This window comes from Lutra lutra, chromosome 10 (assembly GCF_902655055.1).
Source record: "Lutra lutra chromosome 10, mLutLut1.2, whole genome shotgun sequence".
NCBI lineage: Eukaryota > Metazoa > Chordata > Mammalia > Carnivora > Mustelidae > Lutra > Lutra lutra.
In genome coordinates, this window is record NC_062287.1 from 55,925,883 (window position 1) to 56,470,076 (window position 544,194).

Genomic DNA, 544,194 nt, shown 5'->3' on the forward strand with positions numbered 1-544,194 from the left:
CATTCTTTTTTTTTTTTTTTTTTAAGATTTTATTTGAGAGAGAGAGAGAGAGAGCGAGCGCATACATACACGTATGCACACACATGAGCAGGGGGGAGGGACAGAGGGAGAAGCAGACATCCCACTGAGCAGGGAGTCTACCAGATACCCCACTGAGCAGGAAGCCTCAGGCTGGGCTCCATCCCAGGTACCTGGGATCATGACCTGAGCCAAATGCAGATGCTTAACCTACTGAGGAACCCAGGTGCCCTGATAACTCCCCATTCTTGCCACTCAAGGCCTTCATGTCCTGCCTCCTGCGGACTCTCCTGTCAGCCTCTACTCCAGCCATACTCATCACACTAATCTACCAGTTCTCAGACTGACTTTCGAGTATGCTGAACTTATGTATGCTGTCTCCTCTACCTGCAATGTATTTTCTTTCTCTTCCTTCTATACCTCCAGCTTATGATGATGCTTCAAAGCTCATTTCAAATGATAACTCTTTAATGCAGCCTTCCCCAACTTGTTTTCAAAGAGGTTTAGTTGTCCCCTTCCTCTTAACACAAAGTGGTCACTGTTTCTATAACAGTCTGTCTAGACTACGAGCCCATTTGAAGGGCCTCATTATTTATCTCTGTCTCCAAAATCCAGACTAGTACAGAATAGATGCTCAGGTTTGCTTAACCAGCAAATAAATGCTCTAAAAGCAGATTTAGAAGAAGGTAAGACCAAGAAGTCATTCATACACAGCTCCTTTCATGCCTTTGAGTACTCTCAATCTTGAGATTCTCCCCCACCAACAGATCTATGGCTATCCCCAAATTAGCCCACTTTCTTTTTTCAGGACCTTCTCCTTGGACATTCTTTAGTGCTCGTGTGTGACAGAATGGCCTTTGGTTTAACCCAAACATACTCCTTCTGGCTCTATAGCGAATCCCTCATTCAAAGGGTCTGGGATCTCCTCTATTCCCTTGCTGAGTTTACAGTGCTGATCTGTAGGCTTCGCAAGGATGTGATGGACGGCACACGGTAGGTGCTCACTGAAGATATGCTCTTTGAAAAGGGGCAGGCAGGGCTAGGTAGAAACAGGTAGGGGCTGTGGGATCATGCTTACAAAAATAACAAAAATACCTAAGTGTAGGGAAACTAGAGATAAGGGAACAACAAGACCACCCTGCCCTAGGTGTCAGAGGTGGGGGTTTTGTTATAACAGCTACTTATGACCAACGATGAAATATTGCACACTGAAAAAGAAAGAAAGCCATTAAAGTGTTATCACTAGTCCTTACTCAATGGTGCTATCAATAGAAATGTTAAAAGGATTTAAGTTCCAGCGTTAGCCTTCAATAAAAGACCCAACTCTAAAAGCCCTCAGTAGCAATCCTGTTAGAAGCTCTCTCACTCTGGAGAGCTTCTTTCCTTTACCCTTGCTTAATAAAAGCTCTATTGCATTACTCATTCTTCTTTGTCTGCAGATTCATTCTGCGACCCGCTGAGACAAGAACCTAGCTCTCCTGCTTCACCTGCTGGGGTACAGTGGAACACTCAGTAGACAAAGGTGCTGCCACTTCCTCTCCATGGCTGTGGACTTTTCATTTCACATCTCTGAGCTTCAGTTTCCTTACCTTTAAAGTTGGGATAATAATGCCTATTCTTTGCAAAGATACAAAGATAAAGGAGGTAAATGACAGCACAGAACCTAACCCCAAACTCAACATACTCATTCTTAGTCTGCATCCATCAAGTCTGAAGAAGCCTCAAGTCCCTGGTCATCTTGCTATTTTAAGAACAGTATCTAGACCAAAATGACCTCTGCTCAGGGTCCCCTCTATTGTCCAGGAGGCAGTGTGGAGAGGAAACACCTAGTTTTTAATTCTGACACCACCACTTCTGGGCTGTATGAATTTGGACCTGCCTGCCTACTTGTAGAAGGAACATAACATCACTTACCTCACAGAGATGCTGTGAGGATTAAATGAGATGAGTATAAAGTAAATTAGATGGCACTCAAAATTTGATAACTACTATGACTGGCATGGTGAAAAGAAGTGCTGAGGAGTTTCTGAAAACCATGCGTGTGATTATGCTGCCCCCCTGTGGACAGAGAGCACACAGCCCAGTAAAGGGACCACCGTCCCTCCGCCCCCCACCGCCCCCACCCCAAGAGCTTGGTGGGAGAAATCACATCATACAAGAGGCACTTCTCTTCTCTGCTAGGGAGCTCACGCTTTACCCTGAAATACTTAGGGAACATCTAAACCAGAACTCAGAATTTATGTGCTTGTCAGAATGCAGACCAGTTCTGACTCAGTAGGTCTGGGGTGGAGACAAAATCTTCAACAAGCTTCCAGATGATACTGATGCTATTGGTCTGCAGACCACTCTGAGTAAAGGTCTTAAGTACAATACAGCAGTGACATGACATGAACTATTTATTAAGTGCTTTGTCCTATGCTGGTTATTGAGAAAGCCAGTTAACCTCTATTAACTTACATAGTCCTCAAGAGGGGGGTGAGGGAGGAACTTTTGATCATTTTTCAGAGGAAACTGCAGCACAAAGAGAAAGTACACAGCTATCTCATACAGCCTGTAAGGGTGAGCCTTGGGTTCCATTTAGGCAGCCTGTCTTCACAGCCTAAAAGGAAGACTTCAACAATGTGTAGAGCATGACTGAGGGAGGGGCTAGGGCAGGAAACCAGCAGGGGTACTGAGTGATCTAGCTGACAGATGAGGCCTAAGCTTCCTAAGCTATGGCAGGGGCTGTGGGATGAGAAATGGGACATAAAAAAGAGCATGGTAGGGGTTTGGTGGTAAGCTGGATACAGGTGTGAGAGGGGGTGCCATCTAGAGAGCTCAGCCTGTCTGGTTTGGACAATAGAGAGATGGTACCTAACCACCTGCTGAGCAAGGAAACACGGGAGGAAAAACGAGTTTTAAGGAGAAGGTGAGTTTAGTTTTGGGAATGGTCGATATGAGTGGCTTTTGGTCATCCGGGAGAGATAGGAGGCAGATGGACTTAAGCATCTAAAGCTCAGGAGATGACCTGGATTGTGGGCAAAGTTGGGGTGTTGGCAGATGTGAAGCTGTGAGTGTCGGACCTCACATAAACAGTGCATAGACTGTCCTGTTCTGGGCCAAAGTCGACAGAGCACATCACTGGAAGAACGGGATGGGAATCCAGGTCTCCCTGGCTGCAGCGGAGGCTGGCTCTGCCCATTCCGCTGACCATTCTGGATGTGAGGAGCAGGCAGAGCCCAAGATGCTGATGGGTTTGGGAAAGGGGTTTCTGGAGACCTATGGTGACTAAATCTAAGAAACTGTCCCCTGTTCCCAGATCAGCAAAAATAAGGACAACTCCATGGAGAAAGACAAGATCAATAAAGGTTGGGAGATATTTATTCTCTTTAAACAAGGTCATAAATAACAAAGAAACAAAGTAGGTCCCAGACTCTGGACCGTGCAGCAGGACAGGGATAGGAAGTTGTTGGGTGGAAAGGTGGAGGGGCTACGCATCACCTAAGACAGTCACAGAAAAGATGGGCTGCAGGAGACTGCCCCTTCCTGCCCTTGGAAATGGCGTGCCTGGGCAGCAGGGGGAGGCCGCATGGCTGTGATGAGGCAGCTGGAAGAGGGCATAGGTTGAGGATGCTGGGCTGTACTGTTTCTCTGAAGAATGACATGGAAACCACAAATGGTGAAGATAAGCTGTGGGTCTAGAAGAGGCAAGTGGGCACTCTGCACACCTCCAGGGACCAATTATGAAAATGGTTAAATTTGATTCTTAAAAACAACTCCACAGGCTTTAGCCTATGGCTTTGTGCAAGGGCTGTATTAAACCTGGGTTGCTCTGTGGCAGGTGAGGGCACAAGAGGCCCCTGGAGCAGCCTGGCCTCAGCCCAGGGCAGGTGCCCAAACATGTGGGAGAGGGACAGTGGGCTCTCCCCAGATGGGAGGCCATGTGCTTGGACTGACTGGACCTGATTTTCAGGCTGGTTTCTTGTGATGCTATCCACCACCCCTCCCTATTTCTAAGGATGGCATCCTGGCCTCTCTGGGTCTTCCAAGCCTGGAAGAGTAAGACTGGGTAAAAAGGTACCTGACTGGCATTTTATTTGAAAGGGGGAAAATAAGGACCACCCTGTGCATGGTCCATCCCATGAGGTAGGGCAGGACCACGCCAAGAACAATCTCAAGGAATGGAGGTCCCTGAGCCTGGAGAGACATTTGGACCCAGGTGCACTGCCTAATACCAGGAATAAAGGCCCAGGGTGACAGTTCTGATGGAGGCTTCACCCTAGGCAAGGCAGGGAGAATAGGTAGGGGCTACCCCTGAACAGGGAAGGGGTGGGAGTTGGGGAGCCTTGGACTAAGGAGGTCGAGGTTGGTCAAAGGCCCTGGATAACAATGCTTTCGGCAGGAATACACAAAAGGACTTGTACATCTGGGGAAGCCCGTCGATAGGGAGCCGGTGTCACATGGTCGGGCAGGATGGTGAGGAGGAGACAGCGGCATCACAGTGGCCTCTGGTGCGATGTATTTACAACAGAGCTCAATGTTGGGGAGGGACGGACAGCAGGTTACTAACAGCCAGGAAACACACTGTGAAGAGTGGGAAGAGAGAGGAAAACAAATGTGACCATTACTAGCTTTCCCCTCCTCGCCCCTTCTCCTCCAGGAAGCTCAGGACCCTCATGACCACCAAGGCCCTTGCAGATCTGTCCAACCTCCCCACAGCCCTATCCAGGTCTAGACACGGGCTCTGCTCTCTGTGAACTGGTGATGTGACCAAATGGTCCAGGGGCTTCAAACACTACTAACAAGAAAAACTTCAGTCTTTCTTTTTGATTTCTGGGGTCCATCAACGATTAGTTGCTTGCAGGGTGGTTTGGCATGAGGGAATCACTTGTGTGGCTCACTGTACCAGGCTTCTGTCATCATTGCCAATGCCTATTCTGCCCTGTGACCCTCACCTCCCAGGTCCTGGCATTCAGAGTCCTCTAACGCAGGAGGAATTTCTTTTCTCCAACATTTCTTCTTTGAATTCCTGAGGTAGGGAACCAGTTCCCCTGGACTCTCACCAAAATCAGACAGGAGACTTTCCACCTAGCAGGTTTATAACTCAGTAGGCTCGTGGGCTCTCTGGGGGTCAGGCATACTGTGGCACAGACCAGAAGCTCCCTAAGATGGGGCCAGGACGGTGTGGTTTGGGATAATCTTGTCTCTCTTCCTCCTCCTCAACAAAGAATCTAATTAACTGTGTCTCCCTACCCAGAAGAGCTTCCTAGGATGAGAGGTATTTTTCCTTCACACTAGTGTTTCTCAACTGTGAGTGATTTTGTCTCCCTTGAAGCATTTGGTAACATCTAAAGATATTCTTGTCACAACTTGTGTGTGTGTATATGGGAGTGCTACCGGTTTCTAGTGCATAGAGGCTAGGGACGCTGTCAAACATCCTACAATACACAGGACAGGTCCCCAAATGTCAACAGTGCTGAGGATGAAAACCCTGCTCTGGATCTCTACACAGTCTCCATGGCCTGCCCAGCCTTCCTCAGCAGCAGAGGAGGAGAAGGCAAACAGAACCCTAAGAGTCTGGAAAAAGACTGAGTCCCATCCTAGCCTCTTCAGAGAAGGAGGCACCTCAAGAAGTGGGAGGACTTCTTTAAGAAGTGGGGTGGAGTAGGGACCAGGCACAATTTAATCTCAGCTCAGCAACAACCCACTGGACCAAAGTACACAGAAACAACCAACCATGGGTTTATAGAAACACATGTGCTGGGCTCTGTGTTGAGGAGGAAGAAGAAAGGCATGGTGACCCAAACCAGGCAGGGGTAAGGGAGAGATATTTACAATGCTGCAAGTATCTTTTTGTTGGAGTTGGTCAGCACTGCTGGGCTCCTTAAACCTCTGTTACTTCCTTACCATTGGAATCCACCGATGGGCTCTGCAAACCTGTGCCGGATCAGGAAAGTGGCAACAGCTTCGGCTACCTGGAAAAAGGAGAGAGACTCCAGGCTATATGATGTTAGCAATGGGGATCAGCTTTGGAGGTCCTGTGGGCTTCTACTGGAAGGTTATGCTCTATAGTGGACTCATGGATCTTATAAGTCCGAGAAGCTTGAAACCTAAAGGACCTGAGTCCTGGCAGGGCTAGAAGACTCTGCCCCACCATCCTTGCCAAATACAGCTCCAGAGAAGTCAAGAGGAATGCTGTGAAGGCTTATTTATCCCCTGACACTTACAAAGCATCTTATTCTATAGGAGCGCATATTAACTTCCAATTGTGACTGTAGTTCCAGGAGCAGTTTCTATCCCAATTTTTCCTTCTTTCACATGGCTTTTGGGCTAAGGAGAGAGGTAGAGCTTAAGATCTTAACCAGAGCACCCTGGGGTGAAACTACGGGATGCCAGTGGTTCCTCAGTCCATACACAGAAACCCAAGACCCTAGCAGCTGCCAGGAAGAGGTCTGGGGAGATAGTGGAGTTATAGCTGAATAGGCGCCACAGTAGCTGCTGCAGGCAACTCAGCCTGACTCAGAGGCTTGTACTATTTTCTGTGAGACAAAAGGTGACTCCCACAGCTGTCCCTTTATAGTCACAGAGCACCAGACTCACCTTGTCTGGGGCATCCTCATGGACAGCGTGGCCACACTGGGGTAGGACCTGCATCTGGAACTTTCCTGGAAAGGAAACAAATCTAGGTGACCTCAGGGACTAAAACGGCCCTCTCCTTACCACCTCTGTGGTCTCACAGGCCACTTCAGGAGTCCAGTACCTTCCTATCTACTCCCCTCCTTAATAGTCTGGACCCTGTTACCAAGGTTTGAGGTGGATGGTAATATTTGCAGTTACAACCTTGTGCAAATGATTTTCCCTTCATTTTTAACTTTGGCAACTATTTAGCATGCATTTACTTTGGGCCAGACACAGGAAGCTTCCCGTTTTCAGGGGATTTATAGTCTAGTAGGGGAACACAAAAGACAACATTTTATTTATTATTTTTATTATTTTTTTTATTTTTTAAAAGATTTTTTATTATTCTTATTTTTCATTATTTATTTTTTATTTTATTATTTATTTTTAAAAAGATTTTATTTATTTATTTATTTGACAGAGAGACATAGCAAGCGAGGGAACACAAGCGGGGGAGTGGGAGAGAGAGAAGCAGCCTTCCCACCAAGCAGGGAGCCTGATGCAGGGCTCGATCCCAGGACCCTGGGATCTTGACCTGAACTGAAGGCAGACACTTAAAAACCAAGCCATCCAGGGATGCCTGGGTGGCTCAGTTGGTTAAGCAGCTGCCTTCAGCTCAGGTCATGATCCCAGCGTCCTGGGATCGAGTCCCACATCGGGCTCCTTGCTCGTCAAGCCTGCTTCTCCCTCTGCCTCTGCCTGCCATTCTGTCTGCTTGTGCTTGCTCTCTCTCCCTCTCTCTCTCTGACAAATAGATAAATAAAATCTTAAAAAAAAAAAAAAACACCAAGCCATCCAGACAACCCAAAAGACAACATTTTAATGTAGCATGTAGTTCTTATGATAAAACTGAGCACATGGAACTGGAATAACATAGGAAAGAAGGCTTCGCAATCAAATAAAGATATAGGAAAGCTTCCCACACAGAAAAAAAAAAAAGTCTATACAAAGGAAAGGAGGATGAAATGGTTTTTGTTCCTGGAAATAAAAAGTCTGGCACAGAACTCTTGAGAGTTAACAATGAGGCTGGAGAGGAAAGCAGGGACCATCAAGGGTTTTGTAAGCTATGTTAAGGATTTTGAAATTTATTATTACAATAATAAGTTACCATTTAAACGCTCAACCAAATGCCAGACAGTACTAACCACTTTCTCCCACTGCCTTGTAGAACACTGTAGGCTCACCATTAATGTGATAGCTATTGAGAGTAAACAGAGATGACAGATAAAGCAAGATCTCTAAGCAGCAGACTAAAGGAAATGGGACCCACAGCTTCCCCTAAGTAGAGAGCAGACTCTCAGAACCCAAGAGGCTCCATTTACAAAACAAGGCAGAATGCTCTGGAAGTCCTTTGGGTCATCACATTCCAGGATTCCTAATCCAGTTACACAGTGCTTTAAAATTTTCTCAAAATATTCTTCTATCCATTTTTTAAGTTGATTCTCAAATCTACCCCATAAAATTGAACAGGATAAATACTGAATTTCTTTTCTGAGATGATGAAATTAATATCATGGTTAGTGAAGTAATTTGCCCAAGGCTGCTTATTTATTTATTTATTTATTTTTTTAAAGATTTTATTTATTTGATCCCAGGGTCCTGGGATCGAGCCCCACATCAGGCTCTTTGCTCAGCAGGGAGCTTGCTCTCCCCTCTCTCTCTGCCTGCCTCTCTGCCTACTTGTGATCTCTGTCTGTCAAATAAATAAATAAAATCTTAAAAAAAAAGATTTTATTTATTTCTCTCAGAGAGAGAGAGAGAGAGAGAGTGAGCTAGCACACAAGGAGGCAGAGTAGCAGGTAGAGGCAGAGAGAGGAGGCTCCCTGCCAAGCAAGGAGCCCATTGTGGGACTCGATCCCAGGACCCTGGGATCATGACCTGAGCTGAAAGCAGCGGCTTCAACCACTGAGTCACCCAGGCGTCCCCCTGCTTATTTAATTAGTAGAGGAACTACGACTATTCTATTCAGTGAGGCCCAGCTCATGCCCTTCCTCTTGCAGTAGTGTGCCCCGGGGACTCCAGCCTATTCCATCCTAGTCCCCGCTCTGCTCCCTCTCTCTCTTTTTAAAAAGATTTTATTTATTTATTTGAGCGAGAGAGTGAGAGAGAGCATGAGAGGGGAGGTCAGAGGGAGAAGCAGACTCTCTGCAGAGTTGGGAACCCGATGTGGGACTTAATCCCGGGACTCCAGGATTATGACCTGAGCCAAAGGCAGTGGCTTAACCAACTGAACCACATAGGTGCCCTCTCTTTTATCTCTTAATGTACTACAGCTAACATGTTTGGATTGAAACACAGAGCAGCTTGTGCCCTGCTTGTTTTGTAAGCTTGTATTTTATGCCACTGGTGCTTGCCTCCCCAGAAACGTGACACTTCTGTAAGAACAGAGCCTAATATCAACAGGGCCCAGCACAGGACTAGACACTGACTAAGTGTTAGTAAGTCTTAAATGGATAATTGAATGAATGACCTGATAACACAATTCCAACCACCCTGGGCTTGATGTCTAGGGATGAATTTTTTGTTTCTCTTTGGAAGACTGGGTATAAAGAATCAGAGATATGCACACACACTAACACTAATAACGTGCCTTGTATACATAAAATAACGATTATGGGTAATCCTCACAATTATTCTAGGAAGTGGGCTTATTTCCAAACCCTTCCCTCTCATCTTACAGAACATTAGGTTCAAACAGCCTACATTATTTACCCAGGTTGCATCATGAATGAGTGCTAGGTTTCTAGGAATCAATTAACTAATTCAGCAGGTTTAAACAGTGCTGGAAAGACTGTGGTTTGGAATCTATGCCAATTTGGCCATTTCCCTTTGTCTTATGGGATGTCCCTCACTCCAGCCATTTACTTTCTATATTCATGGGATGCTCTGGAAGAAAAGGTAGTCTTGGCATAATCCTTACTGGGGAAATGGCAGGGCATCTAATGAGGAATCATGAGTACTTCCTGGATATAATGAAGCCATCATTTGTCAGACTCTTTTTTTTTTTTTTAACTTTTTTTTTTTTAAAGATTTTATTTATTTGATAGACAGAGGTTGCAAGTAGGCAGAGAGGCAGGCAGAGAGAGAGAGGAAACTAAGCAGGCTCCCTGCCGAGCAGAGAGCCCAATGCGGGGCTTGATCCCAGGACCCTGGGATCATGACCTGAGCCGAAGGCAGAGGCTTTAACCCACTAAGCCACCCAGGCGCCCCCATTTGTCAAGACTCTTACTTCACATGTATTTTCGCATTTAAACACCATACAAATGTATTCAGATATAGCATTATTTCTATTTTACAGATGAAGAAACTCAGGATTAAAGAAGTTCACTCAGGCCACAATTCTAGTAACAGTGACTCAAAGCCAGGACTGTTTGATTCCAAGGCTGGTGACCAACAATGGTTTCAAATGCTATTCCAGTCCAGCTCAACTGCTTTCAGGTAGTCTCAGGGGCCATATCTATTCTGCCTGTCTAGCATCAAGCATAGGTCTTATATAGAAAAACTGCTTAGGAAAGGTTTGCTTGAATTGAATGTAAGGAAAGATGATGTCTAAACTTAGAATTACCAACATAAGTGCCATAAAACTCACACTGCCCCAGTTCATAATCTTCCTCCAGGCTTCAGATACTATGTAGTTGGAGGAATAGGGTAGGAGTGCCTGGGTCCAGAATGTAATAAGTCATTCAGGAGCCTTTAAACAACTGTTGTTTAGAAGTATAGCCCCCCTGCCCTTTTCTGTGGAGAGCCTGAGGACAGCTCAAAGAACAGTTTGAGACCATAAACATCCAAGTAGAGATATCCAGTAGGTTTTACATATGGGCCAGGTCTGGAGCTCAGGAGAGACATATGAGTTGGACATTTAGCTTTGGGAATTATAAGGGTATAAATAAAAGCCATGAGATTGCCCAGAGAGAGTAAGCAGGGGAAAAAAAGGGAGGTCAAGAACAGAATCTGCTTAAGCCTGAAACCTTGACTTGGAGTTAGCACTTCTTCTTCCCATGACCTAAAAGATACCAATGCCTATTGATTTCACCTTTACCACACCTTTCATCCATACTAAAGCAAGAGCCTCCACAAAATTGGTCCCACAGCCTCCACTTCCATCCGGACAACACACCTGGGTCTGTGCACAATATGTTACTTTTCTACTCATTATAATTCACGATCCCTGTGAAGTTGCCATCAACTTTCTCATTTTATAGACTGAGAAAACTAAAGCTAAGGCAGGTCAAATAACTTGCCTGGGGTCATAAAATAAGTAGGAAAGAAGTACTACTCCCAACCCCAGAGTCTTTGCTTTTGCCACCTCACCATGCTGTCTTCTAAACATAGTTTACATCTTTTTGCATCCCAATCATCCTGGACATTTCCCTTTCCTAAGAATTCCAACAATGATAAAAATACTGATCAGTATTCAGAATATCTCCTTCACAATATTATATATTTATAGGGTACTCTATGGTTTATAATGAACTCTGCTAAGACATTGCCTCATTTTAGTCCTTACAACCCTGAGATGTAGATGGGAGTTAAATCCCATTTTTAGATGGAGGAAAAAAACTGAAGCTCAGGAAATGGAAATATTTGGGTCAGGACTGGATATTGATTCCATCAAGTATGGGGTTAACTCTAAAGCTCATGCTCCTTCCACTACACTTCACCATCTCAGAACATTAATTTCCACATGACTCTGTCCTCAGAGAAGGACCTAGGAACGTAATTTCTTTTCTTTCTTTCTTTCTTTTTTTTTTTTTTTTAAGATTTATTTACTTACTTGAGAGACAGAGAGAGTACGCATGTGCACACATAAGCGTGAGTAGGAGGAAGAGCAGAGAGACAGAGAAGCCCAAGCTGATTCCCCACTAAGCATGGAGCCCAACACAGAGCTCAACCTCACGACCCTGAGATCACGAACTGAACCGAAATCACAAGTGGGACGCTTAATTGACTGAGCCACCCAGGCATCCCTGGACATAATTTTTTTTTTTAAGATTTTATTTATTTATTAGACAGACAGAGATCACAAGTAGGCAGAGAGGCAGGCAGAGAAAGAGAGGAGGAAGCAGGCTCCCTGCCGAGCAGAGAGCCCGATGCGGGGCTCGATCCCAGGACCCTGGGATCATGACCTGAGCCGAAGGCAGAGGCCCTAACCCACTGAGCCACCCAGGTGTCCCAGGACATAATTTCTTGATTACTTACCTTGCATTTGGCCAATAGTCAGATCCTTATCCAATCTATCAACACCTAGAATAAAACAGGAGAATCCAGAAGTAGTTTACTAGAAAAGGTTGTATGAAACAGGTTTTGCTGTTCAAGTATGAAGTAAAAATTGTTACAAAGTTGTAAACATGATGACATTCTCAATTCACATTAATCCCAATCCTAACTCCTTGAGGGTATATACTCACCACATGAAACTTTCCAGAATGAGAGTCCCCTGCAATCTTTTTGATCATTTAAACTGATTTCTGAAAATAGGGTTTTACTTTTTAAAATTTCCATTATACTCAGAATATCTTTATGCCACTCTGGAGAACTTACACTTAACCAGGGATTAATGGCAGGCCAGAATTAAGTTACTCCAGATGGATGCTTGTGCTTAGTTAGGTTTAGGGATTTGGTGTGGAGAGGAGAGGAATACAAATGAGTGAGCATGGTACTTGATTTTGGAAGTTACTACCCATGTATGACTAGTTTGGTTTTTCGTTTCTCGTCTTTTTTTTTTGTTTTTTTGTGTTTTTTTTTTTCAGATTTTATTTATTTATTTGAGAGAGAGTGAGCAAGTGACCATAGGGGAGGGGGACGGGCAGAGGCAGAGGAAGAAGCAGACTCCCTATGGTGTTTAATCCCAGGACTCCCCAATATCATGATTGGAGCTGAAGGCAGATGCTTAACTGACTGAGGCACCCAGGCGCCCCATGTGGTGAGTAGTTTTAACAAGGACCTACTCAGAAGATGATATACCTACACTGCTATGGACTGAATTGTATCCTCCCCGTCATTCATATGTTGAAGGCCTATTCCACAGTGTGACCACATTTGCAGATATGGAAATAATTAAGATTAAATGGTATCATATGTGTAGGGTCTTCATATGACAGGATTAGTGTCCTTTTAAGAATAAACACCAGAGAGTTTGCTTTCACTCTCTCTTCTGCCATGTAAGGACACAGTGAGAGGGCAGTTGTCTGCAAGCCAGTAAGAAAGCTCCCACCAGAACTTGACTGTGCCGATACCCTGCTCTCAGACTTCCAGCCTCCAGAACTGGGAGAAAATGAATTTGTTGTTTAAGCACCCAATTTATAATATTTTGTTATGGCAGCCTGAGCTAATACACACACGTGCACACTTACCAGCCAAGAGCAGCAATTTAGGAATAGGACAACTAAGGAAGAGATTGGATAAGCCTCGGAACCAGCCATCCCAGTATTTTTCTGTTTTTGCCAGTTCAATTCTCCAAGTATATGGATGGTCTTTCTTGGTCTGGAGGAAAAGAGCAAGTTCTGAGTCTCTGAGGGCAACCCTTGGAGGAACAGGACAAAAACTAGGTCCCTAGGAAAAGGAAAGGGAAGGAAACTAGCACTTACTAAGGTGCTACTAGGTCCCAGACATTTTCATATTCACTTAATCATTAAAACAGCTTTGTGATATAGGTTATTGTTGTAATTTCCATGTTTAGATAACTAGAAGTTTACTTTTTACTTCTATTAATTTCAGTGAACTTTGAAAACTTTCTTAAGATCACAAAGCTAGTAAACCATAGAGTCAGTCAAGACTTAGTTTCTCTTACATCCATTTGACAAAAAGAATATATCAAAAGGATAATTACAAAAAGCACAGTACAGTATGAAAAAAATACTTATAATATTAAAAGAAAGAAGAAGAGTATAACATGCCATCCAAGTGAGGATTACTACTGGAAAAATGTGGTACACATAGGGAAAGAACTGGAAGGGAAAACTGAAAATATGTTGATTTGTTAGCAGAGCATTTTTTTCTTATGTTTTGATAATGGTATGTTCCTGCAACAGTAATCTGAAAAAGGAAATCTGGCACAAATATTATAAAATGTATCTGTTAAATCCCAATATATACTAGACAGGCACAGAGTATGTACTCATCAAATACAAGAAGAACAAACAAATGATTCCCTATAGTTTTCTGCATCACTGAAAATTTTAAATATTATAACTGAAATAAATAATTGGGATCCTGCAGTAGCCACAATATGAAAATCTGAAAGTGAACATGAGATAGCAACATATTGTGTTAGAGATCACTGGATGGATGTCCATACTAGCCCAAGTGATCTATAGATCCTTATCATAACAATCCTTATCAAAATCCAAATGACATTCTTGCAAAATAGGAAAATTCAACAAAAATTCATATAGAATCTCAAGGGACACCAAATAGCAAAAACAATTTTTTAAAAGAATAAAATTGGAAGACACATGCTCTCTAATTTCAATACATATTACAAAGCTACAGTAATCAAAACAGTATGGTACTGGTATAAAGACCCACAGAGACCAATGGAATACACGAGAGAACCCAGAAATAAACAACAAGGGCCCAAGATGACTCAACGGAGAAAGAACAGTCTTTTCAGCAAATGGTGTTGGAAAAACTGGATATCCACATGCAAAGAATGAAGCTGGACAATACACAAGTTTAACTCAAATAGGTTAAAGATCTAATTAGATTAAGACCCAAAACTGTAAAACTTCTAGAAGAAAACAGAGAAAAGCATCATATAGCTTTTCCTGACATTGAATTTGACAATGATTTTTTGGCTATGACACCAAAAGCAAAGGCAACAAAAGCAAAAATAGATAAATGGACTACATCAAACATAAAAACTTCTGTGCATCAAAGAACACAATCAACAGAGTGACAAGACATTGTACAGAATGGGAGAAAATATCTGCAAATCATATCTATGATAAGGGGTTAATATTCAGAATATATAAAGAATTCCTACTATTCAGTAACAAAAAAATCAAACAACCTGATTAAAAAATGGGCAATGGACATGAGGAGACATTTCTCCAAAGAGGATATTCAAATGGCCAATAAGTACATGAAAAGATACTCAACAACACTAACCATTAGGGAAATGCAAATCAAAACCACAATGAGATATCACTTTATACCCATTAGGATGGCTATTTTCAAAAAAGACAAAATAACAAGCACTGGCAAAGATGTGGAGAAATTGGAACACTTGGGGCGCTGTTGGTGGGATTACACAATGGTACAATCACTATGAAGACAGCATGGCAGTTACTCAAAAATTAAAAGTAAAACTATCATATGATCCAGCAATCTTACTTCTGGGTATACAGCCAGAAGTGAAAGTAGGGTCTTGAGGAGATATTTGCAGACCCATGTTCATGAGCAGCATTATTCACAACAGTCAAGAGAAGTAAGCAGTATCTATTGATGGATGAATGGATAAACAAAATGTGCTATCTACATATTATTTAGCCTTAAAGAAGGAAATCCTGTCACATGCTACAACAGAGAGGAAACTTGAGACCTTGTGTTAACTAAAATAAACCAGTAACAAAAAGACAAACACTGATTCTACTTCTATGAGGTATCTAATGTAGTGGGATTCATAGAAAGTAAAATGGTAGGAATGGGAGGAAAGGGAAATTGTTTAATGAGTACAGAGTTTTAGATTGAAATGAAAAAGCTCTGGAGATGTTTTACCACAATACAAACGCTACTTAACTGTACACTTAAAAATGAGTAAGGTGGTAAATTTTGTTGTGTGTTTTTTACCAAAATTAAAAAAAGAAAGAAAGAAAAAGATCACTGGATGGATATTCAGGAAACTTGGGTCTTCCCAGTCTCACTAAACAATGCATGTGCAACACCATTAATAAGCCACTTCTAGTAGATTCCACTGTCAGAGACAGCAAGACCCTCCTAAATGTACACTGTACTTCATAAGCAAATGACTAATTTAAGGTAAGGGAACTTCCAAGAATAATAATATTACAAAAAGAAATTTTAAAAGAGGAGTTCAAGTCTTAAAAATGTAAAAAGAAAAAAAAAAAGCCTGGATAGAATTAGAGTTGCTCCTGTATTTAGGGTGATAATACTATATCCTTTCTCTGGAGAGCTGGATCATAAAGTTAATTTAGTTTAGATCCCTTCCTCTGACAAATGGTAATAAAACAGAACAATGTAAGAAACAAAACAGATGAATATGGGGGGAAAAAAGAGAGACAAACCAGAAAACACTCTTAACTATAGAGAACAAACAGGGTTGCTGGAGGGATGGGTCAAATGGATGAAAGATATTAAGGAGGACACCTGTGATGAGCATGGGGTATTGTATATAAGTGACAAGTCACTAAATTCTACCCCTGGAACTAATATTACACTGTATGTTAACTGAAATTTAGATAAAAACTTGAAAAAAGAAAACTAAACAACAACAACAACAACAACAGATCATTGTAATGAGATCTAACTGTTGGATAGGAGAAGCAGAAAGCTAGCTACCAATCATCCTGAGATGTTCATGTGGGTAGGATATGGTTCTCCACACAAGGGCATCAACCACAGGCTTTGCACTATTTCCCAACACCTCACTTGAAAAGCATTTAAAAAGATAGGTTTCATCCAGAGAGGGAGACAAACCTTAAGAAACTCTCAGTCTCAGGAAACAAACTGAGGGTTGCTGGAGTGGAGGAGGTGGGAGGGATGGGGTGGCTGGGTGATGGACACTGGGGAGGGTCTGTGCTATGGTGAGTGCTGTGAATTGTGTAAGACTGATGATTCACAGACCTGTACCCCTGAAACAAATCATACATTTTATGTTAATAAGAAAATGAAATAAGATAAAAAATAAAAAGACAGGTTTTTGTGTTAGTCAGACTAGATTTAATGCAAATCCCAGCTCCATCGTCAGCTAATAAACTGTGGGTCCCTTGGGAAAGTTACCTAACTTCTTCAAGCCTGTTTTCTTAGCTATAAGGAGTACAACATAAAATCTCAGAGGATTATTGTAAGGATGAACTAAAGATATTCACATATGTAAAACAATAGGCACATGGTCTGGCACATAAAAGTAAAAACCAAAATAAAAAAAATTTTTTTAAAGATTTTATTTTTTTGACAGAGAGAGAGAGATTGAGAGAGGAATACAAGTGGAGGAGTAGGAGAGGGAGAAGCAGGCTTCCAGCTGAGCAGGGAGCCCGATGTGGGGCCCAATCCCAGGACCTTGGTATCATGACCTGAGCCGAAGGCATATGTTTAACGACTGAGCCACCCAGCTGCCTGCCAAAATCAAAATCTTAAGAATATAGGATTTCTATAATCTTGAAAAAGAAGAGCAAAGCTGGAGGACTTACACTTCCTGATTTCAAAACTTGCTATGAAGCTACAATAATGTAGACAGTGGCACTTGCATAACAATAGACATATTTTGGCACAACAGAATTGAAAGTCCAGAGATAAACTCTGGCATTTATGGTCATTTAATTTCCAAAAAGGAATACAAGATAATTAAATGGGAAAGTGGGGTCTTAGCAACAAATGGTCTTGGGACAGCTGGACATCCACACGCAAAAGAATGAAGTTACATCTCCTACCCTTGTACTATACACAAAAATTAACTCAAAATGGATCATAGACCTAAATATAAGAGCTAAAACTAGAAACTAAAACTAGAAACCTAAAGAGTTAAAACTAGAAAATATTTGCAATGAGGGACTTGTTATCTAGAATATACAAGAATTCTTATAATTCAGAAATAAAAAAACAAAACACCCTCTTGAAAAAAGGGCAAAGGATCTGAATATATATTTCTCCAGAGAAGAAATGGGCAAGAAGCCCATGAAAAGATGTTCAACATTAACAGTCATCAGGAAAATGTAAATCAAAACCACAATGAGACACCACTTCATAACCATTAGGATGGCTATAATCAAAAAGAGAGACAATATTACAAATGCTTACAAAGTTGTAGAAAAATGGAACACTCAAGACACTGGTAGTGGGAATATAAAATGTTACAGGCACTTTGGAAAATAGTCTGGCTATTTCTTAAATGATTAAACACAGAAATAGCATCCAGCAATCCACTGGTAGGTGCATACCCAAGAAAAATAAAAACCTATGCCCACACAGAAACTTGTACACAAATATTTGGACAAGCAATACTCATAACAGACAAAAAGTGAAAACAATCCAAATGTCCAATGACTGATGAATGGATAAAAAAATGTGGTCTATCCATACAAAGGAATTTTATTCAGCCACAAATAGGAATAAAGCACTGATACATGGTATAATAAGGGTGAACCTTGAAAACATTATGCTAAGGTAAAAGAAACCAGCCACAGGACTGTATATTCATTTATATTAAATGTCCAGATTAGGCAATTCCAGAGATGGAAAGATTAGTGGATGCCTAGGGCTGAAGTTGGGGAGAAATGGGAAGTGACTGCAAACAGGTATGGCATATTTTTAAAAAGTAATGTAAATGTCCTTTTTTTTTTTTTTTAAGATTTATTTATTTGACAGAGAGAGAGCGAGCACAAGTAGGCAGAGCAGCAGGCAGAGCGAGAGGGAGAAGCAGGCTCTCCACCAAGAAGGGAGCTCGATGCAGGGCTCAGTCCCAGGACCCTGGGATGATGACCTGAGCTGAAAGCAGCCACTTAACTGACTGAGCTACCCAGGAGCCCCTGATGTATATGTTCTAAAATAAGATTGTTGTGATGGTTACACAAGTCTATGAATCTACTAACAACCAGTGAATTGTATACTTTGGATGAGTTACCTTCCAATAAAGCAGTTTTTAAAAAGGATATTTATGCATAAAGGAATACCTCCTGGACAACTGAAGTTTATTCCCTCAAGGATCAAAGGTTAAAGTTTCCCTCTTCTTTTCAAAAGTATTTTAATCATATTGTATTAGACATCACCCCTCACTGCCAATGTGTATCTTGTCTTTTTTTACACAGCAAAATGGATGCAACAGAACTCCTGTGTATGTCTCAGGATCATTTCAAACACCACTTTTCATATTAGTTAAAACGCAGAAATCCCCTAAGGACTAATGGGCTCTACGTGGCCCCTGGCTACCATGCTTTAGAAGCTGTGACTGTTCTTGTTGTTGTAGTTGTTAAGTTTAATTTACATTATTAATATTTTCTCCATCATTTTAGTTATTTTTTTTTTTACTGAGATATAATCACCATATAACATTGTGTTGGCTTAAGGTGTACATTGTGTTGACTTGACACATTTATATACTGCGATATGCAACACCATAGTGATCGCTAACACCTCTATCATACCACAGAATTATAGTTTCTTTTGTACTAGAATAATTAAGACCTAGTCTCTTAGCAACTTTGAAGTTTACAATATGGTATTGTTGCCTATAATTATTATGCTGTGCATTAGATCTCCAGGATCTGTTTATCTACTAGTTACAAGAAGTAGTTTGTGTTGTTTGGGGTTTATGTCCTTCCTCAAGGGTAGACTGTTTTAGCTGTACGCCATATTGCCTCATGTGTTTCAGTCTGCCTTCCTAACAAAACTGCTGGAGTTTACTAAACTCCATATAACTGGGCTTATAAAATAATTACAAAGGAAAAATGAGCTGGAATTAAAAACCAGAGGATCTGGATGTGTTTTAGCACCAACATTTATAAGGTGTCCATAGGCAAGAATCTGTACCTCAGTTGTAAAACAGTGATAATATCTACAATGCAGAGTTAAAATGAGAACTAGGGATGATAAATGTGATGTACCTAGTATAGCTCCCAGCACATAAAAGGCAAAAAGTAATTAGCAGTTTGTATCAGAGTCTCAGATCTACTAAATATTAATTACTTGATTACTTTGGAAATGCCTCTTCTTCTCTGTATCTCTGTGTCTCAGTTTCTACACTGTTATCATGGAAGAGATCTCACCTCACAGAGTGTAGGAAGGGCAAATTAATCATGCACTGTTTATATTTTTGTAAATTCCAAAGAGGTACAAACATTTATTGATCTTAAGATGACAAAAGATCATCATTAAATGAAAAAATCTGTTTTTAAAAAATGTACAGTAGATGCTTAAACAATATAGGTTTGGACTGTGTAGGTCCACTTATATGTGGATTTGGAAACAGTACAGTACTATAAATTTATTTTCTCCTCTTCATGATTTTCTCAAGAACATTTCTTTTTATCTAGCTACTTTATTATAAGAGTACAGTATTTATAAATATAAATAAACAAATTATATATTAATCACTATTTATATTATTGGCAAGGCTTCTGGTCAACAGTAGGCTATTAGTGATTATGTTTTTAGGGAGCCAAAAGTTATAGTTGTTTGGTTTTTTTCCTTGACAGAGAGAAAGCACATGTGTGGGGTGGGGGTGTGCACAGAGGGGCAGAAGGAGAAGGACAGAAACCATTTTAGGCAGACTCATGACCAGTGTGGGGCCTCACCAGTGGCTCAATTTCATGACCCTAAGATTGTGACCTGAGGTGAAATCAAGAGTCAGATGTTTACCTAACTGAGCCACCCAGGCACCCCCAAAGTTATAGTTGGATTTTTGACAGTGTTGGGGATCAGTGACCCTACCCCCCATATTGTTCAGGACTCAATTGTCCTCTCCTCCTTGCTAATAGTAGCATCTCCAAACATAAGGGACTCCGGGGTGTACACTGAGTCCATTATTTGCCATTAGTAAGGTGTTTATAATCCAACCCCAAAAGTCTGCTCCTCAGGCTCACTAACCATTTCAAGAAAAAAAATCCTTTCCCACTACTATCCTCAAATCAAGTGTTCAACAAGTAGTCACACAACACTTGCTACACACACACACCCAAGCTAAATGCTGAGGGGAATTCATATAGAACATTAGTTCCTGTGCTCAAAATACAGAGGTTATTTTGTTGGGAGACAATACTTGCACAATTAGAGGACACTGAATCTGCATCCTAGGGATGACTACAGGAGACCATAGTATCTCTGAATGGGGTTTATGAAAAACAATTCTATGACTTAGCCACAACTTTATTTTTTTAAAAAAGATTAAATTTTTTATTTGACAGGCAGAGATCACAAGTAGGCAGAGAGGCAAGCAGAGAGAGAGAGAGGGAAGCAGGCTCCCCGCTGATCAGAGAACCCGATGCGGAGCTTGATCCCAGGACCCCGAGTCATGACCTGAGCTGAAGGCAGCGGCTTAACCCACTGAGCCACCCAGGCACCCTTAGCCACAACTTTAAAACAGAAAGTGCTAAGTTATGTCAGGGCCCCTGGCTGGCTCAGTTGGTAGAGCACCCAACTCCTGATCCCAGGGTCATGAGTTCGAGCCCCACATCAGGTATACAGATTACTTAAACTTATTTAAACAAATAACCCAGAAAGTGCTAAGTTATGTCATACAGATACTCAGTGCTATACTGGAGAAGGACTGATAGAAAATGAGGTCAGAAAACTTCCCCAAAGAAATACACTTTGAAAGATGAGTAAGATCTGATGGACTTAGCATGGACTAGTGGGAAATCAGATTTTCTCATGAGATAAACCATAGGAACAGAAGTATTAAGGTGAGAAAGAATCTGATGAGAGAGCAGTTTTTTTGAGTGTAGGGTATATACTCTAAGTTTTATGTTCCAATTTGTCAAAGTTATCTACAAGTGCCTTATATCTTATTGTTAACCCAAATAGCTATTACAATAACTTCTTCACCATCTAAAATATCTAGGGGTGAACAAAAAGAACATGTCACCCCCCCTTTCCCACCCCCACACGCTCTAAACCTTCAATGCCCCAACCTTCCAAGAATGCCAGCTTTTACTCACCTCCATGTCATCTTCCTTTTTCCTCTTGTTTACAGACTCACTTCCTTCTTCGTCTTCTTCCTCTTCCTCTATGATTCCTTCCACTATAGATTTTGAGCCTTCTGGACTTGTAATTCCTTCACACCTAGGTGGTTTGTTTGTTTTTAAGTGCTATCATACATCTTTCTTAACCCACTGAGCCACCCAGGCGCCCCATGCATCTTTCTTTTATACACAAATTATCTCAGAGATACAGGTTCTTATAGGCTTTTACAATCAAATGTCAGTTAAAACTTAATGCTTCTGGGAGAAGGAGGATGTGAACAATGTGCATTTTAAAATGTGTGGAAATAGACCAGGGCTGTGGAAAGTCATGGCCATGGAAGGTATGACTATATTCCAAGGGCTGGTTTTCCATTCTTGCACCAATACTAACCCATAGAAGGGAGTAATCATTTCCTGTGGCATGGTGACCAGAGTTTTATTGACATTATCTTGTATAATTTCTTAACAATTCTACAAAGTAGCCCTGAAAAATAAAAAAAAATTGTCCAAGATCCCCTGGCTCATTAGTAGATGAGGCTGAAAGGCAAATCCAAGCTGAACTAACTTGAAAGCATGGTACTTTTCTACTGTATCCTGTTTACAGTAGAGCAAGGCTATGCTATTTAAGCATAGTAAAAGGCCCCAACTTTTTTTTTTTTTTAAGATTTTTATTTATTTATTCGACAGAGAGAGATCACAAGTAGACGGAGGGGAAGGCAGAGAGAGAGAGAGAGAGGGAAGCAGGCTTCTTGCTGAGCAGAGAGCCCGATGTGGGACTCGATCCCAGGACCCTGAGATCATGACCTGAGCCGAAGGCAGCGGCTTAACCCACTGAGCCACCCAGGCGTCCCAAGGCCCCAACTTTTAATTAGCTGATAGGAACTGACAATTAAATAACCATCGCCAGCTGAACCTTGGGGCTTAGAACATCTGATCCAACCAATTGCTATTATTGTTTCTCCTCTAAAAAACAATCTTTCTTTATTATATAATTAGGTAGAAAAATCAGTATTACATGAACAGCTGATATCATAATTCCTTTTAGAAAGAACTTGTTGGAAAAAATACACTGACAATATTAAAGACAAAAATCCCAAGCGCCTAGGTAGCAGCCTGTACTAAGGTCTGTTCTCCATGATAAAGAAGAATTTGTTATTTTGCCCTTGAAAGGGAGAGAGAAGGGAGGAGAGGAGAGAGAACAAGCAGGATAAAAAGGGACTGGGATAAATTGAAGGGTCACTGAAACTTCAGTGGTGGATTTTTAACAGTGGTAACTTCTTCCTTGTCTCCTCTATCGATCTCAGGAAAGTGCATGTTCACAAAATGTTTTGTCAAATGGGGGTGTTCTATGGGACTTGAGATGTCAACTTTCACAACTAGGGTTAAGGTAATATAACAAAGAAACGTGCTTTGGATTTCCACAGCTATGGATTAGGAGGTTCAAGAGATTTCGAGATCTCTTGATCTTCATGAGATCAAGAAGGGCAGGAAGGTTCTATCTGGTATCTATATGACAACTAAAATACACACTATATACACAAGTTTACATATTAAGAGAAGACACCACTTAAATTTACATATTAGGTAAAATTTAAAAATCGCTGAACTACCTGAATATAAGTCATATAACTTCCTCACAAAAATGCTTTACCACTGCTTAAACAATCTAATTTCAAAATATTTAGGCATTAAAAAGTGGGCAATTCCACAGCTTATTTAAAGATTGCATTGTGTCTACTAGGTATTGCTACTCGAATTGTACTTTCAGGCCTAAAATCCATGACACAGGCCTTGAAGTCAAATACACAGGAGAGAGAATCTGAGCTCTGTGACTCACTAGCTGTGTGATCCTGGGAAAGCCACTTTACCTTTCTGAACTTCCATTTTCTCACCTACAAAGTAATATTTGTCTTAAAGAGGTATTATAAAGATTAAATGAGGTGGTGCAAATGAATCAATGAATCTATGTAATGATCATTAACAGCTACCAATGCTGCAGAAAAGAGACAACCATAAATTACATGCTTCCTAATGGCAGTACCTATTCTTACAAACAAATAAAAAGCCAAAATAACAAACAAATCTGAACTTGATCAAATTTCTGAATCTAACTAATCATTTATAGACAATACAGTGAAGAGAGGAACACATTAAATTACACCTTCAGGAATCAATCAGAAAATCCAGAATGTGGGAAATTCTACGGGGCAAAGAACCAGGGCTCTTCAACAATAAATTGCAAGGGAAAAAAAATTGAGACAAAAGTAGAAACTATAAAAGATACTTAAGAGATATATTCTCCCTCCAATTAGTATATATCTACCTTATTGTAATTCTGATTTGACCTACAAAAAAATGATCAGCGAGACAATTAGAAATGTGAATACTGAATGGACACTTGATGATATTAAGGAACTATTAAATTTTTTACGTGTAATAATGGTATTGTGATTGGGTTTAAAGTGTCCTTACCATTTAGGGTATACTCAAATCTTAGAATTTATTTCAAAATATTTTGTAACTAGGGGATAATAAAAGGGCACAGATGAAACAAGACTGGCCATGAGTCAGTAACTGTTGAAAACAGGCAATGTGTATATTGGGGTTCATTGTATTATTCTACTTTTACATGTTTAAAAATTTCCATAATATAAGATTTTTAAAATGAGAGCATGTATATAAAATACCTGATACAGTATAAAATATATATACAGCATAAAATACCTGGTATAGTGCCATGCCTGGCAAATAGCAGGCATTCAGTAATGCCATTATCATTTTCATCAACTCTCATGCTCTTGTTCTGCTGGGCAACATTTTCTCAATTCATCTAAAGTTTATTTTGTAACCACAGAGCAATACGCAAGACTCATGTAACCCTATCCAAGAAGATGAGCTGGGCTAAAGTAATCTTTTTTTTTTTTTTTTTTTTAAGATTTTGTTTATTTGACAGACAGAGATCACAAGTAGGCAGAGAGGCAGGCGGGGGTGGGGGGTGAGGGGGAAGGGAAGCAGGCTCCCTGCTGAGCAGAGAGCCCTATGCGGGGCTCGATCCCAGGACCCTAGGATCATGACCTGAGCTGAAGGCAGAGGCTTTTAACCCACTGAGCCACCCAGGTGCCCCAAGGGCTAAAGTAATCTTAGCTTAGCCTTACAATCTGGCTTTCACTCAGGCTACACTAAAGCTTTTATAGTGTGATTTCCTCACAATCAGGTTTGGCTAAGAAGGAGACTGTTACCAGAATAAAGCCATAGCTTCCAACACTATAGAGGACACTTAATTTTTAATGTCCATTCTCTGGGATTCTTCATCTTTTAAGACCCAGAGTTGCATTAAAGAGGTAATCCTGTATCATATAGGCTTTGGGATTTCTTAAAAAAAAAAAAAAAGAAAGAAAGAAATAGAAAAGAAAAGCTATGAGGCTAGCTCAATTGAGCTCATTTGTAAAAATTATCTAGAATTGGGGGTATAGCTCAAGGGTAGAGCATTTGACTGCAAAGGCATTCAGGATGGTAGGACAGGTATATAACAAAAAGCAATCTGTAATTCCCTCACCATGTTTCAGTCTCTAACCAGCCCAACAGGGAAAAATAAGACCTACTGTTTGACTTGGCCAACCATTGAGACACGGGCTGACTCCAAATTTCGAATCTGACCACTCTTCACACTAGAAAAGTGAGAAGGGAGAAAGAAGGTTATCAGTATCCATCTTATCATGTTATAGGGTCAAATGAATAATTTTGCAGATTCTGTGGAACCTCTATAAAGTTGTGTTTACCAATACAGCTTATATGAGATTACCACTACTTCTTACCTGGTTATTATGGCTATAAGCCAACCAGTAAAAAATTAAGTAAAGACATTCAAGCCATTTCCGTTCTGCAAACATTTACCAGGAGGGTACTATGTGTCAGGCCTGTGCTTAAGAAACACCCAATTCAAGCTGGGAGAAAGAAATACAGAGAGTTTTAATATAATAAAGGCAAGGTTCAAAGGAATCACTTTATTCTGAATGAAGAGGTTAAAGAAAGTTCCCCAAATGTCCTGCCTAAACCAAGGAGAAAAGAAATTAGGCCGAAGATAAAAGAAGGCGGTCAGGGCAATATAGGCAGAGGGCACATTGCGAACAAAGGCACTGTGATGTGGACAAGTAAGCATGATGAGGATTTTAGAGGACAGAGAGCAAGGAGAAGCAGGGGAGAGCAAAATGGGAGTGTGAGTGGGAGAAAGGGATAGGTGGGTAGGGACAAGCTCCTAGAGGACCTTGCATGTCATGATACAGAGTTTAGGAGCTAAGATGCTATTTTAATAAATTAGTTCTCTCAGAGTTACCTACCTATGTATGCCTAAGGGCCAAGCAAAATAGCTGCTTGTCCCAGGGGGAATTGGAAACAATATGTGAAATAAGCCACCAGAACACTTTTCTTTTCTTCTCTCTCTCTCTTTCTCTTTTTAAAGATTTAATCCATTTATTTGAGAGAGAGAGTGACAGAGTATGAGAGTGGGGAAGGTGGGAGGGAGAAGCAGACTCCCCGCTGAGTAGGGAGACTGATGTGGGGCTTGATCCTGAGTTAAAGGCAGATGCTTAACTGACTGAGCTACCTAAGTGCCCCGAGAACCCATTTCTTGAAATGTAACTTTTTTAGTTTAAAAAATCATGCAAAATTTTAAAGGGCAACCCCCTTAGATAATGACCTTGTTTCTTATTTTAATGATAAACAGAGGCAATCAGAATGATTATTTCATTTTTCTACTATCAACTGAATCTACAGATCTACAAATATACCAGTATTTATAATCATATACCCTGCCTTGATGAGTTTTGAATATATGAAACACCTTTGTTCTTATTCAAGGCCAACCTTGGGCACAGTTCCCACCTCCTCTTGCCTGTGAGGACTTTGCTACCTATAGTTACCCTGTGGGTTATTTTTTTTTCTCTAGTGAATATTATAAAATAGCTTTTGAAAACATTCTCAACTTCACATTCACTACTAGATACTAACCCACTTCTCTGCTCCCCTATAAAACAAAACTTCTCAAAAAAGTTGTCATAAAAAAAAGTTACCTTAAAGGAATCATTTTTCTTAAATAATGGTCCTCCAAAAAAAAAAATAATGGTCCTCCAATTATCTCTAGCTCAACCTCTATTAATCAGTACATATAAGTATTTACTTAACATTTCCACTTACATGTATAATAAGCATTTCAGCTTATCCATATAAAAATCCTGATTCCCTGACCTTTTACCTGCTCCCAAATCTACTTCTCCTTGTTTCTATCATTCATCCAATTGCTTTGGCTAAAAACCTAGAACTCATCCTTGGATGCTGTGCCTCCTCCTGCCTCCAACTCCCATTTCTCTGCTGATATCCAACCCACAAGGCAGTCCTGTCAGTTCTACCTTCAAAATACATTCCAAATATGACATACTACTTCCTCTGTTGCCATCCTGGTCTATGCTTACCATCATTATTCCCCTATACTACTACAATTGTCTCTTAACCAATTTCCCACTTCCATTAACATACCACTCCCTACTCTTTCCCCCAGTGTTTTCCTCAGAGCAGCCAGAGTGGGGAAACCAAAATGTCCAACTTCAAAGCCTAGGCTTCTAATGACAATTAACCTACTGCTTATTAGGATGACCGGAGAAAGCAGAAGTGGGAATTCACTTTGCTTTAAATCCTTACTGAATTAAATAGGTTGGCCTTGTATTTCAACATCTTTTTTCCGCCCCCATATGAATAGCCACAATATCCACGGGTCATGAACTTGATTCAGATATCCAGCAGAGTACAAAACAAAGTTATGAAATACTTCATTGTATTCTTTCTGATTCTCAGGCTCAGGAAGTGGGTTCTAAAAATCAGAGAACCCCAAACATTTAAACATACAACAGAGAGAACCTTCATCCTATCCCACATCTGCCACTAGAATCAAGACTCTGTCTCTTTTAGGAGCAGGTCCACCATGACTGCCATGCTGGATTAAGTTCCTATCTTCTGTAACTTCTGTGCTTCAATCATTGTGTTTTCACATTTACTTGTTTGTATTCCCAGTTTTTTTGATGACAAGTACTAAGCCTGATTCATCACCAGTTCTTAAATCAGGTACGACACATCTTAGGTACTTAAAAAAAAAAAAAAAAAAAAAAAGGAAAAAGTTTACTGAAAAGTTATTTGGAATCATCTTCTCACTGGTTGTTACTGGGGAAGAAGGCAGGGTGCCTGAGGTACATGCTGAACTGGCAACGGCTACACATAAACACTGTGGCTGCTGAAGAGGGAGAGATCTTTGGTGTCTCTAAGAGAAAAGGAATCCTACATCTCAGTAGTGTGAACAAGGGGAGACAGAAGCAACTTACCAAACACAAACTTCATTCTGGCAAGCCATATTTGGCATGAGATCCTCTGTCTTAGAAAAACTACCTAGGCTTTATTTACCAAGTCCTTCATTTCCACTTGATTCAAAGAACAGATACGTTCTGCCTGCTAAGGCAGTCAGCAGTATGCTGTATGCAATATGAAAATACAAAAGAAATAGAGGATAGCTTCTGCCCTTATGATGTAGGAAAAGTATTAAGAGAAACATGAAAATTGGCAATAAAAGCATATCTTTTAGGGGAGTACTAGAAGACTAAAGAGGTAAACAGTACAATATAATACAGACAGAGGCCTCTACTTATTTATTTATTTATTATTATTATTTTTTTTAAAGATTTTATTTATTTATTTGACAGAGATCACAAGCAGGCAGAGAGGCAGGCAGAGAGAGAGGAGGAAGCAGGCTCCCTGCTGAGCAGAGAGCCCGATTCGGGGCTCGATTCCAGGACTCTGAGATCATGACCTGAGCCGAAGGCAGCGGCTTAACCCACTGAGCCACCCAGGCGCCCCGAGGCCTCTACTTATTTAATCACATGAGTGGAGGAGTTAGAAAAAGGGTCTAAAAAAGGAACTAGACGTGATTTTAAAGAATACTCAGGAAGACAGGATACTAAAGATATTTTATCCTAAGACTGATTTCCTTGTGGGGGAGAAAGTATATTACTCATTTCTGAAATTTTACCGTTTAGCACAAAGTGTTTAATAAATATTTAATCAAATAATTGATTGAATTAACGAAAAAATTAACAACAGAACAGCCTTAAGTGGAAGTCATAGCTAATTCTGTCCATAATTTTTATGAAAACTATTTAACCCAAACCCAAATAAAAACTAAGAAAGGAATCTATGTCCATCCTTTCTGTTTCTCCACTGTTTTCTCTGGAACACAGAAAGTGAATCTAGTACCATGAAGCATCAGAAGTGGAAAAGGCCTTAGAGCCTCATTTAGTCCAGACTCTTACCTCAGAGATGGAAATAGCTAGACAGCAGATGATCCATAATTATTAAAATTCTAGGAGGCACTATAGTGTATTAGAAAAAGGATGGATTTTAGATAACTGGGCCAAGTATGAAACATTTAAATATTTTTTAAAAAATTCTGCTCTTTATGTAACTGTTTCTGCACATAATAAAGCTAAGGCTTGGAAACCGAACTATTCCTTTGGACTTGGTGCCTGAATTGATGAAAAAGAGCAGCTACAATCTAACATTTAGAATAGAGACAATATAGATTTGTTGGTTACCTCCATTCAATGGCATTCTCTAGAGACTTGAAGGTTTTAGGTCGACCACGTAAGAAATTCTGCATGCTATTAAGTGCATCCATGGCTGTACCTAGATGTTAAACAAATATTTTAACTATAGCACTTAACATATTCTAAGCATTTACACTTGCTGGGATAACAGTGTACATTTGCCCTTAATGATAGCAGAATTCAGTGATGTTTTGGGGAAAAAAGATATAGCTTAAGAAAATTCAGAAGAGTGATGTGAAAGCCAGCTTCCAAGATGGCCTCCAGTGATTTTTGCCTCTTGGTATTCACTCCCTTGTGTAGTCTTCCCACACTGAATAGAGGCTGACTTATATAAACAATAGTGTGACTTCTGAGGATGGGTCATAAAAGACATGGCAGCTTCTTTTTAAATGTTAAATAAAATAATGGGACACACATACAATTAAAAAATTATGCAGCCACAAAAGATATTTACAAAGAGTTTTTGATGACATGGAAAATGATTATATAATGTGGGGTGTGGGTGAAATGGGGGAAAGTGTCAAAAGGTACAAATTTCCAGTTATAAAATAAATAAGTCTTGAGGATGTAATGTACAGCATGGTGACCATAGTTTAAAATACTGTATTGTATACCTGTTGTGTTTTTTAAAGATTTTATTTATTTATTTATTTATTTATTTGAGAGACAGACAGCATGCATGAATGCGAGCAGTGGGAGGGGCAGAGCGAGAGGCAGAGAATCTTGAGCAGACTCTGCACCGAGTATGGAGCCCTACATGGAACTCGATCTCATGACCCTGAGATCATGACCTGAGCCAAAACCATGAGTCAGCTGTTTACCGACTGAGCCATCCAGGTACCCCCCCGTATTGTATACTTGAAGGCTGTTAAGAGAGTTGATCTTAAAAATGCTCATCACAAGAAAAAAATTTGTATGTTATCTTCACATACTGTGGTTATCGTTTCATAATATATACAGACATTGAATCATTATGTTATATACCTAAAACCAATAAAAGGTTATATGCCAATTAAAAAATATATCTGAGAGTGCCTCTGCTATAAAATAACATAAAAAAAGATATAAAGACACAGGGACACAGTTCAAGATGAGTAGAAATCAACAATAAATTAAAATAATAATAATAATCTATCATGGATGTCTCTTGTAAATCAAAGATTCTGATTTAGTCAGTACTAAGAAAACTTACCTTCCACAACATCAATCATACAGAGACCCAAGAGGCTTGGCACCAGGTTCGATGATGTTGTGTGGACTGCAATAGCACCACCCATACTATGTCCAATCAGCATAATTGGAGGAGGGAGGTCCCCATACATGGCTTCAACCACGTTGCCAACATCCCTGCAAAGAGACGATTGTAAAAATCATTTTCTTTTTTAACTTCTTCCTTTAGTCTGTAACTACAGGTTAGTAAGTAACTATGGGTCCTAAGACTGTAAAGGTCTACTGGACCATCTTGCAAATATACCTATGTAAATCTCTTATTATGCCCCCCAATATCTATACATGTAGCCTCACATCTAGCTCTTTCTGATAAATGGGACTAAGAACCCAAATTTTCTTTTTTTCTTTTTTTAAATTTTATTTTTTATAAACATATATTTTTATCCCCAGGGGTACAGGTCTGCGAATCGCTAGGTTTACACACTTCACAGCACTCACCATAGCACATACCCTCCCCAATATCCATAACCCCACCCCCCCTCTCCCAACCCCCCTCCCCCCATCAACCCTCAGTTTGTTTTGTGAGATTAAGAGTCACTTATGGTTTGTCTCCCTCCCAATCCCATCTTGTTTCATTTACTCTTCTCCTACCCCCTTAACCCCCCATGTTCCATCTCCTCTCCCTCATATCAGGGAGATCATATGATAGTTGTCTTTCTCCAATTGACTTATTTCGCTAAGCATGATACCCTCTAGTTCCATCCACGTCGTCGCAAATGGCAAGATTTCATTTCTTTTGATGGCTGCATAGTATTCCATTGTGTATATATACCACATCTTCTTTATCCATTCGTCTGTTGATGGACATCTAGGTTCTTTCCATAGTTTGGCTATTGTAGACATTGCTGTTATAAACATTCGGGTGCACGTGCCCCTTCGGATCACTACGTTTGTATCTTTAGGGTAAATACCCAGCAGTGCAATTGCTGGGTCATAGGGTAGTTCTATTTTCAACATTTTGAGGAACCTCCATGCTGTTTTCCAGAGTGGTTGCACCAGCTTGCATTCCCACCAACAGTATAGGAGGGTTCCCCTTTCTCCACATCCTCGCCAGCATCTGTCATTTCCTGACTTGTTCATTTTAGCCATTCTGATTGGTGTGAGGTGATATCTCATTGTGGTTTTGATTTGTATTTCCCTGATGCCGAGTGATATGGAGCACTTTTTCATGTGTCTGTAGGCCATCTGGATGTCTTCTTTGCAGAAATGTCTGTTCATGTCCTCTGCCCATTTCTTGATTGGATTCTTTGTTCTTTGGGTGTTGAGTTTGCTAAGTTCTTTATAGATTTTGGACACTAGCCCTTTATCTGATATGTCATTTGCAAATATCTTCTCCCATCCTGTCAGTTGTCTTTTGGTTTTGTTCACTGTTTCCTTTGCTGTGCAAAAGCTTTTGATCTTGATAAAATCCCAATAGTTCATTTTTGCCCTTGCTTCCCTTGCCTTTGGCGATGTTCCTAGGAAGATGTTGCTGCGGCTGAGGTCGAAGAGGTTGCTGCTTGTGTTCTCCTCAAGGATTTTGATGGATTCCTTTCTCACATTGAGATCCTTCATCCATTTTGAGTCTATTTTTGTGTGTGGTGTAAGGAAATGATCCAATTTCATTTTTCTGCATGTGGCTGTCCAATTTTCCCAACACCATTTTTTTTTAAATGTCTGATCTTATTTATTTGTCACTTAGAAAATCTCATTTTTGACTGGACTCAGACTTAGAGGTAGAAGCTCTCAGAGAGGACAGCCTCCGTCTCTTGGCAATCTGTTCCTGACGTTTTTCTTTGGCCTCCTTCATTCTCCTGGCCAAAAGTTTAGCATATTCTGCAGCCTCTTCCTTGTTTTCTTAGTGCGCTGTTTCTTCAAAGCAATACGCCGACGTTTGTGTTGGAGGACTCGTGGAGTAACAAGACGCTGTATCTTGGGCGCTTTGGTTCTAGGTTTCTTACCTTTCTTTACAATGACCAAGTTGAGAACACGGAGATTGGCATCCACGATGCAACCCCGAACAGATTTGCGCTTTCTCTCTCCTGGCCTCCTTGGTCTGTAGCAGGAATGCCCCTTACTCAGCAGCAGGCGGACACGGCCATGGGTCAAGACACCCTGCTTCATGGGGAAGCCTTGTTTGTCATTGCCACCACTGATTCGGACCACATAACCCTTCCATTCTTCACCGAGGGCGTCAGCAGCAACTTCTGTGGCCATACGCTTCTCATAAAAGGTACGAAGTTTGCGTTCATCGTCCACTTCAATGAGTTTCTGGCAGCCAGTAGCTGGGAAAGAGATGTTCAGCTTCATCCTGAAGCAGCCTACCGCCTCCAAGGCGCCACGAAAAAGAGGCCAACACCATTTATTGAAGAGGCTGTCTTTTTTCCATTGGACATTCTTTCCTGCTTTGTCGAAGATGAGTAGACCATAGAGTTGAGGGTCCATTTCTGGGCTCTCTATTCTGTTCCATTGATCTATGTGTCTGTTTTTGTGCCAGTACCATGCTGTCTTGATGATGACAGCTTTGTAATAGAGTTTGAAGTCCGGAATTGTGATGCCACCAACTTTGGCTTTCTTTTTCAATATTCCTTTGGCTATTCGAGGTCTTTCTGGTTCCATATAAATTTTAGGATTATTTGTTCCATTTCTTTGAAAAAAATGGATGGTACTTTGATAGGAATTGCATTAAATGTGTAGATTGCTTTAGGTAGCATAGACATTTTCACAATATTTATTCTTCCAATCCAGGAGCATGGAACATTTTCCCATTTCTTTGTGTCTTCCTCAATTTCTTTCATGAGTACTTTATAGTTTTCTGTGTATAGATTCTTAGTCTCTTTGGTTAGGTTTATTCCTAGGTATCTTATAGTTTGGGGTGCAATTATAAATGGGATGGACTCCTTAATTTCTCTTTCTTCTGTCTTGTTGGTGTAGAGAAATGCAACTGATTTCTGTGCATTGATTTTATATCCTGACACTTGACTGAATTCCTGTACAAGTTCTAGCAGTTTTGGAGTGGAGTCTTTTGGGTTTTCCACATATAGTATCATATCATCTGCAAAGAGTGATCGTTTGACTTCTTCTTTGCAGATTTGGATGCCTTTAATTTCCTTTTGTTGTCTGATTGCTGAGGCTAGGACTTCTAGTACTATGTTGGATAGCAATGGTGATAACAGACATCCCTGCCGTGTTCCTGACCTTAGCGGAAAAGCTTTCAGTTTTTCTCCATTGAGAATGATATTTGCGGTGGGTCTTTCATAGATGGCTTTGATAATATTGAGGTATGTGCCGTCTATCCCTATACTTGGAAGAGTTTTGATCAGGAAGGGATGCTGTACTTTGTCAAATGCTTTTTCAGCATCTATGGAGAGTATCATATGGTTCTTGTTCTTTCTTTTATTAATGTGTTGTATCACATTGATTGATTTGCGGATGTTGAACCAACCTTGCAGCCCTGGAATAAATCCCACTTGGTCGTGGTGAATAATCCTTTTAATGTACTGTTGAATCCTATTGGCTAGTATTTTGGCGAGAATTTTTGCATCTGTGTTCATCGAGGATATTGGTCTGTAGTTCTCTTTTTTGATGGGATCCTTGTCTGGTTTTGGGATCAAGGTGATGCTGGCCTCATAAAATGAGTTTGGAAGTTTTCCTTCTATTTCTATTTTTTGGAACAGTTTCAGGAGAATAGGAATTAGTTCTTCTTTAAATGTTTGGTAGAATTCCCCCAGGAAGCCATCTGGCCCTGGGCTTTTGTTTGTTTGGAGATTTTTGATGACTGTTTCAATCTCCTTACTGGTTATGGGTCTGTTCAGGCTTTCCATTTCTTCCTGGTTCAGTTGTGGTAGTTTATATGTCTCTAGGAATGCATCCATTTCTTCCAGATTGTCAAATTTGTTGGCGTAGAGTTGCTCATAGTATGTTCTTATAATTGTCTATATTTCTTTGGTGTTTGTTGTGATCTCTCCTCTTTCATTCATGATTTTATTTATTTGGGTCCTTTCTCTTTTCTTTTTGATAAGTCTGGCCAGGGGTTTATCAATCTTATTAATTCTTTCAAAGAACCAGCTCCTAGTTTCGTTGATTTGTTCTATTGTTTTTTTGGTTTCTATTTCATTGATTTCTGCTCTGATCTTTATGATTTCTCTTCTCCTGTTGGGTTTAGGGTTTCTTTCTTGTTCTTTCTCCAGCTCCTTTAGGTGTAGGGTTAGGTTGTGTACCTGAGACCTTTCTTGTTTCTTGAGAAAGGCTTGTACCGCTATCTATTTTCCTCTCAGGACTGCCTTTGTTGTGTCCCACAGATTCTGAACCGTTGTGTTTTCATTATCATTTGTTTCCATAAATTTTTTCAATTCTTCTTTAATTTCCTGGTTGACCCATTCATTCTTTAGAAGGATGCTGTTTAGTCTCCATGTATTTGGGTTCTTTCCAAATTTCCTCTTGTTATTGAGTTCTAGCTTTAGAGCATTGTGGCCTGAAAATATGCAGGGAATGATCCCAATCTTTTGATACCAGTTGAGACTTGATTTAGGACCAAGAATGTGATCTATTCTGGAGAATGTTCCATGTGCACTAGAGAAGAATGTGTATTCTGTTGCTTTGGGATGAAATGTTCTGAATATATCTGTGATGTCCATCTGGTCCAGTGTGTCATTTAAGGCCTTGATTTCCTTGTTGATCTTTTGCTTGGATGATCTGTCCATTTCAGTGAGGGGAGTGTTAAAATCCCCTACTATTATTGTACTATTGTCCATGTGTTTCTTTGTTATTAATTGGTTTATATAGTTGGCTGCTCCCACGTTAGGGGCATAGATATTTAAAATTGTTAGATCTTCTTGTTGGATAGTTCCTTTGAGTATGATATAGTGTCCTTCCTCATCTCTTATTATAGTCTTTGGCTTAAAATCTAATTGATCTGATATAAGGATTGCCACTCCTGCTTTCTTCTGATGTCCATTAGCATGGTAAATTCTTTTCCACCCCCTCACTTTAAACCTGGAGGTGTCTTCGGGCTTAAGATGAGTTTCTTGTAGGCAACATATAGATGGGTTTTGTTTTTTTATCCATTCTGATACCCTGTGTCTTTTGATTGGGGCATTTAGCCCATTCACATTCAGGGTAAGTATTGAGAGATATGAATTTAGTGCCATTGTATTGCCTGTAAGGTGACTGTTATTGTATATTGTCTCTGTTTCTTTCTGATCTACTACTTTTAGGGTCTCTCTTTGCTTAGAGGACCCCTTTCAATATTTCCTGTAGAGCTGGTTTGGTATTTGCAAATTCTTTCAGTTTTTGTTTGTCCTGGAAGCTTTTAATCTCTCCTTCTATTTTCAATGATAGCCTAGCTGGATATAGATAGTATTCTTGGCTGCATGTTTTTCTCATTTAGTACTCTGAATACATCATGCCAGCTCTTTCTGGCCTGCCAGGTCTCTGTGGATAAGTCTGCTGCCAATCTAATATTTTTACCATTGTACGTTACAGTCTTCTTTTCCCTGGCTGCTTTCAGGATCTTCTCTTTGTCACTAAGACTTGTCAATTTTACTATTAGGTGATGGGGTGTGGACCTATTCTTATTGATTTTGAAGGGGGTTCTCTGAACCTCCTGGATTTTGATGCTTGTTCCCTTTGCCATATTGGGGAAATTCTCTCCAATAATTCTCTCCAACATACCTTCTGCTCCCCTCTCTGTTTCCTCTTCTTCTGGAATCCCAATTATTCTAATGTTGTTTCGTCTTATGGTGTCACTTATCTCTTGAATTCTCCCCTCGTGGTCCAGTAGCTGTTTGTCCCTCTTTTGCTCAGCTTCTTTATTCTCTGTCATTTGGTCTTCTATATCGCTAATTCTTTCTTCTGCCTCATTTATCCTAGCAGTGAGAGCCTCCATTTTTTATTGCACCTCATTAATAGCTTTTTTTATTTCAACTTGGTTAGATTTTAGTTCTTTTATTTCTCCAGAAAGGGCTTTTATATCTCCCGAGAGGGTTGCTTTAATATCTTCCATGCCTTTTTCAAGCACGGCTAGACCCTTGAGAATCGTCATTCTGAACTCTATCTGACATATTACCAATGTCTGTATTGATTAGGTCCCTAGCCTTTGGTACTGCTTCTTGTTCTTTTTTTTGTTGTGAATTTTTCCGCCTTGTCATTTTGTCCAGATAAGAGTATATGAAGGAGCAAGTAAAATACTAAAAGGGTGGCAACAACCCCAGGAAAATATGCTTTAGCCAAATCAGAAGAGATCCCAAATCGTGAGGGGGGAGAAAGGGGATAAAAAGGGGTTCAGAAAGGAAAAAAAAAAAAAAAAAAAGAAACTATTAAAAAAAGAAAGCCGATAAAAAATTTAAAAAGGAAAAAAAAATATATATATATATATTAGAGAAACTATTTAAAAAACGTTAAAAAAAGAAAACGGTAAAAGTTAAAAAAATTTAGCAGAAGAAGAGAAAAAAAAAATTGAAAAAGAAAAAAAAAATTAAATTAACTGCAAGGCTAAAGAATCATGGGGAGAAAGCCATGAGTTCCATGCTTTGCTTTCTTCTCCTCTGGAATTCTGCCGCTCTCCTTGGTATAGAAACTGCACTCCTTGGTAGGTGAACTTGGTCCTGGCTGGGTTTCTCGTTGATCTTCTGGGGGGAGGGGCCTGTTGTAGTGATTCTCAAGCATCTTTGCCCCAGGCGGAGTTGCACCGCCCTTAGCCTGGGCCGGGCTGAGTAATCTGCTCGGGTTTGCTGGGTTTGCTTTCGGGAGCTTTTGTTCCCTGAGCGCTTTCCGTAGAGTTCTTTCAGATAGTGGTTGATTTTCTGTTTCTAGAATTGCTGTTCTTCTTCTCTTCAATCTCTCGTTGGATTTGTAGGTGTTTGCAATCTTTAGATAAGCTATTTAGCTGATCTCCCGCTACCTGAAGTAGTCTCAGCCTGCTACTTCTCCGCCATCTTGACTCCTCCCCCCCTTTTTTTTTTTTTAAATTTATTTAAAGAGAACATGAGCGGGGGTGGGGGAGGGGGGCAGAGGGAGAGGCAGAGAACCTCAAGCAGACTCCATGATGTGTGCAGAGCCTGACAGGGAGCTCAGTCCCATGACCCTGAGATCATGACCTGAGCCAAAATCAAGAGTTGGATGCTTAACCAACTGAGCCTCGCAGGTGCCCAAGAACCCCAATTTTTAAATTTTCTTTTACATCACACTTTATTCCACACATTTAGTACGATTACATATTCTCTATTTTTTTAAAAGATTTTGTTTATTTATTTGACAGACAGAGATCACAAGTAGCCAGAGAGGCAGGCAGAGAGAGAGAGTAGGGAAGCAGGCTCCCTGCTGAGCAGAGAGCCTGATGTGGGGCTCGATCCTAGGACCCTGACATCATGACCTGAGCCGAAGGCAAAGGCTTAACCCACTGAACCACCGCCCCATATATTATCTTTATTTTATTTTATTTTATTTTTTTTTTAAAGATTTTATTTACTTATTTGACAGAGAGAAATCACAAGTAGGCAGAGAGGCAGGCAGAGAGAGAGAGGAGGAAGCAGGCTTCCCGCTGAGCAGAAAGCCCGATGTGGGGCTCGAACCCAGGACCTGGGATCATGACCTGAGCCGAAGGCAGCGGCTTAACCCACTGAGCCACCCAGGCGCCCCTATTATCTTTATTTTAAACCTAAGCTTGAAACCGGACAAATAATGTAAGCTCTCTATGCCTCAGTTTCCCTAACTATAAAACAGGAAAACAATTTTATTAAGCATTATAATGTAGTAAAATTTAGAGTCACAAGATAAATTGCAGCCCCAGTTTAATTTTTATTATGTGGAATTGAATTATTCTCTCAGTTTCAATATCTATAAAATGAAGATAAGAATGTGATCTATTAGAAAAAAAGAAAATGACCTATATTTCAGATTGCCTTGAAGATTAAAACAGTGAATGAGGGATGCCTGGGTGGCTCAGTCGGTTAAGTCACTGCCTTTGGCTCGGGTCGTGATCCCAGGGTCCTGGGATCAATTCCCACATTGGGCTCCTTGCTCAGCGGGGAGCCTGCTTCTCTCTCTGCCTCTGCCTGCCACTGCCTGCTTGTGCTCTCCTTCTCTCTGACAAATAAATAAATAAAATCTTTAAAAAAAAACAGTGAATGAAAACTACTTTGAAAAGTGTAAATGCTATACAAATGTTACTTACTCCTTAAAATTTGTCATATAAAGTTATTTGAAGTAGGAACATAAATATAAGTACAATGTTCTGAGAAACAACATGTTCAGAGCTAATTTTTATTGGATTCTGTCCTAGTCTTTAATTCTGAGTGGATCTATTTAACAAAGTCAAACCTTAAAGTTCTGAAAATGAGAAGTGAAGTAGGAACTTGGGTTTGATTTGTCTAGAGGCCCTCTTCACTACAGCAATAGGTAGATGTGGTGTGTTTTTAGAGACTACTGGCTCTACTGTCTTCTTTTGGGAGTGGCTGAGTCAGTTAACTTCAAAAAAAACAGTTTTGTCTTGCTGTATGTTATTATATACCTCAAGCATCCACACGGTGTTATCCAAATATAGCAGTTGTGGATGTAGGAACACAGCCTTTTGAATTTGATCTCCAGAGCATTCAGAGTGGCAAAGACAAATGTTTTCAGAAGGAATTAATCTTAAAATTATTATTTATTTCAGAAGGAATTAATCTTAAAAATCTCATAAAACAAATACAGATATGAATGGGGTAGCTGTAGCATCTGTAGACACTCTGAATGGGAGATAAGGAGGCCCACCTAATTTTTTAAGTGAAAAAAGTAACAATTTAATATTCCTTTGGAGTTAAACTTAAAGCTAAGAGTTTTGGTTACTAACAGTATAATAAAGTAAAAAGTTGCTACAGAAGGTTATCTAAATACAGGTCTCCATAAAACACTAAGTAACTAAGTTGGACTGGTTCTGTGATATCTGCTTCATGTGTGCCTGAAGGTGGAGAGGGTCTGAAACAAACGAACTCCAAAATGTATCTAAGCTTAGGAAAGGTATATTCCATACGGGTAAAAAGTGGTTATGATCAATCACTTGATCATTTACCACCAGGAGAAATATGTTCTTATTAAGATTAGCCAAACTACCAAGATTAGTGCCTTGAGACATGTTCTGAAGTTACAGAAAAATAAAATAAAGATGAAGTAGCAGGTGTTATCTAGAAAACTAGCCTGTAACTGGATACATCACAGTTTGGGTGGAGGCTTTGTAAGGAGATTCTATCATGCTTATTAATACTGGGTTCATTTCCTGAGAAGCAATATAGCATATCACAGACATAACAGAAAAAGAGTATCAGAGCAATCTGAGCTCAAATCTTGTTTCTTCTACTTTCAGTGGAATTGCATTTTATGTAGGGTTGAGGTTCTGAAGTTGATACACAAGGCAAAAATTGTGCTGTCAGTACTACTTGAAAATCCCATTAATCGTCCATTAAATATGCTATTTTGAGATTTTTGCTTCAGAGTGACTGAACTTGAAATCATATAAATGTTTTATTGCTTTGACTATTTCACAAGAATCCAAATTATTGGCTCTTCTGATTCTTGGTAATCATCTTCATCATTCTAGATAGTCTTAATTATCTATTTTCTTTTTAACTTTTGTTAGAAGTTTTCAACTTATTGTCTCTCAGCTCTAATTCTCAAATCCTTCATTGTATGTTCTCCAAAACTGGGTCTGAGGCCTTTAAATATTTCCTCCTTTCCAGTGGGCATGATGCTAAGCTTTATCAGTAGAGGGCACAAGAGAGACATTAGAGAAAGAGAAGGTTTTGCAGCTGGTTCAAGTGCATTACTCCACAAGCTCCTGAAGCTTGTGTGCCTCTAGCACCCAGGACCTGCAACATGGGAAGCCCTCTAGCACACAGCTTCCCTAGTGCCCAAATACTGCAGCACAGGTGGCTTCTCCAGCATATCATCTCCCCCATACCCAATTTTTTCCCTAGCCTTATTGAGGTAAAATTTGTATACAAAAAATAGTAAATAATTAATGTATACGCTTGTCTTACCATCACTTCCAAAAGTTTCTTTTTGTGTGAGTGTGGGTGTAACATGAGATCTACCCTCCTAACAAACTTTTAACTCATTGTTAAGTACAGGCACTATGTTGTATAGCAGCAGATCTCTGGAACCACCCTCAATATTTTTGTAGCAGAGTGCCTCTAGTGAGACACCTCTCTGTGAACAGTTTTCCCTGTACCCTAGAGGGCAGGTATCTGGCGAAGGTCTGCCAACGTGGCATCCAAATGACTTCTCTGCCTTCAGTAAACCACAGTCATGCCCTCTACAGCAAGGTCTAAATCTCAACCTCTTCCATTGGTGTTCCACCTCTGCCCAAGGGGATTGTGGCAGCTACTTACACCTGCTATTCCTATATTCTTTCTTTCTTTTTTGAAAAATTTTCTAGCTTTATTGAGGCATAACTGATAAATAAAATTATAATATATTTAAAGTGTATAATATGATGATTGGGTATATGGATACGTGAAATGACCTCCACAATCAAGTTAATTAAATATATATTCTTTAATGTTCTACTTCTCACTAGCAATTCATTACTCCAATGCCTTACTATATTTAATTAATCTTTATATTAAACTTGCCCTGTTCAAATTTCTATGTGGTTTTTTTTTCCCTGCTTGTCCCAGACTGATACACTATTAGGCAATGTATACTTAAGATCCTCAATTAATTCTTCGAATTCCTGGACAATGTCATTCAAGCTGTCATAACTCTTTGGCAGCCTGGCCCTTAGATGATGTATTTCACTTTTTGTCAACAGTCAGGAAACCCTTTAAATCCTTAAAAATTATTCACAAATCTTTCTATAGGTATCACCAAACACCTGATCATTTTGGGCTTTACTGTTCTCACATTACAAAGGATAGTATGAATAACTCAGTGAACAGATTCTTAGCTCCCTTTTCATGGTTTCTCAGAAATATGTTCACCGAATGGAATGGTGTCATACAGTGTTATTTCTCTCTCTCTCTCTCTGCTAAGGACTGTAGTTGAATAATCACAATTCTGCTCTCTTAACTGTGTGACCTCATACAGTCAGTCAATCTATCTAAGTGTCCTCATTGGTTTAAAAAAAAAAAGATAACATCTGCACTACAGAATAACATGGATAATTAAAATAAGCACTTTAAATAAATTATTTATTCTTTTTTAAAAAAAGATTTATTTATTTTAGACAGAGAGTACAGCAGGGAGAAAGAGAATCTCAAGTAGACTCCCTACTAAGTGTGGAACCTGACATAGTATTCAATCTCATGACTCTTCAGATCACAACCTGAGCCAAAACCAAGAGTCGGATGCTTCAACAAATGTGACACCCAGGTGTCCCAATAAATATTTTTCTTAATAAATGCATAATTTACACTTAATAAAGTCTGGCAGGCAGAAAGCACACAAAGAGCACGAACTATAACAATAAACCTATGGCCACATAAGTTTGAGTTCTGAAGGAAACATGGTTTACTCTTGGATTAAAGCTGCTGAAGTAAGAAGAGACAAGATATTTTTGGCCAAAGTTGGTGAAATACTTCAAAGACCATGTATTATAGCAGGGTGGTTAGAAAAATCCTGTTTAAAATATAGGTTAGTTGTTCCCAAACACCAGTCACAGGACTGGCTGCTTAAGATTTCTTTATATAGCTTTATCAAAAATATAAATAAATGTTCAGATCCCCCTGGTAGAAGCACTAATTCAGCAGGTCTGGGATAAGGCCAACCATCTGTATTTTAATCACTTCTTCAGTGATTCTAATGAGTGACCAGGTGTGAGGCCATTGTATATACTACCACCATCTTGTACTTTGAGGCCCAGGTAATTATTTATTCTTCAATACCTTGTTCTTGTCTTACTAGGAAGTTGGACAAAGAAGGTGGGCAGGTTACCTTAAGAACATCTTACAGGGTAGGGCCTTTTATATATAACCACTTTTCAAGCACAAGTTCCCAATAGATATCCAGATTCTATTCAACTATGTTAATAGAAGAAAACTTTGTAAAAGGCAACACAAACTCAAAGAATTTTCAAGTGCTTTATTTGATGACTAGAACACTGAATGTATAAAGAAAGATAGATGTTTCTTTCAAGATTAAATACTAAGGAGACATTAAATACAGAGGAAAGACAACAGAAGTAAAATTTTCTCTATGCTAATTATTGTCCAACAATCTCACCAGGAGAGTAATAGTTATACACTATTTATAATAGTAATGGAAGCCAGGTGATGTATAAACAATATTACATTACTTACTTTGCCATTGTTTCTGCAGACAGGTCTTCAGAATTCTTGACTTTTGTTTCACCTAAAAAGAAAATATTTAAAAAATAAAATTCCCAATGATAGGAATTATAAAAGCAAAAGTATTCGCTTTCAAAAACCTCACTTTGGGGAATGAAATGCAGATTTTATTATTGTGTATGATGGGCTTAGCAAGGGTTTTCTGTTACAGATGTATCTCTATAGTTGGCCATCCTAAGGAAGATATAATTCAGGCGGCCTAGCAAAGATTTATCCACATTCCTTATACATCACCAGCATCAGAATTTGGTTACATTAAAGGACATTTTTTTTTTTTTAGCTAAACAACAACATATATATGTGTATTTATAAAATATCTTTTAAACTAAGACTTTGCTCAAAGAGCCCAAATGGAACAGGCCAGGTTATTTTGTGGTCACACTGAAATTTGTAATACTTAACACTATTCAAAGGAATTGGCAAATATATCATTGAGTCAGTGACTAATTAAGAACATCACTCACCATGACCTCGCAGATCTAAAGCCACAATCCTACACTGAACTCTACTAATGATCGCCGCCTAGGAAGATAAGGAAAATCTGAGTTAGCAAATCTTTCCCCATCACTAATGATAACTTTGTTGAATGAACTGCCATCAGAATTCAAGAATCTCAGAATAATCAAAGAAAGACATTTCACTTTTTTTTTCTTATTTGGGTACAGCTGACATACACTGTTACATTAGTTTCATGTGTATAACACAGTGATTTGACAAGCTTATACATTATTTTATGCTCACCACATAATACTATTACATTATCACCAAATATATGCTGAGCCTTTTATTCCTGTGACTTATTCATTCCATAACTGGAAGCCTGTATCTCCCGCTCCCCTTCACCCATTTTGTCCATTTCTCCATTCCCAACCCTCTAGCAACCATCAGTTTGTTCTCCATATTTATAGCTCTGATTCTATTTCTTGTTTTTTTAGATTCCACATATGAATGGAATCATTTGGTATTTGTTTTTCTCAGTCTTTTATTTCCCTTAGCATAAAATCCTCTAGGTCTAACCATGTTGTCATAAATGGCATGATCTTATTCTTTTTTAAGGTAGTGTAATATTCCATTACGTGTACATATCACATCTTCCTTATTCATTTGTCTAGTGATAGACACTTAGGTTGCTTCTATATATTGGCTATTGTAAATAATGCTACAATAAACATAAAGGTGCACATATCTTTTCAAATTAGTGTTTTCATTTTCTTTGGGTAAATACCCAGTAGAGATATTATTGGATATATGATATTTCTACTCTTAATTTTTTGAGGAACCTCCATACTGTTTTCCATGGCAGATATACGAATTTACATTCCCATCAAGAGTGTATAATAGAAGAAGAAAAAGCACTTGACAAAATTCAACATCCATTCATGACAAAAACTCTCAGGAGAGTAGGCTTAGAAGGAACATACCTCAATATAATAATAAAACCCAAATACAAAAACCTACAGCTAACATCACACTCAATGGTAAAAAAACTGAGAGCTTTTCCTCTAAGACCAGGAACAAGACAAAGATGCTCACTCTTGTCACTTTTGTTCAATAGAGTACTGGAAATACTTGCCACAGCAATCAATTTATATTCCCACCAACAGTGCACAAGGGTTACCTTTTGTCTACAGCCTTACCAATGCTTGTCTCCTGTCTTTTTGATAACAGCCATTCCAATAGTTGAGAGGTGATAACTCAGTGTGGTTTTGATTTGCGTTTTCCTGATTAGTGATGCTGAATATCTTTTCATATACCTGTTGGCCATTTATGTCTTCTTTGGAAAAATGCCTACTCAAGTCTATTGTCCATTTTTACTTATTTTTTTAAAGATTTTATTTATTTGACACAGAGAGAGAGTGAGAGACAGAGCACAAGCAGGGGAAGTGGCAGGCAGGCAGAGGGAGGGGGAGCCACAGGCTCCCTGCTGAGCAAGGAGACCAATGTGGGGCTCGATCCCAGGACTCTGGGATCATGACCTGAGCTGAAGGCAGACACTTAATTGACTGAGCCACCAGGGGCCTCTATTGTCCATTTTTAATTGGATTTTTTTGTTCTTATTGAGTTGTATGAATTCCTTACATATTTTGGATATTAACCACTTATCAGATAGATGGTTTGCAAATATTTTCTCGCATTCTATAGGTTGCCTTTTCATTTTGGTGATAGGTTTGGGTTGTTTTTTTTTCCTTTTGGCTATGTGGAAGCTTTGTGTTTGATGTACTCCCACTTGTTCCTTTTTGCCTTTGTTGCTTGTGCTTTTGGTGTCATACCCAAAAAAATCATTGCCAAGACCAACGTCAAAGGGCTGTCTCCCCATGTTTTCTTCTAGTAGTTTTACAGGTTCAGGTCTTATATTTAAATCTTTAATCCATTTCAAGTTAAATTTTTGTGAATGATGTAAGATAGGAGTCCAATTTTATTCTGCATGTGGTTATCCAGCTTTCCCAATACCACTTATTGAAGAGACTATCCTTCCTCCATTGAGTCTTCTTGGCTACCCTGTCAAATACTAGTTAATCATGTATGCATGGCTTTATTCCTGAGGTCTTGGTTCTGTCCCATTGGCCTATGTGTCTATTTTTAAGCTAGTACCATACTGTTTTGACTACTATAGCTTTGGATGCAAATATGACATCAGGAAATTGTGATGCCTGGCCTCTTTCTTCTAAGGATTGTTTTGGCTATTCAGTATTTTTTCCACACAACTTTTAGGAATTTTTCTTCTATTTCTGTGGAAAATGTCTTTGGGATTTTGACAGGTAATGCATTGAATCTGCAGATGGCTTTGGGTAGTATGAACATTTTAATAATATTAATTCTTCTGATCCATGAACATGGGGTACCTTTCCATTTGTGTCTTCAATTTCTTTCATCGTCTTATAATTTTCACTGTACAGATCTTTCACCTCTTTGCTTAAATTTATTCCTAAGTGTTTTATTTATTTGCTATTGTAGATGGGATTGTTTTATTCATTTTTCCAATAGTTCAGTGTCAGTGTATTAAATCACATTTTAAAAATCAGCTAGAGGTGCACCTGGTTGGCTCAGTTGGAGGAACATGCAACTCTTGATCTTGGGATTGTGAGTTCAAACCCCACAGTGGGCAGAAATTACTTAAAATAAGTAAATAAAAATTTTAGGAATCACCTAGAAAAGCAAGTCTTTTCTATTTCTATTACTCCACTGAATACCTTTAAAGAGAATAGCAGACTGAAATTCTACTACACTTTGCTATTTGTTCCTGAAAGCTAATTTACAAGGGTTATTTAACACATTACGATGGTGGTAGAGCCTTCAATGCCAAAAACAAATCTATACTCTGGAAATACAATTAAGTGCACCTGTGTGGTTCAGTCTGTAAAGAGTCTGCCTTCGGCTTAGGTCATGATCTCAGGGTCCTGGGATCGAGCCCCACACTGGGCTACCTGCTCAGTGGGAAGTCTGCTTGTCCCTCTGCCTCTGCCCATCCCCCTGCTCACACTCTAATAAATAAAATAAAAAATCTTTTAAAAAATTAAGAGGCAAAGATATTGTCAAATTTGCTTTATTATTCTACATTTTAAAAAACTGAGTTTTTTGAAAGGAGTAATTGTCAATCCCAACTTTATCTTTAAAGCAGTAATTTATGATCTGCCTGTCATTAAACAAGACAATAATGCTAAAAACAGATTTTCCATCCACTTATTTAATAAATCTTTCTATACTACATCTTTTAAAAATCTGGCACCTATTAATCATGTGGTTACGGTATGAAAAGGATGGGCAATGTCCCTGCTCTCATAATGTTTATATCCTAGTGTGGCAAACAAAGATTAGAAAACAATGAAAGAACAAAGTAAATTCAGAGCGTAACATGTTCTATAAATAATGAAAAAGTGTTAGAGCATGTCCATAATAATTATTCTCTTTAAATGTATTCATTAGAGTAATAGAAGTAGAAACAGACTTACAAACCAAGATTTCATTCTTTTTGCTGGCTGAGTAATATTCCTGTGTGTGTGTGTGTGTGTGTGTGTGTGTGTGCGCGCGCACGCGCGCGTGTGTGTACGCACACATGCATCTTTTTTTTTTTTTAAAGATTTTATTTATTTGAGAGAGATCACAAGTAGATGGAGAGGCAGGCAGAGAGAGAGAGAGAGGGAAGCAGGCTCCCTGCTGAGCAGAGAGCCCGATCCAGGCCTCGATCCCAGGACCCTGAGATCATGACCTGAGCCGAAGGCAGCGGCTTAACCCACTGAGCCACCCAGGCGCCCACACATGCATCTTCTTTATCAATTCATCTGGGTTCTTTCTTTATCAATACATCTGGGTTCTTTCAATAGTTTGGCTATTGTGTACACTGCTGCTATTAAAATTGGGGTGCATGTGCCCCTTTGAATCACTGTTTGTATCCTTTGGATTAAGACCTAGTAGTGCAATTGCTATGGTGTAGCTCTATTTTTTAATGTCTTGAGAAACCTCCATCCTGTTTTCCAGAGTGGCTACACCAGTCACTCGGGAGAGGGTTCCCCTTTCTCTGCATCCTCCACATCTGTTGTTTCCTGAGTTGTTAATCTTAGTGACTCTCATTGTAGTTCTGATTTGTATTTCCCAGATGCTGAATGATGCTGAGCACTTTTTCATGTGTCTGTTAGTCATTTGTATGTCTTCTTTGGAGAAGTTCCTGTCTTCTGTTCATTTCTTGACTAGATTTTTTGTTTTTGGGGTGTTCATTTTGATGAGTTCTTTAAAGATTTTGGATACCAGCCCCTAATCTGATACATCATTTGCAAGTATCTTTTCCCATTCTGTAGGCTTTTTAGTTGTGTTGACTGTTTCCTTTGCTGTACAAAAGCTTTTTACCTTGATGAAGTCCCAATAGTTCATTTTTGCTTTTGTTTCCCTCGCCAAACTTATTTATTTTAATGAGAGAAAGGGAGAGAGCGAGTGTGTGCACAGGGAGGGGAAGAGGGAGAGAATCTTCAAGCAGTTCCCCACTGAGAGTGAAGCCCATTGTGGGGCTTGATCTCATGATCCATGAGATCATGACCTGAACGGAAACCAAGAGTCAGATGCTCAAGTGACTGAACCATCCAGTCACCCTGTTGTTTTTTTTTAAGATTTTATTTATTTATTTGACAGAGAGAGACACAGCGAGAGAGGGAACACAAGCAGGGGGAGTGGGAGAGGGAGAAGCAGGCTTCCCACTGAGCAGGGAGCCCGATGCAGGGCTCCATCCCAGGACCCTGGGATCTTGACCTGAGCTGAAGGCAGACGCTTAATGACTGAGCCACCCAGGCGTATCCCCCAGCCGCCCCATTTTTTTTTTTTTTTGGTAGTTTTTTGATTACTGATTCAAATTTGTTTCTTGTGATTAGTTTATTCGGATTTTCTATTTCCCCCTGTTTCAGTTTTGGAAGATTGTATGTTTCTAGGAATTTAACCACTTCTTCTAGGTTGTCCAGTTGGACATTGGGATTGCTAATTTTAGACAAATAGCTTTTCGCATATTTGGTATTATTTCCTTAGAACAGATTCCTAGAAGTACAACAACTATATCAAATGGTATAAATATTGATAATTCAAAGCTAAATTACTTCCCAAGAGAGCTCTGACACTAAAGAAAAGAACAGTGAAGTAGGAGTTGGAAGATGTGATTTCTAGTCCCAATGTTTGAAAATATTTGTTTTCTAATGCCTTTGCCAACACTAAGAATAATTTTTGGAAAATATTAATTTGATATCTAAAAAAATGATACCTCCTATGTGAATCATATCTGATTACTAGTGAGGATGAACTTTCTCATGTCTATATGTTCTCCATGAACTGTGTCTTCATGTCCTTTGGTCTTGCATATCCTGTGTCTGGGATTTTTCTAACCATGTTCTATCTTTTGTTATCAGCCATATGTAAATGACTTACTGACATTTGATCAAGACTTTAGAATGATTTACTTTCTCAAATAGGATACAATGGATAAAATTTACCCTTTTCTTAATTGTTCAAGGTCAGTTTTAACTTTTTCAAGGAATAACTATTGAGCACGAACTCCAGGACAGGCCAGGTGTGGTGTCATATTAAGAGTGAAGAAGCACAGTTTCTGCTGTCAGGGATCTCATGATGTAGCAACATAAGTATCAACCACAGTTGTTCATCTCTTCCTTTCGCTGTCAGGATACTTGTCCTCCTGCTACGCTAGTACCTTTTTGTTTCTATTTTACTATAGTATTTTACCAGTTAACATGTGGGTGGATGTCTGAGAGTAATTCTGCCTCTCAGGATCATAAGGTGCTTGGGCTTATTCCTGCTGTTTGCCATGGCTGCCTTCTCAATCATGTTCTAGTGTTTACAAAAATACGAGCTCTGGAGTCAAGTCAGTTGCCAGAGCACTCATTCTTACATAGCCATTTTTATTTCCAAAGCACTGTCACATATAAACTCATTTAGTGGGCTGGTATACTGTCAGGAATAACAACAACAAAAAAGGGCAGGTAAATTTAACCAGCAAAAGTCCAAGCTATTGGGCTCCTTGCTTGGCAGGGAGCCTGCTTCTCCCTCTGCCTCTGCCTGCCACTCTGTCTGCCTGTGCTTGCTCTCACTTCTCTCTCTATGACAAATAAACAAATAAAATCTTAAAAAAAAAAAAAAAAGTCCAAGCTATTAAGCTCAGCGGTAAGGAATTTCCTTGATTATACAAGTAAACCAGGTAACAACTGAGACATAATGACCTATCTATAAAAGACTTTCACAAAGAATGGGATGCTAATAGATGTTTTAGAAAAAAAGGAATTAGGTAGTCAGGTACATTTGGAAGACTCAGGTGAAATGAAATAGATTTATTTAGAAGAACATCCTAAAGACCTTAATAACATACTGATATATAGTGAAATTCTGACAGAAATCAGAGAAAGATATTATATGTTATATTTCTTAAACTCATTTAGTCATAAAAACCTTATTTCATTAATATCTCATGGAACTTGTAATTTGTAGACTATACTTTGGTAAAAAAAAAAAGAACTAGAGAGTTCCTCTGCACTAACACATATAATGTCAGCAGCTATTTATCAATCACTTCCTCTATGCCAGTCACTTTCCATGTTATTTCATCTTTCTATGAAAAAAATATATTTAATATCAATATATGTTAAATCACTTATTATAATATTTGTACATGACTTTAAAATTTAGTTTTCATATTCCACTATTTTACACAATTTTCAAAGAAATCTTGAAGTATAAGAAGAGAGTAAGGGCTTACATGTCTTGTTCTATTGGTTCAGGGGAACTGGAATACAGTTACTACTCTAGCTCCTACATTAGGAACAGGCATGTGATGCTATTACTCATTCATTCAAGAAACATTCCTTGAGCATACAATTAAGTGCCAAGTATAACTGAGCCATGGTCTTCACCTCACAATCTAGTTACCTAGTTGAGGAATGTAAATTACCAAAGCAATGCTTCTAAAATGTGAAATGTGGCTAGTCCAAAATGAGACATGTGCCTTACTGCCTTACTGAATTTCAAAGACAGTATAAAAAATAAGGTAAAATATCTCAGTAGTAATTTTTATACTGATTACTTATTAAAATGATAATACCACAGGTACAATAGGTTAAATAAGATGTATACTATTAAAAACAATTTCACCTTTTAAACCTATTTTATGTCTCTACTAAATTTAAAAATCACATATGCGGCAAAAATTTACATATATGGTTTGCGTTATATTTCTGTTAGATGACACTGGTGTAGGGAGATTAAAGAGCCTGGCACTTAGAGCCAAATCAAACAGCTATGTCCTAAAATAAGAGAAAGGAAGTAGCAAACAAGATAGGAATCAAATCATTTAATAATTTAATAACAGATGATTAAGTGCTTATGTGTCGAGAACTATTCCCAATAATCCTGCTGCCAGGAACATAATGGTATATTCAGGGCCCTCCTCAATTCCATAGCCATCTAGCTCTAGTTATCCAGTACTGCATTCCCACTTGCTCCCATTTTTCTGTCCCTTAGACTCCCTACTGGTAAATAGAGGAAGTATGTACATCTCCCTGATAGAAACCAGAAAAAAAATAGGAATAATGCTACTATGTTCCTTACAGCACCTCTCCTTGTACAGAGTCAAGAAAATCAGGAAGATCTAGAACTGGTAGCATTCACAGAGACATACATCCTCTATTCTAGACAAGGGTATCATCAACCAAATATTGTTTACTTCCCAGTAGCTTTAATGATCTATTTTAATATCATTAAAATATAAAGCATTATTGGGGCACTTGGCTGGCTCAGTCATTAAGTGTCTCTCTTCACCTCAGCTCATGATCCCAGGACCCTGGGATCAAGCCCTGCATTGGGCCCCCTGCTTGGCAGGAAGCCTGCTTCTTCCTCTCTCACTCCTTCTGCTTGTGTTACCTCTCTTGCTGTGTCTCTCTCTGTCAAATAAATAAATAAAATCTTTAAAAAATAGATATACATAAAGCATTATTTTTAAAAAGAAAAAAAAATTCCAAATATTTATGGAGCATCTCCATGTATAAAGTACTATGCTAGGGTCTATGAGGGAAATAAAGGATAGATATTATCTCTACCTAAAGCACCTGAACAGAATATTTCTGCTTACCTATTACTTAGATTACTTAGATACAGACCCCCACATTTGATCAGGAGCAAATCCCATCTCCCTCATCCCAATGCAATATATATAGAACATTTTATAAAATGTTTGAAGAATTCATGGATTAAAGCTTACCTTAGTAAAGAACAGGTGATCTTGGGCCTACCATGAAAAATATTAACAATCAACTCACACCCCTAACTTTCTTATATCAAGCTATACAAGTGAACACAGAAGGGAGAGTTAGGTTAGTCAAATTCAGCCAGAAGTAAACAATGATTGTGCTAACATCAACTTCTTTTATCAGCTACTTACTTACCGTGAACACAGCCCAGGATAGGGCAGAATGGCCTCCTCCATGCAGAAGGAGTAGGACAGGACCCTCTGAGCCACTCTTATAAACTCGGAAAGTGTATGAATAGTTAAAGATAACATATCTAAGCTTTTGCTCACTGAAGTTTTTGATTGATTATTTAATCGTAATAATACTGATTAGAAAACTCAGGCAGTACCAGACTCTATATAAAACTGCAGACTTCCAAACTTAAGAGATACTTAAATAGAAGTTTCTGAAACACCAAACCTGTTTCGAAGACCTACAGTCCCTGGTTTCTAGATGCTAAACTGATTCAACTCATCTGATTCATGAAACCTTCCCCGGGCCCTAAGATATATATCAGGAACTTAATTCTTAATCCTTTCCCCATGCATTAGACACTTATGTCTAAGTATGATACTGGCATAGACTTACAGGTTAAATTCCATGCTGTACAATTACGGTGGGGAATAAAAATGAAATAAACAGCAGGACTAAAGAACACTTTAGAAACTAAATGTGTCTTCTTAGACAGCATTATAAGCTTGCTAAAGAATAAGCCATTTTGCAAAGGATATATCCTTGCCAGTTTCATTCTCTACTTCTACATCTTCCATGGACTCAAAGTACTGACTCCAAGAAACGGGGGAGAAGTCTCGCTTTCTTCCAGGGCTAAGGAAAAAAAAAAAAGAGAAAGAGAGTTCAAGTAAAAAATAGTTACGCATGAAAAGATAAAATCTTGATCAACAAATGCTAAATGTAAATATGAAATAAAAATTGCAAGGGTATTTTCTCTTTAAGAGTGAGGAGTTTTCATACAGAAACCATCACGTAAAGATGTGTTTTTAAAAGTTCAAGATGTAAGAGTAAAAATGTCAGGATTTTAGAAAATTCATTAGTCTATTTTAATCACAAATATATCCCATGTATATACACCACAGAACCTGCCAGTTCTCTCTTCTTATTCTTGGCTATTGGCTCATTCCTATCCTCTCAAGCCATTTTAATATCATTCCTGATATAATCATTTTTGTTCACTATTCCTTCTTTATACTTTTAATCTCCCACATTATTTCATGCTTTTTCATTATTTCCAACCCATCAATATACAAGCTTCATAAAAGGCAAACTGGCAATGCCTTGACCTTCTAGGAATTTATCCAAAGATATGCTCATGCAGAAAGGAAATGACTTATCTATTTAATGTAGCATTGTTTGTAATAGAGAAAGATTAGAAACAACTTAAATATCCAGCAACAGGTAATAGATGAAAATAAGTTGTGGTACACAGAGAAATAATATTTAGTTACAAAATGGTGGAAGAAATTATATGCTGATAATATTCTTTGTATATGGATAAGACACACCGTTAAGTAAATAAACAAACAATGCACCATACTACTATTTGGGTAAAAATGGGAAGTATGTGTAAATATAATTGTTTATATATGGTTAGAATATCTCTGGAAGAATAATAATATAACATTTGATATATCCTGAAAGGGGAACTATGATTGGGAGATGGGAGGGACAATTTCCAATGTACATCCCTTTCTATCTTTTGATGGAACCATGAATTATTTTTTAAAAATTACTCTAAAACAAAAATAACCAGTATATGTCTGTTTATAACCTCTGTCTTCAACCTTGGATGCAATACAAGAAAGGAACCCTGACACTTACCTTATTTTCATATCTATTCTCCTCAGTAATGGAGAGAATTCAGAATTCTGTCAGCAACAAAACGTTACCTCCTGCCAGATATCTTCCTATATATGCCGTGGGGGCAAATGGAGAATATACACGAAGTATAATACAGAACCCTTTTAAAGACCTAAGTTAATACAAAAGCACTCTAGGTTGACTATAATATGGGAATTACAATGAAGCAACTGCACCATTAGGTATTCTTTCAACAGCCAAATATTTATTGAACAGTAATCTATTCTCCTCTGGCATTGAACAGATCAATAGTTCTCAATCCATGTAACAATAATCACCTAAGGAGCTTTTAAAAATACTGATGCTTAGGTTTCACTTCTAGAAATTGCTTTAAATGGCTTGAAGTGTGGCATAGGCACCGATAATTTTTAAAGTTCCCCAAGTTGAAAGAGAGGTGCTAGGAATACAAAGGTAAATGATTTGGAATGAGAGAGGAGTTCAAATTCCTCACAGTTCCTACCATTTCCCTATAATTCCCTATAAATCCCTAACAGTTACAGTATGGATTTGGGCAAATTCAAATTATTTAAATTCTTTCTGTCTTGGATTATAGCAAGTGAATAAAATATGTTTTTTTTCCTTTTTTTTTCTTTTCTTTTTTTTGAGAGAGAGAGAGCACATGTATGTAGGAAGAGGGTAGATGGGAGAGGGACAGGGAGAGAATCTTAAGCAGGCTCCACTCTGGGGGGGGCTTGACAGTGGGGCTGATCTCATGACCTGAGCTGAAACCAAGAGTCGTAGCCTTAACCAACTGAGCTACCCAGGTGCCCCAAATAATTAAAGGATTCTAATACATCTGGCATTTCACAATCTGGTTTCTCTTCATATTGTATAAATCTTTCGCCTTTTACTAATACATCTGGCATTTAGCAGTTGCTCAGTAAATGGGTAAAATCCTATCTTCTGATAGAAAAAGTGCCTATACAGAAGTAAACAATTTCAACCTAGACAAATTTTTTCTGGTTTGCTGGTTGCACTTGAGTTTCTACTGGAAAGCTAAAAGTAGAATTCTTAATTCTACGGATTCATCAGTCACTCACAAATCCACCTATGCATATACTAATTTGAGTATAACAACCACACATAACATGTCAAACACATCATAATGGATTCTAAGGATCTATGGATGAATTTTTGATGTCTGGACCTAAGACATCATCACAGTAATAGTACCTTAACATTTACTGTGCCACAACAGTGAATCATTCTGCCAAGTAATTTATAGGCATGATTCCAAGGGTGGAAATCATTTGCAAATCATAGATCTGATAAGGAGCTTGTATCTAGAGTATATAAAGAACTCACAACTCAGTATAAAGACAAATGACCTATTTTTTTTAAATGAGCAAACAATTAGAATACACATTTCTCCAGAGAACAGCTACAAATGGCCAACAAGCACATAAAAAAATACTCAGCATCATTAGTTACTAGAGAAATGCAAATCAAAACCACAATGAAGAACTACTTTACACAACCAGGATGGCTATAAACAAAAAGATCAATAAAGACAAGTGTTGCTGAGGATATGGAAAATTAGAATCCACATATATTGCTGATGAGAATATAAAATGGAGCAGCTGCTTTGGAAACTAGTTTGTCAGTTCCTCAAAAGATTAAACACTGAGAAATACCATGTGATTCAGAAATTTCACTCTTAGGTACACCCAAGGGAAATGAAAACAAATGTCCACCTTAAAATATGTATAGGAGGGGCGCCTGGGTGACTCAGTGGGTTAAGCCTCTGCCTTCGGCTCAGGTCATGATCTCAGGGTCCTGGGATTGAGCCCCACATGGGGCTCTCTGCTCAGCAGGGAGCCTGCTTCCCCCCTCTCTCTCTGCCTGCCTCTCTGCCTACTTGTGATCTCTCTCTCTGTCAAATAAATAAATAAAATATTTAAAAAAAATATGTATAGGAATGTTCACAGCAGCATTGTTTGTAATAACTAAAATGGAGAAAAATCTCAAATGTCCATCAACCACTGAATGGACAAATTAACTCTGGTATCCAAACAATGGAATATCATTTGTCAATAAAAGGAATGAAGTTTTACAACCTGCTATAACATGTCCAAACCTTGAAAATACTATGTCGAGTGAAAGGGGCCAATCACAAAAGATCACATACACTATATAATTGCATTACTGTAAATGTCAAGATTAGGTAAATCTATAGATAGAAAACAGATTAGTGGATGCCTAGGGCTGGGAGGTTTGAGGGAACATGAGGGCTGACTGCTAATGGGCATGAGGATCTCTTTCCTAGGGTACTGAACGTGTTGTAAAATTCATTGGGGAACTATGTTACTAGGCTAAAAAAAAAAGTGTATACTCCAAATGGGTCAGTTGTATGGCACGTGAACTTGATACTCAATAGATTATAACACTAGTTCACGAACTTAAAAAAAAAATAGAATGAGAAGAAGCCAGGTCAGATGGAACAAAATACAAAATAAGATCATAGAAATAAATCCAAATATATCAAGGATAGATTAAACTCACTAGAACATTCTCCAGGATAATCCATGCAAAAAAAATGAAGCTGATCTGAAACAAATATCCTCAGAGGAGTTTTTTTTATTCCAGCTGTATACTATTCTATTTTATTTTTTTTTTAAAGATTTTATTTATTTACCTGGCAGAGAAAGAGAGACAGTGAGAGCAGGAACACAAGCAGGGGGAGTGGGAGAGGGAGAAGCAGGCTTTCTGCCGAGCAGGGAGCCCGACATGAGGCTCAACTCCAGAATCCTGGGATCATGACCTGAGCCGAAGGCAGACACTGAACTACTGAGCCACCTAGGTGCCCCTCTATATACAATGTTAAAAGAGACAAATGTTCCAAAGTAAGAGAGACAAAGATATTGTAGCCAGATACTAGCCACAATAATTTAAGGCTAAATATTCTTTCTCAAAATTCAAGGGATTTTTCTATGATCATCTAAGAAAGGTACTATTGTTGAGATTTTTTTTTAAAAGATTTTATTTATTTATTTGACAGACAGAGATCATAAGTAGGCAGAGAGGCAGGCAGAGAGAGAGGGAGGAAGCAGGCTCCTTGCTGAGCAGAAAGCCCGATGTGGGGCTCGATCCCAGGACCCAGAGATCATGACCTGAACCAAAGGCAGAGGTTTTTACCCACTGAGCCACCCAGGTGCCCCAAGATTTTTTTTTACTAAGAATCTTTTTATCTCCCATATTTCTAAATTTTGATGTTAAACTAGAACATGCGACTGTCTAGAAGATTCCTTAAATTTTCTCTTCTATTGAATTTATATTTTCTATACATATTTTCATTCCCAACAGCTATTTCTTGTTCTCTGAAAAGAGGTCCCCTCCCCTTTTTTAAAGAGCACTCTATTCTTGTTTCATAGATGTCATATTGTCTCTTGTCTCTCTGACAAGAGATACTAGATTTTTTTAGGATTTTATTTTGTTCTATGCATTATTATTTCTTTTTCTCATTTTGTCTTTGTACCTGTCTTTTGTGTTAGAGGTTTTTCCTGGATATCTGGTGATTCTATGAGAGAATAGACCTTGCTGACTACTAAATATGACATAGAGTTAATAAATAGAGATCTAACCTTTTAAATGGGGAACTCTTCCCCAAACATCAGAATCTGCATGTCTTTTCTCAGGCCAGTCATTTGTCCGGAGAGAAATCCTCCAATCTCCTGCCTGGGGACATAAGACTAACTGTTAGCCTTCTGGGAAAAGATCTGAATAGTCTCATTTGTTTACTCATTCAACCAACATTCACTGAGCACGTATAAGATACTATTTTAGGGACTAGGGATACCTTTTGTCTGAACAAAACAGACAAAACCTCCTATTATTCTGGTGTTTGCACTCCAACAGAAGGAGACTTAAGTAAAAATTTGTCAGGTAGTGGTGTCAGGGATAAAAAAATAAAGGTGGGGCGGGGGACAATGAATGCCGGGTTAGGAAGGGCTATAGTTTTAAATCACGGGGTTAGGAAAGGCACCTTTAAGCAAAGACCTGAAGGTAAAGGAGCAAGCCTGAGCGTGTCTAGAAGACAGAAGGTATAATACCTTTACTTAATCCCTGCTTTCATCCTATTGCTTTACCTTTGTTGCCATATTGTCTCTGAGTCCAGAGACACTCTGGTCCAGTTTCTCTAGAAGTTAACCGTCACACTGAGGGAAAGGAGATCTGGGACTTTAAAGGTGCTTTATACAGATTTTCAATCAATCTTCCTGTTTTAGCCCCTTTCAAAGGTACTTAGCTCCTACAGTTCCTGAGCCTGTATGGGGTTATGATATGGATTAGCCTGTACTTTCATTCTCCTTCTGTGGGTAGTTTTCAGTTTGCTCTTCTCTGCTAACAGTCAACTTGCTATCTTCCTAAATCTTGGTAGCCTATCTATCTTCTCTCCTCTATTTGTCCTGTGGTATTATTCCTTTTTCCAAATCACTCTACCATAAATTAATAGGGTTTGATAAGAGAATGAATGAACTAATTTCTACAACAGCTCTCTGGGGTAGCTATTCCTATTTTGCAAATGAGAAAACTAAAGCCAAGGGAGGTTAAATAATTCATCCAAGACACAGAAAGCAGCTGAGCAAAATCTTATTCTCAGGGTTACTTCTATATCAGTTTTCAATACTACCTTCAAAATAATACTAGGTTCTCTATTCTTGAAATCACCCAACCTAGCAATGAGCATGCACAAATCCATCCCTAGGAAGAGGTGAAAGAGGATTAGTTCTTGCTGTAGGGGTAGTGACTGGCAGAGGACCTTCATAGCAAGCCTGAGTACCAGGGAGACTAAAGAAAAAGTCAAGGTTATAAATGTAGATGGCTATGGGACAGAGGAGGAAGGTGGAGCGAGAAGGAAGAATCAAAAACAACTCTCAAGTTTCTGTGATGCCATTCACAAAGAGAGAACATAAGAGGCCATTTTAAAGAACTCTAGGTTAACAAATACTGATTTACCATGGGATTGAAATCCTAGATTCTATTCCTATTAGTTTTCTTTATTAGCCATTGGTAAATGTTGTTAATTGGGCATCATGGAATCCCAAAATGAAAATAGTAGCATTTACCACAACAGCCTGCATTAGACAGGACAGGATACTTATGGCTCCATATATGATGTGGTTTCAAGCAAATGAATGAAAGCTTATCTCACTTAAGACCACTTTCAAATAGGGTACTTAATCTCATGGGAACTTCCAACCTGCTGAGTCAGATCATGCAAAAATATACATTTTAAATGGATGGATGAAGAGACTGCTGTAGCACTGGAAGAACTACTGTAATCTTATACCTCCGATAATAAAAGAATTCTGCTTTATTTAGGTTTAGAAAAATTTCTCAATTTTATTTCTGCCACTTACCTAACCTAATTAATAACTTATTTTTCCAAAACCCTAAAAGTAAAGAGAAAAAAGATATGAAAATTTTAGTACAGTGATCTGGCCTCAAATAAAACAAAATTACTGAGATATCAGTAATGAAAGCAAGAAAGAGTACAAGGCTTTTTTTGATGCTTTACAAGGGCTAATTGTAGCTGCTTACTCTTATAATCAATGTTTGTAGCTGTACTCAGGGATCAGAATTATGTAAGCTACTACTCTGTGGACAGTACCACAACAGGAAGAAAGCAAGCAGGTCTGGAGTCAGAGTTTCCAAGCCAATAAAGTCCATATAGAAGCCTCTAATAAGTATATAGTTCAGAACCAACCACCATATAATTCCCTTCTCAGATTCACCTGAAATGTCATAATAATGTAGAATATAAGACATATTTCATAATATATCTCATTTCAAATATGTTTAGGACAATTATTCTAGAGCCTCTTTCCAGTCATGATTTGCTTATATAATCAACAAAGTTAATTCCAACTCAATTTTTGAATATGCCCTTTATGACGGGCCCTGATACACTTCCTGGGCATTTGGGAAATCAGCAGGCCAAAAGTTCCCACTGATGAACAAAACTTGGTTCTTGCCCTCAAAATGCTCATGCCTGGGAGAAAATAGGTAAGTAAACAGTCACTGTATACTAAAGCTAGGGCAGAAATACGCCTAGCGTGCCACAAAAACTCATAGATGGCACATACAATCTTGTTTGGAACACTGATGGGAACGGAATCAGGTCAGGGAAGGATTCACAATGATGTTGTCCAGTGTGAAGATTTTCTTAAATGTTATACAAATCTGAAGTACTATCCTTATTAAATATCGACCTAGATTGGGAAAGTAATTTCTCTAATTACCAAATAAAACTTCCCGAAACTGTGAGAAAAATGTTAGTATAAAGATTCTACAACTTAAAAATGGGTTTCTATTCCAAAGGTCTGTAAAGTAGTGGTTGGGAAAAATGAAGCACATTTTCCCTGAAATACTAGCAAATTCTGAGATATTAGTAAATATTATGAGATATTAGTAATTCTGAAACATTAGTAAATTCTCTGGGTAGTTCTACCCCCAAGACTACTTAGCCATACAACATGATAAAATGCTATTTGTGATGAAATTCAGCTAATAACAATGTAGTTCAAATGATTAACACAGAAAAGTGAATTTGAAGTGATTTTACTGTAACTTGAACCATGGTTCTTATGCTTAAGGAAAAGCTGATTTAATTAAAAAGGGGGGGGAAGGATTAAACGAAACAAACCATTCATGTATTTGTGCTAGGCACTTTACAAGCATTACCTAAATTTAATCCTCTTAATAATCTGAGCTGTATTTTCTTAATAGAATAAAGATAGAAAGATATAAATGTGAAACCACAGAAGAATATAAAGAGGCCACAAGTTTATTTTTGTGCATTGTGAATATTGTGAATAATTACAGTTTTAAAAATCTCATTTCTATATTACACAAATCTATGATTTTTCCTTCCCTACTCAATTCAGGGTGGACAATTTTAAACTACTGGAAATAACACCATCTGTCCACTGTATTAGAGCATCATTCATTCATTCATCAAATGTCTACTGAGCTCCTATGTGCTACCCACTTTGGGGCAAGTAAATAAAACACAGGAGTTTACAATTAAATTAGGGAAGACTAAACAAGTAGATTACAATGGAGTTGTTAGAAGAACAGATAAAATACTGTACATATACAGCAATGTCAAAAATAAGATGAAAAAAAATAAGATGAACTATATTTTTATGTACCACTAAGAAAAAAGCTACCAGTTAAAGTAAGACACACTTCACCACTTAGAATTCATTTTAAATTTCTTAAAAAGCTCTTTTATACTTATATTGATTCAACATATATCACTTATGGCTATAAATAAAGGAAAATAAGAGCAAAATACTTAAAGTATTTTTAATCAATTTCTTCATACCGAGAGTTCTATTCTCTTTTGAATAACTTTGACTAATATAGTCCTCTGTGCCTCACAAGAACATTGGTGATGGAATGTTTCTTAAAACTAAACACCAGCTCATATACTGACTTTACTATTATATCGAGAGCTATATTATTTTTTTACTCTAACTTTAGGAATAATGCTTAATTCATCTGATCGAATAGCCACTACTTCTCACAACCATTCAGTTTTCAGTGGTTAAGAAGGTGCTCCACTTTTGTCTCTAGGAATTTCTTCCAAGCTACGAACACCTTCTTTGCAAGATTTGATGCTGGTTTTGGTGTTTGCTCAAACAAGCGGGGAGAACCAAGACAGGGCTGTTACTTGACCAACAGCAATTGTTAAGACACTATCATTTTAAATACAAAAAGAAATGTATCTTAGAATCCATGAATTATAGTAAATAGGTTTCCTTTACCCAGTTTTATAACTTAAATAATGATTCTACATATACAGTACCTCTTCTCAAAAACAAATGAGGTTAGTAGCACCCATATTAAAATCTTAAAAAAGCTTTTATTGAAGTATAATTAACACACAATGTTATATTTAGTATTACTCACATTTTTTTTAAGATTTTATTTATTTATTTGACAGAAAGAGATCACAGGTAGGCAGAGCAGCAGACAGAGAGAGAGGAGGAAGCAGGCTCTCCACTGAGCAGAGAGCCTGATGCGGGGTTCGATCCCAGGACTCTGGGATCATGACCTGAGCCTAAGGCAGAGGCTTTAAACCCCCTGAGCCACCCAGGTGCCCCAGTATTACTCACATTTTAAGAAAATAAAAGTCAAGCTTATACTACTTAAGTAGTATGCAGTATGCCAGACAGGGAATCCTAGTTTGTTGATTTAAAACCTATATTCTTTCTCCTACAGAAGAAGTACAAAATAAATAGTATTGATACAGGATTGGCAAACTATAGCCTATAGGCAAATCCAGCCATTGCCTGTTTTTGTAAGGCTCATGAGCGGAGAATGGTCTTTAAGTTTTTAAAAGCCAAGAGTAAAGGAAAAAGAATAATATATAATAACATGAGAAAATTACATGAAATTCAAATTTCAGTGTCCACAGAAAAAATATTGTTAGAACACAATCACATTCAATTACATATTGTCCATGGCTGCTTTCACCATACTCAGCAGAGTTGAGGAGCTGTTATAGAAACTATACTGCAAACCATAAAATGGTTACTATCTGGCCCTTTACAGAAAAGTTTGCCAAACTCTGGTATAAATGATAGGTCTTATAAAAGGACAGAAAATGGAAAGATCTACTTCAGGCTGAATGGTCAGGAAAAGATTTAGGATCTCATTTTAAATGAATGTTGTGTGCCACATGTCCATTAAGTGAAAACTGACAAAAACATTAACTATGCTACTATAGAAGATGCAAAAAAATGAAAACAGAGGCTCCTGCACTCCAGACCTTCCATTTTAGGGGTGACTTTAAAAAATTACCATAAAATATAAATTAGTATAATTATGATAATTGCCAAAGTACCATAAAAATTGATAGATTTATTTTATGTAACATTTTTAAAAATGCGATACCAAGTAGTAATGCACAATAATTGATAAGTGAGTGGAAATGACAAAAAGTGTAATAGAGCTCAGAGGCGGGATAGAACAAGTGAATGAGCTAGAATAGTCTGAAAGAGCTTCATGGGTTTTGTAGGAAAGTGAAATGGGAGGCATTGCAAGTACAATAAACTTGGCAGTTAGCAAGTTAGTTAATAAGTTAGTAAGTGCAAGAAACATTTAAGGAACTGCCATTGCCTGGAACATGAATGTTGAGCTTTCATGAAGAGCTTTTAACGGTAGACTGCTTGCTCTGACCCCTACACTTGTTAGAGTCACCAATGTACAGGTATCATCTCCTTGGAAAATAGTCTTCACCCTTAGAGAACAAGAGATAAACCAAGCAAGGGCAGAAAAACCCAATCCTATAAAATGCAGGTCCTTCCAAAAATAATTGCTAATTGACATTTGTCTTCTTATAGTAATGGAATTGCTTTCAGGTTTGGGGAATCACAAAAGAAGAGATACACTGCTATAAAGTAAAATCAAAACCAGGCATAAACCTTTACATATAACAGACTAATTGGGGATGCCTGGCTGGCTCAGTCAGTTAAATGTCTGCCTTCAGTTCTGATCAGGCTCCCAGAGGCCTGGGATCCAGTCTCACATTGGGCTTCTTACTCAGCAGGAGCCTGTTTCTCCCTCTGCCTGCTGCTTCCCTTGCTTGTGCTCTCTCTCTGACAAATAAATGCATAAAATCTTAAAAAAAGAGAGAGAGAAAGAGACTAATTGTAGACATGAGCTACAACCATATGAGTATGTTAAATTCAAATTAAGACAAGGTATTTGGAAGCACTCACAACACACTTTGCCTAAGTGCTGGTGTTGAAATAAAGTATAGATTCCATTATTTCATGAAGTGAAACAGCTTTCAGAAGAAAGGGAATACAAGTTTAGTTATGCCATCTTCATGGAACTGGTGAAGAAAAAAGACTGTTCTTGCAAAATGAGGCCAAATATGTCTAGGATAGGTCAGCACTTAGTAGCCAGCATGCTTGAAGCCAGGGAAATTAAGATAGAACTTTTACCCTTAAGAAGTTCATCATCTTGAAGAGCAGACAGTCAACCAAAAATTACAAGTCAGAAAGGGAAGGGTTAAACTATAGAAGGCTATGGGGATAGCTGTGCTGCTTGCCTACTATGTGATGATGCCTACCAGGATTATTATATCATTAACTGTTCAGGAAAGAAGGAAGGGTAGGGCAGAATAGGAGGAAGGGAGGAAAATTTCTCCCTGCGTATTTAGAGAAAAAGGAATAAGAAAAGTTGTATGTTTTGAAGTGAATGTCTCAAATCTAAATAGGCATAATAACCTCAACGTCTACTAGGCTGCTTAAATCTGTTAAGAGAGTTATGAATGAGTCATGAGCTGCACAGTAGCAGTCCTAGTCACTGTTGCCACAAATTCTCTAGTCTAGGAGTCTTGCAGTGGAGGCAAAATACTGAAGTTTAATTGCAGCGAGCTATTTAAATCAAGGAATCAGCACTAAAAAAAAAAAAAAAAAGTCCTCATTAGGAACACTTTGAGGGGAATGGAAAGAAGGCAACCAGATGGCTGTCTGGGTTGTGGTAGTTTAGAGTGTTTATTACTAGTGATAAGGGCATGTTATTAAAGCAGCAGAATGAAGATTCTAAAAACCACATACTGGATCAGATTATTAGAGATCATCTAACCTAAATCTTGTGTTATGGAAGGGGACAATTAATTAGCTGCCTATTATGTGTCAAACAGAATTTTCAGTTCTGCAAGAAAAGTTTCCCCATTTTAAAGACAAGGAAATATAGACTCAAATGTAAAATGATTTGCCCAGAGGCACTTTTGGTACCACTGGAGCTTGGATTTAAACTCAAGTATATGTCTGGTTCCAAAGTGCTCTTTCTACTACATTATCATAGTGAATCCCTGAGAGAAGAAAAGATAAATTGACCAGAGCTACATGGCTTATTAGCAACAAAGACAGGATTTCCACTTATACCCAGAAAAAGTCCAAAGCAAAGAACACACATAGATGCATGGTGGAAAAGGAGTGACAGTAAACAACTTCAGCCCTCTCCTATGATTTGGATGACTGGATTTTTCAACACAACTTCCTTCTTTTCTTTTTTTTTTTTTTGGCATATGTGTGTGCAAGCGTGGAGTGGTGGGGCAGAGGGAGAGCGGGAGAGAGTGTTTAAGCAGACTCTGTATTGAGCTTGGAGCCCAACGTAGGGCTTGATCCCACGATCCTGAGATCAGGACCTGAGCCAAAACCAAGAGTCAGACACTTAATCAACTGTGCCATCCAGGCAACCCCTCAGCATAACCTCTCATTCAATTATCAAAATTTATTGGTAGTGTGTGCTTGGGACGGATTGGCAAAACTATATTTTGAAGAACAGCTAAGTGTGGCATATAGTTGGACCACTCTTTAAATAGCACTACTAATTAACTTTCTTCTTTAAAAGAAAAAAAAAAACTAATTTATGACATAAAGGAATAAATTTTTCCTAGCCAACCAGAAGTGTTTTCTCAAATCTGACATCAAGCAACATATCAAGGAGGGCTCATTACATTTAAAAACAATCCAATTATCCAATTTTGCAGACACTAAGAAGAAACAAATTTGCTAGTAATAAGTCTAGCAACCATGGAAAAAGGGATATTTACTCAGAAGTGCTCAGGTCAAGGGGCTCAACCCTGGCACAAGGTAGAAAGGGAGAAAAGAGGGAGAGAAAGAGATATTACTTCCAATACCTGTGCTGCAGTGAAAACAGTGGAGAATGTGCAGTCAAAAGATCAGTCTCCCCCCATTTGCTAACATCAGGGCTTGGATTACATGTCCTTTACTGTCTACTCTAGACCTTCCTTCACTTCTCATCACTCTCTATTTGCTAGCAGAATTCCAGATTGTTTTAGTAGCTAGTAGAGATATTTGGTTATCTTTCCTCCACCCCAAGGGAATTAATGAGAATTGGTCTAAACCAGTCATAGTAATTTCATTCCCTACTGCCAGTGACTGGTCTTAGGATGCACATGTAAACCAGTTCTGGACAATGAAACTTAAGGGACAAACTGGCTGGGGAATTTCCCTTTCCAGAAAACAAAGAAAAAAAAAAAAAGACAAGCTTAGCTAGCAAAAGGCCTTTTCTTCTGTTCCTTCCTTTTTATTTGGAAAGATGGAATAAAGGTAAGATGAAAGTTGAGTTGCAGCAGCCATCTCACAACCAAAAGAGGACAAGCAAGAAAAGGAAAATCCAGCATTCCTAAAGATGGCAAAATTAAGGATGCACTGGGTCCTTAATGATATAGTTGAATGACTAAATCAACTCTGGAATTTCCTATTAATAAATATCCTTTTGGTTTAAAGCACAGTAAATTGTTAACAGCAAATACAATTATTTCACATTAATGTAATACTGCTAATTTGAATTTGGAGAGTTTTGTAGGTCTAACTGTACTTAAATAGTATATCTATTGAGTTTTTTAATTATATAAGAATAATATGTTTACTTATACATAAAGAATTTATCCCTTAGTTTTATAGTGTACATAATTAAGCGATACTACATTAGACATAACTTAGGCCAATACTAGGCATCTGAAATATTTTTCCTTCATAAAGTATTCATATACATCCTCAAAAGACTCAACATCATAAAAATGTTTATTCTAAGTTAACTTACATATTTAATGTAATCCCAATAAAAATACTGTTAGGACTTTTTTTCTGGTACTAGTTTGATTATAAAGTTTATTTGTGTATTTTCAGCCATAAAAAGAATGTGATCTTGCCATTTGCTAAAAACATGGTTGGATCTAGAGAGTATTATGCTAAGTGAAATAAATGAAGACAGAGAGACAAATACCACACGATTTCACTTATAGGTGGAAACTAAAAAATAAAACAAATGAATAAACAAACAAGAAGCAGAAAAAGACCCATAAATACAGAGAACAAACTGATGGTTACTGGAAAGGAGGGAAATGGGGGCTTGGGCAAAAACGGGTGTGGGGAATGGGAGATACAGGCTTCCAGTTAACAGAATGGGTATGTCACAGGGAGTAAGAGGTATAGCATAGGGAATATAGGCAATGGTATTACAATAGCATTGGATGGTGATAGTAGCTGCACTTGTGGTTAGCACAGGATAAAGTATAGACTTGTGGAATCACTATGTTTTACACCTGAAACAAACATAACATTGTATGTCAACCATATTTTTAAAAAAAGTTTATTTGTAAGAATAAACAAGTAACCAGGAAAATCTTAAAAAAGACTCTACCACCTACTAAAACATTTAAAATGCCTCTGTAGGGGCGCCTAGGTGGATCAATCGGTAAAGCGTCTGCCTTCGGCTCAGGTCATGATCCCAGGATCCAGGGATCTAGCCCCGTAACAGGTTCCCTGCTCAGTGGAGAGCCTGTTTCTCCCACTCCCCCTGCTTGTGTTCCCTCTCTTGCCATCTCTCTCTGTCAAATAAATAAATAAAATCTTAAAAAATAAAATAAAATGCCTCTGTAATTAAAGTGTAGTAGTGGCACATCAATAAATAGGCAAGCCAATGGGAAAAGAAACTTAACAGATCCAAATCTATGTGAAAATTTGGTACATGATAAAGGCATCATTTAAAAAAAAAAGATTTTACTTATTTATTTGAGAGAGAGAGTGCGCACAAGCGTGGGGAGAGGGGCAGAGAGGGAGAAGAAGACTCCCCACTGTGCAAGGAGCCCAATGCAGGGCTTGATCCCAGGACCTTGGGATCATGACCTAAGCTGAAGGTAGATGCTTAACTGACTGAGGTGTCCCAAGGCATCATTTTTTAAAAACAATTTTATTTATTTGAGAGAGAGAGATTGAGTGCAGGAGCAGGGGGGAGAGGTGGAGGGAGAGGAAGAAGCAGACTCTCCGCTGAGCAGAGAGCCCGACTTGGGGCTTGATCCCAGGACCCTGAGATCATTTTAATCCAGGGGAAAAGACTAATTTTTATTAAGGTAAAACTCATATAATGGGAAAAAGACTTTTTAATAAATGGTGTTACAACAATTGGATAATCTGTGGGCAAAGATAAAACTGAATTTGTTCCTCACTTTGCACATCAAGATAAACTTAAAACAGGTGTTAAAAAAAGGAACCATAGGGGTGCCTGGGTGGCTCAGTGGGTTAAGGCCTCTGCCTTTGGCTCAGGTCATGATCCCAGGGTCCTGGGATCGAGCACTGCATCAGGCTCTCTATTCATCGGAGAGCCTGCTTCTTCCTTCCTTCTCCCTCTGCCTGCCTCTCTGCCTACTTGTGATCTCTGTCTGTCAAATAAATAAATAAAATCTTAAAAAAAAAAAAAAGGAACCATACAGTTCCTGGGGGGTGGGAAATACATGAATTCCTTTATAACCTGGGAGAAGTAAATGTCTTTCTGCAATTCAAAATCCAGAAGCAACATACGCTAGACAGATTTGAGTATGTTAAGATCTAAAACCAAAGCTTTTGGTATGCCTGGGTAGTTCAGTCAGTTAAGCATCTGACTCTTGATTTCAGCTCAGATCATAATCTCAGGGTCGTTAAGATCAAGCCCCTTGTTGGGCCCTGCACTGGGCACAGAACCTGCTTAGGATTCTCTCTCCCTCTCCCTCTGCCCCACCCCAAAACCCTCTCTTAAAAAATAAATAAATAAATAAATAAATAAATAAAAACAAAACTTTTTACATAGCAAAATATATTGTAAGCAAAGTAGAAAAACAAGTTGGAAAAATATTTTTAAGATTTATAAAGAAGAAATATCCTGAATACACAGAGCTTCAAAGAGCAACTTTGGAAAACAGTTTGGCAAATTTCTTAAAAAACTATATATAATTTACCATATGACCCAGCAATTCCATTCTTAGGTATTTACCCAAGGGAAATCCAAATATATTTCCACAGAAAGATTTGTATGTGAATGTTCATAGCAGCATTATTTATAAAAGCAAAAAAATGGAAACAACCCAAGTGTTCAGCAACTGATAAACAAGTTAATTAAAATGTGGTATATCTACACAATGGAATGTCATTCAGTAATAAAAAGGTATGATGTACTGATAACATGCTACAACATGGATGAATCTTGAAAACATTGTATTAAATGAAAGAAGCCAATCACAAAAGGCCACCTACTGCATGATTTCATTTACATGAAGTCTCCAGAACAGGCAAATCTTTGAAGTCAGAAAATAGATTAGTGGTTCCCAGGGGACGGGGGAGGGAGAAATAACTGCTAGCAGGTAAGTAGTTTCTTTATGAGATAATGAGAATATCCTAAAATTAGTGACAATGACTGTACAACCATAAATATACTAAAAACCACTGACCCATATACTCTGAAAGGGTGAATTCTATGGTATGTGAAATTTAATTTTTAAAAACCTAATAAGTTTACCAATAAACTTACTGATTTTAATAACAACTTTAATATTTAAAAACCTAATAAGCAACAAAAACAGAGATGCTAGGATTTGTAACTCAATATATGAGCTTGAGCAAGTCACTTCACTTTGTCCTTTATTTCTCCATTTGTTGAATAGCTCCTTAAAGGCTTCCTAAGAGGCCTGATATCCATTATAAGTTTAAGACGTTGAATGAAGGACTATCTAATCAGATACGAGTAATATACAGCTTACAGGGAAAAAGCTGACATTACAAGAAATTGAAAGGAGAGCTTCTACTTTATAAAGAATAAGCCTTTCTCACCATTCTCAATATAAAATAATTCACCAGTTGTCATTCCTTAAGAGCTTGTGTGTCAGGAAGCATAAGTGCTTTGCATGTATTATTTCATTCTCACAGAACTCTAAAGAAAGCAGAAATTAAAAGAAAACAAAGACTATGTGAGGTTAAATGACTTTACCAAAGTAAATACACAAGCTGGACTTCAAACTCAGATCTTTATCACCTTTTTTTTTAAAGATCTATATCACTTTAAACAACAATTTCTATACCAAGGTATTACAAGAGCAACCATGGACTAAAAATCTGAAGTCTGGGTTTGAATCCTGTTTCTGCCATTTGATGATTCTGTGTTTTTAGGCAAGTCAAAAAACATTTTCATTTTCTCATTAAGAGAAAATATTAATCCCTGCCTTAATATATCTCATAAAATAATACAGAAAGGCACTAATATATCTTCCAGTTAAAGTACTATAGAAATGTTAAGAGATTACAGCAATGTAGTACTATTGATAAACCAAAAACATGTTGAAAATGAATGGTTTTAAAAATCTGTATAGTCTCTCTAATGGTTCATGTACTAAAGCAGTGATTTTCAAAACATACTCCTCTCAAGCACACTCAGGTACTGTAGACTAAATGGTTGTGATCCTCCATCCCACCCCCCCAACCCCAAATTCTTGTTAAATTCTAACATTTAATGTGATGGTATTTGGAAGTGGGGCCTTGGGAGGTGATGAGATCATGAGAGTATAGCCTTCAAGAATGGAATTAGTGAGTGCCCTTAGAAAACAGATGCCACAGAGCTTCCTTCCTCCTTCTGCCATGTGAGGACAGATCAAGAAGACTGCCATCTATGAACCAGCATGCGGTCCCCACTGGACACGGAATCTTTCAGCAGCTTGATCTTGGATTTCCCAGCCTCCAGAAATGTGAGAAATAACATTTCTGTTGTTTACAAGCCACCCAATCTATGGTATTTTTGTTACTGCAACGCTAACAGACTAAGATACCACTTACAAGTAGGAATCACAAACCAAAGCAGCTCCAAAATCTTTAATAAAAAAAGGTCAAAACCACTGTTTTTGGCATCATCTACTGGATTCTATCAAGGAATAGTGAAACCAGGACTTCAGGCCTTACCCAAAAAACAAGTGTGGTGTTTTGAGACTAAACGTAAATTTAATCCTGGTTCTGCCACATACTAGTTGGGTGACCTTTAATCTCAAGTCTGAATTTCCTTACTAATAAACGCAGAGAAATATCTACCTTCCAAGGCTGTCAGCAGATTAAATTAAGTAACATAAATAAAGCTATTACCACAATGACTGACACAAAGTACCTACCTGGAAAAAGAAAGTAATTGTTATTACTATATTATCTAGAAATATTCTGGAATTACTTAAGTCTAATTTGAAAAACTAAATTATGAAACTCAAGAAAAATCATAAACTCAAACCACCCTGAATATGCAAAACACATTTAAATAAGGCTTAGTGAAATTAAAGGCCAGAGATTATGAATTGAAAGAGTTGAAAGAGTAAGTCATGTAAGAGACATTCTCCTCTCTAGTCTTATTCCAAGGAACAGGTCCAACTTGAAGTAAGAGACAGATGGGAGAATGGAAAAAGATGGGTAGATAAGAAAAATGAATGAACAGAAGAAGAAATAAAGAAGGATGCTTTAAAATTGGTTAAAGTGAGACTTCATAAATCAAGACTGAGCAAAAGGCTGAATGTTAGTGTATTTGGAAAGAAATAAGATGCATGACTCAAAATTAAGTATGGCCAGGATAACAACTATGAATCCAAAAAACATAAGGGGTCTCAGAGATTCAAGTCTTAGTTGTTAGTGGCCCTACCATTAAGCTTCTACTGCCTTAGTATGAAGACTTTATTTTTCTTTTTTTTTTTTCCTTAAAGACTTAGTTATTTATTTTAGAGAGAGAGCGCAAACAAGCAAGAGGGGTAGAGGGAAAGAGAATTTCAAGTAGACTCCACACTGAGCGTGGAGCCCAACTTGGGGCTCCCTCTCAGGACCCTGAAATCACAACCTGAGCTGAAACCAAGAGTTGGACACTTAACCAACTGCACCACCCAGGCACCCTGAGTTTGTTTTCCTTATTATTAACAAAAAATATTGTCCCTGCCTCTCAGTTTTACCTTAGAGAATATAGAATTCTCTGAATGGTTTTCTTACCATAGTGCCATGAGATCATTTCAAACTGAAAGCTCTCTTTCCAGGGCAGGGAGAGAGTCTGTATTACCACTAACTTAGATTCAGCTGAGGCCTGCCATGTTCCAATAAGGAAACAGAAAAGAAAAATATATGAAAACAAGCCACTTAAATAAAATTCACCAACATAGCTCTTCTCTTCACAATATTATAAAGAAGGATTTCCCTGAGGAACTTTATTTTCTAGGATAAGCAGTTAACAAAGAAGACCGAAGCATCTATTTAAAGAGGGTAAGTTACCAACAGTTATACAATCTTCTAATAAGCAGATTTTTTATTCATTTTCTCTTAGTATTTTTCTTTTCAGTTCTTATCGTCAGAGAACTTGTTTCAACAAAGCGAGAAGCTGAGCTCTAAACTAAGCTGTAGCATATATAGTTATTAAAAAGTTAATATTTTTATATATTTTTACAGACGAGTGCTGGTATACTAAAGGACCGAATTTTAGTTTAAGAAAGGCAGCAATTAAGAAACATACCAATAATAGATGGTACATTTATTTTTATACTCCAGGTTAATTTTCCCAAATAATCTATCATGGATCAGTTTCCAGATCCTCCTTATTCCTGTTACAGTCTTACCTTTCTGTCATCTAAAGCCAAAACAATCTCCGTTTTACACCTTGTATGAGGCCTTCTACTATTTCTTTCCGTTGTGCATCCAGCACCTATCTTCTGCTAAGATTTTCTCACCTTTCTACTGTGTATCATAGTCAGGTCTCCAATCCTTAATTTCCTCCCCTGGTTTTTTCAAATCCAGCCCCCTCAATTCTCACCACCTTTCTACCCTACTGTTTTAATTTATGGGAATCTTCTTTCTCTTTATTCCAAGGACCTTCTTTCACAGTACTGCATCTCTTGTCCTCATCTCCTTTTTGATCAGTTTTTGTACATAGTACTTCTTTAAAAACTAAGATTTCTCCTCTCTAGTCTTTATCCCAAGTATATCAACCCATCTCCAAAATTCCAAACACACCCTCTTAACTACCTCATACATATTCTTCCTATCCCTTTTCTCTTTAGTTACTAGTCTTCAGAATATCACTTGATACCGCAAATACCCCTCAAAAAAACCTGCCTATTCAATTCCCTCTGCTTCCTAGTAATTACCTCTCCCATGATCAACTCATACCCTTCTCTCCTATACCTGAGTACCCCCTAATCTGGCACAAGCCATTCAACAACCTAAAATTCCCCAAACCTATCTCTTCAACACAATTCCTCCTTTCCTAGTAAATGGTTTTCCCTAAAACATTTTAACTGGCTACTCTGAATACTTCATTAATTCTGAGTCTTCTTAAACCAGTATATACCTTCCATCAGACTTTGCCTGGCAAAATCAACTACCCAAATATCCTCTTTAAGCTACCCTACCTTACCTCTGCAGCACTTTCATTCACTAAACCCTGTTCTCAGTCTTTTTTCCACCTCTAGAGCCCATGGTCACTCTCTAAGCACCTCATCACTCCTCCCCTTACTCCCGACCCTCACTTCTTAGCACGATCCTATTACCCTTAACAGTCTACTTAGCTATATTCTCCATCTTCCTCAGCCCTGTTTTCAAACTTTCTCAGGTCTCCCCTAAGAGACCTAATCTAATCATCCCCTCACTCCCTGAATCTGCCTCTTAACACCCCTAGGAACTCTCTCTAGAACCTTCTGCTCCCTAGTTTTCTTTCCTTCAACCCTGCCTCAGATGTTCTCAATTCCCTCAGCCTTTCTTTTCTTTTTTTTAGGAGGTTTTTTTTTGTTTTTGTTTTGTTTTTTAATCTTATTTATTTGACAGAGAGTACAAGCAGGGGGAGCAGCAGGGAGAGGGAGAAGCAGGCTCCGGCTGAGCAGAAAGCCCCAAGTGACGCTCCATCCCAGGATCCTGGGATCATGACCTGAGCCGAAGGAAGACCCTTAACCAACTGAGCCACCCAGGCAGGCATCCCTCCCTCTGCTTTTCTAATATCTAGTTCTTTTAGTCCTTTTACTACTCCCAAATCTTTCCCTAGTTGTTCCCCTAATTCCCCTCAACTTTTCTCAGTCATTCCCCATGTCCCTCAATCCTCCCCGACAGATATTCCCGATTTTTGTCACCTCTACTACCTTTCCTCAAACCTTCACCATCACTTATTCTGAAGGTGCCTCCTACTTCTCTTAAATAATCCTCTCAGCTTTCTCAATCTTTACCTCATTCCCTCCTTCCTTCAATACTATTTGTCCTCCAATTTCCATTGACTTGGCGCCTCCCCTAATTCCCAAATCCGCCTTCAACACCATCTAAACGTCTCCAGGCCGCCGCCAATATTCTCTCCCATCCTTAGCTTCCCTTGACGTGCCGCGCTAAACGCCCAGAGACACCATTCTCCAATGGCCGGGGCCTGGCCTCTAGGGGAAGGGGTATGGGTCACGTACCCCATTCGCATCTTGGCTCCGCTCTGACTGCCCCCGCTGCCGGGGAGAGGTGGGCGAGAGGGCAGACGGCCGAGGTGCATGCTCTTCTCGAGGGCCGACATGAGGGAAGGCCTCAGGTAATCAAACAGTAGCCTAAGCTTCGTCCCACGCTAAGTGCGGCCCAGCCGGTCACAGCTCGCTCCCCTAGCGACGCCCAGAGCCTTTGGACAGCACCCAGCTACCGGCAGCACCGCCCACCGGCTCCGTAAACTCCACCCCCTCTCCTCAGCGCTTCCACCGGAAGTGCGCAACAGCCCTCCATAAAGGAAGCTGGGTAACGGAGTTTACGGATCTCTCGGGCCCCAAGCGGAGACCTCATCGACCCTCGCCGGAAAGACAAGAGCTCCTAAAGGCAATGCACCCTGGGCAATGAAGTCCTCAAAGGGCGTATCCATTTGCGCTTGCGCAGCTGGAGGCGATAGCGTCAAATCTCGCAGAGGTAGTTTGGCAGAGCATGCTGGGTGTTGTAGTCTATTTGCGGGAAGAGGTCTTGGCGCTTTTCCTTCTCACAGTTTCTCGCAGACTGTTACCGGAAGAGCCCCTTCTTCCTGCTTCCCAGGCTGCCCGGCGGCTCCGGTTGCCGGGGAACGCAGGCGCCTTGGGAAGGGATGGCGGGAGGCTACCCCTTAGGTGCTGGAGCGGGAACTCAATTGGTGAAGAAAAGCTCTGGCTCGTCATGAAACAACGAAAAGGCCAGGGGCCTGTGGGCGTCCGAGGCCGCAAGAAAAGAGGTAAACTGAGCGACCAAAGGTCGAGGAAAGAGTAAGGAGCACAGTTAAGGGAGCAAAGTGCAAAGAATTCTAGAAGAGTCCCACACGCGCCTGTAAAAAAAAGCCGGGAGAAGGGAAGAAGTGGGAAACAACCAAGGAATCAAAGGGTTGGAAGAGAAGGCAATTGGCTCTCCAACGGATGGAAAGGAAATAGGGGCTGAAGTGGGGGGACAAAACGGACAAGTAAATGGGGCGAGGTAAGGGCTAAAAGGGTGCAGACAGAACGTTTGTAAAGAAAGGGAATTTAAAAAAAAAAATACCAGGAATTTTTTTAACTTTTTGAAGTGAGATATACTCGACATATAACATTGTCTTAGCTTTAGGTTGTACAACATCATTGAATATTCCTATATATTGCGAAATGAGCACCACAGTAAGTCTAGTTAGCATCCATCACCAATCACTAAAATTTTTTTTCTTATCATGAAAATCTTTTTAAAAGGTTTTATTTATTTATTCACCAGAGACAGCGAGAGAGAGGCAGAGGGAGAAGCAGGCTCTCCGCTGAGGAGGGAGCCCATTGTGGGACTCAATCCCAGTACTGTCAAGATCATGACCTGAGCCCAAGGCAGATGCTTAACTGAGCCACCCAGGTGCCCCTCATGAAAATTTTTAAGACTCTTCTAGCAATTTTTGTTTAAGATTTTATTTATTTATGAGACAGAGAGACCAGGAGAGGAGGAGGGTGAGAGGGAGAAGCAGACTCCCTGCTGAGCAGGGAGCCTGGTGTGGGACTCAATCTTGAGACCCCAGGATCATAACCTGAGCTGAAGGCAGTTGCTTAACCAACTGAGGCACCCAGGTGCTCTCTTTTAGCAACTTTCAAATATACAGTACATCAGTAACTATAGTCACTCTGCGGTACATTACATCTCTATGACTTAGGACTGTTTGTTTGCTTTAAAGATTATTTATTTACCAGAGAGAGGAAAAAGGAGAGTCTGAGAGTACCAGGGGCTGGGGTGGACAGGTAGAGGAAGAAGCAGGCTCCTGGCTGAGCAAGAAGACTGATGCGGCGTTCATCCCAAGACCCTGGGATCATGACCCCAGCTGAAGGCATGCTTAACACACTGAGCCACCCAAGCGTCCCTGAGGTGTTTTTGGTAACAAATGTGTGTTTGTGTGTGGGAAGGTATACCTTTGTGGAGTTCCACATGGACTGGAAGACACATAAGTTGGAAAGGTGGTATGTCAATAATTATAATAGTCAAGGATCTTATTTTATACATTACTGAAACCCCAAGAACTAGCATAAAGCAGGAGTCGGTAAGTGGCTGAATGAGTCAAACATAAGACAATCATGAAGAATGAAGGGCTACAGGCAGGAGTTGGGAAAGATATTTGTGGAGGAGAGAGGAAGAAAGAGTGGGGAGTGACAGGGTGTGGTAGTGTTGGAGCGGGGGTGAAGGCATGAGGATCTCTGAAGGATTTGAGAGGATAAAAGAGTGTGTAGCAAGAGGACCTTATCAGAATAGTAGGCTTAAAGAGAAACATGCTCTCCAGAAGAGCAGGGAAATGTTAGCTGCAGAGAGAACAGTCGCCCTGGTAACCCAGGACAGATCAGGAAACTGGAAATTAAATCTTTATAGGGCTGCCTCCAAACTACAAACAAACAAACTTTGTGTGACTTTGCCTTTTTACATTACAGGTAAATTGGTATTAAGAATAGTGATAGTACATTAGGTCATTGGATTGAGACAGAATCTACAGTCTGGAAGTGAATCTTATCCAAGCCATTTAAAGATAATTAAGGCAGTTTTGAGGCAGTACCTTTCCGGCCAGGAATGATGGGAGGATATGAAATGGAAGCATGGGTATGTTCAATGCTGGTGCTCCCTATGCCAAACCAGTCAAGCATATTTGGTTTATAGGAGGAAAATAAAGATAGAAATAACGTAAGAATTTCCTTCTTGCTGTACCATGTGTGTATATATCTGTGTGTGTGATACATATATATGTGTGTGTGTATATATATATATATATATATATGTTTGCTGTAATGCTCATATACACACCTCTGTATTATTTTCACATCAAAACTAGCTATCCATAAAGATTAGGGTGGGTCATCTTGAACTATAGAGAGCAGAGAAGGTGTTTGCTTTACAAATCTAAAGACTGACATATATAGATGTCCTGATCTGATGTACTCCAATGTATTTTCTTCCTGTTGAGCATGACCACTCTCCAAGGGAAAAGTAAGAGTAATAGATGTGTGTAATATAGGAATGGTTTCCTGTTTCCTTATTTTTTTTTAATTCCAGTATAGCTAACATATAGTGTTATGTTAATTTTAGGTGTACAGTATGGTGATTCAACAATTCTATGCATTACTCAGTGCTCATCATAAGTGTGCACTTTAATCCCCATCACCTAATTTCACCCAACCCAACCCCCAACCTCTCTCCTGGTAACCATCAGCTTGTTCTCTATAATTAAGAGTCTATTTCTTGGTTTGTCTCTTTTTTTTCCTTTGTTCATTTGTTTTGTTTCTTAAATTCCACATGAGTGAAATCATATGGTATTTGTCGTCCTCTGATTTATTTCACTTAGCATTATATGCTCTAGCTCCAGCCATGTTGTTGCAAAGGGCAAGATTTCATTCTTTTATATGAGTGAATAATATTCATATTCATATATATAGTTTCTTAAATCTCCTCTAAGTCATGGTTAGGAGATAACTATAAGTGGAAGATAGTTTGGGTCATTAAAGGAAAGTTTTATAGAAAGTCATGATTAGGGGCACCTGGGTGGCTCAGTGGGTTGGGCCTCTGCCCTCGGCTTGGATCATGATCCTAGGGTCGTGGGATCAAGCACCACGTCGGGCTCTCTGCTAGGCGGGGAGCCTGCTTCCCCCTCCCCCTCTGCCTGCCTCTCTGCCTCCTTGTGATCTCTCTCTCTCTCTCTGTCAAATAAATAAATAAAATCTTTTTTAAAAAGTGGGGGGGGCGCCTGGGTGGCTCAGTGGGTTAAGCCGCTGCCTTCAGCTCAGGTCATGATTTCAGGGTCCTGGGATCAAGCCCCGCATTGGGCTCTCTGCTCAGCAAGGAGCCTGCTTCCTCCTCTCTCTCTGCCTGCCTCTCTGCCTGCTTGTGATCTCTGTCTGTCAAACAAATAAATCTTTAAAAAAAAAAAAAAGGAAGAAAGTCATGATTAAATGCCTTGTTTACATTTATTATCTGTCTGAAATCCAATAAATATTACAAAAGCCAATAAATATTTTGAGCCCAGTACTGTACTAAAAAATGGTGGCAGAATTGGAAGATGATGGTGTCTGTTTTCATTGACTGAATGATGTTGGCAGGAAAGAAAATACACAATTTAAGGTGGTCTTTATTGGAATGCTGAGTCATATGCTATAGACTTAATCATTTGAGCATTGAGTGAAGGGAGTCATTGCTGTTTCATGTTTGGTGATGGTTTTAAAGTAGGAGGTAAAGATAACGTATCTTAGAACCTGGACATTGCAATAATAAAAAACAACACTACTTGGAAGAAAAATTTAAACTACTTCTGAGATTTTTAAAAACCTATGTACTCTATTGTTATGCTTATATTTTTGAAATGGTATCTTTTTAAATTGAAGTATAATTGACATGCAATGTTATGTTAGTTCCAGGTGTACATCGTGATTCCAGAAATCTATATGTTATACTACGCTCACCACAAGTGTAACTACTGTCTGTCCCCGTACAACACTATTACAATACCATTGACTATATTCCTTATGTTGTACATTTTATTCCCATGACTTATTCATTCCATAACTGGAAGCCTGTATCTCCCACTCCCCTTCATCTATTTTGCCCGTCCTCCTGCTCCTCTCCCCTCTGGCAACCATCAGTTTTTCCTTATATTTTTGGGTCTGTTTCTACTTTTTGTTTGTTTGTTTAGGTTCCACATGTAAGTGAACTCATATAATATTTGTCTTTCTCAGTCTGACTTACTTCACTTAGCATAATACCCTCTACATCCATCCATGTTGTTTGAAAGGCAAGATCTTGTTCTTTTTTTATGGCTGAGTAATATCCCATTTTGTACATACACCATATCTCTTTTATCCATTTATCTATCAGTGGGTTACTTCCACATCATGGCTACTGTAAATACTGCTGCAATAAACATAGGAGTGCATATATCTCTTCTAATTAGTGTTTTTTGTTCTTTGGGTAAGTACCTAGTAGTGGAGATTATTGGATCATGGGGTGATTCTTAATTTTTCATCAATGGGGTGATTTTTAATTTTTTTAATTTTTAAATTAGTATATAATGTATTATTAGCCCCAGGGGTACAGGTCTGTGAATCGCCAAGTTTACACGCTTCACAGCACTCACCATAGCACATACCCTCCCCAATGTCCATAACCTTACCACCCTCTCCCTACCCACCTCCCCCCCGGCAACCCTCAGTTTGTTTTGTGAGATTAAGGGTCTCTTATGGTTTGTCCCTCTCCCGGTCCCATCTTGTTTCATTTATTCTTTTCCTAGCCCCCAAACCTCCCACGTTGCATCTCCATATTTTTAATTTTTTAAGGAACATTCTTACTGTTTTCCACAGTAGCTGCACCAGTTTACACTCCCACCAGTGGTGCCTGAGGGTTCTTTTTTCTCCACATCCTTGCCAACACTTGTTATTTCTTGTCTTTTTAATTCTAACCATTCCAACAGTATAAGGTTTTATCGTTTTAATGTGCATGAAATGATATCTTTCAGTTAAAGAGGAGTTTGTCTTAGCATGTCTTAAGTTGGTATTATGTTGTTAGAATAACCTGAATCAGACCCTGAATACTAATTAGTTATCAAGGTCACTTAAGTGACCAGGTAGGTTATTATATGGTCCGCTTTGCTATTTGCTTCTCATGTATTAGAATACATAAGATAAAACATCTCTCTGTAGAGACGAAAATGCGTTCTCATTCAAAAAGCAGATTATTTTTCTGTATTTAGTTTAAAGTTTGACTTAGTGTTTTTGGATTTCTCCACAGGTTTGAGTGACATTTCTCCATCTACAAGCCTACCACCTCTTGTTGAAGGCCAGCTACGCTGCTTTCTGAAACTTACTGTCAATAGAGTCATATGGAAGATTGCAAAGCCTCCCACTTGTGTACTTGTCCGAGTGAGATGGTGGGGAGAAACATCAGATGGAACCTTATTTTGTCCTAGGGACGCATTGCAGACTGAACCTAAAGCTGTGAGAACAACTACCCGTTATGCTGTTCGCTGTGGTCCAAAGCAGTTTACCTCTTATCTAACTGGTACGTTTCTGTCTTATCATTTTACCTCCAGGCTTAATAAACATGTATTATGTTGTTAGCAGTGGGTGTTATTGTGTACATAGTATCTATTGAGTGAAAGAAGTTTTATAATAGCCCTTTTATTGAGAGTATACTCTCTACCAGCAGTTGATGCATATTATTTCTAATAATAACCCTGCAAGAAAGACGTTTTCTGTTTTATAGGCAATGAAACAGGTTCAGAAATGAAATGAATACTCTTTAAAGTTATATAGTTGAGAAATGGCAAAAGTTGGATTTGAACCAATTTCTGTCAGACACCAAAACTCACACACTTTGACCACACCATGCTGCTTTAAGAAATAACTGTAGTCTCTGCTCTGGGACTTATATTATGCTCAAGGAAAGAATATGTTATATAATATAGATCTATGTAAATATGTATATTTATATATATAAAAATAAAAGTATATGTAAAAGTATATATGTGCTAGAATTCACACATAATATATACTGTATGATATATAATTTTTGTATAATGTGTATATGTATATATACACATTACATATAGTACGTATGTATATAAACTTTACTAATAGTGCAAGATAACACATGCTAAATGAATGGGTTAGTGGATTAGTAATATTGGTTTTCAGAGCAGGGAAGGATCCATTTACAGGATAACCAGGAGTCAAGATTTCTTCATTTCTGTTCAAGGAAAGCATTCTAAATGTACTGTATTTCTCTGTTTGGGTCAGGTTTTTGCATAAACACATTTTGGATGATAGGGTTATTTATCAAATCAATCCAGTTCAAGTCAGTAAAAATTAAGTAGCATGTAAACATTGTTGGTCTAAAACTATTAGAGAATCAGAGTTGAAATAAAAGTTAAACTGTCCTTAAGAAGGTTATATTCTATCAAAAAATTTTTGAAAACCTCAAAAAGAACAAAAAATTCAGTCTCTCAAAAGATACATACTGAGCACTTAGCATTTCATAGTCATTGTGCTGTAGGCACTGTGGGGAATTAGAAAAATGAACCAATTTAATCAGAATGGTATCTAATTCTAACTAAATTCACAGAGAAGTTTAGTTAAAATACTAAGTAGGAAGTGATAATTACAATTATAGGATACCCATAGATACTCTGGATACTATAAACCTAATTTAACAAATGAAGAGTAAATAAAAATTCTTCAGTAAGACAGAAGATATTTATTAATATGATCAACAAATCAGACATTTATTTGAGCATCTTGTGGTATAAAAAAGAATGTATTTGAACTTGAGATTGATGTTATCGGCTGCAGGATTTGGGGAAAGTCCCTCCCCATTTCTGACTCCCCTTTTTTCTCATCTGTAAAATGGCATTAGATTGCTGCCCTTTCACCTTGCTTTTTCATGAAGAAGCAGCTTGGTTGAATGAGAAGAACATGGGCTTTGAAGTCAGTCTTGAATTGGAACTCTGGCTTCAGAACTGGGTGGCTGTGTGCTGCTGAGATGTTCCTTAAGATCTTGGAACCTCGGTTTCCTGTTAGTTAAATGGGGGATAATAACACTAGCGGTAGGAATTGTTGAGAAGATTCAATGAAAAAAGTTGTGTGAAGTGATTGGTCCACTACCTGGCACACCGTAGGTGTGAATCTTGTAAAAATATAAAGTCTTGGGCAGTGTGGGGAATAAAGAAACTGTAGATGCAGTATCTGATCAAAAGGAACTTACAGATTAGTTGAAAAAAACAAAACTTATATGTATGAAATAGTAGTAAGTGGTGCCAGACAGTAAGTAATTAAATGTCTGATTACTTGGCACATATAGTAAATATCATATGAATATTCCAGGAAGTTATTAAGAGCCAAGTTTATCATAGGTTCTTAGGAAACTAGACTCCTACTTCCTTTTTTTTTTTTTTTTGATGTTTCATCTTTGTTTGTTTGTTTTTTTTAAGATTTTATTTATTTATTTGAGACAGAGGTACAGAGAGAGAGCATGAGCAGGGGGATAGGGGCAGAGGGAGAAAGAGAACCAGAACCACTGAGCAGAGATCCCGCTGCAGGGCTTGATCCGAGAACACCAGGATCATGACCAGAGCCAAAGGCAGATAGATGTTTAACCATTTGAGCCAGGTGCCCCAGAGAATCCTCCTTGTGTTGTGCACTAACTGGCTGCTTGAATTTGAGTAAGCCATTTCATCTTCCTGGGTCTTTATTTTCCCGTTATTAAAATGAAGGGGTTAACCACCAAATGGGTCAGTATTCACATTTTATAAATCTATTTAGGAAAGAAGCTTTGTAGAAGGTAGGATTTGAATAGGAGATGGATGAGATGAACCTTGTAAGTGAGGCCCAGCTGTGGACATGAATATGATGTGTTTATTAGAAAATGAAGGCACAAGAGATCAAACATTATTTCACAAGATGTATGCTCTAACTGTAAAGTTGGGGAAAATATAACTATTTCTTAAGCTATGTGGTAGGTATTTGGTTTATTATTCTTTTATGTACTCTTTTGTATGCATGTTTCATTTGAAAGAAAAGAAGTGCATCGTTCTGGAAGCCATGGTGGCCAGCCTGGCAAAGCCAACATTGGGCCCCAATCCCAAGTAAGCCATCACCAGGCTTCAGGTGATGAGCCCCTCCCATCCCTGTAGACCAGGCAGGCTGCAGCAAGTAGAAACAGTTGGGTTCTTTTATAGCAAAACAGCAAAACACTGAAAAGGAAGTTGAGAGAACCTCACTCTTTAATAGCCAAGCCACACACAAGCCTTCCTCACACCCTGTAATCATTGCTAATTACATCAATGTAATTTTTTTTTCTCTGTGTGAGGTATTTTTCATTCTTCCCTAAAACTTTATTGTTCTTTTGATAATGGGTTCACTGTTGCCCAGCCCCAGACGATGTGGTAGGTAGTGTTTTATTTGAAAATAAAATATATTTTTTTTAAGTAAACAGGTTTCCTGATGTAAGCCCCTCTGCCCATTTAAAAAAAAAAAAGGAAAAAATAAATGAAAAATATCTGTGTATGTTTTAATTGTTTCTGATTAGATATGGCTGTGCTGGTGCTGGAAATAATCACCAAAATTGACCATCTTCCAATTGGTAGAGTTCAGATCAGTGGACTAGCCCAGCTTTCTCCAACCCATCACATCAGTGGATTTTTTACCATTGTTTCACCAACATCCAAGAAACTTGGAGAACTCCAGGTAAAAATATTTTAATTATTTTCTGCGTAGACTAAAACTTTTACAGCACCAGTAGTTGAGTCTGTTTGTAGAATAGATAGGTACATGACTCCCATATATCATGCTAATTCCCACTTCATACCTTTGTTCATGTTTTTACCCAAAGACTATAATGTATCTTACTTATCCAAATCCTCTTAGTGCTTTACTGCCCATCTCAAGGGCCAAGTCTTTCACAGCTCCTACTGCATTCATCTTCTCTGTACTCTATTAAATTTATAACATTGGTTATATAATTATCGTTCAGTTATAATCCTACACAATCTCTACAATTATGTTTTAGTAGTCTCCCTTTAACTTCCCTTCTTTCTAGTATCTAGATTCCCTGGGAGGCAGGACAGTGTTTTCTACTTTCTGTGTTTTTCCTACAGTTCCTAACATAGTGTCAAGCATTAATTGCTTGTTTGACTCATGTAAGTGGTATCTTTGGTGTTTTCATTCATTGATTCAGCCTTCCTTTTTTTTATACATTATTATGTGCCACTAAGGATAAAGAGATAAGAAATGATTTTTTCATGTAGTTTTCCAAAGTCACGTAGGAGGAAATAAAAGAATAACAGGTAGAATGCAGACTGATAGGTGTATACTAGGTGCATACTGCAACGTGTATGTACGGGATGGTGGGGAAGAACATAGAAGGATCCTTTTTGAGGGACACTCTTTGAGAGTGCTTCTTAGAAAGCTCTGAGTATTCAAATTGCTTAGAAATTTCATGAGTTTTATGCTTTGTCAGATGTATTCTAAAATACAGAAATTTAGACAGGTATATAAGAAAATAGTTTAAAAAATATGAGAAAACATATACAGCATTACCAGATAAAAGAACCTCTTATAAAACGACAAGCACAGGAATGGCTGGCTCAGTCAGAAGAGCATGTGACTCTTGACCTTAGGTTCCTAAGTTGGAGCCCCACCATTGGGTGCAGAGATTATTTAAAAAGAAGAAAAAACTACAAACACATAATCACATTGGCGGAACAGAATAGAGTCCAGAAATAATTCCATCTGAATGAAAGACTGCAACATTTTTTTTTTGTATTTATCATATTTTTATATATATTAAATTTAAAAGGTGACTCCTTATGTTCGTAACTTCATGATGGAGTCTGGTTTACTCCTACTTTTCTGACAATGATAAAAATTCCCATGCGATCTACAAAACAGTTTGGCATTCTGTTTCAAGAGCTGGTAATTCTACTCTTAGGAACTTATCTTAAGGAAATACTGTAAAAATAGGGAAACTGTCTGCCTAGATCTAGTTACAGAAATACACTTTTAATATTAAAAAAATGAAAATAAATTATTTACTAATATTAAAATTATAGTCTATTAGTGGAGTGTTTTGTTTCCATAAAAACAAAATTACCTAGTTATGATTATGTAGCTGCATGGATAAAATGGATTTTGGATTGATGACTAAAGAGAATTAAAATTAACTACATAATCAATGATTGGGAAAAAATAAAGAAAGTTGAAAACAGTTGGGAGTATAGGCTTCTAGGTAGTTTTTTTCCTATTTTTAAAATTGAGACACAGTTTATATGTCATAAAACTCACCCTTTAAAGTATACAATTTACTGGTTTTTAATACATTCACAGGATTTTATAACCATCACTACTATTTAATTCCAGAACTTTTTATCACCCCAAAAAGGAGTACTGTGACTATTAGCAGTCATTCCCCGTTTCACCCTTCCCTAGTCCCTGGCAACCGCTAATTTAACTTCAGTCTCTATTTGCATATTCTGGACAGTTCATATAAGTGAAATAACATATTATGTAGCCTTTTGTAGCTGGCTTCTTTGACACAGCATAATGTTTTCAAGGTTCATCTTCATTGTGGCATGTCTCAGTACTTCATTCTTCTTATGGCTGGATAATATTCCCTTATATGGATAGACCACATATTGATCCATTCTTCAGTTGATAGACATTTGGATTTTTTCCACTTGACTGCTATGAATAATGGTAGTTCTGTGAACATTCATATACAAGTTTTTTTGTGAACACATTTTCATTTCTCTTCATATATACCTAGGAATAGAATTGCAGTCATAGGGTAAGTATGTTACCAGAGAAACCAGAACAGAAATGGTTACAAAAGTTCTGATATTTACTTGTCCACTCTGAGCTTCCATATTTTATTTTGTCAAAAAAAAAGTACTAAAACTTTTACCTCACAGTGTTGTTGCAAGGATTAAATGAGATGAAAAAAATATGGAAACACTTAACATAGTGTTTAGGCATGTGATGGCAACATGCCAAATTTACTTGAATTTGAGAGGACACACTGATAGTGAGTAGTAGAATTCAGAAGTTTTTTGGTACTATTTTAGAACAGGGGTTGACACACTTTGCCTGGTGCTCCATTTGTGGCCTTCTAACTAAGCATGGTTTTTACATTTTGAAAAGGTCATTAAATTTTTTTTTAAGATTTTATTTATTTGAGAGAGAGAGAGACAGGGAGCGTGTGGTGCATCGGGGGGGTGGGGGTGGCAAAAGGAAGAGAAAAAGCTACACTACCCGCTGAGCAGGGAGCCCTACTCAGGGCTCAATCCCAGGACCCTAAGATCATGACCTGAGCCAAAGGCAGAGACTTAACAGACTGATCCCTTAGGTGCCCCTTAAGAGATCATTTAAAGAAGAAAAATATGCCATAAATAAAGCCTAAAATATTTATTCTCTGCCCCTTGACAGAATAAGTTTGCTGACTCCTTTTTAGAAAATAAGAGACCTGATTTGTTTGTAGACCCAAGAGAAGCAAGTGAAGAAATTGAAAATAAGAGGATAATTGAGCCAATAAGATCATGAAGAGAACTAAATAAGAATGAGTTTCTACCATAAACACAGTTACTAGGGTTACATATGTTGGAATGGAGGGAGGCAAAGAGGAGGAACATTTTGAGATAAAATTGAAAGCTTTTCATTCTGATCATTTTTTTAAAAAATTTTTAAAGATTTTATTTATTTGACAGAGAGAGACATAGTGAGAGAGAGAACACGAGCAGGGGGAGTGGGAGAGAGAGAAGTAGCTTCCTGCTGAGCAGGAAGCCCTATGCAAGGCTCAATCCCAGGAGCCTGGTATCATGACCTGAGCTGAAGGCAGACACTTAATGACTGAGCCACCCAGGCGACGCTCTGATCATTTTCTTACCAACATTTATTGTATGTCTATCTACCATATGTTAGACACTATACATTTTATTTCACTTAACTTTTTAAAATTTTTCAGAGATATGCAAAAGAGTATCTTCTATATATAAGATATATAAATAACCATATAGTAAACACAAATTGTCCCCTCATCCAGGTTAAGAGTTATTAAAAGAATAAGTGAACAAAACCAATTTTAGAGATTCATCCATACTATTTTGTGTATCAGTAGTTCCTTTTTGCAGAGGTGTGTTCCACTGTATGGATATTCCATGATTTTTTATCTATATGCCACTTAGTGGACATTTGGTTGTTTGGGGCTTTTTTTTGTTTTTTGTTTTGTTTTGTTTTTTACCATTTTTTTTGCTTCTTATGAGTAAAGCAACTCTATGTAGATGTGTTCTTCTTTTCTTGGGAAAATACCCAAGAATGGGATTGGTGAGTCATGTTTAACTTTTTTTTTTTTTTTTTAAAGATTTTATCTATTTACTTGACAGAGAGATCACAAGCAGGCAGAGAGGCAGGCAGAGAGAGAGGAGGAAGCAGGCTCCCCACTGAGCAGAGAGCCCGATGCGGGGCTCGATCCCAGGACTCCGAGATCATGACCCGAGCTGAAGGCAGCGGCTTAACCCACTGAGCCACCCAGGCGCCCCCATGTTTAACTTTTTAAGAAACAACCAAACCACTTTCATAATGATTGTATAACTTTACATTCCCATCAGTGGTATATAAACATTCTCCACATATCTGCCAGCAGTTGGTTTGGGTAGTCTTTTCAGTTTTTGTTATTCTAGGGAGTATGTCCTGATATCTCACTGAGGTTTTAGTTATCATATCCTGATGATCAGTATGTTGAGTATTTGTTCATATGCTTTTGCGCCATTCTTTTATTTGCTTCAGGGATTCATAGGCTATAACCCCCAAGGCAAATCTGACCTGCTCACCACCTGTATTTGTAGATCTATGGCAGCTTTCATGCTACAAGAGCAAAGTGAAGTACAGTAGTCCCCCCTTGTCCTCGGTTTCTCTTTTGGTGGTTTCAGTGCAGTCAGGAAGCAGCTGATGCTCCTTCTAACTTTTCCTCATAAGATCCATACTAGCCTGTGGCTCTGTCATGATGCCTACTTCATTCACAGCTCTTAATCTCATCACATAGACCTTTTGTTATCTTATCACTAGAAGGGTGAATATAGTATTTTTTGAGAAAGCACATTCACATAGCTTATTTTATTATTGTCGTTGTTAATCTCTTACTGTGCCTAATTTATAAATTAATCTTTGTCATAGTTATGTACGTAAAGGGAAAAACATAGTGTATATATAGGATTTAGTACTATCTACAGTTTCATGCATCCACAGGGGGTCTTGGAACATAACCCTGTGGATAAGCAGGGGGACTACTATAATTATGACAGAGACTATATGGCATGCAAAGCCTAAAATATTATTTCTGTGGCTCTTTCATTGGAAAGGAAAAGTAATCAGTGCATCTAATGGTTCAGCTTTAAATAGAACACGTGCTCATATAATAATTTTAGTTCGATCCATAATCTGTGTTTATAATAAAACTAGAAGGGCAGGTTGGGAGATAAGGAGGTAGAAGGATGTAGGATTGAGCTAAATTTTTATCTTCCATATTAGAAAGTCAAAAGATAATGCCTGAAAACTGAGGAGGGGGTCAAGATGTGATAGAAATATAAGCACATTATTTGGAATTCTAGAGGTAAATACTGCAAGAATCAAGGGCAGGAGTTGAAAGTAGTTGCCTCTAGGAAAAGAAAAATATGGGGGTCTATGTGAGGGACTCATTTTTGTAATAGAACTCTCTGACTCTTTAAATTATATGAATGTAAACTGTTAATTTAAAAATCACTTTTGGGGAGGCTGGGTAGCTACCAGGTAGGTTAAGCATCAAACTCTTGATTTCGGCTTAGGTCATGATCTCAGGGTTGTGGGACTGAGCCCTGCATTAGGCTCTACACTCTCTACACTCAATGGAAAGTTTGCTTCTTCCTCTCCCTCTGCCCTTCCCTGAGCTTGCTTTTTCTCTCTCTCTCTCTAAAATACATCTTCTTTTAAAAATAAAAATAACTTTTAAAAAAAGAGCATGTTGTGAGTGATGCGAGTTATCATACCATTGCTTTGCTGTCCCCCAAAGCAGTCATGAATTGACTAAAGGTGGAATCCTTCTTGTCAAGTGGTAAGGGAAGCCAATGGGCAGCTGATAGATTGGAAGATGAATAGAGGTGGTTTTAGATTGTTGCTCTGAAGATCAGGTTTAGTCAGACCTCAAGAAGACAGATGCATAGTTACTAAAGGGAAACTGAGATTATGGAGTTAGAACAGTTTAAAATAATAAGAAGGCCAAAACTGGCTAGAGGGTGCTCAGAGTAGTTTGACAATAAAGATCATTAGAACCAAGCTGTTGGAGAGAGGAAGCTTTTTATGTATTCCATTATTGGTGTAGGTCAAATGTTGAAAATAACAAATGAGTCAAACAGGCTGACTATAAGAATAATCAACAGCCAAAAATATAATAAACTTTAAAAAAATACCAAACTTGGGATGCCTGGCTGGCTCATTTGGAAGAACATGCAATGCTTGATCTCGGGGTCATGAGTTTGAGCCCCATGATAGGTGTAGAGATTACTAAAAAAAAATAAAAACCAAACTTTATTATGTGAGCATGTAACATAATTATATTCATATATATGATTATTTTACATTGAAATTGGAAAAAAAACTTAATTATAAATTCTTTGCTTTTGAAATCAATTCCTTTGATTTAGCTAAAAACTTGATACTTTTACTTCTCTACCAAGTTATCAGTACCAGATGATTTATATTTGATGGGCATTACAGCATTCATTTCTTTAAACCATTTGAGAATAAAATTTAGTTTTTATTCGGTTTCAGAACAAAATAACTGTTCACAAACATGGCTGCCTTTATTTCCAAACAAAGACAGAATCTTGGCACAGTAGTTTTTGAAGTTGGATTTTATTTCTAAGATATTCTTAAAATTAAGATATTCAAGTGTATTTAAGCTTAAATATTGTACAACACTGCATTAACTTCCATGTTATACTTTCAGTATAAACTGAGTAAAGCAAATTGAACAGTGTTGGTTTTCATAACATTTGAAATCAAAAGTCTTTTTGCGATGTTGGTCTTTAGCTCTACAGTTTTAGAAATATATTTCATGCCATCACTTTGATGTCTGGAAATCCTATTTCAGCATAAAAAATATAGAAAAGTCGATAGATGGTTCTTTGCCAAATAAATTTTCCAAAGATATAATCAAAAGAATGAATAAATTGAATCTCATATTGTATGATTTCTTGTGAATGCACTTGCAGATAAGTAATTGAATGCTTTATGTAGTCTATAATGTCAACTAAAATAGTCCTGTATTTTGTCAGCACTTGCTGGTGATCTGAGGCTGGGATTTCTCCTTCAAAAACATAAACCAGGTGACTTCTTTTAATTCAAGCAAAAACATTTAACACCACACACCGTTTCATACCCCCTAGTATTCATGTAGCAATAACAGGTTGCAATACTGCTTATCCATTATCAAGCAAAACATTGACCACAGGAGTTTAATTAACTTATATGTTAATTATATATATGTGATATTTGATTTTTAGCCTTTTAGATGAAATAACCAAGACAGTATGTTTATGGTTCTTTGTCTTGGCAAAATGTTGCCACTTTGAATTTAAATTTTGAAACAGGTCTATTGTCAACAAAAAAACATCATCCATTGTTATCAGTCTTTTTTTTTTAAGGATTTTATTTATTTATTTGAGAGTGAGAACACAGGAGCAGGGGCAGAAGGAGAGGGAGAAGCAGACTCTCCTGCTGAGCAGGAAGCCCGAAGTGGCGCTTGATCCTAGTACCGTGGGATCATGAACCAAACTGAAGACAGACGCTTAACTAACTGAGCCACACGGGCACCCCTGTTATCAGTCTTTAATAAACTTTTTTTTTTTTTTAAAGATTTTATTTATTTGTCAGAGAGAGAGGAGAGCGACCGAGCACAGGCAGACAGAATAGCAGGCAGAGGCAGAGGGAGAAGCAGGCTCCCCGCCAAGCAAGGAGCCCGATGTGGGACTCGATCCCAGGACGCTGGGATCACGACCTGAGCCGAAGGCAGCTGCTTAACCAACTGAGCCACCCAGGCGTCCCTTTAATAAACTTTTTAAAACATTTCTCAGTTTGGAGAAATACCATTTCCCGGATGCCTGAGTGGCTCAGTCACTTAGACATCTGCCTTCAGCTCAGGTCATGAACCCAGGGTCCTGGGACAGAGCCCTGTATCGGTTTCTTGCTCAGCAGAGAGCCTGCTTCTCCCTCTGCCTGCTTTTCCCTCTGTCTGCTATTCCCCTGCTTGCGCTCACTCTCTCTCTCTGTCTGACAAATATATAAATAAAATATTTAAAAAAGAAAAGAAATGCCATTTCCTTGATTTGTTTGCCATGAGCATCTCCTCCAAAAGTTTTTCACTCACATAAAAATTTTCACTGATGCTCTAAATAAACACGGCTGTCAGAGAGTTGTTTTTATTTGTGTTCTTCTCAGCTACAGAGAAAAATACCACAAATTGTTTAACATTTTTATTCAGCTCACCTTGTAAGTTTGTAGCCATACCACTAACATTAGGAACAACTATAATTTTAATTAGACCCACTTATGCAAATGTTTATGATTCACAAATTCTGTTGCATTCTTTAATAAATGTTGCCATTTATAAGAGACTTCGATACTTTATAAAGTTTTTTATTTTAAATATTTGATTTTATGTCACAAGAGTACCACTTATTTTATTGGCATTTAAAAAACAAACCCTATTTAAAATCAGTACCTTTCTGTTTATTCCATTTTTATCATGCATCTTTTCTACTAAGTAATTATAATCCTATTGTACTTTGTTTCATAATGCTGTTTTTGACAGTCACATTTTCTTTGCTTTATTTCACCATTAGGGATATTCTCTTCCACAAAGAAATATGCGTTCTGACATTTCTTTTGAAAATCATGGGGCTCTAGTTCTTTCTTGGATGCAAGAAATATTTTACTTTCCTCTTGATTCTAATGTGAGAGAGACCATAGCCCACAGAATCCCAAAGACAGGGAATAGTATAAACTCTATACACAAAAATTTGATGATTTAGATGAAATCGATCGATTCTTTGAAAACCACAAACTACCAAAAATCACTCAAGATAAAATATATAACCTGACTAGACTTGTAACTATTAAAGAATTGCTTTTGCAGTTTAAATCCTTCCAAAAAAGAAATCTCTAAGCCAAGATAATTTCACTAGTGAATTCTTGCAGACATTTTAAAAAAAGAGATAGCACTGATTTTCACAAGCTTTTCCAGAAAATAGAACAGGAGAAAATACTTTTTGACTTATTTTATGAGGCTTATACCACTTTGATAGCAAAATAGAGGACAGTTTAAGATCTAGACCTAAAAATAAACCTAAAAATTCTCAAAAAAATATTAGCAAGTTGAGTCCAGTAGTATATAAAAAGCGTAATGAGACCATATCCACGTGGGGTCTGTACCAGCAATGCAAGGCTATCTCGGTCTTTGAAAGTCAACCAATGTGATAAGCCATGTTAACAATAGAATACTACCAAGTCAGTAAAAAGGCATGAACTGCTGATACACACACCATGTTGATGAATCTGAGAGGCCTTATTCTTTTTTTTTTTTTAATTTAATTTAATTTCTTTTCAGTGTAACAGAATTCATTGTTTATGCACCATACCCAGTGCTCCATGCAATACGTGCCCTCCATAATACCCACCACCAGGCTCCCCCAACCTCCCGCCCCCCACCCCTTCAAAACTCTCAGATTGTTTTTCAGAGTCCATAGTCTCTCATGGTTCACCTCCCCTTCCAATTTCCCTCAACTCCCTTCTCCTCTCCATCTCCCCATGTCCTCCGTGTTATTTCTTATGCTCCACAAATAAGTGAAACCCTATGATACTTGACTCTATCTGCTTGACTTACTTCACTCAGCATAATCTCTTCCAGTCCTGTCTATGTTGATAACAAAAGTTGGGTATTCATCCTTTCTGATGGAGGCATAATACTCCATAGTGTGTATGGACCACATCTTCCTTATCCATTCATCCGTTGAAGGGCATCTTGGTTCTTTCCACAGTTTGGCAACCGTGGCCATTGCTGCTATGAACATTGGGGTACAGATGGCCCTTCTTTTTACTACATCTGTATCTTTGGGGTAAATACCCGGTAGTGTCATTGCAGGGTCATAGGGAAGCTCTATTTTTAATTTCTTTTTTTTTTTTTTTTTAAAGATTTTATTTATTTATTTGACAGACAGAGATCACAAGTAGGCAGAGAGGCAGGCAGAGAGAGAGAGAGACGAAGGGAAGCAGGCTCCCCGCGGAGCAGAGAGCCCGATGCGGGGCTCGATCCCAGGACCCCAGGATCATGACCTGAACCGAAGGCAGAGGCTTAACCCACTGAGCCACCCAGGCGCCCCTCTATTTTTAATTTCTTAAGGAATCTCCATACTGTTCTCCAAATTGGCTGCACCAACTTGCATTCCCACCAACAGTGTAAGAGGGTTCCCCTTTCTCCAAATTGAGAGGCCTTATTCTGAGTGAAAGAAGCCCATCTCAAAAGGTTACATACTTTATAGTTCCATTTGTATGACATTTTCAAAAAGCTAGAACTATAATGGTTGAGAATAGATCAGCTGTTCCTAGGGATTAAAGGTGAGGAGAGAGTGTGGCTACAGAGGGATAGTCCCAGGGAGTTTTTTGGGTTAATGGAATTATTCTCCATCTTGATTATGGTGGTGGTTACATGCATCTGTCGATAGGTTAAAATTTATAAAAATGTATAAACACAAAAATATCCGTTTTATTGTAAGATAGTAAAATTTTTAAAAGCCCGGCAGACCAAGTGGGATGATAAACAATAGTTATCACTCTGCCTCATTGGGACATGGCTGGGGACTTTTCAGATTGGAACATGTGCCCGGACTAAAGTCACTAGTCTGCTTCAGCTAATTTTTAACACATTGAAATGGAGATCTAGCACCATTGGGGTTTCTGAATTTTTAAGAGAACCAGAATTCCAAAATTTTACGTAAACTCTGGTATTTTAAATAATACCATTTAAATAATTAAATAATTTTTATATTTTTTTAAATGCCATGTTGGCCAGCATAAGTCTGAAAAATAGGCATACTAATGTGTTATCATTGATACTGATAGATGTTGTAGTCAGTGATTGTAGGCAGCTTAGTGCTAAAGAGAGCCTTGAGTCATTGAGAAGAATGGTAAATGTCCCTAGGGTTGTTCTATTATGGATGTGAGAATCTTATGGTAAATTTGTGGTATTTGTGGATAGCATGGGCTTCTGAAAAGATGCGAAATCTTTAGGTGACAGAATGATGGTCTGGGAAAGCAGCAGAAAAGCACTTCCTTTATCCTGGTTAGTAAAAGAAATCGTTTCCATTACAGAAGACTTTGGAAAAATTGGGACATTTTAAGAAAGAGATGTTCAGTTGAAGTGGTAAAGTAGTTTGTATAAATAGAAATCCTACAGGGCTCCATGAAGAGGTTGGCAGAGGAGTGAGCACAAGAGTGAACATGATTTGGGGAGGGGAGCATGACTGAGGTGGACAAGAATGATGATCTGGAAGATGAATATAGGAGTATTTTCGGTGAAAGCAGGGGGTTAGGAGTGGCAATCCCTTGGAATTGTAGGAATTGCTGGAACAATATTTTATACCTTTAAAGTTTGACTCATGCTCTTCCCTCTGCCTGGTATGTTTTACCTCAATCTCCCTCAGCCTTACCTGTACTATTCATATTTAAGATTCTAAATCCAGATGTTTATGTTTCACTTCTGGAAACCATGGCACTCCTTCCTCACCTCTTCCCCAATTTCAGACCTCTTTTTCTCTTACCGCCTGATACACACCCCTATCTCAGAGTAAACCATTTTAAATTAAAATTAGTCTCTTTAAGTTCCTCTACAAGATACCGCCATCCTCTGGGTCAGGCTCCATGTTTTATTCATCTCTTCGCCTCAGGCAGGTAGCACAGAGCCTGGCACTAAGCTAGTATCAACAGATATTTGTTAATTGAGTAGAGAAGTTAGGCTGGCACATGTTTTGATTGTAAGATTGGTCTGGCAGGTACCTGGACTTACTTATCTCTTTAAGGGTCACTGGTAGTATAGGCCTATGATCTGTTTTGTGATTGGTTTGGATCTGCTTAGAGAAAAAGCAAAACTCATTAGCCAGACAGCAGGTTATTGTTAAGGCCAGGGACATATGCCTTTATTCTCAGTGTCTTCTTTGTTTATAAAATATAGAGGCAGTTTTTTGGGAAATGATGAATGGTAAGGGAATACTCTCTGACATTTACATTAGGCAGCCAGGACTTTATGTGATGCTATTATAATGATCACTACACAGAATATTTATCCTACTGCATTCCTGTCATTTGTCTTTGTAAAAAAATCTTGGTGGTGAATAGATTTAAAGGACTTTATGTTAACTGTTCAAGAACAAAATTCTCATCAAGACCCAAGTGTTATTTTATTGAGTCTGGACCTTGGCAGTTTCTCTGCACAAATTATCCCATTGACCTTTCGAGAGACATCTTGAAATATCTAACTTCAACCTTTCCTCTTTATGTTAGGCCCTTCATCATTATTTGACTTGGGCTGCTGGAACAGTGCCTTCTGCTTTCTCCGTCATTGTAATAGAACTTTCAACACCATTACTCTTTTCTTTTGCAGTATATTCTTTAACTTCTTTCCTAAAGTTTTGCTTTAGACTCTATTTTTTTAGGCTTTCTTCTTCCATTAGGCTTTTCAGAGGACTGGAGAGCCATTTAATAGAGAACCGGATCTCACAGGAATGAGATGATAAAAGAAACTTCAAGTTATTTCTTTTCATATTATGTTCCCTCTTTGCCCGGCCTATATCCAGCATAGAACTAGGGTCTTATTTTCTTAAATAACCAACAGTAAGGATGTAGAAGGTGTTGCTATTCTCTTATTCATCAGACATAATAATTAGACATTATTAAGCATAATAGACTTGTATGCCAAGTGTTTATTGTGCATACAAAAATGAAAAAGACAAGTGCATGCCTTCAATGAATTAACCTAATCAGGGTAGTGAATAAACTAAAGTTACAAATACCTCCTATAAGCTTTTTTTTTTAATCTTCAAATAGAATAATATACTTTCCTGATGGAGTTATATCATCGCATGAGCTTCTCCGTGTGAGGAACTTAGCATACCTTATGGCCTGTAGTAAAGAGTTCAATAAATGGGGGTTATATTGTTGGGTAGACACAGAAGAAGTGGAAACGTAAAGAAGGGAGCGGCCATGACGTCTCTACCTGGGCACAGAGAAGTTTTCGCAGGGACGCCTGGTAACTTACTCGATTAAGCATCTGCCATCAGCTTGGGTCATGATCCCAGGGTCCAGGGATCAAGCCCTAAGTCTGGCTCTCTGCTCAATGGGGAGTCTGCTTCTCCCTCTGTCCACCCACCCCTACCCCCCGCTTGTGTTCTCTTTCTCAAATAAATAAAAATCTTTAAAGAATTAAAAACAAATCTTTGCAAAGAAGTAATACTGGAGGAAATTGCATATACAAGGCCTAAGGGAATGAACATAAGGTACATTGAGAGAACCTTAAATGATTGGTATATCTGGAGAGAGGAATGGAGGAGGAGAGCAAAGCAGGAGATGAGGCTTCTGCAGGAATTTGAAACTTGATCCGACAAGGAATAGGGACTATTCATTTATATTAAGCAGGGAGTCTTAAAATTAGTCAGTGCAAAGAAAATTTCTGGTATATTACATGTTTGTCTCTTCAGGTCTCTCTTGCCTGGAGCCCTGTCAGAAACTTATGACAGCTATAGCCCTCTTCCAGCCACGTTGAAAGAAAATGTGCTTTTAATCTGAGCAGGAATTCAGAGAATATACCGAACCCAGCAGTAGCCAGTTCTGGTTCCATCAAGGGCCCCATAGGAATGCCTACCACCAAAATTGATGGAAAAGAGTTAGCAGCTAACAGTAGTAAGATCAACCACTCCGAGGTAACTTACCAGTCTTTCAGCTAACTCCCACTTCATAATTTCTGTTTTTTATTTGTGTTTGGATGAAAGACTGAAAGTAGTCATTCATTTAGCAAACAAATATTAAATACCCACTGTGTGCCTGGTCTAGTACCAGTACTAGGCATAGAAATTAATAAGACACAATTCTTGGCTTTAGGACTGCTCACAATCTGGTGGGGAGGCCATTGTAACAGATAAATAAGTATAACTAAGTCATAAACAGATGCCATGATAGATGCCCATGAGGGAAAAGAGGGAAAGGGCAGTAGTTCTGAAACAGGATCGAGTAAGAGAAATAGGTTTTGTTTGTTTGTTTGTTTTAAGATTTTATTTATTTATTTGACAGAGAGCACAGGCAGGCAGAGCGGCAAAGGGAGGGAGAAGCAGGCTCCTGCGGAGCCTGAATGCGGGGCTAGATTCCCAGGACTCTGAAATCACAACCTGAGCCAAAGGCAGATGCTTAACTGACTGAGCCCCCAGGCACCCCTAGATTTTTATTTTACAATAATTACAAAGCATTTGCTTTGTGTTGGGCCTCTGCACTAAGTTCTTTCTCTTTTTCAAGATTATTTATTTGAGAGAGAGAGGACACACACTTGCATGGCACAAGTGAGGGGAGGGGCAGAGGGAGAGAATCTTCAAGCAGACCTCCCTGCTGAGCGCAGAGCCCAACTGGGTTTCGATCTCATGACTTGAGATCATGACCTGGGGGCCGAAACCAAGAGTCAGACACTTAACTGACTGAGCCACACAGGTGCCCCAACTGAGCTCTCTATTTCATTGTCTCACTTCAGCCACAACCATACAACTGTAGATAAAACACCTATTATTTATTTCATTTGGGAGATGAAAAACAGATTTACAAAGTCGAAGCAGTCTACACTGCTATAAACTACTGATACACTTTCTGTTTCTGACAAAGTGAAATGTTACCACAATGGGTAATATATTGCTAAAGTTCTCCTTTATTTTATAACAGGGGAAAGGACCACTTGTACTTTGCAGAGAACTCTGATACAATAAAGGACTCTTTCTTCGGACTACAACACCATCTTAATTCAGGACGGAGTTTAGAGTCTATGACTCTGAAAGGCAAGGCCCCAAGGAAGCAGATGTCCCTTCTTAACAGTTCTGAATTCCAGCCTCAAATTAGGACAGTGGCCAAGAGTCGCAGTGACTCATGCATTCTTTCTTCAAACAACCCCCCTACCAAGGACCTTCTTTCAGGTATGTATGTATTTGTGAACCAAGACTAAGCTATATTTATTGGGACTACTCTGCTTGTCAGCCAGTCTTCAAAGAGAACCAAGACTTCTGTTTGAAATAAATAACCAAATAAAAGTGAGTGATCTCACTAAAGTTCTGAATTGCTCACAACTTAAAGGCAGCTCTTTTAAACCAATAAGTTACTGCTAAATAAATACTAGGTACTTAAAATTGTAGGTTTAGGGAAGGAGCCATTTAAAATGAACCTGGATACAGGGGGAAAGTTTATCATAGAGAAATATTATTCTTTATTTTTTTCCCAAATAATTCAAGGCAAATACAGTTTTTACCTCATCAGGAGATTTACTTACACTCCTGTGTAGAGGCAGGTACCAAATCTGCTTCATGTCCTGAAAATTTTTGGTCTCAGTGGGAACCTTCATTGCACAGCAACTACTGATCTTAAGTCTGGGAATTAAATAGGACTTACAGCCAAGCAGAAGTAGAAAGGTGTCAGTTTACTTGTATAAGGGCTTAAACTGAAATAAATCCAAATAGGATTATTTAGAGGTGATACTATAAAAGCAATTGAGATGCCTTATGTTATGTGATGCTCAACCATTTATCTGTGTGACATCAGGAGCATGATGGGGATTTGTCTCCATCCTTACTAGTAAATTTCCGAAGTAGAGTATCTGCAGCGTTAGTAGAAAAATCTCTAAAATAACTATTTGGGTACAAAATTTACATTAGTAAGGATATTTTTTTCATGAAGAAAGACATTCTGTTCCTTTTTTTTTTTTCAACTGAAATGTCTGCGATCCCCTGTTTTTGAAAATATACTGTGATTATAATCTTTTTTATTTTTTAAATTTTATTTAAATTCAATTATTTAACATATAGTGTATTATTAGTTTCATAGATATAATTCAGTGATTTATCAATTGCATATAGCATCCAGTGCTCATTACATCAAGTGCCCTCCTTAATGCCCATCACCCAGGTTACCCCATCCCCCCACCCACCTCCTCTCCAGCAACCTTTAATTTGTTTCCTATAGTTAAGAGTCTCTTAGATAGTGTATTAATTTTAACCTTCAGTACAATCCTAGGCTACATTAACAAGAACAAATTGTTCCATTTTACTATACTGTTTGTACTTGTCAGCTCACACCTGCAATATTTTGCTTAGGCACCAGACTTTGAGAAAGATTATTTGTTCACTCATTAAGCAGTTACTTATTTAGTACCTATCAAATGTCTGGCATTCTTCTAGGCGTCAGGAATACAGTAATTTAAATGAAAACAAAAATTTCTGCCCTATGGATCTTATATCCTAGATGGGAAGACCAATGATAAACTGGATAAATAAGTAAGTATGTAGTGTTAGATGGTGATAATGGCAGTGGGAAAAAAAACGAAGCAGGGCACATAAGAGGAGGGGATGTTAGTTTTACATAGGTTGGCAAAGGAAAAGCTCATTAAGAAGGTAATATGAGAGTAAAGATCTAAAGAAAATGAGTTCCTTTTAAGGAAAATAACTACGTTTATGAAAGGACTACCAAGAGATATTTATCTTTACAAGAGGCTACCATTTAGTGAGCATTCATTGTATGCTAATTACTATGCCAAGTGCCTTATACACATAATCTTACAAAAACCAAGTGAGATAGGGATTGTTATAACCATTCTAAAATGAAAACACAGGCTCAGAATTAGGAAGCTCCTGTCCTATCAAAGGGGAAGCTGCTCTTCAGCTCTAGTTAGACTCTAAGGTAAGGTCCTCTACTTTATCCTACTGTAAGTTCATTGTTTACCTAAGCCAGCCTTTTTTTTTTTTTCTTTTTTCCTTAAATCAAGACTTTGCTGGCCAACTGTTGAGGCCAAACAAAATATGACAAGTACAGTCCACGGGCTGCCAGTGTGCAGCCTCTTCCCTGAGAGTTATGAGGATCAGTTGGCTTACAGATGTAACAAGACAGATTATGACTCAGTCTGAGTTAATAATAACACCTGTGCAGAATGGGAAAGGACAGCTTCAAGAGGTAGTGGATTCTCTATCCCCGGAAAAGAGGAGCTAGCTAACCATCCTGTCAGGACTTTTACAGATTGTATTGAATCATCAAATGGACAGATAGGATCTTTTAAGATCCAGCCACAAGATTCTGGAAGACTAAGACTAAGTCGCTCATACTAGTAAGTAGGTCTAGAGCTGAGATTGTGAGAGGGATCTAACAAATACTTAAATATAAATATCTTCCTGGTCTTTATTGGACTGACATGACGCCAGAAAAGGGGTACAGGGCTGAATTAGTGAACCAGCTAGTATTTATTAAACAAACTACACATCCTGCTTTTGAGAATTGGGTTTGGAATAGATAGCAAGGAGTTGGACCAAAAACCAGAAGCTGTTCATCTCCTTGTGTTTAACAAGAGCTGTGCCTGAGCCATGTGGGTAATAAACAAGGGAAACATTTGTCCTGGACTCACCTGGGTGCCTTCTTTTGTGTTCAGGGAGTGATTATTGAGTTGAAGTACAGGCTGGTTGCCATGAGAGCTCTTAGAGTGTAGGTACCAGCTTCCCTTGAGAAGGGGAGGTCAGATGTTTTTTTGTTACCATGCCTCAAACTTTAGAAAAGCGTTTCCAAGAATGGCTGTTTCAACTGCCAAACCACTTGGAGGCTAGTGAATGGACCACCTGTGCTCAGATTTGTCCTACTTGTTTTCCTCAATGTTTATTTCCTTTTTAAAACCTGCTTATGGAAAGTATCTTTAAGTACTTTTTACCATTTAGATGTAAATGACTGTTTAAGTCCCTTTTGAAATATTACCATTCCCAGAGGAATTTTTTAATGGGATAAAAACTTCAAGCCCAGTTTAATTTAAGAAGTAACTTTTGAGTGAGTCAAAACAGAACACTGACCAGTCTTTTAGATCAGTCATTGTTTTGAGTATTGGGGTTGCAGTGATAAATAAAATACAGTCTTTGACCTTAAGGAATTCAGTCTAGTAAAGGAAACTGACTCTAAAGCAGATACAGTACAATTAGGTCTGATATAAGCAACAGTGGAAGAACATTTTATTTAATGGCTGATATATACTAGGCACTGTATGAGACACTGATGATACAAAACTCAACAAGAACCAATCCCTTGTCTCAAAGTTCATTGGATGAGATAGATAATTATAATACCGAGTGAGAAATTATTTGATGGAGTTAAATACCCAGAGCTTTGAGAATACGAAGGAAGTATTGTGTTTAAGGAGTTGAAGATAGTTGGGTATGGTTAAGGTACCAAGGATATTATCTCTCCAAAAACATTTTGAGTATTGATAGAAAAACTGGTTTTCCTCATGGTCCTGAAGTCAGGTGAGGTTTATTATCAACACAGCTTGTTATTATCCACTTTATTCATAAAACATTTGAATGTGCCCACCTCGTTTGAAGAACTTTATATTGAGTAAAGCCAAGGGCCAACTAGAAACTAAAAGAAAGTTTCTGGTCACATAGCAATCTTCAGCCAAATTTCCAATGCTAGCAAGACCATGTTTTCCTTACGCTTTCTCATTGAGTAAACAAGATAGCCATTTTTTGCTGAATCTCAGAGATTAAAAAGAAAAAAAAACAGGCGCCTGGGTGACTCAGTTGGTTAAGCATCTGCCTTCGGCTTGGGTTGTGTGATCCCCAGACCCTGGCTTCCTGCTCATCGGGGAGTCTGCTTCTCCCTCTCCCTCTGCTGCTTCACCTGCTTGTGCTCTCTCTCTCTCTCTGTCAAATAAGTAAATAAAATCTTAAATAAAAAATACAATGAATTCTGAATGAATTTGTGCAGCCATTATTTACATAGAAAAAAGTTAATGTATATTAAGTGAAAAACAATTTTAAAACAGTATACATGTTTTTGCAAAAGAGGAAATATATATATATATAAATACATGTGTATTTATGCATAGATTTTAAAAACTATAACAATATTCCGGGGTAGTGGCATTAATGGACATATTAGTTTTCTGTTGCTGCATGACAAATTACCACAAATTTAATGGGTTAAAACAACATCCACTTATTAGCTCACAGTTCTGTGGCTCAGAAGTCCAACAAGGTATGGTTAGGTTTTCTGCTTAAGGTATCGGATATCGACCAAGCTAAATTCTCATCTGTAAGTGCTGGGGGAAAATGCAGTCCCAATTTCATTCTTGTTGACTGAATTCAGTTCTTTGCAGTCATAGGACTGAGGTCCCATTTCCTTGCTATAAGCTGCAAGGCACTGTTAACTTTCTAGAGGCCACCTGCATCTCTTCCCACGTGGTCCCTTCCATCTTCAAGACAGTGATGATACATTAAATCTTTCTCGTGCTTCAAATCTCTGTTGACATAACCTGCAAATGGCCAGAGAAAACTCTGCTTTTAAAAGGTTTGGACTATCAAAATGATCTCCCTATCTTAAGATTGACTAATTTGGAACTGATTTTACATCTGTAAAATCCCTTTAAAGCAGTACCTGTAGATGAGTGTTTTAATCAGAGAGGAGATATATGTACACTAGAGTCGGGAATCTTGGGGAGAATTATCTTAGAATTCTAAATGGTTGATCTTTATTTTCTTTTAATTTAGTTGTATTGTCACTGAATATGTGATATTTCAGATTTTTTTTTTTTTTACTTTGTAAGATAGATTTTGAATTCTTTGTACTAACAAATGTTAGATGTTTATGGATCTTCTTGGCTTCTTTTTTTTTTTCTTGGCCTGACCACCGTATCATCATCATCATCATCGCCTCCTCCTCCTCCTTTCTTGAGAGGAAGTGCATGTATGCATATGTGTGTAGGACAGGGTGCTGAGGGGTGGGGGAACAGAGAGAGAATCCAAAGCAGTCTCTATGCCCAACACAGGCCCTAGGTGGGGCTCCATCCCACAACCCTGAGATCATGATCTGAGCAGAAACCAAGAGTTAGATATCCACCCAACCAACTGAGCCACCCAGGTGCCCCTATATCTTTCGTTTTAGAAGCTATAAAACTAGACTAAGAGAATGGACAATTGGTGTCTAGTCTCAGTTACCTCCAAAGCAACTGTGGAACCTCAAGAAAAAAATATTTCCCACTGTTCCTTGGAATAATGCCACTGGCCCTAAGCTTTTTAAAAGATGTCTAAGAACTAAAGTGGGGTTATATGTAGTATAGTGATTAAAATCATAGGATGTGGGGCACCGAGCTGGGACAGTTTGGTGGAGCATGAAACTCTTGATTTCAGGGTTGTGAGTTTGAGCCCTGCACTGGGTGTGGAGATTACTGAAAAAGCTAAAGTCTTAAAAAATAATAACAATAAATAAAATTATAGGCTGTGATCATTCTGGTTATACGGTGTGTATAACTTGAGCAAGTTATATATCCTCTCTGTCTCAATTTTCTTAATCTAGAAGATGAAATAGTAGTATCCATCTCAGAGAATTGTTAGGAGGAATAAATGAGTGAATATATTTAATATAATATACACAGAGTAGTGCCCAGCATGTGTTTGAGAGTTCAGTAAATTATTATTGCTGTTGTTATTGTTATTTTTACTCAGGGATGGGGTAGATTTTATCAGAAAGTCTGAAGACTTCATCCTAACTTTTCTATTAACTGCTGTATCATCTTAGACAAGTCATGGAAATTTTTTGGCATTCTTCATAAAAGTATGAATTTGGAATAGGTAAACACTGTAGCTTCTAAAAGTTATAACTGGTATAGATGTTAGTGTTTTTTGGATAATAGTGACATTAACTATTGCAAATAATAGAATTCAGTATGGTCTCTGGATATAAAAATAAATTATGTAGACATTATTGATGTTAATATGTATAAAAACCAATTGGAAAAGTCAGTGCATTCATGTAATGATTCCCATTGTATAACAACTCTGGAGACTGACCTCCCTCCAGAACAAATTCCATTCACTGCTGTAATGCCAGCATTTAAAACAGTCCTCTCATAGAAGCTCTGTAAACTGTCTCTTGTAAAGTGAGTGTCCTTAAGAAATTCTCAAACTAGTAGGAAAAGCAAGATACAGATGTAGTGAGAAGAAGGGCCATCTGTACCCCAATGTTCATAGCAGCAATGGCCACGGTCGCCAAACTGTGGAAAGAACCAAGATGCCCTTCAACGGACGAATGGATAAGGAAGATGTGGTCCATATACACTATGGAGTATTATGCTTCCATCAGAAAGGATGAATACCCAACTTTTGTAGCAACATGGATGGGACTGGAAGAGATTATGCTGAGTGAAATAAGTCAAGCAGAGAGTCAGTTATCACATGGTTTCACTTATTTGTGGAGCATAACAAATAGCATGGAGGACAAGGGGAGATGGAGAGGAGAAGGGAGTTGACGGAAATTGGAAGGGGAGATGAACCATGAGAGACTATGGACTCTGAAAAACAATCTGAGGGTTTTGAAGGGGCGGAGGGTGGGGGGTTGGGGGAACCAGGTGGTGGGTATTAGGGCAAGGATTGCATGGATCACTGGGTGTGGTGCAAAAAAAAATGAATACTGTTACACTGAAAAGAAATTAAAAATTTAAAAAAAAACAGGTAAGTCATTACAATATGCTAAGTCTTACAATATGTTAAGTCTTGTCATAGATGGAAAGGTGCTGAATATTGAAGGTATTGCTGTTGGATTTTAGATTTTCCATGTTCTGCTTTTGCCTTCTTCAGCACTGTTAGAACAAGGTGATAAACTGCGTAATGCCATGGTGATCTCTACAATGAAATCAAGCCCAGATACTAGCATGTTGTTGGATGAAGTTCATCCTCCTATGAAGGAAGATTTTCTTAATGCCTCAACACAGTAAGTTACAGAATAAAGATGATTCCCAACAGTTCATTTCTTAATTGTTGCTGATGTATATTTTTTGTTAAGTTATAGACTTAGCAAATAATTCTTAATGTGGTGAAAAGGAAGCCTAAACTAGGAGTTTATATACTCACAATCTAGACATAGTACTGGTACTTGCTAAATGTGTAAATGGTTAAATTCTTTGCTCCCTGTGAACTGGCATGCTTATATGTATAATGGAGATATTCTTTCCTTCCTCTCTTACAGAGATGAAATTAGAGTCTAAGGTAGAAAAGGGCTTTGTAAATTGTGAACTTTTGTATATATTTAAGGTTGTTATGTCTGAAGGATGTTAAGTGTTCCATGTTGAATCATCTCCATGTACTATCTCTTAGCTCAGTTAATGCCGATTTAGATTTTTCCTGTATATTAGCCACTCAGAAAAGTACTTTTCCACACCACAGAATCAAAGCCTTGTCTAGGGACCAGTTTAAAGACCACATAGCAGATCACCTCCTTCCTCCAACTGAGAATACATTTTGGAAACATGACACAAAAGATGATACCAGAGCTATACAGCTGCTATTGGGCAGGTAAGGACTTTTAACTATCTTTCTTCTTTTTAAATTCTTCCATCAATTCATTGTGTATATTGTTAACAGATTTATCTTCTGAAAGCAATACTTCCATGGAGTAGCCAAGTCATTCCCTTGGTTACTCATTGCATACTAAATAAAAATCACTATTTATTACCTACTAAGTAAAAATCTAGTCTTTAGCCTTTTATTCTTAGCTTCATTTACAGAATGGTCTCCAGCCCACCTTTCCATTCTTATCTCCCAACTTTATCTTCAACACCATTATTAGGGTATAATTTTAAAAACTCAGACTTTAGGGGCTTCTGGGTGGCTTAATCGATTAAGTGCCCAACTCTTGGTTTCAGCTCAAGTAACCATCTCAGGATTTTGAGATTGAGCCCCGTGTTGGGCTCCACCACAGCAGGGAGTCTGCTTGAGATTCTTTATCTCTCTCTCCCTCTGCTCCCCCTCCAACTCTCTCTCTTTCAAATAAATAAATTTTTTAAAAACCTCAGATTTTAAGCAAACACAAGTTAATTCGGGGTCTTAGTATGTCTCTTATATAGCCTATGTTGCCTATGTAATTAGGCAGGAAAAAAAAAGAGGCATCCAAATTGGAAAGGAAGAAGTACAACTATATTCACAGATGACATGAACTGGTATGTAGAAAATCTTAAAGAATCCACTAAAAAAATATTAGAACTAATAAATTCTGGAAGATTGCAGGATATGAGATCAATACACAAAAATCAATTGTATTTCTATATACTTGCAATGAGCAATCCAAAAATGAAATTAAGAAAAAATTCCATTTATAATAGCAATAATAACACTTAGGAAAAATTTAACAAAAGAAGTGTAAAACCTAAACTCTGCAACTACAAGACATTATTATTAAAAGAAATTTTAAAAGATCTAAATAAGTACAAAAATCCCAAGTTCATGATTCAGTGCAATCCCTATCAGTATTGTAACTGACTTCTTTGTAGAAATTAATAAACTGATTCTAAAATTCCTGTGAAATTGCAAGGGACCCAGAATAGCCCAGTCTTTAAAAAGAGAAAATTAGGGGGGCGCCTGGGTGGCTCAGTGGGTTAAGCCACGGCCTTCGGCTCAGGTCATGATCTCAGGTCCTGGGATCGAGTCCCGCATCGGGCTCTCTGCTCAGCAAGAGGCCTGCTTCCCTCTCTCTCTCTGCCTGCCTCTCTGTATACTTGTGATCTCTCTCTGTCAAATAAATAAATAAAATCTTAAAAAAAAAAAAAGAAAATTAGGGGGATTCACACATCCTTATTTTATTTTTAAAGATTTTTTTTATTTATGAGGGGAGGGGCAGAAGGTAAGATGGTCTTAAGCAGACTCCACACTAAGTAAGGAGCCAGACGCATGGCTTAATCTCACTACCCTGAGATCCCAAACTGAGCCAAAACCAAGAGTTGAATGCTTAACTGACTGTACCACCCAGGTGCCATTCACACTTCCTTATTTTAAAACTTAGTACAAAGAAATAACAGGTCCATTTGGTACTGACATAAGGACAAGACATATAAATCAATGGAATAGAAATGAGCTTATAAATAAACCTATGTCAGACAAACCACTAGAGACTCTGGACTCTGGGAAACAAGCTGAGGGTTACAGAATGGAGGGGAGTGGAGGGTAGGTGTGGCCGGGTGATGGGTATTAAGTGGGCACATGTAGTGAAGAGTAATAGGTGTTATATACAACTAATGAATCATTGAACACTACATCAAAAACTAATGATGTATACTGTATGTTGGCTAACTGAACATAATGGAAGGAAGGAAGGAAGAGGAATGGAGGGAGTAAGGAAGGAAGGAACCTATGTCTGTGGTTGACTAATATAAGGATATCAAGACCAATTTGTGAAGAATAGTCATTTCAACAAATACTGTTGGGACAACTGGCCAGCTACATGCCAAAAAAATGAAGTTGGATCATTATCTCAAGCCATATATAAAAAAGAATTCAAAATGGATAAAATGGCTAAATGGAAGAACTAAAATTGTACAGCTCTTAGCAGAAATACAGAGGTAAATTTTTATGACCTTGGATTCAGAAAAAGATTCTTTAATATGACACCAAAAGGAGAAGCAACAAAAAACCCAGATAAATTAGAGTTAATTAAAATAAAAAATGTTTGTGCTTCAAAGGACATTGTTAAGAAAGTAAAAGGGTCATAGAATGGCAGAAAATATTTGCAAATCTGATAAAGGATTTATATCTAGAGTATATAAAGAATTCATACAACTTAATAATTAAAGAACCAGTCAATTAAAAATATGAGCAAAGGATCTAAATAGAGATTTTTCCCAAGAAGATAGTGAAATGGCTAATATATGCATGAAAAGATGTCAGCACCATTAGTTCTCAGGGAAACGCATATCACCACAATGAGATACCACTTCATAAGCACCAGGATGGCTTGAATTAAAAAATCAGGTAGTTAAAAAAAAAAATCAGGTAGTAAAATTGGTGAGGATGTGGAGAATTTGGAACCTTCATACAGTGCTTACAGCAGTGTAAAATGGTGTACTACTTTGGAAAATAGTTCACCACTTTCTCAAACTATTATATGTAGAGTTAACATATGACCTAGCAGTTCAGCTCCTAGATATACACCAAAGGGAAATGAAAGCTACATCCATGCAAAAACATGTACATGAATTTCCATAGCAGCATTATTCATTATAGTTAAAATGTTCATGAGATGAATGAATGTAAAAAAGTAATATATTCATAAAATGTAATATTATTTGGCCAGAAAATGTAATAAATTACTGATAACATGCTCTAGCATGGATGAACATTGAATGAAACACTGAATGAAAGAAGCTAGTCACAAAAGAGAACATATTTTGTGAGTCCATTTATATGAAACATACAAAATAGACAAATCTAGAGAAAAGAAAGTAGATTAGTGGGTTCTTTATCCCTGGGTATGATGGGAGGATAAGTGATAATAGCTAGTGGGTAGTTTCTTTTTAAGGTTTTAAAGTGACTCTGGTGATGGTTGTTCATATCTGTAAATATACAAAAAAACTGAATTACTCACTTTGAGTGAATTGTATCTTACGTAAATTGTGTCTAAATGAAACTTTTTTAAAACCCCCAGTGTAGTACTATATAGTCAAGAGGGAATCTCTACATCCTGACTTTACTTAAAGAGTGAAGGATTTGGACCCCACATTTAGTGCCTCAACTTTTAAGCCTCCCACTAGAGGTATGGGCTCTGAAAACACTTAATTCGAAAGCCAGTGGGGCTTGCATTCATGTGACTCATAATAATACACACTTTCCCAGCTGCTATTTGGGGTTCAGCTTTCAATCAGAGTGCATCTAGGCACTGACTTTGATCCTCCTGTTTGGGACAATAGTAGGTCTTTGCATGCCCTCAACTACTGGGATCTACTAAGAACAATGGAGGAGGCTTGGACAATCAGAAAAATTTATGAGGCAGGTAGGGGCTTGGGAGCCAAACTAATTGATGAGGTTTATCTCCTACTGTCAAGAATAGAAACAGGTCAGAACTGTCTGTCAGGTCATTACAACAGGACTGAGACAGGTGACTGTTTTGTCTAATATGCAGAATTCAACAGAGAAAGTCAAAGAAAATGAAGAAACAAAAGAATATGTTCCAAACAAAAGGACAGAATAAATATCCAGAAATAGATCTTAGGGAAGCAGAGATAAGTGAGTTACCTGACAGAGAATTAAAAATAACAGTCATAAAGAGTACCAAACTGGGGTGCCTGGGTGGCTCAGTGGGTTAAAACCTATGCCTTTGGCTCGGGTCATGATCTCAGGGTCCTGAGATTGAGCCCCGCATCAGGCTCTCTGCTCAGACTGTTTCTCCCCCCACCACCCCCTGCCTGCCTCTCTGCCTACTTGTGATCTCTGTCTGTCAAATAAATAAAATCTTTAAAAAAAAAAAAAGTACCAAACTAATCATAGAGCTAAAGAACACAATAACTCACTGAAAAATTTGAGAGGGGTTCAGCAGCAAACTAGATCAAAGGAAAGAAAGAATCAGCAAACTCAAAAACAAAGCAGTGGAATTCAGTTAGAGATACAAAAAGAAAAAAGAATGAAGGGAGTTTAGATAGCATAAGGGACTTATGAGAAACCAGGAGACCAGCATACACATTATAGGAGTCCCAGAAGAAGGTGAGAGAGAGAGAAAGGAGCAAAAATAGTCAAAGAAATAATGGCTGAAAATTTCCCTAACCTGAGGAAAGAAACAGACATCCAGAATCAGGAATCCCAGAGAGTTTTAAGTTAGATGAATCAAAAGAGACCCATACTGTAACACAAGATAATTAAATTGTCAAAGTTTAAAAGGAGAGAATCTTAAAAGTAGAGAGCAAAAAGCAACTTGTTATTGACAGGGGATACCCCATAAGACTTTTAGCAGATTTTTCAGCAAAACCTGTAAACTAGAGGTGCCTGGGTGGCTCAGTCAGTTAAACGTCCGTCTCATGATTTCAACTCAGGTCATGATCTCAGGGTCATGAGATCAAGCCCAGTGTCAGGCTCCACACACAGTGGGGAGTCTGCTTGAGATTCTCTCTCTCTCCCTCTGCCCCTCCCCTGCCTCTCTCAAATAAATAGATAAGTCTTTAGAAAGAACAACAGAAAAAAACCCTGCAGACCAGAAGGCAGTGGGATTATATATTTGAAAGTGCTGAAAGAAAAAAAACTGCCAGCCAAGAATACTGTACCTGGCAAAGCTGTCCTTCAGAATGGAAGGGAAGATAAAGAATTTTCCAGATAAACACAAGCTGAAGGACTTAATGACCATTAGACTAACCTTACAAAAAACATTAAAGGAAATTCTTCAAGCTGAAATAATAAGATGCTAAGCAGTAACAAGAAAACATACAAAATTCTAAAACTTATGGCTAAAGGTAAATAAATAGTTAAACTGAGAATACTGTAATACTACAATGGTGGTGGGTAATTCACTTATAAATCTAATATGAAGGCTAAAAGACAAAGTATTAAAAATAAATTTAACTATAATAATTGGTTAATGGATACATGATATAAAGCTACAAAGTGTGACATCAAAAATTGAGAATGAGGTAGGGGAACTTTTGTATGTGTGTTGGTTTATCACCCTAAAATAGGCTATTATAAATATGTAAGCCTCATGGTAACCACAGAGCAAAAGTGTATAGTAAAATATGTAAAATATAAAGGAATTAAAACATGCCACTCCAGTGAATCATCAAATCACAAAGGAAGAGAACAAGAAAGGAACTACAAATCAACCAGGAAGCAGTTAACAAAATGATAGTAGTAAGTTCATACCTATCAATAATTGTTTTAAATGTAGGTAGACTAAAGTATCCAACCAGAATAGAGAGAGTACTGAATGGGTAAAAAAATAAGACCCAACTATATGCAGCCTGCAGGAGACTTTAAGGATTTATAAGCTCAAAATGAAGGGATTTCATGCAAGTGGAAACCAAAGGAGAGTTTGGGGTAGCTATTCTTAGGTCAGACAAATAGACTTTAAGCCAAAAACTATAACAAGAGGTAAAGAAAGTCATGATAGAGTGATAGTTGGTCAATTCCTCAAGAGGATATAAATGTAAATATTGATGCAGCCAAATACATAAAGCAAATGTTAGTAAATCCAAATGGAGAGACAACAACACAATAATAGCAAGGAACTTTAAATCCCACATCCCACAATGGATAGATCATCCAGACAGAATATCAATAAGGAAATCCTGGACTTAAATGACACAAACAGATGGACCTGATATACATATATAGAACTTTCCACCTAATAGGAGCAAAATACATATTTTTCTCACACACACATGGAACATTCTCTGTGATCATCTACTGGGCCATAAAACAGTTATTAATACATTTAAGGAGATTAAAATAGTGGGCATTTTTTTCTGACCACAGTAGTATGAAATTAAAAATCAATTACAAAAAGAAAACTAGAAAATTTACAAGTGTGTGGAAATTAAACAACATGTTCCTGAACAACCAGTGGGTCAAAGAAGAAATCAACAGGGAAATCAAAGTAACTTGAGACAGAGGAAACTGGAAACACAATGTACCAAAAGTTACGGGACGCAGCAAAAGCAGACCTATGAAGAAAATCAATAGCATACGTGTGTATATTAAAAAATAAGAAAGATCTCAAGTAAAATAACTAAATTTATACCTCAGGGAACTTAGAGAAAGAACAGACGAAGCCCAAAGTTGGTGGAAGGAAAGAACAAAAATCAGAGTGGAAACAAATGAAATAGACTACAAAGATAATATAAAAGATCAATGAAACTAAGAGCTGGGGTTTTTTTTTTTTTTTGAATAGATAAACTATTAGACTTGTGAAAACAAAAAGAGAGGACTTAAAATTATAAATGAAATCGGAGACATTATAACTGATACCAGAGAAGTACAATCATAAGAAACTACCATGAAAAATTACATGCCTTAACAAATTGGAAAACCTAAAAGAAATTGGTAAATTCCTGGAAATATACAGCTGTCAAAACTGCATCATGCAGAAATAGACACCTGAGCAGACTGATTACTAGTAAGGAGATTAAATGAGTAATCAAAAATCTCCTAGCAAATTGAAGTCTGAGACTAGATGGCGCCACTAGTGAGTTTTACCGAACATGTAAAGAACTAGTACCACTCCTCAAACTCTTCCAAAACACAGAAGAGGAGGGAACACATCCAAACTCATTTCACAAGGCCAGCATTACCTTGCTGCTAAAGCCAGACAAAGACGCTGCAAGAAAAGAAAATTATGGGCTAGTATCCCTGATGAACATAGATGCAAAAGTCTTCACCAAAGTAGCAAATAAGCTCAACAGTACATTAAAATGATCATATACCATGATCAAGTAGAATTTGTTCCAGGGGTGCAGAAACAGTTCAACAGCCACAAATCAGTAAGTGTGATACACTGTATTAACAAAAAGAAGCATAAATGTCATATGATCCTCTCAATAAATACAGAAAAAGCATTTGATAGAATTCAACACCCATTCATGATAAAACCTCCCAACAAACTGGGTATAGAACCAGTGTACCATGGGTGCCTGGGTGGCTCAGTCAGTTAAGCATCTGACTCTTGGTTTGGGCTCAGGTCATGCCTCAGGGTCCTGAGATCAAGCTCTGGATCAGGCTCCATGATCTCTCATTCTCTCTTTCCAGAATAAATAAAATCTTAAAGGGGGCGGGGGGAGCAGTGTACCTCAAATAATAACAAAGGCCATAAATGACTAGCCCACACAAACATCATAGTTAATGATGAAACACTGAAAGCTTTTCCTGTAAGATTAGAAACAAAAGATGCTTGCTCTCACCATTTTAATTCAGCATGGCCTTTTAATGTGTTGTAGACAGTAGAGTAAGTTCAAAGAAGTGTTAACTGAAAAAAAAAATTAAATGGGGAAGACTGAATACTGAACAGTGGTGATCTTGATAATTTCAAAGGTGTGCAGTGGAGGGAAAAAAGGAGTAACCAAGTGAGGGGGAACTATAAATAGCAAGTGATCGTTATGTAAAATGCCAAGAAGTAGAGCTTCAAAAAGGAACAGTGCTCTGGAGCTAGAGAAGCCCTGTGTTTGCGAAGTTGTTAGTTGGGTTGTAGTAGTTAGAGAGCTATTCTTACCTTTGAGAGAGAGATTTCTATACATCAGTAGTTCTCAACTGAGGGGCAATTCTCTCCTACTCCCAGCCCCATGGCACATTTCGTAATGTTTAGAGGGTTACAAAATGTACAGGATAGCTCCCAATGACCAAGAATTATTTGAACGACGGTTGAAGTAGTGCTAAATTTGAGAAACCCTGCTTTAGATTTAAAAAAGTGAGAAAAGGAACATTTATTGAGTATCTGTTTTTTCCAAAAAATGTAGGAACATGATCTAATTTGAAGGTAGTAATTATATGCTATTCTCTTGAGAAATTAAAGACAGAAATGGGGCACCTGACTGGCTCAGTTAAAAGAGCATGTGACTCTTGATCTCAGGGTCTTGAGTTTGAGCCCCACGTTGGGTATAGAGACTGCTTAAATAAATTTAAAAAAAAGAAGGGGAGAAAGTATAGCAACTAGCATGAAAGGGAAGCAAAGTTGAATTAATAACAAATACTTAGCACAGCGCCTGGTACATTTAATAAATTTTGCTTTTATTTTTAATAACATGTTCATTAAGAATTCAGTAAGTCCTTTACAGGTATCTATTCAGTACCAGTTATTTTAGGAGAAACAAAAATGAAGTATACATGTACTTGTATGCTTATATTCCTTATCGATTTACAAACTTTTGGGGATGCTTAATCTCAGAAAACAAACAGGGTTGCTGGGGGTTGGGGGAATAGGGATGGAGTGGCTGGGTGATGGACATTGGGGAGGGGATGTGCTATGGTGAGGACTGTGAAATGTGTAAGCCGATGATTCATAGACTTGTACCTCTGGGGCAAATAGTCCATTATATGTTAATAAAAATAATTTTTAAAAAAATCTACAAACTTTTGTACGTTAGGGTACTGTTTTACTTATTTCTATATCACACATGGAATTAATCTTGCCATAATTAACCCTAAATATACATATTTTTGCTTAATGGAAGAAGGCATATTTATGAATTCTTCACAAAACAGCATGAGCTTTAACTCATTGAATTATAGATACATTCTTTACCTTCTTTTCCTCCCTGCTAGACCTAAAGCAGTGTAGAGTAGAGCAAGTTAATTAACCATCTCCTGTATCACTCAAGACCTAACACCATGCCTGGCACATAATAGCTGCCCAGAAAAGAAAAATGTTTGTTAAATAAATGAATGAGATCATAATCAGGGTCAGTAGTTTATTTTTGAATACTAGCTGTTGGCATCCCAGAGGAAGAATATAATATGAAAATATTTATCAGAGAGTCTTCTCCCTAATGTGAGTCTTTTGCTTAACATATCTTCTTTAATGTTTAGAACTTTAGAAGGTTTTCAATTAGAAAACTATAGCTCAACCTGAAACTTCTTTTAATGTCCTTTTGCTTGTTTTTCTTACCTCTACAGTGCTGAATTATCCCAGGGTCAGTACTGGAATGGGCTTGGCTCTCCTCCAGATTCCCCATCTCCTGGGAGTGATGTGTATTGTAGCAGTGAGCTGAATGATCCTCAGTATGACCAGAGTCTCCTGGAGAGCTTATTTTACACGGCACCTGTAAGTTCATTGAATCTACAGCTTTGGAAATTAGAGAACAAGACTATTAATAAGATTATTAAGTGTAGGCATATTACACTTGCCAGACATTTTATATATGTCATTTTTTCTTTTCCTTTTAAAATTTTTTTAAAATTAATATGTAATATATTATTGTTTCAGGGGTACAGGTCTGTGAATCATCAGTCTTACACAATTCACAGCACTCACTATAGCATATGCCCTCCACAGTAACCCAGCCACCCTATCCCTCTCCCCAACCTCTAGCAACCCTCAGTTTGTTTCCTGAAATTAAGAGTACATGTCATTTTATAGATGAGAGACAGGCCTAGTAAGGTTAAGAATTTTAGAGGTGGCTGGCTGGCTCAGTTGGTACAATGGGACTCTTGATCTCAAGGTTATGAGTTCTAGCCTCACATTAAGTATATATAGAGTTTACTTTAAAAAAAAAAAAAAGCATTTAGAGAGATAGAGGATATGAAATGGTAAAAGAAAGAATGACCCATCCAGAGAAGCAATTTGTGCACTCCAAGGGATCTAATTTGAACTGACGAGAAGATATGTGGGAAAGTCATCATCAGTAAGGCAGCCTAGCATATTGCAGAAAGCCTTTGAATATCAGGTGAGGAGAAATGACATCAAAATGGTGGTTAAGGAACGTTAATCTAGCAATGATTTAGGGAGCTAACTTAGAGGAGAATACCTGGAAGGAGATAGGAAGCCACTGGGTTATTGGAGGTATGTATGAGAGTGACAGCAATGCGGTTGGAAATGAAGAGATAAATTTAAAAGATATTATGAATTATTAGCATTTCATGACTTTCTGTTTTAAAAGTCGTCACTGATACTCTGTTACTTGTGGGATAAAGAGAGAATTTAAATTTATTACCCATTCTTGGTATGACAGGGAATTTACATGTTATCTGTTATTTTTATTTCTATTTTTTTGTTTTTATTAACATATAATGTATTATTTGCCCCAGGGGTACAGGTCTGTGGATCATCAGGCTTACACATTTCACAACACTCACCATACCTTCCCCCAATGTCTATAACCCAGCCACCCTTTCCCTACCCCCCACCAGCCCCAGCAACCTCAGTTTGTTTTGTGACATTAAGAGTCTCTTATGGCTTGTCTCCCTCCTGATCCCATCTTGTTTCATCTTCCCTACTCCCAACAACTCCCCACCCTCCCTCAAATTCTTCATATCAGAGAGATCATATGATAACTGTCTTTCTCTGATAGACTTATTTCACTTAGTGTAACACCCTCTAGTTCCATCCACATCATTGCAAATGGCAAGATTTCATTTCTTTTGATGGCTGCATAGTATTCCATTGTACATATATACCACATCTTCTTTATCCTTTCATCTCTTGATCGACATCTAGGTTCTTTCCTTAGTTTGGCTCTTGTGCACCTTGCTGCTATAAACATTTAGGTGCACGTGCCCTTCAGATCACTACATTTGTATCTTTAGGGTAGATAGCCAGTTGTGTGATTGCTGGGTCGTAGGGTAGCTCTATTTTCAACTTTTTGAGGAACCTCCATGTTGTTTTCCAGAGTGGCTGCACCAGTTTGCATTCCCACCAACAGTGTAGGAGGGCTTCCCTTTCTCAGCATCCTCTCCAACACCTGTTGTTTCCTGACTTGTTAATTTTACCATTCTGACTGGTGTGAGGTGGTATCTCATTGTGGTTTTGACTTGTATTTACCTGATGCTGAGTGATGTGGACAGTTTTTCATGTGTCTGTTAGCCATCTTGATGTCTTCTTTGCAGAAATGTCTGTTCATGTCTTTTGCCCATTTCATGGTGGGATTATTTGTTCTTTGGGTGTTGCGTTTGATAAATTTTTTATAGATTTTGGATACTAGCCCTTTATCAATATGTCACTTGCAAATATCTTCTCCCATTCTGTCAGTTGTCTTTTGGTTTTGTTGACTGTTTCCTTTGTTGTGCAAAAGCTTTTGATCTTGATGAAGTCCCAGTAGTTCATTTTTGCCCTTGCTTCCCTTGCCTTTGGTGATTTTTCTAGGAAGAAGTTGCTGCAGCTGAGATCAAAGAGGTTACTGCCTGTATTCTCCTTAAGGATTTTGATGGATTCCTGTCTCACATGGAGGTCTTTCATCCATTTTGAGTCTATTTTTGTGTGTGGTATAAGGAAATGGTCCAGTTTCATTCTTCTGCATGTGGCTATCCAATTTTCCCAACACCATTTGTTGAAGAGACTGCTTTTTTTTTTTCCATTGGACATTCTTTCCTGCTTTGTTGAAGATTAGTTTACCATAGAGTTGAGGGTCTATTTCTAAGCCCTCTATTCTGTTCCATTGATCTGTGTCTTTTTTTTTCTGTCAGTACCATACTGTCTTGATTACAGCTTTGTAATAGAGCTTGAAGTCTGGAATTGTGATGCCACCAACTTTGGCTTTCTTTTTCAACATTCCTCTGGCTATTTGGGGTCTTTTCTGGTTCCCTATGAATTTTAGGATATAAAAATATAAAATATAATAATATAATATAATATAAAAATGTATTTTAAGATATATTTGTTCCATTTCTTTGGAAAAAATTGATAGTATTTTGATAGGGATTGCATTAAATGTGTAGATTGCTTTAGGTAGCATAGACATTTTCACAATATTTGTTCTTCCAATCCATGAGCCTAGAACGTTTTTCCATTTCTTCATGTCTTCCTCAATTTCGTTCATGAGTACTTTATAGTTTCTGAGTACAGATTGTTTGCCTCTTTGGTTAGGTTTATTCCTAGGTACCTTATGGTTTTGGGTGCAGTTGTAAATGGGATCAACTCCTTAATTTCTCTTTCTTCTGTCTTGCTGTTGGTGTGTAGAAATGCAACTGATTTCTGTGCATTGATTTTATATCCTGACACTTCACTGAATTCCTGTATGATTTCTCACAGTTTTGGAGTGGAGTCTTGTGGGTTTTCCACATAAAGTATCATATCATCTGCAAAACTGAGAGACGACTTCTTTGCCAATTTGGATGACTTTTATTTCTTTGTCTGATTGCTGAGGCGAGGACTTTTAGTACTATGTTGAATAGCAGTGGTGATAATGTACATCCCTGCCATGTTCCTGACCTTAGGGGAAAAGTTCTCAGTTTTTCCCCATTGAGAATGATATTCACTGTGAATTTTTCATAGATGGCTTTGATGATACTGAGGTATGTACCCTCTATCCCTACACTGTGAAGAGTTTTGATCAAGAATGAATGCTGTTGGGCTCTCTGCTCAGCAGGGAGCCTGCTTCCCTCTCTCTCTCTCTCTGCCTGCCTCTCCGTCTACTTGTGATCTCTCTCTGTCAAATAAATAAATAAAATCTTTAAAAAAAAAAAAAAAGAATGAATGCTGTACTTTGTCAAATACTTTTTCAGCATCTATTGAGAGTATCATATAGTTCTTGTTCTTTCTTTTTATTAATGTATTGTATCACATTGATTTGTGGATGTTGAACCAACCTTGCAAGCCCAGGAATAATCCCACGTGGTCGTGGTGAATCATCCTTTTAATGTACTGTTGGATCCTATTGGCTAGTTTTTTGGTGAGAATTTTGCATCCGTGTTAATCAAGGATAGTGGTAAGTCACCTTTTTATGGGGTCTTTGTCTGGTTTTGGGATCAAGGTAATGCTGCCTCATAAAATGAGTTTGGAAGTTTCTATCCATTTCTATTTTTTGGAACAGTTTCAGGAGAATAGGTATAATTCTTCTTTAAATGTTTGGTAGAATTCCCCTGGGAAGCCATCTGGCCTTGGGCTCGTTTGTTGGGAGATTTTTGATGACTCCTTTAATTTCTTACTGGTTATGGGTCTGGTCAGGTTTTCTATTTCTTCCTGGTTCAGTTTTGGTAGTTTATATGTCTCTAGGAATGCATCCATTTCTTCCAGATTGTCCTATTTGCTGGCATATAGTTGCTTATAATATGTTCTTATAATTGTTTGTATTTCTTTGGTGTTGGTTGTGATCTCTCCTCTTTCATTCATGATTTTATAATTTGGGTCCTTTCTCTTTTCTTTTTGATAAGTCTGGCCAGGGGTTTATGAATCTTATTAATTCTTTCAAAGAACCAGCTCCCAGTTTCATTGATTTGTTCTACTGTTCTTTTGGTTTCTATTTCATTGATGTCTGCTCTAATCTTTATTATTTCTCTTCTCCTGCTGGGTTTAGGCTTTCTTTGCTGTTCTTTCTCCACCTCGTTTAGGTGTAGGTTTAGGTTGTATACTTGAGACATTGTTTCTTGACAAAGGTTTGTATCACTATACTTTACTCTCAGGGACCGCCTTTTGCTGTGTCCCAAAGATTTTGAACAGTTGTGTTTTCATTTTCATTTGTTCCCATGAATTTCTTAAAATTTTCCTTAATTTCCTGGTTGACCCATTCATTCTTTAGTAGGATGCTCTTTAGCCTCCATATATTTGAGTTCTTTCCAACTTTCCTCTTGTGATTGAATTCTAGTTTCAGAGTATTGTGGTCTGAAAATATGCAGGGAATGATTCCCAATCTTTTGGTTACCGGTTGAGACCTGATTTGTGACCCAGGATGTGATCTGTTTTAGAGAATGTTCCATGTGCACTAGAGAAGAATGTGTATTCTGTTGCTTTGGGATGGAATGCTCTGAATATATCTGTGATGTCCATTTGGTGGTCCAGTGTGTCATTTAAAGCCTTTATTTCCTTGTTGATATTTTCTTAGATGATCTGTCCATTTCAGTGAGGGGGCTGTTATTATTGTTATTATTGTATTATTGTTGATGTATTTCTTTGCTTTTGTTACTAATTGTCTTATATAATTGGCTGCTCCCATGTTAGGGGCATAGATATTTAAAATTGTTAGAACTTCTTATTGGAAAGACTGTTTAAGTATGATATAATGTCCTTCCTCATCTCTTATTATAGTCTTTGGCTTAAAATCTAATTTATCTGATATAAGGATTGCCATCCCAACCTTCTTTTGATGTCCATTAGCATGGTAAATTGTTTTCCACCCCCTCACTTTAATCTGGAGGTGTCTTTGGGTCTAAAATGAGTTTCTTTTAGACAGCATATCAATGGGTCTTGTTTTTTTATCCATTCTGATACCCTGTGACTTTGATTAGGGCATTTAGCCTCTACATTCAGGATAGCTATTGAAAGATATGAATTTAGTGCCATTGTATTGCCTGTAAGGTGACTGTTACTGTATATTGTCTCTGTTCCTTTCTGGTCTATTACTTTTAGGATCTCTCTTTGCTTAGAGAACCCCTTTCAATATTTCCTGTAGGGCTGGTCTGGTGTTTGCAATTTTTGTTTTTTTAAGATTTTATTTATTTATTTGACAGATAGAGATTACAAGTAGGCAGAGAGGCCGGGCGAGAGAGAGAGGAGGAAGCAGGCTCCCTGCTAAGCAGAGAGCCTGATGCGGGGCTCGATCCCAGGACCCTGGGATCATGACCTGAACCAAAGGCAGAGGCTTTAGCCTGCTAAGCCACCCAGGTGCCCCTGATGTTTGCAAATTCTTTTAATTTTTGTTTGTCCTGAAAGCTTTTTATCTCTCCTTCTAATTTTCTTTCTTTCTTTTTTTTTTTTTTTTTAAGATTTTTTCCATTTATTTGACAGACAGAGATCACAAGTAGGCAGAGAGGCAGGCAGAGAGAGGGGTGGAAGCAGGCTCCCTGGTAAGCAGAGAGCCCAATGTGGGGCTCGATCCCAGGACCCTGGGATCATGACCTGAGCCGAAGGCAGAGGCTTTAACCCGCTGAGCCACCCAGGCGCCCCTCTCCTTCTATTTTCAATGACAGCCTAGCTGGATATAGTATTCTGGGCTGCATATTTTTCTCGTTCAGTGCTCTGAATATATCATACCACTCCTTTCTGGCCTGCCGGGTCTCTGTGGATAAGTCTGATGCCAATCTAATATTTCTACCATTGTATGTTACAGACCTCTTGTCCCAAGCTGCTTTCAGGATTTTCTTTGTCACTAAGACTTGTCAGTTTTATGACTAGATGAGGGGGTATGTACCTATTTTTGTTGATTTTGACGGGGCTTTCTTTGCCTCCTGGATTTTGAAGCTTGTTCCCTTTGCCATATTAGGGAAATTCTCTCATTTGCTCCAATATACCTTCTGCCCCTCTCTGTCTTTCTTCATCTTCTGAGATCCCAATTATTCCAATATTGTTTCATCTTAGGGGTCACTCGTCTCTCGAATTCTCCCCTCGTGGTCCAGTAGTTGTTTGTCTCTCTTTTGTTCAGCTTCTTTATTCTCCATCATTTGGTCTTCTATATCACTAATTCTCTCTTCTGCCTCATTTATCCTAGCAATAACAGCCTCCATTTTTTATTGCACCTTATTAATAGCTTTTTTTATTTCAACTTGGTTGGACTTTAGTTCTTTTATTTCTCAAGAAAGGGATTCTCTAATATCTTCCATGCTTTTTTCGAGCCCAGCTAGCACCTTGATAGTTGTCATTCTGAACTCTAGTTCTAATGTATTATTATGTCCGTATTGATTAGGTACCTAGCCGTCAGTACTGCCTCTTGTTATTTTTTTTGTGGTGAGTTTTTCTGCTTGTCATTTTATCCAGATAATAGATGAATGTGGAAACAAAATACTGAAAGGGTCTCAAAGACTCCAGAAAAATATACCCTATCACATCAGAAGAGACCTGAAATGGGGGGGGAGAGGAAAAGGAGGGGAAAAAAAAAAAGAAAAAAAAATATATATATATTAGACTGGTGAATAGAACAGAGCCATCCACTTGATTTTGGGTGTATTCCGATCTCTTAGAAGAAACTACCTCTGAAAGTTCAAGGAAAGAAAAATATATATATATACAAAATAAATAAGGGTAAATATGGTGAAGAGATGGTTGACTCTAAAGATGAAAATTTAAAAAGATTCTAAAAAGGAATTGATAAGATAAGTTGGTTGGAAAAAGAAAAAAAAAGAGAATATGATCAGGCTGGAGTCTGAAACAAAGCCATGTGCTAGATTTAGGGTATATTTTGATCTATTAGAAGAAATTGTATCCCAAAATTTTAACGAAAAAAAGTATGTATACAAAAAAATAAGGGTAAACACAATGAAGGGATAAAATATGACTATAACAATGAAAATTTTAAAAGATTTTTTTAAAGGTATTGATAAAATAGTTTAAAAATGTTTAAAAGAGGAAAAGTTAAAAATAGAGTAAGAAAAAAATAAAATTAAAAAAAATTTAACTTCACAAGACTAAAGAATCATAGGAAAAAGGCCATGAATTCTAATGTGTTGCTTTCCCCTAGCTCTGGAGTTCCACAGTTCTCATTGATCAGTTAACTTGGTCTTGGCTGCATGTTCTTGCTGATCTTCTGAGGGAAGGGCCTGTTACAGTGATTCTCAAATGTCTTTGCCTGAGGTGGAATTGCACCACCCTTGCCAGGGGCCAGGCTAAGTAATCTGCTCATGTTCGCTCTTAGTAGCTTTTGTTCCCTGAACGCTTTCTGTAGAGCTTTGGAGAACGGGAATAAAGATGGCAGCCACCCAGTCTCCGGCCGTCCAAGTCAAGAGCGGGGGGCCCCACTCCTCAGTGTACCCTCAGAGAAAAGCAGTGAATCCCTCCTGTCTCCCTGGTGTCCGGCCATACTCCGTGCTCACCTGGCTTGTGACCGAGCATTTCTGTCTCTGGCACACAGCCCTGTTTGGAGTTTCCAAACCCAGCAGACTCCTGCTGTGTGCTCCTGTGCTGCTCCTCCCTGAGGAGGAAGGAGGGCGTCTCTCTGGGTCTGCCACTTGTGGGTCCCTGCTCAAAGAGCAGTGGCCCAGCTGTGCCTTAGATCACGGTTTAAGGTAACCGTGAGCTGAGAACATACTCTTCAGCTCCGTCTCTGTAGCCGGCTTCCCCACTCCAATACCTGGGAGCTCTGCCACACTCAGACACCCTGGTCTTTCTGTGACCCTGCGGGACCTGAGACCACATGGTCTCAGCAAGGATTCCACCCCACGCGTAGCCACTGGTGCAACGTCCCTCAGCAGAGCAGACTTCTAGAATCTCTTCATTTTGTGTTCAGCTGCTCTACCGCTTGTGGGGAGCCAGCCCCTCCCCCATGGTTTCGGATTCACTTCTCCACATGTCCTACCTTCCAGAAAGTAGTTTGTTTTCTGTTCCTAGAATTGCTGCTCTTCTTCTCTATCTCCTGTTGAGTTTGTAGGTGTTCAGAATGATTTGATAACTATCTAGCTTAACTCCTGGGACCTAATGATATTTCAGTCTCATACTCCTCCACTGTCTTGCTTCTTATCTATTATTTTTGAGTACTGTGCCAAATGTTTTAAATTCATTATTTCATTTAATTCTTTATCTAGCCCAATATGATAATGTTTTCTTTTATACATCATGATATAAATGCTTAGGAGTGTTAATTACTTGTAAATAATGACATCATCTCATAAGCCTTATGTATGCATTAGAATCTGATCTTGACTTACCTCCCTAACCTTATCTCCCACATTTGCCCTTTACCCTCCAGTCATACTGATTGTCATCACTCCACAAACATTGTAGTTCTTTTTTTATCTCTGTATTTTTTGCTTAGACTGATTGTTCTACTTCGAATGTTGAAATGCTTTTATACATCTGATAAACTCTTTATTCTTCAAAAATCAGCTGATTACCTCTCTGAAGAAGCCATTGTACACTTCTCCAAGCAGAATTTATTGCCCAGATTTCCACAGGATCCTGGGACATTCAGACAATATTTTATGATACACTTTCTCAAGAACAAGACCATGTCTGCATTATCTTTGTATTACCAGTACAACAAAGCCTGATGAATACTGAGTGTACTCAGTGAGTACTTAGTGAATAAAGGAATGAGTTTACGAATGGCACTGTGTAATCCCCCATGCCATTTGACCAGAATAATCTTAGAAAAGATTGGCTGATGAGGAGTGAACCAATAGACCATGATGCAATGAAAGATCAGGGAGTTAAAATGTACATGTACTTTCCCAGGGCTTGATGTTCTTAATATTGAATAACATCCAGAGCTTAGAAATTTAGCATTATGAGCCTGTGTTTTTGGTTCCTAAAATTCTTAATTAGGTGACATTGTTCCATTTTGCCTCAAACTGTGATAGAAATACAGGCTTTGGTATCTGGCTTTGGTACTAGATACATAATAGATAGTAAATAAGTAATGATTGTTATTATTGTTGAAAATTTGAAAGAAGGGTCTATTTTCATTTATTTTCTTTGAACTGAATTTGTAGGTTATTTTTATATACCAGGAGAAATGTGGGATTATCTCCCTGGCATCAGTAATCTCTTTAAAAGAATGATATATGTGCAGAGAAGAATTTGATTACCTTTAGAGAAATGTTTTCTTTACCACTCTCCCTAAAACAATTTTTTTTTAGTGCCTCTCTTTTTGTTTCTTCCCCCTGTAGAAATCCGATACCAGCATCAGTGATTTCTTCAGTGAAGATGATATTGTCCCTTCTAAAAAAATGAACCAGTCAAAACCTCTTGCCAAATCTCCTAAGCTTGTGGAGTCAAGTGATCCTAAGTTGAAGAAAAGGGCAGCAGGCAAGAAAAATAGGTGAGGCTATGATTGAGGCAAAAGCAAAGGAAGACTCCTAAAGTAAATGATTTGTATTTGCCCAGCACTATCATCCTAGTTAAGTGAGTTCACTAAGTAGTTCACTAAGTATTGAATCCTTAAAAGTGTAATAATATGAAAAGAGGGATACAATAAAATGGTTGAGAAAGCAGAATTCTAGGTTGAATGTGTGCTATACTAGACTGTAGAAAATATGAATAATGAAAACGAATACACAGAAGTGATGATAGTAGTTATATTGAAGTAGTAGGTTAACTGAGGTGTAATGCCTGTAGCCCTTATAAGAAAACCTAATTCTGGGGGCTCCTGGGTGGCTGTCTTTAAGTGTCTGCCTTTGGCTCATCTCATGATCCCAGGGTCCTGGTATCGAGCCCCGCATTAGGCTCCCAGGGAGCCTGCTTCTCCCTCTACCTGCTGCACCCCCTGCTTGTGTTTCCTCTCTGGCTTTCTCTCTGTCAAATAAATAAATAAAATCTTGGAAAAAGAAAAAAGAAAACCTAATTCTGTAACATCCGTTTCTATACTTGTGTGGAGATAAGCCTTTATGTTAGAAGAATGGTTTTACGTTTTTTGAAATTTCTTTCACTCTCGGTTAGGACCAGAATTCTATTGATTAAAGTCATCTCTCAGTCCTTGATAACTTGTGAATTAGATACTTGGCTGCCCTTCCTCTTTACTCTTTTTGCCTGTACAAACTAGATCCTTTCATGTTGGGCTTTGGACTGTTTCACTATCTATATGAACTCCTTTCAGAAATTTGGTTGAACAACAGATGATATCAGAAACTCCAGAAGATGCCGAAGTGATGACACTAAGTGTGGATAGATTGGCCCTTTTGGGTAGAACACATTCAGTCAGAATCATCATCGAAACAATGATAGTTCCTCCAGATAGTCCCCAGATGACCTCTGGCAAGAAAAGCTTTTCTGGCAGACCACTTAAGCTGACAGCAACAAAAAGCGGTACGTCTCTAACATGGAAAAGCTAAATTTGATATTTCTGGAATGTGTGTGATGGTAATAGTAATTAATAAATAATATATATAATATATAAAAATATATAACATATGATAAAAAATAAAATTATAAAATATATAATTGTATAACATTTTATGATTTATAAAGTACTTTAATATGAATCCATCAACAAAAATGTTTTCAAAAATGAATTCCTCACTAGGTGTCAAGGCCAATACTAGGTAAGTGTGAGAAAAAAGGAAATTGAGACCTTGAGTCTGTTATATACTTTACAGTCAGCACAATACAGACATATTTAAGAGGCTGTAGGATGCAAAATGGGTGTTTTATATTAAAAAATACTTTGGAAGATTTGTAGACATTCTGTGATAATTTTCCAGCTTCTACAAATATCAAATCATTGTTTATATGCCTGAAACTAATATGTTATATGTCAGTTATGTCTCAATAATAGATAGGTAAAAGACAGAGTAAGTAAACTATGCGAGCACAAGGTAGAACTTGCCTGATAGGATTGGTGAAGGCTTTCAAGAGACCAGATAGGTCCTCTGAGGATCTGAGATGCTGAAAATAGGACCTTGAAAGATATGTAGGATTGATCAAATAATAAATATGTTCATTTGTTATTTGGTTTATGTTTAAATCACTTTTTTTGGTTTTGATTTTTAGCACTTTCTTTGTGGAATATCACTTTCCTGTGGGCTTTTCTAAAAATGGATTGGGAAAGACAGCTTTGATCACCGAGGTCGTTCGACTTGCCTCCAGTAAAATTACAGATGGAAGTAAGAGAAAGACTAGTTTTCTCTTCCTTAGACATTTTTACTGTGGAAGAATTTTTTAATCCCTAAATATTCATCTGACTTTTATAGTACCATAAAATCAAGAGTTAGAAAGAATTGTGAAGTGAATCTACCGTCATTCTTTTGTTTTATAAGTGAGGACACTGCCCCAGAGGCACTATGACTATCCTATTGCAAGGCAGCAAGTCAGTAACATACCTGAGACTAGAATGCAGAGCTCCTGATGCTTAGAGCACATTCGCTGGACTCTTGCCATTTTTCTTTTATTCCCTTTTTAAAACAACTTTATCAAGATATAATTCACATATTATACAGTTTAACCATTTAGGGTATTCGTTGAACCCATTGAAGAGTTCAGTGATTTTTGTATATACAAAGAGTTGTACAACCATCGTGATCTAATTTTAGAACATTTTCATCCCCACAAAAGAAATCTCTTACTCATTAGCATTCACTCTTCATTTTCCTATCTCCACCCCCACCCACACTAAACAACCCCTAATCCATTTTCTGTCTATCATTTTACTCATTCTGGACATTTCATGTAAATGGAATCATACAGTATGTGATTTTTGTAACTGGCTTCTTTGACTTACCATAATATTTTCAAATTTGATCTATGTTATGATATGTCAGTACCTTTTTCTTTATTGTGGCTGTACAGTATTTCATCATATGACTATATCACATTTGGTTATCCATTCCTCAGCTGATGGGCATTTGGGTTGTAAAAGTAAAAGGGTAATATAATAAACATTTATGTTCCTGTCATCCAAAGTTATATAACTTTCTAACAGATTTTGTGAGTTTCTTTGCATTGGTTGTCCAGTTTGATCCATGAACAGTTCATCAGTATTGAATTCCTTCTCTGGGAGGTAGTTTATTTATTTATTTATTTTTCTCTGTGAGGTAGTTTAAAGAGTAAAAGATATGGTCCTAATTCTCTTACACATTCAAGTAACATTCCAGTACAGCCTGGTAATGATGGATTTTTAAATTTTTATTTTGCTTTGTTTTATTTGTTTTTTAACTAGATATAATCCATTCACTTGGTTCAAAATCTTTGTAGGCAATGTTGTAAATTTTCTATTATTCCTAAGGTATTTCATGCATATATAAGCAAATATGTTTATCCTTTTTTGCCCTCCCATTTTAATCCAAGTATTAGTGTACCTTATGCCCTGTTCTGTACCTTGTCTTTAACAGTGTATCTTAGTAATTTTTTCATACCAGGACATAAAGAACTCAGTCTTCCCAGTCCTTTATGGCCACATAATATTCCCTTGTATGACTATGCCATAACTTAAACACCTCTTATTAATATATTACTGTTTAGGTTGTTTTCAGTCTTACTGTTAAAAACGGTGGTTCAGGGGCACCTGGGTGGCGCAGTGGGTTAAAGCCTCTGCCTTCAGCTCAGGTCATGATCTCAGGGTCCTGGGATCGAGCCCCGCATCGGGCTCTCTGCTCAGCGGGGAGCCTGCTTCCTCCTCTTTCTCTCTGCCTGCCTCCTCTTTCTCTCTGCCTACTTGTGATCTCTCTCTCTGTCAAATAAATAAATAAAATCTTTAAAAAAAAAACGGTGGTTCAATAGAAAAATTTTGAACATGCATTTCTCATTTGATATGAGTATATCCAGTACAAACATTAAAAATACTTATTTACTCTTTTTTTACATTTTTAAAAAATTTAAATTCAGTTTAATTAACATATACTGTATTATTAGTTTCAGAGATAGAGTTTAGTGATTCATCAGTTGCATATAACACCCAGTGCTCATTCCATCACGTGCCCTCCTTAATGCCCATCACCCTGTTACCCCACCTCCCCACCTCCCTCCCCTCCAGCAACCCTCTGTTTCCTAGAGTTAAGTCTCTCACAGTTTGTATCCTTCCATGTTTTTAGTTTTTTTTTAATTTTTCCTTTCCTTCCCATGTGTTTATCTGTTTTGTTTCTTAAATTCCACATATGAGTGAAATCATGTGATATTTGTCTTTCTCTGACTGACGTTTGTCATTTAGCATAATACCCTCTAGTTCTATCCAAGTCATTGCAAACGGCAAGATTTCATTCTTTTTAATGGCTGAATAATATCCCAGCAGGTATGTGTGTGTGTACACACATACTACATCTTCTGTTTTATCCATTCATCTATCGATGGACATCTGGGCTCTTTCCATAGTTTGGCTATTGTGGACATAGCTGCTATAAACATTGGGGTGCATGTGACCCTTTGAATCACCATATTTGTATCCATTAGATAAATACCTTGTAGCGCAATTGCTGGGTCTTAGGGTAGCTCTATTTTTAACTTTTTGAGGAACCTCTTTTCTGTCTTCAAGAGTGGTTGGGCCCCTGGCTGGCTCAGTGGGTTAAAGCCTCTGCCTTCAGCTTGGGTCATGATCTCAGGGTCTTGGGATCGAGTCCCATATCGGGCTCTCTGCTCAGCAGGTAGCCTGCTTCCTCCTCTCTCTACCTGCCTCTCTGCCTACTTGTAAAATAAATAAAATATTAAAAAACAACAACAACCATTTAAAAAAAAAAAATGTTTGCACCAATTTGCATTCCCACAGTGTAAGAGGGTTCCCCTTTCTCCGTATCCTTGCCAACATCTTTTTTTTCCTGTGTTGTTAATTTCAGCCATTCTGACCGTTGTTCCATTCTGTAGATATAGAAAAATTTGTTTATCCATTCATCTGTTGATGAGCACTTGGGTTGTTTATAATTCTTAACTATTACCAATAAATCTGTTATAAACATTCTTGTACAAGTGTTTGTATGGACATATATTTCCTTTTCTCTCTCTCTCTTTTTTTATAAAGAGTTTATTTATTTATTTGACAGAGATCACAAGTAGGCAGAGAGGCCACAGAAAGAGGAGGAAGCAGGCTCCCTGCTGAGCAGAGAACCTGATCCGGGGCTGGATCCCAGGACCCTGAGATCATGATCTGAGCCGAAGGCAGAGGCTTTAACCCACTGAGCCACCCAGGTGCCCCCATGAGCGCATATGTTTGACATTCATTTCTCATAGCAAAACTAGAGCAACAGAGCACTGCTTATCTTCTCTGTACTATATGCAGGGTTTTCTCTTCGTCTCTGCTCCTTCAATCCCTACAACCCTAACACTTTTGTGAAATTATGCTGACTAGATTTCTTTTTTTAATTTTTAAGATTTTATTTATTTATGTGAGAGAGAGAATGTACAAGCAGGGGGAAGAGCAGAGGGAGAGGGACAAGCAGACTCCCTGATGAGCACGAAGCCCGACTGACTGCAGGGCTCAAAACCAGGACCCCTGAGATCATGACCTGAGTAGAAGTCAGACCCTTAACTGACTAACCCACCCAGGTGCCTGACTAGACTTCTGAAAGAGATTTTAGTTAGATCAAAAGGGAAGCAGGTTGTGTCAAAGCATGGATTGATGATGGCTGTAGTTGGGTGGACTGACATGTGCTTATGTGTTTGGTTCTCCTTACAGTGGTGAATTTCCAGCAGCGATTTGTGTTTCCAGTACATTTTGGTGGCCCAATGATAGAACACTGGTGGAATTCCAACCTCACTTTCCAAATTTACACAAAGAAAACCCCACAGAAAAAGGTACTTAAGTGATTTTGACTTTCGCCTTATCACTACACTAGGGAATTAGAATATACTTAAAATTATATTCCTACCTAAACTAGGAATTTCTCCAGGCTCAACCACTGCTTATTATTGTTTCTAATCTCTGTTTGCTATTTGTTATAAGTGAGATATGCTAAAGGCACTACACAAACACACTAGCAAATTTAATCATTACAGCTCTGTGAATTAGGTACATTATTATCTTTATTTTATAGACAAAGAAACTGAGATTTCGTGAAGTTCAGTAACTTGTCTAAGATCACTCAAGCTAATAAAAGATAAAGCCAGGCAGGACTCTACCTCGTGTTCTGACTTTAGACCCTAAGTTCTTAACCTCTTCACTGTATTCCCTGCAACAGAGAGGGGACTATTTGAACTGATACAGGTTATAAGTCTTAATTTGAGACCCTGTTTCTTATTTTCAGGTAGAATATATAGAGGTCCAAGATAATACAAGGTGGATAGCAGTTTTGATCATCTTATAAACTTATCCCAAGTTTATAAAATTCACTTGCAATTGGTACAGCATAAATCGATAAACTATTCCTGAGCAGTTTTTAACTTATTTCAGTAAAACTACTGAAATCTTTCTAATCTTTGATCTCCTCTTGGTATGGATAGCATGAGGAATGTATCTTGAGGGTTTTTTTTTTGTCTTTTCAGAGGATATAATTAATACAAGTTCTTTTTGAAGAATATACTAAAATAAGAAGAGGTGGAAAAACACATAATTCTACAACCTCAAGACTGCCTCTGCAAACATTTCAGTATATTAACATTGAATCACCTAGCTAATGGCTTCTTTCTAATAAAAGAGTTGTATGTGTTTTTGGCAGAGAACTTGAGAAAATATTTCTGAAAAGCAAAAACTGTCTATAATCCCATTACCAAGAAATAACTGTTAATATTTATGTTTCACTTTTGTTTTTTTTCAAATGGTTACAATACATTGGCAAATCTTTGGCAGTATTAGGATAATTTTATTTACAGTTTTTTTATCCTGCTTTTTAAAAAATTTAACATTATCTTTATAAATATTTGAAGATTTGCTATATATTACTTAACACCCTCTTTTTACCAAACATGGTAAATACTGTTCATACTGTTCATATTATTTCAGACTTTTTGTAAACGCTATTGACTATATATTATTGCATTATAACAATGTGCTGTAATTAACTTAATTCCTGATTATTGGACCTCTTGTTATTTCTGATTGTTAATTTTTGAAGTATACATATTTGTCTATAAGCTTTTTATGTATTTGTTACTTCGGTAGTATAAATTCCCAGAAGTGGAACTACTGGGCTTGAGTGAATATTTAAAGCTTCTAATATTTACTGCCAAATTTGCTGTCCAGAAGTATGTTGCCAGTTTACATTCCCAATTTCACACGTTTATGATAGCCTCTGTTTGCATCAGGTATATTTTGTAATTTTTCTAGCTTAATGTCAAGAATTTGTATCATCTAAATGTTATTTTTCATTTTTAATAGTGAAGTTGAACCCTTTTTGTAAAGAACTAACTCTTAAAATAGAAAAGATTTTCTTCCAACCTCTTGGTGACTCATGAAACCCTCTATAATCTTCTAGAGAGAAGTAGTAACACCCAGAATGGGGTCCAAAGTATGGCAGAATGTAGGTTGCCACTTAAAGTTGCCTCAGTCAAATAGTTAAGCTATTTACTTCATAAAGCGTGGGCTCCTTTCTAAGTTGTACTGTGTTATCACTTCAGTTAAAATCCCCTGTGGCTTGTCTTTAATTTAACCTAAAGTTTTTCTTTCCTTCTTCTCTCAGCCAGAAGTCATTGGATCTGCATCACTGCCTTTACGAACTGTCATTCAGTCTGAGTTGCTTTCTTTCAGTAACCAGCTTCCAGTGCAACAAGAGAATGGTCAGACTCCACTGGGCCCCCTTAAGGTACATAGATACACATTCAGGTAGTCAAGTATTATGGAATATGTATTACTGGCTGGCACTGAATGAGAAAAATCAGGGTCTCTCCTCTTGCAACTTCTGTTAAAATAGGGCAGCAGAGTTGCTGTGAAGGAAATAAATAGTAAAATGTGAAAGTGAATACCTGGGAGAAAGTAGGGGGCTTTTGGTCAGAGAAGATCTAAAGAAGTGATATTTTAGGTAAGATTTGAAGGAGAGAAAGAGGCCACCAAGTAAAAAGTAGAGGGAAGATCATTCCAGAGAAGGGGAATAACACATGCAAAGGCCCTAAAGCAGTATCGTTGCCATAGGATAGGGAGCCAGGAGGGAGAATGGTAGAAAATAAGATTGGACTGGCATGTGGAAGCCATATCATTCAGAGCTTTGTAGATCTATGTAAATGGTTTAGATTTTATCATAAGAGCCAAGAAAGGACATTGAAGTGGGACAGTGACATTTGAATTACTTTTTTTTTTTTTTGAGAGAGAGAGAGCACAAGCAGGAGGGGCAGAGGGAGAGGGAATCTGAAGCAGACTTCACGCTGAGCATGGAGCTCAATGTGGGGCTCAGTCCCACAACCCTGAGATCACGATGTAAACCAAAACCAGAGTCAGATGTTTAACCAACTGCACCACCTAGGCACCCCTGATTACATTTTTAAAGGTAACAGTGGAAATACATTGTAGGGGACAAGAAGAAAAATAGAAACTTACATTAGTCCAGAAAAGAGATAACTGATGGCTTGGAGTAGAGTAATTGGATATAAACAAGGAAAGAAGTGCCTGAGTTTATGGTCTGGTGGAATGAATTCTGATGTATAATTCATTGGAGAGAGGGTTCTTTCCTTGTATTCAGAAGCTACGGGATTTCTTAGATGGCAGAATTTGAATGTGTGGCTTCAGTATAGCTTTGTCTTATTGTTCTGGTGAGCTTTTAAAATAATCACAGCCATACCTATGACATTTCCATGGCTCTTCATTATCCAAAAGATAAAAATACAGGGCTCCCCATAAAGTCCTAGCCTATCACTTACAGCTTCCCTACCAATAGCCATGTCAAACTATGTAAAGAATCAATAAGGTATCATGCTGGTTTATACCTCTGTGGTTTTGATCTTGATTTTCATGCTACTGCCTCCTCTTGGAAGCCCTCTCTGCCTACTTTTTGGTCTTCTCAGTAATAAATAACATTTAGTTTTAAAGACTGGTGTGATTGTCATTATGAAAAATTAACACTACATTTCTCTTCCACAATCAAAAGTTTTATATTTTGTTTGCCTAGTTCAATTCTGGACTGCAAGTTTAAAAATCAGAAAAGAAGAATTAATGGAACTGATGGACTAGAAATTGTTTCTGTCCTGGCTGTATTGCGGGAAGTACTATTCTAGATAGATTGCTGTCCATAATTAATAGCGAGAAAGAAGTTTGCTGTGGGTTTTAAATAAAGGGAACAGCAAGTCCCCTTTTATCCCTAATGACTTTAAACTTAGAGAAAAATTGCAAAAATAGTACAAAGAACTCACATACCCTTTACGGAGACTCACCAATTACTAACATTTGTCACATTTGCTTTATAATCATCTACCTCCTATCTCTCCCTTTCTCACTTGTCTTTTTTTCTTTGTCTCTCTCTGCATCCCCTCCCCACACACACCCACACACAATTTTGTTCTGAACTATTTGAGAATATGTTATAGACATCTTGCATCTTTTCCCCCAAATTCTTGTATTTCCTAAGAACAAGGACATGATCATACACAACACTGTACAGTTATAAAAATCAACTTAACCTTGATAATGTCCACAGTCCATATGCAGATTTCACCAGCTGTGCCAATACATCCATTTATAGAATTTTTTTTTCCAGTCCAGGATTATCTATCACATTTGTCATCTCTCTCTAATCTCCTTTTTTTTTTTTAAGATTTTATTTATTTATTTGACACACAGAGAGAGATCACAAGCAGGCAGAGGAGGGGGGAAGCAGGCTCCCTGCTGAGCAGAGAGCCCAATGCAGGACTCTATCCCAGAACCCTGAGATCATGACCTGAGCCAAGCTGAAGGGCAGAGGCTTAACCCACTGAGCCACCCAGGCACCCTCTAATCTCCTTTAGTCTATAACAGTTTTGCAACCGTTCTTTGTCTTTGAGTACTTTGATATTTTTTAAAAATAAAGCCTGTTATTTTGTAGACTGTTCTCCATTGAGGTTTATCTGAATCACTTACCACTATAATGATTGTAAGGTGATGATTTTCTAACTCCTCCCTTCCTTATGTTTTTACTAGTTGCATTCTACTATACAGAATAGTTGTCCTTTTTCCCATATTTATTTTTGTTGGGATAGACTCATGGACTTTTACATTATTCAATAGGTTCTAATCCATTACTATTATTATTCATTTTGATGCTCAGTTTGTCCCAGATTTGGCCAATGTGAGCTCCTTTGATTGAATTCTGTATCCTTTCTCCTTTCAATATGCCTGCATCCTTTTCTGAGCACTTCCTTATTTTCCAGCACAAGATGATGTTCCATGTTCATCTTGTATTATTGATAAATCATCTGTCTAGCTTCTCTTAATCCTAATAAGGTAATGTATATACAGTCTATTAGTGTTCTTACCAATATGGTATTTGAGAATGAGTTAATTATTTTCTAACAATCCAATTTGCCTCTGGCTCCAAAATTCTGAATTCTGATTTCAGAAGACATACTTACTAACTCTCTTCCTTTTGTGTTTTATAGGTAACTGTAGAGCTTGTTATAGATGACAAGGATTTCACCGGTGTGAATACTAAATTAAGTAGCAGCACCCAGCATAGCCCACCTTGTGCTCTTACAAGTCCAGATAAGACACTGTCTGAACCTGGTCAATATGTTACCTGTACCAAAAATCCAGAGAACCTCAATCAAATTCACAAAGAAGCTTCAAAGAAAGTGCAAAATTTGGTGCTCCCCAACTCAAAGTCACCAAGCCCTGTCACATCAAATCCTTCAACCTTCATGGCTGTGCCAGCCTGTCACAATTTAGCAAATCAGACAAATGGGTCAACAAAAGAGACTGCTTTGCTATTGCATGTGCTGTTGATGGTTCCAGATGGGAAAGATTTCATTACTGGAGAATCTGATAAACAACCACTGTGCAATGTTTATTTAAATTGCAAACTTTTCAGCACAGAGGAAGTTACCAGATCTGTCATCGCATGGGGCACAACACAACCAGTCTTTAACTTTTTACAGGTAACTTTGTACATATCTTAACCTTCCATATCCATTAGGGATGTATGGGGGCAGAGACGTGTGTGTTTCCCAAATCATAATTCCATTATGAAAGAAACCTAGAATGTTCAGACTGAGAGAGACCTTTGTAATTGTCTGTCATATGGACCCATTCCACTGTGGGACTGGAAAAGGAAAGGACATTGTCAGCATTTTATTTTTTTTTTATTTTTTTTTTTTAAAGATTTTATTTATTTATTTGACAGACAGAGATCACAAGTAGGCAGAGAGGCAGGCAGAGAGAGAGAGAGGAGGAAGCAGGCTCCCTGCAGAGCAGAGAGCCCAATGTGGGGCTCGATCCCAGGACCCCGGGATCATGACCTGAGCCGAAGGCAGAGGCTTTAACCCACTGAGCCACCCAGGCGCCCCCATTGTCAGCATTTTAAAACTTGTGTCTTCATTTCCTTTTATTCTGTCTCAGCTGATATGGTTTCCCACTGTTTCTTTGCCTGAGTTCTGAATTGTATTCCTTTCAGCTTCCTCTAGAATTAAACTTTCCCCATTCTTTTCTGTATCTCCAAACTCTTCACTCAGTCAACTTTTTAATATATTTTTTCTCTCCTTTATTCCTCCTCTTATTTCAGTACTTATCTTGCTTGATTTCTCTGTAGGATTTGATACTTTTGCTTAAATTGTTTCCTTTCTTGATTTTTGTAACTCTATTCTCTTACTTTCTTCCTGAATCAACAACTATTCTTTTTCGGTCTATGGGCCAGTAGGAAAAGAGTGGTGACCCCAACACTTCTTTCTCTCTTTCTCTTACCTTTAATTACTGTTGCTCCTGTTCATTGTACCTTGGTACTCTTTCAAACCAGTCCTCTTTTCCCACAGCCACTACTTCTATTCCCATAGCTTCAGCTATTATTTTTATGAGAATAACTTCCAAATCCATATTTCCATGTAGGCCAGCTTTTCTGATCAGGTTTCTGATCTCTCTAACTGCTGGTCATCATCCCCAGATGTGTCAAAAGCACTGTACACTTGGCTTAGACCTAATGTGCTGCCTGCCATATCAGTGGTATTCAATAAAGGTTTTAATTTTAATTTCTAAATAAAAAAGGAATTCAGATATGTCAAAATCTGATTTTATTATTTCTTCCAGATCTGTTCCACCTCCTCCTATCTGCCCTAATTCATATTGTAATGTACTCAGAAACCCAAGCAGAACCTGAGAGGTATCCTCAACTCTTTATTACATAATTATTCACCAAATCCAATAGATGCTGCAAACTTAATTATCTCCAGAATAAATCTTCTTACCTAAACTCAATTGCCAGTGCTTTCATTCAGGCCCCCTTTCTTTTTTTTTTTTTTTTTAAGGTTTTATTTATTTGACAGACAGAGATCACAAGTAGGCAGAGAGGCAGGCAGAGAGAGGGGAGGAAGCGGGCTCACTGCTGAGCAGAGTGCCTGATGTGGGGCTCAATCCCAGAACCCTGGGTTCACGACCTGAGCCGAAGGCAGAGGCTTTAACCCACTGAACCACCCAGGTGCCCCCAGGCCCCCTTTCTTATTACAGATGGCCTTCAGTCTAGTCTATTTCTGGTCTTTCCCTATCCATTCCTTTTTGTATCAGTAGGGATGATCTTTCTAAAACATTAACCTGAATATTTTCCTCCCCTGCTTTAAACTTTTCAGTGATTTCCCCATAGCCTTTAGAATAGAATCCAGATGTCTACTGTGGACTGCAAAACCCTTTTAAGAACTGTCTTCCCTTCAGAACTCTTCCCTTCACACTAGTGGCAGTTATGTTCAGCTACTTGATGTTTCATAAACGTTCTCTTTTCCTACTGCCGTGTCTTTATTTTTTTTTTTTTAAGATTTTATTTATTTATTTGACAGACAGAGATCTCAAGTAGGCAGAGAGAGAGCAGGAAGCAGGCTCCCCGCCAAGCAGAGAGCCCAATGTGGGGCTCGATCCCAGGACCCCGGGACCATGACCCAAGCTGAAGGCAGAGGCTTTAACCCACTGAGCCACCCAGACGCCCTACCGTCATGTCTTTACATGTACTTTTCCTTCTGCCTTGCATTTCCTACTCTACCTTCATGACTCCTATTAGAGGTTTTTGTACTAGTTAACTGCTTTTTTTTCCCAAAAATTTTATTTATTTGACAGAGATCACAAGTAGGCAGAGAGTCAGAGAGAGGGGGCGTAGCAGGCTCCCAGCTGAGCAGATCGATGCAGGTTTCAATCCCAGAACCCTGGGATCATGACCTGAACCGGAGGCAGAGGCTTAATCCACTGAGCCACCCAGGCACCCCTGTACTAGTTAACTTCTGTTTGTCCTTCAGATTTTAAGGTTACTTTCTGCCAGCAGCTTTCTCTGGAATCTCCCTAATTGTAGGTTAGGTCGCTATGTTTCACTCTTTTTATTTCACAGAACAGAAATGTACTTAGGGTACCTTATGTAATTGGAGTTTCTTATATGGATACAAAAGTAGGTCTGCTCAGGTTCTCTGCTCTTGTCTTTCTCTCATCTTGCCATACGTCATTTCTGGTTTCACCCTTTTGCCTTTCATATTTCCTATTGGTTTTATCCTGGGGCTTATCTCTCCTCTGCTGATTCAGTTATACTACAGTGTGGGTCCCTTCAAATTGGTGGACCTCTGATTCTACCATTAATTTAACTGACTCGCTCTTAGCTGCAGATCTCTGCTTCTCTTTGTGACTTTTCCTTTCTCTTTCAGCTACCAGCTGACAGGCCAGTTCTCGAGTAATTTTACACTGATCAACAGTTAGCTTGTTATTTACCATGACCTTGTTGGGCAGAGCTTTTTGCACTACGCCATACCACCTAACCCATGGATTGGCTGCCCTTTGATTAGGTGCTCAACCCTTGTCTAATCAGTAGCCAGCTTTCTTTCAAAAACATGGGGCAGGGGGCAGTAAAAGAAAAAAAAAAAAAGTATCTCTCAGCTGGGGTTTACAAATGGGTTATTTGGCCTTAGAACTAGCCTTGGCTGAGGTGGGCAGGCAGTGATTGACATGTCTCACAACCTTCTCTGTGTCCTCAGAGCCCCATCTATATAAGCTTTGTTATCAGAGAACTCATACCATTTTGTATTTGGTCTTTATATGTTGGTCACTTACACCAAACTGACTTCTCTTGAGGATACAGAGCAGGTTTTATTTTAATGTCTTCAGCTCCTAGCACTGTACATGGCTTTCGATTCAAATTGGGCTTTCAGTTAGTACTTGTTGAATAAAAGCATAGATTAATCCTTTGTCTCAGGTGTGGGTTTTTGTTTTTTTGATTGTCCTCTCCCCAGGTGATTCCTGTCTCTCTGTCTTCCAAATACCTGGAAAGGCTGAAGAACAACGTGATGGTAATTGAAGCGTGGAACAAATTGCGGAGCCCTGGACAGGACAAGTTGCTCGGGCTGGTGAAACTCCCCCTCCATCAGTTTTACATGTCATTCAAGTAAATAGGATCTTTTGGAGTGTTCTTTACTTTTCATCTTTAGCTTTGTATGGACTGAAGAGGAATTCTTTTGGTTTGCAAAAATAACTAGCATGATAAAACCTTGGAGGACTTTTCTCAATTTTACCACAATTGCTGCACTTTCTCCTGTGTTAAAACAGTTTTACAGATACTGCTTACCATGTTTCAGGTGTGCTAAGAACCTTACATATATCAAGTCCTTTAATCCTCATGAGAGTTTTCTAAGGCAGGTAATTTTTATTTCCCCTGTTTTACAGATAAGTTAACAAAGGCGCAGAGGATTTAAATAACTTGTTATATATATTGTAAGTAGTAGAGCCAGGGTTAGAACCCAGCAAGTTCTACTGCTTCACCAAGAAGCTCTACTGCCAACCCTAACCCTAACCTCACAAAACTAATGGTTTAGTTCTCTCTCACAAAACCTTTAGTACTATTTACTTCACCTATTTGCAAGATTTCTATACTGAGTGTTGTCTTTTGGACCTTCACATTTGATCACTGTACCTCACTTTTCACTGTGCAACACCCCAGTGGGGTATTGATTTATCTAAAGGTTATTTCTGTCCTCACTATAGACTGTTCATTTTTTCTTTTGGTTCAAGGTACTGATTTTTAGTTATCTTAGTGCTGACTTCTTTTGTAACAGCCTTCTTATGGTTCTGTGTTTAAATGCTGTTTTACATTTTACGGAGAGTCCTTTTGTGGGCGCAGTTTGATGAGAGCCTTTCTGTAACCCCGGGAACTATTGTCATTATCCCCTTTTTACAAATTAGGAAACTTATCCTTTGACTTGCAGAAGTCAGCCTCTTTGGCTTCTTTTCATCATCTATAAAATGAGGGTAATGATAGACACCCCTGTCTTCCTTATGGCACAATTGTGACAGTCCAGTAATAAGTGGGTAAGCCTTCTGTGAACCGTGAAATACTTAAAATAGTAACAGTGGAAAGCATGGTCAGGCTAAGGAGTGCTGCTGGAATCATGCTGTCTGTCAACTAGGCTTTTTCCACTTTTTTAGTTATGATTAATGTGGTCTCTTACTTCCCTTCCCTTCTCACTTCATTAGACCCCATTCTTTGCTAAAAGAGCGTAAAACATTAGCTACCAGTTACTGAGTACTTTTATCTACTAAGTATTATAGTTGACATTTTAGGTTTGTTATCTCATCTAATCCTAATAACTGCCCCTTGATGGAAGTTTTATTACCTACATTTTACAGAAGAGGAAACAGACTTAGAAAGATTAAATTGATTACTGAGAGTCATTCAGCAAGTAAGTAACAGAGCTAAGACTTAGCATGGTATAATGAAGAGTATTTGGACTTTTTCTCATCTATTAATGGTGGATAATATCAACTTTTGCAGCGTTAGGATTATAGATGGCAAATATTAATGATAATATTATCCACATCGTATCTTCCAGACTCCAAAGTCCATTTCAAGTTGACCACACTTCCTCCCTGTAAAGTAATGCAATTCAGCAAGCCTGTACTGAGGTAGCGCTCAATCCCAGATTCTGGGATTGGGGTCATGATGATAACAGACATAAATCAGACATTCTCTGCTTTCAAATTGCTACATTTGGAACTTAACTGCCTGATAATTTTTATTTGATGAGCTATGATAAAATCATGTTTTTTCAAACCAGTATTTTCTAGTTTGTAGACCCATTTTTAACAAACTGAGAAAATAAGCCAAGTAGGAAATGCAGTAGCAGCTCTGTGACATAATTGATGATTGTTATTTGCTCATTTGCAATATTCTCTCCCTCTAGAGATCCCCAAATTTCTCGCCTGCTGCTTGATGCTCAGTACCCAGTTGTTGCTGTTGACAGCTACATGCCTGTGATTGATGTGTTCTCAGGCCACCAAAACGGGAGTCTTCGTGTCTTTTTAGCCATGGGTTCTTCAGATCAGATAATGGCACTGCAGAGATTAAAGAATGAAGAAGGAACACTTCCTCCCTTCAGTCCTAGGCCAGCCCATTTTCTGGACCAGCCATCTACAGCATCTGTTAATGTGGTAGTGACTAAACACTTGATTGTTTACAAAAACCATAATCTCATTTTAAGTGTACAACATGATGCTTCAATATAGGTAACATTGTGAAAGGATTACTAACCACAATGAAGCCATTTAACATTATCAGTCACTTCACCTATTTACCTTTTTATGTGTGTAGTTGAGAGCACTTAAGATCTATTTGCAAATTTTAAATTTCATAATCTCATTTTACCTTGTGTGTTTTAATGAAACCATTGCTCCAGATCCTTATTTCAGTAGAGAAAAGGAACATAATTGCACTCCAATGCATGCTGTAGATCCAAGCAATTATTTTTGTGTTTTAAATATATATCTGTCCTTCTGAGCTTTTTGAATTTATAAAAAGAACTCTTATTGTCAACCACATCCTAATCCTCTAATTTATTAAATTAATTAATTATCTTTTAGAAAGTTGGGGTGAACCTAAGACTGCATTTTAAAAGGTCTTAATTAAAAAGAAGATAATCCGGGGTGGGGAATATGGGTGGGAGGTTGACAATGATCCCAAAGTAGGCCCACAAAATCTTATTCTGTTTCTTAACCAAATCCACGCTGGAAAGTTATAGTGAAGTTCCTTGTTTTTCTACCAGTAAATTTTTAAAAGTAATTTGTACAGTGCTGTACAATTGAGAAAGCACATTGATATACTTTTGCATGTTTATTTCCCTAATACTACATGAGGGGAATCATTGTCATTCACTTTTTAGGTGATGAAACAAGAGTCAAAAGAAGTTATTTGTCCAGGGTCTCATGGCTAAGAATGGAAGAAAGGCAGACACAGGCTTTTTTTTTTTCCTTTCTTTCTTTTTAATTATTATTAAGAGAGAGATTGAGCATATATGTGATGTGGGGGAAGGGCAGCAAAGGAGGGGGAGAATCTTAAGCAGACTTCCCGCTGTGGAGCCCTATGTGGGGCTTGATCTTACAACCCTGAGATCATGACCTGAGCTTAACCTGAGACACTTAACCTGCTGAGCCCCCAGGAGCCCCCAGAAACCAGCCTTCTGACTTAAAAGTCCATCTTCATTCTGTTGTAACATGTCCTAATATATCTTACATTGGTGTCTTTACCAGTATAGCCAAATCTGTCTCCATATGATTTAAGTACGTTATGTTTTTAAATTTGAATGTGAATGACAAATGTGATGTGTCTAACAAAGATAGATTAGGGAAGTGTCTGTGAGTAGATTATTGTTTATTTGTATGTTATGAACTCCAAACTTTACCCTTTCTATTAGATTCTAGCGTCTATTAATAGATAATAGTTTCTTCAATTTAAGAATGACAGAAAAGCACAAAGAAAACTTATCTATAATATTCCCAAGTCTGTTTAGTGTTATATGGCCCTCATATTGCAGTGTAGACTCAATTTTTATTTTTATTATTTTATTTTTTTATTTTTAAATATTTTATTTATTTATTTGACAGAGATCACAAGTAGGAAGAGAGGCAGGCAGAGAGAGAGGAGGAAGCAGGAGAGCCCGCTGAGCAGAGAGCCCGATGTGGGGCTTGATCCCAGGACCCTGAGATCATGACCTGAGTGGAAGGCAGAGGCTTAACCCGCTGAGTCACCCAGGCGATCCTAGACTCAAATTTTATTAAATTCCATACCAAAAGTTAGAGAATGTTACTATGAGCATAAAAGAACTATTTTAAAGATTAGATATCTATAAATACAGTTGTTTTTCTTCCTACATTCATGTCCCTCATCCATTTTAGCATCTGCAGAACTGAATTATTAAATTACTCTAATACTGTATGGCCAAATTAAGCAGCTGCTGAGATTATGAGAGGTTTTTTTAACCCATATTTTTCTTCTCTGGGGAATCAAATTGAAAGTTCTCTGTTTCCCTAAGTAAGATTTTGGAGCAGATATTGCTGATATGTTTTTAGAATACAAAGCAAAGACCTTATGCAATTTCTATTCCATATTCATGGGATTATTAGTTAGAATATTAAGTACCTACAGATCATACAGTTTGACCCCTATCTGAATCCTGAAGTCCCTCTTTATAAATATTCCCAATTACCAGTTGTGTCTGTTGAAGCCATAGTCAGACTTCCTGAATTCAAACCCTGGTTCTGCTGTTGTTAGCTCTGCTTGTTAAATTAGCTACTATAGGTGAAGGGCTTAGTATAGTGCCTGGCTACAGTAAATAATAAAAACCTTAAATTATTACCAGTACTTCACTAATGATATGTTCACAACCTCCCTAACAGACTTTACCATTAATGAAAGTCTCAGTGTTATTCCCAACTTCATTAAAAATAGTAAGTAAATTGGGGGTTCTGGCTAGCTCAGTCAGTAGAGTGTGCAACTTTTGATCTCAGGGTTGTGAGTTTGAGCCCTACATTGGGTGTAGAGCCTACTTAAAGAAAATTAGTGTGTTAATACCTATTTGCTTCATGTATATATTTTTTATCCTATTAGGATATTCTCTTTTTTTTTAAGATTTTATTTATTTATTTGACAGACGGAGATCACAAGTAGGCAGAGAGGCAGGCAGGGGGTGAGGGAGAAGCAGGCTCCCTGCCGAGCAGAGAGCCCAAAGTGGGTCCTGATTCCAGGACCCTGAGATCATGACCTGAGCCGAAGGCAGAGGCTTTCACCCACTGAGCCACCCAGGTACCCAGGATATTCTTAATGTATTCTGTTCTTAGTGTACTAAGAATCAGGAGCCAATGTTGAATTTTATTAAATACCTTTTTAGCATTTATTGAGACATTCATGTTTTTTCCTTTGTTCCATTAATGCAGTGAACTACATTTTTGAATTTTTTTAATATTGACCTGGTCTCGTAGTCTAGAGTAAATCTTCCTTGATCTGATTACAGTGAGCAGTTGTGAGATTTATACACAATGAAAATTAAGTATCTGTTTTAGTATCAGCTAATTACACCTCTTAATCTAGACTCAGATTTCATAGAGAAACAGGAATATTCTAAGAAAGTTTTTCTTTTAAAGTTCACCAGTATCTCTGTTTCATTTAATAGATGGAGGACCAAAGAAGTGGATTGATGGAGCATCACTTTGAGCTCCATGTAGAGAAAGTTAAAGGGCTAGCCCCTCTTCAGGCAACAGTCTGGGGAGAAGCAGATTGTTATGTCCAATACTACTTTCCAGTTCAAGACTCCCAATCCAGTGTGCTAAAAGGAGCTGAGTTCCCTGAAAACGGTAGGTTTGGGAGGTTAGAGTTTCTCGTTCTTGTATGGTTCTTTCCTTGGCTATACTTAGAATTTTGTTTTTTCCTGAGTGAATTTTGTGTTCCTAAATGTTTCTAGTCTTAACCTGGGTAGTACAGGAGATGGGCTAAGTTTTTTTTTTCTTATGTTATTTATTGTAACTTTTTATTTTGATATGATTTCAAATTTACAGAAAATTGAACAAAAATGGTACAAAGAACTTCTATATACCCTTCTCCTAGATCCACAAATTACTTATATTTTGCCCCATCTTATTTCATTTACATGCCTACTCACTCTTAACCTGTACACATACAGTTGATTCTCATTACTCACAATAGTTAATTCTACATAACATAGCAATATCAGGGATACTGAATTAGAGAATACCGAACCACTGCTCTTAGAGGAAATATGTACATATATATCTCACATAGATCATAATTATAAATCCTAAAATAACTTATTCTAGTAGATTTTACTTTATTTTTTGAAAGCAAGAACAAGGTTCAGAAATGTTAAGTGACTGAAGCTGCCCCAGTGATAATAACAAGGTTCACATTCAGACCCCATTCAGCTGGCCCCAGAGCCAGATATTCTCTCACTACACCACACTAGCCTCTGCCGTCTCCGTCATCTGATCATCCCTGAGAGCTGAAACAAGAAATCGGAGTGTCACTTTGTTCAAGCTCAGCTGGGAATGATCAAGTCAGGTGACTCAGATGTTTTGCCATTCCCAGCACGTCCACAAATAACTGCAAAAGCGCTGCCAGTATTGATTTAGGGGTTCAAATAAGGGACTTGGATCCAGAATATATTTTTTTAAAAACCTTACAAATAATAATAAAAAACAATCTGATTTAAAAATATTCAGAAGATCTGAATAGACATTTCTCCTAAGATGTACAGGGGCCAATAAGCACATGAAAAGATACTCAGCATCATTAGCCATTTGGCAATGAAAACCAAAAGCACCACAAGATACCACTTCTTTTCACCAAGATGGCAATAATTTAAAAACCAAAAAACTAAAACAAAGAATAGGGCTAACAGGTATTGACAAGAATGTGTAGGAATTGCAGCCCTTAGATATTGTCCAGCAACAAAAGGATCTCTTTCTTCTGTATTATCATGGAACCTTTGGGGACCATAGCTACTAGGGAAATGGACGTTGATAGAAGTAACATAGAAGATAACGGTTTTGGTTCCAGGTCCATGACCTACTACCTCTAAGGCCTTTGGATTCACTATGGAACTTCAGTATGTCCATATTCTGTCTGTTAAGTAGAAGTAATAATAGTTGCTTTGTTTTCCTCACAGGAGTATAGTGAGGATAAAATGGAATAATACTGGATATTAACATATTGTCTTACAGAATGTAAAACACTAAATGTTATGTTGGATTATTCTGAGTTGCTTTTCTTTTCCAAAGGAATCTCTTTGAAGCCTTTCAGATCTGCAACCACACTCTGTGTCCCAGATCCCATCTTTAATAGTGAACACCATCACTCTCTGCTGTTGCCAAGTGACGTTCCAGTGCAAAGGCTTCTACTGAGTGCCTTCTCTGCACAGGGGCTTGTTCCTGGTGGTGGAGTCCAGTTTGAAATCTGGTGCAGGTATAATGTGAAACCAGTTTTGTACCTAGAAAGGAAGTACGCAATCATAGATCATGCTTCCCTTGACAGCTTAGGTTGAAATGTAAGGAAGCTAAGCAATCCCTTCTACCCTACTTTATATCATCTGACTTGTTAGTGAGTGACTCTTCTCCAGATTTTACTGAAATCTGAATTATTAGGCTCTTGGGAGCAGTTATATCTCATGCTTTTAACCACGTGTAACATTTGGAAGTGAAGTTCTATCAGTTTTACCTCCTATTGCTCTTAAGTATTCATTCGGTCACCTGTTTTCTGTTTACTGCCTTTTTTGGTTCAGTCCCTCATCATATCACGCCTAAATTGCTGATGGCCTCCTGACTGGTCTCCCCACTTCTAAACTTATTCTTATAATCCTTTCTTCCCACCACCCAAAGAGTAGCCTTCGTAAAATATAAATCCACTCGTGTCACAGACTTGACTGGAATGTAGATGCTCACCCTCCTTTGCATCCCTACTCCCAAGAAACCAACAAAAATGACAAAGAAGACAGAGCATCCAGGGCAGAAGTAGGGAAGAGTACGATTCATTTGCCAGAAACTTTTCCTAAAAAGTCAGGTGAATTTAGGTTTGATTTAAAACTGATATAAGGATGAAATATTTTGACAAGAGAAGGAAATAGAGTAGGTACTAAGAGATCCTTTAAATTTGAGGGACTTAGGCCTCAAGCCACAGAAGAAAATTGGGACTGCTCCACTTAGAACCACTTTTGCTGCTATAGGATGAATGCTCTCAAAGTGACTACTCCCAGAAGTCCAAGTCAGATGCAGATAACCAAACAGATAACAGTTTTGTAGGAAGCTGGGGTTTGTTCTGAACACAGCGTATAATTATGGAGTTCCTTCTCCACATGACAGGCAATAAATCCAGCCAGACATGACTATAACTGTCTACTACCAATACAGAACAGCCAGGCTCCAAAGATAACTTGATACCAAAAACTGATCCCTTGAGCAAATTGAATCATTTATCCATGTGATTCTTCCTACTGACAGCTTATGCTTTTGTGGCTTACAGATACTATTATCCTAACGTGAGAGAACAGGTGGTTGCCAAAGGAACCTTGCCATTATCAAGGATCTGTGCCATGATAACCATGCAGCACCGTGAGGATGTGGGAATACAGACCTTTAATCTCCCTTTAACCCCCAGGCTTGAGAACTGGAAAGAATTGAGGAACCAGTCATCAGGTAATTGAAGACTGCTTTGTCTCTCCCTTTCGAATCAGTATACATAAATATCCCTTTTCTCTGTAAACAGTGACTCTTCAATTTTGAGAGACTTACCCTTTTAAGAATCTGTTGAAAACTATGATCTACCTTCTCTTAGAAAAATGAACATATGAATTTATTGCATGTAAATTTTGTCTAATTTTATAAAATTCATATTTCCATGGACTGTCTGCATAAATGTTGCTTGTCTCATTTCACCTTTAACTTCAGCAGCATTTAAGAAGCCTCACAGCATAAATCCTACATGTTATGTAGGTTGTACTCAGAGAATTATTCTCCAGGGTAACATGAGCAGATATGGGATTGGTGGGATACAGTTAGCATGACCAGGGAGTTCACTGTAAGGGAGGAAGAGGTTAGGATTTAAAGTTGGAAGGGATTCATTAGAATTTGGAGTTTTGAATTACATCCTAATTGTTTCAGTAAGCTGACCTACCCTCCAGGTATGTCATCAGATAACTAGAACTGGCCTCCTAAATCAAGTTAATGTACTTACTTGCTGGAGACTATCTGCCAAAGCAAAAGGGGTTTTTTGCCACGACAAAGATTGAGTTGTTCCTCCTAACTGTCACTGATCAGCTTGTTCTGTTGTTTCTTAACGCTTTCTCTGAAATATGATAATAGGAAGGTAGAATTTTTATAAAAGGATGGCATATAAAGGGTGTTTCAGGTGGTAGTGGTAGAAGGGTGATAGAAGTATAAGTGTGAAAACCTTTTAGAAAAGTTTATAAAAGGGGGCACCTGGGTGGCTCAGTGGGTTAAAAGCCTCTGCCTTTGGCTCAGGTCATAGTCCCAGGGTAGTGGGATCGAGCCCTGCATCGGGCTCTCTGCTCAGCAGGGAACCTGCTTTCCCCCTCTATCTCTCTGCCTGCCTCTCTGCCTACTTGTGAGCTCTGTCAAATAAATAAATAAAATCTTTAAAAAAAAATAAAAGTTTAAAAAAGAAGGGCGCCTGGGTGGCTTAGGCATTAAGCATCTGCCTTCGGCTCAGGTCATGATCCCGGGGTCCTGGGATAGAGCCCCGCATCAGCTCCCTGCTCAGTGGGGAGTTTGTTTTTCCCTCTTCCTCACCATTCCCCCCACCCTGCTCATTCTCTCTCTCTCTCAAATGAATAAATTTTAAAATCTTTAAAAAAAATAATTGGAAGTTTTTAAAATCTGAAATTAAGTTCTGCCTCTGACATAGTTTCTTGGATGCAGAGTAAAAATAGTAACTTTTGTTCTGCTTTTATTAGTCCTGGCATACAATTGTTGGGTCCCCAGTGTTGGGTCCCCCAATAATGGGTCCGTGATTAAAGGAGCGATACTGATACAAAGCGAAGGTCAAGCAAAGCTTTATTTCGCGCCAAGTATCAAGAATCAAACCGACGGTCAAACAGACCGGTCAGGGCCACCCCTTACAGAGAGGGCAACCCCTCTCTGTTTCACAGACTAGCTTTTATAGAGCAAAGGCCATGTGGTTGGGCCTGGCCACGCACAGGTGGCCAATGAAATTGTAACACACAGAGAAAGCTGCACAGTCATGCTAGGTGATCAATTGAATTACAATTTACCCTAGTAGACATTTGAACCAGCCTATCACCTTGGTCAGAATTGGCGCCCAAAAAGGTGCCCAAAGAGCAGGGCCCATACTCCTTGGTAACTAGGGAGACAGTATGTGTCCCCCCACTGATTGGATGTCGCTACCTGGCCTGACCCACCGTTGTATTTGGGCTTTGTTACCTGGGACTGGTTTCCCAGACTTGTTTTTAAGTAAGTTCCCCTGGGGGGCGTGGGGGGTAGGCAGAGTCAATTTAAGTTTTACAACAAAATGGCAGTTCAACGGGTGTGGGGCCACTCTGGCTGAATAGGCCTTTACACAATAATATAAAGTAATTCTGGCCAGGGACATTTTGTCTCACTGCTAATGCTCCTTATTGTTCATTAGGGTGTTTATCCTCTTCTTTCTAACCAGGACTTGGGGTTTGGTAGAACAGATACTCTCCAACTAACCTTTTTATCTTTTTTCCTTTTGTCCTCATTAGGTTTACTGGATGTGGGACTAAGGTACAGGCGTACTCCCAGGACAGCAGAGGGAGTTCTTGCTGCCCGAGCTGTCTCTATCTCAGTCCAGGTTATCAGAGCCTGTGGCCTGCAAGCAGCAGCCAAGTAAGTCCACCTTGGAAGAGCAGTCCTCATCTTTTTCCACTGCAGTCCACACAGCATATGAGACTCAGATATGCAAATCTTCCTTGTATACAACTTCCAGTTTATTTTTTTATTTTTTTTTTTTTAAGATTTTTATTTATTTATTTGACAGAGAGATCACAAGTAGGCAGAGAGGCAGGCAGAGAGAGAGGAGGAAGCAGGCTCCCTGCCGAGCAGAGAGCCCGATGCGGGGCTCGATCCCAGGACTCTGAGATCATGACCTGAGCCGAAGGCAGTGGCTTAACCCACTGAGCCACCCAGGCGCCCCCAACTTCCAGTTATTAAGCACAGCTTTATTTTTCTTTTTCTCTTAAGAAAGCGTGTAAGAGGGGCGCCTGGGTGGCTCAGTGGGTTGAGCCGCTGCCTTCGGCTCAGGTCATGATCTCAGAGTCCTGGGATCGAGCCCCGCATCGGGCTCTCTACTCGGCAGGGAGCCTGCTTCCTCCTCTCTCTCTGCCTGCTTGTGATCTCTCTGTCAAATAAATAAATAAATCTTAAAAAAAAAAAAAAAAAAAGAAAGCGTGTAAGAGTATACATGAGTAAACCACTTATAAACTTTATTACTTCAACTGTTATTAGCAACTTTGTACCTTAATCTTATCCTCTATTCTACTTAACCACTCGTTTACACAGGCATACCCTATACCCTCAAACCAAGCCAGGACCAATCATCGCAACTCTTCTGTAATCCCGTATTCAGTCTGTGATTACCACCTCCCATTTTTCTAGCTTGTTCCCCTTCAGTCTATTCTCAACACAGAAACCAGTGACCCTATGAAAATTTAAGTCAGACCTTGACACACCTCTGCTTAAAACCCATCAGTGACTTTTTCATCTCATTCAAAGTAAAAGACGACTAAAAATGGCTATGAGACCCCACATGACCTGGCTCCTTATTATCTTTATGACTTTATCTTCTGCTCATCTCCACTCTGCTTACTGTGCTCCGGCCCCTGGCCTTATTGCTTTTGAACACGCCAAGCTCATTTTCCGCTCAGGGAATCTGTCTTGCTGGTTTTTTTCTGCCTAGGGCACTGTTGCTATATATGAAGAGAATGGCCCTCTCTCTCTCTTTTTTTTTTTTAGGATTTTTACTTAAATTTATTTGTCAAAGATTGAGAGAGAGAGAGCACAAGCAGGGGGAGCTGCAGGCAGGGGCAAAGGGAGAATCTGGGTCCCCACTGAGCAAGGAGCCCAGTGCAGGACTTGATCCCAGGACCCCGGGATCATGACCTGAGCTGAAGGCAGATGCTTAACCGAGTGAGCCACCCAGGCATCGCAGCATGGCCTTCTCTTATCTCCTTTAGGCCTTTGTTCATACTTCTTTCTACCTTGAATGTTCTTCTTTTGTCCACTAAACAAACTCCTGTTTTCTTTTGACTTGTAGCTTTTTTGCAGCCTTCCCTTATTTCTTCCTACATGTAGACAGAAGTGGCACTTTGTCCTTTGTCTTTTGTTTCTTTTGAAGGATTTTATTTATGTATTTATTTATGTATTATTTATTTGAGAGAGAGCACAAGTAGGGGGAGTAGCAGAGGGAGAGAGAGAAGCAGGCTCCTTGCTGAGCAGGGAGTCCAGTATGGGGCTCAATCCCAGGACCCTGGAATCATGACCTGGGCCAAAGGCAGACAACCGACCAACTGAGCCACTCTGGTGCCCCTGTCCTGTCTTTTAGCACCTTGGTTATAAGTCCGTATTACTCAGTTTCAGGGATTTGCATACATGAGTTCCCCCACTAGGCTGTAAGTTCCTCTAGTCACTGTCTGAACTCCTCTCTGCCCCCTGCCACCACATAACATAATTCTAGCACATAACAAGTGCTAGTAAGAAAGAGAACTAAGTCAAGCTTCTACCATAGACTAGTTCACTTTGGACACAAGTTCAAGAAAAAAGTAGGTAAGTGTTCCATAATTTTTTCCCTTGTTATAACTTTAGAGTCAGATCACAGATCACTTTAACTTTAGTCTGTAAAAAACAAATTGAATTACTGCCATGTGAGATCTGACACTGAAGCAGCTGGTAAAATGTTCAGCCTGGTTAATACTTTTCATCACCAAATCTCCAAATGGACTTCCGGTGATTGCTGGAATGACTGTTAAGCAATCACTGCAGTGATTGCTGGAATGTTCATTTTGGTGTACGTGATACCAGGGCAGTTTTTAAATCATGTCATTTCCTCACATTAAAACTTTTGATGGTTTTCCCATTGTCAGTAGCAGTGGTCTAATTTTAACTGTCCATTCCTATTAATAAAAAGTTTAGCATACACTCTAAATAACTCTATACTTTTTGTGTATAAATCATCTTCATATACTTATATATTTCATATATAAATATGTTATAAAATATTTTTATATAAAAATTATATACTTATATACTTCATGTATAAATACATTGTAAAATATATAATAACATACACAAAACAAAATAACATACACAAACATATACAAAACTTAAACATGTGAGATAACAAATATAGACCTTTTAATGTTTTTTTCCTATGCCCACGTAGTTTATCTTATATATAAACCCCCTAGGTTATACACACTCTAGGGACTACTGGTTCAGGAGAAGCTCTAACCTGCTCAACTTGGCATTCAGAGCCTTCTTAATCTCAGTCTTGAAAGAAGAGTGGGAGTTACCAAATGCCCAAGAGAAAACTCTTCTGTTCACAGGGAAGAACATGTGCAATGCATGGAGGCATGAAACTTGTGTCCAGGGAGTACCTGTTCTGTGTAAGACCCAGCCGGGGTCAGAATTTGCAAATTAACCACAATTTAATTGGCTGAGAAGGACTTGGAGCTTAGATACTCAGTAGCTCTCTCCTAGATAAGCTCAGTAGTCCCTCTCTCGGGATCATAAAAAAAGTCAGATCGGGTGGCAGGCAGTTTGTTGTAAGCCCTTTTGGTCTGTGTTACTGTTTCAAGAAGGAAGGGTAAGAAGCCAGGGCAGTTCTAACACTATATTCTTTTTATAGTTTGGGGCAGTCTTACAGACTATGTATAAACATATACAGACAGGGTATAATGGAAACAGAATTGCACTAGAAATTGGACTCCTTGCCTTCTAGTCCCATTTTCCACTAGCTGTATGTGATCTCGGGCTAGTTTCTTTACTTCTCTGTGTCTAAGTTTTTTCATCCAAAAAATGAAAATTATGAACACCTCTCCTGATTTTATAAGGATCAGTATAAGAATTATAATGTATATATATATAACATATATACATATTTATATTATATAATATAAATATAATTATATAATTATAATTATATAAATATATATTGTATATAAATATAAATATAATTATATTATATAATTATAAATACATAATATAATATATAAATATACATATTTATATAATATAATATAAATATGAAGTCATTTTATAAATTATTACTATACAAGTGATTAGTTCCATTTGTATAGATAATTAACATTACCCTTCTTAGCCAGCAAAATATAGTAAAATCAGAAATAAGTTTTACTTTGCATCTTATTGAAGATAGGAATTCTTGGTATCCAGATAGCAGATCCTCTGAAGTCAGCCTTCTCTTACCAAGAGACACCAGCCCTCAAGGCGCCTGGATGGCTCAGTCAGTTAAGCATCTGACTCTTGATTTCAGCTCAGGTCATGATCTAAGTAAGGGTCTTGAGATCAAGCTCTGCATCTGGCTCCTTCCTCAGCGTGAGTTTGCTTGAGATTCTTTCCCCCTCCCCCATCCCCTGCCTGAACACACTCTCCATCTCTCTCAAATAAATAAATAAATATTTTAAAAAGAGAGAAACACCAACCCTCATCTTAAGTGCCAGTGGTCTTCCTGAAAATACATTTTCAATGTCTGTGTAAACAGATCCCTTCTTTCTTATTCATGAGAGTCTTTTAACTAACCTCAGCTTTACCTGAGAATGAGTAGAAAATTCGTGAACATACATGGGTTCACTGATTTGCTGGTGAAGTACTAGCAAAAAGATAATTGGATCAAGGAAGAGAAATCATAGTCTAGATATAGACAGTCATTTATTTGACAGCAGAGGCCCTGCAATACTTACTAATTCCACAAGAGTAAGAAATTATAGTTATTTCACTACTATATGTATCTAGCTCTGAGCCCAGTGCATGACACACAGAGCTGATGCTTGGGAAATAATTACCAAATGAATAAATTCAGACCGGCTTTGGGCCCAAACTTTCTTTGCTATTACTGCCATCTCTGAGAGTTTCCTATATTAAGAGTCCTTTCATGACCCATAGGCAGGTACTCTGCTTTGTATATATTATATAATTTTTATGACACTACTTGAACATTTTATCCTTGTTTTTTTAGCCACTACTAGCATTTGATTTATTTCCCTCATTTTTCCTATGCACAATATACATTTCTGAGTATGCTGTTATATAGACATATACCAGTCTACTTTAATGATCATTTTAGGTTAATTTCATTAGAAATGAAAATGCAGTACACATATAACTATTCATAAACCTTTAGTATTTGTTGTATCCTTATGCTATCCTCATTTTAGTAAAGAAGACAATGAAACTTGGAAGAGTTTGAATAACTTGTCCAAGATCACACATTTAATTAAATGATAGAGCCAAGATTAAAACCCAGATCTATGTAACTCCAGATTACTATCCTCTAAAAATGTATATCAAGAACAATAAAGAAGGAACCCCTCTGAATGCTTTGTGGCTATCAGGAAATGCTTCAAAAAAAGGTGACCTCTTTGGGATGCCTGGTTGGCCCAGTTGGTAGAACATGAGACTCTTGATCACAGGGTCATGAGTTCAAGCTCCACATTGGACGTGGAGCTTACTTTAAAAAAAAAAAAAAAAAAAAAAAAGTGTATAAAAAGAGGTGACCTTTGCCTCAATGTCAGTTTTATAACCTTGGGGAAGTTGGGATGAGGGAGTTTGTCTCATACTATACCCACACATGAAAGACTTGACGACTTTTTACATGTATCAGTTAAAGGTGGATAGGTTCTGTCTGTGTGTTGTGGTACATCTCTACTGAGAAAAACAGCCCCAGAGACATCTGGAAACTGATCTGACACTTGTAGCTGGGCTTGGCGTTTTCATGCTGAGCATAAACAATCTCACAGAACAGCAACATCAGATAAGGCTGCTTTGCAATCACATTGAAGACAGAAAAAAATAAAGTTACTCTGTAATCTTGTCTAGATACAAACCAAAACAAGGTCATTATGAATCACAAAATACCTAACATCCCCCCATCTTGGCCAAAATGAGTTACTGCTGCTGCTTTACCAATTATAGCCTTAGCCTTATTCTAGTCTTCCTTCCTTCCTAGGTAAGATTCATTAGAACAGGGGCGCCTGGGTGGCTCAGTCGGTTAAGCCTCTGCCTTCAGCTCAGGTCATGATCTCAGGGTCCTGGGATCGAGCCCCACATCGGGCTCTCTGCTCAGTAGGGAGCCTGCTTCCCCCTCTCTGCCTCTCTGCCTACTTGTGATCTCTCTCTCTCTGTCAAATAAATAAATAAAATCTTTAAAAAAAAAAAAAGATTCATTAGAACAGCAATACAGAGAGCAAAGCCCCACTTCCTTGAACAACCTCCAAATCCACAAATGAGTTGAGTGCTATATAAGTCCTTTCTGATAGCTTTTTACTAAAATTCCCCATAATTTCCCTTGGTATATATTCTTTCTCATCATAATGAACAATAAAACCAACTTGTTCAACTACCATTGCTCCCTGGTAGTCTTTGGCTGAAGGTCATTGACAGTACAAAGGAGTGTTCTTGGAGTGTCACTCTGGTAAACATGTGAATGTTGTCTTCCCCCATCCCATACACATACACTATGATCTAAATGATTACTAAGAAAGCACATTATGGCTCTGCCCAAAGCCTAGATAGGAAATACAGGGCCAGTTAGTGTTCCTGGTAGCCTCATGAAAATAGTGCAGATGTTTTCTAGGCAATCCAGTTGACTTTTGATACTACCATCTCATTCCCATCCTTCTTCCTTTACAGGGCTCTGGCCGAGCAGGAACCCGCTCTACAGTTCAGTGCCACAGTCGGGGTCAATGCCTTTGTCACCACTCATCTCTCCTTCCTGCCCAAGGGAGAACAGCGCCGAACCCGCCCCATAGCCTGTTCCTTCTGCCCTGAGTTCTCCCATCACATTGAGTTTCCATGCAACTTGGTGACTCAGCACTGCAGTGGAGAGACCTGTTTCCTGGCAGAACTGTTGGAATTTGCAGAGGTCACTTTTGCTGTTTATCATGAAGATACCAAGTCAGGTCAGCACCAAATGACTAACCACAATCAGAATTAAAAGGGGCTCTGTTTTGAATATTATAGCTCTTCCTAGAAAATACATGCTGAAATATTTAGCCTTTGGTCAGTAAAGCACTAAATAATTTCTCTTTTTTGTTTGATTTGATAGCCAGTGATATAACCAGTATTCAGTCATTCAGAGATTATCTGCTTGGAGTAGTAAAGATTCCAACAAAAGAGCTGCTGGTCAAGAGATCTGGTAAGGGTGCTGGATAATCACTTTCTAATTCTACCCCTTCTCATTTCCTTCCTACAAGAGATCATCTTGCATGGCTCCCTGTAAGATATGCAGATGAGGGACGCCTGGGTGGCTCAGTTGGTTAAGCAGCTGCCTTCGGCTCAGGTCATGATCCCAGCGTCCTGGGATTGAGTCCCACATCGGGCTCCTTGCTCATCAGGGAGCCTGCTTCTCCCTCTGCCTCTGCCTGCCATTCTGTCTGCCTGTGCTTGCTCTCTCTCCCTCTCTCTCTCTGACAAATAAATAAATAAAATCTTTAAAAAAAAAAAAAAAAAAAAGATATGCAGATGAAAACATGACCCCTAACAAATGCTTTGAATTCTTGCAGGTACCTTAGAAGTTTACTGAAAAGTATTTTAAGTCCTCTCCTAATCATTTCGAAAGTTTTGTAACAAAGTAAAGTAACTCAAAGGTTTGTTTGTATTGTCATCTTACTCCAGGAAAGATGATGGTGATGGTGATATTACAAATAGTAAATATGGTGATACATGTTACATAACATTCTGTGAACTATTTCCTCAGATACTGTGTGAGCCTCATTATAACCCCTGCTTGGTGGGATACAGGGTCTTACTATTTTATTTTACAGATGAGGAAACTTAGGCTCACAGAATTTTAAGTGATTTGCCAAAACCACACAACTAGTGAGTGGTGGTACAGGAAATCAAGTCCAGGTTCACCTATTCTTTTTCACTGTACCTTCTTCTCTCACTGTAGAAGGAATAAAGAATGAGGTAACAACCTAAAAGGGGACAGCCACCAAGGCAGTCTGGAAATAATGGACCTGTCCTACTTAACTGCTAGCTCAGTGACCTTGACCCTTCTGAGCCTCAGTTTTCTTATGAATGGAGACAGTTAATCCTGACAGGTCTGATGGAGCTGATGAAATCAGATATTTAAAGTACCCAACACATTGCAGGGACTCCATATATGTCAGCTTTCCTTTTCTTGCCCATCATCCTCCCTAGAATTGTGTATTCTAATATCCAGAATCCTATCACACATCTCCTGAATTTAATTGTGAATTAAAATTTGAGCAGTATTGTCTAACAGGTACTCTGTGTGCCTGCCAGAGAAAAGTCTGTACAACTTTGGTATAGAGGGTTTCTCACTTATGTCACTTATTTGTTCAAGATGGTAGCTATAATAATCCAGACAGGTCTCTGAGATTCCATTTTCTCATCTGTAAAATAGGGATTATTATCCCAGTTATCAGGAGAAGTAATATATATGTGAATTATTATATATGAAGCCCTAAGAGTATGTCTGACACACAGTGGATACTCAGTGAAGAGTAGCTTTTATTATTTTGAAATCTAGTGCCTGGTCCTAAGTGGTAGTTCCTTCAGTGGGAGACTTAGGACTAGACCCTAGATCTCCTGACCCATGCCTTTTCCTCAGTATTTATAGCACTTTTATAACATTTCACTTTTTTTTCCCTAAGTGATATGTATGTGTTTTAATGGGTTCAAGTGGAATGATTTAGGATGTAGGCAAGTTTTGTTTTAGTTCCTCTCAGTGTATTTCTCCTCTTCTCCATCCCTCATGTAGACACAGTACTGAATTATACATTCTTAAATTCAGGAAGGCCTGTAGAAGCCTAATTTCCTCATTTTGCTGATGAAAAAAACTGAGGGTTGGAGAAATGAATCGGTACATGGGATCATATGAGGCAAGTTGGTGTTTTTTTATTTTTTTTAACGTACAGTGTATATTAGTTTCAGGTGTACAGTGTAGTGATTCAGCCACTTAGTACATCACCCCGTGCTCATCACAAAGGCACTCCTTAGTCACCATCACCTAATTCACCCATCTCTCCACTGGCCTCCCCTCTGGTAACCATCCGTTATGTTCTCTCTAATTAAAAATCTGTTTCTTTATTTGTCTTCTCTCATCTTATTTCCCCTTTACTCATTTAGTTTTTTTAAATTCACATATGAGTGGTGTCATATGTATTTGTTCTGTTCTCTGTCTTTGTTTAGCAGTATACTTTCTAGCTCCATCCCCTGTCACTGCAAATGGGAAGATTTTATTTTTTATGGCTGAATAATATTCCATTGGGTATATATACCACATTTTTTTAAGTTTTTTACTTTAGTTATAGTTAACATACAGTATTATATTAGTTTCTGGTGTACTATGTAGTAATTGTAGTAATTCAGCAATTCCATACATTATCCTCTGTTCATCATGACAAGTACACTCCTTAATCCCCACCACCTATTTAACCCATCCGCCAACACCCCTTCCCCTCTGGTAACCATCTCTTTGTTCTGTGTAGTTAAGAGTCTGTTTCTTAGTTTGTCTCTCTTGCTCACTCTCTTTTTCCCCTTTGCTCATTTATTTTGTTTCTTAAATTCCACACAGGAGTGAAATCCTTGGTATTGCCTTTCTCTGAGTTATTTCACTTAGCCTTATACTTTCTAGCTCTATCCATGTCATTGCAAATGGCAAGATTTCATTATTTTTTGTAGTTGAATAATATTCCTCTGTGTGTGTGTGTGTGTGTGTGTGTGTGTGTCACATCTTTATCCATTCGTTGATAATGTACACAGTGTGGGCTGCTTCCGTATCTTGTCTATTGTAAATAGTGCTACTGTAAACAGGTGTGGGTATCCCTTTGAACTAGTGATTTTGTATTCTTTGGGTAAATAGCCAGTAATGCGATTCCTCAATCATAGGGTAGTTCTATTTTAAACTTTTGAGGAACCTCCATATTATTTTCCACAGTGGCTGCACCAGTTTTTATTCCCACCAACAGTGTAAGAGGGTTCCCCTTTCTCCACATCCTCACCAATACCTGTTGTTACATGTTGTTGACTTTAGCCATTCTGACAGGTGTGAGGTGATACTTCATTGTAGTTTTGATTTGTATTTCCCTGATGATAAGTGATGATGAGCATCTTTTCATGTCTGTGTTGGCCATCTGCATGTCTTCTTTGGAGAAATGTGTGTTCATGTCTTCTGTCAATTTTTTAATTGGAGTATTTGGTTTTTGGGTATTGTGTTGTATAAGTTCTGTATATGTTTTGAATACTGACCCCCCCTTTTTTTTTTAAAGATTTTATTTATTTATTTGACAGACAGAGATCACAAGTAGGCAGAGAGGCAGACAGAGAGAGAGGAGGAAGCAGGCTCCCTGCCGAGCAGAGAGCCCGATGTGGGGCTCGATCCCAGGACTCTGAGATCATGACCTGAGCCGAAGGCAGAGGTCTTAACCCACTGAGCCACCCAGGTGCCCTGACCCTTTTTTTTTTTTTTAAGATTCTATTTAGTTATTTGACAGAGATCACAAGTAGGCAGAAAGGCAGGCAGAGAGAGAGGAAGAGAATCAGGCTCCCCGCTGAGCAGAGAGCCTGATGCAGGGCTCGATCCCAGGACCCCAGGATCATGACCTGAGCCAAAGGCAGAAGCTTTAACTCACTGAGCCACCCAGGCGCCCCTTGAATACTAACCCTTTATCAGATATGTCATTTTGCAAATGTCTTCTTCCATTTAGTAGGTTACCTTTTAGTTTTGTTGATTGTTTCTTTCACTGTTCTGAAGCTTTTTATTTTTATATAGTTCCAGTAGTTTATTTTTGCTTTTATTTCCCTTGCTTCAGTGGATATACCTAGAAAAAAGTTGCTATAACTGATGTGAAAGAAGTTACTGCCTGTGTTCTCTTCTAGGATTTTTATGGTTTCAGGTCTCATACTTAGGTCTTTAGTCCATTTTGAATTTATTGTTGTGTATGGTTTAAGAAAGTGTGATCCAGTTTCATTCTTTTGCATATTACTGTCCAGTTTTTCCAACACCATTTGCTGAGTGGTGTCTTTTTCCCATTGGATATTGTTTCCTGCTTTTTCAAAGATTAATTGATGTTATAATTGTGAGTTTATATCTGGGTTTTCTATTTTGTTCTATTGACCTATGTGACTGTTTTTGTGCCAGTATCATACTGTTTTGATTACTACAGCTTCGTAGTATAACTTGAGGTCCAGAATTATGCCTCCAACTTTGCCTTTCTTTTTCAAGATTTCTTTGGCTATTTGGGGTCTTTTTTGGTTCCATACAAATTTTAGGATTGTTTATTCAAGTTCTGTAAAAAAGGCTATTGGTATTTTGATAGGGATTGCTTTAAATGTTTAGATCTTTGAGTAGTATAGACATTTTAACATTATTTTTTCAGTCCATGAGCATGGAATGTCTTTCCATATCTTTGTGTTGTCTTCAATTTCTTTCATCAATATTTTATAGTTTTCAGAGTATAAGTCTTTTAACTCCTTAGTTCGGTTTATTCCTAGGTATCTTGTTATTTTGGTGCAGTTACAAATAGGATTATTTCCTTAATTTCACTTTTTGCTGCTTCATTATTGGTGTATTTATTCAACAGGGGCGAATGGATGGTTCAGTTGGTTAAGCATCCAGTCTTGATCTCAGCCCAGGTCTTGATCCTAGGTTCGTGAGTTCAAGCCCTGCATTGGGCTACTGAAAGGAAGAAAAGGGAAGGAAGGAAAGAAGGGAGGGAGGAAAAGAAAGCAAGCAAGCAGGGAGGGAGGGAGGGAGGAGAAAGATGTATCAGATTTCTGTATCTTGATTTTGTATCCTGCAACTTTACTGAATTTGTTTATCAGTTCTATAAGATTTTTGATGGAATCTTTAGGGTTTTCTATATACAGTATCATATCATCTGCAAATAGTGAAAATTTCACTTCTTCCATACCAATTTGGATGCCTTTTCTTTTGTTGTATGCTTGCCGATTTTATTTATTTTTTTTCCAAGAAACCAGCTCCTGGTTTCGTTGGTCTGTTCTATTACATTTTTAGTTTCTTTATCATTTATTTCTGCTCTACTCTTTATTATTTCCTTCCTTCTACTAGTTTTAGGTTTTGTTGTTCTTTTTCTAGGTTAGGTATAAGGTTAAGTTGTTTATTTGAGATTTTTCTTGCTTCTTGAGGTGGACCTCTGTTGCTATAAACTTCCCTCTTAGAACTTCTTTTGCTGCATCCCAAAGATTTTGGACCATTGTGTTTTCATTTTCATTTGTTTCCATCTACTTTTGTTTCTTCTTTTATTTCCTAGTTGACCCAGTCATTGTTTAGTAGCATATTATTTAACCTCCGTGTATTTGTGTTCTTCCCAGATTTTTTCTTGTGGTTGACTTCCCAGTTTCATAGCATTGTGGTCAGAAAAGATGCATGGTATGACTTTGATCTTCCTGAATTTGTTGAGGCTTGTTTTCTGGCCTACTATATAATCTGTTCTGAAGAATGTTCTATGTGTACTTGAAAAGAATGTGTATTCAGATGTTTTAGGATGGAATGTTCTGAATATATCTGTTAAATCCATCTGTTCCAGTGGGTCATTCAAAGCCATTGTTTCCTTATTGATTTTCTGTTTAGATGATCTACCTCTTGATGTAAGTAGGATGTTAAAGTCTGCTAATGTTATTGTATTGTTATTGATTAGTTCCTTTATGTTTGTTTTTAACTGTTTCATGTATTTGGGTGTTCCTATGTTGGGTACATAAATATTTATAATTGTTATATCTTCTTGTTGGATTGTCCCCTTTATTAATATACACTGTCCTTCTTTGTCTCTTTTTACAGTTTGTTTTAAAGTCTGTTTTGTCCAATATCAGTATTGCTACTCTGGCTTCCTTTTGGCATCCATTTGCATGATAGATTTTTCTCCATCCCCTCATTTTCAATCTGCAGGTGTCTTTAAGTTTAAAATGAGTCTCTTGTAAGCAGCATGTAAATGAGTCTTGTTTTTTACCCATTCTCTTACTCAATGTCTTTTGATTGGAGCATTTAGTCAATTTATGATAGATAATATTTATTGTCATTTTATTACTTGTTTTTGGTTGTTTCTGAAAATTTTCTCTGATCCTTTCATGGCCCGCTGATATATTTGGATTTCTTTCTCTTTATACCTTACATATTTATTAGTGGTTTTGATATATGGTTACCATTAGGTTAGCATATAATCTCCCCATTATGTGTTCCAGGTGCTCTTCAGATTGCTCTTCCTAGACTGTATGTTCTCAGGCTGTTTGCCTCAGGCTGCTCCTCTCCAAGAGCAGCCCTAATGCCCTCCAGGCTCTATCAGAGCCAAGCATGCTAATTTAAAACTCCAGGCTTTAAGTCCCACTTGTTGCAGAAACTCATGAAATTCAGTCCCTCTCACTTTCCAAGCCATTTGCTATGGGAATTTGTTTTCCCGTGAGCTCCTCTGTGTGCTAGTGTGTCTCTTGCCCTTCTCTGTGGCCATGACTCCCTCCCCACTGCAATAGCCACAATCTATTTCTCTCTTTGATGAGTCCTCATCTCAACCTTTAGTTGTAGGGTTTGTTCTGCCAGTTTTCAGGTCAATTGCTGGGGTTCTTGGAATGATTTGATAGTTATCTAGTTAATATTTGTGGGACAAGGTAGAGCCTAGGGTCCTCCTACTCAGCCTCCATCTTTCAACCCCTCCATTTCACATTTTTTTATAGCACTTCTCTTTTCAAACTCTTCCAAAACCATTACCTCATTTGATGATTATAACAATTTTGTCTGGTGGGCAAGATTAGCACCAGTTTTCCTATTTGTTAGGTAAGGAAACCAAGGTTGAATGAAATTAATGACTTACCTAGACTGAACTGCTGGTTTGGGCTTGAGCCTAGGAGAGAATTCAGGTCTTCCAATTCCTAGGCTTTTCTCTTCCACCTGATCTCATAGTCTTTCAGTAGTCAGGGAAAACAAACTCCCATGTTCTGTGGGTATATATATATATATATATATATATATATATATATTTTTTTTTTAAGACTTTATTTATTTGACAGAGAGAGACCACAAGCAGGCAAAGGCAGGCAGAGAGAGAGAGGGGAAGCACGCTCCCTGCCAAGCAGAGAGCCCAATGCAGGACTCGATCCCAGGACCCTGAGATCGTGACCTGAGCTGAAGGCAGAGGTTTAACCCACTGAGCCACACAGGCACCCCGGGCATATGTTTTCTGTTCTGTCTTTGGCCAGAGTGATGGTGGATCTGGAGTAGGAAGTGGGTAAATCATTTTATTCTTAAAACACTAATTGAAAGTCTTACTTGTTTTCCATAAGGGATCACAGGATGGTATCCTATCATTTTGCCAGAGGATGGGGCCCTGCCTCATGGTTTGGAGCTCATGCAGAAGATTGTGGGTGGCCTGGAGCTTTCAGTTTCCTTCACGCATCCTGGTGATAGAGAGCGGGTATTGGAAGCTGCTGAGCTATTGGGCTGGAACTTTGAGAATAATCTGAAGAATCTTGTCAAGATGAATGAAGAGGAGCCAGCCACTGTCACTATATCCACCCCAAGGCTCTGGCTGCCCATCCATTGTGTGCTTCTTGCTGGCCAGAACCACATTCATAAGAACACATACTGCTACCTCCGCTATAAGCTGTATGATCATGAGGCCTTCTGGACCCCTCTCAAGAAGCCTAAGGAATCTACAAACAAAAAACAGGTCATGGTTACTTTCAAGGCATCCAGAAGAGCCGAAGTCACTAGGGGCCCATCACTCCTTTGGTATTTCAGGGAAGAGAGGTTAGAGATCCAAGTGTGGCGGGCTTATGGCAATGACAGTGTGGAGAGGCCCCACCAGACGGACAGCTGGATTGGCTCAGCCTATGTGGACCTGGCCAGACTTGGAGAGAGGTCAGCAAGAACATTAACAGTCAGTGGTAAGTGAGGAACCGGCCTCAGCTCTTGTGGTTTCAGCACCTGCTTTGTGACAAGCGCTATGTGATAAGCTCCCTCAGATATTATTTTATTTGATCCTCCTAGCAGTGCTGGGAGATAGATATCAGACCTATCTTATAGTCATGTAAATGGAGTCTCAAAGAGGTTAGATTACTACCCAGGCTCACAGCTAGCAAGTGTTTTCTTCTAGTATTGTATGCTGAAAGATTAGTAATAATTTAGTAATGCTTCCTATAACTAAAGAATTTTCAAAAGGAAAGAGCAGAACTGGCTGCTTAAAAGAGGGCATTGCCTCATGACAGTATATCTCGGTAGGGTCACCACAGATCTGAGAAGTGGCTCTGAACTTTGTAGCTGTAGAATGCAGTCAAATTTAGCAGATTTTTGCACCTAACGTAGTGCCTAGAATATTGTACTCAATTTGTGTAAAATAAAAATGGGTGAATTGGGGGGGGGCACTATCTTTAAACTCATGTATAAGAGCCTCTATGATAATCTAGAATGCTAGTTTTTAAAATACACTGAAAAACATAGCTGCTGGTGAGACTAGGATATCCTCTCTCTCTGGTCAGCACATCTTGAAATCATAAAATGTACAAAGTAATAAATTGGTTCACAAGGCAGAAAGGAAAAAGGTAACATTTTGCAAGCGGCATTATGTGCTAGATGCTTTCTTTTAAACTTTTGTTCAGTACTTGATTCATATACTTGGCTCTGGGAATTCAGAGATGAGTAAGAGATAGTCAGTGGGAGAATAGAGTAGTAAATAAACAATTACAGTGAAACATAAGAACTATGAAAAGGTATCCTCAGTGGTATTGTGGAGCACAGGGATACAACATCTCTTTGGTTCAAGGATGACATCTCAGTGGAAATGATCCTTGACCTGAGTTTCAGAGGATTTAGGAATAAGCCATGAAAAAGCAAAGAATGATATTCTAAACAGGAGAACAGCCTGTGAAGGTACAGAGGCATGAGACAGGTTCATACCTTTTAGGCACTATAATTAATTTGGTACTGCTGGATCATAAGATATATAGGATGGAAGATGATAAGGAGATGAAGTTAGAAAGGCAGACAAGAGTACTGGACTTCTATCTGAGAGCTATGGAAAGCTATTCTAATGGGGTCTGAATAGAAGAGTGATAGTTTTGCATTTTAGAAGACTCCATCTAGTAACTATAATGCAGAATGAATTGAAGATAACCAGACTAGATTCTTTATAAACATGATATTTATTCATTAGGATATTCCTTGTAAGATTGGTTGTTATTTCCTCCACTATACAACTAAAGAAACTGAGTCACAACCCTGTGTAGCTCTGTTAGCCTTGTGCTCTGACCTTGTTGCACAGATGGCCCAAGCTAAGTAAGAACTACGTATTTGGGTGATCCTCCCAGATTCTCTGGTTCTCTCTGGACCCAGCAGGTGTAATTCTGTCTCCGTTGAACACCTCATTAGATTCCATGTGCCCTATTTTGTCTGGCGAGCCTAGAGTCACTTCAGAGAGCCTGCAGAAAACATCTTTGAAGTAAGCACAGCTCACTTGAACTAAAGTTCATAAAAAGACGGACTTTTAACTTCATTCTGCTGAAGAAAGTAGGTTTGGAACACTAAATAAAGATTTAAAGATCAGAACTCAAGCAGAAATACTTCTTTTTATTGACTGATACAAAGGAAATATTTAAGTTTTACGATTATGCATTTCTCCTACTTCTCCACCTCCCATCACTCTAAGCTCTTTATCTTCTTGTAAATGGGTTTTGTACAAGGTGTGGTATTGGATGTACTGATTGAATGACCCAAGCATCCATTCAGTCATCCACCCAACCATCCTTCCAAGTAGCTGTTGAGTTTCTTGAGGATAAGGCTTTAGCTGTGTTGCTTTTGGATGTCTTGCCTCCTATTGGCCTTACTTTCTGCTTGTAATAATGATGATAATTCACACATTGCATCACAAGAAAAGAGGTTACCTAAAAAACTGACAAAGACAGGGAAAGTTGCATGTTACTGCTTCCTGTGAATCAGTTAACTCCATTTTCCTGAATTGAAATGAGCCTAATGAACCAAACTTTGAGATCCTGAAAGAATTCTCAGTGCCGTCTGCTATATAATGAAATCTCATTTTAATATCCAGGAAGCTTATAAGTTCATATCCCTGAGATTAAATCTGCCACTTTGGAGAAATCACCTTGTTTGGTTACCTAACTCCTCAGATCCTGGCACATGAGAAACAGTCAACAAACAGGAATTCTTCCCCTATTTTTCCTTCTTGCCTCCTTTGCTGAAGCCCCCTACTTCATTTCCAGATGATCTTCAGGGCTACTGCCAGACATATTTAGTTGCTGAAACAGGCTAAGTTGAGCACCAGGACAGCTTCCTAAGAAGAAGACCTTAGGAGAAAGCCTATAGACAAGAGCCAGAGGGACATGTGACAGAGAGGACAGGCCACTCCTGCTTTAATAATAATCTTATTTTCAGAAGATATGAGAAGTCATCTAAGTCATCTCACCCCAGCTCGTGAATCTCTTCCAAAGCAACTCTGCCTGTTAGTCATTTGGCTTTGGCTTCAAATCTGAACTTGCACTACTTTCCATTAATGGAGATAATGTGCATACTGGGGAGAAGGGAGTAAACATTTTCACACCGTATACTGACTTAACAGTTTCTTTTACAAATTGGTATATTGGGGCCTATAGGCCTGTTGAAGGAGAGAGGACCACAAGCACTCTCAGTGAATCATTTCCAAGGTTAGAGAGTGTTGTTGGTTCCTGCTTGCTTGGGCTTATCCTCCTTCATCCTCTTGCAGGTGTGTATCCTCTGTTTGGACGAAATGCTTCCAACCTCTCAGGAGCTGCCTTACGAGTTCATGTGGTTCTTTCCTCTCCTTCTCCACACCCCGGGCCTGCTCCTGAGCTGGATTCTGTGGACTGCAGCAGCCACAGTGAGTCCGAGCAGTTCCCCAGAAGGAATGAGATTCAGCTCTCTCCATCACCTGCCCGCCAGAAGTCTCCTGCCTCCACCCAGGTCCCTTGCAACACCACAGAGGAAGTCTGCCCAGCCCAGGAGAGCCCTGCCACATTGGATGGAACTTTTGCAGTCAGTATCCTGGTAGAAAGAGCGATGCATTTGAGCTTAAAAGGTACGTGTGAGCTTAAAAGGATCATGTATCTGACTCCTTAGATTATGGTCCTGCCTTCATAAATCTTGGAAATCATGACAGAATCTGCAACAACATCTTAATTGATAATTATATTTCTCAAGCCTAAAAGTTTAAGCAATATGAAAGCCTTTCTTTTTTTTCTTTTTTCTTTTTTTTTAATATTTTATTTATTTGTCAGAGAGAGAGAGTACACACAAGCAGGCAGAGAGAGAGGAGGAAGCAGGCTCCCCGCCGAGCAAGGAGCCCTATGCGGAACTCGATCCCAGGACCCCAGGATCATGACCTGAGCCGAAGGCAGTGGCTTAACCCACTGAGCCACCCAGGCGTCCCTATGAAAGCCTTTCTGAACTTAAGTGGACATTGCCAGTTATATATTAACTTCGCATATCATAAGTTCCCCAGTCCAGAAACCTGAGTATCAACTTAAGTACTTCTCTTTTCCTTTATCCACCATCATATCAAGCTTAGGTACTTCTCTTTTCCTTATCCACCATCATATCAAGCTTAGGTACTTCTCTTTTCCTTATCCACCTTATCCACCTTATCATCAATTTCATTAAATTGTTGTATCTCTTAAATTTCTCTCAGGACTCTTTTTCTCCTTTCCATTGCTACCAACTTGGACCATCTTCATTATGTACCTGGGACCAAGAGTTCTTAACATTGCATCCCTAAACCCCAAAGGACCTAAGAATAAAAAGCCAAGATGGTGAACTTGGATAGGAAAATAATCACATCTGGATTTTATTAACCTCTAACTAAAATTAAACATTTCCTACAGTTGTGATCATAAACACTAGACCCTAGTAATATTAACAGTACCTGTCTGTGATGTTGTCAGCAATAGAAATCACAGGTGTTTTCCTGTCACATTGTAGTTCTTGCAGATATCTTTTTATACCTATCATTACTTCAAAATTATAGTAGTTGTAAAACCTACAGTTAGATCTTGTTACATATTAATAAAGCATATATACTAGTAGGTCACTGCTTTTTTAGCATTTTGATAATAATGCTAATATAATTTGATTTTTACGTAATCCTGTGTATCTTACATTATGCATTTTAAAAAACACACAGAGCGGCACCTGGACGGTTCAGTCAAATATCTGCCTTTGGCTCAGGTCATGATCCTGGGGTCCTTGAATCCAGGCCCACATCGGGCTTTCTTCTGCTCATTGGGGAGCCTGCTTCTCCCTCTCCATCTGCCTCTCCCCACCCCCAAAATAAATAAATAAAATCTTTAAAACACACAGACGTTGGGGTGCCTGGGTGGCTCAGTCTGTTAAGCATCCAGCTCTTGATTTCAGCTCAGTTCATGATCGCAGGGTCATGAGATTGAAACCCACATCAAGCTCCGCACAGTATGGAGCCTGCTGAAGATTCCTCTACCTCTGCCCCTCTCCCTCCTTCTCTCCCTCTCTAAAAAAAAAAAAGAAAAGGGAAAAAACTCACACATACTGATCATACACACACTGTTAAGAAGAAGAGGCCCAGCGACCTCACCAGACAGCCATGTATCCATGTGTCCATGGCACAAGGAACCCTTACCTTAGTCTTTATTCAGCCTTGTAATTGCTCCTAAAACTTTCTCTTTGCCATCACCCTTCTCTTTTCCCTGGCTAATTCCAACTCCTCTATTAAGACTCGATGTTTATCAGTTTCCCTAACATAAAGGCCCCTCTCCTGTTTGCTCTCCCAGCACTTTTTGCCCTCTTTACCATAGTGTATAGTGCTGGACATAAAGTAGTGAACAAAATAGCTAAAAATCGTACCCATGTGGAGCTTACATTCCAGTAGAAATAACCTCAAATATGTATTCCCAGCCAGTAAGTTGTATGTGTGTGACTTTGGCAAGTTATTATCTCCCTCTGTCTTGAATTTCTCATCTATAAATGGTTGGAATTAACAATTCTGAGATGTGTGATGGCTGTGTGAGCCAGATAACCAAAGCCCTGTGAGCTCAGGTTTCAATATACATCTTTTCGTTTGGCCTCCATACTTAGCTCCTAGCATCTCTGTGTTGGCCTCTCTCAATCTGTGCTATGTTGGAACAGAAACAAAATTCACTCCATGGTAACTGTTGCTTACCTTTCATTTCATTTCTCTCTGTACACACCACCAACAGGCATTATTCCCATGAGTATAAGCTGCTATAATGACCCCTGAGGTTCTCTTATCCTTCTCATTATCTTTGAAACCTTGAAATGTTTTATCTCAGGACAAAGTCTTCCCCAAGTACAGCCCTTGCTGTACTTTATTACAGATAATGAGATCCCATATGAGTCACAAAACTGGGAAATAATTTTTTTTTATTGACCCACCAAAGCAGGCTATTTTTGACAACTATAATGTATAAAAACTGAATTTTTTTTAAAGATTTTATTTATTTATTTGACAGAGATCACAAGTAGGTAGAGAGGAAGGGAATCAGGCTCCCTGCTGAGCAGAGAGCCTGATGCGGGGCTCGATCCCAGGACCCTGGGATCATGACCTGAGCCGAAGTCAGAGGCTTTAATCCACTGAGCCACCCAGGTTCCCAAAACTGAATTTTTTAAAAGAGAAAAATCAATAGATGAATGAATTTAAGGAAAGCACGAAAAAGTTTTATTTTTTGCAAGGATTGTTCTGTTTCATTGTTATTGCATAAAATAGAATTTAAAATAGCAAAGATAGGGTTTACATTCCATTTTAGGGGGAATCCCCGTATTGCAAAAGTACAAATACAAAGCAATGCAAATATACTTGTAACCTTTCCATTAGACAGCAAGTTACTTTTTTTTTTTCTGTTTTTACTTTTATTTGCATTTACTTTATGCAGAATTTACTCCCAGGCCATAAGTTTTTCTTCAGTTTCTTTTGGATATTGTTTTTTTCTGTGCAACTTCCTCTTCTAGTTTAGAATCAATCTGCTCTTTTCAGTAAAGATCTTCTCCGTGTGGCAGGGAGAGTCATGTGTGGGTTCATCCAACCACGAGCCCTGTCAGTTCTCTGCTGCATCTTGGGGCCTTTGTTCACTGGATGTGCTCCATTACCAGAGAGTCTACATCTAAACTCTTTTCTTTCTTTTCTTTTTTTTTTTGGTCAGATTTTATTATTTATTTGAGGCAGAGAGGGAGAGAGCACAAGTGGGGGTAGAGGGAAGGGCAGAGGGAGAAGGAGAAGCAGACTCTCTGCTGGCAGTGGGGGACTGATGGGGGACTCGATCCCGGACCCAGGGATTATGATCTGAGCTGAAGGCAGCCACGTAATCAACTGAGCCACCAAGGTGCCCTACATCTAAATCCTTAAGTTCAGCAATACTCTGCATTTTGAAGCCTATGCAGTAGAACTTCAGCACTCTTCTTGGGCCACTGACCTTGTATCCAACCCCACTGTTTGGCCTGGGCACACCTACCAACTCCACCATTGGAGTGAAGGATGGCACGTGTTGCTTCTGCACAGTGACATCCTTCACATACTTGGTAACTTTTCTGATATGCATACCCTTGATGGCGTGGGCAGTTTCACCTGTGTTTTTAAAGTCAGCACGAAGATTTGAACCTCCCGGTTCATGTGATTTTGTAGGCTTTTCTGGGCCAAGTATATAGCAAACCATTTTCAGAGCTCCCTTCAGGCTTCTTACGGGAAGAACATTAAGTACATTTTTAAAATATGACTTGGCAAAGTAATTTGACAATAATTTATTGAGCATCTCCTTGTACCAAGTTTTATTCTCATTTTTGTGCATTAAATGTCATTTCATCCTTACCACAAGTGCAATGATGGTATGACTAGATTATAGTACCTGCCCATTTTATAAAGCTCAAAAAGGTAAAGTGACATGAGTTACACAGTTAATAAGCTCTGGAAAGCCAGGATTTGATTCCAGCTATGTCTGGATCTGAAGCCAGTGCTCTTTTCCTGTATACCATTCTGCCTTTCAGGTATGAAATATGGCTGTGTTTGCCAGTTAATCCTGTCTACACTGTGTTTACCAGTCACTCTAGTCCAGGGTGGGTATATATTGCACACCTAGCCCTGGGCTTGCAGGGCCCCTGCAGGGCCGATGCCAAATACAGAGAGGATGGAGCGAATGACACATGGCTTCTGTCCTCCAAGAGCTGATTACCCCATTGAGAAGGTTAGCAGCCACATGGTTAAGGATATATAAAGCAAAGTGTTCTGAAGGCCCAAAGGGCACTACAATATGTAGTGTTTAGAGAGTTTAGAACAGAGAGATGAGAGATGTCTTAGAAATCAGGAGAAGCTTTTAGAACGAATAGGATTTCAGGAAGGTGGGGATGAAACTCCAGGTGGATATTTCAACTTAAACAAAGGTATTAAAGTGGGAAAGTGTATGTTCTGGGCTTGCTCAGGGAGGGCATCAGGGATCACAATAGCAATTGATCCTCTTTGGCTGGTCATTGCAAGGGAGCTGTGAGAATCATGGTAAGAAGATTGCTGAGCTCAACCAAGGGCTCAACTGAGACTAACTGACATGATCTTAGAGTGGCTAAGAATGGCAAAATGGTGATTTCCTCCAGTAGTGCGTGGCTTCCTTTGCTTTCCTACCACCACAAACGACAAGCCATTCCCTGGGCCTTTGCTCACACACCTTTCTTAGCCTGGATTCCTTTCTCCGCCTGGATTCCTTTCTCCTTTTCCCCCAGCTACCAAGCTCCAGCTGGCATCCTGCCCTTCCCCCAATTTACCCTGTACCAAACATGCTGGCTCCTCTTTGCGTTTTCTGAAATACAAACAGACTCCTGTCTTGGGACCTTTGGATCTGATATTCCTCTGCTTGGAATATTCCTAACATCTTGCATGTCTTCAGTGAAATGATTTTGTCTCACAAGGCCTTCCCTGACTACCCATCTAAAATTTCTAGCTCCTCCCCAACATTTTCTATCCCTCTTCCTGCTTTCTTTTTGTCTGTAGCCTTTAACAATGTGTTTTGTTTATTTTCTGTCCTTCCTAGAAGAATATGAGTCCTACAGAAACAGGGATTATTGTTTTGTTCATTAACACTAAATTCTTAACACCTAGAACTGTATCTGACACATAATAAGCCGGAAATATTTGTTAAATGAGGAAGTGGATGACCCTGAGGCCTCAGTCCAATGCTGCCTTCTCCTTAATACCTCCTCTCGTTTCCTACTTTGTCTCTCCTATAGGAGAGTTGCTTATGGAGAACTTAACAGGGGATAAGTCACAGGGATTAATAGATTATTCAACAAATACTTACCAAGTTCCACTGTGTCCAGATATATGGTATAGGACCACGGCCTCTTGCACAAAATTTCTGTCACCTTTTCTCCATTCTTAGTGCTACCTTGCCTGCTCAAGCCTCAGAAACTTGCACAAATGGGATAGCCCTCTCAATGGTTGCTGCTTCCAGTATTCTCTTCCAATATCTTTTTCATTCTGCTCCTGAGGTTATATTCTGGTCCACAAATACGATCTCTCTCAACTGAAAATACTTTACTGTTATTGGCTTTGTTTCCCCCACACTCTCAGTGACACCACACAGAGTTCCTCCCATGTGACCTCATCAGTCTTTTCAGCCTCATCTTTCACCATATCTTAATTCCACAATTTGCGTTTTGCCAAAGCCCTTTTCTCTCTCTTACTACCAAGCCTTTGATCTGCTCCTTTCTCTTCCTAGAATGCTTTTTTCTCTTCTTTTCAACAAACTTATTCATCTTTTGAGAGTGGACTAAGGTGACACCATCACTTTGAAGCCTACTGACTACCTCTCTTAGCACAAAACCTCACTCTAGGTTCCCCAGTCTCCCCCATACCACCACCCCTACTCCCACACAGTTTTCCTCCTTCATATCATATATCAGTCTGCACCGAAAATGGCTAGAAATGTGTCTCTCCACTAGCTGTGTATTCTTGGAACTGTGTTGTTTATTTCTCTGCCACAGCACCCTCATCTTCCTGATGCAGGAAATAATGTCCTGCTTAATGATACTTAATACCTCTAAAATTTCTAATATGAATTATAAATCACAAATCTATAAATCACTTGTTCTTTGGCCTCTTTCTGTTATCCAGGGCTGAACACTCATCAGGGTGGATATCTGATTTCAGAGGTCTCTGTTGTCTCCCTGATTCCCACCCTCAGTGATAGATACATATAGTCTTTCCTCCCACGAAGTTTATATGTCTTTCAGGCCCTGTGTTTGGTCCTGAGAATACAGACCTGCACATCATCTCTCTGAAATGTGCCTTCCAAATGATGATATGATAGAGGTAGTTCTGGAATGGGAGTCAGTGGACTGGGTTCTGACCTTAGCTAAGCCATGAACTTGCTTTGTGACTGAGCAAACCCATTTCCCTTCTCCGCAGCTATAAAAGTGATGCTCATACAGTTCATCTCTCAGATTCTCTTCAACTCTTATCATCTGAGAACATGTAGCTGAGGGCAACTCATGCCACACTCTCTGAGTCAGCCATAATTTGCCAAGCTCTTGTGAAAATCATTTTGCATACAAGGTTGCATGCAGAAGATCTCCAAACAGTCCTGAATTATGAGTTTTGCCCTCAGCAGAGCTTAAATCTGAAGGAGTTTTGAACTTTCTGTGATCCCCATTGTGGTCCTGGTTCTGAAAATAAGAGCTTCTTGAATATTTTTGTTAGAGAAACCTCTGAAGACCCTTTCTTTATGAGTCACCTTGAGTACTTGTTTGAGTTGTATTCTTACACTAGACATGACAAGTGTCTCCAGCCCTGTCTTACGAATAAGGCACTGAGGAACAAAGAGGTAAAATTATTTAGGTTAATCTAAGTTATACTTAGTAAAAACCAAAATTATCTACGGTATCATCAGTCTTTAGAGGTTCTCTTTTACCTACTCAGGCACGGTTTGGGTTCCCAAAGCTCCCTGTGCTTTCTCTTATTTTAATTGTGGTGTCTGTCTCCAATCAGGAATCAAACCTGACTCTCTGGGCATGTGTGTGTGACACAGAGAAAAGTGTCAGTTTATGTTCCTTTAATGGAACTGACTGTTTTGTCAATTTGCAACATTTGGGCATCACTTGAGGGAAAAGTTACCATGGATTCATTCCAGGCCAGAGGGGGAGCTCTTAACCCAATAGTTAATTAGACCTATTGCAATGGAAAAACCCTGGAAACTCAGGAAACCTGGCTGGGTCTTACAGATGCTAGTTAGCCAGATGTGCAGTGAGCAAGCCACTTTACCTCTCTATTGCCTGGTTGCCTTACTGTGGCCTAGAGCGGCCTTGCTTGAAGTCCCACAAAACATGTACCGCAGAGCTGATCATTGATTGTGTGACTCCTGAGTCTAGGGCGTTTTGCAGTTCTACTTTTGCTTCTCAATTCAGTATTTTCCATCATCCCGCAAGGTATACAAAGATGAGAGGAATGATCCCTCACTGGGGAATATTTATGAACTGAGCCTTGAAAGGACAGTTTTAGTAGCAGAAAGGACACTAGAAACACTTCAGATACAGAGAATAATAGCTCAAGCAAAGACCTAAAGGTAGGAGAAGGCTAGAAATGGTCCTGCTTATACCTGTATAATGGGAGGCTTCTAGCACGTTCTTTCTGACACCCTAAAGTCAGTCATTCCACTGTGTTCTATTTCAGGGAGTCCCTTGACAGAACGGAAAGTATTGATACCCAGTTGTTGTGTATCCTTTGCAACGGCTGATGATCCATCTCCTATCTACACCCACGTGGTTGAAAACACAGATTCCCCCATCTGGAATTTTCAACAGCAGTCAAGGTTTGATTTTATGATATCCCATCAGCTTTCCAGAATCTCCTTTTTGTTCCAGGAGACAAACTCAGATCAAAGGATATAACGAGGGAACAATATTTAAGCAGACCTGGAAAATGCTTTTCTTATCAAGCAGTTATTTAATCCTGGTGCTTATGAATTCACAGTTAGTAGTGATTTAAAGATCTTACTGCGGTATTTTTTTTTTTAACTCTTTTTGAGCTCAGTACAACTCAAAAATTATTCAGTGAAAACCTCTTAGATGCCCCACTCTGTTCTAGAGACTGGGAATTAAAGATGATTAAGACAGTCCCTGCAATTGCACTACTCATGGTCTACCTGGGAAAATATACATTAGAATGTGACAAGTGCTGTAAAAGTAGCAAAAAATGATTCTAGTGCCTCAGAAAGATAATTTAGATAACCTAGAAGATCAGGGAAAGCTTTTTATTTTAAATAAGATAATTCAGCTGAGTACTGAAGAAAGTACACAATTTATTTGGGGGAAGAAGATATAGCAAACTAATTTCAGGAAAGGCTGTGGATTGTACATCCTTGAAAAAGATTTCTGCTGCATTGGAAAGAGCCTGGGCTTTGCACTTAGAGAGACCTGGCTTCCAGCCCTATCTCATTTACTAGCTGTGTGAACAAATTAAGTTGTATCTCTGAGCCTCAGATTCCTCATCTGCAAAGTGTGGGGTTAATTTTTACAGGGTTATTGTGAGGTCCAAATTAGGTGACATTTAGAAAAATGACCTCATGGTACAGAGCAGGTGCTCCACAAATGTTAGATCTCCTTTGGAAGACTCAAAGAATTGGAGGTGGAGCCCTGTCGGTCATGCTGCAGTGCAGTTCAGAGGTCAGGGACCGACATTCAGGCCCAGTGCTTGTCCTCCCTTTTTTTCATTACATCTGTTTCATCGTCATTGAAAGTGTGAGTTCTAGTATAACAACTTACCATTATCTTTATCCTGCATCACCTTTTTTTTTTTTTAAAGATTTTATTTATTTATTTGACAGAGAGAGATCACAAGTAGGCAGAGAGGCAGGCAGAGAGAGAGAAAGGGAAGCAGGCTCCCCGCTGAGCAGAGAGACCGATGTGGGACTCGATCCCAGGACCCTGAGATCATGACTCGAGCCGAAGGCAGCGGCTTAACCCACTGAGCCACCCAGGCGCCCCCCTGCATCACCTTTTATAAGGTTTCTCACTTGTCCACCAACACTAGCCATACCACATGGTGTCTGATCTGCTGCTTTCTCACAGTGTTTCCATACCTAATTGAGCCCAGCAGTTGTTCACACGTCCAGTGTTTTGAAATTTGAGAGGCCAACCCGAGTCAGGAGCTAGAACTACAGTGGCAACTCAGTACTATCTATGGTGAACTACTGGAAATCATAGAAATTCTCGCCATTATGGCTGGGTACTTGATCTAAAATATCAAATCTGCCTTAAAAGGGAGGAGGCTAGAGGGCTAAGCTTCTAATTGAAGGTGATTTATTCATTCAGAGCGTAACATTTTGAACTTGACAAAGGGACATTGACGGTCTCCTAATTTTATCCCCTCACTTCAAATTTAAGACTGTAGACCAGGGAGGTTACATAGTCTGTTGGTAGCAGAGGAAAGAAGAGAAGAAAAATGAGTAAAGGTTCTGTTCACAATTGCTTTATCACAAAATTATTTCATTTAATGCTCCTAGCAACCTTATAGGTAGAAAATAACCCGTTTAACAGGTAAGAAAGCCAGGGCTCAAAATGTTTGTGTCTCCAGGGTCACTCATGTAACCATAACAGAGCTGGAATGCAGAGGTGGTTATTCTGAACACCAAGTAGAATTCAGATTTTTTTTTTTTTTAAGATTTTTTTATTTATTTGTCAGAGAGGGAGAGAGAGCAAGCACAGGCAGACAGAAAGGCAGGCAGAGACAGAGGGAGAAGCAGGCTCCCCGCCAAGCAAGGAGCCGATGTGGGACTCGATCCCAGGACGCTGGGATCATGACCTGAGCCGAAGGCAGCTGCTTAACCAACTGAGCCACCCAGGCGTCCCTAGAATTCAGATTTTTGACACAGTACTTATTTCATTTTATCACAGTGCCTCCTGTTGTCTTGAATTGGGTTCTCTTCAGTTCCCCAGGGGTATCTAGGGAAGGAAATTAAATATCTTAGTTTTCCCTGGATTTCCTCCTAAAGCAATGGCACCTGGTGTGGAACTTTCCAAATCTTTGTAATTTAAAATGGTATAAGTCATTTCTTAAATAAAATGTGTTAGAGGTGTTTATTGAACTCCATATCAACTTCTTTTCTGATATGAAAATGGATACTTTCTTATTTTGGTGCCTTACCTCTGTAGAATGTGGCTTTTAGAATTAAGCAAACTAAGCTTTAAGTCCACACCTGCCACTTACTGATTCTCATGTGACCTTGAGCAAGTCACTTCACCTCTCTGAGCCCACTTCTATCATCTGTAAAGCAGGGATAATAATGCCAATGTCTAGGCTTCTGTGCAGATTACATATATATGAGATACTAGGCACTGTGCCTGGCCCATAGTAGGCACTCGGTGGATGTTGTTTTTTCCCCTCTTCACCCTTCTTACCATTCTGTTTTCCACATTAAATAAAAAGAATCCCTGCTCTGCTCCAGTAAAACTGTTCCTTACATCTTGAGGAGCTCACTCTCCACACTCCCTCTCATCCTGAGAAAGAGAGTTTGAATGTGGCAGATACCATCAGGTGGGAAAGTACTGCATCAGGGGAGCCTGATTTCAAGTCTTGGCAAGTTACTCTCTCTGAGCTTCCATCCTTCATTTTACCTGTGAAAGTAAAACTATATCCTCGGAGATGACCATGAAGTTGGAATGAAAATGTTAGGAAAGTGCTTTGCAAAACTACAAGATGCTCTTCAAATCTAAGTTCATATGGCAGATGCTTCCTACACCATTAATTTTTGGTGGATGTTTTTCTTAATAGGCTATCAAAAGAGCTTCTTTTGGACCCTCAACAAACTCTGGTCTTCAAAATTTGGCAATAAAGGAGGTATGAACTCTATTCTGTGAATATCTGTCTGAAAATAAGCTCACATCCTGTTGACAGTTTCCAATCCTTTCCTTTTTTAACCAGTGAAACCATAACCATGGCACTTGTGATGCAGGGACACATATGTGTGTTAGAGGGAATCTCACAGAAGGCCACATTAGTCTCCCAGGAAATTTAAATCCTTAGAAGTCATGTCATTTTGTTTGACTTCCAGCTTAGCGCAGAAGTCCAAGTACATTTCACCTTTCCAATTATATCTCATCAGTCACAGCGTACAGCCTGCCATACACAAGGGATTTCAACCCCCTGTATGATATTGTACCTTCTGTTGGCTTATTAACTAAGACCCCAGCATTTTTAAGCTATACACAAAACTAGAGTCTTGTTTCAAGAGCCTCTAAGAGGTGTTGACATCATGATCCCTTGAAACCTAGTTTTATTCAGCTACCATTATTAACAGGCGTAATCCAGCAACATCAAGAGCACAGACTCTAAAGCTACACTTTGGGATTCAGATACCAATTCTTACCCCTTACAAGGTAGTATGACCTTGGGTGAATGACTTAATTTCTCTTTGCTTCAGTTTCTTTATTTATAAAATAGGAATAATAGTACCTACGTCAGTGGGAGAATTAAATGAGTGTCTGATACTTGATAAAACCATCTGTTTTTATTGTTATTAGTGAATGACAGTGTGCTGAGAGCTTTACAAACATTTCTAATCCTACAGTGTAAAAACATAATTCATTCATTTTTTTAATTCTTTTTTTTAAGATTTTATTTATTTATTTGACAGAGAGAGAGAGAGAGAGAGCACAAGTAGGCGGAGTGGGGGGGGGCAGGCTCCCTGCTGTGCAGAGAGCCCGATATGGGGCTCGATCCCAGGACCCTGAGATCATGACCTGAGCCGAAGGCAGAGGCTTTAACCCACTGAGCCACCCAGGTGCCCCTAATTCATTCATTGTTACAAACGTAACAGCTCAGGCCCAAAGAAATTAGAAGGTCATATCCTTATTAATCAGTGGAGTCCGGATTTGAACACAGTTCTGACTGGCTATATAGCCTTCACCATTTGTACTTTACCATGCTAGTAACATCGGATGGGGAAAGTGAGTGAATGAGGACATCCAGCTATCTCACAGCTTCTATAATTAGAAAATTTTGTCTTAAATAAATCCCTCCTATAAACCTAGCTTCTTTAACATTCTTGCTAGGGCCTAGTTTCTAAACCCTCAGTTGTTTTGAGTCTACAGACTTACAGTTTTTATTTGCCAGTGATAAGTTTCACAGCTAACCCCAGAACCTAATAAAGACCAGAGAGTAGTCAGTGTGTAAAGGAAATAGACTTACCTGTCTCTCCTCTAGTGCTTCTGTTTGGAAATCATGCTGTGAATCCAATTTCAATGATTTGTCCCATGCTCCTGCCTTGGATTCACTTATCATGTCCCCCATCCCCACCTAATGTCGTAAATGTGGCAGAACTGATCATAAATCCATTTTCTCTGAATCAACATAAGGAATTCCTGCTGTATTTAACTAGGCTTCACCCTCCTGCCTGGCATTCTATTCTTCTCTTTTCTCTAAAGTACTCCCCACAGATTGTCAGGCAGACTAGGGTTTGCCTCAGTTCAGCTCTTACTATAACAAGGCAAAAAAAAAAAGAATAATTTCGGTCTTAATACAGACCTGGATTCAAATTTTGGTTTTGCCATTCACAATTTATATGATCTAAGCCAAAACACTTTACCTCTTTGAGCCATTGTTTTCTTAATAATGAAATTAGGACAATAGTACCTGTCCTACAGGATTTTTATAAAGATTAGAGGTTATGTTTGGCACATAATTGGTGCTTAATAAATGGAGCTATTTTTATTATGCCTACTATGTGTCAGGTACTGTGTTAGGGCTATTTGGTACAGAGAGGAACAAAATTCCCTATCTTCCAAGACCACTAGAGAATCCTGTAAAACCCTGTTGTAAATGGAGATGGGGAAAATGCCTAGACCCAACTGACCATACTTACCTAACTCTGTCTCTTAGTGGAGATAAATGCCTCTCTTCCCTTAACTCCAGCCTTCCACACAGCATTAGCTATGTAAACAATAAATATATTCAATAAATATTTGAGTTCCTACTCTGTGATAGGCACTATGCTTAAGTGCTAGGGATTCAAAGGTAAAATAAGGCATACATGGTCTTTACCCTCATGGAGCTTGTGTCCCCCAGTGGCAGGTGGGGTTGGGGGGGGGTGGAGATATAAACAATTAGAAGATAGTATGATTAGGCAAATACAGGCAGAGAATATCTAACTCAGATTGACGATGTCAGAGAAGGCTTCCTGGAGCATACTTCAGCTGAGAAATGAAGGGGCATGACAGAGTATAGTCAGAGGCAACAGCAAATACAAGAGTCTGGAGTAAAGAAAGTATGAAGTAAGTTTGAGATCATGAGAACATAGAACTGCAAAGAAAGAATGATAGGTTGTCCCACTAAATATGATATTAAACTGAGCTCTTCAAAGCTATTGTTTTTCTCAGTGATCAACTTAGCCTGATTTCTCCTCAGGTATGTTTAAGATGTAGTGTTAGGAAAAACCCTCAACCTGTTACCTAAAGTTATAATCTACCAAGAATAGGTTATGCATGGGTAACCAAATAAAACAAGATTATTTTTCTTTGCAAAGCTATAAAAAAAAATTCTTTGGAGTGCAAATTAATGGTTCTAGCCATCATTCTTCACTCCCATTGGGTAAGAATTACTTGACTCTACTCTGAGGAACACAATGTCAAACGTTCATAGACTCTTAAAGACTGTCCAAGTTGAAGAGGATCTTAAATGTGGTTCAGTCCTTCTCATTGTGTATATGAGACTTGAGGTTTGGGGTGTTAAAGTAATGTGTTTTCAAATCAAAGCCACACTCAGATTAGCTGTTGTGCACTACTTCCTTGTCCCACTCTACATTGGCAGTTCATTTGTGTTCTCAGTGGTTATCAACTTCCTCGTGATGGGGGAAGATTTATGCCAGAATGAAGAGTGTAGGAAACATAAAGCGAATGATATTTGGTCTTAGCTTTTAGGTAGGTCCAAGGCTAAAGAAGAGAAAACAGTCCAAACAAATGTTAGTGTGTAATGAGTTCAGTGTCACCAGCGGAATGTACAAGAAACTGGGAAAACCAATGACCACTCCTCTTAGAAATTTGCATTCCTTGACTTATTTAGCAAATTGAAAACTGAGAATGGTGCATTTGGTAGTCAGCCTTTGATATTCATTATAGGGAATATAGCCCATATAAAAAAGAACTTGTGGAAGGAGAGGAACCTGTTCTCCAGCTACTTCCATGTCAGAAGTGAGGAACAAGAAGCAATGAGTCTGAGAACAAAGGCCATTGCATGGTTGCTTATCCAATCAACAAGGGGTCTTCTTACTCACTAAGGGCAGCCCTGTTACAAACCTGATTCCAAGCTCTTATTTTGCACCATGTACTGGTTTTCCAGGGGGTTCTTTGTCTTTCTTTTGTGATTTGTATCACTTTTGTTCTTAATTAAATATAATACATATGTACATTACAGAAAATTGAAAAATACAGACAAATGTGAATGGGAAAATGCAAATCCCTCATAATTCCAAGGGTGATGGTCTTTCAAATGATTTCTTTTAAGACCCACTGCCCTGAGGAAAATCACTGAGACATGATAATGTAGGGAAAAGAAATATCCACTGTTTAAGGTTGTTTTCCAATTGCCTATATCAAGAGAATAAAACTCAACTCTGCTAGCTTTTCCCTGCCATACAAAAAGGGAAATCCTGGTAGTGAAAGCAGGCTCTCTCTCTCATTCTCATTATCTGTCTTCAGTGTTGATTTTGGAATCACTTGAGCCCACACACACACCCCACAGTCCCCTGATTCAGCTTCTCTGTGTATAGCCTCTAATGTCAGTGCCAAGACCTGCCCAGCCACACTACCCAGTTCTTCTCTTTCCCCCACAGATGAGGAGAGGTGATTGGCTTTGCCTCAGTGGACCTCTCCCCACTTCTTTCTGGCTTCCAGTTTGTCTGTGGCTGGTACAACATCACAGACTTCAGTGGAGAGTGTCAGGGGCAGATAAAAGTTGCTATCTCCCCTCTGGAGAGTTTGATGCACTTGAAAGAAGAAAGACAATCAAGACGTGGGGTACAGACCCCAGGATTGCTGGTACGTATGCTGATTCACGGTGTTAACCAGTAAGCGTTCTGCTGAGCCAAATCTGTAAGAAGATCCTTTACATGTGTTTGGTGCTTTCCAGCTTACAAAACACATTATGTATTTGTGTCTCATAATGACCTCATGACCTGTTTAGGGTGATAAAAATTACACAATGGTGACAAAGTAGAATTACACAATGGTGACGGACATACAATTCTGAATATATTAAAAACCACTGAATTGAACAATTTCAAAGGATGAACTTTATAACACTGACTGTATCTCAATTGAAAAAAATGTTTCTACTTGAGTGTAGTTGACACACCGGGTTACATTGGTATCAGGTGTACAACACAGTGATTGGACAAGTTTATATGTCATGCTATGCTCACAAGTGCAGCCATTATCTGTCATCATACAGTGCTATTACAATACCATTGCCTGCATTCTCTGTGATGTGCCTTTTATTCCCATGACTTATTTATTCCATAACTAGAAGCCTGTATCTCCTACCTACTTCACTGATTTTGCCCATCCCCCCACCTCTAGCAACCATCAGTCTGTTCTCTGTATTTATGGGTCTGTTTCTGCTTTTTTCTTTATTTGTTTTGTTTTTTAGACTCCACAAACAAGTGAAATCATAGGGTATTTGTCTTTTTCTCTTACTTCACGTAGCATCATACCCTCTGGGTCCATCCGTGTTGTCACAAATGGCTGTATCTTAATTTTTAAATAAAATAAGATTAATTGCAGCATGGAGTTTGAAACCACTTTGGTTAAACTTTTTAAAAACTCTATTACATTAAAATCCTTGTTCTTTCTTTCTTTTAAGGTTTTATTTATTTTTCCGAGAGAGAGAGAGAAAGCACACAAGCAGGGGGAGCAGCAGAGGTAGAGAGAGAAGGAGGCTCCCTGCTGAGCAAGGAGCCTGATGCTGGACTCAATCCCAGGACCCTGGGATCATGATCTGAGCCAAAGGCAGATGCTTAACTGACTGAGCCACCTAGGCGTCCCTAAAATCATTGTTCTAACAACAGAGGATCATAGGGGAAGAGAGGAAAAAAAGATAAGATGAAACCAGAGAGGGAGACAAACTATAAGAGACTCTTAATTATAGGAAACAAATTGAGGGTTGCTGGAGGGGAAGGGAGAGGGGAGATGGGATAAATGGGTAATGGACATTAAGGAGGGCACATGATATAATGAGCACTGGGTATTATATAAACTGATGAATCACTGACTTCTACTTCTGAAATCAGTAATACATTATACGTTAAATTAATTGAATTTAGGGGCGCCTGGGTGGCTCAGTGGGTTAAGCCGCTGCCTTCGGCTCAGGTCATGATCTCAGGGTCCTGGGATGGAGTCCCGCATTGGGCTCTCTGCTCAGCAGGGAGCCTGCTTCCCTCCCTCTCTCTCTCTGCCTGCCTCTCTGTCTACTTGTGATCTCTCTCTGTCAAATAAATAAAATCTTTTAAAAAAAAATTAATTGAATTTAAATAAAACGTTTTGGGATGCCTGGGTGGCTCAGTCAGTTAAGCATCTGCCTTCAGCTCAGGTCATGATCCTGGGGTCCTAGGATCGAATTCCGCATCAAGCTTCTTGCTCAGTGGAAAGCCTCCTTCTCCTTCTACCTGTTGCTCTCCCTGCTTCTGCTCGCTCTCTCTCTCTCTCTGACAAATAAATAAAATCTTTTAAAAATAAATATTTTTTCTGGGACGCCTGGGTGGCTCAGTTGGTTGGACGACTGCCTTCGGCTCAGGTCATGATCCCGGAATCCCGGGATCTAGTCCCACATCAGGCTCCCAGCTCCATGGGGAGTCTGCTTCTCCCTCTGACCTTCTCCTAGCTCATGCTCTCTCTCACTGTCTCTCTCTCAAAAAAATAAATAAAATCTTTAAAAAAAAATAAAAAATTAAAAATTAAAAAAATTAAAAAATAAAAATAAATATTTTTTCAACTGTCAAATAAAATCATTGTTCTGTCTTATAGAAAAAATAAAAAGAGAAGGAATGGAAAGAGGGGAATCAGTGATAGTAAGAACAGATACTCTTTCAGGGAGTTTAACTATAAAAGAAAGAATTTTCCAGACTGTCCCAGATGAGGGAGCTCTATCAAGACAAAGATTCTAGGGTTGTTTTTTGTTTTTGTTTTTGTTTTCATTTCTGTTATCATGCATGCCTGGCCCAGGTTCTGGCAGGGTGGGCATCTCTCTCATGCATGACTGCGTGAGAAAGTGACAAAGAGTTAAACAGTCACTGTGTAAGAAGGTCTTTTCTTCACGTTAGCCCTGTAGTCATGAGGTAAGAAATACCACTTCACATGTAAGGTAAAATGATATCCAGTCAGGAGTTCACAAACTAGCTGGAAGAGCCAAGCATAAATACAAATAAAGCAACTAAAAAGTAATCTAATAGCATTTTATAGGTATATAAAATGGGAATAATAATAGTACCTATCTTGTAAGATTATTGTGAAGTTCAAATAAGAAAATGCATGTAAATTGCTTAGTACAGCATTCAACACAGAAAATACTCAGCAAATTATATTTATCTACATACAATAAATTTTTTAAACACAAATTTACAGACTTATTTGTACTTCTTTGTTCCAAAAGGATTTGTGGTGACAGGCATACCATTTTTCTCATTGTTTCTACAGAACCCAATATATCACCCCTTTTCCTTCCCTGCCTCTGCGTTCCCCAGCAGCATTGCAAGATGGACCCCAGAACAACTTGGTCACACCTCATCAAAGGAACTTGATTTCTCCTCTTCTGAGAGGTGAGTGAATTTTGATGGGAAGAAATAGAGTTGAAAGTCTGCTAACTGGTTTGTCATCTCTCTTTACTTTATTGGAGGAAGAAACTAGAGACAGGGAAATAGCTTTGTTCTGTCACAACCACTGGGAACTCCAGGATCCTATGAAAGCAAATTTTTTTTTATAAGATGGAAACTAGAACTTTTACTGCTATCAGAAGGGTAGCTTCAGTGGAAAGGATGCTGTTCTCTTTTCCTTAGAGGCCTTTAACGTTTAACGTTTATCCCTGAAATCAGTCATCAGCTGTCTGAGATCTTTCCCTTTCCAAATGTAGGAACCGGGATATTTTATAAAGAGCAACTAGCCCATCCAGATGCTTCACCACGTCAACCATAGACATGCATATGGATAACGGGGCTAGAGCATATTCCATTCTCTCAAAGGAAGAAAACAGGAGTAAATCTTCATGACCTTAGATTATGCAAATGATTCCTTATATAAGAGACAAAAAGCAGAAGCAACAAAAGAAAAAGTAAATTGGGGCGCCTGGGTGGCTCAGTGGGTTAAAGCCTCTGCCTTCGGCTCAGATCATGATCTCGGAGTCCTGGGATCAAGCCCCGCATCGGGCTCTCTGCTCGGCTCCTCTCTCTCTCTGCCTGCCTCTCTGCCTACTTGTGATTTCTGTCTGTCAAATAAATAAATAAAATATTAAAAAAAAAAAAAAAGAAAAAGTAAATTGAATTTATAAAATTAAAAACTTTCATGCCATAATTAAGAAAATAAAAAGGCAACCTATAGATATGATGAGACTTATATCCAGAATATATAAAGAATTCATATATATATATATACACATATACATATGTGTATATATATATATATATATATAAAGAATTCCTATAATTCAGTAATAAAAAGCAAATAACCCAATTAAGCATGGACCAAAAGGGGTGCCTGGGTGGCTCAGTGGGTTAAGCCTCTGCCTCCAGCTTGGGTCATGATCCCAGGGTCCTGGGATCAAGCTCCAGTTGGGCTCCCTGCTCAGTAGGGAGCCTGCTTCTCCCCTTCCTCCCCACCGCCCTGTGCTCATGCTCGCTTACTCTCGCTCTGTCTCCCTTAAATAAATAAAATCTTAAAAAAAAAAAAAAAGACAAATGATCTGAATAGACATCCAAAGAAGATCTGAAAACATCCAAAGAAGATATACAAATTATCAGTAAGCACATGAAAAGATACTTAACATCATTAACCATCAGGAGAATGTAAATGAAATCCATAATGAGATACCACTTCACACCCACTACAATAACTAATCAAAAAGACAAATATCACAAGTGTTGGGAGAATGTGGAGAAACCAGAACCCTCATACATGGTTGGTGGGATTTTTTAAATGTATTTATCTATTTATGTATTTATTTATTTTTAAAGATTTTATTTCTTTTTTTGACAGAGAGACAGTGAGAGAGGGAACACAAGCAGAGGGAGTGGGAGAGGGAGAAACGGGCTTCCCGCTGAGTAGGGAGCCCGATGTGGGGCTCAATCCCAGGACCCTGGGATCATGACCTGAGCCAAGGGCAGACACCCAATGACTGAACCACCCAGGGATGGGATTTTAAAATGGTGCAGCTGCTTTGTAAAACAGTGTGGCACTTCCTTTTAAAAGGTTAAACATAGAGAAATCATATGATCCAATAATTCCGCTTCTAGGTATATACCCAAGAACAGTAAAATCATATGTCTACACAAAACCTGTACATGAGTGTTTGTTAGTAGCATTGTTCCTTATGACTTAAAAATGGAAACAACCAAAATGTACATCATCTGATGTATAGAAAAACAACATGTGTTATCTCTACATAATGGAGAATTATTCAACCATGAGAAGGAATGAATTACTGATATATACTATAGCACGGGTGAAGTTTAAAAACATGCTAAATGGAAGAAGCCAGTCACAAAAGACTCTATATGGTTATTATTCCATTTATATGAATTATTCAGATTAGGCAAATCTACAGAATCAGAAAGTAGATTAGCAGTAGCCTAGAGCTAGGAGGTTTGGGTTGAGGGTTTGGGGGAGTGGAGGAAATGTGGAGTGATTGCTGATAGGTATAGGGTTTCTTTTTTGGGTGATGAAAATACGTGGTGATGGTTACGCAACCCTGAATATACTAAAAACCATTGAGTTGCACACTTTCACTGGGTGAATTGTATGTGAATTCTATCTCAATGAAGCTAATATTTAAAGAGAAGACAATTATTGCTGGAGTCAAGTTCATGAATACCTTGCTAAGAAATTCGAAAATTTTTTTATAGATTTAACAAAACAAAACACCGCAGCTATGTCAAATTCAGTGCCCGCCCATCCCATGGCTGGCACTGGCCCAAAAGGCTGCCACAGAAACACTGTGATCCATGGGCCTTGATCCCGACTGTGCTGGGCCTCAGGGATAAATTTGGTCACAGACACCTCGTGCCACCCCCCCCCAAAAAAAGAGCGACCAAAGCTAGAAAGGAACAATAGGTGATTAAACAGGGAATAGATTAGTACACAAATGCTTAGAACAGTGCTTGGCTCATTAATAAGGACTCCATAAATAGTGTTGTTCTTATTGTTATTTCAGACCTATGTTTTTAAAAAAAATCACTCAGGCTATAATGTGGAGAATTTATAAAGAGAATAGGTAACACTTAAATCAATGGAAACAAACAGAAAATCAACAAGAAAACAGTGGCTTTGAATGACATATTGGACCAGATGGATTTAACAGATAGATTAAGGACATTCCATCCTAAAACAGTGGAAAGAATACACATTCATTTCAAGTGCACATGGAACATTCTCTAGAATAGATCACATATCAAGCCACAAAACAAGTGTCAACAAATTTAAAAAGATTGAAGTCATATACATCTTTTCTGACCACAACACTATGAAACTAGAAATCAACCATATGAAAAAAAACTATAAACATCACAAATACATGGAGGTTAAATAACATGCTACTAAACAATGAGTGGATCAGCCAAGAAATCAAAACGTATATGGAGAGAAATGAAAATGAAAACACAACAGTCCAAAATCTTTGGGATGCAGCAAAAGCTGTTCCAGGAGGCAAGTTTAGAGCAATACAGACCTACCACAAAAAGCAAGAGAAATCTCAAATAAACAATCTAACCTTACACCTTTGGAGCTCAAAAAAGAACAAACAAAACGCAAAACCAGCAAAAGGAAATATTAAAGATTAGAGCAGAAGCAAATGAAAGAGAAACTAAAAAAAAGAATAGAACAGATTAATGAAACCAGGAACTGTTTCTTCAAAAAAAATCAACAAAATTGATAAACCTCTAGCCACATTCATCCAGAAAAAAAGAGAGAGAAAGGACTCAAACAATATCACAAAAGAAAGAGGAGAAATAATAACCAATACCACAGAAATACAAATAACTGTGGGAAAATACTAAGAAAAATTATATGCCAACACATTGGACAACCTCAAAGAAATGGATGAATTCCTAGAAACATATAACCTACCAAACTGACACAGAAAGAAATAGAAAATTTGAACAGACTGCTTTTGAAATTGAATCTGATCAAAAAACTCCCAACAAACAAAAGCCAAGGACCAGACAGCTTTCAGGTGAATTCTACTAAACATTTAAAGGAGTAAGGGGCAACCGAGTGTCTCAGTCTGTTATGCATCTGATTCTTGATTTTGGCTCAATCATGTTCTCACATTTGTGGGATAAAGTCCTATGTTGGGTGCTGCACTCAGCTTATAGTCTGCTTAGGACTTTCTCTCTCCCTCTCCATTTGCCCTTCTCCTTGCTCATGTTCTCCCCCTAAAGTAGCAGAAAGAAATTAAGAAAAACAAAAAGACAATCCCATTTACAATTGTACCAAAAATAGTAAAGTAGTTAGGAATAAATCTAACCAAAGAGTTCAAAGGACCTATACTCTGAAAACTATAAAATACTGATGGAAGAAATAGAAGATGACACAAAGAAATGGAAAGACAAGGTCTCCTGGTTGGCTCAGTTGGTTAAGTGTCCAAAACTCAATCTCAGCTCAGGTCTTGATCTCAGGGTTGTGAGTTCAAGCCTCACATTGGGCTCCACGCTGGGTGTGGAGCCTACTTTAAAAAGTGAAAAGAAAAATGGAAAGACAATGCATGCTCATAGATTGGAAAAACAAATACTGTTAAAATGTTTATACTACCCATGGCAATCTACACATTTAAAGCAATCCCTATCAAAACACCAATAGCATTTTTCACAGAACTAGAACAATTCTAAAATTTGTTTGGAACCAGAAGAGAACCAAATAGCCAAAGCAGATTGAAAAAGAAAAGCAAAGCCAGAGGCATCACAAATCTGGACTCTCAGTTTGTATTACAAAGCTCTAGTGGTCAATACAGTGTGGACTGGCACAAAAATAGACACATAGGTCAGTGGAATAGAATAGAAAACGCAGACATAAACTCACATTTATATGGTCAATTTTCAATAAAGGAGGCAAGAATATGCAATGGGAAAAAAGTCTTTTCAATAAATGATGTTGGGAAAACTGGACCGTAACATGCAAAAGAGTGAAACTGGACCACTTTCTAACACCGTACACAAAAATAAGCTTAAAATGGATTAAGGACCTAATTATGAGACCTGAAACCATAAAAATCCTTGAAGAGAACATAAGCAGTAATTTCTCTGACATTAGCTATAGCAACATCTTCATGTAAGTGTCCACCTAAGCAACGGAAACAAAAGCAAAAATTGTTGGGACCACATCAAAATAAAAAATTTCTGTGCAGCAAAGGAAACAACCAACAAAACTAAAAGCCTACTAAATGGGAGAAGACATTTGCAAATGATGTATCCAATAAGGGGTTACTATCTAGAATACATAAAGAACTTATACAACTCAACACCCAAAAAACAAATACTCTGATTAAAAAATAGGCAGAAGACAGGAACAGACATTTCTCCACAGAAGACCTACACATGGCCAACAGTGACATGAAAAGATGCTTAGCATCACTCAACATCAGGGAAATGCAAGTCAAAACCATAATGAGGTATTACCTCACACCTTCAGAATGGCTAAATCAACAGCACAAGAAACATTGGCAAGGTTGTAGAAAAAAAGAACACTTGTGCACTCTTGGTGGGAATGCAAACTGGTGCAGCCACTGTTGAAGACAGTATGGAGTTTCCTCAAAAGTTAAAAATAAAGGGGGACGCCTGGGTGGCTCAGTCAGTTAAGCGGCTGCCTTCGGCTCAGGTCATGATCCCAGAGTCCTGGGATCAAGTCCCACATCAGACTCCTCGCTCAATGGGGAGCCTGCTTCTCTCTCTGCCTCTGCCTGCCACTCAGCCTGCTTGTGCTCTCTCTCTCTCTCTCTCTGACAAATAAATAAAATCTTTAAAAAAAAAAAAAATAGGGGCACCTGGGTGGCTCGGTTCATTGAGTCTGCCTTTGGCTCAGGTCATGGTCTCAGGGTCCTGGAATCGAGCCCCATATCAGGCTCAGCTTCTTCGTCTCCCTCTGCCTACTGCTCCCCTACTTGTTTGTCCTCTCTCTCTCTCTCTGTCAAGTAAATAGATAAAATCTTTTTTTTTTTTTTTTAAGTTAAAAATAGAACTGCCCTATGATTGAGGAATCACACTACTGGGTATTTACCCAAAGAATACAAAAAACATGAATTCAAAGGGCAAAAGCCTCGTGTTTATTTTTTATAATTGCAGCATTATTTACAATAGACAGACTATGGAAGCAACCCAAGTGTCCATTCACAGATGAATGGATAAAGATGGGGGGGTGTGCACGCATGCACACACATACACAATGGAATATTATTCAAACATTAAAAAGAATGAAATCTTGCCAGTTGGAACAACATGGATGGATCCAGAGTATATAATGCTGAGCAAAATAAGTTAGAGATAGGGTGCATGAGTGGCTCAGTGGATTAAGCCTGTGCCTTCAGCTCAGGTCATGATCTCAGGGTCCTGGGATCGAGCCCCACATCATGCTCTCTGCTCAGCAAGGAGCCTGCTTCCTCCTCTCTCTCTGCCTGCCTCTCTGCCTCCTTGTGATCTCTCTCTCTCTCAAATAAATAAAATCTTTAAAAAAAAAATAAGTCAGAGATGAATAGCATATTTCACTCCTGTGTGGACTGTAAGAAACAAAGCAAACGAAAGGGGAAAAGAGACAAACCAAGAGGCCGACTCTTAATTATAGAGAACGGATTGTTGTTACTAGAGGGGAGATGGGTAGAGGGATGGGTGAAACCCTGAAGGGGACTAAGAATACACTTATCTTGATGAGCACTGAGTAATGTACGGAATTGTTAAATCACTCTATTATACACCTGAAACTAATACAACACTGTATGTTAACTACACTGGAATTAAAGAAGAGAGAGAAAAATAAAGGGGTAAGACTGAAAGCAAGATTATTTGGAAGATAGTTGTGATCCAAGCCAGAATCATGGTAATAGGAATGGATTTGCAATGCCATTTTATTTGTTACTTGTTGATTATCACATTAGGAGTTTTCTTATTTCTTACTCTGGCCCCATTTATTCCTGACAGAAGTGGTACCACAAGAAGTCAGGCATCACGCCATGAAGAGCATGTGCAGAATATCCGCCGGTTTCATGAATCCTTGCAGCAGGGAGAGGCGGTTTTGCCACGTGATGACAAACTGACCACATTGCCTTTGTCCTCCCGTACTTCCATTCTGACTTCTCTCAGGTAAGGCCCTGTGCTGAGAAAAGACACAGGAAACCATAGTGAAGCACAAGGTAACTGGCAGCGGCAGCTGGCAGGACTGCTTTTCTGTCCGCTGCCGCGGCCCTGAGAGGCTTAGGAGGGACTTTTGTCTAGGTTATTGCTGAATTGGACCCTGGAACCTCTCGGGATTCCTCATAGATCAACCTTTCTCAAGCATGGGGCCTTCCGTTCCTTCACGGGTTCTATTACTGGTCCACCTAGTAACACAGGAACTTGAGGTTATTCACTAAACGTAGTAACTACCTCACATCTATATAGTTTCCTATCTACTTTAAAGTTATTACAGAGCCTCATTCTGCCCACTGTCTGTCTTCTCACAACCACTGAATTCTTCCAGACCAGCATCTGTCCTGTTAATGTTTCCCTATCTCTTTCTTAATTTAGTCAGCATCTGAGCCAGAGAAGAAGGGGCCATTATAGATCATCTGAGTCAGCCCCTGGGTTATGTAGTAAGAAGTGTGGTGCTTTGAGGTCTTGGCTTCAGAGTCCAGTAGCCTTGGCTTCCAATCCTGGCTCTGCCGTTCCCAGAGGGGGAGATAGCCTGTTACCAGATAATTATAATGATGTGTGGTAAGAGCTGCAGGTTTTCTGGCCAAGGGTAGATGGAGGAATAAGTAACATTCTAAGTTGGTCATGGGAAGATTTAAAGAAGTCACACTTGAACTGGTCTTTGAAGGAGCAGGTCAATGAATTTGAAAGACATTCTATGCAGAAAACATACTAAGACCCAGAGGGATGAAACAGCAAGTCAAGTTTGAGGAATACCAGCAGTACAGTTAGGATACAGCTGAGCATAAGATGTAAAAAGCAACGGGCCTAGTCAGTTGAGCGTCCGACTCTTGGTTTCAGCTCAGGTCATGACTTCTTGGGTTGTGGGATCAAGCCCCACTTCAGGCTCCGTGCATTGTTGGGAGACTGCTAGAGATTCTTTCCCACTGCCCCTCACCCCACTCCCATGCGCTCTCTCTCTCTCTCTCTCAAATCAATCAGTCTTTTAAAAAAAAAAAAAAAAAAAAAAGTAAAAAGCAGGACAAGTTCTGTGGGGCCATCTTGAAGTGCCTTAAATGTTAGCTAGGAGTTTGGACTTTAAGAATGAATGATTCTCAAGTGGAAAGTGATGGGGAGGGGAGGAAGAGAATGTGTAAAGTTGAGGGGAAAATATTTGACATTTTGTATTTGGAAAAACTAACCTATTATTTGGTTTCCTAAAGCAAACTCAGAAAAGAAGTGGCAAAATGTTTTTGATTGGTGGAACATGGGTTAAAAGAATTGAACAGTCACACTATAGACTATGGGAAACTGTTTAGATTTTTATATCACAAGAAAGTGGTATGTTCAGATTCTCCTTTTAGATTCTCAGCCAGAGACTGTAGGCTATTTAAGTAAAACCATTAACAGTGTGGCTGCATTTTATTGGGTCATTCACTGAGAAAAGAGAGAATGAAGTTCTCCTGCATCCTAGAGCAGTTTCTCTCCGTGTCGGCACCGCTGACATTTGGGCCAGATGCTTTGCTGTAAGGGCCTGTCTTGTGCGTTGTAGGATATTTAGCAGCAGCCTAGGCCTCTCTCCACAAGATACCAGTAGCACCCCTCCCCTGACTGCAACAACCAAAAATGTCTCCGCACGTTGCCAAAAGACTTCTTGGGGCCAAATTGCCAGGCTATAAAACCATTGCCCTAGAGCAGTGGTTCTCAAAATTGAGTGCTTTTCAGAATCACACTAAGAGCTTGTTAAAACAGCGATTGCTGGACCCACCTATGCAGTTCCTGATTCAGTAGGTCCAGGCTAGTGCCTGAGAATTAGCATTTCTAATAAGCTCTCAGACGATGCTGATGCTGCTAGACCTAGAACCACATTTTGGAAACTGCTAGTAGATGAATTCCCTACCCAGTGGAGATGAAACAAGATACCAATTTCACGTGACTTCCTTGGGTTCACAGAGCCCTAAAACTGCTTCATTTGAGTCGCAGCAATACTATGAGGCCTGCAGAGCAAATATTAATAAACCTTTTTACAGATGAGAAAATTGCAGCTTAGTGTTAATAGGTTCTATACCCAGAATCTCTGACAAGGCCAGCTGGGTTTGCACATTTTCTCAAGTCCCACCAGGTTCAGTTGTTTGCATGTTCCTGCTACAGGTAGCATATGATGTACACCCAGATGTAGACACCTAAGTAAATCCACCATATTTGGAGAGTTGTGGTCTCTAGTGACAGATTAAGGATCAGCATTGTGCTCCCTCATTTAATTTGAATTTGACTCTAGGACATGCAAACTGTAGTTCCTAACAAAGGATAGAGAGACCTTCAGTTTACCTCACAGGTACTTAGCTTCTGTGTTTTGCCACTGCACCAGGCACAGTGAGTGAACCAGAGAAAGAGAAAAGTTTGAAATACTGTCTTCTATGACCAAGTGCTCACGGCCTAGTTTGGGAAACTGAAACGTAATGAGAAAACTAAGGGGAAATCTAAGACAAAAGGTTGATGGAGATGCCAAGAGTGAAGGAGTTCAAAGGAGAGGTGGCCCAAGGATTTGGGTTGATGGACTTTTGGAAAGGAGAAATATAAGCACTTTAAAAGTTAAATAGCATAGGGACACAGCAAGGGGAATAGATTGAACTCAGGTTCCAGGATTCAGAGGTGTGAGGCCGAAATGAACCCAGCTGGGACAGAACCCATCTATCATCATGGAGAAAGCCTTACACTGAGTACAGCAGATGTAAAGGGAGCAGCACACAGCTCATAGTACCTCAGGGGAAATGGATATGATTGGAGAGTACAGAACTGTGGAGCACAAAAGGGGACCTCTTAACCCAGTTTAGAGGTTCAGGGAAGACTTGCTAGGAGAGGTCACTTACTTGAAGGATTGGGTATGGTTGTTGAGTAGCAAAGGCCAGTGTTAGTCCAGAGTAAGGCCTTCCTCTGTCAGAGTAAGAGGATGTGAAGACTAGGCATGAATGGTAGTCAAGAATGGTTCCTTCCCTACAGGAGGTGGGGGTTTTACTGGACATCAGAAGAGGAATCTCATTAGCCAGACAGAAGGAAGGAAAGTTATCTTGAGCAGCAGGATCATAGTCTGGTAAAGGATGAATTGATGGATTGGAGAGGGAGGGCAGGGTCAGTCCTAGTGTTAATAGACCAAGTGAAGTACTGGAAGTACTAAAGTCCTGGGAAGCAGTGGACTGTCAGGGAAATGCAAAGATGTTTGTAATCCCAGTGAATGACCCTTTGGTCTTCTCCCTTTTTTTACAGGAGGAATCTGAATGAGCTAGATCAGATCCAGCAGTACTTCAGTCAGAAGCTCTCCAAGCCTTTACTGCCCCTCAGTCCTCAGACTCATAACATCTTGCAATGTCAGGAGAGCCACAGGGATCATTGTGGACCTGGAGACAGCAGCCTAGACCCAGAGAGCCAGTGCATCCTGGAGAAATCCAATAACCTGGTGTTGCAAGTCAGCTCCTTAATCACGGGTATGGCTCAGGGCCCTTCTTGTTGAGCAGTTATGCTCCCTGGGTGCCTAGTCAAAAAGCATTTGAACATCTGCCCTCAGATAAGCCCCCATGACAAATAGAGACCAACAGCTTTCCCTATCTGATTTACTTACTGTCTTCCTTCTGGAAGGAGAGATGTAGAAGCATGGCACAGAAACATGTGAAGTGGAAATAGCATCAGACTGAGAGGCAGGAGACCCAAGTCAGGTCTTTGGTGGCTTGCTGGCACAGGCTTGCTATTTGACACTGTTTACCCTGACCCCTTTCCCTTCTTGAGGTTTCCCCAGCCAAAAAAAAAAAGACAAGAGTGGATTAGGTGAGTTCTTCAGTAGCAGTTCTTAAGCTTGTGCAACCCTGTTTTCAGGGAAAAACCAACTATAGATTTATTTAAAATTGTAATTCTCAGAAGGCAGAAGTCTGCATATTTAGCAGGTACCTCGTATGACTCTAGATGTTAGTGGTCCGTAGTCGACCCATCAAAAAACCCCGTAAAGCGGTGCTCCTCACCTTGGCTGCATATTGGGGTTCTTGAGGAAACTTTTCAAATTCAGATGCCCAGGCTGCACCATAGGTTAGTTGCAACAGATCTCTGAAGGTGGGACCCAGGCATCAGTGTTCATAACTCCCACATAATTCCACTGTACAGCCCAGATCCTGTTGCAGAACAAGTATTTCTCAAACTTGCCTGAACATATAAAAAATCACCTGGGTCTTACTCCTTTCTCTTGAGTCAGAATGCAGGGTTAAGACCTGGGAGCTCAAATATCAGTTTGGGGAGTTGTGAGAAAACAATTAGATCAGTATCTTTAGCCATCACTTGGGTGTCATTTTTGTTCAAGGAAGAGATGCATATTGTACACAGGGATTAGTAAGTTCAGTTTTCTTTGTTTAAAGGGGAGAGCAGCCACCATGGTTGATATTAGGTACAAACCTCTTTCCTGTCCTCTTGCTCAGAGAGCTGACCTGTTGGTAGCCAGGGCTCCAGAGGTACATGCTATATTTGGCTTCTACTTGCTTGGAAATATTCAGTCATCTATTTACTGAGCAGCAACTATGCCAGGCACTGTGTGTTACAAGTTCTAGGAGGATAAAGTGGTGGACAAGACAGGAATTGTCTTTGCTTTCATCAGGCATACATTCTATAGTCAACTGAAGAAACTGCCTCCTAGAAAGAAAGCATAAAAGCAAAACAGAGGGAGGCTTGTTTGGAGTAAAGGTGAAAGCAGATTGGCAACCCCTTAAATGGGTATATTAAAAGAGGAGAGTGAATGAGAGAGATGATTAGATCGAAGAAAACAGTTTAAATGAATAAACTCCTCCAGCCTCCATCACGTCTCAGTACACTTTTGAAGAAGTCACTAAACAAGTAGATACAAGTGAAGCTTGAGAGTGAGTTAACTGAGTAGAGATCGCATTTATGCCACATCTATGTGCCAGGTCCTTTGCTGGACTCTAAAAATGCAACATGAATCAGACACATGGTCTCTGCCTTTGAGAAGCTCACAATCTGATGGGGGAAATATACACAATCGCGTCTTAAGTGCTTCTTTATAGAACAACACTGTTTAGCCATCCCATAGATGATACACCTGGGAAGGCTTCCTGGAGGAGGTGCAATAGAGCAGGGCCTTGAAGGATGGGCTGGTTTATAAAAAGCAGAAAAACTGCTCCAAGACAGAAAGGATAGTTTAGGCAAGGGTATCAGGATTAACTATCCTGCTTCCTGGTTCCTCTTCCTGTTTGCAGTTAGGGATGTTCCGTTTTCATACATCTACTCCCCTTTGAGACATGACAATTGTTAATGTATTAAATTCAGCCAACACCTCAGGTAGGCTGAAGATTCCCATTAGGTGCTGTGAGGGAGCTATCACCCCATACTCCAGGAGTCACATTTCCCTTTTCTTCTTTTTTTTTTTTTTTTTTTTTTTTTTTTTTTTTTTTTTTTTTCTTCAAAGATTTTATTTATTTATTTGACAGAGAGAGATCACAAGTAGAAGGAGAGGAAGGCAGAGAGAGAGAGAGAGGGAAGCAGGCTTCTTGCTGAGCAGAGAGCCCGATGCGGGACTCGATCCCAGGACCCTGAGATCATGACCTGAGCCGAAGGCAGCGGCCTAACCCACTGAGCCACCCAGGCGCCCCTCCCTTTTCTTCTTAAATAACCATGCAAACAAACCATTTACTAAGCCTATTGATTTATTCCCTCCCATTTAATTGCAAAACCATTTGAAATGACTGGTAACTTCTATTTATTGTTTATACATGTCCCATACCACTTATGCCCATTTATCGCATGTATTCTTTACCATAACCCTGTGCAAAGGGTGATGTTAATCACATTTTTTTTAATTTTTATTTATTTTTATTCAGTTAGCCAGCATAGATAGTATATCATTAGTTTTTGGTGTAATGTTCAACAATTCATTAGTTGCGTGTAACACCCAGTACTCATCACCACACATGCCCTCCTTAATACCCAACACCTGACTACCCCATCCCCCACGCCCCTGTTAATCACATTTTAAAGATAAACAGGTTCAGAGAGGATAGTTTGCTCATGACCAAAAAGTTGCCAAGTGACAGTAGAGATTTGAACCCAAGACTGACCGGCCCCCAAAGTCTCTGCTCTTTCCACACACCATGCTGCCTCTGTTTTCTCTGTAAACCTCCCCTGCCTTACCATTTGGGTAACAGATGACTTGGTTTTATTTTCCAAGTAAAATATATAGTTCTGATAACTGTCATCAAATCTCATTTTGATTTTTAATATAGGTAATTACTGAAGTAAATGGAAGCATGAACATGCCCGCCAGGACTCCTAGCTCCCAAGAATTCCTGAGCATGAGCATAGTCGCTGAAAGCCTTTCCACAGATGTAACCACAACTATAAACAGATTAGATTTTGGTCCTCTGATGTTAGAATAAAGTGCTAGAAATTGTATACTGCCTTGAATATAGTTTCACTGACTCGGGTGGATTAATGTAAGATTTGTTCAAAGTCTGATTGCAAGAATACATCTGAAACTAGAGCCTAGCATGGGAAAATTGAGTGGTCTGTGGCCCTACCTTGTAGTAAGATATCTGTTGCTGTTCAGATCTGCAGACTATCACCAAGAATACTCAAGCATCTTTGAATTCTCACCGAGCCAAGAGTAGAAGTGGAGAGGTTCCCACCCTACCAGATGCTCAGGACACAATGGTCATGGAGGAGCGAAGCACAACTCCAGAACTGCCATTGGCAAGAGCTCTGGATGAGGGCAGAAGCCCCTTAACTCGCCCTACTCTTGAAGAGACTTCAAGTGGAAGAGGAATTCTCCATGAGTCCCTGGTGCACACAGTACCTATTACAAGGATGCAAAGCAGTGAAGAAACTGAGGCAGGCCCAGCCTACAGTGATGAGGAATATGAAGAAGACATCATTGAGCCCAGGACCCTCAATGATATCACCACCGTGACAGACAAAACTAGCCCTTGGTCCAGTTTCATGTCAGACACAAGTGAGGTCATCAGCCTTCACCCTAATGAGGTGCATAGGGAAGGCCCTTCTTGTTCTTCTTCAAAGCATTTCCCCACAGACGAGCTCAAGGGCAAAAGTAGCCCTCTGTCCAGTCCAGGAAGGGCAGTCCAGCCCCACCTGCTTGGGCAGGGTTCTTCTAGCCAAAGTCTTATTGCTTGTGAGGGTGAGGCTTCTCACTCTAGGGATGGAGAGCCTGCTTCAGCAGACCCTCATCTCGTCTCACAAGTGACTGTCTCAGGAGCCCAGCAGAGCAACACCTCTGTTGGACTGAGCTCGCCAAGAGCAAATCAGGGCCAGGAGCCCAGACTAGAGGCCCAGACTGAGAATGAAGCTGCCTCCAGTGAACTAAGTGACTCCGCTGATAGCTTCGAGAAATTCCCTCTCCACCTAGCCTCCCGGAGCAGGAAGGAAAGCCATCGGGAACTACCTATCAACTGCTCTGACATCAGGCAGAACCAGGCAACGTCTGGAACAGAGGTGTCCACGAGGCAGAGCCTCCTGTATCCTTTGGTATTTCCCAGAAGTAGCCCCTTAAGTCATTTGTAGGCATTTTGGATACTGGCACTTGGCTAGCCTAGCGTGTGTGTGAGTGGGGGCAGTGGCCTTCCTCATGTAATGCACTGGGAGGTACAGGAAGCCTCTTCCTTCAGAATACTCACCAAGGCTTTAAGGTGCTACTATTAATATCCGCCCTTGAAGCATGATGCTTTGAGTTGGGTGTAAGTATTGGTAGCACATTCATTAACCTAGCCCAGCCTGATTCACTGGATCAGTCTATTGGGTATTTTACATTTGAAGGTAGGATTCTGGATGTAAGGAATGAGACCATTAATCTCAGGTGAAATCAAAGTGGAGGGTGCAGAGAGAGGTGAAAGGAGAGTACCAGCACTGATTAAGCATTTACTATGGGCCAGGCACTTTACATAATTTTTTCATTCACTCTTCATAAGTCTAGAAGGTCAGTATTATCATTTCTATTTTGCATGTAGGGAAGCTGAGGCTCAAATTTATAGTAACTTGCCTAATTATTTTTTTTTATAAGAAATGCAAGTGATAGGGAAAAGGAGAGAGGAAGAGGGCACAGTTGAAATGTACTTGCCCAACCCTCCCTCCCCCTCCAGAATGGCAGTGTTGAGGGGGGAAGGGATACCTAACATTCCCCCTGTTCCTGCTTTGAAACACATATGAGCATGTTATGGGAAAAAGAAATCACTTAGGACCATTGACAGCCCTCAGGTTTGTTGCCTAACCCGCCAATCAGATCAGCGCCGCCAGCATCCCCACAGTAAGCAGGGGTTACTGCGCAGGTGCTGGTGAAGGAGGCTGTTTTACGAAGAGATCTTTCTCTCCCAGAAGCCAGGGGGCCTGTTTTTTACCCTTCTAGACCCTGTGAAGTCAGACCTATAATTTAACCTTTCTGAGCCTCAGTTTCTTTCCCTACACGATGGAGACATCAGACTGTACACTGCCCAGGTAGGTCAGGGACCTTGTCTTTTCCTGTATCCCCTGCACCAAACATAGCACAGAGGAGGGATCAGTAAATATAGACTGAATTGAACTATCGTAATTTCACAGGATTCTTGAGAAAATCAAGTCAGACTGATTCTTGAGGAAATTAAATGAGTACCCACTACATAAATGTGATTTGTGTTGCAGAGCAGAGAGAAACTAAAGGGTAGGCAGGCGATGGGGACTCAGAAAAGACTGAAACCGTGAAATGGCTGGAGTCTGACACTGAAACCAGACCACCTCCAATGGAGTTCCTTCCTGGCTTCTGACACTGCTGCCTTTACAGCCAGTTAACTTGTGCTCAGAACGCATATGGTCTGTGCTGGAGCAGTCACTTGTGCCCAGATACTAAGGATACTGCTCTAATTTGGACCTTCCCAAGTAGTAATTCATCAAAAATGGGTGTTGCCAGGCTGTGTGCTGCTACTGAAAAAACAGATTTGAAATAGACCTTACTCCAGAAGTTCCCCTTATGAGGCAGGGACAGGCAGTGATACAGTTTCTCATTCTAAGTGCTGTGATGAAACATGGACAGAATGCTAGGGAACAAGAGGAAGAAGCTCTTGTAATACTGTTTGGAGGCATCCCAGTGAGACAGTAGAGCTGGACCTCAAAGATGAATAGGCATTCTGTAGGCAGAGGGGAGAGAAGATCTAGTCACAGTGAACTGCGTGTCCAGAGGCATAGCCAGGTGAAAGAGCCTGGCCTGTGGGCAGTGGTTCACTCTGGGTAGAGCCCAGAGGTATGTGGAATGGTGAGAGGTGAGGCAGGGCTACCTCTGAGAGCCCTTTATGCCCGGCTAAGGTGGTTGGACTCTATCCTGTAACCAAGTTAAACTTCAGTGTCCTTATCTTTAAAACAGAGCTACTAATAGTACTTCTCTTGTGGGATTATTGTGAAAAGTCAATTAACAGTGTAAACTACCTAGCAAAGTGCCTGGTACATAGTGTTCAGTAAATATTAACTGGTAAGCAAGCAGGAATGTGATTGGTCAGGTTTACGTATTAGCAAAGTAGAGGGTGGATGATGGGTTAGATGAAGGGAAGGCCAGAAACAAGGAGACAAGGTGGGAAACTTGCAATAGTAATAAAAGATTAAGTGTGACCTAAAGCATAGTCTGCTTTATGGTGAAGAGGAGAGGCATAGATTGGAGAATTAGATAGGGGCAGGGAAGAGGAAGAAGGAAATAGGATGGCTTCGAGAGTTCTGTCACAAGTTGCTAGGTAAGCGAGGTGATTGACTGGATAGGGAATAGCACAAAAAGACAGTTTGTGGGGGAGGGGCACATTTCCACTTGGGACATGTGTGCCTGTAAGACATCCTGGAGGACACCAGCTATAAAGGTAAGTGCCTCTGAAAACAGATGAGGGCAGCAGGGAGAGCGTGGAAACGGAGAAGCACACACACAAGATGGAGCCCCAAGGAGCCCCCAGCTGTAAGCGCCGAATAAGACATGCCACAGAGGAGGCAGAGAAGAGCTGGTTGGAGATGGAAAAGCAGGACAGAGGCCGTGCGGGAGCAGAGTTTCGGGGAGAAGTAGTGGTCAGTGCTCTGACACTTTAGACAGGTCCTGTAGAATGTGGACTGATGGTGGCATTAGCGTTGAGGAGGACGGTGCAGAGGTGGGAACAGAAGGCAGACTTCAGTGGCAGGGAACCTGAGGGGTAAGGACAGTGAGAATAGGCACCTTTTCCCCATGAACCAGGAAAATAAGAATAGCTGATGTTGAGTGAACACTTGATATGTCAGGCACTGCTCTAAGCACTTGCATCTATAAAGTCATGTAATCCTCAAAAGAGACCATTGCTATAACCAGGTGAAAAAATAGGTGCAAAAAAATGAATTTTCCCGAAGTCACTGTCTAAAAAGTGGCTGAGATGGGGAGCTTTGGAGCTTCAGACACATCCGTGACCCCTCATAGCAAAGCTTTTCCTTCCCCACAGCATCAGCTAACTGGCAGAGTCCCCAGTAGTCAGAGCAGCCAGATCCTGCTTCTCTTGGGCCTCTAAAAAAGGCTTGGGTAAAAAGGTTCCTCTCCTTCAGGGTCTCCACCTCCACCTCCACCTCTCTATAGAAAAGTCAGGGATTTGAGCCAAAGCAGGAAAGGATGCATTTCATTCATTCATTAGACACTTACTGAGCGCTTACTATATCCCAGGTACTATGCTAGGTGATAGGAATATGACTGAAAAAGAGATCAATCATCTCTACCCTCTTGGAGTTCAAAGTCTAGCCTGGAAGAACCATGATAAACCCAATTCGAACCAGAACCATATTTGGCTTATTGGACAGAAACAAAAAAATTAGAACACCAAAATAGTCCCCTCCCAAATGGAATCATTGCTTTGAGTGAACAGATGTTTTTGGAACACGGTGTTCTTGCACAGTACTGGATTAAGTCAGAGGATACAGAGAAGTACAAGATGTGGTACTTGCTTCTAGGGTTCAGATGCAGACCGGGTAGACAAGTTGTACCACAGACAGCCCCTTGTGTAGAGTCCTCATTCCTGGGTGTTGCAACTGGCAGGACACTGCCCTTGAAGCCGCCTTTCCACCCTGACCCTGTTGGACTTCTAACAGGTCAGTTTTGGGTCAGCAGGTCCTCAGCAAGTTGAATGAAAATGAAAAAGCAAATTGAAATGTTGCTGCCTATCAGCCTCAAACAGGGCTCTAGGGAAGTAGTGAGGTAACTGATGGAAACTGCCCTTGCCTTTGAGAAGTTTCTGGAAGGAATACTGAAACAAATCAAGACTAATAGCAGAGTAAAAACAAGCAGTATCTTGTGTTGCAGACTGCAGGAATCACAATGACTTTAGGAGAGGCTGACTTTAGGAGAGGCTTCCAAGAGGAGGAATTATTTTAACTAACACTTGCAGAAAGTATAGACTGATTTGTTAGGGGTGGGCAGGGTCTTCCAGGCAGAAGGCACCACTGGAGCAGAGGTTTCATGGCCAAGAATAAGTTGGAGGAACTGAGTGGGGGTGACTAAGCCCAGGGGAGATGCCAGTCTGGCAAGGGGGGAGATTTCTAGGTAATTGTGTCCCTTAACTACCATCTAGGCCACTACCACAGCCCATTGTGGTACCCAACTTCTTTTTGCCTCCCCAGCAGTTGGAGGCCTCCCTGCGGATGCTCTCACTCTCTGCAGCTGTGCCACCACCAGCCGCAACAGATCAGGTAAGAACAGCCAGCTGACCTCCCTCCCCTAGAGTCCTCAGCTCTTCCATGAAAGCATGTGCAGAATGCAGAGCTGCCCTGGGCCAGCTTCCTGAAAAGGCAGCAGCAATCGTCAGTCTCCAGGCTTGTGCTGAGCATATTCTGAAGGCCCAGTGGTACACAAGGAGCTCATCTGGGGTGAACTAGGCACAAAATGAGGAAGAGTAAACGTGTAAAGAGGAGGCGGTGTTTAAGCTGAAAGATGGCGGTCATGGTGGTGCTTGCTGGGCACTGTTCAAAGCACCTTGTATTAAGGTGCTATTCAGCAACCTAATGAGGTACATGTTTTATCCAGTGTAGGAGGGTTCCCGTTTCTCTGCATCCTGGCCAACACCTGTCGTTTCCTGACTTATCAATTTTAGCCATTCTGACTGGTGTGAGGTGGTATCTCACTGTGGTTTTGATTTATATTTCTCTAACGCCGAGTGATGTTGAGCACTTTTTCATGTGTTTGTTGGCCATCTGGATGTCTTCTGTGGCAAAATATCTGTTCAGATCCTCTGCCTATTTCTTGATTGGATTATTTATTCTTTGGGTGTTGAGTTTGATAAATTTTTTATAGATTTTGGATACTAGCCCTTTATCTGCTACATCATTTGCAAATATCTTCTCCCATTCTATTGGTTGTCTTTTAGTTTGTTGACTGTTTCCTTTGCTGTGCAAAAAAAGCTTTTGATCTTGATTAAATCCCAGTAGTTCATTTTTGCCCTTGCTTCCCTTGTCTTTGGTGATGTTTCTAGGAAGAAGTTGCTGCAGCTGAGGTCGAAGACGTTGCTGCCTGTGTTCTCCTCAAGGATTTTGATGGATTCCTATCTCACATTGATGTCTTTAATCTATTTTGGGTCTATTTTTGTGTGTGGTGTAAGGAAATGGTCCAGTTTCATTCTTCTGCATGCGGCTGTCCAATTTTCCCAACACCATTTATTGAAGAGGCTGTTTTTTTCCATTGGACATTCTTTCCTGCTTTGTCAAAGATTAGTTGACCACAGAATTCAGGCTCTCTGTTCTCTTCCACTGATCTGTGTCTGTTTTTGTGAAAGTGCCATACTGTCTTGATGATTACAGCTTTGTAACAGAGCTGCTTAAAGTCTGGAATTGTGATGCCGCCAACTTCGGTTTTCTTTTTCAACATTCCTCTGGCTATTTGGGGTCTTTTCTGGTTCCCTATAAATTTTAGGATTATTTGTTCCATTTCTTTGGAAAACATTGATGGTATTTTGATAGGGATTGTGTTAAATGTGTAATTGCTTTAGGTAGCATATACACTATATATATTTCACAATATTTGTTCTTCCAAACCATGAGCATGGAATGTTTTTCAGTTTCTTTCATGAGTACTCTATAGATTTCTGAGTACAGATTGTTTGCCTCTTTGGTTAGGTTTATTCCTAGGTATCTTATGGTTTGGGGTGCAATTGTAAATGGGATCGACTCCTTAATTTCTCTTTCTTCTGTCTTGCTGTTGGTGTATAGAAATGCAACTGATTTCTGTGCATTGATTTTATATTCTGACACTTTGCTGAATTCCTATATGAGTTCTTACAGTTTTGAAGTGGAGTCTTTTGGGTTTTCCACATGAAGTATCATATCATCTGCAAAGAGTGAGAATTTGACTTCTTTGCCGAATTGGATGCCTTTTATTTCTTTTTGTTGTCTGATTGCTGAGGCTAGGACTTCTAGTACTATGTTGAATAGCAGTAATGACAGTGGACAGCCCTGCCAGTTCCTGACCTTCGGGGAAAAAGCTCTTAGTTTTTCCCCATTGGGAATGATATTCACTGTGGGTTTTTCATAGATGGCTTTTATGATATTGAGGTATGTACCCTCTATCCCTACACTGTGAAGAGCTTTGATCAAGAATGGATGCTGTACTTTGTCAAATGCTTTTTTAACATCTATTGAGAGTATCATATGGTTCTTCTTCTTTCTTTTATTAATGTATTATATCACATTGATTGATTTGCACGATGTTGAACCAACCATGCAGCCAGGAGTAAATCCCACTTGGTCAGGGCGAATAATCCTTTTAATGTACTATTGGATCCTATTGGCTAGTACTTTGGTGAGAATTTTTGCATCCATGTTCATCAGGGAGATTGGTCTGTAATTTTCCTTTTTAATAGGGTCTTTCTCTGGTTTGGGGATCCAAGGTAATGCTGACCTCATAAAATGAGTTTGGAAGTTTTCCTTCCATTTCTATTTTTTGGAACAGTTTCGGGAGAAAAGGTATTAATTCTTCTTTAAATGTTTGGTAGAATTCCCCTGGGTAGCCATCTGGCCCTGGGCTTGTTTGTTAGGAGATTTTTGATTACTTCAATTTCCTTGTTGGTTATGGGTCTGTTCAGGTTTTCTATTTCTTCCTGGTTCAGTTTTGGCAGTTTATATGTCCCTAGGAATGCATCCATTTCTTCCAGATTGTCTGTCTCTGGCACACAGCCCTATTTGGAGTCTCCAAACCCAGCCAATTTCTGCAGCACGCTCCCGCACCCCTCCTTCTGGGGAGGAAGGGGGTGGGTCTCTCTGGACCTGCCACTTGTGGGGTCCCTGCTCAAAGAGCAGTGAACCGACTGTGCTGGGAATCATGGTTTATGGCAACCCTGAGCTGAGAGCCCACTCCTCAGCTCCATCTTTGCAGCCAGCTTACCCGCTCCAACACCCGGGAGCTCTGCCGCACTCATGTACCCCTGGTCTTTCTGTGGCCCCAAGGGACCTGAGACCACATTGTCTCAGCAAGGGCTCCACTCCCCACTTCGCCTCTGGAGCAGCATCCCTCAGTGGAGGAGACCTATAAAAGTTGCGACTCTGTGCTCCTCTGTTCTATTGCTTGCCAGGAGCTGGCCCCTCCCCACCATGATCTGTCTTCCCATATATCGCCTCAGATTCACTTCTCTGAACATCCTACCTTCCAGAAAGTGGTCACTTTTCTATTCCTAGAATTGCTGCTATTCTTTTCTTCGATATCTTTTTGAGTTCATAGGTGTTCAGAATGGTTTGATAATTATCTAGCTGAATTCCTGGGACCCAACGAAATTTAGGTCTCCTACTCCTCCGCCATGTTGCTCCTCCTTCCCACTTAAATATATTTTATTTCATTTTATTTATTTATTTATTTATTTATTTATTTAAGATTTTATTTATTTGACAGAGATCACAAGTAGGCAGAGAGGCAGGCAGAGAAAGAGGAGGAAGCAGGCTCCCCGCGGAGCAGAGAGCCCGATGTGGGGCTCGATCCCAGGACCCTAGGATCATGACCTGAGCTGAAGGCAGAGGCTTTAACCCACTGAGCCACCCAGGTGCCCCTTATTTATTTATTTGACAGAGATCACAAATAGGCAGAGAGGCAGGCAGAGAAAGAGAGGAGGAAGCAGGCTCCCTGCAGAGCAGAGAGCCCAATGTGGGGCTTGATCCCAGGACCCTGGGATCATGACCTGAGCCAAAGGCAGAGGCTTTAACCCACTGAGCCACACAGGCACCCCTTCACTTAAATATTTTTAATGCTTTTCCAGGACCTACTTTGATGACCAATGGAGTCCATCCAGAAGCATCTTGAGACCCTAGGGTATAGTTCTAAAGAGAAGCCATCAGATATCTGATCCTTTTACTAGTTTTCCCTCCTCCTCTCTCCCTCAACTTCCCTAGCACCATTTTCAGGACATCTCATTTATTTAGTAGACAGATCAGTCTAAGTTCTCACACATCTCAGTTTTCATCAAATTTGTAAATCCTTTCCTGGAGAAGGAAAGATGCCTGCCCCTACCCAGGAGCTCTGCATTTTGTAGCCTTTATTTCTGCTCTGGTTTGTACTCTCCAGCTCATCTCCTTCCTCTTGCATGTCCCATACATACCCACCAGCATTTATGCTGGAGTCACCAGCCTCTATCCAGGTACCAGGCACAAGATTTTGAGGGCGATGCCCATGAGGTCAAACACTGAAGCTGCTACTAAGAAATTAAGGGACCTTGAACAGTGACTTGACCTTTCTGAGTTTGTTTCCTTTTATGTACCATCATGCTAAAATAATTCTTACCTAATAGAATGATGGCAAGAATTTTCTAGAGGAAAAAAGTAGACACTGTTAGTTCCTTTTCTCTCTTCCCCTCCCAGCAAAGTGGGTGAAATGTCAATGAGTTACGCCCATAGGAAGGGAGTCTGTGAGCCACTCTGAGCTGTTGTGTCTCCTACCATGCAGAACTGCTGTTCCTGCTTTTCTGTTTCTGCCTTCATGATGTACCAGCTCCCAAGGGAATTATCGGTCTTTGATCTGTTAAACATAAGACACAAGTGTGGGAGAGGGAGAAATAAGAATCTTCACTTCAATTAAAGGGCGAGTCTAGTTTTGAGAATGTAAGTCTTAAATACTTTTCAGTTGTTTCTCTTTCTTAGTCACAGCAAAACTCCATTGTTTATCTGCTGTTCTCAGGGCTCTTCTCTCCTCAGGACCTCATACTGGGTCTTGCTTAGGGTAACTAATCATCACACTCAAAACTGGCCATTTCAGCACTAAAAGTCCCAGGACACCTCAGGAGGCTGGTTGTCCTCACTAGCAATGACCTGTCACTACTGAATGCATATTTTCCGAGTCTTGTGCTCTGGCTGGCTGCTGCCCAGTGCTGGATAACCTAAGAATCAAATCAAGTTCGTGTTTAAGACTAGCAAGTAGAGGCACCAAAAGTTAAGGGAAAAAAATATTAAGAATTACATTTATTTTTGAAAGCATTGAAATAGTTACCATGGGATAAGTCAGAACTTTAACTTCACTACACTTATGGTTTATTTTACATCTATTTATGAATTATACTTAGGCAGGAGCCCCATAATCTCAGCTTATGGTCTCAGAAGGTCTTCAGAGTAGCCTCTTTGAAGAATTTAAGACAAAAACCAGACGTTCATATTAGCCCACATACTTGCTGGTATTCTCCATTCCTTCTTCACATCCTGATTTCCAGCCAGGATCATTTCCTTTTAGCACAAAGAACTTCCTTTAGAATTTCATGTACTGCAGACCTACTGGCAACAGCTTCAATTGTCTGAAAATATCTTTATTTTGCCTTCATTTTTCAAGGATATTTTTTCCCACTGGCTATAGAATTCCAACTTGAATTTTGTTTTAGCATTTTAGAGCGATCATTCCACACTCTGACTTACATTGTTTCTGATGAGAAGCAGGCATCATTCTTACTGCTGCCCAGAATGGTAATGTGACCTTTTAACAGTTTGACTACAATGTTCGTAGTTGTGGAGGCAGGGGTAGGATAGGGGAGGAAGAACACAGGTCTATACAACAATATTAGCAATGTTTTAGTTCTTAGGTTGATTCTGTTAACCTGGAAAAAAAAAAAAAGAACGGGTTATTTTACCAGCTAACTGAGTTTATTCTGGAATAGCAGAGGAATTGCAGTTTGGGGACCAGCAAACTATGGCAAAACAGGCAAGTCTGCAGAACAGAGGAGAGGGGCCTGCTTTTACAGGGTGAAGGGAGGAACCTGGGAGGGACTTTTCTGCTGAGTTCTCCTTGGCTACGTTGTTGCTGGGCAAGGAGGAATTCTTCCTTTTTCCTGTTGGGGTATGGAAATAAGTAAGCTTTCTGTTGACGAATGCTAGGTTTGCTTCTTACCATCAGAGCTAGTGTGTGAGAGCTCCCCCTTCAGGGCTTTCTGACTCCATTTTAAATGAGGTTTCCTTTATTTTCACAGTTAGACTGGGTTGTGGATTCATAGATGTTCATTTTTATAATGCTTTATAATTTACATATGTCACATAGTTTCTTTGGTGTTTAACACAATGAAATCACAAAACTGTATGTAATTAACATTTTAAGAGTGATTGAATGGTGCCAAAATGGAGATACCAACTCCTTCCATAAATCTGGCTGTGACTGTGAAGCAGGGAAATAGGGTGGTGGCTAGAGTAGCATGTGAGGTAAAGGGAAGGTTTTGGGGGTTGGTTTTGTTTAATATGGGAATGGCTACAGCTTTCTTTATGTGAATGCAATGGTCCCATAAAAGAATGGGAAGATGCAGGAGAAGAAGAGAAAGGATGGTCCTTGAGTCAGAGAGGGCATGGGATGCAGAGCACAGGTGGAGGTAGCTTTTTGAGAGCAAAAAGAAAACACCTTAAAGCATGAAGGAAGATGGAGAAGATCAAGAATATGGGTGCTAAAGCAAGTGGGATTAGAAATTTGGTGGTAGTGTTTCCCATTTGATGGAAGCTTCTAATTTCTTTACTTTTTTTTTTTTTTTAAGATTTTATTTATTTGACAGAGCACAAGCAGGGGGAGCAGCAGGCAGAGGCAGAAGGAGAAGCAGGCTCCCTGCCAAGCAAGGAGCCCAAAATGGGGCTCAATCCCAGGACACTGGGATCATGATCCCAGCCAAAGGCAGATGCTTAACCACCTGAGCCACCCAGGTGCCCATCTGTTTTCTCTTCTTGTCTCTTGTCTTCTGTTTTTTGTAATGTCTCAGGCCTGTCAACAGTAAAAGTGAGAGTTAGGGACAGAAGGGCAGCAACCCTGTCCTATACCCTCATTTGAGAATGTCATCTGTTCTGCCTCCTCCTAAGGCTAGCCTTGGCCCTGAAGGTTGAAGGGGAGCATTTTGAGAGGCTGCTGGGCTCTTCTCAACCAGTGTCCTAGGACTGCTGCACTGTAGCTAACCTGCTTCAGGGCCAGGCAAGCAACCCGTCCCTACAGGAGGAGAGACTCTGCAAGCACTGGCTCAACTGTTCTGGCCTCACCACAAGCTCTAAGGGAAGGCCTGATCCTTCACTTCACGTTGAAATGACGCCCTAGAGCCCAGAAACGTGGCTCTAGGTTTCTGCTCAGAAACACGTCCAGCTTTTGTGAAACAGGGTTTTTTTCCACCCCTTCCCCAACGGTGTAGTAGTTACAGGTCTCTGTGACATTAGTCAAGTCTGATCTTGCTGAGTCTGTTTCCTTCCTCACTTGTCAGATGGGGTTATCGGGCCTCACAGGGAGATTATAGAATACCAAGTGCCACAGAGATAGGGAACAGAGGCCGACCCTTAGCTCTGCTTCTTGTGACTGCCTCCTTTCCGGCTGTCGCCGCTTTCAGGAGAGGAGGAGGTGGGTGGCCGTTGAGCAGGACTGCTGCACGCCAGCCAGCGGCAGTGTCGTAGTACTTGTGCATTGGTCAAGTTCTGCTGCCTCTGCTTTCTCTTACCTCCCATGATCAAGGACCTCTTCACTGGGACAGCTTCCTGGTTTTATTGAAAGTTACGTCTGATTCTGTTTGCTTTGCTGCTTGTGGGTAAATTAGTTTTATCAACTTCCCTAAATGGGAAGGAAAGGGAAGATGAGACAGCAGCATCTCATATGTTGTTTTCCCCCAAGTTTCTGTCCTCTGCTCTTGCAGCTATTTCTTTGGGGAAATCTCAACCACTTCAAGTATTTAAGTTATTTACAGTTTGACGGCCCGTCAAATCCTTATCTTCATCTAGACTTCTCTCCCATGCTGCAGACACACTTTCATCCAGCCGCATCCTAGCCATCTTTTCCTTGATGTGTCACAAACAGTGCACTATGTCCAAAACTTGAGCTTGGCACCTCCCTTTGCACAGCCTTTCTGCCAGAAGCGTGTCCTCTTTCCCCTCTCTTGCTCCTTTACCCCCCACACCCCAGAGCTCTTCTGTTACCAGGGTCTGTTAATTCAGCCCACTAAATATCTTCTACGTGTACTCACTTCCCACCATCATGTTATCTGTCTTCATCATCTCCCTCCTGACTCCTTCTAATGAGTCTCACTCATGTCCACGCTTTCCCACAGCTGAAAGGGAGGCAGACTCTTCAGGGTTGCCAAAAAGCAAAAACCTTTTTATAATTTAAAAACCCATATTCCTGGGGCACCTGGGTGGCTCAGCGGGTTGAGCCTCTGCCTTCAGCTCGGGTCATGATCTCAGGGTCCTGGGATCCAGCCCCATGTCGGACTCTCTGCTCAGAGGTGAGCCTGCTTCCCCACCCCACGCCCCCCACTGCCCCGTCTGCCTTTCTGCCTACTTGTCATCTCTGTCAAATAAATCTTAAAAAATAAAAACCCATATTCCTAAGCCACCTATCAAATCTGAGTGCCCCATTTATTTGCCCTCTCAGTAGTGTGTGACATAGTCGATCTCTCTCTCTCTCTCCTTTAAACACTTTCTTCACTTGTTTCTAAGGCATCAGTTCCTCTCAGTTCTCCACCTCCCTCATGACTGTTCCCGCTCAGCCGCCTTTGCTGGTTCCTCCTTATTTCCCCTACTTGTTAACAAAGGAGTAACCCCGGGCAGAGTCTAGACTGCTCCATTTACATTTGTTTTCCAGATGACCCCATCTGATCTCAGAGCTTTAAATCCTTTCTATGTGCTGACTACTGCTAACTGTTATCTTCACTCAGACTTTTGTAAACTCTAGGCTCATGTGGCCAGCTGCCTAACCAACAGCTCCACTTAGGTATTTAACAGATACTTCAAATTAACACTCACTCCAGATTTTATTCCTCAAAGTTGTTCCTCAGTCTTCCCCATCTCAGTTAACAGACACCCTATCCTTCTAGTTCTGTGGTTTAGACCAAAACCCTTAGAATCCCCCTGACACCTCTATTTCCAATCCACCAAGAAATTCTGGCAGCTCTGTCTTTAAAATACATCCAGATCTAATTTATCACCACACCAACCATTACCACCATGGTCTAAACCACCGTCACCTTTTGCCTAGATTATTGCAGAAATCTCGCTTGCCTTTCTGCTTCTGCCCTTGCCCCTGGCAACCCATTCCCCATACAGCATCTGTTAACCTTTTAAGATGTTGAGTAAATCCTGTGACTTCTCTCCTTGGAACCCTCCAGTAACTTCTCATTAATGACTAGGAGAGCCAGAACTGGGCCTGAGGACACATAGGCCAGAGCATAGGAAGGTAATATCGGCCTCAAACTTGACACATACATCTTCTGGCAAATTAAAGTCATAGTCCTGAGCTAGGTTCAGAGAGGATAGAAGGCCCCTTCCCTCAGGAGCTCACAGTTCCCCAGGGGAGCCAGCTTTATATCTCAGTCCTCCAGCTCCTATCAAGTACCTGTCATGCTTAAAGGGCTGGACCTGGTACTACAGACTGTGTCTGCAGAGAGCTCGGTTCCTAGGGGTACTGGCCTCCAAACCACTCACTAGCTTTCCCAAGTGATATTAGCCTACAATAACACTTAGGGAAAACAAGACAAAAAAGAATGAATTTAGGGAAAAGAAGACAGAGCCACAACAGTGGCTTGAGTAGAATTCAGAGATGAAGGAAAGGCTTTATAAGCTGTGATTCTGGAGAAAAGAAACCTCTCAGGGAATCAGCAGAATTTGGCAACTCAGAGGTCCAAGCAGTGTACGCTAGAAAGGAGGTCAAAGGTAGGGAGGGATTGAACTCAACCAGAACAGTCAGGTTGGGATAGGAATCAGAAGCAAAGAGCAAAAGTAACCTGTCGTCTGAGTTTTGGCCTCCCTGCCTGCCTGCACAGCACTTCTTTACTGTGAGATGGGCCTTTTCTTGTTCTGTGCCCTCCTGCCAAGGCCAGGCTCTCCACACAGCAGGAACAAGTTCCCGGACGAACCACAGGCATGGGGCCAGGTGCTGTTGTTCCTGAGGAGTAAATAAATCTTTTTGAGAGAGAGAGAACTGTATGAGTGTTAGCTGTTATTATTTTTATCATCATTACTATTGAGATGTCTCCCCTCTTATTTATTGTTCCATTTTGGGGGAAACTGGTACAATGAAATGCTAAGGGATAGGGGCGTGATCAAAAGCTTAGCACCAGGATCTGGGAGCTGGGAAGTTAAGCCCCACAGAGCAGCCCTGAAGTATGGAAGCAGTTTTCAAGCTATAGTGGTAGACTCTTTGCTCCATTCAGATCCTGAGTTAGAGGCCCAGGGTGATACACCACCCCTATCTGAGGGTAACAGATCCCTAGCCTCAGAAGTCTCTGGTCTGCCTGTATATGAGTCTTAAGGCTTTAAGTTTGCCTCTCTTCTCACAGGAGTTCAAAGAATTTTTTCTGTCTCTTGGTTTCCCTTCCTCAGGCCTAGAGGCATCTAAGAGATGCACAGTCCTGGTAGAGAAACCCAGCTTCCATAAAACCGTCAGATCTGGTCAGCTGGGGCCCAAGGGAACTTCCTGAGCCCAGTATCCTCTCTCTTTAGCCTGTGGTCTAAGCCTGATGGCTGAGATGTCCCTTTTAATGTACTGCCTCACTTCTTTGAGCCACCAAGTCCCCAGCTCTCTGCAGAGTGCCAAGAAGAATCCTAAAGGTCCAAGGGTTTTTGATAAAGTCCACACAGAGCTTTTGGGAGATGAGCTCCCTTGCCAAGGGTGTACAGAAGTCAGGGGTAACAGCCAGAATTGGCTGGTGCCCACCCTGACCCAGAATGCAACTTGGCAGGCACCTCACAGGAAAGGGCCCACAGGACCTTTGGGCAGGCACAGGGCTCAAGTTGCCTGAGATACTCTGAAGCCAGAGTCTGGGAGGAGCGAGGACCTCTTCCAGAAGTGACACTTTAACCCTTCCCTCTCAGGAGTCGGGACTTTCAACCCCTCTCCTTAGCAGGGTGTGAGTTCAGAGGGTCAAAGGGTCTTGATTTAGTTAGGCCTCTTCATTCTATAGATGGGGAGACTGAGGCCCAAGGTGAGGGAGTGGCTCTAGTCCCTATAGAATGGGCCTCTTGTCCAGGAAGGCTCCTCAGAGGAAGGATAGGGAAGGAAGTAAGTGGGTGTGGTGAGGAATGGAGGGAGCATGTAGGTGGTGAGAACCACATGACCAGGGCTCTACTGCAGGAGCAGAGGGTGAGCTCAGAGTAGGGAGCCCAGCCACACTGCACTTGAGCTGAGTGATCAGGTTTAGGATTGACCTCTTAGGGCTAGGCCCCTGGTCTTTGTCTTGTCCCCACATTTCCCCTGCTCTTAGCTGTAGCTGCTGAATCTGCAAACTCTCTTTAGCCCAAGGAAGTCCTAATTCCAGCCTTTGGAGAGGACTCTGGGAGCCACCCCAGGGGAAGGCAGCCAGCCAAGGGGGTGAAAGTTGAGGAAGGCAGGCAGCTGTACTGAGCTGTCTCTGGGGCAGCAATCTGTTGGCAAGCCTACCTAGCCAGCCAGAATCAGGGAGCTGTTTACTTTCAGTTTTTAGCTCTTGCAAAAGTTTTGTTTCTAGCAACTAAGTCTGTGTTTATGTTACTTAAGGGAATCACTCTGGAAAAGAACAAAACTTCAGCCCTGATGCCAGGTCCAGAGGTTCACTGGGCAGAGGGCAGTGGAGTAGGGAGAGCTTGGCCAGGTCTGGGGGCATGCCTTGGGGAGGTACAGTACCTTACTTCTACTCTGCCCGGGTGAGGTCTGAGAACAGCAAGTCCTCTCTGTAGCAGGTGTTTTGCAAGATGTAACCGACCAGACCCTTGGTCACATATGAATTTCATTTCACCTTCATAGTAGACCTGGATTAGAAGCCCAAACAGAAGTTCTTAGTTCCCTTTGGTAACAAAGATACTGAGACCCAGAGAAAGAGTGTGTTGAGTTTGGCCACAGACCATTTTCCTTCCACTCTACCCCACTGCCTCCCTTCTGAGAGTCCCAGGAACACCCTGAAGCAGGGGTGAGTGGGGAGACTGCACCCACCACCTTCCTGGCAGGCGAACTGTTCAAGAGGATCCACTGGGGGACTAGAGTGGAGAGAACCCAGAATATAGTGGCTTGGCCCAGACCACATTTCAGCCCAAAGAAGAGGGCTGGGCCTCGGGGCGCCTGGGTGGCTCAGTGGGTTAAAGCCTCTTCCTCCAGCTCAGGTCATGATCCCAGAATCCTGGGATCGAGCCCCGCATCGGGCTCTCTGCTCAGTGGGGAGCCTGCTTCCTCCTCTCTCTCTGCCTGCCTCTCTGCCTACTTGGGATCTCTGTCTGTCAAATAAATAAATAAAATCTTTAAAAAAAAAAAAAAAAAGAAGAAGAAAGAAAAAGAAGAGGGCTGGGCCTTCCTGAGGGAGGTTTTGGAGAAGATACTATGTCACAGGGACCTGGCCAAAGAAGGATCCACCAGCTGGAAGCCGTTCCTGAGTGACAGAGCACCTCCTCTCCCATCATCTGCTCATGGAGCCCAGCCATGCTGCAGTTGGGCTAGGGGCTCAAATTTAGGATTTGTCTCTCAGGCTAGGACCCTGGTCTGTGTATCTTGTCCCCATTTCTGCCCTGCTCCTAGCTGTGGCTGCTGAATCTGCTACTCTCTAGCCCCAGCAAGTCCTAGTCCCACTCTAGGGGAAGGCAGCCAGCCAAGTGGGTGGAAGTCGAGCAAGGCAGGCATCTGTACTGAGCGAGGGGCCCTGCTCAGGGCTTGGGTCCCCAGGGCTCCAGCAGGAGCATGCGAGGATTTCGGAGGAGCAGTCAGAACATGGAGGGGTGTCCTTGCTCTAAGCAATTTCACCTCTGCCCAGCGCCTCCATAGTTGTGTGTTTTGGAGTAATAACTGATGAAGGAAGAACCTTTACTCCCAGTCAAGATGTTTTTTAGACCCTACTGAGGTCAACAAAAGCCAAATGTTGCTGAGTGTGTGTTCTCTGTCCTTCCACACCCCTGCCCTGCCTAGTACACAGAGCCAAGCCCTGTCCCTGGGCCTGGGCCATACAGATAAAGCCCCCTGGGTTGCCTGTGCGGGTGTGAATGCTGGGAAGTCAGTTGAACCAGCCACACTTGATTCAGCTCCAGGGCAGATGTTGGCCCAGCCAGTCAGGTGCGGGCCTGTGCTCATGCTGTTACCCCCAGTGAAATGACCTCATTCCACCTCCAGTTCAGCTGCCACTCTGCCCATCTAGGATCTCACCTCTGTATGAAGCCTCCCCTGTCCATCCTGGCTGTCATGAATTGCTCCCTTCTCCATGCTTCTGAGTTCTAAGCTTCATCTCTGTGATTGTTGGGTGGGTTGGCATCTTCTTCTCCCCTCTAGCCTGAGCAGCCCTGTGGGGACAGAAACCATGGCTACTTATTGTCCTTAGAAATTGATTGGGTTGAGGGGCACCTGAATAACTCAGTCAGTTAAGCATCTGCTTTCAGCTCAGTTCATAATCCCAGGGTCCTAGAATGGAGCCCTACATTGGGCTCCCCGCTCAGCAGCAGACCCTGCTTCTCCCTCTCCCACCGCCCCTCCCCCCCCCAAATCATGCATGTGCATGCTCTCAAAAAAAAAAAAAAAAGGTTAATAAATTTATTTATTTTTTAAAAATTGATTGGGTTGAATTGATGAGTCACTAACAAAGTTCTTTAATGGTCATTTCATAAACTGAAGTACCCAACTGACCCTTCCAGGGATGGAAAATAAGACCTATCAGAACTTCTTGAAAACAGTGCTTCTCTTCTGGCAGATGAGGACACAGAAGCTTGGTTTGGGATTTGAGATAGGGGACTATGCTCTTTAGGCCTGTTTTCCCCTTTAGCTTTTAAAACAAACATCTCTGTCCCCTTTCACTGTAGCAGAGAAAGAAATGGAAAGTTAAGGTACAGCTGGTGACCCAGAAGATGTGTCTGCAGTGAAGCCAGGGCACTAGAAGGGGATTCATCATTACCTCTAAATCCTAAATAGCTCACAAGACAACAATCTTAGATCTTGGGAGTACAGAGGGGTATATGAAGACTTAATGTGCTTCCAAGCGCCTGAGAGGATTTGACCTATCCAAAGGCCTGGCACATGGTAGGCCAACAACCACTGGTTCTAGAATGAATGAATAAGATGTTTTTTGTAAGAGGCAGCCTCCTCCCGACCCAGTTTCAGCCTCTGGTCACCAGGGCTTGGTCCCACCCATTACTGGTCTAGCAGTTACCAACCTCCCATCTTGGACCTGGCGCATTTGGAGTCATAAGCATCAGATTCAGTCCGTGTCTTGCAGAAGCACCCATCCAGTGTAGAGGAGGAGGGCAACAACCAGGGACTGGGCAACTGGTCTACCCTGGCCTAAGGCATTATACAGCACCTCTCATATTTTGGAAGGAAGAACTCCAGTCATGAGCAACGAGTAGTTTTCCTTTTTTTCCTTTTAGCCTAGGCCTCCCTAGAAGACATGGAGCTGTGGGTTGGGTCTCAGGCACCCCTAACTGTGGGCTATCAGTGCTGAGAGTTTGCTCAGGTTCTGTGGACTCCTTCAGCATTTAGAATTCCAGATTGGCAGGTAGTCCTCAAGGCTGCCTGGCTATCCACTCCCCTTATCACATTCTGACTGCTGTTCTAATTTTTTTAGTAGATCACTCTGTCCCCTCGGTGCCATGGAAGTCAAGAACTGGGTTCTGAGGGCACCTGGGTGGCTCAGTTAAGTATCTGCCTTTGACTCAGGTCATGATCTCAGGGTCCTGGGATCAAGCCCACACATTGGGCTCCCTGTTAGGAATCCATCAGCAGGGAGTCTGCTTCTCCCTCTCCTCTGCCCACCCCCCACTCATGCTCTCTCTCAAATAAATATATACAAAATTTAAAATAAAAAAGAAAAAGAACTGGGTTCTGTTCATTTCTGTCTCCTCACAGTAGGCGTTGAAAAGGTTAAGTGGAGGAAGGGGATTACTAAATGTCACTGATCCCAGAAGCAACTCTCGCTAGGCCTCAGATTCCCATTTGCAGAATCACAAGGGGCATGGAGGTAGTTTCAGATCTCTGGGGTCTCCACCAAACTGATTCTTGGTGCCTGGGGAGTGGTGCAGTGAGCTGCCTATGCCTCCATCAGCTTGTGAAGACCTCAGCACATGGATTTGGAGACAGAAATGCCCATCCATAGGGCAGGCTGCATGCTATTGAGGTCAGCCAAGTTCACCTGTGGTGGCGACTCCCATCTCCTTTTAGCACTGCCTCTTCCTGTCAACTGGCTGCCTGGGTTGGCTTTTTTGTATAGCTTTGAGCTGCTCCAGGGCAGGAACCTGGTACAGAAAATAAAGTGGAGTGGGGAGCAGTTGAATGAGCAAAAGAGTGAGTCATATAGGAGTCCAGAAGACCACCATCACATAACCCAAATGTACACTAGGACCTTAAAGGGGAACTAGTGATACCCTGTCAGCCTGAGGCAGGGAAAGCTTTGGTAGGAGGGCAGTGTCGGGATGTGGTTCATGTCACCTGCCGGCTGTCAGAACTCCCAGGGGCCATACTGAGAGTGTAGTATTCACCAACATCTCCTCCCTGGCAATTGGATATATTCCCATGGTGACATGTAGAACAGTTACAACTCAGAGGACGAATGACTTATCCATATTCATGCAGCAAGAGAAGGGATGAGGCTTTAATCTGTCCCGGAGGGGACTGCTGCTCCTCCACAGGCAGAGTCTCAGCTAGGGTTCACATCCCATCTCTGCCACTCCAAGCTGTGGGACCTTGAGTTTATTTAAACCTGAACTCTAGTTTCCTGTCCATGACCTAGGAACAACATGCCCACCCGTGGGGTTGAGATGAGGGTTAAACAACATCAAGTACATAAAGTGCTTTGTAAACCAGTCAGCTCTAGGGACGCCTGGGTGGCTCAGTTGGTTAAGCAGCTGCCTTCGGCTCAGGTCATGATCCCAGCGTCCTGGGATCGAGTTCCACATCGGGCTCCTTGCTCATCGGGGAGCCTGCTTCTCCCTCTGCCTCTGCCTGCCATTCTGTCTGCCTGTGCTTGCTCTCTCTCCCTCTCTCTCTCTGACAAATAAATAAATAAAATCTTTAAAAAAAAAAAAACAAAAACCAGTCAGCTCTATATCAATATTAGCCAGAGAACCAAGATATGAAAGGAACCAAAGTCATTTCTTGGAGGTGCCATATCCTCACCTAGCTGACTTCTTCTTCTTTCAGGATAAGAGTGAGGCCTCCAGCAGAGTCTTGTCCAGAAGGCCTTGTCGTCCCAGACCCAACTCGCTGCCTCCCAACTTGCCTGAGGAAGAAACTCGCAGGATCGCACGGATATTTTCTTCCCAGTACTCCCAGAAAGACTAATACAGACTGAAAGACAAAGGGAAGGATCCGCCTGCCCACCTTCCTTTGGCCTTGTCTGGCTCACATGAGAAACAAGGTCTGCTTCCTTCAAGGCCATGAGGGCCCTGAAACTACCACCAGCCTAGTCCATGGGTGCCTTGGGACCCCATCCAGCACAGCCTGGAGGAATGTCCCAAACCAGTCCAAAGTCCATCTGCTAGGATTTCAGCTTCTTCCTTCTAAACAAAATGGACTCCAGTACCCAAGTGGAACCACCCATCTTTTGACTAAGGGACCCAAGCAGGCATCTCTCGGCTGAGAAACTCCTTCCAGTGTCCTTGATAGCCTACTGCTGACATGAGCCCACCTTCTGCCTGAATATCATGGGCCATTTTTTACTTAAAGTTTGGGTGGGGTAGAGGTGGGGGTGGAGATTGTGTGTGTTGTGCATAGCTGAGGAAGTCCTTGAGCCACCTCAGCTGATTTGCTTAGAAATAAGGGTATTTTATAGATATAAATTATTTTTACGCTGTGTTGAATTAATCAATAGAAAAGGAGGGGGGAAATCACCTCCTTTGGACTTTTGTCTGATTATCTAAAATTCTAACCATGCTTTTAACTTATTGTTTTTACCCAGCTCTGAAGGTCCTTGTTCCTGCCTGTGTTTGAATAAAATCATATTGGTATTTGTATTCTGTAAACAGGTGTTTCCTGGGTTGGCCACTGGACTGGGGTGTTAGGAATCCATTTGTGCTCTAACAGCCAAAGGAAAGCTTGAAAACCATACAGTCCCTTAAGCTCACCTTGAACCAGGGGCCAGGGTCACCACAAGACTTCACGGTGAGAGAGCAGATTGGGCGGACACTCCGTTATTCCTTTGCTTATGCCTCCAATCCGGCAACAAAGTGGAGGAGTCTCCTGGAACAGGTCTGCTCAGAACCCCTGATCTCTCTAGGATGAATTGCTCTGGGTTAAGACTGTCAAACTCCAAACATTTGAGCAGCTACTATAGACAGGGCCTGTGAGGAAGATAAGAAAAGCACAAAGATGTGCAGAATGGCTGGGAGAGAAGGGTGGAGGAGAATTAACATGGAGGGTCCCGCTTTCCTCCCCAAGCACAGGCCATTTTGCTTAGTCCTCATAACTCTATAACCTACAGGTCATGATACCCATTTTATAGTTACTGAAACTCACCAAAGTCAAGTCATTTGCCTCTGTTTATGTAGCTAGGAAAGGAATCACCACATACATTTCCAGAGGTGTCACAAGGCTTCTGCACACAGGGAGTAGCCAGTGAGTGGTCTGAATTGGGGAAATTGATGGAAAAAAACCATGTGGGCTGGAGCAACCAGGGCGGGCTTCCCAGAAAAGTCAGAGGATGAGCCCAGAGAAAAAACCAGGAGAGCACTCAGGGCCACATGCTGCTAGGGACAGGGAAGAGACCTGTCTTGACACTGCCACTTCCCTCATAGGTCCCCTCCAGCTTGACTGTCCTTCCATCTGAGCCGCTGTTGCCTCATCTGCAAAGCAGAGATAATAACGCTTCAGAGGGTTGTTGTGAAGACTAAACTAGATGACATTTGTGAAAGTGCTTCGCCTGCACTTGGCACTTGGTGGAAGCTGAGGAAATGTCAGCTCCTCCCACCCCACCCCCACCCCCGGAGCTCCCGAGCTAACCAGCAGACAGGCAAGCACCCCAACAGCTCTGAGACAGGCAGGACGCGCCTGAGGGTGGGGTGATGCACAAACCCCGAGGAGGAACAGGGTGCCCCCCATCAGTGAAGTGCCCTCCACCAGGCTGTTCCCTTTTTGTTCATCTCGGCCCCTCAGCCTTCAGCCTGCCGGCTCACACCCTCCCCCCCCCAATCTCAGGTTGACAGTAGGAGCTTTCAAGGCAAGGGCTCCACCTGCCTTAAGGCCACATAGAACCTACAGAGGGGCAGTTGGGGGCCCAGGCCTGAGGGGTTAAGCCTCAGGTGAAGAATATTCCTTCCAAATCCTGCTCCAGCTTCTATAAATAACCTGATTGGGTCAAGTTAGGATAAGGCCACAGCAGGACACAGGCTGCTCCTACCCAGGCGGTTTTTCCTACCCAGGCTCAGAGCAACCCCCCAAAATAAAAGGGCACCCTAAGGGTCTGAAAACCATCACCTCCACTTAAAAAGAGTGTGTTATTTACCAGTATCCTCTCCCTGAAAGTTGGATCTCTTTCCCGGTGACAGCTCAGAGATGAAATGCCTTGCGAGCCATGCAGCCTGGCTTAAGGGCATGAAGTACATATTTGACAACGAGCCATCATCTCCCTCACTTCCTTTCAGGCACTGCCTCTGCAGAGACCTGAAAATGGATGTTTCTGATCACCAGATGCTGGCTGCTTCCAGCCCTTGCCACCAACCTTTGAACTTCTAGTGCCTGTTGGACTCTGGGGACAGGGAGCCACAGCAGACACACCTGGCCCTGCCCTCAAGAAGCCTCCCAGCCCAATGTAAGCTGAGTCCTCCCTCTGGGGACTCCAGGGCCCACGGCCTCCTTGTTTGAGCGCCTGCTGTTTATCCCTTCCCACATACCCACTGCAATCTAGCCACCACCTTCAGGCCAGCATTTCCAGCTGGAGCCGGAACCTACCTCCTGAGCCCAGCCTCAGCAGTCTCCTAGCAGCCCCTTCCCTTATGAAGGGAACTGCCTGGGCTACTGATGTTAGGGCACGGTCTGCTCCAAGGGAGAGGACAGACACAGCCCTGGCTTTGCACTTGAATGTCTAGACTTGTGACCACTTGCCCTGTGGCCATGGCTCTGTGCCCAAGTCCAGAAATGGGTTCTGCCTACTCCTCTGCCCTACCCAGTTAACTCCCTTCTCACCCCGGAATTCCCCTCTCTTCTCCTGTCCCCGTCCCCTCTTTCCTGTGTCACGTGCGTCCCAGGTTCAGATGTGCCCCACCCTTCCCTCAGTGCCTACTGATGGAGCCTACAGTAGTAGCAGCTGCTAGGAGCCCTCCCTGCCATGCTCCACACACCTCTGCCCACTCCCTTTGGCTCCCTTCAGTGTCATGTGTGAGACGGTAAAGGTCACAGCAGAGAGACCAGAATTATAATTATTAATTTATAATTATAAATATTATAATTTAAGGACTGGGGGTTGGGCAACACCATATACTAGCAGTGTGACTGGGGTTAGTCCTTGTCCCTCCCTGACACCATTTTCTCCTCTGTAAAGGAAGCATTACAAATGTTAGATGCTCAGCAAGAAAAGGAATGAGATACCGATACATGCTATAGCACAGACACATCTTGAATGTACTATGCTAACTGAGAAAATCCAATCACATACAATAGGATTTTATTTATATGAAAGGTTCAGAAATCCATAGAGATAGGGACAACTGGGCAGCTCATCAGTTAAGCATCTGCCTTTGGCTCAAGTCATAATTCCAGAGTCATGCTTCTCCCTCTGCCCCTCAGCCCACTCTTGCTCTCTCTCATTCTCACTCTCTCAAATTAATAAGATCTTTTAAAAAAAGAAATCTATAGAGACAGAAAGTAGATTAGTGATTGCTTGGGGCTGAGTGTAAGGGAAAAAGGAAAGTGATTATTGATGTACATGATTTGGGGGGAGTGTGTGGGGAGTGGTGAAAATATTTTAAAATTGTGATGATGGGATGCCTGGATGACCCAGTTGGTTAAGCGGCTGCCTTCTGCTCGGGTCATGATCTCAGGATCTTGGGATCGAGTCCCACATCTGGCTCCCTGCTCAACGGGGAGCCTGCTTCTCTCTCTGCCTCTGCCTGCCACTCTGCCTGCTTGTGTGCTCTGTCTCTCTCTCTCTGACAAATAAATAAATAAATAAATAAATAAAATCTTTTAAAAACCATTAATTTTTTTAAAATTGTGATGATGGGGGCGCCTGGGTGGCTCAGTGGGTTGGGCCGCTGCCTTCGGCTCAGGTCATGATCTCAGGGTCCTGGGATCGAGTCCCACGTCGGGCTCTCTGCTCGGCAGGGAGCCTGCTTCCCTTCCTCTCTCTCTGCCTGCCTCTCTGCCTACTTGTGATCTCTGTCTGTCAAATAAATAAATAAAATCTTTAAAAAAAAAATAAAATTGTGATGATGGTTGGATAACTGAACAGTTAAAACCAATGAATTATATCCATTAAATAGGCGGACTGTATGTATGTGAATTATATCTCAGTAAAGCTGTTATTTAAAAAAACAGAATCCTGGGCACCTGCGAGGCTCAGTCAGTTAAGTGCCTGCCCTCAGCTCAAGTCATGATTGCAGGTTTCCAGGATAGAGCCCCATAGCCAGCTCCCTGCTCAGGGAAGTCTGCTTCTCCCTCTCCATCTGCCCCTCCCCGCTCCTCATGCTCGCTTTCTTTCTCTCTCTCAAATAAAATATTTAAAAACAAACAAACAAACAGAATCCTAATAGTACTCACCTCATAGGGTTGTGAAAAATAGAAATAATGTCTCTAAGGTATCTGGCACACAGTAGGCACCAAGAAATGACCGTTACTATCATTGTTAATGTTAGGACAGCCCTGCCCTGCCTATCCTGTGTGTGGCATTGACCTTTGAATTCTCAAAGGTGACAGGTCCAACCCCTGTCCCCATATGTGCCCTGATTACCTGAGGTAGCTCTTTCAGCAGCTGGAAGGAGCTATTTTAAAGAACCCTAAGTCAGAGGAACTAAACCAGATCTGGAACTCTGACCTTTCCCCTCACCTCCCTGCCACTCACCAGCCAGCCGCCTCTTGTCAAGTGATCAGGCTGTCAACTAAGCTTCTGTAGGGTAAGGTTTCAAGCCAGCTGGAGCGTATAAAGATAGGTGCCAAGCCGGAGGCAGAGAGACAACAGTGAATGGTAAGGGGGCAACTAGATCCCTGCTGCCCCCTCCTGGGATGGAGCCCTAAGGAGCCTTAAGGAGGCCCTGTGCTTCCCCTGCCCTGGCTGGACTCACAGGTAAGACCCCATTCTCCCACCCCCTTCCTCCTCCATGCTCTGCCCTTCACGGCAGCTTACAGAGAGCAGCCCGGAGCGAACGCAGATCACTAGCCTGGAATCACTACAGAGCTGGTAGATTTCATTCCTCCCCCACCAAGTTAAGAGGGAGTAACGGCAACCCTAATGCAGGGGCACCATGGCCGAGCAGAGGCTCGACCCCAACATCTGTGTCACTCACCCACAACTCACTGTCCCCTTTTGCTGATGGCCACCTCTGCTCTGATTTTGCAAATCTCCATAGACAAGAGTGGCTTTCTCCTTAGTCTAGCACAGAATCTCCAGAATTCCTCTAGAGCATTAAGCCCTTTCCCCATGAATGTCCTGGGGACCCCTTTCCTGAGTGGAGATGGTGCATGCACCCCTGGCCTCACAGGGAGGGAAGTTCACGAGCCCACACAACTCTACTTAAGCGACTTCCTCAGCGGGGATATGCTGTGCAGGCTTTGCCAGGAGGGTGAGATCCGGCGGGGCATCTCAGAATGGGGTTGTCTGATCCCTGCTTCTGAGCTGCCATGGAGAACAGATTCCCCAGCCCCAGCCCAGACCTGAATCAGGATCTCCTGCGCTGAGGGCCTCTGAGAATCCATTCAGTAAACAAGCAGTTCCGGGGATCCTGAGCTCTCCCTGAAGAGTGAGGCTCCGGCCAGTGGCACGGGCGCAGTGTCACACTGACCTGGGCTCCAGTCCCAGCCCCATCCCTTCCATCTGTCTTATGACTAGCTGAAGCCCTCACAGCCTGAGGTCCCTTGTTTATGAGTGGGAATCTTTGTGACAACTACCGTATAGCCTTATAAAGGGACTGAATTAGTCAATACCTATAAGTCCTCGGCACCATGCTTCATGCAAGAAGCACTGGGCAGACATCAGGGTTAGGGTTACTGGAACATCCTGTGCCTCAAGTGCCCCAGCAGAGCTACAGAGAGAAGAGTCCTGCTCTCAACTTCCCCTTTGCCACTGACAAAATTCCGCTGACTGCTAGATTTCCTCAAGTATCAATTCAGGATGCTGGAGTCAAGGGGGAAGAGAAGTGGAAAACGGTGGCCTCAGGGCAGCTCCTGAGTCTACCATTGTGGCCTCCCTCTCCACCATAACTTGACTAATGAAAGTTCTAGTGCACCCACCCCCCAACAAGGTAGGGCTTTTAACTTGAGTCCCTGCCCATCCATTCTGCCTCCCATGGCTCAGGGCTGCGTCCAGAATAGGCTGTGGCTTCACGTGTGGCCGCTGCGTGGCTCCAACAGCTCTGGCTGCACCATTCCAACAACTTCCTCACTGGCCTCTCCCCTTCCAGTCCAGCCTTGACATTTGCACCCACATACTCTGAACACTGGCCTGATGATGTCATTCCTCTACTTGAGAACCACCAACCACTCCCCATTCTCTGATTCAGTACAGCACTGGCATTCTAGATCCCTCCATGAAAGATCAGTATGGGCTTCTCTGATTTCATTTCCCATTTCTCCACTTCAGCAAGTGGGGTTCCTTGGTCAACTGGTCCCCCCTGGGCCCCTCTAGCCCTGGGCCATCCCGGTACCAGGCTACACAAAGAAGCAGGATAAGTAGACCCTATCCCAGCCTTTGGGGCTCCCTATCTAGAGGGAAAACAACTACAGCTACTGAGCTAATCAACAAGAAGCTGTGGGATCAGAGGCCGGGCCAAAGGAGTTTGACAGTTCAGGCTCCCCCAATCCTCCCACCCAACCCCCAGGCCAGGGGAAAACAGGTTTCCCCCAGGAGATCCAGCCCATGAGACAAAACCCATGAAGTCTACCCTGTGGGTCCAGGTATAGCACAAACACTCTGCACCAGGCTGAGACCACAGAATGCCTCGGAGTCACATAGCCCTGGTGGGAATCCCACTTCCGCTCACTGTGTGATCTCTGACAGGTCATTTCACCTGTCTTGGCCTCAGTTTGTAACTCTGCAAGTGGAATAAAAATACCTAACTTATAGGATTCTTCTATTAGAATCTGAGTGGCTACCAAAGGCTTCGAAGAAAGGACACTCCTACACTCTTACAACAGTAAGAGACAGTAGAGAAAGCGACCCCCAAGGGCCTCCCTAGCTCTGAGCGTCAGACACTCAGCTTCCTGATGCTAGGGCTCTGAGCAGTCCAACTCACGTCAGAGAAGGGGAAAGTCTGGGGAAACGCCAGGGCCGGGAACAAGAGAGGCAGCTGCTCATGCATTCACCTGCACACGCCCCAGACAGAGCCTCCTTGCTGGGAACTGAGCCCTCCCGGCAGCTGCTGGTCTTCTGGAGGCAAAGGGAAATGGAAAGGAGGCAAGTGGAAGATGGTGTTCCCCTAGCATCCTGCAGTCTGTCCCCTCTGCCAGGCTCAGGTCCGTGGACGCCAGGGCCTCCACACCACCACCTGGAGGAGTGGACCCTCAGGGAGGCAGTACAGAAAAGCAGGAAGACAGGCTGTAGGAGGAACACTGCAGAGGGAGCCCGAGACCTGACTGTGTGGCACGCACAGGTCTCAGCCTCTTGGGCCATTTTCTTCATCGGCCAACCTGGGCAGTGATGCCCACCCAGCCTTCCTCACCACGCTGCAGGTCTGTATGCTTAGCACTTGATTCTCTAGATGGCTTTGCATATAATCCATTAGCTGCAAAGGGATCTGAATGCCCTGAATAAAAAAGACAAGGTCTGGAAATCCAGACTACCACCCCCACTGGGGTCCCGGGGTGAAAGGTGATGGGGCCTCATTGCCATCAGAAGAATTTAGCTGAGGTTCTATGTCTTTAAACCAGTCTCTCTCCATCTCAAACCTCTTTTTCTCATCTGTAAAATGGAATTAAATGCTTCCCTGCCTTCCATCCAAGGCTGCTTTGAGCCTTAAGTACAGCAGAGTGCACCAGGCTCTGACACCAGAGGTTGGTAACACTCAGCAAGCTCATGTTTCGAAGCCCTGATTTGCGCACCCAAACGTAGGGGAAAGGAGCAGCTACCTCTCAGGAAAGGTGTGAGAACTCAGTGGGATTGTGTGTAAAACTCTACTACGAGGGCCTCACAGCCAGGTCGTCATTTTCTCCTCCTACCTGAATCCATGCCCTGGACTCTCACACGAGCTCATGCCCTTCCCCACATCTAGAACACCCTTCCTGCTTCAGCTGCCAAAATCGTGCCGGCTTTTCAAAGCCTAACCTCTGTGACCCTCCTCCCACCCTCCACCGTGAAACGATTCTTATCCCACCTCACGAACAAGAGAGTCACCCCCTCTTTTGAGTCACTTCTTGGGGCTTCCCTCCCCTCTGACATTGGTCCAACCGATCTTGCACTAGTTACTTGTGGGTGTGTCTGATGACCCCACGAGACTCCTTGAGATCTCCTTGTCAGCAAATCTCACAACTGTTTTTGCTCATCCCCAGATTTCCTGGAATGACAAGCACAGAACCTAGCATGACGTGGGTCCTATGGAGCCCACCAGCCATGGCAAGGACATTGAACTTTTTCTGAATAAGTGCTCCTCCCTGCTCCTTCTCTCTCTCTAATAAATAAATTAAAATATTTTTAAATAAATAAATAAATAATATAAAGTATCCCATTCCTCCGGGCATGATTTAAGAGTTGTCCTACCACACTATGACCCAGGCTTCCAGACTGGAATCCAGTGGTTGGTGAGTTCCAACCTCAGACCTTCCTCCTCCATCCCACCTCTCTAATTCCCTAGCTAATTCAACACCTATCAGCAAGCTCCTTGAAGGTCAGGGCCAAACCTGCTTCATTCTGTATCTTTCCTTCCGTAGTACCTACTATAGTGGTCAAGAAATACCTGATCATTAAGATAATCACTTACACTTTAGCATGAATTAGAACATTAGTTTCTTCTCAAGAACAGGCTTGGTTAGGGAAAGGTGGCAGCAAGCATAAGAGTGAAGGTGCCATGTAGGTTGAGGAGAAAGCACAGAGACAACCGGAGTTCTAGATGGCAGTACTGAAAGAAGACTTAGGTTGTCACCTTTATCTTTTGGCATCCAATTTATCATTGGTGAGCAGGTAATATATTTTTCTCATTTGCCCAAGAGAAGTTAAATGACACACCCAAGTTTCCACCAGCATTAGTAAGCCATGAAGACTCAGCAGCTGCTCAGGTCTCCTCACCAAGACCAGAGTTTTTATTGCTCCAGAAGGAAAAGGACAAACACTGTGCCCACCTCACAACTCTGTGGCACTGGCCCTGACTCTAGGGGGTGAGGACCCTGAAGAATCCAGGATCCCAGCATACTAGGGGTACGTGTGAAATGGATGCCAAGGGGTGTGACCTGCTAAGAAATGGCATCAGCACCAAAAACCAGATGCCCAGAAGTCCAGGTGATAAGAATGCAGGGCTGCCCATGACAGGCGTGCCAGCTTTCCAAGGTAACCACAGCTAAGCCAGGACCTTCGGATACACTCATGCCCCTGCTCAGCCAGGAGTGGGACAGGTGCAGGCCCAAGTGCACACAGGGAGAGGAGACACATTCTCTTGACCCAAGATGGATCCTCCTCTGTCTGAGAAGCCCATTCTCTTCAGCTGAGAAGGGATGTCCTCAAAGGTGTGAGGGGAAAGGCCTGTCCTGAGCCAGGCAGAGCAGCTGCCACTGTCCCCAACATCAGCAGCAGGACGCTTTGCAGCCCCATCTCCCTGGTAGCCCTGGGAGGCAGAGCAGCAGAGGAGCCCAGGACCAGGCTCCCTCCCTCCTCCAAAGCAGAACATCAGCCCCAGGAATCCCACAGCTTTGGGAGGAAACACCTCTAGTCCTAGATTAACAATCTTTAGTGACAGAGGAGCTGGGAACGATTTCGCTTTAAGTATAATAAGAGTATACTCCAGCAGCCTTGCAAAAAAACAAGCTTTCATCCAAGATAAACAACAGTTGAGGTGAGTCACAAGGCACAATCATATTGTTGATTTGGGGAAGAAGGACCTGCAGTGGACAGACTCAGTCGACTCTCTGTACACTCCAGGGAGCATCTTGGTGTGGGAGGAAACAGGTTGTAGGATGGAGTCGGAATGAGGTCTGGTCCCTGCCTGGGCCTCAGTTTCCTCCTCTAAAGGATGAAGATCCACCTGGTCAGTGGGAAAAGGAGGGGGTAGGAGAGGGCCGCAAGAAAAACGGAATGGGAAAGTGAGCTGTTCTTATAAGCCAAATCCAGACAGCTAAACATAGCAAAGCCCAGGCTTTTCTCTAACTAAAGCTTCTCCCAGTGCTGAAAGGAGCCTGGGGACAGGTCTGGATGGCCCAAGTTCCATCTGCCTCCTCTGGCCTGTCTCTGGCAGCCTCCTCCCTGCACTAAAGCTCAGGACTGCAAAGCGGCCTCTCTCCTTGGACCTCTCTCCTCTCTTCTCTCTCCTGGGCCCCGGAGGGACCAGGCAGAACCTTCTGGGACCATGGTTGGACTAAAGCCTTCAGAGGTACCTCCCACCACAGCTGTGAAATTCCTGGGGGCAGGCACAGCAGCCTGTTTTGCTGATCTCCTCACCTTTCCACTGGACACAGCCAAGGTTCGCCTGCAGGTAAGTACTTTTTGGCAAGGGTCATTGCTCAGATCAAAGGCAGGACTGAGTTCTCCACTCCAGCACCTCTAGCATGTGCCAGCCTGCTCGTCCTCACAGAACCCTGTGCAGGCCACTCACTCCACGGCTTACAACCCTGCGCCACCATTGTCCGAGACAAAAAAATCGTAGGTCCTTGGCCCTTCCTGGCCTCTCCTGACTTCGTAAACCATGGAGTGTGAAGGAAAAGTAACTGTGTGACCTTGGGCAAACCACTGACCACTTGTTGTGGGGAAAACAATCTGCCCTCCATGTGCTCTGAGGGCTGAGCACCACACCACGGGTCACAGTTTAGGAACGATGCAGCTGGGGGCACACACCTTGTTTTCACGAGGATGTGGCGGCTCCAATCGTGCTTGCGCTCGAGAACCAGCCCCGGGCAGGCCCCTCTGCACACGGCCCCGTCCACCCCGCTCCCAGCTCCTCACCCTCTGCTGGGCCGTTCCTCAGATCCAGGGGGAGAAGCAGGCGACCCAGGCAGCCCAGAGACCCCAGTACCGCGGCGTACTGGGCACCATCCTGACCATGGTGCGCACCGAGGGCCCCCGCAGCCCCTACAACGGGCTGGTCGCCGGCCTGCAGCGCCAGATGAGCTTCGCCTCCATCCGCATCGGCCTTTACGACTCTGTCAAGCAGTTCTACACCCCCAAGGGATCCGACCGTGAGTGCCTGGCATCCCAGACACGGAGGGGGTAGGCAGAAGCAGACTCTAGGCTAGCGGGTCAGGGATGCAGGTGGTGCGGACTCAGAGGCAGGGCTGAGCCGCTGAAGGCTGGAGACGGTCACAAGGAGACAGAGCCACGGTAGGGACCCTGAGCCTGGGAGAAGAGGCAGGCGTCAGGCAGGGGCAGCCCCACAGAGAAGAGCGTCCAGCCCGGAGGAGCACTGGCTGGCCGAACGCCGACCCCCTCTCTCTCCTCCTCTCCAGACTCGAGCATCACTACCCGGATTTTGGCAGGTTGCACCACCGGGGCCATGGCGGTATCATGTGCCCAGCCCACGGATGTGGTGAAGGTCCGGTTTCAGGCCAGCATACACCTTGGGGCCGGGAGCAACAGGAAATACAGTGGGACAATGGACGCCTACAGGACCATCGCCAGGGAGGAAGGGCTCAGGGGCCTATGGAAAGGTAAGTCTGGACTCCAGGCTCAGAGGGCCCAGCGCAGAGCATGCCTTACCCTGAGTTAGGGCGGAGAACCGAGCAAGGAGGGAACGCCCAGCATGGTATAGTCCAGTGATCCTGCAAGAACATCCCAACCAAAACTCTCACACTGACCTGCCACAGTGCCCGAGTTCAATTCAATTTGGCAACCCTTCAGCATGTGCAGGTTGCTGTGAGGGAGACATAAAGGAATGGAAGATACCTTCCCTACCCTCATGGCTCTCGCAGACGGAGAGGGAGGAGACATGTCAAGGAGCAGCCATTCCGCAGGGTAGGACGTGCAAAGGTCACACAGAGGTACACAGCCAGAGGCAAGAGAGGCCGTGCAGACTCCAAGGTCGGGGGGGAAGGCGACACGGAAGCTGGGCCTCAAGGCTCAGTGGGCTCTAGGTGTGTGGAGATGGAAGGGGAGGGCTTCCCCAGCAAAGTTCTCTCAGGGGTGATGACTATAGACATAGGACTGTAGGACTACAGGACTCAGAGAAGAAACAGAGGCCAGTGGAGGAGGCAGCTGTGAGTTGTCAGGTGCAAGGAGATTCAATGAGGAGGGGGTTTCCTCAAGAGTAAGGCTTCTGGGGTCCCTATGTGTCCCCGTGGAGGCCACCGTGACAAATGCTGGAATCTCTCCCACATGTGGACCAAGGATCACACCAATCCTTGCAGAAGAGAGAGTGACCCAGTGAAGGTTAAGCACAGGACCCCTGGGTCACAGCTTGATTTGCTCTGCACTCTCCCCAAGTCCAGCCCTCATCTGTGATATCAGTGGCTGGGTCTTGATGCTCTCCTAGGGCCTCCCAGTGCTACTTCCTGTCACTGCTCCAAGAGTCTTGGAGCTCTTGGAAAGAAGAAAGGCTTCCTTGCCTGACTTTAGCCGGGTCTCAGGGAGGCATATTTTAATTTTGATAGATATTACAGATTATTCTCCAAAGTGTGGCTCAGACAAACATAAGAGGACCTCTCTGTTTCCTGTCTCTGAGGTGGACACGGATAACCTAAGAGTTAGCCCCAGAGAGGAAAGTGTGGAATCCGCTCAGATGAGGCAGGCTCCTCTGAGACCCCTGGAATGCAGCATTCTGCTCCCAAACTGGAGCCCAGGACCTTGCAACCAGGGGGTCTGCGTCTCGTTTTCACTCATCAGCCCCCATCCCATCCTTCACAGGAACTTTCCCCAACATCACAAGGAATGCCATCGTCAACTGTGCTGAGATGGTGACCTATGACATCATCAAGGAGAAGCTGCTAGACTATCGCCTGCTCACGGGTGAGGCCCTGGGCTCCAGGGAGCTGCCCTCCCACAGCAGGGAGGAAACCTGGAATTCCACAGAGTGGGTACCACTCAGAGGTGACTGGGTGTTAGAAGGAGCAGAGAGGAGAGCAATGCCCAGTAAAAATGCCCAATATAGCAGTGCCTCTTAACTTGCTAGACGGGGTGCTGCCCAATTCATGAATCACTTAATAATGCCAATTAGAGCTTTAAAAAAAACGCCCCGCCATCATTGTGATGAGTGGGAAAGAAGCCTGGACAGGGAGGCCAGAGCCCTGGGTTCGAGCCCAGCACTTCCCACCGTGCACCTTGAAGCAAGGGTCACCTTCTCCGACTTCGTTTTCCTTTAATGAGATCGCTGGGCTGCAGAGCCGTCCCGCGGTGGGACAGCTCTGTTCTATTTTGCGAGTCCTATGAGAGCTTTAGAAAGCACTGTCCTTACACTCAGGAGTTTCCAGTTTAGTGAAGGACAAATGACGACACACGGGGAACAGAAAGGCAACGCTTTGCCTTCCCACAGCTCCATACTTGCTCCTCTCTTCCCCGCTGCAGACAATTTCCCCTGCCACTTCATCTCTGCCTTTGGAGCCGGCTTCTGTGCCACAGTGGTGGCCTCCCCAGTGGACGTGGTGAAGACCCGGTACATGAACTCGCCCCCAGGCCAATACCGCAGCCCCCTGGACTGCATGCTGAAGATGGTGGCCCACGAGGGCCCCACAGCCTTCTATAAGGGGTGAGTCTCCCCCTCCTGACTCCAGCACCCCCTCCCAGAGAACCTGGGCTTGTTTCCTTCCCTTCTTTCTTTCCTTCCTTCCATTCTTCTTTCTTTCCTTCCTCCACATATAATGTGCCTACCACGGGTCCACCTGGAGACGTGGTGGTGAACAGCACAGATGTAAACACCACAAAGGACAAATATAAAGAACTACAGAAGTTTAAAAAAAAAAAAAAAGTGGACCAAATCTGATCTGGAGAGTCAGGGGAGGCTGAGAAAAAGAATTCTAGGCATAGGTCAAAGTGTTGACTATCCCCAAACTTACAGGGTAAGGGAGGAAGGAAAGGTGGTCGGTCGTCCTGAGACTTGCCTCCAGTCCACTGTCATGACTGTGGATCAGCACAGATGGCGGCCGAAATGCCCAGCACACGTCACATTTTTTGCTTCTGGGTCTGCTTTTACCATTCCTTCTTAATGGAATGCCTTTCCCGCCTCATGCACATGCGTCAGAACTAGTTCAAAGGCCACCTCCTCCCCAGTATTCTCCGGTAGGAATCTTTCCTCCTCCCTGTGAACTTCACCAATACATCCTTGATTCCACTGTTTAGGGTACTTACCACCTCCTACCTTGTGTTATAGAATTTGTAAAGTTAAAATATTCCCCATGCTGGGTCACAAGCTCCTCAAAGCCCGAACTGGAAGCTTATCCGTCTTTCACGTCCCTAGCCAAGAGCCAGCGCTCAATAATGTAGGTTGTGAACAACCACCATGACCACTAAGGCACTAAGTACAAGACCTTATGCAAAGCACTTTACACAGATTATCTCAACAACCCCTGAACTGGATGGTCTTCTCCACATTTACTGAGGAAGAAATGGAGACTCAGGAAGGTCAAGTGACTTACCCAAGATCCCAGACTTACAATGTCAGAGCCATGGCTCTAAGCCAGATCATCAGATGCCACCCCCCATGTTGTCATCTGTCCTATTGCCAGGCTCTTGGCTTGGCCCTCACCCCTCCCACCACTGATGCCTTCAGCAGATAGTTTTCTGGTGCCCCATGCTAGATGGGACCCAACATGCAATCAGGGCCTCAACCCTGTAAGTGACATATAAAACTCCTTCTGTTGCCAGGTTGTTCTTTCCCTGTAAGTGCTTCTCTCATTACAATCAGCAGCAGCCACCGCCTGTCTCAGTTTATTCTTTCACTTGGAAAACAATTTACTGAGCATCTCCTGTGTGCCAGGCCCTGTGCTTGCCTCAAAGAGCAGCAGACACAGGCGACATTAATGGAGCATTTACGGAGACTGGGCCCTGCACTGTATGCTGTGTATTAACTCATTTAGTCCTTCACAACAACTATATGAGGTAAATGCTGTTATGTTCCTCATTTTACAGATGAGGACACTGAGGCTTAGAAAGATTAAGTAACCTGTCCTAGCTCATGAAGCTAGAAACTGAGAGAGCTAAGGTCTGAGCCCAGCTTGGACTCTGGAGTTCACCTTCATTGCCCCAGTGCTGTTCTCCCTGGGGAGGCTAGGCTGAGGCATCTGGAGAGACCTTGGTATGAGTCTGTGGGGCCCAAGCCTAGTCCTGCAGAGCCAAGAGCAACCAGCCAGGCAAGGAGGACCGTAGGGGACATTCCCAGGCAGAAGGAGCAGCTCACACAAGGGCACAGGAAGCAAGTCTGGCAGGAGAGGATAGGACCAGGAGGGGATTAGCAGACAGAGAGGCTGAAGAGGGAGCAGGTCAGGTCCCAGGCTCCTCCCTGAGTCTGTGAAGCTGAGGTGGAGACTGGCTCCCAGCTGTGTTATCACAGGACAGGCAGGCTCTCTGGAGATTATAAAGCTGGTGTCACCCAGTCTTCACCCTCTGGTGTGCCAGCTTCTAGGTGCCCTGGTAGGGCCTCCGCAGGGATGGCCTCTCAGCATGTAAATGATTGCAGAAATACCCAGCAGCAGGGTGGAGTCAGATAGTTTTAGCTGAGCTCCTTAACTGCTCTGGGCTTCAGTTCCTTTTTTTTTTTTTTTTTTTTTTTTTTTTAAGATTTACTTATTTGGGAGGGAGAGAGAACACACACACACAGAAGCGCGGGGTAGGGGTAGAGAGAGGGGAGGGAGAGAGAGAGAGAATCCCAACCACAGTCCCCACTGACCACGGAGCCTGACAAGGGGCTCCATCCCACAACCCTGGGACCAAGACTGGAGCCAAAACCAAGAGTCAAACGCTTAACCAGTTGAGCCACCCAGACACGCCTGGGCCTCAGTTTCTAAAAAAGAAACGCGGCAATCCTTATAGACTTGTGGGAATTAACTGCCTAAAACAGAACCTGGTTCAAAATGTGTTTTCTTTCCTTTCTTGACTCCTGCTTCTGCCTAAATTCCTTCAGCAGAGGAGAAAAGCCTGAACAGACTCAGAGAATGTTTGTGACTAACAGAGTCCTAGGTCCTTTGGCACTAATGCCGTGAATGCGGGGAGCACCGGACATCCATGTGGGGTACTTAGTCCACGCCCCCTGATGTTCTGGTTGTTCTCTCATCAGATTTACACCATCATTTTTGCGTTTGGGAACCTGGAATGTGGTGATGTTCGTGACCTATGAGCAGCTGAAACGGGCCTTGATGAAAGTCCAGATCCTACGGGAATCTCCATTCTGAATAAAGCAGGGCCACTTAGTACTTAATTGGAACAAGAACCAGTGGGTCCCACACAAACCCACACATGTTTACACAACCGGTTTACTTGCTGCTGAGTCAAGAAATAGAAGCAGAGAAAGGATTCTGGTCTTCAGTGCTTTGTCTTACAAACACATTTGTTTTGTACGGACAAGTTGGAAATTAAATTATATTAATTTGGGGGACCCATGATGTTGGATGCCTAACATTTAGGCAAGAGAAAATAAACCAAAACATCCATTTGGATAAAACAAAAGTCTGCAAACCTATGTTCTGTAAAAAAAAAAAAAATCTAATGAGATGATGAATTGTAAACAGAAAAGACTGCAAGCATGAGACAGCAGTGGCACAGGACGCCTGGAAATCAGCTAAAGAGTGTGGAGGTATGCTACCGAAACAACACAGCTGTGACTGCAGCCTTTGGTTAACCGTGGATCATCAGCCACATGTGTAATGTGCCTGCCGCTTAGAAGCCACTGGGATTCTAGAAAATAGGAGACCAAAAAAAAAAAAAAAAAAAAAAAAGGAGAGAGAGAGAGAGAATGAGAAAACCTGGAACCTGTGCCAAAAGAACACTGCTGGGCCAGCATGAGGCTGAGATTCGTAACTGTTCCTTGATGACGCTGCAGAATCAAGAGGCAGACCTCATCTTCTTTCCCGTAAAATGGGAGTAATAAGCCCTTCCCTCCTCTCTCACCAGGGATGTTATGAGGATCAGGTGACAGGGTGGACATGAAAGCACTTTATAAAAGCGGTAGCTCTGATATTTACAAGTTCTTGGAAAAGATATTCTCAGCACAGTAAAGAACTGCCAGGGAAGTTTGTAAGGTTGAAAGGTTGTCTAGAAGTTAGACCAAAGGAGCCAGGGGCTGGGGGGCCAGGGGTGACAGAATGGTGTGCACTCATAGAAGGCCCACTCCCACACAGCCCTGGCTTCCCAGCAGGACCGTAACACCTCTGAAGGGTGCCGGGCTTGCAGAAAAAGAGGTAGATGTAGGCTGACAGCCTAAAGTAGCAGGGCTCAGAGTTCTTTAGGAAATTATTATAATTCAATAAAGGGTGTGGGAATGAGAACAGCTATGTCTTTTTTGCCTTCTCTTTCTTGGACAGAATGTCCCTTTCTCACCAGGTTTCCTGTTTGCCAGCACTGGGCCTTTGTGACATTAATAACAGTACTGGGTTCAAATGTCCCCTCCCCTCATCTTACCAGAAACCTAACCACCAGGAATCCTAATACCTCACTGTCCTAGCAGAGAAGTAGAATAACAATCCCCCACCTTTGCAGAAGTGCTCAGCAATATCATCTCTCCCTCCCCACTCTGACACTGCTGCATCCCAGGAGGGGAAAAGCAAATGTCCACTCACCCTTAGCACTTTCCTAAATTTATTTATTTATTTATTTATTTATTTATTTATTTATTTATTTTTAACGATTTTATTTATTTATTTGACAGACAGAGATCACAAGTAGACAGAGAGGCAGGCAGAGAGAAAGAGGGAAGCAGGCTCCCTGCTGAGCAGAGAGCCCAATGTGGGACTCGATCCCAGGACCCTGAGATCATGACCTGAGCCAAAGGCAGAGGCTTAACCCGCTGAGCCACCCAGGCCCCCCCTGCTTGTGTTCTCCCATTCTATGTCAAATAAATAAATAAAATCTTCAAAAAAGTAAGAAAGGAAGGAAGAAGGAAAAAGAAAGGAAAGAAAGCCCAGATTGGTGGGAAGTCTTCTATAGTTTCCTGGGCAAAATATTAGCTCTCTTTCCCCACTTTTTAAAGGCAGAAGTTGAACCAAATGAACTAAAGCTCTAAAGTTCAGTGATTCTAAGAACTGAAACAGCATGCAAGAAGAACTAAACTAAGAACTAAACCACAGCATGCAAGCCCTTCCTAGTTCTATCCCCAATTTCTGCCACAAGGAAGTCAGGGATGAGATCTTGTAAAATGGTCAGGTCACCAGCTGAGGCCCCACAGGGAAGTTGGCGTCTTAGCTCTGTGCACCCATCCCCCACAACACACCCACAGACACTTACTCCATCAAGTCATTAAGAGGAAATGTGCTCTGGGGCTCCTAGGTAGCTCACATGTTCTCACTCTTTAAAAAAAAAAAAAAAAGAAAGAAAGAAAGAAAGAAAAAAGTTTACTTTAAAAATGCACTTGGGGTGCCTGGGTGGCTCAGGCGGTTGGGTGTCTGCCTTTGGCTCGGGTCATGATCCCGGGGTCCTGGGATGGAGCCCTGCATCGGGGTCTTTGCTTGGCGGAGAGCCTGCTTCTCCATCTCCCTGTGCCTGCTGCTCCCCCTGCTTGTGCTCTCCCAAGCTCTCTCTGTCAAATAAATAAAATCTTTTAAAAAAAATTGTTTTAATTTAAAAAATAAATAAATAAATACACACTTAATTTGAAAAAGGGATCACTGGTGATCTCCAAGAAACATGTGTGCCTGTGTAACTATGTGTGCAGGGTATCTGTATTTATGTGTGAGTGTGTGTATATGCAGGGATGATGAGAGGAGCTGGCCAGGTGAAGATCTGAGGAAGTGTTCCAGGATAAGGAAACAAGCAGCCCACAGGCCTTACAGGAATGAGTTTGATGTGTTCAGAGAACAGAAAGAAGGCTGTGTGTGGCTGGCATAAAGTGAATGAGATGAATGTGAGATCACTCCTTTATTCATGCATCAAATATGTAAGAGCTGTGCCAGAGGCTGAGAAGTCAGAGGACAGCCAATTGTCTGGAAAGTGTGGCAGAGAAAGTAAGGAGGGGGGAAAGCCACTGTAGAAGGGGTAGGAAAGTCCTGAGGGTTTCTTTCCATTTACACACACAGAGTAGAAGAAAGGAAAGATTGAAGATAAGGGAAATAGATTGCAGAAACAAGATCCTGGAGAAAACAGAAGAGGACAGAATAATGGGGTAAGGTGGGAGGGATCACTCTGGAATGGATATGGAAAAGCCAGAAATAAAACAGCCATAAAAGCAAACATTTTGAAATGCAGAGAAGCAAAATGAAAGCATTCTCCAGTCTTCCCATCAAAATTTCAGGGATGGTTATATAGGAAAGTCGGTTAGGGACTAGAGAGTTATTTATAAAAAAGATATTAAAAGCTCTTTCTTTCTCCCTTAAAATATAATTTAATGAACAAACTGGGTCCTCTGGTACACCCCTGGCACCGTTCTCTGTTCTCTGCCACGCTGAGCTGTCTGGAGCCCTCACCATCGGGAATTCCAAAGTGTAAGGCACCAGGCCCCTAGTGGGGTCCCCCCAGCTGTCTTGGGGCTCTCACACCATAAACATGGAGGTCCACATAAAGCACATCACCCACAGAGCAAGCTGCTAGCCAATATGTGACAGGGTCTTTAAAATTCACAGAGAAAATATGCCAAGTAGATAGTCCTCTACATACCCACCATCAGCTATGATATGGAAATATAAACATGTCAAGAAAGATGACTGCAAATACTTTGAGGACCTATTATACTCTAGATTTTGTCAGGCTTTACCTTCACCATTTATTGGATATTGTGGGTCTGAAGATAATAATATTTTTGTATCATGCTGAGGTTACAGAGGACATTCTGAAAAAAGAGAAAAGTTTTGCTTCATTGTCCGATGTTATTAGAGTTGACTGTCTACGGTTTCTTGGCATTAAAAGACAGTAGTACATTGATATTATGAATCAGTATAGATCAAATTTTTTCTTTTTGAAATTTGGAGGAATGATCACCTACCAATAAAGCCAGTAGAAAATCCCAGAGAGACATGGTAGGGAGTGTAAACTGGTCAGATCACAAAAATGATGTAAAAATATGTATCTTGCCTGAGAAATACACTATAGTTCAGATCGTTGATTCAGGTCAGTCCTTAACTCTCTGGATCACTAGATTATAATGTGGTGCATAGTTTATGTAATAAAGGATTTATTTATTTGAATCTATCAATCTCTGATGACAATTTCATTTTTTTTTAAGATTTTATTAATTTATTTGAGAGAGAGAGATCTCAAGTAGGCAGAGAGGCAGGCAGAGAGAGAGGAGGAAGCAGGCTGCCAGTTGAGCAGAGAGCCCAATGTGGGGCTCGATCCGATGACCCTGAGATCATGACCTGAGCCAAAGGGAGAGGCTTAACCCCCTGAGCCACCCAGGAGCCCTGACAATTTCATTCTCTTGAAGGTTCTGTAATGAACTGAGTGCAAGATGACTAATAATTACTTTGAACTATAGTTCTTTCAATAAATAAGCATATTAATGCTGCCGAGCTTGCAAATGTCCTTCAGATACACTTATCATTGGTTATGAATGATGTGTCCAAGTACTGCTGATTGGGCCAACTTTGTGCATAAGAAGAGACAAGTAAGAAACCGGGATCAACTTCATTAGCATGGTGGACTGTACCTTCTGTAAACAAATATAAAAGTAGTTTACAGGGGGGGAGGAGTCAAGATGGCGGAGAAGTAGCAGGCTGAGACTACTTCGGGTAGCGGGAGATCAGCTAAATAGCTTATCTAAAGATTGCAAACACCTACAAATCCAACGGGAGATTGAAGAGAAGAAGAACAGCAATTCTAGAAACAGAAAATCAACCACTATCTGAAAGGTAGGACGGGCGGAGAAGTGAATCCAAGGCGATGGGAAAATAGACCATGGGGGGAGGGGCCGGCTCCCGGCGAGCGGGGGAGCAACGGAGCACAAAATCAGGACTTTTAAAGTCTGTTCCGCTGAGGGACATCGCTCCAGAGGCTTAACTGGGGTGAAGCCCAGGCGGGGTCAGCGCGGCCTCAGGTCCCACAGGGTTACAGAAGGATCGGGGGTGTCTGAGTGTCGCAGAGCTTACCGGTATTAGAACAGGGAAGCCGGCTACAGAGACAGAGCCGAGGAGTGAGCTCTAAACTTGGGGTTACCTTGAACCGGTCGCAGGCTCAGTCAGCTCGGAGCGCGGACAGAGGCCAGGGTGACGGGAGTAATTGGGCGCTGTTCTCTGAGGGCGCACTGAGGAGTGGGGCCCTGGGCTCTCGGCTCCTCTGGGCCGGAGACCGGGAGGCCGCCACCTTCATTCCCGTCTTCCAGAACTCTACGGAAAGCGCTCAGGGAACAAAAGCTCCCGAAAGCAAACCCAGCAAACCCGAGCGGATTACTCAGCCCGGCCTGGGTATGGGCGGTGCAACTCCGCCTGGGGCAAAGACGCTTGAGAATCACTACCACAGGCCCCTCCCCCAGAAGATCAACGAGAAACCCAGCCAGGACCAAGTTCACCTACCAAGGAGTGCAGTTTCAATACCAAGGAGAACGGCGGAATTCCAGAGGAGAAGAAAGCAAAGCACGGAACTCATGGCTTTCTCCCCATGATTCTTTAGCCTTGCAGTTAATTTAATTTTTTTTTCTTTTTCAATTTTTTTTTCTCTTCTTCTGCTAAATTTTTTTTAACTTTTACCGTTTTCTTTTTTAACGTTTTTTAAATAGTTTCTCTAATATATATATATATATATATATATTTTCCTTTTTAAATTTTTCTTTATCGGCTTTCTTTTTTTAATAGTTTTTTTTTTTCTTTCTGAACCCCTTTTTATCCCCTTTCTCCCCCCTCACGATTTGGGATCTCTTCTGATTTGGCTAAAGCATATTTTCCTGGGGTTGTTGCCACCCTTTTAGTATTTTACTTGCTCCTTCATATACTCTTATCTGGACAAAATGACAAGGCGGAAAAATTCACAACAAAAAAAAGAACAAGAAGCAGTACCAAAGGCTAGGGACCTAATCAATACAGACATTGGTAATATGTCAGATATAGAGTTCAGAATGACGATTCTCAAGGTTCTAGCCGGGCTTGAAAAAGGCATGGAAGATATTGAAGCAACCCTCTCGGGAGATATAAAAGCCCTTTCTGGAGAAATAAAAGAACTAAAATCTAACCAAGTTGAAATAAAAAAAAGCTATTAATGAGGTGCAATCAAAAATGGAGGCTCTCACTGCTAGGATAAATGAGGCAGAAGAAAGAATTAGCGATATAGAAGACCAAATGACAGAGAATAAAGAAGCTGAGCAAAAGAGGGACAAACAGCTACTGGACCACGAGGGGAGAATTCAAGAGATAAGTGACACCATAAGACGAAACAACATTAGAATAATTGGGATTCCAGAAGAAGAGGAAACAGAGAGGGGAGCAGAAGGTATGTTGGAGAGAATTATTGGAGAGAATTTCCCCAATATGGCAAAGGGAACAAGCATCAAAATCCAGGAGGTTCAGAGAACCCCCCTCAAAGTCAATAAGAATAGGTCCACACCCCGTCACCTAATAGTAAAATTGACAAGTCTTAGTGACAAAGAGAAGATCCTGAAAGCAGCCCAGGAAAAGAAGTCTGTAACGTACAATGGTAAAAATATTAGATTGGCAGCAGACTTATCCACAGAGACCTGGCAGGCCAGAAAGAGCTGGCATGATATATTCAGAGTACTAAATGAGAAAAACATGCAGCCAAGAATACTATATCCAGCTAGGCTATCATTGAAAATAGAAGGAGAGATTAAAAGCTTCCAGGACAAACAAAAACTGAAAGAATTTGCAAATACCAAACCAGCTCTACAGGAAATATTGAAAGGGGTCCTCTAAGCAAAGAGAGACCCTAAAAGTAGTAGATCAGAAAGAAACAGAGACAATATACAATAACAGTCACCTTACAGGCAATACAATGGCACTAAATTCATATCTCTCAATACTTACCCTGAATGTTAATGGGCTAAATGCCCCAATCAAAAGACACTGGGTATCAGAATGGATAAAAAAAACAAAACCCATCTATATGTTGCCTACAAGAAACTCATCTTAAACCCAAAGACACCTCCAGGTTTAAAGTGAGGGGGTGGAAAAGAATTTACCATGCTAATGGACATCAGAAGAAAGCAGGAGTGGCAATCCTTATATCAGATCAATTAGATTTTAAGCCAAAGACTATAATAAGAGATGAGGAAGGACACTATATCATACTCAAAGGAACTATCCAACAAGAAGATCTAACAATTTTAAATATCTATGCCCCTAACGTGGGAGCAGCCAACTATATAAACCAATTAATAACAAAATCAAAGAAACACATCGACAATAATACAATAATAGTAGGGGATTTTAACACTCCCCTCACTGAAATGGACAGATCATCCAAGCAAAAGATCAACAAGGAAATAAAGGCCTTAAATGACACACTGGACCAGATGGACATCACAGATATATTCAGAACATTTCATCCCAAAGCAACAGAATACACATTCTTCTCTAGTGCACATGGAACATTCTCCAGAATAGATCACATTCTTGGTCCTAAATCAAGTCTCAACCAGTATCAAAAGATTGGGATCATTCCCTGGATATTTTCAGACCACAATGCTCTGAAGCTAGAACTCAATAACAAGAGGAAATTGGGAAAGAACCCAAATACATGGAGACTAAACAGCATCCTTCTAAAGAATGAATGGGTCAACCAGGAAATTAAAGAAGAATTGAAAAAATGTATGGAAACAAATGATAATGAAAACACAACGGTTCAGAATCTGTGGGACACAACAAAGGCACTCCTGAGAGGAAAATATATAGCGGTACAAGCCTTTCTCAAGAAACAAGAAAGGTCTCAGGTACACAACCTAACCCTACACCTAAAGGAGCTGGAGAAAGAACAAGAAAGAAACCCTAAACCCAGCAGGAGAAGAGAAATCATAAAGATCAGAGCAGAAATCAATGAAATAGAAACCAAAAAAACAATAGAACAAATCAACGAAACTAGGAGCTGGTTCTTTGAAAGAATTAATAAGATTGATAAACCCCGGCCAGACTTATCAAAAAGAAAAGAGAAAGGACCCAAATAAATAAAATCATGAATGAAAGAGGAGAGATCACAACGAACACCAAAGAAATATAGACAATTATAAGAACATACTATGAGCAACTCTACGCCAACAAATTTGACAATCTGGAAGAAATGGATGCATTCCTAGAGACATATAAACTACCACAACTGAACCAGGAAGAAATGGAAAGCCTGAACAGACCCATAACCAGTAAGGAGATTGAAACAGTCATCAAAAATCTCCAAACAAACAAAAGCCCAGGGCCAGATGGCTTCCTGGGGGAATTCTACCAAACATTTAAAGAAGAACTAATTCCTATTCTCCTGAAACTGTTCCAAAAAATAGAAATAGAAGGAAAACTTCCAAACTCATTCTATGAGGCCAGCATCACCTTGATCCCAAAACCAGACAAGGATCCCATCAAAAAAGAGAACTACAGACCAATATCCTTGATGAATACAGATGCAAAAATTCTCGCCAAAATACTAGCCAATAGGATTCAACAGTACATTAAAAGGATTATTCACCACGACCAAGTGGGATTTATTCCAGGGCTGCTAGAACTTGTACAGGAATTCAGTAAAGTGTCAGGATATAAAATCAATGCACAGAAATCAGTTGCATTTCTCTACACCAACAACAAGACAGAAGAAAGAGAAATTAAGGAGTCCATCCCATTTACAATTGCACCCAAAACTATAAGATACCTAGGAATAAACCTAACCAAAGAGACTAAGAATCTATTCACAGAAAACTATAACGTACTCATGAAAGAAATTGAGGAAGACATAAAGAAATGGGAAAATGTTCCATGCTCCTGGATTGGAAGAATAAATATTGTGAAAATGTCTATACTACCTAAAGCAATCTACACATTTAATGCAATTCCTATCAAAGTACCATCCATTTTTTTCAAAGAAATGGAACAAATAATCCTAAAATTTATATGGAACCAGAAAGACCTCGAATAGCCAAAGGAATATTGAAAAAGAAAGCCAAAGTTGGTGGCATCACAATTCCGGACTTCAAGCTCTATTACAAAGCTGTCATCATCAAGACAGCATGGTACTGGCACAAAAACAGACACATAGATCAATGGAACAGAATAGAGAGCCCAGAAATGGACCCTCAACTCTATGGTCAACTCATCTTCGACAAAGCAGGAAAGAATGTCCAATGGAAAAAAAGACAGCCTCTTCAATAAATGTTGTTGGGAAAATTGGACAGCCACATGCAGAAAAATGAAATTGGATCATTTCCTTACACCACACACAAAAATAGACTCAAAATGGATGAAGGATCTCAATGTGAGAAAGGAATCCATCAAAATCCTTGAGGAGAACACAGGCAGCAACCTCTTCGACCTCAGCCGCAGCAACATCTTCCTAGGAACATCGCCAAAGGCAAGGGAAGCAAGGGCAAAAATGAACTATTGGGATTTTATCAAGATCAAAAGCTTTTGCACAGCAAAGGAAACAGTTAACAAAACCAAAAGACAACTGACAGAATGGGAGAAGATATTTGCAAATGACATATCAGATAAAGGGCTAGTGTCCAAAATCTATAAAGAACTTAGCAAACTCAACACCCAAAGAACAAAGAATCCAATCAAGAAATGGGCAGAGGACATGAACAGACATTTCTGCAAAGAAGACATCCAGATGACCAACAGACACATGAAAAAGTGCTCCATATCACTCGGCATCAGGGAAATACAAATCAAAACCACCATGAGATATCACCTCACACCAGTCAGAATGGCTAAAATTAACAAGTCAGGAAATGACAGATGCTGGCGAGGATGCGGAGAAAGGGGAACCCTCCTACACTGTTGGTGGGAATGCAAGCTGGTGCAACCACTCTGGAAAACAGCATGGAGGTTCCTCAAAATGTTGAAAATAGAACTACCCTATGACCCAGCAATTGCACTGCTGGGTATTTACCCTAAAGATACAAACGTAGTGATCCGAAGGGGCACGTGCACCCGAATGTTTATAGCAGCAATGTCTACAATAGCCAAACTATGGAAAGAACCTAGATGTCCATCAACAGACGAATGGATAAAGAAGATGTGGTATATATACACAATGGAATACTATGCAGCCATCAAAAGAAATGAAATCTTGCCATTTGCGACGACGTGGATGGAACTAGAGGGTATCATGCTTAGCGAAATGATTGGAGAAAGACAACTATCATATGATCTCCCTGATATGAGGGAGAGGAGATGGAACATGGGGGGTTAAGGGGGTAGGAGAAGAGTAAATGAAACAAGATGGGATTGGGAGGGAGACAAACCATAAGTGACTCTTAATCTCACAATACAAACTGAGGGTTGATCGGGGGAGGGGGGGTTGGGAGGGGGGGTGGGGTTATGGATATTGGGGAGGGTATGTGCTATGGTGAGTGCTGTGAAGTGTGTAAACCTGGCGATTCGCAGACCTGTACCCCTGGGGATAAAAATATATGTTTATAAAAAATAAAATTTAAAAAGTAGTTTACATCCATAAAAGATATTCTTACCAGGGCAGGTGGAGGAAGTAGGAGTCCTGAACAAGAAGCTTTGTCAGCTCTGATACTGAAACTAGATCCAGCTGATACAGCCTGTCCAAGCAGTGCGGGTCTGTCCCCAGGATACAAGATACTGCTAATATTTGAATCCACTATTACCTTTTTAATGAGGGAAATCTTTCACCAAAAGTTAGCAAACTCTCACATGAGTCTCTGGACAGCTTCCTTACAGAATCAGAAAAGATTCAAAATACTTGGGAAGGACAAGCGCAGACTACAGAGATATCTTGATCCGGCACTTAGAGAAACAAATACTGTCTGTGCTTTGTAATGACAACCCGATTATGCTTTTCTTCTGAATCTCTTACACTGTAAAGCCTTCTTGATTTGAACCCTACGACTTGCAGCAGACTTCTAAACAAAAATTACAAATTGCTTGTTTCCATGGCTCCTCTCACTAACGGATCCAGCCCATTGGCAGGAGGACAGCTCAGCATTTTAGACCCATTATCCAGAAGTCACCACCCAGAAGTTAAATCCCCATTTTTTATTACTGTCCAAAGGTGTAAGACTTCAAAAACAGTCAGATATAATTCATGGTCATTATTAGGCACTAATAATGTCTTGGAGTCATAAACCTGAAGTAAGAGGCGCCTGGGTGGCTCAGTGGGTTAAAGCCTCTGCCTTCAGCTCAGGTCATGATCTTGGGGTCCTGGGATTGAGCCCCACATCGGGCTCTCTGCTCAGCGGGGAGCCTGCTTCCCCCTCTCTCTCTGCCTGCCTCTCTGCCTACTTGTGATCTATCGAATAAATAAATAAAATATTTAAAAAATAATAATAAACCTGAAGTAATTCCTACTTCACACATATTCACACATATTGAATGATGGGATGAGAGAAATTTTTCCCATTTGATAAAACAACTACAAGGAGAGGCGTGAGTCATAAAGCATTGCAAATATTCGGAACAGAATGAGTTTGCCGGGATTTCTGTGGTTATGTCACCATGCTCTACACTTCTAAACAACCTACAAACAGAAAACTTGGTGATGTTTCTGAGAAAAAAAGGAGAACCTGATATAACTTCCGGCTCAGAGCAAATGAATGTACAGAATCATTTGAAATAGTCACTGAGGAAGCAACTACAGATTCAACAACAAAACAGAGCTCTGATGTTGCCACAACAGAAGCCGACTAGTTTCCCCTTGAGCTGTGCTTTGAAATTCCTGGTTAGCTCTGAATTAAATGAGAACGTTTGTAGGAAACCTGCTACACACAAACTTTGCAGAGAAAAAAGCCTTCAAAAACCCTATTCAGAATAAACCACTCCATTCTGTTCAGAGAAAATTCTGTCTACACGTCCTTAATTTTCCATTCATTCCAGGAAAGAGATTTAACACTGGATATTCACACTGAAGCCAGTTTTTCAAGTTTGCTTTACCATTTTATGCTGGTATGGAAGTCCCACTTCCTGCAAATAATGCAATATTTAAGACATGAAATCTTATCAATCTTAAGAGAATGGAATAGAGGGTCATCCTCCTCAATCCTCACTGCTAATCTTCACTTGCAGTAATTTGATTACAACATGCGTTATTCACACTTGGTGTTTTTTTTCTTTCTTAAAGCTAGCTTTATAGTGACGGTCACTAAAAAGCATCCTGCTGGTATGGTGTTAGCTTATCACTTAAATGATGTTCAAAGTGTGTTGTGGTATAGTTTAGGAAACATTTAATATTGTTTGGCATCTTGCTGATTATAGCACATCCTAATGCAACAAAGAGCTGCTTTATTCTTTTTAATATTTTATTTATTTGACAGAGAGAAAGAGCACAAGCAGGGGGAGTGGCAGGCAGAGGGGGAGGGAGAAGCAGGCTCCCCGCTGAACAGAGAGCACAATTCAGGGCTCATCCCAGGACCCTGAAATCATGACCCGAGCTGAAGCCAGGTGCCTAACTGACTGAGCCACTCAGATGCCCCAAACACTATATTTGTAATGTTGAATTAGAAAAACACTGTTAAGAGTTAAAAGATGCATCTTTAAAGAAGTTAAAAGACGTATCTTTAGTCAGCAATAAAAAGGAATTAAGTACTGATACATACTACAACATAGATGAACCCTGAAAATAGAATGCTAAGTGAAGGAAGCCAGACACAAAGGACCACATACGGTATGCTCCTACTTACATGAAAAGTCCGAATAGGTAACTCTATAGAGGGAGAAAGTAGGGCTGGGAAAGATGGAGGTTATTGGGGCATAACAGGTAAAGGGTAAGGAGGGGCTGGGTGTTTTGAGATGATTAAAATGTTCTAAAATTGGTTGTGATGACGGTTGCACAACTCTATACTAAAAACTGTTGACTTTCTCTCTAAATGGATGAACTGCAGAGTATGTTAATTATATTTCAATAAAGCTGGTACCAGAAAAAAAAAAGGAAAAAAAAATGGAAATTGGACCTGTTAACATCCTTTCAAGGACTGCTTGTTGGACTTTGAATGAATTCTAAATGGGTTAAAAAAAATTTTTTTCCCAAAACTTCTCATGTCAGTGAATCTTTATAGTCTGAGTTAAGACCTTAAAAAACAAGGTTAAATTATATACAACTATGCTGATTTGCATATCTTCAACAAGATTCAATTCATATACATAAGTTAAAGATATCTACTAGAATTCTTGGGGCGGCGCCTGGGTGGCTCAGTTGGTTGGGCCTCTGCCTTCTGCTCAGGTCGTGGTCCTGGAGTCCTGGGATCGAGCCCCGCATCGGGCTCTCAGCTCAGCAGGGAGCCTGCTTGTTCCTCTCTCTCTGCCTGCATCTCTGCCTACTTGTGATCTCTGTCTGTCAATAAATAAATAAAACCTTTAAAAAAAACTAAAAAGATATCTACTAGAATTCTTAATGTCTTGGGACACCTGGGTGGCTCAGTAGTTGAGCATCTGCCTTTGGCTCGGGTCATGATCCCAGGGTCCTGGGTTCGAGCCCTACCTCAGGCTCCCTGCTCAGTGGGAAGCCTGCTTCTCCCATTCCCCCTGCTTATGTTCCCTCTTTTGCTGTGTCTCTATCAAAATAAATAAAATCTTAAAAAAAAAGAATTCTTAATGCCTTATCAAACTTCTCAATACTGCATGTTTATTGTTTTATACTCTTTCTACTCTAAATACCAAGAAGTATTTTCATAAGAAGAGTTAAATCTCTTCCATTAGCTCCAAAAGCATAGGTAACAAAATATAAAATTAGACGAGATCTAGGTTTGATAAAGTAACGCATAAAATCACCATTACAATGTTCATAGTGACGGCTTATAAATGTTAGCAGTGATCATAAAGTTTGTCCTTAGATCAACTCAAGATAAAAAATACAGTGTTGACTGCTAGAAAGTCTTTGTTTAAAAAGAAAGAAAGAAAGAAAGAAAAAAGAACCTAGCATCAATTTAAAAAAAAAGATTTATTTATTTGAGAGAGAGCTTTCAAGTGGAGGAAGGGGCAGAGGAAGAGAGGAGAGAGAGAGAGAAGCAAACTCCCCACTAAGTGGGGGAACCTGATGGCAGGGGAGGTGGCTGTCATCCCACGACCTGAGCCAAATCGGGAGTTGGATGTCCAACCTACTGAGCCACCCAGGTGCCCCTCAATTTTTTTTTAAAGCAGCTCTTTGTGGGTGCTTGGGTGGCTCAGTCGGTTAGGCACCTGGTTTCAGCTTGGTTCATTATCTCAGGGTCCTAGCATCGAACCCCACTGTTGGGCTCTCCGCTCAGCAGGGAGCCTGCTTCTCCCTTCCCCTCCTCCTGCCACTCCCCCTGCCTGTGCTCTTTCTCTCTGTCAAATAAATAAAATATTAAAAAGAATAAAGCAGCTCTTTGTTGCATTAGGATGTGCTATAATCAGCAAGATGCCAAACAATATTAAATGTTTCCCAAACTATACCACAACACACTTTGAACATCATTTAAGTGATAAGTTATACCACACCAGCAGGATGCTTTTTAGTGACCATCACTATAAAGCTAGCTTTAAGAAAGAAAAAAATAACAGGGAGCCTGTTTCTCCCTCTCCCTCTACCATACCCCTACCCACCCACAATGCCCCCACTCTACTTTCTCTCTCTCATGCTCACTCTCTCAAATAAATACAAAAAAATTTTAATAAAAATAAAATCTTTTAAAAAATGCAATCAGATCATTTTGTGTTTATTTTCAGGGGTTAACATAGCCAACCTACTCAATATTTTAAAATTAACAGAGACACTTGAAGTGTCTAATATTTAACATTTTCTCATGTTGATTTTAATAACCTAATGTTTTCAATTTTCTATGGCATTCTTTTTTTTTTTTTTTTAAGATTTTATTTATTTGACAGAGATCACAAGTAGGCAGAGAGACAGGCGAGGGGCGGGGGTGGGAAGCAGTCTCCCTGCTGAGCAGAGAGCCTGATGCAGGGCTGGATCCCAGGACCCTGAGATCATGACCTGAGCCGAAAGCAGAGGCTTAACCCACTGAGCCACCCAGGCACCCCTAGAGAATTTAACAGGATTTGTTCTTAAGGGATCCACACAGGGTCCTGGGAATCTCTACTTCTCTTTTTAAGTGTTCACACATGATCCTTTTAACAGCCCTTGAATTTTGACAGGAATGATTAAACATTTCATGGGTATGCAGTCTTTGGAACTCAGATTCTTCCCTGTTTGGGCAGTCAGGGTGACACTCTCATCTTCAGGCCTTTAGATGCATCCTATTCTGTCTCCTCAAGTTCAGCAGTTTCACCACCAGTCACAGGACATCCTGGGAATCATTTCGTCACAGCAACAGACAGAAGCTTGTGCAAAAAAGCTAGACCAGCTAGTGGATGGGAGCCTCCACCGGGCCAGAAACAATTCTCTGGCTTGACTTCTCAGTTTCCACTTTTGTTTTCTGCTTCTGCCAGGACCATGTGCTCCGTGTTTTTCTTTCCTGCTACAATTATCCAGGCCCATTCCAATTATTCTCAGCTGACAATTTCTGCTTGTGGACAATTCAGAAAACAAACGCATGGAATCTGATAAACCAGGGATGAAGTCGCGGCTCACCACTTCCTAGCTGTGTGACATTAGGTAGGTGATTTAACCCCTTTGGGACTCTTTCCTCATCTGTAAAATTTAGGTTAATATCAGCTTCACAAGATTATGCTAAGTATCACACTGAACGTGGACCTGGTAATTGTAATTACCAGGTAATTGTAGTCAGCAAATGTTCATCTCCCCCCATCCTCCCATTATGCTTTTCCACGCATCTTCAACAGCAGCCCAAAAGGCACGCACTGAACCTCTAGTCGCCCCTTGGGAGTGTTGTGATAATAAAAATATAGGAAATAGCTTCCTGCTCTCGAGAATTTTACAATCTAGTCAGTAGAACCGCTTCCACTACCTCAGAACAGTCCTGAGGCTGAAAGATGAGAACACGAAGAAAGGGACAGAGAGGCGTACTAGGGCGAAGAAGAGTCCTATCTCCTTCTACTCCCCAAACGTCATATTTGTTCCAGCCACAGGACCCAACTGCTGGTTTTTTACGTTCCTGTCGCCGCTAAAAGACCGCCAGCCCCCTGAAGGCGAGCCAGGTTCAGCTCATCTAAATCAATTTCTCTTCTGGGGGCTGGGCGAGCAGCAGGCCCGGGCCCTGTTCCGCCTTCGCACTCGCGCGGCGCCGGCCCGAGCACTCGGCCGCAAGTGGGGGCGGGAGCGTCACGCTCGGGCCCGCGTCCCATCCAGGGAGGAAAATCCCTCGGGTCCCCAGGGCAAAGCGGGGGTGCGGCGGGAGACGGCGGGAAGCCCGGCCGAGCCGCGCGGCCGTTGGCGGTTAACCGCCACCGGCCGGTGCAGCCCGGGTTGGCTCCTTCCGCGGGCAACGCGGAGGCTTTAACCAATCGCCAGCGGTCGGGAGGCCCCGCCCAGCCAGAGCGGCGGGAGACGAGCGTCCTGTTTGCCTGGTCTGGGGGTCGCGGACTAGGCGGGTGAAGCAGGGAGTACTCTCCACCCGACCCTCTGGGGGCGCTGTTAGAAAGAGCCCTGGCGGGGTGCCGGGATAGAGAGGCTTGTGTGACCCTGGACAGGCTCTGCTCCTTTCCAGGCGTCAGCCTTGCCATTCTCAGCAGGAGGTTGGCGGACCGGGGGGGAGGGGGGTATGAGGCGGAGCGACGGAGTGACCCTGCGGGCGCACGAACGGGTAGACGCGGGAATCCGCCTGCACAGCATGAAAGTGGAGGAAGACGCACAGAGAACCTTGGGCGTGACTGCTCTTGTGGAAAGGCTGGGGCTAGAAGGTCACCTCCCCGGACCCCGCCAGAGCCCACAGGCCCCGCCCCGCAGGCCCCGCCCCCCAGGCCGAAACCGCCCAGCAGGCCCCGGGGACCCCCACTGCAAGCTCGCCAGCAGCGCTCTAGGACCGAGTACCGTCTGCTCTCCCTCCACGCGCTCGCCGCCCGCAAACAGAGCCGTCGGAACTCGTGTTCTCCCTGTTGCCGGGTGAGCCTGGGCCCCGCCAGCCCCAGCGCTGCGCCCGCTATACCTGCGGCAAGCCCGCAACCCGGCGACGCGGATCCGCGCCCTTCCCTCTCTTTAACTTCCCTCCTCTTCTCCCAGCCTATCTTGTATTTTTCCTCTCTGGCCTCTTTTTCCTTATCTCTCTTCTTTCACTCTTTTTCTCTCTCCCTTTTGTTCTTACCGCTCAGGTTCAGTTGCCTGTAACTTCCTCCTCTTCCACTCTCCACTCAGCCTGGATGCCCAGCCCCGGCTTGGTTGGGGGGCCTTCCACGCGTCCACGATGATCTGAATGGCCTTCCCCTCCCGAGGAAGAGGAGGTTTTGAGTTTTTGAGTAGGGCCTGCCCCCAGCCCTTCTATCCTCCTCACAGTCCGCACCTGGGGCCTAGTCGACTCTCAAGAGAGGCTTCGACCTATCATGACCTTTTTACAACAGTACCGTTCGTCAGAGTCTGCTGTGTCGGGGAGTACTTCTACAGAGAGTGCCACTAAAGCAGAAATCTCGAAGGCAGTAAATGCGTGATACCAAGCAGACTGGGGAGGGGGTACTCCTGGGTTCATTCACCCCCCCCACACACAGTTTGTGCACTTAATTAGTCCCCAGCTGCCGTGGGTGAGATGGACCCTGTGCCTTTCTCCTCCTCACCTCCCAGCTTAAGGACTGTGGGTTTTTGTGCCTCTGGCAGGTGGCTCTTTCCTTGCTGGAGTATGAGCCTTTAAGAAAGATTTCCCTTTCTAAGCCCTCCTCTTGGGGCGCCTGGGTGGCTCAGTCCGTTGAGCCTCGGACTGTGGGCTTCCGCTCAGGTCAGGATCTGGGGGTGTGGGTTCCAGCTGGTACTGAGCTCTATGCTCAGCAGCGAGCGGGCTTGAGGTTTTTTCCCTCCCTCTACCCCTCCCCCCAGGCACATGATCTCTCTCTCTCTCTCTCTAAAATAAACTCTCTTCTTTGCCCTCATCCACAGGACACATAGTATGTCTATTAGGTCTTTCGTCTCCCAGCCATTTTCTATGGAAAACCAAGGGGATCGGGCCATGATAGCCACTGGCAGCTTTGAAGAATGGGATGCCTTTAGAGAAGCTTGATCTTCAGAGGCCTCAGCGTGAGACCATACAAAGCCGGGTAAGAGTCCAGTCTGAGGGAGGGGTCCCCTGCTGCCTACAGCCGCAGCCTTTTGGCCTGGGGGCGGGAGTCTGTAGAATATTAGCAAAAATAACTACCGCCCCCCCACCCCAGTGAAGTTGCTCTTCAGAGTTCACAAAGCACTTTCATATATTCCTGCTCTCATTCTGTCCTTTAAGCTGACCTTGACAAGCCAGGGATGGTGGTCCCCCATATTTACAAAGGAAGAAATTGAAGCCTAGATGGGATAGTGATTAGCCCTTGGTCATCCTGGAAATCTGCAGCAGAGCTAGGACAGACTCTTTCCAGGCTTGAGTATTACACTTCTTAGCAGGGTATTTACCACCAATGACCCCATACTCATGCCTCTGAAGGACCTGAGCAAACCCACAGCAACGTTTGAAATGGCAAGTGAGCCTCTGTGCACCTGTCTTTGAGATGGTCGGGGGCTGGGTCTTGTTCTTCTCTGGCCTTCACAGCACTGCAGCCTAGCTCAGGGTCGGGACACGATTGACCCCAGAGAAGGGACATGGCTTGCCTGAACCTTCTCAGAACTGTCAAATTGTCATGAGAGAACTTGGGTGTTAGACTTCCTTACAAAAGCCCTACCTATGCTGGGGCTGAGAAAACAGTGGGAGAGAAATGTTCTGGACACCAGCGCAAAGCAAATTGCATAAGCTTTGGAGTCTATACACGTGGCTCTGGCTAAGCTCCCAACTCTGTGACATGGAAGTAAGGCAGCCACCTCACAGTGCTGCTCTGAGGAGTGAGCTAACAGTGCTCCTGCCGTTGAGGTGGGGAAGGTATGGAACACGTTCTGGGGGATAGTTAGGTCAGGCAGGGAACGTGGGGCATCTGAAGCACCTTCATCAACCCGTTCTGCCGTATGACTCTCAATCTTCACTGAGCCTCATGTGGCCAGGTTCCAGGGAAACTCAAATAAGACCAGGTCTGACCTGTAGGAGCTCTGGGTAGAGCTGTGTGGTAAGGAGCCTCTGGATTTCACTGTTTGCCCCAGCTACCTGGAGTGAGCAGCCCAGGAGGAAGCAGCTGTTTGCTTCCATGGGTCTTTGTGTACTCAACGGACTCCAACCACATCCTCCTCCTGCTGGCCAGCATTTCGCTCATGGCCCTAGTGACAAGGGCGGCCAATCAGGCTGGGCTCAGAGCAGCTGCTCCTGAAGTCAGAGAAGTGAGCTCAGCGAAGAGAGAAGCAGGTCACCCTCCCCCACTGGGCCGCTGGGCTCACTTCCTCCCCAGCTCATGGGGGCAGCAGAGAAGGCTGTTGTTCCAACTTTGAGAACAAAATGGAGTGTTTGGTTTCCTGTTTCACTCTTGATAGCTCTGACCTGCACGTCCCCAAGCCTGCCCGTCCTGTGAAGATGGTGGATCCCCTGTGTTGAAGGAGAGGAAACTGGCAGAGAAGGACCTGGTTTTCCCTGCATCACACAGTAGCCCAGGGGGAGAGAGTCCAGGGCCTGTGTACCTGCTCTCAGCCCTGAGAGTTGCCCAGGATCCTTCAAGGCCCAGCTAAATATCACCTTTTCCAATCACACACTCTTCCTTACCTCTCTCCTGATAGAGTTAGTTGTTCCCTCCCCATTTTGAGAGTATGTCCTGCAGGCCCCAAATGCAGCTTGAGTTACTTGCCCATCCCCTGTGCCAGACAGTAAGGCCCCTTTGGGGTGACCTTGTCTCTTGTCTCTCAGTAAACCAATGCCCAACAAAACAATCTTGAAAGAATGACTCTAGAGAGCCCCAGTGGTGCAGGCTTGGGAAGAGAATGAGAATAATGGGCTGGGAAAGGGTTGAACTGGTCTTGCCATTCTTTTTTTTTTTCCTAGACTTAGGCAATTACAGACCCGTAGGAACCTCTCCTGCTTAAGAAATCCAGGGTATAAGCCTGTGAGTTTGTGCCTGTCAGGTCTTGGTCTGACTGCAACATTTTCCCCAGTTCTGCCTGTCTTCCAGACCTGCGGAAGCAGGAATGTGGGCATCACCAGTGAGCTCTCTGCACCCAGCAGATAGAAAGCTGGGGCATTGACTCAGAGGCACTGACTTATCCCACTAAGATAGCCGGGAGCCGGACTCTCCCTGTAAGTCCGGGAAAAGGAGGGGCCGCTTCACAAAATGTGTTCTCCCCAAGCAGGAATTGCTTCTCCAGCCCCAATATGAGTATAGCTCCAGAGCTCATGAGGTTGCTCTGGTTCTTGCTTAGGGACGTGGTACTGTCAGGGAAGGTAGGGGTGGGGTTGTGAGCAGGGAAGGACTGGGCATGCTGCTGCTAATGGGACTTCTCTCTCCTTGGCTTAGATTCCGGCAGAGTTCCTCTGTCTCGTCTCATTGCTGCCTGAAAGTGTTCCGTTCGCCACTCTTTTTCCATCTCCTGGGAGGTAGTGGGATATCAGCATTATGGTTGGGTTCAAGGCTACAGATGTACCCCCTACTGCCACGGTGAAGTTCCTGGGGGCTGGCACAGCTGCCTGCATTGCAGATCTCATCACCTTTCCTCTGGACACCGCGAAAGTCCGGCTGCAGGTGAGGGGATAAAGCCTGGGGTTCCTGATATTGTCTGGTCTGCTCTGCCCCAAGACACAGACTCCATAAGGGCCAGGGAAATGTTTAGAACTGTAAACTTTGGAGCATAGGGATGGCAGGAGATGGAGAGCGCAACCTGCCTTATCCATATAACCACCCACCTTGACCTTGCAGATCCAAGGAGAGAGGCAGGGGCCAGTGCGGGCTGCAGCCAGCGCCCAGTACCGTGGCGTGCTGGGCACCATTCTGACCATGGTGCGCACCGAGGGCCCCCGCAGCCTCTACAGTGGGCTGGTCGCCGGCCTACAGCGCCAAATGAGCTTTGCCTCCGTCCGCATCGGCCTCTACGACTCTGTCAAGCAGTTCTACACCAAGGGTTCTGAGCGTGAGTGTGGGACTGGACCATAGGCCCCTTGGCCTTTTCTTCGTTGTGATGATTGATCCATCAAATCATCCTTGATTGATGATTTGCTGCATAGCCCCTTTAGGCTTCCAGATCATTAGGCTAGTCAGAGGAACTGAGAACTGGAAGGGACCTTGATTCTCCTAATGATTCCTGAACACCTGGGCTGTGCTAAGCTCTGTGCAGGGCATCACCCCAGGACAGTCCTCACAACTACTCTGAGAGTAGATGGCATCATCTCCAGATGAAAAGACTTAAGTCTTGCTGGGTGGAAAGGACTTGGCCAAGAGCACACAATGGGGAACCAGAAAAACATAGCCAGGACTTTTGCCTCCAAGGCCACTCTTCCATTTAATCTCAGCAAGCCTTGCCCACCCTCCATTTTACACATGTGGAAACTGAGAACCCAGATCAAAAGGTTGGCTTTTCCCAAGATTACAGGGCAGAGAGAAATAGATCTGGCATGAAATCCCAAGTCTTACAGGTCCCAGGCCTTGAGAAGGCCACTTCTCTCTGAGCCTTGATTTTCACATTTGTCAAATGGAAAGGATTGTGATTTCTCAGGGCATGTACCCTCTTGAGCTAAGTCTCACTTTGTCCTACTCCTTGCTGTGACCCTGTGCATAGCAAGTAATAGACCTCCACAGTGTTACTTTTCTTTGATGCAAAGTTTTTCGAACAAGCGCTTATCTGAATCCTATTCCCAAAAGGCCAGAGATGAGGTGGTTTTGGTGAGGAGAGGTGGAAAGTGAGTCCAACCCCCCCAGGCACTGACCCCCACGGTTCTCCCACAGATGCCGGCATTGGGAGCCGCCTCCTGGCAGGCAGCACAACAGGTGCCTTGGCTGTGGCTGTGGCCCAGCCCACAGATGTAGTAAAGGTCCGGTTCCAGGCTCAGGCCCGGGCTGGAAGTGGCCGGAGATACCAAAGCACTGTTGATGCCTACAAGACCATCGCCCGAGAGGAAGGGTTCCGAGGACTCTGGAAAGGTTTGTGTCCGTGTATCAGGTGTTTCTTCTTCCCCATCCTTCTTCTCCCCTAGTCTCTGGTCTCACATTGGTACTCTTTCCTCCTGTAGGGACCTCTCCCAATGTTGCTCGTAATGCCATTGTCAACTGTGCTGAGCTGGTGACCTACGATCTCATCAAGGATGCCCTCCTGAAGGCCAACCTCATGACAGGTGAGTTAGAGTAATTGGTGCTGGGTCTCGCCTTTCCTACCATCTGGGAGCAGATGTGGAAGTCTGGTTGCCTGAGGACTACATCTTTTCATCCTGCTTCCCTATGCTTGTGGAATGAGTTTAGATTTACCATATTGAAGCCTGCTGGGATGTAGCTCCCACTTTGCACACTGAGGCACTGAGGCAAAAGGACTCTTAGGTCATCAGGAAAAGTCCCAGCTGGAGTGTCTCTCTCTAAAACCATCAGACCCCTAAGCTACTTTAATAATCCCTTTCCTTCTGGAATGATGGGGTGAGGAGTCCTGACCACCTCTCCCGCTCCTCCCTGGCAGATGACCTCCCTTGCCACTTCACTTCCGCCTTCGGGGCGGGCTTCTGCACCACTGTCATCGCCTCCCCTGTCGATGTTGTCAAGACGAGATACATGAACTCTGCCCTGGGCCAGTACAGCAGCGCTGGCCACTGTGCCCTCACCATGCTCCAGAAGGAGGGTCCACGAGCCTTCTACAAAGGGTGAGCCTTTGATCCGTCCCACCCAATTCGAAGCTTCCTGGCTGCCCATACCTACACACAGATGGGAGAGAACCACCTGCAACCAGGTGTCAAGCTCTTCTGATCCTGGTCCTGGTATTTCACCAGCGTTTTCTCATGCTCTTAACTACTTCCAGAGTTGTCATCCCTACTTTGTCGGTACTAAAATGGAGAGACTCCCGGGGGATTCTTGGCTCACAGCCACACAACTGTGGGCCTGTGTTCCCTGAGCGCTCTCAACCTCCTTGGGGGCAGAGCAGCTGGGTTGGATTGGATACCATGGGTGAGTGGGAGGTGGAGTGCCCTCAGGAGTCACCAGATTACCCTCTGTGACCTGTGTTTTCTCTCTTCTAGGTTCATGCCCTCCTTTCTCCGTTTGGGTTCCTGGAACGTGGTGATGTTTGTCACCTATGAGCAGCTCAAACGGGCCCTCATGGCTACCCGCACTTCCCGGGAGGCTCCCTTTTGAGCGTCTCCTGCTGCTGAGCCCACCACCTCTAGCTTTGGCTTTGGCTTTGGCTTAGCTCTAGCCAGGCCATGCTTCCCTTCCCTCTCTCCTCACCTCTTCCTTCCACTCCCTTGCCCACCAGCTCCCTTTCCTCTCCCCACATTCTCACCCTTCTTCCCTACCTCATCTCCCCATCGCCTCTCAGTCCCAGTAGAGTTGACCCCAGCTGACACTGTAAGAGGCCTGGCACCAGCCAGGATCCCAAGCCTTCAGTTGCTTGAAAAGTTAAGCCCAGCTCTTTGTTCTGTCCCCAAGCCCAGCCCAGCCAGCATGTTACCCATAAAACAGGTTCAACCTTGGTGTCTCTTCCCTCTCTCATAGCTCTTTTTTTTTTTTTTTTTTTTTCTTAAAGATTTTATTTATTTGACAGAGAGAGAGATCACAAGTAGGCAGAGAGGCAGGCAGAGAGAGAGGAGGAAGCAGGCTTCCCACTGAGCAGACAGCCCGATTCGGGGCTCAATCCCAGGACCCTGGGATCATGACCTGAGCCGAAGGCAGAGGCTCCAACTCACTGAGCCACCCAGGCACCCCTCTCTCATAACTCTTACAGAGGTTTTGGTCCAGTGGGCCCTTTTGGCACCTAACTTGGAAAGGTATGACCCACCTTCTGCTTCCAGCATCCAATCTGGGGCCAATGGAGGTCATCCTGTCCACACTTCTCTTCCCAGACTGGGCCCAGGGCTTAGATGGCAAGTGAAGGAGCAGCCGGGGCAGCAGTGGCTTCACTCGCACCAGGTCACGTCCCCCATGCCTGGTACTCTAGTACCTGCCTTTCTAAACCCTCCAGCTGGCCCCTGTTTATCTGCAAAGTGAGTGTGTTCCTGTCTGCCCTACATCGCCTGTGCTTCTTGGAAGATTTAGAGAACTTGGGAACCTTAGATGCTGTGAACTTAGTTTATTCCATTCTACAAATGAGAAACCTTCCCAAAGTCCCAGACCTAGTGAGGCAAAGTCAGACCACTTCTTGTCCTCCAATCATGCCCTTAGGGGGTAGTACTCCTGCACTGGTGGGACAGGGGGCAAGGCGAACAGGTGGCCTCAACCTGAGGATACTTTCATTTGGAGTCTCAGCCTCTCCCTGGGCTCAAGATCCCAAGGATCTTGGCACCCCTGTGCCAAGCCAGGACTTAGGCTGCACACGGTGTCAACCTACCTATCCTCAGGCAGGAAAGCAGATTTTATATCTGTTTCAAGGGGTTGGGGACTCTGAAGTCCAGGGATGCTGAGGCATTTTGTGCAGAGGCAGGCCCATTTTATAGCTGCTGGAAGAAGCTGAAGGTTGAGACCAGTCATGCAAGCAAGGACATACAGGAAGTCAGCAACTGAACGGGGGCCAGGACTCAGACTCCTCCCTCCCCCCGTGGACTCTTCACACAGGAACCAGTGCTGGAGTCCTTTGGAACGTTTTGGGCAGCTGTGGAGCCAGGCTCAGAGAACGTGACTCCCCTTTTCCAGCTGCCTAAAGCAGCTAATACTACTGCTCCTTCCCCGTTGGTCAGAGCTGGAGGCTCAGCCCTTCAGTGCTTTGGCAAGGGGTCCAGGATATTAGACTGGTTCTCGGGGACAGGAGGAGGGCCCAGGATTCCTCACCTTACTTCCTAGCATCTGACAAATTGAGCTGGGGTCTCAGTCCCTGAGAGAGACAGGGTTGGGTGCCATGAACCGAGCCATAGTGAAGATGGTAAGCAGCCCAGTGGGGCTATTGTCTGCTGGGCTGCAGGGAATCCACATAAATGGAGGACCAACCCTCCTGCACCCTAATTCTCATGTTAGTCCTGGGAGGCAGGACTCGCTCTTAATGCACCAGAGGAAAGGGTCAATTTGTTGCCCTAGGCATGTCAGCTGATCTACTCACCAGCCTTATGTCCCAGATACTAGGATGGACACAAGGCCACCGGGCTCCATCATGGTTCTGGGCATGACCCTGGGACAGTGAGGAGCTTTGGGGAGGTGGCAGAAACCACTGGGCAGCATATCCATAAGCCTCAGTAATTCAGTAACCAGTCCTCACGGCCTATAAAATGAATATATGCCAAGCCAGCCTGCTTTGCCTGCCAGATGAGGTAGCACCGGAGAACACAGATCTCATAAAGATCTTTCATCAAGCCTAAAATCATGCTTCCTTCAGAGCCTCACCATGAAAAGGCTAGAGGCAGGCTTTGCTGCTGACCTGGAGGAGACCCAACACGAGCACCTCAGTCCCTCATCCACCTGCTCACTGTCAGCAGAGGGCAGCTGGCACCACCTCTCCACCAGCCATGCCTCAGGGCAGAGTCCACTTCATCTGGTTTCCATAAGGCCCACAAGACCAGGATTGTAATCTTTGCTGTAAGAAACAGGCACAGAGAGGCGAAGTGATTGGCCCCTGGCATATGCCTGAGGTGTAACTGATTCCAAGGCCCACATTCCTTAAAGGGACTGCAGAGGTGCTTCCTAGTGCTTCTGGACCTAGAACCCTGGTCCAGATTCCACATCTCAAGGGCAGCTCCTGCTGCATTCTCCCTGATGATTTTTAAATGGCTGACTGGTGCTACTGAAACCATATTTAAGAAAAAACCTTAAGCTTGGATGTGCTTTGAATGGGGGAATCCAATATGGACAACATGGGGACCTTTTCTGGTACCTCTGAAGTCCCTCCATAAAAGTGGCCAGTTACTCTCAGAAGCTTGGATGTATGCTAGCCCAAACCCAGACTCAAAAGACAGAAGAGTTGCCTGCCACACTTGCTGATGGATGGTAGGCAGGTTGGGGAGGTAGGTGTTCTCTACATGGGCCCAGCTGGGCCTGGAGGCCATAGCAGCAGCAATCCTGGAACCCTGACACCTAAGCAGTGAGTTCAAGTACATTCACCAATGACTCAGTCCTCAAGCAGCCTGCAGGGGAGTTATGAGTAGTAACATCCAGGAAGTCTGTGGCAGGGCCGGGAGTAGAACCCAATTTGCCTGCCTTCCACTCCACCCTACCTAGAGGCAGCCCAGGACCCACTATGTAGATGGAATTGAGGCTAGTGAGGAAGAAATCAAAGCCATTTCCAGCGCTGTGTTCCTTAGTATTGCCTCTAGGCAGGATGAGTCTGGGAGTAGCCTTCAAAGTTCTGATGACATCTTTGTCCCATGTAACCTTGACAAGTGTTTTCTTCTCTGTGCTTCCTGTCCACAGTATGACCATATAACACTCTAGAGACTGTCCCCACAAAGACTTTGTGTCATGAGAAATCAGAGCAGAGTGGGGACCCACAGAGGCCACACAGCTCTGCCCCACTCTATCAAGGTGAGAGCATATAGGCTCCGAACCCTCAGGGACCTACCTGGTCATGGAAAACCAGGACAAGGAGGCAGTACTGACTCCCAGGGACCTAATCTGTATGGACAAAAGTTGGAACTAGAGTTGAGAATAACAATTATAAGGATACTTACTGGGCTAGGGAAAAAAGCATAGAAGACACTAGAGAATCCATTCCTGGAGAAATAAAAGAGCTAAAATCTAAAGTTAAAATCAAAAAGGCTATTAATGACATGTAATTAAAAAAATGGAGGCTCCAACTGTTAGGATAGATGAGGCAGAAGAGAGAATCAGTGATATAGAAGATAAAATGATGGAGAATAAAGAAGCTGAGAAAAAAAGATAAGCAACTGCTGGATCATGAGGGGGAGAATTCAAGAGATAAGTGATATCATAAAGCAAAACAATATTAAGATAATTGGGATCCCAGAAGAAGGGGGAGCAGAAGGTATATTGGAGCAGAGAGCTTCCCTAATATGGGGAATGAAATGCATTCAAGTCCAGGAATCACAGAGAATCCCCCTCAAAATAAAAATCAGTCAACATCCCGACAAATGACAGTGAAACCTGCAAATCTCAGAGACAAAGAGAAAATCCTGAAAGCAAGTCAGGACAAGAGGTGTATAACCTACAAGGGCAGAAACAGACTGGCAGCAGACCTATCCACAGAGACCTGGCAGGCCAGAAAGGACTGGCATGATATATTCAGGGGACTAAACAAGAAAAATATGCAGCCAAGAATACTTTATCCAGCTAGGATATCATTCAAAATAGAAGGAATGATAAAGGGGCGCCTGGGTGGCTCAGTGGGTTAAAGCCTCTGCCTTCAGCTCAGGTCATGATCCCAGGGTCCTGGGATCGAGCCCCACATCGGGCTCTCTGCTCGGCAGGGAGCCCGCTTCCTCCTCTCTGCCTGCCTCGCTGCCTACCTGTGATCTCTGTCAAATTTAAAAAAAAAAAAAAAATCTTAAAAAAAAAAAAAAAAAGAAGGAATGATAAAAAGCTTGCAGGACAAAGAGAAACTAAAATAATTTACTAAACCACCCCTACAAGAAATATTAAAAGGGATCCTTTAAGTGAAGAGAGAGCCCAAAAGTAACATAGACCAGAAAGGAACAGCGACAATATACAGAAACAGTGACTTTACAGGTACTTTACAATGGCACTAAATTCATATCTTTCAATGCTTACTCTGAATATAAATGAGCTAAATGCCCTCATCAAAAGACATAGGGTATCAGATTGGATAAAAATGCAAAACCCATTGATATACCCATTGATATCTGCCAGATACTCATTTTAGACCCAAGGACACCTCCAGATTGAAAGCGAAGGGGTGGAAAACCATTTATCGTTTTAATGGATATCAAAAGAAAGCTGGGTGGCAATCCTTATATCAAATTAGATTTTTTTGTTTTTTTTAGATTTTATTTATTTGATAGTAAGGGAGGGAATACAAGCAGGGGGAATGGGAGAGGGAGAAGCGGGCTTCCCACTGAGCAGGGAGCCCAAGGTGAGGCTCAATCCCAGGACCCTGGGATCATGACCTGAGCCAAACGCAGGTGCTTAACAACTGAGCCACCCAGGTGCCCCAGACAGATTTTATTTATTTTTTATTAAATCTGTAAATTTTATTGTGCAGAATAATTGGAATCTTCCAGGGTTATAGGTACTGGGATCTTAAGAGAACAAATTAGATTTTAAACCAAAGACTGTAATGAGACATGAGGAAGGACACTATATCATAATTAAAGGGTCTATCCAACAAGAAGATCTAACAATTGTAAATATTTATGCCCCAAACATGGGAGCAGCCAATTACATAAACCAATTAATAACAAAATGAAAGAAACACACTGATAATAACACAATAATAGTAAGGGACCTTAACACCCCACTCAATGCAGTGGACAGATCATCTAAGCAGAAGATCAACAAGGAAATAAGGGCTTTGGATGACATACTGGATGGGATGGACATCACAGACATACTGAAGGCATTCCATCCTAAAGCAACAGAATACATATTCTTTAGTGTATGGAACATTCTCCAGAATAGATCACGTATAGGGTCACAAGTCAGCTCTCAACTGGTACCAAAAGATTGGGATTATTCCCTGCATATTTTTGGCCTACAATGCTTTGAAACTGCAGCTCAATCACAAGAGAAAATTTGGAAAGAACTGAAATACACGGAGGCTAAAGGGCATCCTACTAAAGAATGAATGGGTCAACCAGGAAATTAAAGAATTTTAAAACTTCATGGAAACAAATGAAAATACAACTGTTCAAAATCTTTGTGATTCAGCAAACGTGGTCCTAAGAGGGAGGTATATAGCAATACAAGCCTTTCTCAAGAAACAAGAAAGATCTAAATTACACAACCTAACCTTACACCTAAAGGAGCTGGGAAAAGTACAGCACGCAAAGCCTAAACACAACAGGAGAAGAGATTTAATAAAGAGTAAAACAGAACTCAATGAAATAGAAATCAAAAGAATAGTAGAAAAGATCAACGGAACTAGGAGCTGGTTTTTTGAAAGAATAATATTGATAAATCCCTGGGCAGACTTCTCAAAAAGAAAAGAGACAGGGTCCAAATAAATAAAATCATGAATGAAAGAGAAGTCACAACAAACACTGAAAAAATACAATTATAAAAACATATTATGAGCAAGTATATGCCAACAAATCTGGAGGAAATGGATGCATTCCTAGAAAAGTATAAACTACCAAAACTGAAACAGGAAGAAAAAGAAAACCTGAACACACCCAATACCAGCAAGGAAACAGAAGCAGATGTCAAAAATCTACCCACAGACAGAAGTCTAGGGCCAGATGGCTTCCCAAGGGAATTCTACCAAACATTTAAAGAAGAATTAATACTTATTCTTCTGAAGCTGTTTCAAAGAATAGAAATAGAAGGAAAACTTTCAAACTCTATGAGGCCAGCATTACTTTGATCCCCAAACCAGACAAAGACCCCATCAAAAAGGAGATTTACAGACCAATATACCCGATGAACACAGTTGCAAAAATTCTCACCAATATACTAGCCAGTAGAATCCAACAGTACATTAAAAGGATTACTCACCACAAACAAGTGGAATTTATTCCTGGACTGCAACCATAGTTCAATATCTGCAAATCAATCAATGTGATACACTACCTAAATAAAAGAAAGGACAAGAACTGTATGATCCTGGGGCGCCTGGGTGGCTCAGTGGGTTAAAGCCTCTGCCTTTGGCTCAGGTCATGATCCCAGGGTCCTGGGATCGAGCCCCGCATCGGGCTCTCTCCTCGGCGGGAAGCCTGCTTCTCCCTCTCTCTCTCTGCCTGCCTCTCTGCCTACTTGTGATTTCTGTCTGTCAAATAAATAAATAAAATCTTTAAAAAAAAAAAAAAAGAACTGTATGATCCTCTCAATAGATGCAGAAAAAGCACTGACAAAGTACAGCATTCTTTCTTGATTAAAATCTTCACACTGTAAGGATAGAGGGAACATGCCTCAATATCATAAAAACTATGTATGAAAAGCCCACAGCAAATAGCATTTTTTAAAAAATATTTTATTTATTTGAAGACAGAGATCACAAGTAGGCACAGAGGCGGGGGAGAGGGTGGATCCAAGTTCCCTACTGAGCAGAAATCCTGATGCAGGGATCGATCCCAGGACCCTGAGATCATGACCTGAGCTGAAGGCAGAGGCTTAACCCACTGAGCCACAAGGCACCCCACAAATACAATTCTTAACTGGGAAAAACTGAGAGCTTTTCCCCTAAACTCAAGAACACAGCAGGGATATCCACTGTCACCACTGCTGCTCAACATAGTTCTGCTCAACATAGTAACTTGCCTCAGCATTCAGACAACAAAAAGAAATAAAAGTCATCCAAATCAGCAAGAAGAAGTCAAACTCTCACTCTTTGCAGATGACATAATAGTCTATGGGGGAAAACCCAAAAGACTCCAACCCAAAATTGCTAGAACTCATACAGGAATTCATCAAAGTGGAGGGATACAAAATCAATGCACAGAAATCAGTTGTATTTCTATATACAAACAATGAGACAGAAGAAAGAGAAATTAAGGAGTCGATCCCATTTATAATTGCACCCAAAACTATAAGATACCTAGGAATAAACTTAACCAAAGAGGCAAAGGATCTGTACTCAGAAAACTATTGAACATTCATGAAAGAAATTGAGGAAGACACAAAGAAATGGAAAAACATTCCATGCTCATGGTTTGGAAGAACAAATATTGTGAAAATGTCTATGCTACCTATACATTCAATGCAATATACATTCAAAGCAATCCCTATCAAAATACCATTAATGTTGGGGCACCTGGGTGGCTCAGTGGGTTAAGCCTCTGCCTTCAGCTCAAGTCATGATCCTGGGGTCCTGGGATTGAGCCCTGCATCGGGCTCTCTGCTCAGCAGGGAGCTTGCTTCCCTTCCTTTCTCTCTGCCTGCCTCTCTGCCTGCTTGTGATCTCTCTCTGTCAAATAAATAAATAAAAATCTTTAAAAAAATACCATCAATGTTTTTCACAGAACTGGAACAAATAATCCTAAAATTTGTATGGAACCAAGAAAGATCCTGAATAGCCAAACGAATGTTGAAAAATAAAACCAAAGCTGGTGGCATCACAATTCCAAACTTCAAGCTCTATTACAAAGCTGTAATCATCAAGACAGCATGGTCCTGGCACGAAAACAGACACACAGATCAAAGGAACAGAATAGAGAGCCCAGAAATGGACCCTCAACTCATGGTCAACTAATCTTCGACAAAGCAGGAAAGAATATCCAATGGAAAAAGGATAGTACCTTCAACAAATGGTGCTGGGAAAATTGGACAGCCACATGCAGAAGAATGAAACTGGACCATTTCATTATACCATACACAAAAATAAAATCAAAATGGATAAAAGACCTCAATGTGAGACAGAAATCCAACAAAATCCTGGAGAACACATGCAGCAACATCTGTGACCTCGGCCATAGCAACTTCTTGCTAGACATGTCTCCAAAGGCAAGGGAAACAAAGGCAAAAATGAACTATGGGGACTTCATTAAGATAAAAAGCTCTTGCAAAGCAAAGAAAACAGTCAACAAAACCAAAAGACAACCGACAAAATGGGAGAAGATATTTGCAAATGTCTTATCAGATAAAGGGCTAGTATCCAAAATCTATAAAGAATTTATCAAACTTAACACCCAAAGAACAAATAATCCAGTCAAGAAATGGGCAGAGGACATGAACAGACATTTCGCCACAGAAGACATCCAAATGGCCAACAGACACATGAAAAAACATTCAATATCACTCGGCATCAGGGAAATACAAATCAAAATACAATGAGATACCACTTCATACTGGTCAGAATGGCTAAAACTAACAAGTCAGGAAACAACAGATGTTGGTGAGGATGTGGAGAAATGGGAACCTTCTTATGCTGTTGGTGGGAATGCAAACTGGTACAGTCACTCTGGAAAACATGGAGTTTCCTTAGAAAGTTAAAAATAGAGCTGTCTTACGACTCAGCAATTACACTACTGGGTATTTACCCCAAAGATACAAATGTAGTGATCCGAAGGGACACCTGCACCCCAGTGATCATAGTAGCAATGTCCACAACAGCTGAACTGTTGAAAGAGTCCAGATGCGGGATGCCTGGGTGGCTTAGTTTGTTAAGTGGCTGCCTTCAGCTCAGATCATGATCCCGGAGTCCTGGGATCGAGTTCCACATCGGGCTCCTTGCTCAGCGGGGAGCCTTCTTCTCTCTCTGCCTCTGCCTGCCACTCTGCTTGCTGTGCTCTCTCTCACAAATAAATAAATAAAATCTTTTTTAAAAAAAAAAAAGAAAGAACCCAGATGTCCATTGACAGATGAATGGATAAAGAAGATGTGGTACACACACACACACACACACACACACACACACACTGGAATATTATGCAGCCATCAGAAATGAAATATTGCCATTTGCAACAATGTAGATGGAAATGGAGGGTATTATGCTAAGTGAAATAAGCAATCAGAGAAAGATAATTATCATATGATCTCACCGGGTTGTGAAATTTAAGAAGCAAAACAGAGGATCATAGGGAAGAGAGGAAAAAATAAAACAAGGTAAAATTAGAGAGGGAGACAAACCATAAGGAAACGAACTGAGGGTTGCTGGAGGGGAGAGGGATGGGGATGGGGTAACCGGGTGATGGGCATTAAGGAAGGCATGCAATGAGCACTGCTTATTATATAAGACTGATCTTATATCACTTAATCACTGAGCTCTACCTCTGAAACCAATAACACATCATACATTAACTAATGAATTTAAATAAAATTTTAAAACCTGGACAAGGACCCAGGTTTTAGGCTTCCTACACCTTGCCCTTCCCTCTGCTCACAAGAAAGAGATACATGAAGCTCCTTTTCCTCCAATACAGTCTCCTGGGTGCAACTGGTAGGTAGGAAATAAATCTTTATTGTGTCAGTTTAAAAGTCCCATGCCATCCCATCCTCACCTCCCATCTGTGCTGTGGGCTGGCTCCCCTGCACATCCTGAGGCCGGGGTGGGCTAAAGGCCCAGCTAGCCTCCTCCACGCACCAGCCCCCAGTCCACGAGAGTTATGTCAGCAATGCCTGGCGCAGCATTTGTTTCTTTTGGGGTGTGAGGCGGGTGGGGAACTGGATGTCGAAGAAGATGAAGAGATCTCCCTTCTTAGTAGGGTCCTCAGGCAGCGGCATCCCCTCACCTGGCACCTTCTTGAAATACTTGGGACTGAGATGTGAGGATGAGAGAAGGGAAATTAGCAGCCCCCCAGAGGAGCATTTTGACAGATCCCAGGCTGCCCCTGCTCGCATAACTTCAGGCAAGGGGCAGTCAGTACGGCTTTCTACCATGGGGCTCATTTCAACCAGAACGGGGTGGGGGTGGGGGAACTGGCTTGTTCAGACAGCCTGCCCCCTCGACAACCCTTTTACACTGAGTCTCTAACAGAGGGTTCCAAAACTAGAGGTACCACCCTGGGTTGGGATGCTGAGAGGCTGAGTAAAGCTTCCCATGCAGAGGGCCTTTCCTAGAAAGGACTTAAGGAATACAACTCAGAACACTAATGAGAGGTTCAGAAGTAGGAAGGCAACCAAGATTGCCCAACACGGGGGCCCTCTGGGCTCTAAAGTGGCCTTGTGCAAGTTAGAAAAAGGCACTCCCATTTACCAGGTGACTGCAGCTTGGCCAGAGGTGGGGCTGGATTTCAGGTCTCTCTGGCCAGGACTGAATGGCACGGGGCTGCCCAGCGTGCCACTACCCTCCAAGGCCCAGGCCAGCCCTTCTGCCAACTGGGGCCCAAGCAGAGGCACTCACTGGACAATGTCATTGATGGGGATGTTGAGCAGACGATCGTCTAGGGTCTTTACCTCCACAGTGCAGCAGGTCAGGGCCTAGGGGACATGAGGGCCAAAGGTGGGAGTGGGGTTGGTCACCCTGGCCTTTCTGTTTAGAAGGCACTTTTTGAGCTTATGCAGTGCCAGGCCCTGAGCCCTGCCTCAAGGAGGCACAGGGCTATTCAAGGACTCACAGAAGAGCGAGCCAGGCAACTAACTACCTGCCCACAGGAGCTCAGTCTGCCAAGTAAGACTGAGGATGACATATGTTACGATAGAGTGAAGTCAAGGAGTCTGCGGGAGCCCAGGAGAGGCCCCCGAACCATTTTGGAGTGGGACAGGAGGGCGGCCCCATGGTGGCGGTTGATAAGGGTGAGAAGGAGCTTGCCAGGGAGACAGGTGGATGCAGCATTCCACGCAGAGGGCGTAGCACAAACAAGAATCTGGAGGTGTGAACGGGCAGGAGCTCTGAGGGGCACGGTGGTCGGAGTGCACAGTGGGGAGAACCGCAGGGGCAGAGTGTAGAGGGCCCTGAACATCGTAGGAGATGCTGAGACAAGCCAGTGGCACAGTCCAATAAGTCAGTTAGGAAGGGAGGCGGGAGGGCCGCCAGAGGGCTCCTGGGCAGACGCAGGCACTCACACCCAGACTGAGAGATGAACAGACCAGGTGGCGGGATGAACTGAGTGACTGCCTGCAGGTGCGGTGGGGGAGGGAAGGCAAAGCCTAGACGGGTGCTATTCTGCGTTTGGAGTCTGAGGACACAGAAGGGCCCTGAAGACACCACAAAGATTCTGTGTGCTCTCCTCACGTTCTGAAGGCCTACCCCATGCAGTGGGAGGATGCAGAATGCAGCCGGCTTGCTCACTCTCATCTGCCCACCTCTTCTCCTCTACTTTGCCCACTTACCTTGCCCAAGGGAATGGAGTTCACAAAAAGGAGGTTGTCACTCTCCCTGCGGAATCGAGGGTGTAGCTTCTCCTTTACGATGAAGATGATGTCAGCTGGGATAATGTTGGGGCCCTGGGCAGAGGAGGCTAAGGGTTGACAAGGGCTAATTGGCTGTGTACCACTGGCCAAGTTCCTGCCTCTACTGGTCTCCATGTCTTCATCTGAACAATGAAGAGATTAAACCAGGTTTTCTGGAAGAACCTTTACAGTTTGTTTCCATATCCCTTCCTCTGAGAAGCCTACTTGGGTGAATCCAGCCCCCCCAAATACTTCTCCTCTATTGAGCAAAAGGATTCACTCAGCTGGAGCGGGACAGGGGCTTCCTGAGGTGGTGGGCAAAACTCTGAGCTGCAAATTTGAAGACAACTTCCAGGAAGCCTCTGCCCTGCCAGGCTTCATTAACTGGGGGCGGCGACAGGCCCACAGTCCTCAGTGTGCTCCAGACTATGGTAAAGGGAACCCAGAGGCAGGAGACAAGAGAGGCCCTAACCTAGGTGGGGAGGTCAGGGGAGGCTGTCCACAGCTGGGAGCATTAGAGCGGGATCCTGAAGGGAGTGTTTTGGAAGTAGATGTTTTACAGGCGAGAAAGGGAGCAAGAAGTATCAGCCGAGGAATTAATCTCTTTCGGCTCTGAAAACAACATCACTCTGCCTCTTCTCAGACTTAAGGATTCAGCATGCCTTGAACAATAATTTTATATTTTTATTTAAATAAGTAATTATCATTAAGATATTAAATGGTATTAAAATTATTATTAATAAGTGGTTTCTGAATAGCTCCTGTAGTTAGGCTTTATTCAAGAAGCACTGAAGAAAATCAGAAAGAGAGAGCTCTTGTGCTCTTGCCCTGGGCAAATCCCTTCCCTCTCTGGGTCTGTTTCTTATTCTGCAAAATGGGGAAAAGCCCTGGGTATCCACTCACAGAGGTATGGTGAGGCTCTGTCGCCTGTAAGGGACTTTGGGGATCATCTCACCCACTCTGCAGACTGGTCTCCCTACCAGACTAGGGTTCACAGGGGCAGGAGAAAGCATTGCCTCCTTCCCTCTCAGTCTTCCCACTCCATGAGCAAGCCCAGGCAACTGACACTAATTAAGGATGGATCCTAGTCAATTCCCTCCTTCTCACCTGGTCCCCTTCCTTCTCAAAGGTGATCCGTGTGCCCTGCCTCCAACCAGGTTTCACATCAATTGTGAGAATCTTGTCCTTGATGGTAGAGGAGTACCCATCCTCGTTCAGCACCTGCAGCCAGATGGCGAGGGGGTTGGGGAGAGGTTTGCTGGGGATTTCCTGGCTGGCCTTTTCACATGAGAAATTTGTTACAGGGGTTCTGTGCTCAGGATCATTCCTCTAGTAACAGGGAGAACCTTCCCAGAGCCATTCCCACTCTCACCCCATTCACTGGAACCAAGGACTTATAATTCCAGGATGACAGGCTATGTCATAGGGCTGGGGCTTGAGATGCCAAGTGGTCACCATGAGTTGATCAAGTCCCCAATTCCTGCCCTAGAAATCACGTGGCCCTGGCCACTAACAAATGCATAGTAAACACATACCCAGGTCCTCTCTCCAAACCCAGAGGCTCTGGCCATGAGGCTCTGGGAGGTCTCTTTATCATGAAGGGAGAAAGGGAGAAAGGTCAGCATATTCGAGCATTCCCTATTACGTCATCCATCCATTCCCCAATCACATGCCCAGAAGGGTGCCATCCGTGGAAAGCATGGCCATTGTTGGCATCTCCTCTTCTGGGGAAAGGTGTTAAGAGGTCTTGCTTGTGTGCCTAGCATAGGGTTGGGCCACGGGACAGGGCCAACCCAAGAACTGACTGTACCCTGAGCACTGAAGGTCTTCAATCAGACTCCTTGGGGACTGTCCTGCAGCCCACCCTCCATGCCCACCCTGTTCCTTCTTCCTCATGAGGCTTACACACTGATGAAGCCCTGGGGGTATGGTCTGGTAATGCCCAGAGGACAGAATTCACGGGAGACTGTGCATTCAGACCCCAACTTCCCACAGGGATGGGGATGAACTGAGAGGAAAGGAAAGACTCTGTCCCAGTTAGGAACACTGGAGAGGAGATTCCTGCATGGGATAGAATGGGACCTTTGATTGTCCCTTCCAACTTCAGATTCTAGAATTCTATTATCCTAGGTCTCCAAACTTGAGATTTCATGATTCCATCAGAGACCATACCTGAGGTTTCCAGTGAGGACAGGGAGGAGGTTACTTGTAAGATTGGACGGAATAGGTAGTGGCTCCCAGTAGGAGCAAGCCCAGTACTCACCCTTCGGGAGATCTTAATTTTCTTGGTGCAGCCAAAGAATAAGTCCTCCAGGGATAGGTAGAGGTCTCGTTCAATTGGGGGGTCCTGTTTCTTGACTCCTCGGCCCCGAAGCCCCCCAAAGTTCAAATCTACCTCATTTCCTTCTGCATCAAAAAACTCTGCAGGAGGTGGGGAGAGGAGAGGGGTAAGAGAGGCTGTTTCCAGGGACCTGAATGCATAGACACCTTCACATATACTTCTTCGGTCCCCAAGTGTAATACGCAGCATCTCATTCCTACCTTGCAGACTCAGACTGTTAGGCCAGGTCAAAAAGTTATCCTCAATTGCAGATCCAATGATTATCAATCCTTGCCACTTCCCACTGCTTCAAACCCCCCACCCCACCCTGTTTAGATGGTCCCACACTCTCCTGACTCCTTTCCTCCTAAACTTGGGAAATACCCCGCGAGGCTGGCTGTCTCAGAAGGGAGAGGAGTGCCCTCTGGTGGCAACTCCTGGTATGCCAGAAATTACTCCTGCGGTTAGCTGGCGGCTGGGAGTCATAATAAGCATTCTAGTCCTTCCTACCCTTCCCCAGGCTCCCCTTTCCCTCATGTACAGCCCAGCCCAATACCACTAGAGACCCCAGACTCAAGTTTCTATGAAGTCAGCTGCTGACAAAGGGCTGGGGCAGGGGTGGTTCCTTAAAAATTTGAGAGTTCACCAAACTTTTTTTCTTCAGTCTCTTTTTTCCCTGCCCGGCTCTATACCCATAACCCCTCTTGCTGCCCTTCCATCCCAGTCCAAAGAGCCCTTGCCTCTTGAAGTGCTATGTAGTAGTTTGGTTCTAGTTTTTCTGTGCTTGGATTGGAGTAATAATGCCTGATCTGCCTTTTACCATTAGGATTAAATAACAAGATGATGAAGAAGAACTAGACATTGCTGAGAGCTTACTCTGCAGCAGGGACTGGTGTCAGCGCTTCACACGGTTCTCTCACGGGGCAGAGAGGCCAAAGAAAATGCTCACAACCCCACAGTCCATCTGGACTTAGACAATGTGACTCTAGAACCTGTGTTCTGAGCCACTGTGCTTATCACTACATATGAAGCCCTTTGTGTAGAGTCTAGGTTGCTATCATAATTCAGATTTTTAGGCAAGGCCCCACTGTAATGTGTGCCCTGCTATGCTGTGCTAACGAAACAAGAGGTCTGTGAATTACCTGGTCCCCTCTTGTATCACTGAATTCATTCGTTCACCCTGTAGCTATGGTGTACGGGGCTACAGACACCCTAGTAGCCAGGTCATAGGAAGGCCTTGTCCCTCGGCCCTATAGGGAGCTGGAACCCAAGAATCCCTGGGGTGAAGCACTGAAGCAGTATAGCTTCTTCTTCTTCTTCTTTTTTAAGATTTTATTTATTTATTTGTCAGAGAGAGAGAGAGAGAGCACAAGCAGGCAGAGTGGCAGGCAGAGGGAGAAGCAGGCTCCCTGCCAAGCAAGGACCCTGATGTGGGGCTTGATCCCAGAATCCTGGGATCATGGACCTGAGCCGAAAGCAGCCACTTAACCAACTGAGCCACCCGGGCATCCCGGCAGTATAGCTTCTGAGCACTGCTCAAGGGACCCCAAACCTTGTAAGCAATGCCCCTATAAGCTCTGGGTTGGCTCCTCTGAGCTGTCTCTTTTCCATGCACTGGTCCCTGGGAGAGACAGATTCATTGTACAGTATCTTTAAGTCTGCAGAGCCCATGTTCATAATGGCTTTATAAAGCCGTTATCTCATTTGATAATGATGGGTGAGGAAAGGACTAGTATAGCCTTTTACCAGGAAGGAAGTTGAGGTTTCAGAGCGGTGAAGGGATTTGCCGAGAACCACACAGCTCGTAAGTGGCAGCATATGGATCTGAAACAGGCCTGACCCTGAGTCCCCTGCTTTGTCCAGTCACACATGCAGCTGATGAACTTAGTTCCCTCTGGCAGACAGGAGAAGGCAATGCAGGGTGGGAGGGGGCCCGGAGGTAGACAGACAGTGAATGTAGCTCGGTTGTTATTAACATGGAGAAAAGGAAAAGAGAACTTCTGAAATGCAGAAAGGCAGTGGTATAGCCAGGCAGAGAGGCTACAGGGGGACAGGCAGTGAAACCGAGCCTCTCTGAGTCGCATAACTGAAGCCAGGAAGACAGGTCTGAGGGCAAATTGTCCTTGCAAGATGACCCTGAGCCTCAGAAATCAGCTCTTTGTCAGTTTGTTGGGATGTGGGATCATTCACACATCCATCCAGGTACTCAGCTGACTAACACACGCTTGTATAATGAAATCTGATGCAGCTATTAAAATGAATGAAACAGATCTGTATACAATATGGTACATAATAAGATCATCTCCAAGATACACTAAGTAAAAAAAAACTCAGCGTGGGGCACCTGGGTGGCTCAGTGGTTAAGCCTCTGCCTTCGGCTCAGGTCATGGTCTCGGGGTCCTGGGATCGAGTCCCGCATCGGGCTTTCCCCTCTGCAGGGAGCCTGCTTCTTCCTCTCTCTCTCTCTGCTTGCCTCTCTGCCCACTTGTGATCTCTCTCTGTCAAATAAATAAAATCTTTAAAAAAAAAAAGAACTCAGCGTGTACAATATGGTCGTCTTTCCTTAATTAGGTAAAAGGCTTATATAAACATAAAAATATGCTCATAAATGCACAGAAAATTTCTGGAAGGATACATAAACTGTTAGCAGTAAGTGGCTGCTCCTAGAGAAGGAATAAAGGCTGGACTTTATTTCTTCTTTAATACAATTTTTTTTTAATCAGGCACTATATCTATTTCTTAAATAAAAGGATTCAAAGAAAAGAAACCTTTTATAGCTCTGTCCTTTCCCAGTAAGGCAAGTGGGGAGGTGGGGCCTCTTACCACCAAAGGGGTTGTCTCCTCCGAAGAAATCATGGAAAACCTTTTCAGGGTTGCCGTGGAAGACGTAACCAGTGGTCCACGGGGTCTGGGCTCCATACTCCAGGGGAATCCCGCCCTTCAGGCCCTCCTCTCCAAACTTGTCGTAGATGCCTCTCTTCACAGCTGTGGACATGTTGCACCTTGAGGAAGGGGCCGGTCTTGGGGACAAAGATAGCTACTGGGCTGGGAAGCAGATGAACACAGGGTGGAGAGAAAGGGCCAAAAGCAACCTTATTTCTAACGTGCCTGTTGTCTGGCAGTCTTTGGAAGGAGATCTGAAAAGTCAGGTGCGGAATCTCATGGTGAGTGCATCTAGGTATGGGCCTGTAGCCTGGAGGAGAGCCAGAACGGTGGGGGAGGACTGGAGGAGGGATCTAGAGATTAACAGTCAGGCTACTGTCCTGGAATTTGGCTAAACTCATCATCACAAATACAGTTTTATCTGGGGCAGGTAGAATCCTAGCACCTTGAAATTCTAGAATCCAAGAATTCTAGAGCTCCCAAATTCTAGAGCTTTGAACTCCTACAGTCTAAGGACTCCAAAGTCCTGAGAACTCGGGACCAGAAAAACCTTTGTGATCTGGCCATTCTTCGGCACAGGATCTGTAACTAGTCTCTGGGACAAGACTTCAGGATGTCCATGCAGGTACTGCCCAGGGCAGAGGGGAGGAATCGCTTTCTATACTCCTGGTTTCAGGAGATTTCTGAATTACCAGCCTCTCCATGCCCCTTTATAGACAAGCTCTCCTTGGCCGTCCGGGAAGAGCAAAGGCGCACACCAGCTTCAGCCTCACCTTCCTGCCTTGGCAGCAAGCATCTCACTGTGCACATCCCTGAAGGCCCAGGGTGAGTGTGGGGGCTGTGGGGACCTGCACCAGGTCCTGCCCCCCTCCAAGACCAGCTGAGCAGATCAGCTTAATCCAAGGGCTCCCCACACCACGTCAGCCTCATCTTGGTACTAGTGAGATAGGCGACTAATTCTTCGCGACTAATTTTTCTTTCTAAGTTTGCCCAGACTCTGGACAGGAAGAGGAATGCCTCCTCTCTGTTGGGCCCCCTCAGAAAGCCCAACACCCGAGACCTGAGGAAGAGAGCGGAGTCACTCACGGTCGCTCAGCACATCATAGGCCTCTGCTATTTGCCTGAATGTCTCTGCTGCAGATGGCTCGCTGGACTTGAGCGGGTGGTTCTTCAGGGCCAGTTTCCGGTACCTGGAGGAGGGAGGATTCATACCCGTCATAGCAGCTGAAACGGGCCCGAGGTGCAGGCCATGGCTTAGAGCTGGCTCTGCTGTTCACTGCTTTGATGTTCCCCCCTATAAAGTCTGGGCTGTGGTAGCCAAGGCGGCCCATGACTCAGATGCCCTTGAAGAGGGCCCAGCGGGGAGAAAGCGTAGCTGCCCGCTCTCGGTGTTTGTGCTGAAGCTACCCCTCCTCCACCTGCTCCAGCTAGGGCCCAAGCATGGTGGGGATGTTTGTGCTGGTGCCTCGCTGTGGGACACAGGACTCCTCCAACCTACAGCCTCTGCCTTGGAACTCCTGCCGATCGGCCGGGCTGAGCATTTTCTCCAGCCGACCCTGCGGCCCTCCCCACCCAGCTCCCCCATCACAGGCATCAGACCTGCACTGGGGTCTGAAGGCCCTCCCTGCCCACTCCTGCTCCCCCTTGACCCTCACACATGCCTCCCCCAATACACTTCTTGCACATCGAATCCTGTCTCGATGTCTGAACTGACCCCTAGGCTTCTTGGGAAGATCAGGTAAAATAAGGCGTCAAAGGGCTGAGTACAGAGAGGCACTCAGCACATGTCAGGCCCTCTGACTGTCTCCTGCTTCTGTGCTCATTCCCTGCCCAGCTTCTGTAGCTGCCCCATCCCACCACTCAAGTGAGGCAGCACCTACAGTATCTGAAAATCTGTACCCTCAGTGTCCGGGAGGAAAGAGCTGGAATGGACTGGGGGATTTGTGGAGTTGATAAAGGGACCACTCACCAAAGTGTGGGAGATAGGGAGGATAACCACAGGGGACGGTGCTGTAGCCCAAGGTCAGGAGCCCTGAGGGATCCTGATGCCCCCAAGCCTATAGGAGTGAGGGGAGGAAGACATCCCACGGAAGAGTGTGTGGATGGGGGGCCCTTGGCAGGAGCCATCATCTTCAGTTAAGGAACATAGCCAACCTGAAGGGCCCTCCTAGGAAGGGAGCTGGGAATAAAGACTCCAGCCCCTCTCTCCTCCCTCCCAATCTCCTGCCTTGGGCTCTCTTCAGGAAGTCTGAGCCCCATGGTGTCTAATGATGCAGTTCAGAGGGCCCAGCTCCCAGCGCCATCTTGGTATCTCCTCTCTGATGTCCCACAGGCCCCACAAACTCAATGAGCCCAAATAAAACACACTTTCATTCCCTCATTTTTTGCTCACTTACCCAGGCACTGCAGCCAAAAAACTGAATGTTATCAGCTCCCAGGTTCTTTGTCCCCTCCACCCCCAGCCCACCCGTTACCAAGGCACGTCGGTTTTTCTTTCTCCCCAATGTTCTCTTCCTGCTGCTTCATCCCTACAACTATTGCGGAACCATGGTTTCCTGTTTCTAGTGCTCCCCGTCCCCAGGCCTTTTGGCTTGCTGCCCCCTGACCAAGTCACTCTGCAGTCTAAATCCTCCACTGGTTTCCCCTTTGTCTTCAGCATAAAATCCAAATATCTCCGAGATTCAAGCCTCTGCTTCTCTCTCTGGCCTTCGTACTCACAGCTCTCTCTCCCCATCCCATGACCTCTCCTGACCTTCTGCCCAGGCTCCAAACTCCCCACACTGCGTTGCTCATGTCTTTGACATTCTACTCCCTTCACCTGTAACACTCACCCCTCTCCAGTCCCTCCCATCTCCCACATTTTCATTCATCTTTCAACACACAGCTCAGGGTCAACTCCTCCAGGATGCCTTCCCTAACTGCAGCCTCCATTCTGGGTTAGAATCCCCTTCCCGAGTCCCCAGTGCCTTCCATCCCTAAACTTAGTACTTGATGCTCCAGCTGTTTATTGACTGGCTTGTCTCTCCTACTAGTGTGATTTCCTTGAGTTACTGTGTCTGGTTCTGTGTCCCTGGTGCCTAGCTCTGAGCAGCAGGGAGTAAATGAATGACCCAAAGTAACTGTCCCATAAGGCAGCCCATCTCGGGGTGGGACCGCTTGGACTTTGAGGCAACACTTTATCTTACTGAGTGAGGCCTGCTGTCCTGTAACTCTGAAGGTCCTAACTCTGCCCTTGGAGGCCTTACAGAGAGTATCGGCTTGTTCCACCTTCAGAGACTTGAAGACAATTGTCATGACCTCCTTGAGGCTTTGAAACCAGCCCTTCTCAGTTACAAAGGCCAAAGTCAGTTATGAGGAGAACTGAAAGGATATTCTATCAATGAGTAAAAGTAAGTGGGTTTGAGAAGAGTTCCATTTTCATATAAACTTGAGTAGTTCTAAGTTTTACTTACAACCATCACTGTTTTACTGAGTGGCCAAGACGGAGGTGAGTCACAGCTCAGATGTAGCAGCTGAGACCAAATGAGAGACACTGAGAAGGGAAATAGCTAGGCAATTAGGAATCATCGTGGTGCTTTTCTTCATTATATACATTCAGCATTTTGAGCGGGGAGGTAAAAAATCTAAGTACTCCTGTATGGCACTCATCTCTTAAAACTGTTACAAGAGAGAAGGGTTTAAGAGCTATTGTTTGAAATACACGTGGTCCTTTTAATCACTCTATAGGACCTGGTTTTGGGGCAAATGATTGCTGAGCATTACATGTTCATTATCTCATACAATCCCATATTAATATTAGAACAACCTTTATAATTATTAATTTTTAAGAATTTACTTATTAGAGAGAGTGCATGAGAGAGAGCACAAGCAGGGGGAGGGGCAGAGCGAGAGGGAGAAGCAGGCCCCCTGCTGAGCAGAGAGTCCAGTGAGGGGCAATCCCAGGACCCAGGACCATGACCTGAGCTGAAGGCAGACGCCCAACTCACTGAGCCACCCAGGTGCCCTTGTTTGTTACTGTTATTTTAGAGATGGGAAAACGGAGGCTCACAGAGCGCACTTTGTCCATGTCACACAGGTAGCGGGTAGGAGAACCTGGATTCAGATCTGGGTGTTTCTAGTGTTTAAGTTTGGCTTACTTTTCTGCACTCCAGCTCTTTGTGACCTCTCCTTAGATGGCTCCCACTGGCCAAGGAGATGCTCTGAACTGTGGGTGACATCACACACTGTCCTGAGTTATTCTGTAATTGTCTCATGAGTCTGTGTCTTGTTTCTCAGCCACACTATAGACTCTTTCGACTTACCCCACAATTAATGCCCTACAGGACCTGGACCACAGTAGGCCTGGTGTCCAGCTACTGGTTCTGTTGTTTACTAGGCACATGGGCTTGGGTAATAACAGCACCTACCTCTCAGGGTTGTTGTAAGGATTAAATGAGATAATGATGGAAGGTTTTCAGAACAGAATCTGTACATTCAATAAATGTATCACTACCCAACCTTAATTGTATTATCCCAGATTCCTCCCTTTTTCCTTACCCTCCAAAGATCTGATTAAGAGCCAAGTCAAGGGGCACCTGGGTAGCTCAGTGGGTTAGGCCTCTGCCTCCAGCTCAGGTAGTGATCTCAGAGTCCTGGGATCAAGCCCCGCATCGGGCTCTCTGCTCAGCGGGGAGCCTGTTTCCCTCTCTCTCTGCCTGCCTCCCTGCCTACTTGTTTGTGATCTCTGTCTGTCAAATACATAAATACAATCTTGAAAAAAAAAAAAAGAGCCAAGTCCATTCTCTCTCTTCTCACCAGCCCACTGTCCTGCTTCAAGCTTCATCTTCTTTCTTTTTTAAAAAGATCTTATTTATTCATCTGAGAGAGAGAGAGATTGAGAGAGAGAGAGAACACATAAGCAAGGAGAGGGGCAGAGGCAGAGGGAGAAGTAGGCTCCCTCCTGAGCAGAGAGCCTAACGTGAGGCTTGATCCCAGGACCCTGGGATCATGACCCGAGCTAAAGATGAACGCTTAACCCACTGAGCCACCCAGGCGCACCTAAGCTTCATTGTCAGCCTTGATTATCATGACAGACCCTGAATGGGGTCTCTCTACTTCTAAAATAAGCTTCCACAACACTCTGTATTCCCCTTCTGTAACATTCATCACACTTATGACTTATTCATTATCTGTATTCATCAACAAAATCAAGCTACTTATCTGTCTGATCCAAGATCATATCTCCAGCTTCTACCACTGCACCTAACCATAGGGTAGGCACTCAATAAATATTCATTAAAAAAGCACATTTTTTTTTTGAGAGAGAGAGAGAGAGAGTGAGCGTGTGAACGAACAGGGTGTGTGTGGTTTGGGAGGACAGACAGAATCCCAAGCAGGCTTGACAGCTAGTGTGGAGCTTGACGCAGGGATCAATCTCATGACCTGGAGATCATGACCCAAGCTGAAATCAAGTCAGATGCTTAACTGACTGAGACACCCAGGTGCCCCCCAAAAACACTTTTTTTTTTTCTTCAGAAAAATGTGCTGACTCCCATCCTACACTTTTTTGGAGATGGACCACAAAATCCCCAAGACCTGATGGAAGTATTGAGAAATGCAGTTTAGCATAAAAAACTCATCTAAGGGGAGCCTGGGTGGCTCAGTGGGTTAAAGCCTCTGCCTTTGGCTCAGGTCATGATCCCAGGGTCCTGGGATCAAGCCCCGCATCGGGCTCTCTGCTCATCATGGAGCCTGCTTCCTCCTCTCTCTCTGCCTGCCTCTCTGCCTACTTGTGATCTCTGTCTCTCAAATAAATAAATAAAATCTTAAAAAACAAAAACAAAAACAAACTCATCTGATGGCCAGAATAAAATTTGAAACACACCCATCTGGTCAGGTCACTCTCCTTTTTTCAGTCCTTTGGTTCCCCGTAAGCAGAATAAAGTTCAAATGTCTCCTTTGTCCTGACTTTTATTGCTAGGAAAACCAGGATGAACAGAAAGAGAGATAGGGCTTAGGAGGTAAAGGATGATGGATTGGGAACTCTGACCCAGCCCAAACCTAGAGTATAGGTAAGCAAGAAGCAAAAGAAGGAACAAGGTTTATCTTGCCTGCCCTAAACTGTGCAAGAAAGCTCAGTTTAGAAGATAAAGGTGGAGCCTTCCTGGCACTCCCCTAAAGCCTCAGTCCCGCCCCACACTTACGCCTTCTTGATCTCGGCATCCTCTGAATTGCGAGTGACCTCAAGCACAGAGTAATAGTCCTGGCCCATGGCTGCCTGGCAAGGCACCCAGTTGTATAATCCCGACTCCAAGAGGGCTGTTAGTCTGCATTCTCTGGTTGCTCCTGACAACCACACAGGGGCACTCTGGGAGTGGTAGTCCTTCCTGCCCAAGCAAACTACCTGTTCAATTCTGCCTCACAGAAGAGCCAAGAGAAGAATTAGAAGAATAGGGGCTGATTCTGTGACCCTGATAAAGGTCACTCAACTTAGAAACTCTCAACTCAGTGTTTAAGGAAAGTAGCAATTAGTTTTAATTAAAACTTTTCAGAACAGGGATGCCTAGGTGGGGCAGTTGGTTGAGGGCCCGACTCTTGGTTTCACCTCAGGTCATGATCTCAGGTCATGAGAACAAGCCCCACTGGGGCCCCAGGGTCAGTGCGGAGTCAGAGTTGGCTTGTGACTCTTTCTCCCTCTCGCTCTGCCCCACCATCCCCACTCCAACACACACTGTCTCTCATAAATAAAATCTTTAAAAAAAAAAACCAAAAAACTTTTCAGAACAAATGCATCTAGCTGATTTTTTAAAAATAAGTTTTAAATTTTAGAATAGTTTTAGATTTTCAGAAAAGTTGGGAAGACAGAATTCCCATATACCCCACATCCAGTTTCCTGTACTATTAATGGCTTACATGAGTAAGGTACACTTATCACAATAATCAATATTGATACACTGGGATTTTTTTCTAATGTTCAATTTAGTGACATTTATTTATTAAGTTTTAATTTAATTGCACTATACAGTGTTATATTAGTTTCAGGTATACAATACAGTGATTCAAAAATTCGTGTATCACCTGGTGCTCATTACAATAATTGCCCTCCTTAATCTCCAACACCTGTTTGACCCATCCCTCCACCATCTGCCCTCTGGTAACCATCAGTTTGTTCTCTATAGGTGAGCATCTGTTTCTTGGTTTGCCTCTCGTTTACTCCCACCCATGTTAGTTTGTTTTGTTTCTTAAATTCCACATATGAGTGAAACCATATTGTATTTGACTTAAACTGACTGGCTTATTTCATTTGGCGTAATACTTCCTAGCTCCATCCATGTTGTTGCCAATGGCAAGATTTCATCCTTCTTTATGGCTGCACAATATTCTGTTGCATAAATACAACACTTGGTTATCTATTCATGTACATGGGCTGTTTCCATAATTTGGCTATTGTAAATAATGCTACTATAAGCACAGGGGTGCATGTATCTCTTTGAATTAGTGTTTCTGTATTTTTTGGATAGATATCCAGCAGTGCGGTTACTGGATCATGAGGTAGGTCTATTTTTTAACTTTTTTTTTAAAGATTTTATTTATTATTTGACAGAGAGGGACAGCAAGAGAGGGAACACAAGCAGGAGGAGTGGGAGAGTGAGAAGCAGGCCTCCCACCAGGCAGGGAGCCCGATCGTGGGCTCAATCCCAGGAGCCCAGGATCATGACCTGAGCTGAAGGCAAACACCTAATGACTGAGCCACCCAGGCACCCCATATTTTAAAACTTGTGTGTGTGTGTGTGTGTGTGTGTGTGTGAATACACACACACACATACATATATATGTGTTTTATTAACATATAATGTATTATTTGTTTCTGGGGTATGGGTCTGTGAATCATCAGTCTTACACAATTCACATCACTTACCATAGCACATACCCTCCCCAGTGTCCATCACCCAGCTCCCCCATCCCTCCCACCCCCTCTACTCCAACAGCCCTCAGTTTGTTTCCTGAGATTAAGAGTCTCTTATGGAGGGGCACCTGGGTGGCTCAGTGGGTTAAAGCCTCTGCCTTCGGCTCAGGTCATGATCCCAGGGTCCTGGGATCGAGCCCCACATCGGGCTCTCTGCTCAGTAGGGAGCCTGCTTCCTCCTCGCTCTCTGCCTGCCTCTCTGCCTACTTGTGATTTCTGTCAAATAAATAAATAAATAATCTTTAAAAAAAAAAGAGTCTCTTATGGTTTGTCTAATTTTTAACTTTTTGAAGAACCTCCATGCTGTTTTTTCATAGTGGCTGCATTCCCACCAACAGTGCAGGAGGACTCCTTTTTCACCACATCTTTGCCAACACTTGTTGTTTCTTGTGTTGTTAATTTTAGTCAATTTAGATGTGAGGTGATATCTCATCGTAGTTTTGATTTGCATTTCCCTGATGATGAGTGATGCTGAGCGCCTTTTCATGTGTCTGTTGGCCATGTGTAGGTTTTCTGTGGAGAAATGTCTGTTCATGGCTTCTGCCCATTTTTAAATAGGAGTATTTGTTTTTTGGGGTCTTGTTTTAGCAGTTCTTTGTATATTTTGGATATTAGCCCTTTATTAGATATGTCGTTTGCAAATATCTGCTCCCATTCAGTAAGTTGCCTTTTAGTTTTATTTCCTCCAGATACCTCATTTATAATGGAAGTCCACACTTTCAGATTTCCTAGTTTTTAACCTAATTTCTTTTTTTTCTATTCCAGGATTCCAACCAGGATACCACATTACCTTTAGTTGTCAGGTTTCCTTAGGGTTCTGCTGGCTAAAACTGTTTCTCACTTTTCTTGTTTTTTGATGACTTTGATAGTTTAATAAGGAGTACCGGTTGTGTATTTTGTACAGCCTCTCAATGGGATTTGCTTGATATTTTTTCTATGATTAGACCGAGGCTAGGGGCTTCTGGAAGGAAGACCACAGAGGTGAAATGCCATTCTCATCCCAACATATCAAAGGGACCTACTATCAACATGACATCACTGGTGATGATGACCTTCACCTGCTGAGGTAGCATTGTCAGTTTTCTCTCCACTGTAAGGTTACTTTTGTTTCCTCCTTTCTGGATTGTACTTCTTGGAAGAAAGTCATTTTATGGCCCCCCCTTAAAGAGTGGGGAATTCTGTTCTACCTCCTTGTGGGCAGAAGCGTCCTGTTTTCCACATCCCACATCCAAGCAGTCACTAAGCTCCATCTGTTTTACATCTTAGATACCTCTTAAGCCTCTTCCTCCTCAGAGCCATGGTCTTGCTTTGGCTTTCACTTTCCAGCAAAGCCTTTCCAACTTCCTCACTATCCTGCCGACCTTGCCTCTACCCTGCCAAGACATTTGCCCACACATTGCCCATAGTCAATCCAAACTGCTGACCCTGGCACACAGGCATGCGGTGATCTGCTCTCGCCCCCTCTACCCTAATCTCTCCTGCCAGGGCACACCAACCCCCTTGCTCCTTGCTTCTTAGAATGCTGGAGCATGAAAAGCATGCTTGCAACTGCCCCAACTAACCATTCTCTCTCTCGCATTCACCTTTGGAACTACCTCTCTCAGACCCTCCAGTGTGTATATATATACATGCCACTGGCCCTGCCTTCCACCAAGCTAACCCTTGCTTATTTTCTTTTCCTTAGGAAGTTTATATGCACAGAAGAGCAGCATTAGAACATTCCTTATTGAAGGAATGTTGCCCCTGTGTGCTCCTCTCTACCTACTTAGTATTCGCTTGCTTTTATTCATTGTTTCACTACTATGCATCTCCTGTGGCATACTTGTAAATATTTAACAACCAGCTCACCAGATAGAAAGATTTATTCATTTAACAGAGGGAGACACAGTGAAAGAGGGAACACAAGCAGGGGGAATGGGAGAGAGAGAAGCAGGCCTCCTGCCAAGCAGGGAGGCTGATGCCGGATGCAGCGAGCTCCATCCCAGGACCCCGGGATCATGACCTGAGCCGAAGGGAGACACTCAACAACTGAACCACCCAGGTGCCCCTACATCCTTACCAATTCTTGATGTCAAATTTTTAATTTTCTTTTAAAGTACATGTACACATATATACATATACATGTGTATGTGTGTGTGTCTTATTTTAAGTAGGCTCCATGCCCAACATGGGGCTTGAATTCACAACCCTGAGATCAAGAGTTGCATGCTCTACCCACTGAACCAGCCAGGCACCACTGATGTCAAGTTTTTAAATGTTTGCCAACATAGATGTGAAACAGCAACTCATTGCAGACTTTTATTTGCATTTTTTTTTTACTTTTCATGTTTATTGCCCATTTGTTTTTTATCGTGAAAGCCTATTTATGTCTTTTGCCCATTTTTTAAAAGATTTTACTTATTTGTCAGAGATAGAGAGAGAGAACGCGCCACACACAAGCAGGGGGAATGGTCGGCAGAGGGAGAGGGAGAAGCAGGCTTCCCACTGAGCAGGGAGCCCAGTGTGGCACTTAATCCCAGGACCCTGGGATCATGACCTGAGTCAAAACCAGATGCTCAACCGAGCCACTCAGGTGTCCCTCTTTTAACCACTTTTCTACTGGGCTTTTTTTGGGGGTAGGGGGAACTCTTCATGTTTTATATTTGTTGAAAATAGATAAAATATAAACCGCTTTCATTTCCAAGCTTGTGTTTTTACCATTTTTTTTTAGTGGGGTAGAACTTACCAATCTTTTCCTTTTTGGTTATACTTTTTATGTCTAAGAAATATTCTCTGTAGAGGGTCATAAAGATCTTCACCTATATTTTCTTCTGAGAGTCCATTTCACTCCTAAGTCTTTAATTCACCTAGAACTTTTTTTTTTTTTTTTTTGGTATATGGTACAAGGTAGTATCATTTTCTTCTTTTTGATATCGTGTTGTCCCAGAACCATTTATTTAGCAGTTCTGTTTCCCACACCAATCTGTACTGACTGCTGCGTTATGTATAAACTTTCCATATATGCCTGGGTTTGTATCTGGACTACTGGTCCACTGGTCTTTCCCTGGGCCAATGCCACACTATAACCCTTCCTTTTCTCCTCCTCCTCCTTCTTCAGGAGCTTCTTTTCTAAGTACTACTCCTTTACTCCCCTCAAATGTAAATGTGTTCTTATAAAAGGATCCAGGGGCGCCTGGGTGGCTCATTCAGTTAAGTGTCTCTTAATTTCGGTTCAGGTCTTGATCTCTGGGTCCTGAGATGGAGCCCTGTGTTGGGCTCCACCCTGGGCATGGAGCCTGCTTAAGATTCATATTCTCTCTCTCTCTCTCTCTCTCTCTCTCTCTCTCGGTGCAGTCAGTTAAATGTCCAATTCTTAGTTTTGGCTCAGATCGTAATCAGGTGGTGAGATTGAGCCCAGTGTTGGGCTTAGCACTTGAGTTTCTCTCTCCCTCTCCCTCTGCTTCTCTCCCCATCATGCCCTCTTTCTAAAAGGAAAAAAAAAAAAAAAAAAGACTACCTTTCTCCCTCCCTCCTCTCTAGGATCTAATGTCAGTCAGATGGGGAAAAAGAGGGCTATGTTTTAAAGCTCATCTTTAACTGTGGATGAAAACGCTGGGTCCCTTGATGGTATTTCAGACATTAGTGACTGAGATATTTAAGAAATTTCTGGGTCCTCTGAAACCACACTATTTAGAGGAGGACCTGCTTTAAAGTAGCTATTTCACATCCTTTGAGGCCTACTTTAGGTATATTTGGAGGAGTTAAAACACAATTCTGGAGTTGAGCCAAAGGACAGAGAAATAAATTAAAGACCTAAGAAGTCAACAGGTTTGGGGTAAGTTGAGGGGTCAGTTAGGAAAACCAGCACTACCCGGGGCCGATGGAACCCCCTTTGGTGTCCTTCTGGGGGCAAAGAGAAGCTGGTTGATTCCCTGGAGTGCACAGTGATGGACGTGGTTGAATATTTTATCGAGGCCAGCTTCCCCAAGCAGGCAACGGCTTTCGAAGAGTGGGATATCAATGGCCAGTCTTTACACAGTGCACTGATAACGCTGACTGGCCTGTCCACCTACCTGGGCCCAGCCCTGAAAATCTATGAGCACTACATCGAGGTGCTGCAGGAAGGCCACTTTGAGGATGATGACCCTGCTGGCTTTCTAGGCTGAGCACCCAGCCTCCCCGCTGCCCCAACCCATTCCAACCCCCATCTACCAAGACCCCAGAGTCTAGGAACTGGAGGGGGTCACTCTCAGCCCTCATAAGATTCCAGTGAGGGGCATTCCTCCCTACTCGTCTCTTCCCTTTGTTTCCCCAAGCATACACACATGTGGCCCACAGCACATCCTGTACTCTACCACAGAGGAGTGTGGAGTGGGACAGGGCCTGCTCATTTCACCCCAGGAGGCCAGCCCTCCCAAGTCTAGGACATTTGGGGGAAAAAACGGGGGCTTCCCCTCTCCCCTAGACCCTCTTCAGTACAGCCAGATATTCCTTATATGTTTTGTTCTGCCTGTTCATTTTGGTGGGTGGTCTTTCCTCTCTTCCCCAGTTGGGTCTGCCCCTGGCCTCTGGGCCCTAGGAGCAGCTGGAGTGGGGTCCCTGGGTCTTCCCTAACAGTCTCTTTCTATTGGTTGTCACTCCAGCTGGCTGTATTGCTTTTTAATATTGCACTGAAGGTTTTTTTTTTTTAAAGATTTTATTTATTTATTTCACAGAGAGAGATCACAAGTAGGCAGAGAGGCAGAGAGAGAGATAGAGGAGGAAGCAGGCTCTCCGCTGAGCAGAGAGCCCGATGCGGGACTCGATCCCAGGACCCTGAGATCATGACCTGAGCTGAAGGCAGAGGCTTAACCCACTGAGCCACCCAGGTGCCCCTGCACTGAAGGTTTTTTAAATGAAGTTTAAAAAAAGAAAGTTGAGTGGTCAGAAAGCAACTGTATCTTGATGCTGCTATGCTCACTTCAGATTTGTGTGACCTGAAGCAAGTTTACTTAATGGCCCCACGTCTATTTCCTTGAATAAATGGGATTATGAACATAAACTCCACCACAAGGCAGATGTGAAAATATTAAATACAATTATACAAAAGCATGTATAGAAAATGCTTCCTTAGCATTGAGGTAATAGAGTCAGAGCCCAAGTTCCAAATCCTGTCCATTAGCTACTAGTTTTATGGCCTTAAACAATGATTTCTTAGCCGCAGTTGCCTATCTGTAAAGTGAAAATATGGCATTATTTTATTTTTTGCATTTCTGAGTTTCTTGTGGGTTTTAATTTGCACTTAACTACTGGAATTGAGCGTCTTCTTGTGTGTAGGGCCTTTTTTTTTTTTACTCTTATTACCAGAAAAAAGATGTTATTAAAAATTAAACTCAGGGGTGCCTGGGTGGCTCAGCAGGTTGAGCCTCTGCCTATGGCTCAGGTCATGATCTCAGGGTCCTGGGATCAAGTCCTGCATCGGGCTCTCTGCTCAGCAGAGCGCCTGCTTCCCTGTCTCTCTCTGCCTGCCTCTCTGCCTACTTCTGCCTACTAGTGATTTCTGTCAAAAAAAAAAAAAAAATCTTAAAAAAAAAATTAAATCCAGAGGGTTGGGAGAAGGCCTTGTTCAGCCTGGGACTGGCTGAGGTGAACATGGGAACAAGGAGACTCTATCTGAGGGACACCATGTGTGCAGGGGCTGGGGTAAAAGGGGAAATGGCCTGTGTGGCTGCCACACTCTTTACTCACAGAGGTATTGAGCAAGTGAAACATTGAGAATTATGATAGTCGAGTTTCTCACTATTGGGAGGAAGGAAGTATATATGCAGAAGACTAGAATAATCCCAGTGGAGTTGGACTGGAATTAGGGGACTTCAGTGTGAATTTATGATTTTTTAATATATATACAGAATGAGGGATATTGAAATGGAGACTCCACATCAGAGTACTATCCACTGATACGGCCTAGAAGCAATAATACCCTAGTAGTAAAGAGTATATATATAGTGCCCAAATCTTGATTTCCAAATGCCATTCTCCACTAAAAGGAACAAGAGCTATCTAGACAAATAGTTGATTCCAGTACTGTGATGGGAAATAAGATGAAACTTGAATAGCTTGTGGTATCAGAAAATATGGAAGCACTAAAAGAATGCTATTAACACATCAAAAGGACGTAACATCAGGACACCTGGACCACTCAGTCAGTTAAGCATCTGCCTTTGGCTCAAGTGATAATCCCAGGGTCCTAGGATCGAGTCCCACCTCGGGCTCCTGCTCAGCGTGGAGCCTGCTTCTCCCTCTACTTGCCACTCCCCCTGTTCCTTCTGACAGATGAATAAATAAAATGTTTTCTTTAAAAAAAAAAAAAAAAAAGGACATAGGATCCATCTTGAAGGGGCTACCACTGGGTCCAACTGAGAAAAATTAACCACCCAAATAAATAGTAGCAATAATGGATTATAATCCAGAAAATAAAATACAAATCCATGTGTAGTCCATACTAATAAACCTATGGTGAATGAGTGAGTGAATCAGTAATTAAATAAATGGCAGAGAAGGGAAAGTCTCACAGTAGAAAGCCAATTATAAATGTAAAAAGAATGATGGAATGATAAAATCACTAATTGGCAGTTAGAATAGGAGTAACTGATTCAGACAGAAGTCATCAACAAAGGCTGCCACTAGATGATGCAAGTTTGATGAGGAGCAGTATATTCATATAGTCTCAAAGTAACTCTCCACAAACAACTAAGTTTGCCATGGAGAAACCTGGTAGGCACCATTTTAACCAAATTAACCTCACCTGATTATGATAAAAGGTGGACAGACCAAGGGTTGGCAAGGACATGGAGAATTAAGAACCCTTATACACTGCCACTGAGAATGTAAAATGGTGTAGCCACTTGGAAAACCGGCGGAAGTCCCTAAATGTTAAACAGATACCACACCCTTACAACTTTTCTCAAGTGTGAAATGATTTCAAGGTGAAAAGTAAATTAGGGGTTCCTGGGTGACTTAGTCGGTTAAGCGTCTGCCTTGGGCCCTGGTTATGATCCCAGAATCCTGGGATCGAGCCCCAAATCGGACTACCTGCTCAGAAGGGAGTCTGCTTCTCTCTCCCTCTGCCCCTTGCCCTACTCATGCTCTCTCTCGCTCACACTCTCAAATAAATAAAATCTAAAAAAAAAAAAAGTAAATAATAAAAATGTAAAATTTATCCACAAAGAGACATGCTCAAGAATAAGAAACCTTTACTCTGCAAGGCTACTTGTGAGGACTGTGCCTGGCACCAATTACATGCACACTAGTGGATGCCACTGCCAACTTTCCATTCAGAGAAATAGATGCACTTCTCACAAGAAGTCACAAGGGGGCGTCTGAAAGCCAAGAAACAAAGTCTAGCTTACCTGAGCCTGTACTGCTGCAGATGGAGGTTGTCCACCCTTCCTTACCCAGAATGCACTCCTCAACCCAAAAGGGAAAAAAGTGTCTGCTAACACTGGAGAGATTCCATTCACAGTAGACAAGGCTTTGAGTCACCTAAGAGCTAGCCTCCCTCCTCCTGTTTGGATCTATATTTCAGGGCATTCTGTCAAGGGTCACTACACCCATTACAACCAGACTATCACAGCTCTGACGGCTGTGAAGAGCAAGACCTGGAAGAGGAACTCACAGACATTCCTGCTTGTGTGAACTCACCCAATCCTCCTTCATCCTGTCTTCTTCATCTGACTTCTAAGAGGTTCTCTCCAGATCTCCTTGGATTCAATGTTTCTGAGCTCTGGAATATGTCCCTTTGGGTCTACCTGACCTTATCACAAATCACTCCTTAAATGGAACTGGGTCAAGTCCCAGAGGTCTTGAGACCGTGTAGCGTAGCAGAAGACACAGTCTTGGAGACAAATTAAGCAAGGCCCAAATCAAGGGTTTGGTACTTAATTTCTTGAGCCTCAGTTTCCTTATCTATAAAACAAAATAATGCCATTTCCTTTTTTTAAGAATGTCATTGGGGAGTGAAATAAGTCAAGCAGAGAGAGTCAATTATCATATGGTTTCACTTATTTGTGGAGCATAACAAATAGCATGGAGGACAAGGGGAGATGGAGAGGAGAAGGGAGTTGAGGGAAATTGGAAGGGGAGGTGAACCATGAGAGACTATGGACTCTGAAAAACGATCTGAGAATTTTGAAGGGGTGGGGGGTGGGAGGTTGGGGGCACCAGGTGGTGGGTATTGTAGAGGGCACGGATTGCATGGAGCACTGGGTGTGGTGCAAAAATAATGAATACTGTTATGCTGAAAAAAATAAAAAAATTAAAAAAAAAAAAAAAGAATGTCATTGGGATTAAATATATAAATACAGTCCCTAGTATAGCATAGATGACCAGTAATATTCAATGACTATTTTATTTTCACAATTTAGGCATATACAACAGGTAGAAAAAAATGGATTTAAAGTTAAGATAAACTGTGTTAAAATTTCTGTTCCCAATGACCCTTGGCCAATCAATTCATCTGAGTCTCACTACTGCATGTCATAGTGAAGTTATAAATATTACATGCAAATATACCTTTAAGAATGCTGTGAACCATACTGTTACCCCAGCCAGATATTGGCTTCTTCCCTTAAATAAATCCAGATCTTAGCCTACATTGCTCAGCTCAAGTGTTGTGTTGTCCAAGAAACCTTTTCTCTAGTAATCTCTAAAATGTAAAACTCCGGAAAGTGTTAAAAAGAATGATGGAGGTCTAAATGTACTGGAAGAACTCAGAGATTCTAAGTGAAAATAAAACACGGAATTCATGCATTATGACTCCATTTTTATATTTAGGGGGAAAAAAGGTGACCATGTTAAACACTTGCTTAAAACTCTTCTGTGGGGGCGCCTGGGTGGCTCAGTGGGTTAAGCCACTGCCTTCGGCTCAGGTCATGATCCCAGGTCCTGGGTTCAAGCCCCACGTGGGGCTTTCTGCTCAGCAGGGAGCCTGCTTCCTCCTCTCTCTCTGCCTGCCTCTCTGCTTACTTGTGATTTCTCTCTGTCAAATAAATAAATAAAATCTTTAAAAAAAAAAAAAAAAAAAAAAAAAAAAAAAAAAAAAAAAAAACTCTTCTGTGGGTTTCTTGTCAACCAAATGAAATTCAAGCTCCTTACCTAGGACTCAAGCCCCTTCACTGCTTGGGCCCGGCCCACCTCTCTAGCCTCATCCTCTATAGACCAGCCTCACCACCCCATGAGTGCTGGGTTCCAGCTATGACGAAAGTGCCCTTTATTATTTCTTCCTGTCTCAAGCTTTAGCATGCATCAGAATCACCTGGCTGCTCTACCCACAGAATTTCTGATTTAGGGCTGAGGTGGGGCCTAGGAATTTCTATTTCTATCAAGTTCCCAGGTGATACTGATTCGGCAGTTAAGGGACCACACTCAGACAGCCACTGCCCTTACAATGATAGGATTCAACTTTATTACCTGTACATGGACTGATCAACCCTATCAGTTTGCCTAGGACTGAAAGTCCCACATAGCAGAAAACCCCTCAGTCCAAGGAAAACTGAGACAGTTGGCTTCCCTACCTGTATAGGAATCATTCACAGGCTCCTGCTTAAAGGATAGTTACTGCTAACAAGCAGTCTTTCTCTACAGGTAGGCCAATAGGAAGTGCCTGAGAAAGGAGTTCCATCAACTTGAATGGCTTTTTGCTGGAGTAAGAATATTTAACAAAGTTTTTCAAATTCAGACTCTTCCAAACACATTCTCTTTATTTCCTTCAGAGCACAGGCTTTAGTCCTCTGGTCCTTGTAAACATTTAACACAATGGTATGAGATCAAAGTGTAAGCATCCATGTCCTTGCCCTGTGCTCTTGGGGTGAGTGTATATAGGGAGTACGTGTGAGCTTCTCACTCAGTTCACAGTAGGTCTTGTCATGGAATGATACTTCCACATGGGGCAATGGAGCTGATTTTCTGTGACACCCAAAGGGTGCCCCAAACAATAAGGGGCCATGGTCCTTGAGAAGGACTAATGTCTTTGTTGATTAGAGCCAATATTTTTCATTAACTTCATCCTTTTCCAAGGAGTCAGAGATCAGAGAGCTGATAGCGTCGCACAAGACCATCTCGACAGCATGTGTAGATCTGCTTCTCCCATGCGGCTACCTGGAACATAAAAGTTCAGAGCTCAAAGGAAGCCTGGGAGTCTTCCATTTCAAGAAGATAGAAGCTCGTCATTGATCTCCATTAGTACAGTGAGTCTTAGAAGCTCTACTGACTCCAAAGACAAAAGAAGAATTAGATCCATGACCAGTATTTTAAAATAGACGGTTAGGATCCAGGTCCCTTAGGACTACAGAACAGAGAAACTAATCAGCCAAGTAGAGAGCAAACCCCTTAGTGTGGTGCATAGTTGAGGGCAGAGGGTCTGGATCTGGGAAAGGAGACGACCCAAAGACTGGCTGGTGTATCCCTGAACCTTATAAAATTATATTCAAAGAAGTTCTCAATATGTGCCTGCCTGAGGGGATTTCATCGACTTCTCAAAGAAATCTGAGGCAGCAGGTACGTGGAGGAGTGAGGCACATGCTGGGGCTGCACCACAGCACCATGGGCTGAGATGAAGGCCACTCTAGGCTCCGCCACCACTACTGCCACCTTGCTTGGAGAGCACATGGTGTCCGTAGGGCCGCCAGCACCACGGATGGACAGCATCACCTCCTCCAAGACTTCTGGAATTTCTCAACCTCATCTTCAGGGTTGGGGGCGGCTCACATTCTGGCCTTTTAGGCTATGTGGGAGCCCCTGTCTTCATCACTTATGATGACAACGACCACTTCTTTGAAGATGTGCATCCTCTCATCCCTGCTATAATTATCATTGCTATGGAGCCCCACTTTTCATTTTTGGGCTGACTGGCTACTGTGCCCCAATCTGGGAGAGCTGCTGTAGATGTGCAACATTTGTCATCATTCTACTCTTGGTTTTTGTCACAGAAGCTGTTATAGTGGTTCTGGGATACATTTACAGACGAAGGTGGAAAAATGAGGTTGATCAGAGCATCCAGGAAGTAAGACCTACAGAGGAACCAGCCCTACAATGGAACCAGCTAGTCAGAATGGGAATAATAGGGATTGGTTCAAAGAAACCAAAAACCAGTGTCCCTTTCAGCTGCAGCAGAGAGACAGCCAGCACCCCGTAATGGTAGGTGGCCCACTCCTCTGACCTCCATGCTGAGGGGTGTTGATGTCCTAGGGGTGAAGGAGCTACAACCAGTCACGTGCATGTGACCTGGGAGGGCGGGCCCGTGCAGCTCCTCAGTGGCTAGATGTGCTGTGTGCATGCATTATACTATGCAGGAGTAGAGATCCTGTTTATGAGCTCCTCACCACTGGCGGAACCTATGCATATGAGAAAATGCACGTCTGCGCTTTTTAGTCTTGTTCTGCTTTGGAAGGTGAGTCAGGCAGGTTTACTTTTAGTAGTTCAGCCACATTTAGTTAAACCACACATTACACAGGTGTTGGACAGAGCAGCTTGGCTCTTCATGTGCCCACCTATGATTTTCTTTTCCCTTGTTCTATCTGACTCTCCATGTCCCTAAGTTTTTAGACACGACAGTGAATATTATCATTCCAGAGCCATTTGTGAGTTGCAAGTGTGGAAGAATGAGAGGAGGACCTGGGCCTGCTTCTGTTTCCTCCATGCAGCAACAGAACTGCTGCCAAAGTATCGCTGGGTCTTTTCAGTCTTTACAGCAGAGAACACTTGGTCAAGGGATTTTGGGGAGAGAAGGAGGAAGCCAGCTAAGGTTAAAGTTAATACCAGATGGTGCCGCTCATCAGTGTCCTTTTAAAAAATATACATTGCAGTTCAATAACATAGCATTGTACAAAAATGACCAAAATAGTTCATCTTCAAAATCAGACTGATTCTTGAAACTAGAGGTTCTTAATCAACCTTTATAGGAGCATAATATATGCATTTTTAAAAAGATTCTATTTATTTGAGAGAGAAAGAGAGAGTGAGAGAGAGTATGAGAGAGGAGACGGTCAGAGGGAGAAGCAGACTCCCTGCGGAGCTGGGAGCCCGGTGCGGGACTTGATCTCGGGTCTCCAGGATCACGACCTGAGCCAAAGGCAGTGGCTTAACCAACTGAGCCACCCAGGCGCCCCTATGTGCAAGTTTTTAAAAACAATTTGTGGGTATGTGTGTATGTTACTGTATTATTGAGCCCACTCATCATAAATCTAAACTCATTAGGATTAATGTACCCATGCAGGCTAGCAAAACAGTATGAAGATGAGATCTCAATTGAAAGAAAAGAAGAGGGGCGCCTGGGTGGCTCAGTGGGTTAAGCCTCTGCCTTCGGCTCGGGTCATGATCCCAGGGTCCTGGGATCGAGCCCCGCATCGGGCTCTCTGCTCTGTAGGAAGCCTGCCTCCACCTCTCTCTCTGCCTGCCTCTCCGCCTACTTGTGATCTCTGTCTGTCAAATAAATAAACAAAATCTTTGAAGAAAAAAAAAAAGAAAGAAAAGAAGAGAAAAAGCCTGAGACTCAAAGGTTAAGAACCATTAATTTAGTGGAAGAAGCATGAATTCTGGAGGTAGCTTAATCTCAGGTGTGCTAATGTGTACCTACATGACCTAAGGCAACTTTCTCAATCACTCTGGACTCCAGCTTCCTCACTTATAAAATGAAAATGGTATGTTGATTCACAATATAGAACAGTATGCAGGAATTTTAAAAATGAAGTGGATCTATTTGCATTTATCTGAAAAGAGCTCTAGGATGTTAAAAAAGTCACAGAACAATACATATAGAATGTTTTCAGTTATGTACAAACTAAAGATAAAACTATATTATCTACATAATTACATAAACACAAAGATGTAAGTGAAAATTTTCCAAAAACAGTCTTGAAAGATACATGCCCCCCGGGGCGCCTGGGTGGCTCAGTGGGTTAAAGCCGCTGCCTTCGGCTCAGGTCATGATCCCAGGGTCCTGGGATGGAGCCCCGCATCGGGCTCTCTGCTCAGCAGGGAGCCTGCTTCCCTTCCTCTCTCTCTGCCTGCCTCTCTGCCTGCTTGTGATCTCTGTCAAATAAATAAATAAAATCTTTAAAAAAAAAAAAAAAAGAAAGAAAGATACATGCCCAAGTGTTAATGCTAGTTACTCCTGGAAAGAAGAGCAGAACTAAAAAGGTCTTAAAGGGGACTTGAAAGTTGTGTAATTTTGTATTGTTTGAATTTTTATAGGTATGTATTAGCTGTATAACTAAAAAAGTATAAAAACAATAGAAATAATAATACTTATGCCTCAAGAATAATAACAACGAAATAAGATACATGTAAAACATCCAGCACAATGTCTAGTCAATAATATTATTTCCCCTTTTGTTTTTCTCTTTCTAATCAAATGAGATAAACAGTCTTGAATTTTAAATAATAATAATGACAGCTAAATATTTATAGAAGATTTAAAATTTACAACTATTTTTCATATACATTATCTCATTACTCTCATTTTATAGAACTGACAGACTGAGGTGGTGAAATGATTTTTCAAGTTTCTAAAGCTAAAAAGTGGTGAAATCACTTCTGACTCAAAATTCTCACTGACTTTTATCTCATCCGTAAGTATTTTATCATTCAGAATGCCCACAAAGTAGCTGGATTCAGTCCCCTCAAAAGCCTTAGATCTCAGGTGGGAATCACCCAGGTGCCTCTCGGGCCTGTACCTTGAACACAGGGTCACAGTCAGCTCCAGTGAGCTCAATGAGATAGTCTAGGTCTTGCTGGACAATGAAACAGCTTCCATCACCTAAAAGGCAGAAAGAAAAATTTAGAGAACTAAAGAAAAGCTGCACGCAAAGGAGCTTTTAAAAAAAAATCAGTATTGTAGTTTATTTCAGTACATCACGAGCCTAAAGAAGTTTATCCCAAGACCCAGAATGGCAAACAGACCTCATTACATGGGTCAAATATGAGGACCTACAGTGGCTGCCTAGAATGCTGGGTTAGAGGATCTGAAGGACAAGTACAAGCTCAGTAGGAAGAAGGGTTGTCTTTGATGAGCAATACCTGCCAAGGGCACAGAGCAAGTCACTTCAGGCTTACAGAGGACTGCAAACTTACCCTGGCGAATGATTTTTAACAGGGACTTATCCATATACATGTTTTAATATGCTCCCAAATTATTCTTCTCTCTATAAACTTGACTGGATACATGAGGCAAAGGAGCAAAGTTGTTATACCAAGAAATAAAAGTATATTTATTTTTAAACTTAATTTTCTTAAAAGACCATGGACAAATGAGACTTGGGATGATCTGTAAACTGCTAAAATAAAGTAATTTTTTTATTATTGTTTTACTTAATATAAAAATAGTACATGTTAATTGAGGAAAACTTTAAAAACAAGAAACAGAAATAAAAAAAAAAAAACACTCCATCTACCCCTAAAAGATCACTACTGTTAATGTTTTTAATGTATTTTTCCAAACCTTTTTGTGCAAAATTTTTTAAAAGATTTTATTTATTTATTTGACAGACAGAGATCACAAGTAGGCAGAGAGGCAGGCAGAGAGAGAGGAAGGGAAGCAGGCTCCCTGCTGAGCAGAGCCCAATGTGGGGCTTGATCCCAGGATCCTGGGATCATGACCTGAGCCGAAGGAAGAGGCTTTAACCCACTGAGCCACCGAGGCGCCCCCTTTTTGTGCAAATTTTATTTTACATGGTTGAAAGCATACTACATAAAAGAATATCATTTTTTTTAAAAATTTTAATTTATTTGACAGACAGAGATCACAAGTAGGCGAAGAGGCAGGCAGAGAGAGAGAGAGAGAGGAAGAAGCAGGCTCCCTGCTGAGCAGAGAGCCCAATGTGCGGCTTGATCCCAGAACCCTGGGATCATGACCTGAGCTGAAGGCAGAGGCTTTGACCCACTGAGCCACCCAGGCTCCCCTAAAAGAATATCTTTATGCATAAAGTTTTTCTGTATCAACATTGTGACTTTGTAAAGAATCCAGGAAAAAATTTTAATTAACCTTTTCAAGCTTTTTAAAAATGGAAAAACTGCTGCTGAAACAAATATTAATTAATTTTAGTTTATCTGTTAATCAACCTATACCCCAACCAGCAGCATACAGAAAGACCTTATCCTTTTTGGTATTATTAAAAATAATCTTTTTTAATTTAAATTTTATTTTATTTATTTTAAAAGATTTTATTTATTTATTTGACAGACAGAGATCACAAGTAGGCAGAGAGGCAGGCAGAGAGAGAGGGGGAAGCAGGCTCCCTGCTGAGCAGAGAGCCCGATGCGGGACTCGATCCCAGGACCCTGGGATCATGACCTAAGCCGAAGGCAGAGGCTTTAATCCACTGAGCCACCCAGGCGCCCCTAAATTTTATTTTATTAAGTAATCTCTACACCCAACATGAGACTCAAACTGACAACCCAATATCAAGAGTTGCATGCTCCACCAACTGAGCCAGCCAGGCATCCCAAAAATCATCTTTTCAATAAAAGAATTATTAGTTTTTAGAAATACTTATATAAGTATTGATAGGTGAAATAATAAAATGTCTGTGATATATTTCAAAATAACACAATGGTTGGGGATTATAAGGGAAAGTGTAAAACAAGATGAAACAGGATTAGCTATAAACTGGTAAAGGTTGAAGCTACATAATGGGAATATCAGGTTTATTATGCTATTCTCTCTACCTTTGTATCTCTTTGACAATTTCCATAATAAAAAGTTTCTAAATTGTTTAATCTGGTAATTTCAATCTCCTCTCTAGTAAAAGAGTTCCAAAGGACCTCTAAGATCATCTATATCCAACTTCTAAACTGGTACTGAATTCTATTCACAACACCTTGCAGATTGGCCAGCCAGCCTATGCTTCTCCATCCCAAGCATTGTAGTGCTCTCTACAATGCCAGCTTCTCTCTTAACGAGACAGAACATTTTCCTTACACTCAACTGAAATGTGGCTCCTGGTAACTTTCTTTCATTGGTCTTAGTTTCATCCTCTGAAAACAGTTATATTACTATGAATAAGGCACAATCACTACTTTCAAGGAGCCTGAACTGGTCGGAGATATAGACAATCACAGTGTAGGGTGATAAACACTGTATGATAAATACATATGCCAAAGAATTGTGGAGAACCATACCCCTAGCCCCACCATAGATCATGCATTTAAACTTAAATTTATTTGTTTTTAGAGAGAGAGAAGGCATGAATGGGAGAGTAGGGGTGGAGTGCAGGGACAGAGGCAGAGGGAGAGATAATCTTTTTTTTTAAGGGTGGGTAGGGGAGGGACAGAGGGAAAGAGAATCTCAAGCAGGCTTCACACCCAGCATGGAGTCCATCGCTGGGCTCATTCTCACATCCCCAAGATCATGACCTGAGCAGAAATCAAGTCACTCAACCAGGCCACATAGGCACCCCAAGAGATAGAATCTTAAGTAGGCTCCACACAGCATGGAGCCTGATGCAGGGCTCAATCTCGCCACCCTGAGATCATGACCTAAGTGTTAAAAGTCAGATGCTTAACAGACTAAGCCACCAGATACCCCTAACCTTACATTTAAATGAACTACAGGAAGCCATCTCTCTCAAGGGGTCCCTGGACCCACCTTGGCTGGCAATGAATCCATCTCTGAAACTCAGCAGGGACAGAACTGGTGCTCCAGATCTGTGGATAACTTGTACTGGAGCCCTGGAATTCAAAGAAAAAGGAGCAACTGTACTTTCTTCTTCAAAAGCAACAATTGACTATATTCAACATATAGGACTAACCACACAAAAGCAAACAGGACAAACGTGGACAGAGATTAAACATTCATATAGTTTCGTTCCTGGCAAGATCCTTAAATGGTAGATTCAGGTAAACCACTCAAAACCACCCTTGGAGTGATCTAAACATGTCTCTAACTAAACAGGTCACTGAGCTGAATGAACTAAGTTACCACCACCAACTCCAGTTTTTAGGGGAGACCTGACAAGAGTTTAAGATAACAATGTTAACATATGTTAATTATTTTGCTTACAGACAAAATTAAGACAGTTGAGAGTAAAAAAAAAAAGATACTTGTCAGATATTACAAATGTCAGGACTCTATGAAATGAAAGAGAAAGGTGAATGAGAATAAATTTAATATATATGTAAAGCTGATTTTCTTTCTTTTTTTTTAATCTTAAGTAGGCTCCACGCTCAAAGTGGGGCTCAAATTTATGACCCTGAGATCAAGTCACACACTCTATCAACTGAGCCAGCTAGGTCCCCCTGTAAGGCTGATTTTCTTCTTCTTCTTCTTCTTCTTCTTTTTTTAATATTTTATTTATTTGAGAGAGAGAGAAAGCACAAGCAGGGGGAGCAGAAGATGGAGAAGCAGACTCCCCGCTGAGTCTGGGTCTGAGTCTGAGTCTGAACCTGTCATGGGGCTCGATTCTAGGACCCTGGGATTATGACTTGAGCCAAAGGAAGACGCTTAACCAACTGAGCCACCCAGGCACCCTGGCTGATTTTCTAATAGTGACCAGACATTCCCTGAAACTCCATAGAGTAAAAAACAAGAACAAAAGTAAAGCAATTGAAAATTTGGAAGAAAAGGTGTAAGCTAGTCACCTTTCACTAGAATTTCTTTACTGCTCTTAGAGTAAAGCCCAAACTCCTTTGGATGGTACATGTGTTCTTTCTAACAAACTCTTACTTTCCTGTCTGACATCACTTCTAACTGCTACCCTGTCTGCAGGGTATATATTTGTCATATTAAACTACTCAGATATCCCTGAAAGTGCCATACTTCCACATGTCTTCATGCTTCTCTATGTGCTATTCTACCTAGGGCAGATTCCTCTCTTCATTTGGTAACTTCCTACTGGACAAGATCCAATTAAAGCTTCATTTCCTTGGAGAAGAATTCCCACCTTCTCCTTTCTCCTTCTCAGCGCTTTCTCAATTTCCTATGTAGAGCCCTGTCAGCCCACTGACCACACTGTATCACCAATGTCTTTTAGTTGCCTATCTTCACTGTTAGAATCCAAGTGCCTCAAGGGCAGAATCTGTATCTTTTACTTCTGGTTTTCAGGGCCCTGCACAATATCTGGTCACCACAAAAGCCATTCAGTAAATGTCAGCTGAACAAAAGAAAGGAAATGGAAGGAAGAAGGGACAGAATTGGAGAAATAGGGGCGCCTGGGTGGCTCAGTGGGTTAAGCCGCTGCCTTCGGCTCAGGTCAGGATCTCAGGGTCCTGGGATCCAGCCCCATGTGGGGCTCTCTGCTCAGCAGGGAGCCTGCTTCCCTCTCACTCTCTCTGCCTGCCTCTCTGCCTACTTGTGATCTCTATCAAATAAATAAATAAAATCTTTAAAAAAAAAAAAAGAATTGGAGAAATAGTTAAATCCTGGGATGAAGAGGTTGTGTGGTTCTCTCTGGGTATCTTTAAGACCAGAATAAAGCCCATTTCAGATAGGTTATGATCAAAGCCAAAGAAACACAGCTGGCTTACTTGAACTAAAAATGATCACTCTTAAGCCAATCCAGATTTAATACCACTGAGAAAATTACTGAGCTCCTTAAAATTAAAAGTTCTATACAATCATTTTAAGTGAAACGTTAGTTCGTTAAAGCTCAGATTCCAAAGCCATCACTACAATAGGACAATCATGACAGCATGAATCAAATTACCTTTAATATGATTCCAGGAATAATAAGAACAACCAGACCACTCACACTGGAAAACCTTTATAAATGGAAAAATATACCCTTGATTCAACAGTCATCTATGCTAAATCATTGTTAAAGCTAATAAAAATTTCCATTCTGTAGAAGACCTGCATCATGCAAATGAATGGTGACTCACCTTGGACTCCTCACGTCCAGCTGATAAATGTTTCCATCCTGTGTCCCAGCCAACAGCAAGAAGCCAGAGAGAAAAGTGCAGCAGTTGAAGGCATCTGAGCCAACAAAGAGGAACACCTGGGAACAAGTGGGAGCCGAAATTGCTGCTTAAACATTGTTTTCAGAAATAAGCAGACACCAAAAAAAGGAAAATTTTCCTATTTTTAGAGACATTTGCTTTTCTCTCCCTTTAAGTACTCTGCTTCTAAACAAAGTATTCAACAAGGACCAAAGAGGAACTAGGCCCCGAAGAGGACTTCAACAGTGTATGCACGACCACACCCAGATGCAGCAGTTTTCAAACTACTGCCCCTCAACACACTGCCTCCCAGGACCCACACTGCCTCCCACGACCCTTAGTACCCAACATCTTTCTTCTGCTTCTCATTACAACCCTCCTTTTGAGAAACACTTGCAATTCACACATTTAAATTTTGTTCCTGTCACTTCTGACAACCTTTTGAAGGGAGACTACGTAGGAAAAGAAACAAGCTTAAATAAAGTGGCAATTTAAAGAATTATAATTCTGCCTGAAAAAAGGAATTATCAGATTTTGTTGTTGTTGTTCTCTACTCTTAGCTCAATCTGATCATTTCTGCCTCAAATATTCTAAAAAGAAAGGAAAAAAGCAAATCTGGCCAAACAAACAAAACCTGTGATTTCCCTTCAGAAGGAAAAGCAGTGCAGAGGCGATACGACCAGAAAGAGTGATGTTCCTGGAATGTCATTTCTGAAAATGGAAACATCACTAGAACAATGAAGTAACAAGAAGAAATGAAAATACAAAATCTATAGCCAACCCAAATCATTAAAGTTGTCTGGGTGAGGCTGATGGGCAAAATCAAATCCCAGGGAACTCCGGGCTTAATGAAGAATAGTATGCCCAGTGCAAAACTTCAGCGGCTGAAGGAAAAAAATTCAAATAATTCTTCCATAAGAGACATTCTGGTCACAGTTGATCAAAAGTCCTGAATGCATGAGTCCTTGACTCAGAATTTCTTCACATTACCTTGGATATGGAAGGGAATCTACATAACCTCATCATTTTATACACAGCACGCGGAGGCCCAGAGAGAAAGTGACTTAACCAAGGTCACAAAGCAGTAGAGCATTTAATCCTCATCATATAACCCTACAAGGTGAGTACTACTATGCCCAATTTAGTGATGAGGAAACTGAGGCTCAGAATGGTTAAGTAACCTATTAAATGTCACAACCATTGTAGAAGAGCTAGGACCTGAATGCTGCCCTTTCTCCAAATTCCATGCTCTTAATTGTTACACTCTATTGCCCTTTACTCCTGCAGCTTTCTCAAAAGATGAACACAGGGAACAAGCAGAAATGTTTCCAAAACCGCTTTCCAAAAATCAGAGTGATCCAGCATGCCCCAGAGTTCCAAAGTCTTAGAGGAACCACTTGCCGGCTGCCTGCTCTGCAGTCCCAAGCACTGAAGTTTCTTATCCTCCCGTGCCAACAGCAGCATTTTCGACTCTGTTCCAACCTCCCGTTCACCTGCATGACAGATAAACCATGTCAACAATGGGCTAGGCCGATCAGCTGGCAGTGCCAGAAAGCACAAATCCTCATGGCTGTTTATTGAATTCCTCTTAGTGATTAACTTGCTAACTTAAAAAAACTTTTATTATATTCTGTATCTTGACTGTTCGTACTGTTTAGATGTTGGTACACATCTATCAAAACTCACAGAACTGATCATTTAAAAGGGTGACTTTTGGGGCACCTGGCTGGCTCAGTTGGTAGTACATGCAACTCTTGATCTCAGGGCTCTAAGTTTGAGCCCCAGGTTAGGGATAAGAGATTCCTTAATAAATATATATTTTTAGATTTTATTATTTGAGAGAGAGAGAGAGCAAGAGTGCACATGGGAAGGGCAGAGGGAGGAGAAAGAATCTGAAGCAGACTCCACACTGAGCCCAGAGCCCAGCACAGGCCTCAATCCCATGACCGCAAGATCATGACTTGAGCTGAAACCAAGAGTCAGAAGGTCAACTGACTGAGCTACCCAGGTGCCCCTAAATAAGTTAATTTAAAAATATATAATAAAATAAGATAAAAAGGGCAACTTTTACTACATGTAAAATACATATCAATAAACCCAACTTAAGAATATTAAGTCATTTGGAATGTGACAGGATACCATATTAGCAGCAGGGGCATAATGTTAAAATGTTAAAACAGTCTCTGCCCTCAAGGCTCTTATGGTCTGCAGCAAATGAAATTTATTCATTCACTAAAATCTTTAGTGAGGGTCTACTATGTATTGGACACTATTCTAGGTGCTAAGGAAATAGTAATATACGAACAGACAGGGTCCTTACTCTCAAGAATTCTAGTGGAAATAGGAAATAGTGGAATAGGTAAATAAACAAATAGGATATTTTCAGACAGTGATGAATTCCACAAAGAAAATAAAAAAGGAAAATCTAATCAATAGTGAGTAGATGTGGAAGGCTGAGTGAGGAAAGGTAATTTTAAATTTAAACTTCAACTGTAAAAAAAACTCCATGAGGGGTACCTGGGTTGCACAATCAGGTAAGCATCTGACTCTTGGTTTCTGCTTAGGTCATGATCTCAGCGTAATGAGAATGAGCCCTGCTTCAGCTCTGTGCTCAGCTTGGAGTCTGCTTACGACTCTCTCTCCCTCTACCCCAGCCCCACCAGCTCAGCCTCTCTTAAATAAAAACAAACAAATAAATCTAGCAAATAAATCTATCTTTAAAGAAACTACATGGAGGCCAGGTTTCAACTGAGATCTGAATGGTAAATCAGAAATTAGTCATGCAAAGACCTTTGCGAATTAAAGGCAGTATGACACGAGGCTGGAAAGGAATGTGGAGGTCAGAAAGTGTCAAGTGTTGTGATAAGCCAAGTGAAGTGGATAGGATTTTAATATATGTATAAAAGGAGGTCACTGGAGGAGAGTAGGGATGAAGGAGAGCAACATGACTTGATTTGTGGGTTGTTTTTTTTTTTAATGACCACAAATGGTTGCTCTGAGGAGAATGGATTATAGGAGACTAGTAAGGGGCACCTGGGTGGCTCAGTCGGTTAAATACCTGCCTTCGGCTCGGGTTATGATCTCGGGGTCCTAGGATCAGGCCCTGAGTTAGGCGCCCTACCCAGCTGGGAGTCTGCCTCTCCCTCTCCCTCTAAACTCTCCCCACCTCTCTCAAATAAATATATGAAAAAATAAAAAAATATATATATATATAAAAAGAAAAAAAAAAAAACAAAACAGGGTGCCCGGGTCACTCAGTAAGAATTATAGGAGACTAGTACGTGGTGCCTGGGTGGCTCAGTCAATTAAGCATCTGCCTTTGGCTCAGGTCATGATCCCAGGGTCCTGGGATCAAGCCCCACATCGGGCTCCCTGCTTGGCAGGAAGCCTGCTTCTCCCTCTCCCACTCCCCCTGCTTCTGTTCCCTCTCTCACTTACTCTGTCAAATAAATAAATAAAATCTTTTAAAAATAAATAAATAAAATAAAAAGCATATTTTCATTTAAATTACTTTAAATTGAGATGCCAGGGTGGCTCAGTTGGTTGAGTGTCTGCCTTCAGCTCGGGTCATGATCCAGGGTCCTGGGATTAGTCTCGCATGTGGCCTCACGCTCCTTGCTTATCGGGGAGCCTGTTTCTTCTCCCTCTGCCTGCTGCTCCCCCTGCTTGTGCTCTCGCTCTCTGACAAATAAAATCTTTAAAAAAAATTACTTTAAGCCAATACATTTTTTAAAAACTTAACCTTGTTTTAAGTAATATTTGTGGGCTATCTTAGGTTTGAAGTAAAATATGTGTATTAAATATATTTAATAGTACACTACTGAAGATGTGTACTGTCTGAAATAATCTTATCACTAATTACATATATATCACACTTTGGGAAAAGATTCATCCTATTAATTCCAAAGAGAGCTCAGGAAACATCTGGTGGTCAGCAACAATTTTAGTTCTTGGACCACAGTACATCTGCACGGGAAGTTTAAGACAAGAGAGTACCTACAGTGTGTCAAAAGTGAAGGGCAGGGGCACCTGGGTGGCTCGGTGGGTTAAAGCCTCTGCCTTCAGCTCAGGTCATGATCCCAGGGTCCTGGGATCGAGCCCCAAATGGGGCTCTCTGCTCAGCAGGGAGCCTGCTTCCTTTCCTCTCTCTCTCTGCCTGCTTCTCTGCCTACTTGTGATCTCTGTCAAATAAATAAATAAAATCTTTAAAAAAAAAAAAAAAAAGTGAAGGGCAATGGGGCACCCAGGAGGCTCAGTCAGTTGAGTTTGACTTTGACTCAGGTCATGATCCTGGGGTCCTGGGATTGAGCCCTGCATCAGGTTCTCTGCTCAGCAGTGAGTCAGCTTCTCCCTCTACCTCTGCCCCTTTCTCCACCCATGCTCTCTCTGTCTCTCTCAAATAAATAAACAAAATCTTAAAAAAAAAGTGAAGGACAAAATTAACCCAAATCAGTTGAAAACCTATGTCCACATAAAAACATGCACACAGATATTTATAGCAGCTTTATTCATATTCGCCAAAACTTGGAAGCAACCAAGATGTCCTTCAGTAGGTGAATGGATGACTAAACTGAGGTACATCCAGACAATGCAATATTATTCAGTGCTAAAAACCCATAAAAAGATATGGAGGAACCTTAAATGCTTATTACTAAATGAAAGAAACCAATCTGAAAAGACTGTATAGTTTATGATTCTAACTGTAACATTCTGGAAAAGGCAAAATCATGGATGCAGTAAAAGTATCAGTGGTTGCCAAGGGTTATAGGAGAGGAAGGGATGAAGTGGTAGAGCACAAAGGATTTTTCAGGCAATGAATCTTCTGTATGATACCATGATAGATACATGTCATTATACACTTGTCCAAATCCACAGAATATACAACACCAAGAATGAACCTAATAAAAATTACTTAAGTGACAATGATATGTCAATGTAGGTTTATCAATTATAACAAATATACCACTCTGGTGAGGGATGTTGATAAAATGGTAATTGGGGAGGCTGTCTGGGGCAGAGGGAGTATGAAAACCATACCTTTTTTTAAAGATTGATTGATTGATTGATTGATTTGAGAGAGAGAGCACGTGTGTGCAAGTGTGAGTGGGAGGAGGGGCAGAGGGCGAGGGAAAGAATCCTTAAGCAGACTGCACTGAGCGTGGCGCTCAACATGGGGCTTGATCTCATGACCTGATCCAAAACTAAGAGCTGGATACTTAACCGACTGAGCCACCCAGGTACCCCGAAAACTGCACTTTCTGCTCCATTTTGCTGTGAACCTAAAACTGCTCTAAAAAATAAAGTGTTTTCTTAAAGATTTTATTTTTAAGTAATCCTTACACCCAATATGGGGCTTGAATCCACAACCCCAATATCAAGAGTCTCACATTCCACTGACTGAGACAGCCAGGTGCCCCTAAAGAGGGTTTTTTTTTTTTTTTTTTGTAAAGATTTTATTTATTTGACAGACAGAGAGATCACAAGTAGGCAGAGAGAGAGGGAAGCAGGCTCCCTGCTGAGCACAGAGCCCGATGTGGGGCTCGATCCCAGAACCCTGGGATCATGACCCGAGCCGAAGGCAGAGGTTTAACCCACTGAGCCACCCAGGTGCCCCTTTAAAGGTTTTATATATTCATTTGAGAGAGAGAGAGAGACAAAGACAGCACAAGCAGGGAGAGAGGCAGAGGGAGAGGAAAAAGCAGACTCCCCGCTAAGCTGGGAGCCGGACTCAATCCCAGGACCTGGAGATCAAGACCTGAGCTGAAGGCAGATATTTAACCATCTGAACCATCCAAGTGCCCCTGCCCCTAAAGATTTTTTAAGTAACCTCTACACCCAACATGGAGCTCAAACTTGGAACTCCGAGATCAAGAGTTGCACACTCTACCAACTGAGCCTGCCAGGTGACCCCCACTACTAACTACTCTTATTTATTTATTTTTTAAGATTTTATTTATTTATTTGACAGACAAGAGATCACAAGTAGGCAGAGAAGCAGGCAGAGAGAGAGAGAGAGGGAAGAAGGCTCCCGGCTGAGCAGAGAGCCTGATGCGGGGCTCGATCCCAGGACCCTGGGATCCTGACCTGAGCTGAAAGCAGAGGCTTTAACCCACTGAACCACCCAGGTGCCCCTACTAACTACTCTTGATCTAACCTCTGACCCAACCAAACATATCCTTCTACCCAATAGTCAATTTCACCTCAAATTATTTTAATGTGAACTGCCCCTAATCCTACACCCCAGCTCCCATTCTCCCATCCTTCCCATTCTTGTCTATTCAACTCAAATTCATCCTCCAAGGTTCAAGTCAACTTCTTTGTGACACCTTTCTCATCTACACTAACCTAAAATATAAAATACTCTCTTCTTCCAAAAAACCATTTTATTTGCATGAAGAATCATTATGTTGTTCCAGCTAAAATTTTTTTGTTTTATAGGCATCAGTCTCATCTGCTAAACTATGTACTTACTTAAATGTAGTTAACATGACATATACTTCTTTTATAGATTCCAAAGCAACAGAAACATAGTAGGTATGCAATAAATACTAAACTTATGGTGAAAATACAAATACCAGCCAAAAAAGCAGGGCAAGGAGAGAAAAGGAGAAGCTAAGGCAAACACTAAAGGTGCCTAAGGAATCAAAATAAGCTCAACATATCATTACCAACTTACTCGGCGTCTGCTCAGGCGAGCCGAGGTTTATGGAGTTGTCAGCAGCACCCACAGCCACTCCATTGATAGAAGAACCACAGTCTGCAATGACTCCCAGGCAGGCTGAGCGCCCACAATCCCAAAGTCGTGCTGTCCCATCTCGAGAACCAGACACCACATTCCTCCCCCGATCAACAATGGCTGTATCCAGAATACCTGGCAAGAGGAAAAAAAAAAAGGATCCTAAGATGGAGTGGGCATAAAGGAACTACAAGGGCAGAGAATAAGGATATGCATAAATGACTCCATTGCTTCACAAACATGTTCTGGATATGTACTACATGCTGGGCAAGTTCAAGTGCTAGAAAAACAGAAATAGAACAGCGTCCTTGCTTCCCAATAGTTCAAAGACTAGTCCTTAGAGACATACTTAGAAAAAGGTTTGGATTTAATTCTTAGTGGAGTGTCCTAGAACAGTGGTTTTTAAGTTTTAATTATGGCTTTTAAAACATGTTTTTTAAATAAAAATTAAGATGTTTCAGTTCAGTTTGAAAATCACTGTCTTACCGCTTCCACTGAGAACTAATTGAAAGGATTAATCTCGCCATCTTAAAGATGTGACTTCTGTACTGGCCAAAAGACAGTAGCCCCATCTCTCCCAGGTCCTTCCCCTTATAACTGAAAAAAACCTGGACATAAGACAAGAAAACTGGAAGATGGAAAGAAGGGTACGTAGGGACCTGAGGACTTGGAGAACAAAAGAGTAACAAATTCCCTGGATTTCCTTATTGCTTCCCATACAACCTGGAAAGGATCTACAGAAACCTCCAACAAGGAATTGATTTTTTAAAAAATGCACAAATTAAAAAAATAAAAACAAAAACAAAACAACCCAACTCCAAGAAATAGCTGCAAAAAATTGGGAAAGGGGAGGCCTAACAGAAAATGTTGGCAACTTACTCAAATAGAGAGAGAAAAACTGCTACCTCCCCTTCCCCAAGGTCAGTGAGGCTAAAGAGGCAGCGCTCTTCTACCCTACTCCCACTGAAGCAGGAGGCAGCAGTCCAATTCTTTGACCCTTGACAGTGATCAGGCTCAGCAGGGTACCACCAGCAGGGTCCAGTGGTGAGCTGAGCCTCTATCCTGACCTGGCAACAACAGGTAGAATGAGAAAAAACAAAGTAGTGGAAAGTAGCACTCTACTTACCCCCAACTACCTTCTCACAATATGGTGGCACCTAGAATGGATCTCTTCACTCTGAGATGACAAGAATAAAAGAAAGAGGAGCCCTATAGAGCTGGAACCTATGACAAATTACTCTAGAAAGAAGCTATGAAAGTAGTAGGAAGGCCTTGCAAGAGAAGCTACCAGAGCAAAGACCTACCAGAAGCCAAAAAGGTTTTAAATATCAAACCAAACTGATAAAAGTCCTCAACATAAAAACCAAGATGAAAAAGCATTTGCCTTCAAGAAAAGATTCCACTGGGGGGTGCCTGGGTGACCCAGTGGGTTAAGCCTCTGCCTTCAGCTCAGGCCATGATCTCGGGGTCCTGGGATCAAGCCCCGCATTGATCTGCTCAGCTGGGAGCCTGCTTCCCCCCACCCCCCACGCCTGCCTCTCTGCCTACTTGTGATCATTGTCTGTCAAATAAATAAATAAATAAAATCTTAAAAATAAAATTAAAAAAAAAAAAAAAAAAGAAAAGAAAAGATTCCACTGAATCACAAATAAACATCCTAGCCAATGTCTGGGAAATAAGAACATTAAATGAAACTATGACTAAAACAAGTCTTAGTAAAAAATACAGCAACATTCATATATCTAGGCATGTTTTTAACAAGTTTACTCCATTAAAATTATCTAGTTTTACTATTAAACTGGTTTAATGTTGCCAGGAAGTAAAAACACACATACCAGGGAAGGGGAAATGTATGTGTGTGTGTACATGGAAAGAGTAATGGTTGTGACTTAGATCTCAGAAAAAATGAGTCTTGAAAAAAAAAAAAGTTTTGAAGCACCTACTGTTACTTCAAGGCAGCATATCTTATTTCAAAGAAAATAGAGAAGAGTTTGAAAATAATGGCCGAAGAGCTAAAAATGCAACCTGATCTGCTAAAATTATTCCACAATTGCAAGCAGCTTCCCTACCATGGTGAGCAAAACTCAACCAATCAACTATAATGGTGTTCCATTTGTCTCAATGTTTTCACAGATTAAGAATGATCTGGCAGTTATTAGAGTTATGATTATTAAATTATTATTCAAAGGATTATATTTCTATATACCTCCAAATTCACCAACCTTAGTTAAATGGCCTGGGCAATTTAGTATATGTGCTGCCGAAGCGAGCACTGGCCTGGGCAATTTAAAAACTTCAAACTAAAGCACACCTTGGAGCTACTTAGAAGACTCATGTATAGTAATATCCCCTTAGCCACAGTGTCACTTTCTGTGGTCAAACACGGTCTGAAAATATTAAATGGAAAATTCTAGAAATAAATAATTCATATGTCCTAAATTGTATGCTTTTCTGAGTAGCGTGATAAAATCTTGCACTATTCCACAGCCAGGACGTGAATCACATCACTTTACCCAGCATATCCACGCAGTATCCATATGTGTGTCACACATCACAGGTTTGTACATATAGGAAAAGATAGTATATACACGATTTGGTACTATCCGCAGTTTCAGGCATCCACTGGAGGTCTTGGAACGCATTCCCCAGGGATAAAGGGGGACTACTATATTACAAAGACAAAACTACTTTTAGTTTATCTTTTCATCAGAAAGATTTAAAAACATACACATATCTCATCTCTGCTTATTAAAGAACACACTATTTATATATAAAATATGTATCTAAAATATAAGGGAAAACCAATTATATATTAACTAGGATCATATTTGTTGCTACTGGAGAACTTCTATTAGAATTAGTCTATTCTATTAGAAATAACAATTTCTGCTTTTCACATGACAAGTACGTTAAAATATCACAAAGCTCACCCTCTCTGGCAGGAATTAAAGTTTAGCTTTGTATTTTATAGGAACAATAACATTTATTGGGCACTTACTATAATACCAGGGATTATGCTAAATCCTTCATATGCACCATCTCATTTAATACTGCTATCCCCATGTTCATGAGGAAACCAAGGCTCAGAATAGTTAAGAAGCAACATTTTGAGGTCTTACAGATCATAGGTGGAAGAATTAAGATTTTTTTTTTTTTAAGATTTTATTTATTTGACAGACAGAGATCACAAGTAGGCAGAGAGGCAGATAGGCTGTGAGGGTGCGGGGGAAAGCAGGCTCCCTGCCGAGCAGAAAGCCCGATGTGGGGTTCAATCCCAGGACCCTAGGATCATGACCTGAGCCAAAGGCAGAGGTTTAACCCACTGAGCCACCCAAGCACCCCAAGAATTAAGATTTATTTTTTTTAAGATTTTATTTATTTATTTGACAGACAGAGGTCACAAGTAGGCAGAGAGGCAGGCAGAGAGAGAGGTGGAGGCAGGCTCCCCGCGGAGCAGAGAGCCCGATGTGGGGCTCGATCCCAGGACCCTGGGATCATGACCCGAGCTGAAGGCAGTGGCTTAACCCACTGAGCCACCCAGGCACCCCAAGAATTAAGATTTAAACCAAGATTTGTATGTCTCCAAATCCCAAGCTTAAACACTCTACATACTGCCTCACGTACTATCTTATTTTTATATACCAGAAGCAATAAGCAAGCCAGGGATTTAAAATAACAAAAGTTTGGGCACCTGGGTGGTTCGGTGGATTAAGCCTCTGCCTTGGGCTTGGGTCATGGTCTCAGGGTCCTGGGATCGAGCCCGGCATTGGGCTCTCTGCTCAGCAGAGAGCCTGCTTCCCCGCTCTCTCTGTCTGCCTCTCTGCTTGTGATCTCCCTCTGTCAAATGAATAAATAAAATCTTAAAAATAAATAAATAAAAAGAAAATCTTTAAAATAACAAAAATTTATCCTTACACAAGATCTTTTTTTTTTTTTAAAGATTTTATTTATTTGACAGACAGAGATCACAAGGAAGCAGAGAGGCAGGCAGAGAGAGAGAGGGGGAAGCAGGCTCCCAGCTGAGCAGATCAATGCGGGGCTTGATCCCAAGACCCTGAGATCATGACCTGAGCTGAAGGCAGAGGCTTAACCCACTGAGCCACCCAGGTGCCCCTATCCTTACACAAGATCTTTATACAGAGCTACTTTGTTAGCGTCCTAATGGTTCTTTGCAATAAGCATCAGGCTATGTTCAGTCCAGTGTTCCTGGTGATTTATGTCTCACTTGCCAAGACTTAACCTAGGCAATAAAAGACCATGTTCACTTTCAACACTCACTATCTTCTTTTTGACTGGTGGGGGCAGCAAACCAAGGTTTATTGAGTGATAGCAAACTGATCGTATAAAGTTCCTGAGAAGGGAAGGGACCACAGAGGGTTGCCCAAAACTCACTATCTTCTGTTTCTTTTATTTAGTCACCACTTGTGAAACCACTAAAGATCATACATGCAGGTAATAATTATTTTTTAAAATTTTTTAAAAGATTTTATTTATTTATTTGACAGAGATCACATGTAGGCAGAGAGGCAGGCAGAGAAGAGGGGGGGGGAAAGCAGGCTCCCCGCTGAGCAGAAAGCCCTATGTGGGGCTCGATCTCAGGACCCTGAGATCATGACCTGAGCCAAGGCAGAGGCTTAACCCACTGAGCCACTCAGGTGCCCCCAGGTAATAATTCTTTATTCTGTTTTTTATATAGTTCATGGCCTTTGCTAATAAACATTCTTTAAAATATTTAAAATCTTGTAAGTAAAGAGATTAAAGATTAAAAAGGGAGCCATACAATGGAACTTGGAATTCATTTAGCTAAAGACAGTGACGCACATGCTGCTAAACTATCAGAGATTAATTTTGATTAATTTTGATTTTCTGTACTGTGGAAGAATGGGCAACAACAAATCTGGCCCTGCTTAACAGAACTACCTAGGGAAGAGCATTCAAGACCTCACAAACATTAGTCTGGATCTGACTTCACATCACTTCTCCTACAGTTTATCACTTCTAGTCAACCTGTCTGGCTCCTGGCTCCTGGACTCCCTATCTATGCAGGCCGCTTTGACTCCTTAGACTCCTTAGACCAGTTCTTCAGGCTGAATGTGAAGAAGGCTCCAGATATCTTTTCTATTCCTCCTCAATGTACCTATGTACTGACAGTCTTAGAAATAACCTTGCTGGGGCGCCTGGGTGGCTCAGTGGGTTAAGCCGCTGCCTTCAGCTCAGGCCATGATCTCAGGGTCCTGGGATTGAGTCCCGCATCGGGCTCTCTGCTCAGCAGGGAGCCTGCTTCCCTCTCTCTCTCTCTGCCTGCCTCTCTGTCTACTTGTGATCTCTCTCCGTCAAATAAACAAATAAAATCTTTAAAAAAAAAAAAAAAAGAAAGAACCTTGCTAAGGTTAACATGTATTTGCTAGATGATCTGTATGTAACCTAACAAATCATTATAAAGAAATAACAAAACTTAAACTCAACCATACAAGTTATTTATAATGTCGTCAGGTACAATCAAAAGACTAGCTTAAATACGTTAAGTATAGGGCAATACATAATTAATTCTCAAATGAGTCACACAGATGATGTGTACTATGGTTCCAAAGAAGGGAACAAGGTAAAGAATTATTGGGGATGTTAATACTTTTTAAAAAATACCTAAACTTGTAAAATAAGAATAACATTTATCACCTTTTTAACATTCCAACTAACGACAAAACATTGCTAAATTATAATTTTGTCCCACAAACCAGTTACAAAGGGAAAATGTTCTCATTCTGTCTCTATAACCTGTTATCAACTGGCTATACGGCTAATCCATTCCTAAAATCTGAACTGTGACTTAAATTCATAGGAACTGATAGTGTCAAGCTCTATCTTTGGTATCTAGTGACACAGCCATTTGCCACCCAGCTTTTACTGTCACCTCAAAGGACTAATAATGAGAAAATGTTGGCACACATCTCTCTCAACTAGCACACAGCAGATAACCTCCTGGGGAGGATTTTTTTTCACTTGTCAATTGTAGAAAACAACTATCTGTGTAAGTCAATTAGTTCTGGAGAGCAATAACAAGACTCAGTGTCAAAGGAATTTCTAATCCTTGATGAAACAGCTCATTTAAATGGCCAGTTAGAGGAATTATTCGTGTTTTTCTAGAAAACTAGCTTCTGTTTCCACCTTTTCCACCTTTTTGGTGATTTGTCTCTGGGGAATCATTACAGAAGCCTTTTGGAGAAATCACCCTTCATACCTCCTTTGTGACCTTTGAAGGTCACCACACAGCTAGCATCTTCAGCTGACCAGATCTTCAGCTGGGCATCCATTCCCCCACTCAGAACCACAAGGCCTGATGGGAAAAACCTGCAACAATTCACATCAAATACATGTCCTTCCAATACTCTCTGGAAAAACAAAAGAAAATTCCATGCTAGTTCTCTTGTCCATTCCCTGATATTCTCTTACCTGTCATACCCTTGGTCCTTTAAATGAAATATCTACAAGCTATGCCTACATGCTGGTTTTTAAAACTAGTGAGGTTCAAAAGGATCTCTTTAGCTCATTTGTATACCAGGCAGTGTTTTAAGAGCTACTGACTCCCTTTCCTGTAGCTCTGGCTACAGATATAATGGATTTGAACTCCAAGGTTCTCCCAGCGATCCTTAAGTCTAGTTCTACATATAAGGAGCTGAGGAGGCTTGAGGACACTTTTACTCACCTCTTCTTAAAATTCTCTGCATAAGGTGGAGGAGTCTGGCCATATAATCAAGGTAATAGCCTAGCTAATCTGGCTTAGAAGCTGATCACTGAAGGCAGCTCATACCAAGGGACCACCAACCTAGACATTCACTAGCCTAGCTTCTCCACTGTTCCAGGCCCAATCTGTTCTGGCAAATCACCAAGATTGAGGATGGTTCTCAGATTAACAAATGGGAGAACAAAGATCAGTTGAAGTGCGGTGGTCCTATAAATTTAGAATGCACCACTCCACTTTCTGTGACCCAGTCTAAGGCTTCTCCAACCACCCTTCATGTACAAGACCCTAAAAGCATAACCAAAGCCTTTACTCTGAGCTCGCCATTAGAAGCCTGCCAGATCTTCATGCTCCCATCAGTACTCGAAGATACGCCAAGACCGCCTCCACTGGAAATGTCCAGGCATGTTATCTGTTCAAAAGACAAAATAACTGGTGTTATAAATAATGAAATGCTCTTCTTTCCCTGAAATATGTTAAAGATTACTCCTGTTTCACACTCCTCCAAGACCTCTTCAGGCCTACGCTTCCCAGCACAAAGGACAAGTGTTTTCATGTGAAGACTGAGGTGTCATCACCTATCTCCTAACAAGGCTAGCGCCAACATCTTTTATTCCTCAAAACAAAAAGATGTTCTTGTAATCATCTACAGCCTTCTGCTTCAACTATAAAGTTTTTACTATCCCCATATCACTTCCATCGTTTCCATTTTTTGCTATTTTTAAATTTTTTTTTAAAGATTTTACTTATTGGGGCACCTGGGTGGCTCAGTGGTTAAGCCTCTGCCTTCAGCTCAGGTCATGATCTCAGGGTCCTGGGATCGAGTCCCACATCGGGCTCTCTGCTCTGCAGGGAGCCTGCTTCCTCCTCTCTCTCTCTCTGCTTGCCTCTCTGCCCACTTGTGATCTCTCTCTGTCAGATAAATAAAATCTTTAGAAAAAAAAAAAAAGATTTTATTTATTTGACAAAGAGAGAGAGAACACAAGCAGGGGGAGCAGCAGAGGGAGAGGAAGAAGCAGGCTCCCCGTGGTGGAGCAGGGAACCCACTGTAGGGCTCAATCCCATGACCCTGGGATCACAGCCCAAGCCAAAGGCAGACACTTAACCGACTGAGCCACCCAGGTACCTCTCTTTTGCTATTTTAAAATTAAGATACCTCATTCTTAGGAATCCACGTACACAAAAGACAGTCAACTAAAACATACCAGATGGATTCAAGAAAAAGCAAAGATGTTTCCAATTTACTTCTTCACATTCCCTCTATAAAATCCTAATTGTGCGTTTATGTGTATTTCAGAATAAGTAACAAAAAATTCTGATTCCTTTATGCAGTTTCAACATTAGCAATCACTTCATGCATAAGCAATGATCATACACATGCATACATACATATACTTTTTATTAAAAAACACCCAGCTGCAAATATTCCAGAAATGTAGGACTGAGATATATAATCCCAGACATATTCCTGGATTCCCATAAGACCTAATTATTAAGGGAAAAGTAAGGTAGGTTTTAATTACCCAATCTTCCATTTTTCTTTGTTCTAAGCCAGTTGAGTCATCATGAGTAAATTCGGCAAGAACTAAAGGGATATATCTGTCACCTCTAATACCTTCTAAGACTTTTTCTTCTTGGGACGCCTGAGTGGCTCAGTTGGTTGAGCAGCTGCCTTCGGCTCAGGTCATGATCCTAGCGTCCTGGGATCAAGTTCCACGTCGGGCTCCTTGCTCGGCAGGGAGCCTGCTTCTCCCTCTGCCTGCCTTTCTGTCTGCCTGTGCTCGCTCTCTCTCCCTCTCTCTCTGACAAATAAATAAAATCTTAAAAAAAAAAAAAAAGAAGACTTTTTCTTCTTTACCTTGACTCCTCAGAATAGAAGTACTGTCTTTTTTTAAAAAATATTTATTTAGGGCGCCTGGGTGGCTCAGTGGGTTAAGCCGCTGCCTTTGGCTCAGGTCATGATCTCAGAGTCCTGGGATAGAGCCCCGCATCGGGCTCTCTGCTCAGCAGGGAGCCTGCTTCCTCCTCTCTCTCTGCCTGCCTCTCTGCCTGCTTGTGATCTCTCTGTCAAATAAATAAGTAAAATCTTTAAAAAAAAAAAATAAATAAAAAATAAAAAATAAAAATATTTATTTATTTATTTATTTTTAGAAAGAGAGAGAGAGCACATTCATGTGAGACAGTATGGGAGAGAGACTCCTCAAGCAGACTCCCTGCTGAGCATGGAGCCTGATCTCACCACCCTGAGATCATGACCTGAGCCGTAACCTAGAGTCAGATATTTAAGCAACTGAGCCACCCAGGTGTCCCAGAATAAAAGTGCTATTAACTTAATTGTGAATCCTTTAGTTTTAAGGTTATGACAATAACTAACCTTTATATAATATTTTATCATTTATAAAACATTTTCAAATACATTCTATCATTTGATTTTCATAATAATTCCATTTTGCTCCTAGCTTCCCATTGCTGGATACTAGAGACACGGATGTAAATATGACATAGTGCTGCCTTCACATTCTAGTATTGGAGTACCCAACTCTCAGATCTATCTTTCTTCTCCAAACTACCGCTACTATCCTGCCTTAAGCCTGAATACTAGGATCATCAATTAACTTTTCAATTCTGTCTGGCTCCCTAACTACATGACAAGTTGAACAATGTCCAGCACTATTTTGGGGGGGGGGGGAAGATTTTATTTTTAAATAATCTCACACACAATGCAGGGCTCAAACTTAAAATCCCAAGATCAAGAGTTGTGTGCTCTGCCAACTGAGCCCAGCCAGGAGCCCCTGTCCAGCACTTTCTTAACACAGCCACAGACTATGTACATGGTAACTAACTCAACAAACACCAAAGGACAGTAGTCTGGTAATAAGAATGAAGTACCTTAACAACATTAGATAGGTGAGTAAAGCCATCTGACCCATATCAGTAAGAGCAACTACTGTCCCCATTTGCAGGGCCCCAGAAACAAGACATTTAAACACTTCCCTACTCACGCTGAAGTAGATTTAATCCTTAAAGCAACATAGCTCAACCTCCTTCCTGACTCAGGTGCTACCTATTCAACTGCTAGCTTTACAGTGGTCACCTCAAACCCAACCAAGTTCAAAACAGGACTCTCATGCCCCCCAGCTTCATACCAATATAACTACTTGACCTCAACCAGTAAATGGCACTATAATTTACCCAACTCTTTGGAAAATTCTGGAATGATCCCAACTCCTCATTTTCACTCACATTTCACACCGAAGTCATTAGCAAATCCTGTCTGGTCCTACACCCGAAGAATGTAAGCGCTACACAACAGTTTTATTCACTGCTATAGCCCCAGCACCCAGAGTACCTGGATTATAGGAGGCGATTAATAAATGGATAAGTCATGGGGCACCTGGGTGGCTCAGTGGGTTAAGCCTCTGCCTTTGGCTCAGGCCATGGTCTCAGGCTCCTGGGATCCAGCCCCAGGTTGGGCTCTCTGCTCAGCAGGGAGCCTGCGTCCCCCTCTCTGCCTGCCTCTCTGCCTACTTTTGATCTCTCTCTCTGTCAAATAAATAAATACAATCTTTAAAAAAAAATGGATAAGTCACCTAATAATGAACTCAAATAAGAGGAAAGGAGAGTATGAAATAGAAAAAGGGCACAATTAGGGCGCCTGGATGGCTTAGTTGGTTAAGCATCTGCCTTTGGCTCAGGTCATGATCCCAGGGTCCTGGAATCAAGGCCTGTGTCAGGCTCCCTGCTCAGCAGCGAGTCTACTTCTCCCTCTGCCCCTCCTACCTATTTATGCTCTCTCTTGCTCTCTCTCATAAATAAAATCTCTAAAAAATAAAAAAGGCATAATTAATCATTTTTTTAAATGACCTACTTCTCTCAACTATACTCAAATAAAAATAAGTAAATTTGGGGCACCTGGCTGGATCTTGATAGAGCATGTGACTCAGGGTTGTGAGTTCTGGCCATGCAGGGCACAGAGCTTCCTTTAAAAAAAATAAATTTAATTTAATTTTAAAATGTTGTATGGAGGGGCACCTGGGTGGCTAAGTGGGTTAAGCCTCTGCCTTCGGCTTGGGTCATGGTCCCAGGGTTCTGGGATCGAGCCCCGCATCGGGCTCTGCTCAGCGGGAGCCTGCTTCCCCCTCTCTCTCTGCCTGCCTCTCTGCCTACTTGTGATCTCTCTCTGTCAAATGAATACATAAAATCTTAAAAAAAAAAAAAAAAAACACTTTAAAAAAAAAATGTTGTATGGACATTGGGGAGGGTATGTGCTATGGTGAGTGCTGTGAAGTATGTAAGCCTAACGATTCATAGACCTGTACGCCTGGGGCAAATAATACATTATATGTTAATAAAAAATAAAAATATAAATGTTGTATGTTACATGTATTATATACTGTATCCTAAAAATAAGGTAAGCTGGAAAAAAGAAAAAAAATGACCTATTTCTCAAAAGGTTTTCCCAATTCTGCCAAAAAGTTTATCACTTCCTCCCTAGTAGTCTTCAGCACTATGTTCATATATTGTAGTGGTTGTCAACCAGGGACAACTTAGCTCATGACATCAGGTGATGTCTGGAAACATTTTTAGTTGTCATAATTAGAGAACAGCCCCCTACAATAAAGAATTACCCAGCTCAAAATGTCAGTAGTACCATGGCTGAGAAACTTTGATATATTCTATTGTATCTCTCAGTTAATATACTGTCCCTGGAGGGGGCAGAGATATTGTTACCTTATCTATTTTACATATCTTTGGCGTCTTAGTTCCTAGATCTAAAGAGTAATTAAATCTCAACTATCCAGTTCTTCCAAAGTAACAGAACACTGAAGAGTAGATTATAGGTCATACCAGCTATCTCCTTTCTCCAAACTTTTATTAAAGTAGAAAGGAGGGGCGCCTGGGTGGCTCAGTGGGTTAAGCCGCTGCCTTAGGCTCAGGTCATGATCTCGGAGTCCTGGGATCGAGCCCCGCATCGGGCTCTCTGCTCAGCGGGGAGCCTGCTTCCTCCTCTCTCTCTGCCTGCCTCTCTGCCTGCTTGTGATCTCTCTGTCAAATAAATAAATAAAATCTTTAAAAAAAAAAAATAAAGTAGAAAGGAAACTAACATTTATTGAAAAGTTATTATATTCCAGACACGTAACACACTACTCTCATATAATATCTTCAAAAATCTATTAAGATAAGTATTATTTCTATTTTTCAGTTGAGAAATCTAAAGTTTAAGAAGTGATTAAGTAGGGGGGCCTGGGTGGCTCAGTGGGTTAAGCCACTGCCTTCGGCTCAGGTCATGATCCCAGGTCCTGGGTTCAAGCCCCACATCGGGCTTTCTGCTCAGCAGGGAGCCTGCTTCCTCCTCTCTCTCTGCCTGCCTCTCTGCCTACTTGTGATTTCTCTCTGTCAAATAAATAAATAAAATCTTTAAAAAAAAAAAAAAGTGATTAAGTAATATCCTCAAGGTGACACACCAGAGCCAGGACGCAAGCCTAGGTCAGAGTTTAAAGCTAGAGATCCATTTCTTAGTTCCAGCAAAAAAAACCAGATCAATGGGATAATCCTAATTATAGGATAAATATGACAATTCAAGAGAGGGAGATATGGGTGGATTACTTTATAGTGTCTTGATATGCTAATCATTTAAAAAATAATTAAGTTAGATCCCTACTTTAAACCAAGTAATGAAAATAAAGTTTGAAATGTAGAAAAATAAAGCATAAAAATTCAAAGAAAATACTATATAATTTTAACACTTACTTACTTACTATGTTTCAGACAAAATTCTGTTTAAATCCTTGTAACAGCCCCATGAGATATACTTTTACCACTATTTTACAAATAAAGAATCTGTGACATAGAGGGTAAGTACCCTGGCCTAAGGTCACAGTTGAACCAAAATTCAAATCCAATGAGTTTATCACTAGAGTCTGTGCTCTTACCCATTATGATGTGCAATTATAAGTGAATATATATAGGGTCACCTGGGTGGCTCTGCCAGTTAAACAACTCCTGATTTCAGCTCCAGCCATGATCTCAGGTTCTAAGACTGAGCCCCACATCGGGCTCCATGCTGGGCATGAAGCCTGCTTAGGATTCTCTCTCTCTCTCTCTCTCTCTCTCTGTGTGCCCCTCCCCCACCTTTCTCCCTCTCTTAAAAAAAAAAAAGAACATAAATATAAAATCATGGACTACCCTAAGCAGGACCCCAAAAGTAGTTGCCATAAAGGAATAAATTGATGGGCTTTCTTACCCACAAATAGACCGAAATACACCCAGAACCTAGTGTATTACTATGTTCTCATCACCTGTCTGAGCATATTTTTTTCTTGTTAAAATCTTTTTAAAATTTTCATCATTACCGTTATATTCTATCTTTTCAATATATTTTTCTTGAAATATCTTATTTATTTGACAGACAGAGTTCACAAGTAGGCAGGGAGAGAGAGAGGGGGAAGCAGGCTCCCCGCTGAGCAGAGAGTCCAATGCAGGGGCTGAATCCCAGGACCTGGGGATCAGGATCTGAGCGGAAGGCAGAGGCTTTACACCACTGAGCCACCCAGGTGCCCTCAATGTATTTAATGTTATTTTTGTATATATATGAATTTTTCTTTTCTTTTTCTTTTTCTTTTGAAAACTAAATGTTACAATTTATTCCATCTCCATGATTACAGACATTACAGGGCAGGGCAGGTACCCAAGGCAAATAAAACAAACTCTTCTCCCATTTAACCAGATACAGCATTTTGGCAGTTTTATGATAATACATGTTGGCTTAATTAATTGACTCGGGATGAAAGCTGGCAACGGCAAATGTTTGTAATTTACATCTTCCTCCATTGTTACTCCAAGGAACTTAATTCCTAAACTACACTATAAGCTCTGAAATGGTGTATACCGCAACATTCTTCAAGCTTTCACATTTTTTTTTAAAATTTTATATATTTATTTGAAAGACAGAGATCACAAGTAGGCAGAGAGGCAGGCAGAGGGAGAGGAAGGGAAGCAGGCTCCCTGTTGAGCAGAGAGCCCGATGCGGGGTTCGATCCCAGGACCCTGGGATCATGACCTGAGCCAAAGGCAGATGCTTTAACCCACTGAGCCACCCAGGCGCCCCCAAGCTTTCACATTTAATCAGAATCTGACACCTCTTCTTAAGGCAGGGAATTCTTTTTTTTTTTTTCCAAGATTTATTTATTTATTTGACAGACAGAGACCACAAGTAGGCAGAGAGGCAGACAGAGAGAAAGGAAGAAGCAGGCTCCCCGCCGAGAGGAGAGCCCCATGCGGGGCTCGATCCCAGGACCCCGAGATCATGACCCGAGCCGAGGGCAGAGGCTTTAACCCACTGAGCCACCCAGGCGCCCCAAGGTAGGGAATTCTTAAAGCTGTCTTCCTCTTGGCTAACCCAGTCCACCAGCAATCTTAAAAATTATCATATAAAAATAAAATTGTTCTCCCAAGCATTGATTAAAATTGTTGGGCTGGGATCCCTTTTCAGAGCATTAGCTCCTTGAGAGAAAAGAGAGATCCTAACCAACTGCTTCCATGAATAACAACCCTAGTACAAGGTACCCAATGTCCTTCACAGCAAAACTCAAGAAGTTAGGCAGCCCTAAACATCCTGACAAGTTTATCAGTTTATCAGTATTTATATACAAAGGTTATGTAAGTCTGATCCCAGACCAAGTACTACAACCATAATCCTAAGAAATCATTCAGTTTCAACACATGGAGTTCCTCTAAGATGCCAGAGCAAGTGAAAAATCACCTCAAAGCAAAGAGTGACGCATCTTTTACAAGTGAGAGGAAATCAAGGAGGAAAGAAAATTCCTCCCTCCTAAACTCCTCATCAAATCAATGGCTATTTTCACAGCTTTAATTGACAAAATCCAGTGTCCTCATTTTCCTAACTGAAGGAGTCTATTTTCAAGGTGACTGTCAAGGTCAAGAAGAGCTTTCAGGCTTTTCTTTGCATGGCCCATGAATTCCAATCCCTCAATGGGAGTCTCCTTCTCCTTTATTGCTCTCTAAACACACTGCTGATAGTGCCTGAAGAGGTCGGTGCATGGGCCTGAGGAGCTGTCCCCGCCCTTGAGGAACTTCTTGGCAAACCAGCAATTGAAGCTCCTACTCCCACTCCATGTCAGTGCAGGCCTGCCCTTATAAGCTATTCATGTTAGCAGTGGTGACAGTTAAGTTTTTCTTTCTTTACAATTTTGGGATATAGTTTCTTCTAACAAATAGACCAAAATACACCCAGATTAAAGTGTATTGCTCTGTTCTATTCACCTGTCTGACTATATTTTCTTTTTTTTTTTTTTTTTGGCTTTTAATTTTCATTTTTATAGTATATTCTAACCTTTCATTGTATTTAACTGTATTTTTGTACGTATATAAGTTTTTCTTTCTTTACAATTTTGGAATATAGTTTTCTAACAAACAAGCAAAATACACACAGGATGCAGTACATTGCTCTATTCTGTTCACCTGACTGATTGTATACTTTAAAAAAAAATTTTTTTTTTTCCGTTTCAGATCTCTGGGGTCTTTGTTGCCATATTACTATTTTGTTCTCTCACTCATCTGTTCTCTGAACAGAATGACAAGATGGAAAAACTCACCTCAAGAAAGAGAACTAGAGGCAGTACTGACTGCCAGAGACCTAATCAGTATGGATGTGAGTAATATGTCAGAACTAGATTTCAAAATAACAATTATAAAGAGACAACTGACAGAATGGGAGAAGATATTTGCAAGTAACATATCAGATAAAGGGCTAGTATCCAAAATTTATAAAGAACTTATCAAACTCAACACCCAAAGAATAATCCAGTCAAGAAATGGCAGAAGATATGAACAGACATTTCTCCAAAGACATCTAAATGGCCAAAAGACACATGAAAAAATGCTCAACATCACTCAGCATCAAGGAAATACAAATTAAAATACAATAAGATAACCACTTCATACTGGTCAGAATGGCTAAAACTAACAAGTCAGGAAATAATTGATGTTGGTGAGGATGCAGAGAAAGGGGAACTCTCTTTCACTGTTGGTGGGAATGCAAGCTGGTACAGCCACTCTGGAAAACAGCATGGAGTTTCCTCAGAAAGCTGAAAATAGAGTTACCCTATGACTCAGCAGTTGTACTGCTAGGTATTTATCCAAAGGATACAAAAATGTTGATTTGAAGGAACACGTGCACCCCAATGTTTCTAAGAGCAATGTTCACAATAGCCAAACTATGGAAAGGGTCCAGATGTTCACAGACAGATGAATGGGTAAAGAAGATGTGGTATAGGGGCGCCTGGGTGGCTCAGTGGGTTAAAACCTCTGCCTTCGGCTCAGGTCATGATCCCAGGGTCCTGGTATGGAGCCCCACATGGGGCTCTCTGCTCAGCAGGGTGCCTGCTTCCCCCAATCCCCGCCTGTCTCTCTGCCTACTTGTGATCTCTGTCAAATAAATAAATAAAATCTTAAAAAAAAAAAAAAAGAGGGGCGCCTGGGTGGCTCAGTGGGTTAAGCCACTGCCTTCGGCTCAGGTCAGGATCTCAGGGTCCTGGGATCGAGCCCCGCATCGGGCTCTCTGCTCGGCGGGGAGCCTGCTCCCTCCTCTCTCTCTGCCTGCCTCTCTGCCTACTTGTGATCTGTCAAATAAATAAATAAAATCTTTAAAAAAAAAAAAAAGATGTGGTATATATACATAATGGAATACTACTCAGCCATCAAAAAATGAAATCTTGCCATTTGCAATGATGTTGATGGAACTAGAGGGTATTATGCCAAGCGAAATAAATCAATTTGAGAAAGACAATTATCATATGATCTCATTCATATGTGGAATTTAAGAAGCAAAACAGAAGATTACAGGGAAAGAGAGGGAGAAATGAAACAAGATGAAACCAGAGAGAGACAAAAACCATAAGAACCCTTAATCATAGGAAACAAACTGAGGGTTGCTTGAGAGGAGAGGAAGAGGAGGGGATGGGGTAACTGGGTGATGAAAAGTAAGGAGGGCACATGATGTAATGAGCACTGGGTGGTATGTAAGACTGATGAATCACCGAACTCTACCTCTGAAACTAATAGTACGTTATATGTTAATTAATTAAATTTACATTTAAAAATTTTTTTAAAAAGTATACACATTATTAAAATGTTTTAAAGTCAAAAAAGGAAGTTTCACCTTCTTGTAATAAACTATATTTCTTATAATAACCTTTCTTGTAATATTACTTTCTTGTAATAAACTATAAATCAAAAGGCACAATTCATAACTTGATTTCTTTAAAGCAAGGCAAATCTTTATTCACATTTATAAAGCAATCTAAGAGCAAAATTCACCTAGGATTTTTACAAGAAATCTTTTCCATAACAGTTTGCATTTCTCTTGCCCACACATATTATAGCCATTATTTTAAAATTTATTTTAGAGATTTGTTGGTGGAGGGAGGGGAAGAGGGAGAGAGAGAATCTTAGCAGACTCCCTGCTGAGTCAGGAGCCGAGATGGGGCTTGATCCCAAGACCCTGAGATGATGACCTCAGCTGAAATCATGAACCAGACACTTGACTGAGCCACCCATGTGCTTCTATTATAGCTGTTTTTTTTTTTTAAAGATTTATTTATTTATTTATTTATTTGACAGACAGAGATCACAAGTAGGCAGAGAGGCAGGCAGAGAGAGAGAGAGAAGATGAAGCAGGCTCCCTGCGGAGCAGACAGCCCGATGCAGGGCTCAATCCCAGGACCCTGGGATCATGACCCGGGCCGAAGGCAGAGGCTTCAACCCACTGAGCCACCGAGGCGCCCCTATAGCTGTTTTTTAAAAAAATCTCTTCTTTATCAAGGCTTTCCAAAGCAACCATTTAGTTTTCAAAGACATAAGCACTCTGTCTTTTCATCCTCATATTACATTGGTTTACTGTATTTAATTAACAAAGTTTCAAAAACAATATAATTGATAATGTAACTTATCCTTGGTAAGCATTCAATTTAACCAGTAGTATCGCAGTATGTAGATCCCAGAGAAGAGCTTACAAGCCGTGAACGTGCTGTGAGCATCAGTTAGTACGTTTTACACAGGAAAGGCAGGGCAATAGTTAACTCCATAAATTAGTTAAGTGGAAGTCAGAACATACCAAAAGCCTTATAACTTGCACTTCCCATGACTCAGCAACTCTATTTTATAAATGTATTCTAATTTCGGGACGCCTGGGTGGCTCAGTTGGTTAAGCAGCTGCCTTCGGCTAAGGTCATGATCCCAGCGTCCTGGGATCGAGTCCCACATCGGGCTCCTTGCTTGGCAGGGAGCCTGCTTCTCCCTCTGCCTCTGCCTGCCACTCTGTCTGCCTGTGCTCACACTCGCTTCTCTCTCTATGACAAATAAATAAATAAAATCTTTAAAAAAAAAAAATGTATTCTAATTTCTTCCTAACTTTGTGAATAAAGGGTTAGCCAAATCATCAAAGTATAAAATCAGGAAATCAAAAATACCTGAAAGTCCAGTAATATAAGATTGGAAAAATGAATTGTAGTAAATCATACAGTAGGAATACTATGCAGCTCTTAAAAGAATATGCAGAGGGGCACCAGGGTGGCTCAGTGGGTTAAGCCTCTGGCTTCAGCTCAGGTCATGATCTCAGGGTCCTGGGATTGAGCCCTTTCTCTCTGCCTGCCTCTCTGCCTACTTGTGATTGCTCCCTGTCAAATAAATAAATAAAATCTTTTAAAAAATAAAAAAAATTTTTTAAAAGATACTCTGGGAAAAAAAAAGAATATGAAGAAAGATGACATACAATGATGTACACATTATTAAGGAATAGAATACAAGTTATAAAACAGTATATACTATAAAAACCTATTTTGGTAAAATATTTAAAGAAAAAAGACAGGGCGGCGTGCCTGAGTGGCTCAGTTGGTTAAATGTCTGACTTCAATATCAAGTCCCACACCAAGCTCCCTGCTCAGTGGGCAGTCAGCTCTCCCTCTCCTTCTGCCTGTCCCCCTGCTTACGCACACTCTCTCTCTCTTACACTCTCTCTAATGAATAAATAAAATCTTTTAAAATAAAAGAAAGAAAAAAGATGACAATTGAGTGAAATAATACATAAAGCTTCACATGGTGCAGATACATAGCACACAATCACATGGTGCAGACACATAGTAGCTATTACTACTGTATTATTAATACAGCATTTGTAACAGAAGTTCACAATAGTACTTTAGTTACTTTAGGTTGTAGAATGTGAGTGATTTTTCACCTTTTGATAGTTCCTAAATTTTCATCACGTAAACTATGTCTGTTTTATAATAAGGATAAAAAATAGCCATTTTGTAAAATGTACTACACAATATAATGGAAGGCTTTAATATAATCAGTTTATCCAAATATTTCTCATTTATGCTTCCAAAAAGATCATGGTAGTAGAAAGGGCATTATCAGAGAGACCTCTGAAAATTATTCCTCAATATGCTGTACTTGGAATTTTGATAAAACATCCCTGTCCTGTAGGCAATGCGACAGAAATATAAACAATGGCAAATTACATAAACACAACTACTATCATTATCCAAAAGCCACTAAGCAGCTCTGTTAAAACATAAATAAGTAAACCTCAGACAATTCCACTCTCTAAAATTGCCAGTGAGTGGATTTATATACATATTCTATGTGGCCCCAAATACCAGTTTTGCCAAGCAAAAAAACTAAACACTTCAGCTATGGTACCTTAATACACAGTAAATGAAAGACACATTAATTATGTTTACAGCACTCAAGCAGACGAAATGAAAAATTAACATGTCATTATATTCTCTCATTTTATCAAAATACTTACACTCTTTGAATGAATTCTGGAAAAAGTAGTGTATGGTGCCAAAAACTTTGAGGATGCATTTTCCTTCGGACAAGAAATATGAATGCTTTTCTAAATAGAGAGGGAAAGAAGAAATTCATCAGTAAAGTTACTCCAGTGGAATGAAAGGCTCTTAAAGAAAACGTAGATGATAGGAAATTCTAACTTTTTTTTAAAAGATTTTATTATTTATTTATTTGACAGACAGAGATCACAAGTAGGCAGAGAGGCAGGCAGAGAGAGAGGGGGAAGCAGGTTCCCTGCTTAGCACAGAGCCCAATGTGTGGCTTGATCCCAGGACCCTGCGATCATGATCTGAGCCGAAGGCAGAGGCTTAACCCACTGAGCTACCCAGATGCCCTGGAAATTCTAACTTTTTTTTTTTTTTAAAGAATTTATTTTTTTATTTGACAGAGAGAGATCACAAGTAGAGAGGCAGGCAGAGAGAGAGGGGGAAGCAGGCTCCCTGATGAGCAGAGAGAACACGATGCAGGGCTTGATCCCAGGACCCTGAGACCATGACCTGAGCCGAAGGCAGAGTCTTTAACCCACTGAGCCACCCAGGTGCCCCTGGAAATTCTAACTTTTTAAATGTACCCTTTCTAATCCTCCTTTGCCAGCTCACAACACTACCACTCCCTTATAGATTAGCAGTCCTTTTATTGCAAAGGGCCACAATGTAATTTGGTATTGTTTAGCTGCCCTTATCTTTTTATATTGAAGTAAACTCCCACAGAAGATAAACCAACAGTAAGATACTAATATGAGAGCATTAATTTTTCAAAGAAAATCTAATATGAGTACTCTCAGTTAGCAGTGGGGCAAGGAATGGGATTAACAGATAGGAGAAAACATCACCAACCAGATTCCAAGTCTAGCACCTAAAAGACTAGTCTAAAAGCTAACTTACTGCCTACAGGAACTTTAAGAAAAAATGTTAAGACTATGGATATCTATAGTTACCACAGAAAAAAACTGGTAAATTATGGTACACTTATACAATCTGTAGGCCCTGGTCAGGCTTGCAGCGCCCATTCCAACAGTTCATCCATGTTCATAGACGGCTCATCGCCCCACAGCTGTATTAATTCCTCACGTGTTTTGCTAGTCATTATAACATATCTTTCAACTACTGTAGCAAGAAAACACTGGTGACATAGTTGAATGGTGACATTCAAATTATATCTAGAAAAAGATGTTAGGTTCAGGTGATAGGACTTGCACAAGGCAGCCTTTGTAACCATTTAAGATTAAGTATGTTGGTGTTTCAAGGTAGCATGTATAGAGGTATAAAAGGCTTAGTAAACCCTTCAGGGATTCTTGCAATATGAGTCCTTTAATCTAAATGGCTGAATACCAAAACAACCACCTAAGTGTGTACCTCCTATAGGGAGCTGAGTAGAGTTACACTTGCCAAACAGCCCCAACCTGTTATCTCTTCTGCAGCAGTACTTCAAAGTTTTTGGAAGTTCTACTGAACAGTGAAAATGTCTTCCAAAGTCAAGATTTTCTAAAACTCTTTTAAGACTAATATATACAGGGGCGCCTGGGTGGCTCAGTGGGTTAAGCCACTGCCTTCGGCTCAGGTCATGATCTCAAGGTCCTGGGATCGAGTCCCGCGTCGGGCTCTCTGCTCAGCGGGGAGCCTGTTTCCCTCTCTCTCTCTGCCTGCCTCTCCGTCTACTTGTGATCTCTCTCTGTCAAATAAATAAATAAAAATCTTAAAAAAAAAAAAAGACTAATATATACATAGCAAACACAGGTCCTCACAGTTCTTTAGAAAGAACAATTTCAAAGTAGTAACATTCTCATCACTAAAAATCAAAATGCTCTTACTACAAGTCTTCTACTCGTTTAAAAAGGCAATTAGAGGAGCGCCTGGGTGGCTCAGTGGGTTAAGCCTCTGCCTTCCGCTCAGGTCATGATCTCAGGGTCCTGGGATCAAGTCCCACATCAGGCTCTCTGCTCAGTGGGGAGCCTGCTTCCCCCAACCTCTCTGCCTACTTGTGATCTCTCTCTCTGTCAAATAAATAAATAAAATCTTTTTTTAAAAAGGCAATTAGAATATCTGTCTATATAAATAGCATTTTCTTAGCCAGCATAGCCATATGTGGCTGCCTGCAGTCTTTTCATCAAATGAATTTTGCTTCTAACCCCATAAGAAAGCCCATACAGCTGCAAGAGAGTTGACTGGATTTGGAATTACCTCCTATACCCAAAACTAGAGTGTCAGCTAAACTCTCCTGGCTTAAATATTCCTACCAGCAAGGATTCAAGGAACTCCACGAACTTAGTGTTCAGGCATCTATAAGAATTGTGTTTGTTCTCAGAAAACTTCATTTCTTTGGGACTAATTATGTGAAAGATTTCAAGAATTAGTAGTTTTCTCCTGCTCATCAATTGACCAAATCAACCTTTAATCCATAAACAAACTATGGAGGAAGAGAAATGTTGAACTACCTTCCAATATCAGCAGTAGAGAATCATGCTGTTAATCAAAATATTGTAATGAAAAGCTGCAAGAGATATCAAAACATAAAATTCAGGGTGGGGGGGTCAGAGGAGTGTGGGCATTCCACACTAAGATAAAATTCAAAGTCAAACATTTTTATCCTCCAGGTTTAGATATTTAAGCATAATCTACTGTTCAAGAGAACAATGCAGCAACATCAAAGAGCAAAGTGACTCATGGCAATTAGGAAACAAATGAATGCTCAACCATAAGCATTTACTGTCTGACCCAGCAGGTACAAGACAGAAATTAGCAATAATGTTGGAAGAGGTAAGGACTGTATGAGGGCCTAAGTATGAAGGGAAGAAAGGAAGTCAGCACTGAAGCTATGGATGGATATGGGCAAAACACCTGGGAAAAATGTAGGCTTGCAAGGTAGTGTCCATACCTGGAAGTTTATAGATCTGGTTTCAATTCTGGCATACAGTCTAATTAGCTTTGATTATTAGGGTTAATTAATGTCTCTGAGTCTTTTTGGTTATATGCAAAATGGAAATTTAAAATGCCAATCCCACAGGATTGTTATGATGAACAACAACTCACTTTTGTAAGATTTTAGTTTCATTCATATGCAGTCTCACTCCATGTTAATCAGTCTATAGGTAGCACATCTCCTCCATTTTGTAAATGAGGAAACAGGCTCAGAGAACTAAGTTATATTTGTCCAAGAATCATATTACTAGTGTCAGAGTTAACTAAAACTTGAACTCAGATCTTCTGACAGTTTCTACTATGCCATAGCTCTTTCTGAAAAATGCAAAAAATATATAATAACATACAGCCTATTGACTTTCACAAATTGGAATAAATTAACATTTAAAGTCTTATGTAAAAAACAAAGTATCCAGGGCGCCTGGGTGGCTCAGTGGGTTGAAGCCTCTGCCTTCGGCTCGGGTCGTGATCCCAGGGTCCTGGGATCGAGCCCCGCATCGGGCTCTCTGCTCAGCAGGGAGCCTGCTTCCTCCTCTCTCTCGCTCTCTCTCGCTCTCTCTGCCTGCCTCTCTGCCTACTTGTGATCTCTGTCAAGTTAAAAAAATAAAAAAAATTAAAAAAAAAAACAAAGTATCCATTCTTATCAATATACCTGAAATATTTCACAACTGAAAAAAATTTAATTACACACCTCACCAGGTCATGGGTTCTGCAATACTTAGTTTGGCTATCTACTCACCTCAAAGACAATGAGAAAAACTACTATTTATGTAGGTCTTCATCAAGGCCTAGTCAGATACACTGTAAAGGCTATGCTGTCCAATATGGTAGATACTGGCCACAAGAGATTATTGAGCATTTGAAATACAGCCAGCATATATGAAGAACTGCATTTTTAAATTTTATTTAAAGTTTAATTTAAAAACTGATACTTGCCTCAGTTTTTGGAAAACTTTTTAAATATATCTGGAACTACCTGGGTATGTGAATTTATGTTCTCAACTCTAAATTTATACAACCTAAATACCTTTACTTGTTTCTTTTCTTTTTTTTTTTTTTTTAAAGATTTTATTTATTTATTTGACAGAGAGAGATCACAAGTAGGCAGAGAGTCAGGCAGGAGTGGGGAGCGAGCAAGCTCCCTGCTGAGCAGAGAGCCCGATTCGGGGCTCAATCCCAGGACACTGAGATCATGACCTGAGCCAAAGGCAGCGGCTTAATCCACTGAACCACCCAGGTGCCCCTACTTATTTATTTTCAATAAAAAATTAGAATCTGAATTGAGATGTGTAGTAAATATAAGATACACACAGGGTCTCAAAAACTCAATAAGAAAAAAGGAATGTACAATATCTCACTAATAATTTTTAATATTAATTATAAGTTGAAATAGTATTTTAGATTTATTGCATTAAATAAAATATATTATTAAAATTAATTTCACCTGTTTCTTTTTACTTTTTTTTAAGATTATTTATTTATTTATTTATTTGACAGAGAGAGACACAGTGAGAGAGGGAACATAAGCAGTGGAAGCAGGAAAGGGAGAAGCAGGCTTTCTGCCGAGCAGGGAGCCCAATGCGGGGCTCAATCCCAGGACCCTGGGATCGTGACCTAAGCCGAAGGCAGCCGCTTAACAACTGAGCCACCCAGGTGTCCCTATTTTTACCTTTTTTATGTGGCTCTTTAAAAATTTTACATTACATGGGGCGCCTGGGTGGCTCAGTGGGTTAAGCCGCTGCCTTCGGCTCAGGTCATGATCTCAGGGTCCTGGGATCGAGCCCCGCATCGGGCTCTCTGCTCAGCAGGGAGCCTGCTTCCTCCTCTCTCTCTGCCTGCCTCTCTGCCTGCTTGTGATCTCTCTCTGTCAAATAAATAAAATCTTTAAAAAAAAAATTTTTACATTACATATGTGGCTTACATAATTCATCTATCGGACAGCGCTGATATAAGGGAAGTGTATGCAACTAAAAGTATCTCAAAGCACATGTAACTACAAAAGAAAAAAAAACAACTCTTGACATCCAAGGCAGTAAAAACTGTGATTACTATACAAATAAAATAAAGATGACAAAGATATATAAATAACAGTATAAATATTTAAAGTGGATATATGGGTATTACCCCAGTTTTAGACCCAGTGTCATTTAGAGGATATAAAAACCTACCTTGTTTATCTCATTCACAATAAATCCTTCTGAAGCTGTAACTTCTGGGATGCCATCCTGGCCAATTCCTTGACAAGTTAGGCTGCCATACAAAGTTGGTTTACCTACTTAACACAAAAGAAGCGTTGTCTCAGGAAAATAATAAGAATTTAACATTGTTCTCCTTGAAGATTCAATTCAGGCATCTATATAGATGGCAGGAAATTGATTCATGAAAAAAAAGAAGGTACTTGTATAAGGTAAGGTGAAGAGAAAAAAGCCCTAGCCTGGGTGAACCTAATTTGGTAGGAATATGCTCAAGAGCTAAAAATTAGATACAAAGATTTAAAGTTACAGCATTTGTGAGAAAGCTACTAGGGGGTTCCTGGGTGACACAGTCAGTTAAGCACCCAACTCCTGATTTTGGCTCAGGTCATGATCTCAGAGTTGTGATCTCAGGGTCCCAAAATGGAGCCCTGGACCATGGTGTGAACTCAGTGCACTGTCTGCTTGAGTTTCTTTCCTTCTCCCTCTGCTCCAGTCCCCTCGCCAAAAATAAATCAATCTTAAAAAAAAAAACCTTCTAAAGAAATCTCAAACTCAGTTTCACTGACTGTGAAATGAAATTCTTCCACAATGAAAGATGAAGTTCAACATGCACACGTGCATTTAGCCACAGTATATACACATAATACATAGCATAGAGTTACGCTTCAGTAATCTAGAAAATCTGCTTAAGGAGAACACTGCTTTTGCAGTGATGGGGCCTAAATAAAATATCCTACACATAAACTGGTCACGAACATTTGAAGATTATGAGCATTGTGCAAGGAGTTTGAGCCAAAAGAAAGTATGCAGCTCTCTTCTAAGGGTAGTAAATCCCCCTACCTCTAAAAGAAGGCATATTAATTTGGGCAAATGGACATTACCTGGGGGGTGACAACTCAGCCAGGCTTCCCCTTCATCCTTTCTGTGAAGAGAGACAAAAGACTATTTAGGCTCATTCAATGCTGAAAAGGATGCCCCTGGTGCAAGGGAGAAAGAAGATCATATAATCTTTAGTTTGGACAGTACTTAGGTATGACTAGTCTAATATCTCATCCAGGCTTATATTATTATAAAACAAGATTTATTAAAGAAATATTGATACATTAAGTGTTTAATGCATAGATGTCTATTGGTTAAATGAATATTCAAATACTTCAAAAACAGGTTAAATGAATATTCAAATACTTCAACAACAGGGAGTTCACTATTCATTTATAAGTTACACAGCTTTGAAAAATCACAAATACTTTATATTTAGATATTTACTGGGATTATTGTAAGCCAAGCCCTGTGCTAGGCACTTTGCAAACAGTATCATTAATCCTCACAATTTAAGAAAATGTCTTTTATTATCCCCATGTTAAAGATAAAACTGAAGCTCAGAAAGTGTCTTGTCCAAGGCCACCTAGCTATCTGGAAAGCAGGAACAGAAACATGGGACTAGTATACAATTTCTGCACTCCACCAGCTCACACTGACTTTTTATGTTTTAGGATGCGCCGCCCCAATCATCCAAATCTTTATTTCATCACTCTAACATTTTTAGGTTATAGTGAAAAAGACCTATACTTTTATTTTTTCAATTTTTTTTATTTTTTTTACTTTTTTATTAACATACAATGTATTATTTACTTCAGGGGTACAGGTCGGTGAATCATCAGTCTTACGCAATTCACAGTACTCACCATAGCACATACCCTCCCCAATGTCCATAACCCAGCCACCCTATCCTTCCCCCACACACACCCAGACTTACACTTTTAAGACAGAAAGATTTAGGGGCACCTGGGTGGCTCAGTCGGTTAAGTGTCTGCCTTGGCCTTAGGTCATGAACCCAGGGTCCTGGGATAAAGCCCCGCATTGGGCTCCCTGCTCAGTGGGGAGTCTGCTTCTCCCTCTCTCTCTGCTCATGCTCTCTCTAATAAACACATAAAATCTTAAAAAGAAAGAAAGAGGGGCGCCTGGGTGGCTCAGTGGGTTAAAGCCTCTGCCTTAGGCTCCTCAGGTCATGATCTCAGGGTCCTGGGATTGAGCCCCATATCGGGCTCTCTGCTCAGCAGGGAGCCTGCTTCCCTCTCTGTCTCTGCCTGCCTCTCTGCCTGCTTGTGATCTCCTTCTCTCTCTGTCAAATACATAAATAAAATCTTTAAAAAAAAAAAAAAGAAAGAGAGAAAGATAGATTGTTTTAGGTTGACAGTAATTCTCTATCACTGGCTACAAAATCTTGGACAAGTTACTTCCTCTGATTCCTCTCCAGCATTCTCTCCTAGGCACCACTTTACCTGGTGGCCCTCAGTAAATGTCAATGTCCTTCCTTTATTACTTATCTTTATTACTTTACAACTTATTGTAGTAAGTAATGTGTATTTTATTTTGGCTCACATAGTAAAGCATAATTTTCTTAATTGCAAAAAGCTGTTTTCATCTTTACCATGGTTTCAATGTAGAAACCCCTCTTAGAAATAGAAAACCCCTATTAGTAATAACAGTTGCCATTCACGGCACTGCTGTACTCGTCCTGGTGCAGTGTAACAACCTGCACAGTATACGATCAATAAATATGTTAAATGAATGGTTTGCTGTGCATCCCCAATTACACTGTCAGCTTCCTGAAGGCAGGAGCCACCCTTTAAATTTAGATTATTCATCTAAACTCCACCCGCACACAGCCTGGACATAGTGGATGTTACATTGTTTCCTGAATAGAACTGTGCAATATATCTAACATAGCACTAGGGGTCCAAGGAGGATACAAAGATTTCATCATAAACTCAAAGACAACGTGGAAGTGGTTGAGTAGTAGGATCTTTGCAAATAACTGACGAACAGTAAATATTTGCTAAATGACTTCTCGCCCAAAAGTCTTCCTGCCTCCCAGTTTTCCTGTCTTTCTCCAATCATTGATCCTATTCCTGATACTGGGATCACAGCACATATACGTTGCCTCAGGACAGCTCTGCGGAAAACGAAGAAAAATGACCATATGGGTTTGCTACATCCAGTGATCCCTCAACAAATGATGAAGGTAATCCCTATCCTGGACTGAATACAGCTCTCCTTAACGCAAAGACAACACGCGTTACCCTCCTCCGTCCCAGTTATGGGCCTTCATTCACCTGAGGGCTTGGGCCCAGTCGCTCTGAATCCTCAGAGGCGCCGCCATCTTAACCCCGCCTCTTCCGCTCTTTGCCGGAAGTGGGTCGCCAAGGGGCTGCGAGAAGGACTGGGGGCGGGATCTATACTGAGAGGCCACCAATGAATACATGTGGCCGGTTCCTCTCCCTCCCACGTCCGCGCTCAGGTTGCCCGCCTGCCCCCCCCCCCCCAACCAGAGGTTGGTTTTCGGTCGGAGGGTCGGAAGAGTTCCAACTGCCTGCAAAACTGACGTCGACGTGCTAGAACGCGCGTCCGAGTTCTTGTGTCCAACCTGTTCGGTGAGCACTGCGTACCGCGTCTTTGCGCAGAGAGGCGTAGCGGGCACAGCGGGACTGCGGCTAACTGCCGCGTGCGCGCATGCGTTCTCTCGTTAAAGTGAGAGAGTAGCTGCAGGTGACTTGGACAATTGAATTTCTCTGCGTTCCCAGGCCTTCCCAGTTCAGGCCAGCTGCCGACTGTGTAGCCTGCCCTGATCTCCCAGCATGGGTCTTCCTCTTTTCACTCCAGGGAAGACTGAAGCCGGATGTAGTGGGGTGAGAGTACCGTGGCATTTACTGAGTCCTGTTGTCCGTGCAGTTCTCGTTCATTATCATATTAATCCTCACATTAATTCTATGAGTTAAATATTATTAAGGAGGAAGCTAAAAAGATTGTGTGGTAAGACGTGGTGCTGGGATTCGAATCTGGATCTCTTGGGTTAGAATCCAAGGCACTTTTTCTGTACAGTAATAAAACTCATGTATTGAACTCTTTGGACATGCCAGGCTTCTTAAGTGCATTATCTCATTTAGCCTTCAACAGTTCTGTGAGGTAGACACTATTTTTTTAAAGAGAGACTACGAAGTGATTTTCTTAAGGTCTTCCAGTTAGTGACAAAACTAGGTTTCCAATCCCAGTCCCTTTTCAAAGCCTATTTACCCTCTCCTTCCTCAGGTTTGCGTAAGGCTTTGGAGTCCTTAAATCTTTGTAATTTCCACACTGCTTACTATGGCCAACAAGACCTTGCTATGATTAGATACTTTCTCATAGGGCCAATTTCATTTGTTTTACAGTTCTCTTCATATGCTATTCTTCAGCCATACAGAACTTTCAGTTCCTTTCCTGTGTTAAATCCTGTCTCAACCTGTGATCCTGCTCTTCCATTGATTGGGAATAGACCTTCTCCCCATCTCTGGCTAACTCCTATTTATCCTTCAAGTCTCAGTTTAGGAATCACTTCCTCCAGGAAGCCTTCCCTGCCTGTTCCTGCCATGTCTGGATTAGGTGTTCCTCCAGTGTGTTTGTTCCCAGTCTTCGATATCTGTACACACTGCGTTGTAGTCTGTTTATTACATAGATTGTACACTATTAAGGCAGGAACTCAGTCGGTCTTGGTCACTCCTGTATCCTCTAGCGTAGTGCCTCATACATGATACATACTCAATGATCCTTTGTTGAATGAATCAGAGAGACACAGGAAAGGCATTAAAGAGTACTTCTTCCTTTAAAGCCTATCATGTGAAATGTGTGTAAAGGCTGAGTTTATTTCCCTTCAGACCTTTCTCAGATTCTTTCTGTAGGCTACTTTCTACTGGGTGCTGTGAAGCAGATGATCTTGGGAAGACAGTCTGGGCAAATCCACCTCACATTAAACACTCTCATCTCACAGACTCATCTCTTGCCCCGGCCCATGCACATTGTATGCTACAGCCACACTGAACTCTCCATTTCTCCTGTATGTCAAACCCTACCCATATTTGGGTACTCTCCCAAGTGTTAAACAATGTTCTTTTCCAACCATAGGAAAAGGCTAATAGGAGAAAAGAAGAGAGACTAATTATTTTGGGTTGGATCCAAGACAGGTGCTCCAAAAAGGTGACATTTCACCTATTTCAGATTCCATTAGCAGAATCCATTCTAGCTTATTTAGTGCTATGCTAAACACTCTCATATACTTGATGTCATTTCATTGAGTTCAGACCATTTTGCAGATCTGTTCTCTTGCCAGGCCTATTGCTGATGGCATCAGGGTGAATCAGGCTGAATATCTGTTCTCAAATAAGCTTATAGTCTCCAATGGGAGACAAATGCATAAATAGGCTAAACCAAACCAAAATAGGTTTGGTCAGTGTTATTTATAATAGGGGAACCTCATAGTCACATCCCTACTCTAACCTTGCCTCCATTGATGTTCCAGAGATTCCCAAAGATGTCAACTCAAGGCCATACCTGGGCCCGACAGGTAAAGAAGGAAGATGAGGAAGAGGACCCCCTGGACCGGCTGATCTCCCGTTCTGGCTGTGCTGCTTCCCATTATGCAGTACAGGAGTGCATGGCCCAACACCAGGACTGGCGCCAGTGTCAGCCGCAGGTACAGGCCTTCAGGGACTGCATGAGTGAACAGCAGGCAAGGCGGCGGGAGGAGCTGCAGAGGAGGAAAGAGCAAGGCCGTCCCACCACTGAGACTCCAAACCGCCTATACCCAGAGAATGGCCCTGCAGAAACTAGCACCCGGAGAGATCCCGGGAAGGAGTCCTGAACAGCGGAAGTGTGGGCCAAGAGGTATAAAACTCAGGGACTATCTTCAGCTAAGACTGACGTTGAAAGCTAGGCAGCCATGGGTTTGGACATGACTGCTGTAAAGAGCTGTGGTATTTTCATGGTGAGATACCACACGTCTTCACCCGTCATGTTCCACCAATATTAAATATTGACTGGTATTTGCCAAGTAAAACAAAGAGTGGGGTTAATGGATGGTCCTACATCTTGGGTCAGTGTACCAAGTACTGATTACATGGACGCTTAATTTGAAAAGTAAATTCACAATCTAAATGTAAATTGGTTACCTTGTCAGGTCTTCATTTATTCATCATTGGTTCAACATATGACTGACAAGTTTTTCTAAGACCTTTCCTTGTGCCAGCTACTGTGTGAATGAATAATATGACCTGATATGATGAATAATAGGATCTCTTTCTTCGTGTTACTTAGTCTGGTTTGAAGGGTGGAAATAAAACAACATTAGAACAACTAATTACTAGCCATTATGTAAGTGCTTTTATCTTTCCTTGGTTGATCTGGATATTTCATTCAATCTAGTAGAAGGAAGAAAACATATGGGAAAATAAACATTGAGTTCCTCTTATATACCAGACAGATGCAGAGTCTGACCTCGACATGCTCACAGCCCAACAAACACACAATGTTGCCTGACATTTAATTTTTTTTTTAAGATTTTATTTATTTATTTGACAGAGATCACAAGTAGGCAGAGAGGCAGGCAGAGAGAGAGGGGAGGAAGCAGGTTCCCTGCTGAGCAGAGAGCCCGATGTGGGGCTTGATCCCAGGACACTGGGACCATGACCTGAGCCGAAGGCAGAGGCTTTAACCCACTGAGCCACCCAGGCGCCCCCTGACATTTAAAAGGCACTTTTAACAGGGACACCTGGGTCGCTCTGTCAGTTGAGCATTTGCCTTTGGCTCAGGTCATGATAATGGAGTCTGGGATCATTCCCCACATTGGGCTCTTTGCTCAGCAGGGAGCCTGCTTCTCCCTCTCCCTGCCACTCTGCCTACTTGTGCACTCTCTCTCTCTGTCAAATAAATAAAATCTTTTTTTTTTAAGTGGCTGAATCCCCTTTATGCCATAAAAAAGTAAATAAATAAAAGGCACATTTAAGATAAAATACAGATTTTCAGCTCTTAAAAAATGGAGAAGCTATCATCATGGAGCTTATATTCCCACTTGACAATTTGCTGGAATTGAGTAATGATTCCTCTTTGAGATGGTTGTATTCTCCAGTTAATAACAGTTGCCATCGCTTCTCATTTTTCTTCCATGGAGCTACATTGCCCATTCGGTTTTCTATCTAGCCCTGGGAGGCATTTGGGAGTGGGAAAGGAGGTGGAAGAGTAACTCCTGCCATCGAAGCTGGAATGTAAAGGGGTATATGCTCTCATCATCATCAGTAACTTTTTTTTTTAATTTTATTTATTTGACGGGAAGAACATAAGCAGGGGGAGCAGCAGAGGGAGAGGGAGAAACAGACTCCCCACTGAGCAGGGAGCCTGATGTGGGGCTTGATCCCAGGACCCTGAGATCATTACCTGAGCCGAAGGCAGACACTTAATGATTTGAGCCATCCAGGGGCCCCCATCAGTAACATTTCTTGAGCATCTATGTATTAGAAGTGCAAATCTGAAGTATAGTAAGCCCTAAAACTACTTTGAGTCTTTGCGTTGGTGACTGGGGAGGAAAGAAAAAGAAAAGAGGGGAGAAGATGAGAGGAATACCAGTTTAAAGAACAGTAAAATCCAATTAGTAATCAGTAAGGACTCTGTGGGGCCCTGTCTGCTCAGTGATGTGGGTCATCAGAGCAGTGTGGACTGGAGCTATCAGCAAGAATTTCAAAGAAGGGAGTTAGTTGAGTTGAACCTTAAGTGATGAAGGAAACATTACCCCTTTGTAACATATGTAACAGAAAGGAATACCATCTACAACAAGTAAAAAGTACCTAGAAACATGTGGTGCCTGGGTGGCTCAGTCAGTTAAGGATTCAACTCTTGATTTTAGCTCAGGTCATGATCTCAAGGTCCTTAGATCAAGCCCTGTGTCGGGTCTGTGAAGATTCTCTCCCTCTTTGTCTCTCCCCATCGCGCCCCCTGCCCCCCAGCTTGCTCTCTCCCTCTCTCTTTAAAAACAGAAACAAGGGTGCCTGGGTGGCTCAGTGGGTTAAGCCACTGCCTTCGGCTCAGGTCATGATCTCGGGGTCCTGGGATCGAGTCCCACATCGGGCTCTCTGCTCAGCAGGAAGCCTGCTTCCCTCTCTCTCTCTCTCCCTGCCTCTCCATCTACTTGTGATCTCTCTCTGTCAAATAAATAAATAAAATCTTTAAAAAAAATAAAAAAAATTTAAAAATAAAAATAAAAACAGAAACAATCGGGGCGCCGGGGGTGGCTCAGTGGGTTAAGCCTCTGCCTTCGGCTCAGGTCATGATCTCAGGATCCTGGGATCGAGCCCCACATCGGGCTCTCTGCTCAGCAAGAAGTCTGCTTCCCCCTTCTCTCTCTGGCTGCTTCTCTGCCTGCTTGTGATCTCTGTCTGTCAAATAAATAAATAAAATCTTAAATAAATAAATAAATAAATAAATAAAAAACAAAAAGAAAAAGAAAAAAATACCTAGAAATCAGTAAGAAGCAAACAGCCCAATTAAAAACTGAACAAAGTTAAATAAAGTAGTATTAGCTATTTCTATTAACAAAAATCAAAAGTATTTATAACAGCCAGTATTGGTGGGGATGAAGAACAGGCACAATCACACTAAAGGGATAATAAGTTAATAAAGCTACTGGAGGACAGTTTGATGGGATCTATAAATATTTTATCTTTTTTAAAAGATATTTGAGAGAGAGAATGTGCGCACATGCATGGGGGTAAGGGGTAGAGGGAGAAGGAAAGCGGATTCCTCTCACCATGGAGCCCCATGTGGGGTTTGATCTCATGACCCTGAGGTCATGACCTGAGCTGAAATCAAGAGTTGGTCATTTAACTGACTGAGCCACCCAGGTGCCCCAGGATCTGTAAATATTTTAAACATTTATATATTTACTGGCTGGCTTTGTCAGAAGAGTATGCAACTCTTGATCTTGGGGTCATGAATTTGAGCCCCACGTTGGCTTTAGAGATTACTTAAAAACTTAAAAAAATAAAAATATATATTTCAACAGCAATTCTTTTAGGAACCCTCTTGAATATATTTTTATAGGATGTATATACTATTATGTTCACTGCAACATTGTTTATATAGTGAATAAATGTTCACCATGTAAAACTCCCATCAGTAAGGACTATATTTGCTTATATATTCAAATCTTTTACAACAGAAATGTATCTACATATTAATTTGTGTAATTAAAATAGAAATAGTACTGTCTGTGGGGAGGGCGGGTGGGATTCTAGTAGAGGAAGGACAGAAGGACTCACTAGTAGACTAGCTTCCAAACCAGCTAAGTGCAAGTTTTATAAGACTCCACCTCTAACACAGAGCTAACATTGGGTGGGTCACAGAATGTATTTGGGCGAAGCAGGCTCTGTTGCCACTCAAACCTATTTCTTCAAATAAATGGGATAATTCCTATTAAATAGGCATAATAGAGAATTATTATTTTCTTGGCACAGAGAATTAAATGAGGGATAATAATATAAATAGCAAATAAAAATTATTAGCATTTTTGAACTATTAAAACTATTATAATATTTATAATGTATATATATATATATATAATAAATACTGTCATACACTATTTATGAAGCATTTAACTCAGGCTGTTTGGTTCCAAAGTTTGCTCTCAATCTCTATGACATACTGCTTTCAAATCCCACTATGCCACTTACTAGCTATGTGGTTTGGGGCAAATTACTTAACATCTCAGGACCTATTTTTTCTTCTGAAAAATGCATGTAAGACCTTCCTCATAGGCGTTAAAACTAATAAATATAGACCTTCCTCATAGACTTGTTGAAAGAATTAATCTTGGTAAAGAGCTTAGAAACAGTGTCTGGTACATAGTAAGCATTCACTAGATGTTGTGTGCTAGGTGCTCTCCTGAGTTACATTTTCTCAGTAACTCCATTAACTCCCCTCCACAGAGGAGGAAATAAAGGTTAGATTGGGGGCTAGACTTTGAAGTGTGTCTTATTCTTACGTCTATGCTGTTCTGTTTTGTGCTCTCCTGATCTTCCAGCCTGGTATGATGCTTAACAAATAGTAAGTAACTATTTACTATGTAAATATTACAAATTTGTTTGTTTGGCTGGCTTTTTTAGTGTTTTACAAAGAGGTTAACCAGTGCACCTTGCCCACAGTGTTCTAGATTGGCATGTTATTTTAGTCTCTCAGCTCTGGAGCCTACAGCCATGGAGCTGTAATTTAAGGTGGTCCATGCTTGTCCAGGACAATCTATACGTACCTCTGTACAGAGGCTTGGTGCCAGGGATAACTGGAGAGACTTGGCTGGGAGTCCCTGTGGCTCATGAGTTGGCCCTTCCCTGCAAGGTCTTTGGCTGGGGACTTGGCCTGTGCTCAGTACAAAGTTGCATGGTAATGTGTTTTACTAGGTGAGTAATAAGAGATGCCTCCCACTCGCCCTCCCTCAGGTAAAGTTTCCAGGCTAAGTCCTTGAGCTGCTGACTAGAAATCCAAAGAGAACTGGAGCCAGTTCAGGTTGAAACCTTATGCTTCCCACTGTATAGAATGATAGGGCTCTCTGCTCCAGCAGGGACTTAAAGCAGGCAGAAGTGGGAGGGATTCTTTCCTCCTTTAGCAGCATCTTCTGAAGAGTTTTCATTCTTTGGAGCTTGGGCATCTTTCAGAGCCTGGGCATTCTGTCTAAATGGTGACCTAAACCTGAAATGACTAGGAATGAAAGTTATTCCGGGGGGATTTATAAGAACTAAATGAATCATTTCAGACTCTCCAGGGAGATCACACATTTGAAGACATAAATGACACAAAGAGGTCAAAGTACACATTAAGCTAGCGCAAGACACTTTGGCCACCTGTCTTCAGTGCCTTTCCGGCAGGTCTAGTTCTAGACCCAACCAATGCATGCTCAGAGAGCTTTCCTTCCTTAAGTAAACCTACCCTTTTAGAGTCCACAGCTGGCAAATTCCAGCCTTCTGTGGTGGTGGCAGAAGAAGGCACCCTTAGCCAGAGGAAGGGAACTAAAACATGAAGCTGAGGAAACTGTTGGCCTTAACTAGGAAGACTGCCAATTCAACCCCATTCAATCTTCCTGGAAGTTAATGATCTACATAAAAAGTCAGTTCTTTTCAGTAACGTGCACTAAACCAGGAATTGAGTGAACTGGAGCAATCCCTGGCTGGCACTGGCTAACCTTGGACTAGTCTGTTTCCCTCTTAGGCCAATGATCTCATCTTTTTACAGATGAGAAAAATGAAGACCAAAACAGATTATCCCAAAGGCTGTATACTGATGGAGCCAAACCTAGGACCCAGCTGTTCTAAATCCCAATCCACTGACCTTCCCTCTTGTCCCTCCTGCCTACCCCTCATGTTATCACAGAGATTCTAGGCACATTCAAAGGAACATTCAAAACTAAAAGTATGCTGAAGGAATGAACTAGTGATAGACACAACAACATGGATAAAACAGGGTAAATGAAGTCAGTCACAAAAGGGCTTATGCTGTATGATACTTATATGCAGTTCTAGAAAGGCAAAACTTCACCAAAAATGAGATTAATGATTGCTTCTGGAGAAGAAGGACTCAAAGAAAGTAAAGGAACTTTCTGGGGTTATGGAAGTGTAATCTTGATAGAAGTATAGGTTTCATGGGTGATCGCATTTTAAAAAAGATTTTATTTATTTATTTATTTATTTATTTATTTTAAGGGGGTGGGGTGGGAAGCAGAGGGAGAGGGACAAGCAGACTCCAGGCTTAGTACAGAGTTTGGCGGAGGGCTCAATCCCAGAACCCTGAGATCATGACCTGAGCTGAAATTAAGAGTCGGACACCTAGGACACCTAGGTGGATCAGTAAGTTAAGCGTCTGCCTTAGGCTCAGGTAATGGTCCCAGGGTCCCCCTGCTTCCGGGGAGCCTGCTTCTCCCTCTGTCAAATAAATAAATAAAATCTTTTAAAAAAAGAGTTGGACACTTAAGGGGCACCTGGGTGGCTCAGTGGGTTAAGCCTCTGCCTTCGGCTCAGGTCATGATCTCAGGGTCCTGGAATCGAGCCCCACATCGGGCTCTCTGCTCAGCAGGGAGCCTGCTTCCCTTCCTCTCTCTCTGCCTGCCTCTCTGCCTACTTGTGATCTCTCTGTCAAATAAATAAAATCTTAAAAAAGAAAAAAGAGTTAGACACTTAACTGACCCATCAGGACCCAAGCATTTTTAAAACTGATCAAATATACACTTAAGATCTGTTGTTTCATTATAAATATAAATTATATCTCAATTTAAAAAAACTTTTTTAAGAAGTGTGCTGAAGAAGTTTGGAAGGGAAAATAATCCAACATTTACTGAGCACTTGCTAGCCCATTTATATATATTATCTCCATCTCAAATTCCTAAAAAGGGAGTATTCCCATTTTACAGATCAGAAAACCAAGGTTTATGAGGTTAAAATAATTCACGAGTCCCTAAGACTAGTAAGTATAGAAAATAGGAATAGCCTAGGTTTGTCTGACTCTTTCCTTTATAATAAGTTGTCTCAGGGAGAGTGGGAAAGTTATTTTCAACCTTGTGCAAGAAACTTAGACTCCATTTGACTTTACTGCCATGTGATTCTAGGAAAGTCCATTTCCTTCTGGACCTCACTGGAGAGAATCCGATGAAGCTCATAATTGTTTTGTAACTCTGAGGTTCTAGTAATCAGAATACCTCCCATCCTTCTTGACAGGATAAGGCATTAGAAGCAATTTCCATTTATCTCAGGGCAGACTAAGGAGTAACAAAAGCTCTTTGACTCTGGTGAGAGGATAAATCATCAACTAGGTCAGTGACAGGAGAGCTCTAAGGTGAGGGAATCCAGCTGCCTCCTATTTAAGAGAAAAACCTGACTCATCCCTCAGTGATGTAATGGAAAGGGATGGCCTGGGAATCAAGAGATTTGAATCCTGTTCCCAAGGCATGCCTGTGAGGTGTGCTGTGACCTTGGGTAAAAGCACTCCTTTTCCTGGGTCCCTAACCTATACCTGCTAAAGGAGAGGGTTAGGCTAGCTGGGTCCTAATGTTCTTCAGCTCTAGTGTCTTGTCAGTTTATTAAACCCTGTGTCCTGCTTGCACGAATCACTAACAAGGAAAAGTCAGAAACGAAAAGAATGCAATTTTCCAGGTTCTAAATAGAGTCCTCAGGACATGGAGACCATGTGTAAGTATTTGTATACATCTGTTTATTCATTTTGATCTTCCTGTCTCTATACATCTCCCCAAATTACACTCATCCATTAGCAACTTCTCTTTTATCTTCCCTAAAGGAGACTCAGCAATGAGTAATTCTACAACCAAAATACCAGTCCTGACCTGAAAAATTTTGCCCAAGCTCACATTGGGCTTCACTTGAAAGCAGTGGCCTGCTGAACCTTCAGTGTCAATTCAGAGAAGCATTTTAACTGAAGGTAACTGCTATCTTGACAGCCCTCCCTTAGTGTTATACCTTAGAAGGAAATCTGAGTTTCCTATTGTTGCCTTTAGAGACCAAGGCGAAGAAACCAAAATAACTTCAGGACTGCAACTGTTGAGTTTTAGAAAAGTACATGCAATGCTAAGAATGCTCTGGGCTCCCAGAGACCTCTGCGTAGGGGTACCCCATAGCAGCAGTGGAGTACAGGAGAGAAAGATCTGTCACTTACTAGTTATGCCACCCTTCAGGAGAAGGAAGTCACTTTCTATCTCCAAACCTCAGTTTTTCCATCTGTAAAACTGGGACAATACCATCAACGTCAATTTTTATAAAGTACATAGCATAATGAGGGCTCCGTATGTGTGAGATACATACTGAGAGACTCACATGCACTCATACATAGTCTTTTCACACACACCAATACCCATCCACGTGCACACACATATATACACCCTAAAAGACTGGTGTAAGGTTTAGAGCTCACGTAGTACCTTGCACAAAGTCTAGCTCAATAAATGATCGCTATTATGTACAAAAGTATGAACTCACTAATGCCCAAAATAGGAAAAACATCAGAGGTCACTTAGACTAGTGGTTCTCAAAGAGGTAACCTTGGACCAGTTGCATGAGCATCAGCATCACCTGGGAACGTGTAAGAAATGCAAATTCTATGCCCTCACTCAGGATCTACTGAATCAGAAAAAATAGGTGTGGAGTCCAAAAATTTGTGTTTAAAAAGCTCCCCAGGTGGTGATTTGGATGCACACTTAGTTTGAGAACCAGTGACTTAGATCAGGGTTTGACGAACTATTTTTAGAAAGGACGCAAGATGAATGTTTTGCTTTTACAGTCTGTGTCACAACTATTCTGCCAGTGTGAAAGCAGCCCTATACCATATGTAAGTGAACAACCATGGCCCTTTTCCAATACACAGGCAACAGGGTTTTAGAACTAAATATAGGTGGTAGTTGTATAACATTGTGAATGTATTAAATACCACCAAATTGTCTGCTTTAAAATGGTTACTTTTGGGACGCCTGGGTGGCTCAGTTGGTTAAGCAGCTGCCTTCGGCTCAGGTCATGATCCCAGCGTCCTGGGATCGAGTCCCACATCGGGCTCCTTGCTTGGCAGCGAGCCTGCTTCTCCCTCTGCCTCTGCCTGCCACTCTGTCTGCCTGTGCTCACTCTCGCTTCTCTCTCTATGACAAATAAATAAAATCTTTAAAATGGTTACTTTTGTGGTTTGTGAATTTCACTCCAGTAAATTACTTTTAAAAAAACAGAGGCAGTCAGTGGGACTTGGCTTATCAGCAGGAGTTTTCTGACTTCTGACCAAGATCAACCTTAATTCTTTGTGTAAATTCATTCCAGGTAACCCTAATTAGCAGTTATGTAACATCTGCCTGAATGATGAGTCATTCACTACCCACAAAGTGTTATTTTTTCACTACCACCAGACCCTGATTCTATCTGGAGAGGTTTTTTCATATACAGAGCCAAAATCTCCAACCCTATGCCTTCTATCCATAGGGGGTTTGCTTATGTTATGATCCTCTGTTTCACTAAAAGATTCAATGCCAGATTACTTGAAAGGATGAGATCTAACTGGGGAAATATTGAAGGGAAACATGCTTCCGTGCTAAAGAGAAAATATAATCCCTTAAAGATACTCCACAGGGGCGCCTGGCTGGCTCAGTTGGTGGAATATAACTCTTGATCTCGGGGTTGTGAGTTCAAGCCCCACAACGGGTGTAGAGATTACTTAAAAATAAAATCTTAAAAATAAAAGATATTCCACAGGATGGACTGACTTCTTACATACACACACATGCCCTTCAGCTGCAGATTTTTATTAGATGGAGAATGTCTTAGGTTGGCCCAAAGGAAAGTGATGACAGTTGGCAAGCACTCCTCCATATAAGAGAGGAGGCATTCCTGGCTAATGGGGGCGGGTAGTTATGATAGCTAAAAGTCAGGGTCTTCTGCTTAACACTGACCACTCAACATCACGAGTCCTGACACGAGAGAGTCTGCAGTGAGCTAGTTCAACTTGGCCAATAGTTCTTCCAGTTCTGGCCGAGCTTTGAACCTTCCCTTGAAGTCTTCTTCAGTGTGCTGGGGAGAAGAAAATGAAAATAAGGGGGAATTACTGCAGAGCTTTCAGTTATTCAAACATACACAGCATTAAAAGAACAACAACAAAAAAATCCATCAGCCAGCTCTGTGGGGAATGATTCAGATTTAACTAACTTTTATTGAGTATCTACTCTACACCAGACTTGTATTAGATACCAAGGATTCTGAATCAGACTTCCTCCCTGCCTTAAGTGAACTTAGAGTCAGTGAGAGAAGACAGCAATATAAAGAATGAATGTCAAATGCTATGAGTATCTCATTAGAAGCACTTAAAGAGACACAATGCCCAAATTCTCCATCTATGATCAGAAATAACAGACCTAGGGACTGGAATATTTAAGTCAGCATGACCAGCGCATTTTCCCCTGTACACAGATCTGTGTGAAACCCAAGTAACAAGAGGAGGACTGATAAGCATGGGCTCAGAACAAGGACAGCTGGATGCAGCCGATGGCATCAGTCTAAAATGACCTGATGGATCTGTGTCATAACAATGCTTAGCTTGGCAAATGGACCCAAATACTCAGTGTTTAGGCTCAGGTTCCTAATGTTTTCCAAGTTTTCTATGCCAGCTTTCCTTCTGATTGGCATTCGTTTCTCAGCCAAGCCTTGAAGATCCAGAAAACTCCTCTTTAGAGTATATTTCCGTATTTGTGTTCTGACTAATTATACTGTATGTAATCTTGAATCATGTTCTTTCTATACACAATTATGGGCTCACCCCTAACATCGGAATACTGTGATGGAGTTCAGCTCCTGTGGTCCTTTCAGCATCAGCTCTGATGCACTGGAAGGGCCAGTAAAATGATTACGGTAAAACCGGTCTGCACAGCTTTCTTGTTTATTATCCACATTTCTGTCCTGTTTCTAATACCAGATGCTCTTATCCATATTTTGAGCACAGGTGGGCCACGAGGGGGCCTCTTCTCAAACTAGCACCTACCTCCTTCACTGATAATCTGACTCCTTCGGGAAGATTGCTTTGGATTATTTCCAAGAAAATCTCTGCAAATGTAGCACTCAAACCGCTGATCTGCAAAAGGAAAGGAGATGAGAGATGGTAGTGAAAGCCAGGTGACTGGCAGACATGGCACGGGCTCAAATATGAGCTTCAGCAGCTACAGGGCCCGTGGGTGGAGGGTTAACATGAAGAGCTGATTTCAGAGCCCAGCCTCTATAGGATTTCTCTTGTCATCAGTCAAGGGATCTGCTTGCTGACATAGTCATGGCCCCAATACCTGCCGCTGTAGACAATGGATGTCATAACTCAACTAAGAAGCTATCAAGTCCAGGATGATTTTCTGATTCAACTCAGATTTACCCACATAAACCTGACTGATGTCAGACACTGCACGAAGAATCCAGAGGTGAATCAGATGTGTGGTACAGGGACATGCAGGGGACTGCAGGAACCCACAAGAGAAATCTCTACCTAACTTGGGAGGTGGGGGTCAAAGACAGCCTCCAAAAAAGGTAACTTCTAGGTGGAGTCTTAAAGAAAAACAGGAGTAAACTGGGAGAATTCAGCAGTAGTATCGAGGGATTTCAAGGCAGAGGAAATAATATACGGTAAAATGTGGATGCATATCACCATACTAGGGAATTAAAACTAGTTCTGTGTGTGGTTACAACAAATGGGGTGAGAAGAGGAAAACCAGGAAGAGAATCCTAAAGGTATTTAGGCACTAAAGAGTCCAAACTTTGTCCTATGGCCCCGAGTGGCAAGTTGGATCTTTAAGATCTGTATCCCAAAAAATTCATTTCTTTTTTTTACCAAATAATTTATTTCTGATAATATTTAAAAAACTAGATTGTTAAGTAGTTGTTTATTATTTTAAAGTAGGCACTACGCTCAGGGGTGCCTGGGTGGCTCATGGGTTAAGAGTCTGCCTTTGGCTCAGGTCATGATCCCAAGGTCCTGGGATCAAGCCCTACTCTCCCTTTCTGGCTGCCCCTCCCCCCCACACATTTGCATATACTCTCTCAAATATAGAAAGTCTTTAAAAAAAAAAAATGTAGGCTCCATGCCCTGCATGGAGCCAGGTGCAGGGCTTAAACTCATAACCCCTAGATTAAGACCCAAGCTGAGGGATGCCTGGGTGGCTCAGTTGGTTGGGCAGCTGCCTTTGGCTCAGGTCATGATCCCAGCATCCTGGGATCAAGTCCCACATCGGGCTCCTTGCTCGTCAGGGAGCCTGCTTCTCCCTCTGCCTCTGCCTGCCATTCTGTCTGCCTGTGCTCGCTCTCTCTCTTTGACAAATAAATAAAATCTTTAAAAAAAAAAAAAAAAGACCCAAGCTGAGATCAAGAGCTGAGCCCTTAACCAACTGAGACACCCAGGCACCCTAGTACTTAATTATTTTTAAAGTTAGCATAGATTTAAGGTGATACTACCTAAACATTCATCTCATTATCTTGCTGATATACTTGTTGAATGGTTCTAAAAGGGGTGCTGTCCATACATTAGAATATTATTCGGCAATAAAAAGGAATGAAGCACTGACACATGCTACAACATGGAGAAACCCTGAAAACATGCTAAGTGGAAGAAGCGGCATAAAAGACCCTATATTGTACAGTTCCGTTTAAATGTCCCGAAGAGGTAAAACCACAGAGGCAGAAAGAGATTAGTGGTTGTCAGAAGCTGAGAAAAGGGGGAGAGAGGAGTGACGGTAAATGGGTAGTTTCTTTTTGGGGTGATGAAATTGATTGTGGTGATAGTTGCATTAACTGTGAAATATATTAAAACCCATTTAATTGTACACGTTAAAAGAGCAACCTGTATATGAATAAAATTCTCAATAAAGCTGTTATAAAAAGGGTGATATTGGGCACCTGGGTGGCTCAGTTGGTTAAGCGACTGCCTTTGGCTCAGGTCATGATCCTGGCGTCATGGAAGTCCCACATCAGGCTCCCTGCTCGGCAGGGAGTCTGCTTCTCCCTCTGACCCTTCCCCTTCTCATGCTCTCTTCTCTCTCTCAAATAAATAAATAAAATCTTAAAAACTTTTTAAAAAGCCGGTGAAATTAAGTATGAATTTTTAATAACTCTGGACACCCTCATGGTAGTGTGGTTCTCACCCATCTGTCTCTGCAGTAAAACAGTAGAAACCATGGCTAGATTTAAAGGGAAGCCACAGAGGGGTTTTGCTCTCAGCATCGGGCTCTCTGCTCAGTGGGGAACCTGCTTCCCCCTCTCTCTCTGCCTGCCTCTCTCCCTACTTGTGATCTCTCTCTCTCTCTGTCAAATAAATAAATAAAATCTTAAAAAAAAAAAAAAAAAGAACTAAACCCTAAAGAATATTATCATTCAAGATGCAGCCAAGAGAAGAGAAGGGCACGGTAGAAAAAGAAAAAAGGGGGGAGAGAGGCAAATATGTTTCAAGGTTCTCCCAGAGTACATACCTGAACCACTCGCTCATGGGTGGTGAGAACTGAGTCCAGGAGCATTTTGCTGCCTTGGTCCTGTAGCTGTAACACCTCCATGGTTTTGGTGGGCATAGCGTAACTGTGGGGAGGAAGAGGGCTTATGAAGAAGGCTCCCTTAAGTTAGTGCCACTTCTACCAGGGAGTCCCTGAGTACAGACACTGCTGTAATGCAGCAGCTCCTGGAATCTAGGGCTCCTCCTCTGCAGCCAGAGGGAAGGAACCTGCTCCTCCTAAACCACCTCCAGAAGCCTCTTAACTCCCTGAGGGGACAGATCATGCCGAATGCCTTTCTGCATCCCCAGTTCTTGCCTGACACAACACTGAATAAAATCTGGTGATTAATAACTTATTTGCTGCTACTAAAGAAAAGCCAATTCTAAAAGAATCAATGTCATCACTCTGGAGGCTAACCTTGGGTATTTCACCTCTTCTGGAGAAATGAGGCATGAAACCCAACTGTTTTCAAAGAGCAAGATTTCTCAACCTCCGCACTATTAACATTTTAGACCAAATGATTCTTTGTTGTGGGGGGCTGGCCTATGTATTCCTAATCGCTACCCACAAGATGCTGGTAGTACCCTCTGAAGTGGTAATAATAAAAATTATCCCCAGTGGCGCCTGGGCAGCTCAGTTGGTTAACTGTCTGACTTCAGCTCAGGTCATGATTCCAGGGTCCTGGAATTGACCCTGCCTCAGGTTCTGCACTCAGTGGGGAGGCTGCTTCTCTTCCTCCTTCTGCCCCTCCCTCTGCTCATGCTCTCTCTCTCTCTCTCTCAAATAAATAAAATCTTAAAAAAAAAAAAATCGTCTCCAGACATTGTTAAATGTCCCCAGCTTGAGAAATAGCATTGTAGAGATTGCTTGCTTTGACCAGCTTCATAGCAATGAAAAGAATACTGGATTTGAGGTAAAATCTTAGTCCTGTAGCTTATTAACAATATTTACTAAGGCAAGATACTTGTCTCTCTGGGCCTCAGTTTCTTCCAGAATAAAGAGGATTACAATCTAGGTCCATATCAGTGTGTGAAGATCAGGCACAGTGATGAGATAGGATTGATGGTTACACAGAAATGTGGTACTACTGCTGTGTTTGTCTTATCAAAAAGTTCACCAAAATGAAGATAAGTAAAATAACAACAGTAGAATTCCTGAATTTTCATGTCACAGAAAGCTTCATCAATTGATAACAAGGGGCATGGCCCTCTACAAAATGAATAATGGAAATAATGGAAAATGGATTAGAGACACAACAGTCAGTCCATTTAAATATTGGCTCTGTCAATACCTATTTAATGCTGGACAAATTAATTCAACTTTTGAGTCTCAGATTCTTCAGCAACAGAACGGAGATAATAAAGATAATAATACCTAGTTCATAAGGTTGTTGCAATGATTAAATAACATTACTTGAGCAATTTGCCTGTCATAATATGCCTACAAATGCCAGTTCCCTTGCTCTTACAAACAGTAAATGCTAGGTATTACAAACTCTTCCAGGGAACCTCCCTAAATAACATTCCTTCCCACTTTCCTGCACAATATCTGACCTCCTCTTCCAATTCAAATTTGGTAATAACTTCCCTACATAATTAAGGACCCATTCATAGACTTGTTATGGAAGAGCAAATAAAATAACTATGCAAAGCTTTCAGGAAAGTAAAAAGCACTCCAAAATGCTGTTTTTCCTTCTTGACATTCTGCAGATAAGACTGACTGACTAAAGTGGGAGTTGTCCACTCCTGCCACTGAGCATGCATTTTATTCTTCCAACACTTGCTTTAGCAAGATGTCATTTATTTGTTTGTTTATTCATTCATTCATTCATTCATTCAACAAACATTTACTGAAAGTCTGTTCTGTCCTAGGCATGCTGGTGGGCAATATGCAGCCTGTGCTTTTTTTTTTTTTTTTAAGATTTTATTTATTTATTTGATAGAGAGAGCAAGAGAAGCAACTCACACAGTGGGAGTCAGAGAGGGAGAAGCAGGCTTCCCCCTGAGCAGGAAGCCCGATGCAGGGCTTGATCCCAGGACCCTGGGATCATGACCTGAGCCGATGACCTGAGCTGAAGGCAGATGTTTAACGACTGAGCCGCCCAGGCGCCCCCAGCCTGTGTTTTAAAGGAGCTTGCTAAGAGTGTTTTGGAGAGGCAAACGTCTTCACTACAGTAAGACAAAGGCAATAATAGGCATGCAGTGAATATTACAGGGACAAGAGAGAGAAGGGGGCTCAGAGAAGACTTCACAAGTGAGATAGGCTTTTACCAAGATGTTAAGAATAAACATATAGGTGTTTGCCTGGAGAACATTCCAAAAAGTGAAGTTATCTACAAAGGCATGAGAGGCCCTCAAAGAGAACTAATAGAAAAGCCAGACATAGTTTGATAAAGAAATACTGGAACTCTGTTCATTTCAAGGTAGAATAGGCCTTTGAGTAGTTAAGAATATAGGTAATTTCTCTTTAGTGTCTACACTTTTCCGTACTTTACAAATTTTCTGCAATAAACATTACTTGTGGGGGCGCCTGGCTGGCTCAGTCATTAAGGGTCTGCCTTTGGCTCAGGTCGTGATCCTGGGGTTCTGGGATCAAGCCCCACATTGGGCTCCCTGCTCAGCAGGAAGCCTGCTTTTCCCTCTCCCTCTGCCCCTGCTTATGTTCCCTCCCTGGCTCTGTCTCTCTCTGTCAAATAAATAAATAAAATAAAATAAAATAAAAAAGGGGGATGCCTGGGTGGCTCAGTTGGTTGAGCGGCTGCCTTCGGCTCAGGTCATGATCCCAGCGTCCTGGGATCGAGTCCCACATCGGGCTCCTTGCTTGGCGGAGAGCCTGCTTCTCCCTCTGCCTCTGCCTGCCACTCTGTCTGCCTGTGCTCGCTCTCGCTTCTCTATGACAAATAAATAAAATCTTTAAAAAAATAAATAAATAAACATTACTTGGATGATCAGACAGGAAAAAAAGGAGGGAAGAAATGAAATAACATAATGTCAAAAATCAATCTAAAATGACAAAATAATGCTACCTTCGGGGAGTACTACCTGGGACGGGACACAGGGGAGCCTGCTGGGGTGCTAGGAAACTTAGATATCTGTGGACGCTACTAAATATAAATGATACCTCAATTTTACTTTTTTTAAAGATTTATTTTTTTATATTTGAATGAGACAGAGCATGCGTGTTCGTGAGTAGGGGCCAGGAAGGGCAGAGGGAGAGGGAGAATGAAAGAGAGCCACAAGCAGACTCGCGGGCTGAGTGCTGAGTACGATTCCCCATGCAGGGCTCCATCTCATGATCCCAGACCACGATCTGAGCTGAAATCAAGAGTTGGACGTTTAACCCGCTGAGCCACCCAGGCGCCCCTGTACCTCCATTTTAAACAGTGTAAGTGGACTTCAAGAAAAAGGGTGGGGGGAGAGTAGCCTTACAGAAAGTGATGCTGAGCAATGCTTTTATTCTCCACAAAGCACAGGGGCTAGATCAGCTTCAGGCTGGGAAGCTGCTCCCACGTGAGTTAAGATTTCCGTCTCCAGGCAGCTGCTCAGCAAGGGAGGCGGGCAAATTAAGAGACCTGCAGGCCAGGCTTCTTCCTCTACCCTCCTGGGTGAGTTGCAGCCGCAGCAGTGCAAACCATTTATAGAACAAAAGCCAGCACACCGCTCCCCTGCCCAATTCCATCTCAAGGTCAGAGCCCTACCCTGCCACTCCCAGAGGAAAAAATGGATCATGATGAAATGAAAATAAGAAGAAAAGAAAATCATTTCATCTCTGAAAAGCTGGGCAGTGAGAATGCCTAACAATATAATGGTCTGAAAACCTCAATCAATGCAGGGCAGTGAGTTGCTGAAAACGAACATCTCTTTGCGCTCTATGCTATTTGGAGCAAAGAGCAGAAAAGAGGCAAAAAGCAGGACATCATTCAGTCTGCTGTTCGAGGAATCATGTCCATGACTATTGAAACTCAGTCCAAGTCAGCGAATATTTATGCAGTGCTTACTATGTGTCAGGGACTGGGCAAGGTCTTAGGGTAAAACTGTTAATGAAGACAGGAACAGTCCTCGCCTTAGAGATCTTAGAGTCTAAGAAGGAAGGCCAATAATCATCAAGTAATTACAAGGGCAAGGAGTGGGCACTATGAAAAGGAACTGATATAATCTTTACTTCTCCTAGATATATAACATAAAGACCTAATTTAATGAGGTGCTCTGAAGAGGTGACACTCAATATGAAGCCTAAGAAAGAAGTAGGGGTTAGTTACATAAAGGGGAAAGAGTAGTCGAAGTTTTATGGAGAGCAAGCATATGCACAGGTCCAAAGGTGGAAGGGGATCAAAAACAAAGTCCCTGTTAACTGGAGGGAGAGGGAGAGGGAAATGGAAATGAGTTAAGGCAAGAGAAGCAAGCCCAGGCCATAGGGCACCTCGTAAACCATGTGAGAAACTTTAATTTTGATCCTAAAGGAATGGGAACCCAGAGAAGGATTTTAAGCATGGTAGTAACCTGATCATATTTCCATTCTAGAAAGATCACACTGAAAGCTGTGTGAAAACCAATTATGAGGAATTAAAAATTTGAAAAAAAGTGGGTTCAAATCCAGACCTTGCCTTGTATTAGATGTCTGACCACAGGCAAGCTTCTATTATATTAACAACAACAATAATAACAGCAGCCAAGTGTTGCTGGAAACAGTTATAATATATTTAATATTATAATATATATTATATATATATATTAGCAACTTCATTTTACAAATGAGGAAACCAAGATACAGAGTTTAAGTAAACTGCGCAATGCCACACCATAAGAATGCTGCAGAACAAGAGTAAAACCCAGGCAGTCTGGCTACAGACTCAATGCTTTCATTTGTGAATATGTGCAAGGTGCTTGTTTGAATTAAGCAACATTATACAAAAAAGGCCAGAGTGGTTGGCTAATAGTAGGTGCTCAACAAATGCTACTGCCTCCCTGCCTTTACTCAAATGAAGCCAGAGCTTTCCAAAGCCAGGTTTTAAAATCAACACATTTTAAGAAGTCCTTCTGAAAATTTAAAGCGCTATGCCAAAGAGCTGACCTACTGTAGATATGATAACATTCTGTAACTCACATTTAATGCCTCTTTGCCACAAAATCGACCCCTAATCTCTGCCAGCTAAAAAAAACAAAAAACAAAAACCCATTAATTATTAATAACAGTATTATTTACAGGGCATTTGCAATGTTCCAGTCTCTCTGCTAAGTGCTATCATATACTATCTTATTTAATTTTCAGAACTTAAAATTGTAAGAAAATCATCATCCCCATTATATAGATGCGGAAACTGAGGTTCAGAATTTACCAAGGTCAGTTGCCACTAGCTGGTAGAACTAGAATCTGAACACAGGCAGTCTGATTTCAAAGCCTGTACTTATAACCATTTGTTACTCAAAGTATGGTCCGTAGACAAGTTGCTGGTGAAAAAACTGCTTGTCATCAGTCCGTGACAAGCTAAGAAGCAGGCAACAGGCACTAAACATGCTATTTAATTCAGTAGACATTTTTTTTTACAATAACGAGACTTTCTGGATGAAGGACGCGAAGCACTAATGTACATTTTGGCATAAGCTTCTGATACCTTTGCAGAGTGGCACTTTGAGGAAGCATCGCTCTAAATTATTATGCTATTCAGCCTCCTTGAACTGACACTGCACTTTATCCTTCACTTGTCACCTTGCACATTATGCTGTGTGTACACACACACACACACATACAAACACTCCCTGAAATCAGGGACTTTCTCCTCAGTCTCCTCTAGTTGGGATGTCTATCTAGTACAGTATCTACCACATAGTGGGAAAAGGCTCAATCAGTAGTTTTTTAATTGATTTTAATTAAAGCACTTTCAGTAAACTTTAGGAAATATATCCCATGTATACCGCACAACTGGATTGTGCAGTCATATTCAAGAATCTGTCATTCTTTCAACAATGGTTTTAATGTTCCCCATGTGGCAGGTCTTGTGTTAGATGCTAAAGAAATAAAAAAAGAACACAGTTCTTGCTAATCAGCGGGGAGGGGAGCTGACATATGAATAGGTTATTACAGCCCATAGCACTGAAGTGACATATAGAAGTGTGTGTCAAGTACAGAAAGAGCAACCAACTCTCTGGGGCATCACGAAAAGATAAAGCATATCTTTAGTCCTAAAACAATTGAAGTACTATCAGCTGTGAGAGCTAAAGTCATAGCTTATTATCCAATCTTCTAGACAGCATGTTTAGCACAGTTACACTAAGTTATAAAGGTTATAAAAGTTCAAATTTAGGGGCGCCTGGGTGGCTCAGTGGGTTAAGCCTCTGCCTTTGGCTCAGGTCATGATCTCAGGGTCCTGGGATCGAGCCCCCCATCGGGCTCTCTGCTCAGCAGGGAGCCTGCTTCCTCCTCTCTCTCTCTGCCTGCCTCTCTGCCTACTTGCTGTCTGTCAAATAAATAAATAAAATCTTAAAAAAAAAAAAAGTTCAAACTTAGCTTAAGGACTAAGACCTCCTATAATTAAAAATACTGGAGTCAGGCAGAAATGGGTTAAATCTAGGCCACTTACTGGTTCTGTGACTTCTGGGTTTTCTGAGCCTTGGTTTCCTCATCTGTAAAATGGGAATATACTACTATCTAATGAGTAAGAAAGTATAACTCTTGCCATATCCACATATTGTGCCAGGTATTATCTTGCCACAATGACAAACCACCCAAACGATTATTTATTAAATATTTTTCTTTAAATCAATTCACTTAAAAAGTTAATTTAAAAAATAAACTTTGGGGGCACCTGGATGGCTCAGTGGGTTAAAGTCTCTGCCTTCGGCTCAGGTCATCATCTCAGGGTCCTGGGATCAAGCCCCACATCAGGCTCTCTGCTCAGCAGGGAGCATGCTTCCCCTTCTCTCTCTGCTTGCCTCTCTGTCTACTTGTGATCTCTCTCTGTCAAAGTAAATAAATAAAATAAATAAATAAATAAACTTTTTATAGAGCAACTGGAATTCATGTTGCTGATGAGAAAGAAAACAGTACATATACCCACTTTGGAAAATAGTTTGGCAGTTTCTTATAAATTTAAAAATCCACTGCACTTACCATTTGACCCAGCAATTACATAGAGAAATGCAAACTCATGTTCTCACAGAAACCTGTACATGTTTATAGTGGCTTAATTTATAACTGCCAAAAGCTGCTAATAACACAAATGTCCTTCAACCATGGAACGAATAAACAAACCTACAACCATTCAATGAAATGCTAATCAGCAACAAAAAGGAACTACTTGATACAGGCAACAACGGACATGAATCTCAAATACATTATCCTAAATAAGAGAAGTCAGACTCAAAAGGAAAAATACTGTATATTTCCACTTACATCACCTTCTGGAAAAGGCAAAACTATAGGGACAGAAAACAGATCAGGAGTTGTGAGGGAGTGGGGGGAAAGGGAGGGATTAACTACAAAAGCAGGAGAGAACTTCTTGGGATAATGTAAATGTTCTATATCTTATAGTATGATGATATTTACTGCGTGCATTTGTGAAAACTCAGAAAATTGTTCACTAAACGGGTGAACTGTATTAAAAGAGTGCATTTGTGAAAACTCAGAAAATTGTTCACTAAAAGGGTAAATTATATCTCAATAAGCCTGACTTTATATTGCTATTATAAATGGAAGACCCGGGGTGCCTGGGTGTCTCAGTGGGTTGAGCCTCTGCCTTCGGCTCAGGTCATGATCTTGGGGTCCTGGGGTCAAGTCCCACATTGGGCTCTCTGCTCGGCAGAGAGCCTGCTTCCCCCCACCCCTGCCGCGCCTTCCTCTCTGCCTACTTGTGATTTCTCTCTCTGTGTGTCAAATAAATAAATAAAATCTTTTTAAATAAATAAATAAATAAATAAATGGAAGACCAGGGGCTCCTGGGTGGCACAGTAATAAGCATCTGCCTTCGGCTCAGGTCATGATCCCAGAGTCCTGAGATCAAGCCTCGCCTTGGGCTCCCTGCTCTTCAGGAAGCCTGCTTCTCCCTCTCCTGCTCCCTGTGCTTGTGTTCCCGCTCTGGTGCTCTCTCTCCCCATCAAATAAATAAATAAATAAAATCCTTAAAAATAAATAAATAAAAGAAAATAAATGGAAAACCAGTATCAGCTCCCATCAAGAGAAATTTTTTTTTTAAAGTACAATGGGGTGCCTGGATGGCTCAGTTGGTAGAACACATGACTCTTGTTCTCAGGGTCATGAGTTCAAGCCCCACTTTGGGCCTAGAGCTTACTTTAAAAAAAAAAAAACATAATGAAAAGAAAAAAAAATAATGTTGTAAAATTCTAGCTAGATACTATGCTAGCCAAAGACTCTTTGTCTGAGGCCCCTTCTCCATTATGAAGATCAGGAAGTGCTAGAGAGTGGTGTTAAGGACATACCAGATCCACACACAAGAATTTCTCCTTGACATAATTAGGTCGAATGAGAGTTAAAGGGGAAGAAATTTCTCACCATGTGATTTAATGTTATTTAAAGTCAACTACAGGGTATCCCACACTTTCTGAAACATGGAGATAAGATATGTAAAGTGCCTGGCCTGGAGTAGATAGGCAGTAAGTGTTAGTTCTCCTCCCCTACAGTTTTCCAACAAATCCAAAGAGCAAATGAGAAGCAAAGTAGGCAAAGAAACCCTAAATTAATGGGGGGATATGACTTGTTAATGGATCAGGGGAATCAAAATCAGTGTCAATTCTCTTCAAATTGACCTACAGATCCACCATAATCCCAATAAGATTCTATCAGTTTCCTTTATGTAGAAATCAACAAACTTATTCTAAAATTTTCATAGAAAGCCAAAGGATCTAGAATAGCCAAAATAATTATGAAAAAAAAAAAAGAACAAAGATTAGTTTCAGTAATCAAGCTACAGTAATCAAGACAATATGGTATTGGTATAAGTTAGATACATAAATCACCGTAATAGAATGGAGTCCAAAAATAGACCCACATATGCATGGTTAACTGACTTTCAAAAAGTGCTAAGACAATGCAATAAAGATAGAAAATCTTTTTAACAAATGGTGTTGGAACAACTGGATATTTAAATGAAGGAAAAAAAAGAATGTTGACCCATATCTTACACTATATACAAAAAAAAAAAAACAAAAACAAAAAAAACTAACTAAAAATGGATCATGAACCTAAATATAAAACTTAAAACTACAGAACATCTAGAAGAAAACACAGGAGAATATCTTTGTGATCTTGAGTTAGACAAAGTTGTCTCAGATATAATACCAAAAGCATGAATGATAAAAGAAAAAATTTATAAACTGAACTTCATCAAACTTAAAAAAAGTCTGCCCTCCAAAGGACTCAGCTAAGAACATGACAAGATAAGTCAAAGACAGGGAGAAAATATCTGCAAAACACATACTGTAAAAAAAAAAAAACAACAAAAAACCACCTGGTATCCAAAAATAGAAAAAGAATTTCCATAATTCAATAATCAGAAAACAAACAACCCAATTTTTAAAATGGACAAAAGAGTTGGACATGTCATCAAAGCAGATATATAGGAAGCAAATAAGCATATGAAAAGGTGTTCAAAATCATTATGTACTAGGGAAATGAAAATCAAAAACTATGAGATACCACTCTATAAGAATAGCTTTAGAAAAAAAACTGATGATATCAAATGCTGACCAGGAAAAGGAATTACTGTAACTCACACATTGTTGGTGAGAAAACAAAATGATGCAGCCACCTTGGAAAACAGATGTTGGTTTTTCATAAAGTTAAACATACAGTCACCATACAACCCTCAAATCCCAGGCTTAGGTAGCTATCCAGGAGAAAAGATATATGCCCCACAAAACATACAAGAAGATGCTTATGACAGCTTTATTCATAATCACCAATACACTGGAAGCAATGCAAATGTACATCAACTGGTGAGTGGATAAGGCAATTAAGGTCTACCACTTAATGGAATACTACTCGGCAATAAAAGATTTCTAAAAACATGGAAGAATCTTAAATACATTATGCTAAGTGAAAGAGGTCAGACACAAAAAGCTCCACACTGCATGATTCTATTTACATGATGATCTGGAGACTTAAAACAACAGGACAGAAAATCAGTTGTTGATTGCCAGGGATATGACTACACCTGGGCACCAGTAAAATTTTGGGGTTAATGGAACTGTTCTGTATTCTGATTGTGCTAAACTATATGCCTAAAAAAGGTGAATTTTACCAAATGTAAATTATGTTTCAAAACCTCATTTATATATAAATATACAACTTATATATATTTTTATATATATATATAGAATGTATATTTATAAATATATATAAATTTCAGTAATCAAATATATAATCAATATATCGAGTAATCAATATATATAAATATATATTTATACAAATATACTCATTTATATACAAAACTTATATACAAAACTACAAAGCAGAGCATGCTACTCACACCAAGAATATCCCATGCAAAGGCCTCCTTCATACCTTTCCTCAACTTTAATGGATAGATGGTTGCAGAGGTTGTGAACATATTGGGCATAACTCTCCACCACAGCCATGTCATATGCAGTCAGGTGAATGTTTAAAACCCCATATTCATAATCTGTCCCCAAATTAATGGGTCTCACTTCCACTTTTGCCCTCTTCTTCTTGGGCTGAACAGAAAACAAAAGGAGAAAAGGAGATAGAAAAAAAAAAAGAATTACACAAAAAATTCTAATCATCCCATCTTGATATCAAAGAAATTAATCTTTCAAATAAATTTGTTCACCATTTTTCTCTTAGGTTACCTTACCTTCAAACTGAAGTTCCTTCAGGAAGAAATGGGTAGCTTCCCTTGCTAGTCTGGGCTGTGACATCAGCCAACGAAAGGAGAGGGAATATTGCTGGCATCACTTTAACACAAATACAAGCAACTATCTTCTGCAATTAACTTGTTATGAGACTCATCCCCTTCCCTGGTCCTCAGCATCCCAATTTTCAAATTGGTGGAGTTATGCCAGATAACAGATTCTTAATCTAGAACCCATTGAGGGATTTCAAGTGGTCTATCAACCCCAAAATTTATATGCAAAATTTTACATGCATGCATATTTTTCTGAAAGAAATCTTAGCTTTAATCAGTATCTTAAAGAAATCAGTTGCAAGGAAACTCAGCATTAGATATCTTCCAGCCCTCTTAGCTTTGAAATTCTACAATTATTTAGTCTTCCTTTTAAGAATTGAGAAGTAGGGCACCTGGGTGGCTCAGTCGTTAAGCATCTGCATTCAGCTCAGGTCACAATCCCAGGGTCGTTGGATGGAGCCCCACACTGGGCTCCCTGCTCAGTGGGAAGCTTGCTTCTCTCTCTCCCACTCCCCCTGCTTGTGTTCCCTCTCTCGCTGTGTCTCTCTCTATCAAATAAATAAATATCAAATTTATCAAACAAATAAATAAATTTTTAAAAAAAATTTTTAGTGAAAATTTTATTGCAATATAATATTCATACTGAAAAAAATGCATATATGAGTACACAGCTCAGTGAATTTTCCAAAGTGAAAACACTGGTATCATAAGCATCCTGAATAAGAAATAGACCACTATCAGCACTCCAAAACTCCTGCCCCCAAACTGATAACCACTATTCTTTTTTTTTTTTTAAGATTTTTTTTTATTATTTTTTTTTATTTGACAGACAGATCACAAGTAGGCAGAGAGGCAGGCAGAGAGAGAGAGGAGGAGGAGGCAGGCTCCCTGCTGAGCAGAGAGCCGATGCGGGACTCGATCCCAGGACCCTGAGATCATGACCTGAGCCGAAGGCAGCGGCTTTAACCACTGAGCCACACAGGCACCCCTGATAACCACTATTCTTACTTCTAAAACCATTTGCCTGTTTTTAGAATTCATGAAAATGGAATGATACATTATGTTCTCTTTTATGTCTGGTTTCTTTCGTTCATTATATTTGTAAGATTCATCATGTATTAGCTGAAACAACAGTTCTTTCCTTCTCATTCCTCTAGTAGTGTATTGTATGAATATGCCACAATTTACTCTTTTTTACAACTGATGGAAATTTGGGTTGTTTCTAGTGTGGGCCATAACGAATTGTACTGCTACTTGTACGTATGTTTCAGTGAACACGCGTATGCATTTCTATTGGGGATATACCTAGAATCTGAACTACTGACTTAGAGAGTATGCATATGTTCAACTTTAATAAGTACTCTAAAACAGTTTTACAAAGATGTTTCCAATTTAGTATCCCACGAGAATTAATGAGAGTTCTACATCCTCTACCTTCTTGCCAAAACAAAACTTAGTGTAGTCAGGTTTTCTGGTTTTAGCCATCCTGGTTGGTATGAAGTGATAATGAATTTGGGTTTTAACTTGCAGTTCCTCTAAGTCTATTGAGCCTGAGCACCTTTCCATTTGGATACTCTCTTTCATAACCTGCCTATTCAAGTATTTTTAAAAAAGATTTTATTTATTTATCTGACATAGAGAGACAGAGAGAGCACAAGCAGTGGGAGTGGGAGAGGGAGAAGCAGGCTTCCCGTTGAGCAGGGAGCCTGATATGGGGCTTGATCCCATGACCTCGGGATCGTGACCTGAGCTGAAGGCAGATGCTTAATGACTGAGCCACCCAGGTGCCCCTGTTGATTCAAGTATTTAGCCCATTCTGCCTTTCTTTTATTGATTTGTAGAGATTCTTTCTATATTCTAGATATGAGCCTTTGTTAAATATACATGTTGCAAATATCTTCTCTCCTGTAGCTTCCCTCTTCATTTTTTCATGGTGTATCCTGAAGAGCAGAAGTTCTTATTTTTAATGTAGTTCAACTTATATATTCTTTTATGATTATAGTGATTTTTGTGTCCTGTTTAAGAAATTTCTATCTTGGGAGCCTGGGTGGCTCAGTGGGTTAAGCCACTGCCTTCGGCTCAGGTCATGATCTCAGGGTCCTGGGATCGAGTCCCGCGTCGGGCTCTCTGCTCAGCAGGGAGCCTGCTTCCCTCTCTCACTCTCTCTCTCTCTCTCTGCCTGCCTCTCTGTCTACTTGTGATCTCTCTCTGTCAAATAAATAAATAAAAATCTTTAAAAAAAAAATTTCTATCTTAAGATCATGAAGATATTCTCATACGTTATCTTCTAGTAGTATGATTTATTTTACATTTAGACCTACAATCCACTTTTAAGTGATGTTTGTGTATGATGTGAAATAGAAGTCAAGAACATTTTTATTTACATGATCATCCAGTCTAGTTGACTTAGCGCCACTGCACGGTAGCGTCACCTTTGTCATATAAGTGCCCACAGGTGTGTGGATCAGTTTCTGTACTCTTTATTCTGTTCGTTTAGGCTGTTTGTCTATCTATGAGCCAGTACCACATCTCCTACTTATTGGAGATTTATAATAAGTCTTGCTATTCGGTAGAAATAGTTCTTTTAAGAAAAAGGGCAAAAAAACTCTATTTCTATTTATTTATTTATTTAAAGATTTTTTTACTTATTTATTTGACAGAGAGAGAATGAGTGGCAAACAGAGGGAGAGGGACAAGCAGGCTCCCAGCAGAGCACTGAGCCTGGCGTGGGGCTTGATTCCAGGATCCTAGGATCAAGACCTGAGCTGAAGGCAGACACTTAACTGACTGAGCCACCCAGGCACCCCAAAACTCTCTATCTCTTAAGTCACTCCTATTTAACAGCCACAGCCTAGTGGTTACCTCAGAAGAATGTTCCTGCAGAGCAGCTGGAATGGCTCTCTACCATCTCTGCTCCCTAGGTCAGTTGAGGATAGCAGAGGCCCAATCTAGGGGAACAGAGAGAGGACCAAGAAATTGTCCTTTCACAAGACTGGTAATACCTATGACAGACCCAATCTCCCAGGGATGTTCTGAGAACTGAACAAAACACTATGTAAAGTGGTTTATATAATCCATGTCACATAATTTAATATTCTATATATTAACTGTTTTTGCTATTTTTTTAAAGATTTCATTTATTTATTTGTTAGAGAGAGAGAGAGAGAGCACGAGCACAGGCAGACAGAGTGGTAGGCAGAGGCAGAGGAGAAGCAGGCTCCCCGCCGAGCAAGGAGCCCGATGTGGGACTCGATCCCAGGACGCTGGGATCATGACCTGAGCCAAAGGCAGCTGCTTAACCAACTGAGCCACCCAGGCGTCCCTGTTTTTGCTATTTTAATTTTTTTTTTAAAGAAACATGTTCTTGGGGCGCCTGGGTGGCTCAGTGGGTTAAAGCCTCTGCCTTCAGCTCAGGTCATGATCCCAAGGGTCCTGGGATCGAGCCCCACATTGGGCTCTCTGCTCCGCAGGGAGCCTGCTTCCTCCCCTCTGTCTCTCTGCCTGCCTCTCTGCCTATTTGTGATTTCTCTCTCTCAAATAAATAAAATCTTTAAAAAAACATGTTCTTTTTTTAAAGATTTTATTTATTTGACAGAGAGAGGGGGCACAAAGAGGGGGGAGCAGCAGGCAGAGGGAGAGAGAGAAACAGGCTCCAGCCCAATGTGGGGTCCAACCCCAGGACCCTGGGATCACCACCTGAGCCAAAGGCAGATGCCCAACTGACTGAGCCACCCAGGAACCCCTATTGCTATTTTCATTTTTATGTTCCTATCTAGCACAGGGACTGGCAAAAAGAAAACATGCAATGAATCACAATTTTAGAATTTTAGAACTGGACAGCATTGAGATATTATTTTGTCCCAGTTCTTCATCATTGCTGGGGAAGAATATGAAGCCCAGAAAGACTAAACATGTCCCCCAGAGTGACACAGCCAGTCAAGACAGATCCTAGGAACTAAAACCCAGACCTTCTAACCCCCAGTGCAGGGATTTTTCCACTATAGCCTCTGCATTGCTAAACTTTTTATAGCCTTTATATTCTGGAATTCTTATCTTTATGATAAAGATCTTACCCACTCCTCTATTATGTAATATAGCATCTTACAGTTTCTCATTTCTTTTCTTTTTTTTAAATATTTTATTTATTATTTATTTGACAGACAGAGATCACAAGGAGGTGGAGAGGCAGGCAGAGAGAGAGGGGGAAGTAGGCTCCCTGCTGAGCAGAGAGCCCGATGTGGGGCTCGATCCCAGGACCCTGGGATCACGACCTGAGCCGAAGACAGAGGCTTTAACCCACTGAGCCACCCAGGCGCCCCTCAGTTTCTCATTTCTAAAGTTTTTTACAGTGGTGGCCATCCCAGGGTCCTAGACTTTGCCATAAGTGAGAACCCAGACTCTAGAGACCAACCACCAAAGAACAGGAGTTTGGTTCTCTCTTTTTCAGAGCATACCACGCTCGTAGCCAAATGCAGTGATCCAGACTTTTCATCAAGACATTCAGCACTGCAGTCGGAGCTGTGAAGAATGCTAACGCTGGAATGCAATGGGGAGCTGCTAAAATTTTCCAGCAGAGAGGGGAGGAGCTTCTCTAAAGCCTTTAGGAGGCTTTTATAACCAGGGAAAATGCCAGGGCTCTTCAAAGGTGTTGCTTTAGGGGAACAAAACAAAACAAAAAAAGCTGATTCCAGTATCCCTCTTAGCATCTCACTTGCTCTTCTGTGTTGGCCTAGATATGCCTGGACCTCTCCACATTATCAGGAACCCATTGTGACATTATGTTTCAGTTCTGAGCCAGGGTCAGCATACCCAGCAAGGGCTTGACTGCATTTAAGTCACCAGTTCCTATAACTTTGCCTGTACAAGCTTTCCATATCCATTCCCTCCTTTCTATCCCTACTGCCTGAGTTCACGCCCTTATAACCACTATGGGGAGTTACTAAAGATATCTGGGCAAAGCATGCATATGACTAGAGTCATGTTTGGGGAAGGCCACCCTGACTGTACATGGAGGAGAGTCAGGTAGGAAAGGAAGGGAAGCTAGGAGAAAGGTGGCAGGGACGATGGACTACTGTCCACCATCAAACTTTGGCACTCCTGTGACTGACCTGGATTCAGTGTGTGACAGCCCGGGGCAGCCATTCTTAGATACCTGTAGGATTACACTATGATCACCCAAATAGGCCATGGGATAAATCACTAAACCATTTTTGTAAAGAAATGTCCATATTATTATCCATACTTTACAGAGAGAAAACGGAGGTCTTTTGAAAGCACATTACTTGCCCAGGATTACTGGGAAACTTTGCTGGAAAAGAGCAGAAAAAAGAGTCAGATCAGACTCATAGGCCACTATAACAGCAAAGGCTCCTAGAGATAATATAGTCTCTCCTTTCCCTCCCTAATTTTATCTAAGGGGAAAGTTGAGATCCAGAAGGGGGAAATGACTTGTTTATGGTCATAGCAGTAAGGAAATGGCAAAGGTAATCACTTTATGTCTAGACATGGCTGGAAGCTGGGTCTGTGGCCCCAAGCCCAGGCTCTCTCCTCTAGATTCTATAGAAGTGATAGTGTCTGCCTATCACTATTGGTGGCATTCTTCACAGCGGGAAAACTGGGATGGAACAGTATCATCCTAATCTGCAAGTGAAAAGGCAGATATGCCTGCAGCATATTTGGCTTCCAGAAATTCTGGTGATGAAAATTTAAAAATTGACACCTAGGGACCAAATGGACCAAATACTCTGAACAGTCCATAATGAGCTATGAGGTGCACAGAAATCAAGTGACTGTGTTTATAACTCAATGTGGCACACTCAGGAGACAGCACCAGACAGAAGGCCTGGCCCTGACTGGGATGACCAAGAGGCACAGCCTGGTACCACACAAAGCACTGTACTTGGAAGCGAAAGAAAAGCTGGACTTAAAGCCTATCTGCTTAGTCACTGGATGACATTGAATGACCTTTCTATGTGTCAGTTTCTTCCCCTAGAACACCTAACGTTCTTATGAAGCTTGAAATAGTAAACTTATGTGAAATGGAAAGAGCATAGATGGATTCTGACCATCCTTGGTTCAAATGCTGGCTCTGGAAATTACTAGCCATTTGGGCAAGTCATTGAATCTCTCTGAGTCTCAAACAGGGTCTTTAATAACTAGGATATCTGAGGATTAAATAAAAATATACCATTTATAATACTACAAAAGCAATAATGACTTTTTTTTACTTTCTTTTTTTATTAAGTTTTTAAATTTCAATTCCAGTAGAGTTAACACACAGTGATATATTAGTTAGAGGTGTGTATAATAGAGTGATTCAACAATTCTAAACATTACTCAGTGCTCACTGTGATAAGTGAACTATAATACTTTAAAATGGAATAATGCTTTTAAAGCCTAGCACATAGTAGTTATGACATCTGGTATATAGAAGTCACTCAATAAATGGTATCTTTAAAAAAGGTTGAGTAATGTACACAAATAGGACATCAGTATTACTATAAATTGGAGATAATTATGTTCCTGGTATTCTATTGGCATGCTTTATAGATGAAACATTTATGCAAAGTGCTGATTCAACCACTCAGGAAAGACACCAAAGAAACAGTCCCAGGCCTCGAGGAATTCACAGTTTAGAGAGAAAGAGAGGAGACACACATGAAAGAACAAATCTCAATTTAATCATAAAGAGCAGCCCACCTCCCAAGGCAAGTTCAATACAAGCCACCTTGCTGCACCACACTGATTAACTCTCCAGGGGGAAACCAAGAGCAATGACCTCAGGTGGGTACAGTTGAAAGGGCAGTTAGCAGAGACACTTACGAGTATAGAGTCATTATTTAATAAATGGTATCTTTTAGAAAGGGTTGATCTAGACCTGCCTACTTCTCAGGTTTCATGGTCCCTCATCCCTAGTACCCACTTTAAACTTCAGGATTAAAAAACTCCTAAAAAGGGGCGCCTGGGTGGCTCAGTGGGTAAAAGCCTCTGTCTTCGGCTCGGTCATGATCCCAGGGTCCTGGGATCGAGCCCCACCTCAGGCTTTCTGCTCGGTGGGGAGCCTGCTTCCTCCTCTCTCTACCTCTCTGCCTACTTGTGATCTCTGTCTGTCAAATAAATAAATAAAATCTTAAAAAAAAAAAAACCAACTCCTAAAAGTTTCTCAAATGCATCTCCAGGGTCAGTGTCTCCCTACCTTCACCCAGAAGGCTCCCCCTCTTTGCAGAGCCTCTGATGCTTCACCCCACAGGAATAATGTGAGCAACTCCTATTTATTTTTAAGACTCAGTTCATACTCATCCCGGAAGCCTTCCCTAATTTCTCAGGCTGAGTTAGGAACTACTCTTCCGTGTTCCCATAGCAAATCCTCCCCCTAATACACCACTCTCAATCACACATACTCATTTACTCGACAAATACTGATTGCTAGTGATGAGCAAGAGCAGGATTAGCTTCAGGGACAGGATAGGAAAGCAGACAGCCATTGTCTCTGCTCACTAATGCTTACGGTTCATCAGGAAAGGCATATACAGAACAAGTAATTATAAGGAGATGCATGTTTTGAGGGAGGAAGATAGAATGTTATGGAATTGTGAAAAAACAGACTAACACTAGCATTATCATCATCACCACCTACTGGCTCTATGTTTCAGACACTGTGCTAAGTTCTTAAAATTCTCTTATTTAATTTACTTCTCAAAACAACACTGGGAAATATAATTCCTATATAAAGCCAAGGAAACTGGCTTGGAAAAGTTAAGGAAGGTACCCAAGGACACACACCTAGTAATCATCAGGGCTGAATCTTTAATTCAGGTGTGCCTAATTCCAAAACATTTCTCTCAATCTCTATCTTTCCTTTTAAGGAAAGTGTCTGGAGCCTGCCAGTTTCCTCAATATCTACTCCCCCTTTCTCCTTTAATAACGTAATTGCGGGAAGACAACTATGGATGGCAAACTTTATTCATGAAAAAATCATTAAAGAAATCAAAGTAAAAAAAAATAACTGCTGTATTTTAGCTGGGTATATAATAAATAAAAATTACATAATAAAATTACATAATAAAAATTACATTTCCCAATCTTGCAGCTAGGTATGGTTATGTGACTAAGTTCTGGTCAGTGAGATAAGAGCTTACACACACTACTTTCCCTTTCACCATCCTGCTTGATGGCATGTGGACGTGATGGCTGAAGCGGGAGCAGCCATCTCAAAACTGAGATAGAAGCAGTATGGTAAGTGTGGCAAAGCCGAAAGTTGGAATATCTACTTACACTTTTATGTGGAAAAGAAATAACCTTCTATCTTGTTTATGCCCCTTGATTAAGTGGTTCTCTATATGACTGCAGCCAAACTACCATCTCAATTACTATAAGAAGGTACTACATTTCATTCATTTCTCTATTTCTCCACATTAAATGTTGAGTTGAACTGAACTGAACTCTGGTTCTGGTTCCATCTTCACCAGATGCATGTCATAAAGAAATTATTTATGCCCCTCAATCAGTTTCCTTCTCTACCCTATCTGACAGAATAGTTGGTGAATCAAATGGCATCGTTTTCCAATTTGTTGGTTGCAAAGGGCCTAAGAAAAATCATGTTTCTCTTTGTGAAACACCACAAATTCCTCATCCATATACTTTTATCATATGCAAGAATGACTTTACTAGCAGAAAACATGGTTATATTACATAAATGGAGTTCTCTACATCTCAAAAACTATGAATATATATCTGAGTCTCTCTGTTAATATTTGTTTTCATCAAGTAAAAGTGATGGGAGAAAACTTGAAATTTAGAAAAGTCGATCCATGAATTTAATATCTTTCTAAAATGTGGAAGATTGCCCTTAATACACCTAGCTGAGGCGAGGCTCAGCTCTAGGATCACCAATGTTCCAAGGGCATATTGCTTGAGAAGCACCGAGATCATGGATGTGAAGGCACTTTGAAGATGGAAAGGGATCACATATCAAACATGACTCCCTCTAAAACTCTGACGTGGTTGTAACTCAGCAGGACAGGCAAGGCAGAATGAGACTGGTGGACTGGAGACGAGGGCATTCTAATGGCACAGGCTGAGTAAGGTCATCACAGGAATCATTCTCTGTATCTGGAAAAGTTCTGGGAAACTCTTGCATGTTCTTTACAGCCCCAGTGCTGCCCAGTGTACCCCAAGCAGCTGGATACTTTGAAGGCCAGTTCACTTTACATACTCAGTGTATGAATGCAGGCACCATTTGGGAAATGTTTGTTGAGGTGACCTCCAAAACACCTTCACTGACACTTCCAGGGAGAATTGCTTCCATAACTTTGTTCTCTTGATATTTAGTTCATTCCCCTAGTACAGCACTTACCACGTGTAGTTAGTTAGATTCTTGAGCACTATCTTTCTTAGCCTGCTGTATACGTTTGGTAGGAAAAGACTGTCCCATTCACCCGAGCATCATCTGTGCTCACACAATGCCTGGCATATAGTAGATGCTCAATAATGGCTCTTCTTTTCAATGAGTTACAGAAGGTAGACTTGAGGAAAAACGTGGATGCTAATTTAAAACAACTCTTCCCTAAATCAGTCCTATAACCCATGTCTAGCCCTATAGTTACTGCACTGGCAAAGACCCATCTTTCTGTTCCCAGGAAGCTGGGCTGTCACCATAAAGTGATTCTGATCTGCTGATTTTTCTGGGAACGATGCCACAGTCTCCTCACAGACTTGTGGCTGTGGGAGCTCATCTATGGGTGTTACAATAAACTAAATAGGTGTCATAAATGACAGACACCTCCTCTATGTCAACAGTGCAAACTGTTTCCAAGAGAAAAGACATCTCGACTCTTAGGGAGCCATTCTATAAAGAGGCCTACGTTACGAAAGATACATATTACTCTCTTGCCCCTGGGTCCTAGAAAATTGAACACAGGACAATTATTATAAGCTGACAGCAATTTATGTTGTGTCCATTCCATCCTCCCACATCCTCCTCTTGGAAATTTTGCTTCTTGGATTGTAATTACCCCAAGACTGAAGGCAGAACAGCTGAGGGCAAGTAAGTGGTCTTGAGAGAAATAACCTGGCACTCTACAAAAATGAAGGACTACACATTTATTTCTATGAAATAAAAATCACTCCAAACAATCTGAAGCCTTTTAAAGTCAACAGAGTGGGGTGCCTGGGTGGCTCAGTTGGTTAAGTGGCTCAAGTCATGATCGCCAGGGTCCAGGGATTGAGGCCCTCCTCGGGAATCCCTGCTCAGCAGGGAGCCTGCTTCTCCCTCTCCCTCTGCCTGCCACTTGTGCTCTCTATCTCTCTGTGAAATAAGTAAATAAAATCTTTTTTAAAAAGATTTAAAATAAATAAATAAATTCAACAGAATGATTCAGGGCCCTTAAGGAAATAATGAGGTCTATACATTGAGACACAGGGCTAGGTCTAGAGATGAGCTCTGAAGCATGATCCCTCACTGCTACAGTCAAGCTGGGTCCTAACAGCATGTAAGATTACACCAGCAGAAATGGGACAAGGTCTGGGCACTTGGTGCATGAGAATTAACTCCTGTCTTAGGGATGAAAGAAAGAGAGAAAAAAAATGGAATCTGGGAGCTTATTTTTTTTTCTAGGATCTATGCTTAGGGAGAGAAAGGGGGCCTTCTAGCCTTTCTAGTCCAGTTCCCCAACAGGGGAGAAGAAACAGGGACCTGGAGAGAGCCTCTGCAAGCTGGCAGATGAGAACTTTCATGTACTGTACCATGCAGGAAGCAAGGAGCCTGCAGCAGCTTTCACTACTATCTGGCTAGCCACCCAGGGACAACAAATGACATCAGAGAAAAGCCTACAACCCTAACCAAAGAGATTATCCCTCCCTTCAAGCAACCAAGGTCATTTGGAGCCAGCTGTTTGCAAAGAGTGGGTTGTGTTTGCCAGCTCTGATTTATAAAACCTTGGGGCAGCTCTAGTAAGCACATATCAGTTCAGCTCGATCAATATTTACTGTCCTCGACTTGATGCCAGGCCCTCTGCTGCAAATTGAGGAGAAAGAGCTAGAAGGGGAAACGGTCATCAAACAGACCATTCAAACAGAGCAGTAAGTCATATACAGAGCAAGCACAAGGAACTCTAGGAGCTATGGTAGGACAAGTAATCCAGTGCTGGGAATCCAGGAAGTTTTCTCAGAAGGGGAGGTTCATTTTCCCCCTCCTCATCCTGCTTCCTCAAGTTAAAGGTTAAGGATGCATTAGCCAAGTGAAAAGAGGGAGAAGATATTCCAAGTAGACAGAACAGCCTTGAAAGAGTATATGTTTCATAGAGAAACTTGTGAGGCCTTGAAACAATGTGATGATTTGGATAAAAACCAAGAGGCTCAATGCAGTTAGAGCATTATGCTCTAACTCCCTAGATGGGAGAAGAAACTAGGGAAAAACTCATCCATCCCTGAGATGGGAGAAGAAACTAGGGAGAAATATAAGGACAGATGGCATTAATATAGCATTAAGCTTCCTTTTATACCAAACTACAGAGTGGATCAGAGCATGGCATATGCAGAAAATTATCTTTTAAGATGGAGGATCCCTAGACACCTGGGTGGCTTAGTCAGTTGAGCGTCTGCCTTTGGCTCAGGTCATGATCCCAGGGTCCTGAGATCGAGTTCCACGTCGGGCTCCTTCCTCAGAGGGGAGCCTGCTTGTCCCTCTGTATGTGTGTTCTCTCTCTCTCTCTCTAACAAATAAATAAAATAAATCTTTAAAAATAAAATAAAAATAAATAAAAGATGGAGGATCCCAAGAAATTAACAAAAAAACAAAGAACACACACCCAAACAAAATGAAGTTTATTTCCTACTAATTTATATGGGACTTTTAGAAGAGGGATATCAGGGGCACCTGGGTGGCTCAGTGGGTTAGGCCTCTGCCTTCCGCTCAGGTCATGGTCTCGGGGTCCTGGGATCGAGCCCCACATCGGGCTCTCTGCTCAGCGGAGAGCCTGCTTCCCTTCCTCTCTCTCTCTGCCTGCCTCTCTGCCTACTTGTGATCTCTGTCTGTCAAATAACTAAATAAAATCTTTAAAAAAAAAATTATTAGAAGAGGGATATCACGGGGCGCCTGGGTGGCTCAGTGGGTTAAGCCTCTGCCTTCAGCTCAGGTCGTGATCTCAGAGTCCTGGGATCCAGCCCCACATCGGGCTCTCTGCTCAGCAGGGAGCCTGCTTCCTCCTCTCTCTCTCTGCCTGCCTCTCTGCCTACTTGTAATCTCTGTCAAATAAATAAATAAAATCTTAAAAAAAAATTTAGAAGAGGGATATCACAACATAGAACATCTCCAACAACTACTCTAAGGTGTCACAACTCAGAAAGGGTGTAAATCACTCCTTCTTTTGAATTTTAATAGCACTTTGTATCTTCCTTTTAGCACCTGTCACTTTCTGCTGAAGAGTGTAATTATCTGTGTCTTACCTCTAATGATTTACCAGCTGTCTGAGCGTGAACCAGATCTTGTTCATTCATCCTCTAAAATTTTATTACAACCCACTCTGAATAGACAAGGCACCCTCAACAATGCCCACCATATAATAGACGTTTGATAAATGTTTCAGAGCATCAGAGAATTACATGATATCAGAGCTGAAAGACTCTTAAAGATACTCTAATTCAGGGACACCTGGGTGGCTCAGTTGTTAAAAGCATCTGCCTTCAGCTCAGGTCATAAGCCCAGCATCGGGCTTCCTGCTTGGTGAGAAGCCTGCTTCTCCCTCTCCCACTCCCCCGCTTATGTTCCTGCTCTCGCTCTCTCTCTCTGTCAAATAAATAAAATCTTAAAAAACAAAACAAAAATATATTCTAATCCAGTTTCTCAGCCTTTATTAAGACTTTGATAAAAGTTACGGACTCTCTTCCCAGAAAAAAATTACACGTATAAAACACTTTACAGGGCACCTGGATGGCTCAGTGGGTTAAGCCTCTGCCTTCGGCTCAGGTCATGATCTCAGGGTCCTGGGATCGAGCCCCACAGCGGGCTCTCTGCTCAGGAGGGAGCCTGCTTCCTCCCTTCTCTCGCTCTGCCTGCCTCCCTGCCTACTTGTGATCTCTCTCTCTGTCAAATAAATAAATAAAATCTTTAAAAAAAAATTTTACACATAATTTCAGGGCCCACAATGTCCAGAGGGTTAAGGTTAATTATCCAAAGCCATGAAGATGTAATAAGTGGCATAACTAAGCCTACAAGCTTCCTGGTTCCCAGTTCAGTCCTCTTCCCACTACAAACTACAAATGAACAATTTTAATTGGGCTATTTCCTGCTGGGAGGCTGCCTAAATATAAGCCTCAGAGGTGGCAATGATCCTCTCATGAAATTCCCTGCTATAAGGAGGATGCTCAGGTGAACGTGGCAAGCTTAGTGACTTCTTTTTTTTTTTTTTAAAGATTTTGTTTATTTATTTGACAGAGAGAGACACAGCACAAAGGGAACACAAGGGGCACCTGGGTGGCTCAATCATTGAGCATCTGCCTTCGGCTCAGGTCATGATCCCAGGGTCTGGGATGGGGGCCCACATCAGGCTCGCTGCTCGACGGGAAGTCTGCTTCTCCCTCTCCTGCTCACCCTGCTTGTGCTCCCTCTCTAGCTGTGTCTCTCTCTGTCAAATAAATAAATGGAATCTTTTAAAAAAAAAAGAGAGAGAGAGAGAGAGGGAACACAAGCAAGGGGAGTGGGAGAGGGAGAAGCAGGCCTCCCCCTGAGCAGGGAGCCTGATTCGGGGCTCGATTTCAGGACTCTGGGATCATGACCTGAGCCAAAGGCAGACACTTAACAATTGAACCACTCAGGAACCCCAAGTTTAGTGGCTTCTGAGACCCAAATAAGGTGGTATTGACCTCTGCCAAGGAGAGAAAGGGGTGGTGGGAAACGATTATGGTTACGTAGAACATTACAATAAACCAAAGAGGAAAAGGTGATGTTGATGTCTCCCTAGGTAGAAAAGCAAAATGTTTCTTAACCATACTGTTTACAGGAAGTGACAGAATCTGACTCAAAACCAGACTTTCTGACTTTCAGGCTGGTGGTGTGTCCACCTCACTGCAAAACCCTCTGCACATGCCCAGAAATCTAACCATAGAAGCAATCCTGCAGCTCTATGAGTCCTAAGAAATGGGCTAAATAATCTTAACATGCTTAGAACTAACTCCCAGTTATCACTAATAATGTATGCAAGGAACATAAACATCTTTTAAATCTGCAAATACTGTAAAACTATTTGGCTGAAAATACCAATCCGCCTCTACTTGCCACAAACCATTCATTCAACTTAAGTGAATATATCCTTTATTGTGAGGTCCATGCTGAAATAAGTACTAAGAAGGTGTTTTTTTAAAGCACCACAAATAATAAAGCCAAATCATTGGCTTTTCACTGCGATAACCTTGTGTAGGGACAAGATTGAGAGCTGGTAGAAACAAAACAGTTCACTACAGATAATTTCCAAATGAAATAACTGGAGAGGACTAAAGGGGGATCCCAATATTATCTACCTCCAATGTTATCCACCCTATGCAGGTCTTTGCAAAAGCCGTACACTATCCTCTTCTAAAGGACCCTTGCTCCCTTTACCTCCTGTGGTTTCACTAGGTGCTTGTATCTTCCAATGCCATGGGTAGGCCTTGTCTTGTAGTGCCGACTGGTACTCAGCAGAATGCCACCTAAATGACAGAAAATAAGACAAACCTGTTTCAAAGCTCCTTTAGGGCAGATCATCACACATGAGGAGACAAATTCTCCACCATAAGACTGGGAATATGTGGGATAGCAGGCCTCTTGCTGGTTTAAAGAGCCAGGAGCTATTTCTTGATCCTGGGCTGACTCTCAGTTTACCCTCTTTTTCTTTCCATTTGGGCCCTGGACTATATCCACTCCCCACTACCTATCTTCCTTTGAGAAATTCTCTCCTTGTATAGCCACTGGTGATAAGAGGACAAAATACATTCTTAGTGTTCTGGTTTTCGCTTGCTTCTCCGATGCCAATAATCCTTTTGAAGTTTTTTAATGTGGATCACACAGAGAAAGAGATGAGTGGCAAATACAACGAGGTACGAGGAGGACCACAGATTTCCAGTTTTACGAGCCATCTGTTGGACTTATCTGTGCTAATAAGGAAAAACCTCCAGCACACACTGCAACCTCCAACACCTCCACACAAATAACAATAAAAAAACAAAAACCTAAGGTACAGAACAGTGTGTTTGTATATTACTACCAAGTATAAACGAGGATCTCCATATACATATTTATTGTGGTAGGCCCAGACATGCACCACTTGGACCCACCTCCAAGGAGGGACTTTAATCTTCATTATTGTTATCCTTGTTTACAAATAAAGACACTATAACTCGACACATGAAAAGATGCTCAACATCACTCATCATCAGGGAAATGCAAATCAAAACCACAATGAGGTATCACCTCACACCTGTCAGAATGGATAAAATCAAAACCACTAGAAACAGCAAGTGTTGGAGAGGATGTGGAGAAAAAGGAACCCTCGTGCACCGTTGGTGGGAATGCAAACTGACACAGCCACTGTGGAAAGTAGAATGGAGGTTCCTCAAAAAGCTAAAAATAGAACTATCTAGGGCACCTGGGTGGCTCGGTTAAATGTCTGCCTTCAGCTCAGGTCATGACCCTAGGGTCCCTGGATCAAGCCCCACATTGGGCTCCCTGCTCAGTGGGGAGTCTGCTTCTCCCTCTCCCACTCCTCCTGCTTATGTTCCCCCTCTCACTATCTCTCTCTGTCAAATAAATAAATAAAATCTTAAAAAAAAAAAATAGAACTACTTTATGATCCAGTAACCGCAGTGCTGGGTATCTACCCCAAAAATATAAAAACACTAATTCAAAGGGATACATGCACCCCTATGTTTATAGCAGCATTATTTACAATAGCCAAATTATGGAAACAGCCCAAGTGTCCATCAAATAATGAATGGATAAAGGACATGTGGTGTATATACATATATGTATACACATATACATAACAGAGTATTATTCAGCCGTGAAAAAGAATGAAATTCTGCCATTTGAAGCTAGATGGATGGATCTAGGGAGCATAATGCTAAGTGAAGTCAGTCAGTCAGAGAAAAACAAATACCACATGATTTCACTCATATAAGGAATTTAAGAAACAAAACAAATGAGCAAAGATAAAAGAGAGAGAAACCAAGAAACAGACTCTTAACTATAGAGAACAAACTGATGGTTATCAGAGGGAAGGTGGGTGGGGGCATAGACTATATAGGTGATGGGGATCAAAGAGAACACTTATCATGAGTATGTTAGCTACACCGGAATTAAAATTAAAAACTTAATTTAAACAAAAAAAAGAAGGGGCGCCTGGGTGGCTCAGTCTTTAAGTGTCTGCCTTCGGCTCAGGTCATGATCCCACGGTCCTGGGATCGAGCCCGGCATCAGGCTCCCTGCTCAGAGGGAAGCCTGCTTCTCCCTCTCCCACTCCCCCTGCTTGTGTTCCCTCTCTCGCTGTGTCTCTGTCCAATAAATAAATAAAATCTTTTTTTTTTAAAGATTTTATTTATTTATTGGACAGAGAAAGAGATCACAAGTAGGCAGAGAGGCAGGCAGAGAGAGAGGAGGAAGCAGGCTCCCCTCTGAGCAGAGAGCCCGATGTGGGCCTCGATCCCAGCACCTTGGGATCATGACCTGAGCCGAAGGCAGAGGCTTAACCCACTGAGCCACCCAGGCGCCCTAAATAAATAAAATCTTTAAAAAAAAAAAAAAAAAAAAAGGAGGGCGCCTGGGTGGCTCAGTGGGTTAAGCTGCTGCCTTCGGCTCAGGTAATGATCTGAGGGTCCTGGGATCGAGTCCCGCATCGGGCTCTCTGCTCAGCAGGGAGCCTGCTTCCCTCTCTCTCTCTCTCTCTGCCTGCCTCTCCGTCTACTTGTGATCTCTCTCTGTCAAATAAATAAATAAAATCTTTAAAAAAAAAAAAAAAAAAAAGGAAACCGTAGCTCAAAAAATATGGTCAAATGGCCAAGGTCATCCAGCAAGTAAAAGGCAGAACTGCAATTTAAACCCAGATCTACCCAGCTGAATGGCCTATGCACACAGGTGGAATTCTCATGACATCTGAATTTCTGGAATATAAAATCTAGCTAGATATGTACTTTCCTAGCTTAGATTTCAGTTCCTCATCTCTGTCCTCCCACTGGAACCAGCCCCACACCGTTCTTCTATCTCTCTTGCTCATTCTCTACCTTCTGGAGAAGTATTAGTCCTAGGTTCTGATCCCTTTCGTTCCAGCTCCTATGGTCCTGCCATCATCTTCCCAGAGCCACCATTCTATGGGGAGGCTAAACAGCAAATAGTGTGGAGAAGTGAAATATTTCTTGGGCTTCTCTTTCTAAAATGGGCTTCCAGGGGCACCTGGGTGGCTGAGTGTGTTAAAGCCTCTGCCTTCGGCTCAGGTCACGATCCCACGGTCCTGCGATCAAGCCCCACGTTGGGCTCTCTGCTCAGCAGGGAGCCTGCTTCCCTGCCTCTCTGCCTACTTGTGATCTCTGTCAAATAAATAAATAAAGTCTTTTAAAAAATAAAATAAAATGGGCTTCCAAGCAGGTCTGCTCTATGCCAGAGCAGTCAGAGATTGGCTTCAGAGCCAATCCTGCCTTTATAATTCACATTGTTTCATCAAAAGCAATTGTGGCATCAGAGTCAATCCCGCATTTATAATCCACACTATTTCATCAAGACAAACCTGGACATCATGGGTCCTTTCCATGATATGCATTAGCCCACATTTACTACATGCCAACAACTGTACAGACACTGGGACAAAGATGACTAGAATATGCCACTTTCCCCGGAGAGACTCAATGTGTACTAGGGAAGGATGGTAGGAAAGCACAGAATTACCTTACAGTGCACAAATTCCTTTAATAGAGAAGAGAGCAAGGTAGTGAATGCCTGGAGGAAGGAACAATGAACCTGCCTTGGTGTGGGGAGGTGGTGGGTGTAGGGAAAGGTAAGGGGAGTAGGTTCAGAAGAGGTAACAGATGAATTCTTTCAAGAGGAGTAAGAGTTTACCATGCAAGGAAGAAGAAGGTATTTTTGGCAGAGGTTACAAAAGAGCACTGAACCCAGCTGAGGTATCTTCTTGGCTGCTATCCCAATTCTGTCTTCCTGAATCTAAGACCTTGGATCCTTTGAGCCTTCAGGTTCCAACTACGCAGCACAGAACTGACAGTCTAGTGGGAGGAGAAAACTAACGGAACAATCACAAAATAAATATAAAATTACCAATTGTGATGAATGAAAAAAAAAAGCACAGAGAGCTATAGCAATAAGACTGGTGGATCTATTTTCAACTGGAGTATCAGAGAAGGCCTTCTCTGGAAAAAAACGACATGGGAACTGAGACCAGAATTCAGAGGAAAGTAGTGGTTATCCCCAGGGAGGGGAAGTGGCTAGAAGGCAGGAGAAGAAGACGACTCACTGCTTATTTTATACTCTTTTGTATCATTAAAACCTGTTCCAAGTACATGTATTATTTATTCAAAAAAATAAATAAACTGAAACCTGAAAGGCAAAGAGGAATTTATTAGGCGAAAAGTTGGAGGATGAATGTTCCAGGCAGAGGGAATAGCAGTGCAAAGACCACCTATTGGCATGTTCCAGGAAAAGAAAGGCTGTCAGTGTGGTTAAAGCAAAGTGAGAAGGGCACAGAGTATACCAGAAACCAGAGGAGTGAATGGGAACACCCCACCCTAGGCCTTGTGAAGGGTTTGCATTTCACACTGAGCAGCTGTAAGCAGGGAAAGGGTATGTCTGACATGTTTTAAAAGATCAATTTGGGGGGCGCCTGGGTGGCTCAGTGGGTTAAAGCCTCTGCCTTTGGCTCAGGTCATGATCCCAGAGTCCTGGGATTGAGCCCCACATGGGGCTCTCTGCTCAGCAGGGAGCCTGCTTCCTCCCCGTCACCACCCCGCTCCCCGCCTCTGTCTGCCTCTCTGCCTACTTGTGATCTGTCTGTTAAATAAATAAAATCTTAAAAAAAAAAAAAAAAAGATTACTTTGGAAAGGTGAGTGAGAGCACGGATGGGTTAAGAGATTCAAGGGGCAGCCTTGGCTAAATTGTTGGTAATCTCACTGTATCCACATCCCCCTCTCTATTCCATCCTCTACAGCTGCCAAACTGATCCTTCTAAAACACAAACCTAATCACGTTCTTCTCTTTCATTAATTCAACAATTTATTCATTGTACCCACATAATTTTTTAAAAGTACTTAGTATGTGCCAGGCACTGTACCAGGAACTACAGAGACACCAGTGAATGAGGCAGGGAAGGTCTTGGCCATATTTCAAAATGTTCATAGTCCTTAGGTAAGCATTTCAGAAGCCTGATTCTATAATCTACTTTCAACGACTTCATCTCATTCTCCCACTCCTCCAGGCCTTTAAAACCTTGCTCCTCAGCCACAGAGCTATACTTGCCATTCTGTATGAACCGTGCAGTCGCTATGCCTCTGTGCCATGCTGGGCAGTAACCCCTACTGGGACTGCAACTCTCCGACTAGTGAAATCTTAGCCAGCCTCCAGGGCCAGCTCAAATATTTGTCACTGTCTCCATGAAACTCTTCTACTGCCCTAAACATTCAAAGATCATCGATTTCACTTCACTGTTATAGCTCTCTGGTGCCTCCACTATATAGTAGAACATTTTATATAAAGAAAATTCAGATGCCAACCACCATCCTTAAGTACACAGAAACTCAAACCCCCCATGGTTTCAAACAGCAGAACCAAAGGTGATCTTTGAGACAGTAACACATCACAGGTGAAAGCACCAGCCCGCCTCAGCCTCTCTTCTGCCAGAATTCCTTGGCAAGGAAGCATTTTCAAATCCAGTTTAGGGCAATCCCTATAATTAGAGCAGCTGGTTAATTAAGAAGCTGGTTCAAACTACTGTTAAATTAACCATTTTCCCCCTTAAATGAAAGGTTTGGTCAAATTACCAGTGTTTAAACTGCTTAATTAGCCTGTTGTTTACGTTATAAAATTTACCAGTTTGAAAGCCTCCGATTTCTAGTAAGTTCAACAGAATTCTTCCCCTGCTCCTTGTCGTCAAACTGGATTTCCTGCTGTCACATTAGCACTGTAGCCTCCTAAGAGGAAAGGCAACTCTTTTCACTGAAGACATAGAACCCCACGGTTTCAAAAGGAGGCTCTGAAGATCTTTCAATTAGCGCAATTATAGGATGTAATCACATATCGTCTTCTCCCACATCACATCTCTTTTCTTTATACATGCTAGAGCCAACTGTCCTTCAGTGTCCCTGTTTACTAAGCTGGGCACTAAACCCATCAATCCAGGATGCGGGTAACAATGTCACTTTAATTATTTCTCCTTCAAAATTAGAACAGGCATTTTTAGCAGGGCTATGCTGCAGAAATAGGTGGAAACACTGCGGTAGCCCCAGTCAGAATTTATTACAGGATATTCTCTCCATTCAGTGGACTAGAAGTCCTTTACATACCACAAGGGCAGGGATATCCATGCACCTGGCAAATAATATGTACTCAGAAATTGCCTTTATGAGGCACCTGGGTGGCTCAGTCAGTTGGACATCTGACTCTTGATCTCAGCTTGGGTCTTGCGCTCAGGGTTACGAGTTCAGGCCCCACACTGGGCTCCATGCTGAAAGGTTCTTAGGACATTTTACCAAGACAACCTGCAAGGATTTGGCCCTGGCAGCTACCCACTTTTGTCAAAAATCTCTTTACAAACTTTTTCCAGGTTTTCTAATTATAGTACACCTAACTGCTTGGATTTGAATGTGCCACCTTTCTCTGATTCTACCTTTTTGCTCATGCTATAATGAGAGGACTCTGAGTTCTCACTTAACCACTTCAGATCTCTTTACATATATTACATACAGGTGTGTGTGTATATATATATACATATATATGTATATATATATATAAAATATTTCTACCTTTCTATGTATGTTCAAAACAGCAAGAAAAAGGCAGTCACTACAACCACACCCATCTTTTAGAGAGAGCAGCTGGGATGGTACCCAGGCCCACAGAGAGTAAATGGGTGAAGGTTGGAACAGGGCACTGCTTCCCACTCTTCTTTTCTGAAAACCAATATAATTCAATCTTGGAATTTCTGACTTTAAGGATATCTCAAGAAACCCATAATAAGGGGTGCCTGGGTGGCTCAGTGGGTTGAAGCCTCTGCCTTCAGCTCAGGTCGTGATCCTGGGGTCCTGGGATCGAGCCCCGCATCAGGCTCTCTGCTCGGCGGGGAGCCTGCTTCCCCCTCTCTCTCTCTGCCTGCCTCTCTGCCTACTTGTGATTTCTGTCTGTCAAATAAATAAATAAAATCTTTAAAAAAAAAAAAAAAAGAAACCCATAATAAATGCCAACAAAACTATGTCCTTTCAAGTAGAATTATCTTGGCATGCCAACACTGATGAGTCACCTTGGGTCTTCTAGAGGGCCTTCCGAGATTCCCTGACAACAAATGAAAAATGGGCAAAGGAAAAGATAAATGGCCAGTAAGTGTATGGAAATATGGTCAACCACTAGTAATCAAAGACATGCAAAATACAAATACAAGGGATGGCATTTTAAAACTTACAATATTACCAAATATTAAAAAAATAATAATGCTTAATATTGATGAGTGTATGAAAAGGGATTCTCAAATACCAAAGAAGAATAAAATAACGCAATCTTTCTGAAGACCAATTTGGTAATGCACATCAACAGCTTTAAAAATGTCCATTTCGGGGCGCCTGGGTGGCTCAGTGGGTTAAAGCCGCTGCCTTCGGCTCGGGTCATGATCCCGGGGTCCTGGGATCGAGCCCCACATTGGGCTCTCTGCTCAGCGGGGAGCCTGCTTCCCTTCCTTTCTCTCTGCCTGCCTCTCTGCCTACTTGTGATCTGTCTGTCAAATAAATAAATTTAAAAAAAATCTTTAAAAAAAATAAATAAATAAAAATAAAAATGTCCATTTCATTTGACCCAACAGTCTGACTTTTAGAAATGGATGCTGAGTAAATAATCAGACAAGGGTATAAATACTGATGTATGAGGATGTTCATATAGTGTTGTTTACATTGAAAAATCCTGGAGACAGCTTGAATTTCTCCAAATAGAAAACTGTTTTAGCGGCACCTGGGTGGCTTAGTTGGTTGAACATCTGACTCTTGGTTTCAGCTCATGTCATGATTTCAAGGTCGTGGGATCAAGCCCTGTGTTGGGCTCTGTGCTCAGTGTGGCGCCTGCTTTAAATTCTTTCCCCCTTCCTTTCCCTATCCTCAACAGAGAGCCTGCCCCCCCCACCCCGCTCTCTCTGCCTACCTCTCTGCCTACTTGTGATCTCTCGCTGTCAAATAAATAAATAAAAATCTTTAAAATCTTAAAAAAAAAAAGAAAAAGAAAAAGAAAAACTGTTTGAGTACATTATTTTATTATTCCCCACCTCTCTTTTCAAAAGGATCCCCTCCCTACTGGATTTCCTCCAACAGGTTTTAACATGCCCTATTTGATCCCAGCTTTAAAAACAAAGTAAGGGACACCTGGGTGGCTCAGTGGGTTAAAGGCTCTGCCTTCCGCTCAGGTCATGATCTCAGGGTCCTAGGATTGAGCCCCGCATTGGGCTCTCTGCTCAGCAGAGAGCCTGCTTCCTCCTCTCTCTCTCTCTGCCTGCCTCTCTGCCTACTTGTGATCTCTGTCTGTCAAATAAATAAATAAAATCCTTTAAATAAATAAATAAATAAAACCAAAAAAACCCCTCAGATTTAAGTAGTTCTCAAATACTAAAATATACTACAAAATTACAGTAACCAATAGTATTTTAAAAAGGTTAGTAATGGCATCAAATATACAGACAAATCAATGGAACAAAAATTAGGATACTCCCAGATCTATATGGAAACTTAGTATATGATAAAGGTGACTTTCTCAAACCTAAGGGGAAAAGATGGATGTTTCAATAAATGTTGTAACAATTACTAAATAAGTAAATGTTGAAACAATTAAGTACTCATTTGGGGGGAAAAACTGCATCACTACTCACTTCTCATTCCAGCTGCATCACATCTATAAGGGGAAAAAAATACCAGAAGATAACATGAGGGATTTTTTTAAACTAATCTTGGAATAGAGATCTTTCTAAGCAAGAAACAAAATCTAGATATCAAAGATTAATAAACTTAGCTTTATAAAAACATAAAACTTCTCAATTAAAAAACACAAGAAGTCAAGAGATAGATGACTAGAAGCAATTCAAAGCAGAGGTGACAGAAAAATGCTAATTTCCTCAATATGTAAAAGCTATGTAAAAAAATCTTATAAATTAAGAATGAAGAAGCCAGCAACCCAACAGAAAAATAGAAAGTATAGACAGACAGTTCGCAAGGAATAAAAATAGCCAATAAGAATGTGGAAAGATGGGGCACCTGGGTGGCTCAGTGGGTTAAGCCTCTGCCTTCGGCTCAGGTCATGATCTCAGGGTCCTGGGATCAAGCCCCACATCGGGCTCTCTGCTCAGCGGGGAGCCTGCTTTCCCCCCGCACCCGTCTCTCTGCCTGCCTCTCTGCCTACTTGTGATCTCTCTCTCTCTGTCAAATAAGTAAATAAAATTTAAAAAAAAAAAAAAAAAGAGGGGCACCTGGGTGGCTCAGTGGGTTAAAGCCTCTGCCTTCGGCTCAGGTCATGGTCCCAGGGTCCTGGGATCGAGCCCCACATCGGGCTCTCTGCTCAACGGGGAGCCTGCTTCCTCCTCTCTCTCTGCCTATCTCCTCTGTCTACTTGTGATCTCTGTCTGTCAAATAAATAAAAATCTTTAAAAAAAAAAAAGAATGTGGAAAGATGATAAATTCTCTCAAGAAATGCAAATCATAAGACATAACTTTTTTTACTACCAAAAAATAAGATGTTTTATAAAACCCAGTTTTGACCAGAAAATAGAAATGTAAATTAATACAACTTCTCTGAAGGGCAATCAGATGATACTTACCAAAAATTTTAATCATAATCCATTGACTCAGCAATTTCAATTCCAGGAATTTATCTTATAAATGTACAGGAACAAATTCACAAAAATGTATAAAGATGGTTGCTGCAGCATTTTTGAAATAGCAAAAACTCAGAGAACAGGGCGCCTGGGTGGCTCAGTGGGTTAAAGCCTCTGCCTTCAGCTCAGGTCATGGTCCCAGGGTCCTGGGATGGAGGCCCGCATCGGGCTCTCTGCTTGGCAGGGAGCCTGCTTCCTCCTCTCTCTCTGACTGCCTCTCTGCCTACTTGTGATCTCTCTCTCTGTCAAATAAATAAATAAAATCTTTAAAAAAAAAAACAAAAAAACTCAGAGAACAACCTAAATGTCCAGCATTAAGAATACTCATACAGGGCGCCTGGGTGGCTCAGTGGGTTAAGCCGCTGCCTTCGGCTCAGGTCATGATCTCAGGGTCCTGGGATCAAGTCCCGCATCGGGCTCTCTGCTCAGCAGGGTGCCTGCTTCCCTCTCTCTCTCTCTGCCTGCCTCTCCGTCTACTTGTGATCTCTCTCTGTCAAATAAATAAATAAAATCTTAAAAAAAAAAAAAGAATACTCATACACACACAGTATATATTCACATAAACATAAAACTTCCTTTATATATATATATATATATATATATATATATATATATATATATATTTACTTCTTTGTCAGAAAGAGAGAGAGCAAGTGAGCACATACACACACATCAGAGGGAATGGCAGGCAGAGGGAGAAGGAGGCTTCCTGCTAAGCAGGAAGCCCTTTTCAGGGTTCCATTCCAGAATCCTGGGATCATGACCTGAGCCGAAGGCAGATGTTTAACTGACTGAGCCACCCAGGTGCCCCTGCATAAAACTTCTTAAAAAACATACAAGAAATTGCTATCAGTGGGTATCACTGGGGAGTAAGACTGGGAAATAGAAAATTTGACTTTTCATCATATACCTTTTTGTACAGTTTATTTTTATCCTATGCATCCATATAAAGGCATTTACAATTCTTACAATTGTTAATTTTAATAGTAATTTTTTTAAAAGTTCCTCAGAAAACATAAAAGTTCAAAATGAACTTTGCCTCTAGTTGAGGGTAAGGGATGAGACCAAACCCATGGAATAAGAGCACCTGAACATAATCTCTCTTTATTTATTTATTTAAAGATTTTATTTATTTATTTGACAGAGAGAGACACAGTAAGAGAGGCAACACAAGCAAGGGGAATGGGAGAGGGAGAAGTAGGCTTCCCGCTGTGCAGGGAGCCCAAGTTGGGGCTCAATCCCAGGAATCTCTGATCATGACCTGAGCTGAAGGCAGACACTTAACAACTGAGCCCACCCAGAAGACCCATAATCTCTTTTTAAAACAAAACAAGGAAAAAAACAAAACAAAACAAAACAAGGACACCTGGGTGGCTCAGTTGGTTAAGTGTCTGCCTTCAGCTCAGGTCATGATACCGGGTCCTGGGACTGAGGACTGAGTTCCACATACAGCTCCCTGCTCAGCACAGAGTCTACTTCTTCCTCTCCCTCTGCCCCTCCCCGCATTTGTGCTTGCACGTGCTCTCTCTCCCTCAAATAAATAAAATCTTTTAAAAAACCAAAAAACAAAATGAACATCTGCCAAAATGTTAGTAATTGCCAAATCTGGGTTTATTTGACATACTATCTTTTTTCAGTCTTATGTGGTTTTTTTATAATCTTTCCAAATAAAAAGTGTAATTAAGAGGAAAAAAATGCGAAAGAAAACCTTTCCTGGGGTGCCTGGGTGGCTCAGTGGGTTAAGCCTCTGCTCAGGTCATGATCTCAGGATCCTGGGATCGAGCCCTACTTCGGGCTCTCTGCTCAGCAGGGAGCCTGCTTCCCCCTCTCTCTCTGCCTGCCTCTCTGCCTACTTGTGATCTCTCTCTGTCAAATAAATAAATAAAATCTAAAAAAAAAAAAAAATGACTATAGGTTTCCAAAAGGCAAGGACTGTATCCTCTCAATTTTGTATCCTTAGCACCTAAGACATATCCTCGTATAATAAATGTCTGTTGGGAGAATGAATAAATAAAAAGAAGCTCATATTTTGAGATACTGGGCTTTGTGGCTGGTAGAAATGGTGACCCTCTACAGACTGCTGCCATTTTCTGAAAAAATTAACAGATGTAAAACCTCTTCTGTACTGCCTGGCATACACGACGCACTCAGTAAATGTTAGTTTCCTTCTTGTTTCCCATTCTTTTCCCTTTGATACTCTTCTTTTTTTAAGATTTTATTTATTTATTTTAGAGAAAGAGAGCAAAAGTACAAGTAGAGAGGAGGCACAGAGGGAGAGGGAGAAGTAGACTCCCCACCGAGCAAGGAGCCCAATGTGGGGCTTGATCCCAGAACCCCAGGATCATGACCTGAGCCAAAGACAGACGTTAAACCAACTGAGTCACCCAGGCTTCCCTCTTCTAATACTCTTTAGGCAAATGACCAATGTCATTAAAACCAAACAACTAGGAGCGCCTGGTGGCTCAGTGAGTTAAAGCCTCTGCCTTCAGCTCAGATCATGATCCCAGGGTCCTGGGATCGAGCCCCGAGTCAGGCTCTCTGCTCAGCAGGGAACCTGCTTCCTCCTCTCTCTTTGCCTGCCTCTCTGCCTACTTGTGAGCTCTGTCTGTCAAATAAATAAAATCTTAAAAAAAAAAACAAAACACCGAACAACTATTTTGAAATTTCTCACATAATGAACAAAGCGGAAAGGGCAGGTAACTGGGCTGAAACAGACTAAAATTCATGGAGTTAATCAGATTGAATGGAAATTCATTTTGGACAAAATACTATATGAAAAGCCCTTGCCTAGTAGATGATGGGCATAAAAGAGAGGTCTGAAATAGCAGCAATTATAACTATAATAACTAACTTAATGTATTTTACCTCACTGAACCTTTAAATTCACTGTAGTTTGTACCATAATTATCCTCAACGTTTTAAGCGAGGAACGCAAGGTAATGGAGAGGTAGCCAAAGGTCACAGAGTAAGTATGTGGTAGAGCTGGGAACCAAACTTACTAAAGAGCTCTTGCTCTTAACTACTTTATATTCTTGCCCTTGTCCTATTCCATGTTGGGGGTGGAATGTGGTCCCAGCCACTCTTCTCAAAGATATGTTAGGAATCTTTCTAGACAAAATTATTACAGAGTGTTAGAGAGTCGCTTAAAGCAAGCAGATCGTATCAGGAAATAACCACATACCTGCAGAACTGATGGGATTTTCTCCTGAAGTTCTGACCCTAAAAAGAGGGGAAAGTATGTTGAATAAAATTAGAAACCCACATTTAATCTACACAGTTATCAAGACTTGTATGCTTCTCATTAAGGTGAAGTCAATGCTAGATACTCCCTTATGCTTTCCTTCCTTTCTTTCCATAAACATTACCAGGTGCCTATTATGTGCCAGACATCCTGAGGAGGCAAAAATAAGGAAATTGTCTCTATATATGGTCTAGTTGGGAGAGAGATATGTAAACGAACCGATCCACAATCTAGTGCTGATCCAGAATAAAAACTTGTACAAGATTTGGTGGAACACAGAGTAAAGTGTGGTCATTTCCACCAGAGGGGTTAAACCTTTTGACCTGAGTTTTAAAAATGCAGAACTCGGGGGAGCCTGGGTGGCTCAGTGGGTTAAGCCTCTGCCTTCGGCCCAGGTCATCATGGTCTCAGGGTCCTGGGATCGAGCCCCGCATCAGGCTCTCTGCTCAGCAGAGAGCCTGCTTCCTCCTCTCTCTCTCTGCCTGCCTCTCTACCTACTTGTGATCTCTTTCTCTCTCTGTCAAACAAATAAATAAATCTTAAAAAAAAAAAAGAAAAAAGAAAAATGCAGAACTGTTCTTAATTATTTAGCCTTAAGGAAAAGCATTCCAGGCAGAGGTATGAAAGTGGTCTGTTCAGGGAACCACAACCAGCTAGATGTGAATGAAACTTAAGCAGCAGGGAAAAGGGAGGTTGGTGAAAGAGGTAATCAGGGGCCAGGTTATGAAGAACCTCATACGCTGTGCTAAGGAATTTGCTGTTTACCTATATAGGCAGTGGGAAGCTCCTAGCAGATGTGAAGCATAGGTATGCTATGATCAAGTTTAGGTTTTAGGAAGTTAACCCTGGGGCGCCTGGGTGGCTCAGCGGGTTAAAGCCTCTGCCTTCAGCTCAGGTCATGATCCCAGGGTCCTGGGATCGAGTCCCACATCGGGCTCTCTGCTCAGCGGAGAGCCTGCTTCCTCCTCTCTCTCTGCCTTCCTCTCTGCCTACTTGTGATCTCTGTCTGTCAAATAAATAAATAAAATCTTTTTTTTTTTTTAAAAAAAAGGAAGTTAACCCTGGCAGCAGGTGGGCAATAAATGGGAGGAGTAAGAGAACCAGTGAGGTGGTTCTTGCAGGAGCCTTGCAAGGAGGGTAGAGATGAAGGACCAGGAGCGAGAGCCAGAGTGAACAGAGAAGTCAAGGACTATGGAGGACAATAATACAGCTCTGTTTGGCTCACTAGGTTATCAGCATATTTTAGTTCTGCATCCTGCGAAGTTTTGAAACGAAATTGTGGCACAAGCTGGAGACAAGCAGATCTGTGACTAAATGCTGACTGTACCATTTCCAAACTGTGACCTTTGGCAAGTTCTTTTATATCTCTGTAACTCAGTTATCTCATCTTTAAAATGCAGATAATAATAGTATAATCTCGTGGGCCTGAAAGTCTATCTTAAACTCTCTGAGCCAGTTTCCTCTTTTATAAAATGACGTTATCTATATTTGTCCTGTAATATTTTTGTAAAAATTAGAGAGAACATGTAAAGTGGTTCTATAGTAAGTAAGCACGGTGCTATAGTAAGTACTTACTGAAGAGGTGACTGATCAATGATAGGGGAAATAGATTACAATGGAAAGGAGTAATAGGAGAGAGGCTTCAATAAATGTAAAGGATTAAAGAAATCATGCAGACTCATGAGTGCCATGTGGTCCAGGGAGATATACAATTCATTGTTTTATATCATATGGCTGCCACACGTAAGATACTCAGTGATTACCTGCTGATTCAAGAAATAAACTACCAAATGCCTTTTATTACCATTGAGAGAAAAACAGTGGGGAGTAGCAAATTGTATATGGAAGGCAGTGGAAAAAAACCTTGGGTTTGAATTCTAACTCCATCTCATACTAACTATGTCATCTCGAGCAGTTAATTTGCTTCTCTGGACCTCAGTTATTTATGTATAAAATTAAGATAATATGACCCATTTCACCAGGTCACTATGAGGATCTATTCACTCATTAAATAAGTATTTATTAAATGCCTACTATGTGCCAGGCACCATTCTAGGCTCTAAGGATATAGCAGTAAACTAGACTAACATGTATGATATATGATGTATGATGCTTATATTCTAGGGGACAGGCAGGGAAGATAATTTAAGTAACTTTACATATACATCTTTCTAAAAAGTCTCAGGTGGTGATACCTGCAACAAAGAAAAATGAAGTAAGTGAAGGGAATAAAGATTGATGGGGTGAGGGGGGGCACTGTTTTTACATAGGGTAGTCGGGGAAGACCTCTCTAAAGGGATAACATCTGGGCACAAACCTGAATGAAGTAAGGAGGGTCAAGCCATGTGGAAAGCTTTTTTAAAAATTTTGTTTAAAGGGCGCCTGGGTGACTCAGTGGGTTAAGCCTCTGCCTTCGGCTAAGGTCATGATCCCAGGGTCCTGGGATCGAGTCCCACAATGGGCTCTCTGCTCAACAGGGAGCCTGCTTCCCTTCCTCTCTCTCTGCCTGCCTCTCTGCCTGCTTGTGATCTCCATCTGTCAAATAAATAAAATCTTTAAAAAAATTGTTTAAAGATTTATTTCTTTATTTTAGAGAGAGCACGCATGCATGAGTGAGCACATGGGGGCAGGAGTAAAGGGAGAGGGACAAGCAGACTCCACACTAAGCATGGAACCCTGAGCGTGGAACCAGACATGGGGCTCAATCTCACGACCCTGAGATCATGACCTGAATCAAAATCAAGAGTCTGACATTCGACTGACTGAGGCACCCAGGCATCCCTAAATTTTTTTTAAATAGGCTCTACTCCCCAACACAGACCTTGAACTCATGACCCCAAAATTAAGAGTTTCATGCTCCACTGACTGAGCCAGCCAAGCACCCCGAGCCATATGGATATCTAAGGGAAGAATGGACAAAGATCCTGGGGTAGGAGAGTGCTTAGATCCTCAAGAACTAGAAAGGGAGCCAGTATGCTAAAGCTGAGTAAGCAGTAGTATACAGATGAGGAGACAGATTATGTAAAGCCTTGTTGGATATGGTAAAGAGTGTAGATTTTATTTTTCTTTTTTTATTAGTTCCAGAGGTAGAATTTAGTGATCCATCAGTTGTATATAACACCTGGTGCTCATTACATCAAGTGCCCTCCTTAATGCCCATCACCCAGCTACCCCATATCCCCCTTACCTCCAGCAACCCTCAGTTTGTTTCCTAGAGTTCAGGGTCTTTCATGGTTTGCCTCCCTCTCAATTTTCATCTCATTTTATTTTTCTTTCTGTAGATTTTATTTTGAGTAAGATGGGACACCATTAGAGAGTTCTGAGAGAGAAGTGACATAAACTATCTTGATTTTCAAAATAATCATTCCAGGAGAGCTTGGGTGGTTCAGTTGGTTAAATGTCTGCTTTTGGCTCAGGTTGTGACCCCAGGGTCCTGGGATTGAGACCATCATTGAGCTCCCCACTCAGTGCAGAATCTGTTTCTCCCTCTCCCTCTGCCCCTCCCTTGCTCGTGCTCCCTCTCTTCCAAATGAATAAATAAAATCTTTAAAAATAAGTTTTTAAAAATAAAAATAATCACTCTGATTTTAGTGTGAAGGACAGAAGAGAAAAGGAAAGCAGTGGCATCAGTTAGGAGGCAGAATGATGATAGTAAATATTAGAAGGAGCTGGTCCCTAGTAGTTGAGCAAAACAGAAAGCATGAGACCTGAAACTGGAGCTGAGGAAAGGTTTGATTCTGTATGTATTTCAAAAGTAGAACTGAGAGGATTTGTTAAAGAATTGGATGTAGAGTAAGAGAATTAAGTGTTAAGGATGACTCCAAGGACTTTGGCCTGGGCAACTAGATGAATCAAGTTGTCATTTACTGAGAATGGGGAAGAGAGAGATGATGGGGGAGTTAATGTTTGAGATGCTTAGTAGACATGCAGGTGGAGATGATGAAGGAAAAATGCTGGGTGAACTACCCAACAGAATGCAAATATAGCTATATTTAACCATTGTTATTAATATCCTTACCTTAAGAGAGAAAAGGCTTGCTTAAAAATGATATCGTTCCTCAGACACAGCATCTAGAGCAAAATAGCCATGTTAGGACCATTTTAATCATTCATAGCCTTCCAAGCACCTCTTCAAAAAGAGGCTAGAAACCCAAATTACACAACCAAAAAGGACCCAAAGCCTCTTGTCTAGCAAAGAAGCTGTCTTTCAGTTAATACTGAACATGTAGGCAAACCAAGGTCATCTTCGCTCTTATTCCACCCGCTACAGAAAAAGCTAAAAAACAGAAGCCCCCCTCCATGCTGCTTTTTGTTGTTGTTGTTGTTTTTTACCTTATTTTCCCTTTCCAACTGGATCTTTTTTTCTACTGTCAATCAACAATTATGCATCTGCCAACCACAGGCACCATGCAAGGGACTTTTAACTCTTTCCTAATTCTCAAAACACCGCAAGACAATTTGACAGGTGAGGCAGCTGAGGCCCATAGTTTATATTCTGAGAAATCACACCCAATAAGTGTCTAAGAGGACTGTTTTACTCCAAAGGCTATGCCTCTGTTAGAGCACACTGTCTTAATAATAATAATGACACCAATATCAACAAAACAATAATAATGAGAGGAGGCAATAGCAGTGGTAGCTTCCCTCCCTACATTTCCCCCCTTCCCGTTTCCCCTCTTCCCGTTCCTTCAAACTCACTCTGCCCTGCTGAAACCCACTCGAAACATCAGTGGTATAGCGTTCCTAAGGGAGGATTTAACACAGAGGTCTTTTTTTAAATTAACTAGATAATAAATACTAAACGTCCTTAGGCCCCATAACATGAAGAGAAAATCCTGTCCTCTAAGGGGAACAATTTAAATCCCTTCAACATGTATCTGTTAAAATCCTATTACACAAAAACAAGAAAGTCTGAGAAACTGTCACAGACAAGAGAAGCCCAAGGAGACATGATGACTAAATGTAATATAATATCCTGGATGGAATCCAGGACAGAAAAATGACATTAGATTTTAAAAAATGAAAGAAATATGAATAAAGTATGGGCCTTAATTAACAATAATATATCAATATCAGTTCATTAATTATGAAAAGTATACCACACTAATGTCAGATAATAACAGGGACAGTAGATATGAGGTATATGGGAATTCTCCGTATTATCTTTGCAACTTATCTGTAATTCTAAATTATTCTAAAGGGCGCCTGGGTGGCTCAGTCGTTAAGCATCTGCCTTTGGCTCAGGTCATGATCCTGGAATCGAGGCCCACATCGGGCTCCCTGCTCAGTGGGAAACCTGCTTCTCCCTCTCCCACTCCCCCTGCTTCTCCCTCTCCCACTCCCCCTGCTTGTGATCCCTCTCTCTCTGTGTCTCTGTCAAATAAATAAAATCTTTTAAAAAATAAAATAAAAATTATTCTAAAATAAATTTTATTTTTAAAAAATATTTTATTTATTTATTTGACAGACAGAGATCACAAGTAGGCAGAGAGGCAGGCAGAGAGAGAGAGGAGGAAGCATGCTCCCTGCTGAGCAGAGAGCCTGATGCAGGACTTGATCCCAGAACCCTGGGATCATGACCTGAGCCGAAGGCAGAGGCTTTAACCCACTGAGCCACCCAGGTGCCCCCAAAATAAATTTTATTTTTAAAAAAGCTATTATATGCCAACTACTGTGTTGAATATTAAAGGGAATATAAAGACAAAATGTAACAACATAGATAAACTTCGAAAATATTAAACTAAGTGAAAGAAGCCAGTTACAAAGAGCCAAATATTGTATGTTTCCATTTATATGAAATACCCAGAGCCGGCAAATCTATAGAGAAAGAAAGTAGATTAGTGGTTGCCTAGAGCTAGAGGGTCTGAGGTGGTAGGGATGACAACTGAGGGATACAGAGTTCCCTTTTGGGGTGATGAAATGTTCTAAAATTGATTATAGTGATCGATGTACACTGAGTGTGTATACACACACACACAAACATATATATAAAAATATATATACATATATATTTCTTAACTTGCTCAAACACATGACCCTGAGATCAAGAGTCACGTGCTCTCCCATACTCTACTGACTGAGCTAGCCCAGTGCCTCATACTCTGAATTTATTAAAAGTCACTGAATTGGGGGCACCTGGGTGGCTCAGTGGGTTAAGCCGCTGCCTTCGGCTCAGGTCATGATCTCGGAGTCCTGGGATCGAGCCCCGCATCGGGCTCTCTGCTCAGCAGGGAGCCTGCTTCCTCCTCTCTCTCTGCCTGCCTCTCTGCCTGCTTGTGATCTCTCTGTCAAATAAATAAATAAAATCTTTAAAAAAAAAAAAAAGTCACTGAATTGTATACTTTAAATGGATGGATTATGTGGTATGTGAATTGTATCTCAATAAAGCTGTTTTAAAAAAAAAAATGTAAGCACAATCCTTGTCCTGCAGGAGTTTGAATGGCTGGAGATACAGGAACACTTCTGTATTAAACAGCTAAGCAATACCACAAGCATTATATGACTTAAGTCAAATAGGTGGTATGAATAACAAGCGCCTCTGGCAAAAAATTCAGGTGGAGATGGCCAGGAAAAATTCTTCTTCTGAGGTGATACAGACACTGAGAATCTGTTCAAAGTCCATGAACGTCTCCCCAGACAAATACATATAAGCACAAATAAAAGTTTGCACACTACTTAGGGAGATTCACTGAAACTCTTCACATCACCCATATACCACTATGCTAAATTAAGAGCTCCTCAGGGACAAGGATCATGTATTCCTCTCAGGCACACTGCAGACATTCAATCAACGTTTGTTTTTGTAAACAAATAAATGTTTAGAAAGCAAATGAATGATACCCATGGCTACCATTTATTAAGCCCCCACATCTATTTTGTTTGGTACTTACCATGTATCTAAACCATAATTCCCTTACAGAATAAGTATTATTATCCCACTTTACAGTTAAGAAATGGAGATTAAATAATTTGCCCAAAGTCAAACAGCCACTACCAAAACTGGCATAGGATCTCAGGATTCTCTGAATCTAAAGTCCATAATTCCCCCCCTTTTCTTTCTTTTCTTTTTTTTTTTTAAGATTTTATTTATTTATTTGGCAGACAAAGATCAGAAGTAGTCAGAGAGGCAGGTAGAGAGAGAGAAGGAAGCAGGCTCCCTGCTGAGCAGAGAGCCCGATGCGGGGCTTGATCCTAGGATCCTGGGACCATGACCTGAGCCGAAGGCAGAGGCTTTAACCCACTGAGCCACCCAGGCGCCCCCCCACTTTTCTACACCCTCTCTCTCAAATGTTTTAGTGTTCAAGAAATCCAGGCAGGGGGCGCCTGTGTGGGGCTCAAGTCAGTTAAGAGACTGACACTTGGTTTAAGCTCATGTCAGAAGATCAAGCCCTGTTCTGTCTCCGCACTTGGCACGGAGTCTGCCTGAGACTCTTTCTTTCCTTTGCCCTCTGCCCGTCCCCCCACCACACACTCACTTGCTCTCCCTTCTCTTCCTCTCTAAAATAAATTATAAACACACACACACACGTGTATGTATATATATACATATGTGTGTGTATGTGTGTATATATATACACATATATATATTCTGTTCACTCATCTTTATTCTGTTTGTCATGTTTGTTAAATCTTAGCCCTGGAGAAACGAGACTCCTCTGCTCTAACTCCAGGGAGGGGAAGTACTGGCCAAGGTATAATGGCACTGGTTGGAGCTCCTGACTCCCAGGGCTCCTTGTTGCCTTTGCTGCCTTTCATGCTGGCCAGTTAGGTTAAGCATATTGTACACATAATTAAAAAATCTTTTAGTATCTGATTTAATTGGAGTGTTTAGGATCATCTATGTATTTTGCCCTTCCTTCCATCTATTCATATCCTTTCCAATCACCGTGACCTCACATTCTCTAGGAGATGTCTCCTAAATTTGCTCAAACTGTTCCCTTCCCCTGCCCCGATTTTTTAAAAAGATTTATTTATTTATCTGAGATACAGGGCAGAGGGAGAGGGTCTGAGCTGAAACCAAGAGTCAGATGCTTAACTAACTCTGCCATCCAGGCACCCTCAGAATATATTCTTAAGCGGGTCACTTCATACAGAAGAGGAATTGAATGGGAAGAAAGATCTAGATGACACTGATTTTTTTCCTCACTTTAGTCACTCAGATTTCTGAGTCTCTACAAAAGCAAAGGATTTAATTATCTAAAACCCAGGCTTAAGGGTTGGCAACTTTCTGAAAGACATTCAAATTGTGGTGTGAACTCTCCCTTTTAGCTCTGGGAAATGTTCTTCCTCTCCCTGCATGCTCGGCATTATTTATCAGAACAAAAGTAATCTATTTTGGGACTATGTCCACAAATACCCGCTCCTCCCAGTCAGCAAATGAAGAGTTGCTATAGCTCTGCAGCAAATAGGAAGAGGAGGGCGGTGATACTAGTGAATGAACGAATGAATGGGGACACAGCTGCCGCAACGGGTTACCAAAATACTTGTGCCATGAGCTCAGGAGTCAAGAACAGGGGGACCGCACAGCTACCAAAGACTGAAGTCACTGAGCCAAATCTATACTGTATGAGTAGCTTCACACACCTGAGCCCCAGGTGAGCAGTGACAGTAGTGAGTCAGGGGACCATGAGGCAAGCAACTGAAAGCTGTTTTACAAGTATTAGCTGAGGGGCTCCTGGGTGGCTCAGTCAGTTAAGCAGCTGCCTTCAGCTCAGGTCATGATCCCAAGGTTCTGAAATCGAGTCCCGCATCTGGCTCCCTGCTCAGCAGAGAGTCTGCTTCTCTCTCTCCCTCTGCCTCTCCCCCATAGCTCATGCTCTCTCTCTCCCTCTCATGCTCTCTCTCTCTCTCTCAAATAAATAAATAAAATCTTTTAAAAAATTAAAAAGAAGAAAAAAGAAAACATTTTAAAAATAGCTATTAAGGGGCGCCTGGGTGGCTCAGTGGGTTAAAGCCGCTGCCTTCAGCTCAGGTCATGATCCCAGGGTCCTGGGATCGAGCCCCGCATCAGGCTCTCTGCTCAGCAGAGAGCCTGCTTCCTCCTCTCTCTCTCTGCCTGCCTCTCTGCCTACTTGTGATCTCTGTCTGTCAAATAAATAAATAAATCTTTTTAAAAATAAATAAATAAAAATAAAAATAGCTATTAAGAGTACATTTGTGTATTAATACTTTTTTTTTTAAAGATTTTATTTGAGGGGTGCCTGGATGGCTCAATGGGTTAAAGCCTCTGTCTTCAGCTCAGGTCATGATCTCAGGGTCCTGGGATCAAGCCCCGCATCGGGCTCTCTGCTCATTGGGGAGCCTGCTTCCCCCTCTCTCTCTGCCTGCCCCTCTGCCTACTTGTGATCTCTTTCTCTCTCTCTGGCAAATAAATAAATAAAATCTTAAAAAAAAAAAAAAAGATTTTTTTTGAGAGATGCCTGGGTGGCTCAGTTGGTTAAGCCACTGCCTTTGGCTCAGGTCGTGATCCCAGGGTCCTGGGATTGAGTCCCGCATCCGGCTCCTTGCTAGGAGGGGATCCTGCTTCTCTCTCTGCCTCTGTCTGCCACTCTGCCTGCTTGTGTGCGCGCGCTCTCTCTCTCTCTCTCTCTGACAAATAAATCAATAAATAAAATCTTTAAAAAAAAAAGATTTTATTTTATTGACAGAGATTACAAGTAGGCAGAGAGGCAGGCGGGGTAAACAGAGGGGCGGGGTAAGCAGGCTCCCCGCTGAGCAGAGAGCCCAAAGTGGGCTGATGCTGGCTCAATCCCAGCACCCTGGGATCATGACCTAAGCCAAAGGCAGAGGCTTTAACCCACTGAGCCACCCAGGTGCCCCTTTAATAAATATTTTAAACAGCAGTTACTATCACTTATTGAGTACATCCTTTGTGATCCCTTGACACATACTATTTCAGTTCCTCTTTATATCAATCCTCTGATAGAGGCAATTAATTGAGATAATTGTCCCTATTTTACAGAGGGGGGGGGGGGGAACAGAGGCTTAGGAAAACTGCCTGAAGTTATAGGTTTGGTAAGAGGCACCAAGAATTCAAACCCAAGGCTGACTGAATCCAAAGCCCATGTCTTCCATTCTACCATACTACCTCTCAACAGAGTAATACCAATTACTGAAATTCATATGCTAGTAACAATAGCATCAATAATCCTACCATTTCTTGAGTAACTGCTATCTGCTAAACATCATTTCCTTTAATCCTCACAACCATTCTGTGAGGTAGGTTTTTTGACCCCCATTTTATTGCGAGGAGACCAAAGCTCAGAAAGGTGAATTAATATGCCTTAAGCACACAGCTGGCTAGTGGTGTTTTAGCTGACTTTTCCTAAGTTCTTTCAAAACCACTTTTGTTCATAGTCTTTCCCAAGTCTCTTCTTAATATGTTTATTTTTTTATTTTTTTATTTTTTTAAAAGATTTTTATTTATATGACAGAGAGAGTGAGAGAGCGCACAAGGAGGGGGAGCTGCAAAGGGAGAGAGAGTAGCAGACTCCACGCTGAGCAGGGAGCCTGATACGGGGCTCCATGCCAGGACCCTGGGATCATGACCTGAGCTGAAGGCAGACGCTTAACCTCCTGAGCCACCCAGGTGCCCCTTAATATGTTTAATATGTTGGGGTGCCTGGGTGGCTCAGTCATTAAGCGTCTGCCTTAGGCTCAGGTCATGATCCCAGAGTCCTGGGATCATGCCCCGCATCGGGCTCCCTGCTCCATCGGAAGCCTGCTTTCTCCCTCTCCCACTTCCCCTGCTGTGTTTCCCTCTCTCACTGTGTCTCTCTCTGTCAAATAAATAAATAAAATCTTTTTAAAAAATATGTTTAATATGGTGACTGTCAGAGTCTGTCTTTGCACTGAGTTTTTATGGCACTTAGGAGCACAGTTTATGGATTCATACAAACCTGGGTTTGAATATCAAACTTCCACGTTCATAGTTGTATGATCTTTGGCAAGTCCCTTAAGAAATACTTAGCCTTGGGACGCCTGGGTGGCTCAGTGGTTTAAGCCTCTGCCTTCAGCTCAGGTCATGATCTCAGGGTCCTGGGATCAAGCCCCACATCGGGCTCTCTGCTCAGCGGGGATCCTGACTCCCCCTCTCTCTCTGCCTGCCTCTCTGCCTACTTGTGATTTCTGTCTGTCAAATAAATAAATAAAATCTTAAAAAAAAAAAAAGACGGGAATTATTAAAAAAAAAAAAAAGAAAGAAAGAAAAGAAATACTTAGCCTCCCATACATATGATTAAATTTGTATGAAATGACCAGAACAAACAGATCGACACAGAAAGAAAGCAGATTAGTGGTTACATGGGGATGGGCAGGGGATGAATGAGGAATGACTGCTTATGGGTACAGGGTTTCTTTTGGGAGTGAAGAAAATGTTCTGGAATTAGACAGTGATGATAGCAGCACAACTTTGTGAACATACCAAAAACCACTGAATTGTCCATCTTAAATGGGTAAATATTATGGTATGTGAATTATATCCCAATTTTTTAAAAAAGAAAAAAAAGAAAGAAACATCTGGCCTTCTAGCATAACTGCTGGATTGTATTTCCAGGCCACAGTTGAGCTTTGTTAAGCCTATATCCTACCTCCTTCCAGGGCTAAATTGTTTAGAAATACCCGTGGTTACCTAAAAGGTTAAGTCCAATCCCCGACCATCTCCCCAAGTCTCATTCACATATTTGTCTGCATATTGTCCCTTGATCCAAGCCCCGCTGCTTCTCTCCCTACCAATTTCTTCTGAAACCTCTGGAACTTCAAATACGTTCTCATTTCAGGGCCTTTGCACATACTCTCTCTGTTTAAATTTTATCATTCTTTAAGTCTTAGTCATGTAGCATCCTCAAGAAAACTTTCCTTACTGCTCAGATTTACTTGGATCCTGCTGTTGAACACTCACATAGCACCCAGAATACTTCTTTTGTGGCATTTATCATAATTAGTTAAGTAGTTAAATGTTTAATTAGCCTGTCTCTTTTGCTAAGAATACAAGCTTCATAAAGACAGGAAACTGCTATATCCCAACATCTACCATACTTTCTGGCACACTGTGGGTGGTCAGTAAATATCTGCTGATTGAATTAATAAATCCCTCCAAACCTCACTTCCTTATCTTTATTTTTTTTTAAAGATTTTATTTATTTATTTGACAGAGAGAAATCACAAGTAAGCAGAGAGGCAGGCAGAGAGAGAGGAGGAAGCAGGCTCCCTGCTGAGCAGAAAGCCCGATGTGGGGCTCGAACCCAGGACCTGGGATCATGACCTGAGCCAAAGGCAGCGGCTTAACCCACTGAGCCACCCAGGCGCCCCATCTTTATTTTTTTTTTTAAGATTTATTTATTTACTCTGGGTGGGGGTAGAGAGAGAGGGAGAGAGAGAATCCCATGCAGACTCCCCCACCCAGTGTAGAGCCTGGTGCGGGGCTCGATCCCACAATCCCTAGATCATGACCAGAGCCAAAACCAAGAGTCAGACACTCAATCAACTGAGCCACCCAGGTATCCCTCCTTATCTTTAAAGAGATTATAAAAATGTTTACCTCAGGGATGCCTGAGTGGCTCAGTCAGTTGGGCGTCTGCCTTCAGCTCAGGGCATGAACTTTTTGTTCAGTCACTTATTCGCTCAATATATATCAGGTACTTACTTTAGGTCAAGTACACTGTAGGCTGGGTACATATACATATAAAGAAAATATAGGGGTGCCTGGGTGGCTCAGTGGGTTGGGCCTCCGCCTTTGGCTGTGGTCGTGTTCTCAGGGTCCTGGGATCGAGCCCTGCATCCACCTCTCTGCTCAGTGGGGAGCCTGCTTCCGCCTCCCCTTCTGCCTGCCTCTCTGCCTACTTGTGATCTCTCTCTCTCTCTATTAAGTAAATAAAATCCTAAAAAAAAATTATATATATATGTATATATACACACATATATATATATATATATATATACACACAGCTACCTACCTTCAAATCTTTCTAGTGAAGACAGTAGATGTGCAAATTATTTATTACATTGCAATGTGAGAATCAGGGTAATGGGCTGTATAGGAAAGGGAAGGATTGGCAACTTGGAAAGGCGAACGAAGGTTTTCATTCCGCATTTCACAGACGAGGAAAAGCAAGATTAACCAATTAGGGAAACATAAAATACTCAAAAAAGGAAAAGCAGTGGGGTTTTAGGAGAGATAGAAACAATAGGCTCCAGTCTCAGATCTATGGTTCACTCAACCGGCTGTTGACCTATTAAAAAAAAAGCATTCAGGGGTGACTGGGTGGCTCAGATGGTGAAGCATCTGCCTTCGGCTCAGATCATGATGGTCCTGGGATCGAGCCCCGCCTCAGGCTCTCTACTCTGCAGGAAGCCTATTCTCCCTCTCCCACTACCCCTGCTATGTTTCCTCTCTCGCGCGCTCTCTCTCTCTCTGTCAAATAAATAAATAAAATCTTTTTTAAAAAAATCATTCATTAATTCAGGCATTCAGTAGGACATTTGAAAACCTACCATGTACCAGAAACCGTGCCAATAGCTTCCATTTCATTTCTTGTACCTGTGACAACCGAATGAAACTATGAAAATGAAAGCAGTACATAAACTGCAGAATACTACCAATATTCCTGCATATACAGGCCTTCACACCTTACAAGTACTATTATTTACATTATCTTCTATAATTGTTACAACAATTCTAATGGTGGCATTATCATCTACATTTTACAAATAAGAAACTGAAGCACAGAGAGGTCAAATAACCCATCTAAGGTGATATACATAGCAAGATATACAACCCCCAGGTCTGATGCAAATCCCCTGGGTTTCTCTTTTATTTATTTATTTATTTATTTATTTGAGAGACAGAGAGAGAGTAAGCCCCAGCTGACAAGGCCTGTGGAGAGACAGAGAGAGAGAGAGAGGACACAAGCAGAAGGAAAAGCAGAGGAAGAGGGAGAAGCAGGCTCCCCTTGGGACATGGGGCTCAACTCCAGGACCCCAGGACCATGACCTGAGCCAAAGGCAGACACCTAACTGACTGAGCCATCCAGACACACCCCTGGGTTTTGCTTATAAATGTAAAACATTAACACTTCCAGACAGGCTGAAGATGGTCATAAAGATGGTCACAAGACTATATATGATTAGATGCCAAGAGGTAATACCAGCTAGTTCAGAAAATAATCATTTTAGCCAGAGTAATCAGAAAGGTTTTAGGGAAAAGATGAGACCTGAGCTGGGTGTTCAAGGATGTAGCATTTGAAGAGGTGGTGAGAAGGGTGAGGGTACTTCAAGTGAGACTAGTCAAAGCAGCAGGGCAGAGTAGAAGAATAAAATCTGTAACAAAGGCATCTGGAAGGTAGCAGTGGTATAGGACTTGGAGAGGCCCTATATGCCCTTTTATCTTTAGGTGATGCCCTAATGACAGATTTACATGGGCTCTCCTTGAGTCTAGAATGGTAGGAAACAGTATTCCTTGAAAACTTAGGCCTCTCTTTCAGCAGTCCTCAGAATCAAAGCAAATACAACAGGGCCATGGAGTCACCAATCTGACCATCTTTAACAGTAGACTTTTGAAACTTCCTGATTTTTTTTTTTTTTAGTTTTTTGTTTGTTTGTTTTTAATCTATCTGACAGAGAGACAGAGATCACAAGAAGGCAGAGAGGCAGGCAGAGAGAGAGAGAGGGAGAAGCAGGCTCCCTGCTGAGCAGAGAGCCGGATGTGGGGCTCGATCCCAGGACCTTGAGATCATGACCTGAGCCGAAGGCAGAGGCTTAACCCGCTGAGCCACCCAGGTGCCCCTGATTTTTTTTTTTTTAATTATCCTTTTACCAGATCTGGCCAAAGTCTCACAATTAGACAAAAGTGAATATTAGTGAGTTATTTCATAAAGATGTAAGGCTTGAGCCATTAAGGAAACAAGCCTAAAGACATTCAGGGACCACCCCAAGATAACTAATGGTAGACCCATGAGCAGCAAAGATCATGCTGACCTATATATATCATGGACATAAAATTTCTACAATGCCCAAAATAAAATTTTAATATAAATTGCTAAAAGTAAATCATCATTCTGAGCAGCATTACACAACTAAAAGAACACAACTGAAATCTGTTAAGAGGGCAAGGAAAGACCAAGGAATGCATTTATCATGATTCAGACGGTTTTACTGCAGTCATTTAAATAAGGTTTGGTAAGCAAAAATTTAGGTTATTTCCCTTTTCATATTGCCAAGTAGCCTCACATCCCAATCTGGTCACCAAGTCAAAACGGTATACTTAGAAAAAACACTCTGGAAGTGCAAAAATAAAATGACCTCCTCAAGGTCATTCGGATTATCGGAACTGATCGCGGCTCCGAGATTCCCACTGCGGAGCTCTTCTTTTTTCAGGCCAATGGGCTGCCCGGGTGGCTGGTGGAGGGGGCGTGGCCCACTGGCAAACGCCTCCGAGTGCGCCCGGGAAGTTGTGAAGGGAACACAACCCTTTGACTACAAGGCGCCGCGCGTGCTGCCGGGAGAGCCTATTCTCGCCGGTTTCTCATACCCGGATGTCTAGACAGGCGGTAATAGCCTGGTTGCCACCTACGAGTTCTATTCTCCCCACCACCTCCGCCTCGCCCAGAATGCTTGTAACCTACGTTACCTTTCCCAGAGCCGCGTTCATCCTCTGCTGCTGCGGCCGGTAACTGTAAGCTGAAAACCTGCCCAACCTGCAGCGATCCCCGGGCGTCTGAAAACACTGACGGAACGCCTCGACCGTGTCCAGTAACAATATGAGACCGAGAGTCACTCAATCCCCGCAGCACCTTGGTTCCGGTAGCTTCTGAAACTCAGAAGCTAGAAAACTCCAGACTCCGCCCTAGCTACAGCTTCAGTGTTAACTTCACTGCGGTTCTTCCCGGCGTAATTGCCACCTCTGTGTTGTGCCGAAGCTTTGCACACGATTCTGCTATGTCTTCCACCATACTGTGTATTAGTTGTTACTGTCTCTTTCACATATTTGATTGTGAGTTCCTCAAGGACTGAGATCCCTATGAATTCATTCCAGTGGCTAGCAGAAGACATGGAGAGTTCTGACTTCTAACCTTGACTTAAAAGCTGATTGGCCCTAAGTGAGCTTTTCTGACATGCAATTGTCTCATAATAATTGATAATAACTACTTTCTATTGACTGACCATTACTTGCAATGCATTGTCTCAGAGCAACCTTTAATTTATCCCTCACAAGCTTGTTAGAGAAATATTATCACTTGATTTTACATATAAAGATACTCTGAGAGGTTAAGAGACTTGTCTGGGGCCAACCAACTGAAGCAGTTGAATTTCAAACTCAGTCTAGTTTATGCAGTGTTTTCCCTCTGACACACCCCTTCTACATGAGATAATGTCACTGCACATTCAATTACTTGCTTTACACACATTAACCATTTACTTAGCATGACTTTGTGCCAGAACTTTGATTAAATCTTGGGAATACAGAGATGAATAATACGTAGTCCCTGCCCTTAAGAGGCTCATAGAGAATTTCATCAAACTAAAGAGCTTCTGTGCAGCAAAGGAAACAATCAACAGAGTGAAGAGACATTCTACAGAATGGAAGAAAACAGTTGCAAACCATACATCTTTTAAGGGGTTAATATCCAAAGTATATAAGGAATTCAACTCAATAGCAAGAAAACAAGTAACTTGATTTTAAAATAGGCAAAGGCATTTGCCACACGCAGATGGACCTAGAGGATATTATGCTAAGTTAAATTAGTTGGAAAGAGAAAGACAAATACCATATGATTTTACTTATCTGTGGTCTCTAAAAATCAAAACAGACTCTTTTTGTTTTGTTCTGTTTTTGTTTTTGTTTTACTCTTAAATTTGAAGAACAAATTGATGGTCCAGAGGGAAGGTGGGTGGGGATGGGCGAAATAGGTGAAGGGGATTAAGAGATACAAAGTGAAGTTATAAAATATGTCACAGAAGGATGCCTGGGTGGCTCAGTCAGATAAGCATATGCCTTCTACTCAGGTCATGGTCCCAGGGTCCTAGGATCGAATCCTGCATCTGGCTCCTTGTTCAGCAGGGACCCTTGCTTCTCCCTCTCTCTGTCACTCCCTCTGCTTGTGCTCTCTCTCTGTCAAATAAATAAATAAAATCTTTTAAAATTTTTTTTTAATTTTTTAAACAGAATAAAATAGTTGGGACTCATTGAAGCAGGGTACAGATTGGTGGTTACCAGGCATCTGAGCAGGAGTTGAGAGCAGAATGGGGAAGTGTTGGTCAAAGGGTACAGAGTTCCCGTTATTCAGGATTAATTAATCTTAGAGATCAAAGCATGATGACTACAACTAATAATACTGTATGGAATAATGAAAATATGCTAAGAGAATAAATTTAGGTGCTCTCATCACAAAAGACAACTATATGAGGAAATGATATGTTAACTAGCTTGACTGTAAGTAATCTTTTCACTATGTAGATGTATATCAAAACATCACATTGTATGCCTTAAATATATACAATTTTTAAGCGGCTGATAGAGATCAGTAGGGAAGCTAAGTAATAAACAAATAATTAGAAAGCAATAATGAGGGGCGCCTGGGTGGCTCAGTGGGTTAAGCCTCTGCCTTCGGCTCAGGTCATGATCTCGGAGTCCTGGGATCGAGCCCCGCATCGGGCTCTCTGCTCTCTCCGGGAGCCTGCTTCCTCCTCTCTCTCTGCCTGCCTCTCTGCCTGCTTGTGATCTCTCTGTCAAATAAAAAAAAAAAAATCTTTAGAAAGCAATAATGAATTCTAATTACACAGATACACACATAAACTCTGTGTATGAAAGGAGTACCTGGTCACATAAAGTCAACATCAAGTGAAATAACAAATCTGCAGTTGTTTTTATTGTTGCTGTTATTATTATTGCTCCACTGTTTTGATGTTATTATTGTTGTTCTTAGCAAGGCAAAGATGTAAAACCTGGTAAATATAAATGGGGCTTCAGTGATAGGGAGTTTGCTTTATTGTCAGAAACCCTGTCAGGATCTTGTATCCTATTGGGGTGCCTCGGTGGCTGGTTCAGTAAGCTGAGGATCTGACTCTTGATTTCGACTTGAGTCATGATCTTGGGGTTGTGAGATCAGCAGGCATCAGGCTCCTTGCTCGGTGGAGAGTCTGCTGGAGATGCTCCCTCTCCCTCTCCTTCTGCCCCTCCCCTGCTCTCTCTCAGAAATAAATAGCTTTTTTTTTTAAAGCCATTATCCTACTTTTTTAAAATTGATTTTTCCTATGATGAAATTCCAAGGTGCTACAAAGGAATATGTAGGAAAATCTATGTCCCCCAAAGGTAGTCCTTAACCTTTGGGGGCAGAGTTGTTAAGAGATTATCTAAGGGGCGCCTGGGTGGCTCAGTGGGTTGGGCCGCTGCCTTCGGCTCAGGTCATGATCTCAGGGTCCTGGGGTCGAGCCCCGCATCGGGCTCTCTGCTCAGCAGGCAGCCTGCTTCCTCCTCTCTCTCTGCCTGCCTCTCTGCCTGCTTGTGATCTCTCTCTGTCAGATAAATGAATAAAATCTTAAAAAAAAAGAGAGATTATCTAAAAAGACAAACTAACAGTTAAGTGATGCTCTGAGCATAATGCATTGAGCATGGTGGCCACTCAATAGAAGGTAGTTATTATCAATTATTTTGAGGCAACTGAATGTTGGAGAGGCTCATTTAGAGTCAATCACCTTTTTTTTTTTAAGTTTACTTACTTCTTTTAGTAATCTCTATACCCAATGTTGGGCTCAAACTCACAACCCCAAGATCAAGAGTCGCATGCTCTACCTACTGAGCCAGCCAGGTGCCCCTCAATCAGCTTTTATATCAAGATTAGAAGACAGATCTCCATGTCCTCTGCTACCCACTGAAATAAATTAATCAGATAGGATCTTAGTCCTTAAGGAACTCACAATCAAATATGGGAAAGAGATACTAACAAATAACGAACACATAGTATAGTAGATGAAATGGCAGAATTATGTGCAAAGTATTGAGACAACAAAGAGATAGCAATTAATTCTGCCTAGACAAGTAACAGACAAGACACACCTCCACCACAGTGACTGGTCTTTGCCTGCATGGGTATCTAAAAGCTGTTGAGATTTTAGAAGTGAATTTTTATTTTTTTTTAATAGAAAAAAAAGTCTGTTGAGATCCTAGTTTGTGTCAGGTCAGATCCTTTCAGGTATAGAGTTTCATTCAAACCTCCCCAATAACTGTGTGAAGTTGAGAATCACTCATTTCATAGAGGAACAGAGGCTGGAAGAAGTTACCTAGTTAACATAAGTCACACTGCAAATGATGACCTGTCTGATTTCAGTGCCTGTGCTCCATCTGTTGCACAGAACTGCAACTATAGGTTTCCAAAAGGCTAGGCCAGGGAGTTTCCTTCCTTGCCTAGTCCAGGTAAATGCAACCTGGTAAGATACAAACCCATCTTTGTATTGTTCATACGCTCTAAAGAGGGAGAAAGCTGAGGGGAAGAGGGGTAAGAAGGAAGAAAAGGACAATTAATTCTGTTAGCAAAGCACAAGGATTCTCAAGCAACTAGAATACTTTAAAAGGTCAGGAATCTAGGACCCAAAAGGAAGGTGAAAGCAGCATATGGAGATGTAAAGACACCATAGCAATATCCTTTAATGTGTCAGAATGGATATTATTGTTGCCAAGCTCTGCCAATGATGTCATGTGTTATAAAGGACGATGAGCTTACTGAGCTTCCCAGAAAGACACTTTCTTACAAATGTGTCCAGAAATGCTTGTATATCCATTATTCTGTAGTTTCTCTGGCATATTTTGTCTCCAGCCATTAAAAACTAAGCCTCCCATGAAGAAATCAAAACAGCTCAACAAGGCCACCTTCCAGGTACAAAGGCCCCTGCTTTCTTGCTTTATCCTTTTTTATGAGCTTCCCAAGAGGATGTACCCTATTCATCTTTTTATCTCTGACATCAAATCGAGGCCCATGGTAATATGCATCTGGTGAACTGAACTGAAAGCTTCCTATTCTTCTTTCTCTTTTGTCTCCTACCTCTACGATGGCATTCTTGACTCACACCCATTATTGGCACAGTAGACACATAAGGATGGGAGAATGTGTATAGAATATGGGCTCAGATCCAACCCTGCTTCTGCCATTTACTCACTGTGTGATACTGAGAAAGAGAGACTAGTGAATGTTTGAGGGACTTCAAGTTTGACTGAAATGTATATAGAGAGGAAAAAAAGTGGTGAGAAAAGAGACCAGAGAGGCAGAATAGAGTCAAAGTGTTAAATTCCAGACCATAGGGTTGGGGAAGTTTTGACCAGTCAGGAACCTGTAAGGAGTAAAATAGTGGAGGAGAGAATGGAGCCAGGGAGTCTACCTAGAAGACCAGGGGAATCATTTAAGTGAGAAAGAGGAGGGCCCAAGTTAAAGGCCTGTTAGAGATAAAGAAGAATCGATGTTAAGGAGGTATAATAGGCAAGATTTGGTTAAATGGTTAGGACTGATTAGATGTGCATAGTAAAGAACATTTTGAGTTATGAGAGGGGTCCTATAAATAGGTGGCAGATATGCTGGTTTCCCATTCTCCCAGGCATGTTGCTGGCAGCTGCCCCTCTCTTTACTTCCTGGAAGGCCCTTGGGCCATCATCCTAGAATGAGAAATAGACTGATGCTCCCCCAAATCCCTCCTGACCTCCCCAGTGGGAGAAATAGAAGAAAAAGGGCAGAGCATTTGAATGCCACCTGTAAAGGCTGCCTGAAGCAAATCCTTGTGTTTACATTCTGCATAGTTTTGCCTTCATGATGAGTGGATATTAGAAGAGAGGCAGCTAAGATAGTAGGGCTAAGGAAAAGAGAACTGAATAGTAAATTGTGATCATTTCACTTTAAAAATGGTTGACAAATCCCTCTCCCCCTCCCTCCAAAACATTCTTAATGCTGCTATGAGAGTAATATTTCTAAATACAAATATAACCTTGTCACTTTCCCCCAAGAACATTTAATGCTCCCCCCACACTGACTATAGTGATGGTGTCCAATAGAACTTTCTACAAATACGGAAATGTTCTATATCTGCTTTGTCCAATATGGTAGCTACTAACCGCATGGGATGTTTGAGCACTTGAACTTGAAATGCGACTAGCACAATCTTTGACTCTATTCTGTCTCTCTGGTCTCTCTCTCTCTTTTTTTTTTTATTTCTGTCAAAGTTTAATACTATATTTTGATTAAACTGAAGAATGTTCATAAGTGCTGAGTAAGTACACTTAGTTTTAATTAAGCTCATACATTTTAAACAAGAGAGGTGAGGTAAAGTACATTTTTTATTCTGCATAGTTAATGTACAAAATATCCCCACTTCCCTCGAGAAACACTATCAGCTAAAACACACTCTGATGAACACTGAATATTAAAACATTTTATGACACTATAAATTGACTAGAAGTGAACACAAATACATACTCTTCAATTTTCAATATGCTAATACATCACATTGATAATATGAAGAAAAATATTTGGATTTATTTTTAAATTCAAAATTCTTCTGGTTGTTCATCACGGAGGGGTCTTAGAGGTGAAAACGTAATTTTTTGGATTTTAATTTAATTTTTATTTAAATTTTATCTTAAATAGCCATATGTGGCTAATGGCTCCCTATAGTAGCCTATAGGATCAAGTCCAAACTCCTGAATAAGACCACTGAGGGGCGCCTGGCTGGCTGTCAGAGAAGCATGAAACTCTTTTTTTTTTTTTTTTTTTTTTAAACTTCTTTTCAGTGTAACAGTATTCATTGTTTTTGCACCACACCCAGTGCTCCATGCAATCCGTGCCCTCTCTAATACCCACCACCTGGTTCCCCCAACCTCCCAACCCCCGTGCCTACAAAACCCTCAGATTGTTTTTCAGAGTCCATAGTCTCTCATGGTTCACCTCCCCTTCCAATTTCCCTCAACTCCCTTCTCCTCATGAAACTCTTGATCGCAGGGTCGTGGGCTTGAGCCCCATTGGGTGTTGAGATTACTTAAAATAAATAAACACAACAACAACAAAAGACTAACAATGAGAAAAATCTTTAAAAAAAAAAAAAATACTGAGGGGCGCCTGGGTGGCTCAGTGGGTTAAGCCGCTGCCTTCGGCTCAGGTCATGATCTCGGAGTCCTAGGATCGAGTCCCGCATCGGGCTCTCTGCTCAGCGGGGAGCCTGCTTCCTCCTGTCTCTCTGCCTGCCTCTCTGCCTGCTTGTGATCTCTCTCTGTCAAATAAATAAATAAAATCTTTAAAAAAAAATACTGAGATATTTACTCTCTACTCCTACCTACCTATCCAGCTTCATTTCCCACTCTTTTCTTTTTTTTTTTTTTTTAAAGATTTTATTTATTTATTTGACAGACAGAGATCACAAGCAGGCAGAAAGGCAGGCAGAGAGAGAGAGAGGAGGAAGCAGGCTCCCTGCGGAGCAGAGAGCCCGATTCGGGGCTCGATCCCAGGACCCCGGGATCACGACCCGAGCCGAAGGCAGAGGCGTTAACCCACTGAGCCACCCAGGTGCCCCTCCCACTCTTTTCAATACAAATATTAGTCCCAGTCAAAACAAACTTCTATAATTTTTTTTAATTTTATTTTTTATAAACATATATTTTTATCCCCAGGGGTACAGGTCTGTGAATCGCCAGGTTTACACACTTCACAGCACTCACCATAGCACATATCCTCCCCAATGTCCATAATCCCACCCCTCCTCCCCCCATCAACCCTCAGTTTGTTTTGTGAGATTAAGAGTCACTTATGGTTTGTCTCCCTCCCAATTCCATCTTGTTTCATTTACTCTTCTCCTACCCCCTTAACCCCCCATGTTGCATCTCCTCTCCCTCATATCAGGGAGATCATATGATAGTTGTCTTTCTCCGATTGACTTATTTCGCTAAGCATGATACCCTCTAGTTCCATCCACGTCGTCGCAAATGGCAAGATTTCATTTCTTTTGATGGCTGCATAGTATTCCATTGTGTATATATACCACATCTTCTTTATCCATTCGTCTGTTGATGGACATCTAGGTTCTTTCCATAGTCTGGCTATTGTAGACATTGCTGCTATAAACATTCGGGTGCACGTGCCCCTTCGGATCACTACATTTGTATCTTTAGGGTAAATACCCAGCAGTACAATTGCTGGGTCATAGGGTAGTTCTATTTTCAACATTTTGAGGAACCTCCAGGCTGTTTTCCAGAGTGGTTGCACCAGCTTGCATTCCCATAAACTTCTATAATTTTTTAATCATGACATAGTCTATCATATCTTCATTTCTCCCTGCCTTTGTACCTCATTTCTTTCTGCTGAAATAACCTTTCTTTACTTACTCACCTGGAAAATCCCAACTTCTCTTTCAAGACACAAGTCAAATGTTACCGTTTATATTTAGCTCCTTGCATCCACTTCACAGAAATGGTGTGGTCTCTGTGGTCCCTCCACTGTGCTTACACAGCCCCCTTTTCATGCCCTCAATACAGGGTACCATAACTATTTGCTCACCTGTATATCTTGCCCACTAGATTGTGAGTATTTTTAAAGGAGTAATTTCTTTCACTTCAAAGATGGACCACAGATAATACTGTGTTTATTGTTTTGTACTTCTCAAACAACTTACATGAACATTATGCAATTTTAGCAAAGTTACGTTAGGTAAGTTTTCTCACTTTATAGATAAAACCAAAGGGAAGAAGATAGGTGGCTTGCCTAAGCTTAAACAACTTGCACAGGGCAAAAAAACGGTAATGTATTTTTCTAGCTCTGGATGTTCCATCTGATAGTCAACAACACCAAAAGCAAATTAGAGGTTCTGAGATCCTCCTATGGCCAACCCCTAATCTCAAACCAACACTTGGTGATCTGGCATTTACACAGTACACATGAATTTCGGCCACAGGCAACTTTACAGAGAAACTAACAGTGAAGTCAGTCTTTTTCCAGATAAGAATGGAAACTAAAGGCACTCAAACCTTGTAATTTTCCCCTCCCCGCTTCAGACAGATGTTTTTCAATATTCCCTTTATCCTTTTTTTAAGGTTTTAAAACTTTTTTAAAAGATTTTTTTTAAGTATTTTATTTATTTATTTATTTGACAGAGAGAGGGATCACAAGTAGACAGAGAGGCAGGCAGAGAGAGAGGGAGGAAGCAGGCTCACCGCCAAGCAGAGAGCCCGAAGCGGGACTCGATCCCAGTAGGCAGAGAGGCAGGCAGAGAGAAAGGGCTCAATCCCAGGACCCTGAGATCATGACCCGAGCTGAAGGCAGAGGCTTTAACCCACTGAGCCACCCAGGCACCCCAAGATTTTTTTTTTTTTATTTGACAAAGAGATCACAAGTAGGCAGAGAGGCAATCAGAAAGGCAGGCAGAGAGAGAGGGGAGAAGCAGGCTCCCTGCTAAGCGGAGAGCCTGATGCTGGGCTCATTCCAGGACCCTGAGCTCATGACCTTAGTCAAAGGAAGACACTTAACCAACTATGCCAACCAGGCACCCCGTAAGATTTTTTTTTTTTTTAATTTTTAAGTAGTCTCTACACTCAACCCTGATATCAAGAGTTATGTGCTCTACCCACTGAGCCAGCTAGGTGCCCCAACTTCATCTTATACATAGTCCTGAGCAACGTATGCTTACAGGAATATTCTTCATTTTTCTTTGTATTCCAAAAAGTTGGCACAGGTCATAGAACACGAGGCTCCAATAAATATTGAATGAAATAATGAATGAAAGAGTATTTAAAAGTTCTTAGAGGTAATCATGGAGTTTAGATTTCTCTAAGATCTTGCACCATCAAAAAAGCCTGGAGGAACTTTACCTTTCTGGCTTTATTTTTACAAGTCAACCTTCTATAAAAGCTTTAAAAAAAAAAAACCCAAAAAACTGATCCAGTCCACAGCATAACCACATCAGAGAAAGCCTTAGGGAAGAAGAGAGAACAAAGGGAGGCCCTTTTGAAGAATATGTTTGATCTCAGATTAAACTTCCCTTAAAGTAATAATTCTATGGTACCCTGTCATAAAAAGTTTCCCAAAGGTGCCAAATAGTTCTGGTTTATGGCTAAGGTAAAAATATATGCACTAAGCTACCTTCAATTGAAAACTATTTTAGCTTCAGTAGAACTTTTCTGCTTCTATTTTATGGTATGGTTTTGGTACAAAGAAAATCATACTTACAAGAAAAAAAAAAAAAAAAGATAAAAGGCCAGAGGTGAAAGAGAGCTGGCTACCAAAAGAAAGCCAGAAAGGGATGATACTGACTCCACAGTCCATACTTTACCAGGAATTTTCTGCTTGTGCAGGGTTGGGCCCAGAGAGCAGGGATTGCCTAACCCTGGAGAAAGGGAGAAAGGATGATGAAAGAGGCTGCAAGAGGGAAGCTCAAGTGGTTAGTGAGATCACAGAAGGCTGTTAGAAGGGAGGTTACAAAGAACCACTTACCAGGCAGCTAGGTGTGCAACTCAGTCAATCTTTCCATAAGCCCAAAACCTGTGTTCAGATTGCTCCACCCAGCCTCTAGCACAGGGGTATTGGGAAAGTACCTGCTGTACAAAGCTCCTCCAGCACAGGGACACTGGGATACTTGGACACCTGGGAGGCTATCCTCCCCCACTCCCTTCTACAGCTTGCACCATTACTTGACATTAGAAAAACTTTTCTTATGGTGTAGGAAGAATCCTTTGTGTTGCTGCTATCCAAGCCCCAGATATCAAATGTATACTGGGAAAAAAAAAAACAGAAAAAACATAATTTCATAATTTCACTCTACCAAGCTACTCATAGCCTCTAATGTAATGTTCCTGCTTGGCGTCTTGGGATTAGGAGACACTGGTGCAGATTTTATAAGATCATGATTTGGAGGCAGATTTTGAAAAAAATTCCCCAGAAGAGAGTAACTACCTTCTTGACCTACTGAGATAGAAATTTCTAACTTTCATCTTCTCCAACTATCCTCTCAATGTCTTTTTTTTTTTTAAGATTTTATTTATTTATTTGAGAGAGAGAGTGCATATGAGTAGGGGGTGAAGGGGCATGGGCAGAGGGACAAGCAAACTCCCCGCTGAGCAGGAGGCTCCATGCCAGGACAAGGGATCATGACGTTATGCTTAACCAACTGAGCCACCCAGGCACCCCACCTCTCTGTGTCTTTATTTGAATGCCTTATCATTTTTACCTCAACTTTCACAGTCTTCTACCTGAACTACTGTGCTGGCCTTCTAATCAAACCTTTAGCCTAATCCCCATTCTAGTTCATTTCCAAAAGCAGTCTTCCTGAAGCACATATTATGGGGATTATAATTTAACAAATAAAATAAATCAAATCAAATAAAACCTTCCTTAATTATTTATAGCCTTCTAATTTGACAACACATTCCTTACCTTGGCATTCATTGCTCTCATGATCCATCTCCAATTTGCCATTCTAACCACTTTTCTCACATGCCCATTGCTCCTACTGCACTGATAACTCTGTTCAATATATTTTTCTTTTTTCTTTTTTTTTTTTTAAAGATTTTATTTATTTGTCAGAGAGAGAGGGAGAGAGAGCAAGCACAGGCAGACAGAATGGCAGGCAGAGGCAGAGGGAAAAGCAGGCTCCCGCCGAGCAAGGAGCCCGATGCGGGACTCGATCCCAAGATGCTGGAATCATGACCTGAGCCGAAGGCAGCTGCCCAACCCACTGAGCCACCCAGGTGTCCCTGTTCAATATATTTTTCTATACTGCAGACTAAATGTTCATATTTAAGATTACTTTTCTTTTTTTTTTTTTTTAAGATTTTACTTATTTATTTGACAGAGAGAGATCACAAGTAGGCAGAGACGCAGGCAGAGAGAGAGGGAGAAGCAGGCTCCCTGCTGAGCAGAGAGCCCGATGTGGGGCTTGATCCCAGGACCCTGAGACGATGACCTGAGCTGGAGGCAGAGGATTAACCCACTGAGCCACCCAGGCGCCCCTAAGATTACTTTTCTTTTCTTATTTATTTATTTAATTTTTTTTTTAGATTTTTTATTTATTTATTATTTATTTGACAGAGAGAGATCACAAGTAGACAGAGAGGCAGGCAGATAGAGAGAGAGAGAGAGAGAGAGAAGCAGGCTCCCTGTCGAGCAGAGAACCCGATGCGGGACCCGATCCCAGGACCCTGAGATCATGACCTGAGCCGAAGGCAGCGGCTTAACCCACTGAGCCACCCAGGCGCCCAGATTACTTTTCTATAGTAGCTATCATGAAGAGCAGAATTAGTTCTAGAGAGATTTGTTTCGAGACTTTTGATGCATTTTGCCAAACTTTATTTCAGAGGTACCAAATCCTGTTTTTGTCACATCTTCACAAGCATTGAATATTAACATATAGGAAAACTAATTATAATTGAAGAAATTGTATATAGGGGCGCCTAGGTGGCTAAGTGGGTTAAGCCTCTGCCTTCAGCTCATGTCATGACCTCAGGGTCCTGCGATTGAGCCCCACATTGGGCTCTCTGCTCAGCAGGGAGCCTGCTTCCTTCTCTCTCTCTGCCTGCCTCTCTGCCTACTTGTGATCTCTCTCTCTCTCTGTCAAATAAACAAATAAAATCTTTTAAAAAATTGTATATAAAAAACTTTGTGAATAAAGAAAATGTGACATATATATGTGTGTGTGTTACATATAATTATAATATTATTCAGCCATAAAAAAAGGAAATCTTACCATTTGTGGTAACAGATTGACTATTCAGTGAAATCAGTCAGAGAAAGACAAATACTACATGATCTCACTTATACAGAGATCTTTTTTTTTTTTAAACAAAGAATCTTAAAAAAAAAAACATCTACCCCAAAACCTCATAAATACAGAGAACAGTTTGGTAGTTGCAAGAGGCTGGGGTGGGTAGGGGAATGGAAGAAATGGGTAAAGGTGGTAAAAAGGTACAAACTTCTAGTTACAAAATAAGTAAGTCCTGGGGATGTAATATATAACCCAGTAACTATAGTTAATAATAGTATTTGTATATTTGAAAGTTGCTAAGAGAGTGTATCTTAAAAGTTCTAATCATAAGGAAAAACATTTACAATTATGTGTGGTGATGGTGTTAACTAAACTTATTGTGGTGATCATTTCACAATATATACATATACTGAATCATTGTTATATACCTGAAACTAACATAATGTTAATAGCAATTATATCTCAATAAAAGTAAATCTTTGCGAATTAGTAGTTCATAAATTCTGTTTTCTTTTTAGTATGGTTGAACCTTTCCCCTATATTTTGTTATCCAATTATATTTCCTTTGTGAATGGCCAGTTCATGTCTGTTACCTCTTTATCCTTTGGGGTCTTAATACTTCTATTCCTGCAATCTCACTCTTTTATACACACTCCTACATTTCAGGAAGCAGCTTATGTTCAGGGAAAGAGCACCATTCTAAAGATCATGAAAAGCTACTATTATGTGGCATGGAGCAAGTCATTTTTTTTTTTAAGATTTTATTTATTAATTTGACAGAGATCACAAGTAGGTAGAGAGGCAGGCAGAGAGAGAGCGGTAAGCAGGCTCCCTGCTGAGCAGAGAGCCCAGGACCCCTGGATCATGACCTGAGCTGAAGGCAGAGGCCTTAATCCACTGAGCCACCCAGATGCCCCTCATTTCTATTTTATACACCTCAAATTTGTACCCAAAACCATGTACCCAAATCTATAAAATGAGGGTGATGCAATAGAAGCTCCAAGATCAAGGAAAAGTTCAAGTGAATGGGGCTACCCTCCCAAACTCCTAATTTCTGCTTTATCTAGAAGAGCTTCCTTTTATCCAGTCATACATGTGTTATATACATGAAATATTTATATGAAATATAATATTCATATGAAACACACATATTTACATGAAATAGAAATATAATGTAGGGGCGCCTGGGTGGCTCAGTGGGTTAAAGCCTCTGCCTTCAGCTCAGGTCGTGATCCCAGGGGCCTGGGATCCAGCCCCATATCTGCTCTCTGCTCGGCAGGAAGCCTGCTTCCCTTCCTCTCTCTCTGCCTGCCTCTCTGCCTACTTGTGATCTCTGTCAAATAAATAAATAAAATCTTTAAAACATTAAAAGAAAAAGAAATATAATGTAATAAATACACAAATTATATAAATATGTAATTTATATATGTCTAAATTACATACATAAATTCCTAAAGCCCTTCCATCTCTAATGGCCATGGATTCCTTTATTCTGCCATTAGATAGACTGTAACCAGTTAAAGAATAATTCTGTGGTTGTTATTTCTGTTTTATAGATGAAGAAACTAAGGCACAGTCCAAGTGAATAAATTATTCAAGTCTGGCTAAGAGGACCTTCCAACTCTGGATACTTCTATCTTCGCTGAAAGTTTGGATTTGTTTCTTCAGAATCCTTACCACTCCAAGATAAAATGATTCTGAGTTTCTCAAGACTATAATATTCTAGAAACTTAGGACGGTAGAGTCTCTGAAAGCTCTAAAATCTTCTACTTCTTGTATTACAACTCAAAAGGGAGGCTAAGATTGTGGAAGAGCCAGCTCTTAGCTAGCTCCCCTCTCCCTGCCCCATCTCCAACTGGCTATTCACTTCAAATTCCAAATGTTTAAATGACCATGGGGGAAATACGAAAATTATAGTTCATTCATTCATGGAATAGTTTATACTATGCATATAACTAAAATGACAAAGAAAAATACTTAGTATGTAACAAACAACAGATAACTTTATGCACCATTGTCTCAATTGTGTAAAAATACACAGTGGAAAAAAATAATGACAAACGGTGGGTAATCTTGATTGATTCTAGTTGGTGGGATACGTCATTTAAAAAAAAATTTATCCCAATCTTTTATATTACTTTTTATTTTTACAATCAGGAAAAAAATGTTTTAAGTTCAAACGTGTGAGCCGTCAATTTGTCTCAGAGATGGGATGAGGAGATGAGTCATCTTAAAAGGAGAGGGAGGAGACAGCTGGGCTTTGACTAGGGCTGCTTTTGAAGGGGAGGGACAAGCACTAGATAAGAGTGAGGACAGAAGAGCTCTGCTGGAATTCAAACCGGAAACGCTGACGGTGGCAACCTACCGGGCAAAATCCAGCCGCAAAAGCCGGGAATAACGTGGCAGCCGCAACGCGCCTTCAAGGCCAACCAGATCCAAGCCCCCCCCTCCACCCTCTAGCCAACGCCCCGGCTAGTTCCCGCCCCCTGCCGCTCCCCATTGGCCCGCTGAAGCTCATTGGTTTTCCGGGGCCCGCCCCTTTGGGGGCCTGCGAGAGGTAGCTCGCTCCCTCCCCCCACTTCCGCAGGGGCAGCCATGCTGAGAGTGGCAGGCGGGGAAGGGTGGGGCCGTTGGCTCTTTATACAGCCACCGCCGTATACTTCCAGTGTTTTTTCGCCGCGCAGTATAGGGCCGCGGTGGGAAGAGTGATTTACCACTTGGGAGCTAGGCCTTGTATGAAGTGCGGAGATTTCCTGCACTGTCTCCAGTTCCCTGGAGGCCGGTGGACTTTTTTTCTAGAGGTGATGTCATCACAAAACCTTTCCGAGGTCCTAATGCCCGTGGTTAAGATCTCAGAGCCATTGAAAATCAGAGATCCTTAGAAATAAGATGACCGTCATATTGTCCAAACTAAATAGCTTTGAGACCCTAAGAGGATGCTATTAATAATTACGATTGGGGGGTCGCCTGGGTAGCTCAGTGGATTAAAGCCTCTGCATTCAGCTCAGGCCATGATCCCAGAGTCCTTGGATCGAGCCCCGCATCGGGCTCTCTGCACAGCAGGGAGCCTGCTTCCCTTCCTCTCTCTGCCTGCCTCTCTGCCTACTTGTGATCTCTCTGTCAAATAAATAAAATCTTAAAAAAAAAAATTACGATTGGCACAACAGTCATAACTGTGGGCTGTTGTGTAACTTAAATAGCCACCCTACTTGGAGATCACCTGGTCCCAGGCCCAGCTCTGTTTTTTTGAATTGTGATAAAAGGTCGATAACAAAATTTTCCATTTTAACCACTTTTAGGTGTACAATACATTTCATTCACAATGTTGTTCAACCTTCACCATTATTTCCAAAAATATTCGTCACCCTAAATGGCAATTACCCATTAAGTGATAACTTCCCATTACCCACTCCTATTAGCCCCTGACACTGTTTATTCTGTTTTGTTTCTTTGAGTTTGCCTATTCTTTTTTTTTTTTTTAAAGATTTTATTTATTTATTTGACAGAGAGAGTGAGCAGAGGCAGATAGAGTGGCAGGCAGAGGCAGAGGGAGAAGCAGGCTCCCTGCTGAGCAAGGAGCCCGATGTGGGACTCGATCCCAGGAGGCTGGGATCACGACCTGAGCCGAAGGCAGCTGCTTAACCAACTGAGCCACCCAGGCGTCCCTGAGTTTGCCTATTCTTGATATTTCACATGTCCTAAGTGGAGTTACACACTTTTGTCCTTTTCTGTTTACCTTATCTTAGCATGATGTTTTCAAGTTTCATCTATGTCATACCTTATATCGTACTCCATTCTGTTTCATGGCTGAATAATACTACATTGTATGGCTATACCACATTTGTTTATTCATCAGTTGATGGATGCTTGGGTTGTTTCCGCCTTTTGACTTTTACAAATGCAACTATAAACACTTTCATTCAGGTATTTGACTGTGCTTTTTTTTTTTTTTTAGATTTTATTTATTTATTTGACAGAGATCACAAGTAGGCAGAGAGGCAGGCAGAGAGAGGGGGAAGCAGGCTCCCTGCTGAGCAGAGAGCCTGATGCAGGTCTTGATCTCAGGACCCTGGGTTCATAACGTGAGCCAAAGGCAGAGGCTTTAATCCACTGAGCAACCCAGGCATCCCATAGCTCTGTGCTTTTAATTCTTTTTCGTACATATACTTAGGAATAGAATTGCTGGATCTTATGGTAATTCTGTGTTTTAACCTTTTGAGGAACTGCTGTGCTGTTTTCCATGGTACCTGGACTATTTTATACTACCACCAGCAATATATGAGTGTTCCAGTCTCCACATCTTCACAAACACCTGTTACTTTCCGTTTTTTGTCTTTAGTTTTTATTGCTATCCTGGTAGGTGTAAAATGGTATCTCATTGTAAGTTTTGGGTTGCATTTATCTATGACTAATGATGTTGAGCGCATTTCCTTATGCTTGTTGGTTATTTTTGTATCTTTTCTGGAGAAATTTCCATCCAAGTCCTTTGCCCATTTCTTGAACTGTTGAGTTATAGGAGTTTTTAATTTTTTTTAATTTTTAAAAATGTATTTATTATTGTTATTGTTATTGAAATGTATGTAAGACTTCTTTATAAATTCTGGATATTAAACCCTTATTGGTTATATGGTTAACAAATATTTTCTCTCATTTTATGAATTGTCTTTTCACTCATTTTATAGTGTCCTTTGATGCACAACACGTTTTTAATTTTAGTCCAATCCAATTTATCTATTTTTTTCTTTTTTTGTCTGTGCTTTTGGTGTCATATTTAGGAAACTATTGCCAAATGCAAAGTCATATGGCCCATCTCATTTTACAGATGGAGAAATTGAAGTGTACAGGGGGGAAAGGCTGAGCACTCAAGGTCACTGTAAGTTAGTAACACCTGGGACTAAAATCTAAGTTCTATTCACAACCAGTGATAAGAGAAAACACACACTTTTTTTTTCTTTTTCAAAATTATTTATTTAACAGAGAGAGACACAGCAAGAGAGGGAACACAAGTAGGGGAAGTGGGAGAGGGAGAAGCAGGTTTCCCACCAAGTAGGGAGCCAACATGGGGCTTGGATCTCCAGGACCTTGGGATCATGACCTGAGACGAAGGCAAATGCTTAATGACTGAGGCACCCAGACACCCCAAGAAAACACACACTTTAAAAAAATCATTGAGTAGAGTTTTACCTTCAATAGTAAAATAATGTAATAGAATCTTTAGAATAACTTTGCTCCCAAACAGAAAAGGCTGTGTACATAGTTCAAATTATTATGCTAGGAGACAACTCTGATTGGATAATTTTTTTTTTAAAGATTTTATTTATTTGACAGAGAGAGATCACAAGTAGGCAGAGGCAGGCAGAGAAAAAGGAAGGGAAGCAGGCTCCCTGCCGAGCAGAGAGCCTGATGTGGGGCTCTATCCTAGGACCCTGGGATCATGACCTGAGCCGAAAGCAGAGGCTTTAACCCACTGAGCCACTCAGGCGCCCCTCTGATTGAATAATTTAGGGGTCAGTATTAAACAAAGGAAAGTTGATGTCTTTGATAAAGACACAAACAAGATCCTGGCCTACTTGAGGATATAACATCTATAGAATGACACTTTAATTCATAGCCTGGAAAACTAGGATTTAGAAATCTAAATCTGGGGCTCCTGGGTGGCTCAGTGGGTTAAACATCAGCCTTTGGTTCAGGTTATGAGCTCAGGGTCCTGGGATGGACCCCCACATCTGGGTCTCTGCTCAGCTGGGAGTCTTTTCCCTCTCCCTTTGCCCCCGCATCCCTCTTGTTCTTGCTCTCTCTCTCTCTCTCAAATAAATAAAATCTTAAAAAAAAAAGAAAGAAAGAAAGAAAGAAATCTAAATCTTTCCTAGCTGAGTTACCTTCTATTGAAGCCAAGAGTCAAATGTCAATTTCTCTTTAATTTTTTCACCAGCATCTTTTAATAGAAATTCCCCTCCAAAATTTGGGTTTTTAAAAATATTGGGCACACATATCTGAAGTTTAAAATCCTCTTATTCAACAAATATCTGTAGAGAACTTTAAGTCTTTTAGGGTCTTTATTCTTATATTATCCACTGATATGTAAATACTGGAATTTCTCTTTCTCTGACATTTACATGGTATACTCTTTAGGACTTAAATAAGGCTAGTCCTTCATATTGTATCCAACTCAGGATGAATGTGGTGTATACGTAATGACAATGCTTCCCCATCACATTAATTTCTGGACATTTAAAAAGAAATGTATTTATTTAAGTAATCTGTCTACCTGATGTGGGACTCAAACTCATTAGGTTGAGATCAAAATTCACATGCTCTTCTGACAGCCAGCCACCTCCCCCCATTTCTGGACATTTTTAAGTAGCATCATTTTTTCCCCTTCAGGACAATAAGGTTAGGGAGTGAGAGAAATTCATTAGAAATCACAAGGTAGGGGTGCCTGGGTGGCTCAGTGGGTTAAAGCCTCTGCCTTCGGCTCAGGTCATGATCCCAGGGTCCTGGGATCGAGCCCCGCATCAGGCTCTCTGCTCAGCGGGGAGCCTGCTTCCTTCTCTCTCTCTCTCTGCCTGCCTCTCTGCTTACTTGTAATCTCTGTCTGTCAAATAAATAAATAAAATCTTAAAAAAAAAAAAGAAAGAAATCACAAGGTAGAAGAGAGGAATTCTCAGACTTTGTCCTAATCAAAATAAGTGGTAATGGTGGTGGGGTCATTGATATATTATGTTGTGCTTTTAAAAAGAATATGGACGCTTTTACTTTTGGAAATTTAAAAAAAATTTCTGTCCAAAACAGAAGCTGATTCACTCAGCATTTAATTTTTTAAGTGGAGAAATTGCCAATAATATCTTCCTCTTTTAAATCTTTCCACCCTTTGAGCCAATCTTCTATCAGAATCAGCTTTAAAAATAAACAAATCTGAAGAAAAGTGGGTATAAATATAATTTTTGTACCTGCAGAGCATAGCTCTTCTCAGGAACATGAAAAAGCATAATATTTATCTCCTTTGCTCCTTCTCAAAATTTCTGCAAATAATAATAGTATTTTTCTCTATCCTCCCCATAAAATGAGACCATTATAGCACAACACGTTTTCTAGTTCAATCTCCCTGATGAGCATGTGAGATCCTTTGGTTTTTAGACTAGAACAGTCTCACTCCCAAGCAGCCCTTAGCCAATCTGTGGGGCTGCAAGATCTGATTTCTTATCAAAGGTTTGTTAAAAACAAGTAACAGGCCCCAGTGGAGTCACTTATGCTAAGACCCATGCCACCAAATTTAAGTGTTGGCTCCCCCAGCAATTGAATCTTACATCAGTCAATCAGACATTGCCTAATCAGCAATAGTTAAGTAACTACCTGATAGACCCTTACCATTCCCTAAAGGAAAGAGATCATGCCATAACCAATCTTATTTTTGGCTAGTGTAACTTCCTTGTTTCCACTCCAATAAAATTCTTTCACTTTGTACAGCTCCTCAGAGCTATTCTCTGTCTTGGATACTGCCTGATTCATGAATCATTGAATAAAGCCAATAAGATCTTTAAAATTTATTCAGTGAAATTTTGTTTCTTAACAAGTTACTCATATTTAGAGGTGCCAGAATTAGTAAATAAAAATAAGGATGCTTGGTTAGATTTGAATATAAAATTTTAAATGAAATTTAATTTAGTATCCTAAATATTTTTAATGGATTTTATTTATTTATTTGAGAGAGAGAGAGAGAGCTCCCATGTGTGCATGCAAGCAGAGGGGGGAGGGGTTGGGGTGGGAACAGAGGGAGAGAGGGAGAGGGACAAGCAGACTCCACACTGAGCACGAAGCCTTACACAAGGCTCAACCCAACCTCAATCCCCTGACACTGAGATCACACCAAAATCAAGAGTTGGAGGCCCAGCTGACTGAGCCACCCCTGGCATCCTATATTTTATCTGCAACCCAATCCATAATACAACAATATTTTATGTTTATTATTTCAATGTCTTTAGTGAATACAACTAGAGTAAAACATTGGGGTAGGCTTTGCAGGTCAAATGAAGGTAAAATCTGTGTCCTCAAAAATGTATAATTATTGGCAGATACAAGGCAGGACACTGAAATTATATATAAGCAAACAAAGACTACAGTATAATAATATTTCTACAAAGTGCTGTCAATCTGTGTGTAGCTTGCTTCCTTGAATCTTGAATATTGATCCCTTTCAGTATTTGTGTTTGTAAGAGTAAGAATACTCCCTCTGTAATAAAGCTCAGTCTTGGAATCAGCATGGCTTTTGCCTGTTCCTTGCTACCAAAGCATAAATATCTGGTATTGAACAGGACTGTCCAATATTTTAACTGCTTGTATAGTAAAATGAAAAATTGGAGAATTAGACACTCAAGTGCTCTTTTTTCATTAACATTTCAAATGTGCTTCATCTTAATTTGTGATTGATATTTAATCAATAGTAGTTTGTTATACCTGAGCTTTTGGTTTTGCCTTCTGTTAGGAATTTAATGTAATTTTTAAAAAAGATTTTATTTATTTATTTGACAGACAGAGATCACAAGTAGGCGGGGGCGGGGGGAAGCAGGCACCCCGCTGAGCAGAGAGCCCGATGTGGGGCTCAATCCCAGGACCCTGGAATCATGACCTGAGCCGAAGGCAGAGGCTCTGACCCACTGAGACACCCAGGTGCCCCTAAAACATCTTTTAAAAGGTGGAGGAGGGGTGCTTCTGGCTGGCGCAGTTAGTAGAGCATGTGACTTGATCTCAGGTTTGTGAGTGTGAACCCCATGTTGGGTGTAGAGATTACTTAAAAGGAAAATTCTTTAGGGGTACCTGAGTGGCTCGGTTGAGTGTCTGCCTTTAGCTCAGTTCTTGATTCCAAGATCCTGGAATCAAGCCCCATTTCTGCCTTTCTGCTCAGTGGGGGGTCTGCCTCTTCCTCTCCCTCTGCCCATTGCTCCCCTCACTTGTGCTCTCTCTGTCAAATAAATAAAATCTTAAAAAAAAAATCTTGAAAAAAAAAGAAGAAAGAAACGTTGTAACCCTTTGGCAAGTGATGAATTGTTTTGCAATGTGAGTAATTTCATTCTCTATGCGTTTGTAAGGAAAATGGGTTAGTAGTTCAGATACTAATGTTAAGTTGTACATAAAATACTATAAAAGGGATGGTATCCTAAGGGGGAAGAGAGAAACATCTCTAAAAGAATTATTTCCACCATCTCTTCATCTCTCTCCTTCCAAATGATAGTAACTATTGAGTTTTTTTCTCTGTATAGGTAATGTGCAAAATGCTCTACAGGCATTACTTAATTTCATTCTTACAGATAAACCAAGGCTAGAGAGATTAGAGATGTGATTCATTATTTTTGGAGGACAACTGGTGACCTTGTAAACAGCGACAACAGAAAGCACAACAACATACTTCCCCCCCCAGATAAAGAGTTTTATTTTATTTTATTTTATTTTATTTTTAAGATTTTATTTATTTATTCGACAGAGAGAGATCACAAGTAGGCAGAGAGGCAGGCAGAGAGAGAGAGGGAAGCAGGCTCCCCACTGAGCAGAGAGCCCGATGCGGGGCTCGATCCCAGGACCCTGAGATCATGACCCGAGCCGAAGGCAGCGGCTTAACCCACTGAGCCACCCAGGCGCCCCCAGATAAAGAGTTTTAAAGCACTCACTTATGAAAGGAGACATTTGGGCTCAATATTAGGAACAACTTTCAGATATTAAGGAACTGGAGGAGAGTGGAGAGATTGTCTTCAGTATATATACTGAAGAATCATTTGATACCTATATGCCTGGAAGCTGATAGAGATGAAAAAGCCCTACAGATACTCTCTTGGCTCAGTAATTCTGGGAAAAGGAGTTTGCCTAGAGACCAAAGAGGGGAACTTTATCTGCTTTGTGTTGTTTTCTTTATAGCTTCAGCCCCACCTACACATATTGTGGAACCTTGTACTACTTTGCAATCTGTTGCAATGCCTACTTCTAAAACAAATGGTGATAATTATTTACCTCTAGTTATTTGGGTTCTTACTTAAAATGGAATATGTCTAAAACTAAACAATTGTCCTCTTTTTCTTGACCTTGTCTGCCTCTTTAGTTGCTACCTTTTCATTTTCTTTCCTTCTCCTAAAAAAACTTAAAATTCCTTAAATGCATCTTCACTTCTTGCTTCTATTACTTAATCTCCCATTTCCTCCTAAATCCAAATCTGGCTTTTGTCTTCCTCATCCCATTGAAACTTCTCTGACTCAGGCCACCAATGACCCCTTAAAAAAAAAAAAAAAAAAAAAAAAAGCCTGCTTCTCCCTCTGTTTGCTGCTTCCCCTTCTTGTGCTCTCTCTCTCTCTGACAAATATTAAAATCTGTAAAAATAAGTAAATAAGTAAACACTTTTATTGAGATATAATTTACATATGATAAAATCACCCGTATTAAGTGTACAGTAATTCACTGACTTTTAATGAATTTACAGAGTTGTACAATCATCACCATGACCCAGTTTTAGAAATTTCTCTTACCTGAAAAAGATCCCTGTGTCCATTTGCAGCCTCTCACCTTTTGAGAGTAGATTCAAAGGGTAATCTATCTACAAGGCATGTTTTTGCTCTGATGCATTTGGTACTGCTGACCACACCTTTCCTTTTGAAACTTTTCTCTTCCCTTCTTTCTGATCACCACTCTCTCCTGGTTTTCCTCCTAACTTTCTGGTATTTCTTACCAGATTACTTTCTCTAATTTTATTTTATTTTACCTTCTCTAACTTTAAATATTGCTATTTCAGAGAGTTCTGTCCTGACCTCTCGGCCTACCCTCTACTCAGGTGATCACATCCATCCTCATGACTCTAATTGCCACCTGTAAGGTGACAACTCCAAAATCTGTTTCTAGCTCAGACTTGGGTTCTGAACTCCCGACTAGTATAGTATAGTAGTGAAAGACTTATCACCAACAGTGGGTCATCTCTCCAGCTCTGGTTATAAAAAAGTGTAAATAAAAACTCATTGGGGCACCTGGGTGGTGCAGTCAGTTAAGCCCCAGATTCTTGGTTTGGGCTCAGGTTGTGATCTCAGGATCATGAGATTGAGCCCCAAGTCAGGCTCATGCTCAGCTTGGAGTCTGGTTGAGTTTTTCTCTCCCTCTCCCTCTGTCTCCTACCCCAACCCCCTTAAAATAAATGAGTAAATATTAAAAAAGAAAACTCATTAAAATAGGACATAAATGCTGTTCTTCTTGGAGGAGGAAATTATGATTTACCCATATCTAATTAAATTTCAAAGTAGTGGGTGAAATAAGAAATATATATATATATGATCTTTGAAGTCTATAAACCATAATATAATCTTCTTAGCAGATCTTGTTAGAGTTTGAATGTATCTGAATCTCTGTTAGTTACTTTATTCTAATTTATTTTGTATTTATTTATTTTTTTCACTGCTGTCTCACCAGGAGATTGATGTAAACCCAAGAACAGGGACCAAATCTTTTTCCGCTTTGTCCTTTCATTAGGAAAGCACAGACCTTGGTACCTAATAGGCAAAAGTGTTTGTAGAATGAATAAATGAACAAATGAATGCATCAGGCAGAGCATACTTGAATCTGAACTGATGTGTTAATGTAGTGAACACTGGTGGTGGGCTGCCAAATGTCATTTTCAATCTTTTCCTCCTTATAACAAAATTACAGTTTTATTACAATAATCCATCTCCCTCCACAAAGCCATATACTTTTGTATTTGTCATAGTAATCCGATTTCTCTTTCCAGTGACAGATTTAGGATGGGTATATAAAGAAATTCCGGACAGTGAGGCGGAATAGGAAGTCTGCTGGGGGAATTCCACGGAGAGTTTTTCACTTATAAATAGAGCTACATAGAGCTATCCTCTCTCTTTGGACTTCATAGTGTCTACATGTGTCAACCTGAACTATTAGAGCCATCTTGTCATTACTGGGGAAGCTGGTGTCTAAAGAAAAAGTCAATATGCTGAGGAAAGCAGGGTAAAGGCAGAGGAACACCGTCCTTGCAGACACTGCTAGGTGGAAATTAACCAACTTTGAAGGTGCCATAGCTAGGAACCTCTTAATGTGATTTTCCCTATTGTTTAAGCTATTTAGTGTTGGGCTTTCTGTTTCCCCTGAAGGATTCCTACCGGATAATGTTAGTAAATGAATAACAAAGCAAACAACCTGTCTTTTTTTTTTCTCTCTCTTTCTCATCTGACTACATTGGAGTGTGGACAAAGGGCATATGTTGGCCCTGTTTTATTGGGATACAGCTGTAATGTCGATGTTCTTGCAAGCCTCCTCTGGAAAGACTGTACACTAAACTTGGTCATCTTAGATCTGGGCAACAAAAGAACAATTTAGGATCTTGCTTCTGCTGATGAAAATAATGAGACTTTCCAGCCTGGCTCTAATACACAATGCGGGCATTTTCAGCACAAGGGGACAGTCCTAATAGTAATTATTTTCAGGAGACTTGAAGATAGGTATTGACATTGGTTCTTTGTAATTATTATTATATTTTTATACAATTTTCAGAACTTTTACCTTTTTTTCTCTTCCATTTACTCAAATTCTACTAATATGTCAAGATGCAGCTGAGATTTCCTCCTTATCAGAAATATAATATAACCTCTCCTCTAATCTCTTAATTGCCTTAGTATTTTATTTGGCAGTTGGTCATGCAATGCTTTGTGAGATCTCAATGTATGGTTTTATTTTTTTTTTTAAAGATTTTATTTACTTATTTGACAGAAATCACAAGTAGGCAGAGAGGCAGACAGAGAGAGAGGAGGAAGCAGGCTCCCTGCTGAGCAGAAAGCCCCATGCGGGGTTCGAACCCAGGAACTGGGATCATGACCTGAGCTGAAGGCAGCGGCTTAACCCACTGAGCCACCCAGGCGCCCCTCAATGTATGGTTTTAAAATGTTGTTCAAATCTTTGTTAAACTTTTACTTAAGACCTTTTTTTTAATTTAAAAATTATTTATTTTTATTTTTATTTTAATTCCATTATAGTTAACATTTAAGCTTTTCATATGTCTTTCCTTTTTAGCTACATTGTAAGTTCCACCATGGCTGAATAGGTATCAAGATATCCTCACACCTGATCTACTGGATAATAAATTGTCAATTAATTAAATTATCAAATAAAGAAATGATGGGGCGCCTGGGTGGCTCAGTGGGTTAAGCCGCTGCCTTCGGCTCGGGTCGTGATCTCAGAGTCCTGGGATCGAGCCCCGCATCGGGCTCTCTGTTCGGCGGGGAGCCTGCTTCCTCCTCTCTCTCTGCCTGCCTCTCTGCCTACTTGTGATCTCTCTGTCAAATAAATAAATAAAATCTTAAAAAAAAAAAAAAGAAATGATTATTGGGATGCTTGGATGGTTCAGCTGGTTAAGCATCTGCCTCCCACTCAGGTCATGATCCTGGAGTCCCAGGATCGAGCCCCATGTCAAGCTCTACACTCTGAGGGGAGACTGCTTCTCCCTCTGACCCTCCCCACTCATGCTCTCTCTCTCTCTCTCACTCTCTCAAATAAATGAATAAAATCTTCCAAAAATAAATAAACAAATGATTATTTATGTTTTATTGTAAATTTTTTTAAAGATTTTATTTATTTATTTGACAGACAGAGATCACAAGTAGGCAGAGAGAGAGGAGGAAGCAGGCGCCCCGCTGAGCAGAGAGCCCGATGCAGGGCTCGATCCCAGGACCCTGGGATCATGACCTGAGCCAAAGGCAGAGGCTTTAACCCACTGAGCCACCCAGGCACCCCTATTGAAAATTTTTAATTTAAAATGTTAAGAATGTGTAGAAGGAAGAGATTAAGCAAAGGAGTTAGAAATGTCATTTTCTTTGTATTTTGTTGCTGAGAACTAAACAGATGTTTTGGATTACAAAAATATCCTTCCTTTACCTCTTAAAGCATGTAATAATTCAGTGGTAATAGGTATGGAGAATCAAATAAGATAGAATCTGTTTTAGTGTTTATATGAAGTTGACCCTCATGCTTTGTTTTCTCTCCCATCTCCTCAGCACAAAGCACATTGCCTTGTGTTTCACTTGTACATAATAAATGTTGGAACACATTAGACAAATGTGTACAGACTTGGGAATAGCTTCTTGGGTATTTATTGTACCGTTGTTTTTTTTAACAGACTTTATTTTTTAGAGCCTTTTATGTTCATAGCAAAACTGAGAGGAAGATACAAAGGTTTCTCAAATATCTCCTATCAGGACACATGCATAGCTTCCCCCGCTATCAATATCCTTGACTAGAGTGACACATATGTTAGTAATGATGAACCCACATTGACCCATTATTGTCACCCAAAGACCATAGTTTACATTTTGTGGATTTGGGCAAATGTATAATGGCATGTATCCACCATTATAGTATCCTCCTGAGTAGTTTCACTGCCCTAAAAATCACCTATTCAACCCTCCCTCCTCTTAACCCTTGACAACCACTGAATCTTTTGCTGTCTCCATAATTTTGATTTTTCCAGAAATATGAACATTTAACATAAACATCCAGTTAACACGAAAATTGAAAGCTCATTTTTGGGGCACCCAGATGGCGTAGTTGGTTGGACGTCCAACTCTTGGTTTCAGTTCAGGTTGTGATTGCAGGGTCATGAGGTTGAGGCCCAGGTTGGGCTCTGCACTCAGCTCAGAGTCTGTTTGGGACTCTCTCTCCCTGTACCTCTACCTCTCCTCTCTCTCTCTCTCTCTCTCAAATAAATGAATAAATATTGAAAAAAACCCCACAAAAACCAAATCTTTTTCATCCCACCTTCAATCAGGATAAAAAAGAGATGCTTGATTGGCTCAGCTAGTGGAGCATGCGATTCTTGATCTCGGGGTTGTGAGTTCAAGCCCCACACTGGATACAGTGATTACTTAAAAAATAAAAAAATTAAGAAGAAACCATACCTGTGACAATGCTTCTACATAACATAAACTATAGGTATGTATGTTTACTTTTTTTTTTAAGATTGTGTTTATTTAATAGAGAGAGTGAGAGAGCATGAGCAGAGGGGAGGGGCAGAGGGAGAAGGAAAAACGACTCCTTGTGGAGCAGGGATCCCAATGCAGGACTCAATCCCTGGACCCCGGGATCATGACCTGCGCTGAAGGCAGACACTCAACAGACTGAGCCACCTAGGTTCCCTATGTTTATTTTTTTAATTGAAATATAATTTACATATCCTAACATTCATGCTTCTAAAGTGTATGGTTCAGTGATTTGTATCGAATTCACAATGTGGTGCAACCATGACCGATATCTAAATCCAGATAATTTCATCAGCCCCAAAATGAAAGGCTAATATGTGGCCCTTCATGTCCAGCCTCTTAGCATAATGTTTTCCAGTTTCATCCATGTTATTCCACGTATCAGCCCTTTGTTCTTTTTTATGGCTAAATAATACTCCATTCATTATATGGATATACCTGATTTTGTTTACCCATTTATCAGTTGATAGAAATTTGAGTTGCAGGCACCTGGGTGGCTCAGTTGGTTAAGCGCCTGCCTTCAATGCAGGTCATAATCTGAGGGCCCTGGGATCAAGTCCGACACTGGGATCCCTGCTCAGTGGGGAGTCTGCTTCTCCCTCCACCCCTCTCCCCTGCTCATGATCTCTCTCTCAAATAAACAAATAAAATCTTTAAAAAAGAAGAAATTTGAGTTGTTTTTATTTTTTGAATAATAGGAATAATGCTCCTGTGAACACACAGGAGCTCCTTGTACATACAAATTTTTGTGGACATATATTTTCAATTCTCTTAAATGTTTACCTAGAAGTAGACTTTTTAGAAAAGATGTATTTATTTAGGGGCACATGCTTGTCTCAGTCAGCTAAGCGTCTGCCTTCCACCCAGGTCATGATCTTGGGGTCCTGGGATTGAGCCCCACATCAGGCTCCCTGTTCAGCAGGGAGCCTGCTTCTCCTTCTCTCTGTGCAGCTCCCCCCTGCTTATGCTTGCTCACTCTCTGTCAAATTAATAAATAAAACCTTTAAAAATTTATTTATTTATTCATTTATTTATTTGAGTGAGAGAGAGAGCAAGCACATGTGGGGGAGGCTGAGGAAGTGAATCTTCAAGTAGACCCTAATGTGGGGCTTGACAAAGGGCTTGATCTCATGATCCATGAGACTATGACCCATGAGATCATGACCTGAGCAGAAAAAAGGGTTGATAGCTTAACCAACTGAGCCACCCAGGTGCCCCCATCCATACATCTTCTTTGAAGAAATGCCTCCTCAAGTCCTTTGCCGTTCAAAATTTGCCTAGGTGCCCCTCTTTTCTTTTCAAGTTTTATTTTTATTTAAGTAATCTCTACACTCCGCATGGGACTCAAACTCACAACTCTGAGATCAAGAGTTGCATGCTCTTCTGAGTCAGCCAGGAACCCCTCTTTTATTGTCTTTTTAAAAATTTGATTGTAATCATTTTAATTTCCAAGAAAGGCTGTTTTTGTTTCAGCGTTCCTTTTTTAAAAATATGACCTTGATCTTCCTTCATAATTATGCAATGCTTTTCTCTCATAGACTTTCCTAATTCTTTCTTGCTGGTTTATTTGTTTTATTTTCTTTATTTCATATTGGAGGCTTTTATCAAATATATGGAAAACCTTTCATTTTGTTCCTATTTAATAGAAGACAACAAATTAATTGGGAAGTCAGTGTGAGTGGGTGGCATGTACTGATTAGAAGGGTTCACTACAGGATGATGTGGCGAACTGGCTTCTTTTTTTTCTTTTTTTAAAAAAGATTTTATTGGGGCGTGTGGGTGGCTCAGTGGGTTAAGCCTCTGCCTTTGGCTCAGGTCATGATCTCAGGGTCCTGGGATTGAGCCCCACATCAGTCTCTCTGCTCAGCGGGGAGCCTGCTTCCCCCTCTCTCTCTGCCTGCCTCTCTGCCTACTTGTGATCTCTCTGTCAAATAAATAAATAAAACATTTTAAAAGATAAATAAAATAAATAAAATCTTTTAAAATACATAAAATCTTTAAAATAGATAAAAATATTTTATTTATTTGAGACAGTGAGAGAGAGAGCATGAGAAGGGAGAAGGTCAGAGGGAGAAGCCGACTTCCCGTGGAGCTGGGAGCCCTTTGCGGGACTCAATCCCCGGACCCCAGAATCATGAGCAGAGTGAAGTCAGGTGCCCAAACAACTGAGCCACCCAGGTGCCCTGAACTGGCTTTTTTATTGAAGTTACCGCTACATTAAAAATTTTTAAAGGTCCTGGGGAGCCTGGGTGGCTCAGTGGGTTAAAGCCTCTGCCTTTGGCTCAGGTCATGATCCCACGGCTCTGGGATCGAGCCCCGCATCGGACTCTCTGCTCAGCAGGGAGCCTGCTTCCTCCTCTCTCTCTGCCTGCCTCTCTGCCTATTTGTGATCTCTGTCTCTCAAACAAATAAATAAAATTAGAAAAAAATTTGCAGGTCCTTTCTCTGGGATGTTTCAACTTACCTTGGGGCAGGGAGGAATATAAGACACTGCTAGTGTTATGTAAGGTGCTTGGGGAGAGACCACTGGTTATCAATGCCCCTATCTTCTGATAGCACCTCCCCCTAGTATTCCACTATGCCTGGTTATTGAGCCTGGAGCCTCTTAGGTTTAATTCCTCTGTAGAGATGGAAAGGTTTATAACTACTATTTATATAGTCTTTGATACAATTCCCTTGTTTTGGGCCCCTTTCCTTACCTCTACCTTCTGTAGTACCCTTTACTTCACATTCCTGAGCCTTTCTGGGATTCTGTTTGACTTGCTTCTTGTTACTCTCCCCTTCAGTGAACACTTTCTGTGCTCTGTTTAGTCACCACTGCTCTATCTTCGTCTCCCAATTTAAAATATGACGGTTCTGGGTTTGAGATGTCAAAGCCAGAGCCTGCATTTTTATTTTTTATTTGGAAATTTTCAGAAAAGGAAGGAAGCAGAAACATCTTTAGTCTATCATCCTATAATGGAAATTTGTTTAATTTTCCCAAATGATGCAGCTTATTATCACACTGGATAGTTTCGGTTACACACTACTGTAATGACTATCTTCTGATTTTTAAATAAAAAAGTCCTAGTCCCTTTGTATTATTCAAAAATCTGGAGAAATTTTTACAAAAAAATGGTTTCTCCTGGCATCTTAGGCAAGTTACAATTTGGCTGTATAGTCTGTTGGCATTTCAGTGCAAACAGTATTGGTCCCACTTTTCTGTCCTAAGATGCTCTATTCTTTATATAAACAGCAGAAGAAGCAGTTGTTCTCTTCTACTCTGAGGGTGATTATCTCTTAGCGGCAAGTGGAGTGATTCATTCTCCTGTACCTTTTGGAGGAGACTTTATTACTTGTGGGGGATACAGTGTCGGGGAGAGGAGAGCTCCAGCAATATGTCAGGTATTACACATTCCAGACTGGCATAAAAAGAAGCAACCTCTTCCCCCACTGGAATTTCAAAGCCTGGAAGGAACACCCCACATCTAAGGCTCTGAGAAATCACATTATTCATAATGAGGACCATGATTCATATGAACGGAACAAAACGGAATTATCAAAAATAGATTCTGTAGATTAATCGGTAGCAAAAATATCTTCTGACTTAGCTTATGAATTGGCTATAATCACAGGAAGGACGATTCCATTGAGGTTTTACCATCTTCTCCTCCATCTTGATTGAATAACCTTTATACTTTTCCCATGGCACATCTTTGTAGGTCAAGGTATTTGGAAAACTGGCTTTGACATAATCCCTCCCTCTTTTTTTTTCTCTCGTTATCTTTTAAAAGTGATTCTTGCTTAAATATACCTTGTGTTAATTGTGTTCATTTAATTGGTCACCTTGAATTATTGAGCATTTGTCATTTTTATGCTTTCTATATTGACCCACTATTATTTTTAGCAGTGATGATTATAATAACCTGCAGAGTGGGTTAGAAGGGCTTCACATTTGATGGAACTTGAATTCCTGCCAGAGCTATTATTTGCTTCAAATATGAGCAATATGATTCCAGTCCTTTTACCTGGGCAATTTTCTCCTTCTATTGATTTCCTGCCTCTATAAGAGTAATAAATCCTTTTTAGGGAGTAGTAAACAGAAAAAGGCAGTTCCAATTTGATAACTATTACTGTATTATGTATACACACACAGTATTGAGTAACCAGCATTCAGGGAATTGTGTGAGATGTGTTTTTTTCATTATTATTATTTTTTTATTTATTTGAAAGAGGGAGAATGGGGGGAGAGAGAGAACATGAGAGGGGGAAGGGTCAGTGGGAGAAGCAGACTCCCTGTTGAGCAGGGAGCCTGAATGCGGGACTTGATCCTGGGATTCCAGGATCATTACCCGAGCTGAAGTCAGTCGCTTAACCGACTGAGCCACCCAGGCACCCCTGTATGAGATGTTTTAAGATCTAAAGATGAGAATGTCAAATGCTCTCAGCTGCAAGTAACAATGATAGAAACATATAAAGACAATATTAAGTACAAAGATGTTTATCATTTTGCTAAAAAGAAATCCAGAAGAAAGACAGTGCCAGGATTGGTACAATGGCTCAAAGATGCCTTGTAGCTTAACCATCAACAATGGCTTGGATTTTTTTTTCTTTTCTTTTTCATTTTTGAAAAAGATTTTATTTATTTATTTGACACAGAGAGAGAGATCACAAGTAGGCAGAGCAGCAGGCAGAGAGAGAAAGGGGGAAGCAGGGTCCCCGCTGAGCAGAGAGCCCTATGTGGGGCTTGAGCCCAGGACCCCGCGACCATGATCCAAACCAAAGGCAGAGGCCTAACCCACTGAGCCACCCAGGTGCCCCAGGTTGGCTTTTTCTTAAGGATTATATGTCAATGTTCATAAGATGCCTTTGCTCTAGATATCATGTATATATATCATGTATATATAACCATATATAATGGCAGAAGAATGGTGGTGTGCCCTCATCTACCTCTTTACATCAGGAAAGCAAATTTATCTCAGAAGTCTCTGGCACATTTTCTTCTGGTTCAGATCAAGTTAGGTGTCTTTAGCTTAGTGAAGGGAAGCTAGAAAATTATCTGTCGTTTCCAATATATATTGTGGAGATGTGTGTGTGTTTCGTGTGTGTGTTGTTAGATAGGCAACCAATAGTGTCTGACACAAGGAATAAGATGGAATCTCAGTCCTCCCTAAAGAAGCTTGTTTCTCTCTGGGTGGAACAACAAGCTGTAACTATAATACAGTTTCTGTGTGGTAGCTTCCTGGGAACACTCCTGGGCTTCAAATTAACAACCCCTTTTAAATTGGTTAAAGAAAACCATTCTAGATACTTTTGATTTGGAGTTGCCAAAGCTGTCCTCTCTGAATTTTTAGTCACAAGTCTGTTCTGACCATCTTTTTAATAAGTGGTGTTAAGAAATGTAGTATCAAGTTTACATAATGTGATTTTAAGTGATGTACTCTTTCTCCAAAATGCTCTTGCCCTTACACCTTCACATGCCCACATCTCATTCATCCTTTGAAGAAAGCTAAAAAATAATGCCTCCCATTTATTTCATTTGTTCAGCAAGTATCTGCTGCATGCTTACAATGTCAAGCATGCTGAAATTGTTGGGGATGCAAAACATTAGTTCTGACCTCATGGAACTTAGTCAGGAGGGGAATATTGACAACTAGCAGTAGCAAGGGATGAAGAAGAAGGTACAAGCAGAGGACAGGCAGGGGTATTTACACTATTGGTGGGGTTAGAAGCAGACAGAGAAGTCTACTTGAAGACTTTTTAAAGATGATACCTATGGATGAGTAGGAATTGGAGAGAGAAAGGGAGGCGAAAGTGTTCAAGGTAAAGAGAATCGTGTATAGAAAACCATGGAAGTGAAAGTGTTAGTGAAAGTGCTCTTGAAAAAGGCCTCTTTAACTACTCCTTCCCCTAAGTAATTTCTCCATTTGATGACCCCCCGTAGCACTTGATATACAATTTTTAGGTCATAAGATCTCTGAAGGCAAAACATATGACTTATACAGAGTACTGGGTAAATGTGATTGCCGCTTCAGAGGAGAGTGAGGCTGTATCTATGTCCATGAAAAATGCTAACTTAAAACATTAAAATATCTGAGGTAAGAGGTGGATTATACCATATTTCTCTTCAAAATTATAGGAAAAGCATCACCTGTCTAGGTGACTACAGAGACCAAAGCAACAGGGAGGAATTGATTGATAAAGTTCTGGAGGAAGTACAAAGTAATTATAGCTCCAGTCCTCAAATGTTACTTTAAAAGCTATTTCAGGGGGCACCTGGGTGGCTTAGTGGGTTAAAGCCTCTGCCTTCAGCTCAGGTCATGATGCCAGGGTTCTGGGATCGAGCCTTGAATCGGTTTCTCTGCTCAGTAGGGAGCCTGCTTCCTCCTCTCTCTCTGTCCGCCTCTCTGCTTACTTGTGATCTCTGTCAAATAAATAAATAAAATCTTAAAAAAAAAGCTATTTCAGGAAATATAATGAAAACCTGGTATACATCAGAAAGAAAAAATACCCACTCACTTATGTTTACAAGAGGTTTTCTTTTTTTTTTTTAAAGATTTTATTTATTTATTTGACAGAGAGAGATCACAAGCAGGCAGAGAGGCAGGCAGAGAGACAGGAGGAAGTAGGCTCCCTGCTGAGCAGAGAGCCCGATGCAGAACTCGATCCCAGGACTCCGAGATCATGACCTGAGCCGAAGGCAGCGGCTTAACCCACTGAGCCACCCAGGCGCCCAAGAGGTTTTCTTTTAAATGTTCTCTTGGTATGGGCTGCTCTTTGTGTGTGGCGGGGTTTTGGGTTACTGGTGGGGAGGGCCTAACCAGACCTGACAAGCTACTTTAAAATCAAAAAATTTTTAGAAGATTTTATTGATTTATTTGAGAGAGAGATCACAGAGAGGCAGGTAGAGAGGAGGGGGGAAGCAGGCTCCCCACCGAGCAGAGAGCCTGATTCGGGACTCGATCCCAGGACTCTGGGATCATGACCTGAGCAGAAGGCAGCGGCTCAACCCACTGAGTCACCCAGGCACCCCTTAAAATCAAATATTAACGGACACCCGGGCAGCTCAGTCTGTTAAGCAACTGCCCTTGGCTTGGGTCATGATCCCAGGGTCCTGGGATTGATTCCCACGTGGGACTCCTTGCTCAGTGGGGAGGCTGCTTCTCCCTCTGCCTGTTGCTCCCCCTGCTTGTGCTCCCTCTCTCTGTCAAACAAATTAAATTAAATTAAACATTAAAAAAAATACATGTACACACAATGTCTATGTCATGACTCAGGTTTTTATCATTTCATTTCTTGTTTATTTTTTCTTTTTGTTCTTCATTTTAGATACATGTTCCAAAATCCTTTTGCCATTTGGTTGAGAGGAACCAAAATGAGTAAATTCTGATAGAGAAGGAGGTTTGGGGATATAGCTATTGTCTTGATTGGCCAGAATAGATAGTATTTTAAGCTTTCATGAGAAAGCTCCCTTTAATTTATTCCTCTCCTTAATTCTAGTTTAGCTATTCATCCCCAGGTTTGAGAAGGCACTTGTTTGATCCTGCCATTTCTGTAGCTAAGTAAATAATAACTCCCAAATAATGAGCAAATATATAGAGATGTGTTATGTGAATGGTAAGACACTATACACAAACGTAAGGTCTTATTTTATCACTAACTTGGGAAGTTTTTTTGTTTTTTGGGTTTTTTTGAGAGAGAGAGAGAGGAAGAGAGAGCTCGGGCTCTTGAGCAGGGGGGGAGGGGCAGAAGGAGAGGGAGAAAGAATCCCAAGCAGGCCCCACACCCAGTGCAGAGCCTGAAGCTGGCTGACGTAAGATCATGAACAGAGCTGAAATCAAGAGTCAGATGTCTAACTGACTGAGCCCTCCAGATACCCCAGAAGTATTTTTTTTTTTAAATATTTATTTACTTGAGAGAATGAGAGTGAGAGAGAGAGCATGAGAGGGGAGAGGGTCAGAGGGAGAAGCAGACCCCATGCTGAATAGGAAGCCCAACACAGGACTCCATCCTGGGACTCCAGGATCATGACCTGAGCAGAAGGCAGTTGCTTAACCAACTGAGCCACCCAGGCACCCCATCCCCCAGAAATATTTTTGACAGATTTCTTTCTTTTCTTTTCTTTTTTTTAAGTAATCTCTACTCCCAACATGGCCCTTGAATTCACAACCCCGAGATCAAGAGTCACATGCTCTACCAACTGAGACAGCCAGGTTGTCACCCCCTACTTTTTTTTGATATTAGTTTTCTGAAGTGTCCTCCTCAAGGACAGAGATTACTTTTTTGGATGCTGTCCCATAGTATGGTGAGGTGTAGATGCCGAATTCTCTAATTTGGTGATTCTTAATCTTTTATCTTTTTAAAATATACTGTATTTTTTTTGAAAGTTTTAAATTTATAGAAAAATTGAGCAGATAGTACAGAAAGTCCCCATATAACCTCTCCTTCCCCAGTTACCTTTATTATTGTTAGTATGTATGACACATTTGCTACAATTAATGAACCAATAACAATACACACTGTAATTACTAAAAATCCATATTCTTTTTTTAAAAACTTTTTGCCTAAAGTCTTTTCTCTTTTAGAATACCAATCAGCTTAAAACCCACATTGAGCTGTCATGTTATATCTACATTACACTTAATTGCCATGTCTCCTTAGGTTCTTCTTGGCTGTGGCATTACCTTCATTTTTTGGGTCATAAACTGGGTTGAAAATCTGATGAAAGTTATGGATCCTCTCCACAGAAAAATGCACGTGCTTCAGATGTCTTATTGAAGGGAGGTCCACCCATAAGATATTCAGGTGATCTTGAAAATATCCCTTCCCCCACATTTGGGCTCAAAGTCAGGCTCTACTTTGACCTTTTTGCGTAGCTGTTTTCCTACATGGGCCTTGGTTTCACCATCTGTGAAATGAAGGGTTTGGTTTACACGATGTCTAAATCCTTTTCTAGCACTTTGGAAGGTGGGCGTCACCTACAATTGTCTACATCAGAGTAACAAAGGCTGATAACAGACCAAGGCAGGTCAGGTCAGGAAAGTAGACGGGTTTATCAATAAAGAGGTTGCAGAGGTTCAGTGGGGGACAACACAAAACCTAGGTTCCACTTTATGGCTTTGTGGATTTTCTAAGTCATTTCCTTCCTTTGAGCTTCAATTTCCTCATCTGCAGAAATGTAGAGGCTCTGCTTCTGGTAGTTATGAAACTCCTGGGAACAACAGCGGACAATGTACCAAGGAAGATACCGTGTAAGGAATTACGAGAAGAAAAAAGATGGAGTAGATGGCTTAGTGCACTGGTGAAGGGCGGGCTTAAGGAAAGAGAGACCGAGGGGACGGCTCTGGAAAAAAGAATATAGTACACACCTTAGGGCTATCGGACCACACCCTCACAGCGCTGGGATCAATTCTACCTACGCGCCAGCCCCGCCTCCCCCCCCGCCCCCATTCCCCTCAGGCTGAAACTAGCCACACTTCTCATGGCAGTCACAGCGCGACGCTTTCCACCGCGCAAAGGACCGCGCGCGCTCTCGCGCCGCCACCTCACTACCATCTCTGCCCGCCCTTGGCTTCCTCCGATTGGTTCTCACGTAAGTGACGTAAGTGGTCCTTATTCCACCCACATCACTTCCCAGGGTTCCGCCCTCCTCTTTGCTTCTCCCGACTCGCGTGGCAACCTAACCTGCCCTCGTCTCTGCTGCGCTGGAGGAGCCGGGAGAACAAGCTAAACCAGGAAGGCGGGGGCTTGTGGCGCGCACGCGCACGCACGCACGTACGCCGGCGGCCGGCGGGGCGGCACGCTCGCGCCCGGGATCGCCGCGCGCCGCGCCAGAGGCTCGTGCACTCGGCAGGTTGGGCTGCGGCGCGGCAGCTGTGGGAGCTGAGGCGCTGCGCGTGAGAGGTCCCAGTCGCGTCTGCGGCTCCAGTTCCGCCACCCTTCGCTTCTCTCACCCCAGTTTCGGTGCCGGGTGCGGAGAAGGGAACGGCGCTAGTGTTGGCAACCTCGAGCACACCCCTGGCTGCTTCCGACACCGCCATCCTTCCTTTCCTAGCCGCGGGCCTCGCTCGGTGCGAGGCGACTCTGCGGGGAGGCGGCGGCGACCGCTGCCAGTCTGTGGGGAGGAGTCCTGCCCTGCAGCCTTACTCCGCAGCCGGGCCCTAAAGGGTCCGAAAGAGCTCGGCGCCGGTCCTTCCTCTCTCCTCTTTCGTCAACCGGTTGGAGCAGCGTCAGTCCGAGAGGTCTCTGGGCTGAGGCGGCGGCAGCTCCTCCGGCTCCATCATGTCCGCGGGCGGAGACTTCGGGAATCCGCTGAGGAAATTCAAGCTGGTGTTCCTGGGGGAACAGAGCGGTGAGTGTGCGGCTCCCCCACTCCTGGCAGCTGGCCGCGGCTTCCCCGCACCGCCCCCAGTGCGGCCCTTCTGTCGGCGAAGGCTGTCTCCCTGCCTCGCGTTCGCGCTCCGTGCTAGCCCGCAGCGCTGCCTGGTGTTTGCCGGCCACTCTTAGCCACCAGCTCCTCTTCGTCTTGATCCGTCGGTCAGATTTTGATCCTTCCGTCCCCGGCTCCGGTGCCTCCTTTCCCCGCAGCCCGGGCCTCTCCTGTCGATCTGCCCCCCCCCCCCCCCCCCCCGCCCCAGGCCTCACCCGGCCCAACCCCAGCCCGCTGTCCATCCCTTTCTTTTCTCCCGTCCCCGTCGCCTCATCAACCGTAGCCCCCTTCCTTGAGCCCCGCCCTTATTCTTGGCTTTTATCCCAGTTCGTCAGCTCTATGAAGGCCCACTCCGGGAAGCCCCACTCCGGGGATCCGACCCTCTTCAACCTTGGACAAGGAGGGTGGGGGGATTAGGGCGTTGTTTTCCCTAGAGACTTGGCCTTGGGAAGTGCAGATCTGGTGGGAGGTGGGAAGTGGGGGGTCATAGAAATTCTTGGATTATTTTCACTTGGGTGGGGAATTAGTGTGGGATATGGAGGGTGCATGTTTGAATTGGAGGCGACTTAAGGATGGAGTGGTTGAGGAATACGAGGGGTGGCGGTGGCAGTGATGATTTTTGCTTCTTGGGTTAGGCTGCGCGTTATTGGAAAACCTCATTTTCTTCTCATGACTTTGATCCCTGACAATTCTTTTGGCACTGTTGATGCTTTCCCGGTCTCTGCCAGATGCTATGTCATGATCGTTTTACTTGGAATTTTTCACATCTAACCTCTCCTTTTTCTCCTTTCAACATGAAGCAGTGTCTCTTTCTCTTTATGGTGGTGCAAACAGGAATTACCGGAGAAATGTTAATTATTCCACTTCTTTTGAGTGTTTTCCAGTTTATATTTAGGATTCCTGTGAGAGGCCTGAGAAGAACGAACATCTTTGTTTTGTAGGATTTCCTTTTGGGCTAGAGAGTAATGGAGTAGAATAGATTCATCATCTACTTATCTAAATTAGATTTCAGTATGTAATACCGTATCGTCTAAATTACCCTTTTTGCTTAATATTTCATAGTATGTGGTGAGTGGAATGATCTTACCTGATCAGGCTTCTGCTGTTGCTTACTTTGTATTATATCAAGATCCTAGTTTTGTGATGGTTTTCTCTAAAATTACTTCTGATGATTCCAATTTTATGCTGAATTATGAAAGTTGGCACTGGACAGTGTAGAGATTATGGTCCTCCTTTGTTTTTCTCACATATTTCATGATGGTCTTTAAAATTCAGACATTGAGAGGTTAGTCCCCCAAGTCATCATCAGACATTGAGTTAACAGCTAAGTACTTTAGGTTAGGCTGTAGAGAAGACAATTTCTTTTGATTGGAAAGCAGATAACTTACAAGTTCAGAGCTTTTCCTACTACCTTGAACTGTTTATAGTAATATATATGACATTAAAATAGGTTAACATTAGTTGCAAAATTGCTTCCAGTTGGAGCTGAAAAATCATTTTTCTCTTTTCAGTATGTAATCTTTACCTCCTTCCTCCTTACCAAGGAAAAATATAGTTTCCTCTTTGCTTATAAATTTTCCTGAAGCAAGTATAAGCTTGTTTCTTGAAGTAACTTGGTAAGATCCATGAGGGTGATCCCAGTCTAGGTATTTCATAGCAATTTCAGGACAGTGCCATGCATAAGATACAGTGTATTGGTCATTATTGATAAATAGGATCTAAAGTGCTTATTGTGGACTCTGGGGATGTTATTGCTGGCCTTATGTTGTGATGCAGAGCTATTTAGTTTGCATGAAAAATCCATTAATCTCTGTCATAGGAAGATTGTGAGTAGTGATCATAACTTCAGTATCTGCAGGTTTCCTTTGAATTCCTTAAGTAATTATTTTCTAATTCACATTGCAGAGTTTGGTGGCTTTTCATTTTTTACTTTATGTCTTGAGCGCATCCCCCCTGCACACACACATAGTTCCTGAAGTCATGTTAGATTTTTTTTTAATGGACATTATTTTTTTAGAATGGTTTTAGGTTTACAGAAGATTGAGATCGTGCTGAGTGTTCCCACATAGCCCCACCCAGTTTCCCCAGTATTCCTCAGTATTCTTGTATGTTACATTTGTTATAATGAGTGAGCCAATATTAATATGTTATTATTAACTAAAGTCCATAGTTTATTCAGATTTCCTTACTTTTTATCTTTTTTGTTTGTTTTAAGCATTCAGTTCAGGATACCACATTACATTTAGTTGGCTGTGTCTCTTTAGGCTCCTCTTAGATGGTTTTTTAAGGACTGTGTTTATATGATTTTTAATTCTGTGGAACTGTGAGGTCAGTTATCTTTTAAGGCCAAGTAATGCCATTTGATAGCTTTGACAATGAAAGATTGATCTTTGTTTTCATGGGCAGTGTCTGTAGTTTCCTTATGCATTAGTAAAGGTCTGTAGAACCCATGTCATCTTGATGTAACTCTTCATGAATTATTTATTTTTAGGTTTTAGAATTCCACAATTCAGCTTTCAAAAATGAATCTGTGGCAAAGCATTTACCACATTTATAAATGTTGCGTGTGTGTGTGTGTGTGTGTGTCTGTGTCTTATTACAACAGAATGCAAGTCCCATGAAGATTAAAACTTATTTTTTTGTTCATTATATTCCCCAGTGCCTAGCATACCAGGCTCATAGGTACTCAGAAATATTTGGTAAATGAGTGGTGGTTGAATCTACTAGGAACCAGAGCTGTATTAGTCTTTGCTATGGTGGAATCTATGTTTTTACCTTATGCTGTTAATAGTTAACAATAGCATTTTATACCTACATTATTTGATTGTATGCAGGGGTACTCTAGATGCTGGAGGGGACAGGGAACCCAATAATTTATAGCTCTCTCCCTTTTGCTTAAAAAAAAAATAGGACCAGGATTTTGCACTTTTGTGTTGAGCAAAATTAGTTTTGTTTAAAGATACTGTTAAATTATTTTCTATTAGCATAGCACCTAAAAATATGTCAAATGACATTAAAGATGTGTTCAAGGAATTGCTTTGGGGTTTAGTAGACTTCTATTTAGCTTATCAAAAATTAAGGTTCTGTTTCTGTAAACAAAGATGAATTGTTTCAGCATATGAAGCTTCAGACTGAGTTAATGCCAACATCAGTGTTGGCAGTCTTTTTACAAACTCTTAGGGTCTCTTTATATTTCAGTAGTATACCCGATTTAATAAAGGGATGTGGAAGTACACAGTTTAAATCTGAGGTTTCCTTGAGAAATCTTTTTTGTTGCTACCTCTGGCTGCTCTCGTAAAATGCAGAGGCACTTTAGGGTTGCCATTCATATTTTATAGTAAAAGATATTGCTACAAACAAATGTTACAAAATAGGGTTACAAATTAGAAAGCATAATCTCAGGTAGAAGCACATACCTGGCCTCCTACTGCTTAGTGTTTCACTTTATGTTACCCTTTTTACATCAGTTCTTTTGAATTAAAATATGGTAGGTAGGGAAAATGTGTCTTACCATCAGAGACCAAGAGTACTGAACAGTTTAGATTGGTTAGATCAGTGATCTTAAACGTTTTCTTCTCAAGATCCTGTTACCTGTTATGCTTTTACAAATTGTTGAGGCTCCTAAAGAACACTGTTTATATGGTTTATATCAATATTTACTGTATTGAAAGTGAACAACATTTAAAAATACTTAATTCAGCGGTGCCTGGGTGGCTTAGTTGTTAAGCCTCTGCCTTCGGCTCAGGTCATGATCCTGGGATCCTGGGATCCTGGGATCAAACCCAGCGTTGGGCTCCCTGCTCAGCGGGAAGCCTGCTTCTCCCACTCCCCCTGCTTGTGTTCCTTCTCTCTCCCTGTGTCTGTCAAATAGATAAAATATTTTAAAAGTATATTTAATTCATTAAAAAATATTAGTTTTATTTATTTAATTTTTTTGAAAGATTTATTTATGTGACAGAGAAAGAGCACAAGTAAGCCCAGTGGCAGGCAGTGGGAGAAAGAGAAGCAGGCTCTCTGCTGAGCAGGGAGCCTGATGTGGGGCTTGATCCCAGGACCCTGGAATCATGAGCGGAAGGCATCTGCTTAACCAACTGAGCAACCCAGGTGCCCCAAAAATATTAGGTGTTTTTTTTTTTTTAAAGATTTTATTTATTTGACAGAGAGATCACAAGCAGGCAGAGAGGCAGGCAGAGAGAGGAGGAAGCAGGCTCCCTGCCGAGCAGAGAGCCCGATGCGGGGCTCGATCCAGGACTCTGAGATCATGACCTGAGCCGAAGGCAGCGGCTCAACCCACTGAGCCACCCAGGCGCCCCCCAAAAATATTAGTTTTAAGTCCATTATATGAAAGAACCATTTTCCAAACAAAGATTTAGTGAGAGTGGCATTGCTTTACATATTTGCAAATCTTATTTTTTAAGTTTTTTCTTCTTCTTTTTTTTAAGATTTTATTTCTTTATTTGACAGAGAGAGAGTATAAGCAAGGGAGAATAGCAGGGAGAGGGAGAAGCAGGCTCCCGCTGACCAGAGAGTCCCATGTGGGGCTCCATCCTAGGACCCTGGGTCCATGACCTGAGCTGAAGGCAGACACTTAACTGACTGAGCCACCCAGGCGTCCCTACAAATCTCTTTAATGTCTTTGACTTATTAGAAGACATCCGGATTCTCATAGATCCTTCTGCATTCAGTCTACTGTAATAACACATGGTATAGATTCTGGGAAGCTCCACTATTTACTCATGAGAGAATGAGAGTGAAAAAACCAAATGACATCTAAATGTAATGAAAATGATTTGACTCCCAAAGGGTAGTGGACCCCCCACTAAAGGGTCCTGGGAATCCTGGCAGTCTGTGGGCCACGCTTTAAGAACTGTTGTTAGATGATATTAAGCCTTTTGTACTATGGAGTTTCATATTGCAAGTTAGGGCAATCAAGAAGAATGTTTTCCATACCTAGTTTTGGAGCCTTAAAACTAAACAATAGAGCTAGTGATTAAGAGCACATGGTCTGGGTTTTATATTTTAGCACTGGCCACTGACTTTGGACAAATTATTTGACCTCTCTATGCTTCAGTTTCCTTATTTATAAAATAAAGGTAATAGGAACTATTGTGTGGAGTTACTTTGAAGATTAAATTAGTTAATAAATGTGAAGCATTTAGAAGAGTGCCTGGTACATGGGAAGTTCTTGGTAATTAGTTAAACAAATTTTTTTAAAAAAAGATTTTATTTATTTGACAGAGAGATAACAAGTAGGTAGAGAGGCAGGCAGAGAGAGAGTGAAGCAGGCTCCCTGCCGAGCAGAGAGCCCGATGTGGGGCTCGATCCAGGGACCCCGGGATCATGACCTGAGCCGAAGGCAGAGGCTTTAACCCACTGAACCACCCAGGCGCCCCTAATAAATTTTTTAAAATAAAATATTTACTCTTTGGGCGCCTGGGTGGCTCAGTGGGTTGAGCCACTGCCTTTGGCTCAGGTCATGATCTCGGAGTCCTGGGATCGAGTCCCGCATCGGGCTCTCTGCTCAGCAGGGAGCCTGCTTCCTCCTGTCTCTCTGCCTGCCTCTCTGCCTGCTTGTGATCTCTCTCTGTCAAATAAATAAATAAAATCTTTAAAAAAAAAAAAAAAAAAAAAAAAAATATTTACTCTTTTTTTTCCCCTTAGATTTTATTTATTTGTCGGACAGAGAGAGAGATCGGGAGAGAGCGGGCACAAGCAGGGGGAGCAGCAGGCAGAGGGATAAGGAGGCTCCTCACTGAGCAAGGAGCCTGACATGGGACTGGATTCCAGAACCCTGGGATCATGACCTAAGCTGAAAGCAGATACTTAACTGACTGAGCCACCCAGGCATCCTTAGTTTAACAAATGTTTATGTAAAATTACTATTCTGTCAAGTGATCTAGTAGAGCATAAGCTTAAGAAATTTACATTTTATAGGGAAAGAAAGATAGAATACCTAAAACAGTATAGTGTGATAAGTGCAGTTGCTTAGAAAAATAGAGTTAAAAGGTCTAAAGAAATGAACAGAGCATGGAGTTCTAGGGAAGACGCAGTATAAATCATTATAAATTACTATTCGATTTTTAGCTGAAATTCTTGAATGAGAGCATTCCAGAGTTGGAGGAGACTTTGAGAAGTCACCTAATCCATTTCTTTTAGGGCTTTAAAACTGGATCACTTTTTTCCCCTCTAATTTTATGTATTTGTTTATTTAAGAGATAATATTGATTTACTTGAGAGAGTATGCACACACATACATGCAGGCACACAGAGGGAGGGGCAGACAGTGAGAGAAACTGACTCCCAGCTAGGTGGTTAGTCTGTCTCAGGTCTCCATCCCCTGATCCTGAGATCATGACCTCAGGTAAAATCAAGAGTTGGGTGCTAAAACAAAATGAGCCACCCAGGCTCATTTATTTATTCTTATATAACTTTATTCTTATTTATTTATTTATTCTTATTTAACTTTATTCTTATTATTTCTTTAAGATTTTATTTGTTTGAGAGAGAGCGTGCTTATTTCTTTAAGATTTTATTTATTTGTTTGAGAGAGAGCGTGCTCATTTCTTTAAGATTTTATTTATTTGTTTGAGAGAGAGCGTGCTCACACGTAGGGTGCCCACGGGTCTCCATCACAGGACCCTGAGATCATGACCTGAGCTAAAGGCAGATGGTTAACCAACTGAGCCACCTTGCTGTCCTCTAACTTTATTTATTTATTTTTAACATTTTATTTATTTATTTGACAGAGAGAGAGATCACAAGTAGGCAGAGAGGCAGGCAGAGAGAGAGGAGAAGCAGGCTCCCCACTAAGCAGAGAGCCCGATGTGGGGCTTGATCCCAGGACCCTGAGACCATGACCTGAGCTGAAGGCAGAGGCTTAACCCTCTGAGCCACCCAGGTGCCCCCTAACTTTATTTTTAATAGGTAATACAAACATAAAAAGTGTACTTAGAAAACTTATTACCACCCCTGTTCCTGTGACTCCATTCTCCACTCCACCCCCTCCTCCTTTAGTAGTTATAGTTTTTTGTGTATATTCTGGGATTTTTTTATGCAAATGCAAGCAAATATGAATATAATTTCTTATTCTCTCTTACATAAGATGTATCAGACTTTAACTCCACACCTTTTTTTGCTTAATATATATCCTAGGGTTTTTTTCATATTATTAGTACATATGAAAACAGCTTTTCCATTCACTTTGTTTGTTTTTTGAATAAAATTAACCCACGCAGAAGAGTTTGGACTTCATCCCAAAGACAACGTGGAGCTCGATCCCATGACTCTGAGATCATGACCTGAGCTGAAATCAAGAGTTGGATGCCTAATGACTGAGCCATCTAGGCTCTCCCCTGTTTCATTTTCATAGTATAATCATCTATTCTGTTGAGGTGGGAGAAGAACCTGTTCCACTGTGTGGAACCGTGGAGGGAATGTAAGAGGGTGTCAGTCTACCTTTTAAACAGACTTTGGTTTTTATCACCACCTTTATCCTTATTTCTAGATATACTTGGTGCGAGTGATTCCTGAACCATTTAGGGGGTTCTCTAGCACAAAGCAGATTTTTTCTTAGCTTTCTCTATTGTCAGTTTAAAATTGGCCTTTATAGAACTTATTAATTGCCACCTTGCCATTTACTTTTTTTTTTTTTTAAAGATTTTATTTATTTATTTGACAGAGAGAAATCACAAGTAGGCAGAGAGGCAAGCAGAGAGAGAGGAGGAAGCAGGCTCCCCGCTGAGTGGAAAGCCCGATGTGGGGCTTGAACCCAGGACCTGGGATCATGACCTGAGCCGAAGGCAGCAGCTTAACCTACTGAGCCACCCAGGCGCCCCGCCATTTACTTCTTACCTTCTAACTTGGATGATTTAAGTTTTCTGAGAACCAGTACTTACTTTTAGAAGTTTAGAATTGCTTAGGGTTTTCTGTTTCTGTTCTTTTTTCCTTTTCTTTTTGAATTTGAATTTTTTATTATTATTTTTTAAGATTTTATTTATTTGACAGACAGCTAGTGAGAGAGCACAAGCAGGGGAAGAGTGCGGAGCTCCATCCCAGGACCCTGAGATCATGACCTGAGCTAAAGACAGATGCTTAACTGACTGAGCCACCAGGTGCCCCCGCTTTCTTTTTTTTTCTTAAATACACTTTATAAATTAAAACCAATTCAGGGTGCCTGGGTGGCTCAGTGAATTAAGGCTCTGCCTTTGGCTCAGGTCATGATCTCAGGGTCCTAGGATCGATTGCATTGGGCTCCTCAGCTAAGCAGGAAGCCTGCTTTCCCCTCTCTTTCTGCCTGCCTGTCTACTTGTGATCTCTGTCTGTCAAATGAGTAAATAAAATCTTGAAAAATAAAACCAACTAATTTGTAACCATGTTCATAGTAGCATTCATATTAGCCAAAAGATGGAAGCAACCCAGGTGACCATGAATGGATGAATGGATAAATAAAATATTTTATATACATACAATGAAATATTATTCAGCCTTAAAAAGGAAGGAAATTCTGATATGTGATGCGACATGCCTGGATCTTGATGACATGCTGAGTGAAATAAGCCAGTCACTAAAGGACAAATACTGCGTGGTACTTTAAATTTTTTTTTTATTTTTAATTTATTTATTTGACAGAGAAAGATCACAGATAGGCAGAGAGGCAGGCAGAGAGAGAGAGAGAAGCAGGCTCCCCGCTGAGCAAAGAGCCCGACGTAGGGCTCGATCCCAGGACCCCGAGACCATGACCCGAGCCGAAGGCAGCGGCTTAACCCACTGAGCCACCCAGGCGCCCCTGCGTGGTACTTTAAATTAACTTACAGTAAGCAGTACTGTTATCCCATCCTGCCATTGTGAGGTTGCATATACCCAGATACCCTAATAGACCCTAATAGTACTGTTATCCCATCCTGCCATTGTGAGGTTGCATATACCCAGATACCCTAATAGGCTTTTGAGATGAAGTCCAAAATCTCCTGCATGGGTTAATTTTATAGTCCTATTTGTACTCTCCTATCTCTAATCTTATTCCTGGCATTCATTTTTTACCCTTTATTGTTAGGCCTCCTTATGCTATGTTACAAAAAAATGTTTTTATTTTTATTTTTATTTATTTATTTTTTTTAAAGATTTTATTTATTTGTCAGAGAGAGAGGGAGAGAGAGCAAGCACAGGCAGACAGAATGGCAGGCAGAGGCAGAGGGAGAAGCAGGCTCCTGCTGAGCAAGGAGCCCGATGTGGGACTCGATCCCAGGACGCTGGAATCATGACCTGAGCCGAAGGCAGCTGTTCAACCAACTGAGCCACCCAGGTGTCCCCCAAAAAATGTTTTTAATCATCATTAAGGTGTTACATCCTATGGAGAATGCAAGTCTTCCATTCTCAGAATCATAGAACCTTAAATATCCTTTATCCATTTAACAGATGGCCATAGTATGCCAGGCATGGAACTAGGTAGGTCCTGGGGGACATAGTTATTAATAAATCAGATATTATCTCTGTTCTCTTCTTGCTTAACAGTCTAGCAGTAAATTAGGTTTAAATCTTTTACATTTTTCTGTACCTTCCAATCTCTGTTCTTGAAACTTTCCTCCAGTCCATCCTTTACATTATCAGAATAAACTTTATAAAAATGTAAATCAGAGTAACTTCCTTAAAAACATTGTGAATGTACTTATTTCCACTGAATTGTACATTTATAAATGGCCAATTTTATGACATGTATAGTTTATCACAGTAAAAATTTCAATTTTCAAAAAACTCAAACCTACTTTTTTTTTTTAAGATTTTTATTTATTTATTTGACAGAGAGAGATCACAAGTAGATGGAGAGGCAGGCAGAGAGAGAGAGAGAGGGAAGCAGGCACCCCGCTGAGCAGAGAGCCCGATGCAGGGCTCGATCCCAGGACCCTGAGATCATGACCTGAGCCGAAGGCAGCGGCTTAATCCACTGAGCCACCCAGGTGCCCCTCAAACCTACTTTTTAAGTTTATTTGGTCACTTTTAGAATAAAGTCAACTTTGAAAATAAAACAGCCAGTTATTTCAGTAAAACTGATATATAAACCAGCAAAATGGGTTTATGCAGAATAGCAGATTGGGATAGGCAAGCCATCATGAACCATAGGCAAGTCTGGAGAACAAATGAGAGAAATGCTCTTTTATAGACGAAGGGAAATGGGGAGAGGCTGTTATAAACAAAGTCCATTGGAATAAACTGGGTGTTTGAAGCATAGTGACTTTTAAAAAAAAATTAACATACAATGTGTTATTTCCCCCAGGGCTACAGGTCTGTGAATCATCAGGCTTACGCATTTCATAGCTGAGTTGTGATGGTCTTTTATTGGCTGGGGTGTTGCTAGGCAAGGAGGAAATCTTCCTTCATCCTTCTAGGGTAGTAAAGAAGGCTTCTTGTTAGGAATGCAGGGTAAGTAAGTCTCTTCTTGGTGGATCTGCAAAGGGCTACAGTGACTGGTAGGGCATGAGAGCACCCCTTTCTGGCCTTCTGACTCCATTTTAAATGAGGTTTCTGTTATTTTTTTCCCCCCCTTTACGTTAAGATCTTTCTCTGAAAACTAGGAGCATAAACCTGAAGGTAACCAGCTAAATAGGTTAAAAGGCCAGGGGTCACTAGGTGAAATTTCTTGTAACCAATGGGTTTGTTTCCTGATCTTGTGTAATTGAATTTCTACTTCTCCAGATACATTTATCCATATGCAACAGGTGGTATTTGCTATTGCACAGATGCCTCCTTGTTCAGCAAGCAGGTGATCAGGGACTATGTCATTATCCAGAGCTACTTTAGCTAGTGGTTCAGGGATCATTGTTGGACTGCTGTTGCTTTGCCTGTGACTGTCCTAAAGTTAGAGATTTCTTTTTTTTTTTTTTTTAAGATTTTACTTATTTGACAGATGGAGATCACAAGTAGGCAGAGAAGCAGGCAGAGAGAGAGAGAGAAGATGAAGCAGGCTCCCTGCGGAGCAGACAGCCCGATGCAGGGCTCAATCCCAGGACCCTGGGATCATGACCTGAGCTGAAGGCAGAGGCTTTAACCCACTGAGCCACCCAGGTGCCCCAAGTTAGAGATTCTGATGATGCATTCCTTGGCTCTTATTCCAGCCCAAGCAGAAAGCTCTTTATATGCAGGCACACCTGAGTCATATAGTCCTTCCTGCAAGTTCCTTTTTAAGGTAACTGTGGAGGTTTAGTGGGGTGAATCAGTGTCAGGTTTATGATTTATTATGGATGTTGACAGGGACAGTTAAAAATCCCAATAAGAATTGATCTCCAGGGGCACCTGGGTGGCTCAGTGGGTTAAAGCCTCTGCCTTCGGCTCAGGTCATGATCCCAGGGTCCTGGGATCGAGCCCCGCATCGGGCTCTCTGCTCAGCGGGGAGCCTGCTTCCTCCTCTCTCTCTGTCTGCCTCTCTGCTACTTGTGATCTCTGTCAAATAAATAAATAAAATCTTTAAAAAAAAAAGAATTGATCTCCAGTTTGGCAGCTATCTGAACATTTTTATGCCCATGGGGAATGCCATCTACTGTAGGCCAAAATGAAACCAGTTGGAGTGCAGAGGACTCTAGCTACAGTATGGTTGTTGATAGATCCATTAGCTGGCATATCCAGATTGACCTTTTTCAAGCCAGGGATTAGAAGAATTGGGATGTTATTCTGTGAGCTACCGTCCCATGCTAAAGGGGTCTTTTCTAAAAGTCTTGCAAAAAGGAGTTAGCCCATTTGTATTTCTCTTGAATGCAGGGTAACAGATCATTGGAAAAATTGCCTACAGATAAGACCAAGGAATCTCTGACATTATGAACAGATTAGAGTTTTTGGTGAGGAATCCAGCAGTCAGAAAGGTTCCCCCCTTTTGTAGTAGATTGAGGAATATGGATAAGATCATTGTCTTTTCAAAAAAAAGGGAGAGAGAAATAAGAAGCAGCAGCAAGAAAAAAGTGTATAGGCCTGGTTCAGTCATTTTGGAAAAGCTGTCTCCTTCTCTGTCATGTGCTTCAACTCTTGGAAGTCTTTCAGGACACCAGTTGGTGTGCAGGTCCAGTCAGGCTTTGGTGCTTTCTTTAAAGGTGATATATGAATCCAAGAATCTCTCCTTGGAGTTTGGTGGCACAAGATGGTGCAAGGGTTGGTTAACAGTATCTGTAAGGGCCTTTCCAATGGAGTTGAGTCTTTTTGGGGATGTCTTTTCCAAAAGATGAAATCTCCAGGCTATTTAGATCTGACATCTGATGAGGCTTTCGTCATCCAGGACTGAACTGTAGAAAGACTGTCCTACCAAAGTATAATTGTTCTCTATGGATTTGATGAGGTTTTTGCAAAACTGAAGTATATTCCCTTTTATCAGCTGTGGATCAAAGGAGGTAGGGTCTAGGTGCATAGGGCAGGCTGCTACAAGGAAGATTAGATTCTCATTGAACTTAAGGAAATATATATATATATATAGTCATGAAAATCAAGAATATTTAATAAGAGCTTAGGAATTCTGGAGGGATCAAGTAGGGGAAAAAAGATAAATGCTTCAGTCTTTGTTGGAAAGACACACTAAATAAGATTGCTCTAAGTTATACATTACTTAAACAAGAGGAGGGGATAAATCTGGAAACAACATTAAAGCACCCAGTGTTCCATTAGAGTTTTAGGCATTCTCACTCCGTGCAGTGTTATGATCTTAAAGTTTTCAAAAACCTATATTGTAGAGTACATATAAAATTTCTTTTTCGTGAATCTCTTCGAGAATGGACATTTTTTGGTAAACTATCAGAGTAAAACAATAATTGTTTTTTTTTTAAGATTTTATTTATTTATTTGACAGACAGAGATCACAAGTAGGCAGAGATAGAGGGAGGGGGAAGCAGGCTCCCTGCCGAGCAGAGAGCCCAATTCGGGGCTTGATCCCAGAACCCTGGGACCATGACCTGAGCCGAAGAGGCTTTAACCCACTGAGCCACCCAGGCGCCCCGTAAAACAATAATTGTAAATGATGAAAGACTTTAAAGTGACCACAAAGATCTGATGAGAGTTCACATACATGTACCCAAAAAAAAGATGCAATTAACAAGTAAATTTGGTTATTTTTGTGATGTACATTTTGTTTTATTTATTTTTAAAGATTTTATTTTTTTGTCAGAGAGAGAGAGAGAGAAAGAGAGCATACAGGCAGGAGGAGCAGCAGGCAGAGGGAGAAGCAGGCTCCCTACTGAGCTGGGAGCCAGATACAAGACTCAATCTCTGGACCCTGGGATCATGACCTGAGCCAAAGGCAGACTCCAGTCCTCAAATGTTACTTTAAAAGCTATTTCAGGGGGCACCTGGGTGGCTCAGGTTAAAGCCTCTGCCTTCGGCTCAGGTCATGATCCCAGACCAATCTACACATTCAATACAATCACTATCAAAATACCATCAGCTGGGCACCTGGGTGGCTCAGTGGGTTAAGCATCTGCCTTCAGCTCAGGTCACGATCCCAGAGTTCTGGGATCGAGCCCTGAATCGGGCTCTCTGCTCAGTGGGGAGCCTACTTCCCCCTCTCTCTCTGCCTGCCTCTCTGCCTACTTGTGATCTCTGTCTATCAAATAAATAAATAAAATCTTAAAAAAAAATATTGTATGGACATTGGGGAGGGTATGTGCTATGGTGAGTGCTGTGAAGTCTGTTTTCCAGAGTGGCTGTACCAGCTTGCATTCCCACCAGCTGTGTAAGAGGGTTCCCCTTTCTCCACATCCTCACCAAATATCTGTTGTTTCCTGACTTGTTAGTTTTTGCCATTTTGACCAGGGTGAAGTAGTATCTCATTGTGGTTTTGATTTGTATTTCCCTGATGCCATGTGATGTTGAGCATTTTTTCATGTGTCTTTTGGCCATTTGGATGTCTTTGGAGAAATGTCTGTTCATGTCTTCTGCCCATTTCTTGACTGGATTATTTGTTCTTTGGGTGTTGAGTTTGTAAGTTCTTTATAGATTTTGGATACTATCCCTTTATCTAATAAGACTCTTCCAAATATCTTCTCCCATTCTGTCAGTTGTCTCTTTTGGATTTGTTGACTGTTTCTTCTGCTGTACAAAAGCTTTTTATCCTGATGAAGTCCCAATAGTTCATTTTTGCCTTTGTTTCCCTTGCCTTTGGAGATGTGTCTAGCAAGAAGTAGCTGTGGCTGAGTCACAGAGGTTATTGCCTGTGTTCTCCTTTAGGATTTTGATGGATTCCTGTCTTAAGTTGAGGTCTTTCATCCATTTTGAGTCTGTATTTGTGTATGGTGTAAGGAAATGGTCTAGTTTAATTTTTCTGCATGTGGCTGTCCAGTTTTCTCAACACCATTTGTTGAAGAGACTTTTTTTCCATTGGATATTCTTTCCTGCTTTGTCAAAGATTAGTTGACCATAGAGATGAGGGTCCATTTCTGGGTTCTCTATTCTGTTCCATTGATCTTTTTGTCTTTGTGCCAGTACCGTACTATCTTGATTACAGCTTTGTAATAGAGCTTGAAGTCCAGAATTGTAATGACATCAGTTTTGATTTTCTTTTTCAACATTCCTTTGGCTATTTGGGTTCTTTCTAGTTGCATGTAAATTTTAGGCTTATTTATTCCAGCTGTGTGAGAAAAGTTGATGGTATTTTTTTTTTAAGATTTTATTTATTTATTTGATAGAGATCACAAGTAGGCAGAGAGGCAGGCAGAGAGAGGGGGTAAGCGGGCTCTCCACTGAGCAGAGAGCCTGATGTGGGGCTTGATCCCAGAACCCTGAGATCATGACCTGAGCTGAAGGCAGATGCTTAACCCACTGAGCCACCCAGGTGCCCAGTTGATGGTATTTTGATAGGGATTGTATTGAATGTGTAGATTGTTCTAGGTGGCATAGACATTTTAGCAATATTTTTTTCTTCCAGTCCTTGAAGGCTCAGTATTCTTATTTGACAATGTTTCTTACATAATATAACATATTGAATAATTTGTGTAACAGCTCTCTGTATAAGGAGAGAGAACAAATCTTTTGAGATACTCCAAGGACCCTCTGGAAATTCTCAAAGTTAGTTCAAGGTCAAAAAAACTTCACTTAGAATTTAAATTTTGGGAAGTTTGTCAAGAATATTGAAAGATTTGGACACTTGGCTAAATAGGATCAGAGAAAATTATGAAACTAATTATCTACTTGGCCACAGTGAAAAAAATATTTAAAGGGCAAATATAGAAGGTTATATAGCTACAAAAGCTTTAGTTCTTTTTGAGTAGAGAAGACTTGGTTTTTCTAAGTAATCAACAATGTGATAAAGACAAAACACAGAATCTCTTGTTTCCTAGGCAGATTACATAACAGTAAAGAAACTTTGTTTACAATTTATTAAGAACAGACCCATAGTCTAAGAAATTTTTTTTTAACAAAGCCATTCCAGTTTTGTACCAGTATATTTCTGATATTACATTTAAAAAAAAAAAATGCAACCTAACATAGGGCTTGAACTTGACCCTCAGATCAAGACCTGAGCCGAGATAAAGAGTTGAGTGATTGACTGAACTACCCAGGTGCCCTAATTTTAAAATTTATTTTTAAACAAATGCATCTTGATCTTAGCTTGATTATACATATGATTCCTCTCCCAAGATTTCTTTCCTGAAAACCTTCTATAACTTCTGTGTCCATTTTAGTTTGTCCCTTATTCTTCGCCTTCCAAAATAACCAGCTTTTCTTTAGGACAGAATCACTTTTGTTTCCTTCATCACAGTGCATTTCCGTTCCTCATACCTTCTTTTACTGAAAACGGGCATTGTATACCACTTTATACTTCTCATATACAGTTGTTTTCTTTCATCTTTATTGGTTTTTAGTAGCTTTACATATATTAATCGGAATTCCTAATTCTTAGAATCCTTAATTCTCAGTGAAAACTAAGATGTAAGCAATCTGGCAAGTTTATAATACATTTTATAATTTTTAGAAATGTGCTTTCTCAGCATGGCATAAAACATGTTTACTAGTAGACCCAAATATCTTTAGTTTCTCTATAATAAGAAGCCAAAATGGATAATCTGTATTTAGTAATTAATGTTGTAGTATTTTATCATATTTAGAAAATAATCTTAGTAATATAATGAAATTATATCATTTAATTTAACTTGGCAAAACTCTATAAAGTTTTGAGTTACCAGGGAATATTAAGGAAAGCTGCTGCTTCTTTTTTTTTTTTTTTAAGCATACATACCATAAAACAATTATTTTACCTAAAAACTCTTAGCCCATTTTCATTCGTCTGTCTGAATAATTTCATAACCAACAATTAGGTTTAGGTTACAGAAACTTCGTGGGGCATTAGTCAAAGTCAGCCATCAAGTTTCACTACAGAGATGTCATGAACTTATTTAATTAATAAACCCAAGTGGAATAAAAGTTGCGTGTTTGTATTATATCCAGTGTTGATAACTCTGAGACATGTCTGTCTTAATTAAACCAACAAATTTGTCAAAAAAAACCCCAAAATACCAGAACCAACAAAGATCCCCCAACAAACTTAAACTAGATTTTATTTATCAAAGATTATCCCAGATCATGTGAACTTGAAAAACATTTGGTTTAGTTTACTAAATTTTTATAAGCACTTACTTTTCTTTAAGCCAATCAAGTAGAGCTCTTTACAAATGAATTTTGGCAATACCATCCAGAGGTAGAAAAGTGTCATGTGTATATATAGATACACAGAAACATACAGATACAGAAATCTTACAGCTTTTGTTTTAAAAAAAGATCTTAGCCTTGGGGCACCTAGGTGGCACATTTGGTTGTGTCCCAACTCTTGGTTTTCACTGGGATCATGATCTCCAGGTCGGAGGATTGAGCTCTGCATAGAGCTCTGCACTCAGGGCTGAGTCAGCTTGTCCTTCTCCCTCCTCCCCTGTGCTTCCTGCCCACCTCCCCGTGCACATGCTCAGTGCCCTCACTCTCTCTCTCTCTCTCTCTCTTTCTCAAATAAATAAATAAATGAATAAAATCTTAAAAAAAAAATCTTACCCTTCTTTTAGGTACAAAACTAAAAAGAATAGTTGGATCTAAATTGTTTTTCTTCTGGCAGATTGACTGACAAAGTTAACCTGTTCAGGTGACCAAAGCATTTTTTTTAAATGAAAAAAATTTTTAAAAGATTTTATTTATTTATTTATTTGACAGAGACACAGTGAGAAAGGGAGTAGATGCAGGGGGAGTGGGAGAGGGAGAAGCAGGCTTCCCGCTGAGCAGGGAGCCTGATGTGGGCTCTATCCCAGGCCGAAGTCAGACACTTAACGATTGAGCCACCCTGGTGCGCCTTAATGAAACATTTTTATTTGCATGCTGTAAGGATCCTTCAGACCTGTTTTTTAAGTCATTATGTCTTTTAGATGCTTCTGCATACCAAGGGGAGGATACAGTTCTTCTCTGAGAGATTTGGGATCTGCATTTTTTAAAAAAAGATTTATTTATTTATTTGACAGAGAGAGAGAGAGAGATCACAAGTAGGCAGAGAGGCAGGCAGAATGAGAGAGAGAGAGAAGGAAGCAGGCTCCCTAGCGAGCAGAGAGCCCGATGTGGGACTCGATCCCAGGACCCTGGGATCATGACCTGAGCCAAAGGCAGAGGCTTTAATCCACTGAGCCACCCAGGCGCCCCGGGATCTGCGTTTTTAAGAGTGCCCCTTAACATGGATTTATTTAAGTCAGAGCTTCCCCCAAATGACCATTACAATTCCAAATTATCCAAGAGTTTACCCATTTTTCCAGAAAGGCACAAGATGCTGGTCCAAGGACCAGGTAGAATCTATCTTCTATTTGGATATCTTTTTTTTTTTTTTTAAAGATTTTTATTTATTTGACAGAGAGGCACAGCGAGAGAGGGAACACAAACAGGGGGAGTAGAAAGGGTGAAGCAGGCTCCCCGCCGAGCAGGGAGCCTGATGTAGGGCTCCATCCCAGGACCCTGGAACCATGACTGGAGCGGAAGACATACGCTTAACAACTAGCCACCCAGGCGTCCCATTGTCTTTGGGTATCTTAACTAGGAGGAACAGGAACGCTATTTCCCAACAGCTGTTCTAAAACATGGGAGGGCGCCTGGGTGGCTCAGTCTTTGAGTGTCTGCCTTTGGCTATGGTCAAGATCTCAGGGTCCTGGGATCCAGCCGCGGAGGGGCTCCTTGCTGAGTGGGGAGCATGCTTCTCCCTCTCCCACTCCCCCTGCTTGTGTTTCCTCTCTCGCTGGCTCTCTCTGTCAAATAAATAAATAAAATCTTAAAAAAAAAAAATAGAACACTGGAATCCCTTGTTTTCCCCCTTTTGAACAGGATGAGTTTCTTACCATGAAGCTTCAGCAAACAGAAATGAAACAAATAGAAAAGAGTAATCACTAGGGTAATCTCTTCATAAAAAGCAAGAAGGAAAAAACTTAAAGGCTTTTATGCCAGAGAGCTTAAATGGAAGGAGAGCAGAGCTCAGATCCAGGAGACACCCTCAGACTTTAGGGTTATTGAGAAAGCAGTGAATTCGTTGGGTTCTGTGGGTATCAGCAATTGTTTGCTCACCAGCCTTGGAGTTTTTAGGGGCTTCTCTGGATCCTACTTCTGATCACCAAGTAATGTTGACTTTGAAAATAAAACAGCCAGTTATTTTATTAGCAAAATGGGTTTATTTGGAAATTGTAGAGGAATTGCAATTCAGGACAAGCTAGTCATGGTAAACCGTAGGCAAATCTATAGAGCAAAGGGGAGGGGAACATTCTTTTATAGAGATAGGGAAAGGAGTTTGGAAGGCCTGCTATAAACAAAAAGTCTGTTGGAGTGAATTTTAAGTTGAAAGTGTAGTGGCTTTTCATTGGCTGAGTTGGAAAATCTCTTATTGGCTGGGCTATTGCTATTGCCAGGCAGGCAAAAAAATCTTCCATTATCCTGCTGTGGTATTGAAGAAGGCTGCTTCTTGTTGGAAATGCCCTAGAAGTCTCTTCCTGTTGGGTCTGCAAAGGCCTGCAATGAATGGCATGGTATAAGAGCTCCCCCTCCTGGCCGCCTGACTTCATTTTAAGTGATGTTTCCTTTATTTGGTTTCAAAAAGTCTAAAATCTTTCTAAATGATTTACATGACCCACATGGCTCTTCTCCATCTGTCCATTCTTATCTTGAATATATCTCCCACCATCTCTCTTTGTTTCAGTCAAACTGGCCTTTTTTCAGTTGTAACTTTTCTCTAATCTCTGTCTTGTTACAGACTCCCTCTTCCCCTTTGCCTGGTTAACTCGCTTGTATCCTTTAGCTTTTCACTTCAAGTCACTCTTAAAAGAAGTCTTTGCTGACTTCCTCAGAATAGGTTTCCATTTCTTATATTTGGGACCCTTAAAATTTCTGTTTCACATTTGTTCTGTAAGTTTTATAAGGGTGGTAATCGTAAATTTCTTGTTCCTTATTATATTCTAAGCACATTGTAATGTTTGACATGTAGCGGAAGCCCTCTTAATATATTTGAATTAGTAAATAATTTATGATTTTTTTCCATACTTAGCTTCAGAAAAGCCTTAAGGTTGCTTACAGTAATAAATGCACATAAAGGAAAATGATTAAAGATTAATTTATTTGAGAGATAGTAGAGAGGGAGAGTGCAGCTCACACTGCAGAGTGAGCATGGAGCCCATTGTGGGGCTCAGTCTCATGACCCTGAGATCACAACCTGAGCTGAAGCCAAGAGTGGGATGCTTAACCAACTGCACCCACCAGGAGCCCCAAAAGAAGATACTTAAAAGAAAAACTGAAACAAAACAAAAAAACCTAACTTAGGAGGAGGAAAGTTTGATATGCTAAGTGTCTGGTATGAAGCTGGAATCAGTCAGTGGCTGAAGTTGAGGAAAATGATGACTTGGAAAGGCCATTGGATTTATCAAGAGCCAACTTTAAAAAGTAGTTTTCAGGACACCTGGCTGGCTTAGTAGGTGGAACACATGACTCTTGATCTCCGGGTCGTGAGTTTAAGCCCCACTTTGGGTATGGAGATTAGTTAAAAATAGAATCTTTTAAAAAAAGTAACAAAAAGTTTCAATAGGGTTTTGGAGAGTCAAGAAGAATTCAGAAGTAAGCAGTAGGTATAAATAACATTTGAAAAGTGGATTTGTGATTTAACCAAATACGTGTCTGGGTTCTTAAAATATTACTTAACTACTTATTTTGGAAAATTTTATTTTTTTATTTTATTATGTTTTACAATAAACTGCCCAACATGGGCATGAACTCATGACCCAGAGGTCAAGACTTCCATGATCAACCAACTGAGCCAGCCAGTTGCCCCTATTATGGAAAATTTTAAACTTAAAAAGAAATGCAGAAAATAGCATCAAGAACCCATAAACTATTACTCAGCTTCAATAATTATCAACTCATGACTTGTTCATCTATAGCACTTGTCTTCCTCCCCACCCCCCACACCAAAGTAGGTTGAAGTAAATCCCATATATCCTGTTGTAAATATTTTGGTATGTCTGCTAAAAGATGAGAATCTTCTTATTGGTACATTTTTGACAATAATGGATACAGTTGCCCACAGAAGCCTTATTTCAGGATTCTTCCTTCTTCTTTTGAGGGACAGTATGCTCTTGCAAGCTGGGTGGGGTGGTGGGCGGAGGGAGAGAGAGAATCCCAAGCAGCACTGGGTTGGAGGGTTGGGGCTCCAGCTCTTGAACCTGAGATCATGACCTGAGGCGAAATCAGGGGTCGGTAGCTTAACTGACTGAGCCACCCAGGCACTCTGGGATTCTTCCTTTCTTCCTTTCTTATCCTTTCCGTCCTTTCTTTTCTTCCTTTCATTTTCCTTCTTTTTTTCTTTCCTTCGTTCCTTCCCTCAGTTTTATTTATTTCAGGGATAACTAGGTGGCTCAGTTGGTTAAGCATCTGCCTTTGGCTCAGCTCATGATCCTGGAGTCCCTGGATCAAGCCCCACATGGGCTCCCTGCTCAGAGGGAGTCTGCTTCTCCTTCTTCCTCTGCTACTCTTCCTCTTCTCGTGCATGTCCTCTCTCTGTCTCTCCCTCTCACTTACTCTCTCTCAAATAAATAAATATCTTTTTTTTTAAATAAATATAATCTTAAAAAAAATTTTTTTAAAGATTTATTTCTTTGACAGAGAGACATAGCAAGAGAGGGAACACAGCAGGGGGAGTGGGAGAGGGAGAAGCAGGCTTCCCGCTGAGTAGGGAGCCCAACAGCTGAGTAGGGAGCCCAACACAGGGCTCGATCCCAGTACTCCAAGATCATGACCTGAGCAGAAGGCAGACACTCAACTAATTGAGCCATCCAGGTATGCCCCTGCTTTTCTTTCTTTCTTTCTTTCTTTCTTTAAGATTTTATTTATTTATTTGACAGAAATCGCAAGTAGGCAGAGAGGGAGGCAGAGAGAGAGAGGAGGAAGCAGGGCTTCCCGCTGAGCAGAGATCCCAACTCGGGGCTCAATACCAGGACCCTGAGATCATGACCTGAGCCAAAGGCAGAGGCTTTAGCCCACTGAGCCACCCAGGCACCCCCTTGCTTTCCTTTCTGTTAAGTGTTTTTGAGACAATATTTCAGAATCTCTAGATCCTCGCTGTCCAACTGACCTTTTGCGTTGATGGGACTGTTCTGTATTTGTGCCGTTTAATATGTTTGGTAGTTCAACTGAGAAACTGATTTCTAAATTTAATTTCATTTTAATTCATTTTAATGTAAGTAGCCTCTAATTATTCCTGGATCTAGATTTAACCATTCTCTTAAAACTGAACCCTGTCCCTTCAGAAATTTATGCATGTATACTTCAAATTATCTCCATAATTAAGGTGAACTAAATTGATTATGATAAGGAAATGGAGAATGTGATGACGCTTAATTAGTCTTTTAGAACTCTGTCCTTCGTATTTAGCATAATGTCCTTCATATAGGTGACCATAAAATACTGAATCTGTCCAGTCATTAGGAAGCTGGAAAGTCTTTCTTCCTTTTTTGCTTATGTTTATTTTATTTTTTTTCTCTTTCTTTGGTGCTCCAGGTAAGGTGGTCTTTCTTTAAGAAGGTGACAGAAGCATCATCACATTGACATTGAGTAAATAGGAAAAACTAGATAACTACTAAAGTTACTACTCATTTGTAAACTCTCTCTTTATCAAGTTGTTTAATATGAAACATTTCTTTCCTTTGGCCTGTGAAACTTTTTTTTTTTTTAAAGATTTTATTTATTTATTTGACAGAGAGAGATCACAAGTAGGCAGAGAGGCAGGCAGAGAGAGAGAGGAGGAGGAAGCAGGCTCCCTGCAGAGCAGAGAGCCCGATGCGGGGCTCGATCCCAGGACCCTGGGATCATGACCTGAGCCGAAGGCAGAGGCTTTAACCCACTGAGCCACCCAGGCGCCCCACTTTTTTTTTTTTTTTTTTATGATTTGACTTACTTATTTGAGAGAGAGAGTCAGAGACAGAGCACAAGCAGGGGGAAAGGCAAAGGGAGAGGAAGAAGCAGGCTCCCTGCTGAACTGAGATCCCGGTGTGGGGCTGGATCCAGGACCTGGAGATCATGACCTGAGCTGAAGGCAGAGGCTTAACCATCTGAGCCACCCAGGCGCCTGGCCTGTGAAACTTTTATACTTAATAAGATACGGGGGAAAAGTCTTACAAAAGGTGTTGGGAGAACTGAACTGTGGTCTTTGCTCTGCCATTTTATAAGTTATGTGCTTTTAAAGAGTTCACTTTAACTTCTCTATGCCTCAGTTTCCTTTTATGTAAAATGAGAAGAATCTCCCCACCCCCGTATATAATATGGATTGCATAGATGGTCCTTGGCAGGTTCCACCCACAAACTTAATGTTGTCACTCTTATTTATTCTACATATTTAATATTCTCAAAGCTTCCAGAAATTGAATGTAGTTAGTTCCTTCCTACAAAAAGATGGACTACATTACTGCATTCCTTCTGACCTTTCAAAATTCTTTAGTTGAACTTATTTTCTCTCCAAAATATTTTTTTAATTTTTAAAAAGATTTTATTTATTTATCTGACAGAGAGAGATATAGCAAGAGAGGGAACACAACCAGGGGGAGTGGGAGAGGGAGAAGTAGGCTCCCCACTGAATAGGGAGCCCCACTTGGGGCTGGATCCCAGGATCCTGGGATCAGGACCTGAGCTAAAGGCAGACGCTTAATGACTGAGCCACCCAGGTGACCCCTCTCCAAAATACTGTACATTTGTTTTTTAAAACCTCTGATAGTGAAATAATTAGTCTTTTATGTAAACAACCTAAATAGTTATTTCAGCCTCAATCTGATCAATATTATCTTTTTTTTTTTTTTTTTTTTTTTTTTTTAGAGAAGAGAGAAAGAGTGAGAAGGGGGGAGGGGTAGAGGGACTGGAGAGAAAATGTCAAGCTGGCTCCATGCCCACCACAGAGCCTGATGGAGGGGTTCAGTCTCACAACTCTGAGATCATGATGTGAGCCAAAACCAAGAGTTGGATGCTTAACCAACTCAGCCACTCAGGTGCCCCTGATCGATATTATTTTAAAAATTGTGATAATTTAGTTGTATTTTTCAGAATTTTTGGGTTTGTATCCTCTAATAAATTCCTGCTGTTTAAGCCAGTCAGTTTGTGGTGCTTTGTTATAGCAGCCCTAGCAAACTAATACAGTGCTCAGTATCCCTTTGCAGCTGAACATAAAACTCCATGTAATACCTCCTGACAACTGTACCTGGAAAATACGTATTTCTTGTCAAACCACTAAATTTTTTTGAATAGTCAAGACTGTCTTAATTTTGTGAGTAAATCCATGTTTTGTGGTTTCCTGACATTAATATATTTGTTTGCATGAAAAGTAGTGTCCACTGACATTTGATTACTAACTACATACCAGGCCCTGCTTTAAGTACTGTACAATCCTAATTGATTTAATCCTTAAAACCAGCCATATAAGCTCCTCGAGAAATGGTTGATTTCAGGGCTGGGGCCGGGAAAATACAGAATGAGCCTGGAGCATCTTCTAGTGCTCAAAGTAAGGAAGTGTTTAAGAAGGAATGGTGGCTTGGGGCGCCTGGGTGGCTCAGTGGGTTAAGGCCTCTGCCTTTGGCTCAGGTCATGATCTCAGGGTCCTGGGATCGAGCCCTGCATCGGGCTCTCTGCTCAGCGAGGAGCCTGCTTCCTCCTCTCTCTCTCTCTGCCTGCCTCTCTGCCTGCTTGTGATCTCCGTCTGTCAAATAAATAAATAAAAAATCTTTAAAAAAAAAAAAAAAGGAATGGTGGCTCAAAACAAACTGAGGGTTGCTGGGGGGAGGGGGGTTGGGAAAGGGGGGTGGGGTTATGGACATTGGGGAGGGTATGTGCTATGGTGAGTGCTGTGAAGTGTGTAAACCTGGCGATTCACAGACCTGTACCCCTGGGGATAAAAATATATTATATGTTTATGTTTATAAAAAATAAAAAATTAAAAAAAAAAAAAAAGAAGGAATGGTGGCTTATTGAAAGGGCACAGAACCAGTGTGAAAGCGCATCCAATAGAGAAAGTTGGGATAATTTGAGCAAAAAAAAAAAAAAAGATATTATAACCCACAGAATTAAGTATCCATGAATCCATAGTTAAATAAATAAGAAACATTCTTTTTTTTTTTTTAAGATTTTATTTATTTATTTGAGAGAGACTGAGTGAGAGAGAGCATAAGAGAGGAGAAGGTCAGAGGGAGAAGCAGACTCCCCAGGGAGCTGGGAACCCAATGCGGGACTCGATCCTGGAAGTCCGGGATCATGACCTGAGCCGAAGGCAGTCGCTCAACCAACTGAGCCACCCAGGTGCCTGAAACATTCTTCTTATAGAAGGATTCCAGTTAATAAATGTAGATGGAATGATGGAAATACAGAATCACCCATAGAATACCATAGTAATAATTGCTGTATGCAAGATCTTTTTTTTTTTTTTTTTTGGTAAGTTGTACGCTCAACATTGTGCTTGAACTTATGACCCGGAGATAAAGAGGCGTGTGCTCTACTGATTGAGCTAGCTAGGGACCCCTGGCAAGATCTGTTTTTTTGTTTTTTTTTTTAAAGATTTTATTTATTTATTTGACAGAGAGAAATCACAAGTAGGCAGAGAGGCAGGCAGAGAGAGAGGAGGAAGCAGGCTCCCTGCTGAGCAGAAAGCCTGATGTGGGGCTTGAACCCAGGGCCTGGGATCATGACCTGAGCCGAAGGCAGCGGCTTAACCCACTGAGCCACCCAGGCGCCCCGCAAGATCTGTTTTTGAATGCTAAAATTAGTGGGCCAGAGTTTGAGAAGACACAGAACATTTGTATAGTCTCGAAGTATCTCCCCTAAGATATTTATTATTTACAAGAGGAAAACAGTAACTTTATGGTAGAGAAATTGTGTAGAGATCAGTATAACCAAGTGATCAGGGTTAACATCAGGAATAAGAGTGTAACATCATGTTCCCGTAGTTATGAGCAGTGAGAAAGGCTTATCAGTTCTGTGTTAGTCTTGTCAAAGAATGCATGACCTCAGTCTACTGAAAAACATTACACAAATCTAAATTGAGGGGCATATACAAAATAACAGACCAGTATTCTTCAGAAGTGGCAAGGAAAACAAGGAAAGACAGGAAATGTCACAAATGAGATGAGACTAGAGAGAGATGGCAGCTAAATACAGTGTGTGGTCCTGGGTTGGAATTAGGAACAGAAAAAACATTAGTAGAAAAACTGGTGGAACTCAAATAAGTTCTGTAGTTAATAGCATTGTATCACTGTTAATTTCACAGTTTTGATAATTGCTATTTAAGAGTTCTTATTAGGGGAAGCTGAGTGAAAGGTATACTGGAATTCTCTGTACCATTTTTATAACTTTTCTGTAAGCTTAAAATTATTTCCAGTAGAAAGTTAAAATAGGGGTGCCTGGGTGGCTCAGTGGGTTAAAGCCTCTGCCTTCGACTCAGGTCATGATCTCAGGGTCCTGGGAGCGAGCCCCACATTGGGCTCTCTGCTCAGCGGGGAGCTGGGTTCCTGCCTCTCTGCCTCCTTGTGATCTCTGTCTTTCAAATAAATAAATAAAATCTTAAAAAAAAAAAGTTAAAATAGTCCTATAAAATAGGTACTACTGTTATTCCCATTTTACTTTGAGGAAATTGAGGCACAGAGAGGTTAAGGAACTTGACCCAATTCTATAAGGTTATTAGTAAATGGCCAGGTTGGGATTTCAACTCAACAGTTTGGTTCTAGAGCTCTGGCACTAAAGCACTAAATTTTTTTGTATATTATTACCTTTCCTTGATAATTTTTTTTTTTTAAAGATTTTATTTATTTATTTGACAGAGAGGTCACGAGCAGGCAGAGAGGCAGGCAGAGAGAGAGGAGGAAGCAGGCTCCCTGCTGAGCAGAGAGCCCGATGCGGGGCTCGATCCCAGGACTCTGAGATCATGACCTGAGCCGAAGGCAGCGGCTTAACCCACTGAGCCACCCAGGCGCCCCTCCTTGATAATTTTTTTAGGATTTTATTTATTTATTTATTCAAGAGAGACAGAAAGGCAGAGGCAGAGCGAGAAGCAGTCTCCTCTCAGAGCAGGAAGCCTGATGGGGAACTTGACCCTGGGGCCCTGGGACCCTGGGACTATGACCTGATCCAAAGGCAGATGCTTAACCGACTGAGTGACCCAGTAACCCTCCTTGATAAATTTTATATAGGTGAAATATGTGCAGAAAATATAGAGTACTTAGATGTTCCCCAAACCAAAGTGGTGAAAAACTAATCATCTCTGGAAAGTTGAGCTATATCAACTAAATTTGTTAGATAAAGTTAAGTGTTTCTCAGGTATTTTGTAGTACTGGACGTTTGTAATTTATATGACAGTTTTTTCCTTCAGATTTATTTATTTACTTTAGAGAGGGAAGCTCGTGCCCCAGCATGAAGGGGGAGGGACAGAGGGTATGAATCCTCAAGCAGACGCCCCACTGAGCATAGAGCCCACGACCCTGAGATCTTGACTTGAGCCACATGCAAGAGTTGGATGCTAGGGGTGCCTTAGTGGCTCAGTTAAGTGTCTGCCTTCAGCTCAGGTCATGATCTTTGGGTCCTGGGATCTAGCCCTGTGTTGGGCTCCCTGCTCAGCAGGGAGCCTGCTTCTCTTGCTGTTCCCGCACTCCTGCTCTCTATCTCAAATAAATAAATAAAATCTTTCCAATTTTAGTATATGTGCTGCCAAAGCGAGCACTCAAATAAATAAATTAAAATCTTAAAAAAAAAAAAAGTTGGACACTCAACCAACTGAGCCACCCGGGTGTCCCCGTATGACAATTCTAAATGCATGTAACTTACAGTTGAGAGTAAGATGAGAAACATTTGTTTTTAGTAAAGTTCAGTGGTTTTGATAAAATTTGCTTTGTTAATGATTGTATTACTGAGTTCACAGAATCATTTCAAAATGCTTTTTATATGCAAGGAAAAATCATAGATTTATTTAGTCATGGAATTAAAATGTGCTATTTAAAAAATCCTTTAAAGGATTTTTTTTTTTTAAGATTTTATTTATTTGACAGACAGAGACCACAAGGAGGCAGAGAGGCAGGCAGAGAGAGAGGAAGAAGCAGGCTCCCTGCCGAGCAGAGAGCCCGATGTGGGGCTCGATCCCAGGACCTGGAGATCATGACCTGAGCCGAAGGCAGTGGCTTAACCCACTGAGCCACCCAGGCGCCCTCCTTTAAAGGATTTTTAAAATAATTTTATTTATTTATTTGACAGAGAGATCAAAAGTAGGCAGAGAGGCGGGCAGAGGCAGGGGGGAGCAGGCTCCCTGCTGAGCAGAGAGACTGATGCTGGCTCCATCCCAGGACCCTGAGGCCATGACCCGAGCCAAAGGCAGAGGCTTAACCCACTGAGCCACACAGGCACTCCAATTTCAGGTTTTTTTTTTTTTTTTTTTTTAAAGATTTTATATTTATGAAAGAGAGAGTGGGGCGGGGTGGGGGAAGTGTGGAGGGGAGAGCAGAGGGAAAGAGACAAGTAAACTCTGTGCTGAGCATGGAGCTTGACACAGGGCTTGATCCCAGGACCTTGAGATCTAGACCTGAGCCAAAATCAAGAGTCAGACACTTAATTGACTGAGCCACCCAGGTGCCCCTGAAAAAAGTCTTTATGTTTGCAATGATACTGTGCAAAAAAGATAATAGCTAGCTACTTTGTAGTTCTAAGATCTGAACAAGAAGAGAAAAGCTGAAAAAGTTGTAGAAGTATTAGTATTTGTTTGCACGGGAGTTTTAGGTACAAATGTTAAAATAATGTTGAACAAAAAATAAACAGCCGCAGTATTCAGGATAAGATTAGTTAGACTCCGATTGAAATTGTCATATAAAACTGCTTTATATAGAAAAATATAATGAATGCACTATCAGGGATTCTGAAAAGTGTTTTGGAGAAGAATATAAGCTTGGGTTAAAGAGCTTCGAGTGAATATAGAAGAAATGCAAATAGAGTAGAAAAGCTGTCTTAAAATTAAATATATCTAATCTTTATGTGAAAAGGAGGCATTTTAATTTTTAGAAGTGTTATGGTCATGAGTGGGTAGGAGTACATGAAAGGGTGCTAAAATATGTCTTTGGATGATGTAAAGAGGTCACCTAAGTGGATTCTACTTCCTTTCTCTGAAATTTTGGGGTAACCTTAATATAAAAAGGATGCAATAACTCGAATGAATGCTGACCCCATGAGAAATTGAGATCCTGATCTACTATTTGGAGATTCCTTTTTTTTTTTTTTTTTTTTTAATATTTTTTTGTTTGTTTATTTGACAGAAATCACAAGTAGGCAGAGAGGCAGGTTGGGGGGGGGGAGCAAACTCCCCACCAAGCAGAGAGCCCAATGTGGGGCTCGATCCCAGGGCCCTGGGACCATGACCTGAGCTGAAGGCAGAGGCCTCAACCAACTGAGCTACCCAGGCTCACTGAGATTACTTCTTTTTTTTTTTTTAAAGATTTTATTTATTTATTTGACAGAGAGAGATCACAAGTAGGCAGAGAGAGAGGAAGGGAAGCAGGCTTCCTGCTGAGCAGCGAGCCCGATGCGGGACTCGAACCCAGGACTCTGGGATCATGACCTGAGCCGAAGGCAGCGGCTTAACCCACTGAGCCACCCAGGCGCCCCGAGGTTACTTCTTTAAAACAAAACAAAACTACTTGAACTAAAATATAAGAGAATTTATTTTCTATACCTAAATGTTATATAACCTATATTTTAAGGTGTATTTATTCCTAGTTTAAATGCCATGCAAGCAAAGATTTTTCATTTCTTTATGTCTTGGGACTTAAAAAAAATTGTTATGCTATAAAATTTGTTTTATCAGAGTTGAAAGAATGTTTTCAAGGTTTTTCTTTTTCTTTTTTTCCTCTTTTTTTTTTTTTTTTATAAATTTTCAAGTGTTTTCTTTGGGGTTTTTGTTTTGATTGTTATTGTAATATCCAGAAATATTTTTCCAAAGTCAAACATTACTACTTAAATTTTGCCACAGGGAGAAAAGTTAAGATACACATAAGAGAGATTGTAGTCACAGTTTAAAAATTTTTTTTTTTAAAGATATTATTTATTTATTTGACAGAGAGATCACAAGCAGGCAGAGAGGCAGGCAGAGAGAGAGGAGGAAGCAGGCTCCCCTCTGAGCAGAGAGCCCGATGCGGGGCTCGATCCCAGGACTCCGAGACCATGACCCGAGCCGAAGGCAGCGGCTTAACCCACTGAGCCACCCAGGAGCCCCCACAGTTTAAAATTTTATTTATTTATTTGACAGACAGAGATCACAAGTAGGCAGAGAGGCAGGCAGAGAGAGAGGGGGAAGCAGGCTCCCCACCGAGCAGAGAGCCCGATGCAGGGCTCAATGCGGGGCTCGATCCCAGAACCCTGGGATCATGACCTGAGCTGAAGGCAGAGGCTTTAACCCACTGAGCCACCCAGGTGCCCCTGTAGTCACAGTTTAAAGAGAGACTTTTTTTTTTTTTTAAAGATTTTATTTATTTATTCGACAGAGAGAGATCACATGTAGGCAGAGAGGCAGGCAGAGAGAGAGAGAGAGGAGGAAGCAGGCTCTCCATTGAGCAGAGAGCCCTATGCGGGGCTCGATCCCAGGACCCTGAGATCATGACCTGAGCCGAAGACAGAGGCTTTAACCCACTGAGCCACCCAGGTGCCCCTAAAGAGAGACTTTTAACCCATGATACAGATACTGTGTGGTAGAATCTTAAACTGTTATTTCATCCTCCTATGAAGTGTGTTCTTCATTCTCCATAAAGGAAAACAAAAGGGTTTTTTTTGTTTTTGTTTTTGGTGTTTTGTTTTGTTTTGTTTTTTGTCTTTTGAACAGACCAACCTATGCTCACTTGCTTTTTTTTATTCTTTTTTTTTTTTTTTAAGATTTTATTCATTTATTTGACAGAGAGAGATCACAAGCAGGCAGAGAGGCAGGCAGAGAGAGAGGAGGAAGCAGGCTCCCCGCCGAGCAGAGAGCCCGATGCGGGGCTCGATCCCAGGACCCTGAGATCATGACCCGAGCCGAAGGCAGAGGCTTAACCCACTGAGCCACCCAGGCACCCCTTGCTTTTTTTATTCAATGGCATTTTTCATGGACAGAAAATATTAGTTTTAAAATAGGTAGATGTGTCCTATAGAAGTTTTTCCATCTCCTGAGTAATGAAGGTAGGCTCCTGTATTATATTTTAGAAGTGTTTTGGATTTTTTTTCTTATTTGCTTTGTCTTTCACATTTAGGTTTATAATCTATCTGAAATTGATCTTGATGTGTACTGTGACATAGATGTCAGGTTTAAATTTTTTCAGCATGGGTACATATTTACCCAAACATAATGTATTAAAAAACATAGTGCTTTTCCACATTGCTTGCTGTGTCAGTTTTGTAATAATCACCTGTATATAAATTAATTGGTCTGTTTCTGGAATATCTGTATTACCAATTGGTTTGTCTATCCTTGTAACATTACCGAATTTGCTATAACTCTATATAAAAATGGCTCATTTCCCAGAGAGCAAATCCTCCCTCCTTATTCTTTAAGAGTGGTGTGGCATGGCAATTCTAGGCCTTTTGAAAGCATTTTATTTTTTTTTTTAAGATTTTATTTATTTATTTGACAGACAGAGATCACAAGTAGGCAGAGAAGCAGGCAGAGAGAGAGGAAGGGAAGCAGGCTCCCTGCTGAGCAGAGAGTCCAATGTGGGGCTTGATCCCAGGACCCTGAAATCATGACCTGAGCCGAAGGCAGAGGCTTTAACCCACTGAGCCACCCAGGCGCCCCTATGGGGAAGTATTTTAAAATAGAACTTCAGTTTCTTTAGTAGTCATAAGACTGTAAGATTTTGTCCTGCTTATTTGCTTCTTGTTGTTGTTCTAGGATGAACATTTCATCTAAGATTTCAAATTTATTAGCACAGATTATCCATATTGCTCTTTTATGTCTGCAGAATCTGTAATCATACTTCATTAATTTCTAATAGTCATTATCTGTATCTTTTAATAAGACTCGCTAGTGGGGCACCTGGGTGGCTCAGTGGGTTAAAGTCTCTGCCTTTGGCTGGGGTCATGATTCCCAGGGTCCTGGGATCGAGCCCCACATCCGGCTCTCTGCTCAGTGGGGAGCCTGCTTCCCTCTCTCTCTCTCTGCCTGCCTCTCTGCCTTCTTGTGATCTCTCTCTGTCAAATAAATAAATAAAATCTTGAAAAAAAAAAAGACTCACTAGAGGTTTACAAATCTAATAATTTTTTTTCAGAGACTACTCATCAGCCTTCTCAGTCCTCTCAGTTTGGTGTTTTTTCTTTCATTTCTACTCTTTAATTCATGTGTTATGGTTCTTTGGCTTTCCTTTGCTGTTTTTTCCAACTTCTTGAGTGATATATATGTGGCTTATTGATTTTTTTTTAAAGCTAATCTGCATATAAGTGTACATGTTGTGTAAATTTCCCTTATGTCTTTTGTTTTGTTTGTTTTTAAAGATTTTATTTATTTATTTGACAGAGATCACAAGTTGGAACACCGACAAAATAAAATAAAATAAAAAAGAAGTATATTATTTCAAAAAGGGGGGGGTGAGGAAAAAAAGGGGCACCTGGGTGGCTCAGTTGGTTAAGTGTCTGACTCTTGATTTTGGCTCAGGTCATGATCTCAGGGTTGTGAGATTGAGCTTGGGTTGACCTTGGGCTCCATACTGGGTGTGGAGCCTACTTTACAGTCTTTTTCTTCTGGGACGCCTGGGTGGCTCAGTCACTTAAGCACCTGCCTTCCCCTCAGGTCATGATCCCAGGGTCCTGGGATCCAGGCTCACACCAGGCTTCTTGCTCAGCAGGGAGCCTTCTTCTCCCTCTGCCTGCCTTTCCCCCTGCTTGTGCACATTTGGCTGTCCTAATCACAAATAAAATCTTTAAACAAAACAAAAACAAAAGATGTTTTTCTTACCCCTCAAGAGATTTATTTATTTGAGAGAGCAAAATGGGGGAAGAGCAGAGGGAGAAGGAAAAGCAGAAGACTCCGTGCTGAATATGGAGCCCATCCACATTCCCCATAGGGGCTCGATCCCAGAACCCTGAGATCACAACCTAACCTGAAATCGTAAGAGTCTGATGCTCAATTGACTAAGGCCACCTCCATGTCCTGAGTCTGCTTAAGATCTTAAGATTTTCTTTCTCCCTTTCCCTCAGCCCCTCCTCTCTTTCTCTGTCTCTCTTTCCCCCCTAAAAATAAATAAAAAAGAAGTATAATATTTTCAAACACTTAGGGTTTTTCTGGTTTTCTTTATATTTTTCTTTTTTATTCTAATTGTACTGTAACCAGAGAATATATATTCAGTATTTTTAATTTTTTGAGACTTTTTTGTGTTCCATGTCATCAATTTTATTATTATTATTTTTTAAAGATTTTATTCCTTTATTAGACAGAGATCACAAGTTGGCAGAGAGGCAGGCGGAGGGAAGCAGTCTCCCTGCCAAGCAGAGAGCCTGATGCGGGGCTTGATCCCAGGACCCTGGGATCATGACCTGAGCTGAAGGCAGAGGCTTAATCCACTGAACTACCCCGGCACCCCCATGTTATCAATTTTAATAAATATTCCATGTTCCTCTAAAAAGAATGTATTTACTGGTTGTTAGGTGCTGAATTCTGTGAAGGTTATTAGATTGGTTTTATTAGTCATGTGATTCAAATATTCTGTGTCCTTACTGAATTTTTGTCTATCTGTCAATGAAAGAGATATGTTAAAATCTCCCACAGTGGTTGTGGCTTTGTATATTTACTCTTCTAGTTCTTTTCATTTTTATTTTATGTGTTTTTGAGACTTTAAAATTAGGCATATATAAATTTGGAATTGTTGTAAGTTCTCGGTGAATTGAACCATTTATCATTTTCAAGTGTTCCTTTTTTTTTTCTTTTTAAGATTTTATTTATTTATTTGACAGAGATCACAAGTAGGCAGAGAGGCAGGCTCCCTGCTAAGCAGAGAGCCTGATTCAGGGCTGGTCCTGGGATCATGACTTGAGTGGAAGGCAGAGTCTTTAACCCATGGAGCCACCCAGGCGCCCCCTTTTTGTTTTTTTTAAAGATTTTATTTATTCATTTGACAGACAGAGATCACAAATAGGCAGAGAGGCAGGCAGAGAGAGAGGGAGAAGCAGACTCCCCGAGGAGCAGAGAGCCCGATGCGGGGCTTGATCCCAGGACCCTGAGACCATGACCTGAGCCGAAAGCAGAGGCTTAACCCACTGAGCCACCCAGGCGCCCCCCCCCCATTTTTTTTTTTAATTGAACCATTTATCATCTTCAAGTGTTTCATTTTTTTTTTTTAAGATTTTATTTATTTAACAGAGATCACAAGTAGGCAGAAAGGCAGGCAGAGAGAGAGACTGGGAAGCAGGCTCCCTGCTGAGCAGAGAGAAGGATGCAGGGCTCCATCCCAGGACCCTGGGATCATGACCTGAGCTGAAGACAGAGGCTTTAACCCACTGAGCCGCCCAGGCGTCCCTCCATTTCATTTCTAATAATGCTTTTGGCCCTAAAGGTTACTGTGGTGTTAGTGTAGGTATACCATCTTTCTTTTGGCTAAGTATTTATTTATTTTTTTAAGATTTCATTTATTAGTCAGAGATAGAGAAGGGGAGAGAGAGTGAGCACACAAGCAGGGGGAGGGGCAGAGGGAGAAGGAGAAGCGGACTCCTCATTGAATGGGGAGCCGGATGGGGGCTCCATCCCAGGACTCTGGGATTGTGACCCGAGCCGAAGGCAGATACTTAACCGACTGAGCCACCCAGGCACCCTGTTTTTAGATTTTTTTAAATAAGGAAAACTTTATTGAACTACAGCAGGGAAAACATACAAATAATATGTATAGCTTAAATGAGAAAATTTGCTAGTTGACTTGAATATTGCCATGCTTAAAGAAAGTTCTTTCTGTAAATTAGTAAATTTGGCCTTCTGATTTTAAAACCTCAGTGTCTATCCTGAGCTTTATTATGGAGTATGTTCTTTGAGCCTTATCTCCCTTCACGTTTAGAAGGACATAAGACTGCTGCTTTAGCTTGTTGTATGTAGACTCTGGGCTGCCTTAGTAATGGATGCTGTGTACTTGGTGAAGTTTCTGTTCATTGGTTAATTCAGTGCTGGACAGGATGGATACGAGTCTAGATAGCCATGAACAAGATGAAATTCCTATTCTGCAGTTTACTATTTGTAATTTGGAAGAAATAAACTAGTAAATAAGGCACAAACAAGATAATTTGAGATAAGTATTTCTTATTTTTCTTATTGCTCCCCAGTTTTTCTTATTTTTCCCCCATAAGAAGAGTGGATCATGCTTTTTCTTACGTTAAATTTCTGCACTTAGACTTAATATAAAGACTTGTGTAAAGTCAATGCTGGGAAAATGAATCTTTTTTTTTTTTTTTTAAGATTTTATTTATTTATTTGACAGAGAGAAATCACAAGTAGGCAGAGAGGCAGGCAGAGAGAGAGGAGGAAGCAGGCTCCCTGCTGAGCAGAGAGCCGGATGTGGGGCTCGATCCCAGGACTCTGGGATCATGACCTGAGCCGAAGGCAGCGGCTTAACCCACTGAGCCACCCAGGTGCCCCGGGAAAATGAATCTTATGCTAGTACTTAGTTTGAACTTTCCACTGGACTATTCCTTGGTGGTACGGATAATTTACAACTCATCTTTTTATCCTTATGATACATTCAAAGATGGATGTTCACTTTGTTGTAGGAATACCATAAAAGCTATGCTGCTGTCTAAAATACTTACAGAAATAAAATCTTAGGCTGAAAGTAATTTTGAGAGGTAATATAGTTTTTTTTTTTTTCAGGTAGAACCATATCTGATATTGAATTTATAAGTTTATAATTAACCAGGAAAGAAAGTTTCACAAAATTAGTTTATATGAGCAAAATCTCAGAGGTTCCAAGGTACATGTTACGCTTGAAGAATAATTAATAGCCTTTCATCATTGTCAGAGGGAAGTTTGTTTGGCAAGGATAGGTAATGAGTCCAGAAGGTTTGGTTCCAGTTTGATTGTAAAAGTTCTTGAATTCCTGCTAAAGGATTTTGAACTTTAGCTTATGGATAGTGTGGAGCCTTGGAAGGTTTTGTAAATTCAGAAAAGATATCTCCAGCAGTATAGAGGCTGGACACTTTGAACAGTGCTTTCTTCTCTTATTCATTCTCTTATATATGTGCCTGTTTGTCTCTTTCAGAGGAATGTGAACTCCCTCTGGTGTGTGCCTTCATAATTTTTTGTTCTTATCCCCCAACCTCCATGTTCCCTAGTACTTAGTAGTTTTGGTATGAAGTGAGAAATAAATAGTAGCATTAAAATATTTGTTTACTTTTTATTTATCTTTGGTAGGATTAGCCAGTCCTTACCTTTTTGTATCTTTCCTGTCTTCATCTTTTGGTTTTTTAAGTTTTTAATTGCTTTTAGTTTAACATACAATGTTACATTAGTTTCAAGTGTACAAATAGTGATTCAGCAGTTCCATACAGCACCCAGTGTTTGTTTCTTTCTCTTTTTTTAAGTTTTTAATATTCTCTGTTTTCATCTCTTACGTCGCAAATATTTTTGTTTGTTTGTTTTTTACTCTGGGCGTTTCCATTTCATCATCCTGGAAACTCATACTATAGGTTTTATGCCTCTCACATAAATATTATAAAGATAAAGCACTTTTATTAAAAACTACTTTTGAGCTACAGATATGAAACTACTGATTTCAACAAATATTCTACACAAACTCATAATCCCCGTTTTTGAGTTATGTTTGTAAAAGTGTAACTGTAGTTGTCTTTTTTTTAAACTTTAAAAGAAACAAAATCTTTATTCAATTTAGGTCGTTAGAGAAAGGCCACTAGATTTATTGAACTTCAGTGCTGTTGACTACGTTAGCTACATTGAAGTAGCATTATCTTGATTAATTGATTCTCTGGTGTCTATGTTTATGTAAACTCTACCCCACAATGTGGGGCTCGAACTACCCACCCTGAGATCTAGTCGCATGCTATGCAAGCTGAGCCAGCCCCAGTTTTCTGTTTTGCCATAGAATTGTACCACCTATGTATCAGATATCTTAGATATGGTATTGCATTGGATTTTGCTTGCAACTGAGGTTTTCTGCTGTGGTCCCTAAGTACCTTTTTTAGCTGTCTTTGTTACCATGATGAAATAGTAACTACAGATAGGGTTTTTTGTTAGCTCTGTTACTTAAATCATAACATCTGATTTAAGTTACAGTTATTACCATAGCACATTAATCGTTTGTAGTAGCTTATTTTTGTGGGAAAAGGTTAAAAAAATATAAGTATCTAGTTGGTTTGTTTCAGTATTATCTAACCAATATAACTGGCTAAGAATTTTGAAGCATTTCATACATCTTTATATATATAGGTTATAGAACAGAGACTTTTTTTTTTTTTTTTTTTTTTTTTTTTTAGCAGACACCAGTCTTACTTCTTTGAAACCTAGGTTTGTTTTTTTCCCCTCTGTGTTTTATTTATTTATTTATTTGACAGAGAGAGAGAGAGAGAACGAATAAGCAGGGGGAGCAGCAAGCAGAGGGAGAGGGAGAAACAGGCTCCTTAATGAGCAGGAAGCCTGATGTGGGGCTAGATCCCAGGTCTCTGAGATCATGACCTGAGCTAAAGGCACCCAACCGACTGAGCCGCTCAGGCACCCCTGAACCCAAAGATTCTTGAAGAGTGTATTATGTTAGGAATTACTTTATTGCTTCTAGAAATTTCGTCCTAAATTAGTATACTTTGGTTTTCTAGGGGCCCAATACTTAGTTTTTTTAATGTATAATAAATAATCAGCCCTTTTTTAAGCATTCCTTTTATCTTTGGTGTTCCAGTATTAGGTTTTTAAAATCCCCTATAATTTTTTTGGGGGGGGCGTGGAGGGCTAGTGAGAGGTTTTTTTTTGTTTTGTTTTTTGTTTTTTTTTTGGTGAGAGGGTTTTTTAATGTGGTAAAATATATGCTAGTTCCTCCTTATCCACAGGGTATACGTTCCAGGACCGTCAGTAGGTGCCTAAAACTCTGGATAGTACCAAACCCTATATATATGTGTTTTTTCCTATATATACATACCTATTAGATAAGGTTTAATTTATAAAGTAGACACAGTAAAAGATTAACAACAATAACTATTAATAAAATATAACAATTATAACAATATATCCTAATAAAAGTTAAATGAATGTGATCTCTCTCTCAAAATACCTTTTTGTACTACCATACTAACCCTTCCTGTGATGATATGAGATGATAAAATGCGTATATGGCGAAATGAAATGAGGAGATTGATGTAGTCATTGTAACAGAGCATTAAGCTACTATTGACCTCCTGATGGTATGTCAGGAGGATCATCTGCTTCTGCAATGCAGTTGACATTAGGTAACATTAGGCAGAAAATGAAGCCATAGATAAAGTGGTACATAACAAAACTTACCATTTTAACTGTTTGTAAATATATGTTTCAGTGGCATTAAATATATTCACAGAGTTGTGTAACCATCAACACAGTTTTAGAACATTTTCATCATACCTCTAAAACAAACTCCATGTCCGTTAGCCATCACCACCCAATTCCCCTACTGTCCCTTATCCTTAAGTAACCACTGATCTCTCTGTCTCAGTGTAATTGCCTTTTGTACATGTTTCATAGAAATGGAATCCTATCTTATGTGGTCTTTTGTGACTGGCTTCTTTCACTTAGTATAGTATTTTTTTTTTTTTTTTAAGATTTATTTATTTATTTATTTGACAGACAGAGATCACAAGTAGGCAGAGAGGCAGGCAGAGAGAGGGAGGAAGCAGGCTCCCTGCTGAGCAGAGAGCCCGATGTGGGGCTCGATCCCAGGACCCTGAGATCATGACCTGAGCCGGAGGCAGAGGCTTTAACCCACTGAGCCACCCAGGCGCCCCCGCTTTTTTTTTTTAAGACTTTATTTATTTATTTGACAGAGAGAGAGATCACAAGTAGGTAGAGAGGCAGGCAGAGAGAGAGGGGGAAGCAGGCTTCCTGCTGAGCAGAGAGCCCGACATGGGGCTCGATCCCAGGACCCTGAGATCATGACCAGAGCCGAAGGCAGAGGCTCTAACCCACTGAACCACCCAGGCGCCCCAGTATGGTATTTTCAAGATTCGTCCTTATGACATGTATCAGTACTTTGTTCCTTTTTGTGGCTGAATAGTACTCCATTGAATGGATATACTGCATTTTGTTTCATTCATCAGATAATGGACATTTGGCATCTGCTTTTTGGTTATTATGAATATTGCATACCATATATTACATATTTTCTTTATCATTCAGTCAGATTATTTTTAAATTACCTTTGTGATTTCTTTTTGAACCCCTAGGTTATAAGTACATTACTTTATTTCCAAACACTTTGGGACTTTCTAAGTATCTTAGTTAAAATTCCTTGTTCAGTTTCACCAAGGGCAGAAAACACATATACTATATGATTTTACGCCTCTAAATTTGTTGTTCTTGTTTTATGACTTGTTTTCAATTAGGAAATACCTAAATTCTAGATTCATGTAGGGTTATCTTCACTCTTCAGTTGAAATCTTAGATTGTTACAAAGAGGACTACCTTCTACAATGCTTTCTAAGAATTGTTTATGTTCACTAAGCATATCCAGTCATATTAACCACTTTATATGTCTTAACCATTCCTTGATACAGAATTATTCTTATGCTTATTTTATTGAAACTGGGGCACAGAAAGATTAAGCTACAAGTTACATAGGTGGTAAAATGTGGACTGGAAAACAGGTAAATCCATAGGGTAGAAAGATTAATGGTTGCTAGGGATGAGGGTTTTTAGGGATTTACTGCTAATGGATATGGGATTTTTTTTGGAGTAATGAAAATGTTTTGGAATTAGGGTAATGGTTGCATAACTTTGTGAATATACTACAAACCACTGCATTTTGCTTTTTAGAGGGGTGAATTTTATAGCATGTGAATTATATCTCAATTTTTAAAAAAAGGAATAACTGGGATTCCAACCCAGAAACTGCTTCTTCAGATATTGCTTATTCACTCGGTAAAATAGCTTTTTTTGGTTGGGACAGGTTCAATATTAGAAGTAAAATCTCGTCAGAAAGACTAATTTAGAGTTACAGTCTTTTATGGCTCATTATTATTGGCTTATTATTTATGGCTTATTATTGCAAATGTTCTTTTCTGGTTTGTTTTTAAAGAATTCACATACCCTCATGTATAAATGGAGCTATATATATATATTTTTTTAAAGATTTGATTTATTGGGGCGCCTGGGTGGCTCAGTGGGTTAATGCCGCTGCCTTCGGCTCAGGTCATGATCCCAGGGTTCTGGGATCGAGCCCCGCATCGGGCTCTCTGCTCAACAGGGAGCCTGCTTCCTCCTCTCTCTCTGCCTGCCTCTCTGCCTACTTGTGATCTCTGTCTGTCAAATAAATAAAATATAAAAAAAAATATTGAAGTTAGCTAGTGACTGCTTACCCCCATCATCTTTAAAAAAAAAAAAAAGATTTGATTTATTTATTTGACAGAGAGAGATCACAAGTAGGCAGAGAGGCAGGCAGAGAGAGAGGAAGGGAAGCAGGCTTCCTGTTGAGCAGAGAGCCCGATGTGGGACTCGATCCCAGGACCCTGAGATCATGACCCAAGCTGAAGGCAGCGGCTTAACCCACTGAGCCACCCAGGCACCCTGGAGCTATATATTTAAATTTATTTCATTTTAGATGCATTCTAGATAAGATTAAAAAAATAAATAAAGCTGTACAAGTAAGCCCTCTTATATAGAATAGCTCATGGTCCTTGCTAGAGACTTGTGATGCCATTTGCTTTCTTATAGCTAGCTAACCTCAACTTCCAACCTCAGCTTTAAAGTAATTTTTTTCTGGTAAGTTTTTCCTGACCTTCCAGCCATCTAGAAGACTCTTCCCTTCCCACCCACAACATTCTGTGCATACTTCTACTGTACTTTTTTTTTTTTTTTTTGAAGTAACCTCTACTCCTAGTGTGGGGCTCAAACTCATGACCCCCAAGACTGAGAGCCTCATACTCTACCGACTGAGCCAGCCAGGTGCCCCACTTCTATATTTTTTATCACACTGCAGTAATTTTTTCTGTCGCCCCCACTTAAACTGAACGGGGACTGTGTTTTTGTTTTTGTTTTTAATCTCAGCATTTGCATCATCCCTGGCATTTATTATGTGCTCATTAAAATGAAGAAATATGAATATGATTCTTTTCTTATATTTGCTTTGGACTACAAATAAAAGATACAGCCCTACCATTTGGATTAGATTTCATTCCTAAATTGTTTGCCATGGCTGTCAGTAGAGTAAAATGGAATAGGAGTCCCACTAAGATCATTGTCATGCCTGTTCTTTAAAGAATTGTAAGAGAGTATATAGTATTTTGCAGATGGTCTCATTTCAGAAATTATTTTATAAATGTTGAAATTGGGCTAGAATTTTTATTTTGTTTCTGGAGGGGCATTAAGGGGGCATTGTAAGTGATACTGTAATTTTTAGAAATTACTTACAAATACATGCATTAGAATGGGATATTATAACATTTCATTATAGTCTGCTAATCTGAAGTAAGCTATTTAGAGAGTTATCTTTTGAGTGAATATATACCTTTTTGTATTTAAGAACTTTTTTTTAAAGATTTATTTGTTTATTTGATAGGAGTCTGGGTGGCTCTCTGGGTTAAGCAGCTATCTTCAGCTCAGGTCGTGATCCCAGGGTCCTGAGATTGAGTCCATGCAGCTCCCTGCGCAGTGGGGAATCTGCTTCTCTCTCTTCCTCTGCTGTTTCCCCCTGCTTGTGCTCTTTTTTCTCTCTCTTTGTGAAATAAATAAATTGAAATCTTTTTTTTTTTTTTTTTAAGATTTATTTATTTGAGGGCGCCTGGGTGGCTCAGTGGGTTAAGCCTCTGCCTTCAGCTCAGGTCATGATCTCAGGGTCCTGGGATCGAGGCCCACATCGGGCTCTCTGCTCAGCAGGGAGCCTGCTTCCTCCTCTCTCTCTCTGCCTGCCTCTCTGCCTACTTGTGATCTCTCTCTCTCTCTCTCTCTCTAATAAATAAATAAATAAAATCTTTAAAAAAAATATTTATTTATTTGAGAGAGTAAGCATGCACGTGTGTATCCACATGTGTGCAGGGATTTTAGATGTACTTTTCTTCATTATGGATGATGAATATTTTTGCTTTAGCAAATTTGTAATGAATTTATAGCTTTTTTTTCTAAACCTTTGCAATTGTTAGTTTATTAGTACCATCCAGGATTCAGATGTTCAGTATTCTTCCTGAAATTACATAAACAAATGCAAATGGAAAGAATCCAAGTCAAAATTATACAGCAAAACAGCACTCCATCACAGAACATGTAAAATTACAAGAACACTATTTTAAAACACTGGCACTTTAAGAGAACAATAATCTCAAAAAGCACAAAATTGCCACATTATTCCCTAAACTGCTACGTAGACAAACATGACTCTAATGAATGGGTTAGGGTTTTGTAAAGAAAAATCAAATTCAAATCCGGTAACTCATACTGAAATACAAAGTTTCAAGTGTCTTCTTCCCTCAGGTCTGTTTGACTTATCTAAAGGAGCAAACTATAATATAGGAAAATACGCCTGATTTTAAATGTGGCATACATTTTATAAGTTGGCCCAATTAATTAAAAATACCTTTAATGAAAGTCAAGTTTCCTAAGAAATCCATATTCAGTAAATAGGAGAAGATATTTACAGCCAGCCCTTTTTTCCCCCCAGAGCCTTTGCTGGGACTGTCAACCAAAAATTTAATATGGCAGTCTTATAGTTTAAGCTCATGCTTTTGGGGATACATTCTCAGGTCGTCTTTAATGTGGGGACTGCAAATGTAACTGCCATTACATGGTAATGGGAGTTAAAGAATGTAGAGTCCTTATGTAAAGATTAGAACATACTTTTCTCTTAGTCCTTCAAGGACAGACTTTTCAAAATGTTTGATTCTACTAATCCCATGGTGTGACTAGACTCATTACTCTTCACTTTATAAACATGCCTGGGCTATGTGAGATCTGGTATCAATTGATCAAGATTTGAGTTTCAGTTCTGGGTGAAAACTGTCTCAATTCAACTTTTATTACCCTCCTCATGAGTATGCAGGGTGCAGACAAATCTTTTTATGAGCTAACTATATGAAAAGATAAACACTGTAATAATCCATGTGATCCAAAAGGGGCAAAAGCAAAAGACTAGCGTCCCCTCAAGAAGAAAAATTTCAGACCTATGAAAAGGACAACAATACTAATAAAAAAAAAATTGTATTTACTTAGAAGCATTCAGAAAGTCAACAAAACAGCTGCAACTTTTTTTTTTTTTTGCAATTACAGAGTGGTATTCAATTAATAGAACAACAGTTATTTTGTAGAAGCTGCATCAGAGACAACTGAAGATGAAAAACTACCATCCCCATATATAACTAATTTGTGCTGTGTACCAACAAGAACCTGCTTTAAGTTTCCATGCCAGTTTACAATTCCCATACTGTACCAGGCAAGGTTAGTGGCTACTGAAAATACCACCAGGACAGGGCTATCTAAAGACACATTCCGTAGTGTGTTAACTATACAAAAAAAGACACTGTAGGGGCGCCTGGGTGGCTCAGTTGGTTAAGCAGCTGCCTTCGGCTCAGGTCATGATCCTGGAGTCCTGGGATTGAGTCCCACATCGGACTCCCTGCTCGGCAGGGAGTCTGCTTCTCCCGCTGATCTCTCTCTCCTCTCATGCTCTCTCTCTCTCTCTCAAATAAATAAATTTTAAAAAATCATTAAAAAAAAAGACACTGTACAGTTTAAAAACAAATCTTACACAGCCTTACATTTCAATTTTTTTCTTTAAAAGGAATGAGTTGTGTGCAGGGGGTTTAAATGCTTTACAGACAAGAAAAAAAGCTGTGCTAGAACCAACTTACTCATCATCTTCTTGGTCTTCATCTTCCTCCTCCTCATCCTCTTCATCTTCCTCCTCCTCATCCTCTTCATCTTCCTTATCCTCCTCTTCCTTCTTTTTCTTGCTCTTTTTAGCCTTGACAAATCCTTCTTTTGTCGCATCAGGCTTTTCCTTTAGCTCGGTATGTAGCAATATCCTTTTCATATTTTTCCTTCAGCTAAGAAGCCTTCTTTTCATAAGGCTGCTTGTCATCTGCAACAGTGTTATTCCACATTTCTCCCAGTTTCTTTGCAACATCACCAGTGTATGGGCCAGGATGTTCTCCTTTGGTGTTCGGGCGATAACTCAGAACAAAACAAGAAAAAGGCCAACGGAGGCCTCTTGGGTGCATTGGGATCCTTGAACTTCTTTTTCATTTTCCCTTTAGAGGGAATATAAGTCTTCATTTCTCTTTCATAATGGGCCTTGTCCTCCTTTGCCATGTCTTCAAATTTTCATTTCTTTCTCACAGACATGGTCTTCCACCTTTCTGAGCACTTCTTAGAAAACTCAGAGAAGTTGACTGAAGCATTTGGGTGCTGCTTTTTGTGCTCCTCTCGGCAGGTTTGCACAAAGAATGCATATGATGACATTTTGCCTCTCAGCTTTTTAGGATCTCCTTTGCCCATGTTTAATTATTTTCCTCAGCGAGGCACAGAGTCACCCAGTGCCCCTCTGGCTCTCACTTGCCTTGGCTCTGTCTCTGTGGAGCTCAGTGTACTGCAATGGCTGTGAGAGCAGGAGCCAGAAGCAGCCTCCTCATTCTCTCTGCTCTGTAGCTATAGCTTTTTTTTTTTTTTTTTTTTTTTTTAAACAACTTGATGGCACTAAGATTTCTGTAGCAATCTGAATAGATATCTAATACTGTGGACCTTATGAAGATACCATAATTTATATAACCATGGACCTGTTGAAAAGTAAGCTATATCTAAATTTTACTCTTATAGTGACTAGTTTTACACCTAAATCTTTATGTACTTGTCTAGTTATTTTCTTCAGATACTTGTTCAGATTAAACTGCATGCTGGATCCAACTGCACATTGCTGTTTTTGATAAATACTACCAAGTGGAGCGGTAGGAAATCCTGTTCTGGTTTAGACTCCTCATGGAGTGTTTTTTGTTAGCTTTACTAATACTGGAGTTTGAAATAAAATGCCCAAAATGCTTCTTCCATTTTAAATGAGAAAAAGTAACACAGTACTATTTAGGATTCATAGCCTTTGTTACCATTATAGTCAGGGCTCGCTCATTCAGAGAAGGACCCATTCAACCTAAGGGAAAGGGCTGTAGTTAAGGCTGTATGTACCAAGTGTTAGGATAGCATAGAGGATGGAGCTGCAAACACTTAGGGTATTTGGATAAAGGCTTTGCAGAAAATAGGACATTTGAGTTAGAATATGACAGAACATTCTTTGTCATGGTTTAATTGTGAAGTAGTGATTTTCACATTGGGACCATGATATGATATGTTCTGAAAACATTTTAAAATACTTTTTATTATGAATAGTTTCAAACATATATCACAATAGTTCAGATATTATAATGAACTCCGTTCAATGCTGACTTCCTAAAAATAGGCACCCAAACAACCTACTATTAAGGTAAATCTGAGTTTATTGCTTACCATGGTAAGTGAGATAATACTTAGTAGCTATATTAGCTTCCTGGGGCTACATTAACAAATTACTACAAATTGGGTGGCTTAACAGAAAGGAATAATAGTTATTTGCAACTTTTATTTTCCTAGAGAAGAATTTCCTGGAATAGTAAAGTCAGGTTGATAACAATAGAGTGGTAAAGTCATGTTTATGAAGACAGTAAGCCTTGAGTGTAATTGGTTTCAGTTTTCAATCCCCAAATATGATCATAGAACTTGAGTTATTAACAATTTGCCAGTTCTTATTTTGTTTCTCTCACCTGCTTCCTCCGTGGTACCCTGATTTAGTTAGCTGCCCACCTCCCTCCCTACATCATTTTTTTCCTTTTCTCCCTTTTTCTGCCATACATAATAGATGTTTATTAACCATTTATTAGCAAGAATAGAATAGTTCATAGGTCTATGTAAGGTTGATAAAGTCTCTGCTTTCTGACTTTTATTGTGGTCTTACTGAACTTGAATGACAGATTTACTCAAATGGATGTTAGTATACTTCAGAGTCAGGACACTGTTACCTAAGCTTACTGTTGGTATCAGGTAACCAGAATCTTGTGACCCATTGTTGAGGGACGATACTGTTTAGGGATCAAGCTGTAGTATAAGTACCAGCTCTGAGGCTTGTTAGATTTTTTTTTTTAATTTAGGCATAATGTATATATAGTGAAGAATACAAATCTTTATACTTTTTTTAAAAAAAGATTTTATTTTAAGTAATCTCTACACTCAACGAGGGGCTTGAACTTAGAACCCCAACATCAAGAGTCATATGTTCTACAGACTGAGCCAGTCAGGTGCCCCTGAAAGTTTTTATTTAGAGATCATATATATATGCTTTACCTTTGTTGATAAACTTTTTATTTTGGATTAATTTTTAAATTTACAGAAAAATTGCAAACATTGTATAGTTCCCATTTACCCCTTAACTAGTTTATCCCTTTTTAGCATCTTGTATTACTATGGTAACTTTACCCAAACTGAGAAACTGATATTGGTATATTAATATTTATACCCAAACTCTAGACATAATTTGGATTTTACTAGTTTTTTCATTAATCTTCTTTATCCAGGATGCAGTCCAGGTGCCACATTGTATTTAGTTTTCCCATTTCCTGGGTTTCCTCTGGTCTGTGATAGTTCTGTTTGATTTTTTAACAATTCTTGAGGCCAGATATGCCTAAGAATATCCCCCCCAGTTTGGGTTTGTCTGTTTTTTTCTCATGTTTAGACTGCAACTTTGACAATATAACAGAAGGTAAATAAAACCCTCATACAGGTATACACTTTTTATTTAAAATAACATACATATAATGAAGAGTTTTACCCTTTTTTAGGTTTATTTTATTTTATTATTTTTTAATTTTTTAAAGATTTTATCTATTTTTTGGGGGGTGCCTGGGTGGGTCAGTTGGTTCAGCGGCTGCCTTCAGCTCAGGTCATGATTCCAGGGTCCTGGGATCAAGCCCTGGATTGGGCTCCCTGCTCAGCAGAGAGCCTGGTTCTTTCTCCCCCTGTCACTCTGCTTACTTGTGCTCTCTCTCTGTCAAGCAGACAAATAAAATATATATATATATATATATATTTTTTTTAAAGATTTTATTTGTTTATTTGACAGAGATCACAAGTAGACAGAGAGGCAGGCAGAGAGAGAGAGAGAGAGAGAGAGAGAAGCAGGCTCCCCGCTGAGCAGAGAGCCCGATGCGGGACTCGATCCCAGGACCCTGAGATCATGACCTGAGCTGAAGGCAGCGGCTTAACCCACTGAGCCACCTAGGCTCCCTAAAATATATATTTTTAAAGATTTTATTTGTTTGACAGAGAGATACACAGCAAGAGAGGGAACACAAGCATGGGGAGTGGGAGAGGGAGAATAGACTCCCCAGAGCAGGGAGCCTGATGGTGGGCTTGATTCCAGGACCCTCAGGTGATAACCTGAGCCAAAGGCAGAAGTTTAACGACTGAACCACCTAGGCACCCCTTAATTATTTATTTTAGAGAGAGAGAGAGAGAGAGAGAGAGAATGCTTGCAGTGGGGAGGAGTAGAGGGAGGAGGGAAGGGAAAATCTCAGACTCCCCACTGAGTGGGGAGCCTAATGTGGGGATTCATCTCAAGACCATGAGATCACCACCTGAGCCAAAATCAAGAGTCAGAAGCTTAACTGAGCCACCCAGGCGCCCCTACTTTTTTTTTTTTTTTTTTTTTTTTAAGATTCTCAAAGTGTATCATCCAGTAAAGGGCAGAAAAGGGACAAATCTTAAGTATATGACTTGTTGAAAAGTTAACATACTTATGCATCCTTATAGCTACCACTCAGATGAAGATATAAGTCATTTCTGTCACATATCTCCCAATCTGGGTTTGCCTTTTCACTCTTTGTCTCTAGATGAACAGAAATTTTAATTTTGATGAAGTTCATCTTTTAAATAGTTTTCTTTCTTATTACTTTCTGAGTCCTATTTCAGAAATCTCTGCCTCCCCTAGCACATAAAGGTATTATCCTGTACTTTTGAAGCTTTTTTTTTTTTTTTTTTTTAATTTGACAGAGAGAGATCACAAGCAGACGGAGAGGCAGGCAGAGAGAGAGAGAGAGAGAGGGAAGCAGGCTCCCCGCTGAGCAGAGAGCCCAATGCGGGACTCGATCCCAGGACCCCGAGACCATGACCCGAGCCGAAGGTAGCGGCCCAACCCACTGAGCCACCCAGGCGCCCTACTTTTGAAGCTTTAAGGTTTAAGCTTTTACAGTTAGGGCTGTGATCCATCTTAATTAATTTTTTGTGTCCTGTGTGAAGTGTTTTAGAGGTCAGGGTTCTTTTTTATTTTCCATTCAGATATTGAGTTGTCCCTTATCTTCCTGCTGAATTCTGTTGACACAACTTCGTCATAAATAAAGTGGCCATACACATGTGGATCTGTTTCTGGACTTTGTTCTGCTGGCCTATTTGTCTATATATATATATTAATACCACATTGTCTTATTTATAACTGTAGCTTTTTTTAAATTTTTTTTAAGATTTTAATAATTTGAGAGAGGGAGAGCAAGAAGCAGATGCAGGGAACCTGACGCCAGGTGCAATTCCAGGACCTGGGGACTGTGACCTGAGCCGAAGGCAGATGCTCAACCAGCTGAGCTACCCAGGGCCCCCTAGAACTGTAGCTTTATAGTAAATCTTGAAATCTGGTAATGTAAGTTCCTTAGTTTTATTCTTTAAAATTGGCAATTCTAAGTTTTTTCCTTTTTAAATTTTTAATATTTATTTATTAGAGAGACAAACAGAGCACAAGTAGGAGGAGAGGGAGAAGCAGGCTTCCCGCTGACCAGGGAGTCTAGTACAGGGCTCAGTCCCAGGACGCTGGGATCAGGGATCATGACCTGAGCCAAAGGCAGAGGCTTAACCCACTGATCCACCCAGGCACCCCTAAGTTATTTGCTTTTATAGGTAAGTTTTCGAATCTGTCAGTTTATCCCAAACAAACTATTCAAAACCCTGCCTTTTTTTAAACATTGCAGTTGCATTGAATTTAGCAGTATTGAAACAACGAGTCTTCTAATCCTTGGACATGGTATATTTCTCTATTTATTTAGATCTTCTATAATTTCTCTCCACAATGTTTTGCAATTTTCAGTTTAGAATTCTTACACATATTTGTTTTAGGTACTTAGGTCTCTCTCTCTTTTTTTTTTTAAGATTTTATTTATTTGAGAGAGAGAGCACTAGGGGTGGTGGGGGGAAGGGGCAGAGGAGAGGGCCAAGCAGATGAGCAGGGAGCCTGCGTGGGGTTCAATCCCAGGACCCCTGGATCATGACCTGAGCCAAAGGCAGATGCTTAACTGAGCCACGCATGTGTCCCTGGTATCTTGTTTTTTATATTCTCATAAACAGTATTTTTAAAGTTTCATTTTTGGGGCGCCTGGGTGGCTCAGTGGGTTAAAGCCTCTGCCTTCGGCTCAGGTCATGATCCCAGAGTCCTGGGATCGAGCCCCGCATCGGGCTCTCTGCTCAGCAGAGAGCCTGCTTCTCTCTCTCTCTCTCTCTCTCTCTCTCTCTCTCTCTCTCTGACTGCCTCTCTGCCTACTTGTGATCTCTGTCTGTCAAATAAATAAAAAATCTTTAAAAAAAAGTTTCATTTTTCAGTTGCTGCTAGTGTGTACGAAAATACAGTTGATTTTTGTACGTGACTTTGTATTCTGGGCATTGCTAAATTTACTTATTTAAAAATTTTGTAGGGACGCCTGGGTGGCTCAGTTGGTTGGGCAGCTGCCTTCGGCTCAGGTCATGATCCCAGCGTGCTGGGATCAAGTCCTGCATCGGGCTCCTTGTTCATCAGGGAACCTGCTTCTCCCTCTGCCTCTGCCTGCCATTCTGTCTGCCTGTGCTCACTCTCTCTCCCTCTCTCTCTCTCTGACAAATAAATAAATAAAATCTTTAAAAAAAAAAAATTTTGTAGATTCTTTTGCATCTTTGGTCATGAGTGGTATTGGCCTATAATTTTCCTTTTTTATACTCTTGCCATTTTTATTTTTTATTAAAGTTTTTTTTTTTTTTTTTTTTTTTTTTTTTTAATGTGAGAGAGAGCATTGGTGGGGAGGGATAGAGGGAGAGAGAGGATCTCAAGCAGATGCTCTGCTGAAGGTGGAGCCTAGTGCAGGGCTTGATCCCACAACTCTGAGATCATGACCTGAGCCAAAATCAAGGGTTGGACACTCAAGCAACCTAGCCACGCAGGCACTGTAATCTTGTCATTAAAAAAAAAAAATCAGTTATACAAGCAAGACTGATTTAATATTTGAAAGTCATTCTAATTCACTCCCATTAACATAAAGGAGTAAAATTTCCATAGATGCAGAAAAAGCATTTCACAAAATTCAAAACCTGTTTGTAATTAGCTACAAACTTTTAATTAACAGCAGAAGTGAAGTATTAAAATCTGATTAAAGATATTTACCCATACCCCTCCCACTCACCCCCCAAAAAACCCCTACAAATAATATCACACTTGATAAAATACTGATGCTCATACCCTTTGGGTTTCGGAAGCAGACACTAATGACCATAGGAATATTTTTAAAGATTTGACTCAGTCATTTTAGTGAGAGAACACGTGCTCGAGTAAAAAAAAAACACACACACACACACTCACTCTTGTTCCTACTAGCCAGGGGAGGGGCAGAGGGAGAGAATCTCAAGCAAACACCTGTGCCAAGTGTGGAGCCTGATGCAGGGCTAGATACCACGACCGGATCATGACCTGAGCCAAAACCAAGAGTTAAGAGTCACTTAACTGACTGGAGTCACCCAGGGGAGTCATCCATAGTAATACTATATTTTATTTTATTTATTTTTAAAGATTTTATTTATTTATTTGACAGATAGAGATCACAAGTAGGCAGAGGCAGGCAGAGAGAAAGGGGGGGAAGCAGGCTCCCTGCTGAACAGAGAGCCGGATGCAGGGCTCGATCCCAGGACCCTGAGATCATGACCTGAGCCAAAGGCAGAGGCTTAACCCACTGAGTCACCCAGGCGCCCCATAGTAATATTTTAAATCCAATCCCAGAAATCTTAACATCCTATCAATAACTGTTATAGCGACTAGCCTATAAGAAGACAATGGAGAGAAAATAATCAGAATGCATAGTTCATAGCAGTTGTTTCATAAAACTTTTATTTCAGTTATGTAATTGTGTCTGGGTTAGGATTTTAAATGTATTTCTTCAGTATTACAGTCAGAACACCTAGGAGCCCACTCTCCCAGAAGGTTGTCTTTTAGAAGTTTTCTGGCCACATGAAACCTTTGCTCTTTTGGGTTTTTTTGAGGCTGTTTTGTGACACATTATTTTTCCTTATCAGTTTTACCGAGGAAGCCTATTGTCTGTAGACAATAAACTGCGTCTATTTAAATTATACAGTTCGGGGGCGCCTGGGTGGCTCAGTGGGTTAAAGCTTCTGCCTTCGGCTCAGGTCATGATCCCAGGGTGCTGGGATCGAGCCCCCTGTCGGGCTCTCTGCTCAGCAGGGAGCCTGATTCCTCTTCCCTCCCTCTCTGCCTGCCTCTTTGCCTACCTGTGATCTCTGTGTGTCAAATAAAATAAATAAAAAATCTTTAAAAAAAAATAAATTATACAGTTTGGGGGCGCCTGGGTGGCTCAGTGGGTTAAAGCCTCTGCCTTCAGCTCGGGTCGTGGTCCCAGGGTCCTGGGATCGAGCCCCACATCGGGCTCTCTGCTCAGCAGGGACCCTGCTTCCCTCTCTCTCTCTCTGCCTGCTTCTCTGCCTACTTGTGATCTCTGTCTGTCAAATAAATAAATAAAATCTTTAAAAAGAATTATGCAGTTCAGTGAGTATTGACAGTGCAACCATCACCACAAAATAAAGAACATATCCATCATCCCTAAAAGATTACTTTGTCTGCTAACCCTAGGAAACCACTGATCTGCCTTTTTGTTTGGTTTATTTTAAAGGCATATGAATAATGAATAAAACAATTTTTAAATAGGCTTTATTTTTTAGAATAGTTTGGTTTACAGAAAAACTGAAAAGGTAGTATAGTTCCTGTAAACAAACCTGTACCCAATTTTTCCTGTTACTGACATCTTTGTTAATATTGTACATTTTTCATAATTAACAAACCAGTATTGTATGTTATTAAGTAAAATCCATAATTTATTTAGATTTCCTTAGTTTTTCCCAGTGTTCTTTGTTCCAGGATTCTATCAGATATCCTATTTTCTTAGTTTTATGTCTCCTCTTGGCTGTGACAGTTTCTCAGATTTTTTTTTTAAAAGATTTTATTTATTTGACAGAGAGAGGGAGATCACAAGTAGGCAGAGCAGCAGGCGGGGGGGTGGGGGGCGGTGGGAAGCAGGCTCCCCGCTGAGTAGAGAGCCCAATGCAGGGCCTGATCCCAGGACCCTGAGACCATGACCTGAGCTGAGGGCAGAGGCTCAACCCACTCAGCCACCCAGGTGCCCTGTTTCTCAGATTTTTAATGACTTTGACAGTTGGAGGAGTACTGGTCAACTATTTTCTAGGATGCTTCTGCATTGGAATTTGTCTGTTCTTTTTCTATATGGTTAGACTGGGGTTATAGGTTTTTGGAACTGATCTGTTCTATGTAAAGAAAAATATCCTAAAAAGTAGAGTAACCTTACTTCTTAAGGCTGCAGTGACTCTTTGAGTGGTTTTGAGAGTAAAAAAATAATCCTGAAACAGTGTGCAGTATCTGGCATAATAAAAATAATATAATGAAAAAAGAGCCCTGGACACACCTGGCTAGCTTAGTCGGTTGACCATCTGACTCTTGGTTACAGCTAAGGTCATGCTCTCAGGGTCTTGAGATTGAGCCCCACATTGGGCATTGTACTCAGCAGGGAGCCTGCTGAAGATTCTTTCCCTTTCCGCTCTCCCTGCTTGTGTGCTCATGTGCGTGTGCTCTCTCTCTCTCGCTCTCTCTAATAAATAAATAAATCTTAAAGAAAAAAGAGCCCTGGACTAAGCATAAATGCCTTTTTAAAGTATATCTTGGGACGCCTGGGTGGCTCAGTTGGTTAAGCAGCTGCCTTCGGCTCAGGTCATGATCCCAGCGTCCTGGGATCGAGTCCCACATCGGGCTCCTTGTTCTGTGGGGAGCCTGCTTCTCCCTCTGCCTGCCACTCTGTCTGCCTGTGCTCTCTCTCTCTCTCTCTCTGACAAAAAAAAAAAAAAATCTTTAAAGTATATCTTGAAAGCACTTTTTGGTTTTTGCTTGCTTCATAGAGACCCTTCATTAAAGTTTTTTGAATCCCTCTTAAAAAAAAAAAAAAAAAAAAAAAAAAAGACATTTACCCATACCTTCTTAAGTTATTCTTAAATATTTCTTTTTCTTTTTTTTTTTTTTTTTTAAAGATTTTATTTATTTATTTGACAGAGAGAGATCACAAGTAGGCAGAGAGGCAGGCAGAGAGAGAGGAAGGGAAGCAGGCTTCCCGCTGAGCAGCGAGCCCGATGCGGGACTCGATCCCAGGACCCTGGGATCATGACCTGAGCCGAAGGCAGCGGCCTAACCCACTGAGCCACCCAGGCGCCCTTTCTTTTTTCTTTTTTTTTTTTTAAATTTTATTTATTTATTTGAGAGAAAGAGCAAGTAGCAGAGAGAGAAGGAGAAGCAGACTTCCTGCTGAGGCAAGGCACCTGATGGGCTCCATCCCAGGACCCGGGGATCATGAACTGAGCTGAAGGCAGGCGCTTAACTGACTGAACCATCCAGGCAACATCTTAAATATTTCTCTAAAATAGGGGTTCCTGGGGTGCCTGGGTGGCTCAGTGGGTTAAAGCCTCTGCTTTCGGCTCAGGTCATGATCCCAGGGTCCTGGGATCGAGCCCCGCATCGGGCTCTCTGCTCAGCAGGGAACCTGCTTCCCTTCCTCTCTCTCTCTGCCTGCCTCTCTGCCTACTTGTGATCTCTGTCTGTCAGATAAATAAATAAAATCTTAAAAAAAAATAAAATAAAATAAAATAGGGGTTCCTGGGTGGTTCAGTTGGTTAAGTGTCTCCCTTTGGCTCAGGTCCTGATGCCAGGGTCCTGGGATCAAGTCCCACGTCGAACTCCCGTCGAACTCCCTGCTTGGTTGAGAGCCTGCTTCTGCTCCCTCTTCAGCTCCCCCTGCTTATGTACTCTCTGTCTGTGTCAAATAAATACATAAAAATATTATTAAAAGAGCTTTAAAAAATATATTTCTACAAAATAAACTTATTTAGGCCTTAGATCTTATGGCAGTTGTAGAGACAAATTACCCAGAATTAGGATTGATTGCAGGTTCTATTTTTACCAGTGAAAAGTTTTTATAAGGATTGGCAGTAAGGAAATAGAGCTACCTTGAGATTTCTCTGAAATCTTCCTTGCTGCCATATCACTTATAAAATTTCACTTTTTGGGGCACCTGGGTGGCTCAGTGGGTTAAGCCTCTGCCTTCAGCTCGGGTCATGGTCTCAGGGTCCTGGGATCAAGACCCGCATCGGGCTCTCTGTTGAGTAGGGAGCCTGCTTCCCCCACACCTCTGCCTGCCTCTATGCCTGCTTGTGATCTCTCTCTCTCTGTCAAATAAATAAATAAAATCTTTAAAAAAAAGAAAAAAAAAACGAAAATTTCACTTTTTCAGGTTAATTGTGTTGAATGAATTCCATCCCAGTGCTACTTTTCTCTGCTGCTAGCAAAATTAAAGCTTTTCTTTAAACAAGAATTGGCAGAAAAGAGTTAGATCTCTACTTAATTTTTGGAAAGGTTAGGGATTAGGATGACAGCATTTGTTACCTAAAGCATTTGTGATATTTTAATAGTGTCATTATAGTGTAGATGTTTGGAAACAAAATGTTAATTTCATATTGGAAAGCTGTTTAAGATTTTTTTTTAATTTGTAGTTAATTTTCTTAGAATGTCCTTGAGGGGCGCCTGGATGACTCAGTGGGTTAAGCCTCTGCCTTCAGCTCAGTTCATGATCCCAGGGTCCTGGGATCGAGCCCCACATTGGGCTCTCTGCTCAGCAGGGAGTCTGCTTCCCTTCCTCTCTCTCTGCCTACTTGTGATCTCTGTCTGTCAAATAAATAAATAAAATCTTTAAAAAAAATGTCCTTGAGGTGCTAATGTGAGAAAATTAAAATTGTCAGTTTTCAGGTCCTTTTGTTGGGGGATAAGGTAGCGAAAAAGTATTTGTCTCACAGGGATAGAGATGTTTATTAACAGCCTAGAAATTTTTGTTTGTTTATTTCTGGATCCTGTTCTGTTTCACTGATCTGTTTGTCTGTCTCTAAGCAAATACCATACTATTTGGATTACTGCAGTTTCATGGTAAATTTTGAGATTGAATATGGTAGAATCTTAAATTATTCACTGTTCTCAGGATTGTTTTAACTATTCTAGATCCTTTGCATTTTCATATGAACTTCAGAACCATCTTGTCATTTGCTGTTTTTCAGAGGCTGTTGGTTGGGATTATGATTGAGATTATGTTGAAATTGTAAATTGGAGAGAATTGATATCTCAGTATTGATTACTTTTAAACTAGTATATGCTATTATATTTATTTAGATTTTCTTGGTATCCCCTTAACATAGTGTTTTGTTTTCAAGGTAGAGTTTTTACACATGTTGTTAAATTTATTCCCAGTTGTTTAATGTTTTCTGTTGTTACCACAGTGTAGTTTGAAATGTCTGGTTTTCTGTTTGCTTCTAGTATTAGAAAGGCAATTGATTTTTGTATATCAAACTTCTGTACTGAGACCTTGCCAAATTTACTAGTTGTCGTTGATTTTTTTTTTTTTTTAAAGTAATCTCCACCCCCAGTGTTGAGCCCGGTGCGGGGCTTGAACTCAACAACCCTGAGATTAAGACCTGAGCTGAGGTCAAGAGTCTTGACACTTAACCAGCTGAGCTACCCAGTTGCCCCTAGTTTTAGTAGATTTTTAAAATTAGTGTCTTAGGATTCTTTTTTTTTTTTTTTTTTTAAGATTTTATTTATTCATTTGACAGAGATCACAAGCAGGCAGAGAGAGGGGGGAAGCAGGCTCCCCGCTGAGCAGAGAGCCCAGTGCGGGGCTCGATCTCAGGACTCTGAGATCATGACCTGAGCCGAAGGCAGAGGCTTTAACCCACTGAGCCACCCAGGCACCCCATGTCTCTTAGGATTCTTTTGCACGACTAGTCATGTCATCAGCGAAAGAAACAATATCATTTTGTGTGCCTTTTATTTCTTTTTCTTACCATTATTGCACTGGCTAAGACCACTAGTACTCAGGCTGAATAGAAGTGGTGGATTGGACATCCTTGCTTTCTAACCCCCATTCTTTGGAGGAAACCATTTAGAGTTTAGCATTATGTATGATGTTAACTATAGATTTCTTTGTAAATGCTCTTTATCTGATTGTTGCCATCTCCTTTCCTGGTTTGCTAGTTTGCTTTGAGTTTTCATCCTGAATCTGGTGAGTTTTGTCACATACTTCATCTGAGTATATTGAGATGAACTTTAGGATTTTCTTTTTTATTCTGTTAACATTTGGATTACATTAATTGATTTTGTATGATTTATTAACCTTTTATTTCTGGGATAATCCCTATTTAAGAGGTATCTTTGTATATACATACGGATTTGGGAGCACCTGGGTGGTGCAGTTGGTTAAGCCTCGACTCTTGATTATGGCTTAGGTTGTGATCTCAGGGTGGTGAGATCAAGCTCCGCTGTGGGCTCTGCTGTGCACAGTTTTCTTAAGACTGTGTCTCTCCCCGCCCACTCATCCACACAGTCTCTTTCTAAAATAAATAAATACTCTTTTATATGTGGATTTGATTTGCTAATACTTCGTTAAGGAATTTTGAGTCTTGTGTTGATGAGAGATACGGATCCATAATTTTGATTTTTTTGGTAATGTTGTTAGGGTTATGCTCATCCCATGTCATGATTGGAAAGTGTTCTTGTTCTCTTCTTTTAAAAAAATAGTTTATGTAAGATCGGTCCTATTCCCTTAAATGATTTTTTAAAAATATTTTATTTATTTATTTGACAGAGATCACAAGTAGGCAGAGAGGTAGGCAGAGAGGGAGAGAGGGGCAAGCAGACTCCCTGCCGAGCACAGAGCCCGATTGGGGGCTGGATCCCAGGACCCTGGGATCATGACCTGAGCCGGAGGCAGAGGCTTTAACCCAGTGAGCCACCCAGATGCTCCCCCTTAAATGATTAATTAGAGTTTTCTTTGTTGGGAGATTTTTATGCCCTTCTGTTTTAAACTTTTTTGTTTCTTTGTATTTAAAGTGTGTCTCTCTCAGAAAGCAAATATTTGGGGCGCCTGGGTGGCTCAGTGGGTTAAGCCGCTGCCTTCGGCTCAGGTCATGATCCCAGGTCCTGGGTTCGAGCCCCGCATCGGGCTTTCTGCTCAGCGGGGAGCCTGCTTCCTCCTCTCTCTCTGCCTGCCTCTCTGCTTACTTGTGATTTCTCTCTGTCAAATAAATAAATAAAATCTTTAAAAAAAAAAAAAAGAAAGCAAATATTTGTGTCTTTTTATCATATCTTCTTATTTTCTTATTCTGAAAATCTTGCCTTTTAATTGGAATTTTAATTTTTTTTCTTTTTAAGAATTTTTTTAATACAGAGAGGGAAGCACAAGCAGACAGAATAACCAGGAGAGGGAGGAGAGAAGCAGGCTCCCCGCTGAGCAAGGAGCCAGATGTGGGGCTCAGTCTCAGGATCATGGGATCACGATCTAAGCTGAAGGCAGTCGCTTAACCTAGCCACCCAGGCATCCCTTAGTTGGAGTTTTTAAATCTCCTATTCATATATTATATAAATTGATAGGGCTGGATTTGGGTTTGTCTCATTTGATTTTTGTAATTATTTTACTGTTCCATTTTGATTCCTCTGTTAACTTGTTGTCTGTTCCTTTTTGCATATATTTTTAGTGATTTTGCCAGGGCTTGTGATACGCATCATCAACCTCTCACAGACTGTACTGTACTATTCACATGAACTATAGATACCTTACAACAGTGTAACTCTATTTATGTCCCTGTCTTTTGTGTTACAGTTGTCATATATTACATTCTCTATGTTGTAAATTGTTATCATTTTTACTTTAAACACGTATGTAAATTTTTAATTTTGTTCTTAAGAGATTTTGTTTATTTGCGAGAGAGCAAGTGAGATGAGCAGGTGTAGGGTCAGAGGGGAAAGGGAGAGGCAGACTCCCTTCTGAGCAGGGAGCCTGACTCTGGGCTCGATCCCAGGACCCTGAGATCATGACCTGAACTGAAACCAAGAGTTAGACACTTAAATGACTATGCCACCCAGGTGCCCCTGGAGCTTATAATCTTTTAGGAAGAACAACATATAGCAAATCATTAAAGTTTGCATACTATTTTACATTGGGTTTGAGGTTAACAAGAGCAGTATATTTACCAGGACTCCATATTGAATCATATTTAAAAATGCTTAGAGGTAGCTGGCTGGCTCAGTCAGTAGAGCATGCAACTCTAGTTTAAGCCCCACATTGGGTGTAGAGATTACGATCTTTTAAAGTAAAATGCTTAATAATTTTTAATCTTTTGAATAAAAACTTTTAACAATCTATTTTATATTTCTTTATTATGTATTTTATATAGCTTTTTATCCACCACTCTTTCCCCCTCTGTGAAATGCATATTGCCTTTTGTCTCCTCAGATTTTTACATTACTTTTTACAGATCCAGTCATCGTTGAAAATAGTAGTAAGGGGGTGCCTGGGTGGCTCAGCGGGTTGGGCCTCTGCCTTCGGCTCAGGTCATGATCTCGGGGTCCTGGGATCGAGCCCCGCATCAGGCTCTCTGCTTGGTGGGGAGTCTGCTCCCCCCTCTCTGTCTGCCTGCCTCTCTGCCTACGTGTGATCTCTGTCTGTCAAATGGATAAATAAAATCTTAAAAAAAAAAAAAAAGAAAAGAAAATAGTAGTATGTATATTTTTCCTGGCTTTCCTGTGAATGGTTCTAGAGTTTTACTTTTAAGTTTTAAGTACTTTTAAGTACATATTTTTATGTATAAAAAAATTTCAGAAAACCTATACCAACATTAATTATATATGGGTGGTATGATATACATAATTTTCACTTCCTTTCATTTTCTGTACCACCAGTAAAATGCAATATATACATTTTACTCTTTTTTTTTTTAAAGATTTTATTTATTTGACAGAGATCACAAGTAGGCAGAGAGGCAGGCAGAGAGAGAGGGGGAAGCAGGCTTCCAGCTGAGCAGAGAGCCCAATGTGGGGCTTGATCCCAGGATTCTGAGATTATGACTTGAGCCAAAGGCAGAGAAGGCTTAACCCACTGAGCTACCCAGGCACCCCCATTTTACTTTTTTTTTTTAAAGATTTTATTTATTTATTTGACAGAGATCACAAGTAGGCAGAGAGGCAGGCGGGGGAAGGGGGGTGCGCGAAGCAGGCTCCCTGCTGAGCAGAGAGCCTGATGCGGGGTTCAATCTCAGGACCCTGGGATCATGACCCGAGCCGAAGGCAGAGGCTTTAACCTACTGAGCCACCCAGGGCCCCCCCCATTTTACTCTTTCTTGTGAAAACGATGGTGAACATTTCTTTAAAAAACGAAAACTATATGTACTATTTACTAATAAATTCGTAGTTCAACTGTTGCTATGTAAAGAGGCTTTTTCTCAAGTCCAATCCTAGTTCTTTTTGTTAGGGCCCAAGTAGTACCTGCTTGGCCTTTTGTGACTTAGAGATGTCAACATAATTGATTATTTCCCTCTATCTTTTCGTTTTCCTCAGCTCTTTTACTAAATAAAACTCTCTTTACCTGTGCTCTTAATTTGAGTGATTGTTACCTCTTATTAAAGAAAAGCGTTTCAACAAGCTAGGGGCTATATGTTTCTAAATTATTATTAGTAGAACCATTGCAGATATTTCCCAGTGTCTTTAATTGTTCTCTGTAGAAGAATCACTTGAGAACCCAGTGTAATATGTTAACTGAGTGAATCTTTTCTCCTTTTCATTTCAGTTGGAAAGACATCCTTGATCACCAGATTCATGTATGACAGTTTTGACAACACCTATCAGGTATTTTATTTTTGCTAATTTAGTAGTTGTCTCTGTTTGTGTTAGAAGTATTATTTAAGGTCTTTTTAAAAATCTGCTTATTTACATAAAAGCACTTTCTGTAATCTGTAAAATGCTATATAAATACCAGGTATAGCTGATTTTGCTCATAGGCCTCAATCTTTGCATTTGATTTCTTTATTTCCTCTCCCAAAGTCCATTGAAAGATAATCACAGATTACCATCTGGGGTTGAAGTAGGAGTGATTGTAGATATTCTCTTATGTGGTTCAAGCCTAGGATTCTGTGACCTTTTGATCTATACTTAAAGTCAAGAATAAATGAATGATGTAATTAGAAATCATTAACAGAAGGAGATTTGGGAGTTTCACAAAATGTGGAAATTAAACAGCACATTCCCAAATAATTAGTGAATAATGAATTAATCAACACTTAAAATAATGTGAAGCTGTAAATTATGTGGGAGAATTTTCTCTAACCTCTGGTTTCTTATACAATTATTGTCTTCTGCATTTCTATAAAGAAGATCAGCAAGAGGCAGCACTAATGTGTCATCCGTCTTTTATGAAGATTCGAATTAGCTCCACATCAGTAACATTCAAGATGCTGAAATAGCTGATAATGTTTAGTTTTGCATCCATTCTTTCTGTTTTTCCTGCTGTTGGCTTAATTCTTTTGGGTGATTAACTTTTTTGCCATAGTAGTTCTGCTTAGAATAAAATTAACTGAAAAAAGCAGATACAGGCTATGTTTTTCAGATTAATTTTATTTTTTTAAATTTTTAAAATTTTTTTTACTTTTTAAAGATCTTATTTATTTATTTGACAGAGATCACAAGTAGGCAGAGAGACAGGCAGGTGGTTGGGGGGTGGGGAGCAGGCTCGCTGCTGAGCAGAGAACCTGATGTGGGACTAGATCCCAGGACCCTGGGATAATGACCTGAGCCAAAAGCAGAGGCTTTAACCCGCTGAACCACCCAGGCGCCCCTTCAGTTTAATTTTAATCTTTATGAGTTTGGTGTATAAATTATGTTCCAAAACTAGGATAGTACAGTGGAAGGGAGGGGATTATTATACATAAAATCTTATTTTGTACTAATTTTGAAAACATTTATATGTGATGGCTGTGAGATCTGACAAGGCATATTTCTGTTTGTAGCTATTAAAAATTATTTTGGGCTGTTTATAACGAGCACAAGATAACATTAGTAAGTGACTTGAGAATGGTTTTTTCCCATATAAAAGAAGTCTGTAAGTAGAGTAGTTCAGACCTTTGTGGCAGCTCCATAGTCATTGGGACTTCTGACTTTGTTTAACCAGATCTAATACATGACTTCCATATGGAGGTTGCCTCATGTTATTGAATGGTTCTTGGAGTTCTGTCCATGGTATCCCATATCCAGGCAAGAAAAAGGAAAGGAGAAAAACCAAGAGTGCACCTCAACTGAGTCAACCCCATTTATTTAAAGCTCAAAGAAGGTTGGAAAATGTAGTCTTTTTAGTGGGAAAAGTATGGATTTATTTATTTATTTATTTATTTATTTATTTATTTTTTAGAGTATGGATTTAAATCAATGATTGTTTTAGTAAGAAAGGGAACGATGGATATTTCTGTAGAAAATTAGCTGCCTCTGCCATCTTGACTGATTAAATGAGGTTCTGTGGGTGAGATTTGTTAAATATAGTCCTATACTATTCCTGTGCATTCCACAGGTTTGTCAGTTAGATGCTTTTGCACAGTAATTCAAGTTTATGAACCCATTATCCCAGCCTATAGCAGAACGGGATATACATTTTCAGACTGGATGTTGTAAGATGGAATTCATACCTAGGTTATGTGTATTTAAGACCTATATATAGAAATGTAATTGAAATACATAGTCCCATAGTTTAGGATAAAGGGGAAAGCTAGGTTGCTTGGTTTTTTTCTTTCTTTTTTTAGATTTTTATTTGACAGAGAACACAAGCAGTGGGGGAGCAGTAGAAGAAGAGAGGGAAGCAGGCTCCCCACTGAGCAGGGAACCCAGTGTGGGTCTTGATCCCAGGACCTTGGAATCATGACCTGAGCCAAAGGCAGATGTTTAACCATCTGAGCTACTCAGGCGCCCCTTGCTTGCTCGCTTACTTGTTTTTTTTTTTTCCTTAAGATTTTATTTATTTGACAGACAGAGATCAGAGGTAGGCAGAGAGATGAAGCAGACTCCCCGCTGAGCAGAGAATCGGATTGGGGGTGGGGCGGGCGCGTGCTGCTTGATCCCAGGATCCTGGGATCATGACCTGAGGCAGAGGCTTTAACCCACTGAGCCACCCAGGCGCTCCCCTTGCTTGCTTTCTTAATAAAAGTCTGCGTATAACTGAAATCTATAAAACACTCAAAAAAAATTAAAGACCTAAATAAATGGAGGGACATTCTAGGCAAAGGGATTAGAAGAATTAATATTGTTAAGATGTTGATACTAACTACTGAAAGTAATCTATGGATTTAATGCAGTCCCTATCAGATTTCTACTGCCATTTGTGTAGAAATAGCCGATTCTAAATTCCAAAAGCCAAAACAATCTTGAAAAAGAAAAGTGGGGCTCTTGGGTGGCTCAGTCGGTTTCGTATCTGCCTTCAGTTCAGGTCATGAACCCAGGGTCCTGGAATCGAGCCAGTCATTGGGCTCCCTGTTCAGCGGTGAGCGTGCTCCTCCCACCCCTCCGCCCCTGCTCATGCTTGCTCTCTCTCTGACAGATAAATGAAATCTTAAAAAAAAAAAAAAAATAGGTAGGAGGACTCATACTCCTGATTTCAGAATTTATTACAAAGGTACAGTAATCAGAACAATGATAGACACATAGACCAGTAAAATAGAATTGGGAATTCATAAGTAAATCCACATGCCTATTGAGAACTGATTTTCTTTTCTTTTTTTTTTTAAAGATTCATTTATTTTAGGGGTGCCTGGGTGGCTTAGTGGGTTAAGGCCTCTGCATTCGGCTCAGGTCATTATCCCAGGGTCCTGGGATCGAGGCCCACATCGGGCTCTCTGCTCCACTGAGAGCCTGCTTCCTCCTCTCTCTCTGCCTCTCTGCCTACTTGTGATTTTTGTCTGTCAAATAAATAAATAAAATCTAAAAAAAAAAAGACTTTATTTATTTTAGAGACTGTGTGAGCATGAGCTTGTGCACAAAGCATGGAGGGACACAGGGAGAAAGAGAAACTCAAGCAGACTCCCCATTGAGTGTGAAGTGCAATGTGGGGCTAGATCCCAGGACCCTGAGATTATGACCCAAGCCTAAATCAAGAGTCGGACATTCAACAGACCGAGCCACGCAGATGCCATACAAGTGATTTTCAATAAAAGCACCAGGCTCAGCCTACAGAGTGGGAGGAAATACTTGAAAATTACATATGGGAGAAGGATTTAACATCTAGGATCTATAAAGAATTGCATATCAATAACAAAATGACAAACTCGGTTTAAAAATGCATAGGACTTGAATAGTTCTTCACAGAGGTTGTACAAATGGCCAGTTAGCACATGAAAAGATGCTTAACATTATTAGTCATTAGAGAATTGCAAATCAGAATCACAAAGAGATTCCATTTCCTACCTGCTAAAGACAAGTATTACAAAAAAAAGAAAACATCAAATTCTGGCAAGAATGTGGAAAAATTGGAACCTTCATGCATTGCTTTTGGAAACTTAAAGTGGTGCAGCTGCTGTGGAAGCCAGTGTGGCATTTTCTCACAGAGTTTAAATAGAATTATCATATGGCCTAGCAATTCCACTGTTCAGTATATACTGAGGAACTGAATATAGGAACTCACAGCAGCCAAAAGGTGGACACAACCTAAATGTCCATTAATAGATGAATGGAAAAAGAAATTGTCGGATATCCATACATTGTGATAAGTTATTGCTTATTGGGTACAGTTTTTGAAGTCATAAAAAAGCTTTAAAAATAGTATTGACAGGGCGCCTGGGTGGCTCAGTGGGTTAAGCCGCTGCCTTCGGCTCAGGTCATGATCTCAGGGTCCTGGGATCGAGTCCCGCATCGGGCTCTCTGCTCAGCAGGGAGCCTGCTTCCCTCTCTCTCTCTCTCTCTCTCTGCCTGCCTCTCCATCTACTTGTGATCTCTCTGTCAAATAAATAAAATCTTTTAAAAAAAATAAAAAAAATAGTATTGACAGTTATACATCATCGTGGATATAATCAGTGCCATTAAATTGTACACTTAACATGGTTACGTTTCATTTTATTTTTAAAGAGTTTATTTGAGAGAGAGAGTGAGCACATGAGCTGGGGAAAGGGGTAGAGAGAGAGAGAAGCAGAGACCCCACAAAGCAGGGAGCCCAAGGCGGGGCTCGATCCTAGGACCCTGGGATCCTGACCTGAGCTGAAGTCAGCCACCTAACCAACGGAGGCACACAGTGCCCCCAAATATCATATTTTATGATAAATGTTTTACCACAATTTAAAAATAAAATCTATCTTAAAAAACATATCAGTGTCAGTATAGGTTCATCAGCTGTAACAAATGTACCACTTTGGCTGGGGATGTTGATGATAGGGAGTGTTATTCATATGTGGGGGTAAAGGAGTATATGGGAATTCTCTGCATCTTTTAGTTTTGCTATGAACCTAAAACTACTCTCAAAAAATAGCATTTTAGGGGCACCTGGGTGGCTCAGTCGTTGGGTGTCTGCCTTCAGCTCAGGTTATGATCCTGGGGTCCAGCATCAAGCCCTGCATCGGGCTCCCTGCTTGGTGGGAAGCCTGCTTCTCCCTCTCCCACTCCCTCTGCTTGTGTTCCCTCTCTTGGTGTGTCTCTGTCAAAATCTTAAAAATAGCATTTTAAAAAAACGGTTAAGATGGTTAATTTCATTATGTGTATTTTATCACAACTTCAATATATATATATAATAAATAATATATAAACTATAATATAAAGTATATAAATATATAAAATAACAAATAACAAATATATATATAAAATAATCATTATATATTGGAAAGAGCTGGACTTTTATTCCCAACTCCACAGCAGAAGCTTTGTTCCCCTAGACAAGTTTTCTAACTTCTCTGAACCCCAGTATTGTTAGAATGATAAAAAATAGGGATGGCAGTAGCTGCTTTGGAGAGATGTATAAGGATTAGTGATGATGGTGTAAAAGGCCTAAAAGAATTCTCCAGCACATGTGCTTAGTTGATGGGAACCATTATCACTGAAAATTTTGTTCATTTGTACTTGGCTATGACGTGTTTATTCATTATTTCTCCTACAATAATAATTACCCTTTGAACCCTAAACTGCCATTAAACTATTATTATTTTTTAAAATTTTATTTATTTATTTGAGAGAGCACACATGAGTGGGGGGAGGGGTATAGGGAGAAGCAGACTCAGCAGGGAGTCCCACACAGGGCTCCATCCAATGGGATTGTGACTTGAACCAAAGGCAGACACTTAACTGACTGAGCCACCCAGGCGCCCCCTAAACTATTAAAAATTTTTTTTTTTATTTGACAGAGATCACAAGTAGGCAGAGAGGCAGGCGGGGGGTTGGGGGGAGCAGGCTCCTCGCTGAGCAGAGAGCCCCATGCAATGCAGGGCTTTGATCCCAGAAACCTGGGATCATGACCCGAGCTGAAGGCAGAGGCTTTAACCCCCTGAACCACCCAGGTACCCCAAAACTATTGTGATTTTTTTTTTTTTTTAAGATTTTTTTTATTTATTTGATAGAGGTCGCAAGTAGGCAGAGAGGCAGGCAGAGAGAGAGAGGAAGCTAAGCAGGCTCCCTGCCGAGCAGAGAGCCCGACTCGGGGCTTGATCCCAGGACCCTGGGATCATGACCCGAGCCGAAGGCAGAGGCTTTAACCCCCTGAGCCACCCAGGCGCCCCAAAACTATTGTAATTTTTATTTTAGTTTTTAACTTCTTTGTTTTATTCTGTTTTACAGGCAACAATTGGTATTGACTTTTTATCAAAAACAATGTACTTGGAGGATCGAACAGTGAGTAATGCTTTCAGTGTGCAATTTTCTGCAACACTCCAGGGTACAAAACGATGATCAAAGCTTTAATCGATGATTATCACTATAATAAGTTCTTAGCAAAGTTGAGAAAGTTAGTTTACAGGCTTTGAGAAAAACTATTATTAACAGAGTGGTAGTACTTAGCATTTTGACCTAATCTCCAAGTGAAATCCAAAGAGGAGAGAAAGTCAAGTTGTTTGGAAAATACTGAATGCCCTAGGCCTGCTAAATAAAATTTGTCATTCCGATTTGGAAAAATGATAACAAACAGCTTTGCGATAATGAAAAGTGTATTTTCATAAAGACTTTAGAGCTGCTAAAGACTTTTTGAGTGCTACTCTTGAGGCATTCAAAAGTATTTCATTTGAATTTCACATAATTTGTGAATTTCAGAATTTTATTTGTCAGAATGTGATGTATACTGAAGTGATAGTGAATAGATAGAGGTAATGTGTATTTATTTGTTGGATTTAGATACCTGTCTTTTGGAATGCTCCCTTTACACATAGTATAAATTCTGTACTCTAGCCCACTGTCCCTGGAAGAGATTCCTATCAATTAAACAGTGACTATTTTAAATGTAGTATTTTGGGAACTATGCCCAAAAAACATTATTGTATCTCTAACGCTGTTTCCTATTAGTGTGTGAAAGTTTTTCTTTTGGATATTCTCTTTTATGGTTTAATATACAGCATGTAATTTCTTAAATTTTCAAAGCTTAGAAATTGTTTATAATGGTAAAATAACTGAATGCTTGTTTTTAGGCTTTTCTTCCTTAAATGTAGATATGATAAAGTAAGAATGCAAAGAAATTTTTATAGAGAGTTGCAAAAAGATACTTGTCTGTTTTCTTAGGTTATATACAATGTTCTGGGAAGAAATATATAGGAGAAACATTAGCACAGTAGTCAGAGACCCAATTTCAAAGTGTTCTGGATCCAGTAGAAAAGAGACACATTCTAGCTTCAGAGAGGCTTTCAGAGAGGCATTCATTCCTTTACTCTGATAGCCAGGGCTGCTCATTGGCATTTACCTTCGTTTTTCTGTTTTATGCTCACTATTTGAACATCAACAGTCTACTTTTTGCTATCTGGAAGGCATAAGATTCAAAGAGACATTATAGGGAGTTTTAAAAAAGCTGTATTTCTGATTCTGTGATATCTTTCACATTGCCGTATTTAAGTCACGTACCTTCAGAGCGAGCAAATTTTTAATACTCCTCCCTTTTGAAAAAGGAGTTTTGTGTTATTTTCATTCCTCACATCCCTGCAACCTTTTGCATGAGTCTGCTTTTTACCTTCTTCCCACCTTCCCCCTTTTAAAAACATTATTTCTTTTTTCTTTTTAGTATGAGTTTGGTTTTTTTTTTTTTTTTTATTTATTTTTTCCCATCCACAGATCAGGCTGCAGCTGTGGGATACTGCGGGTCAGGAACGTTTCCGTAGCCTCATTCCCAGTTACATCCGTGATTCTGCTGCAGCCGTAGTAGTTTACGATATCACAAGTAGGTATTTTGCAACGGGTTGACCTTTCTTATTTTTCTTGCTTGTTTGACTGATTTTGTTGTTAGGTACGATTGCAATTATGGGACACAGCAGGTCAAGAGCGGTTCAGGAGCTTGATTCCTAGCTACATTCGTGACTCCACTGTGGCAGTTGTTGTTTATGATATCACAAGTGAGTGGGGGGGAATTAATGCATTTCTAATCTTTCAACCTTTAGCCTAGCTGCATGCATGTTCTTGTCTTGTGCTTGTTTTCTATACTAGCATGTAAAAATGAGTTTTGTCATAGTAAACCTTATCATATACCAGCTAGGTCAGAAATATTTGCTTTGATGTTTGTACCAACTTTCTTTATTTCCACTCTGCCAGATTTTTTTGGCCTGGAAATTTTCCTTTAGATCTGATTATGAATCTTCTCCCAGGCTCTCTCAGTATCCTGTTATCCCTAAGTCACACCATAATTATGGTTGGAAGAATGTCACCTTTTTCATTTAACTTTATCTCAGGTTTCTCTAAAATAAAATAATTTGCATTTAAGCCTCTTGCCAAAATTTTTCAGATCCTCCAAGGCTTTCTATTGAGGCTATTAAAAGCTGCTGCTAGCCAACTTTTCTCTGCTTTCCGCTTCCAGCCATCTTCTCTATAGAGGAAGGCAGAGAAAACATAATAATGTGCAGTTTTCTAGTAATCATTTTCATTTGAATCATATCTGGATTCTGTGACTGACTTTATTGCTAACAAATTGCACTTTAATTTCTCTCCAACAAGAAATTTTAAATAGGAGATTAAAACAAGTAATGATCCTTTTTCTTTTCCCTGAAGACTGAGTAATGCCTTTGGCATTTTAAGTGCCTATAAATTTTCCACAGAATATGGTGACTGACAGGAAAGTGCTCTCTGATTAAAATTGTCTTTGTAAATTGGTTTATTATAGATATTAGGCAATATTAAGCCATCACTCCACATAGTGGTCCATAATTTGTAGGAAAACTAGAATAATGTTACATCTTAAACTTATTTTAAAAAGAATCTTACATAAACTATTGGTTTGAGCTAGTGATATTCTTACTGTACATTTTTTCAGATTAGCTCAACCAGAAGTGATATCTACTTAATTGCAATGGCAGAATTATAAGTTTGCATTCAGAGACCTTTTTTGAAGGTGGATTAGGGGCTATATGCAAGCTTTCTTTTCTTGAAGCTTTACTTTGGGTTGCTACTTGTTTAAAAAAGTGTATGTTCATTATTGTGCATTGACAAGTTTTGCAGCTTTAAAATGTTTGTGCTTACTTTAACCAAAGCAATTGAGACCTTATGTATTTTTCTTTAAAAATTGTGCACATGTGGTTAAAATATTAGTAAACTGTTCTCTGAAGCTGCTGTAAAAAATACTGAAGTATTCTACTTAGAATCTAGTGCTAGGAAAAACGGATTTTGTTACAAGTGATTCTGATGCATTAAACTAATGAACTTCAAGTTAAAGTGATCACAAACTGAATAAGCAATGCAAACAGAGTGGTGTTGAAAGCTGTTTAAAGGCTTCATAAATTTTCTGGATGTGTTGGGATTTATTGGCTGACCTACTTTTGGAGATGCTTTCTTTGTCATGCTGGGTATGTGTAAGTAATCAAAAAACCATTGTGGCAATGTGACACCATATTATCTGCCATAGCTGTCCTTAACATTTTAAAAATTTCCCCCCAACCCCCTTACATCTGGTACATTACACTCATTGATCATGTTCAAAAGTTTTAAAATACTATAAAAGGAACCTTGAGGACTTTAGTCTTCTTATTTGTTTATATCACTGACAGTTGTACTCAGATAAAATGGAGTTATATTGCAGGCACATTAAAAGTGGGTCCTAATGTGCCACCACCTCCCCAACTTTTGGGGGTTTTTTTTTGTTTGTTTGGTTTTGGTTTATCACTTGGGGAGGCTTTGCAGTAACACTAATCTCTTTGTCCACCCTCCTATACCAGATGTTAACTCATTCCAGCAAACTACAAAATGGATTGATGATGTCAGAACAGAACGAGGAAGTGATGTTATCATCATGCTAGTAGGAAATAAAACAGATCTTGCTGACAAGAGGTATAGAGTGATTTTGTGTGTGTATTAGATGTTTGATTTCTTCATTAATCAGCTTATTTTTATTACTGAAGAATTGTTTTGAAAGGAAACATGTTTAATTCTTAAGTTTATACCCTACTTTTCTTCAGTGTAAGAAACTGAAATATAAATGTAAACATTAACCTCAGTCCTCAAAGGAAAATGAGTTTTTTTGTTTTGTGGAAGCCCATGTGTAAATAGCTTTTGTGCACATGGGGGGAAAAAAGATTATTTACACATGAAGCTGGTAACTGTTTTGCATTTTTTAGGCCTCATAAACCTGAGCAGTGTTCTGTTAAAGAACAAAATGTTTTAAGAGCAAATCCTATCTTTAAAAATTATTCATAATGATTAAATGCACACTCTTTTGGTAGTCTTATAAATATTCATTATAATTCAGTGGTGTAGTTTTTCTTTTCTTAAATTGTATGGTTGAACCAGACTGTGTATTTGAACTGAATAGCTTGATTGTGATACCTTAGTCAAATGAGCAAAGCCATATTCAAGTCACAGGATGCAAAATTAACATTCACTGTAGAACCCATGGCTTGAATATCTGCCTTCAGCATCCTAAGTAATCTACTGGATATTTTTTCTGGTTTAAATAGTCTTGACCATTTTACTTAATGGTAGAAGCTTTTACTATTTGCTGTTTCTTTATTCATGAGTTGGATATTGAAATTCGGGTACTGAACTTGTACTATTAATTAAAATGTTGCAAAGAAAATCCAGTATGTTCAAAGGCTTGTGGAAATGTTAAGCCCATTTTTTCCCATGGTACCTCATTTGGAATTGGCAGTAGAATGACAAAAAAGTCTTTCTTGATTTAAAAGTAAACTCAGAATATGAGCATCTTTCCTTTATGAAAATAATTATTTGGACATCAGTTGGCATCATAAGTTTTCACTATTTTATTTATCTCCACTGTGAGAATTTGTAGATCATGTAGGTATATATTCTTCTGGTAGAGAGTCCCTGGTACTTTCATTTTTAAGTAGGAAAATTGTATATGTGAGTTGTTTCCTGTTATAATAGCCAGAGTTATCTAAAAGGATGCATATAGCATCTGTTTTATTGTGTAATATTTCAGTTGAGTACACAATGCTAGAAACTTACCTAAATTATACTTAAAGTGATTTTTTTCTTCAAGATAATATTTGTCCATTGGTTTGGAATTACTGTGTTTTTCAGCAATTTTTGCCAGACCATCACCCTTTAATTTTAAAATGAATAAAAGATTTAAATGTTTGTTTAAAAAAGCATTAGAAGAAAAATTTTTTGGTAGTAGGTGGGTGGCTCTTTATAAGCATGGCATGAAATCCTAAAGCCATAAAGAGAAAGCTTGGTTAAGTCTGAATATATAAATACAAAGATCATATTCACCTGTTAGATCAGTTGTTATTCAGAAGATTGATAATGAACAGTATTTCAAGAATCTAAATAAACAAGAACTCTCATGTACTGAAAATATAACAAATAAATTTTTTAGAAAGATTTTATTTAGGTATTTGAGAGAGAGCAAGAGCACAAGTGAAAGGGGGTGGAGAGCAGAGGGAGAAGGAGAAGCAGACTCCCCACTGAGCAGGGAGCCTGACATGGGGCTCCATCCCAAGACCTGAGGATCATGACCTGAGCCAAGGGCAGATACTTACCTGACTGAGCCACCCAGACACCCTGTAACTAATATAATTCAGGGATGAAACAGTTCAACAGTATCAGAATTTAAAATATTCATTGACTCGGGGTGCCTGAGTGGCTCAGTCACACATGCTATCATGTGTAGCATGATATCCTTTTTGTTACAAAAAATAAGATGGTAGATATGTTTATATATTCTTTTGCTTAGAACAAATCTGCATAAGCATACATGGAATTTAACTCACTCTACATCTTTGGGAAGGGATTGGGATTATGGAGGACTTTACTGTTAATGATTGGTCTTCTAAAAAGTTACTTTGTAATCAGGAGAGAATGTTTTAATAAAAATGATTCAAAGTTAAATGTCTTTATCACATTGAGAATTATATTATTTTGGTAAAAACTTGGAGGAAATACCAGAGTATATCTGTTTCAGCGTTTCAATATAAGCACCCCATTGTGTAGTACTTTCTATCCTTTGTAGCCATTGATTCCCAAATGTTCTAAACCTGAGAATCAGTTGGTAAATATGGCTTCTTAGACCCTCTTTTAAGATTCTGGCTGTGAAGGACCATGGTCAACTTTAAACATTTTAGGGTTTTATTTTTTTATTTTTATTTTTTCTTTAAAGATTTTATTTATTGGGACGCCTGGGTGGCTCAGTTGGTTAAGTGGCTGCCTTCGGCTCAGGTCATGATCCCAGCGTCCGGGGATCGAGTCCCACATCGGGCTCCTTGCTCGGCAGGGAACCTGCTTCTCCCTCTGCCTGCCTCTTGGCCTACTTGTGATCTCTCTCTCTCTTTCTCTCTCTCTCTGACAAATAAATAAAATCTTAAAAAAAAAAAAAGATTTTACTTATTTATTTGACAGAGAGAGATCACAAGTAGGCAGAGAGACAGGCAGAGAGAAAGGGGGGGGGTGGAGCAGGCTCCCTGCTGAGCAGAGAGCCCGATGTGGGGCTCGATCCCAGGACGCTGAGATCATGACCCGAGCTGAAGGCAGAGGCTTTAACCCACTGAGCCACCCAGGCGCCCCCATTTTAGGGTTTTAAATCCTCTCTCTAGATGCTGTAATTCAGTTAGTTCAGTGTGGGACCCTTGAATCTATAATGAGTCTTCCTAGGTGATTCTGACAAAATCAAACCATAGTTGGGACCATTGCTGTAGCTAACCTTCAGTCATTTTATCAGGGTGACTACTAGTTCTAAAACTAGGAAGAATTTCTGTCTGGAATCATTTATGTGTAGGATAATCATTCACTTAAATAATCATTCAGAAGTATTTATTGAGTATCATTTATGTTTCAGAGGATGCTACTCTAGGATAGAATGGTGAACAAAAAAAGACAGTCTCCAAGGAACTTTTTTATTTTATTTTATTTATTTATTTGATAGAGATCACAAGCAGGCAGAGAAGCATGTAGAGAGAGAGAGAGAGAGAGAGGGAAGCAGGCTCCCCGCTGAGCAGAGAGCCTGATGCGGGGCTCGATCCCAGGACCCTAAGATCGTGACCTGAGCTGAAGGCAGAGGCTTTAACCCACTGAGCCACCCAGGCGCCCCTCCAAGGAACTTTTATTTCAGAGAATGAACCAGACAATAAATAAGTAAATAATAATAATAATAATAATTTTAAAAATACATAGTACTTTCTATAATGATACATGTTAAGAATAAAAAATAAATCAGAAAAAAGAAATTTGAAATGCCAAGTGTGAGTTTGAAATATTAAATAGGAGAGCAATGGAAAACTTCATTGAGAAGATGACTGATGCCTTTTGAGTACTAAGGAAGAAAGGGAGTCACTATGCAGATATCTAGAGGAGGAAAAGTTTCTAAGCTCGTGGCCCAGAAAATGCAAAATCCCTGAGTTGGGAATATACTTCATTTTTTTTGATGAACAGTTTGGAGCCCTATATAGGTGGTAAAGTGAATGATGGAAAGTGTAGGAGGTGATGAGGTTTAAAAAAAAAAAAAAAAAAGATCATAAAGGCCAGATCAAGTGGGGCAAAGACTCTAAATGAGATTGGAGGATTTGAGTAGAAGAGTAACTTTTCACAGATCAGTGTTTGCTTGTTGAAAATACGTAAGAGTAGAAGTAAGGAGGGTAATCCAGACTGTAATCCAAGCAAGAAATGATGATGACTTGGACCAGGATAGTGGCAGCTTATGTGGTAATCAGTGGTCAAGTTCAGATATATTTTGAAGATGAAACTGTCAAGATACACTCATGTAATGGATATACATACATAATGATTGCCAGAATATGCAGTGAGGGAGAAGTTGAAGTCAAAATGACACTTAGATTCTTAGCCTAAGTAATTGTCATTAACTGAGATAGGGAGAGACTACATAAAGAGATGGTTTGGGATGGTATATCATGACTTCAGTTTTGGTCATTTTCTTTTATTATTACCTTTTCAAAAGATTTTATTTATTTATTTGAAAGAATGAGAGAGAGAGCATGTTAGCTCATGAGGCGGGGGGAAGTGGCAGAGGGAGACGCAGATTGCCTGCTGAGCAGGGAGCCTGATGTGGGACTGGATCCTGGGACTCCAGGATCATGACCTGAATCAAAGGCAGCTGCCCAACCAAGTCTTGGTCATTTTAAATTTAGAATTGCTAGGGGATGCCTGGGTGGCTCAGTTGGTTAAATGTCTCACTCCTGATTTAGGTTCAGGTCATAATCTTAGGGTTGTGAGATGGAGCCCGGCTTTGGGCCCAGAGCTGGGCATGGAGCCTGCTTAAGATTCTCTCACTTCCCCCTCCCTCCGTCCTTCCCTCCCCCTCATAAATTCATTCATTCATTCAGACTTGGTATTAGATATCCTAACATCTAATTAGGTGTCAGGTAGGCAATTGGATATTGGAGTCTGGAGTTCAGAGTAGCCGTCCAGGCTAGATATGTAAGTTTGAAAGTAATCAGCATGTAGATGGTATTTAAAGCCACAAGACTGTATGAGATCACCAAAGGAGAGATTGTAAATAGAGACAAGATCCAAGGAGTAAGTTTTAGGGCAGGTTCCTGGGATCGAGCCCAGTGTCTGGCTCCCTGCTCTGTAGGAAGCCTGCTTTTCCCTCTCCCACTTCCCCTGCTTATGTTCCTTCTCTCATGGTCTCTCTCTGTCAGGTAAATAGATAAAATCTTAAATCAATTAATTAACCAATTAATTAATTAATTCTGTAGGTATATTTAGGGCTAAAGATCTGCAGATTGTCAACTTATTTTTCAAATGTGTGTTTTTTAAAATGTATATACACGTGTAAATACATAGAGAATGAGGATAAAACAAGCAGATGTAGCAAAACATTAACACTTGGATTGTATAAGAGAATATTGTGATGTTCTCTTTGCTTAGAATATTCATTTTCTTCTTTCCTGACTTTTCCAGAGAGTGGAGAATTTCTAGAGTAGTATCTTCTTATAAATAAGAAGATAGTGGAATCTAGTGCAGAGGTATAAGTCTGGGAGTAAGGACAGTTTCCTCCATAGTAGCAGGACTAGAGGTAGAATATAAAGATACACACATGTAGATCAGTGGATAGATTTGGTGAGAGCTTGTGGAAATTCTCTTGTATTGCTTTGGTTCTCTGTATTGTAGGAAGCAGGGTTTGTCAGCTGATATTTTAGATCCATTTAATTAGAATATTTGCATATTTATTAAACACTTGTGTGGGGGCACCTGGGTGGCTCAGTGGGTTAAGCCTCTGCCTTCGGCTCAGGTCATGATCCCAGGATCTTAGGATGGAGTCCCACATCGGGCTCTCTGCTCAGCAGGGAGCCTGCTTCCCTCTCTCTCTTCTCTCTGCCTGCTTCTCTGCCTACTTGTGATCTCTGTCTGTCAAATAAATAAAATCTTAAAACAAACAAACAAACAAACCTGTGTGCCCGCTAGGCACTAGGAATACCAAGATAAGTGACATAATGTTTCACTTGAAGAGTGTATTACAGTTTGAGAGACACTGCTAATTATCATGCATTACCAAAAGCCCTATAAAATGTATCAAGAGACTTTAACATACATGTCTTTTGACTCACTTATTCCACTTAGAGAAATCCACAAAATCCATCCTGAAGAAATGACCCACAGTGCACAAAATATTATGTCAAGATGTTTATAGTAGCATTTTCACAGTAGTATAAAATTTGGAAAAAACATTTTTAACAATTTGGGAGTGGTTATGTAAATTATAGTAGCAGATTGACAAATTGGTCATGAAAAATTATTTTACCTGAAGTTTTTAATCATAAGGCTAAATTATTATGATCTAATATGAACAGAAAATAGCCAGATATTAAGTTTTTAAAAACAAAAAAAATGGGATGCCTGGGTGGCTCAGTTGGTTAAGCCACTGCCTTCAGCTCAGGTCATGATCCTGGAGTTCTGGGATTGAGTCCCACATCAGGCTCCTTGGGGAGTCTGCTTCTCCCTTCTCATGCTCTCTCTCCCTCTCTCAAATAAATAAATAAAATCTTAAAAAAAAAAAATTATAGGATGAGCCCTGCCAAGTAAAAGCAAATCACTAAAAAAATTCCTTTTTAAAAAATTGTTTAGTTATGTATAACATATACACTGAAGTGCACAAATTTTAAGTGTACTGCAGCTTAATGAATCTTCAAACTAGTCTCACCTGATAACTAGCACCCTGTCAAGAAAAGTTCTTTTCAGAATCTTGTTTATCATCTTTATAATATCAGATTTGCAAAAAGAAGAATTTATCTTTAAAATTTTTTTTACAGGCAAGTATCAATTGAGGAAGGAGAAAGGAAAGCCAAAGAGCTGAATGTTATGTTTATTGAAACAAGTGCAAAAGCAGGTTACAATGTTAAACAGGTAAGTGATCTTGGAGTATTGGGTTGAGGTTATCAAATTGAAAAACTATTATGAAATAATTGTGTGAGTATCCCTGCTATAAGATTTTCTTCTAAAAAAAAAAAAAAAGATTTTCTTCTAGTTGGCAACAGCAGGTCTCATGAACTAGCAACATACTACCCAGTGAAAAAATACAAATGTGGCATAGATTTTGGAAAAGGAGAAAAGGGTTGACAAACTTAAGATTGTGCACAGGACAACTATTTTCATTATGATTGCAAGGTTGTAAACTTACCCTACCCTCACTACATCCCTACTGGATTGTTTTAAGGTAAATTTAAAAAAATTTTTTTTTCTATTTTTAAGGGTTTAATGATAAAAGAAAGCAAGTAGGGACGCCTGGGTGGCTCAGTTGGTTGGACGACTGCCTTCGGCTCAGGTCATGATCCTGGAGTCCCGGGATCGAGTCCCGCATCGGGCTCCCAGCTCCACGGGGAGTCTGCTTCTCTCTCTGACCTTCTCCTAGCTCATGCTCTCTCTCACTGTCTCTCTCTCAAATAAATAATAAATAAAATCTTTAAAAAAAAAAAAAAAAAAGAAAGCAAGTATTTGCTGTCGAGAGTGATATTTTGGTTGTAGTTGTGAAAGTATATTCTGGTTACTTCATCCTTAGTAACCTGCTATTGTTCTAACAGTGTTTATAAAGGAATGTTTTGGGGGAGCTGGAAAATGGGGGGGGCACCTCACATTATCAAACCGTTTTCTACAAGATAGAGTAGTGGTCCCAGATTTATAGGATTTTCAAACCAATAAGTAGTTTTTTCATTTCTAAGTGATCAATAGAAGGTTAAAATAAAATCGTTTAACCTGAATAAGTTGACTTTTATGAAAAATTCTTTATATTGTTTTCACTTTCTTTCCCATATCATACCTGTAGGCTATTTTATTTACCAATAATAAATGGTACTTTTCTTTGTTTTCTCGGACCCCTGACCCTTGTGAAACCATTGTCCTGGAACTTACCACATTATGTTGGAAATATTTCTCCCATCAAAATTATATATTCCCAGGACCTACAATGTCTGTGGAATTTAGAAAATGATAAGTAAATGAACTCATGAACTCATAGGAACCACAGATAGTTAAAAAACTTGAGTAACAGAAGTGTTAGCACAATTATTATCACCATTCAAGGACAAAGCAGTAGGTAACTTCATCTAGCTTTCATCTAATAATGACATTTTGATATGGATATGAATGAACTAGTTGCATATTATATGTCAAATTATGGCCTTCTGAGACGTTTTTCAGTCTGGATTAATGTCTAAACTATGGCCCCCTACATCTGACTCTGAGTGGTCTCACAGGTTCGGAAGTCTCAGATCATCAGCATGTGGTGGTCACTAGTGGTCACTAGTGATACCTAGTATCTTCATGACATTTAATTGCTTCTAAGTTAAGATAACTCTTGGGATGTGGAGAAAATGAGATTTGGCATTCATTTGCTATATTTTATAAACACATATAATTTTTTAACAGCTTTATTGAAGCATAATTTCCATACCACAAAATTCACTTGTTTTAAATATACAACTCAGGAGATATTTTTAGTAGATGTAAAGCATTGTGCAACCATTACCACAATCTGATTTTAAAACTTTTTTAGCAGTAGGCACATAATTTTTTCTAAAAGCCCTGACCCATACAAATAGATAACAGCAAGCCAGTGATAATGAAGAGGGAATTCTTTTAAATTAGCCCTACCCTGAATTCAAAACCTATTTGCTATTTTATTATTTTTCTTTATTTAGATGATATGTCTGAACATGTGATTTTTGGTGAAGTTCCTAATTCTGTTGGGACTTGATTTTATTATCTTTTAAATATTAATATGATCAAAATTACTGTTTTCAATTTTTGGAATAGAGCTGCCTTTTAATTTTTTTTTTTGTAGCTTCTTTCTTAACTCACAAAAACCATTACTTTCTACTTTATAGGGAGTACGATAGTATATTAGAATTTATTTCAATATTTATAGAGCTTCGCTTTGTCATCTTATGTAATTTTTTAAGAAAGAAATCCTGAGGGCACCTAGATGCTTCAGTTGGTTAAGCATCTGCCTTCAGCTCAAGTCATGAAGCCAAGGTCCTGGGGTTGAGTCTCACATCAGGCTCCCTGCTCAGCAGAGAGTCTGCTTCTCCCTCTCTCTGCCCCTCCCCTTGCTCATGCTCTCTTTCTCTCTCAAATAAGTAAATAAAACCTTACCCCCTCCCAAAAAAAAGACAAAAATTCTGGACACACGGCCTCTTCCCCCTATCAATTGAGAGAATGAAACCAAGAAAAGAATTTAAAGCTTATGTTAATAAGTACATTTAAATAATAGGTTAAAATCTTCCCCTTTGTCAGTGATTAATCTTACGGAATATATTTCTATCATGTGGGAAAATTACTGACTGATTTTAAATATTAGCTAAGAAATACACCACATTACTTATTATGGGTTGGCTATTCCTTGAATTTGTGGGGTTTTTTTTTGTTTTTTGTTTTTTAAGATTTCATTTATTTATTTGACACAGAGAGAGAGAGAGATCACAAGTACACAGAGAGGCAGGCAGAGAGACGGGGTGGGGGGGGAAGCAGGCCCCCTGCTGAGCAGAGAGCCTGATGCGGGGCCTGATCCCAGGACCCTGAGATCATGACCTGAGCCGAAGGCAGAGGCTTTAACCCACTGAGCCACCCAGGCACCCCTGTGTTTTTTGTTTGTTTTTTAATTAAAAAAAATTTTTTTTGAGTTTGTTTTTATAAAGGAGCTTAAAAACTAAACAAATAGGGTATCATTTAAAAAATTATTTAAGTGACTAGAAATGGAAGAAAATTTTTTTTCTTTTAGTTGCACTATAAATCACCCCAGCATTAAGGGAAAACAACAACAACAACAAACAAAACCATTCCCTTTGCTATCACTTGATATATTAGGTATATGGAAAAACTCAAATTTTCCTAAATGAAATCTAAATCAAATCTACAAAATAACCACTGTCCAGTTCCTAACTCTGGACAGTGTACCTTGTGTGGTTTGAGTTCAGTGCTTATTTTGCAAATCTAATGTTTATCATGCCATTGGAAACTTTGGCAGTGGGGGGGAAATTGGTGACAGAAGTTTTTCCTAAGACAGGTATTTTTGAAACTCATACAGCTTACTTACTGTTGAGATTAGGAATGTGTTTTTCCTCCATCCTATCTCTGGTAGAAAATATAGTACCTGATATCCAAACAAAGGTAAGAAAGGACAGAGGTTTATAGAATGGCAGATGTCCCCAGGAAGATCTCCTAGGATTAGAGAATTGCTTAATGATTTTTTTTTGTTTGTTTGGTTTTTGTTGTTGTTGTTTTAAAAGATTTTATTTATTTATTTGACAGACAGAGATCACAAGTAGGCAGAGAGGCAGGCAGAGAGAGAGGAGGAAGCAGGCTCCCTGCTGAGCAGAGAGCCCAATGCGGGGCTCGATCCCAGGACCCTGAGATCATGACCTGAGCCAAAGGCAGAGGCTTTAACCCACTGAGCCACCAAGGTGCCCCGAGAATTGCTTAATGATTTTAAACTTTAATGTGCATAATAGTTACCTAGAACTTATATAATATAATGGGTTCCTGGGGCACTGCTTCTGGATAATGATTCAGTAAGGCTAGGTTAGTACCCTGAAAATCTACATTTTTATTTTTTTTATTTTTCTTATTTTTTTAAAGATTTTATTTATTTATTTGACAGAGAGAGAGAGAGATCACAAGTAGGCAGAGAGGCAGGCAGAGAAAGAGGAGGAAGCAAGCTCCCTGCTGAGCAGAGAGCCCGGTGCGGGCCTCAATCCCAGGACCCTGAGACCATGACCTGAGCTGAAGGCAGAGGCTTAACCCACTGAGCCACCCAGGCGCCCTGAAAATCTACATTTTTAATAAGAATCTCAGGATTTCTTATGCAAACTATACTCTGTAAAAAGACTTGGTAAGCCACGGATATGATTGAGCAAGTATGTCAAATCTGTTCAGTTTGATAATTGTTCGGATATGTATTAATTCTCTAATCCCTGCTAGATACCAAAGAGAGACTCCTACATTTAAGAGGCTCAGTCTTAGGTAGAATCCAAATTTGTACATGAGGAATTAAATATTACATATTCCAGTGCCAAAATATGTCTTCACAAGGGGTGCCTGGGTGGTTCAGTTGGTTGGGTGTCCATCTCCCATTATGATCCTGGGATCTTGGGATTGAGCCACATGTCGGGCTCCCTGTTGAGCAAGGATTCTGCTTCTCCCTCTCCCTCTGCTCTTCCCTCTGCTTGTGTGCTCTCTTTCTTATCTCTCTGTAAAAAAAAGTTTTGTTTTTTTAAAGATACCTACTTTTGTTGATTCTGCTATATAAAGGCCCTTTTGTCTGTTGCTTGCCTGCTGCCATAGCTTATTAACTGATACCTGCCTTAAATCTTACCCCACTTTAGATTACCCTCTATTCTGCTATCATTGATTATTTTAAAATGCAGATTTAGGGGTGCCTGGGTGGCTCAGAGGGTTAAGCCTCTGCCTTCAGCTCAGGCCATGGTCTCAGGGTCCTGGGATCAAGTCCCAGATCAGGCTCTCTGCTCAGCAGGAAGTCTTCTTCTCCCTCTCTTTCTGCCTGCCTCTCTGCCTACTTGTCAAATAAATAAATAAATCTATCTGTGTCAAATAAATAAATAAAATATTTTTTTTAAATGGCAGATTTAATCAGGTTACTTGTGAATTTTTTTTTTTAAGATTTTATTTATTTAGGGGCGCCTGGGTGGCTCAGTGGGTTAGAGCCTCTGCCTTTGGCTCAGGTCATGATCCCAGGGTCCTGGGATCGAGCCCCACATCGGGCTCTCTGCTCAGCAGGGAGCCTGCTTCTTCCTCTCTCTCTGCCTGCCTCTCCGCCTACTTGTGATATCTCTCTCTGTCAAATAAATAAATAAATAAAATTTAAAAAAAAAAAGATTTTATTTATTTATTTGAGAGACAGTGAGAGAGAGCATGAGAGGGGAGAAAGTCAGAGGGAGAAGCAGACTCTCCAAGGAGCAGGGAGCCCAGGACTCTGGGATCGTGACATGAGCTGAAGGCAGTCGCTTAACCAGCTGAGCCACCCAGGCACCCTAGGTTACTTGTGAATTTTATGCTGAATTTTATTTTATTTTTTTTAAAGATTTTATTTATTTATTTGACAGAGAGATCACAAGCAGGCAGAGAGGCAGGCAGAGAGAGAGGAGGAAGCAGGCTCCCCGCTGAGCAGAGAGCCCGATGCGGGGCTCGATCCCAGGACTCTGAGATCATGACCTGAACCGAAGGCAGCGGCTTAACCCACTGAGCCACCCAGGCGCCCCCTTATGCTGAATTTTAAACCAAGTCCTTAGTATGCTATGCCCTGCTGCTCAAAGTCTTGATCTTCAGCCACTGTACACTACACAGTGTACTACACTGCTTAAAGTCCCCCAGGTTTACTGTGTTCCCATATTTCCATTGTGTTACTGTCCCTCTTCCAAAATTCTGTTTCTTCCCTGTTATTTGTAATTAAAAACTTGGTTCAGACATAATCAAGTGTAGATCAAATGCCTTTCCTAGTTATTGAAGTAGCACCCCTTCTTTCTTTTAATATAGAAATTTTTTTGTTACTTCTGCCTCCTATCATACTGAACTCATTAATGTTTATTGAATGGAAGAATAATATGCTGTATTTTTTGAGCAGATACTTAGAGCTGCCATGTTATGCTGTAAGAAAAAAAATCTGTTTAATGAGGTTGACTTGGTCTTAAGAATTTTCCAAGACATGGGATGCCTGGGTGGCTCAGTGGGTTAAGCCGCTGCCTTCAGGTCAGGTTGTGATCCCAGGGTCCTGGGATTGAGTCCCGCATCGGGCTCCTTGCTTGGCGGGGAGCCTGCTTCTCTCTCTGCCTCTGCCTGCCACTCTGTCTACTTGTGCGTGCTCTCTCTCTCTCTCTCTCTCTGACAAATAATAAAATCTTTTAAAAATTAAAAAAAAAAAAAAAGAATTTTCCAAGACATGGAACAAGCTTAGAGAATCTAGGTTACATGAGGTATTATACTTCTGTATTTTCACTGCAATTTAGATGTGGATACTCCTGCCCCTTGAGTTTCTTTGAATTCAGCTAAACATACATTGAACTTTTTTTCCCATTAATTATTGGGGTAAACATTTATGTACAGTGAAATGTACACATCTTAAGTTTACATTTAGATGAATTTTGATAAATGTTGATGTAGATGTAAGGACTACATCAGTGAAGATATAGAAATAATTTCCAAATAATTGGGGCATTTCTAGATCTCTTACTGTTACAGCTTCTGATTTAATTCTGTTGTGGTCATAGACTACACCATGTAACATTTTAGTCATTCATAATTTATTGAGATTTGTGTTATGGCCTAGCATATGGTCTGTCTTAGTGAATAAGACATAAGACATAACTGGAAAATAATGTTTTTGTATAGTTGTCAGGTATAATATTTTATAAGTATCCGTTATATCAAGACAGTTGATAGCATTGTTCATAACTTACATAGTCTTATTAATTTTTTGTCTGTAGTCCTGTCAGTTACTGAGAAGGGAGGTATTCAAATATACAGCAACATTTGTATTTGCCTGTTTTGCCATTTAGTTCTGTCAGCTTTACTTCCTATTTGGAAATTCTATTATTGAGTGCATATGTAATTAGGATTATTATTGTTTTCCTAATGCATTGTTTTTTTGTGTGTTTTGTTCTGTTTTGTTTTTAGCGTTAAGAAAAGTTCTTTTTTTTCTAATAATACTCCTTGTCTCCAAGTCTTTTTTTTTTTTTTTAAAGATTTATTTATTTATTTGACAGAGAGATCACAAGCAGGCAGAGAGGCAGGCAGAGAGAGAGGAGGAAGCAGGCTCCCTGCTGAGCAGAGAGCCCGATGCAGGGCTCGATCCCAGGACTCTGAGATCATGACCTGAGCCGAAGGCAGCGGCTTAACCCACTGAGCCACCCAGGCGCCCCACCTTGTCTCCAAGTCTTTATCTGATCTTAATATAGCCATACCAGTTCTCTTATTGGTTATTGTTTGCATGGTATATCTTTTTCCTTGTAAAGAAGGTCACTGTTGGATTGGCATTTAGTTGGATCTCACTGTTTTTTAAAATCCAGTCTAAAAAATCTCTGCTAAAAAAAATAAAAAGTAAAAAATAAGTAAAAATCTCTGCTTTCTATTTGGAATGTTTGGGGTTTTTTTTTAGATTTAATGTAATTATTAATGCAGTTGGGTTCATATCTGTCATTTGCTTTTTGTTATCTGCTTGTCTGTCATTTTTAAAAGTTTAATCAAATATATTTTTTTAAAGATTTTATTTATTTATTTGACAGATAGAGATCACAAGTAGACAGAGAGAGAGGAAGGGAAGCAGGCTCCTTGCTGAGCAGAGAGCCTGATGCGGGGCTCAATCCCAGGTCCCTGGGATCATGACCTGAGCTGAAGGCAGAGGCTTTAAGCCACTGAGCCACCCACGCACCCCTGTAATGTGTTATCTTAAAGTATTTTTCCTTTCTCATTTTCTTTTTTCCTCTTCTTCTGGAATTCCAATGGCACATCTTTTAAATGGCTTGATATTGTCCTACTAGTCCCCGAAGCTTTGCCTATTATTTTTTATCCTTTCTGTACTCTTTTTAAGATTGGATAATATTACTGATGTGTCTTCAGGTTCAGTAGTCCTTTTCTCCTTTATCTAAACTGCTGTTAAGTCCATCCAGTGAATTTATCATTTCAGATACTGTACTCAGTCCTAGATTTTTCCTTTATTTCTTTAAGTTTCTATTTCTGTGTTGGAGTACCTCATCTCATCATTGTGGAATTGTTACCTTCAAGTTCTTGAACATATTGATAATAGTTGCCTTAAAATTGTTGTCTACTAATCCAACATCTGAGTCATCTCTGAGTCTGTTTCTATTGGCTGTTTTTCTCTTGCCACCAGGTAAATTTTCCTGTTTCTTCGTGTGTCTAGTCATTTTTTTTTAAAAGATTTTATTTATTTATTTGACAGAGATCACAAGTAGGCAGAGAGGCAGGCGGGGGGGGGGGGGGGGGAGCAGGCTCCCTGCTGAGCAGAGAGCCCAATGTGGGGCTCGATCCCAGGACCCTGGGATCATGACCTGAGCCGAAAGCAGAGGCTTTAACCCACTGAGCCACCCAGGCGCCCCGTGTCTAGTCATTTTTGGTTGTATGCTCAGCATTGTCTACAATACATAGAGTCTCTGGTTTCTGTTATTGTTCTCTGCAGAATGCTGAGTTTTATTATGGCAGGTTGTTATATTGCTGGCTGATCACCTTGAATTTGTGGAGTCTTGATGTTATGTTTTGTTTGGGTGGATTTGTAGGAAGCCTGAGGTATCTATCAAACTTTTCTGACTTGGTTTGATTCAGACTCTAAAGTGTTTTAAAATGTATCCCTGGAGCAGATAGTAACTAAAATTTCTGCTCATTTCTTCCAGCCTTCTAGCTATTGCTTTCAGGTGGGCTTCTTGCAGTCTCTCCTACATATGTACCATTCAAGAGTCACCTGAGATTTGCAGGAAATTTATGTGTAGAATTTAGGGTTCCTCCTTTTGGCTTCCTCCTTAGTTATTTCCTTCCTCAATCCAGCCACACTAGCAGTCCACTGACACTGCAAAACTTAAACACTGTAGTTTTCTGCATGACTTCTGGCCACCTCATATTGCACAGGCTAAGAATGGCTCTTGGGAACACCTGTATAAACATGGATCTCACCCAATGAATGTGGGTTCCCTTCTTCCCAGGGTTGAATTCTCCCTAATGTTGCTCTTGAGAGCCTTCGAAAAATTGTTTTTTTTTAGTTTTCCAGAGTTAATAATTGCCATCTTCAAGAGTGTTAGTCCTATACAAGTTAGTCTGCAATTACCCAAACTGGAGGTGATATTAAACTTATGGGGGGTAGGGGAGCCTGGGTGGCTCAGTTGGTTAAGAAATGGACTCTTGATTTCAGCTTAGGTCGTGATCTCAGGGTTGTGAGATTGAGCCCTATGTCTGGCTCCTTGCTCACTGGGGAGTACTGGAGATCTCTCTCCCTCTCCTTCTCCCCCCATCCCTCTGTGTGCACGAGCCCTCTTTCTCTCTTTCTCACTTTCAGATAAATAAATATTATCTTTAAAAAAATTAAACTTGGGGCGCCTGGGTGGCTCAGTGGGTTAAAGCCTCTGCCTTTGGCTCAGGTCATGATCCCAGGGTCCTGGGATCGAGCCCTGCATCGGGCTCTCTGCTCTGCGGGGAGCATGCTTCTTCCCGTCTCTCTCTCTGCCTGCCTCTCTGCCTACCTGTGATCTCTGTCTGTTAAATAAATAAATAAAATCTTAAAAAAAAAATAAATAAACTTATGGGAGGTAAAACTTAAAATATCTGATAAATGTAACAACTGAGACTATTTAGCATGTACATAGGTTTTTCTGTATGTTATTTATCATCAAAATAAGTGGATTTTTTACTTAAATTATATAGTTAATAAGTAATACATATTAACAGAAATTACTGTGAAGAAATAATCACAGACCCCTTCTGAGATTTTTGTTGTAGGTCAGTCACAATTCAGAAATGGTACTGGTATTTAGAAATTTACCAGGTAAATTTTACAGTCCAGTCACTGTCTTGAAAAACATTGGGAATCACAATCTTACATGCCTGTTAAAGTAAGCATTGTGTGTGTTTGTTCAGCTGTATGTTTGCAAAGCACAATTACTTCTGATGATTGTGCATTGTACTAATTTTATTTGAGAAAATCATCATGTGCTTTCACTGGAAATTACATGGTAGTCTTTTTGTATAGATGTGTTTATTTGTGGGGCGCCTGGGTGGCTTAGTGGGTTAAGCCACTGCCTTCAGCTCAGGTCATGATCTCAGGGTACTGGGATCGAGCCCCGCATCGGGCTCTCTACTCAGCAGGGAGCCTGCTTCCCTCTCTCTCTCTGCCTGACTCTCTGCCTACTTGTGATCTCTCTCTGTCAGATAAATAAATAAAGTCTTTAAAAAAAAATTTAAAAAAAAAAAAGATGTGTTTATTTGTATTAAAGGTACCATCTAGTTGTATTTTCCACATATAGAGATGTTTTCTAGCTTTCTGCTAATTTGCCAATTGGATTCCTTCTCCCTACTACCTTGTATACTGGAGTATAATACACATAATAAAAGCTGAAAATGGACTTCCTCTATTATTCTGTGTACCTTTTAAACAATTCTAGGAGAAATTTCATTAATGATGCATCATTAATTTCTGACTGTGGTTCAGGTGATTGGGCCTTAATGCCTAAAATTTTGGCTTAAAATAAAACAAATTTATTCCTGACCAATACTGCTAATTTTTCTTATTTAAAAATGTTCTGTGCTTCACTCCTCTGCTCTTTAACCTTGTATAAGCACTTAACTCTAAAACCCTGTTTATGTCTTTAAAAATATTGTTATAGTTTTTTTTTTAATAAAAGTACTATGAGGGCTAGAACTATAATAAATAATAATACCTAGCATGATCATTTATGTTATATAGGATATTTAAGTAATATTTTTCATTACATTCAATATTTCATAGAAAAATAGCTTATGCAGGCACCTTGGTGGCTCAGTTGGTTAAATATCTAACCCTTGGTCAAACCCCATGTTGGGCTCTGTACTTACCAGGGAATCTGCTTGAGGAGTCTCTCCTTCTTTCTCTCCCCTCCCGCATTCTTTCTCTAAAATAAATCTTTTTAAAAAAATAGCCTGTTGCTTCTCGGCCTTTTGGCTAAGATCAAGTGTAAAAGAAAATAGCCTGTGGTAAATATTTTAACCCTTATTTTTCTGCTTTTAAAAATGCAGTAATACTGCTTTCTTTTGTGAAAGTGGTATAGTGTTTAAATTGCTGAAGGAAATGGTAATGAAAAGGTAATTAGTTAAGACTTCCCTTGACTTTTCATCTGAGAATTAACACATTCTTTTAGTGAAGTATTAAGTATGTGGGTGTCACCTTTCTTATTATATTTTCTAATTTTACAGTACTGGCAAATGGGAAAAGAAGAGAAACACTTCTTTTTTTTTTTTTTTTTTTTTTTTAAGATTTTATTTGTTTATTGGACAGAGAGAGATCACAAGTAGGCAGAGAGGCAGGCAGAGAGAGAGGAGGAAGCAGGCTCCCCACCAAGGAAAGAGCCCGATGTGGGGCTCGATCCCAGGACCCTGGGATCATGACCTGAGCCGAAGGCAGAGGCTTTAACCCTCTGAGCCACCCAGGCGCCCCGAGAAACACTTCTTGATCTTTAACTTCTAAAATTATCAGTGCTTGTCAGAAGAAAAAGATTTGTTTGAAAGAAAATTAGTGATAGCTGATGTATATAAGTACTAACAGATCAATAAAAGCTTACATATAGTGGGGTTGTGCACACATGCATGTACGTGTAAATTGTGTTACACCTGCTGAGAAACATATGTACTTAAAGCATTGGTAGGAGTAGTGACTTTTCTATACCGTTATATCCTATGTCTGCCGTAGTTCTTGGCTCATAATAGGTCTTCATCTTATACTTTTATCCTGTACCTTAATTCACATGTGTCAATTACCTACAGTCTTATAGACCATTGTAATTCCTTTGAAGAATTTAAAGTTATGTAAAATATGATTCTTCATTTCTTTTTTTTTTTTTTAGGATTTTATTTATTTGACAGTCAGAGATCACAAGTAGTCAGAGAGAGAGAGAGAGGAAGGGAAGCAGGTTCCCCGCTGAGCGGAGAGCCCGATTCGGGGCTCGATCCCAGAACCCTGCGATCATGACCTGAGCCGAAGGCAGAGGCTTTAACCCACTGAGCCACCCAGGCGCCCCTGATTCTTAATTTCTAAAAAGCTTATGATACAGTTGAGAAAAGTGACATTCTCATGAAAATTATGTAGTAAAGGGTAGGTAATACATGATAAATGCTTAGCCAATACTGCAGAGACAGTAAGATCCACAGAAATTATTGAAATGTAAAATCAGTGTTGTCACAAGGAGGTATATTTGTTGAAGAAATGAATAAGATTACATATAGATAGGATGATCAAGGGAGGCCCTGTCTTAGTCATATGTGATTCCTAATGAAGCAGAAGTCTCTCTTAGCATATCATTGGCTTTTAAGAAATGGATTTTCCTCTAATGATTATTTAAAACATCTTAATCCCCTAGGGTCTTTTCCTTCCTGTCTTACATACATTTCTGTAAGGATAGAACTTTACTTTTTGTAAAGCTTTTACTTGGCTCATTTTAGGATGTCCTGGGTTGAGTTTAAGTTAGTGGCATTGATTCCTTTAATCTAATTGAAATATTTTGAGGGAACACCAAGTTTTTCAAATACACTGGTTAAAACTACAGGTAAAATTTTTAAGTACTAGCAAACGGATTAAGTTTTTCTGTTTGTGATTTATATGGGTAATAGTATTTCACAAAGCAAATTCCTCTTACTCGGGATTGTTAGCTGTTTCTTCACATAGGCCTTTCCACAATGCTTTTCCGTATAGACAAAACTTCCATTTATACTAAACCGTATAAGGCAGTAGAAAAAAAGAACACTTTGAAATCTCAGTTCTGGTGGCTCAGTGGGTTAAAGCCTCTGCCTTCGGCTCAGGTCATGATCCCAGGGTTCTGGGATCGAGCCCCACGTCGGGCTCTCTGCTCGGAGGGGAGCCTGCTTCCCCCTCTCTCTCTGCCTACCTCTCTGCCTACTTGTGATGTCTGTCTATCAAATAAATAAATCAAATCTTTAAAAAAAAAAAAATCTCAGTTCTGCTAGGCTATAAAATGAGGATATTAATATCTTCCTCACACGTTACTATGAGGATTAAAATGAGAAAATGTGAAGATTCTGACAAAGTAAGCACTCAGTATTAGCTTTTTTGATTACTTCACACTCTTACAAATTAGTGTTACAGCATAGGTCTTTAACCATGGCTGCATATTAGAATCATCCAGAGATCTTTCAGTGAAACACTAAAGGCCCCGCCCCACCCCAAGTTAGTTAAATCTTTGTGGGTGGGCCCCAAGCATCTGGTTTTGTTTGCTTTTAGTTGATGCATGGTAGGTATTAAGAACCACTGGTATAGAGGGAAGGACTTTACATATAACCATTCAAGGAAACTTTCCTAAAATACTTGTTTCTGACTACTTTCAAAGGTGAAAAAAAGTTGAACTTCACAAGTGTAGCCCCCTTTTTATTAGAATCTAAGGATTAGGGAAATTAATATCCTTGAGGTCACAAAGCTGTAATAGTGGAGTACTTAGTACTACAGTTTCTTGATTGGAATTTGGAATTTTATACTCTTTCTAGAAACACGTTAAATACTGTGTTATATTCTGAGACTAGGTAGACAGGTAAGAATATAACAGTACCATCTCTGAAAGACTTCTTTAATTATGTACTTTTTTAAAAGCATTAAAACTTATAAACCATGTTGTTACATTTTTAAGCTAGCCTATAATAAACTTTGATATCCTTAAGAGCTGAAAAGATTGTGTGTTTTGAACTTTTAAATAGCTTAATAAATATTTCATGTCAGAGTCAAACTATGAGATCTTGGGGAAGATTTCTAAATATTCCTAAGAAGGAACATTTCAGTTCTGCTCTAGTATTTTCTGAAGGTCTTTCTGACTGACCGGTTTTAAATAGCTTCAGAGCAGAGTGTTACACCTCTTGGCATTTGTTACAGTCCTAGAATTCACTCCAGAATTTCATAATGTTTGGAAAAAGTTTCTGTTCCCCTAGCCCACAGGACCATGAGTTATTACATGAATAGACTTTAATAGAAATAGAGCTACTGTTTACTACAGACTTTGTATATAACAGATCAGTTCTAAGCAGTTTACCTAATGATCTCCCTTAAATTTTCACAGTAATCAGGTCAGTTAAGTAGACTGTTATTTTAAGCCCATTTTACAGATGAGAAAACTGAGGAACATAAAGTTCCTCACCACCTAAGTGGCCTGTCCAGAATATAAACTTTGTACTTCACCTTTTAGTTTTTAGCTTTTTGCCATTCTGTCCTGTCTGTAAAGCACTTTCAATATGTGATTTGTAGATCTTTGTAGCCATAGTAAAAGAACTAGAATCACTGATAAAAGTCCTAATGCAAACTGTTGTTTTTAATGCCTTCTTTTGTCCATAGGACAAAGTTTGTATCCTTTACAGGTCTTTCTTCATCTGGCCTTTAATATAGAGAGCTTCTTTATAATCCTATTACATATTCTGTGCTCTAGCCAGTCTGGACTACCTAAACATTCTTGAATATACCTTGTGCTTTTCTCTGACCGTGCTTTGGGCATTTGATTGTCTAGCAGTGACAAATGTGGCATACATTTGGGATGGGATACAAGGGCACTGTGCATCCCAGAAATTGACTCTATAATAGTGATACTTAGTCTTGGCCTCAGTAATTTTTTTTAAAGATTTTATTTATTTATTTGATAGAGATCACAAGTAGGCAGAGAGAGAAGAAGGGAAGCAGACTCTCTGCCGAGCAGAGCCTGATGCGGGGTTCGATCCCAGGACCCTGAGATCATGATCTGAGCCGAAGGCAGAGGCTTTAACCCACTGAGCCACCAGGCGCCCCTTGGCCTCAGTAATTTTAACACTTAGCCATCTAACCATAATGTATAGTCAACACATTTCTGATTTTAGTAGTTTCAAGGACAGGGAAAAGAATATTGAGGCTAGTGACTAACTTTGACACACCTCTAAAATGCCACTAAACCTTATAGAACCAAAACAGTTACACTTTTTCTCAAATCTTCCGTAATCCTGCCCCACCAGGCAATTCCTACAGATAAACATTTGCTCCTGTTCTATATTCCTTTCCCTGAACAGATTATGTAGAGTTCTAGTCTTTCATCTCTGATCCTCTTATTGTTTCTATTCCTTCTCATTTTTAACTCAGCAACATATATGAAGCACTCAAGTTCCAAGAACTTTTTGCATAGTATGTTTTTCAGCCACGTGAAATTTTGTTTTTAGAGATTTTATTTATTTATTTGACAGAGAGAGAGAGAACACACAAGCAGGGAGAGGGAGAAGCAGGCACTCCATTGAGCAGGGAGCCTGATATGGGGCTCAGTCCCAGGACCCTGGGATCGAAACCTGAGCCAAAGGCCGACGCTTAACAACTGACCCACCTAGGTGCCCTCCAAGTGAAATTTTTAAACTGCCTTTAAATCCCAACTGAAATGTCACCACCTAAAGAATATTTTCCAGTGTCTTAAGAAAGGCCTTCTTATATCTGTGTTCTTATATCATTTTGTATTTCCTTGGTTTATGGCACTTACCACACTGTAATGTAACAAATTGTTTGCATCTGTCTCTCTTACCAGACTGTGAGCTCCCTTGAATTATAAAGCTACATTTTATTCAATTCTCTGTCCCTAGAGAACCTGAGACAATGACTCAAACAAGCAGGTATTTAGTACAAGGGAGTTACATCACACGTGCATTTAACTTTCAGGAATTTTATACTGCATGCCAAAAAGAGAAATGATTGAAATAATCAGCCAGTTTCACCTGCCATTCTACCCAGTGAGTATATACCTAGTATTGGACACATAATAGGGTGTATGAGTCTTGTTCCTTCAGTTTCTGTTGCCACATGCCTCTCAAAGTGACTGTCTTGTCAGGCTTGAGTGTGATTCTCCTTTGAAGATATTTTTCATAAGTCATACCTCAGACACAAGCCCATCACTTCCACTGGTACTTTTTCTGTTGATGGAGGAAAAGCCATCTGTGTTGGATTTGAGAGATGGTGTGTTGGTCTCCAACATAATGCTTTCCCTATTCACGGTAATTTTGACTAGACTGACTTTTACTGTATACTCGCTGACTTTAGAAAGTGTTTATACTGGGGCGCCTGGGTGGCTCAGTGGGTTAAAGCCTCTGCCTTCGGCTCAGGTCATGATCCCAGGGTCCTGGGATCAAGCCCCGCATCGGGCTCTCTGCTCAGCAGAGAGTCTGCTTCCTCCTATCTCTCTCTGCCAGCTTCTCTGCCTACTTGTGATCTCTGTCAAATAAATAAATAAAATCTTTAAAAAAAAATAGTGTTTATAAAAGATAGGAATGCCACTTACAGTTTTCCTAAATGAGCAATCTTCGTCTTTACTTTGAGTTGTTAAGAGTATGTTTTTATGACTCAAATGACATTTTTGCTGTTTCTTAGCTGTTTGTTCATGTCTGATCTCACCAGTTGGAAAGTAAGGATCATATCTTTATACCTTTCTGTATATGGCATACAACCTATAGTACTTACTTACAAAATAGACAGACATTTTTACATGCTTTCATTATGCTAAGGTCTAAGTGAGAAATAACCCAGAAGCTCTTTTAACTTACCCATTCCAGTGGTCATCCACTTTCACTTGATACCATTTGCTAAATTTTCCCTTCCAATTACCACATTTCTTTTTTCCACAGCTCTTCCGACGTGTTGCAGCGGCTTTACCTGGAATGGAAAGCACACAGGATAGAAGCAGAGAAGACAGTATCCTTTTTGTTTCATCAGATAATTTTATTATTAACTAGTCTTTAGAGCTCCACTTGGTTAGCTAAGGAATATTATGCTATTGCCTTTTACAGCCGGGAATTAATGGCTTAGGAGCGTAGAAGCTCCAGGGTTTTCTGTGGCAAAGAGATCTGGTGATTCAGGTGTACCCTTTGCAGCCTGCTGTTCACTACAGTTAATCAATGAGAAGGTGTGTGTTTGTTTATGTGCTTGATTTTTAATGAACAGGAAACTTAGAATCCTAGCCCTCTGCCTTTAATTTTGAGTCCTGCTGGCTCTGGGCTTTTTCCCTACAATATATATTTTATTTTCCTCCCTTGCTTTTTCTAACATTCAAGCTTTCTGCTTGGCATAGGCAGAAAATAACTCAGTCTGGTTTATCGTGGCCTCTGTTTTCAGAAAGACCAGGACATAGTGAAGTACATCTAATAATAGTTATTTTAAAGGATTTTTAATTTTAATATTTTAATTGTTTTATATTTACCTTTAGTGTTTTTCCATATGCATTTTTTAAAAGATTTTATTTATTTACTCTTCAGAGAGAGAGAGAGAGAGGGAGCACAAGCAGGCAGAGGCAGAGAGAGAAACAGGCTTCCCACTGAGCAAGGAGTCCAATGTGGGACTCGATCCCAGGACCTTGGGATTATGACCTGAGCCGAAGGCAGCAGCTTAACCAACTGAGCCACCCAGGTGTCCCTCCATATGCATTTTTATTAAGCCATAGAAGTCATAGAATTTTGTGTTCAGCTTTCCCCACTGCTAAATGTTTCTGTTTTCTAAGCCTTTATTACTTTTTTTTTTTTTAAGATCTTATTTATTTATTTGACAGAGATCACAAGTAGAGAGAGGGGGAAGCAGGCTCCCCGCTGAGCAGAGCCCGATGCGGGGCTCGATCCCAGGACCCTGGGAGGGACCATGACCTGAGCTGAAAGCAGAGGCTTTAACCCACTGAGCCACCCAGGCGCCCTGCCTTAATTACTTTTAATAGGATAATATGTTCTACAGAGTTGAAGTCCCATCATTTATTAAATTCTCTTCCTTTGCTAGAATTCTTTTGTAGGCTGTTTTCAGATTTTCATTATAGATAATCCCATGAGGAGCATCATCTTTTACATGGTTTCTTGCTCCTGTAAGTTCCTTAGAACAGATTCCCGTGAATAGGGCTTAACCTTATTCTGAAGCTTGTTGCATCTAGTAGATACAGGCAAGTTTATTTCATTTGAGCACCTCATACAGTGAACTAGCTATATAGGAAATAATGGCTGTATCTACTCTATAGCCAATAGGAATGGAAGGGGCTTGCAAGAGTTGTCAGTGTTCAGCCGAGTTAGAATTGTACTTTCCCATTTATAGCTCCTTAACTTTTGTTTCAGTGATTGACATAAAACTGGAAAAGCCTCAGGAGCAACCAGTCAGTGAAGGAGGCTGCTCCTGCTAATCCCCCGTGGCATCTTTAACTTTTCTCCAGAAGCTCACTGCTTTGGCCCCCTTACTCTTTCATTGACTGCAGTGTGAATATTGGCTTGAACCTTTTCCCTTCAGTAATAACGTATTGCAATTCATCATTGCTGCCTGTCTCGTGGAGATGATCTATTAGCTTCACAAGCACAAAAAAGTTCAGTGTCTTCATTATTTATATTTTACAAAAAGCCAATGATTACAACATATTCCAGTGATAACTTTAAAAATTAGATACATTTTCTCAACTTTTTTTTTTCCTTTTCAATGTTAATGATAATGTACTTCAAAATGATGGAAATTTCAACAGTATGTGGTTTGGTTAAGGAGCAGTTGTTCATAGCAGCACTTGCCTACCAACTTGATCTCTTTCTGCTTTTCTCACCTCTCCCTTACTATATTCCCTGTTCTTACTCTCTATCAAAAGAAATGAGGTATGACAAGCAGCAATCAGACCAAGCCCATTGGATCCTTCAAATTTAGCGATACCACTTGTTCTAGCCTTGGACGAAGATGTCCAAAATATTGAGCAGTGATATAAATTACTTAGACTTTATTCGAGGTCAAAACTCAGCTATCATGAGTAGGCAGTGCTTGGATAAGACATGTTCTGTTGCATCTTCAAAATGAGTCCTAATGAATACACTGAGTACTTAACAAGTCAAGTGAACATAAAATGTGTTTCAGACTAAAACAGATGACCCTTTCACATGTTAGTCTCTGGGAGAGAAGGGTAACACTACTTCAGAACATGTTTTTAATACTGAATTCTTCCAGTGAACTATTTCTCCCAGGATTTTAAAAATTGTCAAGATAAAGTTATTCTCTTTGTTTAAAAAAAGAAGGGGGGAGACGAAAAGAAAACTTTTGTAAGCAATAGATTTCTCTGGGGTTTTCTTTCTTTCTTTCTTTCTTTTTTTTTTTTTTTTTTCCAAAAAATGCTATGCAGTCAAGGTGCTATAGGAATCAAATTCCTTTAAGAAGAACCAGTGGAAGAATTTAAACTTGGCACCTTGATCAGAACTATAATAACCAGTAAAAGCAATGATATCTAAAGTTTACCAACAAAAGAATCCTCAACAAAATAATAAATACTATACTTTGCTCAGGACATTTGAGGTCAGATTGAAAATAGAAACAGTTTTCTTATAAGCCCCTAGAGGCAGATCTGGATAAGCATACAAAGAAGAGGGAAAGGAGAGAATGGAAATAAAACTCAATATAATGCAGATTTATGCCTTATTTTTTAACTTTTTTTTTTTTTTAATGTTGGGTCTTTCAGGCTGGTTTTGCTTTTTATTAGGTCTGTATAGTTTGGTTAATTAACCAGTGATTTAGTTTTATATTTAAGCTACAGTTAATCTTTTTTCTTTGGTGATATTTATTTCTTTGCCTTTTTTTTTTTTTAACTACTTTCAATTCTTAGATGTTTTGTCCAGTCTGTTTAGAGCTTCATTACCATGGCAATATATATTTCCCTTAAAACACTGTAAAGAAATATACTAGGAGTGCACCATTTTAATCTTTACTAGTTATTGTGAGATTGCTGTGTAAGTTAATAAACACATTTGTAAATACATTGTTTGCAGGAAGAAAATTCCTGAGTTACAGCTCAGGAAAAGCCTGCTGAATTTACGTTGTAAGCATTACTTAACACAGTATAAGGATGAAAAGACAACAAAATTCACACTTCTTCATCCCCTCATTGCAACAAAACCTCTTAACTGGGAGAACCTTATTCCCCTCTCTTTCCTCTTCTCCAATTCCCACTTATTGTCACCTTATAATATTCAGAGAGTACTTGGATTATGGGTCTGAATAGAGAAATGCTTTCAGATAATCATTAGCCCACATACCAGTAACTTATACTAAAAGATGGGATGGAGTTGTAAAGTGCTTTTATATAATACAATATTATTGTTAAAGGCAAGGGTTGACTCTTCTGTTTTATTTTGACATGGCATGTCCTGAAATAAATATCAATTCAATATGGCAGATGGGTCATATTCTTTATTTGGAAGAAGTTGTGATTTCTGACATGGGAGTGATTGTCTTCCTACACTGTAGTGTATGACTCTTTTTATGTATCTTTAAAACAGTAACCAGTTATGCTGCTTTTTAATATTGGTCCTTTTATTTGGCTAGGGGTTCTTTGACTGAAGCAGTGAAGTGTGTTCATAGTCCAGATTTTTTTTTAATAAACAATTTTGCTGCCAAAAATATATAAATAAAACACAAACAAAAACAGTTATTGACTTGGTTTTCTATTCCTGCCAAGGTAGTAAAATTAGCATGAGTTTCCTACTTCCTCCTTAGAACTGTAAAGGGAACTTGAAATCCAGAAAATAACAAAACAACAATAAGAAGAAACCCGTGGGGTTTCAGCTATTGAGAGTAAGAGAGTGGCTACAACTTGAAAGACAGGGCCACTGGTGGAGGCAATAATATAATATATTAAGAACCTGGTTTACGTTCTGCTTTTGCCTCCTCCTAACCCACCTTGGCATAGGGACAGGGATAGCAAACTATTGCCCTCCCACAAAATCCAACCTTTTACGTGTTTTAAATTAAGTTTTATTGGAACTCAATACAAAGGTGGAGTTCAGTAGTTGTGATAGAACTTACTGCTCCAAAAGCCAAAAATATTTACTGTCTGGCCCTTTATAGAAAAAGGGCCAACTCTTGCCTTGGCACAAATGATAGCTGTTTCCCTTACAGAAAGGGAGGCCACAGGCCAGACTATTGGTACAGATGTCCACAGAATAGGTACTGGCCAGCCAGTTTCCCCAGGTCTTGATGAATATTTCTTAGATTCTGTGAGATGGCAGTCTCATACTAATCTTAAATCTGGCCACACCCTTCGTGTTCTCTCCAGAAGTTAGTTTTCTTATTCTTTCAATACTGATAGGCTGAGAATTTTCTGAATTTTGAATTCTGCCTCCCTTTGATTAAGAATTCCACCTTTAGGAATTGTTGAATCATTACTTCGATTCATCATGATAAGTATACTCTGAAACTATTACTATATGTCAATTACACTTCAAATAAAAACAGAAGTAGATAGAAATGCAGAGCAAACTTGTTAGGGGAGGGGGGATAGGCAAAATAGTTGAATGGGATTAGAAATACAAACTAATTGGGTTATGGACATTGGGGAGGGTATGTACTATGGTTGAGTGCTGTGAAGTGTGTAAGCCTGATGATCACAGACCTGCAACCCTGGGGCAAATAATACATTATATGTTAATAAAAACAAAATATGTTAAAAGACAAAAAAAGAAATACAAGCTCTAAGTTATAAAATAATTCACAGAGATGAAAAGTATAAGGTAGGAAATTATAGTCAATAATATTGTAACAACTTTGTATAATGATAGATGGTAACCACATTGGTGAGCATTTTGTAATGCATATGACTGTTGAATCACTATGTTGTACACCTGAAACATAATAGTGTATGTCAATTATTCTGCAGTTAAAAAAAATCTCACCTTTAAATCATTTTTCTCTTTCATTTTACTGTAAGCATTCAAGAGAAGTCAAGCTATCCCTTCAACGTTTTGCTTAGAAATTCCTTCAGCCAAATATCAATTCATCATTCACAAGTTCTACCTTACAAAAAACTAGGACATGAACACAATTTCAGCCAAGTTCTTGGGCACCTTATATTAAGGATAGCCTTTTCTCTGTCAGAGACCTCATCAGAATGACCTTTCCCCTCCATATTTCTACCACTACTTTGGTCACAACTGCAAGTATTCTCCAAGATTGACACTTTTCTCTACAGCTCTTATCTTCTCCTGAGCCATCAGGAGAATTATCCTTAACAATCCATTCACCGCAATCAATGTAGGCTGTTTCTGGCATGCACCTCCAAACTCTTCCAACCTCAGCCCATTTCCCAGTTCCAAAGCCTCTTCCACATTTTTAGGTATTTGTTTTAGGAGCGGTCCCACTTCTTGGTTCCAGTTTTTCTGTCTCAGTCTTTTCGGGCTGCTCTAAGAAAATACCACAGACTGGGTAGCTCATAAACAGCAGGTATTTATTGCTTATACTTCTGGAGCCCAGAAGTCCAATGAAATTAGGGTGCCAGCATAGTCATGAGACCTCCTTTGGGTCACAGACTCTTGTGGTTATACTCACATGGCAGAATGGGCAAGAGATCTCTGGAGCCTCTCTTAAGTCATTAATACCATTTATGAGGACTCCACCCCTCATGATTTAAGGACCCTTCCCAAACCCCACCTAGGAATGCCATCTTTGGGGGATTAAGATTTCCATGTATGCGTGTTTTTTTTTTTTAATATTTTATTTATTTATTTGACAGAAATCACAAGTAAGCAGAGAGGCAGGCAGAGAGAGAGGAGGAAGCAGGCTCCCTGCTGAGCGGAAGCCCGATGTGGGGCTCGAACCCAAGACCTGGGATCATGACCTGAGCCGAAGGCAGCGGCTTAACCCACTGAGCCACCCAGGCGCCCCATCCATGTATGAGTTTTGAGGTAGATAAACATTCAGACCATAACACATGACATTTATTTATATCTTCAATTTCTTTCAGTGGTGTCGTAGTTTTCAGCATACAAGTCTTTCACGTCATGGTAATTAGGTTTACTCCTAAGTATTTTACCTCCTTTTGGTGCTGTTTTAAGTGGAATCTTTTCTTAATTTCCTTTTTGGATTGTTCAGTGCTAGTGTGGTGAAATGCAACTGATTTTTTTGTTGATTTGTATCCCGCAACTTTGCTAAATTTGTTTTATTAGCTCTAACAATTTTTTTTGTGGAATATTAGGGTTTTAACATACAGTTGACCCTTGAACAATGCAAGGTTTAGGACATTGACTCCTCTGCAGTCAAAATCTGCATATAAGAAACAAGTGTTGGCAAGATGTGGAGAAAAAGGAACCCTTGTGCATTGTGGTGGGAATGCAAACTGGTGCAGCTACTGTGGAAGACAGTATGGAGTTTTCCTCAAAAAGTTAAAAACAGAACTACCCTATGATCCAGTAATCACACTACTGGCTAGTTACCCAAAGAATACAAAAACACTAATTCAAAGGGACACAGGTACCCCTGTGTTTATAGCAGCATTATTTACAAGAGCCAAACTATGGAAGCAGCCTAAGTGTCCATTGATAGATGAACGGATAAAGAAGTGATATGTAGGGGCACCTGGGTGGCTCAGTGGGTTAAAGCCTCTGCCTTTGGCTGAGGTCATGATCCCAGAGTCCTGGGATCGAGCCCTGCATCAGGCTCTCTGCTTAACAGGGAGCCTGCTTCCCTCTCTCTCTCTGCCTGCCTCTCTGCCTATTTGTGATCTCTGTCTGTCAAATAAAATCTTAAAAAAAAAAAAGTGATGTATGATATGATATATATGATGTGTGTGTGTGTGTGTGTGTACGTACACCCACAGTGGGATATTACTCAGCCATAAAAAGAATGAAATCTTGCCATTTCCAACAAATGGATGGAACTAGAGAATAAAATGCTAAGTGAAATTAGAAAAAGACAAATACCATACGATTTCACTTATATGTAGAATTTAAGAAACAAACAAAAAAACAAAACAGCTCTTAACTATAGAGAACAAACTGATGGTTACCAGAGGGGAGGTTGGGTGGGGTAGTGGGTGAAACAGGTGATAGGGATTAAGGAGTGCCCTTGTGATGAGCAGTGGGTGGTGTACAAAATTGTTGAGTCACTCTGTTGTACACCTGAAACCAATAGAACACTATGTTAATGAAACTGGAATTAAACAAGTCTACATACAACTTTTGAGTCCCAAAAACTTAACTATGAATACTGTTGACCAGAAGCCATACCAATAACATAAACAGCCAATTAACACATATTTTGCATGTTGTTTTGTATTATATGTTGTAGTCTTACAATAAGGTAAGCTAGAGAAAAGAAAATGTTAAATTCATAAGGAAGAGAACATACATTAACAGTACTGTACTGTATTTATTTGAAAAAAAATCTCCATGTAAGTGGACCCAGGCAGTTCAAACCTGTGTTGTTCAGGGTCAGATGTGTGAGATCTTATCATCTGTAAACAGAGATGATTTATTCTATTCTGATTTGGATGCCTTTTATTTCTTTTTCTAGCCTAATTCCTCTGGTTACAACTCCCAGTGCTATGTTGAATACAAGTGACAAAAGTGGACATTCTGTCTTCTTTCTGATCTTAACTTTGTTCTTTATAGTTAGGAGTCTGTTCTGGTTTGTCTATTTTTTTCTTTGTTTTGTTAAATTCCACATATGAGTGAAATCCTATAGTATTTGTCTTTCTCTGACTGACTTTTTAAAAAGGATATTTATTAATTTATTTATTTGAGAGAGTGATTGGGGAGGGGCAGAAGGTGAAGGAGAGATTACCAAGCAAACTCTGCGCCAAGCATGGAGAGGATGCAGGGCCTGATCCCACCACCCCAAGATCCCAACCTAAGCTGAAATCAAGAGTGAGATGTTCAACCAACGGAGCCACCCAGGTGCCCCTCTGATTGACTTATTTCACTTAGCATTATACTCTCTAGATCCATCCATATCATTGCAAGTGGCAACATTTCATTCTTTTTTATGACTAAGTAATATTCCATTGTGTACAACATCTTTTTTTTTTAACAATCAGTGGACCACTTAGGCTGCTTCCATAGTCTGGCTGTTGTAAATAATGCTGCAATAAACATAAGGGTACCTGTATCCCTTTGGTGTTTTTGTATTCTTTGGGTAAATAGCCAGTGGTGTGATTATTGAATCAGAGGGTAGTTCTGTTTTTTAACTTTTTGAGAAAGCGCCTTACTTTTTTCCATGGTAGCTGCACCAGTTTGCATTCCCACCAGCAGTGCACGAGTGTTTCCTTTTTCTCCACATCCTCACCAACACTTTTTTGTGTTTTTGATTTTAGCCATTCTGATAGGTGTGAGGTGATATCTCATTATGGTTTTGATTTGGCATTTCCCTGATGATTAGTGGTGTTGAGCAGTTTTTCATATTTCTTTTGGCTATCTGTTTGTCTTCTTTGGGGAAATATCTGTTCCTTTCTTCTGCCCATTTTTAACTGGATATTTGGGGGTTTTAGTATTGAGTTTTTGTAAGTACTTTGCATATTTTGGATACTAATCCTTTATTGGATAGGTCACTTGCAAATGTCTTTTCCCATTCAGTAGGTTGTCTTTTGGTTGATTGTTTCCTTTGTTGTACAGAAGCATTTTATTTTGATGTAGTCCCAATAGTTTTATTTTTCTTTTGTTTCCTTGCCTCAGGAAACCTATCTAGAAAAATGTTGTAGTGGTCAATGTCAGAGAAATTCTGCTTACAATCTCTTTTAGAATTTTTATGGTTTCAGGTCTAACATGTAGGTCCTTATCCATTTTGAGTTAAATAATTCTTTAAATGTTTGGTAGAATTCACCACTGAAGCCATCTAGTTCTGGGCTTTTCCTTATTGGGAGGTTTTTTGATCACTGATTTGATCTACTTATGTCTAGATCTAGTCAAATTTTCTTTTTCTTTATGAATTATTGGATAGTCTGTGTGGAATTTGCCAATTTGTTCTCTTGGTCATCCAATGTTTTGGTATACATTATCACTGTATTCTTTTATAATTGTTTTTATTTCTGTATATTTGGTAGTGATGTCCCCAGTTTCATTTCTGAGTTTAGTAATTTGAGTCTTTTCCTCTTTTTCATGAGTCATTTTTTTTTTCCTTAGCTAAAGGTTTGTCAATTTTGTTGACCTCAAAGAAGCAACTTTTGGTTTCATTGTATTTCTCTATTTTATTTTCTATACTCTATTTCATTTATCTCTGTGCAGTCTGTATTGTTTCCTTCTACCAGTTTTTTGTTGTTGTTACATCTGTAAGTTACCTCCTACCACGACCTGAGCCAAAGGCAGATGCTTAACTGACTGAGCCACACAGGTACCCCTTAATGTATATCTTGTCCACTTATATTTAATGTAATTATTAATGTTTGGATTTAGATCTGACATTTTGGTATTTGTTATCTATTCGCTGGATCTATTTTTAAATTCCTCTACTGGCATTTTTTCTTACCCTCCTTGCATTATATTTTC

General features: G+C 40.9%; 10 protein-coding genes, 1 non-coding gene and 5 pseudogenes across 38 annotated transcripts; 8 read left to right on the plus strand and 8 right to left on the minus strand.

Annotated features, from left to right (window-relative positions):
- Nucleotides 1-3,965: 3,965 nt before the first annotated feature.
- PPME1 (protein phosphatase methylesterase 1) lies at nucleotides 3,966-73,871 on the minus strand. 2 transcript variants are annotated; one of them, XM_047690339.1, is made up of 15 exons: nucleotides 73,585-73,871; nucleotides 56,924-57,017; nucleotides 52,199-52,292; nucleotides 51,624-51,716; nucleotides 43,167-43,224; nucleotides 42,655-42,706; nucleotides 30,366-30,520; nucleotides 29,162-29,252; nucleotides 25,133-25,198; nucleotides 21,507-21,630; nucleotides 13,029-13,158; nucleotides 11,875-11,919; nucleotides 6,598-6,662; nucleotides 5,905-5,972; nucleotides 3,966-4,581 (listed from the first exon to the last, which is right to left on the minus strand). In XM_047690339.1, exons 3-15 carry the CDS (start codon nucleotides 52,235-52,237, stop codon nucleotides 4,563-4,565), a joined length of 1,005 nt encoding a protein of 334 aa, XP_047546295.1. In that variant the 5' UTR covers nucleotides 52,238-52,292; nucleotides 56,924-57,017; nucleotides 73,585-73,871; the 3' UTR covers nucleotides 3,966-4,562. The 2 variants fall into 2 exon arrangements, with proteins under 2 accessions (XP_047546295.1, XP_047546293.1); XM_047690337.1 differs by lacking the exon at nucleotides 56,924-57,017 and having other exon boundaries at nucleotides 73,585-73,870.
- LOC125078181 (40S ribosomal protein S6-like) lies at nucleotides 32,055-32,731 on the minus strand (annotated as a pseudogene).
- A 233-nt stretch (nucleotides 73,872-74,104) lies between the features above and the next one.
- C2CD3 (C2 domain containing 3 centriole elongation regulator) lies at nucleotides 74,105-218,188 on the plus strand. Its single transcript, XM_047690348.1, is given in 38 exon segments — nucleotides 74,105-74,354; nucleotides 79,379-79,648; nucleotides 82,673-82,830; nucleotides 82,886-82,893; nucleotides 95,916-95,997; nucleotides 95,999-96,067; nucleotides 96,069-96,119; nucleotides 96,121-96,137; nucleotides 97,138-97,385; nucleotides 104,064-104,196; nucleotides 104,649-104,777; nucleotides 113,838-113,985; nucleotides 123,408-123,559; nucleotides 124,334-124,546; nucleotides 125,227-125,339; nucleotides 128,834-128,952; nucleotides 130,773-130,895; nucleotides 133,654-134,148; nucleotides 137,458-137,609; nucleotides 139,402-139,648; nucleotides 142,663-142,843; nucleotides 144,284-144,467; nucleotides 145,521-145,693; nucleotides 147,760-147,883; nucleotides 153,923-154,191; nucleotides 154,338-154,427; nucleotides 161,552-162,154; nucleotides 164,983-165,315; nucleotides 172,933-173,071; nucleotides 176,032-176,097; nucleotides 178,515-178,522; nucleotides 180,094-180,290; nucleotides 182,943-183,064; nucleotides 189,638-189,799; nucleotides 193,091-193,308; nucleotides 196,422-197,343; nucleotides 201,412-201,529; nucleotides 217,377-218,188. Coding segments are annotated over 38 exon segments (7,032 nt in total). The 5' UTR covers nucleotides 74,105-74,299; the 3' UTR covers nucleotides 217,518-218,188.
- Nucleotides 185,379-185,515, plus strand: LOC125080282 (small nucleolar RNA SNORA5). The gene has a single exon (XR_007121305.1). It is a non-coding gene; the product is annotated as a small nucleolar RNA SNORA5 (small nucleolar RNA).
- Nucleotides 205,006-223,175, minus strand: LOC125078180 (uncharacterized). 12 transcript variants are annotated; one of them, XR_007120818.1, is made up of 11 exons: nucleotides 220,122-220,507; nucleotides 219,676-219,833; nucleotides 218,691-219,016; nucleotides 218,300-218,515; nucleotides 217,353-217,523; nucleotides 216,370-216,472; nucleotides 214,398-214,531; nucleotides 212,898-213,022; nucleotides 211,021-211,181; nucleotides 207,961-208,031; nucleotides 205,842-206,892 (listed from the first exon to the last, which is right to left on the minus strand). XR_007120818.1 is itself a non-coding variant. In XM_047690345.1 (9 exons), exons 5-9 carry the CDS (start codon nucleotides 214,452-214,454, stop codon nucleotides 205,697-205,699), a joined length of 672 nt encoding a protein of 223 aa, XP_047546301.1. In that variant the 5' UTR covers nucleotides 214,455-214,531; nucleotides 218,300-218,515; nucleotides 218,691-219,016; nucleotides 219,676-219,833; nucleotides 222,671-223,074; the 3' UTR covers nucleotides 205,006-205,696. The 12 variants fall into 12 exon arrangements, 2 of the variants coding, with proteins under 2 accessions (XP_047546301.1, XP_047546302.1); XR_007120819.1 differs by lacking the exon at nucleotides 211,021-211,181 and having other exon boundaries at nucleotides 205,842-206,527; nucleotides 206,714-206,892; nucleotides 207,961-208,856; nucleotides 220,122-220,506; XR_007120815.1 differs by having other exon boundaries at nucleotides 207,961-208,856; nucleotides 220,122-220,506.
- On the plus strand, nucleotides 222,209-234,925 carry UCP3 (uncoupling protein 3). Of its 4 annotated transcripts, none has more exons than XM_047690343.1 (7): nucleotides 222,209-222,450; nucleotides 227,759-227,995; nucleotides 228,485-228,695; nucleotides 228,963-229,163; nucleotides 230,356-230,521; nucleotides 231,013-231,193; nucleotides 233,717-234,925. In XM_047690343.1, exons 2-6 carry the CDS (start codon nucleotides 227,870-227,872, stop codon nucleotides 231,188-231,190), a joined length of 882 nt encoding a protein of 293 aa, XP_047546299.1. In that variant the 5' UTR covers nucleotides 222,209-222,450; nucleotides 227,759-227,869; the 3' UTR covers nucleotides 231,191-231,193; nucleotides 233,717-234,925. The 4 variants fall into 4 exon arrangements, with proteins under 4 accessions (XP_047546299.1, XP_047546298.1, XP_047546296.1 ...); XM_047690342.1 differs by having other exon boundaries at nucleotides 222,227-222,450; nucleotides 227,783-227,995; nucleotides 230,356-230,457; XM_047690340.1 differs by having other exon boundaries at nucleotides 222,229-222,450; nucleotides 230,356-230,457.
- LOC125079711 (protein FAM91A1-like) lies at nucleotides 234,182-245,759 on the plus strand (annotated as a pseudogene).
- A 4,754-nt stretch (nucleotides 245,760-250,513) lies between these two features.
- UCP2 (uncoupling protein 2) lies at nucleotides 250,514-257,266 on the plus strand. The gene is made up of 8 exons (XM_047690344.1): nucleotides 250,514-250,671; nucleotides 251,650-251,807; nucleotides 254,121-254,345; nucleotides 254,520-254,730; nucleotides 255,543-255,737; nucleotides 255,827-255,928; nucleotides 256,261-256,441; nucleotides 256,814-257,266. Exons 3-8 carry the CDS (start codon nucleotides 254,220-254,222, stop codon nucleotides 256,926-256,928), a joined length of 930 nt encoding a protein of 309 aa, XP_047546300.1. The 5' UTR covers nucleotides 250,514-250,671; nucleotides 251,650-251,807; nucleotides 254,121-254,219; the 3' UTR covers nucleotides 256,929-257,266.
- Nucleotides 257,267-266,651: 9,385 nt separating this feature from the next.
- DNAJB13 (DnaJ heat shock protein family (Hsp40) member B13) lies at nucleotides 266,652-280,114 on the minus strand. 2 transcript variants are annotated; one of them, XM_047694003.1, is made up of 8 exons: nucleotides 279,999-280,114; nucleotides 274,903-275,006; nucleotides 273,757-273,918; nucleotides 270,877-271,034; nucleotides 269,721-269,834; nucleotides 268,554-268,667; nucleotides 267,625-267,701; nucleotides 266,653-267,039 (listed from the first exon to the last, which is right to left on the minus strand). In XM_047694003.1, the coding sequence occupies exons 1-8, from the start codon at nucleotides 280,064-280,066 to the stop codon at nucleotides 266,886-266,888; spliced, it is 951 nt and encodes a 316-aa protein (XP_047549959.1). In that variant the 5' UTR covers nucleotides 280,067-280,114; the 3' UTR covers nucleotides 266,653-266,885. The 2 variants fall into 2 exon arrangements, with proteins under 2 accessions (XP_047549960.1, XP_047549959.1); XM_047694004.1 differs by lacking the exon at nucleotides 279,999-280,114 and having other exon boundaries at nucleotides 266,652-267,039; nucleotides 273,757-273,978; nucleotides 274,903-274,996.
- Nucleotides 280,115-291,456: 11,342 nt separating this feature from the next.
- PAAF1 (proteasomal ATPase associated factor 1) lies at nucleotides 291,457-335,354 on the minus strand. 4 transcript variants are annotated; one of them, XR_007120884.1, is made up of 13 exons: nucleotides 335,227-335,346; nucleotides 332,992-333,032; nucleotides 332,084-332,187; nucleotides 326,954-327,043; nucleotides 314,435-314,533; nucleotides 313,621-313,771; nucleotides 307,323-307,517; nucleotides 302,048-302,139; nucleotides 300,590-300,705; nucleotides 300,415-300,469; nucleotides 298,359-298,441; nucleotides 295,450-295,532; nucleotides 291,815-291,874 (listed from the first exon to the last, which is right to left on the minus strand). XR_007120884.1 is itself a non-coding variant. In XM_047691053.1 (12 exons), exons 1-12 carry the CDS (start codon nucleotides 335,271-335,273, stop codon nucleotides 291,797-291,799), a joined length of 1,179 nt encoding a protein of 392 aa, XP_047547009.1. In that variant the 5' UTR covers nucleotides 335,274-335,337; the 3' UTR covers nucleotides 291,457-291,796. The 4 variants fall into 4 exon arrangements, 2 of the variants coding, with proteins under 2 accessions (XP_047547009.1, XP_047547010.1); XM_047691053.1 differs by lacking the exon at nucleotides 300,415-300,469 and having other exon boundaries at nucleotides 291,457-291,874; nucleotides 335,227-335,337; XM_047691054.1 differs by lacking the exon at nucleotides 300,415-300,469 and having other exon boundaries at nucleotides 291,457-291,874; nucleotides 335,194-335,237.
- LOC125078546 (tetraspanin-3-like) lies at nucleotides 292,220-293,146 on the plus strand (annotated as a pseudogene).
- LOC125078414 (TP53-regulated inhibitor of apoptosis 1-like) lies at nucleotides 321,518-322,290 on the minus strand (annotated as a pseudogene).
- A 7-nt stretch (nucleotides 335,355-335,361) lies between the features above and the next one.
- On the plus strand, nucleotides 335,362-338,279 carry LOC125078413 (cytochrome c oxidase assembly factor 4 homolog, mitochondrial). 3 transcript variants are annotated; one of them, XM_047691059.1, is made up of 2 exons: nucleotides 335,362-335,544; nucleotides 337,443-338,279. In XM_047691059.1, exons 1-2 carry the CDS (start codon nucleotides 335,374-335,376, stop codon nucleotides 337,782-337,784), a joined length of 513 nt encoding a protein of 170 aa, XP_047547015.1. In that variant the 5' UTR covers nucleotides 335,362-335,373; the 3' UTR covers nucleotides 337,785-338,279. The 3 variants fall into 3 exon arrangements, with proteins under 3 accessions (XP_047547015.1, XP_047547017.1, XP_047547016.1); XM_047691061.1 differs by having other exon boundaries at nucleotides 335,526-335,659; XM_047691060.1 differs by lacking the exon at nucleotides 335,362-335,544 and adding an exon at nucleotides 335,683-335,799.
- An 8,945-nt stretch (nucleotides 338,280-347,224) lies between these two features.
- On the minus strand, nucleotides 347,225-404,976 carry MRPL48 (mitochondrial ribosomal protein L48). 3 transcript variants are annotated; one of them, XM_047691056.1, is made up of 9 exons: nucleotides 404,772-404,976; nucleotides 393,165-393,217; nucleotides 391,312-391,341; nucleotides 389,087-389,124; nucleotides 376,418-376,506; nucleotides 361,464-361,633; nucleotides 350,931-351,033; nucleotides 348,470-348,559; nucleotides 347,225-347,505 (listed from the first exon to the last, which is right to left on the minus strand). In XM_047691056.1, exons 1-9 carry the CDS (start codon nucleotides 404,790-404,792, stop codon nucleotides 347,431-347,433), a joined length of 669 nt encoding a protein of 222 aa, XP_047547012.1. In that variant the 5' UTR covers nucleotides 404,793-404,976; the 3' UTR covers nucleotides 347,225-347,430. The 3 variants fall into 3 exon arrangements, with proteins under 3 accessions (XP_047547012.1, XP_047547014.1, XP_047547013.1); XM_047691058.1 differs by lacking the exon at nucleotides 391,312-391,341 and adding an exon at nucleotides 402,638-402,683 and having other exon boundaries at nucleotides 404,772-404,863; XM_047691057.1 differs by lacking the exon at nucleotides 391,312-391,341 and having other exon boundaries at nucleotides 404,772-404,929.
- A 3,904-nt stretch (nucleotides 404,977-408,880) lies between these two features.
- On the plus strand, nucleotides 408,881-538,117 carry RAB6A (RAB6A, member RAS oncogene family). Of its 5 annotated transcripts, none has more exons than XM_047691426.1 (10): nucleotides 495,713-495,718; nucleotides 496,956-496,958; nucleotides 498,981-498,988; nucleotides 501,944-502,002; nucleotides 507,946-507,999; nucleotides 509,419-509,524; nucleotides 511,506-511,617; nucleotides 518,010-518,103; nucleotides 534,577-534,643; nucleotides 536,038-538,117. In XM_047691426.1, the coding sequence occupies exons 4-10, from the start codon at nucleotides 501,973-501,975 to the stop codon at nucleotides 536,100-536,102; spliced, it is 528 nt and encodes a 175-aa protein (XP_047547382.1). In that variant the 5' UTR covers nucleotides 495,713-495,718; nucleotides 496,956-496,958; nucleotides 498,981-498,988; nucleotides 501,944-501,972; the 3' UTR covers nucleotides 536,103-538,117. The 5 variants fall into 5 exon arrangements, with proteins under 5 accessions (XP_047547383.1, XP_047547380.1, XP_047547379.1 ...); XM_047691425.1 differs by lacking the exon at nucleotides 509,419-509,524 and adding an exon at nucleotides 509,591-509,696; XM_047691427.1 differs by lacking the exons at nucleotides 495,713-495,718; nucleotides 496,956-496,958; nucleotides 498,981-498,988; nucleotides 509,419-509,524 and adding exons at nucleotides 408,881-409,014; nucleotides 509,591-509,696.
- LOC125078533 (high mobility group protein B1-like) lies at nucleotides 485,636-486,537 on the minus strand (annotated as a pseudogene).
- Nucleotides 538,118-544,194: the final 6,077 nt, after the last annotated feature.

Excerpts from the sequence above, each read along its gene's own strand:
- PPME1 (XM_047690337.1), bottom strand. The coding sequence starts at position 73,685 with ATGTCGGCCCTCGAGAAGAGCATGCACCTCGGCCGTCTGCCCTCTCGC. Across the intron at positions 52,293-73,584 it reads GGAGCCAAGATGCGAATGGG|CCCTGGAAGAAAGCGAGACT; the intron begins GTACGTGACCCA and ends TTTTTTCCTTAG. Across the intron at positions 29,253-30,365 it reads TATGATTGATGTTGTGGAAG|GTACAGCCATGGATGCACTT; the intron begins GTAAGTTTTCTT and ends TTTAACATCTAG.
- LOC125078180 (XM_047690345.1), bottom strand. The coding sequence starts at position 214,454 with ATGGAGAAGGGAGCAATTCATGACAGCCAGGATGGACAGGGGAGGCTT. Across the intron at positions 206,893-211,020 it reads GGCCAAAACTCAGACGACAG|GTTAACAGAATCAACCTAAG; the intron begins GTTACTTTTGCT and ends TTTTTTTTCCAG. Across the intron at positions 205,830-206,713 it reads TGCTTCTCATCAGAAACAAT|ATCAAAGACCGATAATTCCC; the intron begins GTAAGTCAGAGT and ends TATGTTTAACAG.
- UCP3 (XM_047690342.1), top strand. The coding sequence starts at position 227,870 with ATGGTTGGACTAAAGCCTTCAGAGGTACCTCCCACCACAGCTGTGAAA. Across the intron at positions 228,696-228,962 it reads CACCCCCAAGGGATCCGACC|ACTCGAGCATCACTACCCGG; the intron begins GTGAGTGCCTGG and ends CCTCCTCTCCAG. Across the intron at positions 230,458-231,012 it reads AGACTATCGCCTGCTCACGG|ACAATTTCCCCTGCCACTTC; the intron begins GTGAGGCCCTGG and ends TCCCCGCTGCAG.
- UCP2 (XM_047690344.1), top strand. The coding sequence starts at position 254,220 with ATGGTTGGGTTCAAGGCTACAGATGTACCCCCTACTGCCACGGTGAAG. Across the intron at positions 254,731-255,542 it reads CTACACCAAGGGTTCTGAGC|ATGCCGGCATTGGGAGCCGC; the intron begins GTGAGTGTGGGA and ends GTTCTCCCACAG. Across the intron at positions 255,929-256,260 it reads GAAGGCCAACCTCATGACAG|ATGACCTCCCTTGCCACTTC; the intron begins GTGAGTTAGAGT and ends CCTCCCTGGCAG.
- DNAJB13 (XM_047694003.1), bottom strand. The coding sequence starts at position 280,066 with ATGGGCCAGGACTATTACTCTGTGCTTGAGGTCACTCGCAATTCAGAG. Across the intron at positions 273,919-274,902 it reads CTATGATGTGCTGAGCGACC|CTGTGAAGAGAGGCATCTAC; the intron begins GTGAGTGACTCC and ends ACATGTCCACAG. Across the intron at positions 269,835-270,876 it reads AAATTAAGATCTCCCGAAGG|GTGCTGAACGAGGATGGGTA; the intron begins GTGAGTACTGGG and ends ATCTGGCTGCAG.
- PAAF1 (XM_047691053.1), bottom strand. The coding sequence starts at position 335,273 with ATGGCGGCGCCTCTGAGGATTCAGAGCGACTGGGCCCAAGCCCTCAG. Across the intron at positions 332,188-332,991 it reads GCTGAGTTGTCACCCCCCAG|GTAAACCAACTTTGTATGGC; the intron begins GTAATGTCCATT and ends TGTGTTAAGTAG. Across the intron at positions 307,518-313,620 it reads CTTCAAAGGTCACAAAGGAG|GTATTCTGGATACAGCCATT; the intron begins GTATGAAGGGTG and ends TCCTCTTGCCAG.
- LOC125078413 (XM_047691059.1), top strand. The coding sequence starts at position 335,374 with ATGTGGCCGGTTCCTCTCCCTCCCACGTCCGCGCTCAGGTTGCCCGCC. Across the intron at positions 335,545-337,442 it reads TCTTGTGTCCAACCTGTTCG|AGATTCCCAAAGATGTCAAC; the intron begins GTGAGCACTGCG and ends TTGATGTTCCAG.
- MRPL48 (XM_047691056.1), bottom strand. The coding sequence starts at position 404,792 with ATGAACGCGGCTCTGGGAAAG. Across the intron at positions 389,125-391,311 it reads CTGAGACTTTTTAGAAAGAT|GGTCAGAACTTCAGGAGAAA; the intron begins GTATATGTAAAG and ends CCCTCTTTTTAG. Across the intron at positions 348,560-350,930 it reads CCCATGAGCGAGTGGTTCAG|ATCAGCGGTTTGAGTGCTAC; the intron begins GTATGTACTCTG and ends TTCCTTTTGCAG.
- RAB6A (XM_047691424.1), top strand. The coding sequence starts at position 442,129 with ATGTCCGCGGGCGGAGACTTCGGGAATCCGCTGAGGAAATTCAAGCTG. Across the intron at positions 508,000-509,418 it reads TGTACTTGGAGGATCGAACA|ATCAGGCTGCAGCTGTGGGA; the intron begins GTGAGTAATGCT and ends TCCCATCCACAG. Across the intron at positions 509,525-511,505 it reads AGTAGTTTACGATATCACAA|ATGTTAACTCATTCCAGCAA; the intron begins GTAGGTATTTTG and ends CTCCTATACCAG.